This window comes from Tamandua tetradactyla, chromosome 22 (genome assembly GCF_023851605.1).
Source record: "Tamandua tetradactyla isolate mTamTet1 chromosome 22, mTamTet1.pri, whole genome shotgun sequence".
Classification (NCBI taxonomy): domain Eukaryota; kingdom Metazoa; phylum Chordata; class Mammalia; order Pilosa; family Myrmecophagidae; genus Tamandua; species Tamandua tetradactyla.
The window spans coordinates 13184900-13690248 of NC_135348.1; the positions used below are offsets into that span (position 1 = coordinate 13184900).

A 505349-nucleotide genomic window follows, 5' to 3' on the forward strand; every position below is an offset into this window, starting at 1 on the left:
CACAAAAAAAGAAATTATAAAGATTGGTCAGAGCTTCCAAGGAATAAGGAAAAAATCCAAAATGGCAGCATTTAATATTATTTTCCTTATTTGAAATCTAGTGAAACACTTTAGTTTGTCATGCCAATTCTAGATAATAATAGTCCAATTGCTCTAATAGATCTCCAGAAATTTGGAAATCAGGAAATTAGTTTCAAAAATTACCCTTTGTTTTCCTATATTAAAGTAAAAACAAATCACCCTGCTTAGGATCTCATTGCAGAATTCAATTTTCATTTTTTAATGGAATCCTCAACACTAAATAAATAAATTTAAAAATCCAAGTAAATTAATATGCTTCCAAACCCAAAACAGTGTTTTGGATTTCACATCATCCAGAAATAGTCACGTAAACATACATCTGGCTTCACATTGAATCCCTGACATTTGCTGTCTGTATCATTGACTACTACATAAACTTCTCCTCTGAACCTAGACACAGTAAATCAATTGTATCTCTTGCTTTGGATCATGTTGCAAGTTTCAACAAAAAGAGCTAGGAGCAGAGGTGTCCCAGAGAACCCCACTGTAGCTGCATACCTGCAGCTTTAGCTTCTAAAGTGCAGGATACCCCAGGGTGTTGCTGAAATATTATTGCTCAAAGATACAATTTAAGCAGCCTGTTCTGCCTACCTTGGTTTTCATATACCTACATGCATCCTACCTCCCCTGGAAGCCACTAGCTCTCTCCGGACCACAGTGTGTTCACCAACACTTCCCAGGTGACAGCCTCCACATCTTACCTGTCCTTTACATCCTTTCCTTTCCTAGTGGCCCCCAATTCATTGTCCTGAACTCTTCACACCATAACCAAATAAGAAAAATGTGTCAATGAATCTTCCAGCTCTCCAGTTCACTGCCTTTTCCCTCTTAGTGTCATCTCCTGGTCGCCAGAACCCAGGGCTTTATGTTTGCCACCTTTCTCTTATCAAAGTGCTTCCTCAAGAAAGAATCTGGACAAGTCATTAACTTGTGGGCAGAGGCAGTTGAAACACTCAGTCCCACAGCCCAAGGTCATTCCACACAGGAGTCTGGGACCATCAGACCCCAAAGTGTAAAAGACAGGCGAGTATTTCACTTTTCTAGCTGGTCTGCTGCTTTTTAATAGTCATTAAGTCCCCTGTTTGGCTAAAGCTCAAGAAATAAATCCCTGAGTGTGGCAGACATCTGCCAGCTTCTCTCTGCATTAAATTCTCCTTATCATCTTGTTTCACTATCTTCCCAATCTCAAAATCTAGCCCCACCACACACTTCCAGCCATTTCACTTCCTAACATCTAGATTCATCTTTTATTTCTCTTCCAGCTACTCTACTTATCCCACCAATCATCGTCTCTGAACATTTCTCCCCAAAAACCAGACTCTCCATTCACTCCTCTAGTTTCAAGCAAAACAATCAAATTTTCTAAGAACTCTCTGTCTACAACCTCTTGAATGAGGAAAGAAACATATAGTTCTTTGAAGCAAGTTCATAGCTCATTCCTCCTTTCCTGAAAAAAATGAAAGGGAAAAACGTAAAGAACCCATCAATTCCTGGTGAATCAAAACCAAGTCTGGGACTTCCAGGAAGATGGCAGAACAGCATAGGCTGAGTTCAACCCTGCTCCATGGAACAACTAGAGTACTGACAGAAAAACAACTGAGACAGCAGTTCCAAGGATTGAGTAACCAGAGGGGAAAAGCAGAGAAATTACAATTGAGAGGATCTGCACCTGGGATGGGTTACAATGCACAGACTAGAGCAGGAGCTGAAGGAGTGCTGCACCCCCACACTCCCATTGCTGCATCAGCTTGAGAGATCTTCCCTCTCAGCTCCACAGCCAGAAACTCCCATGGGGAACCCAGAAGCCAGCAGACTTGGTTTATCTATGCGTAGAGATCTTGTGGAGCACAGTGCCTGCCCCCTACCCTCCACCCCAGAAGCATGCTGCTGTAGGTGTCTGGTTTGGGCTGAGATGGGGGTCTTCCTTATAGGAGAAGACAGAGCAGAGCTGAGCTGACAATTAGCCAGCTAAAGAGACTCCCTGTGTCCCACTGCTTCCAACCTTTCTCCACGGAGACGTGGAGTGTTCATGACATGCACGGGAAGGAGGGCAGGGATAAGAAAGCAAGCCCTGCTGTACCACCAGGCATTCCAGGCTGGCTGTGGACAGGGGTAGTTGAAATACTCAGTCCCACAGCCCAAGGGCATTCCATGTGTGGATCTGGGACCACCAGACCCATTAGATCTATGAGCAGATTCTCCTCTAAGGGGCATATTGCCCAGCCCCCAGTCCCGGGTTGGCAGCTTTCAGCATGGATGGAGACCTGTGGCCTTGACCAAATTTGCACCTGGTTGGGTCCTGGCCCAGCCAACTGATTTGGTCAGAGAGAGGTGGGCCTGAGGGAAAGAGGTGGCCCAAAAGTGCTACCTGCAGGGAAGACATGGAAAGTGCAGTTTGACAAACTGCTTTTCTGCCTAGCTTTTAACAGATCTCCAGTTAGAGTTGTACCTTCAATTAGAGTAGCACCTCCGACCTTGGTTTGACAGAGAATTACTGACAAACAAGTGCAAAAGGAGACCTTCAATGCAAATACAAGCAACTACAAAATCTTAGACGAGCAAGGGAACTCAACTTTCAAAATAACCTTATCAAGATAATCAAATGCCCGCCCGTGACCCGCCAACATGGGCCGTGTTCGCACCAAAACCGTGAAAAAGGCAGCGCGAGTCATCATCGAGAAGTACTACATGCGCCTCGGCAACGACTTCCACACGAACAAGCGCGTGTGCGAGGAGATCGCCATCATTCCCAGCAAGAAGCTCCGCAACAAGATAGCAGGCTATGTCACACATCTGATGAAGCGGATCCAGAGAGGCCCTGTGAGAGGCATCTCCATCAAGCTGCAGGAGGAGGAGAGAGAGAGGAGGGATAACTACGTTCCTGAGGTGTCAGCCCTGGATCAGGAGATCATTGAAGTAGATCCTGACACTAAGGAAATGCTGAAGCTCTTGGACTTTGGCAGCCTCTCCAACCTGCAGGTCACTCAGCCCACAGTTGGAATGAATTTCAAAACACCACGTGGAGCCGTTTGAGTCTTTCTGCTATGCTGTATTATTTTCAATAAACCTGAGGACGTAAAAAAAAAGATGATCAAATGCTTCAAAGGCAGCAGAAAATCACAAAGCACATGAAGATGAAAGAAAATATAGCACAGCCAAATTACCAAAATAAAACACTGGAGGAGACACAGAATTTGGAACAATTAATCAAAGATGTCCATACAAACCTCCTAATAACGTCCAATGGGTTGGTTAAAGATATCAAGAAGACATTAGAAGAGCATAAAGAAGAATTTGAAAGAATAAATAGAAATACAGCAGATCTCATGGAAACAAAAGTTACTGCAGATTAAATTTTTAAAATACTGCAGACACACAACAGCAAATTTGAAGAAGTGGAAGAAAGAATAAGCAAACTAGAGGACAGGACAACTGAATTCAAATGTACAAAAGAAAAAATGGTGAAAAAGATGGAAAAATTTGAATTGGATCTCAGGGAAATGATAGATCACACAAAGCACACAAACATAAGAATCATTGGTCCCCCAGAAGGAAAAAAGAATAGTGAGGGACTAGGAAGACTAGTTGGTGACATAATTGGGGAAAACTTCCCAACCATTATGGAAGGTATAAATATGTAAATCAAAGAAGTCCAACGAACTCCGATTAGAATAAATAAAATTAGACCCACTCGAAAATACATATTAATCAGACTATCAAATGTTGAGCAAGAGAAAGTCCTGAAAGTGGCAAGAGAAAACCAACTCACCACATACAAGGGAAGCCGCATGAGACTAATTTTTTCAGCTTCCTTTTCTGACAAAAACACTTCAAAATTCAGCATCCTTTTCTGACAAAAACACTTCAAAAGGTAGGAACAGAAGGAAACTTCCTCAGTATGATAAAGGGCATTTATGAAAAACCCACAACCAGCATTGAGCAATTTTTATTCTCTTAGTTATAATTCACAGGTTTGATTAGAGATATGGTAAGCAGCATCTTTACTTCTTTTATTTTCAAATACATCAATTAAGTCCAGAATATGCACTTTCCCAAATATCCATAATTGACCTAGTCCTCTTTGGTTCTCTTCCTAATCAACATTAGGTCATTGGTAGGAGCAAGGATAAAAAGCATATATGGAAGGCAGAGTTACAACTGCATTCAGTGTCCAAATGAAAGTTATTTCAATTAGTCACTAATTAAATCATCATCTGAAAACATGTCTTACTTTCCCTCCATTAACAACCATTACTTAAAAGTTCAATAATATACTCTCAATATACTCTGCCATTTTTCAGAAGAAAAATAGATTGGCAGTCACTTAATGAAAAAATATCGTAACATTCATCAAAATAGGGCAAAGGAAAGAAAATCCAACAGAACAACCAAAAGAGTGGACGTAGTGAGAGTAATCAGGCTGAAATCCTGGCATCAAGTTTCCTGGCAACTGAGGGCAAAGAAGCAGATCTGAAAATGGCAAAACTCTTGTCCCATGGCAGAAAATGGACCAGTTTTTGTTCATCTGTTGTTAAATGGACCAGTTTTTTAGGAAAGATAAAGATCTTTCTTGAACTAATTTTGAGAGGGATAAACTGGGTAGGGCAGTACGGAATGAGTGGTGAGAAACCTAAGGGCAATTTCAGCAACTTCTCAGTAAACACTGAGGCAGAACTGTCTTGTTGACTATGTTATTTCTTTCATCGTCCACAATGCGACATCTCCCCCAGACTCAGACACACACACTCACGAACGCACATATGTGCCACTCCTTTTTAAATGCCCACCCTGATTATACAAGGTGAGTGACTCGCCTGATCACAGCAACCACCTGGTATGTTTATTACCAATTCTATTTCCAGGACCCTCCCTTCCCTCTGACCCTGAGACTCTGATTTGATAAGTCTGCAGGAATCTCCACTGTTAACACCTTTCCCATGTGAGCAGGCAAGTTTGGGAAACAAAGTGATAGGGTCATAGTCTGCAGCTGCAAATGAGCTTGCACCTTTTGTTGATTATTCTCCAGCTGTTTTACTTCCCTCAGCTTGACTTCTCAGAGCATCCTGAAGCCTGGACCCTCTCTGGAGGACAGCCTGCTCTGACACGCATTTACAGGAAAGCATTTGAGAAAGATAAGGAATGCACTATTTGTAACTTGATGGTAATAACTCATAACTTCCCCCTCCCTCCCTCCACCACACTAATTTTATCAGTGTTACCATGAGAATTCACCAGAGACTCCACATGAGATATATCATGTGCACGATTTGATACAGACACATCTGGGCTGGTGTGCACATCTTTTTATCATTAGAGCCAATATATCCACTGCAACAGAATCTAAGTCTTAAGATTTCATCTATTATTTCTGAAACACGGGAGGGAAAAATCACCCTGGGAGAAGCACTGCAAACAATGGGGCATGCATTATTAGTTGTTAGACTCTCACGCTGAATTCATTTCACTTCCAAAACCTTCTTCCTGAACCACCTTTCAAGAAGGTTCTCAACGACCAAGAGGGCAAACTCTCTTTTGTTCAGGGCAGGCATAGAAATATGCCAAATTTTCTCCACAAAGTCTTCTTTCTCTCCTGCCATTCATGAGAAACCTGGTCCAAGATGTTGCATTGCTGGGAAATTGGAGATGGAGCAGTTACCTAAGTGGAGAGATGTTTAGCCTAAGGACAGTTATATGTGATCCTGAACAAAGGAAAAAAAGTTCAAACCTAAGTCAGAGGAATGGCTCAGCTTTCTCTAAAACTGAGACAGGGAAATTTTCTCAGCTGAAAACATAATAAAAGCTAGAGAGGACAGAAACCTGAGATGCAGCCTGATAGTATTCTCTTATCTTGGCCAAATGTTCATGTTGATTGTCAAAATCCATGGAGAATCAAACTGGGGGTGAAACCTAAAGTTTAAGTACAGTCTATAAATAAATAAAAACCTCTTCAATCATGGTTTAGCAGCAGAGGACTCCCCCACTTCCAAATGCTTGCCCAAGTATTCTGGGGTTTTAGGCTACACTGGAAATCACAGATTCAAAAAGGCCAACTGGAGAGGTCAGACCTGCTACATGCATTCCAAATCAACCTAGCCGGTTGAATCCTGGCCATCTAGAAAGGATTAAGGATTAGTTATCATTTCAATCCAATGAAAAAAGATCTATATTTCTCTTTTAGATGCAAAATTCTCTAGAGGATGGTGCTTGCCAACACTGAAAAAATAATCTCTCAAAATTCTTGCAACCCACTGTGTTATGATTTCATCTCATGAAATACAACACCTTTACATTCAATCTCATAAAACTAAATCCCACTGGATCTCTTCCAGATTCAGAGAATAAGCAGCTCTGTTGGTGATGCTTACTAAGAAAAGTGAAACAGCCTCTTCTCATCAAGCTGGTTCTCACCACTGGGTCCATTTTGCAGGCAGCAAATTTGCTTTACTTCTACAAAATATTTACATGTGATTAACCTCACACATAATAGATCTTGCAAATGCTTTGTGAATGAAATAATGCCTTCCAACATTATAGTGCTAACTCCCATAAAAAGAATCCTTTAAAATGAAATGTACACAAATTCATTCTGGTTTTCCAGTCAATTACAGTTATTTTTGTCCTCATGGATTCACCTGTGGGTAGTCAAAAGTATGTACATAAGGATTAGAAAGGACAAAATAAAATGCTTTTCTGGCTAAAGAGAAATGCACTTGAGTTTCCATGTATCTTTGACCCAAGAACTACAGACGATGCCTTTCTAAGTAGAACGACAATATACCCATATAACACAAACACACATTCATGCAAAATGAACCTTTACATGCACTCAGCAGCAGTTATGCATTTTCTCAGTACTATAATTTTGGCAACAATGTCATCCTTTGATAAAGATCTCACCAACAATTAAATCAGTGATCAGCAACTCATGCATTCCTAATATTATTGAATCACTTCACTTCGCTCACATTTATCTTCAGTCTTTCCATTTGATGTCTCAATCAGGCCCTTCAAGAATGTTCTATTGGAATTCCGCATCTCCTCACATGACCTTGACACAATTCTCTTTATATCAGATGTAAAATGACAGTGAATAGGGTATAGATTATTCTCTGGTATCGTCACAGGATAATTTTTCATATACTCTAGCAAATATTACTTGAAATAGAGGCTGGTTCCTTGGTCTAGGAAGATTTTTTCCTAGTGGGACACTGATGTGATAGAATGAAGTTCCCATTTTAGTCAAAAAATAACTATTGAAGGTCTTCATTAAACTGGCATACAGAGTATTACTAGGTGGAATCAATTCTCATTTCTAATGCAGCTTCTGAATAGGATTAGTACAGATTTATCATCCCCTTTCACCTTTTCTATATGCATTTATTTTCAGGGTTCAACCCATCATCATTCCTGGGTAAAAGAGCTGGGGTGGTAGGTCAGTGACATTCAGATGAGATCTAGGAATTCTGATGTTTGCAAAAGACTTTCAGCTCATCTCCAATAGCTTCAAGTTTATAATGAACTAATGTCTCTACTTAATTTCTGAAAAATACTAGTAATATATTCTCGATGAGCACTCAGACATGTAAAGCCATTCTTTCCACTACGTCTAGATCAGTGAGGGTGAAGGTTTTCATCCTCATGGTTTCTAATGGTAAGTAAAGATGGAATTAAGGGGTCTACAGTGGTCTTGGCCCCATAAGAACCACCAGTCTAGGTGGGTCCTCAAGTTGTCAATAACTTGTACTATAAATTAATACAGGGAATGAATTTTATTCTTCAAAACATCAAATTTCGTCTCCCATTGGGTGTGTGTAGCATCTGGACCTGTATCTTTCTCAAGTTGTCAATAACTTGTATGATAAATTAAGTCAGATAAAATATTTTATTCTCCCAAACACCAAATTTCTTCTTCCATTGGGTGTTTGTAGCAGCTGGACCTATAAAACTCCATGCATTGCCTCTCTTGGGCTAGCCCCTGAAATACTCATGAAAGACACTGTGTTAATATAAGAAGCATAACAGGCTTTAGGCAGTTGTTATCAACTCCAGTCACTTTTTCTCATACAGATGACAGAGAGAGGAGATGCAGACACTTGGAACAGTTACTTCAGAGAACAGAGACACAATGTTTGGAGATGCTTGGAGCCCAGCAGATGTTGCCATGAGATGTTAAGCAAGGCAGAACCTGGAGAGAGCCAAGGGAAGTCAAGAGATGAAAGCCAGCCCCAGAGAAGCAAAGAGAGGAACCCCAAGAGGAACAGAGACTGAAAGCAATGGAGCCCGGGAACAAGGGACCAGCACATACCAGCCATGTGACTTCGCAGCTGGCACAGGTGTTCCACACATATCGGTCTTCCTTGAATTAAGGTATCTTTCCCTGTATGCCTTAGTTTGGACATTTTTTATAGCTTTAGAACTATAAATTTGTAACTTATTAAATTTCCCTTTTAAAAAGCTGCTCCACTTCTTGCATATTGCATTCTGGCAGCTTCCAATCTAACACATAAACCCGGAGTCTGAATTCTGTAATAAAAAATTCATGGGATATGAGCCTGTAGAACATTTTCTTTCTCTAAGACTCCTCAGTTTTCTCATTTATAAACTATGAATAATCATACCTTTTTTTCAGGGTTTTAGTGATTATTAAATGAGAATAATATCTATGAAAACAATTTTTAAACTGCTAACATTAGTTATTATGATTACTGTTAAGCCCAGATTGAACTTCCCAAGGCCACTCTTACCCAAAATCATTTATTCATTCTATAAATTTGTTCTGAGAACCTACTAAATGTCAGTCACTATGTAATTTAGTGATGAGCAAAAACAGCCATAGCTTTTGCCTTCGTGAAGCTTTTTATGGTCAGCTTTGTGAGGAAGAAAGACATTAATTTCATAATCACATGAAAAAATAGAAAACTATAACTCTAATAAGAGCTTTGAAGGAACTATACATGCTGTTCTAAGAATTTATAAAAATGGAATTTGACCAGCAGGGGCCATTCTAGTTCATTTATTCAGCAATATTAATTGGGCATATTATTTGCCACAGACTGGGAAGATAAAGGAATTCGAAGACTAAAATACGATGCCAGCCCTCAATTAGCTCACAATCCAGAGAAGAGAATCACACATGTAAGTAAGCAAGCATGGTAATGTCTAAGAGAAAGTTAGGTACAAAGGAGGAGGTATATCTATAGAGAAAAGAGGGGAGAAGGACATGAGACAAGATTTCATAGAGGAGCTAATGCATAAGATGAGTCTTAACGGATAAGTAGAAACTTCTCAGGCGTTCATTCTAGGGAAGAGATATCCGGAAAGAGCAAGAAGTATGAGCAAAGGCACAGAGAAGGAAAGTGTACATTATATCAGAGCAGTGGTTCTCAACTGGGGCCAATCCCCAACCACCACCACCTCCAGGGGACATTTAGCAAGATCTGGAGACATTTTTCATTGCCACAATTAGGGAATGGAGTGGAGAAGGTACTATGGCACCCAGCAGATAGAGGCTAGGGATGCTGATAAACATCCTACAATGCAGAGGAGAGCCCACCTACAATAAAGAGTTATCTTGACTAAAATATCAATAATGCTGATGTCAAGAGATCTTGTATTAGAGGAACTAGAGTAGAAAGGCACCATGACTCATATAAGTATGATAGAAAAAATGGAAACAGTTTTGCTTCCATATAAGAGATAGTCTCCAGTACTGCATGTCCTCCTCTCTGGGTGGTCGTCCATGTCTCAGTTATAGAAGACACCCACAAAATGAAGAGTATACATAGGCCTGGGGTTCAGGGGTTCTATGGAAATACAAGCTTGAGGCTCATCGGTGAGATATTAATTGAAGTCATGGATGTGAATTAAATCATCCAGGAAGAATACGGAAAATATAAGATGGCCCAACAGAGAACCCTGGGAAACAACAGTATTTACAAGTCTGGAAGACAAAGAAATCAGGAGAGGAGGACATGAGAGAATTACAGAGATAGGAAGAAAACAGGTGAAAAGGGTGAAACAAAAGTCAAGGAAGGAAAGGGTTTCAAAGTTGAGAGATAAACTGTTAAATACTATAAAGAAGTCAAATAAGAAAGATGAAAACTAACTTTACACAACTTGTTAATTAGAATATCATGGTGACCTTTGTCAGAACCATTAGTGAAAAGGTCAAGGCAAGGGTTGCAGTGAGCGCAAGGTAAAACAGCGGTGAGGAAGTGGAAACAATAAGTATAGCTAACTCCTTCAAGAAGCTAAGCTGTGAAAGATTGGAGATTAAAGGATAATGCAGAATGCAGAAGAGAATTTATTTTTCTAAATATAGGAGGGACTTGAATATGTTAATAAACTGTAGGAAAGGGCAGGCAAGGAAGAAATTGGAAATATAGGAGAGAGGGACACTCACTAAAGGAACAAGGTCAAGGAAGAAGCCATTAGAGAGAATTACCTCAAGTCTTGCTGGGGTGGAGGGGGGGAACTAGAGATATTTTTGTTTGCTAATTTAATAAAGACAGTTTGAAAGAACGCTACAGTAAAAAATTCACCAACAAGGAGGAGAATATTAAGTCCAGCTTTGTCTTCTTCTCTATCTTCTCTAAGCCTGATCCTTAGTCTCAGAATCTTGGAGCTTGGTGACAGGAGCACTCAAAAAGCTGACATGCCCCAGCTCTGCAATGTAGATCTGTGGACTTCAACTGGGAATCAGGAACCCTAGAACTTGGTCTCTTTCCCTCATCATATGCCTACCCCATTTCCACCCCACCATCAACATCCTTTCCTAGTGATTTGGCTAAGTTGCTCAGACCTCTTGGGATCTCAGTCCCATCACCTGTAAAACAGCAGAAGCACCCTTTTCCTGGCCAAGGGCTTGGTACTGGATCACTTGATAAATTGTGATTATTTCTTCAATACAGCCAGTGAAACTGCAGATGGACTTCCGCTTTGGTTGAACAAACATTGTGAAGATGAAAAACAAGCCAACCAAACAGTGTTCTCCATAGAAAGTTCCCATATTTATCTCTTCAATGTCAAAGCAACCTCAAAAGATAAATTTCCACTCTGAAGTCAATATGTGCTTCAGTATAAATCAATATGAGTATTAAACAGCACTGGAATTCACTAATTTTTTTTTAAATCTCTTCTGTTTGTATCAAGGAAAGGTGAATAGGGATAGTCACAGATGGACTAAGCAGTTTCTGGAACAAACAAAAACATTTTAAATGATTTTTACAGAATAAAAATCTTTATCACAAACTTTTGATCTTGTATGTATGGCATCTCTTAATAAAGAAGGATGACATTCAAAAAAAGTGGGGCTGGAAAAGATAAACAGGCTAAAACTACATCATCCCCTAGTGTGTTTCTACAAGCTAGGAGGCAAAGTCTAACTATCTTGATCTAAGGAGTTTGGAAAAAGTATGTCATGGAAGTAAGTTGGAGGGTTTTCCAAGGAAAGGCATTTTGTTGCCATAATAACGAGTTGGCAAGCTTCCCCTAACCTCAGCCCCACATCCTCATGCTTTCAATTGCTTCTTCTACAGCCTCAGCCCATTCTGCCAGATTGAAAGTGCCAGGGATAGAGAGCGGGGCAGCAAGAGACACAAATCATCTATTCATGGCCAAGACCAGGATTCATGCAAAACCTTCGCTAACAGCCTCTTAGGAACACCAACAAAATTTGAGAACTGCCAATCCTAAGTGCTTCCCTACCCATCCTCCTGGAGTTTCTTGAAGCCAAGGACAGCCCATAACTGGTTTCCTCCATAGCCATGCTTTTATCTTGTCCCCTTTGCAAACTTCCTCTGTCCGTCTTTGGCCCTTTACCAGAAAGAATCTCAGGACATTCTGTGAGAATTTAGGTGGTATGGAATATTTCCTTGCTGTGAAATTTATTCACCTGGGTCAGATAGCTGGAAACAGCATATAGTGTTCACTGTCAAATTTAAATCTAGGACTTGCCAGTAATGCAAAAAGTTAGATAACACCTTATCTATATTCTAGGTTGAATTATGGCCAGGAAATACAACTACATATCATCAAAAAGAGCAATTATTTATTGAGTTCCTGAAATGTGTAAGCAAGAAATTAGTCAGGATGAAAAACAATAAGATTCTAGCCCTCCAGGAGTTCACATGCTAAATCTGACTCTTGGCTCGTATCAGTGTGCTTTTCTCCTGACTTCTTGTCTCTTATGCATTGCCTGCGTGGAATAATAACACTGAGTGGCAGGGATAAAGTTCATATGCAGAAGGCTGCGTGTTTGTTTTAAAGTTGAACCCAAGGAATAGGGGCCATCCTGAGGCTATAGCAAGTGAGTTAGATTGGCCATGTGTTTCTGGAATGGAGTGTCGTATCACACCAAACGGATTTTTCTATGGATTGCTTTGCAGTAGAAAATATACCATTTTTTAATATTCATATCATAAAATAGCTACAGTGTGAGTTTAAGAGCACACAGCATGTGTTATCAGGCCCAAATGTTTGATAAAAAAAAAAAAAAAGAGAGATGCCCATACGACGCCCAAGCTGCCCAAATGAATCCCAGATGTTTATAGAAGAGCATCTGATGAAAACTTGGGACCAAATGGTGGTACATGGGCACTTATCATAAATTGCCTCATAGCCTCTGGTCATATCTTATTTCCCGTATTATAAATTACATTCCAGATACACGAGACACGCGTCATCTCTCCCTTCCTGTCCTAGTCAGTCTCCCCTCACTTCACTAACACACACCAATACTGTAAGTGGTTTTAGTGATAAATAATTTTGAATGATAAAAACCTTCACTACAAGGACTTTAAACAGATAAAGGTATGTTCTGTCTCTGGTAACAAGAAGTTTTGGAGCAGAAACACCAGCACTAAAGAGTGGCTCAAAAGACCATCAAGGACCATTTCTCCATCCTCCATGCGCAGCTTCTGCCCTTAGGATCCAACAAGATGGTCACTGCACTTCCCGACCCCACATCCAATTTCCAGGAAGGAAGAAGATGAAAGGCTAAAGGCCTTATCCTTATGTGGCTTTATCTTTTTTGCATGGGAAGGAATATTGTCCACTTACATCGCTGTCCAGAGCTGAACCATGCAGCCAGCTCAGTCAGAAAAAAAGAGAAATGAGTGTCTAGCTTTTCAGCCTCTATAACAGGGAAATACAAGGGAAAACTTGGTTGGGAATGGGTTTGAGTGAGCAAGTTCTAGGGCTATATGCAGACAGCTTTTCCAGGAATAAATGGTTTCCATACAAAAGCTTGCACTCCACTGATGTTTTTTATAAAATTTATTTAGTCCAGGCTTTTGTGATTGGTTTTTTTAAGAACCCTCTTCATTTTTAATCTAATATATCCAGAGCCCAGTTGAGAGTCACATTCTAGCCTTTCCAGTCCTTTGAAATTGACATAGATGACATTTCCATCTTAATCTTCTATCTTATCTGTCCAATGATATTCATTTAGATACCAGCTTTTCCAAATCAATTCATTTTGTTAAAATTCTTCACATTTAATCATATCTGTATTCATCATCTTTAGCTGCTTCTGGAATATCTGTGACTACAGGTGCTAAAAAACTTGCCATTGAAAAGATTTCCAAAGTTTTTGGCTATTCATATGGAAAAAATGTTACAACCCTACCTCACACCACGCATAAAAATCATTTTCAGGTAAAGACTTAAATATAAAAAGCAAAGCTTCCAGAAAGAACTTTGGAATACTCTCTTTATGAGCTATGTTAGTAAGGATTTCTTAAACAAGCCATAGAAAGCATGGGCCAGAAGAAAAGGATTGAGAATTTCGTCTGTATTAAAATTATTTCTGAATGCAATAGGACCATAATAAACATTTTAAAAGAAGACCGAAAAAGAAAGGAAATATTTTCAATTCATAAAACTGATTTTTAAAATATGGCATCCAAAGTATATAAAGAATATCTATAAATCAATGAGAAAATGACAAAAATAGAAAATAGGGGGAAATAAGCAATTTGTTAAAAAAAAGAAATGACCAGAAATATAAAAATTATTTTGAATCTCACTTGAAAGCAAGGAACTGAAAAAAACATTTTATGATACTAATTCATACTCATCAAATTGGCTAAAATATATAACTGTCAATACTAAGGTAAGGATATGAGGAAATAAGAACAATGCTGGTTATCCCATACAGGAACAATTTTAAAAATTGAAAAACTGATGAGACTTTGACTTGAGCTATGAAAGATAGGACTTCTGCATAGGACTAAGGTAAATCAGAATACAGGGTAAAAGATGATACCATCCATATTTTAAAACTTCAGCTTCTGTTTGAATTCAAAGGGATAGATGTTCATTGGTGCAAAATTATATTTTGGGTAATGCATTACTTAATTTAACTTGTGTGGTCAGTTTGATTGAACACCATAAGCATATGGAATCTTGAATAGGCATGAGATCTTGTTGGTTTGCACAGGTTAGTGTGATGCCCCGATATATCCCACAGTGATTTGGGCAGAGAATAAAAAAGAATTTGCAAAGTCCCTTTTGGAGGACCGGGGAGAAAGGAGGAAATATTCAACTTCCCCTCTGGGAAATTCTTGATATTCTCACAAGCAGTGGAAACAACCAAATCAGTAGGCCAAGCCCTCAATCTTGGGGTTTGCCCCTATGAAACTTATTCCTGAGAAGGAAAGCTAAGCCTGCTTATAATTATGCCTAAGAGTCACTCCCAGAGAACTTTTTTTGCTGCTCAGATGTGGCCTCTCTCTCTCTAAGCCAACTCAGCAGGTAAACTCACTACCCGCCCCCGCCACTACATGGGACATGACTATCGGGGTGAAAATCTCCTTGGCAACTCTCGAGATGAGCCAGGACCCAGCATCATGAGATTGAGAAAGTCTTCTTGACCAAAAGGGAGAGAAATGAGACAAGATAAAGTTTCAGTGCCTGAGAGATTTCAAACAGAGTCGGGAGGCTGTCCTGGAGTTATTCCTATGCATTACATAGATAACCCTTTTTAGTTTATGGTGTATTGGAGTGGCTGGAGGGAAGTACCTGAAACTGTTGAGTTGTGTTCCAGTAGCCTTGATTCTTGAAGATGATTGTATAACAATATAGCTTTGACAGTGTGATTTTGTGATTGTGAAAAGCTTGAGTCTGATGCTCCTTTTATTCAGGGTATGGACAGATGAGTAAAAAAATGAGGATAAAAAATAAATAATAGTTGGATAAAGGGTAAAAAATTGGGTAGACTGAAATACTGGTGATCAGTGAGAAGGAAGTTTAAGGGGTATGGGATGTATGAGGTTTTTTTTTCCTGTTATTTCTTTTTCGGGAGTGATACAAATGTTCTAAAACTGATCATGGTGATGAATACATAACTATGTGATGATATTGTGAGCCATTGATTGTACACCAAGTATTGCCTGTATGTGTGAAGATTTCTCAATAAAAATATTTTTTTAAATAAAACAATACTGGTTTCTTCTTCTTCTCCTCCTCCTTCTTCTTTTTATTCTACTTATTCCTCCTTCTCCTCCTCCCTCTCTCTCTCTCTCTCTCTCTCTCTCTCTCTCTCTCTCTCTCTCTCTCTCTCTCTGTATTCATTTCATTTATAAAGAACTCAGTAATAGAATTAAGTTCCATCTTGAATGAGGTAGGTCGCCCCTTAACTAAAGTAGCCTCGTCAAAAGGTCCCACTTAAAACGAGTCCACACCAACAAGAATGGATTAAATTTAAGTGCACGCCTTTCTGGGCGTACCTACAGCTTCAAACCACCACACCCCATGACTCAGCAATTCTACTCCTCAGCGTATATCCTGGAAGAAGTCTCTAGACGGTGCACAAAAAGATACAGCCAAAGATGTTCACAGTAACTTTGGAATAACAAAAACTGAGAAACAATCTAATTGTCCATCAGGTAGAGAATAAATAAATTATTTATTCACACGATGGAGGCTATAAAAATATTAAAAGGAATAAAGCTTCATGTGCCAATGCAGATAAACTCAAAACATGTTGGGGTCAAAAAAGTACTACCCTTAGTCCAGCTCTGTGCCCTGCCTTCCATTTCCACCCTCTACCTGTTTAAATTCCACTTATCCTTCAAGTCTTTGGTCAAGCACTAACCCCTCCAGTAATTTACCCTGCTGTTTACAACCCTACCCCAAGGGCTTTTGAGTCACATTTCCCTTATGACACTCACACCTACAGCAGAACTAGAAAGTGCTCTAAGCATCACAGCCTCGCCCACATTCTTCTTATTTTTTAATCTCAGATAATTTGATAGGGAAAAAATCTCATTTGATTTGATTACACCTATGGCTGGAATTTTTTCATATGCCAATTCTTTATTTGCATTTCTTCTGTCTTAATCATTTACAGTGTCCTTCACAGAATTTTGCACAGCGTTCCTAGCACATATTGAAAACAAAATAAATTGTGAACTGAATTAAAGGCTAGAAATTCAAAGTGAATCAACAAAAACATTGCATTAGACAAAAAAAATTTATTATAATCTAAGTGGTATGCTAAAATATAAAAGTACAAAAATATACTACAGATTTGCTTGCTGAGGCCCTTTCTTAACTAAGTGAATAAAACGCTCATCTTTATTATGTACCTGACACTAGGCATAGAAGGAGCTCATCCCTTATGACTTAAATAGTTTCTACTGGTTTTAAGGAACAAGCAGCATTTGATGTAGATAGAAAGAATACAGCAGCTGAGAAAATATGTGCCAGAAGCTAATGTGGGACAGATATTCTCCCCAGTAAATCTTGAATTCTGCACACTTTATGACCTTTTCTCCTAAGTTTAAGGTGTATATCTTTGAAAGTTTCCTAGTAGCCTTGAGACTTCTGGGTTTACAGCTGATGAGAGGCAACTTTCCTCCAGGAAAGCATTTTTTGCTCTGTGGCAAAAATGTGGTATTTGGTGGTCCCTGGGTTTTCTACCATTGTTTTGTAGGATTCCAGACAATATTCATTTACACACAATGCAATTTTTGCTAAGTTTCCAGTAACTTATTCTGCCATTCAGAATCAGTGATCTGAAATGGGAATCAAACGTTCGATATAAAAAGGATCTGTAACTAAAAGAACAGCTATAGAACTTGAATTACCAAGATTGTAGCCAATGACCATCACTGCAATAGTTTCCTCTCCTTTTAATGATGAAGAATTTATCACTGTCGGGATTTTGACATGTAATAGCAGCCAATTCAAATTTTAAAAGCGTGCTTGGCTCCTAGAGTGCTGAACAAACAGAGTCTCTCCTTTGAGGACAGCATGGCTTCCAGGGAGAGCTACTTATGAGATGGACTCCAGAATGCTGCTTACTCAGGATTTAACCTACAGTGAACCCCGGTAGCAATTATTTTTGGCTAATTGATTACAAGTCTTCATGGTTGTCACAGGACATGAAAACAACCAGAATGGACACGTTCATTATGTTTTCATTACTCTATTCCTTCATGGGTATATACTATATGAACGTAAAAATATTACTCAGTTGGAAAGCAAAAATCGAACAAAATAATGATGATTATAGCATTGCCCAGAAATATCGTGCTTCCTCCTAATATTTTATCTAAACTATATGTTCATGGATATAAATTTAAAGGGAATTTGATCTACATTATAAAGTATACAAGGGATGCTTCTGGTTTTTCTTTTATTTTTTAATGTTATGTAAAATAAATAAGACTTTGCAACTTCATGAGTAAAATGCTCTTCACAAAGTTTTAAAAAATGATCCTACACCAGACTTTGGTTTATATTGAAAAGTTTCCCAGGAAACTGATTTTACATTTGAGACCCTGAATTAGCTATAAAAAAAAAATTATAATGGCACATGTAGAAATACAGGTCCCTACTGGGTGATGAATCTGGGACTGGGACATAATTATAATCCCCTCTGCTCTGCATTCCACTGAAAACTGCTCCCAGGAGTCAGGAGCTGAGTTGGTTGTGAAAGAACAGAAATGTTGTAGCAACCTTGACCACCTGGGGCACCCTCCCAATCTTCAATGCCAATCAAAAGGACAGTAGAAGATGATGCAAAAATCATTCCAGATACGAAATTAATGAGAATACTTGCCCTTTTCAGGTGCAGTTTCTTAGCTGCTAAAACAAATACCATACAATGAGTTGGCTTGGCGATAGGAATTTATTGGCTCACGGTTTCAGATGCTAGAAGGTTTGCTTCCTCCCGAGGTGGGTATCTTACGGCTATCAGGCAAACTTTCAGGTTTCTTGGCTTTTCCATTTTATAGCAATGGATATGGTAGTGTCTTCTTTCTCTTCTGGGTTCCATTGACCTCCAGCTTCTGGATACTCCCCATGGCTTCTTTTTCGGTGCCCAATTTCCTTTGCTCATAAGAACGTCAGCCATATTGGAATAAAGTGCAGTCTCAATCATTTGGGGCATGCCTTAACTAATAACATCTTCAAAGTCCTATTAACAAATGTGTTCACACCCACAGGACCAGGGGTTGGGATCTGAACATGCCTTTTGTGGGAGAAATTATGTAATCCCCATCATTTGCTTAACTTGGAACCAACGTCATTGTTTTAGTTTCCTACGGTTTTCAAACAAATACTATACAACAGGTTGACTTAAACAAATAGCGTACAGCTTTGAGGCTAAAAGAATGACAAATCAAGGCATCATCAAGACTAGCATTCTGGGGCTAGCTCCCCGTGATCCTGACTTCTCTGTCACATGGCAAGGCACATGCAGGACTCTTCTGGTCTCTCCATGCTCTTCCAGCTTCCATTTGTTTCCGCCTCTGGCTGCTCCTTCTATGGCTTTCTCTCCGAGTTTCATTCTGCTTCCAAAGGACTCAGGTATAGGATTGAGATCCATCCTGATTGTGGTGGGCCACACCTTCCTAATCTCATCATAAGATCCTACTTACAATGGGTTTACACCCACAGGAATGGATTAAATTTAAAAACATGCTTTTCTGGAGTATATACAGACCTATACAAAATATATTTTGTAGATCTGGACACCAAATTTAGCTGGATCTCTGTGCATTTTCATCCAGGCTGTTGGTCAGTTCAGCCTGTCATAAGGGAAGTGGCAGCACTCATGAGCCTAAGTGAAAGATCATGTCACCAAGTAACACGTAAAACAGTCCGGGAATAAAACACTGAAATCTTCCTTGTAAAAAAATGTAAAATTGCCTAATAACTTGCTGAAGTTTCTTAGGAGTGAGGTAACGCACTGGGAGACCTGATCTTGGAAGCTTAGCCCTTTTGAAAATGCCTTCAAATCATCACTTTATAGGCTAGAGTAAGGAAATCCATTCATCCATCAACTAGAGGTGCCACAACTTTCTTACATCCCTCCTCTGGTTGGTTACAGATGTCTCAACATTCAGGGTCTCAAGACTATGAGCACTGAATGTCAGTATTCAGTTGTATAACAAAAACAAGACTTAACAGGGAAATAATAGGAAAGAAAGAATCTGTTCTTTCTTTTTTTTTTACATGGGCAGGCACCAGGAATCGAACCCGGGTTCTCTGGCATGGCAGGCAAGCATTCTTGCCTGCTGAGTCACCGTGGCCCGCTCTGTTCTTTCTCTTGATAACACCTTTGCCCCCAATCGTACACCCTCACCTTTGCTAACCAGGATGCACACAGTTTAGTGCAACAGGGTCCCAGACTCTAATAACAATTCTTCCGATATGAAAGTGCCATGTTATTAGCTTTCACTCAAATAAATTTACACAAGTTTGGAACAGAATAGGGGTTCTAGTTTGCTAGCTGCTGGAATGTGATATTCCAGAATGTAACGGCTTTTAAAAAGGGGGATTTAATAAGTTTCAAGTTTACAGTTCTAAGGCCATGCAAATGTCCCAGTTAAAGCAAGTCCATAAAAATGACCAAATTAAGACACCAACCAGACGTTACCTTCGCTCAAGAAAGGCCGATGAAGTTGAGGGTTTCTCTCCCAACTGGAAAGGCACATGGCGAACACGGCAATGTCTGCCAGCTTTCTCTTCAGGCTTCTTCTTTCATGAAGCTCCCCCAGGGGCATTTTCCTTCTTCATCTCCAAAGGTCTCTAGCTACGTGGGCTCTCTTCCTGGCTCTTGCCATTCTGAAGTTTTCTCCAAAATGCTTCCTCTTTTAAAATATTCCAGCAAAATAATCAAGACCCACCTGGAGAATGGGTGGTGTCACATTTCCCTCTAATTAATACCCACAATTGGGTGAGTCACATCTCCATCTCCAACCTTAAGTGCTGAATAGGGATTAAAAGAAAAGGTTGCCACCACGTGATGGGATCAGGATTAAAGCAAGGCTTTTCTAGGGTGCATAATCCTTTCAAACCAGCACAGCAGGAAAAATGCTAAAAGTCAGAAATGCACAAATCTGTGCAAAAACATTAGCCAGGTATTGCTCAGAGAATTGTCTATAAGTTTGACAGTCAAGTAAAGTTCCATATGGAGAAGCAATTTAAAATTATTGTTTTCATACTGTTTAGTTCTGCTGAGTAAAACTTTGGTCATCATCAATTATTTATTTCCTAAAATGAGATTGCTTACATACTTTTCTAATATTTCTGCTGAGCCTTTCCTATTCTTTTGACAAAAATATATCACTGCTGTAGGTTTGCCAGCTTGTCACTATTTTACATCTCATAATTATATTATTCTATTTTATCATATCCAAGGTAAGGTTTGCCCCAACTTTTTTACCCCATAAAGTACTTTTTTAGAAATTAATATCATTTTTGGATACCCTCGACATCAAGCATTTCTCTACATTACAACATGTTGCATCTGCTGATTTGTGTGAGGATCTAGCCATCAACAAAAGGACTATTTGTTGTGGTCCTTTAGCTTAGAAACCGGGCAGTGGAACCATGTCTTCTTTATGGTTCCAGGGATTAGGCAATCTGATCCATGCCACACTACAGAAATTTTCCAATAACCATTGCATACATAACAGATGAAGCTTTCCCTATGATTATCAGCCTAACATAATTTCCTATGACTTAAAGTAATAGTGCAGTGTCTGGATTTATTTATGCCTTATTCTATTCCTAGTGCTGGAAGACTACTTCCTTAACCTTGTGTGTATGATATTCCCAGGCCAAAGAGAAGTAATCACCAAGATATTTTGCCCAATAAAGGGCAACCTTTATCCTCCATGTTCACCTAGCTAGGTTCAAATGGAGAAAAAACTGTACCAAGAATGAAAATGATCTATACACTGAACCATTTATTTTATGTAATAGAAGCATTTTTAAGAATTCACCTTCTTCAAAATTGATAACATGAAAAAGTGGGAAGGAACATCAGAACAGAAGAGAAGTAAATAAATGAAAGTGTCCCCCACATAAGGGCATCTGTGGCATTAGAAAGAAGTGTACATAAAAAGAAACAGGGAAGCCAGATGCAGTCTCCACCACCTGAGCAATTAATGATGGGTGAAACTGCATCATTAGTCAAATCGGGATGATTCTTTTGCTGCTACATAAGAGCTTATTATACCAAAGACTTTGTGGATATCATTAAATGAGAAGAGCAAAGAAATGCTAATAAGGGTATGCCTCACTGAATACACGGAATCTAGAATGTAACTACTTGCCCATAGGTCATAAATAAACTTGGTAACATTTGTCTACACTGAATAGAAAGAGTAATTCATCGAGCCATATAGAGTGAAACTGTTGGCTTTAACAAATATCTGCAATTATCTGCCCCTTGCTGGTTGGAAATGAGACATTGTCACAGTAGAGTTGGCACCTGTTTCCAATAAGAACGTCCTTCAGTTGCAAGGAAAACTAATTGCATTACTGATAAAGACGGAATCTCAAAAGACTGTCACACACTTAAGACCTATCTGATGAAGGTATGTGTTCAACCAAATGGAAAATCAATAGCTAATCTGAATGTCAAGCAGCAGAATTACAGATGTGCTGAGGCGCCATCATGAGGCTGTTCTCTCATGTTTCTCCAGCCTTTTTGATCCAATCCTGCTTCAGCTTCCAAAAGAAAACCACAATCAATAAATAGGGATTCATTTGATTGTTGAGTACTCATTCTGGGCAAGACACTGCACTGGGGCCTGGCAGCCAAGATGGTGAACACAGGATTCCTGGCCTTGAGTTGTTCTCAGCTAAACAGTTTAAAAGCTTTGGGTGATGCCACTTTTTCACCCACAAAACTTCATCAAGAAAGCAAAGGAAGAGAGGAAACACAAGTGATCTCCATTGAATTAGATCCCTAAGGCTGTAGGCCCAAGGTTCTTTGGGAGCAATACATTAATGAAAAACTGGAGACACTAAACTGAGATTTGAAGGAAGAGACCATCAATCATTCTTGCTTTTCTTCCCTAAGGAAGAGTGTGTCCTCTCTGAGGGAGCAGAGAAGGCCAGATACTACAGTTTCAATCTTCCATTATTTCCCTCACTTCTCTCCCTTTTAACTTTGATTCCCTCTTTACTAGTATCATGTGGCCAGAAAGGCTTTACTTCAATCCTCTGGTTTCCACAACTCACGATGCAGTGGAATTTCAATAACTATTCAGTCACCCTAATCAATGCAAGTGATCCGAGCGGACTTTTGTCCAGACTTGACTATAAAATGTGGCTTATCAAGTCTATGGTGGATCTCTAAGCGTGGACAAGGTGTGAGGATTCAAATGTTCTATTTCCCAGTTCTCCTACTAACTCTGTGTGACCTTGGTCAAATTTGTCAACTTTTCTGGACCTGTTTCCTTTCTTATAAAGCAAGGGGTTGGTATAAATAACACCAAAAGCTTCTTCTATCTTTAAAACTAGGTGATTTTGTGATTTTTCTTTCTTTGCAGCTAAAACATATAGCTGTCTGTATCCCCAAGGCGTCTCTGTTGTGCTTATTGTAGCAGAATTCAGATTTTCAGGATTCAACACTTGATTTTATAGTTTTCAGCTCCAACCTGAAAACTATAACTCTGCTGGTGGTCACAAAATATTCTTGACTTTTTCCTAAGTAAATCCTGCCTATTTTAAGTAAGTAGTTTGTGTCACTTATTTGATATTTGTGAATTCTATCCTAATGCATGACTGATATCTGAGTCTGGAAATCCCAGGGGATTTTATTTTGACATTCCATGTGACCATTAAATCTGCCCCATAGTATAAGTTCTAAGAGTACAAATTCCAGAGCCAGACAGCACCTATTAGCTACATGACCTCAGCAAGTTATTTAACATCTCTGTGTCTCAGTTTCTTCAACCATAAAATGGAAATAATAGTACTTACTTCATAGGGTAATAGGAAGCAAATATATTGCATAAATACAGGCAAAGGGTTTAGAACAGGTCCTCACATTGTGAGCATTATATAATGATTTATTATTAGAAGCTATTGCTAATTTGAAATTAAACTTCTCTACAATGAAATGTAAATATGATGGAATAAATAAGCCAGCTTAATAAATACCTCAACATAATTATGTTTTGATTAACTTCTTGTGCTTTGCATTCCATTACACATGACTTTAGTTTCACAAAGAATGAAAATAAGGCAAAGGGGGTTAAGTAACTTTCTCAAGATCACACAGCTGTCTTCATCTGCATATCCAGTTGCTGAAATTCCATTTTTCTTCAAATTTCAGTCCCTTCACTTTCCTCAAAGAAATATGATTTATACATCAAGTGGCTTTGAAAACCTTCATTAATTGGGACATGGAGACATACCTTGAATTCTCATCTCTTTTCTTCTAGTGGGAGTAAGAATTTGGGAAAAAAGAGGATATGGAAAATGTACAGCTGGCTACATAAATAATGTCCAAAAAATAGGAGCCTGGCCTATGATGCCAGAATTCTGGACTCTCAGGTGAGTGAAGACTCAGGAAAATCAGGGGGACATGCACTTCAAAGGCAGCTTGATTACCTGAACAAGAACAAGAGAGCAAATGAAAATCTGACAGGGAGGGAGGAATCATCCAAATGCAGCCATGACACCGAATGGCATGGCCAAAAAATAGCTGGGACACAGAGAGAAAGTATTGACAGCAGCTCCTAGCAAATCTGAGAAAAAATAGAAGGAAGAGAACTGAGTACACTGCCTATCATTTGCACACACAAACTGAGTATTAAATTAACTGCGTTGAAAATAATAATTAGAAAAGACCAAGGAGGGAAGTACAGCGTCAAAGAAAGCACCAAGGCTCATGACAAGAATCTGACCAAAAAAAGTATCAAATAATCAGACCCAGTAGCAAAGGGATAAAGGGGGAAATACTGCATGTCAAGTACTTCCTTCAGGGAAAGATGTCAAAGAGGGTGGGTACCAAGCTGGCAGATTCCTGTGCACTCTGCTCCTTGACTTCTCTTTTTCAGTCTTCTCCACCCAATAAACCCTATTTTACTCTTACATTACATTATCCGGTGGCAGTAAATTCCTGTATCACCACAGACCAGAGCATGGTCTCCTTGGTAACAGCTCCAGAGATAAAATTTTGACAGTGCCGACAGAATTGATCAGACTTTAGTCACATACTAAAGAAATTGATCATAAGCCTAAGGTTAATGGATGGGGAAGGAAAATGCTGAATGACCCTTGATGCTCATTTTCTTCCCACTTTGGTAGCTTTGGAAGAAGCTGACTCAGCAAGTCTGCGTTAGCAGCAAGGCCTCAAAGACGTTCCAAGGAGGCCATTTCTTCCACCAGAAGTTCCCATTGCTGCATATAAACATTTAGATTCTCCCTGGCCCCACGTCCCTAGAAACAAGTAGAGTAAAGCCACCTAGAGGCCAGCCAGGACCTGCTTGGTACAGGTCTGGAGTTTGCATCACACTATATATCAACACACAACTCCCTTTCTCTAGAAAATCTTGCCACAAAAGAAAAAACTTCTGCCTAATGAAATACTGTGCTTAAGGACATAGCAGATTTTTCTCCCCGTGCCAACTCTTTATGGCCCATGGGCTGGAAACAAGTGGGACATGGGCCACAGTGGTCCACAGACTGCACTGGAAGTGGCCCCAACACAGAGCTTCAAGAGCCGCAGAGTTGCTTTCTGACCCTTGCTGTTTATAAAGAGTCAGCTCCACTTCGTGATCTGCATTATGTTATTTACAAGTCAAATTAATTCTGCTGCGAGAAAAGACTAGCAAAAAATAGTGGCTATTGCTAATACAACATTTTCATTTTGGTCAATAAATTCTATCTCCCACTCCACCAAAGCATTTGACAAAAGCTGCTGCTGAGAGAGTCAATTAAACAATAAGGGCATCCCTGCTCTTCTGTCTTGGGCCACCCTTTGGTAAAAAATATTAATGAGACATACACTCCACAAAATGTGTATAGCACTTTGATTTTTTTTAAATGTACCCAATCTTTAAAAAAAAAAACCCAAATGTTTAATCACATAATAAAAGCACAGCTCTAAGCATATTAGCTTCCTAAGAGAGTAGGTAACCAATCGGCAGAACCATGTCGGTAGGCACGTATGGCAGGTGGAGTGGGGGAGGGGATGGGGGGATGGACTGTACAAGGACGTCTGAGTTACACCATGATACCTAAAGAGATTTAAATGTCTTTATGCTGAGAAGAATGTACGGTACAAATTTATCTTCAAAATACTAGGCACCTTTCCCTGGTGGATTTTAAGGGTTCTTAAAATCCACTGTGGTTCGAATCATTCTTCTAGGAATACCATCTGTCTACTGTTTCTGCAGGAGAAGGTCAAGGCCTGGGGTGGAGGGCAGGAATTCAGATGCTGTGGCTGACCCTGTCAAAACCAAATTCACTCTTTCTGCTTAGATTGTTCTCACATAATAGCATGGAATTGGAAAAAAGAAAAGCCATTTTCCAGAAAAGGTCTGTTCTGTGTTTTTCTAGAAAGTATAACTTTATCTTCAGCCCTCAATGCAGAGTAGTAACCAACCACATTGATTATATACTTATTGTATGCAGAACATACCACTCAGTCTTGGGGCATGGTAGTACAAAAAAAATACAGCCATCACCAGGCTCAGAATCTGGATGAGTTGACAAACATGTTTCTGATTAGTAATGGTTACCCTGAGGAGATTACCAGTGAAGATTAATTGCAAGGGTTTTTCTTGGCAGGCCAAAACTCTTTCCCTCAGTTAATATTTCAACTACTTGTCATCTCTATTGTAATACAATTGTGACCTAAAATCCAAATTGCAGTAACAGTGACAACAGTTTTAAAAGAATTAGGTCTACTTCTAATTTAGAGGCTGATGTTCTATTGAATATGCCCGAAGGATAAGCCAGTTTTGTTTTCTCCTCAAAATGATGGAGTAGAGATCATCCCTACCTCAGGCCTTGACAGAGCTGAGCTGCACCTCAACTCTGCTGGTGGTTTGGGGCTTTATTTGTGACCTGGGAAAGTCTCCTAACACCTCATTGCATCCACAGGATAAGTTCCCAGAGAAAGATTCCATGGGTGAAGTTGGCCAAGTTGGTGCATTATTTACCTGGTGAAATAAAAACAATAGCACTTCATAAAGTACTTATTGTATGTTATGAACTTTTAAATGCTTTACTCATTTAACCCTCACTAGGTGCTAGTATTATCCCTTTTTACTGATGAGGAAACTGAAGCACAGAGAGTTTAGGTAATTTGACCAGACTCTCACAGCTAGAAAGGAGTAAAGCCAGATTTGAACCCAGTCTGAATTCTTATCTCAGACTCTCTGAAGCACTGAGATCTTCTAGTACCAACAATAATTATTTCAAACTAATCCAGAAGATTTTCTTCTATTGGTAACAACTAGGCCAAAGAAGACAATCTAAGAAAACATCTGCAATCCTCATTTCCTCCTTTCTGACAAAGAAACCCTTCCCGGGGGAGTTTTGAAGCATGTTCTTCCTCTCTTTGCCATTTTTGTATTCCACAGAAATAAGAGCATCAAAATAGCTTGGAGGGTTCCCTTATCTTCCATCCCTCAATCTACAGCCTTTATCTAATTTCCTGACAATTTACATGTCATTGAACATATTTTCATAGCTGGATCACCTTAAAATGCCAAAAAAAAAGAGCTAACACATGAAGGCCAGGAATGCATGTTATACAAAATACATAATAAATATATATTCCTAGCTATAGCCCAGCACATGTCAGTTTGCTCAAGGATTTTATTTTATTAAAATAAATTAATTCAGAAAGTAATTTTCTTTCTTAAAAAATGTTTTACTCTCCCAGGTTACATTGGTAAGCACCTTCTTTCTTAGCTACATAATGTAAACAGATTTCTAAATGATATTTCCTTTGCTATGTACTCTCATTTCCTGTTGGAGTTCCTATGGAAAACTCCTATAGGAGTTGATTGAAATTGTCAATTGGAAATGCAGAGGAACTTTTAGAGGACCCATCAGCTTAGGCCTCTCAGTTCTAGAGCACAGTTTTAACTCTATTTCTCTAGTTTTATTATTTTAAGTTAGCTGACATTGTCAGTGGGATCAGATCATAACCTAGTGTGTTGTTATTTAGATTCTGCTCTGATACAAATAAAAGCATAACCATAGAAAAAAGTTCATGCAATATCTTCCAGCTGTAAATTTATTCACTAATCCTAGCCTTGCAGTGTATCCATCCATTTATCTTATCAGTAATTACTCATTTTTGACAGTTATCATCAATAGCATCTTAAGCACTATTCATGGAATTAGATATAAAATGTGTGTATATATATATACATGGTTGGTATTATTGCTATCCACTAATAGCCAGTTCTCCTGTATTTCTAGCCACAGGGTAGGACTGCACATTCCCACTCCTGTGAAGTTAGGCATGGTCTTCTTACTGATTGTGACCAACGGACTGGTGTAAAAGTGACTTGTGCCACTCTGAAGGGAAGTATTTAACTGCCAGTGATGGGTTTTCCAGCCTTCTCTTTGTCTCTTCAGTGATAATGCAGCACATCTTGATATGGAAGTGCCATAAATCAATGCAGCCTGGAAAGTTGGATCAAAACATGACAACAGCTGTTCTAGAAAGCCAGTCTGACACACAGTAGAGCTTTGCATTAGTGACAGACATACTTCTGCTGTGTCAAGTCACTGAGATTTGGCTGTGGTTGTTACAGCAACATAATCTAGCCTATCCTGATTAATAAAGTATTATATGTGACCCATGATTTGCATCATGATGTAAGCAATTCTTGAGTGAACTAGTCAAATTGCCCTGTCAATAGCCAAATGTCATTTTAACTCTGTCATATTGAAAATGAATACCAATGTGTGGTTACAAGATGAACTGGTAAAGAGGATTTGCATAACTCAATGTACATTATCTTTACCTATGCAAGCAAGTGATGGCATGCATCATAATAAGCAGTGTTCAATAAGACCATTCTTGCATATAAAAGATAGCCCCTTGCATGTTTTAAATGAAACTTTATTTTAGAAGGGACACTTCTGATAAAGACAGCAGAGCACAGAGTGCTACTTCTCAGTCCTTCCACCAAAACAACTATTAAACAGACAAGAACTATCTGAAACAAATATTTTGATACTCCAGAGGCCAGAAGAAAACACTGGAAAGTATCCAGGGAAAAGCAGGAGGACGAAGCTGATAAACCACAGTAATGGAAAGTAAATTCCTCTCTCCACACATCAGCTACTAGTGCCCATCACTCTACTTTCATGTCAGGCCACTGGCTACCTCACTTGTGACAGAAAGAGTCATAAAAAAAACTCTTTTCCAAGAACAGTGGTGGATACTGCCAATCACTGATCACAGATTTTGATTAGCAAGTTTGGATCACTGGGAGCCCTGATGTGAGGGCGGAAATTGTTTCAGCCTGCCCTGGACAAAGGCAGATGGCAACATTGTTTCAGTACTCCTTGGACAGGGGCAGAGGCAGTGGAGATTTAAAGATACAGTGCTTCCTCAGGGCTGAGGGGAACAATTAGCAGAAGGGTTGCATTGGCAGGGCAAGCCAGGAAAGTTCAGCTTTGGGGTGTCACTAGAAAAGATTTCGGTACCCCTTCTGACTCCCTCTCCAGGGCACTTTGGAGCTGGTCTGTGACCCCTTCATGGGTCCCTGGCCCTGTTTCAACTGGGAAAAACTTGCTTGGGAAAGTTCTCTCCAGGGTGATACTCCTCCCAGAATTTTCTCTCCAGGAAAAAAGCAGGTTCCAATAAAGAAAGGAGTGTACAAAATTATAGAGGCAGACAGTTTGGGACAAAGGCCAGCTGGCTTCAAACACCCAGGAAAGGGAAGTCCATCTCCTGGGAAAGACAGATGACACCAAATTCCTATAAACGAGGAACTCCAAAACAAATAACAAACAAAAGCCCAGGACAATCTTGGGGATAAGGCTGGCCCTGGCATTGTAGGATCGAGAAAGGCTTCTTGACCAAAAGGGGAGAGAAATGAAACAAAACATTATACATTTATACATATCATTGAACACTGTGTATTTAAAATACACACTGTTCAAAAAAAGAGTACAAGACAAACAAAGAAACAGGAAATTATGGCCCATCCAAAGAAAGAGGATAAAATATAGAAAATAGGAATGAAGAAGAGGAACATATGGACATATAGAACAAAATCTTTTTTAAAATGATCCTAAAAATGCTCAAGGAGATGAAAGAAAATACAGAGAAAGAACTAAAGCATTTCAGGGAAACGATGATGAGCAACATGAGAGTCTAAGTAATGAGATATAAATTTTAGAAAGAAACCAAACAGAACTACTGGATTGAAGACCACAATAACTGAAATGAAAAATGCCTAGGAGGGTTACCAGAGCAGACTGGAGCTGGTAGAAGAAAGAATCAGTGAACTTGAAGAAAAGACACTTAAAATGAGTCAGACTGAGAAGTAGAGAGAAAAAAGAAATATTAAAAGTGAAGATAGCCTAAGACAGCTATGGGATATCATCAAGCATACCAACATACACATCATGGAAATCCCAGAGACACTATATATTAATAAAAGGGACAATTCATTAAAAAGAAAAAAAATCATAAATGTTTAAGCTCCCAATCAAGAGGCTCCAAAGTACTCGAAGCAAACATTCACAAACAGAAGGGAGTGATAGATGTTACAAAAATAATAGTGGGAGACTTCAATATACCCCTCTTCTCTATGGATAGAACAACCAGTCAGAGGATCAACAAAAATATAGAGAATTTAAATAGTATGATAAACCAATTAGATCGAACTGATATGTATATATCATTACACCCCAAATTATTATACATTGCTTTGTAGTGCTCATGGAAAATTTCCCAGCCTAGAGCATATGCTGGGACAGAAATCAGGTCTTTATAAACATAACAAGAGTAAAATTATTCAAAATACTTTCTTTGAAAAAAAAAAAGGCAAAGATTGGCAGAATGGATTAAAAAAAGCATGACCCAACTATATTCTGTCTAAAAGATTCACATTATCATCAAAGATACAAATAGTTTGAGAGTGAAGGGATGGAAAAACTATAACACTCAGTCATCAAAAGAGAGCTGGGATGGCTATACCCATATCACATAAAGCAGACTTTAAGTCAGAAACAGTTGGAAGAGTCAAAGATGTTTCTTATATACTAATAAAGAGGACAATTCAATAAAAAAAGGTAATGATTATAAATATATATGCACCTAAGAGCAGAGCCCCAAAATATATGAAGCAAATACTGACAGATTTGATCAGAAAAATTGAGGGTTCTGTATTCATAGTAAGAGATTTTAACAGATCACTCTCAATTAAAAAATTAAACATCTAGTCAGAAGATCTAAGGAAGTACAGGACTTGAATGGTACACTAAACCAACTAGACCTAACATATATAGACCAATGCACCCAACAAAATTAGAATACACATACTTCTCGAGTACACATGGATCATTCTTCAGGATAGACCAAATGTTGGGTCACAAAACGTGTCTGAATAAATTCAAAAATATGGAATTCATAATACATAGTCTCCAGTCACAATGGAAAGAAGCTAGAAATCAATTACTGAGGAGGAATGGAAATTTCACAATATGTGGAAATTAAACAACGGATGGATTAAATAGGAATCAGAAGAAAATTAGGAAATATCTTAAGGCAAATGAAAAGGAAAATAAAACATACCAAAACTTATGGGATGCAGAGAAGGCAGTTTTGAGAGGGAAATGTATAGTTCTAAATGGTTTCATTACAAACGAAGAAAGACTTTAAATCACAGACCTAATCTCAAAACTGCAAGAACTAGTAATAGAAGAGCAAACTAAACTCAAAGTGAGCAGAAGGAAGGAAATAACAAAGATTAGAGCAGAAATAAGTGAAACAGAAAACATACACACAAAGACACACAAACAGCAGAGATACCAAAAGTTGGTTCTTGGAAGATCAATAAAACTGACCAAACTAACAAAGAAATTGATAAAACAGACAGAGAACAAAAGAGGATGAAAATCAGAAATGAAAAGGGGGACATTACTACTGACCACACTTAAATGAAAAGGAATATAAGAAGATACTATGAAACTGTAAGCCAATAAAAAAGAAAACTAGACAAAACAGACACATTTTTAGAAACACACAAACTACCCTCATTGACTCAAAAAAGATAGAAAATGTCCACAAACCAATCACTTATAAAGAGATTGAATCGGTCATCAAAAACCTCCCCCCCAAAAAAGCTCAGAACTAGATAGCTTCACAAGGGAATTCTGCTCAAACTCTCTCAAAAAATTGAAGAGGAGGGAACACTCCCTAACTCATTCTCCAAGGCCAACATCACCCTCAAATTAAAGCTGGATAAAGATACAAGAAAAGAAAACCACAGACCAATATCTCTTATGAATATAGATACAAAAATTCTCAACAAACTACTAGCAAACTGAATCAACCATCGTATTAAAAGAACTAAACAACATGATTTATCCCTTGATATGCAAGGGTACTTCAACATAAGAAAATCAGTTAATGTAATACACATTAACAGAATGAAGGGGGGAACCACATGATCATATCAATTGATGCAGGAAAGGCATTTGATAAAATCTAGAATCCTTCTTGATAAAAACACTTAGGATACTAGGAATAGAAGGAAACATCCTCAAAATGACAAAAGGCATACATGAAAAGCTCTGAACTAATATCCTGCTTACTGGCAAAAGACAGAAAGCTTTCTCTCTAAGACCGGAAACAAGAAAATTGTGCCCATGTCACTACTGTTATTCAACATAGTACTGGAAGTTCTCATCAGAGCAATGAGGCAAGAAAAAGAAATAAAAGGCATCCAAATTTGAAAGTAAGAAGTAAAACTTTCCCTATTTGCAGATGATAGGATCCTAAATACAGAAAATACTGAAAAGTCCACAACAAAGCTCGTAAAGTTAAAAAATGAATTCAGCAACTGCTGGGGTAGAAGATCAATACCAAAAAATCAGTATTTTTTTTTGTACACAAGCAATGAACAATCGGGACAAGAAGCCAAGAAAAAATTCCATTCACAATAGCAGCTCAAATATCTAAGATAAATCTAACAAAGGATGTAAAGGAATTATACACAAAAAACTACAAAACATTGCTAACAGAAATTAAAGAAGAGCTATGTAAATGGAAAAACATTCCATGTTCATGAATTGAAAACTAAATATCAATAAGATGTCAGTATTACCCAAAGCAATTCATAGATTCAATGCAATCCCAATCAAAATTCCAACAACCTTCTTTACAGAAGTGGAAAAGACAATCATTAAATTTATGTGGAAGGGTAAGGGTCTCTAAATAGGTGAAGCCATCTTGAAAAAGAACGAAGTTGGAAAACTCACACTTCCTTATCTTAAAACTTCTTAAAAAGCCACAGTAATCAAAACAGCATAGCACTGGCTCAAGGACACATATATAAATCAATGGAATCAAATTGAGAGTTCAGAAATCAACCTCACATTTATGGCCAACAGATTTTTGACATGGTGACAAAGACCACTTAATCAAGAAAGAATAGCCGTTCATCAAATGGTGCTGGACAAACTGGATCTCCATCTGCATAACAAAAAGGAGGACACCTATTGCAAAACAAAAAGGAGGACACCTACTTCACGCCATATGCAAAAATCAACTCAAATTAATCGAAGACCTCAATGTAAGGACTAAAAGTATCAAATTACTAGAAGAAAATATAGGGAAGCATCTTCAGGACCTTGTATTAGGCAATGGCTTCTTAAACTTTACACCCAAATCACAAGCAACAAAAGAAAAAATAGACAAATGGGGACCCCATTAAATTTAAAACTTTTGCTCCTCAATGGACTCTATCATGAACATAAAATATCAACCTACACAATGGAAGAAAATACTTGGAAACCACATATCCAACAAAGATTTAATATCTAGAATATATAAAGAAATCCTTCAACTTAACAACAAATAGGCAAACAACCCAATTAAAAAATGGACAAAAGGCTAAGACAGACAGCTATCCAAAGAAGATAAACAAATGGCCAGAAAACACGTGAAGAAATGCTCACCATCATTAGCCATCAGGGAAATGCAAATCAAACCCACAATGAGATACCATTTCACATTCAGTAGAATGACTACTATTTTTTTAAAAAAAGGGGAAATAACAATTTGGAAAGGATGCAGAGAAATAGGAATACTCATTCATTGCTGGTGGCAATGTAAAATAGTGCAGCCCTCTGGAAGACAGCTTGGCAGTTCCTCAGAAAGCTAGGTTTAGAATTACCATATGACCTGGCAATCCCACTACTCTGTATTTACCCAAAATAATTGAAAACAGGGACTTGAACAGATATTTGCACACCAATGTGCATAGCAGCATTATTCACAATTGCCAAAAGATGGAAGCAACCAAACTATCCATCAATCAACGAACGGATAAATAAATGTGGTGTACATATACAACGCAATATTATTCATCTGGAAAAAGGTATGACATCCTGATTCATTGGACAACGTGGATGAGCCTTGAAGACATCAAGTTGAATAAAATAAGCCAGGTACAAAAGGGCAAATATCACATGATCTCACTGATTTGAAACAATTAGAATAAGCAAACTCATAAAATCAGAATCTAGTATCGTTTACCAGGGGATGGGCGGGGATAGGAATGGAAGTTAAGGTTTAAAATGTACAGGATCTCTATTCTGGAATGGTGCAGATGTTGTGGTCATGGATGGTGGTGATGGTAGCACAACACTGTGAAGACAATTAACAACACTGAAGTATATATCTGGGGGTGATTAAAGGGGAAAACATTGGTTTGTATATATGGTAACAGAATAAATTTAAAAAAACAAAATCAATGGTACTATACTACCCAGTAAACTCCAAGTTATATCATGGGCTTTATATAGCACAATTATAAAAATGTGCTGTGAATTGTCACAAATGTTCCACACCAGTGCAAGGTGTTGGTGGTGGGGCGGTATATGAGAAGCCTATACTTTAGGAATGATTATTCTGTAAGCCCACAACTTCTCTAATGAAATAAAAAATTATATATTTTAGCTAAATTAATTCGGAAAATAGACTATAGATAGACGCAGCATGCAACTCAGTTGCCAGCCATTTCATGCAAACACAAAAGCCCTCAGTAAATTATCTGTGGGTACACATTATATAAACAAAAGGAGGACCACTCATGTGAGTCTGCCCGACCTGTCCTGATACAGTCCCCTTCCAAAACCATACCTATTTGAAAGTGAACAGATTCCTCTCCCAGACAACAAAAATCCATGAAAGGACAATCCCCAACTACAACCAGACCCCACCCCACCTTCTCTGTCAGTCACCCTCACGGGAGGCAGTATTGAACCTTTCAAGTATGTTCTCCAGGATCCAGAAACTTCTGCTTCCCAAAGTACGTTCTTTTCTCTGCACAAAGGGAGAAAAGACACGCGTGTGAAAGCTAGCCCTTCTCAAATTCTAACGACGCCATTTTTGAGGTTAAGAGAAAAGCTTGTTTGGCTTTTTTTTTTTTTAATTGCAAATCTAAGATTCATCTTTTCAACAGAGCTGATACAGGAAATATATTGAGAAATACAAGAAAAAATTTCTGAGTTATGTCCAAACTGTCCAAATGCTAGAAGATATTATAATCAAAGTATATTGGGAGAAATCTGGACCATGGGATCCTTACCACAGCCAGTTACTGAGAATACTCATAATTCAGCCACTTGTGAACTGGTAAGAAACTGGAGAACACAAGTGAATCCACTGCTGAAACTGAATATGATTTGAACTCTGTATTCAAAGGCAACTTATTATGACTCACTTCTATATATATTGATAAATGTGAAATTGTTACAAACAGTTCTTTTACACAGCAACACATATTTTGCTCTATGAGGAAATTCATAGCCTTTCACCCTTTATCCAAGTGTATTCAGAAAAATTTTTTAGCCCTAGAAACATGTGCAACTTCACCTTGAGGCTAAATGCAGAGAACTGGAGAATCTTTTACCTGTATGTACAAAGTTATAAACTTCTTAAAGACAGGAAACTTTAGATTATCCATAGTACATGGTAGAGGCCCAACGATCTTTGACTGGACAGATGGAATTGACCCCCAAGGAACCTAAGGAATTCCTTCTATAAGGCACGAGCTTGCTAAATTACATCATGTATGGTTAAAGAGCAGGAAAGAATATTTTTCCTGACTGTGGTGACGTGGTGACATTACATGGAAATCACTCCATTGAGGACTGATTTAAATTTTTCAGATACCATGGGACTGTCCTAGGGAATACACCTTTCAAAGTTGTATTCAAAGGTGAAATTCAAAGTGAAATAAATCTGATTTTGAGGGTCAGTACATGTAAGACGGAGTCTCTACCTTCTCCACCACCTCCATGTGCCTTACTTCTCTGAATGGACCAATAACTAGCAAAACATTTCTATGGGCATATAAACACATATCTTCTAAAGGGTTTCACTTAATCTAACTTGGACATTTGCTCTAGGGAATGCGTTGACTGGATGGGGCTGGGCCATTCAGAGAATCTGTGTCCATTTCTGCCATTGCTCTGTGTTCTTCAGAGGCGTGGCCTAAAAAAGAGGAGCTAAGGACATCCCCTTCACAAAACTCCCATTGGGGTGTTCCTATAGACATCTGAAACCGCGAAAGAAAGCAGCCACTCTTTTTTCCATTCCCATACAAACCAAGTGTATTTGCAGACTCCAGCCTATCTTTTAAGAGTCATAAGAAGCTCCAGAGTATCAGTGGTTCTCTCTTGGGAAAGCTTCTGTGTACATTCCAGAAAAAAAGACAACCAGAAATCCAGCAACAACATGGAGTTTTGTCTCCATTTTGCCGGTGAACATTCTAGACAACCTAATAAATCTCAGGTTCCCTCCTAGCCCATAAAAAGGCTGCCACCATTCTCACTGACTGACGCTCAGTTCAAGGCAAAGAAAACAGTTACTGAACAACAGTTGGCCCTAAAGAGTCAAAAGAAGGACACTGGCCTTGAAGGCAACTTGATTCTTAATGTGACACAGTTTCCAAGCTAGGGAAAGATAATCCTGGCCTACTGGAGATTGGGATCTGGTGAAGGAAAGAAGCTGCCAAAAGGAGAAAGGTCAATGAACATAGGCTGCATTGTGGGGCAGTAATAAATCGGAGAAATATAAAATTGTGGCGAGGCAACTCTTCTAGGTTTCTCTTGGAAACCATTTACAGCCTCGTAATATTTTAGGAATTGCTTCCCTATATGTTATCTTTTTCTTCACTATCAAAAATTATCCAAATCATAAATGGGGCTATTTGGCAATGTATAAATGGAGGGAAGGACCTATTCTAAAGCAGTGGGAAGAGGAAATGGGCAGATTGTGACAGGTGGGGCAAGGAAAAGTTTCAACTTAATTATATCCAACAGAAAACAGTTGAAGAAATATTTTCAATATTTATTCCAGGGAAGAATTGATTACTTGAAGAAAAAGAAAAGATATTTATGCTTATCTTGGAGCCCTAATTCAGAAAAGTAGGACGTGGAGAAGGGTTACAAATAATAATAAATTAACTGTACTCACAAAAGCCCTCTTTCTTCCTTCTTTTCTTCCAGGGAAGGGCTTTTTATGAATTTCTTTAGTTAATTAAGATTTCAAAAGAACTAAGGAAAAACAGCAAAGCTCTGGACAATTTATGGCCAAGAGAATCACTAGACACTTCCCAGACCAGCCAACTAAACCAGAAACCCAATTTAACATTTGGAAAAGTTATTTCTATGTAATATTTCACTCCCCAGTATATCCCTGGAGATTTACAAACTATTAAGAAATATTAGGTCTGAAAAATGAAACTTAGTTAACAGTACCAATGAATTCAGTCAGGGTGCTCAGTCTGTATATGCTGGATACTATAATTGAAAATACAGATTAAACTATCAGCCCTAAATCGACCCAAACAAATGCTTCGTTGTCACCGCGAAGCCCTGTGACCTACTGAAAGTATGTCCACTTTAATAAATCTGACAAAAGACTTAGTTTAAGCAGCATAAAAATTTACCTTTACAGAGAGACACCATAACAGACAAACACACACAAAATGGAAAACTTTTCCTAAAAGTCAACTCAGTAAGAATGACAAAGGGCTTTTTATTCTGGGATGTGTCTCTGGAAAGGCTGTACATGTGTGCAGGAACTCGGATTCCATCTGTTACTTTAGAGCCAACAGATTTTATTGTATTGACTTTGTGCTCTTATCTGATGGCAATAAATTCCCACCAGAGTGAAACACCAGCTTAGCCAGTGACCCCTGCTGTTCAAACCAGACAATGGAGCGGGTCTTTTTTCCCTCTGAGGCTCTCTGGGCTCCCTAGACTGCACTCTGTGAATAGTGTAGGGTTTTTGCTATTTCCATTCAGGATTTTCTAATGTGAGCAATTAGGAGATGCTTCATTTCAAGAGTCTTATCAGCAGTTGCAACACACCAGTGAGCAATAAGCTGCTAAAACAGTGAAAGTTGAAAGAAAGGGAGAGAGGAGAGGAAAGGAAATGTCCAGCAGGGACCCTTGCATGTAAGAGAGTTTGCAACCAATTTCTTTACTTAAGAGCACGAATGAACACATCTGACACGAATTTCAAAGTTTTGAACACAAAGACCAAGGAATTACTACTGATCTAGCAAATCTGAGTCCTGAATTTGTAAATAAAAGGTTTGGGGGGAGGATATGTGCGTTAAACAGAAATGGAATTACCTTCCCAGAACTCTATGTCGCTGAACTGCTCCCAGGTTTTTTCTAAGCAGAAGCAGCCATCTCCGGGTTACAAGGAAGACCTGCCATGCCCTAGCCCCACCCCAAAAACTAAAATTTCGAGAGCGTTTTCTTAGTGAAGGAACAACAGAAGAAACGGGAATTGGTCTCTCCCAGGGCTCCAGACAGGCAGACGGTCTCCGTGATGTGCCTCTATCTGTCCCGGGGAGACGCCTGCTATAAAACATCTTTCCCCACCCCATCCCTTCGGCTTGACTAAAACCCTCGTGAGGCTTGGGAAGAGTAAGGAAAGGTTCTGCTGCAGCAGAACAGCGTAGATGCAATTGCCTTTATCATTTTGAAGCAACCATCTTTCAGTCATCTACTGAACTGCAATAGTATCCCCATCCCCTCCCCCTCCCCACCCCCCGACTGCCTTGAGTCTTAACCCTCTGAACAAGTTTGTACTGGGACAAAGAGGCCTCGGGAACACTGGGGGGTTGCTTAAGCTTTGGGCCTGAGAGCCCTGGTTATCCGACCGCGCCCCTAATCAGAGAGCTCACGCGGGGCGGGGAATTACAGTTCTCCCGTGCCTGGGCGCTTTCGCTGCGAGGTGTCCCACGGGTAGGGAAGCAGGATGGCTCCTCGGGGAACCATCGCCCTGTTCCCGGGCTGGAGGCCGGGAGCCGGCCGCAGTCTTCGTCTCCGCGGGCTCGGGGGACACGGACTTCAGCCGCCCCTTCTCGCGGAAACCCGGCGCAGAGCCCCGCGCCCGACTCCCCCGCCCCCTGCGTTTGTTTCCCGGGTCCCGCCTGGGACCCGCCGGCCCTCGGAAATCTGAAATAAGGAGACGTGCGCGAGAGCTCAGGTTAGGAGTTGGCAAACTGCTCGCCTTCGGACTTGACTCTTCTTTTCTTAAGACGGCAAGCAGGGGCTCTCCCGTCGCAGGTCGGGATCTCTTTATCTGGAAATCTGCGCTGCCCTCTGGGGACCCGAGGGGCCAAAGGGGCCTGGAGAACGCGCGGCCCGGCGGCGGCTGGAACCGATTTCCGCCGTGGGGGGTTCACTTGAATTGCAGCCGGGGGGTTCGCTGGGAGCAGGGATGGACGGGGGCCAAAGGCGAAAGACTGAGATAAGCCACCCCCACCTCCCTGAAAACTAGCCTTCCTCACGCCCAACTACTGACCCTGGATTTGGGTAAATAGTTTCCGCTCCTAAAAATCAGGAAGGCTCTCGGAGTCTTAGCAGCCTAAAAGAAAATCGACTTGCAACCCTAGGGGGCCTTATCTCTGTTTTGGGAAATGGCGCCCCCAGGTGGCTACCGCGGATCACACCGAAAAACTGCCCGCTCCGCCGCACCGAGAGCCGGGGACGCCCGGGTCCGCCGTCGTGGGAAGGGTGAGAAGGTGACGTGGCCTGCATTTTGACAGCCCCGGCTGGCCTGTGCGGGGATGCGGAGCAACGCTGTTGGATACACCCAACACCCAAACGGTCAGGATGGGTTCCCAAAGCCAGCAGGGCCCTCACTTCGCCGTAGCACCGCAACTGTACCACTTAACCGTGTGACCTTATTCAAGTTATGTAACCCCTCCGTGCCTCAGTTTCCTCGTGATTACTTATTCCTAAAGTGAGAATAAACACACTCACCTGGCCAGGTGGCAATGAGAATATGCATGAGATAGCATGCCCAGGGCAAGAGTGACGTTCAGTCAGTACCTGGTAGTGAAGCCTTTTACAGTCGGCCCGGATTGCCCTTCTCCGTGCTTCTCCAAGCCATTCTAGGCTTGCCGTACTTAATTTACATTAATCCCGACTCAGGAGTTGTCAGAAGGCATTAAAACCCTCCCAGGAGGACGTACACTTTATCAAAGAGCCCTGAAACCCCAAGTTTTCCAGTCTAAAGGAAAGCTAGTAGTATGGAAGTTTGGAGACTGGCTAAGAAGCTTCTGTTTGCAAGTCGAGGCTGTCCCTCTGCAGGTCTCCGCGGGCGGTGCTGGATTAGGTGAATTAAAGGACCAGCATATTACATGCATTGCTCTTACATTTACAGCCTTTCAAAAATACGAGGCCATACGCCTTATTTTGCTACTCTCGGGTGGGAGTGTAGGCTCGATTTCCTTGGCTGGGGATGCAGGGCAGACGCAGAGGTAGGGAGGCTCCGCAGCAGGACGGCCAGGCCCTGCTTCTCATGTTCTGATTCGGCCAGGAACCCCCATTAGAGGGCCATCAGACAGGGCCGAATCTCCTGACCTTGAAAGTCCTGCTTACCCAGAAGCTCTTGTTAGCTAGCGCACGCTTAACCAAATAGCCAAACTGTTCTGGAAAGCTCGGTGGAAGCTTTCTTTTTCCTTCAAAATTTTCAATGCTATGGCAGCAGGAAAGACTCAAGCAGAGAAGCTGAGCCAAATGCAGAACATAGCTCTTCTTCAGGCCTGAAGCATTTGGGTATTCACTGTAAGGGGGGGTGGGGGGAGCGGGGGCAGGGGGATGGGGAGTGAGGAGTGAGGAGAGCGGCGGGAGGGTACCAATCCGGCCACCAGGAACCCATGAGCAGCCGCCTTTTAGCCTGGCTATCTGCTCGACCCCCATCCTCACTTACCCTGGACTTGAGTAAATAAGTTTTCGTTCCTAAAACGGGCAGTTACTAAATGGGCAGGAGGTGGGGGGGGGGGGGGGGTAAGCACTGACTCCCCATTTACAAAAACAAAAGCTTTGGGTAACTTTTGATAAATTGCAAGAACCGGGGGGAAACCAGTGGCCCGAGTGCCACCAAGTGCGGTTGAGAGTCGGAGTTAACTGAAGGCGCCGCGGAGGCACCGCTCGCGTGGTACGCGTCTCTCTCCGCGCACGCGATTGCACGGGGCCCCGACATGGGAGGCGCGTCGGGACGGTCACTGAGCAGCCGGGTACACGCCGGCTCAGCCCTCTGCGGGAGGTTGTTTCCCTGTTCCCCAGCAATCAGCTCGTCCCGCGTGCGCGCGTGTCCCCCCGGGCACGCGCTTGCGGGGTCGCGGGCTAAAAGCGGGAGGGAAAGGAAGAGGCGCGCGAGGGGAGGTAGAGACTGACGACTTAGCCGGTGCCGAGTGGGGTAAAGTCTGGATAGCGCGGCTTGCGGGGAGGGGCGGTGGCTGGCCGTGGTGTGTGCCGGGGGGTCCCGGAACTAGGCCCGGTAGAGTTGCACTTTGCGCATCGCTGGGAAGTCTCCAGTGCAACTCCCGGCACCCCCTGGTGGCGAGCGGAGTAGCGCTGGCTCCTGAAACAATGCCTCCGGCAGCGCGCGCCAACGGGGCGCCTGGGCTTTGGGGGCTGCCCGCCGTGCCGCGCGGGCGCTCGGCTTCGAACCTGCCTGGTCGGCTGCGGGCTCCGTGAGCTTCCAGAAAGAGTGCTGAGGGCTGGAGGTGACTACAAGGGTGTGCGTTGGGCTGGGGACAAGGGGGGAAGGACACCCTCATCCCAAACACGGCCGTTGGGTCCCCTCATCTTTCCTAAAAGCTCAGACTAATGCTCCTAGTGGTCCGGGTTGCTTCCGTGCCACTTGGGGTTTATTTTCGAAATAGTTTCTGTTGGGGAAGGAAGTTTTTCGATCTCTCGATGCTTTAGTTAGAAGTGAAAAGGGCCGAGACAAATCGGCGGAAGAGCGGCCTTTTGCATCTGTCCCCTGGCCTTTCAAAGCAGGGCACCCGAGTCTAGCTAGGGAAGGAAGCTGGAAGCTAGGCCTTAAGGAGTCCCGATGCTTGGACCTCACTCCTTCTTGCGAGTGTTGACGGCCAGGAAGGAATAGGAGCTAACAATGAGTGGGCTCCGCCATCGACGCCTCAATACCCTCTTCTCAAAGCAGCAGGAACACAAAGTGTGCCCACCCGGACCACCTGGCCGGCCAAGGCCAATGCATCTTCCGGAAGGAGGAAAAACGGGAAGCCCCTGTTGACATCCTTAAGTGGCCGGGAAGTAATAACAATACACCCACCTTACAAGTGAAAAAACGTTGGTAGGCTTGCTCCCCGAGAATTCCCTTTTTGGGTCTGCACAGCTACCCAGCGCGGGAGATCGAGGGCGGAGGGAGGAGTGTGGGACGGGGGCGGGGGGGACGGGGGGGGCGGACAGAGAAAGCCTGCCCGGAGGAGAGATTTGGGATGGTTAGGGAAAAGGACTCCCTCTCACACACCTTCCCGCACCCTAGTCCCTTTTTGCAGCTGTGAACTTACTGTTTGCAGTACTCCAGGGGATTAGATCCTCAGCTCCAAGAAGGCAGAGGCTGGGCCTGTTTGATCACCTCTGCGTACCCGTGCAGACGGTGCACGCCGACGTGTGTAAGATGAATGAACCAATTCTGCCAGGGTCAGAACTGCTTCCTCTGCCCCCATTGAAGCAGGAGGACCTCGAGGAGGACCTCCACCCCTTCCCAGCCGGCCCACCGGGCGCATTCTCTTTCAGTCCCTTGGGCTGGGCACCAGGTTTTACAGGCTGTGCTCGGGGCCCACACTGCGACTCTCCTGATCGCTCTGCTGCAAGGGCCAATATGTGTTAGGGTCCTTGATGCCCTCGAGGATTGAGTGATCTCATCAATATAAGAAGGAAAAGTCTCTTCTCCAAAACGGAGTGATGGTGAGCAGTCGTGTGTTAAACTGACGAGCCTCTATAGAGGGGTTTCTACCGTAGCAAAATCTATCAGACACTCAATCCAACAAATAAAAACCCGAACGCTTTATTGTGATTTCGTTTTTCCAGGTATTTAATTGTTTGGTAGTTCAACTCTTTTTATAATTCCGAGTTTTAAAGGAAGAGGGCACGCAGCATCGGCCTTGAGGTCAGGCTGCTGAACTACGGCTGCAGATTCGGGAGGAAACGAAGCTCAAAGAAGCTGCCCTGGGAAGACAGGTCCGTGAGCGAGACGGGTGCACAAAGCATCGGGAGCCTGCGGGCTCGGCGCTCCGGGACGCGGCCCCGCCTCACCGCAGAGGGGCGCGAGCAGAAACCCGGCTAGGGCCAAACGCTAGCCCGGGCCCTGCGGGGGGCGGAGCGGGTTCCCGCCGGCAACCGGCTCCGAGGCGTAACCTGCATCCCTCTCACTACCGCAGCCCGCGCCCCACATGCTCTTTCGGGGCGTAGTCTTAAGGCCTGTTTGCCGTTTAAAGCAATCAGCGAGCGAGCGCGCGGCGGCATCGGGGGAGGGGTGGGGGGCGGCTACGATTTCTTTCCAAGGAGCGTGTAAAGGGTAATCTCAACGGGAAACCAGACCAGAAAAGTAGTGACCAACCCTCCTCGGATTACTCTCCACTGGCTCCTCCCTTTCCCCCCCCCCCCCACGTCCAGATTTGCATAAAAAAAGGCCCAGAAAACTCTGGCCGTGCCCCTGCAGCGGCTCACTCTGCTCCCCCGGGTCAGAGTCCCCCAGAAACTGCGCGGGGTCGCTGCACGGAGCCGAACCGAGAGCGCTTCGCCCGCGCCGTCCTCCTCGCGCCCGGCTCCTCCGCGCTCCGGCCGCCCCGCCGCCGCTTCCCAGGGCCGAGCGGTGCGAGCGGACCCGGAACGAGCTCGGGTTCCAGCCGCCTCGAGCGCGCTTCCCCAGCTCCGCTCCTCCTCCGCCCCCCGGGGGTCGTACGCCCACGATGCCGCAGGGGCCCGGCTCGCTGCTGCTGCTGGTCCTCGCCTCTCATTGCTGCCTGGGCTCCGCGCGCGGGCTCTTCCTGTTCGGCCAGCCGGACTTCTCCTACAAGCGCAGCAACTGCAAGCCCATCCCTGCCAATCTGCAGCTGTGCCACGGCATCGAGTACCAGAACATGCGGCTGCCCAACCTGCTGGGCCACGAAACCATGAAGGAGGTCCTGGAGCAGGCGGGCGCCTGGATCCCGCTAGTCATGAAGCAGTGCCACCCGGATACCAAGAAGTTCCTGTGTTCCCTCTTCGCCCCGGTCTGCCTCGACGACCTGGACGAGACCATCCAGCCATGCCACTCGCTCTGTGTGCAGGTGAAGGACCGCTGCGCCCCGGTCATGTCCGCCTTTGGCTTCCCCTGGCCGGACATGCTCGAGTGCGACCGCTTCCCTCAGGACAACGACCTCTGCATCCCGCTCGCCAGCAGCGACCACCTCCTGCCGGCCACCGAGGAAGGTAAGCCTTCCCCGCTTACTTCCCCCCAACCCAGCTCCGCCGAGGCTCTCCAGGGGGATCCCGCACGCCTCCTCCTTTCTCCTCTTCCCCCTCGCCGCCGCCATCGCGGTGCGTCCCCGCCAAGGTTGTCAGTCCCGGGTGGGTCGGGCGTTCTCCTTGCCCAGGTCTGTCATCGCGACAAGCCTGTACCAAATTTGAGACAGCCCCCGGCCCCCGACCCCCAAGTCTCTCATTCCCTCCCCGAGCTAATCAGTTGCTGTTTCTTAGGGACAGTTTCAAAAACGAAAACGAAAAACTGGAAGGCGTCTTTTATTTATAGACAAACAATTACTTTTAAAGATGCTAACAGTGGGGCCGCTTTTTTGAGAGTGTTTGGAGAGGTCCTGCGGGAAGAGGTAGGTGAGTACCCCTGCCCGGGGGCTCCTGCTTCAGCTGTCCTCACCACCGGGCAGGATTCTCATCACAGGCAGGATTACAAGATGCACAAACAGATGCTCTTTGAAGGCACCTTCTGCCCTTTGCCAATTTAGGTTTTGGAAATAAAACGAGGACTGGCTCGAGCAGGACTCTAGAAGGGAGGGTATTGAATAATTAAGTATTGATTGTAATTGCTCAGTGGTTTGTGGAAGAAATATGTGGAGAGCACAAAGCGAATGTCCAGGAATCATCTTTCTGAAACTACCAGCTTTTATTTTAGGAGTGGTTTTAATAAACTAGAGACAATCATGCAAAATAGAGTTTCTCAAGTTTTGGGGGGGGGCGGGGGAAGAGGGTGGATAGAAGGAGTTCCTGTGCAAAAGCCATCAAAGCAATGAAAACCTCATGGGCTCCTGATATACTTCCTGACATGAAAACATATACTGTGTGTTTCAGCTGATTTGGGTCCCCCTTGGATGGAAAGGGGGCTTCCTAATCCTTTTGGGGGATTCAGCAGCATCCCCGTTTCAATCTCTGTTTTCCTACAGCCATCATTAGTTAAAGAAAATGCAAAGTTGCTTAGCAATCTTTCCTGGCAAGCGCCCTGCGTTTGCAATCATCTTATTGGTTAGATTTCTAATTTATTGCAAATGTTTGGCATTTTTCAAACATTTGTCCAACATATACCATAGACCAACCAATGCAGGTTAGTAACATTTTATACACATTCCCAGGGCTCCTAATGGAAATGCTGCAAGACTTTTTTTCTTTCCTTTTGTTCAAGTTAGGAGATTAAGGGCATTTTGTGTGTGTGTGTATGTGTGTTGCTTTTGTTTTTATTTCTTTCCAACATTATATTGTACCAAAATCATATACAGCACATTTCCCTAAGAAGTCATTTTATCCTTCTAAATAAAAGTTTATGTTTTTCAGAGTTTACTCTTTGCTATTTTTAATTTGATAAATAAGTTTGTGATGAGACACAAAGTTTTCTGTGACACTTCCATTTCATATTAATGGAAATCTTTAATTTCACCTAATTTTTTTTTCAAAAAAAAAACACGTTTATAAAAGGGAGAAAGGGAATATGTTTTCTTTTTTCCTTTTTCCAAGAAATCAGACTGTTTCAGAAGAGCCTTTTGTAGGTTCTCTGATAATTGTGCTGGTGCCCAATTCGTAGGTTTTGTAAGATCCCATAGACAGTTTTATGTCTTTGATTAATAGCTTCAGGAAAAAAGCCTTGATTTTTTTTAAAGAAAAGAGTTTAAAACTGGCAAAGAGAGACAAGGAGAAACTGTACCAGGGAACTCACAGTTCACAGTGAAGAAAATGCTGCTTAACCCAAGCACAGACTTGGCAGAAAGCACAAGGTGATACAGAACCAGTTAGAACAGGCTGTTGTAATTAGTGAGGTGTGTTTCCAAGATAGAAACAGCCCATATGTGAGCCTTACAACACTAGCCATCCCATCCCTCTCAGACCAGACTTGAAAATATCTTGAAATGTCTCCCTTGAGACACAGCTGCCGAAGCACCCAGGAGAGACTGCTCTTACCTGAGTTCCTCTTGCTAAGAAAAACAGTCTTTTGGTAGTAGTTTTACCAAAGGTTACCAGTTTTCTGAAATCCCTCGAGTGTTTGGCTCTTTTGGGCCTTTCACCTTAGAGAGGCCATGGTAATGATTTTTCGAGAAACTTAGTTTGTCCTAAAGTAAGAAGAATAGCCACAACCTGTTCCAGTTAACTGTCACTAAATTTACCCAATTCCCTTTATATTGTGGATTTACCACCTATTTAATGCAACATATGAACATTCTCATTTTCCCCAACCAAAACTGAGAGGCATGGGGACTTTCTCAGGAATGAGTGATCCCACTTTTACAAAAGAGGCAAAAGCTTTAGTCATACAGGACAATTGGCTATTCTTGCCTGGATGAGCCCCTTTCAGTTATTTATAAGACGCCACCTGCTGTTCCCTTTTAAGCAAACTTACTAAAAACTATTTTTCGCATTTCTAGCTCCAAAGGTGTGTGAAGCCTGCAAAACTAAAAGCGATGATGACAATGACATAATGGAAACTCTTTGTAAAAATGATTTTGGTAAGTGATACACCACGACCAGTAAAAATTTCACATTCAACAGTCTTATTTATCAATAAAACTTAAAGCTGTAAATCATTAAAATAGAGGTTGGGCAATTTTCCTAAAATCATCTAACCTCTCTATCCTACTTTCCTCCCTATGTAATTATCTTGCATTTGGTGGGTTTTTTGTTTGTTCGTTTTAGTGAGATTCATTGTTTTATTAAGCAATCAACAAATAATGAGAATTATTCAAATTACGAGTTTTCAATGGTGTATTTTAAATCTTACTCTGCTTTTTTCTTGACAACAAACATATTTCTGGGCCATATCTTTTTCAGACATTTAACATGTGCCACAGGGATGAAAACATGTAAATAATACTTGCTCCAGTAAACAGATTCAAGGCATTAAGTTGGCCACACATAAACATTTGCTCCAGTGGTCAGATAGAAATATTTTTACATTCTTCATAACCCATAATCAGTCTGCTCCTCTATGTTCCATCATTTGTGGATATATCTAAGGCACTAATATATATAATTTGGAAGGGGTTCCTTAAATTCACAAAGAATGCTTTACTGAGATGACAGCTAATTAATGTGGGCTTTTGTACCTTGTAACACCACCTTGAAATCATTTCTTTAATCTTGTATGCTGTATGATGGGGGTCACATTTCATTCTTTTTCCATGTGTCTGTCCCATTAGTGCAGCACCATTTGTTCAACTTTTTTTTTTTTTTTTTTTTTTTGGTGGGGGTGGGTGGGGAGAATGCACAGACTAAGAACCAAACCTGGGTCTCCAGCATGGAGAGAATTCTACCATTGAACTACCTTTGCACCCCCTTTAAAATCATTTTTAAAAGATCTTTGTAAAGTTTTATGGGCTTCTTAATGAAGTTTTAAAGCCTAAGCTTGATGGCTTTAACAAGATATACAGAAGATGCCATGGGCATGACACCAGGGGACAGTAAATAATGTGTCTGATACATTACCCAAGATCCAAAAAGTGTAAATCATTATGCTTCAGAGAGTAGCAATAAGAAGAAAGAGAAAACTGAAGAGAAAGAAAATTGGAGACTTTATGCGGGAGTCCATTAGCATCAGCACCTTATCTGCTGTCCTCGGGCCTTAGATAAGGGAAGGCGCCCAGCACTAAACACAGGATCATGGCTGGATACTGAACTGTGGAATGGCCAGGAATTTCACCCAGACACCTGAGGCATTCTTCTTGCTTTCACCTGGTTGGTACCCCTTTAAAAGTATTCAGGCAAGGTTGTATGTCTTGATTTAGCCTTACCAGGCTGGACATGTTGGTAAGCAGATATAGTTCCTGCCCTCTCAAATGACAGTGGGTTTCCACAGACCCACATTGACATTTCTGCATACTCGGCAAAGCCCTAAAGACTAAGGGAAACTACGCCAGTTCCCGCTGTTCAAGAATGCCCTGCCACATTCTCCTTACCTTCTTGAGAACCTCCTGCATGTTTAGATTCCTAGAAGTCTGGGGACAATCCAACCGTTGCCACTGCTGCTGTATAGCTCCAGATTTCTTCCAAGAAGCATCCTGGGTTCCTTGTTGCTGACAAGGAACCATAGCCGCAGCTTCAGGAAAAAGCTTCAAACTGCTGAGGATGGGAAAGAAAAAAGGAGGCAGATGTGAGTTCTGATCAGTATTTCCCCTCAGGAAGGAGTCACAGATGGGGATGGCAGAGTTTCATATGTGTATATTCAACTCTCAAATTATAGGGCCAGGTTTGTTAGCAGCAGTCTTACCAAGACACAGTTCTCAGCTTCCATGCTGTGAGATTTGATTAAGGACAAGATTTTTAAAAAAGAATTTCAATAAAATGTATATAAAAGTTGATATATCATTTTCCTACAGTTTATGTCCCCTGCACTAGACTTAATACAGCTCTCTCTTTTGACTTCCATGAAAAAGTTGATTATTGTATCATAGGGCTCTAAAGCAGTTGAAATTAGGGAGTACACACTCACGTACTGCTTGTTTTGTGGCTTACCCTTAGAAAAGATCTTCTTTCGAAGGGTACCCCGTCAGGACCTGGGCCCGAAAATTGGCTGCTATGAGGGTTCACTAATGTCTTCTCTCCTTATAGGATAAAAGCTCTCAGAACAGCATGACGTCATCACATTTAAGTTAGTGCATATAGAATAGACATCTCACAAGCCTTGTTTTCCATTTCCCCACACTCATTTCGATTATAAAGGGATAACACAGCATATTTCAGAAACTGCATCATTTACTCATGTTTAATAAGCAGTACCTTATAATGTCTATGGTCCTTAAGGAGTGATGGAGGGATAGAAGGAACAAGTCTAGAAATCTGATTTATTTTATTTTAAACGCCCATGAAAACATTATACTCTTTCTCAGTGCACTCCTGAAGTGCAGAGAAAATGTGGAATGCTTCTTCATTTCAATGGTGAAAATATGGACGGGGAGAAAATGCCTTATTGTATATAAACCCTATTGCTGGACCAGATGATATCATCACCTCTCACATCTCCCAGAGCAAGAGAAGACATTTCCGGACCTCGATCCCTATGTTTGGTCCCAGCTGAAAAGGCAGGGAGGAAATAAATCCTTGGCGTTTTCCCATTGTGTCCCAGGTAACGTGTCATCAGTCCACTTATCCTACCACATGTCTTCTAGCACCCCTATACCCTAGCAGAGGCCACAGGAACATTGAGGGTTTTCCATGACTCAAGTCTCAGAGGCTCTGAGAACATTATAGAAAACCTCGTTGGCCAAGCCCCAGCAATGCTTGTCTTATCCGGTTGACCAGAAGAGCATGCTCAACCAAATTCCCTTTCTGAGATTAAAAAAAAAAAAAAAATCCCAAAGCTGTTATCCACATCCACACACAAAAAACTCTTTTTCTACTACTATTTTAAACAACAAATTAAACACCAGGAAGTCAAACTTGCACATGATCTATACAGACCAGTCATCAGTGGCACAGTGTATATGTGCCCTAAGTTAAACTGCTTTGGAGCCCCATGATAATAACAATCAACTTTTTTTTCATGGAAGTCTGGAGAAAGCTCTGTATTAAATCTAGTGCAAAGCTGCTAGGAGAAAATGATATTTTATATGCATTTTATTAACATTGTATCTTCCCATCTTGTCAAAGGTCTTAGCGCACATTCGAGTTGGGAAAGTTAATGCTTCAGCCAGAATGAGACATTTTGACTTTGCCTTAGGAGACCACAGTGGTATGATAGGAAAAAGTTTGGTGGCCACTTGCTGAGAGATAGACTCAGCTAGGACACATATTAACTGGGTGACCCTGTGCGAGTCATTAAACATCTCTGTGTTTCAGATTCTTCATGCATTAAGAGATTTTAACTGGATAATCCCTCCCAACCTTAAAATTCTGTCCTTTTCTCTGCATTTATGTAGTCTTGAAACTTAAGTTCAACATGTGTGTTTGTAGGGTCTGCTTTCCCAACAAACACTGTTCCCAGACACACTGTAAAATGTGTCTTTTACAGTAAACCATTTACTTTTGGTCTTAGCATTCTAATGAGTTTGCATATACATTTTAGAAACAGTACTTATATGATGTGCAAATGCCTTCACCCTGGACAGGCAAATGATAGCATATGAGGATGAGGTATTCAGAAAAACACTTTTACGACTAAACATGTTGTGCTCTTAAAAAGAGTCTTGCATATTTTTTCTCCTAGTTACTTTACCAAATCAAATGCAGCTGTAAGATCAATTATCCTTCCCTGTAATCTGTTCTTTAGAAAACAATGATTGCGTAATACAATTTCTTTACAGGTTTGTCCAAAAACCTCTCCGATGCAATAAATTGCATTTAAAGTTTACGGCCACAGAAGGCTCATGTTTCAGCTAAAGAGTTAGGCATTTCTTTTCATGCTAAAGTTTCCAATAGGGGAAGTCAATTTGTTGGGGAGAGCATGAAACCTACCTAAAAACACCAGGGTGAGGAAACAAGAAAAGTTAATTGAGTGTCTGCAAAGAGAAAGAGTTTTGAAAGAAAGGCTGATTTGAAACAAAGTGCCTGACAAACCCTTTGAGGCTTTAGAAATGGAGCCACCTGCTGCCCCCTGCCCCCAGCCCCCTACCTGCTGCCTCTGACAGTTTCATGAGCTCTGGGAAGCTGCCCTTCCCACCCCCGGGTCAAGGCATACAAATAAGAAAAAAGGGGGTGAGGAAAGCACCCAGTCCCTACTGCATTCCCTCCTGACCGGTGTGGTCCTTTCTGCCCTCTCTTATCTTCACAGCGCTGAAGATAAAAGTGAAGGAGATAACCTATATCAACAGAGATACCAAAATCATCCTGGAGACCAAGAGCAAAACCATTTACAAGCTGAATGGAGTGTCCGAGAGGGACCTTAAGAAATCGGTGTTGTGGCTCAAAGACAGCTTGCAGTGCACGTGTGAGGAGATGAATGACATCAACGCACCCTACCTGGTCATGGGACAGAAGCAGGGCGGCGAGCTGGTGATCACCTCGGTGAAGCGGTGGCAGAAGGGGCAGAGAGAGTTCAAGCGCATCTCTCGCAGCATCCGCAAGCTGCAGTGCTAGTTCTGGCGCCCAGCTTTGTCCCCACCGGCCAGCGGCCAGCGTCAGGGCTGGGCTCACCCTTTCGGCTCAGCTCTCCTTGCCTTTTCCCGGTCAGTCCCCGCAGCTCCGCCTGCCTTTTGCGCATTTGCACCCCCAGCGTTTCCTGAGTCACAGACCCAGGAGGCCTCAAGAATGGATAGCTGTTTTCATCTAAAGGAAAAACCCACCCCAATCTTGTAGACATTTTCAAACGAATAAAATCATGGCTATTTTTATGAAATATGAAACTCGCTCACTTCAAAGCTAGTTTCCAGTAGGTGCACCTGTCACTCGGGTCTGTTCGAGTTGCCTGTTCTGCTTTCCACCCAGGTTGCCATCATGTGCCAACTGCTTCATTTTTCCATGTAGCTCACAAACCCTGTTGAGGTAAAGCTGGCTGTTATCTCAACGTCTCTTTCCGCTCGAGCCTGAGACTGGGTGTCTAAGTCTTATAACAATTCACCTGTCGTTTTCCACCCTAGATGGGAACTTATAACTGTTGCATGTATTATACATTTCCAGGTACGATACTTCCATTGATAAAAAGCACATTAACCTTTAGTCATAACATGAATTCTTCAAATAAAGGGCAAAAACAGATAAATGTTCTACTTGATCTGAATACCTTAAGCTTTGTTTAAAACATTTTTTACTTAATTTTCTAATTAAACCATTGTAGCTTACCTGTAATATACATAGTAGTTTACCTTAAAAAGTTGTAAAAATATTGCTTTAACCAACACTGTAAATATTTCAGATAAACAGTATATTCTTGTATATAAACTTTACATCCTGTTTTACCTATTCATTGTCTTCTGTTTTGTCTTCTTAGAAGGAAGTGGGGAAGGGATTGTGGAAGAGAGGTCACTTCCCTTCTCCTGAGGCCCAGCCCATCCGCAGTTTAAAGTGTCTGTTTCTTAAGACACTCAGCTAGTGTCTCCCCAACACCACCTCAAGTCTCGTGCCTTGTGCCCCATATCTCATAGATTTCAGAGGGACAGAGCTCTGTAGCACTCTGGAAAGGGCTTTCTGTCTTTTGTCCCTTCTCAGCAGCTCTACTACAACACTATTCTAAACTTCAGGTTCATGAGCTTTACAGCTGTGCTTTTATTTCCAGAGATTTTCATAAAGAAAAAGAATAAGCATTAGAAAAATGTTAATTCCTTCTCCACTTGAACCCACAAAGAATCATGATTTGGAAAGTAGCCATTGGAAAGCCAGTAGTATTCTATTCAACCTGTAAGGGGTTACAGAAACATGATGGGATCCATTTATTCAACGGATGCTTATTGAGCAACTGCTATTCTAAGTGCTAACAATAAGTTCATTAGTCCATGCTTTTATGGAGCTTACATCAGAGAGTGACAGACAATAAATAAATACAATTGTAATTATATATTTATAATTGTGATAAGTTATGTGAAGTAAAAGTATAGGTATTAGGTGAGAGTGGCAGAGCAGCTCCAGTGTAATATGAAATCTTTAACCATGTTCTTGGGAAGCCTCTGCCTGATGGTGTTTCATTGATTTAGCTTACAAGGCTCTTGAATGTACATACCTATGATAATTTCTCTATAGCACTCAACATGCATCTGGCACCAAAAGTCAATACGGTACACTGGCCTGGGTCTCATGGTTTAGACTATACCCTTCATCTTTTCCTGGGTTGCCGAAGTGACTCTACTTCTGATTTTATTCTAAACACAGGGCACAGCTCTGCTCCCACAAGGGGCCTATGCACAGACGAGATGGGGGATTTCATGGATTAAGGCCAACACTCATTTTAAATATTTGGAACAGGAGGCTAGGGACCCTGGAAAAGGCAGAAAAAGAAAAGATAAAGGCAAGAGAAAGGAAACAGTAAACCAAGAATTTAAGAATTAAAATGAGTCAAAAACGAATGGAAACAATTTAGAAGAAACCGACCTGTCTGAATACTCCCTCTCCAAACCAGTCAAAAGCCGCTTGCCTATACAGTGGGAAGAAAAACCTTAGTTCTGGAGAGCAAGTGACTGCCAGGTCTCTTTCAATCACGTTTCCAGGAGTTAGCAGCTCTGGCTTGGCTCCAATGCCTGCCTCTTGCCATATAACTCCAGACTCTCAATGGAGTTCCAACCCCCACGCAACTCTAGTTCTTATCTTTGATGAGTGCTTAAACCAATGAGACATGCTCAGGGCAGATCCGGTATGTTTTTCTTTGTTCGTTTTCTCATTGTGCTTTGCATAATGGATCAAACCAATGCTCATGCCTTCTTGAATTAATCATGATTGTGTTCATGAGTAAGTCATGATTTACTTTATCAACTATCATCAAGTTTCTTTCATAGGCAGATAAAAAAATGAATCAATTACTGCATGAAGAAAGCAAGTAATCCGAGGACACTGGATTTCAGAGTTTACTGATTTGATTCCTGACCTATTAACGAATAATTAAAATACTCAAAATTGAGAGGATCTGCCTAAATGGAAAAGTTAAAAGATATGAAAATGACATTGCACCTGTTAATTCCACTTCTCTTTACTAAATAACTTGATAAATAGTTGTTTATGAGAACAAATTTATAAGACAGTTTTGGAGGCATCATTTCCTAAGTTCACAAAGGATAAAGGCTGAGTCTTCTTGTACCAAATAGCTTATTGACATTCATAGATCTAGAAAGGATCAGTTTTCCTCTAATTCATATACAGCTGCAATCGGCCCCAAATGGCAAAATAACATTTAAAAAGAAGAACAAAGTTTCAGGACTCACACTTTCCAATTTCAAGATGTACTACAACTATAGTGATCAAGGCAGTGTGATACTGGCATAAGGATGGACAAATAGACAAATGGGATAGAAATGAAAGTCAGAAATAGACCCACACATCTACTGCCAACTGGTCTTCAACAAAGGTAACCATGGCACTCAATGGGGAAACAATAGTCTCCTCAACAAATGGTGTTGTGAAAACTGGACTCCATATCCATAAGAATGAAGTTGGACCCGCAGTTAGCAGCATACCCAAAGGGGAAAGACTGATAGCTTTCCCTCTAAGATCAGCAACAAGACAAGGGTGTCTACCGTCACCACTGTTACTCTACATTGTGCTGGAAGTTCTAGCTAGAGCACTTAGGATAGAAAAAGAAATAAAGCCATACAAATTGGAAAGGAAGAAGTAAAACTTTCACTGTTTGCAGATGACGTGATTACTATATGTAGAAAAACCTGAAAAATCTACAGTAGAGCTACTAGAGCTAATAAACAAGTACAGCAAAGTGGCAGGGTACAGGATCAACACACAAAAGTCAACTGTGTTTCTGTACAGCAATGTACAATCTGAGGAGGAAATCAAGAAAAAATTCCATTTACAATAGCAACCAAAATAATCAACTACTTAGGAATAAATTTAACCAAAGACATAAAAGACCTATATACAGAAAATGGCAAAACAGGACTAAAAGAATCAGAGAAGACCTAAATAAATGGAAGGGCATACTATGTTCCTAGATTGGAAGAATAAATATAGTTAACACGTCAATTCTACCCAAATTGATTTATAGATTCAAGGCAATACCTATTAAAATCCCAACAACTTTCTTTGCAGAAATAGGAAACCTATAACCAAATTTATTTGGAAGGGCAGGATGTCTCTAAATAGCTAAAAATATCTTGAGAAAGAAAATGAAGTGAGAGGTCTCACACCACCTGACTGAAGCATATTACAAAGCCACAGTGGTCAAGACAGCATGTTATTGGAATAAGATAGATGCACTGACCAGTGGAATTGAATTGAGCGTTCAGAGGTGGATCCTCTCATTTATGGCCAAACTGATCTTTTCCAAGTTTTTTTTGTATACTATAACATACATATTAAGCAAAGAAATAAAAAAGCAATAGTTTTCAAAACACTTTTCAACAAGTAGTTACACAACAGATCCAAGAATCTGTCATGGGCTATCATACAATCCTCTCAGATTTTTCCTTCTAGCTGCTCCAGAATATAGATGACTAGAAGGCTTAAATATTTTTTTGTCACCACAATTAACTTTTTTCTTTCTTTTTTGTAAAAACTAACATATGCACAAAAAAGAAATAAATTTCAAAGCACAGCACCACAATTAGTCCTAGAGCATATTTCAGAGTTTGACATGGGTTACAATTCCACAATTTTAGGTTTCTACTTCTAGCTGCTCTAAGATACTGGAGACTACAAAAGATATCACTTTAATGATTCAGCAATCATTCATTTAAGTCCTATCTTCTCTGGATAACTCCACCATCACCTTTGATCTTTCCATTCCTCTCTTTAGGGGTGTTTGGGCTATGGCCATTCTAACTTTTTCATGTTGGAAGGGTCTGTCACTAATATGGGATGGGGAGATGGAACTATCTGATATTCTGGAGAGGCTGGGCCCTCTAGGTTTCAGAATTTATCTGGACTTGGACCCATCTAGAGGTTGTAGGTTTCTGGAAAGTTGCTCTAGTGCATGGAACCCTTGTGGAATCTTATATATTGCCTTAGGTATTCTTTAGGATTGGCTGGAATGGTCCTGATTGGGGTTTGGCAGGTTATGATAGGTAGCAGGGTCTAACTGAAGCTTGCATAAGAGCAACCTCCAGAGTAGTCTCTCAACTCTATTTGAACTCTCTCTGCCACTGATACTTTATTAGTGACACTTCTTTTCCTGTCTCGATCAGGATGGAATTGTTGATTCCATGGTGCCAGGGCCAGATTCATCCCTGGGAGTCATCTCCCATGTCGCCAGGGAGATTTTCACCCCTGGATGTCATATCCCATGTAAGGGGGAGGGCAGTGATATTACTTGCAGAGTTGGGCTTAGAGAGAGTGAGGTCACACCTGAGCAATAAAAGAGGTCCTTGAGAAGTAACTCTTAGGCATACCTATAGATAACGTAACCTTCTCCACTACCTACATAAGCTTCACAAGAGTAAGCCCCAAGATCAAGGGCATGGCCTATTGATTTGGGTGTCCCTATAGTTTGACACAGTATCGGGGGTTTTCCTGATGGTAAAGTTCAATAGTCCCATATTTTTTCTCCCACCCCTCAAGGGACTTTGCCAATACTTTTTGATAATCTGCTTAATATACTCTCAGATGTAGGCATTACATTAAGCTATACAGGATTAAAGGACCTCTTTCTTATTCTGGGCTCCCTGTGTTTCAGTTGTTCAAATGAGCTACACAGACAGGTTGAGGTAGATTATGTGCTATAGAAAATTTCAGTTCCAGACCAAATAAACCTTTCTTCCTTTGGTCAAAGAGTATGTATGGCTCTAAAATATAGACATTGTTTTCCTTAGCCCTGTGTTCTGAATTACTTTAACCACCTGATCGACTTCGTTCTTATCTCTAAATATCAGGATATATATATAATAGCCTCTTGATATCCAGAAGTAATAATTACCACTTGGACTAAATGTGTCTGCTATAAAAGCTTACAATCTAGACTCCTGTTTTCTTGTAAGCATTTTCTAAAGGTGACCATACCATTGTTATTCTTTTGTTTCTGGCTTATTTTGCCTCACCAAATATCCCACACATTCATTCACATCGTTGCTTGCCTCACAACTTTGTTCCTTTTTTATAGTAGCATAATATTCGTTCATAAGTATACATCATCATTCACCAATCTACTTCTCAGTCAGTACATCCTTCAGCCACCTGCATTCATGAGGGTTCATATATAGTGCCCAAAGTCTACAGTCCATCAACACTCTGAATTTTAGATAATTTCATTGTTCCCAAGGGAAAGAAAACCAATAAACACACCCTCGCCAAATAGGAAATCTAAACCTCCTCTTAACTCTTATTCCTCCCCCCATTATTTACCTCTGCTGTTGCTGTGGTAGTGCTGATGGTTTCCTTTCGAACCTAGCTCATAGCACGCAATAGCAGTTTTCCCCCTGCACCCTGGACTTAAACATTCTTTGTACATGAATCATACCTTTGAAATAGTTCTTGCAAGAACTAATTTATATTTCTAATATTAATCAGTGGGACATGTAGATCTATACAACCCCTTTCAATCTTGTTCATCTTCAATATGGTAATATTACTTATACACCCAGTAGAGAACTATCTTCACTTCTATCTATTCCCTTACATTGGAGTTCAACTTCTTTAGCTAACCGTTCACCCATCTCTAGCTTCTACGTATCTCTAAATCCCCTATATTCTGTATTATAAGCCTCTGATTTTACCTTGACTATTGTCATAGAAGTGGGATCATACTGTATCTATCCTTTTGTGTCTGGCTTATTTCACTCAGCATTATGTCCTCAAGGCTCATCCATCTTGCATGTGCTTCAGGATGTCATCTTGCCTTACCGCTGCATAATATTCCATCATATGTATGTACCACATTTTGTTAATCCACTCGTCTGTTGATGGGCATTTGGTTTGTTTCCACCTTCTGGCAATTGAGAATAATGCTGCTATGAACATTAGTGTGCAAATGTCTGTTTGTGTCATTGCTTTCAGCTCTTCTGGGTATATACCTAGAAGAGCTATTGCTAGGTCATAGGGCAACTCAATATTTAATTTCCTAAGGAACCGCCAAAGAGTCTTCCATAGTGGCTGCACCATTATACATTCCCACCAGCAGTGCATAAGTGTCCCAATTTCCCCACATCCTCTCCAATATTTGTAGTTTCCCGTTTGTTTAATAGCAACGATTCTTATAGGTGTGAAGTGGTATCTCATTGTAGTTTTGATCTGCATTTTCCTTATAGCCAGTGAAAATGAACATCTCTTCATGTACTTTTGGGCTACCTGTATTTGCTCTTCAGAAAAATGCCCATTTTATAATTGGGTCGTTTGTTCTTACGTTGTTGAGTAGTATGATTTCTTCGTGTATTAAGGATATCAAACCTTTGTCCAATATGTGATTTCCAAATATTTTCTCCCATTGAGTTGGCTGCCTCTTCCCCTTTTTGACGAAGTCTTTTGAGGTGCAGAAGCATTTGATTTTGAGGAGTTCCCATTCATCTATTTTTTCTTTTGTTGCTTGTGCTTTGGGTGTAAAGTTTAGGAAGCTACCTCTTATTACTAGGTCTTGAAGATGTTTCCCTGCATTTTCTTCTAGAAGCTTTATGGTATTGGTTCTTATATTTAGGTATTTGATCCAGTTTGAGTTAATTTTTGTATAGGGTGTAAGTAGGGGCTCTCTTTCATTCTGTTGGCTATTGATATCCAGTTCTTCCATACCCATTTACTGAAAAGACTATTATGTCCCAGTTCAGAGGATTTGGGGGCCTGGTTAAAAATCAGTTGACCATAGATTTGGTGGTCTATTTCTTCACTTTCAATTCGATTCCATTGGTCAATGTTTCCATCTTTGTGCCAGTATCATGCTGTTCTGACCATTGTGGCTTTACAATAGGTTTTAAAGTCAGGGAGTGGTAATCCTCCCACTTTGTTCTTCTTTTTTAGGATGCTTTTAGTTACTTGGGGTCTCTTTCCCTTTCAGATGAATTTGGTAACTAGCTTTTCCAAGTCTTCAAAGTAGGTTGTTGGATTTTTGATTGGTACTGTGTTGAATCTGTAGATTAATTTGGGTAGAATTGATATCTTAACTATACTTAGCCTTCCTATCCGTGAGCAGGGAATGTGTTTCCACCTATTTAGGTCTTCTTTGATTTCTTTTAGCAGTGTTATGCAGGACTTTCTGTGTACAAGTCCTTTACATTCCTAGTTAAGTTCATTTCTAAGTACTTGATTCTTTTAGTTGCTATTTTGAGTGGAATTTTTTCCTTAACTGACTCCTTAGTTAGGTCATTGCTTGTGTATAGAAACGTTACTGATTTTTGCACATTAATTTTATATCTCACCACCTTGCTGAATTTGTTTATTAGTTCAGTTAACTTTGTTGCAGATTTCTCAGGATCTTCCAAGTATAGTATCATGTAATCTGCAAATAATGAAAGTTTTACTTCTTCCTTTCCAGTTTGGATGCCCTTTATTTCTTTGCCCTGCCTGACTGCTCGAGCTAGAACTTCTAACACAATATTGAATAATCATGGTAACAGTAGGCATCCTTGTCTCATTCCTAATCACGGGCAGAAAGCTTTCTATCTCTCTCCATTGAGTGCAATGCTGGCTATCAGTTTTTCATATATTCCCTTTATCATATTGAGGTAGTTACCTTTGATTCCTGTCTTTTGAAGTATTTTTATCAGTAAAACATGTTGAATTTTGTTGAATGCTTTTCCAGCATCAATCAAAATGATCATGTGATTTTTCTCTTTTGATTTGTTAATGTACTATATTACATTAATTGATTTTCTTGTGTTGAACCATCCTTGCATTCCTGGTATAAACCCCACTTGGTTGTGGTGTATAATTCCTTTAATGTGATATTGGATTCAATTTGCTAATCCTTTGTTGAGAATTTTTGTATTTGTGTTCATTAGGGAGATTGGCCTGCAGTTTTCCTTTCTTATAGCATCTTTACCCGGTTTTGGTATTAAAATTATATTAGCTTCATAAAATGAGTTAAGTGGTTCTTTTTTCCTCAATTTTTTAAAAAGTTTGAGCAGGATTGATGTTAGTACTTTTTGGAAAATTTGAGGGATAAAATTCCCCTGTGGAGCCATCTGGCCCTTGGCTTTTCTTTGTAGGAAGATTTTTGATGACTGATTGAATGTCTTTAATTGTGATTGGTTTGTTGAGATCTTCCATTTCTTCCTGAGTCAGTGTAGCTTGTTTGTGTGTTTCCAGGAATTTGTGCATTTCATTTAAGTTGTCTAGTTTGTTGGCACATGGTTGTTCATACTATTCTTATGATTTCTTTTATTTCTTCAGAGTCTGTGACAATGCACCCCTTCTCATTTCTGATTTTGTTTATTTACATCCTCTCTCTCTGTTTTTCTTTGTCAGTCTTGCTAGTGGCCCACCAACTTTATTGATTTTCTCAAATAACCAACTTTTGGTTTTATTGATTCTTTCTATTGTTCTTTTGTTCTCCTATTCATTTAATTCTTTTTAATCTTTGTTATTTCTCTTCTGCTATTTGCTTTAAGGTTAGTTTGCTGATCTTTCTCAAGTTCCTCCAGGTTAGCAGTTAAATCCTCAATTTTTGCTCTTTCTCATTTTTTAATATAGTCATTTAGGGCAATAAATTGCCCTCTCAGCAGTCTTTGCTCTATCCCATAAGTTCTGATAAGTTGTATTCTCATTTTCATTCATCTCTAATAGGTACTGATTTCTCTAGCAATTTCTTCTTTGACCTACTGGTTGTTTAAGATTGGATTATTTAGTCTCCATATATTTGTGAATGTTCTCATTCTTTTGTGGTTATTGAGATCCAGTGTCATTCCATTGTGATCAGAGAAAGTGTTTTGAATAATTTCAAAGTTTAAAAATTTATAAAGACCTATTTTATGCCCCAGCATATGATCTATCTTGGAGAATGTTCTATGAGCACTAGAGAACAATAGATATCCTTGTGGTTTGGGATACAATGACCTATATATGTCTGTTAGTTCTAATTCATTTATCAAGTTGTTTAACTTCTCTGTTTCCTTGTTGATCTTCTGTCTAGTTGTTCTATCTATAGAGGAGATAGTGGTGTATTGAAGTCTCCTACTATTATTGTTGAAACATCTATAGTTCCCTTCAGTTTTGCCAATATCTGTCTCACATATTTTGGAGCTCTTTGATTGGGAGCATATACATTTATGATTGTATATCTTCTTGGTTAATTGTCCCTTTAATTACTATATAATGTCCTTCTTTGTCTCTTTTGATGTCTTTACATTTAAAGTCTATTTTGTCTGATATTAGTATAGCTATTCCTGCTTTCTTTTGGTTACAACTTGCATGGAAAATATTTTTCCATCCTTTCACTTTCAATCAATTTGTATTCTTGTGTCTAAAATGAATTCCTTTTAAGCAACATATAGCTGGATTATATTTCTTAATCCACTCTGCCAATATGTAACTTTTGATTGGTAAGTTTAGTCCATTAACATTCAAAGTTATTACTGTAAAGGTGTTTCTTGAGTCCACTATCTTTTCTTTTTTATTTGTCAGATCTATGTATTCATTTCCCTCTGTCTCTTTTTATCCTTTAAGTTACCCTTACTGGTATTCTTCATCAGACCAGTCTCTTGTTTACAGATTCTTTCAAGATTTGTTCATCTGTGAAAATTTAAATCTCTCCCTCAGGTTTGAAAGACAATTTGGCTGGGTACAGAATTCTTGGCTGGATGTCTTTCTTTTTTAGGATCTTAAATATATCATACCATTGCCTTCTTACCTCCATGGTGCCAATTGAGTAGTTTGAACTCAGTCTTACATGATTTTCCTTGTATGTAGTAGATTTTTTTCTCTTGCCACTTTCAGAATTTTCTGTTTCTCTTCAACATGTGACAGACTCATTAATATGTGTCCTGGAGAAGGCCTATTTGGATTTATTCTGTTTGGAGTTTGTTGGATTTCTTTGACTTGCATGTTTCTGTCCTTTATGAGGGTTGGACAGTTTTCCTCCACTTTACTCTCAACTACTCTTCTAGTCCTTTACTCCTCTCTTCTCCTTCTGTGAACTTTGTTTTGTCTATCATTTCCCCGAGATCCAATTCAAATTTCTCCATCTTTTTTGCCATTTGCTGTTTTGAGTTTTCAAAATCAGTTATCCTGTCCTCTATACTGCTTATTTTTCTTCCGTCTCTTCAAATCTACTGTTGTGTGCCTCTAGCATGTTTTTTATTTGGTCGACAGAATCTTTAATATGTGTGATATCTGCTATTTTTCTATTTATTCTTTCAAATTCCTCTTTATGCTCTTCTACTATCCTCTTGATCTCCTTTATGTCATTAGCCATCCCACTTCTTTTATTAAGTAAAGTTGTATGAACATCTTTGTTTAGTTGTTCCAAAGACTATGTCTCCTCTGGTGTTTTTTTTTTTTTTTTTCGTCAATAGTCTGGGCTGTATCTGTCAGCATTGTGATATGCTTAGTGATATTCTTTCATTTTCATTGCATGTAAATATCTTGATTTTATTTTCTTTGGGAGTTGATTTCCTTCAGTAGTCTAAAGCCTTGTGTCTGTGGGGTGGATGTGTATGAAGATGCAGGGTATGGGGTGGGGCACAACAGTGTGGACCTGTTGGTAGCACTTCAGACAGATAAGAGGAAGAAATGGAACCAGAAACATTATCTACTCCTCCTTTCTTACAGAGATTTTTATAGCTCCAAAACAGTGCCCCTTGCCTGCTTTCTCCTCTCCAAACTCCTTGAAGCAGCATCTAACTTCAGCTGCTTTAGTTAGTCTGAAGCAGTCAATGCCAAGAGTCCATTAATTCAACAACCTCATACTCTCATACTCATACTGCCCTATGTGCTGAAGTTCCAATGATGACCATTACATAATAACTACCCTCAAGAAGTTCACAGTCTAATGTGACACTGCACATGTGACAGACAATACTAATTGTGACCCAATTTTCTCCAGACTCTCCTGGAAATAGTATCTCTGGGCCTGATTTTTTCTTACGGGTACAAATAAATTCATATTAAAATAATACTAAAAAATAAGAATCTCCAGGCCCAGAAGTTTCACTGAATAATTTTACCAAATGTTTTAAAAAGAATTAATACTAATTTTACACAATCTTTTCCAGAAAATAGAAGAGGTAAACTTCTCAACTCACTTTATGAGAACAGTATTACCCTTATTTCAAAGCACGACAAAAACATAACAAAAAAGAAAATTATAGACCAATATCTAATGAACTTAGATCCAAAAAATATGCAGCAAAATAGTGACTCAAATCTAGCAATGTATTATATATATTCCAATCAAGCTGAATTTATTCCAGGCATGCAAGTCTGGTTTAATATCCAAAAAGTAATTACAGTAATTCACCATAAAATCAGGTGAACATTCATATGATCATATTAATTGACATAGAAAAAGTATTTAACAACATTCAATACCAATACATTATAAAACTTCTTAGCAAACTAGAAATAGAGGAGAATTTCCTCAGCCTCATAAAGACCTATCTACAACAACTTTAGCTACCATGATGCTTAATAGTAAAGAACTGGATGTTTTCTCTCCAAGATTCGGAACAAGGCAAGGATAGCTACTCTCACCATTCTTATTTAATAGGACACTGAAAGTTTTAGCCAACACAATAAGGCAAGGAAAAGAAAGGAAAGAAATTGGAAAAGAAGAAATAAAATGTTGTCTCTGTGTAGACAACAAAGTTGTCTATGTAAAAAAATCCCATGGAATCTTAAAAAAAGAGTCTTCCTAGAACTAACAAGTGAGTTTAGGAAGATCACAGGATATAAGATCCACAAACAAAATCAATTGTAATTTTATATACTAACTGCAAACAAGTGGAAACAGAAATAAAAAACACAATGCCACTTACATTGTTCCAAAGAAAATGAAATACTTAAAAATTAATCTAACAAAACATGTATAGTATATATATATGCTGAAAATACAAAATGCTGATGAAAGACTTCAAAGAACCAAATAATTGGAGAGACGTACAGTGAGGATTGGGAGGATCAACATATAAAGATGTTAATTCTTCACAAAATGATCTATAGATTTAATGCAACCCCTATCAAAATTTCAGCAAGTTTTTTTGTAGATATACACAAGCTCATTACAAAACTTATATTGCAAGAAAAAGGCCCTGGCATAACCAAAATAATTTTGAAAAGAAGAATAAAATGTGATAAATCACACTTCCTGAAATTAAATCTTACTACATAGCAACAGTAATCAAGAAAGTATGGTATGGGTGGAGGGACAGACACAGAGATGAATGGAACAGAACAGAAAATGCAGAAATAAATCCACACAAATATGCCCAATTAACTTTAGGCAAAGGTGTAAAAGCAATTCCATGAAGGATGCACAGCCTTCAACAAATGGTGCTTAGGTGGACATCTATGGGCAAAAAAAAGAAGAAGAATATTAACCTAAATTTCATACCTTGCACAAGAATTAACTCAAAATGGATCACTGACTTAGATGTAAAATGTAAAACCATAAAAATTTTAGGGTAAAAAACATGAGAAATTTTGTGGAACTAGAACTAGACAAAGAGTTCTTGCATTTGACACAGAAAGCATGATCCATAAAAAGAAACACTGATAAATTGTACCTCATCCAAATAAAAAAAATGCTTGTTTTGCAAATGACCTAGTTAAGAGAATGAAAAGACAAATTAGAGACTTGGAGAAAATATTTGAAAATCACATATCTGACAATGGAATTGTATCTAAAATATCTAAAGAACACTCAAAACTCGACAGAAAAAAATCAAGCAATGCACTCAGAAAACTGACAAAAGACATGAACAACATTCCATGGAAAAGCATACACATGTGGCATATAAGCACATGAAAAGATATTCAACATAAGTAACCATTAGGGACATGCAAATTAGAACCACAATAAGATATCTTTACACACCTATTAGAATGGCTAAAATGAAAAATAGTGTTAACCCCAAATGTTGACAAGGATATGGAGAAACTGAATCACTTGTACTTTGCTGGGGGGAATGTAAAATGGTACAGGTACCCTAGAAAATACTTTGGTGGTTTCTTTTAAAACTAAAAATGAACTTACCACATGGCTTAGTTACCTAAGGCTGCTGTGACAAAGTATCACAAACTGGGTAGAAACAACAGAAAGTTATTGTCTCAATTTTGGAACCTAGAAGTCCAAAATCAAGGCGTTGATGGGGCCATGCTCCCTTATGATATCTCTAGAGAAGAATCTGTTCTATGCCTCTTTCAGCTTCTCGTGGTTTGTCAGCACTCCTTACCATTCCCCTCTGTCACTCTCCTGACTGCTGGTGGTTACCAGCACCCTTTGGCATTCCTTAGCTTTTGGCAGCATAACACATCTTGGCCTCCATCACAAAGCTGTCTTCTTTGTCTGTCTGTCTGTCTCCAATTTCCTCTTATTATGAGGTCACCAGTCATATTGAATTAAGAGCCCACCATACTCCAGCATGACTCATCCTAGCTTGTCTAATTCTATCTGTAATGACCCTATTTCAAAATAATATATTCTGAACTACTTGGGACTAGGACTTCAACATATCTCTTTAGGGGACAAAATTTAACCCATAACATCATGCAACCCAGTAATTGCATGCTTGAGCATTTATTCCAGGGAAATGAAACATGTTCAGGCAGAAACTTGTACATAAATATTTATAGCATCTTTATTTATAACAGGTAAAAACTTCAGACAACCCAAGTGTCCTTCAGGTGGTGAATGGCTAACCATATTCATATCATATAAAACTACCTAGCAATTTAAAAAATGAATTATTGATATATACAACAATGTAGAAAACCTCAGGGAAATTATGCTGAATGATAAAAGGCAATTCAAAAGGATGCATACTGCATGGTTCATCTACAAAACATTTGTGAAATGGCATGATTGCAGAAATAGAAAACAAATCACTGGTTGCCAAGGGTTAGAGAGGAGAGGAAAAAAAGGGTGTGGCTAAGAAGAAACAGGATAACAGAGCCTGGTAATGGTGGTACAGTTACGTTTCTTGATTGTGGTAGTGATTGCACAAAGCTATACATGTGATAAAATTGCATAGCACTACACACGTGTGCACACGCACACACAAATGAGTATATGCATAATTGGTGAAATCTGAATAAACTGTAGATTCGATTAGATTCTACCAATACCAATATCTTGGTTTTGATATTGTACTATAATTAAGACTGTTAACATCAGGGGGTGGGGTGGGACTGGGTACACAGGACTGCCTATATGTTTTTGCAGCTTCCCAAGAATTTACAATTATTTCAAATTAAAAGTTTTTAAAAATAATAGTACTGAAAACATTGGCTGGTTTCCTCCATTGGCATAATGCAGGGTTGTGACCTCTTCAAACAGTTCTTCAAGTCCCTGGGATATCCCACATGTGATCATGAACAAGTCCAAACCTGCCAGTTACTCCTCAAGGTACTGTCTCTGCCTCCCCCTCAACCCCCCCCCCCCACTGAAGGTCCCTGGAATGGTCAGTATTGATCCAAAAGGTGCGGAGAACATCCTCAGCTTCTGGCAGCTTTACCAACCGTGACCTGAGCCTTCATGGTCTCAGTCTCTCAGTTATCATTGGTAAAGTTTCAGAAAGGAAAGAATGGTCTCTTCTCTCAGTCAGAGGAGTCCCAAGGTACTGTAGGTGCTTCCGTGAACAGAAATTTAATGAAATACTTCTATCATCAGAAACGGTTAGCACATGAGTTTAATGAAGCTCAGCTAGGAAATATGAATGAGAACCACGATAATTCAGAGCCTGCCCTCCCTTTCATTGTCAGCAGTAAGTCAACGTTAATTAAAACTAGAAGTCAAAAACACCAAAAATAGCATTAAGACCTCCTCATCCCATTTCCATATTTTCATGCCAAAAACGAAAAGCAACAAAAGACACTAACCTATTAAACAAATAAAAGTATACAATAATCTGGTTCCCTGCCCCCATGATGCTTTTTTTTAAAAAAATCAAATGCTTTTCTTTTTTGTTCCTGTTGTTGGAACCCCTGTTTCTCTGCGATACTAATCAAAGTTCTTCCCCATGAGGGAATTGAGAACCGTAAGCAAGCCTCCCTTGTCCCATGGAATCTAGATGGCAACCATCTGTTACATGGCTGCCAGTCCTTCCACCAACGTACACGGCAGACTCTATCAAGGCAGTGTTGCACACTAAACATAGAGACAGCCTCTGAATCCTTCTGGTCACAACACTGTAGTCATTTACCATCAATCTATCAGGATTGGCACATAATACAAAACCTCATTTCCATCCATGCCTTAGATGAGTTTTCTCCCAGGAGCTCCCTTAAATCTCTGTTGAAATGGTCTTATGTTGGACTACTCGACCAGTCCCCCCAAACATTCAGGCTGATATGTTGGAATTCTAACAGTGAACTAACTATATTCTTTCCCCCCAAGAAGTTCCTCAGCTTGCATTCAAATATTTTTAATCCACACCATCTAAACATATATATATATGTATGTATAATACAAACATATATATATATATATGTATGTATAATACAAAACCTAATTTCCATGGATGGAAATTAAGTTTTGTATTATGTGCCAATCCTGATAGATTGATGGTAAATGACTACAGTGTTGTGACCAGAAGGATTCAGAGGATATATATATACATATGAATCTTGTAGACAAAACATAGACCCAATAAAATAACACAATATGATGTGTGTTATCATAGAGCTATGCGCATGGCATATGAAAACCATAGGAAGAGGTCCCACCTTGGGAAGTTTTTCTGGAAGTGGTAACAATGACATCTGAACTGATTTTTTATAGTATAAGAAGTTATCCAAGAAAACCAGAAGGTGGTAGGATTGTAGAGTAGGGGGGAGGGCAGTCCAGGCAGGAAAAGCAACAAGATCAAAGTACTAAGATAACAAACATAAGAGAGATGAGAAACAAGTCATAACAGAAGTGAAGCTATTGTCTTGATTTAAAACAAGCCATCCCAGGCAACCTATTCCTGTTCTCCTACTACTGGGGGAGGTTATACCTGTTATTTGGGCTTCAGGAATAACTAGGCGAAAAGACAGTGACTATTTAAGGTGTAAAACACCCTTAGGCCTTTAACCCCCTATGAGTTCCCCATTCAAGGGGCTCTTTCAGTTAAAGTCTTAGGAGACTTAGAGGAAGCTTAAAATCATATTTAGTTCTATTTGTCTCCCTTTATCTCCTGTGGAGCTAGCCCAACACGGCTAAGTCTCTCCACATAAAAATAATACATAATTAATATAGCATAATATCAACTTTCCAGAGGACTACCTGTTATTAAATATGCTGTTATGTCTATGATAAGTTTTATTTGACTCAAAACAAGCTTAGTCTTCATATTTGGTTCACAGAACATTGTTCTTCACTCACAATTCAGTTGATACAGAAATTAGTACCAGAAGTGGGGTGCTACAAAAACTTAAAACATGAGACATTGGCTTTGAGGGACACAAATAACTGATGGCAATGGAAATATTATAGAAGTTTGGAAAAAACTCATGTCATGTGCTGGCAAAACATTTTATAAAACCATCACATAAATTGAAAGGGAGAATTTGATTATGGTGAGGCTTCCAGGGAGATGGCCCACTGAAGTGGAGTGAGCTCACGCCTGCTCCATGAAACAAGATGGAAGATGGGGAGAAAATGTCCAGGACTGAAGGTCCCAGGGTGTGAGTAATCTAGGAGGTCTTTAGGCAGTTTTTCATTTTATTTTATTTTATTTATTTATTTTTTACATGGGCAAGCACTGGGAATTGAACCCAGGTCCTCTGGCATGGCAGGCAAGCATTCTTGCCTGCTGATCCACCGTGGCCCGCCCTAGGCAGTTTTTGATGGGGAGAGGGATTGGGGAGAGTGAGTGGGTGGGGGGAAGGAGATCCACACCAGGCAGGCAATGGTGCACCCAGAGAGGTGCAATTGGAGGGAATTGACCCTCCTCTGCTCCAGACTACACAGCTGCCACTGGGTAAACCTCCCCATGTGGTTGCAGTGGACAGTGCCTGGAGGCCAGCGATCATCCACCGCAGGGTGGGCCTTGGGGTAGGGGGAGTGATCACGCAGTTGGTGCTGGAATATCCAGCCACAGTTGCGGTGTGGTCAGCTGATCCCCATGTGCTCGTCGCTCCCCAGGCTCCTGGCAAAGATCCCCAGCAGGCTGCCCTTGGCGAAACAGTCCCCATGCTGAGCATACTGCTAGGGGTGGGGCTGAGAGAGGAGGAGACTCACAGTCACCACTTGCTGGGGAGAAGAGGTAAGTTCAGGCAAGCTAACTTTCTACCTGCCTAGGTCTCTATTTCTATTTTTATTTTTTCTTATTATTCTTTTTATTTTCCCCCTTTTAAAACATATTCTTTCTATACATTTTTATTAGTAATATAATTGTCCTTTCCATTATTTTCTTAAATTTTTATAGATACTTTATATTTTACTCATTTTCTATTTTTTATTTCACACATTATTTTGCACTATTCCATTTCATATATTTTATTATTATTATTAAATTTTCTCTCCCTCTGATGGGCACCAGCCTGACTTCACTCCCAGTATGTCCTGGGGTGTCCCCTTTTGATTCTGGTGTCTACCATTGTCAAGGTATATTTTGTTGTGGTTCTTGTTTTTGTGTTTCATATTTTTATTATATTATTATTTTACTATATTATTATCTTTGTGTGTTTGTGTGTCTGTGCATAGGCTAGGAGCCTCCTGCATGGTAGTTAGCCATTCTGCCACTGGAGTACCCATGCAGCTTGGCCTACCTTATAATAAGTTTGTCTCCCCTATATGAAATCTCGACCTTGGCTTGGCAAAGAATAACTGACAAAGTGTAAAAGGAAACATTCAGCAAAAACTAAGTAAGTATAAAACTTTAGATGAGTGAAGGAAACCACCTTGCATAATAACGATATCAAGATAAACAAATGCCCAGAACACAACAGTAAATCACAAAGCACACAAAGATCCAAGAAGAAATGATCCAGCCAAAAGACCAAATCAAAATTCCAGAGGGGACCCAGAATATGGAACAACTACTCAAGGATATCTATAAAGAAATAAAAGCTACAGGAAGACACTAGAAGAGCATGAAGAAGAATTTGGAAGGTTAAATAGAAAAATGGCAGATCTCACAGAATGAAAGATACAGTAGACCAAATAAAAAATATTTGAACAATTGAAACACAGGGAGTCCAGAATAAGAAAGAGGCCCTTTAATCCTGTATAAATTATTGTAATGCCTGAATATGTCCTAGACTATGTTAAGCAGATAATCAAAAAGTATTGAGGCAGTCCCTTGAAGGATGGGAGAAAGAATATGGAACTTTTAAACCTTATTATCAGGGAATCTCCTGATGCTGTGTCAAACTTTAGGGACACCCAAATCAATAGTCCATGCCCTCGATCATGAGGCATACTCTTGTGAAGCTTTGTAGGTAGTGGAGAAAGTTAGACTACCTATAGGTATGCCTAAGAGTTACTTCTGGAGGACCTCTTTTGTTGCTCAGATGTGACCTCACTCTCTCTAAGCCCAACTCTGCAAGTGAAATCATTGCCTTCCCCTCTATGTGGGTTATGACATCGAGGAGTGAAAGTTTCCCTGGCACCATGGGAGGTGACTCCCAGGGATAAATCTAGCCCTGGCACCTTGGGATCGACAATTCCATTCTGACCAAAAGGGTTGAAAGAAGTGTAACTAATAAAGTATCAGTGGTAGAGAGAGTTTAAATAGAGTAGGCTACTCTGGAGGTCATCTTATGCACACTTCAGTTAGACATTGTTACCTATCATAACCTGCCAAACCCCAATCAGGACCATTCCAGCCAGTTCTAAAGAATACCTAAGCAATATGTAAGATTCCACAAGGGTTCCATGCACTAGAGTCACTTTCCAGAAACCTATAACCTCCAGAAGGGTCCAGGTCCAGAAAAGTCCTGAAACCTAGAAGGCCCAGCCTCTCCAGAACATCAGATAGTTCCATCTCCTTATCCCATATTAGTGACAGACCCTTCCAATGAAAAAGCTAAGTGGCCATAGGCCAAACAGCCCTAAAGAGAGGGATGGAAAGATCAAAGGTTATGGTGGAGTTATACAGTGAAGATAGGATTTAACAAATGAATATGAATGCTGAATCATTAAATTGATATCTCTTTTAGTCTCCAGTAACTTAGAGCAGCTAGAAGTAAAAACCTAAAACTGTGGAATTGTAACCCATGTCAAACTCTGAAATATGTTCTACAACTAATTGTGGTGCTGTGCTTTGAAATTTATTTCTTTTTGGTATATATGTTATTTATCACAATAAAAGAAGGAAAAAAGGTCAATTGTGGTGATTAAAATATTTAAGCCTTCTAGCTTCCTATATTCTGGAGCAGTTAGAAGGGAAAATCTGAGAGGATCGTATGGTAGCCCATGACAAACTCTGGGATCTGTCCTGTAACTACTTGTTGATGAGTGCCTTGAAAACTATTGCTTCTTATTTATTTGCTTTGTATATATGTTATACTATACAATAAAAAAGTCAAAAATGTATATGTACTGGAGACACCCAACAGCAGATTCAAAGAAGCAGAAGGACAAATAAGTGAGCTAGAAGATAGAACAATAGGACTAGAGTACACAAAAGAGCAAATGGTAAGAAAGATGGAAAGATGCACCTGGAATTTAGGGAAAGGATGGTCAACAAGAGGCACAAAAACATCAGAATTATTGGTGTCCTAGAAAGAGAAGAGCAAAGCATTAGCAAAGTTAGTTGAAGGTATAATTGGAGAAAGCTTCCCAATCCTTATAAAAGACATGAATATGCACATCAAAGAGGACCAGTGAACTCCAGATAGAATGAATCCGAACACACCCACTCCAAGACACACTAATCTGGCTGTCAGGTGTTGAAGAGAAACAGAAAGTCCTGAAAGCAGCTTGAGAAAAACAATCTACTACATATAAAGGAAAACACATAAGACTGACTTCAGACTACTCAACAAGCACCATGGAAGCAAGAAGGCAGTGGTATAATATTTTTAAGATCCTGAATGAGAAAAGTTTTCAACCAAGAATTCTTTATCCAGCCAAGTTATCCTTTAAAATTGAGGGAGAGTTAAAATCTTCAAAGATAAATAAAGATTGGGAGAACTAGTCAACAAGAGACCAGCTCTACAAGAAATACTAAAGAGAGCACTGTCAGCTGATAAAAACAAAAAAGATGGGAGAGGAGGTATGGAGGAGAGCACGGAGTTGAAGAATATGGGTAAAAGTAATGTAAAGGGAAAGAGAAAGAGAAAGAAAATAATATACAGATCTGACAAATAAAAACTAAAGGACAAGATGGTAGAATCAAGAACTGCTCTTTACAGTAATTACTTTGAATGTTAATGGACTAAATTCATCAATTAAAAGATATAGACTGACAGAATGGATCAAAAACATAATTCACCTATATGGTGTTTACAAGAGACACATCTTAGACTCAAGGACACAGACTGAAAGTGAAAGTATGCAAAAATACCTTCCATACATGCTGTAACCAGAATAAAGCAGGAAAATAGTATACTAATATCAGACAAAATAGACTTTAAATGTAAAGACATCATAAGAGACAATGGTACTACATATTAATAAAATGGCACTACATATTAATAAAAGGGACAATTCACCAGGAAGAAATAACAATCATAAATGTGTATGTTCTCAATCAAGGTGCTCCAAAGTACATGAAGCACGTTTTGTAAAAAGTGAAGGGAGCTATGGACATATCAACAGTAATAGTGGGAGACTTCAATACACCACTCTCCGCTATACATAGGACAACCACACAGAGGATAAAAAAATAAGATAAATAAGATAAATGAATATATATATATATATATATATATATATATATATATATATATATATCATTACATACCAAAACACCAAGATGCACATTCTTCTCTAGTACACATGGAATGTTCTCCAGGATAGATCACATACTGGGACACAAACTGAGTCTCTATAAATTTAATAAGATTGAAATTATCTAAAGCACTTTCTCTGAACACAACGGAATAAAGTTGGCAATTAATAATCACCAAAAAACCAGAACGTGCACAAATATATGGAGATTACTCAACAAACTCTTAAATAATTAGTGGGTCAAGGAAGGAATTGCTGGAGAAATCAGTAAATTTCTGGAGATAAATGATAATGAGAATAAAACATATCAAAACTTACAGGATGCGGCAAAGGCAGTGCTGAGGGGGGAAATTTATTGCCCTAAATATCTAATTTAAAAACAAGAATGAGCAAAACTTGAGTATTTAACTGCTCACCTGGAGAATTTAAAGAAAGAGCAGCAAATTAATCCAAAAGCAAATTTAGAAAGAGAAATAATAAAGATTAAAGCAGAAATAAACAATCTGGAGAACAATAAAGCAATAGAAAGAATCAACAAAACTAAAACTTGGTTCTTTGAGAAAAATAATAAAATTGATGGTCCTCTAGCTAGACTAACAAAGAAGAAAAGAGAAAGAACACAAATAAATAAAATCAGAAATTAGAAGAGGTTTGTTGCCACAAATCATGAAGAAATTTTAAAAACCATAAGGGAGAGTGGTGCAATGGCAGAATTCTTGGCTGCCATGCCAGAGACAGGGGTTCGATTCCAAGAGCCTGCCCATGCCAAAAAAAAAAAAACACATAAGAGAATATTATGAACAACTATACACTAACAAGCTAGATAACTTAACAAGCTAGATGAAATGGACAAATTCCTAGAAACACATGAATTACCTATACTGACTTGAGAAGAAATAGAAGATCTCAACAAATCAATTACAAGTAAGGAAATCCAATCAGTCATCAAAAATCTTCCCACAAAAAAAAAAAAGCCCAGGACCTGATGGCTTCACAGGAGAATTTGATCAAACTTTTCAAAAAGAACTGACACCTGTCCTGCTCAGACCCTTCAAAAACTGAAGAAAAAGGAATGCTAGCTAACTCATTTTATGAAGTTAACATCACTCTAATACCAAAATCGAATAAAAATGATACAAGAAAAGAAAACTACAGACCAATCTCCCTAATGAACATAGATGTGAAAATTCTTAACAAAATTCTAGCAAATCATATCCAATGTCACATTAAAAGAATTATACATCATGATCAAATGGGATTCATACCAGGAAGGCAAAGGTGGTTCAACATGAGAAAATCAATCAATGTAATACAGCATATTAACAAATTGAAAGGGAAAAAATCACATGATCATATCAATTGATGCTGAAAAAGCATTTGACAAAATATAGCATCCTTTCTGAAGGGGCCAAGATAGCAGCTTAGTAAGGTGCGCACATCTTAGTTCCTCCTCCAGAACAACTACTAAATAACCAGAAACAGTACAGAACAGCTCCGGGAGCCACGACAGAGACCGGACACACAGCATACCCCAGTATGGACCGGCTGGACCAGCTGTGAGACTCCGCAGCGGTTAGTTCCCTGAGCAGCGCACGCTTCCCCAGGCCGTGGCGGCTGGCGGCCGGCGCCCCTCCCTCATGGGCGGCTTCCCGGAAGGCTGAGAGTCTCGGAGGGGCGAGTTCCCCAAGCTGCAGCGGCCGGCGGCCAGCACCCCTCCCTCAAGGGCGGCTTCCCAGACTGGCCGCAAGTCTCAGATCAGCGAGTTCCCCAAGCCGCGGCGGCCAGTGACTGGTGCCCCTCCCCCACAGGCAGCTTCCCGGAGGGAAAGGAAAGAGTCTCCAACAGTAGCAGGGACTGAGTCCAACCAAACACCAATAGTGGCATTAATAAACAAATTCTGACTACTAAAAATAGGCCCCCAACTCAGGCGAAACTGATCAAGGCAGAAGTTGCCTATTGGGCTAACTGAAAAAGAGGAAAGGGGGTGAAACAGAGCCTTCTGCGGCTGTTTCTATGGAGGCTTGGTTGCCTCTGGACTCAGTGCCGGGATTACACAGGTTGCAACTGCCCCAAACACAGAAACATGCTGCTTTCAGGGATCTCTACCACCTGAACCTTCCCCAAGGGAGGGGTGAAACGCAACCCAGGTGGGATCCCTCTCTCAAGGAATTCGGATCCCAGGACTTTGCAATTTGAAGCCATTAAAACCAGCCTACAACCTTTCCTCTGTCTCCACCACACACCCAGCAGGGAGAGCCTTCTAAAGTTAAAGGAGCCACAGCGCCTTTCGCTGGTGGGACCCGCAGACAGACAAGTGCCACATACTGGGCAGGATAAAAAAAACACAGCCCAGAGACTTCACAGGAAAGTCTTTCAACCTGCTGGGTCTCACAATCAGGGAAATCTGATTAAATGTCCGGATACCAGCAAAAAATAACAAATCACACCAGGAAAATTGAAGATATGGCCCAGTCAAAGGAACAAACCAATAGTTCAAATGAGATACAGGAGCTGAGACAACTAATTCTGAATACACGAACAGAAATGGAAAACCTCTTCAAAAGCCAAATCAATAAATTGAGGGAGGACATAAAGAAGGCAAGGGATGAATGAAAAGAAGAAATGGAAAGTCTGAAAAAGCAAATCACAGAACTTGTGGGAATGAAAGATACAGTAGAAGAGATGAAAAAAACAATGGAAACCTACAATGGTAGATTTCAAGAGAGAGGTTAGAATTAGTGAACTGGAGGATGGAACATCTGAAATCCAAAAAGAAACAGAAACTATAGGGAAAAGAATGGGAAAATTAGAACAGGGTATCAGGGAACTCAAGGACAATATGAACCACACAAATATACGCGTTGTGGGTGTCCCAGAAGGAGAAGAGAAGGGAAAAGGAGGAGAAAAACTAATGGAAGAAATTATCAATGAAAATTTCCCAACTCTTATGAAAGACCTAAAATTACAGATTCAAGAATGCAGCACACCCCAAAGAGAATAAATCCAAACAGGCATTCTCCAAGACACTTACTATTAGAATGTCAGAGGTCAAAGAGAAAGAGAGGATCTTGAAAGCAGCAAGAGAAAAACAATCCATCACATACAAGGGAAACCCAATAAGACTATGTGTAGATTTCTCAGCAGAAACCATGGAGGCAAGAAGACAGTGGGGGACTTCCTGGAAGATGGCGGCTTAGTAAGACACGCGGATCTTAGTTTCTTCTCCAGGACACCTACTAGGGGAGTAGAAACGATACAGAAAGCGCCCAAAGCCACAACAGAGATAAAAAAGACAGCGTACCCCATCCTGGAACGGCTGGCTGGCTGAGAGAAGCAGCTCGGGTGAGATCGCCGAGGCGCGCGGGCCTTACCGGGCGGGGTGGCAAGCAGCCGGAGTTACTCCCTTCCCCCTTCCCGGGCCGGCTGGGAGAATTGGAGAGGTGGTCCCCTGAAACCAAGGCGACTGGAGCCCACACCACGCGCAGCCCCCGGACCAACTGAGAGAATTGGATCGGAAACCCCCAGGCCGCGGAGAACGGTGACGGGTGGGGGAGGCCCCTTCCAAGCCCGTGACTCCGGGGAACGTGCACTCTCTCGGGCGGGCCGCTGCCGCTGGCGCCCTCCCGCCACGCTTGTTGCCCAGGGCCGACTAGGAAATTCGGACGGGCTCTTTCCCTGGCTGCGGCGACCAGCAACCCTCCCTGCGTTCGGACCCCGGGCCGGCTCAAGCCGCTTCGGCTAGCGAAACCCCAGGACGGCGAGAGTTTTCCAAAGTTTAAGGTCCCACAGCACCTTTTACTGGTGGGACCCGCAGACAAACGTGTGCCACGAGCGCCACCTACTGGGCAGGATAAGAAAAACAGAACCCAGAGATTTCACAGAAAAATATTACAACCTTGCTGGGTCCAACACCAAGAGAAATCTGAATAAATGCCCAGACGCCAGCAGCAGAAGATAACTGTCCACGCTCAAAAGATTGAGAATATGGCTCAGTCAAAGGAACAAACCAATAGCTCAAATGAGACACAAGAGCTGAGACAACTAATGCTGAATATACGAACAGAAATGGAAAACCTCTTCAAAAATGAAATCGATAAATTGAGGGAGGACATGAAGAGGACATGGGCTGAACATAAAGAAGAAATAGAAAAACTGAAAAAACAAATCGCAGAACTTATGGAAGTGAAGGATAAAGTAGCAAACATAGAAAAAATAATGGATAGCTACAATGATAGATTTAAAGAGACAGAAGATAGAATTAGTGATTTGGAGGATGGAACATCTGAATTCCAAAAAGAAACAGAAACTATAGGGAAAAGAATGGAAAAATTTGAACAGGGTATCAGGGAACTCAAGGACAATATGAACCGCACAAATATACGTGTTGTGGGTGTCCCAGAAGGAGAAGAGAAGGGAAAAAGAGGAGAAAAACTAATGGAAGAAATTATCAATGAAAATTTCCCAACTCTTATGAAAGACCTAAAATTACAGATCCAAGAAGTGCAGCGCACCCCAAAGAGATTAGACCCAAATAGGCGTTCTCCAAGACACTTACTAGTTAGAATGTCAGAGGTCAAAGAGAAAGAGAAGATCTTGAAAGCAGCAAGAGAAAAACAATCCATTACATACAAGGGAAACCCAATAAGACTTTGTGTAGATTTCTCAGCAGAAACCATGGAAGCTAGAAGACAGTGGGATGATACATTTAAAATAATAAAAGAGAAAAACTGCCAACCAAGACTCCTATATCCAGCAAAATTATCCTTCAAAAATGAGGGAGAAATTAAAACATTCTCAGACAAAAAGTCACTGAAAGAATTTGTGACCAAGAGACCAGCTCTGCAAGAAATACTAAAGGGAGCACTAGAGTCAGATACGAAAAGACAGAAGAGAGAGATATGGAAAAGAGTGTAGAAAGAAGGAAAATCAGATATGATATATATAATACAAAAGGCAAAATGTTAGAGGAAAATATTATCCAAACAGTAATAACACTAAATGTCAATGGACTGAATTCCCCAATCAAAAGACATAGATTGGCAGAATGGATTAAAAAACAGGATCCTTCTATATGCTGTCTACAGGAAACACATCTTAGACCCAAAGATAAACATAGGTTGAAAGTGAAAGGTTGGGAAAAGATATTTCATGCAAATAACAACCAGAAAAGAGCAGGAGTGGCTATACTAATATCCAACAAATTAGACTTCAAATGTAAAACAGTTAAAAGAGACAAAGAAGGACACTATATACTAATAAAAGGAACAATTAAACAAGAAGACATAACAATCATAAATATTTATGCACCGAATCAGAATGCCCCAAAATACGTGAGGAATATACTGCAAACACTGAAAAGGGAAATAGACTCATATACCATAATAGTTGGAGACTTCAACTCACCACTCTCATCAAGGGACAGAACATCTAGACAGAGGATCAACAAAGAAATAGAGAATCTGAATATTACTATAAATGAACTAGACTTAATAGACATTTACAGGACATTACATCCCACAACAGCAGGATACACCTTTTTCTCAAGTGCTCATGGATCATTCTCAAAGATAGACCATATGCTGGGTCACAAAGCAAGTCTTAACAAATTTAAAAAGATTGAAATCTTACGCAACACTTTCTCGGACCATAAAGGAATGATGTTGGAAATCAATAATAGGCAGAGTGCCAGAAAATTCACAAATACGTGGAGGCTCAACAACACACTCCTAAACAACGACTGGGTCAAAGAAGAAATTGCTAGAGAAATTAGCAAATACCTCGAGGCGAATGAAAATGAAAACACAACATATCAAAACTTATGGGACGCAGCAAAGGCAGTGCTAAGAGGGAAATTTATTGCTCTAAATGCCTATATCAGAAAAGAAGAAAAGGCAAAAATTCAGGAATTAACTATCCATTTGGAAGAACTGGAGAAAGAACAGCAAGCTAACCCCAAAGCAAGCAAAAGGAAAGAAATAACAAAGATTAGAGCACAAATAAATGAAATTGAGAACATGAAAACAATAGAGAAAATCAGTGAGACCAGAAATTGGTTCTATGAGAAAATCAATAAGATTGATGGGCCCTTAGCAAGACTGACAAAAAGAAGAGAGAGGACACAAATAAATAAGATCAGAAATGGAAGAGGAGACATAACCACTGACCTCACAGAAATAAAGGAGGTAATAACAGGATACTATGAACAACTTTACACAAATAAATACTACAATGTAGATGAAATGGACAGGTTCCTAGAAAGGCATGAACAACCAACTTTGACTCAAGAAGAAATAGATGACCTCAACAAACCAATCACAAGTAAAGAAATTGAATCAGTCATTCAAAAGCTTCCCAAAAAGAAAAGTCCAGGACCAGATGGCTTCACATGTGAATTCTACCAAACATTCCAGAAAGAATTAGTACCAACCCTGCTCAAACTCTTCAAAAATATCGAAGTGGAGGGAAAACTACCTAATTCATTCTATGAAGCCAACATCACCCTCATACCAAAACCAGGCAAAGATATTACAAAAAAAGAAAGCTACAGACCAATCTCTCTAATGAATATAGATGCAAAAATCCTCAACAAAATTCTAGCAAATCGAATCCAGCAACACATTAAAAGAATTATACATCATGACCAAGTAGGATTCATCCCAGGTATGCAAGGATGGTTCAACATAAGAGAATCAATTAATGTAATACACCATATCAACAAATCAAAGCAGAAAAATCACATGATCATCTCAATTGATGCAGAGAAGGCATTTGACAAGATTCAACATCCTTTCCTGTAGAAAACACTTCAAAGGATAGGAATACAAGGGAACTTCCTTAAAATGATAGAGGGAATATATGAAAAACCGACAGCTAATATCATCCTCAATGGGGAAAAATTGAAAACTTTCCCCCTAAGATCAGGAACAAGACAAGGATGTCCACTATCACCACTATTATTCAACATTGTGTTGGAGGTTCTAGCCAGAGCAATTAGACAAGAAAAAGAAATACAAGGCATCAAAATTGGAAAGGAAGAAGTAAAACTATCACTGTTTGCAGACGATATGATACTATACGTCGAAAACCCGGAAAAATCCACAACAAAACTACTAGAGCTAATAAATGAGTACAGCAAAATAGCAGGTTACAAGATCAACATTCAAAAATCTGTAGCATTTCTATACACTAGCAATGAACAAGCTGAGGGGGAAATCAAGAAATGAATTCCATTTACAATTGCAACTAAAAGAATAAAATACTTAGGAATGAATTTAACTAAAGAGACAAAAGACCTATACAAAGAAAACTACAAAAAACTGTTAAAAGAAATCACAGAAGACCTAAATAGATGGAAGGGCATACCGTGTTCATGGATTGGAAGACTAAATATAGTTAAGACGTCAGTTTTACCTAAATTGATTTACAGATTCAATGCAATACCAATCCAAATCCCAACAACTTATTTTTCAGAAATAGAAAAACCAATAAGCAAATTTACCTGGAAGTGAGGGTGCCCCAAATTGCTAAAAGTATCTTGAGGAAAAAAAACGAAGCTGGAGGTCTCACGCTGCCTGACTTTAAGGCATATTATGAAGCCACAGTGTTCAAAACAGCATGGTACTGGCATAAAGATAGATATATCAACCAATGGAATTGAATAGAGTGCTCAGATATATACCCTCTCATCTATGGATATTTGATCTTTGATAAGGCAGTCAAGCCAACTCACCTGGGACAGAACAGTCTCTTCAATAAATGGTGCCTAAAATATAGCATCCTTTCCTGATAAAAATACTTCAAAAGTTAGGCATTGGGTGGGCCACAGTGGCTCAGTGGCAGAGTTCTTGCATGCCATGCTGGAGACCCATGTTCAATTCCCAGTGCCTGCCCATGCAAAAAAAAAAAGAAAAAAAGAAAAGAAAAAGTTAGTCATCGAAGGAAACTTTCTCAATATCATAAAGGGCATATATGAAAAACCCATAGCCAGCATCATACTTAATGGTAAGAAATTGAAAGCATTCCCCTTGAGATTGGAGACAAAACAAGGATGCTCACTGTTACCATTGTTATTCAACACTGTATTAGAAGTACTAGCCGGAGCAATTAGACAGGAAAAAGAAATAAAGGGCATCCAAATAGGAAGGGAAGAAGTAAAACTTTCATTATTTGCAGATGGTATGATGTTATACTTAGAAAATCCTGAAAAATCTACAGTAGAACTACTTGAGCTAGTAAACAAATTCAGCAAAGTGGCAGGATACAAGATTAATGCACAAAAATCAGTAATGTTTCTATACACAAGCAATGATCTATCTGAGGTAACAACTGAGGGAAAAAAAAATCTATTCAGAATAGCAACCAGAAGAATTTGGTATCTAGGAATAAGCCTAACCAGGAATTTCCAGGACTTATACTCAGAAAATTACCCAAAAAACTGCTAAAAGAAATTTTTAAATGACCTAAATAGATAGAAAGATATTCCATGTTCATGGATAGGAAGATTGAATTTCTTCAAGATGTCAATTCTACCCAAACTGATCTACAGATTTAATGCAATACCAATAAAAACCCCAATAACCTACTCTAAGGCTTAGAAAAAAATGGTTATCAAATTTATATGGAAGGGGGTGCACAAGCAGTTCAGTGGTAGAATGCTCACTTTCCATGCAGGAGACCCAGGTTTGATTCTTGGCCCAGGCACCCCCCAAAAAAATTTATATGAAAAGGGAAGAGACCCCAAATAGCTAAAGATATCCTAATAAAGAAGAGTGAACTGGGAGTTCTATCATTTCCTGACTTTAAAGCTTACTCTAAAGCCACAATGGTCAAAACAGTATGGTACTGGCACAAAGTCAGAAGGACTGACCAGTGGAATAGAATCAAGAGTTTAGAGACTGACCACCAAATTTATGGATATGTGATTTTTTATAAGGCCCCCAAATCCACTGAATTGGGACAGAATAATCTTTTCAACATATGGGCATTGGAGAACTGTATTTCAATAGCCAAAAGAATGAAAGAGGACCCCTACCTTACAACCTATACAAAAATTAATTCAAAATAGATCAAAGACCTAAATGTAAGAGCTAGTACCAGATCTAATAATAGACCGTAGCTTCTTAAACTTTACACCTAAAGTACAAGCTGTGAAAGAAAAAATAGACAAATGGGACCTCTTTAAGATCAAGAGTTTCTGTGCCTCAGAGGACTTTGTTAAAAAGGTGAAGAGAAGCTAACTCAATGGGATAAAATATTTGGAAACCACATGTTGGATAAAGGCTTGATATCCTGTGTAGATAAAGAAATTATACAACTCATCAACAAAAGAACAAACAACCCAAATATAAAATGGGCAGAGGAGATGAATAGGCATTTTTCTGAAGAGCAAATACAGATGGGTAAGAAGCATATGAAGTGCTTCTCATCTTCATTGGTGGTAAGAGAAATGCAAATTAAGACTACAATGAGATATCACCTCACATTTATAAGAATGGCTGCTATTAAACAAACAAACAAACTATAAATCTTGGAGAGGATGTGGAGAAATCAAAACACTTATTCACTGTTGGTGAGAATGTAAAATGGTTCAGCTGCTATGGAAATCAGTTTGGCAATTCCTCAGAAAACTAAATATTGAATTGCCCTATGACCTAGAAATATCAATACTCAGTATATACCCAGAGGAATTAAGGGTAGTGACACAAACAGACATTTGTATACCGATGTTCATAGTGGCACTATTCACAATTGCCAGGAAATGGAAACAATCCAGGTGCCCATCAACAGATGAGTGGATTAAAAAAATATGGTATATGCATACGATGGAATATTATGCAGCTTTTAGACAAAATGATGTCTCAAAACATATGACAACATGAATAAACCTTGAGGACATAATGCTGAATGAAATAAATCAGACACAAAAGGACAGATAATGTAAGATTTCATTATTATGACTCTGATAAAGCCACCAGTGTTTTGGAGCAGCTAGAAGAAAAATTTTAGTTGAGGGCATGGTAGTCTATGACAAAATCTGGGAAGTGTTCTGCAGCTGCTTGTTGAAATGTGCTTTCAAAATTATTGCATTTTTTTCTTTATTTTCTTTGTATATGTATATGTTATATTTAACAACTAAAAATTTTTTTTAAAACTATGGGCAGTTACAGTAATATTAAATAAAATAAATTCCTGAAATTAAAAAAAGTGATAAACCAATGGCCAATAAACATACAAAGCTTTCCAGCACTATAAGAAATAAAGATAATGCAAACAAAAAAAATTGATTGTGGTGAAGGTTGCACAGAAATCTTTGCATTGTACACTTAAGTTTTGGAAATTGTATCATATGTAAATTATACTTTAATCAAAATGCTTAAAAATAAAAAATAATAAAAATTGAAAGTGAGGCAATGGGCTTAATAAACTCATTGCTTCAGGTGAAGAGGTTTCTAATAAAATGTATCTGTATGGATTAATTGTTATTAGATGCATTTGATTAGCTGCTATAAGAAACATTTGACTCAGAAAAGAAAATCTGACATCTTTTCAAGAAGGGGTGAAAGGAAATATAGAGTTCAGAAATTCTGGGACCACCAAGATTGGAAAATTCACCTGTCTTATATTTCCAACCAATGAACATCAAAATTAAGAAATGTTTTAAACAATAAAAGCTTTTTCGATTCAACTCATATTAATACTTCAGGATAAAAATTAAATCCAAGAAGAGGTGGAATAGGATAGAATGAGTTCACCCTTGCTGCAAGGAAATACTAGAGAAGTGACAGAGAAATTACCAGGACAGCAGTGCCACGGTGTGAATGACCAGAGTTGATCTTCTAAACTGTATAGGGAGGTCTTAGATTAAGAAACTAAGGGATTGGAATGCAGAGAATGCTACACCAACAAACCAGACATCTTAGATGAAATGCACAAATTTCTAGAAACAGAAAAATAACCTACACTGATTTGAAAAGAAATAGAAGACCTCAACAAACCAATCACAAGTAAAGAGATACAATCAGTCATCAAAATCTTCCTACATAAAAAGCCCAGGGCCAGATGAGTTCAGAGGGGAATTTTTTCAAAATCCCAAAAAGAACTAACACCAATCCTGCTCAAACTTTTCAAAAAAATTGAGGGAAAATGAACACTACCTAACTCATATTATGAAGCTAACATCGCTCTAATATCAAAACTGGGTAAAGCTGCTACCAGAAAGGAAAACTACAGGCCAATCTCCCTAATGAATATAGATGCAGAACTTCTCAACAACATGCTAGCAAATCAAATCCAATGGCACCTTAAAAGAATTATAGCTCTTTCTCCGCGGGTGGGCGGCACTCCCGCCGCCATCCAGCCCTCCTCTCCCTCTTTCTCCATGGGCGGGCAGCACTCCCGCCGACATCCAGCCCTCCTCTCCCTCTTTCTCCGCCGGCAGCCCTCCCACCACCATCCTGCCCTTCCCTTTCCCCTCCTGCTCCGGTGGCGCTCCATCCACCATCGTATCCTTCCCTTTCCCCTCCTGCTCCGGCGGCTCTCCAACCTCCACCGTGCCCTCTTCCGCCTTCACTGGCTCCTCCGCCACCATCTTCGACAGCCTTGCCACCCTCACCTTTCCTCCTCCAGAACAGCTACTAGGGGAGTAGAAACGATACAGAACAGCTCCCAGAGCCACGACAGAGATAAAAAAGACAGCATACCCCATCCTGGAATGGCTGACTGTCTGGGAGAACCAGCTCCAGTGAGATCGCCGAGGGGTGCGGGCTTTCCTGGGTGGGACAGCAAGCGGCCAGAGTCCCTCCCCTCCTCCTTCCCGGGCCAGCTGGCAGAATTGGGCAGGCGGTCCCCTCAAGCTGCGGCGGCTGGCGTCCCCACCACACAAGGCCCCCAGACCAACTGAGAGAATTGGATTGGAAATCCCCGGACCGCGGAGAACAGTGACGGGGGGGTCCCTCCCAAACACGTGACTCCCCAGTCCGGCTGGGAACGGTGCACTCTCCCGCGCTGTGGCGGCTGGCGCCCTCCCGCCACGCTTGGTGACCCGGGCCGACTAGGAAATTTTGCCGGGCGCTCTCCCGGGCTGCAGCAGCCAGCGACCCTCCCCGCATTCGGACCCCGGGCCGGCTGGCACTCTTCCAAGCCGCTTCAGCTGGCGAACCTCCCCCACGGCGAGAGTTATCCAAAGTTAAAGGACCCACAGCACCTTTTACTGGTGGAACCCACAGACAAAGGTGGGCCACGAGCGTCACCTACTGGGAAGGATAAGAAAAACAGAACCCAGAGATTTAACAGAAAAATCTTTCAACCTGTTGGGTCCAACACCCAGGGAAATCTGACTAAATGCCCAGACGCCAGCAGAAGATAACGGATCACGCTCAGAAAATTGAAAATATGGCCCAGTCAAAGGAACAAACCAACAGTTCAAATGAGATACAGGAGCTGAGACAACTAATGCTGAATATACGAACAGAAATGGAAAACCTCTTCAAAAACGAAATCGATAAATTGAGGGAGGTCATGAAGAAGACATGGGCTGAACAAAAAGAAGGAATAGAAAAACTGAAAAAACAAATCACAGAGCTTATGGAAGTGAAGGATAATGTAGAAAAAATGGAAAAAACAATGGATACCTACAATGATAGATTTAAAGAGACAGAAGATAGAATTAGTGATTTGGAGGATGGAACATCTGAATTCCAAAAACAAACAGAAACTATCAGGAAAAGAATAGAAAAATTTGAACAGGGTATCAGGGAACTCAAGGACAATATGAACCGCACAAATATACGTGTTGTGGGTGTCCCAGAAGGAGAAGAGAAGGGAAAAGGAGGAGAAAAACTAATGGAAGAAATTATCAATGAAAATTTCCCAACTCTTATGAAAGATCTAAAATTACAGATCCAAGAAGCGCAGCGCACTCCAAAGAGATTAGCCCCAAATAGGCGTTCTCCAAGACACTTACTAGTTAGAATGTCAGAGGTCAAAGAGAAAGAGAGGATCTTGAAAGCAGCAAGAGAAAAACAATCCATCACATACAAGGGAAACCCAATAAGACTATGTGTAGACTTCTAAGCAGAAACCATGGAGGCTAGAAGACAGTGGGATGATATATTTAATTTACTAAAAGAGAAAAACTGCCAACCAAGACTTCTATATCCAGCAAAATTGTCCTTCAAAAATGAGGGAGAAATTAAAACATTCTCAGACAAAAAGTCACTGAGAGAATTTGTGACCAAAAGAGCAGCTCTGCAAGAAATACTAAAGGGAGCACTAGAGTCAGATACAAAAAGACAGAAGAGAGAGGTATGGAGAAGAGTGTAGAAAGAAGGAAAGTCAGATATGACATATATAATACAAAAGGCAAAATGGTAGAGGAACATATTATCCAAACAGTAATAACACTAAATGTTAATGGACTGAATTCCCCAATCAAAAGACATAGACTGGCAGAATGGATTAAAAAACAGGATCCTTCTATATGCTGTCTACAGGAAACACATCTTAGACCCAAAGATAAACATAGGTTGAAAGTGAAAGGTTGGGAAAAGATATTTCATGCAAATAACAACCAGAAAAGAGCAGGAGTGGCTATACTAATATCCAACAAATTAGACTTCAAATGTAAAGCAGTTAAAAGAGACAAAGAAGGACACTATATACTAATAAAAGGAACAATTAAACAAGAAGATGTAACAATCATAAATATTTACGCACCGAACCAGAATGCTCCAAAATACGTGAGGAATACACTGCAAAGGCTGAAAAGGTAAATAGACACATCTACCATAACAGTTGGAGACTTCAATTCACCACTCTCATCAATGGACAAAACATCTAGACAGAGGATCAATAAAGAAATAGAGAATCTGAATATTACTATAAATGAGCTAGACTTAACAGACATTTATAGGACATTACATCCCACAACAGCAGGATACACCTTTTTCTAAGCGCTCATGGATCATTCTCAAAGATAGACCATATCCTGGGTCACAAAGCAAGTCTTAACAAATTTAAAAAGATTGAAATCATACACAACACGTTCTCGGATCATAAAGGAATGAAGTTGGAAATCAATAATAGGCAGAGTGCCAGAAAATTCACAAATACGTGGAGGCTCAACAACACACTCTTAAACTACGAGTGGGTCAAGGAAGAAATTGCAAGAGAAATTAGTAAATATCTCGAGGCAAATGAAAATGAAAACACAACATATCAAAACCTATGGGACGCAGCAAAGGCAGTGCTAAAAGGGAAATTTATTGCCCTAAATGCCTATATCAGAAAAGAAGAAAAGGCAAAAATGCAGGAATTAACTGTCCACTTGGAAGAACTGGAGAAAGAACAGCAAACTAACCCCAAAGCAAGCAAAAGGAAAGAAATAACAAAGATTAGAGCACAAATAAATGAAATTGAAAACATGAAAACAATAGAGAAAATCAATAAGACCAGAAGTTGGTTCTATGAGAAAATCAATAAGATTGATGGGCCCTTAGCAAGATTGACAAAAAGAAGAAGAGAGAGGATGCAAATAAATAAGATCAGAAATGGAAGAGGAGACATAACCACTGAACTCACAGAAATAAAGGAGGTTATAACAGGATACTATGAACAACTTTACACTAATAAATACAACAATGCAGATGAAATGGACGGGTTCCTGGAAAGACATGAACAACCAACTTTGACTCAAGAAGAAATAGATGACCTCAACAAACCAATCACAAGTAAAGAAATTGAATTAGTCATTCAAAAGCTTCCTAAAAAGAAAAGTCCAGGACCAGACGGCTTCACATGTGAATTCTACCAAACATTCCAGAAAGAATTAGTACCAACTCTCCTCAAATTCTTCAAAAAAATCGAAGTGGAGGGAAAACTACCTAATTCATTCTATGAAGCCAACATCACCCTCATACCAAAACCAGGCAAAGATATTACAAAAAAAGAAAACTACGGACCAATCTCTCTAATGAATATAGATGCAAAAATCCTCAATAAAATTCTAGCAAATCGTATCCAACAACACATTAAAAGAATTATACATCATGACCAAGTAGGATTCATCCCAGGTATGCAAGGATGGTTCAACATAAGAAAATCAATTGATGTAATACACCATATCAACAAATCAAAGCAGAAAAATCACATGATCATCTCAATTGATGCAGAGAAGGCATTTGACAAGATTCAACATCCTTTGACCTGTTGAAAACACTTCAAAAGATAGGAATACAAGGGAACTTCCTTAAAATGATAGAGGGAATATATGAAAAACCCACAGCTAATATCATCCTCAATGGGGAAAAATTGAAAACTTTCCCCCTAAGATCAGGAACAAGACAAGGATGTCCACTATCACCACTATTATTCAACATTGTGTTGGAGGTTCTAGTCAGAGCAATTAGACAAGAAGAAGAAATACAAGGCATCAAAATTGGAAAGGAAGAAGTAAAACTATCACTGTTTGCAGACGATATGATACTATACGTCGAAAACCCGGAAAAATCCACAACAAAACTACTAGAGCTAATAAATGAGTACAGCAAAGTAGCAGGTTACAAGATCAACATTCAAAAATCTGTAGCATTTCTATACACTAGTAATGAACAAGCGGAGGGGGAAATCATGAAACGAATCCCATTTACAATTGCAACTAAAAGAATAAAATACCTAGGAATAAATTTAACTAAAGAGACAAAAAACATATATAAAGAAAACTACCAAAAACTGCTAAAAGAAATCACAGAAGACCTAAATAGATGGAAGGGCATACCGTGTTCATGGATTGAAAGACTAAATATAGTTAAGATGTCAATCCTACCTAAATTGATTTACAGATTCAATGCAATACCGATCAAAATCCCAACAACTTATTTTTCAGAAATAGAAAAACCAATAAGCAAATTTATCTGGAAGGGCAGGATGCCCCGAATTGCAAAAAACATCTTGAGGGAAAAAAACGAAGCTGGAGGTCTCGCGCTGCCTGACCTTAAGGCATATTATGAAGCCACAGTGGTCAAAACAGCATGGTATTGGCATAAAGATAGATATATCAACCAATGGAATCGAATAGAGTGCTCAGATATAGACCCTATCATCTATGGACATTTGATCTTTGATAAGGCAGTCAAGCCAACTCACCTGGGACAGAACAGTCTCTTCAATAAATGGTGCCTAGAGAATTGGATATCCATATGCAAAAGAATGAGAGAAGACCCATATCTCACACCCTATACAAAAGTTAACTCAAAATGGATCAAAGATCTAAACATTAGGTCTAAGACCATAAAACAGTTAGAGGAAAATGTTGGGAGATATCTTATGAAACTTACAATTGGAGGCAGTTTTATGGACCTTAAACCTAAAGCAAGAGCACTGAAGAAGGAAATAAATAAATGGGAGCTCCTCAAAATTAAACACTTTTGTGCATCAAAGAACTTCATCAAGAAAGTAGAAAGACAGCCTAAACAATGGGAGATAATATTTGGAAATGACATATCAGATAAAGGTCTAGTATCCAGAATTTATGAAGAGATTGTTCAACTCAACAAAAAAAAGACAGCCAACCCAATTACAAAATGGGAAAAAGACTTGAACAGACACCTCTCAGAAGAGGAAATACAAATGGCCAAAAGGCACATGAAGAGATGCTCAATGTCCCTGGCCATTAGAGAAATGCAAATCAAAGCCACAATGAGATATCATCTCACACCCACCAGAATGGCCATTATCAACGAAACAGAAAATGACAAGTGCTGGAGAGGATGCGGAGAAAGAGGCACACTTATCCACTGTTGGTGGGAATGTCAAATGGTGCAACCACTGTGGAAGGCAGTTTGGCAGTTCCTCAAAAAGCTGAATATAGAATTGCCATACGACCCAGCAATACCATTGCTGGGTATCTACTCAAAGGACTTAAGGGCAAAGACACAAACGGGCATTTGCACACCAATGTTTATAGCAGCATTATTTACAATTGCAAAGAGATGGAAACAGCCAAAATGTCCATCAACAGAAGAATGGCTAAACAAACTGTGGTATATACATACGATGGAATATTATGCAACTTTAAGACAGGATAAACTTATGAAGCATGTAATAACATGGATGGACCTAGAGAACATTATGCTGAGTGAGTCCAGCCAAAAACTAAAGGACAAATACTGTATGGTCCCACTGATGTGAACGGACATTTGAGAATAAACTTGGAATATGTCATTGGTAACAGAGTCCAGCAGGAGTTAGAAACAGGGTAAGATAATGGGTAATTGGAGCTGAAGGGATACAGACTGTGCAACAGGACTAGATACTAAAACTCAAAAATGGACAGCACAATAATACCTAATTGTAAAGTAATCATGTTAAATCACTGAATGAAGCTGCATCTGAGCTATAGGTTTTTTTGTTTGTTTGTTTGTTTGTTTGTTTGTTTTACTATTATTATTACTTTTATTTCTTTTCTCTATATTAACATTCTATATCTTTTTCTGTTGTGTTGCTAGTTCTTCTAAACCGATGCAAATGTACTAAGAAACGGTGATCATGCATCTATGTGATGATGTTAAGAATTACTGATTGCATATGTAGAATGGTATGATTTCTAAATGTTGGGTTAATTTCTTTTTTTCCATTAATTAATAAAAAAAAAAAAAAGAATTATACACAACGACCAAGTAGGGTTTATACCTGGAATATAAGAGTGGTTCAACAAAAGAAAATCAATCAATGCAATATACACATTTACAAATGAAAAGGGAAAAATTCAATGATCATCTCAATTGATGCTGAAAAAGCATTTGACAAAATTCAGCATCCTTTTCTGATAAAATCACTTCAAAAGGTAGGAATCAAAGGAAGCTTCCACAATATGATAAAGGGCATATATGAAATACCATAGTACTCAACAGGGAGAGACTGAAAGCCTTCCCCATAAGATCACAATGAGACAAGGATGCCCATTTTCACTATTTTATTCAACACTGTACTTGAAGTTCTAGCTAGAGCAATAAGGCAGGAAAAATAAATAAAAGGCATCCAAACCAGAAAGAAAGAAGTAAAACTTTCATTATTTGCAGATGACATGACTACATTTTTAAAAATCTCAGAAATCTATGATAAAGCTACTTGAGCTAATAAACAAATCCAGCAAAGCGATGGGATACAAGATTAATGTGCAAAGTCAGTTATGTTTCTATACAGAAGGAATGACCTGAGGAATCAATTAAGGGAAAAAAAATCCATTCAAAATAGCAACTAAAAGAATCAAGTAATAGGAATAGACTTAACCAGGGCTGTAAAAGACATGTACACAGAAAACTACAAAACATTGCTAAAATAAATCAAAGAAGAGCTGAATAGGTGGAAAGGCATTCCCTGTTAGTGGATAGGAAGGTTAAATGTAGTTACGATGTCCACTCCACACAGATTCAATGCAATACCAATCTAAATTCCAACAACTTACTTTGAAAATTGAAAAAGCTAGTTATCAAATTCATGTGGAAGGGAAAGAGATGCCAATTACCTAAAGTATCCTAAAAAAAAAAAAAAGAAAGAAATGCGAGTACTAACACATCCTGATTTTAAAGCTTATTGCAAAGTGACAGGGTCAAAACAGCATGGTACTAGCACAAAGATAGAAGTATTGACCAGTGGAATCTAATCAAGAATGTGAACACAGACCACCAATTTGATAGTCAGTTGATCTTGGACAGAGCCCCCAAATCGACCTAACTGGGACAGAATAGTCATTTCAAAATTCTCCTAAAAACTGGGAGAAGGATCAAAGGAGAAGAAGGAGTTATAACAGGGAAGATAGGCTCTAACAAATTTGTATGACTGCTAAATCATTAGATTGATATTTTTTTAAGTCTCCAGTGTCAGGAGCAGCTAGAAGGAAAAACCTAAAATTGTGGAACTGTAACCCATACTAAAATTCTGAAATCTGTTCTATACCTACGTGTTCCAAGGTACTTTGAATTTATTGCTTAATAAATAGATTAAGATGGCCCTAATTAAAGCTTTTCAACTAGACGGAATGATTAAGGGAAGAGACTAGGAATCTGCTTCCACGGGAAGCATGAGAGGGTCAAAGTTACCTGAATTAAGTTTAGGATGAAAAAGAAACAAGTCTCAAAAAGGATTGGGAGTGTGATTATTCACAGCTGGGTCAAATAGATAAAAATTTTTTCAACATTTGGACTGCCAAAATGAACACCAACCTAGATTTTAAAAGATTTAGATTTATGGTCTAATAAATGTAATAGACAGCAGCAATATATGTCACAAGCATTATCTTCAGGAAGGATGGAAGCATTTCTTAATACCTTGTCCCTCACTCAAAATAACTTCTTTTTAATATTACTTTATTATCATTAAGTATGGGGATTGGGGAAATTATGAGACTCTGATTGTTTGAGACTTGAAACCATATTTGGACTTCCAACCACCTACAGAAGATAGCAGGCTTAAAAAAAAGCTGTTCACAGGATTGATTGTAAAGATCCAGAAATAAAGAGCACAATATTATCTGATGGTGAGACAATAATGTAAGTACATTGACCAAAATGTACGTGAGTATGGTTGAAAGAGGAAGGGTAGGGGCATGTATGACACCAGAAGGAAGGATATAAGACCAAGACTGGGGGCTGTAATAACTCAACAAAACCCTGAGCGGTCAATGATGGTGATTAAATGTAAAATATAAGAATGCTTTTACATGAGGGAGAAAACATTGCAAGGCATTGAAAATGGGATGGTATATGGAAAACATACAATCAGTGCAAACTAGAATCTATAGTTAATGGTAGCATTGTACTATACTTACAATAAACATAACAAGGGCAATATACCAAAGCTAAATGTCAGTCAGAGGGGGATAATAAGGGAGGGGTATGGGATTATTGGTGTTATTATTGCTTTCCCCTTTTTATTTTATTTTATTTTTTATTAATTTTTCCTTCTTTTTTTTTTCTCTTCCTCTTTCTTTGTGGAAGAAGTGGAATTGTCCTCATACAGACTGTGGTGGTGAATGCATAACTATGTGATCATACCGGGAACCATGGATTGTTTACTTAAGATGGATTGTATGGTGTATGAATAAAACTGTTTAAAAAATAAACAGAAAGATACAAGTGCTGGGGAAAATGTGGAGAGACAGATGTGCCTATTCACTGTGGGTAGGGAAGTAGAAGGGTGAAGGCCCTCTGGGGGGGAATGTGGTGGTTCCACAGGAGAAAGTATAGGGTTGCCATAGGATCCTGCAGTCCAGTTATTAGGTATATCCTTGGAAGAACTGAAAGCAGGAGCATGAATGGCCATTTGCACACTGGTGTTTATGGCAGCAGTGTTCACGATTTGCAATGGAGGAGATGGCCTAAAGGTACATCAACTGATGAACAGAAGGGTGAGCTGTGGTGTGTACATCCAATGGAATATTGAGTGGCTTGAAGAAGGAAGGACGTTGTGAGGCGTGCAAATAGGTGAATGGACCTTGAGGACAGTATGTTGAATGAAATAAGCCAGAAATGAAAAGACAAGCATTATAACACCTCACTTATATGAACAACCTATAATGCGCAAATGCTGAGAATTGAATCTGAGAGCACAGGTCATCAGAGGAAGGCTTATTATAAAGTTTCCTAGACTGTAAGTTCTTATAGCAGTCACATCTATTCCTGAGATGTATGTTATTTCTAAATTCTGAAATGCTGAGCTCTTTGTGTATGAACTGGTTATTCCCTGGAACTTTGGGTATTTGTGTGACACCAGAGACTCAGAGCTAAAGTTCTGCATCTCTGAAAGTCATACAGCAACTATTTAAAAAGCTGAAAAAAAGATCAGACTTCAATATGAATGAAGCTGATCCAGTTAAAACTAAGGTAAATCAGAATCCAGGATAAAGGATGATGTGGACTGTGTTTTAAAGCTTCAATTTCTGTATAAGACCAAAGAAAGAGATGTTTGTTTGGTGCAAAATTTATATTTTCTGAAGTACACTATCTAATTTAACTTGTATGGGTAGTTAACACCATAATTATATGAAACCTTGAATAGGAAGTGAGATCTTGTTAGTCTGTACAGGTTAGTGTGATGCTCCAATATATTGCAGAGTAATTTGGGCAGAGAATTAAAAAGTATTTGCAAAGCCCCCTTGAGGGACTAGGGGGAAATGTGCAAATATTAAACTTCCTCACCTGGGGAACTCCTGATATACTTGCAAGCAGTGGGGACTAACATTTTAATAGGTCGAGGCCTCAATCTTGGGACTTGCCCTTATGAAACATTCCTGCAAAGTAGACGTTAAGCCTACTTATAATTATGCCTTAGAGTCACCCCCAGAGAACCTCTTTTGTCGCACAGATGTGGCCTCTCTCTCTAAGCCAACTCAGCGGGTAAACTCACTGCCCTACCCCCTGCATGGGACATGACTCCCAGGGATGCAAATCTGGCCATGTGGGACATGACTCCCGGGGATGAGTCTGGACCCAGCATCATGGGATTGAGAAAGTCTTCTTTACCAAAAAGGGGAAGAGAAATGAAACAAAATAAAGTTACAATGGCTGAGAGATTTCAAATAGAGTGAAGAAGTCATTCTGGGGATTATTCCTATAGATATCCCTTTTTAGTTTTTAGTGTATCTGAATACACTAAAGGGAATGATAGTATTGGATTATCGACCTGTAATCCAGTAGTTTAGATTCTTGAAGATTATTGTATAAGTATATAGCTTACAGTGTGACCATGTGATTGTGTAAACCTTGTGGCTGACACTCTCTTTTTCCAGTGTAAAGACAGATGAATAAAAAATAAGGACAAAAATAAATACATAACGGGGGTATAAGGGGTATAGTATGTTTTGGGTATTCTTTTTTAATTTTATTTTTATTCTTTTTTTTGGAGTAAGGGAAATGTTCAAAAATTGATTGTGTTGATGAATACACGGCTATATGATGATACCGTGAACCACTGATTGTACACTTTGGATGACTACACGGTATGTAAACACGTTTCAATAAAATTGCATTAAAAAAAGAAAGTTGCTCAGTCTCTAAGAAGGCATAGACTTCATTGCCCTTTCAAATACAGCCAGGGATGATAATGCAGAAGTAATGCCATGTCAGAATGTGGAGACAAGAAAAATGAAAACCAATGAATTGGGGAGCCTTTTGCAAGGAACAGAACTCGAGGCTAATTAAGGAACATTCCCTACTCTTGGAGTATAAGGACCACACAAGGTTTGCCCTGTGGAATTTCAGAATTGCTATGAACGGATGACTGATTTGTGCTTCTCATTTTCCTCTTTCTGAATGGAAGTATATTTTGTGGTTATCTTGTGTGTTAGTTAGATTCAGTTGTCAACTTGGCCAGGTGAAAGCACCTAGTTCTGTTGCTGTGGACATGAGCCGATGGTAGGTGAACCTCATCTGCTGCCAATTACATCTGCAGTCGGCTAGGAGGCGTGTCTGCTGCAATGAGTGACGTTTGACTTAATTGGCTGGTGCTTAAATGAGAGCGCAACGTAGCACAGCCTAGCAGCTTGGCATTCCTCATCTCAGCACTCGCAGCTCAGCCCAGGCCCTTGGAGATGCAGAAAGAACTCACCCCGGGGAAAGTTGTTGGAACCCAGGGGCCTGGAGAGAAGACCAGCAGAGACCATCTTGTGCCTTCCATGTAAGAAAGAACCTCAGTGGAAAGTTAGCTGCCTTTCCTCTGAAGAACCAACAAAATAAATCCCTTTTTATTAAAAGCCAATCCATCTCTGGTATGTTGCATTCCGGTAGCTAGCAAACTAGAACATCTTGTCTCTCACTATTTCGTTGTTATTGTTTGGTTCACAGGAGGCTGAGGAGGGAATTGCTGATGTAGATGCTATTATGAAATTCTAGTTTGCATGCACAAGAAAGGAAAGAGGATATTTATGATCCAGAGGGCAGAATGCATAGTACTGTATAACTGCTCAAAAACACACTTACGTCCTCCATTGCAAGAGATTTACTTCTCTGCCACACCAATGATAGCTTAGCTATGTGATTCACCTTGGCCAATGAAATGTGAGGACATAGCTCATGCCATATGTCTTTAGAAGTTTTGAATGTGACTGCATGGTTTACCTGAATCTCTCTAGCTTCTTTCTTCCGCCATAGAAACAGCATCTCATTTAGGAGCTACTGCTTTAAACCTAGTTCTCAGGGTGAGAAGACATGCAGTCAATCTATCGGCTGAAACAGAACCAGAGCCAGCCCTCAGCCCTGAGTGAGAAATAAATGTTTGCGGGTATAAACTAGTGAGCCCTGGGAGTTGTTTGTTGCCTTAGGAAAATATAATAAAAACAAAACAGAAATTACGGATTTGAAAGGCACAATAATGGAGATTTAAAATAGTCTAGAGGCATGCATAAGCAGATCCAAACAAATGGAAGAAAGAATCAGTGAACTAGAAGACAGGACAATCAAAATACACAGTAAGAAGAAAAGACAGAGAAAAGAATAGGCAGTGTCTCGGGGATTTGAGTGAAAGCACCAAGTGCACAAACATATATGTCATGGGTGTCCCAGAAGAAGAGAAGGACAAAGGGGCAAGATACTTGAGAAAAAAATATAGCTGAAAATTTCACAGCTCTTACGAAAGACATAATATACACGACTGTGAAACACAACGTACTTGAAACAGAATCAATCCTAATAGGCTATCTGAGAAACATATTAATCAGAATGTCAAATGCCAAAGAAAGAATACTAAAAGCAGCAAGAGAAAAGCAATTCATCATATACCAGGAATCCTCAATAAGATTAAGCATCAATTTCTCATTAGAAACCATGGAAGAGGGTGGGGGGAAAAAAAACATGGAGACAAGAAGGCAATAGCCTGATATATTTAAGATACTGAAAGAGAAAAATCGCCAGCCCAAAATTCTTCATCCAACAAAACTGTCCTGCATAAATGAGGGAAGAGTTAAAGATATTCACAAATAGAAACTGAAAGAGTTCATCAACAAAAGACCTGCCCCACAAGGTTTACAAAAGCGACACACGAGACTCACAGTTAGAGCACTGAGGCTATGAAAGTCAGCATTACCCCATTCAGTAACTGTTTAAAAAGCTGAAACCATGATCAGATTTTGTCTAGAGATATGAATGAAGCTGATCTGAATAGGACTAAGGTATAATATGGGTAAAGGATGATATGGCCCATAATTTCAAATTTCAACCTCTATGTGAGACCAAGAGGAGAGATGTTTATTTGGTGCAAAATTTATAGTTTAGGTAGCACATTATCTAATTTAACTTGTATGGTCAGTTTACTTGAGCACCATAATTACATGGAATCCTGAATAGAGTGACATCTCATTGGTTAGTACAGGTTAGTGTGATGCCCCAATAATCCCAGAGTAATTTTGGCAGAGAATAAAAAAAAGTATTTGTAAAATCCCCTTGGGTACTGGGGAGAAAGGAGGAAATAGTCAACTTTCCCATCTGGGAAATTCCTGATAATCTCACAAGCATGGGGACAACCAATTCAATAGCTTGAGCCTTTGATCTTGGGGCTTACCCCTATGAAGTTTATTCCTGCAAAGAAGAAGCTAGGCCTACTGATAATTATGCCTGAGACTCACCCCCAGAGAACCTCTTTTGTTGCTCAGATGTGGCCTCTCTCTCTCTCTAAGTCAACTTGGCAAGTGAACTCACTGCCTCCCTCCTACATGGGGCATGATCCTCAGGGATGTAAATCTTCTTGGCAACATGGGACCTGACTCCTGGGGATGAGCTGGGACCCGGCATCATGGGAATGAGAAAATCTTCTTCACCAAAAGGGGGAAGAGAGAAATGAGACAAAATAAGTTTCAGTAGCTGAGCGATTTCAAACAGAGTCGGGAGGTTATCCTGGAGGTTATTCTTACACGTTATATAGATATCCCTTTTTAGATTTTAGTGTATTCAAATGACTAGAAGGGAGCACTTGAAACTGTTGAACTGTGTTCCAGTGGCCTTGATTCTTGAAGAAGGATGTGTAACTATAGAGCTTTTACAGTGCCACTGTGTGATTCTGAAAACCTTGTTTCTGATCCTCCTTTTATTCAGGGTATGGATAGATGAGTAAAAAAATAAACAAATAATAGGGGGAGATAAAGGATAATACTTGGGCAGATTGAGATAGTGTGGGTCAATGAGAGGGAGAGGTAAGGAGAATGAGCTGTATGCGTTTTTTTTTTTTTTTTTCCTTCTTACTTCTTTATCTGGAGTGATGCAAATGTTCTAAAATGTTCATGGTGAAGAACACACAACTATGTGATGATACTGTGAGCTACTTGATTGTATAATGTTTTGGACTGTATGTGGAGGATATTTGTTTTTAAAAATATTTTTTAATAAAGAGTTACTAAAGGGAGTTCAACAGATTAAAAGAAAAGACATGGGAGAGTGGTGTTCTCGTTTGCTAGCTGCCGGAATGCAACACACCAGAGATGGATTGGTTTTTAATAAAAGGGGATTTGTTTCATCACTTCTTTGGAGGAAAGGCAGCTAACTTTCATCTGAGGTTCTTTCTTACACGGGAAGGCACAGGACAATCTCTTCTGGCCTTCTCTCCAGGCCTCTGGGTTCCAACAACTTTCCCCAGGGTGATTCCTTTCTGCATCTCCAAAGGCCTGAGCTGAGCTGGGAGTGCTGAGATGAGGTATGCCGAGCTGCTTGGGCTGTGCTACGTTGAGCTGCCTCCTTTAAGCACCAGCCAATTAAATCAAACATCATTCGTTGCAGCAGACATGACTCCTAGCTAACTGCAGATGTAATCAGCAACAAATGAGGTTCACATACCATTGGCTCATGTCCGCAGCAACAGAACTAGGTGCCTTCACCCAGCCAAGTTGACAAGTGAATCTAACTACCACAAGTGGCTTGGAATAGTGTGAAGAAATGAAAAAATTCAGTAAACGCAACTAAACCCAGAAATAAAAGCCTCGATAGTACTGTATCCTCAATATACAGCTCTACTCTTTAATTCCTATATGAGTCAGAATATATTTGAACAAGAAAAAGTCATATTTCCTGATAATGGACATGCAAATATAAAGAGGTAATATGAGACAAAAACAACATAAAGAGGAGAAACAAAGGGATATGGCAGCAAAGAATGTGTATTCTATTGATCTAAGTTAGTTATCTTTTTAAATGAGTGGGTTATAGATATAAATCGTGTAATACAAAGCCCAGGATATCAGTCAGAAACATCATAAAGATCACCTATTCAGAAAAGGAGGCTGCAGTATAGGAAAAGAGAAACAACAAAATAGATATGACACATAAAGGACAAAATGGCTGAAGTAAGTACCTCCTTTAAGTAATAACACTGAATGTTAATGGATAAAACTCCCCAAAGGCATAAAGCGGCAGAAAATATAAGAAAAAGCATGAACCAACAGTAAGTTGTTTATAAGATTCACCTTACACCCAAAGACACAAATAGGCTGAAAGTGAAAGAATAGAAATAGATAGTCCATGGAAATAGTAACCACAAATGATTTGGGGTAGCTAAATTAATATCAGACAAAATAGAGTTTAAATTACAAACTGTTATAAGAGACAAAAAAGTGCATTATATGTTAATAAAAGGGTCACTCCACCAAGAAGAAACAGCAGCCATAAATAATTATGCACCGAACCACGGTCCAAAATACATGAGACAAGTACTGCCAAAACTGAAGGGAGAAATTGACACTTCTACAGTAATAGTTGGAAACTTCAATATACCTTGCTCATCAATAGACAGAACATCTAGACAGAAGAGTAATTAAAAAATAGAGAACTTAACTAATATGATAAATGAACTAGACCTAACAGACACATACAGAACATTGTACCCCAAAAATAGAATAGATGCTTTTCTCAAGTGCACAGAGATCCTTCTCCAGGGACCACATGTTGAATCACAAAACAAGTCTCACTAAATTTTAAAAGGTTGAAATTGTACAAAGTATTTTCTCTGACCATTATGGGAAGAAGCTGGCAATCAATAACAGGCAAAGATCTGGAAAATCCACACATACATCAAAGTTAAACAGCATACCCTTAAACAATCTGTGAGTCAAAGGAAAAATTGCAAGGGAAATCAATAAGTATCTTCTGATGAATGAAAATGATAACACAAAGTATCAAAACTTATGGAATGTAGTGAAGGCAGTTCTAAGGGAAATTTATAACCCTGAATACTTTCATTAAAAGAGAAGAAGCAACTAAATCAGAGACCTAACTGCATACTTGTAGGAACTGGGGAAAGAACAGCAAACTAAACCCAAAGCAAGAAGAAGGAAAGAAATTACAAAGATTAGAGCAGAAATAAATAAAACAGAGAATAAAAAAACAATAGAGAGCATTAAAAAAACTAAATTTGGTTCTTTGAAAAGATCAAGAAAATTGAGTAACCCTTAGCTGGACTGAAAAAGCAAAAAAGAGAGAATACATAAATAAATAAAATCAGAAGTAAGAGGGGGGAAATTATTACTGACCACACACGTAAAAAGGATCATAGCTGGTTCTGGAAAAGAAAGCAGAGGAAGAAAAATCCTGCCGATACAGAAATTTCAATGTAGTGTGTTTTGGGTAACAGACAATAAACACATAAATCATGAAATGCACTGATGTTTGATGATGATAATTTTTATAGAGAAAACAAATGAAGGCAAGAGTGATAGCGATATGAGTGATGCAATTTATATAGGGTGGTCAGAGTAGGTGTCACTGAAAATTGTCCTCTACATAAATAAGTGAGGGGAAAGATGGAGATTGGAATGTAGTTATCTGGTAACCTCCAAGTAAATGCTGGCATCAAAACTTCCAGTCCCTTGGAAGAAACCAGTAAAAGCAGTGAAACACCTTTTCTGAGCAGTCTGCTTCACTAGAATTCTTTTTTCTTCTTTTTAATGTTTTTATTGTAAAATATATAGACAAAAAAGTGATAAATTTCAAAGTACAATTTAACAAGCAGATATAGAGCAAATTTAAAAGCATGGTATGGGATCACAAATCCACAGTTTCAGGTATTTCCTTCTAGATATTCTAAAATACTAGAGATTAACAAGAAATATCAATATAATGATTCAGTAGTCCCAATCATTTGTTAAATCTTATCTTCTCTGCTACAACTCCTCCCTCTCATTTGATCCTTCTCCCAATCTTCAGGGATATTCAGGCAGTGACCATTCTAACTTCTTTTTTCTCATTTTATTTTTTAATTTTTTACTGATTGTATTAGCTAGGGTTCTCTTGAGAAACAGAATCAACAGGGAACACTCGCAAATATAAAATTTATAAAAATGTCTCATATGACCACGGGAATGCAGAGTCCAAAATCCGCAGGACAGGCTGTGAAGCCGAAGATTCCGATGGAGGGTCTGGATGAACTCCACAGGAGAGGCTCGCCAGCCGAAGCAGGAAGAAGGCCTGTCTCTTCTGAATCCTCCTGAAAAGGCTTCCCATGATTAGATTAAGCATCACTCATTGCAGAAGACACTCCCCTTTGGCTGATTACAAATGGAATCAGCTGTGGATGCAGCTGACCTGATCATGATCCAATTCTATGAAATGTGCTCATTGCAACAGACAGGCCAGCACTTGCCCAACCAGACAAACAGGTAACTTGTCTGGCCAAGTTGACACATGAACCTGACCATGACCTTGATATATAGTCCCTTACCATATAATCATCCAAAGGGTACAATCAATGGCTCACAATACTCACTAAGATACTTGATGGCACAGAGGACAATACTCTGTGGCCACAAAGGACTTTGACTACTCTGATTCAAACAGAGATTCTCAACATTTGGATCTGAATGTGAAAAAGTTTTAGAAATATGTTAATTGGTTTATTTTACTTAAATTTATCTTTTAATGTAAGGACAATAGTGATACAATAAAACCTGTATCTAGTTAAGTCCAAAATAGCTCTCTAAATAAGTGTAAAATAAAACATGCAACAGATCAGAAAACTGTTGAATAGCTTGCTTAGCAGTATTTTTATTTCTTAGTGGTCCATGAAATAATGGTAAGTCTTACAATCACTGTGTCTTATTATTAGGAACAACTCATGGTGGAATGTAGCCATGGATATAAATTTCCAAAGTGGTCTTCTCATTAAAATTACATTACAAAAAGTCTAATATCTTTTAATTACATAGACATAGAAAAAAATAAAATCAGGTATATTTTAAAGCTCTTCAAAAAAAGTTACAATATTCCAGTAGCCATGTTTCTTGACAATGATTGAATAATGATATAGCTTTCACAATGTGACTGTGTGATAGTGAAAACCTTGTGTCTGATGCTCCTTTTATCTACCTTGTCAACAGACGAGTAGAACATATGGAATAAAAATAAATACTATGGAGAACAAATGTTAAAATAAATTTAGTTTGAAATGCTAGTGATCAATGAAAGGGAGGGGTAAGGGGTATGGTATGTATAAATTTTTTTTTTCTGTTTTTGTTTTATTTCTTTTTCTGAATAGATGCAAATGTTCCAGGAAATGATCATGATGATGAATATGCAACTATGTGATGATATTTTGAATTACCGATTATATATGTAGAACGGAATGCTCAAAATAGGAATGTTTGCATTTGTTACGTGTTTTTTGGTATTTAAAAAAATAAAAATTAAATTAAAAAAAAAAGGATCATAGCAGGATACTATGAACAACTGTATGCCAACAAATTACACATCCTAAATGAAATGGACAAATTTGTAGAAACACGTGAACAATGTACACTGACTCTATAAGAAATAGAAGACCTCAGCACACCAATTACAAGTAAAGAGATCGAATCAATCAAAAACCTCTGATCTAAAAAAGCCCAGGACCAGATTCTGGGCTTCAAAGGTGAATTCTACTTACCATTCCAATAAGAATTAATGTCAATCCCGCTTAAATTCTTGCAAAAATTTGAACAGAAAGGAAAACTACCTAACTAAAAAAATTATGAAACACAAGAAACAAGAGAATAGACTATAGCTCATAATATCAAAAAAAAAAAAAATAGTCAATTGAAACTATGCCTGTGGAAGCCCAGTCATTGGGACTCTATTACAAATATGATCATAGAACTGAAGGAACTCACATCTGAAGAATTAAAGGAAAGTATTACAACAATGCCAAATAGAGAATATCATTAAGGGGGGAAATTGTGAAATAAATAAGCAACCATATAGAAATTCTGGAGTTGAAAAGTAAAAAACTGAAATGAAAAAATTCACTGCAAGGGTGCAACAGCAGATTTCAATTGGCAGAAGGAATCATTGAATCTGAAGATAGATCAGTTGAGAGTCAATTTGAGAAATAAAAGAAAAAGTAACGAAGAGAAACAGAAAAGAGCCTCGGAGACCTTTAGGGCACTACCAAGCATGCCAATATATGCACAAAGGGATTTCCAGAAGGAGAGGTAAGAGAATAGGGGGTAGAAAGAATATTTGAAGCAATAGTGGCCCAAAACTTCCCAAGTTAGATTTTTAAAACGCACATTAGACCCCCCAGCCCGCACCCCGCGTGCTCCACCTCCGCGACTGCAGCAGTGACCTCGCCCACCTGCCTCTGCAAGCAGGACCAGCCCGGAACTGCCAGTGCAGATATCAGGAAATCGCTTTCTCATTTACCTTTGCATTCAAAGAAAGAAGATCCTTGTGATGTAGTCATGTCAACTCAAAATATGAGGCCTGGATTAGTTAATAGTGAAGCCCCTAATGAAAATGGAACATATGGGGCTGTTTCTCAGTTTCCGTATATGGAATTTGCAAGGAGAAAGAGTGTCACTTGCTCCATTCGTCAAGAAACAGGAAGAATTCCTAGAGGACAAGAAAACCAACTTGTGGCATTGATTCCATAGAGTAATCAGAGATTAAGGCAAAGAATGACAGCTTTCGTGATGGCTTCTGTCTGCTCCTTCCTGGGTTGGTGGTGTTTTTCTTTTTCCTTCATTTTGTGGATGTGAAATACTTTGGGACAAAATCGGCCTAAGTCAATTATGATGCTCAAAAGCATAAAATATATTTAAACATCCCTAACACGCTGAATATAACAAATAACTGTTCTGTTGAAGTTGAAACATCACTACACAAGCTCACGTTTCAAAAATAGTTACTGGAAAGTCAACGCTTAAACAACATTTCCAATATTGGTCTACTTGATATGAAACAAATTGACTATACAGTACCTACTATTTCAGCAGAGGAAATGAGCTATATGTTTAATTTCTGTACATTGTTATCCATCAAAGAGCATAACATAGTACTCACGATGCAAGTTACTATGACAACAACATACTTTGGACACTGAGCAGATATCCCAGGAGAGGTACCAGCATGTTGAGAGTGGAAGAAACACAATTATCAGTTGGGCCAGTCTGAATGTCTAAATGTACTTCAGCCACAACAGCAATAATTGAAAGAGATGCAGCTGGAAAAGAAGAAATACCTATTGATATTTTCAAAACTCTCAGAGATGAGCTACTTCCTAAGAGGAGATCTTAAATTGGAAAACCCTGAAGTTAACACTTCACTTCTAAGGGTACAGCTAAAAATGTGTGGATTTGCAGTTATTCCACTCTTCACTCTGGTGTTATAATGTATTTGTACCAGGATCTTTTACTTGAGTCTAAATTTACAATTGGTTTTCTTCTCTCCCACTCCTCACATGGGGGGAAATTGGGACTTTCTCTTAGGTAATACACAATTATTTAAATTTAAAGCTCCAGTCACTACTGAAATATTATTTAGGTGATGAATGCAATTCAAGAGACTTTATTTCTGAATTTTTATAAAGTTTTCTGTGAGTCTATTATGCACGAAGAGTTTTTTTTTGTTGTTGTTTTATTTTGGGGGGATGGGCAGGCACTGGGAATTGAACCCCAGGTCTCCAACGCAGCAGGAGAGAACTCTGCCACTGAGCCACGGTCGCATCACCCTGCATGGAAGCCTTTTAAAACCTGATTTTCCTGTTTTGTAAATGTCCATTGCTGCATGGTAGTATTTCAACTACTTGGATACCTTAGCTACAAGTTCTTAGCTTTTTATGTGCTGAAATTCTTGTCATTTGTATTTTTGTCAGTCTTATTTCAAGCCAGTACTAGCATAATTCTTATAAGCCAAAATAATCTTTATGAAGTTCAGTACCTAAAATTTTTAAAAGTCCCTAAATAATGTGTCTCATATTAGATAAAGTTTTGTGGCGTTTTGTGTGATCTTCAAATATAGTCATTTAATGTATAATCCTGTAAGTGATCTATGCATGGCTTTTACACAGCTTTAATAAATGTCAAAGTGCTACAGATTCAAAATTAAAGTAAGTTGTTCACAAAAAGAAAGAAAACAGGAAAATGAAATCCAGAAACCTGTAGAATGCAAATATGGTTCCAATGACATATTGAATCTGGCATAATGTAGATTTGAAATATTTTGCTGCTCTTTTTTTTTTTTTGCTTTTTTCAGCCTAAAGAATTGTGAAGATCCTGGTTTATCACAGCTAATAGGTACCCAAGTCATCAGTTTTATGGATTCGTTTAGAATAATAAATTCTTTGGTAGAAATTACATAAGAAATCCTGTCATTAACTGATGAGGACTTCATCAAAATAAACCTTATATTGTGCATATACAATTTTAAGCATTTTGCTCATCGGGTGGATATGAGGCCTCTAGCAGTTAAATTGCTGAAGTTTTCTGCTTTTAGCTTTTATTTCATTTAAAGTTTTTTTCAAGTTTTCATTTTCAATGCATTTTCATCTGGTCTTTTTTGCCTTTTCATGTCTTTTTAAAATACATATCACTATGCTAGAGGCTAAGTATATCACCAATAAAAGTAAGTGCCTGAGGTTAATTTATTTCTGTTTCACTGTGACAGAACTTAGTTGTCCTTTTGCCACCATATGACTGAATTGGGTCTGAAACAGCCTATTTACCAGGCTCCACAAGCCACATTTAATAATTTAGACCTCTCTTTTGCCTTTAAATACACTCATTTCTCTTAGCTTCATATTATTTTCTGCACGTTTTCCTGAGTGAACATTTTAAATGGATGGTATGTGCTGTTCAACTTCTTTCCCTTATTACTTAGTCTTCCCATTATCTGTTGCTAGCTTATCCATCTTTACTATTAAACCTAAATCATCCCTTTAACTTATTATGGACTTTCTAGTCAAATCACAATTTTTATATTTTCTTTTTTCCTGCTGCTATATTTGCGGACTACTCCCATTCCCGCAACTGCTTCTCTGATGTATTGATTTTACTCATAGTTTTCAAATCATTCCCATTTCCATTTTCCCTTAGTCCCTGCCTTTCAACATCTTTTAGTGAGTGTGTTCTGGGGCACACTTTGCCTCAATTTTGTACTCTTGTGACTTCTAACAATCACCTGTATCCTGATCAAGACTCCCAAATCTGTTTCTGCACACGTGGAAATTTATATAATGTAAATTAAACATGGATTTTCTCATGATTTGTAGTTCTTGCAAACTTTTACAGTGCATGCATAGTATCACTTGTAGAGGCAGGAAAAGTAGAGGGAACATTTGCTTTGGTCACTTACTTTTGAATCTTTTTCATCATCTTTTAAATTACAAATCTAGTTTCAGTGGGGTTGATCAGAACAAAAAATAGAATTTAGAACAAGTGAAAAAAACAGTGGTAGAGGAGAAAGATTGCCTGTGACTATTGTCAGAGATGGATTCAGTAGCAGTCAGGATAAGCCTGAACTACAAAAACACATTTATCTGAATAACGTGGTTTAAATTAATTAATTTATAATGTAAAACGGCATTATAGCTGGAGAAAATCAGAAAGAGTGAATTAGGGTTTAATTTTTCTTCTCTTAGGTCTATTACCGGTTTGTGTTCTTAAATAATAGTAGGATAGGCATAGATACCTTTGTTTTGTTTTGTTTTGCATGGGCAGGCACCAGGAATAGAACCCAGGTCTCCAGTGGCAGGTGAGCCTGCTGCCTGCTGAGCCACCATCACCTGCCCTATAGATACTTTTCTTAAATACTGTTCTCAGACCTGATCCAGAAAACATGGTAAAATGCTACAATTTTTTTTTGATACTTCTAAGAATAATGTTTTCTTATATTTCATTCTAATAGATTATTTTTGTTTTCGAATCAAATCCAAAACTATGACAAGCTTTAGTGTAATGACATATATATTGCACTTTGCAGTTTTCAGAGTTCTGTCGTGGGTGCTTACATGACCTCCACATCCTGTGAGTAAGACAAAGGAGGGTGATAAGGTGGTTGTTTTTTTAGAAGAGACAAGAGAAGCGTGGAGAAATTGGGAAACTTTAGTAAACTGCTTAGTAAATAGTTTAATTGGAAACAGACCTAGTTTTTCTATTTCCACATTTGTGCTTTATCATTTAAAATATCTATTGTATAACCCTACTGCCTCACATTAGTATGATTCAAAATTAGAGAAAAATTTAAATAATTCGTAGTTGACAATCAAAACAGTACTGATAGATTAAGATTTTGGTAGCTTTTAAATCAGTGTTGAAATTTTTAAAATGGGGAATAAACTCATACTTTGGAGCATAATCTATAGCTTTTTTTTGTTGTTGTTAAATTTAGTATCCCTTGACCATTCCAATAACATAACTGATATACTATCATCATAAATTACTTATAAAAAATAAAGATTAATGTATTTGAGATTTGAAGTAGGAACAATATGAAAATATTAGTTACCAGATAAATTGCTTGAAATTCACAAGTGTCTGTCTTTACTCCAATATGTAGCATCTAAATGACTGTAATTTTAATTGTGTGCAATTTTTCTAAGCCTTTTTTATTTGTTTGGGCCAATAAAGTAATTATTTCTCTAAAAATTTATGAGAAGAAAATATAGCTGTTTAGATCTTCTGAATGTAGTTCGGAAATGACACAATGCGGTGCGAAAATAGATAGGAAGTGACTGCCAAAAACACAGTGAAAATAACACATTAGGAGACTTGAAACTTAAGGCTAATTAATCTTGTGGTTCTTAGTCTCATGATTATTATCATATAATTCTGTAATATTTCACAGTCAGGTATGCCCCCAATACTCCCCCACCTTTTTGTTATTGTCGTGTTTTTTGGTTTGTTTAAAGTTCTTCGAATAAAAGTTCTTTATATAAAGGCGATATCTTATTTAGGAAAGTACTTGCAGTTAAGCACTTGACCCCAAGTAAATCAATAATTATTGGGGACTTAATGTGTTTCATATATTGGGCTGACCTTTCATGAATACTATCCTATTCCTCAAAACAGTCCTTTAAGGTAGCTGTGGTTATTTTCTCTCATTTTATAGCTAAGAAAATTGAGTTTTAAAGAATGTAGGAAATTTGCATCCACCAGAAAGTGACAGATTCAGAATTCAAGCCAGGTTTTTTCAACTCCGTATCATTTTTGACTCACTGCTTTTATCAATTAGCATATCCTCTTTCCAGCCTTTGAATATGTTTTATTTGTAAAAACTTATTTGTTGCTGTAAGACTTTGAGATTTTTTTATGGTATTTTCAAAAATACTATTAGGATATTTCATTATTTTACAGATCTTTAGTAAAATGAAAATGTTTCCCATTTGGTTTTTAAGATATCCATATTTATCTGTCAGACAGGAATTTTGTTTCTTTTTAAAGGATCCAGAATTTTTAATTTTCAAATACAGATCAGTCTTCTTTGATAAGCAGTATGAATTGAATTTCAAGTAATCAGGTTATAAGCAGTGTAGTATTTACTATAATGTAATAACACCTCATATTTGGAAGCAGCAACTATTTGGCTCAGATACACCTGAGCATGAATCATTTTGTTTCTTTCTCTTTCATAAAATCAGATTTTAAATAAAATGTTTACCTTGAACTCTTCTACTTTAAAGGATAATATTGCATTTTTGAGAGAATGGGTTAAAAAGATGAAGAAGCATTTTCCTTTAAAAGTGTGTTTTAATTTTTGCATTAAAGCAATATATTTGAGATGTGCTTGGATAAAAAAATTAACTTCTATATCACAGATTATTTATTTCAAAGTAAAAATTTTCACTTAGCTAATATTTCTGATTGGAACTAATATGTGCATATTTTGTGCAAAGTAAGAACATAAATTTCAAGTGGAGTTTTGATGTTTATCCTTAATTTAGATAGACGCAAGTGATACATTTATGAAGGTACTATAGGGATAAAAATAGTGCTTTTCATTTTTTTAAATGACTAATGTGGTTATCTTTGTAGTTATTTTTACAAACATTTGGCACCATCTCTAAATTGAAGAATATAATATGGTCTTTGACCCTACAAATGTTCCATAAATTAATTTAACAACTATATGGCAAGATTTTCATAGCTAAGCCTAACTTTTCTAGAAAGAAATTGCTACCTTCCATTTAATTACATTAATTGAAATGTGTTTAAAAGAAATGTTTTCAGCATATTTTGATTACCAACATTAGTATCGAGCCAATGACCAAGAGGTAATATTACTACCATGTAGACTATTAACAGTTCAGATTGTCCCACTTCCCCCAAAATTTTAGAAACTAGAAGTCTGGGAGGCACTGTATTAGATGTAGTTGGGTGATTCTACATGCTATAACTACTCTTCATTTCTTGATTATTTTGTAAGGTTGAACAAATGCCAAGTTATAAAAGATATGTTTTTCCTAGATGCAGATTTCATTATTTAACAGCTTGTTTTAAGCATGACATATCAGCAAGCTATGCCTTATGTGTTTTGTCATATATTTCTTTTTAAACCTAAATTTTAAATATTTTGGAAAATGATTTGGAATGCTTGTTGACTTGACCTGTTTGGCCAGATATTTGAATGATGGTATTACTAGTAGATTCTAGCCCTTGATTCTAGTTGTGGAATAAAGAATAATCTAGACTGTGAAAATATGTTTGGACACTTAGTCTCTGTTTATTATTATGTAGTTGCCTCCACCATAACACATTATTAAAGATACAAGTTGAGCAGTTCTGTAATTTTAACTATTGTTGTTGTTTTATAATAGTAATTAATGAATAGAACTTCCCCTCAATGCTAACTATATTTTTCATTCATTTGAACTGTGCTTTTGTAATTGTGTATGACAAAATAAAATTTGTAATAATTTTAGCATGCAAAATAAAGTTTGTGTCCATCAAATTACATACACACACAACTTTTGTCTAGGGTATGGACAGATGAATAAAAAATACAGATGAAAAATAAATAACAGGGGAACAAAGGTTAAAATAAATTGAGTCGATTGAAATACTAGTTGTCAATGAGTGGGGAGGTAAGGAGTATGGTATGTATGAGTTTTTCTTTTTTATTTCTTTTGCTGGAGAGTTGCAAATGTTCAAAAAAATGATCAGGGTAATGAATACAAAGCTATGTAATGATATTGTGAGTCACTGATTGTACACCATGTATAGAGTATTTGTATGTCAAATATGTTTGTATGTTTGTTAAGGAGCAACAATAAAAATATTTAAAAAAAACATTTATCTGAACATTTAATATACTCAAGAAATTCTAACTAGGATAAACTCAAAGAAAGTCACACCTAGTCATATCATAGTCAAACTGTCAAAAGACAGAGTCTTAAAATTAGCCTGAGACAAGTCACTCATCTCTTACCAGAGATGCTAACTAAAATTAACAGCAAAGTTCTCATCAGAAACTATGAAGGCCAAAATACAGTGGAAAACATATTCAGAGCTCTGATAGAAAAAGACCGCCAATCAAGAATTCTTTAACCGTCTTTCAAGAATGAAGAAGAAATGCTCAAACAAACAAAACCTGAGAATGCATTGCTTACAGACCCGAGCTACAAGAAATACTACAGGGAATTCTTCAGGTTGAAACGAAAGGTCACTAGACAGTAACACAAATCCACACAAAGCAATAAAACCACCACTAAAGATATCTAGATAGGTAAATATGGAAGACAGTATAAATGTATTACTGTAAGTAACTCCTTTTTTCTCCCATGTGACTTAAAAGAAAAGCTCATAACGCAATAATGATAAAACTGCTGATAGGCTTATAATGTATAAAGATACAATGTATATGATGGCAATAACAAATGAGATATACTGGAGTAAAATTTTGAATTAAAATTAAATTGATATTAATCCAAATTAGATGCATGAAATTAAGATGTTAAATGTAACCCAGAGAGCAACCACTGAGAGAATAACTAAAAAATATATAGTAACCAAAACAGTAAGTGTGAAAAAGATATATTATGAAATATCTACTTAACACTAAAGAAGGCAATTATGAAGGAATAGTGGACATATAACATATGGAAAACAAATAGCAAAATGGAAAACATAAATCCTATATTATCATTACTTACATCAAAAGTAAATGGAGGGGGCCATGGTGGCTCAGCAGGTAAGAGTGCTTGCCTGCCATGCCCAAGGACCCGGGTTCGATTCCCAGTGCCTGCCTATGTAAAAAAGAAAAAAAAAAAAGAAAAAAGTAAATGAAGGGCAGGCCATGGTGGCTCAACAGGCAAGAACGTTTGCCTGCCATGCCAGAGGACCCGGGTTCGATTCCCGGTGCCTGCCCATGTTAAAAAAAAAAAAAAAAAAAGTAAATGGAATGGGGTGGGCCATAGTGGCTCAGCAAGCAGAGTTCTTGCCTCCCATGCCAGAGATCCAGATTCATTTCCTGGTGCCTGCCCATGCAAAAAAAAAAAAAAGAAAGAAAGAAAAAAGTAAATGGACTGGCATGCTGGAGACCTGGGTTCTATTCCCAGTCCATACACTTCCCAAACAAACAAGCAAACAAAAAATGCAAAACCAAACAAAAAGAATTCAACAAATGGTGCTGCAATAAGGGGATGTTCACATGGAAAAAAAATGAAATGTGGCCCCTGCCACACAGCATACAAAAAAAAAGCAAATGGACTGGGAGTGCAAGTGTAGTTCAGTGGTAGAATTCTAGCTTGCCATGTGAGAGACCTCGGCTCAATTCTCAGCTCATGCACTTCCCCCACCCAAAAAACAAAAAAAATCAATAAATGGTGCTGCAATAACAGGATACTCATATGGAAAAGGAGTGAAATGTGACCCACCATACAACATACAAAAAAATAAAGAAATAAATGGACTAACTAATCAAAAGACACAAATTAGCAGAATGAATTTTAAAAATAATTCAACTCTATCTGTGTAAAAGAGACATACTTCATTCTCAAAGACACAGATAAATTGAATGTGAAATATCTGGGAAAGTTATACCATGGAAACATGGGAGCTGGAGTGACTAAACTAAAATCAAACAAAATAGACTTTAAGACAAAAATTGTCTCCACAGACAAGGACATTTTAGAATTATAAAAATGGTCCATCCATCAGTAAGATAGAACAATTATAAATACATATTCCTAATAACAAAGCCCTAAACTATATTAAACATCAACTGAAAGAATTGAAGGGGAACACAGATTTTTCAGCAAAAAAAGTTGAAGACTTCAATACACCACTTTCAATAATGGATTGAACAGATAGGAAGAAAAGAAAGATAAACAATACTATTAGCCACCTGAAATTAATGTTCTGTAGAGTATTTCACCCAACAACCACAGAATACGTATTTTTCTCAAGTAGACATGAAACATTCTCCAGGATAGGTCATACATGCCATGTAACAGGAGTCAGCAAATTTAAAATAACTGAAATTATATAAAAAATGTTCTCTAACCACAATGACATGTGAAATCAATAAAAGAAGTAAATTGTGGAAATTCATACAAATATGTAGAAATTAAACAACACATTGCTAAACAATCAATGTGTTAAAGAGTAAATCACAAGGGAAATTAGAAATCATTTGAGATTAATGAAAACAGAAACACAATATACAAAAACTTATGAGATGTACCTAAACAATGCTCAGAGGAAAATTTATAGTAGCAAATACAACAATATTAAAAAGAAGACAGTTCTGAAATTAACAATTGAAAATTCAACCTAAAGAAACTATTAAAGAAAAAAAAAGGGACAAACTAAGCCCAAAGCAGCAAAAGAAAGGAAATAAAAAAGATTTGGGTGGAAAGAAATGAAATAGAGAATAGAAAAACAATAAAGAAAATCAACAAAACCAAAACTTGGCTCTTTGAAAAAATCAAAAATTGACAAATAAAAGAGAGAGAGAAAGAGAGAAGACCCAAATTATTAAAATCAGGAATGAAAAAGAGATATTACTGCCAACTTTTCAGAAACAGAAAGGATTATAATGCTATGAAAAACTGTGTGTCAACAAATGTAGACGTAATAGACAAATGTTTTAAAGATACAAACTACTGACACTGACTCAAAAACAAATAGAAAATCTGAATATGTCTACACCACACAGAAAAAAAAACAGAAACCCAGGTAGCTTCACTGGTAAATTAAAAGGTTTAAAGAATAATTCAAAGTTTTAAAAATATTTAAACTTATTTCAAGAATAATTCAAAGGTTTAAAAAATAATTCACAAATGTATTCAAAATAATAGAAAATGATGGAATGTTTGCCAATTTATTCTATGAGGCCAGTATTGCACTGATACCAAAACCAGTCAAGAATATCACAAGAAAAGAAGACTTAAACCCATTCTCCCTTATAAATATTGATACAAAATTTCCTCCAAGAAAGTATTAGCAAACCAAATCCATGGAGAAAAGATTTCACACCATCTTATTCCTGGAATAAGTGGGATTTATTCCAGGAATGCTAGATTGGTTTAACATATGAAAAGTAGTCAACGGAATCTACCATATTAATAGAATAAAGGACAAAAGCCATATATGATCATCTCAACGGACGCAGAAATAGCACTTGAAAAGACTCAGGAAAAAAGTCTTTCAAATTTCAGGAAAAGCACTTGAAAAAGTACAGAAAAAAAAAGCAGAAGACAAAACTTGGCTCTTTGAAAAAATCCCACACTAAACCACTCTTATTCAACACGGTATTAAAAGTCATATCCAGCACAATACGAAAGAAAAGAAGGAAAGGAAGAGGAAGGAAAGGCATACATATTGAAAAGAAATACAACTCCCTCTATACACAGATGATATAATCTTTTATACATAATAATATAAGAGCAAACAACCAAAAAATGAAATTAAGAGAATTTCACTTACAATAGCTTCAAAAAGGATAAAATATTTAGGAATAGATTTAACAAATAAAGTGTAAGACATTCATTGAAAATCATTGGTAGAATTTTTTTTTAATTTTAATTTTTAAGAAACCAAAGTGGAAAAGCACCATATGTTCATGGATTGGAAAACTTAATATTGTTAATATGGTAATATTCTTCAAATTGATTTACAGATCCAAGCTGCCTTTTGTATAAATGACAAACATTATAAAATTCTTATGGAAATGCAAGGGTCCGAGAATGCTAAAACAATCCTAGAAAAGAGGACAAAGTTGGAGAGCTTGTACTTCAAAAGTTACCCCAAATCTGCAATAACCAATACACTATGCTACTGGCATAAGGAAGATGTATAGATCAGTAGACTAGCATTAATAGTTCAAAAATAAATGTTTACATTTAGGGTCAATTGAGTTTCCACAAGATTGCCAAGGCCTTTCAAAGAAAAAAGGACAGTCTTTTGAACAGATATGCTGGGACAACTGGACAGATACATGCAAAAGAATGAAATTGGATCCCTTACTTCATACCGTGTAGAAAAATTAATTAAACTGGATCAAAGATCTAAATGTAATAAATAAAAATTAGAAAACTATTAAAAGAAACATAGGAGTAAATTTTTGTGACCTTTGATTAGGCAATGGTTTCTTAGATATGATACCAAAAGCACAAACAACAACAACAACAAAAGGCAGATGAATTGGAATTTATCAATTAAAACTTATGCATTCAAAAGAAACTATCAAGAAAATGAAAAGACAATCTGCAGAACTGGACAAAATATTTACAAATCATTTATCTGATAAGGGATTGGTATTCAGAGTATATAAAAAATTCTGAAAACTCAACAATGAAAAGACTAATAACCTAATTTAGAAATGGGCAAAGGATCTGAATAGACATTTTTCCAAAGATATATACAGGCCCAATAAGCACATGAAAATATGTACAACATCATCAGTCATTAGGGAAATGCATATCAAAACCATGAGATACCATCTTTTACTACTAGGATAGCTATAATCAAAAAGCCAGACAAGAAAAAGTGCCAGTGAGGAGATAGAGAATTTGAAACCCTTATACAATGCAGGCAGGATTATAAAATTGTGCAGACATTCTGGAAAACAGTTTGGCATTTCTTCAAATGTAAAACATAGAGTTATCATTTGACCCTGTGTTTCCATTCCTAGAAATAATCCAAGAGAACTGAAAACATACATCCACATAAAAACTTGTAGATGAATGTTCATAGCAGCATTATTCATTATAGCCAAAAAGTGGAAACAACCCAAATGTCCATTAACAGATGAATGGATAAATTAAATGTGGTATATTCATATAATTAAATATTATTTGGCCATAAAAAGTAATAAAGCAATGATTTATGCTACAGAACCTTGAAAACATTACTAAGTGAAAGAATCCAGACACAAAAGGTCATATATTATGATTTCATATTTATGAAATGTTCATAATAGGCAAATCCATAGGGACAGAAAGTAGATTAGTGTTTGCCAAGGTCTGAGGGGAAATGGGAATGGGGAGTGACTGCTAATGGGTATAGTGTTTCTTTGGGGGATGATGAAAACGTTCTAAAATTAGATCATGGTGATTGCACAATGCTGAATGCTGTGAATACACTGAAAACCACTGATGGATTTTATCATGTGTAAAATACATTTCACTAATTTTTTTTAATAAGATGTACCAAGGCTAAAGATTACACCTTAAGTGTGTGATAACAACTGAGACTTGAAGCCAAGTTTGTTTGCCTCTAAATCCCATTGTCTTAACCACCAAATATACTTCCTTCTGTTTTCAGGCTTTCTGGGCAACGTTATTTACTCTGTAGATTTCACCACTTCTACTCACCAAACCTACATATCTATCTCTAACTTTTCTCCTGAGCTGCTGTTTGTCTTCCAACCATGAACAACTCTTCCTGTGTGGCCTCAAAATCAATATGCAGTAAATTAAATTTATTCAACTTCCACAACCTTATCTTCCTCCTGTGAATAGCTCCTTTTAGACACTATTCAGTACTGGCCACTTACAGAGGAAAGAGGTTTAGCGTACCACAAGTCCGGTAAAAGATCAAGTGTTCTCATAATTGGGTTGCCAGCTCTGACCATTTTCTTTGGTGGTTCTTGACTCGGATGACACAGTATCAAGAGATTTTTCATTCTCATTCCACTATTAACAATGCTTAATTACATATTTACAATTATGGGTCCAAGAACAAAAAAGAGGAAAAACATGGAGATCTTTTCTTCGGGAACTTCCCAAGAGCCAATAGTAGAGGCATGACTTCACTCAAGTCTTGACATGGACTCAGATGATACAGTGTTCTTTTCACAAAATTAAAAAAGGGGGAACTTCCTTCCAGTTGTCACTTAATGTCATCCTCTCAAACTATGGCCACATTGAAGAATACCCACAAGATCTTCAGGAAACTCTTAAACTACTAAAGACTATTCATGAAATTACCCACTAACCATCTTATCCTGGATGATTTCTAAAATTTCCCCTTTTGGGGGAACCCAGCATGATGTGTTTGCTACATTAAAGTTGCTGTGATAGTTAGGTTCAGGTGTCACCTTGGCCAGGTGGTGATGCCCCATTGTTCTGTGGCTGTGGACTTAAATCATCAACATGTGAAATTTGCCTGTGGCTGATTGCATTTGCAGTTGACTAAAGGGAGTGCCTTTTGCAATGTGTGACATTTACTTTAATTAGCTGGAGGCTTAAAAGAGAGAGGTCAGAAAAAAGCTCAGCAGCTCAGCATACCTCATTTTAGCACTTGCAGCTCAGCATACCTCATTTTAGCACTTGCTGTTCAGACCCTTGATGTTTGGAGATGCAGAAAGGAATCACCCTGGGGAAAGTCATTTGGACCCAGAAGCCAGGAGGGAAGACCAGCAGCTGTCCACCGTGTGCCTTCCCAAGTGACAGAGAAAGCAAAAGGAAAGCCGGATGCCTTTCTTTTGAAGAACTGTAAGTTTGTAGCTAAATAAATCCCCTTATTAAAAGCCAATCCATCTCTGGTGTATTGCATTTTGGCAGCTTTAGCAAACTAAAACATCTACATACTTAACTTTATACCTAGATATTAAATTTAAAGTATAGCTGTAATTAAGAGGGGCGTACAGGTGGTTCAGTGGTAGAAGGTTCACTGCCATACAGAAGACCCCGGTACAATTGCCAGCCCAGGCACCTCCCTCCAAAGGAAAAAAAATAGAATTATTGTAATTAGACAAGATACCCAACACAGAATTTTTATTTCTAGCCATTTAGCAATTTGGGATCATTGAAATCCTTTTCGAAGAAAAGTTGAAACCAACAACAAACAACCACGAGCATGGACATTCCATTTATCTGACATTCTAAAATAATGTGTGCATTTTATTTCCATGTGTGCACTATTTAAGCTATTATATGATGTGCTAGGGTTATCGCATTTATAGAATGAAGTAGAAAAGAAAAACCTATCTCCTTGTGTCACTATTTTTTTTAGCAGTTATGTGACTAAACACCAAAAAAAATGTCCTTTCCACAGAAGGATACGATAATAAACAGAATGCAATCAACCCAGGCCCTACACTTCGCACTGCTTACCTTCTCCCAGCCACATCTTAGCATCTCTAAATGAAGGTGAAATACATGGCCCTGTTCTGATTTAAAAGATTGTTAATGCCACGATATTTTAAAAAGTAGTATATACTCATTCTGAACTGTGTGCAATTATGGTAAAGACACATTTTGGCCTCTTTTCATAAGTCAATCTTGATAAGCAGAGTTCTCAATGGTTTTGTACTGGGCAGATAGCACAGAACTCTGGTCACAGAGACAGTAGCCTTTCTCCTTCCTAGAGGAATTTCTCAAGGTGAATAGGAAAGTTCTTTGGGCTAAGGGTAATCACTTGTCCAGACTCTCATCATAAGTGAGGAAGGGCCTGAAGCAGAAGCACAATTACCTGGAAATGTGATGTCACTGCCAATTTCATTTGGCTCCATACCAGGCATTATGCTAGCCACTGAAGTGGAATGAGAGATTATAATATAGGAGGGCTCTGCTCTCCAGGGTTTTGCAATCGGCAGCTGACAGAGCCTCAAATACAAAGCAATCTGAAAGAGGTAAATGCAAAAAGCTTTGGAAATAAAGGATTCAGGCTAATGTCTTTGCACTGTGCATCTTGGAAAACATAATGAGGAGACAGAGAGTTGGTCAAGCCCTTGGCTGAGGGATGGGACTTCAACAGATAAAAATGAGAAAAGTAAAGGGCTTTGCAAGCAGGTGGGAGGGGCCAGAATCTTTATTTGTCCTGATTTGTAAAATGAGAATGATAACAGTGCAGCTACTTCATAGTGTTGTCTGGAGGTTTAAATATATGTGACATCTAGTAAGCACTATAAAAGCTTTTAGTTATTATCATGAATAAGGAGGATAGTAAGAGGTAAGGTCAGAAGTCCAGACAGGAAAGCTTTGTACTCCAGGAAAAAACAATGGTGTCTGCATCACTGAATGCTGGTGAGGAACTGCAGGCTGAAAAGCACACCTGCTGGGCAGGATAGGAAAGGCAGAATCAAGGAATGTTATAGGAAAGTCTGACAACATGCTGGATCTCACCCGCAAGGAAACTTGATACTTGTTACTCCTGGGACTGCCTTTTCTGGGAAAATCTGATTGGGGTTGATCTTATCTAGGGAGAACATCCTCAAAAAAAAGTTTCATAGACAGGGAAAGAACCAGAAAAACAATAGCTGAAAAGTTCTGATCAGTTATACAGAAGCTATGCTAAACATCTAGAGTAAGTCGAACTAAATGCCAAAGAACAGATAGAAAACAAAGCCAACCACTCTGGGCAAAAGAGTGAAAGTGACCACCAGAATAAACTAATTAAGGAAACCAGATGCCTACACACAAGCAAAAAATAATGAGTCATACTAGGGAAAAATAAAGATATGGCCCAATCAAAGGAACAAACTAACATTCTAGATGAGATACAGGAGTTGAAACAACTAATTAAGTTCAAGCAGACATGCAAAATCAAATAAACAAGTTGAGGGAAGATATGGCAAAAGATATGAAGGATATAAAGAAGACATTGAACAAACCTAAAGAACTTGAAAGTATGAAAAAATAAATGGAAGCACTCATGGGAATGAAAGGCACAATAGAAGAGAAGAAAAACACAATAGAGACCTATAATAGCAGATTTGAAGAGGCAGAAGAAAGGATTAATAAACTAGAGGACAGGACATTTGAAACTCTAAACCTATAGAACGTATAGGGGAAAAGAATGGAAAAATATGAGCAGGGTCTCAGGTAACTGAATGCACATGAATATACATGTCATGGGTGTCCCAGAAGGAGAAGAGAAGGAAAAGGGGGCAGAAAGAATAATGGAGGATTGATTATGCTGATGAAAGCATAACTCTGTGATTATACTGAGAGCCACTGCTTGTACAGTTTGAATAGATTGTCTCATGTGTGACTAAAACTGCTAAAAAAAAAAAAAAAAGAAGAAGAAGAAGAAGAATGGAGGAAATAATTACTGAAAAACTCCCATCTCTTATAAAAGACATAAAAATTACAGATCCAAGAAGTGCAGCACACCCCAAACATAATAGATCTGAATATACCTACTACAGGACACTTACTAATCAGATTGTCAAATACCAAAGACAAAGAGAGAATTCTGAAAGAAGCAAGAGGAAAGCAATCCATCATATACACAAGGGAAACTTGATAAGACTATGTGTGGATTTCTCAGCTGAAACCATGAGGGCAAGAAGACAATGGTATGATATATTTAAGATACTGAAAGAGAAAAGCTGCCAACCAAGGATTCCATATCTGACAAAACTGACCTTCAAAAATGAGGGAGAGTTTAAAATATTTTCAGAAAAACAGACACTGACAGAGTTTATGAATAAGAGACTTGCTCTACACGAAATGCTAAAGGAAAACTACAGGCAGACAAGAAAAGACAGGAGAGAGAGGGGTTTGGAGACGAGTATAGAAATGAAGACTATCAGGAAGATAAAAAGAGAGAGAAAAAAGTAAGATAGAACTTTTTTTAGAAGAAAGTACTGCCTTTACAATAATAACATTAAATGTTAATGGATTAAACTCCCCAATCAAAAGACATAGACTGGCTGAATGGATTAAAAAACAGGACCCACAAGTCTACTTAAAATTTAGGCCTAAGAGTCACCCCCAAGAGAGCCTCTTTTGTTGCTCATATGTGGCCTCTCTCTCCAGCCAACACAACAAGCAATCTCACCACCCTCCCCCTGTCTACGTGGGACATGACTCCCATGGGTGTGGACTTTCCTGGCAATGTGGGACAGAAATCCTAGAATGAGCTGAGACTCAGCATCAAGGGATTGAGAAAAACCCTAGAATGAGCTGAGACTTAGCATCAAAGGATTGAGAAAACATTCTCGACAAAAAGGGGAAAGAGTGAAATGAGACAAAATGGCAATGGCTGAGAGATTCCAAACAGAGTTGAGAGGTTATCCTGGAGGTTATTCTTATGCATCAAGTAGATATCATCTTATTGTTCAAGATGTAACGGAGAGGCTGGAGGGAACTGCCTGAAAATGTAGAGCTGTGTTCCAGTAGCCATGTTTCTTGAGGATGATTGAATAATGATACAGCTATCACAATGTGACAGTGTGATTGTGAAAACCTTGTGTCTGATGCTCCTTTTATCTACCTTGTTAACAAAGGAGTAGAACATATGGAATAAAAATAAATAATAGGGGGAACAAATGCTAAAATAAATTTAGTTTGAAATGCTAGTGATCAATAAAAGCAAGGGGTAAAGGGTATGGTTGGTATAATCTTTTTTTTTCTTTTCTGTTTTTGTTATATATTTTTTTCTTTTGTTTTTTTATTTCTTTTTCTGAATTGATGCAAATGTTCTAAGAAATGATGAATATGCAACTAAGTGATGATATTGTGAATTACTGATTATATATGTTGGTATTTTATTTGGTTTGTTAAATTTTTTTAATTAATAAATAAATTAAAAAAAAAAAAACAGGACCCATCTATATGCTGTCTACAAGAGACTCACTTTAGACCCAAGGACAAAAATAAGTTGAAAGTGAAAGGATGAAAAAGATATTCTATACAAGCAACAACCAGAAAAAAGTAGGGTAGTTATATACTAATATCAGACAAATAAGACTTCAAATGTAAAATAATTAAAAGAGACATAGAAAGACACTATCTATTAAAAAGGGGACAATTTATCAAGAAGCCATAACAATCATAAATATTTAAATACTGAGCCAGAGTACACCAAAATGCATGAGGCACACACTGACAACATGAAGGGGGAAATAGACACCTCTATGATAATAGTTGGAGACATCAATACACCTCTCTTATCAATGGATGGAACATCTAAACAAAGAATCAATAAGGAAACTGAGATGACAGATAGTACAATAAATAAACTAGACTTAACAGAAATTTATAGAACAGTATACTCCACAACAGCAGAGTATACATTTTTCTCAAGTGTTCATGGATCTTTCTCCAGGATAGATCAGATTTTGGTCACAAAGCAAGCCTCAATACGTATAAGAGAATAGAAATTAGACAAAAAAACTTTATCAGCTCACAATGGAATGAAGTTGGAAATCAATAACAGGTGGAAGGCTGGAAAATTCACAAATATATGGAGGCTAAACAACACACTCTTAAACAACCAGTAGGTCAAGGAAGAAATTACAAGAGAAAGCAGTAAATACCTTGAAGAAAATGAAAATGAAAGCAAAACTTATCAAAACTTAAGGGATGCAACAAAGGTAGTATTGAGAGGAGAAATTTATTACCCTAAATGCTTATATTTTAAAAAAAACAGAGAAAAAATTGAGGAATTCACTATTCACCTAGAGGAATTAGAGCGAGAACAGCAAACCCCAAAGCAAACAGAAGGAAAGAAATAAGAAAGATTAGAGCAGAGAGAAATGAAATTAAGAACATGAAAACTATAGAGAAATTGTTTTCTCAATAGAGAAAACAAAACCAAAAGTTGGTTCTTTGAGAATATCAGTAAATTGATGGACCTTTAGTTAGGTTGACAGAAAAAAAGAGAGAAAAGATGCAGATAAATAAAGTCAGAAGTGGGAGAAGGGACATAACTACTGAACCCAGAGAAATAAAGTAGAAAATGAGGGGATACTATGAGCAAGTATATGTTAAAAATCTAGACAACATAAATGAAATGGACAACTTCCTAAAAAAGCAAGAACAACCAACACTGACTCAAAAAGAAATGGATGACCTACACAAACCAATCAGAAATAAAGAGATTGAACCAGTCATCAAAAAGTTCCCCCAAAAGAACAAAGGAATGTCAATATTGCAGGGTGTTGAAAATAGATGGTCATTCATATCTTAAAACTTTAACTTCTGCATGAGACTAAAGCAAAAAATGTTTATTTGGTACAAAATTTTTATTGTAACTAGCACATTTCTTAATATAACATATATGGACAGGTTAATTGAACACCATAAGTACACGGAACCTTGAATAGGGCATGAGATTTTGTAGGTTTGTCCAGTGTGATGCCCCGATAAATCCCAGAGTGATTTGAAACAGTGAATAAAGAAGTATTTGCAAAGTCCCCTTGGGGGAATGGTGAAAAAGGGGGGAAATTCAACTTCCCCATTTGGAGAATTCCTGATATCCTCACAAGCAGTAGGGACAATCAAATCAATAGGCCCAGCTCTCAATCTTGGAGTCTGTTTCCACGAAACTCATCTCTGTGTTTCCATCAACTCATCTCATAGGCCTACAGAGTCACCCCCAGAGAACTTCTTTTGTTGTTCAGATGTGGCCTATCTCTTTCAGCCAACATGGCAAGCAAGTTCACCACCCTCCCCGTCTCTACGTGGGACATGACTCCCAGGAGTGCAAACCTCTCTTGCAACATCGAACAGAAATCCTAGAATGAGCTGGGATTCACCATCAAGGGATTGAGAAAGCTTTCTCAACCAAAAGGGGGAAGAGAGAAATAAGACAAAATGAAGTGTCAGTGGCTGAGAGATTTCAAACAGAGCCAAGAGGTTATCCTGGAGGTTATTCTTATGCATTATATAGATATCCCCTTTTTAGTTCAAGGTGTATTTGAGAGGTTAGAAGGAACTGCCTGAAACTGTAGAGCTGTGCTCCAGTAGCCATGTTTCTTGAAGATGACTATATAATGAAATAGCTTTCACAATATGACTGTGTGACTGTGAAAACTTATGTCTGATGCTCCTTTTATCTATGGTATAGACAGATGAGTAAAACATATGGATTAAAAATAAATAAATGATTCGGGAACAAATGTTTAAATAAATTGAGTAGATTGAAATACTATGGATTAATATAAGGGAGTGGTGGGGGGTATTGGAAAAAAATAGGGGAAACAAACGTTAAAATATATTGAGTAGATGGAAATACTAGCAGTTAATGAGAGGGAGGGCTAAGGGGTATGGTATATATGAGTTTTTTCTTTTTTCATTTTATTTCTTTTTCTGATGTGATGCAAATGTTCTAAGAAATGATCATGGTGATGAATAAACAATGTAATGATATTGTAGGTCATTGATTATATACCAAGAATGGAATGTTCATATGTTAAGAATGTTCATGTTTGTACGTTTTGTCAATAATATATATATATTATTGACAATATATATATATTTGGGGAGCTTATATATATATATAAGTTCCCCAAAGAGAAAATTACAGGGCCAGATGGGTGCACATGTGAATTATAGCAAGCATTAAAGAAAGAATTAGTACCAATCATGCTCAAACTCTTCAAAATAACTGAAGAGGAGGGAAAGTTTTCTAATTCATTCTATGAAACCTATAGCACTCTGATACCAAAGCCAGACAGATATACGACAAGAAAAGAAAACTACAGACCAATCTCTAATGAATGTAGATGAAAAAACACTCATCAAAATATTTGGAAATCAAATCCAATAGCGCATTAAAATAATTATACACCATGAGCAAGTGGGATTTATTCTTGGTATGCAAGGCTGGTTCAAAACAAGAAAAGCAATAAATGTAATACATCACATCAACAAAGCAAAGGGGGAAAAACACATAATCAATCTCAATTGTTGCAGAAAAGGCATTTGACAAAATTTTACATCCTTTCTTGATGAAAAGACTTCAAAGGCTAGAAATAGAAGGGAACTTCCCCAACATGATAAAGGAAATATATATATATATATATATATATATATATATATATATATATATATATATATAAAACCCACAGCTAACATCAAATACAGTTGGGAAAAACCAAAAGCTTTCCAACTAAGATCAGGAGCAAGACAAGGATGCCCATTGTCACCACTGTTATTCAACATTGTGCTGTAAGTTCTAGCTAGAGCAATTAGGCAAGAAAAAGAAATAAAAGCCACACAAATTGGAAAGGCAGAAGTAAAACTTTTACTCTTTGCAGATGATATGATACTAAATGTAGAAAATCCAAAAAAGATCTACAACAAAGCTACTACAGCTAATCAATGAGTACATCACAGTGGCAGGGTACAAGATCAAAAAGTGAAAATCAGTAGTGTTCTATACACTAGTCATGATCAGTCTGAGGAAGAAATCAAGAAAAATTCCATTTAATACATCAACCAAAAGAATCATATATTTAGGAATAAATTTAACCAAGGATAAAAGAGAACTATGCACAGAAAACTACAAGAAATTGCCAAAAGAAACCAAAGACTTAAAAAATGGAAGGACATTCCATGCTCATGGACTGGAAGACTAAATACAGTTAAGATGTCAATTCTATCCAAATTGATTTACAGAGTCAATGCAACACCAATTAAAATCCTAACAATTTACTTTGCAGAAATAGGAAAACCAATAACTAAATTTAGTTTGAAGGTCAGGGTGCCCTGTATAGTTAAAAATATCTTGTGAAAGAAAATGAGGTGGGAGGACTCACATTACCTGACTTTAAAACATATTACCAAGCTATAGTGGTCAGAACAGCATGGTACTGGCATTAAGACAGATATACTGACAAACGGAATCAAATTGAATGTTCACAAATAGACCCTCTTATCTATTGACAATTAATCTTCATTAAGGTGATCAAGCCAACTCAAGTAGGACAGAACAGCCTCTTCAATAAATGATGTTTGGAGAACTGGATATCCATATCCTCAAGAATGAAAGAGTACCCCTATCTCACACCTTATATAAAAATCCACTCAAAATGGATCAAAGAACTATACGGAGCTAAGAACATAAAACTTTTAGAAGAAAATGTAGGGAAATGTCTTAACAATCTTGTGATAGGAGGTAGTTTCCTAGACCTTGCATTCAAAGCATGAGAAACTAAAGAAAAAAATAGATAAATGGGATCCCCTTAAAATTAACACTTTTGCATATAAAGGACTTTGTCAGGAAAGTAATAAGGCAGCCTATACAATGGGAAACAATACTTGGAAACCACATATCAGATAAGGGTTTACTATCAAGACTATCTGAAGAGATCCTACAACTCAACAACACAAAACAAATGACCCAATTTTAGAATGGGCAAAAGACATGAACAGAAACTTTTCTGAAGAGGAAAAACAAATGGCTCAAAAACATGTGAAAAGATCTAAACTTCACTGGCTATTAGGGAAATACAAATCAAAACTACAATGAGATATCATCCCACACCTACCAGACTGGCCATTACTTTAAAAAAAAAAACAAGCACTGGAGAGGATTTGGAGAAAGAGGCACACTTATTGGTGGAAATGTAGAATGATGAAACCACTCTGGAATGCTGTTTGGTGGTTCCTCAAGAAGCTAAGTATAGAATTGTCATATGATCCAACAATCACATTACTAGGTATATATTTGGAGGAACTGAAGGTGGGGATACAAATGGACATTTGCATACCACTATTTATAGTGGTGTAATTCATGATTGCCAAGAGATGAAAACAGCCCAAATGCCCATCAATGGATGAGTGGCTAAACAAGCTGTGGTATATACATATGCTGGAACATTATGCAGCAGTAAAACAGAAAAAAAGTCATAAATCATGCCGCACAACATGGCTGAAACATAAGGACATTATATTGAGTGAAACTATCCAGATACAAGAGGGAAAATACTGTATAATCTCACTAATATGAACTAATATTAATAAGGGAACTTTGAGAGTTAAAGTTGAGGACACCAGTTTTTAGGAGATAGAGAGGAGAGATTGGGCATTTGATGCTGAAGGAGTACAAGAATGTTCAACAGGATTGATAATCTAGATCCATAAATGGATACCACAATACCATCTGATGGTGGCACAATATTATAAGTACACTGAACAAAGATGAGTGTGAGTATGTTGAAAGAGGAAGGCTAGGGGCATGTATGCCACCAGAGGAAAGATAGAAGATAAAGACAGTGGTTCTATAACTTAGCAAAACCTGGAGTGGTCAATGATTATGTTTTAGTTTGCTAAAGTTGCTGGAATGCAATAAACTAGAAGTGGAATGGCTTTAATAAAGGGGATTTGTTAAGTTAAAAGTTTGCAGTTCTGGGTGGGCCACGGTGGTTCAGCAGGTAAGAATGCTTGCCTGCCAAGCCCGAGGACCCAGGTTCGATTCCTGGTGCCTGCCCACGTAAAAAAAAAAAAAAGATTTACAGTTCTAAGGCCATAAAAATGTTTAAATTAAGGCATCCAGAGAAAGATACCTTGACTCAAGAAAATTTCAGGGTGTCAGGGTGTCTGGGACCCTTCTGTCAACTGGGAAAGCACATGGCTGATTACTGCTGGTCCTTTGGCTTCTGATTTCAAACAACTTCCCTGGGGGCATATTCTTTCTGCATCTTCAAATGTCTCTGCCCTTATTGGCTCTCAGCTTTTTCCTAAATGGTTCCCCCTTAAAGGACTCCTGTAAGAGGATTAAGACCCATCTTGAATGGGCAGACACACATCTCCATGCAAAACCAACTGATCAAAAAGTCCCACCCACAATTGGGTGGGTCACATCTGCAAGGAAATAACTTAATCAAAAAAAAACCTCACCCAAATAGGTCTGCCCCAACAAGTGTGGATTACGATCAAAAGAACATGGCTTTTCTGGAGTACACAACAGTCCCAAACACCAGCACAGATGGTAATTAAATGTACAAATATAAGAACGCTTTAAATGAGCATTCATTAAATGAATGTCAACATTACAAGGTGTTGAAAATGGGATGTTTTATGGAAAAAAAATGCAATCAGTGCAAATTAGAGTCTATAGTTAACAGTATCATTGTAATATGCTTCCAGTAAATTTAACAAAGGTAAAATACCAAAGCTAAATGTCAATAAGAGGGGTATAAAAGGGAGGGGTATGGAATTCTTGGGGTTGGTATTAGTGTTTCTCTTTTTTATTTTATTTTTTATTATTTATTATTTTTTAAATTTTTTATTCTTCATTATACTTTTTTTTCCTCTTCCTCTTTCTTTGCAAAAGAAATGGAAATGTTCTCATATAGATTGTGGTGGTGAATACATAACCAAGTGATTAAACCAGGAGCCATGGGTTGTTTAATTAGTATGGATTATAGGTGTGTGAATAAAACTGTTTTAAAAAAGGTGGAAATATTAGATTTCCCCACCTGGGGAAGAGCAGATACTCTCACAACCCTTGGGGACTACCAGTTTGATGGGCCATGGCCTCAAATCTTGAGACTTGCCCTTATGAAACTTATTTCTGCAGAGGAGAAGCTAAGCCTACTTATGATTATGCCTAAGAGTCACCTCTAGGGAACCTCTTTTGTTGCTCAGATGTGGCTTCTCTCTCTAAGCCAACTCCCCAGGTGAACTCATTGCCCTCACCCCTCACCCTCCCTGACAATGTGGGACATGACCCCTGGGGATGAGCCTGGCCCCAGCATCATGGGATTGAGAAAGGTTTCTTGACCAAAAGAAGGAAGAGAAATTAAATAAAATAAAGTTTCAGTACTGAGAGATTTGAAATAGTGCCAAGATGTCATTCTAGAAGTTATTCTTGCCATTATATAGATATATAGGTTTTTATTGTATTTGAATAGCTGGAAGGAAATACCTGAAACTGTTAAACTGTATTCTAGTTGCCTTGATTCCTGAGGTTGATTGTGTAACTCTATAACTTTTACAGTGTGACCATGTGATTGTGAAAATCTTGTGGCTGAAACTCCTTTTAACCAGTGTATGGACAGATAAGTAAAAAATAAGGACAAAATAAATAAATAAGTAATAGGGGAAATAAGGGATATGGGATGTTTTGGGTGTTCTTTTTTCATTTTTATTTGTATTCTTATATGTATTTGGGGGGTGTAATGAAATGTTCAAAAATCAATGGTGATGACAAATGCACAACTATATTGTAAACCATTGATTGTATACTTTGTATGACTATATGGTATGTGAATAAATCTCAGTAAAATTGCGTTTACAAACAACAACAATGGTGTCCTGTGCTGGTTTGAAACTTGTATACCCCAGAAAAGCTGTGTTCTTTTTCCTAATCCAATCTTCAGGGAGCAGACCTATGTTTAAAGCAGGATCTTCTGATTAGGTTGTTTCCATGGAGATGTGACCCATCCAATTGTAAGTGGGACCTTCTGATTAGGTAGTTACCATGGATATGTGACTCCACCCATTCAAGGTAGGTCATGATCCACTTACTGGAGTCCTTTCAGAGGGAACCATTTCAGAAAAAGGTTCAGGGCTTTCACAGAGACTTTTGGAGATGCAGAAAGAAAACATTCCTGGGGAAGGATTTGAAAGGAGAGAAAACTGGCCATATGCCTTCCCAGCTGACAGAGAAATCCCAAACATCATCAGCCCCCTCTTGAGTCAAGGTATTTTTCTCTGGATGCCTTAGTTTGGACATCCTTATAGCCTTAGAACTGCAAACTTGTAACTTAATACATTCCCTTTATAAGAACCAGCCCATTTCTGGTATTTTGCATTGCCAGCAACATTAATAAACTAAAACATGTCCTCTTGGTGGTGGTTCACATACTGAATTTATTTCAAGTCTCTAGGGAGAACAAATATTAAAAGCCAGGATAAATTAAGAAAATTAGTATTTTTCTCCCATAAAAATGTGACTTCTGCAGAACAGAGATGTAAGGCGATCTTGGCAATTAACCCAAGGTCTAGGAATTAAGATGGCAAGACCTTGGTCTTAACTAGAAATACTTTTTTTTTTTTAAATATGACTTTGTCATCAGAAAGAGACTTTCCTGGTGGCACCCCCTGTGGAGCAATGGGCCTTCTTACCTCATCCAGTGGGAGGTAGGGGTTAGGGTAGAATAGTGTTTGCTAGGTTCAAATCCCATATTCTCCATTTTCCAGCTATACTTTCTCAGATAAAGCAATTAGCCTCTTTGAACTTAAATGACTTCATCTTTTCAATGTGAATGGATAATGATAACTATCTCAGGGGTTCGTTTTGAGGATTAAATGATACTGGACACATAACACGCTTAGCCCAGTGTACCTGGCACACTGTAAGTGTTTGATAAATATTAACTCTTTTTATTGCTAGCACAGTGGAGTCAGTGGGGACTGGCTTGCCTGGGCCAGGCTGTCTGGCTTCCTTAGTAAAAACTGAGGTTTCTAAGAGGAGGCACTGGGTAAAGGAAAACAAGGAGAGGGGAGGGAAAGGAGCCCCATCAATGATTTAAATGTGGCTTTCCCTCCTGCAGAGAGGGCCCCTGCACTCAATAAACTAGTATGACCCTAGCTGAACTTATAGGCTTGAAAGTATAGTTAGATTTTCAAGCTCAATTGTTCAATAGGGCTGAAAAGCTTGCTCTCATAAGAGGCACAATCCTAAAACCTGGAGGGTAAACTATTAAAAGCAGGAATGTGCCATCTCTCAACAGGGAGCAGGGAGCACCGAGAATTCTGTTGGCTGATTGCTGCAACTCTGCTGCCTCCTCTAAATTAACCAGAAATCTGAGAACCTGAAAGCTGAGCTCCAGCTAACATTATTTAAATGAACCAACTGCTACGTGAACCTTAATCCACATGTCATTTGGTTGTGGGGTTTCCCTGGGCCAAGAAGCATTAATACAGCCGGTTCCCAACTTGCAATTGGATTGCGTTCCAAACATGCATTTGGAAGGCTGCGGTCTGTGCTTTCCCATAGAAAGGATGCTAGAAATGATGATTAGGGCCTCAAGCCAGCTCAAGAAATCCCATGTAACCATAATATAGCAAAACACTACAATTTAGCCAAGAAAAAGTAGAAATCAATAATGTTACAGTACTAATAATTAAAGAATGAGATAAACAATAAAGTTGACCATCTTTCATTTGTCTTGAGTACTAGTGCTTAAGCAAACCCAGATTTGATTAAAGCAAGATGAAAAGGTCTATCCAGTTAGGCTAAGGAGCCCAAAAGAAACTGGGATTGAAGTCACGAACCCTGGCAATCAGCAATCAGATGAACTTGCACCATTTCTGCCAAACCTAAGTGACGAGGGTCTGTAGCTGGAGGTCAGTCTAGCACCCTGAAAGGAGCTGGGGGATGGGTGGAGGTGTAGTGGAGGGTTGGGGATCATCTCTGTGCTGCTATTTCATCACCTAAGGTCGGGCGTCACCTAAGGTGGGTGTCCCTCCCATCAGAGGAATGATTATTCCCATTAATGACCCATCTTTCCCACCCCAAGAATCACTGAAGTTGGGAATGTTTTATGCCTTTTTCACATTGAGTTCTGAGAGCAGACACGCTCTTGGATGTTCACATTATCTAGATAGGATTTGAGGGTGACAACCACCACCACCCGCATTTGAACTAAATCTGCTACTGCCATACCCTTCACATGGGAAAGGCCCTGGATCAGTTGTCTAGACTCTGTCCCTTTACCCCCATACTCCCCCCATACTCCACTTGGGATGTGGCCTCCTGACCAGCATTGCATCTTGTAAGACATTCTGAGTCAGCCATTCTAAATGTAATGCTAATGATGAAATATGCACAATATCTGTAAATATGAAAAAGAAGAGAAAAGATAAAAGAGCTCATAGAAAAAGAAAGTCACTTGAAAAAGAATTTGTAAAGCAAAGGAGTGGTGTTCTGCAAGATCTAACCGTTAGGTGGCACCATTGGTTGCCTTCAGAAGGACAGAGGAGAAAGGGGGAAAAGTTAATGAGTGGTCCAGGAGTAGTGAGGAAGGCTGAAGGAAGCCACTGTGCTATAAGTAATTGAACATACACAAGGCATTCCTGTGAATTATGTGCTCCCAATTAACTCATATACACAAGTGCAATGATTAATTTTCCTAAAATTTCAAGGTCTCATAATCTTATTCCTTTAAATTGGTTTACATTCCTGTCCTGTATTCTATTGATTTACGCTTTATTAATTTCTAATCATTCTATTTATTCTGAGAGCTAATCATTTGTCACCTAGATATATGCAAACTATTCTTTTGGCTCATGATTTGTTTCTTTTTAATGGCTGCTTTCTATTATAGAGAAATTTTAAATTATAATATATTTTTGTTAATATATATTTAATTTATTAGTTTTTCTTTATGGTTTGTCCCTTTAAACATATTATTTTAAATTGTCTTCTTGAAGTTTTGCTTTCTAAGCAACCAGTTTTTTCTTGATATAGCATGATTTATTTTCACAGGAATGAGAAATATCCATTAAATATCCATCCCTCTCCCCACTGTATTAGCTAGGGTTCTCTATAGAAACAGAATCACCAGGAGATATCCATAAATATAAAATTTATAAAAGTTTCTCACACAACCATAGGGATGTAGAGTCCAAGGTCTGTAGGGCAGGCCACAAGCTGGCAGCTCCAATGAAGGTCCTCAACGAACTCTTAGGAGAGGCTGGCTGGCTGAAGCAGGAAGAGTGATTGTCTCTTCTGAATTCTCCTTAAAAACCTTCCAGTGATTATAGTAAGTATCATTCATTGCAGAAGACAATCCTTTGCAGCCAATGTTGTCATGATTTAAGTCCATGAAATGTCCTGATAGAAACAGACAAGCCCACACTTGCCTGACCGGACAACCAGGCACTACTACCTGACCAAGTTGACACATGAACCTGACCATCATACCCACTGATTGCCAATCCTCTCATAAAACAAATGTCCCATAGATGCATGGACATTTGGGGTTTTTCTATTATGTTCCATGCATCTGTCTGGCTATTGTTGCACCATTACCACTCATAATTATCTATTCTTGATTCCACTTTAATTTTCTTGACACCTTTGCCTACATCAGCTCATTTCCTCCATCACATCATTACAATTTCAAGACCTCAGAAGGTAGGACTTGAAAGAGGATTCACAGACTGCAGCTAACAGACTGAAGAGATTAGTGCCCCAGGTCCAGGCTGCTGTACAAGCTGCTCTGCCACTTGGTCCACATGATCCAGCAGATTCAATGGTGCTGGAAGTGCTAGTGGCAAATAGAGATGTTGTCTGGAGGCTTTGGCAGGCCCCTATAGGAAAATCACAAAACACAGACCCTTAAGATTTTGGACCAAAGCCTTACCCTCTGCTGAAGATAACTACTCTCCTTTTGAGAAACAGCTTTTGGCCTGCTACTGGGCCTTAGTAGAGATTGAAAACTTAATCATGGGCCACAACTTGCCATGAGACCTGAGTTGCCTGTCGTGAGCTAGGTGTTTTCTGCCCCACCAATCCATAAAGTTGGATGCGTGCAGCAGCAATCCATCATAAAATGGAAAAGGTATATACAAGATAGAGCCAGAGCAGGTCCTGAAGGCACAAATAAGTTAGATGAGGCCAAACGCCCATGTCCTGCATTCCTGCCACATTACCTTCTCTTTCACAGACCAGAGCTATGGCCTCTTGGGGAGCTCCTGACAGTGAACTGGCTGAGGAAGAGAAAACTCGGGCCTGGTTTACAGGTGGTTCTGCATGATATGTAGGTACCACCTGAAAGTGGACAGCTATAGCACTATAACCCCTTTTCAGGACATTCCTGAAGGACATTGGTGAGGGGAAATCCTCCCAGTGGGCAGAACTTTGAGCAGTGCACCTGGTTGTTCATTTTGCTTGGAAGGAGAACTGGGCAGCAGTACATTTGCATACTGACTCATGGGTTGCTGTTAATGGGTTGGCTGGATGGTCAGGGACTTGGAAAGAGCATGATTGGAAATTGGAGACAAAGAGTCTGGGGAAGAGGTTTGTGGATAGACCTTTCTGAGCGGGCTAAAAACATGAAGATATTTGTGTCCCAAGTGAATGCACACCAGAGAGTTATTTTAGCAGAGGAAGGTTTTAATATTGAAGTGGATAATATGACCCATTCTGTGGATACCAGTCAGACTCTTTCCTCCAGCAACTCTTATCATTGCCCGATGGGTTCATGAACAAAGCGGTCATAGTGGTAGGGATGGAGGTTATGCATGGGCTCAGCAACATGGACTTCTACTTACCAAGGATGACCTGACTTCTGTTGGTCTAACGGTTTTAGTTCCAGAAAGGGGAGTGCTTCCACCAGGTGAAGCAACAATGATTCCATTGAACTGGAATCTAAGACTGCCACCTGGTCACTTTGGGCTACTCATGTCCCTGGATCAACAAGCCAAGAAGTAGATTACTATACTGGTTTGGGTAGTTGATCCTGGCTATCAGGGGGAAATGGACTGCAACTATACAATGGAAGTAAAGAAGAATTTTCCTGGAATATAAGAGGTCCCCTAGGGTGTCTCTTAGTATTACCATGCCCTGTGATTAAAATCAATGGAAAACTGCAACAATCCAATCCAGGCAGGACTACCAATGGCTCTGAGGCTTCAGGAATGCAGGCTTGGGTCACTCTACCAGGCAAAGGACCACAGCCAGCTGACACTGCCCATTCCATGAGCTGGCATGTAATGGACAGTGGGAGAAAGTAGTGATAAATATGAACTATGACCACGTGATCAGTTACAGAAACAAGGACTGTAATGCTATGACTATTTCTTCTTTGCTTTATAATTAGTATCTGTGTATTTATACGTGAATCATATATCTTTGTTTTCCTCTTTATTTTATCCCCTTAATCATATGACATAAGCTGTTTTGTTCATGTTATACTATTTAGGTTGTAAGATATCAAGTTAAGAGTGAATATTACCCAGGGACTTGCACCCTATACTGGAAATATTTAATGCATTTCTGGTTGTATGCGGGACAGTTGAGTATTATTAGGAAAGGAAAATAATGTGCCTGTTATTGTTTTCTGTTTAGACATTAAGTATGGTTTAAAGTGATGTGTATAGCTGCCAAGTTGACAAGGAATGGACTGTCATGGTCAGTTTCACCTGTCAACTTGGTCAGGTGGTGGTGCCTGGTTGTCTGGTTGGGCAAGCACTGGCCTGTCGCTATGAGGACATTTCATGGACTTAAATCACGAACATTTGGGGAACATCCACAGCTGATTGCAATCAGCTAAGAGGAGTGTCTTCTGCAATGAGTGACACTTAATCTAATCACCAGAAGGCTTTTAGGGAGGATTCAGAAAAGATAATCACTTTTCCTGTTCAACCAGCCAGCCTCTCCCGAGAGTTCATTGAGAATTTTCCTTGGAGCTGTCAGCTTGTGGCCTGCCCTATAGGTCATGGAGGTTTACATCCTCACAGTTGCCTAGTCAGCCTCTCTTGAGTGTTTGTTGAGAAACTTCATTGGATCTGCCAGCCCATGGCCTGCCATACAGACCTCGGACTATTACACCTCCATGGCTGCCCAGCAATCCTCTCCTGAGAGTTTGTTGAGGACCTTCATTGGAGCTTCCAGCTTGTGGTCTGCCCTGCAAACCTTCGACTCTACATCCCCATGGTTATGTGAAACACTTTTATAAATTTTATATGTACAGATATCTGCTGCTGATTCTGTTTCTCTAGAGAGCCCCAGCTAATACACCATGGCATATTATAATCAAATTGTTGAATGCCAAAGATAGAGAATTCTGATAGCTGCCAGAGAGAAGCAACATGTCATATATAACGGAGCCTCAATAAGATTGTGTCAATTTCTCATCAGAAACCACGGAGGCAAGAAGAAAGGGGTGAAGAAAGCAAGACATGAACATATTTAAAGTGCTGAAAGTAAAAAATGTAAACCAAAAATTTTATATCCAGCAAAACTTTCTTTCAAAAATGAGGAGATTAAGACATTCACAAATAATCAAAAGCTGAGAGAATTCATCACTACTAGATTGGCCCTGCAAGAGGTTCTAAAGAAATTTCTACAGGTTGAAAAGAGTAGGAAATGGACAATTGATCAAAGCTGCATGAAGAAACAAAGATCTCTGGTAAGGGGTAGGCAGCGATTTGAGTTTTAACAAGCCCTATAAGATTCTGATGCACACTAAAACTGGAAAACCAAGGCACAAACCAAGTAAATTGCACTTGGATGTTTATTTGCCTTTTCCCTCTAGGTTATGTTTCACAGTGGATGAATGTTTCTACCTTGTTGTAGCCTCCTGTAGGTGTTGGAAAATATGCACCATCACAAATGGGAATCAATTGAACCCAATTGTGTTGGCTAGATAATCTAATTGTGTGTTCCCTACTTGCCTATTACTATAAATTAATACCCAAGTATTTCCAAAGGCTTGTCTAAATGTTCTAGCTTGTTCCCACCTCTGAGTCCAGGCAGGGGTCTAAGGGTAACAGGTTTAGTTCCAGAAGGGGCAGTGCTTCCACCAGGTGAAGCAACAATGATTCCATTGAACTGGAATCTAAGACTGCCACCTGGTCACTTTGGGCTACTCATGTCCCTGGATCAACAAGCCAAGAAGTGGATTACTATACTGGCTTGGGTGGTTGACCCTGGCTATCAGGGGGAAATAGTGAGGGGGGGACCCCCCTGAAGGTAGAGGGCTGGCAAGGGCAAGTAGTGAGTGATTTCCAAAGGAAAGCTACCTGTTCTTGAGCATAATAGGGGTCGAGAAGACCTTCATTCTCTCCCCAGAGTTTCTCTTCTTTGTCATCTTTGGAAGAGTCAACTTTGACTTTACCAAGGAGCCAAAGAGCTGTTCTACAATATGAAAAACGGCAATAAAACGGAGGGAAGAAGGGACAGTGGAGCCAAGGAAAAGAATATTGACTGGGGGACACAACAGAGATTGGGCAGAAATTAAAACTCTGGGCATTTGGACAATCGCCTGAACTCTTGTCTTCTAAGAAATACTTCTGAGGGAAATGGCTGGGGGAAAGCCGAGCTCTCTCTTTCTCCTTGCCTCATCTCCATTTCCTGTTCCCCCTACGTTTCTCTGTGTCTACCCGCCTCTGACCTCTCCTCAAGCCCTGTCACCTGGTAACCAAACCTTCGGCTCCTGCCCAGCGCACAGGGCAGCGTGCAGTGCGTTTTCTTAGAGATCGCCGCTGCTGGAAATGGCTTCCATAGAGGGGGCTGGGACGCGAAAAAGCTAATAGTGACGATGGTGATGATCATAAACCCCTCGGCCCTGAAGGATCTCGGACGCAAGAGGAAGGCGGAGGGGCCGGCGCCCTGTAAGCTCCCCAACTCCCGGCGCCGCACAGCCCCGGGCGGGACCGCCCGCTCGTCGCCGGCCGACTGGTCTCTCCGCAGCGACCCGCGCGCCCAAGCGTAGGCGCCTTCCGCGGACACCCCGCGAGCCCCGCCACCCTGGACTGAGCACGGCTGAAGGCTCGGGCGCGGGGAGACGCCCAGGCATGACCGCGGGGGCGGCGGCTCGCAAGACGGCGCAGGTGCTGGAAGCGCCTCCCCAGCACCAGCAGGTACCGGGCGCAGAGACGCGGACCCCGGGGACACCAGGCCGGGTCGCGGGTCTCACGCTAGGGCCGGGCGGGCGGCACTGACGGGTCTCCAAGGCCGCTGCTGAGCAGATCCAAGACCGAGAGGAGCGGGTGCCCTTCCGAAAGACGCTACCTGATTCGCTCCACCCCGAGCGGGGAGAGTCTGCCCGGCTCTTTGCCAACCACCCCCCATCCACCCTTCACTCTCTACCTCCTTTCCTCCTTCTCTTCTCTTCCAGGACGTGCACTGGGCGCGCCTCGCGGTCCATTCCCTGCCCTCCATCACGCCGCCCCTCCCTCTCCTTCCCAGGGCCCAGGGTGAAGGCCGCAGGCGCTGGAGGAGGGCGGGAGGGAGCAGGGCTGCACCAGAGGCCCGGGGCTGACTGCCGTGGCTCTCCCTGAGCGTGCCGCAGAATCACCCTAAGGGCTTGTTAGAACTCAGATTGCTGGATTTTGCCCGGGGTTTCAGATTCAGTAATTCCGGCTTGTGGCCTCGTTATTTGCCAAGCGAGTTCCCAGGACACGCTGAGGTTCAAGCTTGGAGAACCACTGGATTAAAGCCTTCTTCCTCCCGCTGGGGGTGATTTCAATCTAGACCAAATTACTTTTTTTTTTTTTTAAAGTAGACACGTTGTGGGTTTACAGAACAGTTATGCATAAATTACGAAATTCCCATAGACCACTCTAGTATTAACACCTCAAAACAAGTTACTTTATTTTCCATTCTTAGGCCAGGACCAGGTCAGGGGTTGTGCTATCCGTTGGGGGGAGTGGGGGGGGCTGCCGTGGAAGCTGGCCTTTCCTTGGGGAACTCAAGGCCTTGAAGGAAAGGAAAACAAGGACAAAAATAACAACAAATAGGTTGAGGTAAAAGTTTGTAGGATTTCTAAGAAGCAAGGGATTGCTCCTGCTGGCACAGTGGGAATGGCTGCACGGATTACCTGGCATTTGAACTGGGAGTTAAATTGTGTAGAGTTGGGGCATGTCTGATGGGGAGAGTGAGAATTGCAGAACCCTAGCAGGTGAAAAATATTGGGAGGTTGGGGCGATCATTGGGAAAGGCAAAAAGAGGGGGACATCCACTATGAATCTGGACCCATGAAGGCTTGTGGTGAAAGATAAAAGGGGGGCTGGGCTGTGGAGGGCCTTGTGTGCCAGATAAGGACGTGGAATTTCATTATGCAAAATGGGAGACTTGTTAGGAAGACCTAGGGTTTCCTGGCTGATTTCAAACCCAGATCAGACTGGGTTTGGATTATGGATTGAGTTGTGGATTGAGAAATCTGCACCCTAGGAACGGCAGAGGACCTAGTACTGTCCATTTTGCGGCTGGCATTTGCTCTCCTTTAGAGTGGTGGCCAGAGGCTGGCACCACGGCCTCTGTCCGTCACCCTCGGGAGGCTTAGCCACTCTGTCCTCTCTGCCCCAGGATGGACTCAAAGCTTTTGCCGTAATTCCCTGTATCAAGGCCAGGTGATCCAGGGACCATAGCCACAGCAACGCCTGGGTGTTTGTTAGAAATGCAGAATCTCAGGTTCCACTCCAGACCTATAGATTTAAAATCTACATTTTAACAAGACCCTCAGTGAGGTGATTCATATGCACATAAAGGTTTGAGAAGTGCTGGTTTAAATTAGACTTTGCAAGACTTGGAGTTAATAAAAGAACAAGAGATAGAGATACTGGTCATCCTATAAATCCTTACTGGCCACTCTTTATATAGTAGCACCCCCTCACTATGCTGTATTTTCCTTCATTACCCTTGTCATCACCTGAAGCATGTCTATTTGTAAATTTGTTTGTCTCCAAGACCATGGACGTTCCTGTCCATGAAACTGCTGTATTTCCAGTACCTGGCAAATGGTTGGGTCTCAATACATGTTTATTGAATGAGTAAATGAGTGGATGAATGTCCAGAAACATACAACCTCATAAGCTGGACTCCAGTCTGCCCAGCTCCCAGCCTACCTCCCTGATGCATCATTTCCTTCTTCATCCTCCTTAGACCCCAGGTACATCCCCTGAGGTGTACTTATGTACTTTTGAAACTCCAGGTTAGAGTGCAAGAGATAGTGCAGGTTCAGGAGTTGCTCATCTGCTTGTCCGAGCCCTGTCTTCTAAGCTCTGATTTCCTTTGAGAGGACCACCTCTTCCCCAGAACTGCTTTCTCCCTGGGCATAGGCCATACACAGCCCCTCCCCGCCACCCACAGGAGTGCAGCTTTGCACTCTAAGTCTAACGTCCTTACCTCCTGCTCACCCGTGTCCCAGGAGCATCAGTAGTTTCTGGATTCAGTGTTCTGATTTTGCCACTTGATTTAGCAAGATTTAACCAACAGATGGATTTCTGTGATGTAGAATTGAAGGTGGGGAAATCAATATGGAGGCAGTCACAGCAGTTCAGGTGGGAAATGATGAGAACCAACATTACATGGGGTCAGTCTTCAAATATCTTAATGGAGTGTGCAGTGTGCCAGGCACAGGGGGATTCACTGGTAGACAAAGGTCCAGCTCTGCTCTCACATGCATTCACACAAGTAAATAAACCACCAATGATGGCACTGTCTGCTAATGCTCTATTGGCAATGGGTGCACTGGGAGAGGCCTAATCCAAAAGACTTCCTGGGTGAAGTAGGGTCCAAGGATGAGCAGAAATGAGACAACCTGAGGGGGAAGGAAAAGATTTACACATAGAGGTGGGAGTGAGGGAAAAGCATTCAGGAGATGGAACAGAGGAGGTGCTAGGACAGTGGAGAGAGATGAGGCTGAAAAGGCACATAAGGCTTGGCTAAGATGTCAACTTGGATTTCAAACAGGAATAATAATATGGCCAGTTTGTCTTTAATAGGCTCACCCTTACTATTTGGAGAGGAGAAGGAAACAAGGGGCCTCGGGAAGGAGGGGAATCCCTGCAAGTGGCTCCATTTCCCTTAGGCCCCAGAGGTCTTCCTGGACCACCCCTCCCCTGCCCGCTATTCTCCATCACACATGCTGTTTATTTTCTTCATCAAGTTTACCATATTTTGCAGTTATTTTGTTGACTTGCTTATTGTCCGCCGCTCTCAACTCCTGACCCAGTCCCTGGCCCCCAGGAGGCTGGCCTAAGTATTTGTTGAATGAATGAAAAAATGGACTGCATGGAGGCCATAAGGAATGGAAGCAAGTGAGCAAGTCTGTGAGGTGTTTGGTGGCAGAGACCACAGGCAGGGTTTAGGAGGGAGCTCCGGATCAAGAATGGCGCCCCAGGCTTCTGCTTTGAGCTATTGAATAGACAAGAGAATAGTGCTATTGAGTAACAGGGGCATGCTTGAAAGGAAGCAATTTTGGGGAAAATGTGTTCTGTTTGGGGCAGGTCGAGTTCATATGTCTACAGGACATCTAAGTAGCTCAAAGGTGAGATCAGCTAACTAAGTGAAGGTGGGGACGTAGCTACGAATGATGGTATAGGGATAGAAAAAAGGAATTGCTCACTAATCAGACAAGGAGACAGAACAAGAGGCAGGCAGAGCAAAACTGACCTACATGTGTTTATGTTGAATTTATTCAAGGTAGAAAAGTTTTTTAAAAAGGTAAAAATCCCAAAATACATCACACTCATGGATATTCCTATTAACATTTTGGTAACCATTCTTCGGGATATCTTTTTCTTCTGAGTGTCTCTTTATTCTATACATTTATATAAATTTATAAAATAGGCTCATGTTATATACAACTGCTTGGGAGCAGACTTTTTCTCTTAAAAATATGTCAAGTAAGTATTTCTATGTCGATAAATATGGAGCTGCATTATCATTTTAGTAATCCCTAGATTTTTTTTTTGTAAATATGTACAAAGAAGTAGGTCTTTTTTCATCCATTGTTCCTGGCACTTGGTGAGTGCTTTCAATTTGAAACAGTTGTCATTTAGTCCTTGGAAATTTTCTTGTATAATTTATTTAAAATTTCCTGCCATGTGTTATCTCTGTTCTTTAGCTCTAAAACTCTTATTTGGAGGGTTATAAGATTTCCTGAACTAATTCTCTAGTTTTCTTATATTCCCTCTCCTGTTTTCCATGTCTTTGAGTTTTTATTCTTTCTGAGAGAGTTGCCCAATTGAGCATCAATCTTTCCATTACATTTTTTATTTTGGTCCTCTCATTTTTAATACTGAGAGCTTTTTTTGTTTCTCTATCATTTTTAAAGCATGGTGTCCTTGCCTCCTTTCATGTATATTTAAGGAAAGACACTTAACCACAGATGGCAAGTGCTACTGGGTAGAGAGAGAGCTTGTTGACTGGCAGGCTGCTCTGTAGGGTGACCTGGCAGAGCCTTTTCTTAGGAAGACCAGTGATCATCCATAGCTGGACTTTTCTTTTCTCCTGGCTTGGATAGTTTCCTCAGAGAGGAATTCTCCAGTTTTCTGTGTGCAAGGAAAGTGTCTTGCTGCCAGCATTCTAAGCCAAATGGGCAGGCAGCTTCTAAAGGGCCCAGGGTAAGAGCACAAATGGAAGCCCACGTACTACACATCTTAATGTCCTAAACCAAGTGCTTGCAGCTCCACCATGACCTTGAGGCTGCTTGACCTGAGGCTCTGGGGCCACGCTCTCCCCACCTGCCCTGCTGCTTGCAAGACTGAGTGACAGCCCTGGCGTTACTGCAGGGATGGAGAGAGTAGAAGTTTGGACATCTCTACCTTAGTTTCCTAAGACTGCCACGACAAATTACCACAAACAGAGTGGCTTAAAACAATGTAGATGTATCATTTCATAGTTCTGGGGACCAGAAGTCCAAAATCAAAATGTAAGAGACAAGAAAATCCTTCCTTGTCTCTTACAGCTTCATATGAATCCATCCAGGTGTCCTTTGGCTTGTGGCAGCATCACTCCATCTTCACATAGCCTTCCCTCTGTCTCTCCTCCATGCCTGTGTATCTCTGTGTGCCAAGCTCTGTCTGCTTTCTCTTAGAAGGACACCAGTCATTGGATTTAGGGCCCACCCTAAATCTAGAATCATCTTATCCTAAGATCCTTAACTTAACTACAAGACCCTATTTTCCAAATAAGTCCACATTCACAGGTTCTAGGGCTCAGGACTTCGACGTATTTCGTTAGGGGACCCAATTCAATGCACTACCCAGCCTAAACCAGGGGTGAGGACTGACACCCGTCCCCAACCCTGTCAGTCTGGTTCCCTGCCCTACACCTCACTTTTCAGACTCAAATCTCCAAGGATGCTGAGCTCCTCCCAAACTACCCACCACAGCCAAAGGAAGAGAAGGAAGACAGTTACCTGGGATCCAGGTCTGCCTAGATTTGGAGCGGCTAAATTGTTAAAAATTCTGTCTTTGATTTTCCAAAGCAAAGCCTGTTTTTTTTCTCCTCCCCACCTCACCCCCCAAGCAGCTTGGGGATGTCAGCCTTATATCATCCCAGAGTGCAATATACCAGAAATGAGGTGGCTTTTTAAAGGGAATTCATTAGGTTACAAATTTACAGTTCTAAGGCCATGAAAATGTCCAAGTTAAGGCATCAAGAGGAAGATACCTTGAATCTGAAGAAAGGCTAATGGCATCCGGGTTTCCTCTGTCTCACAGGAGGGCACATGGCAACGTCTGCCAGTCCCTTGCTCTTGGGTTCCATTGCTCTCAGCCTCTGTTTCCAGTGGCTTTCTCTGTGAGCATTGGTGGCTCCTTGCTTGCTTCTCCAGGGACACTTCTCAGAGCTCTCTGTGTCCTGTGGGTCTCCTCTCAGTGTCTCTGGGGCACCTCTCTCCCTCTGTGTCCTTCATTTGGTTTCACTTCTCTGTCTCTGTATTGGCTGTGAGCGCTCTCTTTGTTTTGTGTCTTTTATTTTCTTCATAGAGTACTCCAGTAAAAGGATTAAAACTGCCCTGAATTGGTTGGGTCACATCCTCATGGAAACAACCTAATCAAAAGGTCTCACCCACAATAGGTCTGCACCCACAAGAATGGATTAGAGGAATGTGGCTTTTCTGAGGTGCATAACCGTTTTATACCGGCACACCAACCTTTTAAAATATTTTCTGAAGAAACAGAAAAGACCACAAACAGCTTTTGTTTCAGAAACAGAAAAGACCACAAAGAGCCTTCCAAAGCAGGGCAGAGCTGTGGGCGGAGCTCGGCTTGCCTTCCAAGTGTTATCCTCTAGTGTTCTGCTGCTGTGGGGACCAAAAGTTGTCAACAGACTTTCAGATGAACTTTCTGCTTTCAACACCAGTTGCATGCCCTTTTCCAGAGTCCTAGGATTCCTCAAACCCTAATCTCTGTTCTAGTTTGCTAGCTGCTGAAACGTGTTGTACCAGAAATGGAATGGCTTTTAAAAGGGGAAATTTATTAAGTTGCAAGTTTACAGTTCTAAGGCTGTGCAGGGCTACAAAAATATCCAAATTAAGCCTCCAACAAGGGGTTACCTTCACTCAAGAAAGGCTGATGATGTTCAGGGTTTCTCTCTCAACTGGAAAGGTACATGGCAAACATGGTGACATCTGCTAGCTTTTTCTCCAGGCTTCTTGTTTCATGATGCTCCCCCAGGGGCATTTTCCTTCTTCATCTCCAAAGGTCTCTGGTTGCATGGGCCCTTGTAGTTTTTGTGGCGGTCTCGCTTTTTCCAAAATGTTTCCTCTTTTAAAGGATTCCAGTAAACTAATCAAGACCCACCTGGAATGGGTGGAGTCACAACTCCATGAAAACCATCTAATCAAAAATTACCACCCACAATTGGGTGGGTCACATCTCCATGCGAGCAATCAAAAAGATCCCAGACAGCAATATTGAATGAGGATTAAAGCACATGGCTTGTCTGGGGTCCACCACAGATTCAAACTGGCACACTCGCCAAAGAGTCAGTGGCACAATCAGCCTGCTAGCGTCACTTCAGCTTCCACTGCTCTGCTGAATCCCTTCCCGTCGGTCCACTGGCTTTTCAGCCTCCAAAATTGATTGCTTTTGACTCTTCTCCTTGCACATGGAGGTTTTGTCTTTTTATGTCCTTCTGCTGTCATTCTGTTGAAGTTTGGGGAAAGAGGCACAGTAAATGCATGTATTGGATTCACTATATTTAACGACAGCTGTTGTTAGGTGAGCTTGAATGACTTTTCATAAGTTTATTGGTCATTTATATTTCTTCTTTTGTGACTTTCTTGGTTATATATTTTGTCCTTTGGGAATGTTGGTTTCTTTTAATTAAACTGCAAAAGCTCTTTTTTTACATTGTTATTCATTTTTCCTTCTTACGTATATTGTATTTTTCCCATTTCTTATTTGCCTTTCCAGTGTAGAAGATAATAATGTATTTTATTTTTATGCCCTTAAAATCCATCAGTTTTTTCACTTTGTGACTTCTGAACTCCAGTTTTACTTAAAAATGCCTTTCTCCCAGCAAGATTACAAAAATGTTTACCCATATTTTCTTCTTGCACTTTTAAGATTTTATTTTTTACATTTAATTATTTACTCCATCTGGAATTTATTTCAAAACAAAGGATTAGGTTAGACCCAGCTTTACTTTCTTCCAAATGCCTAGCCAGTGATCCCAGTACCATTTATTGAACAATCCATTTCTTCCTCTGTGATTTAAGTAACTCCTTTATACGTGTGTGGGTCTATTCCTGAACTCTGTATTCTGATCACTAATCAATCTTTCTGTGCTTGGGCTTCTTAATGTCTGTATCTTTAGTTATGTTGAGATAAAATTTCCATCTGCTTTTACTGGTAATATAATCCTTAGCATAATTGTCCTCAACTAGCCGCCGGATTCAGAATTTTCCTGACGATCGTTATATGTTACCCTTCCATGTGAACTAGAGCATTTCAGTTTCCAAAATAGTTCCTCCTATGGGCTTGAATGAGCTCGCAAAATAATACGTCAGAAAAGATTGTCAAACGGCAGGCTTCACTCCAAAAAAAACTGTTGAACTGTAGGCAACTATTTCTAGAAAGGAGAAGTCTCTAAGACCATCATCACCTTCGTTGTCATTGTTGTGTTGTATTCCACTTTCTCCTTTTTCCTGGGGAATAAGCAGTATTGTTTCAGGGCAGGCCACGGTGGCTCAGCAGGCAGGAATGCTTGCCTACAATGCCAGAGGACCCGGGTTCGATTCCTGGTGCCTGTCCATGTAAAAAAATAAAAAAAAGAAAAAAAAAGAGGTATTGTTTCAATGTCACTTGATAAGGAAGTTCTTGTATCTAATAGAAATCTTTCAGCTACAATTTCTACCTCCTACATTTTTCTGGTTTTCAGTAGAATATAATATTTCATTAAAAATTACTTAGAATTTGGTAGCTAGTTGAAGACGATTATATTACCAGTAAAGGCAGGTGGAAATTTTACCTCAGCATAACTAAAACCCCCGTTCCCTATTTTCAGCTGATTTTAACATGAAGCGCAATGAGCCTGAAGATCTCAAACAGCAAATAAAAAAGGATCCAGAAATTCCTATAAATTGTAACTTGGATTAAGCACCAGTTTACAAAACTCTCATGTGGTGTGTTATTTTTACTCAAAATATTGCAGTGAAATGGGAAAGAGCAGCGATTCTATCAAGTTCCACCTTCTAATCAGAAAAGCAAGACAAATGCGGTGATGTGCCCAAGGTCACCCAAAGCCCTGGCAGCTCGTTGTTTGCTGCTGGGTGGGGCTTAGCAGTGCTGGACAGCGGCCTGGCTCAGGGGTCACAGCCATCCAGTGTTTTCAGGACCTAGCAACTAAAGAAGGGGACTCAGGTCCTAGCAATACCTGAGTGCACCTACTTAGGCTTTTCTCCTGGAAACCAGCTCTTGAACCCAGCTGCTGTGACCTCTATTTGACCATCTGGGACCGCATGGTGGGAGCGCCTGCGGCAGGGAGCCCTGGAGATAGAGCCGCTGTCACGGCTGCTCCACTTCCTTCTTCCTGGCACTGTCCAGCACGCCCTGGCATCGTGCACATACTGCCCAAGCCTCTCCTTAGCTGCATCATCTGGAGCCTTGTAAGGCAATCCCTTAAGCCTCTGACAGAAGCAGAGCTTTTATTATTGGAGGCTGTTTATCTTGAACTCCCCAGCTGAACTACAGGATAGCTTTTGTTTCTTTCCATCTGCCAGAACTGCTTACACCATTTGAAGAAAATGTAGGGGTAAAACTCTGCTTAATATCAGGCTTGTACCACAAATGTATTTGACGTCTCTTCTTCGCTATCACTGGGGTTTTAGCTTTCAAACAGTATCTTTTAACACTGCTGGAGTAGGGGGTAAACTATTTATCCTGTCTGTGAAAATTAAAAGAATCTATCTTCCCAAAGGTTCCACCCATTCCTTAAAGGTTTCAAATGACCATATATAGTTATTGGATTAACAGCAATGAACTGAAGGTGGCGTATGGACAGATTCTGTAGGTCATCTAAGAGGCACGATGCTGGGGATTTGCTCCGTGCTCTCCAGCTCAGTCTACAAGGGCACACAGATGGCTGGCTCCTTTCACTGGGGCTAAGCTTTAAATTAAGCCCTCGGTAATGAAACCTCCTTAGTAGAGGGGCACGAGGACACCCCAAGCAAGTGGAGCCGATAATTAGCTGTCTCTAAACCTTGAACTTGAGGATGATATTTGCTCACTGGTTTCACTTAAGGCCCAGCAAAAGTGACCGTTTTTTAAGGGTGCTAGAGTCCACACATCATATCCCAGAAGCCAGGGCAATGCTCCTTTGCTCTTAGGAAGCCATTCTCCACAAAAGACTGAATTGCCAAAACAAAACCACAAGACTGAGCATCATCTAGAAACCCAGAATCAAATATTTATTAGTAGTGACCTGATTATTAGTTGCTATATATATATATAGTTTCACAAGAAAATATTTCATTAGGACTTGCATTCTAAATTATTCCAGTTCTAGAGAACATTGCTACTTTTCACGATTTGGATTTGCCATGTGATGCTTTAAAATACAATGTAAGAAAGCCAGGATATTTTGATAGCGGACTTTTCTTATGTTTTTCAGATATCCCACACAAAACTTTCTGCAGATGATGAGTGGAAGTAAGTGATTATATTTTTATAATTGTGTTAATATTAGATTTCTATCTTAAGAGTTTGAGAAGTTGACTGAACTCATTACTATATTTGTAAATTGCCCAGTCCAGAGAAGGTGGGTTAAGCCAGCCGTGGGGTTTGTGTGCACAGAGAAGCCATAGACCAGATCTAAACTGTGTGGATTTTCATCTGTTTTCTGCAGTGTGCTCCATGCAATCCTGCAAAGCTGGATTTACAGATTCTTTGAAATTCGGCCGTATCAAGTCCATATTTATTTTAGGCACACAGTACATCTGATTTTCCTTATCCGCTGTTTCCCCTGTGTTATATCACCTACCTTGGAGCCATAGGGTCCTGTAAGCACCACATGAAATGAAATAAAAATAAAAAGTTCCTTTTTTGCATTATATAAAACAGTTATGAATGTATTCCTACCCAAAATAGGAAATCCCTATTACATTTATATCCCACTTTATACTTTGCAAAGCACTTCCATATAGAGGAACCCATTTGAGATCTTTTTGTGATATATACATAAATAAATTAATGTTATAAAGCATATTTCGTTTCACACATACACAGGTCCTATTTTAGGCTGATGATAAATTCACCCTGAACTGGACTTCAGCTTCTCTGTTTGAAAAATAAAGGGGTACTTCTGGGACTGATATTCTAAGATTCCACCTCGAAGAAGTTGAACTCGAGCAGAAATAATCCCTAGGCCAGTGAGCTCATTTTCCACACTATGTCCAGCAGGGGGCACCCCCGTGATTTGAATGGGGCCCTTTTCTGAGCCACTTGGCCCATCTCTGCGGGTTAGCGTAGCTGTAGAAATGCTGGTGAAGACAGAAGACCGAAGCCACACACCCAACGAGGGCCTTTTAAAGGCCACGATCTCGTGGCATAGGATTATTACCCTGCAGTGTTTTCTGATTGGTACTGTCTAGGGCAACCAATTCTTAATGGAAATTGAGCTTTAAGAGACCCTGTTCCCGTTCCCATGTGCCCCGTTCCCACATGGTTACTGCTTCAGAGGAAATGCTTTGGTTTGACTCTGTGGTTCTCAACAGCGTCCGCCCTGACGCTCGGGGTGGGGTGGGGGGGACATTTGGCAATGCCTGGAGACATTTTTGGCTGTCACAACTGGGGGAGGAGGGACTGATGGTTTTCCACTAGGGGTGAAAGATGATGTTAACATTCAGAAAGTAAGTAACTGGCAGCATTCATGAATTCCACCACCCACCTTCCCTAGTCTTGACGCTGTGCCTCGCTCTCTTTTCCTGTAGGCCAGTGGTTCTCAGTCTTGGCTGCACCTTAGAATTACAAGGAGAGCTTTTAAAATTACTGATGCCTGAGTCCCATCCCTAAAGTTTGTCACTTAATTGTTCTGAGTTACTGCGTGGGCACTGGGGTATTTAAAAGCTCCCTAGTCAGTTCTAACATACAGCCCAGGTTGAGAACTGCTGCTCTAGGCGTTCTCCACGGCCACTTCTGCTATTGCAAGTTCAATCAGAAGGCACACTATTTTAGTGCCAATCGTTGTGCAAAACTAAAAGTCCAAATATAAACTGAAACATTCAATCATCATCTGATGTTTGTGCATGTCTGAGATACCAACTAGGCCCGCTTGTCCTCCCTACGATGAAAACAATCTAGACTCAATCTAGACTCAGTCAGGAGCTTTCCATAGCCCCATGGATAACAGAGCTCAAGTACCATCTGCAGTAACCTTTTACTTGAAAATATTAGAAATCACTTGAAATAACTGATATTCTACTGTTTTGTACTTTCGAACATTACAATTTCACATGACTCAGCATAACAATAATTATTTCTCATGTACGTAAATTAAGTAACATCTGTGCTTTATAGTTTCACAACAGCTCCATGAGGTCTGGAGAGAGAGTTATCTTAAATTTGCAAATGAGGAAAATGAGACACAGAGAGAACAAGTGAATTTCCCAAAGTTATACAGTGATGAAGTGGCAGATCCGGGAAGGGAACCCGGTTATTCCCGGGCCGTTAGTTCCTTTTAACTCCACCCTTAGGTTGAAACTCCAAAGACTGAAGCCAAAACCACATAGGGGAGCACAGTATTGAGAGGAATTGGTTTTGCACACAGCCTCAGACTCCTCTTATGTGCCTCTTTGCAAACCGTGGGGAAGCAGGGGACCAAGAAAAACTCATGAAAACTTTGTAATTCAAGCTCAACAGCCCTTACATTTAAAACCCCCAGTTGCCTCCTGGTAGCCCAGCCTCTGATATTCTTTGCCACATGTGCCAAGTTTGAGGGCTTTTTCAAATGATCTCCTTTGCCGGTTCCAGCCTGCAGCAGGAGCAGATGTCCAGGACGCACCAGGGCCACGAGTCCATGCACGTGGACATGATCTTGATCTTTCTGTGCTCTCTGGTCATCGCCCAGGTGGTGCTGGTGCAGTGGAGACAGAGGCATGGCCGCTCCTACAACGTGAGTCGCCCCCAGGGCTCCCCACTGGGAGTCTGTTCCAGCTTATCACCTAAACACTCTGCTCACTGCCCCGTTCCCACATGGTTACTGCTTCAGAGGAAATGCCTTGGTTTGACTCTGTGGTTCTCAACAGCATCCGTCCTGACGCTTGGGGTGGGGTGGGGGAGACATTTGGCAATGCCTGGAGACGTTTTTGGCTGTCACAACTGGGGGAGGAGGGACGCTATTACCATCTAGTGGGTAGATGCTGCTAAACATCCTACTATGTACAATACAGCACCCCCCCCAAAAAAAGAATGATCTGATCCAAAATGTAAGTAGTGCCAAGTTTGAGAAATGCTGGTTTAAAGAAACTGATGTCCCTTTTACTGATGTCCCTTTTGTGCATGAGCAGCTTCTGCCAATGGCCTGGGAAGAGGAGGACTAAAAATAGCAGAAACAAAAGGCTGGGGCTGTCTAACTTTGTTTCCTTAGTAATACACTTCTTGGCATTAGTGGTTTGCATATGCATGGAAATGCATTAGTGCAAACCTTGCACTGATCTCAGAAACACTGAGCAGATCCCATTTTCACAGAGCAGTTCCTCCCAAGCATGACCACTGGAGCTTTGTCATCTCAGGTCCTCAGAGTCACTGGACACTGGGCGTTGTGAGGGCTGAGCCCGCCACTGCAATGCTCAGCACAGTGCTTCTCAAACCTTAGGGAGCATCAAAATCACCTGGAGGGCTTATTAGACTCCTGGGATCCATCCACAGAGTTACTGATTAAATAGATCTGGGATGGGGCCCCAAAATGTGCATGTCAAAAAGTTCCCAGGTGGTGTTAATGCTATTGGTCCTGGGACCACACTTTGAGAACTGCCGATTTAGACTCGACATGGCAAAAGGCTGCAAAGGGAGGGTGGGCCACAGTGGCTCAGCAGGCAAGAATGCTCGCCTGCCATGCCAGAGGACCCAGGTTCGATTCCTGGTACCTGCCCATGTAAAAAGCAAAAAAGGCTGCAAAGGGAGAAGGCTCTCAGCTAACACCGAAAGCCTTACATGATTCTGGGTCTCAGGCTATTCACCCTCTAAGAGAACTCGTCTGTAACCTGCGCTGTGTTGCTAGCTTAGTATCAGTATTTTACTTTTGCCCATCATAAGAATTATCTCCTATGTAGCAGGAAACTCTGCTGAGTGCTGTATAATATTTAAGTTCAGGCAATTTTGAACATTTATTGAGAAAGGGAAATTTCATTTTATTTTGAGTTTTTTAAAGCAAATGCATTAGATTTTCTACCCTGTCACTGTTGTCTTGTCAGTTAAAATGAACACCTTCTCTATTGCACTTGGATAATCCTTTTAAATGAAAGAGACTGTACTCAAACCTCACTAGACATTAGCTCTCATATCAAAAACAAGCTCTTGGAATATGTACAAATAAAAAATTTTTAAGTAAAAAACAAAAATATCTAAGCTTCTTAAATAGATCTGAAGGATTGTGTCCTTATCTGCAAAATGGAGATATATAAAACAGAATTTTTGGAGTCTTTACATCAGAAGAAAAGTGTATTTTTAAGGAATCAGTTCATTGCCCTGTTCCACCCTTTCTTTCTTTTTTTAATTGTGAAAAATAACATATATACCAAAAAAAAAAAAAATACATTTCAAAGCACAGTGCAACAATTAGTTGTAGAACAGATTTCAGAGTTTAGTGTGGGTTACAATTCCACAATTTTAAGTTTGTACTTTTAGCTGCTCCAAGACACTGGAGACTAAAAGAAAAATCAGTATAATGATCAGCAATCATACTCATTTCTTAAGCCCTACCTTCTCTGTATCACTCACCTTCTCCTTTGATCTTTCTCCCAGTCTTTAGGGGTATTTGGGTTATGCCCATTCTAACTTTTTCATGTTGGAAAAGGCTGTCGATAATATGGGACAGGAGGATGGAACTAGTTGGTGTTCTGGAAAGGCTGGCCTCTCTGGGTTTCGGGACTTATTCGCCCTAGTAACTGATCTGGAGGTTGTAGGTTTCTGGAAAGTAATCATAGTGCATGGAACCTTTGTAGAATCTCAGATAAAACCCTAGGTGTTCTTTTGGGTTGGCAGGAATGGTTTTGGTTGGGGTTTGGCAAGTTATGATAGGAAGCAATGTGTAACTGAAGCTTGCATAAGAGTGACCTCCAGAGTAGCCTCTCAACTCTATTTGCACTCTCCCAGCCACTGATACTTTATTAGTTACACTTCTTTTCCCCCTTTTGGTCAGGGAAGCATTGTTAATCCCATGGTACCAGGGCCAGGCTCATCCACAGGAGTCATCTCCCACGTTGCCAGGGAGACTTTCACCCCTGGATGTCATGTCCCATGTAGCAAGGAGGGCAATGATTTCACTTGCAAAGTTGGGCTTAGAGAGAATGAGGCCACATCTGAGCAACAAAAGAGGTCCTCTAAAAGCAAATCTTAGACACAACTATAAGGTAGTCTAAGTTTCTCTGCTGCATAAATAAGCTTCACAAGAACAAACCTCAAGATCAAGGTCTTGGCCCATAACTTGGGAGTCTCTAATGTTTGAGACAGTACTACCGGTTTCCCTAGCTGTTCCACCCTTTCTTTATCACACTGATAACTATCTCTGGGTTATACAGAGAAAACGTGTTCATTTCCGTAGTAACACAGATGTGGGTTTTGCATAGTAAGCCCTCTACCCTTAAAGGAACTGATACCATGCAAGCCTCCACGGGCCTGCACTGTGGCCACCTATGCTTCATTGAAGCCTGGAGCCTAGTAAAGAGGCCTCTCAGTGCTCAGATTCAGGCCTCCTGACAGCCCCTTTGGGACTGCATTGGAGTGATTTCTATTCCTTTACCCATCATTCTATCTGTCCTTGGCATTGTCTCCAAGGAGCGAGTTGAGTAGCCCCTTTCCCCGTTGGGTCTCTGTTGACAGTCTCTGCTCAAGATGAGAACCAGTGCTCTTATAAGGCTGCTCTCTCCCATGCTGCCACACTGACTTTGCCTTTCTTTTTGGTCTTTCTTTCCTTCTTGGGGGTTCACTTCCAGAGGCAGTCCTCAGGACCTAGCCATTTCAGGAACTCTTGTTGATGCCTGCAACTATTTGAACTGGAAATGGTTACCAGAGCATTGGTAGCTTTTTCTACCACCAGTCTCCAGCCTTCTTACTGTATCCTACAATGACTGCATTGAAAAAACCTAGACTTAAGAACTAATTTAAAGACTTTGGTGACGGAATTTGATGAACATGCTTCATCTAGAGAAGGTCTAGCTTTTAAATTGTTTCTCTTGGCATCTAAGATTATGTGGGAGTTAACTGAGCTACTGAGAGCTTTGAACATTGCTTATAAAATTCATGTAGTTCCTGGCTTTTTCAGAGGGCCCAGAGAATAAAGTTTACTTCTTTGATTTGATATTGTGACCTTCATCAGTATATTAAGTACTTTCAATAATTATTATTTTTATTATTTTAGCTGATTATTATTGTTGTGGTGGTGGTTGTTATTTTTATGGCTGTGTTTAGTGATTTTTGTGTATTAGCTCTGTTACCGTGAGAGGTAATTAATTTTACCCCATTTTACAAAGGAGATCTGATAATTTGGTCATGGTCATAAAACAAATTAGCTGCAGAAAGAAGCCTGGAATGCAATCTTGCTAGTTATTTGCTGTCATATCAAGGACAAGCTCCTTAAATATCTCTGAACCACAGTTTGCAAAATGAAACGACCTAAGACAGGAACTATCTCACAGGGTTGTTGGCAATACGGAAGTCTTTACCACTGAGGATTTCATGCACAGTGACTGCTGCCTAGTAAATGTTCAGTAGCATTAGTGTCTCTGAATGCATTCAAGAGACATTGTTTGTGTATACAGTCTGTCCAAATTTAATCATCCTCTGTAAAAGTAGTTTGCTAATAAAAGGATCCTCTTTTGAATGGTTTTATAAAACAGAAGTGAATACTCAGCCACAAATTTATGCTGTCTGTTAGGAGATATTGGTGTACTGTTTTGTTCAAAGCAGTATACCCATTTTCCCTGCCTTTCTACAATGCTACTACTCTGCCTTTTTCTTTTTCTGAGAACAGTTTCCCAGGTAGATATTTTTTTAGGGCTTATTTCTGAGTTCAGATAACAGTTTGTTTGTTTTTTAAAATATTTTTATTGAGAAATATGTGCACACGTACAGTCCAACCCTATTATACAATCAGTGGCTCACAATATCATCACACAGTTATATATTCTTCACCATGATCATTTTCAGAACATTTGCATCACTCCAGAAAAAAATAAAATAAAAAAAGAACTCATACATGCCATTCCCCTTACCCCTCCCTCTCACTGGCCCACAGTATTTCCCCAGGCTGGTTTTTAAAATGTGCTACTAGGAACCAGAGACAGAAGGAAGAAGAGCACTGCTTAGGAGTTAGAAGACTCTGGTGACCCAAAGTTAACCGTGGTGAACTGATCTTTAAAATGACGGGAATTGTAAAAAGTAGGAAGGACTTCCAGCTTCCACTCTGACATCTAAACAGCTTGAAAGTCATCACTCTCATCTTATAAGAAGAAAAGCTGAACAAACTGAATATCAATGACTTTTCTTGGACCTACCGGAGAATTGAAGCCACCGGCCAAACCATGACACCAAAATCTAGATAGCCAGGTGAATTCAAGCTGAGATCTACTTACCAGAGCAGAAGCCACCAGAGCCATAAGCTTGTGGAAACACTTAAATGGAAAATTTGAGGAATTGCTGGAGGCAGAGTTAGACGAGGCTGAGATGAGAAACTCCTGGGGGTCACAGTTTTAAGGAGCTCCCACTCTCACCTGCAGAAAGAAAAACTCTCTTTGTTGCTGGCAAGGGGGAAAGAAAATGAACCATTTTGAATTACACCCACAGTGTTCTCCATAACAGAGGCCTACCTGGAAAGAGAAAAGAACTCTATCAGAACTGACTGGATATAGAGGAAGGGAATTTACCCAATTCCAGGTCCCCCCTCAGCTTTCTGTTTCACCTTAAGAGAAATAAAAAGCTGAGAAATACTTGTGAAGATCACAGCCCAGGTTCACAGCTCATAGAATGACTGAGACCTAATCAAAGGATTATAGAATAACTTCCTTTCCACGCACACAGGCTCCCGTACAGCAGTAGATGGCAGCTGAAAAAGCAGCAGGGCTCATATCATAGAAGTGTTTTAATACAACAAGAGAGATGAAAACAAGGCTGCAAGAGGAAATTGAAGGCTGTGTGGTTACAGCTACAGAAAATGTTAAACACAGCTCAATCCCTATCCAGATTATTATAATCACTCTAAGGCCTCTTTGCCTCAGTTCTTATAATCTAATGTATCATGTGTAGCTTTCAACAAAAATTTACAAGGCATGTGAAATGACAAGAAAAAGCATGGTCTTAAAATATAAAGCAAGGATCACTACCAGACTCAGATATGGTTTTGGAATTATCAGACCAGGAATTAAATATTTGTGAGGAAGAGGCTAAGGGTAGAAGAGGTAGACGTGCAAGAACAAATGGGTAACTTACTAACTCATTCTATTAGGCTAGAATTACCCTAGCTATTACCAAAACCAGATAAAGATCACAAAAAGGGAAAACTAGAGACCAATATCTTTCATGAACATAGATGGAAAAATCCTCAATAAAATATTTGCAAGTTGAATCCAACAGTGTATAAAAAGAACCACAACCAAGTAGGATTTATTGCAGGTATGCAAGACTGTTTGAACATTTGAAAATAAATTAAAAATCCATCACATCCTTATGCCAAAGAACAATAACATGATATAAAATGTAAATGTAAAAAAATCCCTTGACAAAATCCAGTGCCCATTCCTAGTTAAAAAAAAAAAAAAAACTCAGCAAACTAGGAATAAAGGAGAACTTCCTCAACCTTATAAATATCTACGATAAACCTCTCACCACATACTTAATGATGAGAAACCAGATTGGGATACTAGATTGATGATAAACCTAAGATTGGGAACAAGGCAAGGATGTGCCCTCTTACCACTACTATTCAACATCATACAAGAAGTCACAGCTGGTACGATAAGACAACTTTTATACAAAGTTATACAACTTATCTATAAAGGTATACAGATTGGGAAGTAAAACTGTCTTGATTCACAAATTGTTTGGTTGTCTACATAGTAAACGTCAAAGAATCAACAAAATACAACTCCTAGAATTAGTAAGTGATTATAACAAGGTTGCAAGATACAAGGTTAATATACAAAAGCCAGTTGGTTTCCTATATACTAGCAATGAACAATTGGAATTTGAAATTAAACACAACCCCATTTACAATAGTACCAAAAAATGAAATATTTTGTGCAGTTTGGAACTGTGGTCTACCCAAGAAAAGCCATGTTCTTTACTCCTCATTCAATATTATTAGGTGGGATCTTTTTTATTAAGTTGTTCCATGGAGATATGACCTTTTGATTAGTTTCCATGGGGATTTTTCTCTACCCATCCAAGGTGGGTTGCTTACTAGAGTCCTTTAAGAGGAAACCATTCTGGAAAAACATTGAGAGCTGACACAGACAGAGACATTTGAAGATAAAGAAAGAATACATCCCTGGGGAAGCTGTTGGAAATGAGAAACCAAAAACCCCAGCAGATGCCAGCCATGTGCCTTCCTAGCTGACAGAGGTGCCCCAGGCCCATTGGCCTTTCTTGAGTCAAGATATCTTTCCTTGGATGTCTCAGTTTGGACATTTTTATAGCCTTAGAACTGCAAACTTACAACTTAATAAATTCCTTATTTAAAGGCTGTTCCGTTTCTGTTATATTGCGTTCCAGAAGCTTTAGTCAACCAAAACACTTTGGAATAATTCTAACAAAATACGTGTAGGATCTATACGTGAAAAACTATAAAACTCTGATATAAAAAGGTCATGGAATATCAAAAAAATGGAGAGATTACATACATGGGTTGGAAGGCTCAATATTGTTAAGATGTCAGTTTTTCCCGACTTTATCTATGGAGTCAATGAAACCCCAATCATAATCCCAGCAAGTGATTTTGTAAATATTCACAAACTGATTCCACAGCTTATATGGAAAAGCAAAAGACCCAGACAACATAATACTGAAGAAGAAAAACACAGTCAGAGAAATGACCCCAAGTGACTTCAAGATTCACTACAAAATTGCAGTAATTTACACAGCATGGTATTGATGCAAAAGCAGACACATAGATCAATGGAACAGATTAAAGCGTAGAGAAAAAAACCTATGCAAAATACAGTCAACTGACCTTTGATAAAGGGGCAGGGGCAATTTGATGGAAAAAGAAGTCTTTTCAACAAATTGTACTGAAACAATTGGACATCCACATGCAAGTAGAAATGAACATAGACAGGGCTTACACCTTTCACAAAAATTAATTCAAAGTGAAAAATAGATCTAAATGTAAAATAAAAAGCAATAAAACTTCTGGAAAATTACCTAAGAGAAAACCTAGATGACCTTGGGTTTGACCATGAATTTTTATATATAACACCAAAAGCATGATATCTAAAAGAAAAAATTGCTAAGTTGGACTTTATCAAAATAAAAAACTTTTGCTCTGTGAAAGGCACCATGAAGAGAATGAAGACTATCCAGAGACTAGGATAAAATATTTGCAAAATATATATTTGATAAAGGACTTGTATTCAAAATATACAAAGAACACTTAAAGGTCAACAAGAAGAAAACAACCCAATTTAAAAATGTATACGCAGGTGGATGTCCAAGCACATATACAGATAGAAAATAAGTATATAAAAAGATATATAAAAAATATGTAAAAAGTTCCCATTTGTCATTAGGGAACTGCAAATTAAAATAACAATGAGATACACTACACACCTATTAGAATGGCTCAGAACCCCCAAACTGACAATATCAAATGCTAAAAAAGATGAGAACAGCAGGAATTCTCATTCATTGTTGGTGGGAATGTAAAATGGCTACAGCCACTTTGGAAGACAGTTTGGCAGTTTCTTACAAAGTTAAAAATAATCTTACCATATGATCCAGTAATCATGATGGATTTACCCAATTGATTTGACAACCTATTTTCATGCAGAAACCTGCATGTCGATGTTTATAATAGCTTACTCATAATCACCCCAAACTGGAAGCAACCAAGGTATTCATATTATAGAATATTATTCAGCAATAAAGAGAAATGAGCTCTCAAACCATATAAAGATACAGAGCAACTTAAATGCTTACTGATACATGAAAAGGCTATTTGGAAAGGCTATATATTGTATGATTTCAATTATATGACCGTCTAGAAAATGCAAAACTGTAGCAAATGCTCCATGTTTTCCAGGGGGAGAGAGGATTGGGAAGGGATGAATAGGCAAAGCAAAGGGGATTTTAGGGCAGTGTTTTAGTTTGCAAAACCTGCCAGAATTCAATATACCAGAAACAGAATGGCTTTTAAGAAGAGAATTTGTTAAGTTGCAGGTTTACAGTTCCAAGGCCATGAAAATGTCCAAATTAACTCCAAAGAAAGGGGCCAATGACATTTGGGCTTTCTCTCTCAGCTGGGAAAGCACATGAAACATCTGCTAGCTTTTTTCCCTAACTTCTTGTTTCATGAAGTTCCCCCAGGGTGTTTTCCTTCTTCATTTCCAAAGGTCTCTGGCTGTGTGGTTCTGAAGCTTTTTCTAAAATAGTTCCTTCTTAAAAAACTCTATTAAGCTACCCCACTTTGAATGGGTAGAGACAAATCAAAAGGTACCACCCACAATTGGGTGAGTCACGTCTCCATGGAAACAATCAGAAACCCCACCCAGCAATACTGAATGAGGATTAAAGAACATGGCTTTTCTGAGGTACATAACAGATTCAAATTGGCATAGGCAGTAAAATTATTCTTGTGAATTTTTGAATAATTACAAAATTATTATAATGGTGGACATGGGACATTTTGCATTTGTCAAAACCCATAGAATCATACAGCATAAAGAATAAATCTTAAAGTTTGAAAGTTAAAAAATATAGCATTAGGAGGTTTGGGGCTTCCAGGGAGGAAAGCACACTGTGAAAAAGAGAATCCATAGATATTACAAATGCATGAACAGCCTCACCGAAGCGAATGGTGAGAAACGTGCTGATCTAAATATCTTTGGAAATGAGTAGAGTCTGTCAGACAAATGCAAAAGAAACTACACATAAGCACTGTACTCTAGTTGATAAAGTTGTTCCCCATGGATATATGGGTTAGCAATTTTAACACTGCTATATATGCATACTAGACTGAAACAACTAACTTTCATTAGGAATATGGATGCAAGGAGTCGACTACTTATTATTGGAGTGGGAATTTGTAGAATAAACAAAGGGAGGAAGCTAGAAAAAAAGTAGGTCATACATACACAATAATGTGTGTGAACAGCTTTGCACACTAAAGATATTATTTATACATATAATTTATACCCTAAAGATATTATTTATTATACATAAGGTATCATTATTTACACATTATCTCATACATAATTTGGACCATGTACTTCAGTGGTGGCTAATCTCAAAAGCTCAGAACTTTTTCAGATACATTGACAAACATGTCCATCCTCTGAGGCAAGCATTTATCTGCACAATATCTATTCTATAATCTATAGGAGCTTTGTTTATCAAAGCAGTTTATTTTAACTAAAGCCAAGCAAACAGACTATTTAGAAAATAAATGTTTAAAAGCATAACATTAACTAACTGCTCCTATATGATGCCAAAAACCTGCCGATAAAAAGTAGAAAATTCTTATTTTGTTTGGGATACTACTAAATATCCAAATGTTTTCAGTCACATTTTTAGCACAGTACAGACCAAGCATCTGGATATTTGAACTTTCTTTTTCTTTCTAGTTGGTTTAGTGTGATATGGTATAGAATAGACAGAACCTCAGAGGTAAATTATTTCCAAATGCTTTTACAAAACATTTAATTAAAAATAAAATTTAATCTAAATTTTTTATTTATTTTAAAAATAAAAAATAATCTCCCCACCTGCTTTTTTGCATCCTACTTTTCATATCTGCAGGAAGCAGAGTAAGTCAGTATCAGAAAAGAATCTTTCTTCTCTTCAAATCAATTGGAGGGTCTGATAACTACATAGACAGAATTTGGGTTTCAGACACATTGTTAACTTGCCTGAATATACAGGCAAATAATTTGCCACAGATTGAACCATTTCTCCATTTAAATTAAAAAAAAAAGAATTTCCTACCCATTAATAGCTGCGAAACACTAGAACATACTACTGTGCCAATAAAACATTGTGCCTGCTCAGATCTTTTAAAAATGAGACAAGGCACAAATACTCAATGCATACTTACATATATATACGTCCATAACATGGCAGAATCTCCGTTAAGAATTTAAGTAACAAAATCAACAATCTGGATTGATTTGGAGATAGAAATATGGACCAAGTGAATTTCTAAGGGCCCTTCATAGGCCAAGATTCCACACTTTTTTTCTTGTTCAATTTATGTCCACACTTTCCTCCAGCGCCTCTGTACAAATAGCAACAGTGTTTTCTGGAATCATGCGTTTCCCTTATAATTTTCTGCTTACGTCTGAGGATTCCCCCACACGTCCTCCACTCAAACACGCTCCCTTTTCCCACCTCGCACCCCCCCCCCACACACACACACAAATGGCTGCAAATAGTTTCAGATTTGCAGTGCACGGGAAATGAGCATCACGTAACTTCTTCTTTTTTTTTTTTTTTTAATATTCCGTGGTCCATTCATCATTCTGTACAGTAAGACAAAAGAAAATACATCTTTGTTTCAACTTGATTTGTAAATCATTTTGTGTATGGCAGTAAGAAAAAAAATGATACCTTTGGGCAGAGTCTGGTTCATCAGGAAATTCTTTCTGCTGTGAGGTGTGTCGGGGAGAAAGTGGTGACGCAATGCAGATGCAGGGGCTGCCCTTGGCTCGTAATGCAGATGTGTTTTATATGCACGTGCCCAGATGGTGAAACTTCTGGCTTCGGTAATGTGTTCCAGATGCCAGTCTTCTTCCTTCACGTGCGTGCGCCTCGATTTCATATATATATCATGTGTTTATTTATGAGGCACAACATTCCTACATTTCATATGTGGCAGTTACTATTAAAAAAGAGAAATTTCAACTGCTCTGGAAATTGATCATCTTTAAAATTGCTATGAAATACGGCCTTCATTTCAAAATGACTTTTCATGCAATTAATGAATTCATAATGCAAATTTATGGCCTTCCCCCTTGCCTGTCGAGAAAATGTGGTGCTGGGTTTACCCTTTAAAGGTAGCTAATAAATTAAATATTTGCATAATGATACATTACAATGAGTTTTTGCTTTCCTTGCATTTCTCATCTCCAAAGCCCAATTCAAAAAGTAGCATGTTACTGAGCATTGTTAGTCACTGCTAATTAAATCCAGGCATCAAGAGAAATTTCGGTTCTTCTAGAAATGGTTCACACTTATAGCTCCACAGGGACAGAGGTGGTTTTGTAAAAAGAAAGCCCTACCATAGCTCCAAGCTATTACAGATTGTAACTCCATGAATTTGAGGAAATGTATCAGTCGTATAAATTTTGACTAATAATCTAAAGTATAAAATATAAGAGAATGATAGTTTCACTCTGAATGAAAATGCACCAGTTCTTAACTTTTTATTTAACACATTTCAATATTTTTATAGAAGTGTTTAAATGAATCAAATTCTTAAAACAGAAAGATGAAAAACACATGACAACAGATTTTGAAAGATGTAATTCACGTCGACTTCTTTCTTAATAGTAGAAGCAATTGACTAAGAAAAATCAGCAAATATATTATTAATAACAGATAACTATCTCTATAATCAGTTGTAGGAAATAAATGACCAAAATACTGATGAATTTTTTTTAAGAGGCTGCACACTTTTATCACCAATAGCAGAAGGTCAAAATTGACAATTCTGGGTGCTAAGCTAAATATATTTTAAGTCTTAGTTCCTAGCATGTGGTTTCTGGCCCTCGTGAAAACTATTCTACTTCCTTAAGTAAAAAAACCCCTTTTTTCCCCCCTATTTGAGTCTCTGTACTTTGTAGTTTTGTAGATAAAGGTTTTAACAACTTCATTAGCTTTCACCACACCCAGGACGGGTGTGACGGAAATTTAAAGTAATTATCTGACTAATTCAGGCAAGAGTAAAAAAAAATTACTCTTCCATGAAAGCATTGCCTGAATGTTTTTTTTTAAAAAAAAGGACAGCAAAGGAATTATAAGATATTTTTTCTCTGAACTTTTCAGAAAGATATTTCACGTTGCTCCATGTGTATTTTTATTCAAATGCACTTGCATAATAGCAACTCTGGTGTCCTCTGAAAGATTTAGAGCAACTCCAAGGAGATTTCAGATGCAGGTTGGTTTAGGAGATGGAGTAATAAAAGAAATATGAAGAGCCTGGGGAATGTCGTCTTGTTGGACACGGAGAGAAGCATGGCTGTGACCTTCCTTGACTTTTTTATTGACATGTTAAAGTCCTGCCAAGTATTTTTGCCTATTGACCTTAGGCTACTATAACAAAGACCTTATTAAAGAAGCTGAAAATATATCCATAGGCATCTTTTCCTAAGACTTCCCTTTATCACAGAGATTAAGAAGATAAAGAAAACAGATGATATCACTCTTTTTCATACCTGGGATGACAAATACATGACCTACGTGCTATAGCAACACTTCCTACATCTCTGTAAAATATAATTGACTGATCATGACGCTCTACCACTAAACGAAGCTCAAAATCCTCCTCCAGAAAGCATGGCAGGGAGCGCCTACCGATTAATTCAAGCCCGGTCCACACTTGAGGGCAAACCACTTTGCCCTCCCTCTTTTGGTTCTGGGCAAATAGCTGGTGGTTAGTCTGCATGTGATAAAACATAAAAGACCAGGTGGGCCACAGTGGCTCAGCAGGCAGGAATGCTTGCCTGTGATGCCAGAGGTCCCGGGTTTGATTCCTGGTGCCTGCCCGTGTTTTTAAAAAAAGAAAACATAAAAGACCAATGGTTATCATTATTGTTTAAACCTGTCATTTTCACGAGAGGCGGAGAGCTGGGCTTATTAGGCCTGCCTTGAAGATTGGGCAGTTGCCATGGTAACACTGCCAAGTCACTGACCCTGTAGCCCATCAGCTCATTCTCTCTGGATCCCTCCCCTGTGGGACTGGCGACAGCCACACCAAAGGACCCAGCAAAGGCTACGTGGGCTCAGGCCACAGAAGTGTTACACAGCGAGGAGTTGATCCGTACCTTGGGAGGTCTGGAAAAGACACCAGCAAAGTAAAGAGGGAAAACAAGAAGCCAAGTGGTGGGTGGCAAATGCAAAATCAGGGGTGATGTATCCACCTAAGTTGGGACTGGAGGGCTAAAAACCCTGCAGAGAGCATAGAAACAGGAGGCAGCAGAGGCTGGAAGCTGCTCTGAAACTCTGGCCACCAGTTCTTCCTTTGATATCCCCTGTGCGCTTTCACATGAGCAGATGAGAATAGCAACAGCCTCTTATTAGCAGCAGGGCCTACGGATTTCAGAGGGCTTTTCCATCCGTGATCTCATTAGATACCCCCGCAGCATAGGGAAGTAGAGCAGGCGTTGTTATCCCCAAGTTTGCATGATCTCATTGGATCCCCCCTCAGCACAGGGAAGTAGAGCAGGCGTTGTTATCCCCAAGTTTGCATGATCTCATTGGATCCCCCCTCAGCACAGGGAAGTAGAGCAGGCGTTGTTATCCCCAAGTTTGCATGATCTCATTGGATCCCCCCTCAGGACAGGGAAGTAGAGCAGGCGTTGTTATCCCCAAGTTTGCAGCTAAGTGAGGCTTCACTTGTCCAGAATCACATAGCTGCTAAGCCTAGACTGATTTCCTCTGAAATGTCTAGATGGAAGGTGACAGATGATGAGAATTCACATTTCTATTTGAATTTTCTGATAATTGTGCCAATTGTCTCCTCAACTTTGCGGGTGTAGGAAAGCAGATGGTTTGGTGGTGAGACGGTCGCGTGTTTCAGAAATGGTGTTGAGGGTGGTTTCCCCAGGGTAGCTTTTGAATTGTTGAATATAGAGGTGCCACCCTGAACCCTCAGTAATTGAAAGACACTTTCTGTTCCTTCCTCTGACAGCTGGTGACCCTGTTGCAGCTGTGGGTTGTCCCTTTGTATTTCACTATAAAACTGTACTGGTGGCGGTTTCTGTCTATGTGGGGAATGTTCTCAGTTATTACCAGTTATATCATCTTCAGAGCTACCCGAAAGCCCCTGTCGGGGAGAACACCACGGTATGTATTCCATTCATCCTTTCCCACATCTTATTTTAACACATTAGAAAAAATACTTAATTTCCATTTTCCTGAGGTGGAAGGGATCTTACACATATTTTACCTTTAGTAGCAAAACGCTTTGGAGATGAGCTATACTGCTTTTAGTTCACATCCATTACTTAATGGTGATTGAAACATGCCCTGTGAAATTTATTACCGCAGCTACTAGCTAGTGGAGGTGAAGAGAAAGAGAAGTGAAACCATAGCTCAAAACCTCTAGAGCACTATTTCCATGTTTATCTTAAGCTCGGCATTTTGTTTATTTCCTCTGTGAGTTGGGTCACACACATTTTAAGATAGAGGAAGAGTTAGATATTTGTATTTCAATCTGAAAATATCTGGTAAGTCATAAGTAATTCATAACATTACTCTCATAACAAATGAGGCTTTTAATATTCCAATGATCATGAAAATACCCAACCCCTTAAGGTTAATATAGTTCCATCATATCATTCAAAAATCTTTCCAAAGTGCTTCATAACCATGTAATGGGTCCTCAAAAAAAGTTTGCTTTCACTCTCCTTGCTCTTTAGACAAGATCAGAATTCTTCCCCAGATAAAATGAAATGCGATACAGAGAAAGTGTAATACGCTAAATGGGACTAAGGCAAGGTTCAGTTTTGATCTCTGTTGGAGAATAAATCATAAGCTCCTGTGAAATATTTTTATAATTATTTAATCATTCTGAAATTTGTTTTCACTCTTTAAAAAATGGGACAGGCAAATGTCAACTTTTATTTCTAGGTTAGAGAAGAAGGAAAAATATTTAGTAAGAGAAGTGAGATAAATAAATGTAATAATAAAGATTGAAATACAAATAAATAAATGGAGGTTTATGAGTATTTTAATTTGCTCTCATGTTAGAAAAGAGCTCTGTGGTATTAGGCATCCTTCTTAGGTGGCCAGATTGGGGTCTTGGACCGAAATGGTCATATGGTACCCTCTCCCCTTCTTATAAAATGTTGTAAATTATCTGAGATTTGTGAAAGAGTGCTGAGTTTTGAAAGAATCAAGACATACTTGTTTTCATCCCCTGGATGTAATCTGTATTATATTTCAATGAGAATGGTTCCCTTTTCCTTTGTGTGATGAAATACAATGTCTCTGTGCTCATCAGCTCACTCAATGCGGAGGACCTTCATTGCAAAGAAATACCCAAACCCTCCCTCGTTACACGTCATGGCTCACACATCTGGATGGCCATGCTCCCCTGCCCTCTGCTTCTCATGCCCACAGCACATCCACTTCAGCTTCCATCTGCCTGCACAGGTCACAGCCCTGGCATACAATCCGAGAGCCATCTGGCTCCAATGACTTCCTAAAGTGGATCCCAATGCCCTGTGAAGAGAAAGCAATGGAAGAGGTTAACTGACTTGTAGAAAAGAAGTCAGGCTAAAGGAGCTCCTGTATAATAGAGGTAGGAGGCCCTAAGAAAGTATGTGGATCTTTGTTTTATCATCATATTATAGGTGAGTCACGTCTTGGCTATTTTCCATTTAGAAACGAAGGATTTAATTAGAGGCTAGGAAAGCTAGTGGAAGCAAATCAACAGTGGTGCAGAAAGCAAATAGAAGGAGAGTTGTCTCTGGCACTCACAGTTTAAAAACTGGTTGTTCCTCCTCCAGTATATCAAGTCCCAGCTGTGGAACAGAGTATCAAGGAAAGGGAAGTGGCTTCCCGTCCACTCCAGCTGAGGTTGTCTGCCAAGCATTGAAGTTCAGGTTCAAAAATAGATCACAGACAGGGTGGTGCCTCGGTGGCTCAGTGGCAGAGTTCTCGCCTGCCATGCCGGAGACCCGGGTTCGATTTCCAGTGCCTGCCCATGAAAAAAAACCAAAACAAAACAAAAAGATAGATCACAGACAAAGGAATTGGACTTGATCACATCAATTCCAATGCAAAAGCCAGATTTTCTTTGGAGAGGCTGCTCTGAAGCAGGAACACAGTTTCTTATCTGGCTTAGCTGCCCTACAGTGTGAGTCCAAGTAGCAAATGCTGGACTCTTTTGTTCCTGGAAACATGTACCCCTGGGAAGCAGGAAGATATGGGGTGGGGGTTGGAGGGAGAATGGTGTGTGAAAGTTGGAAACTCTATTACATGCGTAACAATTATATGATAGACTGAGCATTTAATGTGTCAAGTCCTTTAAATAGTAGTACCTAATTTTCAGAACCACTCTAGGAGGTAGTATTATTATCCCTACTTTATAAATGAAGACTCATGGGAAGAAATGCCAAATAAGTTGAACAAGGTCCCCCAGGCAGTAAGCAGGAGGACTCAGAATCAAACCAAGAACATTTGACTGCAAAGCCCTTCCTTCCAACAGCCTGCTGTGGCTTAATTAAGTCACACAAATAGCTTTGCATAGAGGCACCTAGTTTAAAAAGCTGAGCAACATGAGAGGAGACCTCTAATGCTGGCACAACTTGGAGAGGGGAGAAGGTACGCCAAGTATGTGTGGAGTTCAGGAACCCCACACCGAATTGCTAGCTGGGGCTGGGGCTGGGGCTGGGGCTGGGGCTGGGGCTGGCACTGGGTGTCTCAGAGCTTCTCTGCTCTCCCATCACCAGCCCTGTTTTGCAACAGAAACTTCCACCTTGCTCTGACTACGCTGAGCTCAGCACTGGCAAAGAACGGAAGGCCCAAGGACTCACTGTGGCAGAGAAATGCCAAAATCCCTCTCTTGCCCCCTTTGGAAATGGCACGGCCCCACAGCAATTAGGCAGAATGGTCATAAGCAGACATGTGTCTTCCATGCAAGTTTCTCCCCCACATAACTCACCATTACCTAGCCCCCCACGGGGCAGGCGCCCACCCCTGAGCAAATCATTTGAAGGATGAAAAGCATTTCACTATAGAAATGATGTAAATGACAGCTTACTCCTCGGACTAGCCCACAAACCCAAATTTAAACTGAAATGTTTCAGAAGGTCCCTTTTAACTGGAATTCAGTGAGCCACAGCATCTTGTGAAATAGTGAAATATTACAGCAGTAATATCATAGGGCTTAAGCATTCAGTGCATTGGCTCCAACAGGGAGGAACCAGAGAAGGTGAAAGAGTTGGAGACAGGACCCCACAGGTTGGAGGTGAGAGGATGGGGCCAAATTCCTGGACCTAGATTTGAATGAGTTTTAGAGTGAAAAGCAAGAGAGGAGCTTCAAAAGGATATGGAGAGAAAGCACTGAGAGACAAACAAGACTCCCTGTATTCCTACATCCTGAGAATAGCCCTCCAGCTACCTGCTTTCTGCCCCCACCCCCAACTTCTCATTCTCCTTTCCCCATCTCTAGTTTCCAATCAGCATAACTCCCTTGACCCCACAGGCCACACAGGAATGGAACTGGGCTCCCAACCTCTCCCCACATCCTCCCAGGAACAAAGCAACCCTGTAGCACCTTTTGTAGTTTTTCTAAGGGCTTTTAGTGCTAGCAAAGATGGAAACATTCAGGATGAAGTGCCCCCTTGTAGGTCATCTCCGCTCTCACGCTCTTTCCTCCGCCTTCTGCTTCTCACTTAGGAGCTGTGGGAAGAAGGAAAGGTCTCAGGAGTGGCTGTAGTGAGTTCAGGGATCCATACACATGGCAGGAGAAAGCAAGACTGACGTTCTCTTCCATTTTCATCCCATGGGCTAAGGGAGAAGTTCCTAGAGTGGAGGAAAGATGGGTTGGGGGTTGACCCACCACCGCTGATGATATCTGCACTGGGACTGGAAGGCAGAGGGGAGGGAAGGAGAAACTACTGGAGAAGAAGTAGGGTCCATGCTCTTGATTTCTCTTCCCATCTTTTGCTTGCCTCCAAGGTACTCCTGCCCAAACCACTCTAAGATAACCGTAGAGCAAAATATGGGAGAGGAGGAGAGGAGGGTCCCAATAGAGTAGCCATGCTTAAAGGCCATTTATGTGAGGAACACAGATGAATTTACATATGCATGAACATATAAACACATTTGCATGGTAGTACTCTTTATATATTGTCTTTGTATATTATGTTAAAACTCTAGATTAACGTTGAATTTAGCTGATATGGCATGCCTATGCTCTGTGATTACATAATACAACTTTAGAAACTAAAAACCTATCTATAACAATGGTTAAAAGATTCAAAATACTTTCTAATCTGTTTCTCCCCTCTCTTCACTCCACAGATTGGTCTACAAGTGGTTTCTTCTCATCTACAAACTCAGCTATGCATTTGGTGTTGTGGGTTACTTAGCTATCATGTTTACAATGTGTGGATTTAATTTATTTTTCAAGTAAGTATCACTGATTTAGACATTAAAATCTTCAAGCACTCGGCCAGAACATTCACTTAGTCAAATTCTCTGTATGCACTCAGCTCTGCAATTTTCATGCACACATTGTCTACCATAAATATGCACATACAGTCTTGTCATTGAGGAAAACCACTACAAAAGGAAGAAAAAGCCCTACAGAAGAAAAAATAAATTAAAAGCTTTATAAAGTATATATACTTGATCTGTAAGTTTTAAAAGACACCATTGAAAGTAGGCCTACATTTGTGGTGGAGTAATCCCCACTGAACTACAAAAAGCCCTTCCACAAAGTTCTGAGGTGTCCAGATTTCCTTCTAAATATCCCCTTCATAAGACCTCTAGAACTGTGCTGTCCAATATAGCACCAACTAGTTCATGTGACTGTTAAGCACTTAAAATGAGAGGTGTTGTAAGTATAAAATACAGGCCAGATTGCAAAGACTTAATATGGAAAAAATGTATTATTGATAACATGTTGGAATGATAATATTTGGATGCATTGGTGAAATTTATTTCCCCTGAATCTCTCTTACATTAAAGTTACTCTAAATCACTGGGCCTACAGCAGAAATTGAAAGACAGTAAGCTCAGTGAGGAAAGCAATTGAATGAAGAGTCAGCCCTGGAGGAAAGAGCTCTTCCTGTGGCAACAGAACCATCTGATTTTGTAAGCATATCATGAAACTTTCAGAAAAGGAGCACCTAAAATTTTATAGCAGGAGAGGGACAGAAAATAATTGTGCATCTCTTGTATTGCCAGTTTAAGATGTAGAAAGACACTGAATTTCTTTTTTAGCATAATGTCTGTATTTCTTTATTTTCAAAAATATTCACCAGGACTTTTAGGAATGCTGTTGGAACCACAGTTGTCTCAAGTCTATCACTTCATAAGATTTAAGATCCTTAATCCTGAATTCCCCTTTAGTGAGTCATATCAAGAACTTAAGCCCCAGATTGGGAAAACTTTTTTTTCTACTGCCAATTGTTGAGCACCATTGTATTAAGACTCTTCTATGGGATCATAAGTTTGTTACTACACTTTTTATCAGTAAGATTATAAATACATGCTCCCCTGGACATGGAGGGAAGATAATCTTGACTCTTCCCAAATGTCCAAATTTTCAAATATCACCCAGGCAAATCCTGGAAAGATAAAACTACCATCTGTGTTGGGACTCCCACTTCATCAGCAAAAGCTCAGTACCCTCTAGATCTACAGAGCTTCCTGCCGTGACCACTCCTCCTTGAGTTAGCAAGCCCTGAACCAACCAGAAGAAGTTGCCCAACTCCTCTCCACTCCACCCAGACCCCACTGGTTTTTAAGACTGCTTACAGATAGAGCAAATCACACGTGCAATGATCAACATCTGAGAATCAAATTAGGAGCTAATTACCCGTTTTAAAGAGCTCCATCTCTTTGAAAAAAAAAGAAAAAGGATTATCACAGAGTTTCCTGGTGTATTCGAAATAGGATTCGAGTTGCAACACTAATATTTTGATGAATCCATGGCAACTGTGGCAGAGTGGTAATGGGCCTCGAAATTCAAGCTTGAGTCCTGGCTTTGTTGTGTACCAATTTTCTGTCAAGAAAATCAGGTTTTCTAAATCTCCATTTTTTTTTCAAATGCAAAGTAGAGATAATAATATCTATCGCACATTTCTTAGGTTAAATAAAGTATGTGGAAGCATTCTGTCAAATCCAAAGCTCCGTAACACTGATTCTCCAACCTAGCTGTGCTATAGAATCGCCTGAGGATTTTTTTAAAAATACTGCTGTGCAGACCCCACCCCAGGCCAATTAAATTAGAAGCCCTTGGGATGCGGCACATGCACCAGTGTATTTTTAAATCTCTCCGGATGATTCTAATCCATATTAGGGCTGAGAACATTGCTCTATTAAAATGCTTCCCAACTTTAGCTGCCCATTAGAATCACCTGAGGTCTGGCACACTTCAAAAACCAGCACTGCACACAGTTTTCCTCCCCAGAGATTCCATTGTGATTGGCCGGGAATGTTGCCTGAAGATTCAGATTTTTATAAGCACTCCAGGTCTTTCTATGTGCAGCCGAGGTATAGAACCACTGGCCAGAGTCTGTCATCTAAGCCCTGCAGCCATAAGAAGTCTGTGAAGACTATGCCAAAAATTCCTTTGCCCACGTGACTTTGAGTGCTAAAATTTTAGGGAAATTTTGAGAATTCAAAATATTTAGTTAAAAAAACACGGTTCTATCAGCTACAGCAGCAGGCTCTAATCCCACCCCAGCCCCCGCCCCCAAAATGCCTATTTTCTTATACTGTTGTTTTCAACAGGATCAAGGCTAGAGATTCCATGGATTTCGGTATTGTGTCCTTGTTCTATGGCCTCTACTATGGAGTAATGGGCAGAGATTTTGCTGAGATCTGCTCAGATTATATGGCTTCTACTATAGGGGTAAGTGTCACTTTCATTCTTCGGAACCATTCATAGCACATAGTTGCACCCATTTTCAGAAACAGAAAAATGACTCTTTGCCCATATGCTCACTCACTTTTCCTTTGAGCCTATTTTAAGAGTTAGATGGTTTTCCGAGGCCATTTTCTCCCTGAATTGTCTTTTTATCAAAAAAAAGTTCTTTGCTGGTTAATTAGAAAATATATTTTGTGTATATAGAGAGTGGTTGAGGATAAGACACCTTATTTAATGAAATCTGCCAATTAATTTAAGTTCTCATATCTTCTGTACTCTAATTACTAACTTTTCAAAGATTGAGTAATTATGCAGGTATCCCATGTTAGAATACTAAATGCATTTTTTCCCCAATGCTGAATAGTCTACTTGCCCCCTAGAATCACATGAGAATTAAAACAAAACAAAACAGAGGCCTGGATTTATTCCAGATCTGCAATAACAAAACCCTTTATCTAACTCTGCCAATGCAAATAAAAGTCATATCTGATGCTACCCTAAACATTGCAGAATCAACCAGTGCCTCGGGATAATTTGGTCATCATAAAGATCATTTAGCATTGTATAGCATCTGAAGAAGTAGAAGATATAAAAAGAATGTGAAGGTATTCTGACTCTATTCCTGGAATTAAAATAAAAATTCCTAATGAGCAACTTTCTGGTTAAATAGATTCCAGATTCCAGATAATAGGAGCATTCATCTGGGACATATGTATGTCTCTCTAAGACCTTATAAACCAAGAACCCCAGGGATGACCCAAGTTTCAGGAATTCTGCATCTCTGTCCTCCGTCTGTCTCTTGGTCCATGGCCAGATATGAAGTGGAAAAACTAGTGTACGTGGCAAGAGAAGAGTGAATTTCTAAGCCTAAGTGATCATGACCTTGACATCATCCCTACCTCATCTTCCCTGCTCTCCACCTTAGATTCTATCTCACTCTTTTTCCAAGAGCTCAACATTTGTAGAGAAATGCTGGAACAACTGACCTTTTAGCATTCCCCTGCCGTGGATCATCTATAGAGCAACTGCCTTTCCTATAAGGTTTAAGGTGAGCACAAAAGGAAACATTTTTATCCTGATTCCCCCAACAAAAAGCAGAAGTCATACCCCTTAGGAAACACCCAAAGTTTGTTTATGAACAGGAGAGGAAGAGCAGAGTTGTAAATGTTTTATTCTCTGGGGGACCATGAAGAAGAGATTTAATCTGGTAATACAACCAGGTTTTTAGGCACCAACTTTCTGGAGACTTTTCACCTAATTCCACCCCATAAATCCTCAACTTCTTGTCATCCTCTGTCATCCTCACTATAACCCCCAGATCTATAAAACCACTGCCTCAAGCCATTGGCACAGCCACCAGTGATTTGGACTGGTGTGTGTGTGTGTGTGCTCACGTGAGCACGCACATGTGCTTCAGAGTGAAGTAGGGGAAGAAGTAAAGAAGGAGTGTATCTCCTTTCCCACATCAGTGCCTAAGATCCACACCATACCAATTAAGTAAGAATCTCTGGGAGTAGAGCCAGAGCATCTGCTTTGTGTAAAAAGCTCCCAAGGAAGAGCTATCAAACCATTCGAAAGTATGGATGAATCTTAAATGCATATTTCTAAGTGAGGGAAAAAAGGCAGTTAGCATTATATGATTCCATTTCATGACACTCTTGAAGAGGCACAACTATAGAGAAGATGAACATATCGATGTTTTCCAGGAGTATGGAGAGGGGGAGGGTTGAATAAGTGAAGCACAGGATTTATTTTTAGGGTAGTGAAACTATTCTGTAAGATACTGTCATGGTGGATACATGATGTTATGCATATTTTGTAGCACAAAGAATGAACCTAAATGTTTCCAAATTTTTAAATATCATTCTGAAGTTCAGGAAATCACAGGACACCATGCAGACTGTGAAAAAAAAATCTAACTCTTTTACAAATGTATGAAGGAACCTCACTAAAGGAGGTAGAAGATAAAGGTGCTGACCTAAATAACATTTGGAAATGAGTGGAGATTGTGAGTCTTAAGGCAAAATAAAGAACCCTGCACATAAGTGCTGTGACTAGTTGATAAAGTTTCTCTCAGGAGTACAGGTTAAATATTCTTATACAACTATACATGTATACTAGAATTTAACTGTTAAGTAAATGGATGGCAAAGCCAGGTTTCTTACTTTTATAGTGGAAATTTGAGAATACATAGGGAGGTGTCTAGAATGACCCATAAAGCAATAGATTAGAGTTGGAGACATCAGTATGAACTCATGTTTAGCTTAAAACAGATATGGATGGATACATATAGAAATATTTATAGATATGTGCATAGACCTGGATTAGTACATACACATATATTTCCCTGCCCTATCAGCTGAGAGGGCTTAACAAACAGCAGTGACATCCCAGTAGCAATGAGCACACATAGCATATAGATCTTGGTTTCTAAAATCCTTCTCCAATAAAACAACAAGGACTCCTGACAGAAATAGCATAGATTCTAGGTTTTGGGCAAGGACAATATGAGATGAGCCTAGAGCATCTTGCAGTGCCAAAATATAAGGAAGTGCTCAAAAAAAGCAACAACACCCACAAAGACACATACACAGGGATAGGAGAATGTCACTTGGACACAGAAGCCAACTGAAAGAACCCCCAATGGCCAAAACTGAAACAATCTGAGCAACAAATTAAAAATGTAATATTGGATTTTAATCTAAAGTATAACGTAAACACTCATGAATTCATATTGATATAAATAAATGATGGAATAAATAAAAGGGAGAATAGACAAATCTCCCATACACAAAAATTCCAAACAAAAGCATAGTCTCCAATCTCTTCAGTGTGGATTGCACATTGAGACTTCCTTCCAAAGAGTACAACATGGGAAAGGGTTAACAAAAACTCACTTCACAGTAAACAGACCTGACAAACTCTACCTCAGACAGGTGTTAATATCAGTAGTAGAAGTCATGTTGCTAGTAGGTATCTGTTCTAGTTTGCTAGCTGCTGGAATGTGATATGCCAGAAATGGAATGACTTTTAGAAGGGGAAATTTAATAAGTTGCAAGTTTACAGTTCTAAGGCTGTGAAAATGTCCCAATTAAAGCAAGTCTATAAAAATGTCCAAATTAAGGCACCAACAAGAGGTTACCTTCACTCAAGAGAGGTTGATGACATTCAGGGTTTCTCTCTCAACTGGAAAGGCACACGGTGAACATGGTAACGTCTGCTAGCTTTCTCTCCACGTCTCTTGCTTCATGAAGCTCCCCCAGAGGCATTTTCCCTCTTCATCTCCAAAGGTCTCTGGCTGCATGGACTCCGGTGGTTCTTGTGGCTCTCCTCAAGATGCTTCCTCTTTTAAAGGATTCCAGTAAACTGATCAAGACTCTCTGGAATGGGTGGAGTCACAACTCCGTGGAAGCCATCTAATCAAAAGTTACCACCCACACTTGGGTGGGTCACATCTCCGTGAGAACAGTCAGAAAGCTCCCAGTCAGCAACACTGAATAAGGATTGATGGACGTGCTTTTCTGAGGTCCACCTCAGATTCAAGTTGGCACAGTACCCTTGATATGGTGTGATGAAAATGGCACTTTATCTCCGTAGTCTTCCTTCCCAAAACTGATAACCCGAACCTAATCGTGATAAAACAATTACACAAATCCTAGTTGAGGGATATTTGGTAAAACACTGCTCAAAACTGTCAAGGTCATCAAAAACAAGCAAAGTCTGAGAACCATCACAGCCAAGAGGAGCCTAAGGGACATGACAACTAAGTGTAATGTGGTGTCCTGGATGGGGTTCTGAAAAAGAATAAGGTCATTAGATAAAAATTAAGGACATCTAAATAAAGTGTGGACTTCAGCTCAATTATGTATCCAATATTGGTTCATTTGTTGTGGCAAATGTACCATACTAATGTAAGATGTTAATAATAGTACAGGGTATGTGTGCTCATGGCCTAGAAATCTACATTGGAATCAATGATTGGGAACGCTCTTCATATACTTTCTTTAATCTAAAACTATTCCAATATTTTATTTTTAAAAAATGCTCTCTGTGCATTCTAGTGTGCTGCCAGTATTGAAAACCAGTCTTCATCTACAGCTCTGGGAAAATGCAGGTATCCCATGTTAGGATTCTAAATGATTTTTTTCCAATGGTGAATAGTCTACTTCCCTCCTAGAATCACATGAGGATTAAAACCAAACAAAACAGATGCCTGGATTTATTCCAGATCTTTGAATCAGAATCCCCAGGAGAGTAGGGAAAAGTGCAAGGTTATGGATAAGCCCAAAAAACTCCTTGTGTGGTTCTGCAGCACATCCTTGGATAAAAACTGTTCCATTCCAAGGACTGCAAAACGTGGAGCTTAGACCAGTGGCTACCATGTGCTTTGGGTGCCTTTGCAGAGCTGTCCTTTTTTGTCTGGCCTGAAACCTTAGCCCCACTGTGACTTCCTATGGGGAAAGGTATTTCAAGTTTCAAACCAATTGAGAAGCGGTGAAGACTCTTATGCAGAGGGCTGCCTGTCCCAGTGGTTGAAATGTGGCTTCCCTGCTTTCAGAGCATGGCGTGTGCTCTTCTTTCCAACAGCCCTGTGTTCATTTTCCCCTAACAGTTCTACACCGTCAGCGGGATTCCCACAAGGAACTTGTCAGACAACATCTGTGCCGTCTGTGGACAGAAGATCATTGTGGAGCTGGATGAAGAAGGGCTCATTGAAAACACCTATCAGCTTTCGTGTAATCATATGTATCCTTTTCACAGGAAACCCTTGGGCCTTCCTCAAGACAAGTGGGAGACACTTTCTGAATAATCTGTTTTGCACATGGGAGAGAAAATCAGGGGTGACCATCTCCTCCATCTTTCTCTCTTCCTGTCTTCCTCCTGTTCCCATATCCTCCGCATTGCTTGTCTCCAGTCTCCAAGCCCCAAACTTTTATTGTCCATCCCAGTCTTTTCTTTGAAATTTTCTAATCACCCCTAATGAAAAAAATTAACTGAAGAACTGGAGGAGAACCTTCTCCACCAGTACTTTCCTTTTTAAAGAGGACTCTCAGCACCAGAGAAACAGGAAGACAGCAACATCTGATGCAGGCACTGGCTAGAGGAGTGGGTTGCAGCTGTAAGTAAACAGACAGCCAAGAAGGACTGGAGAGTAGGGGTTTGGATGTGGGAAAGTGAGAGAAGTTTCAGGAGCAAGGAGAAACTCAAGAGTATCCAGGTGGAGCCCTGTATGTGACTCTCACTGGACCAAGGAATACAAAGTATATTTTGCCTAGAAATAAGCCTACAAACCTATTTGTATCAATAGTGGCAACAGGGACAGTCAGGGGAGAAAACCAAGCCTTTTTACCTTTGGTCTTATAAAGAGGACAGTGGCTCAGGCAGTAGGACATCGCTGATTGCAAGAGGGAGGACCCAAGTACCTGGAGCCTTGAGCACCCAGTTCTTGAACCATTTGGCTCTTCTGACTATCCTCCCCCAAATAGCTGAGAGATCCTTTAAGTGGGAAATTTCAGGCAAGCCTGGCCCTGGAAACCAGCATTCACTGGGAACTCCAGTAACTACTGAGGAAAACTTTTACTGAAAGATGCTGGGACAAGACCCCTGCACAAAGCAGTTGTGCTGTCTGAGTATGTAAATATGGACCCCAAAGATATATTTAATAGTTCAACAATGAGAATTATAATTCTTTCCTAAATGCAAAAAAAAAAAAATGGCATCAATTATCTTTGTTTTATAGTAAAGTATTTGTTTTATGTTATCACTCTATCTACCCAGTCAGTTCAAAGCTCTGGCATTATGAGGTAGTTAAACCATCTTGTATTTTGCCTCTGGAGACCCCCTAACTAGTTAGTAATACCCCACATGTGCAGTGCCTATGATTCAAGTCTGTTTGAACTGAACAGTTTCCACTTATTTGGTCCTGAGAGTAAAACACTGGACTCTTAAATGTGACGGGAGCCCTTATACCAAAATTTAAGCCTTAAAATTGTAAGAAAAAAAAAAAAAGATATTCCATGTGTAATTCTATGGTAGTTTTTTAGTGTGATACTTTCCCAAAAAACCATCATTCTTAGTAGAGTTTTCCAGGTCTGGCCCTAGTTTAAATGTGATTTACTTTTTGAATTTTGGAACACAGCCCCTTCTGCCATTTGCAAGTGGAAATATTTTCTCTTTCCACCTTTAAAAGCCCATTAGGGACTGTTGTACATGTGTGCATATGTAATCTAAAATATGGTCACCTTTAAATTTGCTTTCAGGGAGTGTTAGTAATGGCCCATTTTAGCATGAGTCATATTAGCAAGAAGGGGGCAAACATTAATCATATTAACAAGAAGGGGTTATCTAAGGGTTGCTCTGGCAATTTTGCCAGCATGGAGGCTTTTCAGCATTGAGATTTTGAAGATGAATGGACATATTAAAGAAGAGATGAACATTTCAATGCTGGCTCTATATAGGATCCATGAACTCTCTACCTATCTGGAAGAAGGGACTATACTCCAGACATTTGGAATGAAGGGCTGTATTCTTTGTTCAAAGTGTTTGTTGTAATAAATCACTTTAAGCTAACCTAAGCATTTTGCAAAGCAACCCCAATTCCAAGAATATACAATAATGGAAACTCTTAATTGCACACAGATCTAATATTGAGGTTTTCTACACATGGCCTTGACTTAGCTTACATAATCCTGCACTCCTTAGGGACAGACCTTCTCAATCATCGCTGTTCACGCAAGTTGGTAAGAGGCTAGTCAGAAGATTGCGTGATCTTGGCCTAGAAAGACACGCTGGAATCGATGATTGTATAAGTAACTAAGTATACAGGACAGGTGTCTTTACACCTACCTTCATTTGCCCTAATTTACAATATAGGGGAATCTGGCAAAACATACCTGCAACGGTAAGCGGTACACTGCTTAAGGTATGACGACACAGAAACAAATGAGACGTAGTTCTTGGCCACAGGAAGCTAAGGATCTAGAAGGAGAGAGAGAAGCATACAGAAAGTCATGACACTGTGTGATATGTACTCTAATAAGTCCCCAGTGCTGTGGGGAAAAAATGGGGTTCACTCTCAACTCTGAGAAGAAGAGTCAGGCTTTCTGGATGAGATGATATGTGTAAATGAAGATCTAAATGCCTAGAGCTTGAGAAATTAAGTTTAGAGGGCTGATGTTCTATAAAAAATAATTGGTTCCTTATCACTAATAAAAAGACTAAGAATAAAAGCTTATGAAGTTAAAAACAAAAGCAAAAAGCTTATGAAGTTAGTAGAAATATTTGTAAGTTTATGACCACAAATAATTTAATTCCGTTAAGTGCCTAAGACAAGTCTGTTACATAGTAGGTATTGAGCAATGCGTTAAAAAGTAGAATAGGAAAATAATATGGTAAATGCAAAAGAGATGCACAATCGGCAAGACAGAGAAATAGAATGATACATTTACACGAGACATTATTGTAAAAAAGCACTTTCACGTTCTTTATCTAATTTGATTTCTTCAAGAATAAAGTGAGACAAGCCGAGCTAGTAAGGCCAAGAAGCTAAGCATCTTCTTCAGGGTCATAAAGCTAATGCAGTTCTGACTCCTGGCTCAGGGTCCTTGGAAGTTCCATTTTCCTACAGAATCTCCCTTAAAAAGAGATGTGCATCCCCTGACAAGTCAGAAACTGCAACAGATGATGGAACTTTGTCCCTCAGGACCTCTTACGATTAAGGGGTGAGAACTCTCTGAGGGGAAATTTGAGGCAGGCTAGAACAGGGAGAGAGGGGAGAGAAAACCTGAAGGATCCCTTGAACCAGGACACTTAATCAAGGTCAGCAGGCCCTGTGTCTGGCACAGACACCTGTCCAGGGGCTACCCACTTATGAGAAGCATCCAACAACAGCCAGCCCATCTAAAGCCAAATGACCCCCACCTGAGTGAGTCAGCTATAAAAAAGGATGGGACCAAACATCCCTACCTGAGTAAGTCATCGATGGAGAAGGGTGAAATCAACAGACCCACCCAAATACACTATCTACCATCAGGCACCACCCTGGGAAAGGGGAAGGGTAGAATAGAGTGCCCCAGCAAGAAAGGGGGAGAGGGAATACATAAAGCACCTTATAGAAGCAAATGGCCCCACATTGCCTATTGCCTCTTGCTCTCCATCTTTCTTTACTTGTGAGAGTGCCCTCATGCTCCTTCTCTGTGTACTTAATAAATTTCCTACCTATTTACTCTAAAAACAAAAAAAAGATATGTGCATAATCAAGTCATACCTTATAACCCTTCTTCCCCTCACAACCACATCCCAAAGATGTTACCATTTGCATTATGTCATCATGAACCAAGCTTTAATATCTTCAAGTTTCCCTAACAAGATGCTTTAGTTTTCATGAATTCTGCATCCGAGGCTGGTGTATTGTTGGTAAAAAGCAGACCTGCCCCTACTGCAAAGAGAAGGTTGATTTGAAGAGGATGATCAGTAACCCGTATCCTTTAAAAAATAGAAAGTTATGGGGAATTTTCTTAAATGTTTCTGATGATGCATTCTTCAAGCTGAACTTTCATTATCTTTGTATATTCACAGCAGAAAACTTTCCATTTTCCCTAACCACCTACTTTAAAATGATGTATTGGTCTTTTTGCTTCTCTGTGCCTGGATTATTATTTTGGTTAGGACACTTAAGAGCCAAAGAAGATACATTCCAGTTTTTATATTCCATATTTTCCACTGTAAGGTCATAGTGGTGGAACTCAGCAAAAGATAGACAAATAGATGGAAGTCTAAACTAGAAAGATGACAGATAGATAATGGGTGATAGAAGATAGGTAAATATAGATACATACATGATAGATAGATAGATAGACAGACAGACAGATAGATAGATATAAGAGATGAATGGATGGATGGGGGATGAGTGGATGGATGGATGGATGAATGGTGGATAAACAGATGAATTAGAATTGAAAATTTTAAAGTCCCAAAGGTGAACTAGAATATAAAATAGTATTTTTAGGGTGAATGAAATGTCATTGTTTCCGCAGATTAGTAGGCTTTCTTTCCTGAGACTTTGGCTTTTTAAATGCCTTGCCATACCTCATCTTTTCTTAGATTAAACCTTTGATAATAATATTGAAAAGAAACGAATGCCTACAGGCAGCTCATGGTAGCAACTTGGATTTTCATAAGCACCAGAGATCTCCAAATGAATAAACTCAAATCTCATTAAGATCACAGGAAGGTAATGGCCCCATCCAGAGTTAACTGGGAAGGCTGAATTCTCACCCCATTGTCCCAAGACCATACGGGTCCAGGGGATTCAATGGAATTAAGCAGAGGAGCAGTGGGAGATTGACACCAATCTGCCAAGTACACTCTCTTCCCATAAGAGACAGGCTTTATATGCTGTGTATCTGTCACCTAATTTTAATAGTGCTAAAGGAGATGCCTTCCTTGCCCCCTGCTCCCCCACGCCTCACCCACCCTAAAAGTACAGATTATCAGTGACTACTGGCAATAACACCCCATCTTTGAGCATTACAATTCAAAGAAAAGATTTTCAAGTAGGGCATCAGAGAAGGGGACAGCATGGATGGGTCTTAGGGTTCTGCCATAGCCACAGAGAACACTCTCTGGAAGCCACCAGCTTCATCTCCAAGCTTGGCTTTTCTCAGTGAGTCAGCGCAGTATCTAGATCTTGATTATAAAATGGGCACTAATACAATCAGGAATGTTGCCTTAAATGATAGATTAAATAATAAATGGCAATTGATTTCTATATATATTCTTGAAAGAATCAGCATTTGAATATATTGCACATACTATTTTTGAGACTCAGTATAAGGAAAAGGTATATGTGAAATGTCTGTCTCTTTGTAAAATTGCCCTCAAAGCTACTATGCACTAATTAAGCTCCCTTAGCACAGTTGATTAAAGATCAGAACCAGGAAAAGGTGTGTCTTATCCGATGAACTGGTATGAGTCTTTTTAATATATGCTGAGTTTCTTCTGATGAGTTAGCTCACTTCAGGGAAGCACTTCGGGTTGCCTCCGTTATTCTTGGTTTTCCTGTATAGTCATTCCCTTGTTCCTCTTTCTTTTACTATATACCCCTTGTCTTTAATACTTGTTTTATAGTTTGAGATTTTATTGTAAACAGTTTCAGTTGATTTTGGGTAATAGGTATGGAATAAATAACAATAATCATGGTGCTTGCTAATAGCCATCATGTAATTAACAAGAATGAATGGGAAAGGAAATACCAGTTCATTACATTTCATATCATTTGCAAAGGACCTTGTGAAAATTTCTGCTACTTGGCTATATGGAGCGCAACCTCCTTAACTGAGATTTAGCTGGGAGCGCACACATTTTTTGTATGGACAAATCCTGGATTGGCTTCGTTATTTGGTGGCCTGGCAGCCTGTGGTGATAGGAATAGTTCAAGGCATTAACTATTCTCTAGGGCTGGAATAAGACAGCAGACTTACCCAAAAAGCAATGCATTGCGTGTTGAAATATTTTTAAATCCTTGATTTCTACGTTTAATATTAATATTTGTTTTTAAATTTTAGTAATGATCTCAGTGTGACTGTGGAAAAATTTAAAGAGAAGCTGAACAATGGAATTAACAAATTAAGTGTGTGTTTTTTTTTATTTTCATCTTTTCCATTACAGTTGTATTCTAATCAATGATCGTAACACATTTTATTACACCACAAATCCCACCTCCAGTTTGGCTGATAATAACCCCACTTGTAACAGTTTCAGAACTTTGCAAAGTACTTCTCATACACAATATTTAATTACAGCTTTTACATTCTTATCAGTTCAAGATCGTCAAAGAAATAGGTAAAAGTTGGTAAGTTATTTACTGTTTAAAGTTATGGTCTTTTCTTCTCTACATACATACATGACATCACATAGCACTTTTGGCACCACAAAGCTCCTCTCTACAGAAGGGTTTACTCTGGACTCCTCAATGCTCCAGAGCTGCTCTGATTTCTTGGGGCTGCCAAAGAGGAGATAATTCCTCTTCTCTCTTGTGCTGCTCTCTCTCTCTCTCTCTCTCTCTCTCTCTCTCTCTGTTTTTCTCTATCTCTATCTCTATCTCTATCTCTTTTTCTCTCTTGCCTCATCCTACTTTTTTTTTTTTTTTTTTTTTTTAAAGGAAAGACAGAGAGAAGGAAGGAAGGATAGAAGGAAGGAAGGAAGGAAGAAAGGGAAACATTTTTAAACATTTTCTTGTTTTATTGTATTCTGTTTCTCCGTTTTTGTTACATGGGCTGGGGCCGGGAATCGAACCGAGGTCCTCCGGCATAGCAGGCAAGCACTTTGCCCGCTGAGCCACCGCGGCCCACCCCTCATCCTACTTTTATTTTCATCATAGCGCTTAACAATACCTGAGATAATAGCATGGACTTATTTGTTTATTGTTTGTCTTCTCGAATGGATTTGTAAGCTCCATGAAGGTAGGGAATTTTGTCTGTTTTGTTGCTTGCTTTATCCCGGGCACTTAGATCAGTGTCTGCTACATAGCAGACAGGCAATAAATATCTGTTGAAATACTCCACTAATCCAGCAGAAGGGAGCAAAGTTAACTGAATGGAGAAGACCAGTTAAGCAAGAATTAACCCAAGAGTAGTATGTTGGTTCCCTGTAATTAATTCATTTTAAATTACTGGTTACTAGTTAAGCAGCTAACACTGTATACATAACACCAGATATCCACTATGAAATACTTGAAGACTCTACACTTGTGTAAGTAAAAAGGAAATACCTTGGTCATTACTTTCCTTGTCACGGTGTTGGTGTTCAAAGTCTCTTCATATTAGTAATGAGGATAACTCACGCTAAGACTTTCATCTGTTATTATCTTCCTGAAACAGTCCAGTGCTTCAGTATTGCCATTGGTTCACCATCTAGTGTATTAGATTTAACTCTGGATTATTTCTCAACTCAGCAGACATTTCAAAAATGCAATACTTATTACATACAAGGCATGAGCAAGGGTTCAGGAGGTAAAACAAGATTCTTACACTAATAATCTGTTGATAGATTAAAAACCCTCACAGATAGATAAAGGACTAAAAACAAATTGCTTCTCTTCTGCAAAAGAAGGAAACTTTAAACCAGTCTGTCTTGTATTTGCCACTTTCCTTTAGACAGCTGTATAATAAGCGCAGTTTACAAATCTGCAAGTAAAACAGTGTGTCTCTGTATGCAATTCTAAATGACCAGAGATCAGAAATTAATGTTAGATAGTCATTAATCAATCTCAGAAAAACACGATTCCTTTTCCTTTGTATAGTATTTACAATCTAATCCCAATTTTGTAAAGTAATATGTATAAATGCATTGAAAAAAGATTGGAAAACGATACACTGCATAGTTGCCCAAGGTGGTGGGATAAAAGCTGATTCTTATTTTCTTTTATATGCTTTTATCTCTTTTCCAGAACTTCTGCAGAGACCATTTTAACATTTCAATGGGAAAAACAAAAGTTATTTTTAACATAGTATTTTAGATCTGTCAATTAACTATGAAGCATTTCGAGTGCTGTTTAATTTCGTGAGATTAAATATAGCTTGAGCCAGTGTTAAATTTATCCAGTTCTTACAGCAATAAAACTGTGCTTAATGTAGGAGACAGAGAAGTAAAAAGTCCATTTTATTGATTTCTGTGCACATACACCCCCGATATCCTCACGTTTCCTTCTCCTGAACTTACCTGTTGTTCCTTCAGCTGCTACTGCTTCCTCCGTAACCCTGTCCTGGGCGTGTGCATGAGAAAGCAGCAGCACTGCGTGAGTGTCCCAAGGACCAAAACCTATTATGCATTGAATGAACTCACTCTGGGGGAGTAGGGAGGGAAACGGTATCTCTCTGCTCACAGTTAGTGCGATGCTCGCTAGCCCTCCTAATGGAAAAACATCCATTTGGAAGCCATCACATATAAGGAAACAAACCACTTCTTGGAAAATAGCAATAGCTAATATCTGCTGCAGGCGCACCTCCCAACTCCCCTCCACCCACCCTATGGGTCCCAGTCCCTTAAACCTGTGACTCAGGGGGTTACTTATATGACTGCACTTCACTCTCTCAATACCTTATGAAGTAGATATTCCTACTTCATTCCTATTTTAAAGATGGAAAAACATTTTGGATGAGGTCAAGTGTCTTGCTCAAGGTCACGTGTCTGCTAGCGAGGTCTCTGACTCCAGAGCTTTACTGACAACATGAAAACCTGTTCTGGCTGAGAATTGAGCAAGGGGCAGAGGACATCCGCTTCCCCCTCGCACATGTGCTTCCCAGCTTAAGAAGAAAGTTGCACAGAACCAGGAAATAGCTCTTAGTAAAGAATGTCATACTTAAATTGAATGTATTCTTAAATCTAGCTTATAAAAAAATAATGCATGGAGTGGTATCTGTCACTTAAAATGTTGGGTATCAAACTATTTTTTGAGTCATTATGGGGAAACTCCAGGTATATACTTGTTTAAAATTCTATTTAGTAAATTCATAGAGACAGAAAGCAGAAGAGAGGTTACCAGAGGCTGGGAGGTGGCACAGGGTATGGGAAGTGGTGCTTTATGGATACAGAGTTTCTCTTTGGGGTGATTAAAAAGTTTAGGAAATAGTGGTCATGGTTACACAACATTGTGAACGCATTTAATGCCCATGAACTTTCCACTTAAAAATGGTTAAAATAGTACATTTTAAGTTATGTGTCTATTACACAATTTTTTAAAAAGGACTAAATTCTGTTAGGTCACCTGTACTTTTTAAAATATTCAGAAGGGGAAAAAAACGAAGGTCCTTTTGGAATTAGAGACAAGTCTCTGCAAGGAAGGAATAAGCAGCTAGCCACAGGGAGACAGATTAGGGGATGGGACTTGAGCACCAAAGGAAAAGGGAAGAGATGGATTAGAGCCTAAAAGGGAATCAGGGGGGTGGGCCACAGTGGCTCAGCAGGCAAGAATGCTCGCCTGCCATGCCAGAGGACCCAAGCTAGATTCCCGGTGCCTGCCCATGTGTAAAAAAAAGAGAAAGGAAAAGGGGAGTCAGAGGCCAAAGGAAGAGCTGCATCAGGAATGTGGGAGGACTTTTTAAATTCTTATAAACTGAGTGTTTTGCTTCCTGTAATCATTTCACTTTCGTGGAATGACAATTTACTGTAGCTGGTTTTATATACCCTCTCTCAGGTAACTATGGCTGGAGAAACCTATCAAACACCCAGAGAGCCAGACCCAATTCATGGGAAAATACACCCGCTGTAGGCCCACTCTGTAAACTTTGATGGGGACCCAGAGCTCATTTTTCTAGGAATTTTCAGTCTGGGTGACCTGGACATTCTGCCTTGCTGCTGTCTGTGACAGTTTTCCAGAGAAGTGGGGCAGCTGCATGGGAAGGAAAACACACCCCGTAGCCACAGAGGAGTCGCTCTGCAGAGAGCTGGCTGACTGGACATGCTCGTTTGAAACCGTCAGTGCCCTTGTGCTATTTTCTAATGAACTAAGCCAACTGCTGTGGAGGATTCAGGTATCAAGAATGACCTTAAATCATAATCATCTTATCAATAAAGAAGAAACAAAAACCAGTATTTCAATCGGATCACCATTTTATAAAACATTGTAGCCAAAAGGGGAATGGACAGTTTGAGTAGTTTTAGTAAGCAAGTTCTCATGGGCCACGTGCATTCGTGTGTTTTTATATAATTATGTCAGAGTGAACTTAGTTACAACTCGTGATATGCAGACCAGAACTAGGAACAAAGCTGGCCTTTAATGAAAGGCCCTAAGATTTGATTGCAGCCCTCAAGTTGAGCCAAAACCCTGGCTGCAGAGCCTCGTCAGCCGGCCACTCCAGGTAGGTCTTGGTGTTCATTAGCTTCCGCAGTTTGCAGAAGCGCTGGGGGATGGCTTTTTTCTCAATGGGTTCCAGAAGGATGAGAATGGCAGCATCGTTGTTCTCATCAAAGAGGCGAAAATGGGAGAAGTCCAGCTCGTACTTGCACCACTCGCTCTTCACAAAGTTTTCAGAAAGCACGAAGACAGTTTTGTGACTCTTTTCGATGGAGTCGATGATATTGTCGATGATCCATTTGCCAGGGACGAAGTCCCGCTTGTGAAGACACAACCTGAACGGGGGGTGGAAGTTCTCCAGCTCCCGGACTAGGAGGTTCTCCACCCAGTAGGAATCCCTTTCGCTGTAAGAAACAAAAGCATCGTAGCAGATGTCCCTGTGGGGAGCTTTCCTGGGCTTCCTTTTGGCCTGGAGCCAGGCCCACGTCATTTTCATGTACCACAGCCCGTGGAAATGGTGGCACAGGGCCCCCACAAGCAGGAGCAGCAGGAAAAGGGCGCAGCACACGGCGGACACCACAGCCGTCCTGTGGCACTCGGAAGCCGGCAGGCGCGTGTCCCCAACCCGCTGGCCCCGCACGTACGATGGAGAGTCACACACGTAGTTTTCGGGCCAGTCGACCAGGACCTCAGCCAGTGCCTGCTGCTGCTGAGTGAAGGACAGGAACTCACAGGAGCAGATGAAGTTGTTTCCACCTGCTTCCAGAGTCTTCAATTTTTGAAAAGAATCAAATTGCTCCTTCGTGAAAGTATTGATTGTGTTTCTGCTGATTCTCATGACCAGTAACATGGGTAAGAAAGAAGCGTCTGGTAGGGTCTTTAACTTGTTTCTGGAAATATCAAGTTCTTTGAGTTGTGGTAACACCAAAGGAAACGAATTGAGATTGTTATTGCTGACATCTAAAATTTCCAGTGTCTCCGGAATGCAGGAAGTTAAAGTGTGTATTTGTGTGCCAGATAAGTTCAAATATTTCATCTTTTCAGGCCATCGGCAAGTTTCGGGCATAGAGAGGAAACTATTCTTACTGATATCAAGTTTGGTGAGGTTTTTCAGAGTAAGCAAAGTTTCTCCAGTTCTTTCTAATGATTTCAGATGATTTTGCCTTAAAATCAAAGTTTGTAGGGAAGGCCAGGCATTCTCACAAGCTGAATTTTTCAATTGTTCTTCTACCATCAAATTTTCACTGAGATCCAAGAATTCTAATGCTTTTAAATGTTGTGAAAGTGAGCAAGGAACTAGAAAAACCTTACTGTTTTCTATTATAATTTTTTTAACATTTCCTGTGAGTGAATATATAGTACTCAGGTCATAAAATAAGTAAAACCGTGGAATATGCAAACTTCGTATTATTAATGTTTCTATTTTACTAGAATCTTTAATTTCATCCACAACAGATTCACTAAAAGCACCTACCCCATCAAGGGTACAGCCATCGAACTCTAATTCTGACAATTCAGAAACATATCTCAACAGTTTCATAACTTCATCAACACTTGTATCAGTGATTTCCACATTTCTAAATGTAAATTTTTTTATCAATGGATTGATTTCACTGATGGACAGTTCTGAGAAACGGAAACTGTCGAAATCAGTATCTCTCAGTTCCAAAGATTCCAAAGAACTTAAGAGATCCACAAAAATCTTCAGCAGTAAGGTAGCCCGCCTCATATGAAGGATCAGATGCCTTATATTCTGAATTGACTTCAAACTTCCTGGCTCATAACTCCGGAGACTTGAAGCATCAATCTCAAATTCCTCAAGAAAAGCTAATCCAGCAAAATCCTTTTTCTGAACCTTAGCGAAAGAAATACTTCCTACTTTCAGGATTCGCAAATTTGTTAGATGCTGAAACAGGGATGTTTCCCCAAGTTCTTGGTAAGGATTTCCCAATAAGTTTAAGAATCGCAAAGAAGACAGAGGCCTGAACAAGGAGGATGATAAATTAGATAAGCGATTGAAAGATAAATCCAAGTGTTCGAGACTCCTAAGGGAAAAAAAAGAATCATCATCGATTCTATTAATTCCATTGAACTTAAGTATTAGAACTCTAAGGTTTACACACAAGCGCAGGTCAGTGCTACTGACAGATGTGATCTCGTTGTGAGACAGGTCAAGGCTTTTCACAGCTGCTTTGAGTCCTGGGGGAATCAAGCTTAAAGCTCTGGAGTGGCCGTCACAGACTCCGGTAGGGTCACAAGACAGAGAAGCCTGATCAGGGGACTCTTCCTTGGAGAGGCTTATGATGGCTCCCCAGACCCACACTGTCCACAGGGCACGTGGCATTGTCCAGTGATTCAGCCTACAAAGAAAAAAAGATTCAAATGAGTGATTGTGTTTGACAGCACGTCGATTCTGATTCTTGAGAAATGTTCTATAAGACCTAACACACACACACACACACACACACACACAGTTACCAGGAAATAACAGAAAAGGAAATAGAATGCACGCTGTGATAAAAAATGCATTCCGTGACACATCCAGCAACACTGAAACAGATATGCCGCAGTGCAATGACTTGAAAGCATAATACCATAAGGGGGTATAGAGCAGGACTCAATAAACATGGGTTGGAAGAACGAATAAGTGCAGGAACAGAGAATGAACAAGCAAGCAGTTTAAGAAATGGGCTAGGCTTAAAGGTAAATTCACCTTTTCCTGCACCTCCAACCTCCTAATATGTGAGCATTCCCCTTCTCTGCCTCAATGGCCTCTTGACTCATAGAGATGTAAGAAAGCCAAGCCCTAGCGCTCATTTGACAACTATTCACTGAACGTGACTCCACGAGTGGTATGCTCTTTGACCAGAAGAAAAAAAAAGGTGTCATACCCATCAACTCTGCCTTAGACGTAGCCTTCTGTTCAGGTGACAGAACCTTGGTCATCTCCCATCTGACTGAAGAGTAACATCTGGGGCACAGCAAGTAGAGCGCTGGAAACCCAGCGCAAGGTGATTCGCTAGACTGAGGTACAATCAGACCAGAACTGTCCCTCCCTTGATGCTTTATTGCTTTATTAGAGAAGTTGTGGGGTTACACAGCAATCATGCGAAAAATACAGGATTTCCATCAACCACCCTATCATAACACCTTGCGTGGGGACGGGACATTTGTTACAGTTGATGGAAGCTCATGATCGTGATTGTGCGATTAACTATAGCCCATGGTTTAACTTAGGGTTCTCTAAGTACTGCAGTTCCATGGATTTTTTAAATTTTATTCTGTTATCATATACACAACCTAACATTTCCCCCTTTTAAGTACATTTCAGGGCTGTTAATTACGTTCACAATATTGTGCTGCCATCGCCACCATCTATTACCAAAATATTTCCATCATTCCAAATAGGATCCCTGTACATTTTAAGTCTTAACTTCCCATTCTTATCCCTACCCTATCTCCTAGTAACCTACATTCTAGATTCTGGCTTTGTGAGTTTTTTTATTCTTATTACTTCGTATCAGTGAAACCACACAATATTTGTCCTTTTGTGTCTGGCTTGTTTCACTCAACATGATGTCTTCAAGGCTCATCCATGTTGTCACATGCATCAGACCTTCATTCCTTTTTATGGCTGAATAATATTCCATTGTATGCATATACTATATTTTGTTTATCCATTTATGGTTTATTTATTTATGGTTGATGGGCACTTGTGTTGCTTCTGTCTCTTGGCAATTGCTACGAATGCTGTTAAGGACATCAGTGTGCAAATATCTGTTCGAGTCGCTGCTTTCAATTCTTTTGGCTAATAGCCAGGAGTGGGATTGCCGAGTCATATGGTAATTCAATACTCAACTTTCTGAGAAACTCCCAAACTGTCTTCCACAGTAGCTGCACCATTCTACATTGCCAGCAGCGATGAATGAGTGCTCCCATTTCTCCACATCCTCTCCAACAGTTTAATTTTCTGTGTTTTTTTTTTTACAATGGGGATTTATTAACTTACAAGCTTACAGTTCTTAGGACATGAAATTGTCCAACTCAGGGCATCCACAGGTAATGCTTTCTCCCTGAGGACTGGCTACTGGCAATCTTTAGTTCCTCTGTCACATGGCCAGGCACATGGCAGTGTCCACTGGTTTCTCCCTTTTCTCCTGGTTCATTGCTTCCATCTTCTGGTTGCTTCTCTCTCACCTTCTCTGTGACTTTTTTCTATGCCTTCTCTCCATCTTCTTTTTTTTTTAATTTTTATTAATAAAACTAATCAACATACAATCTAAACATGATTTTTTTCATCACATAGTTGCATATTCATCGTCATGATCATTTCTTAGAGCATTTGCATCAATTCAGAAAAAGAAATAAAAAGAAAACAGAAAAAGAAATTCATACATAACATCCCCCTTAGCCCTCCCTTTCATTGATTACTAGCATTTCAATCACTGAATTTATTTTCACATTTGTTCCTCCTATTATTTATTTATTTTTAATCCATTTGTTTTACTCATCTGTCCATAAGGTAGATAAAAGAAGCATCAGACACAAGGTTTTCACAATCACACAGTCACATTGTGAAAACTATACATTATATAATCATTTTCAAGAAACATGGCTACTGGAACACAGCTCTACATTTTCAGGCAGGTCCCTCCAGCTTCTCCATTACACCCTCACTAAAAAGGTGATATCTATACTATGCATAAGAATCACCTCCAGGATAACCTTTCAACTCTGTTTGGAATCTCTTAGCCATTGACACTTTATTTCGTCTCATTTCTCTTCCCCTTTTCAGTCGAGAAGGTTTTCCCAATCCCTTAGTGCTGAGTCCCAGCTCATTCTAGGATTTCTGTCCCACATTGTCAGGAAGGTCCACACCCCTGGGAGTCATGTCCCATGCAGAGAGGGGGAGGGTATTGAGTTTGCTTATCATGTTGGCGGAGAGAGAGAAGCCACATCTGAGCAACAAAAGAGCCTCTCTTGGGTGTGACACTTAGGCCTAATTTTTTTTTTTTTTTTCAATACCAAAAAACACGAAGCAAATGCAAACATTCTTATTGTGATCATTCCATTCTACATATATAATCAGTAATTCACAATATCATCTCATAGTTGCATATTCATTAACATAATCATTTCTTGGAACATTTGCATCTATTCCGAAAAAGAAATAAAATGAAAACAGAAAAAAAATTTATACATACCATACCCCTTACCCCTCCCTTTCATTGATCACTAGCATTTCAAATTAAATTTATTTTAACATTTGTTCCCCCTATTATTTATTTTTATTCCATATGTTCTACTCGTCTGTTGACAAGGTAGATAAAAGGAGCATCAGACACAAGGTTTTCACAACCACACAGTCACATTGTGAAAGCTATATCATTATTCAATCATCATCAAGAAACATGGCTGCTGGACCACAGCTTTACATTTTCAGGCAGTTCCCTCCAACCTCTCCATTTCATCTTGAATAACAAGGTGATATTTACTTAATATGTAAGAATAACCTCTTGACTCTGTTTGGAATCTCTCAGACATTGACACTTTGTCTCATTTCACTCTTCCTCCTTTTGGTCAAGAAGGTTTTCTCAATTCCTTGATGCTGAGTCTCAGCTCATTCTAGGGTTTTTCTCAAACCCTTGATGCTGAATCTCAGCTCATTCTAGGATTTCTGTCCCATGTTGCCAGGAAGGTCCACACCCCTGGGAGTCATGTCCCATGTAGACAGGGGGAGGGTGGTGAGATTGCTTGTTGTGTTGGCTGGAGAGAGAGGCCACATATGAGCAACAAAAAAGGCTCTCTTGGGGGTGATTCTTAGGCCTAATTTTAAGTAGGCTTGACCTATCCTTTGTGGGGTTAAGTTTCATATGCAACAAACCCCAAGACTGGGGTCTCAGCCTATAGCTTTGGTTGTCCACACTCCTTGTAAGACTATCAAGAATTCAACTCGGGGAAGTTGAATTTCTCCCCGTTTTCACCATTCCCCAAAGGGGACTTTGCAAATACTTTTCCACTCACTGATCAAATCACTCTGGGATTCATCGGGGCATCACTTTGGAAAAACCAGCAAAATCTCATGTCCTACCCAAGGTTCCAAGTACTTATAGTGTTCAATCAAGTTATCTACATAAGTTATATTAGGAAATGCACTAGTCAAAATATAAATTTTGTACCAAATAAACATTTTTTGCTTTAGTCTCACACATAAGCTGAAATTTTAAAATATTAATTACCATCTATTTTCAGCACACTGCAGTAATGACATTCCTTTGTTCTTCCTCATGCAAAAGCATTTTTAAAATTTGTACATTTAGTCACTATTATTATACACTCTAGGCATTCCTAGATTATACCACCTCAGTCTTTATCATCTGTCTTTCTTTCTGATTTCATTTATGCCTCCAGCCCTCCTCCCTCTATCATTCTCACATTCAGCTTCATTCAGTGTTTTAACATAATTGTATTACAGTTAGGTAGTATTGTGCTGTCCATTGCTGAGTTTTTATATTCAGTCCTGTTGCACAATCTGTATCCCTTGAGCTCCAATCACCCAAAATCTTACCCTATTTCTATCTCCTGATGGTCTCTGTTACCAACAAAATATTCCAAGTTTATTCACTAATGTCAGTTCATATCAGTGAGACCATACAGTATTTGTCCTTTTGTTTTTGGCTAATCTCACTCAGCATAATGTCCTTAAGGTCCATCCATGTTGTTACATACCTCATAATTTTATTTTGTCTTACAGCTGCATAATATTCCATTGTATGTATATACCACAGTTTGTTTAACCACCGGTCTGTTGAAGGACATTTTGGCTGTTTCCATCTCTTGGCAATTGTAAATAATGCTGCTCTAAACATTGGTTGGAAATGTCCATTGTGTCTTTGCCCTCATGTCCTCTGAGTAGATACCTAGCAATGGTATTGCCAGGTCATATGGTAATTCTATATTCAGCTTTTTGAGGAACTGCCAAACTGCCTTCCACAGCAGTTGCACCATTTGACATTTCCACCGACAGTGGATAAGTGTGCCTCTTTCTCCACATCCTCTCCAGCACTTGTCATTTTCTGTTTTATTGATAATGGTCATTCTGGTGGGTGTGAGATGATATCTCATTGTGGTTTTGATTTGCATTTCCCTAATAGCTAGGGAAGTTCAGCATGTGTTCCCGTGCTTTTTGGCCATTTGTATTTCCTCTTCTGAGAAGTGTCTGTTCAAGTCTTTTGCCCATTTTGTAATTGGGTTGTCTGTGTTTTTGTTGTTGAATTGAACGATCTCTTTATATATTCTGGATTCTAGATCTTTATCTGATATGTCGTTTCCAAATATTGTCTTCCATTGTGTAGGCTGTCTTTTTACTTTCTTGACGAAGTTCTTTGATGCACAAAACTGCTTAATTTTGAAGAGTTCTCATTTCTTTCTTTCTTTCTTCAATGCTCGTGCTTTGGGTGTAAGGTCTAGGAAACTGCCTCCTATTATAAGATTTATAAGATATTTTCTTCTAACAGTTTTATGGTCTTATATCTAATGTTTAGGTCTTTGATCGATTTTGAGTTCATTTTTGTATAGGGTGTGAGATATGGATTCTTTTTCATTCTTTTGCATGGGGATATCCAGTTCTCTAGGCACCATTTGTTGAAGACACTGTTCTGTCCCAGGAGAGTTGGCTTGACTGCCTTATCAAAGATCAATTGTCCAGACATGAGAGGATCTATATCTGAACACCCAATTCGATTCCATTGGTCAGTATATCTATCTTTATGCCAGTAGCATGCTGTTTTGACCAGTGCAGCTTCGCAGTACAGTTTAAAGTCAGGTAGCATGAGACCTCCAACTTCATTTTTCTTTCTCAGGATAATTTTAGCTATTCGGGGCACCCTGACCTTCCAGATAAATTTGGTTATTGGTTTTCCTATTTCTGAAAAGTACGTTTTTGGGGTTTTAATTGGTATTGCATTGAATCTATAAATCAATTTAGGTAGAATTGACATCCTAACTATATTTAGTCTTCCAACCATGAAAACAGTATGCCCTTCCATTTATTTAGGTCTTCTGTGATTTCTTTTAACAATTTCTTATAGTTTTCTCTGTATAGGTCTTTTGCTCTTTAGTTAAATTTATTCCTAAATATTTTATTCTTTTGGTCGCAATTGTAAATGGAATTTTTTTCCTGATTTTCCCCTCAGATTGTTCATTACTAGTATATAGAAACACTACAGATTTCTGAGTGTTGATCTTGTAATCTGCCACTTTGCTGTGCTCATTTATTAGCTCTAGTGGTTTTGCTTGGATTTTTCAGGGTTTTTGACATATAGTATCATATCTGCAAACAGTGAGAGTTTTACTTCTTCCTTTCCAATTTTGATGCCTTGAATTTCTTTTTCTTGTCTAATTGCTGTGGCTAGAACTTCCAACACAATGTTGAATAACAATGGTGATAGTAGACATCCTTGTCTTGTTCCTGATCTTAGGGGGAAAGTTTTCAGTTTTTCCCCATTGAGGATGATGTTAGCTGTGGGTTTTTCATATATTCCCTTTATCATGTTGAGAAAGTTCCCTTCTATTCCTATTCTTTGAAGTGCTTTCAACAGGAAAGGATGCTGAATTTTGTCAAATGCCTTTTCTGCATCAGTCAAGGTGATCATGTGGTTTTTCTGCTTTGGTTTGTTGATATGGTGTATTACATTAATTGATGTTCTTATGTTGAACCATCCTTGCATACTTGGGATGAATCATACTTGGTCATGGTGTATATTTCTTTTAATATGCTGCTGGATTCAAATTGCAAGAATTTTGTTGAGGATTTTCACATCTATATTCATAAGAGAGATTGGTCTGTAGTTTCCTATTTTTGTAACATCTTTGTCTGGCTTTGGTTGGGCTTCGTAGAATGAGTTAGGTAACTTTCCCTCCTCTTCAATTTTTTTGAAGAGTTTGAGCAGATTTCGTACTAATTCTTTCTTGAATGTTTGGTAGATTTCACATGTGAAGCCATCTGGTCCTGGACTTTTCTTCTTGGGGAGCTTCTTAATGTCTGATTCAATTTCTTTACTTGCGACTGGTTTGTTGAGGTCGTCTGTTTCTTCTCGAGTCAATGTTGGTTGTTCATGCCTTTCTAGGAAGTTGTCCATTTCATCTACATTGTTGAACATATTAACATAAAGCTGTTCATAGTATCATCTCATTATTTCCTTTATTTCTGCGGGGTCAGTGGTTATGCCTTCTCTTCCATTTCTGATTTTATTTATTTGCATCCTCTCTTCTCTTCTTTTTGTCAACATCGCTAATGGTCTGTCAATCTTATTGATTTTCTCATAGAACCAACTTCTGGTTATGTTGATTTTCTCGATTGTTTTCATGTTCTCAATTTCATTTATTTCTGCTCTAATCCTCATTATTTCTTTCCTTTTGCTTGGTTTGGGGTTAGTTTGCTATTCTTTCTCTAGTTCATCCAAGTGGACAGTTAATTCCTTGAATTTTGCTCTTTTTTTTTTTTTTTTTGATATAGGCATTTAGGGCAATAAATTTCTCTCTTAGCACGGCCTCTGCTGCATCCCATAAATTTGATATGTCTTGTTTTCATTTTCATTTGCCTCAAGATATTTATTGAGTTCTCTTGTAATTTCTTCCTTGACCCACTGGTTGTTTTAAGAGTATGTAGTTGAGCCACCATATATTTGTGAGTTTTCTGGCACTCTGCCTATTATTGATTTCCAACTTCATTACTTTATTATCTGAGAAAGTGTTTTGTATGATTTCAATCTTTTTAAATTTATTGAGACTTGCTTTGTAAGCCAGCATATGGTCTATCCTTGAGAATGATCCATGAGCACTTGAGAAAAAGGTATATCCTGCTGTTGTGGGGTGTAATGTTCTATAAATGTCTGTTAAGTCTAGCTAGTTTATTGTATTATTCAAAGTCTCTCTTTGTTTATGGATCCTCTATCTAGATGTTCTGCCCATTGATGAGAGTGGGGAATTGAAGTCACCAACTATTATGGTAGATGTGTCTATTTCTCTTTTCAGTGTTTTCAGTGTTTGCCTCATATTTTGGAGCATTCTGGCTTGGTGCATAAATATTTATGATTGTTATGTCTTCTTGTTGAATTGTTCCTCTTATTAATACATAGTGTCCTTCTTTGTCTCTTTTAACTGTTTTACATTTGAAGTCTAATTTGTTGGATATTAGTATAGTTACTCCTGCTCTTTTCTGATTGTTATTTGCATGAAGTATCTTTTCCCAACCTTTCACTTTCAACCTGTTTATCCTTGTGTCTAAGGTGCATTTCCTGTAGACAGCATATATTTGGGTCCTGTTTTTTAATCCATTCTGCCAGTCTATGTCTTTTGATTGGGGAGTTTAAACCATTAGCATTATTACTATATGGGTAGTACTTTCTTCCACCATTTTGCCTTTTGGATTTTATATGTCATATCTAATTTTCTTTCTTTTTACCTTTACTGATAGTCTACGTTTCTACACTCTTCTCCACACCTCTCTTTCTTCTGTTTTTTTTTTTTTTGTATCTCTTTAGTATTTTCTTGCAGAGCTGGTGTCTTGGTCACAAATTCTCTCAGTGATTTTTTTGTCTGAAAATGTTTTAATTTCTCCCTCATTTTTGAAGGACAATTTTGCTGGATATAGAATTCTTGGTTGGCATTTTTTCTCTTTTAGTAATTTAAATATATCATCCCACTGTCTTCTTGCCTCCATGGTTTCTCTGAGAAATCTATGTTTAGTCTTATTGGGCTTCCATTGTATGTGATGGATTGCTTTTCTCTTGCTGCTTTTAAGAGTCTCTCTTTCTCTTTGACATCTGATATTCTGATTAGTAAGTGTCTTGGAGTAGGTCTATTTGGATCAATTCTGTGTGGGGTACACTGCACTTCTTGGATCTGTAATTTAAGTCTTTCATAAGAGTAGGGAAATTTTCAGTGATAACTTCCTCCATTAGTTTTTCTCTTCCTTTTCCCTTCTCTTCTCTTTCTGAGACACCCACAACATGTATATTCATGTGCTTCATGTTGTCATTCAATTCCCTGAGTCCCTGCTCATATTTTTCCATTCTTTTATCTTTATTTTCTTTTGCTTGTTGGATTTCAGATGTCCCATCCTCCAGTTCATTAATCTTATCTTCTGCCGCTTGAAATCTCACATTGTAGGTTTCCATTGTTTTTTCATCTCTTCTACTGTGCCTTTCATTCCCATAAGTTCTGTGATTTGTTTTTTCAGACTTTCATTTTCTTCCTTTTGTTCATCCCTTGCCTTCTTTATATCCTCCCTCAACTCACTGATTTGATTTTTGATGAGGTTTTCCATGTCTGCTCAAACTTTCTGAATTAATTATTTCAACTCCTGTTTCTCATTTGAATTGTTGGTTTGTTTCTTTGACTGGACCATATCTCCAATTTTCCTAGTATGATTCAGTTCTCCCATGCCCATGTATTGAAAAGACCATTCTGTCCCAATTCAGTAGATTTGGGGGCCTTATCAAAGATCAAATGTCCATAAATTTAGTGGTCCTCTCTGCACTCTTGATTCTATTCCACTGGTCAGCCCTTCTGACTTTGTGCCAGTACCATGCTGTTTTGACCACTGTGGCTTTATAGTAAGCTTTAAAGTCAGGAAGTGACTCTTCTTTTTTAGGATATCTTTAGCTTTTGGAGGTCTCTTTCCCTTCCATATAAATTTGATAACCAGTTTTTCCAAGTCTTCAAAGTAGGTTGTTGGGATATTTATTGGTATTGCACTGAATCTGTAGATCAGTTTGGGTAGGATTGACATCTTGATGATATTGAACCTTCCTATCCATGAGCATGGACTATCTTTCCATTTATTTAAGTCATTTTTTATTTCTTTTAGCAATTTTTTTAAAATTTTCTGTGTATAACATCCCTGGTTAGGCTTATTCCTACATTCCTAATTCTTCTGGTCATTATTCTGAATGGATATGTTTTCCTTAGTTGTCACCTCAGATAGGTCATTGCTTGTGTATAGAAACATTATACATTATGATCAAGTGGAATTCATACCAGGAGTGCAAGGGTGCTTCAACATAAGAAAATCAATCAATGTAATACAGCACATTAACAAATCAAAAGGGAAAAATCACATGATCATATCAATTGATGCTGAAAAAAGTATTCGACAAAGGCCAGCATCCTTTCCTGATAAAAACACATCAAAAGTTAGCATCCAATCCCAAAGGACACCTAGGGCAATATATAAGATTTCACAAGTGTTCCATGCGCTAGAGTAACTTTCCAGAAACCTATACCCTCCAGATGGGTCCCTCTCCAGATAAGTCCTGAAACATAACCCAGCCTCTCCAAAACATCAGATAGTTCCATCTCCCTATCCCATATTAATGACAGACCCTTCCAATATCAAAAATTTAGAATTGCTATAGCTCAAACACCTCTAAAAAGAGGGATGGAAAGATCAAAGGTGATGGTGGAGCTATACAGAGAAGATAGGATTTAACAAATGAATATGAATGCTGAATCATTAAATTGGTATCTTTTAGTCTCCAGTATTTTAAAGCACCTAGAAGTAACCTAAAATTGTGAAATTGTAACCCATGTCAAAGTCTGAAATATGTTCTACAACTAATTGTGGTGCTGTGCCTTGAAATTTATAGCTTTTTTGTATATATGTTATTTTTTACAAAAAAAAAAAAGAAGGAAAAAAAGTCAATTGTAATGATTAAAAAAATATTTAAGCCCTCTAGCCTCCTATATTTTGGAGCAGCTAGAAGGAAAGATATGAGAGGATTATATGGTAGCCCATGACAAACTCTGGGATCTGTCCTGTAACTACTTATTGAAGAATGCTTTGAAAACTATTGCTTTTTTATTTCTTTGCTTTGTATATATGTTATACTATACAATAAAAAAAGTTAAAAATGAAAAAAAAAAGTTAGGCATCGAAGGAAACTTTCTCAATATCATAAAGGGCATATGAAAAACCCACAGCCAACATCATACTTATTGGTGAGAACTTGAAAGCATTCCCCTTGAGATCGGGGATGGGACAAGGATGTCCATTGTTAAATTGTCATATTGTATTAAAAGTACTGGCTGGAACAGTTAGACAGGAGAAAGAACTAAAAGGCATCCAAATAAGAAGGGAAGGAGTAAAATTTTCATTATTTGCAGATGACATGATCCTATACTTGGAAAATCCTGAGAAATCTACAGTAAACCTACTTGAGCTAATAAACAAATTCAGCAAAGTGGCAGGAAGCCTGACATTTGAGACCACTTTTATCCTGGGGGAATTTGCTAATCCAGAAGTGAGAAACTTGATGTCTTTTGGCCTACAGTGAAACCATGGCCTTCCTTTAGGAGTGGGGGCGATAATGCCTGGAGGAGTCAAGAGGGGAAAGAGGCCTCATGGCCCAATGCATAGCAGAGAACTGAAAGTGAACTCTCCACAAAGTCACATGCAGGGGAACAACTACATTTTATGAACAGGAACTTAAAAATTAATGCCCTCTGGCCGGGGATCTCAACCTAGAAGGAAGTTAGCTTACTAGTAATCACCTGTGAAAAGTCAGAACTCCAAGCCTGCCACAGACGCTGCTATGAATCCAAATATTAAAATATATAACTGAGAATTTTTCATAATGGAAGAAACACACAAGTTCTGAGATTGTAAATGTCTATTGAATGCCAAGCAAAAAGAACAAAAAATCTCACCTTGCCACAAGGTAGTAAAAATGCAGAACATTAAGGCTAAAAAGAAAATTTTTAAAGACATCAGACTTTTTGCAAATTACCTACAAAAAAAAAATACACTGTCAGCTGACATCTTCATATCAGCATCAACAGATGCCAGAAAAGAATGGAGTGATATTCTCAAGAGCTGAGGAAACATACCTGTCAATCTAGAAGTCTCTACTTGATTAAATTAAAGGTGAACTAGACATTATCAGACATTCAAAATTCTTTTTTTAGATTTTTTGAAAGAAGTAGCCAAAAATGCATGTTCTTCAACAAGACGGAACATGAGTAGGCTGCAAGAAGTATTTTAACAACTGGATTTTTAGATTTAATTATCTAAATGATATCTAAAATATAGATCTATATTTATCTATATAAATTTATAGACAATAAAGACTTAGGTATAATGGACATGATATTTATCTCACAGAGCACTCAACAACTCAGATTTGGCTTTTAGGTATGAGGAGAGAGTAAAATAAAATTTTAATGATCCTGAGAAGAAACAATTTTTATAAGCAAGCCTACTATTTGAGAAGAGTAAATACTAAGGCTTTATATTTATTGAAAGAGCTTTATGAGGAAGTACACCTAGGATGCCATATATTATAAATCATGTTCAATGAGTAAAATCGAAACAAGTGATTTAACCAAATAAACTAAAGTATTAAATAATATAGCACAAAAAGAAACTGATAGCTTAGAAACTTACAAAAACTTGCTACCTTCCTGCAATGCTCATAAAATGAAAGATCCGTATCTTCGTTGCACAGAACAGAGGGAAACTTAAAATACTGGACAATAAATAATTTTTCAAATAGCCAAGATAGTTGTTATTTCCTTTTTTCAGGTCCCCCCTTTCAAATCTGGACACCCTGCTTTCCATTTGCTCCTTGGTAAAACTCTGAGCTAGTAAGGGTGCAGTCAGAATCTTCTGCAAGATGAATCTCAGCTGATTGAGCTGTCTGCACCAGGAACAATTTCTTTTTCTTTTCCTTGACAGGAAAAAAACAAAGCAAACAAACAAAACACTTTCCTGGCTTGCTTCTAAGTTCTAAAGAGCAAAAAAACAGAAGTTCTCATTTACAAAAACTGAAGAAGTTCTAAAGGGGAACTCCAGAGCATTCTTATTTAAATAAACTAAACAGCCTCCGTTTAAATGCTGTGTTACTTTCTAATCAGAGGCATAATGGAAATTCTCAGGGTGACGGGACATGCAAGCGGCTTGGAGACGCGCAGCGCGGAGTCCGGGCTGGAGGGTAGGGAGCGAGGCGCCCCCTGCAGATCCCGAGTCCTGCACCCTTCGCAACTCTAAGCTTCGGTGATCGAAGTTCAACCTCTATAAAGTCCATCTCTGTTCGCAAAGAGAGCGGACACACCCCCTGCAGGAAGCGCAGGTCCCACCTCCCCGGCTGGGTGAAGGCCTTTGCCAGATCCCAGATCCCCCGCTCCGAATGTACGGGGTAGAGGCGGCACGGGGGAGGCGCGCGCAGCCACCGGCAGGAGGCGGCCGTCCCTTCCCGCCCTCCGGGGGTCCGCGGCCGCCTGCCTGCAGCCGCCAGCCCAGTCGCACCTTTTTGTCCCCTGGGGGCCGGCCCCGGGACGCCGCTGGGGGCCGGCGGATAAACAGGGGAGCCGGCAAGGAGGCAAGTTCTGGCGCCCGGGCGCCCCCCTCCTACCGGGCAGCGGGAACCGGCGTTTCCGCGAAGCGCGCCGCGGCGCAGCGGGCAGCGATGCTGGACCAGTTCCTCCGTCCCCACGCCGGGCGGCAGTGGCGCGGGGCACGCGGCGGCCGCCCCAACAAGCGCGGGCTCGGTCAGGTGACCCAGGCTGCGGCCGGCCGGGGGCGGGCCCGGGAATTGGCGCCCGGGAGCCCTGCCCAGTGCCCGCCCGGGATCGACCTGGAGTCGGCGGAGGCGAAGGGGACTGAGCGGGGCGCGCGGAGATTTGGCAGCCGAAGAGGCGGCACGGGTGCCCAGTCAGTGCTTTCTCGGGGTGGGGGGGCATCAGGTCCTCCCGGGTGCCCAGCCTGTGCTTTCTCGGGGTGGGGGGGCATCAGGTCCTCCCGGGTGCCCAGCCAGTGCTTTCTCGGGGTGGGGGGGCATCAGGTCTTCACGGGTGCCCAGCCTGGGCTTTCTCGGGGTGGGGGGGCATCAGGTCCTCCCGGGTGCCCGGCCTGTGCTTTCTCGGGGTGGGGGGGCATCAGCTCCTCACGGGTGCCCAGCCTGTGCTTTCTCGGGGCGAGGAGGCATCAGGTCCTCCCGGGTGCCCAGCCTGTGCTTTCTCGGGGCGAGGGGGCATCAGGTCCTCCCGGGTGCCCAGCCTGGGCTTTCTCGGGGTGGGGGGGCATCAGGTCTTGTCCACGCCACACTGAAACACACTGTCTTCGAACTCCGCTCCGGATTCTGCTCCAGCCTTGGAAGCCCCAACTCCGTCCCGTGAGTCGGGCTTCCGGTGCCGGATTCCCCTTTTCAACAGTTTATTCACCTGCAGATATACCCCGGGGTCCATTTCCGCGAACCAGTCGTTGCTTTCCTGCATTAGAATAGCTCACGAATCACCATCCAGACCCACGACAGCAAGATGTTGCCTGAAGGAGGCAGATAAGGACAGCACTAGAGTTTTTTCCCCCATTTCTGTTTAATTTCTGCAACTAACGACCCCCAAGATAAGAACATTCTTGCTTCTCTTTGAGCATGACTAAGTTATCTGAGTAAGGTATCTGATCTCAGAAAGGTGTTTGTGTGTTTAATGACGTTGTTGAAGAGCAAGTAAAGTTAGATGCTGTGCCAGACTTTTTTTTACAGGAAAAAGCAAACAAAACAATAGAACATTGATATCAATGGATCCGGTCTGAGGAAGAAATAACAGAAAATGCAGTTAACTGACATGACAAAGGGCATTGGTGTTAATATAGTGGGAGAGGTTCAAGTAAAGACCAAGTAAATAGAAATATAACAAAGCCCCCATAGGAGAAATCATAAGTTTATTTAAAATAAATTAGCCCTGTATCACAAACTTCTTGCAATAGCCTAATCTCTTTCCATATTTTTCATTTTTCTCGAGAGAATGGCACTAACTAAAAGGAAAGTCCCTAAAAAGAACTGGCCATGATATTGGCAGGGGTCATTTGTCAGTGCTACAATTTGGTTTTCCCGAGGGTCCTACAGGTCCGTGGGCTGTCTCTGGCGCCTGCACCCCTCTCCCATGAAATCTTGGGGGGCTCCCACTAGTATCTGTGATTATGAACCTAAGTCCTCCTTTTGCCCCGTTCCATGTCTGGTTCTCAAGGTAAGTAATTTCAAAGGTAGATTGGTTTTCGCCATTGCCGCAGAAACTAGTTTATCTCAGGCAGTGAGGAATATTTATAAGGAAAATAAACTAACTTTTAATAATATTTTTATATCCATACTTACATTTATCTCCACATATTGAAATCAGAGGCAGAAAAAACATTTTTGCTCCCATTTGGGGGGGGGGGGGGCAGTTACATGGTCCAGGAATTGAACCTGGTTCTCCCTCATGGAAGGCGAGCATTATACCACTGAATCTTACCCGTGTACCCTCTCGCTCCTCTTTTTTATTTATTTATTTATTTATTTTTTTGCTCCTTTTTTAACATGAGAGGAAATGTCATGTAAATCATAAATGACAGACTAGGATTTGGAACCAGATTTTTACCCTAAAATCCAGGGCTCTTTCTCCTACCCTAAGCCACTTCCCTAATCCTCTTCTATTTTTTTCTTTTGGTGGAAAATGTGGAACTTTGAGTTTCATCTTTTTATTAAAGCTTACTGTTTCCCTGGACTTTTGGCCCCACATGAAAAAAAAAATGGAAAATTTCAAAGAAAGGAAGCATTGGTGGTGGGAGATGGCAGCCATCCCCTGGGGACTGAAGCACAGCAGAGCATGGGGTGAAGTGAGGGGTCCAAGCTGGGGAGGTGAGTTGTCCTGCCAAAGATACCGAGAGAGCAGAGTGCCTGAGCTCCCTGAGCAGGGACCGCCCCCAGGCAGCTGGAAGTGAACACACACACAGACTGGTGGAGCTGGAATCAAAGTCACTGGTCCTGAGGATGAGTCTCTTTCATGCTTGGTCAGATCCTACTGTGGAGGAATTGGGCACAGCTGACAGAACAACATGGGTGAGGGAACCCAGGTACTGATGTAAGAGTCCAACGAATGCATGCCAGTGGCATCAGGGCATAGAAGCCAGAGGCCTGAGCCCAGTGACTAGACAATAAATCCATTGTAATGAGTGGCACCTCCCACTCCTAGTAGCAAGGCTGCCCCATTTAGATGCTCACAGCATTAAGGACTTTTGGCCCTCAGTCCTCTCCTCTGGTCTGGTCCCTACCTGTATGGCCTCAGCCCAGTGCCCTACTATTTGGTGGGTATGACACAGGATTCCCAACCCTTTGGGGAACAGTGCTGCATCAGACAAGGGAGAATCTTTTTTGGGGGTGGGGGTGGAGCAGGAAAAGAAGAGAGGCCCACATGCTTCTCCCATTGGAAGGAGCCAGGAAAGGTATCTGGTGCCCTGCAATCACTACAGATGGGCGGAGTCAAAGCATCCTAAAGGCTGTCCTGGTGATGAAGTTCTCAAGCTGAGATATATGTTGCCTGCATAGCTGTGTCCTCCCAGAAGGCCTCGCTTAGCACCTGCAGCTGGGTGCACACCTGGATGACGTGGTCCAGCTGCATGTCAAGATTGGTAGAGCATGGGCAGTAGCGGAAGACCAGGAGTTGGGTAAACTGGGTTGTAGCCCATTTGGGACAGAGCCTGCTATAGCTCCGTGTTGCTGATGGAGCCTGAACAGTCCTGGTCATACTGCTGGTAGAGGTTCTTCCACCGCTTAGGTGAACTTCCCAAGAGCTGAGAAACCATAGACATCAGTGCAGCCTGACTTGGTCTTATCCAAGATGTTTATCATCGTAAGGCACATCTCATCATTGAACAAGGACCAGTTGGAATTGACCAGGGCCTGCTTCATGGAGATACAGCCACTGTGATCAGAGTTAACTGACTGGAACCAGGAGTAGGCCTTGGGATCCACATTAGGAGGGCACCACCTGGAAGAGGTCACTGCCCAGAAGGCCCAAGCTGCTGGACACTGTAGGGATTTGGAGGTGGGGCCCCCGGGGCTGCGGTGCCGTATGGTCCACCTGGAGTTCCAGAAGGGAGCCCCGCAGGGTTGGGGTGTCCAGCAGGCCCTCCACCAGCTGGTGGTCCATAAGGCCCACCAAGGCAGGACTTCCATACCCGCCACCAGGAGGTAGTCCGCTGCCAAAATGCCCCCCACCTTGGGGGGGGTGTCCAGGGTAGTCGCTGCCTGGAGGGGCTCCAGGCCATTGTCCTGCAGCTCCTGGGAAACTCTACCCATTCGGACAGCCAGCCACGGCAACTGTGATGTCACACGTCGGCAAGGGGCCCCTAATCCTCTTTTAAGGTCCAACATCCTGAAAACATAATCAAAAGACAGGAATGTCTATGCTGGTTTTCTGTACATTTTCCTGGCTCTATGGACATTTTACTCTGTCCCTGACAATTCCAGCTTTCCAGCTGCCTAAAAAGACTTTCTTCTTTTATAATCCAAACTCCACTTCTCTTTCTCGTGATTTCTCAGACACTTGAGGAAACGTCTTTCCTTCCATCTTTTCCTAAAATCTCCATTCTTTCTCTACATAGCTTCAGGTTTAATGGCCTAGATCGATTTTGATGTTGATGCCTTGGAACCCCAAAGTCAATTAGAATATTCTGGCAAAGTTATATAAGAAATCAGCAATTTTCCCACAGATTCTTTTCAGTGTAAGCAATATACGCTCAGGCGTAGTCCTTATAACTGTTCACTTCTTGACAGGTCTTCAAAGCACTTTCACACACATGCCCTCATCCAATTCTCATAATAACACATGATACAGTCCAGATCCTTTCTCCCTTCAGTTCAGGTGATTACAGAACTTGCCCAAAGTCACCAGGCTCGCAGGTGTCGAGGGGCAAGTCCCATGCTTGTCTCCAAACTTTCTTATTCCTTTCTAGTCACTAAGTCTTCTGTTCAGTTCAGAACAAGAAGTCTACCATTCCCAAAGGAATGTGTTTAAAAGAAAGGATAGGAAATGAATCTGTAAAGGTATTTCGAAAAAGAGTATCTCCCATTGTATATATTATTTGTGGGCATTGGACCGAAATTCTAAAAGTTTTTCAAAACCACAAACTTTTTTCACATAAAGCATGCTGTGATTGTTAACTGAAACAATAAGAAATACAACAGTCAAAAACCGCTCACTGAGAATCTGCTGTCATCCGGTACTATTTATAGATCTTTGTACACAAAAGCTGATTCATTAAAATGTTTCTGCTTAACAGATTTCAGTGCCATTTGTACTTTGAAGAAGAATGCTTGATACTACCTATGCAAAACAGTAAGAGTAAAATTCTGAATTGACAGAGAGCTGGGTTTTGAAAACTGGGGATATTTCATTTTCCAGAATTTTCCTTTTAAAATTCAGAATTATTCTTCAACTCAAAGCCTTCCTGCAGAGCGTCGTCAGCCGGCCACTCCAGGTAGGTCTTGGTGTTCATTAGCTTCTGCAGTTTGCAGAAGCGCTGGGGGATGGCTTTTTTCTCAATGGGTTCCAGGAGGATGAGAATGGCGGCATCGTTGTTCTCATCGAAGAGGCGAAAATGGGAGAAGTCCAGCTCGTACTTGCACCACTCACTCTTCACAAAGTTTTCAGAAAGCACGAAGACAGTTTTGTGACTCTTTTCGATGGAGTCGATGATATTGTCGATGATCCATTTGCCGGGGACGAAGTCCCGCTTGTGAAGACACAACCTGAAGGAGGGGTGGAAGTTCTCCAGCTCCCGGACTAGGAGGTTCTCCACCCAGTAGGAATCCCTTTCGCTGTAAGAAACAAAAGCATCGTAGCAGATGTCCCTGTGGGGAGCTTTCCTGGGCTTCCTTTTGGCCTGGAGCCAGGCCCACGTCATTTTCATGTACCACAGCCCGTGGAAATGGTGGCACAGGGCCCCCACAAGCAGGAGCAGCAGGAAAAGGGCGCAGCATACGGCGGACACCACAGCCGTCCTGTGGCACTCGGAAGCCGGGAGGCGCGTGTCCCCAACCCGCTGGCCCCGCACGTACGATGGAGAGTCACACACGTAGTTTTCAGGCCAGTCGACCAGGACCTCAGCCAGTGCCTGCTGCTGCTGAGTGAAGGACAGGAACTCACAGGAGCAGATGAAGTTGTTTCCACCCGCTTCCAGAGTCTTCAGTTTTTGAAAGGAATCAAATTGCTCCTTCATGAAGGTATTCATTGTTTCTGCTGATTCTCATGACTAGTAACATGGGTAAGAAGAAAGCATCTGGTAGGGTCTTCAACACTATCTGGAAATTTAAAACTTTTTCAGTTGTGGCGCGATCAAAGATTATATTACTACTATTTCCCTCTTGCAGAATGGCTATAATTGTTTTTAAGTTGCTTTTTTTTTTTTTTTTTTATGGGCAGACACCTGGAATGAAACCCGGATTTCCAGCATGGCAGGCAAGAACTCTGCCAGCTGAGCCACTGTGGCCTGTCCAGGATGGCCATCATTTTAAACACTGAAAATAGCAAGTATTAGAGAATATGCAAAGAAATAGGAAACCCAGTACATTGCTGCTGGAAATGTGCAATGGTGCAGCCACTGTGGAAAGTAATACGGTAGTTCCTCAAAAAGTTAAATATAGAATTACCATATTACCAGTCAATTCCATTTCTAGACATATGCCAAAGAAAGTGAAAACAGGTTGTGGTATTTTGGAGCTGTTATGTACCCCAGTAAAGGTCAGGTTTTTTTTTTAATGCAATTTTATTGAGATATATTCACACAGCATTCAATCCATCCAAAACATACAATCAAAGGCTCACAATATCATCACTTGATTCATCACCACATTTAGTTTTTTTTATCATCACATAGTTGTGTATTCATCACCATGATCATCTTTAGAACATTTGCATCACTTCAGAAAAAGAAATAAAAAGAAAACACCCATACATCCCATATCCCTTGCCCCTTTCTCTCATTGACCACTCGTATTGCAATTCAACAATTTTTTTTTACCCCTTATCCCCTCCCTATTATTTATTTATTTATTGTCCTTATTTTGACTGATCTGTCCATATGCTAGATAATGGAAGCATCAGCCACCAAGTTTTCACAATCACACATTGGAAATAATTATATAATTACACAATCATCTTCAATAATCAAGGCTACTGGAACACAGTTCAACAGTTTTAGGTACTTCCCTTCAGCCACTTCAATATACCACAAACTAAAAGGGTTATCTATTTAATGCATAATAATAACCTCTGGGATATCCTCTCAACTCTGAAATTTATCAGCCACTGAAACTTTATTTTTTCCCATTTATCTCTTCCCCTTTTTTGGTCAAGAAGGCTTTCTCAGTTGCATCATGCTGGGTTCCAGCTTCTCTCCAGGAGTCATGTCTGACATTGTTAGGGAGATTTATATTCCTAGGAGTCATGTCCCACATAGAGAGGAGAGCAGAGAGTTCACCTGCCAAGCTGGCTTAGAGAGAGAGAGGGGCCACATCTGAGCAACAAAAGAGATTCTCTGTGGGTGACTCTTAGGCATAATTATCGGTAGGCTATGCTTCTCCTCTGCAGGAATAAGTTTCAAAGGGCAAGTCCCAAGATCAAGTGTTTGAAGGCCATGTTCCTTTAATCCAGTCCTATGGGTGCAGAACTATTGTAGGTGGGACCTTTTGGTTAGGTTATTTCAATTGAGAGGTGACCAGGCCCATTCCAGGTGGATTGTAATCCTTTTACTGGAGTCCTTTATGAGAGGATAAAGGAAAGAAAAAGCCCTGGAGAAGCAAAGAGAGGCCCCACAGGAGCTGAGAACGGTAGCCACTGAAGCCAGAAGCTGAAAGCAGTGAAACACAAGAAAGAAGGCCCAGCAGGTGCTGGCCATATGCCTTCCCATGTGACAGAGAAGTCCCAGGTGCCAGCAGCTTTTCTTCAGAGAAGCTATCCTTCTGCTGATGCCTTAATTTGAACATTTTCATGGTCTTAGAACTGTAAATTTTTAAGTTGATAAATCCCCATTGTAAAAACCATCCCATTTCTGGTATATTGCATTCAAGCAGCTTTAGCAAACCAAAACATGGGGTCTCAATCAGATACTTGTATAACCAATGTTTATAGTTGCATTATTCACAATAGCCAAAACATGGAAACAACCTACGTGTCCATCAACAAATAAATGGGCAAACAAAATGTGGTACATACAGTAATCCTTATTATTATATGATTATTTGGCCATAAGAAGAATGCTGTTTTGAGATATGCTACAACACGGAAGACCTTGTGAACGTGATGCTTAGTGAAATAAGCACAAATAAGTACAAATATTGTGTGACATCACTTAGATATCTAGAATTAGAAAATCCACAGAGATGGAAAGTAGATTAGAGGTTACCAGGGGATGGGGGGAGGTGGGTGGGGGGAGTAAATGTTTGGTCAATATGGAGTGGGATTAAATAAGATTGATTTTTTTTTAATATGGTGCAGTCACTGTGGGAAACAGTTTGATTGTTCCTCAGAAAGGTAAATGTAGAATTACATGTGGCCCAGCAATTCCACTTCTGGATGTATGTGCTGATTTGAAAATATGTACCCCAGAAAAGCAATGTTTTAATCCTGATCCAATCTTGTGGAAGCAGCCATTTCTTTTCAGCCTTTCAATCAGTATCCTGATTCAATACTGTAAGTTGGAAAGTGTTGATTAGATTATATCTGCAGAGATGTGACACACCCAATTATGGGTGTGACTTATGCTTAGATGACAATGTGACTCCACCCATTCCAGGTGGGTCTTGATTAGTTTACTGGAATCCTTTAGAAGAGGAAACATTTTGAAGAGAATCAGAGACAACAGAAGCCTCAGCACCAAGAAAGCAGATGTAGACTCTTGGAGAACAGTTGCCTCAGAGAACAGAGACACAGCTGTTTGAAGATGCGTAGAGCCCAGCAGATATCACCATGAGATGTTAAGCAAGCCAGAACCTGGAGAGAGCCCAGGGAAGCCAAGAGATGAAAGCAAGCCCCAGAGAAGCAAAGTGAGGAACCCCCATAGAAGCAGAGACTGAAAACAATGGAACCCAGGAGCAAGGGACCAGCAGATGCCAGTCACATGATTTCCCAGCTGAGAGAGGTGCTCCAGACCCATCTGTCTTTCTTGAGTGAAGGTAACCTCTTTGCCTTAATTTGGACACTTTTACTTCCTTAGAACTGAAAACTTGTAACTTGTTAAATTCCCCTTTTGAAAAGCTATTCCAGTTCTGGTATATTGCATTCTGGCAGCTTGCAAATTAATACAGTGTGTATTCAAAGGAATTTAAAACAAGGACTTCAATAGATATTTGTAAACCAATGTTCATAGCCCCTTTATTTGCAATAGCCAAAAAGTGAAGGTATACCACAGCAACACAGGGTAAACATGGGGGAAGGGACAAGAGTTAAGGGGAGGTTTAGATTTCCTATTTGGTGAGGGTGTGTTTATTGGTTATCTTTCTCTTAGGAACAATGAAATTATCTGAAACTGAGAGTGTTGATGGACTGTGGACTTCGGGCATTATACATGATGCCTAATGAATGCAGGTGGCTGAAGGATCCACTGACTGAGAAGTAGATTGGGTAACAATGGTGTATACATATGATTGAATAATGTGCTGCTATAAAAGGGAACAAAGTTACGAGTCATGCAACATTGTGAATGAACCTGTAGGACATTTGGTGAGGCAAAATAAACCAGAAACAAAAGAACAATTATTGTGTGGTCTCCGTTAGAAAATGCTTATTAGAAAACGGGGGCCTAGATTGTAAACTCTTATAGCAGTCACATTTAGTCCTGAGTGGTAATTACTATGTCTGGATTTTGAGAGACTGTTTTATATATGTATAATCTGCTATTTAGAGATAAGAATGAAGCCAATCAGTTGGGATTAAGATAATTCAGAACACAGGGGTAAGGAAGACATTGTCTATATTTAGAACCTCGCCTACTCTGTGAGACCAAAGGAAGAAAGGACCAGAACCTAAATTTTCTGCAGCACATAATCTAACTCAACCTCTCTGCATAGTTCATTTAAACGACCAAAACATAGGGAGACCAGAATAAGAATGAGGGCCTTTAATCCTATATAGCTTAATGTAATGTCTGGATACACCTTAGAATATATTAAGCAGATAATCAAAAAGTAATGACAAAGTCCCCTGAGGGATGGGAGAAAAAATAAGAAACTATTAAACTTCACCACCAGGGAAACCCCTGATACTGTGTCAAACACTAGGGACACCCAAATCAATAGGCCAAGCTCTTGATCTTGAAGCTTGCTCGTGTGAAGCTTATGTAGGTAGCAGAGAAGGTTAGGCTACCTATAGGTGTGCCTAAGAGTTACTTCTGGGTAATCTCTGTTGTTGCTCAGATGTGACTTCACTCTCTCTAAGCCTGACTCTGCAAGTGAAATCATTGCCCTCCCCCCTATGTGGGGCATGCCATCCAAGAGTGAAAGTCTTCCTGGTGGCATGGGAGATGATTCCGAGGGATGAGTCCAGCACCGTGGGATCAACAATTCCATCCTGACCAAAAGGGTGTAAAAAGTGTAACAAATAAAGTTATCAGTGGCTGAAAGAGTTCAAATAGAGTTGAGAGGCTACTCTGGAGGTCACTCTTAGTGTGACCTCTACCTATCACAACTTGTCAAACCCCAACAGAAACCATTCCAGACACTTCTAAAGAACACCTAGGGTAATATATAAGATTCTACAAAGGTTCCATTCATTAAGGTAACTTTCCCGAATCCTACAACCTCCAGATGGCTCCTTGGACCAGATAAGTTCTGAAACCTCAAGGGGCCAGCCTCTCCAGAAAATCAACTATTTCTGTCTCCCTAATCCATATTACTGACAGCCCCTTCCAACATGAAAAAGTTAGAATGGGCATAGTCCAAATATCTCTAAAGAGTGGGATAAAGACCAAAGGTGATGGTGGAGTTATACAGAAAAGGTAGGATTTAACAAATGAGTATGAGTGCTGAATCATAATATTGATATTTCTTTTAGTCTCCAGTATCTTTGAGCAGGTAGAAGTAAAAATCTAAAATTGTGGAATTGTAACCCATACAAAACTCTGACATCTGTTCTACAACTAATTGTTGTGCTTTGAAATATATTGCTTTTTTGTATATATGTTATTTTTCACAAAAAAAAACCAAAAAGAAAAGAAAGTCGATTGTGATGATAAAAAAAAAATATTTATTCCTTACTATTTATGCCTCCAGTTGTTCTGGAGCAGCTAGAAGGAAAAATCTAATGGTATGGTAGCCCATGACATATTCTGGGCTCTGTCCTATAACTACTTGTTGAAGAGTGCTTTAAAACTATTGCTTTTTTCTTTCTTTGCTTTGCATATATGTTATATTACACAATAAAAAGGTAAAAAAAATTACAATAGAATATGACATTCATTCCATAAAAAGGAATGAAGTTGTGATATGTACTACAACATGAATGAACCTTGAAAATATCATGTGGTGTGAGATAATCCAGACACAAAAGCACAGATGTATTATTTCACTTATATGAAATACCTAGAAGAAGCAAATTCATCGATACATAAAGCAGATTATAGGTTACTAGCCGTGGCATGAGGGTTGAGAAGGAGTGGGAAGTTATTACTAATGGGTACAGAGTTTCTGCCTTGGTAATGGTTGGTGGAGATGGTAACACAACATTGTAAATACAATTAATGTTACTTACTAATGGTTAAAATGGGAAATTTGTGTTGTATTTCTGTTTCCTTAAAAAATATAACAATATACAATAAAAAGTTATATTGGTAACAGCTAATATGTCCAATATTTGGGAAATATTGTGAACTAAATTATGTAATTTTGTGTTGGGTATGTTTAATGTGTTCCATAATTCCACCTTTTCTGGTCACTGATGAGTGTTGGGTAAAGAACCAAGTATATACTGGACAAGATCAAAGTTAGGTTCTTCTACAGTAAGAAACAGTTCTTGGAGTTTATACATTATTTTGTCTTAAATTCCAAATATGTAGGGAGTGCCAGTAACCCTTATAAATGAATGTTTCAATTATTCTTCAGCTATCAAAACACTGAGATCCAAGTATCCTAGTGATTTTAAACATTGTGACAGAGTATTAATCAGATTTTAGCACTTTCAACTGTGGCTATCTTTAATTAATATAAAAGCAAGATCCTGTCTTTAAAGTGTGTCAATATAGAAAATGCCCATAGCTGCATGGTTATTAGTATAGTTTCCATTGGGCCTGGTCAGGTAATAGCATCTTAGCCATCCTCTTCTCCATTTTTCTCAAGTTGGCAGTCTTCCAGTTCTACCCTGACAACTGATTGGCAAACTCTTACTTTATTATTTTTTCCTGTCTTAACTTTGTTTTTTGATTTGTTTTGCTTTGTTTTCATTATGTGTCTGACTGTAAAGTTCTCTTCTGCTTCCTTTCATCGTATATGAAGAACAGTGCTTCTCACTTCCAAACATTTTCACAGTTTCAAGATCAACCAAAAACTCTCCGAGTAAAATTGACCACTTCATATGGCAACTCAAGTGACTGATCTGCACTGGTTTCAAGCAGTTCTTGCTCAAATCTCTTGGGATTAGAAGCATCAATCAGAATAGGAAGTCCAGAAAAGTCCAGTTCTGCTATTTTTTTTTAATTTAGAGAACTTATAAATATTTCAGAAATATAAAATTTGAAAATGGAAAAAGAAAGAGAAAAAGATTCTTGGCTCTCAAGATTCTTTGATTGACTGTTGCAGAAGAAAAGATCATGCCATGAGACACAAGACTCCCAACGGCAATGGGGAACATCTTCATGAGTTGCAAGAATTCTGTGGGACTGAAAAAAAGGAGCTCCCAGATTCCCACTTTTTCTGAATGTCATTGAACGTAAATTTCTTGAGGGCAGGAATTTTAGTCTCCTTTTGCACTGAAGTATCCCCAGCCCCTGAAATACAGTAGGCACTCGATTAATACTTGTTGAGCGATTGATTGGCACACCTTTTGGAATAACTGTTAGGGTTGGACGGGTGGAGTGTAAACATTTGAAGCAGCTGTTGTAGACACAGCGAGATTGCAGGGATAGAGGCCTCCCATGCTGACTGACTTTCTACTCCTGACACACAACAGCTGACAGTGTTCAACGGTTACAATGAAGAAATGCAATGCATTATTCACAACCATACAGTTAGATAAAACCCTGAGTGACTGGTATCCTTTTAGTACCTGTAAGAGTTCTATGAACTCATCAGGCAGGAAAAATGTGAAGACAAAATTGTGCCAAGCTCCAAGTTCTTTGGAGTTCGTTGGAAAAGACATTCAAGCTTTTAAAGAGTCAAATAACTGCTAAATACAACCATTTGATGAGGCATTCTGGGTAGGGGTGGCCGATGTTCATTAGTAGATGGAAAAATTAGATCAGGATGTGACCTACATGACCTCTGACTTCTTTAGGTTTAGGCTCAGAACATCTAAGTCCGGTGCACAGACAAGAAAACCACCAGGTTCCTGGCCAACTATCTGAGAAGGAAGTCCCCAAGTGATTTGTGATAATATAATAGCTTCCTATGTAGGTACATATCTTTCAACGCCTGAAAGGATGCTGTCCTCTGGTAATTGTATGCAGAGTCACATTGAGCTCCAAAACCTTCTGGACGCAAACCTTGGAAGATTTATAATTAATATTTGTTTTAAAGAATCTGTGAAGGGTGGGCCACAGTGGCTCAGTGGCAGAGTTCTCACCTGCGATGCCAGAGACCCGGGTTCAATTCCCGGTGCCTGCCGATGCAAAAAAAGAATCTATGAGCACTTGTTTTTTTAAATATTTGTCACAATTAAAAGAATTTCATCGATTAAAGTAAAAGTCAAGTTTGTAATTCCAATTTAAAATGTATAATTGTGTAATTTGTTTATATTTGGGATTCTAAGATGAAAGTTCTCTTTGTAGAAATAGGCATTGAAACATTTATCTTATATTTTGAAACATTTAAGAGTTCGTTTCACTGTATTTATGCATTTAATTTAGTGGTTATTAAGAGTTACTTAAGAACTCAGGAAGGTTTTGTTAAGTCAGACCAATGAGTTACTTCCAGAGGATATCGAATATATTATATTTATAAATGTAATTTACAGTATTCAAGACTTTAATTAGCTAAATTTGCAAATAGGATCAAACAGAATCCACAGTGCCTTTAAAAGGTGATGTTTAAAATTTGGTAGATTTATAAATAGCAAGCTAAAGGATGGAGAGAGCTGAAGGATAAAACAAGCTTAAAGAAGAATAGGTTTTAACGTGTAAATTTAGTAATCAGATATTAAATCATAAAGCTAAAGCAGACTTCTGACTCACTTGTTCTGCAGACGCAGATCATGTCTTGAGAACATTAAAAACAAAAACAAGCCGACATTGACAAAGTTAGATGTGAGTCACCGGAGAGGAAAGTCTGCTGTCCTTTCTTCCGCCCTGTGTCAACTGTGGCTCTATCCCTTCTCCGGCCCGTCCCACCACTTCCTCCAGCCTGAGTCGGTCAGGGCCAGAGCTTCCGGAATGCTCCTCTGCCTCCTGCCAGCAGCTTCTCGGCCTGTCCTGCAATTATGATTTCTTTGAGCTTTCTATCACTTGTGGGGATCCGACTGTGTATACATTGTCTACTATTTAAGGTTGTAGCCCACTTAGGTGACCAAGAGATCATTTGTGCTAGGTCACAATTAATTGATGAAATTAATTTTATCATTGTGTCATAATGTTTCATGATGTTCCACAAAGAGCCTCATCAGGTCTGGGAACACCACTCCCTCATCAAGTACTGCTTATTCAATCTTGTGTAAGACCAGTTCCTCTGACTCTTTGGGGCTCAAATCATATGACCGTACCATTCTCGTGCATATCTCTGTCAACATCTGCTTGGTACATTGGTACCTACTCATAATGTTTCTCTTCTTCCTGGGATCTTCCAGGAAGCTGTGTGGCGTCACTGTTCACAAAGACAACCTCCCAACACCCTGGCCTCTCAGTTCTTTCACTTCCTCATTTCCAGAGATCTTCAGTGAAATAGATCATCACCTACAGTTGTTGAACCTTGAAAGTACTGATTCAAACCCCCTGCATTTTGATTACAGTCCATTGACCCCGCTTCTTCTTGCCATGCATTCATCATATCCTTTCTTCCTTATTTAGTTTAGATTCTGGCATGCATTGGGTTCAATCAAACACTTGGTGCAAACTGGAGTTCACAGGTGGAAGTGTCAGCAGATCCATAGGTCTCCCGTTTGTCACCATTGTATAGTGAATCATGGCCTCAACAGTTCTAGTTTTACCAGGAGAGGGAACTTTTTCCCTTTTTATAGAGGAAAAATAGCCTGAATGTGGTTAACAGATAGTCTGAACATGAGTGCCAGCTGCTCAGGAGGTGCTGGGGTGCCAGGGGAAGGACTTCAGGAAGTTTGGATAGTTTACAGCTCTTCTTGCTGGCTTGAGCAAGAGCTTCCATGCTTCAGAAACTCTGTTACAGCCTTGCCAATAACATGAACTTTCCAATAATGTTAATTGGGTTATGTGTCTTTTTATGCTGAGTGGTAGGATTTTTTTATATATTCTGGATATTAAATTCTTATTGGATTTGTGGTTTCCAGATATTTTTTCCTGTTGAATGGGCCATACATGTGAGGGTCTATTTCTGGACTCTACACTCAACTCCAATGATTTATGTGTCTATCCTTGTAAAAGTGCTGTGCTGTTTTGACCACTGTAGCTGGTCAAAGCTCCAGTTTTATTGAGTTTTAAAGTCAGGACTTTTGAGTCTTACGACTTTGTTCTTTTTCAAGATGGTTTTTGAATATTTGGGGTCCCTTATCCTTCCAAATAAATTTGATGATTGGCTTTTCCATTTCTGCAAAGTAGGTTATTGGACTTTGATTCGGATTGCACTGAATTTGTAAATTATTTTGGGTAGAATGATATCAATGATATTTAGTCTTCCAATGCATGAGCATAGAATATCCTTCCTTTTATTTAGACCTTCTTTGATTTCTTTTAGCAACGTTTCCTAGTTTTCCGTATGTACAACCTTTACATCCTTAGTTTAAATTCATTCATAGATATTTGATTCTTTTAGTTACTATTGTAAATGGAATTTTTTCCTTTGATTTCCTTCTCAGATTGTTTGTTACTAGTGTATGGAAACAACGCTTTTTTTTTTAACATTTTTTATTGTAAAATATAACATATATACAAAAAAATCAATAAATTTCAAAGTACATTTTAACAAACACTTATAGAACAGATTTCAAAGTTTGGTATGGGTTATAATTCCACAATTTCAGGGTTTTTCTTCTAGCTGCTCTTAAGACATTGGAGACCAAAAGAAAAACCAATATAAGGACTCAGCAATCATACTTGTTTGTTAAATCCTATCTTCTCTATTATAACTCCTTTTTCTCCTTTGATCCTTCTCCCTATTTTAAGGGATATTTGGGCTGTACCCATTCTAAGTTCTTCATGTTGAAAAGGGATGTTGACAATATGGGATAGGGGGATAGAACTAGTTGATATTCTTGGAGAAACTGCCCCCTCTGGGTTTTAGAACTTCTTTAGTCTAGAAACCATCTGGCGGTTATAGGTTTCTGGAAAGTAAACTTGGTACATGAAACTTTTGTAGAATCCCAGATAGAGCCCTAGGTGTTCTCTAGGGTTAAAATAAATGACGTTGGTTGGGGCTTGACATACCATGGCAATTGGTAATATCTAGCTGAAGCATGCACAAGAGTGTGTTAGTTAGGGTTCTCTAGAGAAACAGAATCAACAGGAAATATTCATAAATATAGCATTTATAAAAGTGTCTCACATAACTGTGGGAATGTAGAGTCCAAAATCTGTATGGCAGGCTATGAAGTTGATGATTCCGAAGGAGGGTCTGGACGAACTCCACAGGAGAGGCTCGCTGGCCAAAGCAGGAAAGGAACCTGAATCTTCTGAATCTGCCTTAAAAGGCTTCCAGTGATTAGATTAAGCATCACTCATTAAAGATGACACTTCCCTTAGCTGATTATAAATGGAATCAGCTGTGGATGCAGCTGATGTGATCATGATTTAATTCTATGAAATGTCTTCATCACAACAAACAGGCCAGCACTTGCCCAACTAGACAAACAGATACCACCACTTGGACAAGTTGACACATGAGCCTGACCATGAAAGTAATAAACTTGCCACCATGTAGCCAGCTGGTCACCTCAGGGAATGGTGCCATATCGGAGGCTGGGTGTGAGTCTTTGCTGCTGGCAGATTGGACACTCAGAGGTGGCTGTAGCCAGGTTGGCCTTGATGAGTGGAAGTCCATGTTGCTGTGTCCATGCATAACTTCATCCCTACCACCAAGACCACTTTGTTCATGAGCCCATTGGGCAATGACAGGAGTTGCTGGGGAAAGAGGATGACTGGTATCCACAGAATGGGTCATCTTATCCACTTGATTATTAAAACCTTCCTCTGCTGAAGTCACCCTCTGGTGTACATTCAGTGGGACACAAACATCTTCATGTTTTTAGCCCACTCAGAAAGGTCTATCCACATACTTCTTCCCCAGACCTCTTTGTCACCAATTTTCCAACTATGTTCCTTCCAAGTACCCCACCATCCAGCCAAGCAACGGCCCATGAGTCAGTATACAAATGCACCTCTGGCCAGTTCTTCTTCCAAGCAAAATGAACAACCAGGTGCACTGCTCAAAGTTCTACTCACTGGGAGGATGTCTCCTCACCACTTCTTTCATGGACACCCCAGTAAAGGGTTGTAGTACTGCAGCTGTCCACTTTCAGTGGTACCTGCATATCATGCTGAATCATCTGTAAACCAGGCCTGAGTTTTTTCTTCCTCTGTCAGTTCACTATAAGAAACTCCCTAAAAGGCCATAGCTCTGGTCTGGGGAAGAGAAAGTAATGTGGCAGGAGTAGAGACCATGGGCATTTCAGCTACTTCCTCATGTAACTTACTTGTACCTTCAGGACCTGCTCAAGCCCTATCTCATATATACCGTTTCCATTTTATGATGGTGTGCTGCTGCACATGCCCAACTTTATGGCTTGGTGGGTCAGACAACACCCAGTTCATGATAGGCAACTCAGGTCTCATGGTAAGTTGGTGGCCCAAGGTTAAGTGTTCGGTTTCTACTAAGGCCCAGTAGCAAGCCAAAAGCTGTGTCTCAAAAGGAGAGTAGTTATCTGCAGCAGATGGTAAGGCTTTGCTCCAAAACCCTAAGGGTCTGTGTTATGATTCTTCTATAGGGGCCTGCCAAAGGCTCCAAACAGTATCTCTATTTGCCACTGACACTTCCAGCACCATTGGATCTGCTGAATCATACGACCCAAGTGGCAGAGCAGCTTGTACAGCTGCCTGGACCTGTCACAGAGCCTCTTCTTGTTCAGGTCCCCACTCAAAATTAGAAGCTTTTCTGGTCACTTGATAAATGGACCAGAGTAGCACACCCAAGTGAGGAATATGTTGTTGCCAAAATCCAAAGAGACCAACTAGGCACATAATAGCCACATCCACCTGTCTTTGGCGATTAAGTGCTGCCACCTGGCTTCTGCCAACTCGGGGTCCAGTCATCCCAATTGGGTTTAAGGATTCCAGCTCAGTGACAGCAGTTCCCACAGTAATATCTGACCTACAGAGAAGTGCAACTACAGAGCTCTTCAGGGATGATGGCGCTAATCTCAAATTTATTTCTCAATGTTCTGATAAAAGGTGCATCCTCCGGATATTCCTGGGGTGTAAGAACAGGCTTTGCATGATAAATCCACTCTAACATTCCAATTTCTCTAAGTCTCTAGATCCCCTCATCTACATTATACTAGGGCAGTTCTGGCATTTCAACCTCAGTTAATGTTGGCCGCCTTTTGATCCATGTTTCAACCAACCATCCAAATAAACTATTAATGCCTTTTCTAACCCCTTGAGCTATAACATTGAATGCAGAATCTCTGCTTAGTGGGCCCATATCAATAAATTCAGCCTGATCCAGCCTTATATTCCTCCCACCATTATACCACACCCTTAAAATCCATTGCCACGCACAGTCCCCTGATTTCTGTCTATATAAATTGGAAAACTCACACAGTTCTTTTGGAGTATAATGTACCTCCTTATGTGTGATACTTTGTACCTCACCTTTAGGGGCCTGTTGGGACTTCAGTCTTGTTATAGCTCTGGAAGAAAAGAGGGGTTGTTGGGGTGGGTCATGAAAAGAATTAGAAATATCTTCCAAGCCATTTGCTTCAGGGCCTTCATTTGCAGTTTCATCTGGTGAAACAGGATTAATCACTCTAGAGCTAAACCCTTCATGAGGAGGTTGGGTGGCCAATTCCTCAAGGCAGGCTGGAGGTGGGGAGGCTATGTCCTCAGGGCAGACTATTACAGGGTTATCTAGAGAAGATTCAGCATATCTAGGGTTTCAGCCTCACCCCCAACATCATTATCAATCCATATGTCACCATCCCATTTTTCAGAGTTCCACTCCTTTCCAATCAATGCCCTCACTTTAATGGCAGACACCATGCAAGATTGAGATTTCAGTTTACATTGTAGACTTCTACTCTAAAATAAGATTCTGAGTGTGATTTTCGGAGATCTCAAGTCTATGACAGGAAATAAGATTTTCCTTTAGCACACTCACAGAAACATCTACATCTGTCAGATGGCACTTAAACTTCTTGTTTGAAGCCTTAAGCCCATTCCTTTCACTCATTAATATATACAGTGTATCTAACAACAACCAGTCAACATCTCTATACTTTCTATTTCCACAAAACTCCATAAAGGTGTCAAAAACATCCCCAGAGCCTGGCTTCATACAAGCGAAGCATTAGAAGAATCGAATGGTGATATTTTGACTATCACTTTTGCCAACTTACTGCATGGATTGGGAGTGCCATTCTGATTATGGGAATTGGAGTCCTTAGTGCCTTTGAGTCCAGTCAGAGTAGAAAACCATTCATAAAAACCCATTTTTAAGATTCTGTTTCTTAAAAGCCATTCCTGTTACGAAGTTGTATTAGTTAGGGTTCTCTAGAGAAACAGAATCAAAAGGAAATATTCACAAATATAAAATTTAAAGAAGTGTCTCATGTAACCATGGAAATGTAGAGTCCAAAATCCATAGGGCAGTCTGTGAAGCTGATAATTCCAGTGGAAGGTCTGGGTGAACTCCACAGGAGAGGCTTGCTGGCCAAAGCAGAAAGAGAAACTGTCTCTTCTGAATTCTCCTTAAAAGGCTTCCAGTGATTAGATTAAGCATCACTCATTAAAGAAGACACTCCCCTTGGCTGATTACAAATGGAATCAGCTGTGGATGTAGCTGACATGATCATGATTTAATTCTATGAAATGTCCTGATAGCAAAAGACAGGCCAGCATTTGTCCAACCAGACAAACAGGTACCACCACCTGGCCAAGTTGACACATGAACCTGACCATGACAAAAAGTAACTTCCAGAATAGCCTCTCAACACTATTTGAAATCTTAGCCATTGCAACCTTATTTTGTTACATTTCTTTCCCCCTTTTGGTCAGGTAAACATTGTTGATCCCATGCTGCCAGGGTCAGACTCATCCTTTGAAGTCATGTCTCACGTTGCCAGGGAGACTTACAGCCCTGTAAGTCATGTCCCATGTAGGGGGGAGGGTAATGATTTAGCTTGCAGAGTAGAGCTTAGAGAGAGAGGCCATATCTGAGTAACAAAAGAGGTTTTCTGGAAGCAACTCTTAGGGATAATTACAGGTAAGCTTAGCTTCTCCGCTACAGAAATAAGTTCTGTAAGAGCAAGCCTCAAAATCAAGATCTCAGCCTATTAACTTGGGAATCCCTAATGTTTGAGAGAGTATCGGGTGGGAAAGGTTAATAGTTCTATATTTCTTCTGTCCTTCAAGGGACTTTGCCAATACTTTTTTTTAATGCAATTTTGTTGATACATATTATATATTCACATACCATGAAATCATCCAAGGTGTACAATCAGTAGTTCACGATATCATCATATAGCTGCACATTCATCACAATTGACATTTTTTTCTTTTTTGTGAAAAATAACATACATACAAAAAAAGCAATAAATTTTAAAGCACACTGCAATAATTAACTGTAGAACAGATTTCAGAGCTTGGTATGAATTACAGTTCCACAATTGGAAATTTACTATTAGCTGCTCCAAGACACTGGAGGCTAAAAGAAATATCGGTATAATGATTCAGCAATCATACTTATTTGTTAACCCTACCTTCTCTGTGTAACTCCACTTTCTCCTTTGATTTTTCTCCCACTCTTTGGAGTTGCTTGAGTTATGCTCATTCTAACTTTTTCATGTTGGAAGGGGCTATCAATAATATGTGATGGGGGATAGAACAAGTTGATGTCCTGGAGAGGCTGGCCCCTCTGTGTTTCAGGAATTATCTGGCCTAGGAACCTATCTAGAGATTGTTTCTGGAAAGTAGTTCTAGTGCATGGAACATTTGCAGAATCTCATATAAAGCTTTAGGTGTTCTTTAGGGTTGACAGGAATGGTTTTGGCTCAGGTTTGGCAAATTATGATAGGTAGAAATGTCTAGCTGAAACTTGCATAAGAGTAGCCTCCACAGTAGCCTCTCAACTCTATTTGAACTGTCTCACCTTGTTACACTTCTTTTCCCCTTTTGGTCGGGATGGCATTGTTGATCCCATGGTGCCAGGGCCAGGCCCATCCCTGAGAGTCATGTCCTACGTTGCCAGGGAGACTTTCACCCCTGGATGTCATGTCCCATGTAGGGTGCCAATAATTCTTAATTATCTACTTATCATACTCTGCAATGTATCTGGGTATTACATTACACTATATAGAATTACAAGCCTTTGTCTCATTCTGGGCTCCACGTGTTTGGTTCATTTAAATGAGCTACCCAGGCAAGTTGAGTTTGATTGTATGCTACTGAAAATTTAGGTTCCGGACAAAATAAACCTCTTTTTCTTTGGTCTCATACAGTAGGTGAAGCTCTAAAATACAGACAATATCATCTTTTGCCCTGTATTCTGATTTTCCTTAGTTCCAACCAGATCTGACTCTTTCTTATCTCTAATCGAAGACTGATCTCTTTTTCAGAAACACTACAGATTTTTGAGTGTTGTCTTGTACCCTGCTACTTTGCTGAATTTGTTCAAAGGTTCTAATAGCTTTGTTGTAGGTTTTGGGGACTTTCTATATATAGGGTCATAACGTCTGCAAATAATGAAACTTTTACTTCTTCTTTTCCAATTTGGATGCATTTTATTTCTTTTTCTTTCTTGATTGCTTTGTCTAGAATTCTCAGTGCAATGTTGAATAACCATGCTGACAGCACTCCTTCCATTTGAAAACATTCTTTCCCTTTGCTTCCATGACTCCACATACCTTGCTTTCTTTTTCATCTCTCCTTTCATGCTAATCCCCCCAATCCAGTTTCCCAAGCCTGGGTTTGAAGCCTCTTCTCACTGGATGTTTTCCCATTAATGAATCTCATTCAGGCCTATCTCTATGCCAATATCTTTCAAATATTAAGTCTCTTGCCCAGACCTCTCATCAGACCTCCAGACCTAGAGAGTCAACTGCATTAGTCCTCTTTGGTGTCTCAGAGCATGTCCATTCACACACCTAAATCTGAACTCATGATATTTCTTCTGGTCCTCTCCTAGCATATTTTATTTCAACATGTTAACACTATCATCCATCCAGATGGACACCTGGTGACTGCTATGTCATCTAGTCCTGATGATATTATCTCCTAAAAAGCTTTTGAATCCATCAAAGTCTTTTTACTTTCATTGCCATCCTCCTAGTTCAAATTAACTTCACCTCTTGCCTGGACTACAAAAACAATTTCCTAATCAGCCTCACAGTGTCTACTTTGTCTTCTTGGTATTCCCTTCTTCGCACTGCATCTAGAGGAGCCCCATCTAATAAAAACTTAATGGACAGTTAGAAGGAAAAATCTGAGTTGCGGGCATGGTAGCCCATGATAAACTCTGGGAACTGTTCTGTAGCTGCTTGTTGAAGTGTGCTTTGAAAATTATTGCTTTTTAAATTTCTTTTCTTTGTATATATATATATTTTAAATATATGAAAAACAATTAAAAAAAAAACTATAGGCAGTTATAGTAATATTAGATAAAATAAATCCCTGAAATAAAAAATTTGAAAATATTTAGTAACATAGCTTACTACTATAGCAAAGTTGATATTTGTAATAACTTTTTATTTGATATTTTGAGAATGCACACAATTTTGATAATCAAATGATATTTAAGATACTGTTTAATATTTAGAATTCAAGTACTGATGCATCTATATTTATAGATATTTTTTCTTCCTTGCTTTAATTTTAAATTGCTTTGTGAAATATTTTGTACAAATAGACTTTAGGATGATTACTTAGATTTTTTTTAAATGCCTATGGATAAGCTAACTAAGATAAACATTTTAGGTAGTTAAGATTTCCATGTGTTAATTGTAAAAATATTTGTATCTTCATATTTTCCTGAAATAAGGAAAATATTTAGTAACGTAGGTTATTATTATAGCAATACAGATATTTGTAAGAACTTTCTACTTGATATTTTGAGAAAAGTCACAGTTTTGACAGCCGATCAAATGATATCTCAGTTAGTTTTAATACTTAGAATTTAAGAACTTTGCTATCCAAATATGTAGATTTTTTCCTTGTTCCGTTAATTTTAAACTGGTTTATGAAACTAACTGTGCAAACCCAGGCTTTATAATCATTGTAAATATGCCTATGGTTAAGTTAACCAATATATCCACTTTGGTGGTTCTAAGTGTATTGTTTGCTTTCTTAAATTAAAAATATGGAACAGAAACCTTAATGGAAAAGACAACTAAAATCCACATATGTAATTTTAAATTTTCTAGTAGATATATTAAAAAGGATAGAAAGAAATGGATAAAATCAATTTTAATATTTTCTTTAACCCAGCATGTTCAAAATATTATCATTTCAGTATGTAAGCAACAGAAAAGACCGAGTCTTTTTTTCTTGGTAAGTCTTCAAAATCCAGTGTGTATTTTACAATTGCAGTTCATTACAACCAAGACCAGCTACATTTGAAATGCTCAGTAGTATACGCAGCAAGTAACTACTATGCAAGCAGTGCAGATTTAGAATGATCTTTTTACAATGCAAATCTGGTCATTTCATGCCATCGCACATTTAAATCTTTGTAGCTTCCAAATTTTTCCTAGAATTAGGTTTAAAATCTATAACCTGGCCAAAAGGCCCTACAGGGTTTGTGATGCAGCTTCTGCTTACATTTGGGTCTCTGCCTTTTCTTCCCCTTGCCGTCAGTGTCCCAGCCAGTTTCTCTGACATGCAAAGTGTCCACCCACCCAGATCCTTTGCACATGCTGTTCCCTCTGCTGTGAATGCCCCTCTTTACCACCATCCTCTCTACCATCAACAGCTCCCCCACCATCAACATCATTTCCACCAGCACCAGCACCACGACCTCCTGTAGACAACTCTCATTCCTCCTTCAGACCTCCACTCAGCTTCACCTCACTTATTCTTCAGTCTAAAAATGTGTTCCTTTCCTGTGCAACGTGTGGCTTAGTTTGTGATTGCACTCTTCTTTGCATTATTAATGCCTGTCCCTCTCACTAGACGATAAATTGTAATTTTGTTGGGTTTTGCTCACCATTGCATCCTTAGAACTCAATCCAGTACCTTGCACATAGCAGGGACTCAATAAATGTTTTTTTAATAAATAAGTGAATAAACCAAGATAAACAGAAATAGAGAATTATAAAATGGGCCACAGAATAGTTTGGAGGAAAGAAGTCAGTGACCACCGTAAAACTTGGTAGACAGGATCCAAACTCATGGGGGTTGGCAATGACATCTTTTGAGATCCTCTCTGGTACTAAGATCTCTGCTGGTGTAGGTGTGTTGAATTGTTTAATCCCTATAGCAGGTCTATGACACAGGTATCATCCCCATTTTAAAGTCAAGGAGGCCCAGAAGGGTTCAGGAACTGGCCAAGTGACATAGTTGGGATTGGAGACTTATCGGGCGATTTCAGAGCCCGTGTGCTATGCATTTCACTAGTTCTCCACAGACAACTTTCCCATGTTTAATAATCTTGCCAGACTTTCACTTTGTTGGGACTGTGACTGAACACGCAATAATACAGAAAGCTGAATGTTTTATAGCATGTTGTGTATGTGTGTGTATTTGTTGCCAAATTCCTTTATACCAATGTTGCCCAACTGCATTGCACAATTCAAGTATGATTGCCTCATATGGGAATCTTAAGCAAAAGCAAACCTCATTTGAAACAATGTCATGTACTATTTCAAGTCCAAGAAGGAAGTTAAATGCTGGACAAATTATGGCTCAAGTATGGGACACCACTCAAATACTGGCTGATATTCCTTCTTGATTAAGAGAAGGTGCATATAACAGCTTGAACAGATTGCTTGGCACACAAAGGGAGCTCAGTAATTGTTAGCTAATATTATTATCATTATCGTTCCTTGTCTGAGCAGTAATGAGATATTTTCGTTCTCACTTTTCATTTATTTCCTGCATACATATTAAAGTATGGGAGCTTAAAAATTCCATACTGGTTCTAAAGGACTCACTATAAATCACTGCTATAAATGATCCTCTGGAGTCATTCGGGGCAGCCCAGATCCCCAGATCCAGAGCTGTGTGGACTAATTCCCAAGGCTCAGCACAACCCCGTCTCCTCAGCATTACGGGAGCAAAGCAGCATGGCTCGCAAGGGCAAGTGCTTTGTAATCAGGCAGACTTGCGTTTGATCTAGGTTTTTGCTTTATGACTGAGCAGCTCCCACGACTCAGTGCCACCCCTGCCTACCCACTCCTGAATCTGTCATGATAAGTGGTGGCGTTACCAGGTCACTAAGACAGAGCAGAGATTTCACGTCAATGGCACTGGTCCTGCCAAGGATACGATAGACCCTTAGCCCTACTTGAGCATTCTGTCCAATTGTCCAGACTGCCTTTAAAATGTTAGAATACCCTAACTCGTTTGTTGTGAGAAATAACAGTTCAAAGTGATTTGAAAACCTTTCTGATAACATGAAGGCAGTGCCGTGTAGTGGTGATGAATAGACTCTGAGCCTCGTGCTAATGGTTACTCATCAACTTTGTAACATGAACTTTCTAGGGTTGTTGTGAAAATTAGATAAGGTACCACATGGAAAGACGTAAACAGAGCTTGGTGCACGTAAGAGCTAGATATGAATGGGTTTATAAGTTGAATAAAATGGGCAAATATATTTAATTTATGGAAAATCAAGCAGAAAATAAAAATCCATCTGTCATTATAATGCTAATATATTAGGATATAAGTACTAATTGAAATAGGTTAACTAAAGTATATATGTATGGATGGATGAATGAAATGAGAAAAGAAAATTGTAGGTCAGTTGGTCTACAACTCAGACATATGAAATTGTAGAGCTTCAGAGCTATGTAGGCACAGGAAAAAAACTGACAGAAGATTAAACAGATATCTGGATAGATTATTTTCCCACCTTTTCCTACAAAGTATTTGTTTCTAAGATTCTTAAGCCAATTGTAAGGAAAATTACCCAATAATGATTACCTTTACCTTACCTGATTTAGACCAAATATAAAATCATTGATCCTTCTAAGAGTTTTACTCTTGAAGAGACAGATATTATCAAGAAAAAATTAATCCTTTAGGAATCTGGACAGGATTAACTGGATTATACTTCTTTTTTTGTGAGCAATAACATTTATACAAAAAAGCTATAAATTTCCAAGCACAGCACCACAACTAATTGTAGATTTATTTCATATTTCAGACTTTGACATGGGTTACAATTTCACAATTTTAGGTTTTTACTTCTAGCTGCTCTAAAATGCTGGAGACTAAAAGAGATATCAATTTAATGATTCAGCATTCATATTCATGTGGTAAGTCCTATCTTCTATGTATAGTTCCACCATCACCTTTGATCTTTCCATACCTCTCACTGAGGTTGTTTGGGCTACGGCAATTCTTAATTTTTGATATTGGAAGGGTCTGTCCCTAATATGGGATAGGGAGGTGGAACTATCTGATGTTCTGGAGAGGCTGGGCTAGGTTTCAGGACTTATCTGGACCAGGGACCCATCTGGAGGTTGTAGGTTTCTGGTTTCTACCCTATTTCTATCTCCTGATAACCTGTGTTCTTAACTGAAATGCTCCAGGTTCACTCATTAATGTTAGTTCATATCAGTGACACCATACAACATTTGTCCTTTTGTTTCTGACTAATCACACTCAACATAATGTTCTCAAGGTCCATCCATGTTGTTACATGCTTCATGACTTTATTCTGTCTTACAGCTGCATAATATTCCATCGTATGTATATACCACAGCTTGTTTGGCCACTTGTCTGTTGATGGGCACTTGGGTTGTTTCCATCTCTTGGCAATTGTAAATAATGCTGCTATAAACATTGGTGTGCAAATGTCCATTTGTGTCCTTGCCCTCATATTCTCTGAGTAGATACCTAGCAATCGTATTGCCCAGTCATATGGCAATTCTATACGTAGCTTCCTGAGGAACCGCCAACTGCCTTCCACAGTGGTTGTACCATCTGACATTCCTACCAACAGTGGATAAGTGTGCCTCTTTCTCCACATCTCCACATCCTCTCCAGCATTTGTCATTTTCCGTTTTTTTGATAGTGGCTATTCTGGTGGGTATGAGATGATATCTCATCGTGGGTTTTTTTGCTCTGTTTTGTTTTGTTTTGTTTTTACATGGGCAGGCACCGGGAATCGAACCCAGGTTCTCTGGCAGGGCAGGCAAGCATTCCTGCATGCTGAGCCACCGTGGCCCACCCTCTCATTGTGGTTTTGATTTGCATTTCCCTAATAGCCGGGGAAGTTGAGCATCTTTTCCTGTGCCTTTTTTTGGCAATTTGTATTTCCTCTTCTGAGAAGTATCAGTTTAAACATAATTTCTAAGTGTACATTAGTCTCAATTTTATACTGTATAAAATTAATTTTATATTTAGTCTCAGCAGTCAGCAACAACATCACTGTCTTTATCCCTGTCCAATTTGACTTTGCTTAACTCTCTAGCTACCTATTCTGCCGGGCAACAGAACACTTCATCTTGCAGGTAGCTCAGTTATTTACACATTCCTTGGGGTAATATTTAATCCCATTCAGGATTCTCCCTCCCTCTCGTTCTTCTTCCCCCTGGGTGATCTAAGTTCCATCAGCCAGGGGACACGCAGTGTCCACGTGGTGCAGGCATCAATCTGAAGGGTATCTAGCTCACTACCACCTCCTGTAGCCTGCCACCTCCGTCCACTGCAACACTCCTCAGCTATATCCTTTAAGCTAGCCAGATTTGAGTGTTCTGTGGCTTTCAGCTGAACACATTCTACCTGGTATGGAATTTGGAGCCAGAAAATGGTATTACTGCAAGACATGGACCTTAACACATGAAATTGAATGAGTCAAGGAAGTAAGGTGGAAAGCAATGAGGAGGCTGGGAAATAGGTCACTCTGATTATGCAGGTGCAAAAGAGCTGGTTAAATTGTCACTTGGAATGCAACCCCTGTGGCTATGGGTGGGAAGTTATAAGGACTCATGCCAGCATCACCACCAGACAGAAAAGAGCTCCCTTCCCTTGGTTTCAATTGGAATAATCCCATGGAAGTGCTCTATTGGTGTACTTGCACCAAGCCTCACACCCCCTAGATGAGTCTTTGTGGATGGGGGGGGGCAAAGATTAGAAGAAGGGGATAAAGTGGGCATGAAAAGAGCAGTTCTCTGAAGAGAAAAGGAGGAATGCTCTTTTCAAAAGAAGAATTGGGTGCTGTGTAGGAAAAGCAGCACATAGTCAATACCATGAGGGAGAAAGAGGTCAGTTATTGAGATAGAGAACAAAAGACAAGGAGCCAGTCTGTGGGTAAAGAGGAGCTGGTTTGAGCCATAGAGTAAAAATATGTTCCTTTTGTCATGCCGCATCTGCTTCTGGTCCATGTGGTCTGACGGAGTTGTCCGTCCTGGTGCTTTGCATTCATTCATCCAGGTATGGTGTGCTCTAAAGTGACTCTGCTAAAGTACTATTCTGAGTACTATAGATGGAGCAGTAAAGAAGGGAGGTGAGATCTCTGTCCTCATGGAAACTCCATTCTAATAAGGGGAATAGTAAACAAACTTAAAAAAAATAAAATTAAACTAAGAACTTGTAATAGATGAATACAATAATGAAAAAATGAATAGAAATATTAATAAACAAATAATTGCTTATGTAAACAAGAAAATGTTAACCAACAAGTAGTACAGTACAGATAAACATACTTAGGTAATACGATGAGAGCTCAGTGGTTGCTTCCATCTGGCAGGTAGAAGAGTTGGGGCAGGAGATAAAGGTCTCGGCCATTCTCCAGTGCTGTCTCTGCCTTCCTTCTTCGAAGCAAGGTTCTGGTAAACACAGGGCCCACCAGGAGGAACGGAAGGGTGTTGCCTGGCTGGGAGTAGGGACATGGTCCTCTCTCCACCCTGTTTGCTGACCTGCCTGGACTCCATCAACGGGATCCCTTGTTTTCTGGCATCTATTTGGATTCATCCAATGGGGAACATGGGCAGGAGATGGGAGGCTGATTGGAGAGTGAGGTCAGGTATATATTCCACCAGCTCCAGCCCTCTGGATTGCCTTCTGCCTTCTTCCCCAAAGGCAGCCCTCTTCACACAGCTTCTCTGTCTTCAGCTTCCATGACCCTCCTTCCCTTCACTGCTTCAGCCTTTCAGTTTCCGTTTACCCTGCTCACACCTTTGTGAAGAGCTCTGTCATAAGACTCTTCAAATTTCTCAATTTCTGGTCCTTTCCCACGTGATAGACACACTAAGTCCTTACTGCTGATAGACACACTAAATCCTCACTGCTGAGCATTTGCCACAAATTGCCAGATTTTTCAAGGGACAGCTCCAGGCTCAATCTGTAGGCACAAAAATAATTTATCGCTGCTAATTGCCACCATTTGCCAAAACCCAATCAGCATCATTTCTTTTAACCCTAAAGAACACCCAGGGCTCTATCTGAGCTCCTACAGAAGTTCATGCACTATGCTTACTTTTCAGAAACCTAAAACTTCCACATTGTTCCTAAGCTAGATAAGTCCGGAAACCCAGACGAGTCAGTCTTTCCAAGAGCATCAACCAGTTCCATCCCCATCCCATATTGTTGACACCCCTTTTCAACATGAAAAAAAGTTAGAATGAGCATAACTCAAATATCCCTAAAGATTGGGAGAAAGATCAAAAGCAAAGGAGGGTCTTAACAGAGAAGATAGGATTCAACAAATGAGTATGACTATGGCGTTGTTATATTGATATTTCTTTTTAGTCTCCAGTGTCTTGGAGTAGCTAGAAGGAAAAATCTGGAATTGTGGAACTGTAACCCATACCAAACTTTGAAATCAGTTTATAACTACTTGTTAACATTTACTTTGAAATTTATTGCTTTTTTTCATATATGTTATATTTCACAATAAAAAACGTTAAAAATAAAAATAAACTATCACTACTCTCAGATGAGAGATGGGACTTGGCTTTGGGAAGAAAAGAGACATTCCTCTCTTTTCCAAGAGCGAGGGGCAACTCTGCTGAGAATGCTTGCCCCAGCATTCATAGAAACACAAGATTTGTTCTGTCTTAAACCTCAGAAACTTGTGTAACTGAGCTGCTGCCAGCTTTGCCAGGAACTGGTACAGGAGTAGCTCTGTATTGCCCCAGGGAATCCAGTGAGTGGCTGTGTTAAAATTCTGCTCTTGCATAATAGGTTTCACAGAAATGTTTCAATTTTATGAAATGAAAGTGACCACTGCCGGTGACCTGAAGTTCCTGTAGTAACAGAACTACCTCCTGCCTGGCACACAGCCGTCTTGTCCAGAGATTCAATTCAAAAGGGTAGGGGTGGCAAAGAGAGGAGGGGAAGAGAATGAAAGCTATCAAGTACCTACTAAGTGCCAGTCACATGTTTTCAGTCCATAAAAGTTATTTAGCATGTCCTACATGTCAGGTCTGATGCTGGTTGCTGGAGTTACAGCAGGGAAGTCATGACCCTGCCCTCGGGGAGCACACAGGCTAATGGGGAGGAACTAGACTGAGCAAGTAATTCAAGAGGCATGACCATGACGCCCTGAGACAGAAGTCTCTTGGGATTCCTATGAAAGAATTATTATACTCATTTAGCAGATAAGCAACCTAAGGCTCAGAACGATGGAAGAAGCAAGCAAGATGCACAGCCAAGAGCTGAACTCTAGATATCTAATTCCAAAGTTGGTATTTCTTCTATTACAATGAGCTAAATTTAGTAGCATGTCCCTAGGGTGAGACATGTCATTGTTTAAGAATTTTTTTTTTATGGGATTGTTATAAAGATTAAATGAGATGGTAGAGGTGAAAAGTAATCTGTCTCATTACTACAGATACGCAATTTGAAAATTTCACAAAGTGTTCGTAGAAATGGGGAAGCAGAAAGAATGTAGCGGGAACTTTTTACATTCCCATCTCACCTCCTCTTCTGCTGGGCTGTGTGAGCCACTTAACTTCTGCTGTTTTGATTTCTTAATCTAAGTAAATAAAGGACAACTTTAACTTGCCTTGAAAACATATTTTTAAAAAATGAAGAGGTAACTTGCAAACAAGAGTTGCTAAAATGGTGGATGCTTGTGGGCTTACGAAGCTTAAAAAAAAAAAACTAATGCTACAGTATACATGTCTTTATGTTCTCCTTGGATGCAATCAAAGTATATGTAAATATTTTATATAGGGGGTCTGTTTTCTATCTAAACATTATTCCATATAATATTTCTTATGTGTGCATTACCATTCTGTTTTTACTAGATTTTAGGTTATTCTCAGTTTTTCAGACTCTTCCGAAGCTGTGAGATGGCAAAGTTGTAGCTATGTTTAGCTACCTTATTATTTCTTAGGAAATACAGTCTAAACAAGACACTGTATCCTGAAAAGCGATGTAAATATATCCTTGCTGAGGCCACGGTGGCTCAGTAGGTGGCATGCCTGCCATGTCAGAGACTGGGTTCGTTTCCCAGGGCCTCCCCATGCGAAAAAAAAAATATATATATATGTATATATTCTTGCTGGTTATACTAGAAACTATGGACTGTCTTCCAATATTGATTCTATCCTGTTGCCCAGAAACAAAACCTTGATAATGAGCCCAACTAAAAATGAGAAGTACATTACTCAGCTTTGTTTACAGTGATGTATTGCCAAATGACTAAACAACCTCCATGAATCAACCTAATAGATATGTTTGGGACTGAGGTATTGACTGTGCTTTGTTTTGAATTATGATTGTATAATGCTAAATCATTACATTGATATTTCTTCTAGTCTCCAGTATCTTTGAACAGCTAGAAGTAAAAACCTAAAATTGTGGAATTATAACCCACACCAACCTCTGAAATCTGCTCTACAACTATTTGTTGTGCTGTGCTTTGAAATTTATTGCTTTTTTGTGTATATGTTATTTTTCATAAAAAAGAAAAAAAGTCGATTGTGATGATTAAAAAAATTTTATTCCTTCTAACCTCCTATATTCCGGAGCAGCTAGAAGGAAATATCTGAGAAGATCGTATGGTAGCCCATGACAGACTCAGGGATCTGTCCTATAACTACTTGTTGAAGAGTGCTTTGAAAACTGTTGCTTTTTTTCTTTCTTTGCTTTGAATATATGTTATATTGTACAATAAAAAGTTAATTAAAAATTAAAAAAATAAGAAAAAAATGATTGTATAGCAAACACCCTTGGAAGACAGAGATAATGTCTCCCTCCAGAGAGCAGGTTTGCTCTATAGCTTTGAAGGATCCGGTAACTCTTTCAGGAGCAAAGGACAGGCATGCTAACTGTCCAATTTAAAAGAGTCAGGTTCTCTAGGCTCAGAATTCCTCTCCTGTGTGTGTGTGTGTGTAGGTGGTACCTGTTCCTCTCCATGCTGTCTGGTAGGAATCCGGATTTGGCGAACTAGTGCAAAATGCTGATACTCTAGCTGCTGCCATTGCTGTGAGTTATAAATTGTCTTTTGTCTCTGATCCAGAAGTCTCATGTCTTCTGCCAGGATCCATGAAACTGTGAGAGGCTAACTTGTTAGCTAAGGTAAAATCTAAGACCCTTCACCATTCTTGACAATGGTATGTTTATTTCCTATTGCTGCTGTAACAAATTGCCACAAACTTAATGGTTTAAAACAACACACGTTTATTATCTTACATATCTGGAGGTCAGAATTCCAAAATGGGTCTCATCGGGCTAAAATCATGATGTCAGCAGGGCTGTGTTCCTTTATGTGTTCTACGGGAGAATTCCTTTCCTTATCTTTTCTACCTTCTAAAGGCCATTTGCAGTCCTCAGCTTGTGACCCTTCTTTCATATTCACAGGCAGCAGCGTAGCATCTTCAAATGTCTGACTCTGACTGTTTACCTCTTTCACTTGTAAGAACACTTGTGACTACATTGGCCCCACCCAAGTAATACAGGATGATCTCCCCATCTCAAAATCAGGTGATCAGTAACCTTCATTCCATCTGGAATCTTAACTCTTCCTTGCCATGTAACATCATATATTCACATGTTCTTGGGATTAGGACGTGGACATCTTTGAGGGCCATTTTTTTTGCCTAACACAAGCGGTATGATAGTTGGAGGGAAGCCACTCTGTGATATTACATTTGTCATAAGATGTATACATATTTGTATCCAGTTGTCTCCTAATGTCTTGTATTGCTCAAGAGAATCATAACCATCACGAAATATTGAATTCTTACAGCATGCTTATGAAGTTGCCTATGTGAGAGAGGACTCCGCTGCAAATACAGGACCTGTCCTTGTGACTTTCATTTTGAAATATTTGAAATCCCCAGATCTCACTAAGTGACTTTGTGTACTTTAACAAGTCTGTATTTCTCACTAAGTGACTTTGTGTACTTTAACAAGTCTGTATTTTATGTCAGACTGTTCAAGACATATTCTCCAAGTTTGGTGAAAATCCTTCCAGGCAACTTCTCATGTACATTGTTTTGTTTATGTGAGTTGAGAAACAATTATCTACCACAAATTTAGTTCTACAGTGGGTCAAATCATATCCTTTTTCTGCATAGTGAGACTTGGGACTTGGTCATAATTGCTATAGCCTTTCATTACAACTTATATATTGTTTTTAGTTTGCTAGGCTTCTCAAAGCAGATACCATGATATGGTTTTGACTTAAACAATGGGAGTTTATTAGCGTGCAGACTTACAGCTTTGAGGCTGTGAACATGTCCAAATCGAGGCATCATGAAGGTGATGTTTTTGTCCCAAAGACTGACTGCAGGTGATACTTGAATCCTCGGCCACATGGCAAATCATGTGGCAGAGTCTGCTCGTCTCTCTCCTCTTCCAGGTTTCATTGCTTTCAGCTTCTTTATCCATGGTTCTCATCCTCTCTTTCTCTCTCTCTCTCTCTCTCTCTCTCTCTCTTTCTTTATATTCATTCCATTTATAAAATACTTAAGTAAAAGAATTCAGACCCTTCCTGAGTGAGGTGGATCATGTTTTAACCAAAGTAATCTCATAACAAGATCCTACTTACAATGGCTCCATACCCATACGAATGGATTAGATTAAAGAACATTTGGGGGTGGGGGGAGGAGGGTAATATACAGCTTCAAATAATCACATACATATTAAATTAATTTTCATGGAAAATAATATCTCTCTTAATCAAAACAAAGTTCTTTCCCATTTATTCATTCATCCAATAAATATTTATTCAGTGCTTATTATGCGCAAAGCCCTGGTCTAAGTGCTGGGGATATAGAAGTGAAAAAACAACATCTCTGCCCTTTTAGAGCTTTAGTCTATTGTGGATGTGGTAGAGATGAGGGGAGAAAGAAAGTCACCTGGCTCAGCTATTGTCTCATCAGGCTATAATCCAGATGTTAGTTACCTGAGGCTGTGATATCATCAGAGTTTCAACTGGGCAAAGATTCACTTCCAAGCTCCCTCAGATTTCTGGCAGAATTCGCTTCCTTATGGACTGAAGGATTCAGTTCCTTGCTTGAATTCACCCTCAGCTCCTAGAGGCCACCTTCAGTTCCTTGCCAGTTGGGCTTTTCCAACAGGACCACCTACTTTAAGACAGCTTGCTTTTCCAAAGTGAGATATAGATAGTTAGATAGATAGACAGACAGACAATAGCTAGATAGCTAGATAGACAGATAGGTAGATAAAATTTTCTACCATGATGGGGTCTTACATAACATAAAAGACTCATGGGAATGACATCCATCACCTTTGCCACATTCTGTCAACTAGAAACCCAACTGTCTGCCACATGTAGAGCCTCAGCCATCATTTCCAAAGAGGCCAGTTGCTGTGCCAGAGAGAAAAGACACAATAGAGATGCCAGAGCCGCAAAGACTTGGCTTTTTCATGAGTTTCATGGAAAGCCATGTGTATTAGTCAGGGTTCTTCAGAGAAACAGAACCAACAGGAGATATCTGTAAATATGAGATTTATAGAGGTGCCTCATGCAACCGTGGGAAGGAAAGAATCCAAAATCTGTAAGGCAACTCAATAAAGGGTCTGGATGAACTTCTTAGGAGAAGCTCACTGGCTGAAGAAGCAGTGAAAAAGTCTCTCTTCTTCCTTAGTTGGATTATCTCATTTACGGGAGACATGCCCTTAGTTGATCGCCGGTGTAATCAGCCACAGCTACAATCAACTGATTGATGATTTAATTAACCAGCCTTCCATTTATTGACCAGCCACGAAATATCCCTGCAGCAATGGTCAGGCCGTGCTTGCCTGACCAGACAACTGGACACATCACCTGGCCAAGGTGACACCAGAACCACTCCATCACACCATGGGTGGGTCTTGAGTGAAAGTGTGACACAATCTGACTTATATTGAAAAGTATAATTCTCGGTTGCTCTGTTGAGAGCAGAATATCTTTTTTGTTTGTTTCTTTGTTTGTTTTTCAAGTTAAAGACAATAACAAATATTTTATTGATTAATTTTATCATTCTCTCTAGATTCTGTCAAATAACTTTATTTACATCTATCCATATGACCACACATATTTTTCCTGAAATGTATGAAATGATGTCATAATTAATGTATTTAATAATTATGATGAAATTACCTTCCTGTTATAAGCTGTGCCTAAAATTTCTATTAATAGGTTATTCTACTAATGAATTTATTATGTTAGTATTCTTTTAATGTTTACAATATTTGCTAATACTGTATTTAATAATTTTAGACCCTTTGTCTAATATGAGACCTGTTAAATATAACCATGGCAAACTTTTAAGAGTTTGGTAAATTATTTGGAAATACTATCCTTCAATTCTTTTCAATGGCCTAAGGAGTACTGTTTTATTTGATATTTTAAAGGAGTAGAATGTCACTGGCAAACCATACCACCTGGTCCTTTTATGGGAGGAATGTCTTTTATAAACAACTTTTCCTTTCATGGATATTTTCTGTTCAAAATTTCAAACTCTTCTTGGGTCTATACTGATAAACTATATATTCCTATAAAATATACATGCTAATGTTAACTAGTCTTTCCAAATAATTTGCATTGAGTTGTGAAAATAATCTCTAATGACCTTTAATTTAAGTACATGGCATTATGTTCTTCCTTTCACTTCTCTTCTTGAAAGTCTTTTCTCAGGCCCTTTGTACTTTTCCATGCTTCTGCTCTTAGATATCCTAATTTTTTTTTACATGGGCAGGCACAGGTATCCTAATTTTTTTTTATTAATTAAAAAAAATTAACTAACAACATTTAGAAATCATTCCATTCTACATATGCAATCAGTAATTCTTAATATCATCACATAGATGTGTGATCATCATTTCTTAGTACATTTGCATTGACTTAGGAAAAGAACTAGCAAAACAACAGAAAAAGATATAGAATGATAATATAGAGGAAAAATAAAAATAATAATAAAAATTAAAATTAAAAAAGTATATAAAAAAGGAAAAAAACAAAAAACACAAACAAACAAACAAAAAACTATAGCTCAGATGCAGCTTCATTCAGTGTTTTAACATAATTACATTACAGTTAGATAGTATTGTGCTGTCTATTTTTGAGTTTTTGTATCTAGTTCTGTTGCACAGTCTGTAACCCTTCAGCTCCAATTACCCATTGTCTTACCCTGTTTCTAACTCCTGATGGTCTCTGTTACAAATGACATATTCCAAGTTTATTCTCGAATGTCCGTTCCCATCAGTGGGACCATACAGTATTTGTCCTTTAGTTTTTGGCTAGTCTCACTCAGCATAATTTTCTCTAGGTCCATCCATGTTATTACATGCTTCATAAGTTTATCTTGTCTTAAAGCTGCATAATATTCCATCGTATGTACATACCACAGTTTGTTTAGCCACTTGTCTGTTGATGGACATTTTGGCTGTTTCCATCTCTTTGCAATTGTAAATAACGCTGCTATAAACATTGGTGTGCAAATGTCCGTTTGTGTCTTTGCCCTTAAGTCCTTTGAGTAGATACCCAGCAATGGTATTGCTGGGTTGTATGGCAAGTCTATATTCAGCTTTTTGAGGAACTGCCAAACTGCCTTCCACAGTGGTTGCATCATTTGACATTCCCACCAACAGTGGATAAGTGTGCCTCTTTCTCCGCATCCTCTCCAGCACTTGTCATTTTCTGTTTTGTTGATAATGGCCATTCTAGTGGGTGTGAGATGATATCTCATTGTGGTTTTGATTTGCATTTCTCTAATGGCCAGGGACATTGAGCATCTCTTCATGTGCATTTTGGCCATTTGTATTTCCTCTTCTGGTAGGTGTCTGTTCAAGTCTTTTTCCCATTTTGTAATTGGGTTGGCTGTCTTTTTGTTGTTGAGTTGAACAATCTCTTTATAAATTCTGGATACTAGACCTTTATCTGATATGTCATTTCCAAATATTGTCTCCCATTGTGTAGGCTGTCTTTTTGCTTTCTTGATGAAGTTCTTTGATGCACAAAAGTGTTTAATTTTGAGGAGCTCCCATTTATTTATTTATTTCTTCAGTGCTGTTGCTTTAGGTGTAAGGTCCATAAAACCGCCTCCAATTGTAAGTTTCATAAGATATCTCCCTACATTTTCCTCTAACTTTTTTATGGTCTTAGACCTAATGTTTAGATCTTTGATCCATTTTGAGTTAACTTTTGTATAGGGTGTGAGATACAGGTCCTCTTTCATTCTTTTGCATATGGATATCCAGTTCTCTAGGCACCATTTATTGAAGAGACTGTTCTGTCCCAGGTGAGTTGGCTTGACTGCCTTATCAAAGATCAAATGTCCATAGATGAGAGGGTCTATATCTGAGCACTCTATTCGATTCCATTGGTCGATATATCTATCTTTATGCCAATACCATGCTGTTTTGACCACTGTGGCTTCATAATATGCCTTAAAGTCCGGCAACGTGAGACCTCCAGCTTCATTTTTTTTCCTCAAGATACTTTTAGCAATTCAGGACACCCTGCCCATCCAGATAAATTTGCTTATTGGTTTTTCTATTTCTGAAAAATAAGTTGTTGGGATTTTGATTGGTATTGCATTGAATCTGTAAATCAATTTAGGTAGGATTGACATCTTAACTATATTTAGTCTTCCAATCCATGAACACGGTATGCCCTTCCATCTATTTAGGTCTTCTGTGATTTCTTTTAACAGTTTTTTGTAGTTTTCTTTGTATAGGTTTTTTGTCTCTTTAGTTAAATTTATTCCTAGGTATTTTATTCTTTTAGTTGCAATTGTAAATGGAATTCGTTTCCTGATTTCCTCCTCAGCTTGTTCATTACTAGTGTATAGAAATGCTACAGATTTTTGAATGTTGATCTTGTAACCTGCTACTTTGCTGTACTCATTTATTAGCTCTAGTAGTTTTGTTGTGGATTTTTGCGGGTTTTCGACGTATAGTATCATATCGTCTGCAAACAGTGATAGTTTTACTTCTTCCTTTCCAATTTTGATGCCTTGTATTTTTTTTTTCTTGTCTAATTGCTCTGGCTAGAACCTCCAACACGATGTTGAGTAATAGTGGTGATAGTGGACATCCTTGTCCTGTTCCTGATCTTAGGGGGAAAGTTTTTAATTTTTCCCCATTGAGGATGATATTAGCTGTGGGTTTTTCATATATTCCCTCTATCATTTTAAGGAAGTTCCCCTTGTATTCCTATCTTTTGAAGTATTTTCAACAGGAAAGAATGTTGAATCTTGTCAAATGCCTTCTCTGCATCAATTGAGATGATCATGTGATTTTTCTGCTTTAATTTGTTGATATGGTGTATTACATTAATTGATTTTCTTATGTTGAACCATCCTTGCATACCTTGGATGAATCCTACTTGGTCATGATGTAAAATTCTTTTAATGTGTTGTTGGATACGATTTGCTAGAATTTTATTGAGGATTTTTGCATCTATATTCATTAGGGAGATTGGTCTGGTCTGTAGTTTTCTTTTTTTGTAATATCTTTGCCTGGTTTTGGTATGAGGGTGATGTTGGCTTCATAGAATGAATTAGGTAGCTTTCCCTCCACTTCGATTTTTTTGAAGAGTTTGAACAAAGTTGGTACTAATTCTTTCTGGAATGTTTGGTAGAATTCACATGTGAAGCCGTCTGGTCCTGGACTTTTCTTTTTGGGAAGCTTTTGAATGACTGATTCAATTTCTATACTTGTGATTGGTTTGTTGAGGTCATCTATTTCTTCTTGAGTCAAAGTTGGTTGTTCATGCCTTTCCAGGAGCCCGTCCATTTCATCTAAATTGTTGTATTTATTAGCGTAAAGTTGTTCATAGTATCCTGTTATTACCTCCTTTATTTCTGTGAGTTCAGTGGCTACGTCTCCTCTTCCATTTCTGATCTTATTTATTTGCATCCTCTCTCTTCTTCTTTTTGTCAATCTTGCTAAGGGCCCATCAATCTTACTGATTTTCTCATAGAACCAACTTCTGGTCTTATTGATTTTCTCTATTGTTTTCATGTTCTCAATTTCATTTATTTCTGCTCTAATCTTTGTTATTTCTTTCCTTTGCTTGCTTTGGGATTAGTTTGCTGTTCTTTCTCCAGTTCTTCCAAGTGGACAGTTAATTCCTGAATTTTTGCCTTTTCTTCTTTTCTGATATAGGCATTTAGGGCAATAAATTTCCCTCTTAGCACTGCCTTTGCTGCATCCCATAGGTTTTGATATGTTGTGTTTTCATTTTCATTCGCCTCGAGATATTTACTAATTTCTCTTGCAATTTCTTCCTTGACCCACTCGTTGTTTAAGAGTGTGTTGTTGAGCCTCCACATATTTGTGGATTTTCTGGCACTCCGCCTATTATTGATTTCCAACTTCATTCCTTTATGATCCGAGAAAGTGTTGTGTATGATTTCAATCTTTTTAAATTTGTTGAGACTTGCTTTGTGACCCAGCATATGGTCTGTCTTTGAGAATGATCCATGAGCACTTGAGAAAAAGGTGTATCCTGCTGTTGTGGGATGTAATGTCCTATAAATGTCTGTTAAGTCTAGCTCATTTATTGTAATATTCAAATTCTCTATTTCTTTATTGATCCTCTGTCTAGATGTCCTGTCCATTGATGAGAGTGGTGAATTGAAGTCTCCAACTATTATGGTATATGTGTCTATTTCCCTTTTCAGTGTTTGCAGTGTATTCCTCACGTATTTTGGGGCATTCTGGTTCGGTGCGTAAATATTTATGATTGTTATGTCTTCTTGTTTAATTGTTCCTTTTATTAGTAGATAGTGTCCTTCTTTGTCTTTTTTAACTGTTTTACATTTGAAGTCTAATTTGTTGGATATTAGTATAGCTACTCCTGCTCTTTTCTGGTTGTTATTTGCATGAAATATCTTTTCCCAACCTTTCACTTTCAACCTATGTTTATCTTTGGGTCTAGATAAAGATGTGTTTCCTGTAGACAGCATATAGAAGGATCCTGTTTTTTAATCCATTCTGCCAGTCTATGTCTTTTGATTGGGGAATTCAGTCCATTAACATTTAGTGTTATTACTGTTTGGATAATATTTTCCTCTACCATTTTGCCTTTTGTATTATATATATCATATCTGATTTTCCTTATTTCTACACTCTTCTCCATGTCTCTCTCTTCTGTCTTTTCGTATCTGACTCTAGTGCTCCCTTTAGTATTTCTTGCAGAGCTGGTCTCTTGGTCACAAATTCTCTCAGTGACTTTTTGTCTGAAAATGTTTTAATTTCTCCCTCATTTTTGAAGGATAATTTTGCTGGATATAGGAGTCTTGGTTGGCAGTTTTTCTCTTTTAGTAATCTAAATATATCATCCCACTGTCTTCTAGCTTCCATGGTTTCTGCTGAGAAATCTACACATAGTCTTATCGGGTTTCCCTTGTATGTGATGGATTGTTTTTCTCTTGCTGCTTTCAAGATCCTCTCTTTCTCTTTGACCTCTGACATTCTAACTAGTAAGTTTCTTGGAGAATGCCTATTTGGGTCTATTCTCTTTGGGGTGTGCTGCACTTCTTGGATCTGTAATTTTAGGTCTTTCATAAGAGTTGGGAAATTTTCAGTGAAAATTTCTTCCATTAGTTTTTGTCCTCCTTTTCCCTTCTCTTCTCCTTCTGGGACACCCACAACACGTATATTTGTGCGCTTCATATTATCATTCAATTCCCTGATCCCCTGCTCAAATTTTTCCATTCTTTTCCCGATAGTTTCTGTTTCTTTTTGGAATTCAGATGTTCCATCCTCCAGTTCACTAATTCTAGCCTCTGTCTCTTTAAATCTACCATTGTAGGTTTCCATTGTTTTTTCCATCTTTTCTACTTTGTCCTTCAATCCCATAAGTTCTGTGATTTGTTTTTTCAGACTTTCCATTTCTTCTTTTTGTTCAGCCCATGCCTTCTTCATGTCCTCCCTCAATTTATTGATTTGGTTTTTGAAGAGGTTTTCCATTTCTGTTTGTATATTCAGAATTAGTTGTCTCAGCTCCTGTATCTCATTTGAGCTATTGGTTTGTTCCTTTGACTGGGCCATATCTTCAATTTTCCTGGTGTGATCCGTTATTTTTTGCTGGCGTCTGGGCATTTAATCAGATTTCCCTGGGTGTGGGATCCAGCAGGTTGAAAGACTTTCCTGTGAAGTCTCTGGGCTCTGTTTTTCTTATCCTGCCCAGTATGTGGTGTTCGTCTGTCTGCGGGTTCCACCAGTAAAAGATGTTGTGGCTCTTTTAACTTTGGAAGACTCTCGCTGTGTGTGTGTGTGTGTGTGGGGGGGGGGTGCCGGCCGCCGCGTCTTGGGGGAGTGCTGATCCAAATCTCCCAGCTGGCCCGGGAAGCCGCGCGTGGGGAGGGGGCGCCGGCTGCCGTGGCTTGAGGGACTGCCGATCCAAATCTCCCAGCTGACCCAGGAAGGAGGGAGGGAGGGGCTCCGGCCGCCAGCCACCATGGCCCAGGGAAGCGCGCGGCTCTCAGGGACCTCACCGCAGCGGACTCTCTTAGCCATTTCAGCCGTTCCAGAATGGGGTATGCTGTGTTTCTGTTCTCTGTCGTGGCTCCGGGAGCTGTTCTGTACTGTTTCTATTTCTTTAGTAGCTGCTCTGGAGGAGGAACTAAGACCCACGCGTCTTGCTAAGCTGCCATCTTCTCCGGAAGTCCGAGAGCAGAATATCTTAATAGCTTGTCTTTCAAACTCAAAGTCCCAAACTCTATTATGCATTGGGTGGGTAGGCAGAGTTCTCTTAAGCCCTGTCTCTCTCAGTGATACCTTTTTGTCTTAATTTGTCAAGGCTACTGCAATGAAGTAGCACAGACTGATTGGAATTTATTATCTCACAGTTTTGGGGACTGGAAGTCCAAAGTCAAGGAGTCAACAGGGCCATGCTTTCCCTGAAGTCTGCAGCATTCTGATGGTGGTTTTCAAGCAGTCCAGGCTCTGCCTCCGTGACATGGCTAGCTCTCCCACGTCTCCTCCTCCTTTCCACTGTGACAGTGTCCAAAATTTAAAGACTCCAGCCATATTAGACTAAGGCTCATGCTCATTCAGTTTGGCCTCACCTTAACTAATAACATCTTCAAATATTTTGTTTTTACAAATAGGTTCACACTTACAGAACAGGACGTTACAACTTGAACATGTCTTTGTTGGGGCATGATTCAATTCAAAACACCTTTGATTTAGTGTCTGATCATTGTAACTTTATATTATTTTATTTACTCTTTCAGAATATATTGATTCTACATTTCACTTTGAATAGTTCTTGAGCAGAAGCTGCCCATCCAGTAATTCCATTTGCAGATGGACACTTTCCAAGGTTGTATTTTGCTGCTGCTGTTGTTGTTTTTAATATATCACTGTCTTTGGATGTTCTGTAGGAAAACAGAGTGAGTAGATACTTGATTGTCTCATTCTGGACCCCAGACTGAAACAGCAGCCTCTATCTGGATTGGAAACTGGCATGTTGTCCCTTATGCCCACACTCCATAACCAAAGCAAGACACTTGGCCAAGCCCTTTAATGGGGTGGGGAAATGTATTCCACCCCCAGAGAGGCACTGCTCCTCCCAGAGGAGGGAGAGAACACTATCCACTATGGTCTCTAAATTAAGTTTATCAGTCTTGTCAGATATCTCTTCAGTCATCAGCATGAGACGGAGATCAATGCTGAGTTGTAAGAGTTCTCTAGGGAAGTAGAGGAGATGATCCAGAGCTCAGCCATGGGGTCACTTGCTCTAATGGGAGTATGGGGACAGAAAAGGAGCTAGAAGAAGAGGGGTGTGAGGAGCAGAGCACAACCTCAAGGTCTCAGAATTTGTCAAGGTGAGATGCATAAAGGAGGGGGCTGGTTTGCAGGGTCATATCTCATGTAGAAGTGAAGGAGCAGGACAGGTCAGTGGCCTTGGTGAGAGAAGCCAGATTACATCTTTCAGAATCACTGACTTCCTGCTTCATGTCTTTGGGATATGGTAAAGTGACCAAGGCAAATAAATATCTGTAGCACAGCTACTATCTTTTGCTGGCGTGGCTTCTTGAGTCACATTGCACACTGCTGTTCATAATCAGTGTCCTAGCCATTCATTCACTGAACTTTCAAGAAATGCCTTCTGTGGCCCACACACAGCACTGGACATTTGCAGGGAGAAGGGAGGAGTGGATATAATTCAGGAGGGGACCTGAGGGCATCTTCTAGAGGACTGTCCTTACCCTGCAGATCTGACTTGACTCCAGGTAGTAGAGTCAGTACTGAGTTGAGTGGAGTTGCTGCAATCTCTGCCTAGGCCCCTACTAGGTGTTCAAAAGATGTTGAATGAATATATTAGGAGATGAGAAAATTTAGTCCTAGGTTTGGGTTAGAAACAGATAAAAAGTGGATAGTTTGGTATTGACACTTTGAGTGTGAAATGGCAGTAAAATGTCTAATAGGTACTCTAAAATGTCTAGTTTTTCAGAGAATATTAAGCATGGAAGGCAGTTCACAGAACAATATGTATAGCCTATTTTGAACACACACACAAAAGTCTGGAAGGAAATACCCCAAAATGTTAAGTGTTTCTTGGTGGATAGTGGGATTACAATGATTTTTTTTTCTTACAACAGAGGGAACAAACAATAAAGGTATTTCCACTTAAAAAGCAGAGAAACAAAGAGGTGGGTCTGTTGTCCATGATGAATTTGAGTCAGTGTCCATAAAAGAGGCAACTGAGACATGGGGGTGGAGGAAGTGACTCAGAGAAGAGGAAAGAAAACAATGGTTGCTGAGGACAAAACTACAGAGTCATACGTAAAGCAAAATTTCCAGTTGGATAGGAGGGAAAGAACATTTGTCAATGTAACTAGTATGCCTGAAACCTGGGCAGCCATGAAAGGACGTGTTGTGAGATTAATTCTGAAGCAGGACTTTGATAAATGGGAGGTGGTTTCAATGGAGGTAAAAGGCTGGCTTTCTGATGGGATCTGAAAGTCTAAATCAAGTTCTACTGTGAGAGGAGAGAAAGGAGCTCAGCTGACACAGGGTTGAAGCTCATGATATCCACACTGGCTAAGATGAGAAAGATGTTCAAACAACTGCGGGACCTCATTCTAGAATACCGAATGTGAGGCTGTGTCTCTTTCCATCCTCTTAAAAGAACCCGAAATCATAATGAATTAAGGGCCCACCCTACTCCAGTATGATCCCATCTTTAACTTTACTGCAGCAACCCTATTTCCAAATAGGCTCATATTCTGAGATAGTGGGGTTCAGGACTCCAATATATCTTTTTGGGGGGTGCAATTCAACCTTTAACATCCGCTAAAATTAAAGATCCTTGAAGGGAGTGTCAGCCTTCTACTCCGCCTCCTTCATAACTCACTGATTCTCAAGTTCTCCCCAGAATTAGCAAACCCCAGTGCACTAATAGTGGTCAAGTACAACTCTATACACGAGACTGGCATATAAAAGTTCATTTGATATTAGTATGTAAATGACTGTGGTAGGCTTTTTCCTTTCTTGGGTTGTCTCTCAGGTACAGACTCAAAGTTTTCTCCAATGAGATCCCCTTCTTGGGCCACCAGATAATTATTTCTTCTCTCTCGCTCTCTCTCTCTCTCTCACACACACACACACAACTAACACATCGGACACATCAGTTACTATGCCGGGTGCTGGAGGCCAGTGACAAACGCTGTGTTAGTTCTGATGCTGTAACATAGACCCAAAAATGACAGTAGCTTGAACAAGACAGAATAACTCTCACTTCGCAGTCCCAGGGTAAGGAGTCCAAGGCTAGCATGGCTGCCTCATCCTAATACTCTACTCTTCTAGCCCCTAGAGGAGGGGATGGCAGACTTTATCTATCCAGGGCCAGATGGTAAATATTTCAGGCTTTGCGGGCCCTATGGTGTGTGTGTCACAACTCTGACACGGTGGGGAAAAAGGCAGGCACTGGCTGAGTTCCAGCACAACTTTACAAAAACACGCCAGTTTGCTGATCCCTGCCCTGGAGTGGGGCTTCCTAAGCTTAGTGAGGCTCTTGTTTGGAAGAAAATTCTGATTGAGTGAGTCTAGGCTCTCGGGTGATGTCAGTGCTGCCAATTGCCTTTGGAGAAGCAAGGCTCTAGGGTGCTGCCTGATGATCACTCATCGCCAGTGCACGAAATACGTATGCCAAGGGATGGGGGAAGGGAAAAGGGGCATATCCCAGAGGTGACAAGCAAAACTAAACAGCCACACCTAGGTCAGGGGAGGATGGAAAACACAGGCATCAGCTGGGTGCCACATACTGAGTAAAATCTTAGTGTTCTGTTACTTTTCTTTTCCCCACAAAATGTACCTACTTGCATTTCTCTTTGAGTCCTCTGCTGGACAAAGGGTTCCTACTCTCTCCATGGTGAGATCTCGTTTCCTTGGCTCTCAACTCCATCCACCTTCTCAAAGACTTGGCACCAGGCAACCTGCAGATAACAGGGCACTGACTCTCCGCTCCAGCATTCCCAGCACATGAACATGACTGAAAAATCTCCCACCTTAAAGGGAAAAGTAAGATGGGCCATGGTGGCTCAGCAGGCAGAGTTCTCGCTTGCCATGCCCAAGACCTGGGTTCGATCCCTGGTGCCTGCCCATGCGAAAAAAAAAAAAAAAAATGAGAGAGAGAGAGAGAGAGAGAGAGAGAGAGAGAGAAACAGCCCTTCCTTAATCACAGTCCCTTGAGGAAACTGTTCTGTTTCACATCTCACCTTCCCAGCCTACCTTCTCCACCCCCTCCTCACCTCCTGTTCTCACTTCAACTCATTCCAATTCAGTGGGCATATTCACATCACTCCCCTGAAACAGCTCAAAGGGCACCTGTGATGATCATTTGCCAAATCTAGGCTCTTCTTACTTGCTCCCATGGTATTTGATGTGATCGATCCTTCTTGATTTCCCCTCATCTCAGCAATATTTTTCTCTGCTGCTGCCTCTTCCTCTGCTCCACCTCTAAACACCTCTAAATCACTGTCATCAGTAGGCTGATGATGCTCCAATTTTTGTCTCCAGCCCCAAACTTCACTCAGCTTCAGATTGTGGGTGAAGCTACCTCCATGCTACTTCCACTTGAATATGTAACAGGTCTCTCACACTTAATGTGTGAAATGCACAACTCTCAATCTCGCCTCCACCCTGAACCCCCCACACACACAACCCCCACAAGTGAGTGGCATCACCATGAGCCAGTTCTCAAGGCCCAATTCTGTCCTTACTACCCTCCAGGACCCACCACGTTGCATGCATAACAAAGCCATCCTTCTCCAGCTACCTTCACCACTCTCAGCCTACCTAGTTCAAGCCGCTGTCATCACCCCTTGGGACTACTGCAAGACTTCTAATTGGTGAGTACCACTCCTGTACTAGAAGCCATTCTCCACTAGACTGTCAATGATTTCTTCACAAACTTAAATCAGATAGCATTTCTTCCTCTTGAAATGATCCAATGGCTTCCCACTGCATTGAGTAAAACTCATCCTTTTTCAGGTCGCCTTCAAGGCCTTCCAGGTGCTGTCCTGTCTGACTTCTCTGGTTTTGCCTTCTCCCACTTTTGCCCTCCACTCATAATGGCCTCCTACCTAAGGGCCTCTGCACTTGCCCTAACTGCTGGAGAAAGCTCTGTCCACTGATCTTGGAATGGTTGGCTCTTTCTTGTCAAGTTTTACCTCAACTTACCTACTCAGTGAGACCTTTCAAGAGCACCGAGGTACCTACTGCCCTCCTTCTAGTTTAGCACACCACCATTTAATTGCTCTCATCAGAATCTTAAATACTAAGTCTTTGCTTGTTTCTTTTCTGTTCCCCACTTCTGGAATGTGACAGGACAACAGGAGCTGTCTGTTTTGTTCTTTACTATAGCTACTGCAGCTGGGACAGATTCTAGCTCCCAGTTGGCGCTCAGTAGATAACTTAAATGTGTGAAAAGTAACTTCCAGTTTCCCTATCACTGATTTTAATCCTAGATGTGAAACGACATTCCAGTTAAGGTGAAAACTTATACTTTTTCCTGTATATACTGGAATAAATACTTTAATTCCTCCTATTTTCCTGACCGGGAAGTTAAGGGATCAATGAAAGTAGAAAAATAAATTAGATTATAGTTTTGAGCAGAACTTACATCTAAATGACTCAGATGTTCTCCAATGGGAGTTTTGAAGTTTGATACTAGAAATGTTTAGGGGCATTTACCATCATTCCAACTTATTCGCTATTTGTGTGCATGTGAGGAATATGATGCTTTACCCAAGTCAGAATTCCAACTTGGCAGCCTCAGGATTTTCTAGGAGCTGTGCATGCTAGGTGGTCGCCCTGTACAAAGACATTCCTGTTTTTCAGCATCCGAGGCCCCATACAACCACTGCAAAGAGAAACCAAGAACTCAAAGCAAGCAACCCTAGAATTATTTAACAAATCTCTCCTACTGATTTTCCAATAAAGACAAAGCAAAATGTAAAAATAAGAAATTTTTTATTAAAAGTTAAAAAATATTTTCAAAGTTTACACATGCAAAGTTATAATTCCACCATAATATGGACTTGTAAAATCACTGGCAAGCAGATACAAACCAGTCAGCAAAACATGCATCAGCTACCTAACCTCCCTAAGTACTTGTGTCTGTGATAAACCTTATCACACTTACCAGAATGTCCCTGCTGCTGTCGCTGCCCCAGGGACTCACTTGGTGTAGGGTAGGGAACAGAGAAGGTAGAACAGCGCTAGGCTCTGCTGTAGCCCAGCAGTCAGGCCACCCCAGCACCTGAGCAGTCAATCCAGGTAAGTGACTTTCTGCTAAAGATGGGCTTCCCTAAACAGCAGTTCTCAACAGGGCTGCACATTATAATCAATGCAGAACTTAGAAAAAAATCCCGATGCCTGAGCCCTGACAAATTAGATGAGACTGTCTGGGAAAAGAGCCTGAGTAATGTCCTTTTTTAAAAGCTCCCCCAGGCGATTCTTATGTTCTGGGCGGTGGGACCACAGCAGCCATTTCCTTCTCAACTCTTACCTTCTTAGAACTTTCCCGAGTTCTAATTTTAAATATTTGTCATGATTGACAATCTTCTTGAGTTACGAAGTTATGGCATGTGGATGCTTAGTTTCTACCACTGAATTATGAAGGGCTAAAAAAATAGAGCACCCAGATTTCATAAAAAAAATTTATTTTCATATAAAAGTGCCAAAATATCCACCAACGTCATAATCTATCTCAACAGCCAGTTTACGCTAGTAATCAAAACACAAGCATCTTTATTCACATTGTTTAAAAACTCGAATCCCTTTCACACATTCCCACAGTAACTCGAGTCTCTAGACAGTGGGAAATTTGCATTCCTATTTGCTGTAGTAGTCCATATGTCCAGGTTCATATAGGCACGAAACGGGTTGAACCCTGGGTAGTATTCCTTGCACATGACAGCCTGGTTTTCCATGTGAGTCGAATGTTCCGTGGTGGGATTGACGGGGCAGCAATTTTCGTACACATCATTTTGTGGGGCCCAGATGGAACCAAAAAGTCCAGACATTGGAGACAAGCTTCGGGTGCTTGTGAGGTAGGGCTGAAGTATAAAAGGGAAGGAAAAGAAAGAAATGTTATTAAAAAAACAAAAACAAAAAACTTTGACAACGCTGAAGTTGAACATATACTAGTGGCTATCACAATGGTACCAGTCCAAGTCACTTGGAAGTTACTAAATTATCGTCAACAATCTAGGTGGCGTTAACTCCATTTCCTTCAAACCTAGAGTTGTGAAACCCTCATCTGACTAGGTAAGTTTATTTTCAGCCCCCGGAAGGATCTACAGGTCAACTGCACACTACCTGTGAAAACAATGTTGAGTGAACGTGAAATGGGGAAGGGACTTGGCTTTGTAGGATGAAGGGCTTGTCCACAGCCAGGAAGCTGTCATGACCCAATTACTGACCACTGACCTTCCTTTCTTTAGATTTTCATTTCATCCATCATCACAGACAAAAAGGTTAGCAAAGACACTGGCATCACACCGAGTTTCCTGGCCCTTAATTTAATCTACAAAGGATCACTCCTCTGTGTAATGTGAGATTCTTTTTCATTGAGGGCTGGCTAGACCGACAAAGGCTGCAACCCTCCACCAGTCTGCTTACACACAGGGTTGCTCCAGAGGGCAGCCAGCCTTAGCTTGTGTGAGATAAAAGGAATGGTGTAGCTTTAAAAAGCCAAGGTGTGGCTGATCCAAACCCAATTTTAAAATGAACTGAGATGAACATTAAAGAAATACCAGAAACAAACTCAGAACTGCCCAGGGTAGGTTCATGGCACAGGATGGGTGAACACTGACCGAGGAGCTGATGAAACTGGCATGTTCCCAGGCAGTAGGCATGTTGGGTGGGGCGTTCCAGGTAGATTGAGAGCTGTGATCAATGAAGTCTGACTGAATGTCTGCAGGACAAGGGAAGCCATTGGGGTAATTCATGTTTTCTACAAAGAAGGGGAGACATCAACATTGGTAAACAATTTTATAGAGAGAATTGAATTCTCATCCCCAGGCACAAAAGCTTTCCAAGGACTTAATATACTGGTAAGTTAAAGACATACATGAAAAACTTTATGTGAACCAGGGATATCATTTCATTGTTACTCTCAAGGTTAAAAATATGTTTTAGACAAACCTACCCGGGGGGCCCTTGGTGAGAAAGGTCCTTCTCTGGGCTTGTTTCTCTATGTTTGATAATCTGATAGGTATCTTTCTAATAGAAAACACACTAAAATACTACCAAAGATCTTACTGGTGTCAAGAATTTTATCTTTTATTACCTGGCCTGCCAACCTCAGCTACCTTCACAAATGCCATATGGGATGATAAATGCATTCTGAGACCAAGCTTACGGCTTGGATACAGTAAGAAGTTGGTAAATACAATGTCTCACAATTATATAAGGGAGGAAATTACCAAAGCACCCTCTGGTGGTCAGCACAGAGCAATGCATATACCAAAGTCCAATAAGTAGAGTACCTAAGGAACTGCTTACCCCTTTCCCTCGTGCTTGAACCTGGGCCATGAAAAATAATGATCAAATAATGATCAGACTGCAGTGTACAACCTAACAAGTAAAGCACTGCACTAGGAACATTTTCCAGCTCATCAGGAAAACCCCATATCTCATTTATTATATTACAGATGCCTGAACCCAAGCATCTGCCAATTTCCCACTATTTCCCCTCCGAACTCCTCTCCTTCCTTTGAAGTCCCACCAAGGGCAGAAGTATCAGTACCGGCTGAAGAACAAAGAGGTAAATGTTTCTACTTTCTTTGGGACTTGTTTGCAAGGCTTTTCAGGCAGACAGCTTTTAAAGCCTCAGACAACCCAAAGAGATAATCCATATAAGTTGAAATGACCCAATTTTATCTAATTTGAAGGAATAAATAGGGCAATTTGTAGAAGCCCGAGACACCCAGATTGAGAGAGTTTTCTGTTAGTCACATAAAACTACACGGCAGGCAAGCACGAGCAGGTTCTCAGGGAGCCACTGTGAGCAGCGTTCCCTCCCAAGTCGGCTCCCACACATCTTCCCATTAGTGCCCCAAGTCCACGTCCTTCCTGCTTCGGCCATATGCAGAATGGCACTGGGACAGATAGCTTTACCTTCCGGAAAGGCATTGTAATCGTTCAGTTCCAATGGACAGTACATGTTGGGAAACTGGCCATCACAAGTTGTGCTCCAATCAATGAAACCGCTACAAAAAGAACAAGAGGTCTGATTTCAGAAACAGGATGTCAAGAGACAAAGTCAAGGAGGAGGAAAACAATTTGGGGGAAACACCATATTTTAAGCGTTTGTTTCCGTTTCACAACTTTCAAATCATTATGGACCCTCACACTATATTACCCAACAACTTAACCACTGCTTATTCCTCAATTTCAGAAAATAAAAAATGTATTTTCTCAAGTTGCCGATTCAAAGACTTACTAACTAAATGTTCAGCCAGTCTTTGGCAGGGATGGATGGGGCTGGCAGCCTACTTTACTTATAGCTGTGCTTGACGAGCCTGACAACCAGAGACAGAATCCAAGGCCTTGGCTTCATTCGCATATGGAAGAACCATGGACGTCTTTCAAGTGCCAAAGCACACACCTGAAGGATTTTTAAAGGTTCTGCTATTGAAATGGCCCCTTCACTCAGAGATCCAGACCAGCATTCGTCTCGGATAAATCACAACTAGGAAGATTATGCTTTTTGATACTCGGGATCACTACTGCAAACTCGATTCTCATTTTGGAAAAGTAGAAATTAAGAAAGTAAAATGGCTGTAATCAGCAGAACAAAAAAAATGTTCAAATAGGATCTGTGCTTAGGCAAAATATTAACATTTCCTCAGATTTCTTTAATAGAATGACATATTCCTATCAAATGTCATTGTATCACTATCTTTCGATACTCAAACTATCTAATCTTTTATATTGTTGAATAGGTTGAAGATTAATACTACAAAAAAATGGAGATAAGTCTTTGCTCTGTTGGGGGTAGGAATTATGAGTGACTTTAAAAAAATTTTCTCTCATATATTAACTTATCACCTTTCTCATTTAAAAAAAGGAAACTAATGATATAACCAATTGTAACTACTTCTATTTCCTTTCATGCTTCTCTCAATGTCTGGTTTGTTGTCTTCTAAAACATTACAATACAGCTCTAACAGGCAGACAGAAAGACACAGCTAACGTGCACTGAAGTAAGGAAGCGTGGCTCTAATTTTCGTAAGGACTACTTAACAAAAGGAATTCAAGTCCCTACTGCAAGCCCTTCTGCCCGTCAAGGCACAAATAAGAGACCGAAAGTATACCTATTGTGAACAAGAGGAGCCTCCTGCATCACACAAGGCACGCCGTTCTCCAGACTGCAGTTTAAGTTGCTTGTCAGACACACTGGCTGGGGGGGCCACAGGTCTCCGGGTGGGTGAAGACCTAAGGACGAGAACACGGCCTCTCAGTCCACCTCCTTCCCCACTGAGACCTCCCTTACCCTTCCTGCCAAGCGGCGCCCAACTTCTTTCTCCAGGGAATTCTGGCCCACGTCCCCTCCCCACACTGACTTCTTCTGCCTTCTCTGACTCCTTTCGGGATATAATGCTGTAACAGAGCATACCGCTGTGACCTTTTTTCTTTCAGACAGTGTACAACTTGTCTCCAGAGCTGGATTATCTGATTAGTTCACTCAAGAAACACATGAGGACCTGCTTGAGGTAAGGCACTGCTGCAGACACCAAGGTCACTGCAGTGGACAAGTTGACAGTCAAGTGAGCATAGATAACAAAGAAAGTCAGAAGTCTAGCATGACACATTATGGTAAACACTAAGAGGACAAACAGCGCTTTTGAATAGAGCCTCGCTGAGGTAGCATCTGATCAAAGCTGTGCATGAGGAAGGAGGTGAGCCAGGTGGTTACCAGGAAGAGTGCTGCAGGCCGTGGAAAGAGGTCCTGAAGCGGGATGCGCCTACTGAGTTCAGAACAGCAAGGACATCAGGGCAGCCAGGAGTGGGGAAGGGGGACAGGGAGGGGGAACGTCAGAGCAGACTGGGAGCCGTGGGCCACTTCAAACGTTTTGGCATTTACTCTCAATCATATGGGAAGCCACTGGAAGGTTTTTAGCAGACAAACCTCCCCAAGTTTCTCACGTTTTTATATTCTTACAAGGAGAGGCGCTGCCTGCCTCTGCTCTGAGCTACCTTCTTAAAGATGTTGTTAAGTAAAAGCCTTGGAAGATAGAGTGTCCTCCTCTAGAGCAAAGGGCAGGCATGCTTACTGCCTATTGCAAAAGGTCTGAGTTCCCTACACTCAGAGCTCCTCTTCTGTAACACAACCCAATGCATATGCAGGCATGTATACGGGCCTGTTTGAGTCACCCTGGGGGTACCTGGGTGGGGAACGAAACTGACACAAATATACTGACGTTTGTGTAGCTGGTCCAACCTCAGTCGCATCGCAGCTTTATGTGAAAAAGTGGCAGCTATCCCTCTGGGGTAAACTTTATCCCTGATTCTGCATTTCATGCACAGATGCTGGTGCAGTGGGGCCCTAAATGCCTGGGTCTTGTTCACAGATGGTATGACTAAGCTGAAACCGGACGGTGTCCACTGGCTGCAACATCTGTCCAACCTGGGGGCCAGCTATGTAGAACCGAAAACGATGTGGTTACTCTAGCCAGTGGGCAGAATTCAAGGCGATTCTCGTAGCTCTGGACAATTCTCCCCCTGATGAACCCTGTTATGTCTTCACTGACTCTCGAGCTATTATCCCTGGCCTCTATGCTTGGTCTGCCACCTGGAAAACTCAGACTGGAAAATTAAAGACATCCCTCTTTTGGGACTGAGACAGAGAAACAAATCCTGGCTTCTGATTAAATGTTCTAAGTAGCACACCATGGTGAGGGTCGTTTTCTAATGACACCAACTGGAATCGAGCTCCTGAGTAAGCCTGCACCACCCAGATGGCCACCACTGCTGCTGGACTTGGCAACTCTTCCAGCAGCACAGACTAGGCAAAGGTCAGGACAGTAGGCTCTGACGTAGAGGCTGCCACCACCTGCCAGACTTGTGACTTCAGCCAAAGTTGGTCCATCTGTCTTGAGGCAAAGCCACAGGGCACTGCCCACCTTACTCCTGGCATACTGATGACCTTCGACCTCTGACCCCTGTTCCAGGCTCTTAGTGGTGCCGCCCCGTTAATACGTTTTCAGGTTAAGTTGCTGCTGTTCTAGTTCAACAAGCCAACTCAACCACACCATCGTGGCCCTTAGACATAAACTGCATCATGCTTTTTTGGCTTTCCAGGCCAAAAGTCACTCAACGGTGGGCTGACAGTCTTAAGTATTTGATGCACCTTCCATGCTCCCTCCTATCCACAGACTTCTGGTATTGGTGAGCACTGGAAGAGCTTCCTCAAAAAATCAATTCAAAAAGATTTCTGACTCTACATCTCACCTCACCTAGTCCACATACCTTAGTGAGGCAGTATTGTCCATGAATGCAGCTGTCCCCAGAAAGGGGACCATCTCCTCTTTAGCCATTTCCTAGGCAATAAGCGGGACCAAATGGGGTAAGTTGAATGTATTTATGGGGGTGAGGGGAGGGAAGGGAGATGACATAAGCCTATCCTGAACATTCAGAATTCTGCCCTGTACATTCCCTGAGACATGATGCTGACCCTAACAGCAATCCCAGGCCAACCTGGTCGGTCCACCTTCTGGTAATGTTATCCCAGCCCAAAGGGTTCTGAGTGGCTTCAGACTCCGGGGTGAGATACCTGGAGTCTCAATGCACCAACAGGGTCCTAAATCACAAGGATGATGACCTTTCACTTGAGTACACTGCTCACTGGGTCCCCCTCCAGTGCACACACAGGCCTAACTGGGAACTCTGTAAGTTTCATAATAACATCTCTGCCCCTCTTGCACAAGACCTTCCAGACGAAAGGTGGTCCAAGTAGGTGGGACTTAAATGGGAAAACAGTGAAATTAGAGCTACCTGAAAAGATTCAAGGATTTTCTGGTAGTGGAAGGGGAGCAAAAAACATGGCACTTGACAAGGGAATACCTCAAACCCCAGAAAGTATAAGGGACAGGGGGAAAAGGGAAATTGCTGCAAATCTGCTGATGCCCATGCCACTCATTGCACTAAATGTTCTTTATCTCTGACCCAGAAGTCTCCTCTCTTTGCCAGCAGCTACAAAATTGTAGCAAGCTAACTTAAGAGCTTGCAAGTACAGCTGTAGACTCTTCACAGTTCTTGACTATGGCACAATCCAACTTGCATCTTAACACAATCACTCTGACTGCTATGTTAAAAATAGCCTGTAAGTGGAGTGAGGGTAGAAACAAGGGCATCTGTTAGGAAGTTACTGTGGAATTTCAGTGAGAGATGATGACGGCTGGACTAGGACAATTATGGTGGAGGTAGGAAGGAGTGATTGGATTCTGGTTATATTTGGAAGGCAGAAAGCTAAAAGAAGAGGACAAAGGTCAGATGTGAGTTATAAGGAAATAACGTCAAGGATGACTCTGAGATCTTTGGCTTGAGCTATCAGAAAGTTTGAATGGGAAGACTGGAAGAGGCACAGGTTCGAAGATCAAACATTTAGCCTAGGACACCTCTTAGATACCCAAGTAAAAATGTCAAACTGGCAGTTGGCTATAAGATACAAAGGAGAGAGGCTCGGGCATATACCTGGGGAGTTGTAAGGTAAGATTTAAAACTCTGAAACTGGAAGAGATCAGTTAGAGAAGAGCACATGGGACAGCACTAGGGGTGCTCACACACGTTACGAGAGGCGAGGAGATGAGGGGAGGTGAATCGCGACACAGATGAACAGACGGTCCACTGGTTGTAGCAGGTCAGCTCAGAGACTGAAGACTGAGCACTGAGTCTGGGGTTTAACGTGGTGACTCTCGCAGGTACAGTTTCAGTGGAGCGGTGGCAGCACAAGCCAGATTAGAGGGGTTTCAAGGGAGAACAGAAGGAAGGGAATTTGAATTAGCCACCACAGACTATTCCTCTCAAGTTTCCCTTAAAAGCGGAGTAGAGAAATGGCAGGCTGGAGAAGTGGGTCAAGGGATGGTTTGAGTTGCTTTTTTGTTTTTCAAGATGGGAGGTATTATAAAATATTATATGCTGACAGGAACGATGCATTAGAAAAAACCTGATGATGGAAGAGGGAAGGGGAAATGTGCCAAGCAATATCCTTGGAGGGCAGGGCTGTATTAAATGAAGATTAGACAAGTTCAAAGCAAAAAGTGGCATAATGGTGGAAGGGGTGGATGGGAGAGTGGGAGCTTTCTAAAAGTTTCCAAGTGCTTCTCTGTTTTTTGTAAAATAGAAAGCAAGATCAACTAAGAGAGAGAAAGAGGTAGAAGGCACAGGAAAAAGTGAGGACAGAGGAGGGGAGTGGGACAAAGAAGGAAGCGGGGAAATGCAGCAGCAGCAGCACCACTTGAAGTTAGTGCCATGAATCTACGAGAGGTCAGGCAGCGTGCCCTTGGGTGCTTTTCCGGCTTCCTTCATCTGCGCGGGAACAGAAAGCCAGTGGAGAGGGGGTAAAGCTATGACTGTGGGTTTGTCAGGTGAACACGAAGTGACTGTAGGGACCAGGAAATGTAAGCTGCACAAGAATGAAAGTGTGGATATGAGGGAGGTGGGGACAGTAAGAAGGGGATGGGACCAGTGCTTTGTAGAAAACCATTTCTTTAGTGGCTTTAATACTTAACCAAAGATTGTAACAGGTCATCAAAAATACCTGAAGATTATTAACTAGAACAAGGCAAAGGCACTTACACGCACACACACACGTGAATTAGAACACCAGATTACATATAATTCTCTCTCCAACTGGCAACAAAAATAAAATAACATGTTGAATGGTATCTGTTTTGATCATTTTAATTTTTTTCCACTATTAGTGAAATCCTATCTCCATAACCGGTAAGAAAAAAAAGCAGTACCCTCTAAACTTCCTCCAAACCTTGCCTGAGCAAATTAATGATTACTGAATTTAAGATTCTTTATTGAAAACACTTAGCTCCTGTATGCCAAAGGAAATGTCAGGAACAAAAAAGACAAATATTATCATGCATCAATCATATGGACTAATTAAAATACAAAAATTCGATGAACTGAAGTTGAGAGCATGGGACAGTTTGGGGCATATTGTAAAGGTCCTAGATTGTAGCTCTTACAGCAGTCATATACATTCATAAGATGGACCTGTTAATTCTAAATTCTCAGACAGTGAGATGTTTGTATATAACATGGTCTTTCCCAGAAACTTTTGAGACTCAGAGTTAGAGCTCTAAAGCTTTGAAAGACAACAATACCACATCCAGGAACTGTCTAAAAAGTTGAAAAAGTGATCAGACATCAAGTAGAGATATGAATGAAGCTGATCTGGCAGGACTACGGTATATCAGAAGACTCGGTAAAGGACGATATCATCCATATTTTAAAACTTCAACTTCTGTGTGAGACTAAAAGGAGAAATGTTTATTTGTTGCAAAATTTATTCTTTGGCTAGTGCATATCCTAATTTAACTTGTCTGGTCAGTTTAATTGAACACCATAAGAACCTGGAATCTTGAATAGGACGTGAGATTTTGTTGCCTTGTCCAGCTCAGTGCAATGCCACAATAAATCCCAGAGTGATTTGGACAGTGAATAAAGAAGTATTTACAAAGTTCCCTTGGGGGAATGGGGAGAAAGGGAGAAATATTCAAATTCCCCTCACAAGCAGTGGGGACAACCAAATCAATAGGCCAAGCCCCCGATCTTGGGGTTCACCCCTATGAAACTTATCCGTGAAAAGGACAGGCTAAGCCTACTTAAAATTAGGCCTAAGAGTCACTCTCAGAGAACCTCTTTTGTTGCTCAGATGTGGCCTATCTCTCTCTCTCTCTCTAGGCCAACATGGCAAGTGAACTCACTGCCCTCCCCCTCCTACGTGGGACAAGACTCCCATAATGTAAATCTCCCTGGCAACGTGGGACAGAAATCCTGGGATGAGCCAGAACCTGGCATTAAGGGATTGAGAAAGCCTTCTAGACCAAAAGGGGGAACAGAGAAATGAGACAAAATACAGTGTCAGTGGCTGAGAGATATCAAACATAGTCAAGAGGTAATCCTGGAGATTATTCTTATGCATTATATAGATATCTCCTTTTTTGTTTATGGTGTATTAGAGTGGCTAGAGAGAAGTACCTGAAACTACAGAGCTGTGTTCCAGTAGCCACGTTTCTTGAAGATGACTGTAAAATGATACAGCTTTTATAATGTGACTACGTGATTGTGAAAACCTTGTGTCTGATGCTCCTCTTATCTGGGGTATGGACAGATGAATAAAAAATATGGATGAAAAAATAACAAATAATAAGGGGAACAAGGGTTAAAATAAATTGAGTAGATGTAAATACTAGTGGTCAATGAGACGGAGGGGCAAGGGGTTTGGTATGTATGGGTTTTTTCTTTTTTTCTTTTTACTTCTTTTGCTGGAGTGATGCAAATGTTCAAACAAATGATCACGGTGATGAATACACAATTATGTGTATCATAGTTGTGAGCCACTGACTATACACCATGGATAAAATGTGTGTCAAGAATGTTAGTATGTTTGCTTGTTAAGGTTTTACAATAAAAATAAAAAGAACAGCTCTAACTTACAAATAATTTCCATTGATAATGTTGTCAGTCCAAAATTTACCCAAGGAATAGCACAGAAGTCGTATGCTTTCAACGTATAAATGCTCTAATGTGCTCTGCAGCTTTTAAGTACAGCACTTAATTCACACGAGTAAAAAAGCAAGTATGTGGGGCGGGCCACGGTGGCTCAGCAGGCAAGAATGCTTGCCTGCCACGCCAGAGGACCCAGGTTCGATTCCCGGTGCCTGCCCAGGTTAAAAAATAATTAAAAGCAAGTATGTGTATTAGAGCTAAATGATACCAAGAGTGAAAATTTGGCTTATCCTGCCACAATTCCTGACCTTAATCAGACAGAAAAGAGGTGCTAGAATGAAACAGGAGACAGAAACCAAGACAAAGAGAGGTAGAAGAAGAGTAGAAAAGGGCAAGAAACATAAAGGAGAAATGGAGCTATTAATCTCACACCAGAGGGAGCCCCAGGACTGGGGATTCCATCTGATCCACTCCAATTTCCGTGCTCTCAGGCCCCCGTCTTCCCCCACCTGGCAGAAGATCTGAAGGACTACAGCCCTTGGTCTCAGCCGTGGTGCAGGAGAAATGCAGGTCACCAGCACGTCAGGGCAGACTCAGCAGGCCTCTCTTCTGAGCCTTACCCGGGGCGTGCTCTCCGACCAGGCTTCTGTTCTCTTGGGCCATGCTATTGCCCATTTTGTTTATATTGTCTCAGACTAGAAAAGGTCACCCCAATGCAGCAGCAGCCCCCGGTGGCCAAGGAGGCAGAAGGGTTGGGAAGGACCACGGTAAGGTGGAGTCAGAGGCCCCCCGACGAGGTCAGTCTAGAAGGTGTGCCTCCGCAATGCACAAAGCCCTAGGACATGGCTTAGAGAAGAGGGCAATGGGGACGTGGCCCTGTCCCACCCACCCTCCTCCTTCTCAAGCTCACCAGTCAGGATTACAACATGCATGGTGGTTGCCTATAATGTGAGCCAAGTCCCTCACCTTTATCTTCATCAATACCTGCAGGCACATCAGGAAGGCTGCGACAGGGAGTTCCTGCACCTTGTGGGAGATTATTCACATCTCTGCAGCAGGGAAAATGAAAAAATGAGGAACTACTGATTTTTTTCTGATGGAAATACAAAATAAAAAGTATTTAGTATTTTTGCAAGGACATACTAAAATTGGATCACCAAGTCTGACTGAACTTCCATGAGAATTCTTCTCCCAAGAGACAGGTATTAGAGGCATAAAGGTGCATGGTCAGAAAAGGGTTGAGAAATATTAAATTCCCAAGATTCAGCAAAGTCTGGTTTTCAAAAACGAAACCATTTTAACCACCAGTTTTATGGAGTTAAGGCAACTGAAGTAATCTACAGTTTCGAATCTGCCTACTACTGGTTAGCAGCAATTCTGAATCCCTAGTTTCCGTCTACCCCTAACAAAAACAGTTCATACTGAGCCTTCACTGCATACTAGCTGCGTTTCCTTCTCCACAAGTTCACCAATTTACTTACATCTTCCTGCCCTCCTCACACACTGGTGGGTGCCTAAGAAACCCATTTATCATTTCTTACCCTGCCACTCTCTCCTTATGCCTACTCTCCCCTACCTCTTCTCCCATTCAATGAAAGGTAACTGTTTATTTTGCCCAATGCTGCAGAAATCTTCATACAGTGGGCTTGTAAATGTGTGGCACCTACTAAGTTTTTGTAAACATTTCTATATCAACAAAGCTCAGTTTTATTTCAAGTTCTAGCAAAGAGTAGATTGTTTCTATCCTTATAATAACTACTGCTGCTTCTTTCTCCTTTCAGAAAAAAAGATATGTTCTAACTCAGCTACATAATTGAAAAGAGAAGTGATAGGAGAGACACCAACCCATAAACCAAGAATACTTAGAAGAATCACTCTTTCTGAATTATTAGTAAAAGTGTATTTTTCCTTACATGTACCCTTAAAATACAAAGTTTTCATGCTTTTATTCTACAGAACCAATTACAAAGAAGAAATAACAGTTCACAGAGAAAAGCTGTACATAAACTGTAAAAGTTGGAAAATTAAAAACGTACGTGGGACTGCAGATGTTATGAGAAAGATTCAAGGAGACGGGAGTTTCAGAAGAAAAGTCGTTTTGGGAGACCTTCCCTCCTGCATAAAAAAAATCACAAGGTTTTAAAATGTAAATCAGCTGCATAGATTCTGTTTTAAAATGCAGATTGTTAATATCATTCATCTCTAATGAGGGATTTATTTCTCACTGTAACTGATATTCACACATTCAGTAATTTAATTTTTAAAGACTGTTTTATAACGTATATATTTTCATTGAAAACAAACTCAACATTTAAATTTACTGATTTTTTAATTAATAATGCATTATATTATGAATCTGTAATATTGAAACCATCAATATTATAGTATAGACCAAGTGCTACACAAAGTTAATATAATTTTTTCTTCTAATAAAAGACATTTAACCATATAATTACAGCACCCATTTCCCACTCCAATACAAAAATAATATATACTCATTGTAGAAAATCTATGAAAATAAATAAAAATTCAAAGAATAAAAATATAAATCACCTGCAATTATACTACCATTATCAATATTTAGGTATATTTCTTCACAATTTCAAGTGTGTATGTATCAAACTTTAAAAATAAAATTGGGATCTACGATTATATGGATACTTTATTTAAATATGCTTATGGTTAAGCTAAGATATCCATTTTTACTGGTTCTAAATGTATTATTTGTTTTCTTAAATAAAAATATTTTAAAATAAATAAATAAAATTGGGATCATACTCCATATACACACTGTCTTTTTTTATTTAACTTGGCACATTTCCCTGCTACTATATAATCTTCATAAGCAACTTAAAGACTGCGCACCAGGCCACTGTACAGCAATTCTGTCAATAACTGTCATCATTTTTCTGCTGCTGACCTTACTCTCAAGCAAAAACTCCACTTCTGTTTCTGTTACTGTCAAATACTGATTTAAAAAAATACGGTGTTAGCGTCGTCAGGCAGCCTTAGCCTTCAGTGGCAGAGGCAGCTATGCTGGTGCAGGCTGTGAAAACCAAGCTTCCTCTGGCCAAAATAACGCTCCCCGCTTCCAAACAAAACACTGGTTACCTTCGTCTAAGTCCACGTATTCTCAGTGGGGGCAATACAGCCTCTGAGAGAGTGAAACTGGTTTGTTTCTTTATATATAAAGCACAGCATACAGTAACTAACAAACATACAGTATATCAACGGCATTAAAAACTTATGGGGAGGGCGGGTGACGGTGGCTCAGTGGCAGAGTTCCCGCCTGCCATGCCGGAGACCCGGGTTGGATTCCGGTGCTGGCCCATGCAAAAGAAAAAAGAAAAAAAAACTTATGGGGGGAAAATAGGGAGATCAGGGGGGAAAATGTCTAAAAAGGCTTTGGGGGGGGGCAACAGTGAAAAAGGAGAGAAACACTGATCTTTTAATAGTAATGTATTGCATTTTGAATCTATAATGTTGAAGCCATCAATATTACAGATACAGACCAAGTGTCATATAAATAGCACTGTGGGTATCTTCTCTAGGATATTTTATGGACGACACTCCTACGCTGGTCTCTCAGATAAGATCTTCTTTTATGGGTAACACTGCTGATAGAAGGGAGAAAGAAAGTATAGCCCAAAGGCTGCTGGGGGAAACTTGGCCACTTGCTGATACACATCAAATAGTTTAAAAAGAGGTAGAGAAATACACTGGAAAGTGCCCTGTACCTGGGGAAGAGGAGACTTGTACTCAAGCCCAAGCTGCTGTTGAGGGAATGGTGTGGGGTGAACAAGCTGCATGGCCCCTCTGAGCCTGTGCCCCTCAGTTACAGGTGCACCTGCTGGGTCCTCGCATGTAAGAAAGGAATAGGAATGCAGGTCCAACCTATCTCGCCACTGTGGGCAGAGTGTGCATGTGCTGAGAGAAGCTAAGCTACAGGGCAACACACAAATGTGTGTTACAGAACCGCATTGGCGGTTATCATGTAGAAGGTAACTTAAGGGTCTCCTACCTCTGGCTCATCCAGCAAGGAGGAGAAAGAAATTAATGATAGAACTTTAATACTTAGTGGAGGGCAGGAAATCCTTCACGAAGGCTTAAAGTTTCCTATGTTGAACGTTAACAGTTAAGAAGAATGAACTTTATCTATAGACACGGAGCTACAGAAAACGACGTTGAGTAAAAAAAGCAAGATGCAGAATGTTATACTGAAGCATGATTTAATTTACATAAGTTAAAAACAAGTAATTCTGTATTAGCACCCAAGTCTGAAGCAAATAAGTAGTACTCAAATCCTGGTCTCAGACGTTCTCCAGGTGCAGGAAGGCAGATGTAGACTTGAACTGGGGACAGAGGGAGAGCAGAAAGAAGGGGCCACTCCAGACACCTGGATGCATTCGCACACTCACCAGCAGGGAGGAGATGCTGAGGGTCCACCACAGCTTTCTTGTCCCCATCAGAGCTGCTCGTGCTACTCCAGCTCCCCCAGCTGCCCCGACTGGCACGCACACTTCCCAAGGAGCTTCCACAGTCTGAGCTAGAATCTGAGCAAAACTTTTCCACAGACTTCTTCTCAGGCTTCTGGTAGTAATCCTCTGGGGAAAGGAAGAGAAGAGCTGACCCCATGCAGAGAAGTCAAGATCCATGTAAATAATATGCCAACTGGATGCCCTTTCTCATCCAGGAGAGAGATGAAATCATGAAGAAGGTTAAGTTTAACTTAAGGGTCTCCTACCTCTGGCTCATTCAGCAAGAAGGAGGAAGAAATTAATGATAGAACTTTAATATTTAGTGGAGGGCAAGTGTACATCTACTCTGCTTTTGGGACTGGCAATCAAACTCAAGAATCAATACTAACTGTAATCTTCATCTAAAAATGGTTCTGGGAGTAACAAACACTTCTATTAAGAAAATCAAAGCAGGGGTGCAAGGGTAGTTCAGTGGTAGAATTCTCGCTGCCATGTGGGAGACCCAGGTTTGATTCCTGGCCCATGCACTTCCAAAAATCAAAAATCAATAATCGGTGCTGCAATAATGGGTTAGTCACATGCAAAAAGAATGAAAAGTGAGCCCCACCACACAGCATACAAAAAAAAGAAAACTAAAGCTATTCTGTAGGACTAGGGGTTTGTAGATAATCCCCACCCTGCCCCTTTTACAAAGACGCCCACTAAGAGTTTCAAAATATCATTCATGTGTGGGTGGGAAGAACTTTCACTAAGACCAAAAAGCAACATGAGTGCAAAGGGAATGAATAAGAGGATGGAGATAAAGAGTTAACACTGCCAGCCTGTGCATGGGTTAGGTGCCTGGGAGAAGAGGATGTTGGGGTGATCAGAACCCCCTCCTCCACCCCAATACCCAACATGCATTACTAGCTTCAATGGCCCCTGAAGGGCCTCCTACTATTCTCTGCCCTAACCTGGACCCAGCATTCAATGCTCCTCAACCTCCCACTCCCTGGATACCACCAAGCAGTCCTTGGCTGGGGCAGCAGCCTGGTTCCATAAGAACTACCTGGCTCAGGTGGTAGCACAGTTCTCACCTGGATATTCCTCCACTCTCCCAATATCAAAGGGATCCACACCTATCTAGACTAAGGAACCCTCGTTCCTGGCAGTATTATGCATAAGGACAAATAGGGAATGGGGAGGTCGGGTGGTGACACTGGAGGCCTACCCAGGCTCAGAAGAATCTCAGCTTTCTGGTTTGATCCTGACAACTTTCACAGCTCAGTGTCGTTACATACCAGCTTCTCCCTGCGCAGTTGGTAAGCTTCCAATTTCAGCATCTGTTTTACAAATCTCCCCGGTATTTTCCCGTATACACCAGTTTCTTACATCAATGTCACCGCTTGGCTCAGACCTTTCAAATTCATTGCATACAAGCTTTAATTCACTATGTTCAGAAGGCCTGGAAGAGCACAAAAAAATCAAAATCCATATTTTGTCATGTATATAGACATGCATCTTCTCCATGAGACTTATTAGAGGTGACAAGATGAATTTGGGACAACCTGGAGCCTTCTCTCTTTGGCTCTGGGTGGATAATATGATGAGTATAAGGGGGAGAGATTAGTAAGAAAAGATTTTGCCATTTTAGGACTAGAATGAATGTAGAGCTCATTTAAATTATTTCTTGTTTTACAGTGAAAGGAATAAAACTGCAAGGTTAAATGAGTCACTCCAGGTTAACTGATAAGAGAAAAGTTCAGAACTAGAACTTAGGATACTTGACTTGCTTCCTTATTTCCCTTCCTCCCTTCCTCCCACCCCCCCATCTTTCCCTCCTTATACAAGCCTGCTCTTTGGTGTACAGGGGGAAGGTATTGAGCAGTGATTTAAATATATTTCCATTCATTCATTTAGTAAGCATGAGTGAATACCGCGTGCCACATATTTTTATGAAACGTGCAGAGGCCACAGAGAAGAATAAAATCCTTCTCAAAAGAGTTCACCATCTAATACTACTTTTCTTATTAGATTGTGAATTCCTTGAGGAAAGAACTGTAATAAAATTTCCTAAGTGGGCAATAAAGAAATGTATATGTAATGCTATGGGAGTGTCTTAGATCATTTTACACAGTCAAGACGCAGCACCTAATGTTAGGCTTGCAGGGTGACAGGTAACAAGGGCAAATACATGAGAGACGGCAAATGACGTCACCGTTTTCTAATGGGATAAAAAAGAGTAAACAGATAGAAACAAGAGCCAAGGAAACAATCTAACAACAACATAAGTGTTAAGTATCATGTTACCAAACAGTCTAATAACTTTCAAGTTATTTTATAACAATTTTCAATGAATTCTTCAGCATGGTCAGTGCCATGTCAGGAATCTGCTTTTAAAAACAAAGTATAATATTTAATTGGTGAATTTCCACTCTAATTTTACATCTTTCCATATGCTCACATCAGGAAACCATAACATGTTAAAGTTACCTGAGAGTCAATCAAATTTTTATGAAAGCATATGTAAAAGAATACAAGGTTTAACTTTTTTTCCTTTCTACGGTACACCACACTGTAGCTTTCAAAATGATTCAGCCTAGATAAAGATAACCACCGATCAGCATTTAAAAATAATTAAAAATAAAATAATAGGGTTGTTGGCTTTTTTCCCTATTTGTATTTTGCTTATTGCTCCATGTCAGCTGGGTATAGAACTGGAGCTTGAAGAAGCCCTGGCGCTGCCTAACAATTCTCCAGCAGACTGTCTATGAGAATTGTTGGGGAGCTTATGACAATGCTGAATGAAGGGCTCTGAGCTCGAGGTTACTGTCCGAGAGCACGTGGGACAGACATTGTAAACAAGCCCCCGGTGCTTCCACTGTGACAGGCCGTCCCTGTCACAACAGGGGTTGCTATGCCAGAGCTCTCTTCTGACAATATGCTCAACTGAAAGCAGGGTAGGGAGCTCTTTCCCCAGATAAATTAGGAATTGTAGCGAAAAATTTAACTGGAACATTTAAATACCTAGCTGAGCTCACAAGAAAGAAACCTCCATGGCAGCACTCAAAAGAAGGAAAAAGCCACAGTGGGGAGGTCAGAGGAGTTACAAGGCAGGAAGCAAGTAGACTTAATATCCCCACCCCAGGAGAGCCTCGCACAGGAATAAGGGAATGAAACAGAAGCGAGCCTGCCATGAAAACGCGGGCCCTGGAAGGTGGCATGCCCAGTGCAACACCCCCAGGGAAGCAACAGCAAGCAGGAAAGCATGTTCTGCTGGAGGCACTGGGCACGTGCGCGTGCGGTGCTGCAAGTCTAACGTAAGAAATCAAAACCCCGAGACTACACTATTTGGGTAGAGTCATAATGCACACACTACTGACCTGGTTATCACTGCAGATTGCCCGCAGGGGTGAGTGGTCAAGCTGAGAGCAGGACACCTGCTTGTGGCCAGTGGTTTTCTAGAGCGCCTGCCCCACATGGCCAGCAAAGGCAGCCCCACACACCTCTGCATTTCACAGGCAGCATTAAAGTCTCGGCATGGGGGGATGTCTTATGCTTTTTCCCTAAAACCTCCTATATCTTTCAGCATTTTATAAAGGAAAGATGAAAAAAAAATTCACGCTTAGGTATTTTTAATAAAGTAAATAAATACATAAGACATTAACTTTTTTAAAGAATATACTTCATCTCAAACATCTAAATACATCTATCTGTATACCAACAAAACTGAAACAAGGTGACAAGACAACAGCAATTACAAAATTAGAAAGTGAAAAAGCAGGTAAAAATTTTAAAGGATTGTAAAAATGACACACCTTGAGATCTGAGTCACACCCCTTTTCTTGTTTTTTCTACATGTTCGATTTTTATTCCAATTTAAATTTTGTAAATTTCCTTCCTTTTTCTCCTGAAGCTTCTTCTTCCTATAAGGATCTTCTTGCTAAAAAGGAAAAAGAAAACCTTCAAGTGGTTTTATTGCCTAAACGTGAATAAAAACCTCTCTGTGATTTTGTTTTTTAAAAACTTTAGAAAGAAGACCAATTCCATCGGATTTCAGAACTTTCCAGCACTGGTGAAAACTGAGACATAAATTTCTCAATCTTTAGTTTGTTTTCATTTCCCTCCTTTCTTTACTTTCCTCAATCTCTGCAGAAAGAGAAGGAAAAAAAAGAAAGTTGCCTATAAAATTCCTCAGGGGCTAAAAAGGAAAAAACATCTGCTAGCAATTTATGGCCAACTTGCTGTTAACTTCAGCAGCAATAAATCCTCCAACCTTCACCTGTTAATTTGGTTTGTGCAACTCATATGAATTACTACTGAAGGAAAAATCAGTCAAAAATGCAATACCGGAGTCTTTTTATATTTACATTATTTGTTTATGGATGAACTTTAGAACAGCCAAATCTTTATAGAATGCTCCAAGTTTAAGCTTTATGGATAGACAAGGCAAGAATATACTTGATGTCTTAAAAGCGTGGTTCTAAAAAAATTAATTCAGCATGAGTTACATATATAAAAAATATGTATATATAAATCATATATCTATGGGGGGGGGCTTTTTCCTCTTTTAAATGTTTGGCGCGGTCTATTCACAGGCCCATGGTGGAGGAATGCCCCTGCCCTTGGAAGTTTTAAAGTAGCTCATGTCTTTAACTTCTCCTAATACTTATTCTTTCTCTTCTTTCCACGACAATGCTCCCTAAAAGCAGAGGCCTTGCCTGCAGGCGGGAGGTGGTGGAAGCTCACAGGGAATCCCTACAGCTTGGAAAACTCTCAAGATCCTTTTGGGAGGAAAACGCCTTCTTCACTGACCTCATACAGGCAAATCCCCTCATTGCCCAGACAGTCCTCTTCCTACTGAAACTTAGGATTCATATTTCATGAAGGGGGCAAAGACCGACTCATTTTACCTTCTTTTTCAGAAGGTTGGTCCAGACATCAGAATAGGAATCCATGAGGTTCTAATACACGCTCAAGAATGACTTAGACAAATAAAAATAAAAAGTTTTAGATGTCCACATTATAATCTTGGGTGCAGAACGCTCCATGTGCCTATTAAAGCAACATGCTGACAAAGATAAACAAGCGCTAGGAAAAAAATAAAATTTTAACTGTTTACGTGATGATATTATGAGATTTTTGCTTTTTTCCTTATATTCCTTTAATTTTTCCCCAATAAGTATTATTAGCTTTTTTTTTTTTATGATTCTGAAGATATTTTAAAAACACACGTTAAACACACAAAGCTGTGTTACAGGCTTTATGCTTTCTGTTCATGTTTGATGCTACACCCCCAACATACGAAATAAAGACTTGCATATACATGATCCAATGTTAAACACGAAGTACACATCATATTTGCTCACATACTGTTCCCTTGTGTATTTCCAGCTTTGGGATGGAAAATTTTTCTATGAAAAAATCATCTTTTGCTCTAACTAAGGGCCAACAAAAGGCTTTTCAACATAGAAAGTACCTGAGCCTTTCTGTCCAGGCCAGAGTCTTGTACAAATAAGGGATGGGTCTCTAACTGGAATCAGAGAAGGGCTGAGCCGGTTGGTAGCCACTCTGACACTGGCTGTCTTTCTCAAATCGATCTAGTTAGAATAGCCATCATGTGCAAGCAAGAGGGAAGTATATTCAGGACTGCCAAATGGTGGGATTTGCAGATCAGAAACACCACGTTCTCTGTGAATTAGTAAGGAAGGAAAGGAGGGTGTGGGATAAGCTGACCTCAGAAGAGTGAGTGGTACGACCCAGAAGTAGGGTCAATAAGCAAACACAGCAGGGAACGACAAGAGCTTCTGGAAAAAAGAGGAAAATGCAGAAGATGCAGTGAGCAATGAAAAACTATCAAACAACCTTTCTCTTTGGTGGGGAGGGGTAAACAGCACCATCCAAAGTAATGGGCTGTGAAGAGGCATTTGGCAGGAGCTCAGAAGGTTCTCCCTGCGGGTGGGGTTTGAGGTGGAGTGCAGACAGATGGCAGGAGTCAGGCTCAGAGATGAACCAGCTTGCATGGAGGCAGTGGATGGAACAGAGGGGACAGCACCCTGGAGAACCAAAGCAACAGACTTGTCAAAACTGCAAGGAAGAGTAGTATGGAGACAATTCAGCTCTTTGCTATGAGGTTCTGAGGGTCTCAGGCCAGGGAACTGAAAGAAAATGATGTACTACTTTTAAGGGAGTCCATGTAGAAGCACAATTAAGATCACAGACTCTGAGCGACTGAACTGCCTGGTTTGAATCTCATTCCTTGTTTGTTACTAGGCTGCAAAGTCACACCTTCTCCTGGCCTCCACTTCCTCAATGACAGTATGTCTTCTTCACAGGTTTGTTAGAAGTATTAAATTACCTGGCACACAGTGACCTTAATATAAAATGAATTAGCTATTATCATTATTATTGAACACTTTGAACTAGTTAAGTTAAAAGTGATCTCAGAGTGGCGAAGGCTTTCCTGAGCTTTAATAAAAACAAAAGAAGAAATCAAAGAAAAATCACAGATTGTGAAAAACATTCCTGAAGCCACTGTTGTATACAAATAAAAACAAATAAAAATAAAAGGGAATGGGCAAACTGAGAAAAAAATCTGACTTTAAGAAAGAGCCAATACCTTTACCTATGAAAAACCATTCACACTAACAGAAAAGTGGGCAAAGGACACAAAATGCAAATAAACAAATACAAAAGGCCAAAAATCATGAAGAGCTCATCCAAAATATCTTATAATAAAATGTTTTTAAGAAAGGCAAATTACAAACCATTCCATTTTGGTTTATAAATAGTACAGATGTGTTTACATACATGTTTATGTCTGCAAAAGACTTAAGAAGCAGCTGGGAAAATACACTATATTTAACAGTGTCTGCCTTTCAACACTGGAAGTGGCATTGGGTTGGACATTTACTTCTTAATTTATAGAACTTATTTTGAGTGGTAGGATTCGATAGACAATTTTTCCTTTTTTATTTTATGGAAAATGAAAGGAAGGAATATACCTAGTTGAGTTGTGTCCCCCAAGTATGTTGGGTTGAGTTGTGTCCCCCAAAAAGATATGTTGAAGCCCTAATCCCTAGGACTTCAGAAAGTAACTTTATTTAGAAAAAGGGTGCGATCTGTGTAGATGGAATTAGCAAGTTAAAAAGAGGTCATATTTGAGTAGGATGGGCCCTTAATCCATTATGACTGGTGTCCCTTTAGGAAGGGGAGAAGAGACACAGACAGGCACAGGGGAGCCTGCCACGTGATGGCTGGGGCAGAGATGGCCATGGGTTGCCACCAAGCCATGCCAAAAGCCAGGAGGGAGGCAAAGAATAGATGTTCCACTCCAGACTCAGGAAGTGTGGCCCTGCCAACACCTTGATTTCAGACTTTTGGCCTCCAGAACCGTTAACAGAGATTTCAAGTCATCCAGTTTGTGCTATTTTGATATGGCAGCCCTGAGAAATGAAGACACCTAGTAAGAGATCCAAATTGAAACCAAAAAAAATCACTTTTTCACCTATCATACTAACCAAGATTTTGCAAATGACAAATGATGCTGGTGAGAGAAGAGCACAACTTGCCTTCTTCTCAAATACCAAGGACGTGAATATAAATCAGTACCACCTTTCTGGAAAGCAATTTGGCAACAACATAAGGAATCACCTAAATTTATACCCTTTAATCTTGTTTCTCCAAGTCTGTAACAAGGGCATAATCAGGTATTTAGCAAGACTGATGAAGAAGACTGTTCATCACAGAGTTATGTATGAAGGTAAAGAGTCGGAAATAATATTAATGTCCAACTGTAGGGGAATGGTTTAAATTATGGCATGAACAATGGAATGTTATGTAACCATTGGAAGCAAAGGTCCTCATTAACTTTTTTTCGTATGCTGTATGGCAGGGGTCACATTTCATTCTTTTTCCATGTGAGTATCCTGTTATACAGCACCACTTGAATTTTTGTGTTTCTTTGTTTTCCTTTGTTTTGCTTGTTTGTTTGTTTTGGGGAAGTGCATGGGCCAGGAATCGAAGCCGTGTCTCCTGCACAGTAAACAAGACTCTACCTCTGAATTACCCTTGCACCCTATCCCACCCCCATTAACTTTTAATGGTGTGAGAACATAAAATAGCATAACAAAGCTGTATATACACAACGATCCAATTTTTAAAATTTGCGTAGAAAATAAAGCAAAACGTTACAAGTGGTTCATTTGTCAATGGATCATTTTTTTTCCTCCTTCTTTATGTTTCCATAATAATTATGTATTATTTTTCTAAGGAAAAAAAATCTGCTTAAAAGAAAATAAATAGCCATGACTAGGATTAAAATTTAGTCTGTGGCTTTCAAACCTGGGCTTCAACCTTCCTTGCCAATAAACCCAGCGGAATGTTAACTTTGTACTAAAGACACATTTACATAATTTTCTAAGCTGCAAAGTTAGGCCCTAAGAATTTGCAAGAAAAACAAACTTTGAGCACTGCACTCGGGAATGTGTTTACTGAGAACAATTCTCTCCAAACTAACAATGAAATGGAAAGTGCACACATGGGATTTTAAAGAACAGTTCTAATAAACAGGGAGTGAGTTACAGAGACAGCAAAGAAATGACAACTTACAGCCCCCAAAGCTGCAGCTGGAAATCTACTTCGGCCCACAAGTACAGGCTGAATCCCCCACATTCCTCAGACTTGCATCCTTACTGTCAATCTGTCACCACCGGGGGCAAGAGTCTGTCCCACACAGGCTTGCAGACCAGAAGAGGAAGGAGGAAGGTGCAGCTCTGCCTGGCTTACTGACCATCAAGAGGTCTGGCCTGCTGTCCTGGCTTTATTTAGTCAATAACCATTGGAACTGAGCACTGGAACTTTCTGAGCACCAGGGACAGAGAGATAAAAGACAGAGAGCAGGGACATGCTCTCAAGGATCTAATGATGATGATGTAGAGAGAAGAAGAAAACTACCCTCGCTAAGGGCACATGGTGGGCTACGCCTGGCCCACGGAGTCAGGGAAGATTTTGGGGTAGAGACAGAGTGAGAGAGGGGAACGGCACCCACACTGGTGGGGGTCAGTGTTAGTACCCTGCAGTACCATTCCCCAGGGCCATCTCACCTGTAGGGCTAGCAGTAACCAGAGAGGACCCTGGAGAAGTCACAGCTTCTCCGGCAGACAAGACTGTGGGGCCAGTAGAGGCTGTGCATCTCAGCATCTGTTTCTACTTCACTGCAGGGCAGTATGAAAGATGCCAGACCCCTTATCAAGAAGTGGTTATGTTCAACTCCGACCTTCCTTCATTCCCTCTTTTCCCCAATTCAGTGGCCTTGTTTCTGCTCCTGAACGCGTGCCCTGTCTTCTTCTGGCTGGCCTTTTGTACACCTGTTACACCCGCACACTCCCCCACCATACCATCAACACTGCCCAGGATTCAGACTTCGGCTTCTGTGCTCTCTGCATGCACCTCAGAGGACTCCATGTCATGCTTCCATTTTAACATCCACAGGGAAAATCCCGACTTCTTATGGAAAGCCTGGCTCTGCACGTTTCACTGCGTACTATACTCTCTGTGCCTGTTTGAAAAGGTTTATGTACCCTAGAAAAGCCATGTTTTAATCCTAATCAACCTTGTGCGAGCAACAGTTTCTTCTAATCCCTATTCAGTACTGTACACTGGAAACTTTAATTAGCTTATCTCCATGGAGATGTTGATTCCCTCAAGAATGGGTATTAAACTGGATTCCAGGTGGGTCTTGGTTGGTTTTACTGGAATCCCTTAATAGAAGAACTTTGGAAAAAGCTAGAGAACAAGACAGGAAGCCAGGAGATTCTGAGAGAGCAGAGAACGCTGCAGAACCATGAAGCAGAGAGTCTTTTGGAGATGAAGAAGGAAAACACCTCCTGGAGAGCTTCATGAAACAAGAGGCCTGGAGAAAAAGCCAGCAGATGCTGTCATGTTTGCCATGTGCCCTTTCAGCTGAGAAAGAAATGCTAAATGTCATCAGCCTTCTTGAACCAAGGTATCTTTCCCTGGATGCCTCAGATTGGACATTTCTAGACTTGCTTTAATTTGGACACTTTCTTGGCCTTAGAACTGTAAATTAGCGACTTATTAATTTCTCCTTTTTAAAAGCCATTCCATTTCTGGTATATTGCCTTCCAGCAGCTAGCAAACTAGAACACTCACTTCAAAATACAGCCACCCACAGCTGTTGACAGTGATCGTGATCATACCTATTAGTTCTTTAGTACTTACTACTTGCCAGTACTTAAGAAATGCTGCTATCCTAAGCACTTATCATATTAACTCATTTAGTCCTCAAATGGCCCTGTGAGGTAGGTATATGATTATTATCTCATTTTACAGATAAAGAAACTGCAATGTTAAGTCATTTGCCCACAATATGCAGCTAGTAAGTGGTAAGCTGGATTCAAACCCAGGAAGTTGGACTGCAAAGTCCGTGCTCTTAATTACGCAACTGTGCTTCACAAGATACAATCTGAATTCATCACATAAATCAGAATTCTCTATCTCTGAGTCACTGCAGCCTAAGTTGATTCCTCAGCCTCTGAAATCCCCTCTAGTATGCGCTAAAATCTTGGTGCTTGTTTACAGAAATAACATCTCAGTATGAAATGACTGCGATATACTTATGTGTATCGCTTCCATTTTATTTAAATGGAAGACTGATGTTTGTTACAAAGTTTAAACAAAACAGAGAAAAAGAAATTTCTCAAAATCCCACCATTCAGTATAATCCCAGAGTTTCCAACTAATGATGTGGCAAATCTTATTTTTGGATATCTATGTGCCTATGCACTCATAATATGTGCGGGACACTATGGCGGGACAGACATACAGAAATATAAATAATTTATAACACTGGGACCATATATTATTTTTATTTTTAAAAATAAAAATGTTAAGGTTCAATTTTATTTGAATTTAAAATTTAGAAAAGACTGGGAAATTTTGTTCACCCTTTTAAACTATGTGTTTCTGTTTTATAGTACTGATTCTCTACTAAGAAAGATAAAACTAAAACATATTCTTTTCACCTCTCTCTCAATCCCTGCTCCCATTTTTGGAGACTATATTACTATTTTAACTTTGTTGACATTATAATATTATATTCTGTTCTGTAATTAAAATTAGCAATAGCTAAGTCTTAATTCTAGATATGAAATGGACTGAAATCTCATCTACAGACCTTTCAACATGGCTTCTTCAATCTTGAGTCTTTCTTTACCTATCTTGGTTCTGTCAACCTGATTTTTCAAGAAGGCCTTATCAGTTCATTTGTGTTGGGGGATGCTTATATGTTGTCTTGGCACTTAAGTGGGAATAATTGTCTTTGTTCACATTTTCCTTCTTTCAATAGCATTATTCTACTGTTCTCTGGTATTAAATGTCCCTATGGAGGAGTCTCAGGCAGCCAAAGTTTGGGTTTACTTCCCTTTTCCTGCATATTTTTTATGCTTTAAGTTCATTAGTTAAACTAGGGTATGTCTACATCTATTATTATGCATCAGTTTTTCCTGGGGTACATAGTGTGTCCTTTGGATCAATAAATTCAGTTCCTCCCTCATATCAAGAAAATTTTCATTTATTACATCTCTGAGAACCTTTCTGATCCATTTGTTGGTCACAACTACGCAACCATTAGTCTTATATTGGATTGTCTTTTTCTTTGTCCCATTTATCATCTTCTCTCTAAACACTTTAATCTCTTAAATTAATTCCTTTAATCATGCCAATTATCTCAAAGCCTTTTCCTTCATGTAAATAATTCAATTCCCAGCCATTATATGTGCATTGTCATTCGGTTCTTCATTTATTTCTCTAGTATATCCATAATATCCCTTTTAATCTCATTCTCATCTATTAATTTGCCTTTGAAAGGTCTTATTTTATTGAATTCATATTCTATAATGTTCAGTATTCAGAGTTTCCTTCGGGTATTTAGACACATTTTCTTCTAAACTTCTGCTAGGCGGGAGTCTATCTGGCTTTTGCATGTTCTATTACTTTCGCTCACTTTTACTACAGTACGTGTGTTTGCACAGTTGAAATGCTATACTTTTCATTGTGCTTATGCTAACACAGATCACTCTCTTCTAATGTAAAGTAGGTACATTCTCCTAAATACCTTTCCCACCTTTATCTGGGACTTGTTTGTTTTCTCCTATAAACCATAGTTTCAGAGCTGGTGTCTGCTTTCTAGACACTTTTCAAAAGGCTGAGAGCCTGGCAGGAAGGCACAGAGCGAGCTGTGACAGTGTGGGAAACCTGGATCCTAGTCTCTTCTGGCATTCTGTTAAAAGTCCTATATTCACCCCAGCTAAACGGTTATTCCTCCAACTCATCAAGACTATGTCCTAAAAATGGATGTTAGGTACTAAATGGAGAGGTGAACTCTGATCTGGGTCTATGCCACCATCTTTAGCACCAGGAATTGACTCGTGCTTAAAAACAGCATTTCTTGAGAGTAAAAGGTATCTGGTTTCACTAAAAATTATTTTTGTATCTCATGTATAATAGATCACCAAAACATTTTCTGATAAACACATTCAACTTACCCTTTATCAAAATGGATTCAAATGCATGATTTAACGATCCCCTTTGAAAGATATTAAATATATAGGTACACTGTTATTACATAAATATTTGTACTCTGAGCTAAATACTAAAATGGGATTTGTTCTTGGTAACAGGTAAGAAAAAAAATGGACACAGACCTCAACCGAAGATATGTCCTGCTTCTCAGAACATGGGTCTTCCTTAGATAGTTTGTGAATCTTCTTCTCTGAGGAAGATTTTACGTCAACTTGCTTTTTCAAAGTTTCAGTATTGTCTGCTTCATTCTTGACAGGCACTTGCTGATTATTCCCTTGAATAAATAAAAATGATTCAATTTCTAGCTAATTATTTCATTCATAGTCCCCACAGTTAAATCTCTTTCCCGTACCAAACAAGTAATACTTTGCTTTAGTAAGATTTAGACCTGAGGACTGTTTATAACATCCATAATGCTCTAGAAATTTATTTTGCTTACAGGTGAAAATGCACGTAAGAGTTCTACAAACAATCTCTATAAGAAGTCAAGGAAAAAAGTCAGGAGAGAGGGGTAAAAACCTGGGGTTCTGTTCATGACTCAGCCAAGGATTAATTTTATCATCAGTCAGTCTCTTAAACTGCCTGAATCTGAATTTTCTGTGTATAAAATGGAGATACCACCACCTTCCCTGCCTACCCTAAACTCTTATAAGGGTTACACCAGAAGATGTAAATGTGAAGTGTCACCACCAAACGACACATGAATCATTTCAGTAAGGTGCATCTACTGTAAATAACCCTTGCCCTGCAGCGAACATGCTTGTATGCTGAAAAATCGGCTGGCAGATAAATCATATGGCAAAGGTTATGCGGCAAGGGGACCCTCAGCTGAGAACATGTTTTTTCCATCTTCTCTCAAGTGATTTCATTTATAAGTATATTTCTCCTCTCACCTACCTCACAATAGAGCCTTGATTAAACCAACTTCAACCGCACAATAACTAGCTTCAGCATTCTAATGTAAGTTCTAACTTAAAAAGTATTTCAATACCTTTTCCTTTTCTCTTTTAACTGAGAATCACTAACCATACCTTTGAAATCTGAAACAGTTTCGATTGCCACCATGCAAATAATTCACAGCAAAGCACTCTGGTGGAATGACTGCTAGACAAGGCATCAAACAGAATAAGCTTGAGGCTCCAATACAGCCCTGTGATGGGGCTTGATGCTAGCAAAATGAAAGGAGCTGTTAAGATCCTCTCTGATTCTAACACTCTAGAACTACAAATTAAACTCACTCAAAGTAGGATATATACATTTTTAAAATAACTCTTATAAGGCAAACATACTTTCATTCTGTTAACAGAAAATCCTATAAATAGTATTTAACTATAAAAAATGCTGGACAAGCAAATGGCATATACCTCGTAATTTAACGCAATGCAGGTTTTACAGTTTAAGCACAACCATGGCATCTTAAATCTTGTTATTTTCTAAAAAGAAACTCTATCTCAAAATTAATTTAAGGTTATGCTCTCCAAATGTTACAACAAGATGAAAACAGAAAATCAGTCTTTTGGCTAGGATCATTGTCATCAAATAAAACAGCACAGGATGTTTTAGTGCCTTTGGCTGCGATGGGGAAACTTGAAGAACTGGATACCCAAAGTCTTAACCAGAGGCAAATCTGACCTTACACCAGATGACTTCTTTAACAACCCAGGAATAACATTAGAGTTTTGTAAAGACTCTGAATCAAGAGTGCATGGGTGGTGCAGTGGTAGAATGCTCGCCTCTCATGCAGGAGACCTGGGTTCGGACCATGCACCCCCCAAAAAAGGAATCTGAATTAAAGGCAATTAAAAAATCCCCCAGGAATTTCAGCTCTTCAACAGACAACCAACTGCCTGGACTGATGTAGATGTACCAACTGAGAGGACAGCTGGGCTATGGCTTTTACATCCCCTTCAGACTTTTTATATATCTGAACTAAAAATCTCAACAGCAACCCTACAGAATTACCACTACTTTCCCCTTTTCATATGGCCAAAATAAAAATCATTCTTTTGCACAGATTGTTTTTGGAAATTTAATTCCTCATGTAACAGAGAATGGCTATTAGATATCCACAAAGAAAAATACCCATCAGTGAACAAGTAAAGGAAACAACCAAGAGCAATGGGGACAGGGTATCAACATGAATGAAAAGAAATCATAAATACCATTTTGGATTTTGGAAGCCATAAGTATGAAACAGAATACAGATATTCTCCTCGAAAAAATGTGTCATTACTTTCCTAGAGACCTAATTCATGAGAACATGTGTTTCCTTAAGTCTTCTTCACGCCAAGAATATAGCAATGAAAGTATTAGTCATCAAAGTTTCTTAAGAAGGATCCAAATTTAATACTTAATCCTAAACCACCCCAAAAGAAGCCGTAAAACATAGGTTCTTAGAAAACTAGTGCTACACTCTGTGGGGCTAATTAATAAAGATGAACATTAATAAGTCTTTCATTGATTCTCTGAGAAATTCTAACATGAAAATACTCAAGAATCTAGAAATACTGTGCATATATACTTCAATTAAAAATGGCCTCAATCCGTGCCACCTTACTAAAGCACACTCACAGTATTATGCAATTTCCCCATGTTTACCTCACAGAGTGTTTGTGCCGTAGTTAAAGATCAAAAACAAATGGAAGAACAAGAAATAAGTGAACACACCAGAATTTTGCTTGAAAATTTTCTTTATAAAATCTAATTATATGGTATATTTTGAATAATCCTTTCTATCTTCATTTACAGTTATAAGGATCCATTGGTAAATCCAAACATTTATTTCAGAAATGCTGGATCTAATTCAGTGAACACTTTCAGTTATTGTCAATTTTGAGGCTCAGAGTATTATCAAATACTAAATACTAAATTTGTCTCCACTTAAAATAAGAGAGCAATTAAGTAATTCAAATATTTTCCTTGAGTAGCACTGAGGCCAGCAGTCTGTCTTTAGCCATAATCTGAAATGTATATTATTTTGAGTGTACACTTTAAAATAACAGTAATAAACATCTAACAAAAGACATTTACATTACACATAAAGATGATCAAGGTTTCTGGAACATGTAACAAATATCTGAAAATTTTAACTGTTTCATAGTTGTTTGGCAGATTGACACCAAAATAAAAGGAAGAAACAAAGTGTGGGGAAAATAGAGCACTGAGTCATCTGTCAGTAAACTTCATTTCTATCGGAAATTTTAATTTATGATTCACTACAGGCCCCCTGGAAGGAGACAGGGAAACAGCAGGAAAGAGATGAGGCACATTTTCCATTATTCAGAAAATATTATGTGTTTCTTGACGAACCAACAATGAGTATGGAGTCAAGAGCAGTAACACACACCATGCAACATTTTCTTCTCACACATAAAAATAGAAGCCTAAGAATAACAGAAGGTACAATTCCTCAGGTGCCTTGAGGAGTTGTATTAGCTTAGAAAAACCAACTAAAGCACTTTTAGGAGATGAAACCCTGTTTTCAAGGCAGTCTTATCACTGGACTTGTTCGTACAGAACACTATATATGTGCTTGGAGAAACAGCTAAAGTGCAGCAAACTGTTAGTTTCTAACTCTACTGGGCCATACAGGGAACAAAGGGCCCAGAGCGTAGAACTGCCAGCCATCAGGTAGGCTAAATTTAGCTTTACAGATGCTGAAGCTGTTTTCCTCAGATTCTAGAAAAGACTATAAGATGGAAACATCATGCTTTTCACAAAGTAAAATACTTTCAAAATAGAAAAGAACTAATGCTCAAAGTTGGAAGTAAAAACTCAGAAAAGCCATACACAGATGGTTCTCTCACTCTTAAGCAGTCTTTACACATCATGGTTGCCTGCAGATAATGCCCGCGTGCCATCTGCTAATTTACTGTTAAAGTCTTCCTCCCAAATTTGATAAGAGAACCCTAAATCCATAATGTCCTACCTTCAAACTACATTTATCTCGCCCTAAATTCTCAGTCCTTATGTTTGTTCCTACCACATTTCTTATCTTGTATAATTTTTAATGCTTAAAAATTATAAATCAACAGCAGGCATTTAAAAACTTTTTAATATCTTCATTACTTTCCTAGAATAGAGCCATGAACATAAAACTGTCAAAACAAAATGCATGACAATGAATGGAGCATCATGAGGGCAATCTCCTGCCTACATACAAATTCTGCAGAAAAATACGGGACTCTGAATTAGCACCTTTGAGTTGCTCGTCTGCACGTTATCAACTCTCATTTGATCTGATCAATAATTACTCAGATACCAGTTAACATGCTGTTGATCCAAAAGTAGCAAAAACAAAAAACAACAAAACAAAAACAATGGAACAATAGTATAGCAAAAGATTTGTTTCCACTTAAAATAAATCCTTATAAACATAGTAGCAACCAAATTTGCAGAGGAAGGAAAGATTCTGGGAAGGGTTACATCTACACGATAGAGGCAAACTCTATGTTTTGGGACTCGCATATTAAATTTACTCACACTTGCTGAAGTATTAATCCGTGATAACCTTCACGCAACTACTGGCATTAAACACGAAGTGCTGCAGAAGGATTTTGAAGCAGGAATTCAAATCCTCTGGTCCACCCTGGTACTACAGTTCTGACCCATGTCACTACAGCCCAACCACTTCAAAGTACTATGACAGTGTGACAGAAGGTCCCTTCTTAATGCCAACCATAATGCCACCTTTAAAGGCATTTTGCAGGCACATTTATTCGGAGATCTGGGAGACACAAAGGACCACCAGAAAGGCATTCTAGACGGATGACCCCCTCCAACAGCTATTATTTTCAATTTGCATCAAGTCATCCTAAGGGAAAAGCCCAGGAGGACTGGCTCCCTAAGTTCACCCATTTATAAGCCGTCTGCAGTCTGGGCCTGGAAAGGAAATAGAACAGGCATCCCAAGCAGCCCACTGTGAAATATCTGCAGACAAGGTATGCTATGATTTTATTTAAAGATCTAGTTGAATGGCACTCTCCCAGATGGCACACTTCTATGCCAGGCGGGGAAGACACAAGCTTACAGTGTCTACCTGAAGCATGCACACTGCTGGCAAGGGAAACGAACAGACTAGGTGTGCCAAGAATGCACGTGCAGCAGTTCAAACGATGTTCCATTTAGAGGATGCAAATGCCTTTCTTTTAAACTAGATATGTCCTTTTATGCAACAGTTAAAATTCAGCCTGAGTTTTACTAAATGCATAAAACTCAATAGGATTAGCCAATCCATAACATTTCTGTACTCTCTCTACAATATCTAGGGGAAAAATATGAAATTATTTTATGTTTAGATGTTTCAAGTAAGATCCAAGCAACCGATTTTTTCCAGACTAAAAGTATCTAAAATCTGGCTTTAACAGGTACAGAAATATACATATTAAAATGGTGAAAATGGACAGAAAAATTAAGCACAGGTCTTTATGCCAGAGGCCAGGAGACTCAGTTAAAGCTTAATGAAAATGTTATGTGTAGTCATCCCTAGTCTAGATTTACTTGAGCTTTCATTAAATGTATTTGCTACAAGAGAACATCTGTTTTCTTTAAACCAAGGGACAAAATTAGCAGAAAAACCAGGGCCAGGAAACATGAGGTGGGAGCTTTGTTAAATGAAGTTGCTAAAGTTTTATTCAGCCAGAGGCATTTCATGAGCTGATTAAGTTGTGCAAATAGTCTGAAAAGCCAAGCTAAAGAATAATTAGGAGAAAGTAGCAGTATCATATGATATTCACACAATACATAGTATTACTTATAATCTAAATTAAGCTTCTTAGCCATGACATTCTAAAAACTTAGTGTTTTTCCTTATCTTTTCATTTTAGGATTCTTATTGCAATATTTACATCTTTGGTAAAACTGTATGAACTAAAAAGTTCAGCAATCACAGTTAAAACTAAAAGCCACAGGTCAGAACAAATTTCACTAAAAACAGGCTGAGAACAAACAGGAAAGAAGAGTCATCAAGGAGGATGAAAAGTTTACCATTATTTTTCCTGGAAATCTCTGGCAAGTCTGACTGGTACTGAGGTGAAGTTCTTGACAAATTATTTTCAGGTAGTTTCTTAGAGGACTTCAGAGGACAGAGCTCTCGTTCCTTGAGCTCAGCTATATTTTCTGAAGTTTTAATACCAGTTTCCTTAGGAAACATATAAGTCTGTATTTCCTCCTTCATGTTACATTCTGAAGAAGTATTATTGACAACAGTTATGTTTTTCAGTGTGTTTTCTTCTTTATTCAATAAGTTTTTGGGAAGGGTTAAATTCTTCTGCAGGTTGACACTTATGCCACTTGCATATTTGAGGTTTATCCAGTTCTCACCCATAACTTCAGGGCAAACGTCCCCTTTAGGAGCAGACAGGGAACAGCCCAGAGTTGAAGTCTGTTTATCCTCAGTAGTAGTGTTGGTACTGCTGGAGACAGATGTGCTGGTTTTGTGTTTACTGTAATAAACTGAGCACTTATGCTTCTTTTGAGAATGGCCATAGGTTGCTGGACTCCTCTTTGCAGCATTTTGGATCCTGCTTTGGGGAGTATTTATCGAAAGGCAGCTTTTCCCTCTGCCTTTATCAGAGGAGCCATAGGCTTCGAGAAAGTTCTTGCAACTGCTTCTAAATTTAAAAAGAAAAACATTTAACATAAACGCAAACCAAATAAAACTACTTATTTGTTTCTAGGTCCATGAGAAAGAGGTAGCAATGCTTATATTAGAGTTCCACCTTTCTGTCTTCTAATGCTCCATGAGTTTTGTGCCAGTGAGGAGACCAATACCCGAAGTCCTTAAATGCAAACTAAGTTATAACAAAAGCAATATTGTCACTGTCCACACAATGACTTAAAGAAAACTTAAAATTAAAATTTATATTACTTAAAAAAAAATAAAAAATGAATAATAACAAATGTAAGAAACCCCCACCCCCACCCCACCCCAAGAATTCTTACTTGTGAGAATGGGAGCCGATTACATCCATCGGACTGTTGTTTTGCTGTGAAGAAGAGCTAGAATTTTGCCTTTGTCTTGTTTTCATGAATTCCATAAGAATGTATTGTGCTTGTTGGAAGGCTATTAAAATCACACCCAACAGGGACAAACTGAGGGAGAAAGCAAGAAGGTTCATTATTGCATGGGTCTGACTGCTATTAAAAAGGCTAACCTCAATCTAGGGGAGTGGTAAATTACTGATGAGAACCATCTAATGATATGGCATTAAAATCTCATAAGATGGGGTGGGAAAGGGAATGGGGGTTAAGGCTTAAAACATACACAGTTTGTGGAATAACGGAAATGTTTTGGGAATGGATGGTGGTGATGACGGCATAACAGCGTGAATGTAATTAACAAGCACTGAACTACACACCTGAATGGGGTTAAAAGGGGAAACTTTAGGTCATATACATGCCAATAGAATAAAAACTTTTTTAAAATCCATGGAACTGCACTACACAAATAATGGTACCTAAGCGAAACTATGGATATAGTTAATAGTGCAATTATAAGAATGTGCTTTTATCAACTGTAATAAATGTATCACATCAATGCAAGGTATTAATAATAGTGTGGTATATGGGACTCTTGTATTTTATGCATGATTGGTCTGTAAACCCATAACTTTTTTGTAAAAAAAAATCCCTGAGATGTATGACATCATAATTTTCTACATTTCTTAAAGAGTAAAGAACCCTAAGTTTTTCAAAATGCATATATTTACAAGCTTGACATTACAATTCAATTTTTATATGTTTTAATGTATTCTTTTAATTAGAGAAGTTGTAGGTTTACAGCAAAATCATGCAAAAATATGCAATTCCCATATACCACCCTATTATTAACACTTTGCATTCATGTTGTAAATTTGTTACAACTGATGAAAAAAACATTTTTACAAGCTTACTATTAACTATATAGTACATGGTTTATATTAGGGTTCATGTTTGCCTTGTACAGCCTTATGGGGTTTTTTACCTTATTTTTCTTCTAGTAACACTTACACAACCAAAAATTTTACTCTTTTAACTACATTCACATAAAAAATGCAGTGCTATTAATTATATTCACAACGCTGTGCTACTCTCACTACCATTCATTACTAAAACATTTCCATCATCCAAATAGAAACTCTGTATAATTTAAGCATTAACTCCCCACTTCTACCCCTACCCTGGCCCCTACCAATCTATATTCTAGTTTTTGACTCCATGAATTTGCTTATTCTAAGTACTTCATATCAGGGCAATCCTATAGCAGTTGTCCTGTTGTCCGGCTTATTTTACTCAACGTGATGTCTTCAAGGTTCATCCATGTTGTCACATGTATCAGAACTTCATCCCTTTTCATGGTTTAATAATATTCCATTATCTGTATATGCCACATTTTGTTCATCCATTCATCAGTGGATGGATATTTGGGTCACTTCTACCTTTTGGCAACTGTGACTAATACTGCTATGAATGTAGGTGAGCAAATATCTGTTTGAGTCCCTGCTTCCAATCCTCTTGGGTATATACTACGGGTGGGATTGCAGGGTCATACGGTAATTCTACACTTAAATTTCTGAGGAATAAACAATTTTCCACAACAGCTGTACCATTTTACATTCCCAGTAATAATGAACAAGTGTTTCTATTTTTCCCATATCCTCTCCAACACTTGTAATTTTAAAATTTTATTAATCACAGTCATTCTAGTGAGTATAAAATTGGTGTCTCATTGTGGTTTTGATATGCATATCCCTATTGGCTAATGATGATGAGCATCTTTCCACATGTGTTTTGGCCATTTATAAATCTTCTTTGGAGAAACTTCTATTCAAGTCTTTTATTCATTTTTTAATTGGGTTGCTCCAATTCAATTTTTAAAGACACTCGTAGAATAAAATCACGTTAAGAGGCTCACTTTAGTCTTCCCATCTCAAATCAAGAATGTACTGAGCTAATAATAGTAACATATATTTCTTCCATCATGGCTACCAATGAACACTTATGGGACACAGGCTCTAAGTTCTACGAATCTCTCGCAATTAGTCTACTACTTTCTTAAAGCTTACCAGTTACTACTTTGTCTACTTCACATATATAAGGGCTCTCAAATACAAAATCCACTCAATTCACAGGCTTTAACTACTTGCAGGCAATTTCATTTTCACGCTGACTTCTTTACTCAGTGAGAGAAGAACAGTGGAGTAGGCAGTGGTTTACCTGACAAAGAAAACGGTGAGCCTCCAAAATGACTCCTCCCAGCTGGGTCCTGGAACCACGTCTGCACATAAGGGCAACAGGTGATGAGGGAGGGTCACATTGAGAGTGAAATGAAATTCTATGTCTGCTGCAGTTACAAAAGTCAGCTCACGGATGACCCAGGAAGAGGTGAAGTCTGGAGTAAACCTGGCAACATAGGATTCATATGTATGTACTTTGTCTTAATTTTAGGTATGGAACAAAATAATGACAGCAAAATTCCTTACTTCTGCAAAATAAATACTTACACATAAAGAATTAAAAACCTCTCACCAATGCAAAAAGTTTATTCCCCACATTGCAAAAATGAAGTAAGTTTAAAACCCAAAGCTTACACAATACTGATATCCCGGGATGTGTTTGGATCCAGGGAAAACTGATGACAATCCAGCACTTCAAATCCATAACCTTGGCAATTATACCCGTTAATTTTCAAAGATGACACAGTTATAGGAAGAGGTCCAATATTCTCAACTTTAAAGTTCTTTGTAATGGATAAAAGTTGCTTGCTGTCTTTCAGTTCTAGTGAGGACCAAAAGTGATATTCAGTTTACATGAACTGCAGAATGTATTTAACATCTCCAGTTACTGAATCAACAAACCACAATCGACATTAAAATGCGAAAAATATGAATATGAGCTCTAAGTGTGAATTTTATTTAACTTGTAGAACAATTACGCATTCTGCTATACAACCAAAATACAATAAAAATACTTGAATAGTCAAAGTCTTTCTTAAGTTAAAGGTGTCTAGGTAACAAAAGTAATCAAAATCCTTTCTTTGGTTCTTTACTTATTAAAGGCTAAGGTTAAGTTTATTCTTCTCAGAAGCCAAATTGTTTGGATTTATCAAGAGTCATCATGCAGTGCATGCCATTGCCAGCTCTCTTACAAATGTGGTCCTCACTCGCATTAACCAAGGACCAATTAAGAGAGTATGTACGTATGAAAGAATAGATAGAAGTGAATACAGTTCCATTAGTGGGTCTGTAAGTAATACTGCCATATAAAAGGTGAACATGATTCAATGGGGTGTGTAGACAATCACAAAGATCGATACTACAAATATAAACTATTTCAAAGGTATGAATCTTGTACAAAGAATAAATAATAGAGGGGTATAAGAGGTGTGCCGGTTTGAAATTATTACGTACTTGCAGAAGAACCATGTTTTAATCCTGATCCAATCTTACAAGAGCAGTCATTTTTTAAAATTCTGATTCAGTATTATAAGATGGAAACTTTTTATAAGATTATCTCCACAAGGTGCAGTGTGCCCAACTGCAGGTATGGCCTTTTGACTAGATGGAGATGTGATCCCTACCCATTCAAGGTGGGCCTTGATTAGTTTATCAGAGTCCTTTAATAGGGGAAACAGTTTGGAGAAACCCGAGATGCAGACTCTTAGAGAACAGCTGCTTCAGAGCTGACAGAGGCATGGATGTTTGGAGAGCATGCCTGCTCAGGCAGACATGAATGCCTGAGGTGTTGACAGAGAGCAGATGCCTAGACACAGGCAGAGCCCAGCAGACATTGCCATGTGCCTTCCCATAAGATGCTAAGCAAGCCAGAACCCAGAGTTTTGTCCTGGAGATGCTAAGTGAAGACGCACAGATGCTTAGAAGAAACCACTGACATCAGAACCTGGAAGCAATGGAACTGGGAACAAGGACCAGGAGATGCCAGCCACACGCTGTGTCAGCTCAGCCTCCTTGAACCAAGGTATCGTTCTCTGGATGAATTAGTTAGAACATTTTTATGACTTTAGAACTGTAAACTTGTCATTTATTATATTCCCTTTTTAAAAGCCATTCATTTTCTGGTATATTGCTTTCTAACAGCATTAGCAAACTAATACAGGGGGAAAACTACTATTGCATGCTATGGTCTATACTTAACAAGAAGACATCAAAAATACCACAGTGACACCAGGGGTAAATAGTTGGGATGGGGGGGAGGACAAGAGTTAAGGGGAGGCTTGGATTTTCTATTTTGTGAGGGGGTGTTCATTGGTTATTTTTCTCTTGGGAGCAATGAAAATTGTCTAAAATTGAGAGTGCTGATGACTATACAATTAAGTGATGATAATGTGTGACATGGATTATTGACTGTGGACATTACACATGATGTCCAATGGATGGAGGTGGCTGAAGGACACACTGAGAAGTAGAATAGTCAACTTTAGTGTATACACACGATCAAATACTGTGCAGCTACAGAAAGGAATGAAGTGGTGAGGCATGCAACCAGGTGAATAAACCCAGGGGACATTATGTGGTGCAAAATAAGCCAGAAACAAAAGAGCAAACATTGTATGGTCTTTTAGAAAATTGGGGCCTAGATGTAAGCTCTTATAGCAGTCACATTTAGTCCAGAGCTGTAATTGTTATTTCTAGATTTTGAGAGGCTGTGTTATGTATGTATAATCTGTATTTTCTTGGAATGTTGGGTACCAGTGTGACAGCTAAGACTCAGAGCAGAAGTCTGGCAGGTCTGAAAGTCAGCATTACCTACCACACACAAAACTATTAAAGAAACTTAAAAAAAGAGATCAGGCTTCAATCAGAGTAAGAATGAAGCTCATCATCAAGGGATTGAGAAAACCTTCTAGATCAAAAGGGGGAAGAGTGAAATGAGACAAAACAAAGTGTCAATAGTTGAGAGATTCCAAACAGAGTCAAGCGGTTATCCTGGAGGTTATTCTTATGCATTAAGTAGATATGACCTTGTTATTCAAGATGTAATGGAAAGGCTGGAGGGAACTGCCTGAAAATGTAGAGCTGTGTTCCAGTAGCCATATTTCTTGAGGATGATTGAATAATGATATAGCTTTCACAATGTGACTGGGTGATTGTGAAAATCTTGTGTCTGATGCTCCTTTTATCTACCTTGTCAACAAACGAGTAGAACATATGGAATAAAAATAAATAAAAGGGGGAACAAATGCTAAAATAAATTTAGTCTGAAATGCTAGTGATCAATGAAAGTGAGGGGTAAAGGGTATGGTAGGTATAATCTTTTTTTTTTCTGTTTTCATTTTATTTCTTTTTCTATTATCTTTTTATTTCTTTTTCTGAATTGATGCAAATGTTCTAAGAAATGATGAATATGCAACTAAGTGATGATATTGTGAATTACTGATTATATATGTTAATGTATTTATTTAAATTAATAAATAAATTTTTTAAAAATGAAGCTCATCAGGTTAGGACGAAGATGAATCAGAATACAGGGGTAAGGAGGACATTGTCTGTACTTTAGAACAAACACCTACTCTATGAGATCAAAGGAGGAGAGGTTATTTTGTCCAAAACCTAAATTTTCTGTAGCACATAATCTAACTCAACCTTTCTGGATAAATCATCTAAATAATTCAAACACATGGAGCCCAGAATGGGAATGAGGGCTTGTAATTCCATATAGCTTAATGTAATGCTCAGATAGATCCCAGAATATGTTGAGCAGATAATTAAAAAGTACTGGCAAAGTCCCCTGAGGGAAGGTAATAAAAAAAAATATGGAGCTATTAAACTTTACAGTGTGGAAACCCCTGATACTGTCTCAAACATTAGAGACTCCCAATGTTGAGGCTTGCTCTTGTGAAACTTATTTATATAGCACAGAAGCTTAGCCTACCTATAGCTATGCCTAAAAGTTACTTCCAGAGGACCTCTTTTGTTGCTCAGATGAGAACTCTCTCAGCCCAACTCCGCAAATAAAATCATTACCCTGCCCACTACATGGGATATGACATCCAGGGGTGAAAGTCTCCCTGGCAACATGGGATGTGAATCCCAAGGATGAGGCTGGCCCTGGCACCATGGGATCAACAATACCTACCAGACCAAATGGATGAAAAGAACTGTAACAAAATAAGGTATCAGGGCTGAGAGAGTTCAAATACAATCAAGAGGCTATTCTGGAGGCTACTCTTATGCAAGCTCTAGCTAGATATGGCTATTTACCATGGTTTGCCAAACCCCAAACAATACCATTCCTTTTAAACCTAAAGAACACCTAGGACTCTACCTGAGATTCTACCAAAAGTTCCATGCATGGTGATTACTTTCCAAAAACCTGTAACCTCCAGATGGGTTCCTAGGCCAGAGAAGTCCTGAAACCCAGAGGGGCCAGCCACTCTAGAACATCAACTACTTCCATCTTGCTATCCCATATTTTGACAGTGCATCCCAACCCAAAAAAAGTTAGAATAGGCATAGTCTAAACACCCTAAAGATTGAGAGAAAGATCAAAGGAGAAGGACGAGTTATAACAGAGAAGACAGGATATAACAAATGAGCATAACTACTGTATCATTGTATTGATATTTCTTTTAATCTCCAGTGTCTCGGAAAAGCTAGAAGGAAAAACCTAAAATTGTGGAACTATAATCCATACCAAACTCTGAAATCTGTTCTAAAACTGCTCATTAAATGTACTTTGAAGTGTATTGCTTTTTTGTATATATGCTATATTTTGCAATAAAAGAAGGTATGATATGCTTCTGTATAAAATCATCACAACTACTAGAAACAGTTCAAACCACTCATTACATTAAAAGGAAATAAGTAGTTAAACCCTTGCAAATAAATGAGAGCATATTTTATATTGGAATTAAAGAAAAAATGATACAATTTAAAATATTTCTACAAATTTCATAATCCACAATCTATTTTCTGTAAGGATCAATTTTTTTTTGTTCTATACTTTTTATATTCCTTCTTAATTCTATCTTTCCAAGTCAACTCCAAATTAATTAAGCAAATAATAAATACACTAATGAATAATTCTGAATGTAAAATGGCTAATAAATCTTTTCATACCCAGTGTTCATTAAGCATCATTCTCTTAAAAAAAAACAACATTCTAATTAGACATTAAAATAGTGCCACAAATAATCCAATAATTTCACTCACCACCTTTCCTGGTAAAAAACATACTATTACACTGAAATGTTTTCAGTGTTTTATGAAATTGAAAATATTAAGAAGAAAATAAGGCATAATTCATCAAATACATTTATATCTATTGTTCAATTTTTGTTTAGTTCGTGAGGAAGTTCCTAAAACTAACTTAAATAATTTGAAGACATTTTAATTTAAATGTATGCATTCTTGGAATTCCTAGGGGAACATTTAAATAAATTTCTAAATCTGCCCTCTTTGATATAGTAGTCACTAGATACATATGGCTTTTTAATTTGAATTAATTAAAACTAATTAAAATATTTGCTTCCTCACTCATACTGGTCACATTCTAAGTGCTCATTAGGCCCCTGAAGCTAGTGGCTACTGTAATGGACAAAGATATCGAACATTTCAACCATCAAAAAAAGTTCTACTGATTAGCACATGTTTGGTCCTCTGTCTCTCTCCATCATTCTGATGTGATTTTCCATGTTTAGGTAACTGATAAGCAAATTAACTGCCTCATACTATTAACCTTAAACATTTGATACTGAACTGGCAATTTAGCAATTACACTTTATTTTTTTCTCTAGATCTATTATTTAAGTTGGGTTAAATATTTCAGGTTACTGCTCTAACCCAAGGAACACCAGTCTTTATACACTCAAATGTTTGCCTAATTTAATTATTTACATTAATACTATAGAACCCTTTTGCCCTTGGCTGTGGCTCCAAGCCTTCCCCGTAATGATAAACATGAGGACTCACGTCGGTGGCAGTCCATCAGCGTGGACTCAGGCACCTTAAATCGCAGGGAGCCTCCTGTGCCAGGAAGTCGTCCACCCACTTTCAGCAACTCTCTTGCTCCAAATCCTTCCACACCAATCATATCAAAAACTGTCAAGTTATTCCTGCAGTGAAAAGACATAGAAATAAGAAGACTTTACAAACTCATGAGACATCAACAGTCTTAATAAGCAAATAAAGTTTTAAAACAGAAAATGAATTTAAGTAGAATGGTATCTCTGACCATCTCAGAGAATAAAGGTGTGTCCACATGGAAACTGTCAAGGCTGGAAAAGTCAAAGCAAGCTGCCCACAGCAAAGATGTGCGAGTGACTGTGATCACTCTTCAAACATGGACCAAGAACGTAAACCCACTGTTTCCTGATAACCAGCCAACAGGGTGATGGCTAGACATCCAACAGGGTAAGAATCTTAAGAAATTAATTGGGGGAGAGGAGGGCCAAGACAGCAGCTTAGCGAGGTGTGGGATTTAGTTCATCCTCCAGAGTAGCTAATAAATAGCCAGGAACAGTACAGAACAACTGCTGGGGCCACATCAGTGACCGGACACACAGTGTCCACCAGTATGGACCAGCTGGACAGCTGCAAGCCCACCCAGAACCGTGAGTCCCCCAAGCCGCGGCGGCCAGTGCCCCACCCCACAGGCTACTTCCCAGAGGGGAAAGGAAAGAAAGTTTACCAGTAACGGGGGCTGAGGGCAACCAAACTCCAATTGTAGAATTAACAAATTCTGAATACTAAAAATAGGCCCCCAGCTCAGCTGAACCTCAAGTAGAGGTCGCTGGTTTTTGCCCCAGCACAGAGGGGTCAGTGCTGATGGAAAAAGGAAAAAAAACAAAAACAAAAACAGAGGTTTTTTGGATTTGAAAGGTCTGGGCCCTGAAGGAAAGGAGGGGACACACAGGACCTGGAGATACACAGAGCAACATACAAACTTAAGCTCTTAATTGACAAACCCAAGGAGCAGGGGTCTTGCTCTGAAAAGCATTTTTCTCTTTCATTTTGGTGGCTGTGTTTCTATGGCTTGACTGCTGTTTGGATACAGCTGTACCACTCCACAGGCTCTACTGCCCAAGGCATAGGCAGAATTAAGCTTGTCTGAGTGTTTATCTGGAGCCTGTGCCTTCCCCAGGAGGGGGAAGAGCCCAGCTCAGGTGGAATCCCTCCCTCAAGGAGTTCAGACCCCAGGGTCTGGAAAAGTGATGCGATTAAAACCAGACTACAACCTCTCCTCTGTCACCACCACACCCCAGCAGGGAGAGTATGCTGAAGTTAAAGGTACCGCATCACCTTATCCTGGCAGGACCTGCAGGCAGACAAGAGCCAAATACTGGGCAGGATAAGAAAAACAGAGAGCCCAGAGGCTTCATAGGAAAGTTTTACAATCTGCTGGGTCTCACCCTCAGGGAAAACTGATGCAGGTGACTCTTTCCTCCTGACAGGAGGCACAGTTGGTCTGGGAAAATCTGGCTGGAGTCTATAATACCTAAGTAGTCCCTCCTAAGGGGGAAAAAGGCACCATACAGGCAGGGCAAGAAACAAGAAAACAAGAAGTGAAAAATTCTGATTTGTTAAAAAAAACCTAAGCTTAGAGGTCCAGAATAAGCTGAACCGAGTGTCAAAGAACAGATGGACAACAAAGTCAGTCAGCAAGAAAATCCTGGGCAAAAAAAGTGAAACGATCTCCAGAATAAACTAATTAGGTAATTAAATGCCTAGACACCAGCAAAAAATAACGAATCATATCAGGAAAATTGAAGACACGGCCCAGTCAAAGGAAAAAAACCAACAATTCAAATGAGATACAGGAGTTGAAACAATTAATTCAGAATGTTCAAACAGACATGGAAAACTTCACCAAAAATCAAATCAATGAATTAAGGGAGGATATAAAGAAGGCAAGGAATGAACAAAAAGAAGAAATCCAAAGTCTGAAAAAACAAATCACAGAACTTATGGGAATGAAAGGCACAGTAGAAGAGATGAAAAAAACAATGGAAACCTAAAATGTCAGATTTCAAGAGGCAGAAGATAGGATTAGTGAACTGGAGGACAGGACATCTGAAATTCAATAAGCAAAAGACAATATAGGGAAAAGAATGGAAAAATATGAGCAGGGACTCAGGGAATTGAATGACAACATGAAGCGCACAAATATACGTGTTGTGGGTGTCTCAGAAGGAGAAAAGAAGGGAAAAGGAGAAAAACTAATGGAGGAAATGATCACTGAAAATTTCCCTACTCTTACGAAAGACTTAAAATTACAGAGCCAAGAAATGCAGCGCACCCCAAACAGAATTGATCCAAATAGACCTACTCCAAAGCACTTACTAATTAGAATGTCAGATGTCAAAGAGAAAGAGAGAATCTTGAGAGCAGCAAGAGAAAAACAATCCATTACATCAAGGGAAACCAATAAGACTATGAGTAGATTTATCAGCAGAAACCATGGAGGCAAGAAGACAGTGGGATGATATATTTAAATTACTAAAAGAGAAAAACTGCCAACCAAGAATTCTATATCCAGCAAAACTGTCCTTCAAAATGAGGGGGAAATTAAAACATTTACAGACAAAAATTTGCTGAGAGAATTTCTGACCAAGAGAGACCAGCTCTGCAAGAAATAGTAAAGGGAGTACTAGAGACAGATAAGAAAAAACAGGAGAGAGAGGTACAGAGAAGAATATAGAAATGAAGACTATCAGTAAAGGTAAAAAGAACAAAAATTAGATATGACATATAAAATCCCAAAAGGCAAAATGGTAGAAGAAAGTACTGTCCATACAGTAATAACACTAATGATTAAACTCCCCAATCAGACATAGACTGGAAGAATGGATTAAAAACAGGACCCATCTATATGTTGTCTACAGGAAACTCATCTTAGACCCAAGGATAAACATAGGTTGAAAACGAAAGGATGGGAAGACATTCCATGCAAATACCAATAAGAAAAGAGCAGGAGTAGCTATACTAATATTCAACAAATTAGACTTCAAATGTAAAACAGTTAAAAGAGACAAAGAAGGACACTATGTATTAATAAAAGGAAAAATTCAATAGGAAGACATAAAATCATAAATATCTGTGCATTGAGCCAGAATGCTCCAAAATACATGAGGCAAACACTGAAAGCACTGTAAAGAGAAATAGACACATCTATCATAAAAGTTGGAGACTTCAATTCCCCACTCTATCAATGGACAGAACATCTAGACAGACATCAACAAAGAAACAGAGAATTTGAATATTACAATAAATGAGCTAGATTTAACAGACATATATAGAATAATACACCCCACAACAGCAGGATATACCTTTTTCTCAAGTGTTCATGGATCATTCTCAAGGACAGACCATATGCTGGGTCACAAAGCAAGTCTCAATAAATTTAAAAAGATTGAAATCATACAGAACACATTCTCAGATCATAAAGGAATGAAGTTGGAAATCAATAATAGGCAGAGTGCCAGAAAACTCACAAATGCATGGAGGCTCAACAACACATTCTTAAACAACCAATGGGTTAAGGAAGAAATTACAAGAGAAATCAGTAAATATCTCTAGGCAAATGAAAATGAAAAGACAACACATCAAAATTTATGGGATGCAGCAAAGGCAGTGCTAAGAGGGAAATTTATTGCCCTAAATGCCTATATCAAAAAGAAGAAAGAGCAAAAATGGAGGAATTAAACATCCACTTGGAAGAACTAAAGAAAGAACAGCAAACTAACCACAAAGCAAGCAAAAGGAAAGAAATAATGAAGATTAGAGCAGAAATAAATAAAACTGAGAACATGAAAACTATCAAGAAAATCAGAAAAACCAGAAATTGGTTCTTTGAGAAAATCAGGAAGATTGATGGACCCTTAGTGAGATTGACAAAAAGAAAGGCAAGGATGCAAATAAATAAAATCAGAAATGGAAGAGGAGACATGACCACTGATCCCACAAAAATAAAGGAAGTAATGAGATGATACTATGAACAACTTTATGTTAATATATTCGACAATGTAGATGAAATGGACAACTTCTTAGAAAGGCATGAACAACTAACGGTGACTCAAGAAGACATAGACGACCTCAACAAACCAATCACAAGTAAAGAAATTGAATCAGTCATTAAGAAGCTCCCCAAAAAGAAAAGCCCAGGACCAGACGGCTTCACTGTGAATTCTACCAAACATTCTAGTACGAAACCTGCTCAAATGCTTCAAAAAAACTGAAGAGGAGGGAAAGCTACCTAACTCATTCTATGAAGACAACCAAAGCCAGACAAAGATACTATGAAAAAAGAAAACTACAGATCAATCTCTCTTATGAATATAGATGCGAAAATCCTCAACAAAATTTCTGCAAATCGAATCCAGCAGCATATTAAAAGAATTATACACCATGACCAAGTAGGATTCATCCCAGGTATGCAAGGATGGTTCAACATAAGAACATCAATTATGTAACACACCATATCAACAAATCAAAGCAGAAAAACCACATGATCATCTCGATTGACGGAGAAAAGGCATGTGACAAAATGCAGCTTTCCTATTGAAAATGCTTCAAAGGATAAGAATAGAATGGAACTTCCTCAACATGATAAAGGGAATACATGAAAACCCCTCAGCTAACATCATCCTCAATGAGGAAAAATTGAAAACTTTCCCCCTAAGATCAGGAACAAGACAAGGATGTCCACCATCACCATTGTTATTCAACATTGTATGGGAAATTCTAGTCAGAGCAATCACACAAGAAAAAGAAATACAAGGCATCAAAATTGGAAAGGAAGAAGTAAAACTCTCACTGTTTGCAGATGATATGATACTATATGTTGAAAACCCTGAAAAATCCACAGCAAAACTACTAGAGCTAATAAATGAGTACAGCAAAGAGGCAGGTTACAAGATCAACACCCAAAAATCTGTAGTATTTCTACACACTAGTAATGAACAACCTGAGGGGGAAATCATAAAAAAAAAATCCATTTACAATTGCAACTAAAAGAATAAAGTATTTAGGAATAAATTTAACTAAAGAAACCAAAGACCAATACAGAGAAAACTATAAGAAACTGTTAAAGAAATCACAGAAGACCTAAATAAATGGAAGGGCATACCATGTTCATGGATTGGAAGATTAAATATAGTTAAGACGTCAATTCTTACTTTTCAGAAACAGAAAAACAAATAACCAAATTTATCTGGAAGGGCAGGGTGCCACAAATACTGCTAAAAGTACCCTTAGAAAGAAAAATGAAGTTGGAGGTCTCATGCTATCTGACTTTAAGGCTTATTACGAAGCTACAGTGGTCAAAACAGCATGGTACTGGCATAAAGACAGATATACTGACCAACGGAATCAAATACAGTATTCAGATATAGACCCTCTCATCTCTGGACAATTGACCTTTGATAAGGCAGTCAAGCCAACTCACCTGGGACAGAACAGTCTCTTCAATAAATGGTGCCTACAGAACTGGATACCCACATGCAGAAGAATGAAGGAGGATCCGTAGCTCACATCCTACACAAAAATTAACTCAAAATGGATCAAAGACCTAAACATTAGATCTCAGACCATAAAACTGTTAGAAGAAAATGTAGCGAAGTATCTTATAAATCTTATAATAAGAGGGGGTTTCCTAGACCTTACACTCAAAGCATGAGCACTGAAGAAAGAAAGAAATGGGCACTCTTCAAAATTAAACACTTTTGTTCATTAAAGAACTTCGTCAAGAAAGTAAAAAGATAGCCTACACAATGGGAGACAATATCTGGAAATGATATATCAGATAAAGGTCTAGTACCCAGAATATATAAAAGACAGACAACCTAATTACAAAATGGGCAAAAGACTTGAACAGACACTTCTCAGAAGAGGAAATACAAATGGCCAAAAGGCACATAAACACATGCCCAACTTCCCTGGCTATTAGGGGAATGCAAATAAAAACAACAATGAGATAACATCTCACACCCACCACAATAGCCATTATCAATAAAACAGAAAACAACAAGTGCTGGAGAGGATGTGGAGAAACAGGCACACTTTCCACTGTTGGTGGGAATGTCAAATGTTACAATCATTGTGGAAGGCAGTTTGGCGGTTCCTCAGGAAGCTAAGTATAGAACTGCCATATGACCCTGCAATACCATTGCTAGGTATCTACTCAGAGGATGTGAGGGCAAAGACACAATGGACATTTCCAACCAATGTTTATAGCAGCATTATTTACAATTGCCAAGAGATGGAAACAGCCCAATTGCCCATCAACAGACAAGTGGCTAAACAAGCTATGGTATATACATATGATGGGATATTATGCAGCTGTAAGACAGAATAAAGTTGTGAAGTACGTAACAACAATGACGGACCTTAAGGACATTATGCTGAGTGAGATTAGCCAAAAACAAAAGGACAAATACTGTATGGTCTCACTGATATGAACTAACATTAATGAATGAACTTGGATAATTTCAATTAAGACCAGAGACCATCAGGAGATAGAAATAAGGGTAACTGGAACTGAAGGGATACAGATTGTGCAACAGGATTGTAAAAATTCAGAAATGGATAACACAATACTACCTAACTGTAATGCATAATGTTAGCACACTGAAGGAACCTGAATGTGAGAATGATAGAGGTAGGAGGGCTGGGGGCACAAATGAAATCAAATAATAAAGACTGAGATATTACAATCTAGGAATGCCTAGAGTATAATGACAGTGACTAAATGTACAAATTTAAAAATGTTTTGCATAAGGAAGAACAATGGAATGTCAATAATGCAGGGTGTTGAAAACAGATGGTAACTAACATTTTAAAACTTTAACTTATGTGTGAGACTAAAGCAAAAAATGTTTATTAGTACAAAATTTACATTTTGACTAGTGCATTTCCTAATATTACTTATGTGGACAGCTTAACTGAACACCATAAGTACATGGAACCTTGAGTAGGACATGAGGTTTTGTAGGTTTGTCCAGAGTGATGCCTCGATAAATCCAAGAAGGATTTGAACAGTGAATAAAAAAGTATTTGCAAAGTCCCCTTTGGGGAATGGTGAGAAAGGGGGAAAATTCAACTTCCCCAAATGGAGAATTCTTGATATTCTCACAAGCAGTGGGGACCACCAAAGCAATAGGCTGAGCCCCCAAATTGGTGTCTATTCATATGAAACTTAACCCCGCAAAGGATAGGCTAAGCCAACTTAAAATTAGGACTCAGAGTCCCCCCCAGAGAAGCTGTTCCGTTGCTCAGATGTGGCCTCTCTCTCTCAGCCAACATGATAAGCAAACTCACCACCCTTCCCCTGTCTACGTGGGACATGACTCCCAGGGGTGTGGACTTTCCTGGCAATGTGGGACAGAAATCCCAGAATGAGCCGGGACTCAGCACCAAGGGACTGAGAAAACCTTCTCTACCGAAAAGGGGAAGAGAGAAATGAGACAAAATAAAGCGCCAATGGCTGAGAGATTCCAAACAGAGTCGAGAGTTCATCCTGGAGGTTATTCTTACACATTAAATAGATATCACCGTTTTAGTTAAGGCATAATAGAGAGGCTGGAGGGAACCGCCTAAAAATGTAGAGCTATGTTCCAGGAGACATCTTTCTTGGAAGATGATTTAGCTTTTGCAATGTGACTGTGTGATTATGAAAACCTTGTGTTTGATACTTCTTTTATCTATCTTATGGACAGGTGAGTAAAACATATGGATTAAAAATAAATGAATAGTAGGGGGAACAAATGTTAAAATAAATTTAGTAGATTGAAATGCTAGTGATCAATGAAAAAGAGAGGGGTAAGGAGTATGGCATGCATGAATTTTTTTCCTGTTTTCTTTTTATTTCTTTTTCTGAAGTGATGCAAATGTTCTAAGAAATTATCATGATGATGAATATACAACTATGTGATGAAAAAAAAAAGAATGTTCATATTGTAAAAAAAAAAAAAGAAAAAGAAATGAATAGGGGGCCACAGAGTACCACTAAGAAAGATTTAAATAAATTGATAAAAATGGTTTCCAAGGTGAATGAAAGGGTTTTCATAGTAATTGTGGCCATAAGAAATTCTGTCTTAGGAATGATTCTAAAAAGCAAAACTCTGTTTCTTTTGAATCAAAGAATTTAAAATACCAGCCAAGAAATGGCATATACATAGTCTAGTTCTTATTAACATAGAAAACAAACCAAAAGCTCATTCAAACTAGCTTTTGCCTTTTCCTTAATTGAATCATGATTCCTACGACTAAAAAAGTGGATATGATGTTGAAATGACATGCTGGGCTGAAAAGCAGTCATCATTAATGTATACAACACAGAAGAAGAGACAGAATTCATTTTATCTTTCTAATTATGCAAAATATACTGAAATATCCTTTCATCTTCATCTAAAGTATTAAAACACCTTTACTGAATCCCTTAAAAGACTTTAGACAATTGATATTGTTTACAGAAAAACATCGGGTGTCTTATCAATATAGAAACCATCAAAACTAAATTAGCTATTATAAAACATTCAGACTTTATTTTCAAGTCTGCGATATCTTAACCTGGGATGAAGTAAAGATTTTCTCTGCGCTTCCTAAAACCTCAGCTCTTCTATGAAGAATGCTTCAAAATGAGACACATTATAGTGAATAAGCCATTAGGAAGTCTGAGTTAAAATGCTTAAGAGGACAAACTTATTTATTTCGAGTAGCATTCACTTGTGGAAGAACAAATGCTTATATATTAAAGAAGTCCAGAATAAGAGACTCTTTGCCAGTTGCTCTGATACCAGAAAGGCTCTAAAAATTACGAAAATATCATTTATTAAAAACTATGTTTTAGACTTTTCTCCAGTACAGAGGCATCAACACAGATTTGAGTTTACTGTAAAGTTTTGAAAGAAGTTCCTCAATAAAGACAAAGAAAATTTCAGAATGCAAAAACATTTATCTGCTTAAATCAGTTAGCAATAACTATAATTTAAAAAGAAGAGAAACAAGTAAAAAATACCATCGGGTCCAAAGAAGCACTTTTTCCATTGTCCTTTGGGGTTAGGAGAAATCCAAGAGCAAGTGAGAGATATGAGAGGGGTGGAAGTTCAAACCACTGCAGAGTGAAAATGTTTATAGCAGGATTTCAATTATTTTTCTAAGTTAAGGACAAAGAAATAGGTGGTGTGTGTTGTGCCTTTTGTGACAGCAACAGAGGAGATGCTTTGTGAAATGTACTACCCCTGTGATTAATGAACACACTTTCCTATTGTACAAGGGAGGAAACTGAGGCACAGGAAGATTACGTGATGAGTCTTAAGCATTAACTATTCGCCAGAGAGATAGGTATTCTTGAGAAAGACATTAGGACAGATGAGTGAACAAGGAAGAAATATTCTTGATGGAGACATACCTACCGGATTAGTATAAGTGATGTTACTTTTCCATAGTCAGTTGGTGTGAAAACTACACCAACCCTTTTCATTTCTAACGGCTGCAAATGTAAGTGGAGGATGCCAAACCTGGATTCCTCAGAAGGCACACCCTGCAAATTATTAATAAACATAATTTTAAAATCCTGTAAAGCAAGCTTCCATGTCCATTAAGTACAACTTAGACTACAAAAATGATTACCTTTCTTTTAATGTCCAGATTTGACCCAATTCCCCCAATCAACCTGTTGAGCTTGTTTTTCCTTAAGGTTGATACCATCAAACAATTTCCAGTCATTGCTGAGAAGTTACAGCAGAGGTCCTGACAGGGATACCGAAACAATTTACCCCAACTTAGGAGTTGGGGCTATAACTAGCCTTCGATGTAAAGGTGCCTCTGACTGTAAAACCTCAATTACAAAATAGACCAAACAGCCTCTGCCTGAACGTGGCAGGGATCTACCAAAACCATCCATGCACTGCTGGACACCTTAAGTTCTCCTAATATGGAATTTAAGTTTAAACAGAAATCATCTTAGTGTCTCCAGTCAGAAGAGAGAACTTTATTTATGAACATGTGCCTTTATACTTCACAAGGTTTCTGTAACTTTCTCTGAATAAATCTATGCTCTAAATTTAATAGTAAAGATTTAATTTCTTATCATTGTGGTAAATAGACTTTTCCCTCTTCTGCTTTTCCTAGCTTCCTGTCACTAAAACAATTTATTAATTTCTTAGAGCTGTTAACTATATAATCTGCATGGTAATATTTCACTTTCCTATGCTTTCAATTTAGAAATTCATCGCTTGATCATTGTTAGCATTTCCCATGCTATATAAAAGAAGAAAGGTGCTGATATTTGATTTATTTTTTACTAAAATTATAAACTTCATGAAGGGAGAAACTCTGCTTATATATATAAAATGTTCATCCTGAAGAAAAAGCTGGTGGCTTTTGGTATTAAAATTTTAATAATAGCATCATTTATTAAGTAGTTATTATATGCCACACAATGGCATAAATAAGGTATATAAAATGACTGCCCAAAGACTTAAGAATTGTAGAGAATGCTTTTATAGATGAGGATTATTTCACAGAAACTGGGTAGTCCCCTAAAACCACAAACCAATTTAGTAATACTAGAGCAGGTCTTTTAAAAATGTGTTTGCTTTTACCTTACCTTGCCCTAAAAAGAATTTCAGGGGCTCAGAAATTTTCAGAAATTCAGGGTTTCAAGTTTTATTCTTTTTTGTTATAGCTCTCCTCCAACTGTTATTTCTTCATTCATGCAAATCTAAGTCATCAAATTAAAACAATTTGCAACCAATTAAAACTGACTCCTAGTGCATTAGTTAATTGGGAAAATCTGCTATGTATACGTAATACCTGAGAACAGAAATAAGAGAGCCACATAATGTATGCAAAGATACTTTAAAATATAAATCAGTGAAGCCCATATACTTATGCATCCAGTTTGTCAGCATTCTTTTTCCCAGTAAAGATGACATCCTACCTGGTAAGGGCAAGCCTGGGTGAGCTGAAATTCACCAGTTGTAAAATTAATCATCTGCATATCAGCACCAAACCTATAAAAAAAGAAACAGGTGATTAAAATTGTATTCAAAACTGTCAATGAAGAAAAAACATAAGTGTGTGCATGTATATAAATTTATATACATGTGAGCACACACTTCATCTCATCCTGTCAGTATATGTAGCCCTGCAACATACCTGGCACATTGTAAGGGCTCGATAAATAATATTGAATGAATGACTTTTGTAGCACAGACTATAAAGTAATGGTAATAAACCATATGAAGATTTTTTTTCCTCCAAATAGTTCATGGCTGTGGAATCTGAAAGGCAGTGATTATCCACTGAAAGTAATTTTCCCCTGAGGAATCTGGGCACTGTCTGGAAACATTTCTGGTGGCCACAACTGGGGAGGTGCTACTGGTATCGATGGGTACAGGCCAGAGATGCTTCTAAACATTACTTCAAGGTACAGGACAGTCCTTCCCCAGCCCACACACAAAAAATTACCTGGCCCAAGATGCTATTAGTGCCAAGTCTGACGAACCCTGGGCCAAGGCAGATCTTTCAAAACTGTGATTATGTGAAAATAAATTACGATATAACAAACATGAACTAATACTATTATAATCTTATCTTTTTAAACCCTTGCTTAGAAAATATGAGACTACTAAACTCATTTCTTATGTTGCCCAGAGATTAACATGATTTACAGCCTAACTTTTAGGAGCACAGGTAAAAAAAATCATGATGATAAAAATTCCCTAATCAAAGGAACAAATGTTCTGTTGGGAAATGGACTTGAAGCAGTACCACACAACAAACAGTACCAATAATTCTCATCAAAATACGCATACCACGGATCTCAGCAACCAGGCCCTTGGATTACTGGGTAAATACTGTGTACATCCACACACAGGACTTGGGTGGAAAAAGTGAATGACTCCAAGTAATTCTGAGTCATAACGGCATTTCTTAAACAGCCCATCATCAGAAAGTCTCCATGTGTCGAGGTACGTTACCATTTGTGGAGCAGGTGCACTACGGCTTCAGGTCTAGGATACAACGAGACAGGCAGGAGCTGCAGGTAGACTGGCAAAGATGAAGGGTTCTTCACCACAAAGTACTTCACCTAAAGACAGGGAAAGGAAAAGGAAAACCCCAAGAAAGTTTCAGCATCTCTCCTGAGTTATTCCTGCCCAAAACACATTACCTGAACCTAACCACAAAGAACCACCACACAACTCCAACTGTGGGGTTTTCTAGAAAATAAATGGCCTATATAGACCTCAAAAAGTGTGTCATGAAAGGCAAAGAAAAGCTGAGGAAGATGAAAGGAAACTCAGAAGACCTGACAACCAAATGCAATGTGAGATCCAGGACCAAAAGAAAATCTGCTATAATGTACACCAGTGCGATAACCGGAAAAAATCAGAATATGAACTGCAGATTAGATAATTTCCTGATGTTGATAATTATTCTCTGGTTACGTAAGATGTCCTTGTTCTTACTATATTCAGACCTATGTATTTAGAGGTAAGGGGGCATAATGTCAGATATGCACTCCCAAACGGCTCATTAAAAAAAATGTGTGGATAGAAAGAGAGAGAAAGAGATTGATAAAGCAAATCTGACAAAACATTACATTGATGAATATTTGTGAAGGGTAATTGGGAGCTCTTAGTACTAGTCTTGAAACTTTTTTCTAAGTTTAAAATTATTTCAAAATAGGTTTTTTTAAAGAAAAAAAACATTTCTTAGAGCATCCCATGAGTACCTGATGAGGTATAAATTATAACTCATATCATTTTTACTAATCATTCTTTTGCGATCTATGAATAAAACATATAGGCAAAGCTATTATACTTGCTGGATCATAGGACAAAAGAAACTGTTAACTTACTTTTTGTCAAATTTTAATTATCTGAAGAATCCCTCCTAATAACTGTAAAGTTGGTGACTCAAATGAAACTCCTGGTAAGCATGTATCTAAGTAAGAAGAATGAACAAATTTCCATATAAACTCCCAATGGTTTCCAGGGAGAGGAGACAGAGGTCCTACCTCATCCCAAGACTAAAACACTACATTTTCTAAAGAATCCTAATATTAAAGCTGATGATGGTAAGAAAGTATAAGCTTTAAAAATCTATCAAGATGGAATCGTTTAAGAAATGGTTCATTTTCAATTTGGTTTCCAAAAATTCAGATGAAGAAAAGCATCTTGGTTAATTTAGCCCTACAATTACTTGAAAATGGAGTCATTAAGTATACGCTTATATTCTACAGCCAAGCCATTAAAACAAATAAGCCACTCAAGAGTTTTAAAGGGTCTACTGAATAAAATTATTTTAGAACTAAGGCCTTTTAGTCTGACGATGATTTTAGTCTGACGATGATTTGTCTAACACATCTGACAAGACAATTATAGGACTAAGAATACAATGCAACAACTCATCAAATTCTGGGTCAGTACTTTAAGAAAAATGTATCTAAATTATGAAACAATACCTTGAATCAGAAGAGAAAATAAATTTCATAAATATTCTTGAACAAGTGTTCGTTAAATCTGATGTAAAGATAAACAAAAGTAACAATTTCCCATCAGGGTACCGTGGCAGACCCCGGGAGGGTTAAATGACCTGACCTCCACTTCCAGCCCTCTTCTCTTCCAGCCTCTTAAAATCAGGGGTGTCTGTGTGATACAATGTTTGCCAGTGAGAAGCAGACATCTTCTGTTGTCACCTCTGTCCTCTGTCCTTTCTCCTGCTGCTCTTACATGACAAAGAGAAGCACACCCAAGGAACACGCGAAGAAAGCAGGACAGACAGACAGAAAGCTTCAGACCCTGATTCATCACAGGGCTACCACACCAGCTCTGCATTTCTCTGGGCGTCACGTTATGAAACTAGTTCCCGTGTAAGCGAGTGTTAGTCAAGATACTCTCTATTGTCTGCGGTTGAATAGATAAGTGATTTACCGAAACGAAAGACTGTGAACTGAACATAAACTTCATAAATGAAATGCATTTGTAAAGCAGAGTGCACACAACGATTTTTGGTCTGTTGAGAGTTTTACTCCTTTTTTGGGCTCTTTTGACATCTCCCTACTAAAAGTGTCGAACCGCATATGGTGTCACTGAAGGCGAATTTAAATTAATTAATTTTGGCTAAAACAATACCCCGAAGTGAAAATACCTTGGTACACTCAAAAAGAAAAAAAAAAGAGCTTGTTGGTCCCTGACAAACAGGTTAAAAGACACACTATCCTCACCACACTCTTCCTGAGAGCAGTTGCACTGAAGTTTAACACAAGGCCAGGTTCTGCGATCAAACGAGGCAAAAAGGAAACAAAGGATTCTGACTCCTTGGATTTCTTCAAGTGGGGCAACCGAGTCATTCCTAAAACATTCCTCCTGATAAAGAAAGAAAGTATTACAAAAATTTATTTTGACATTAAAAAATAAAGGGAAATCACTAAATAGCACTCTCACTAAAGGAACAAGGGCTCCTTGAGGGGAAAAAAAGTTTATTCTAGGTCTGAAAAAGGGAGAGTACCAGGAGCCCAGATTGTCCTGTTTAGTTACTACAAAGCAAGGAAGTACTCAATGATAGAGAGAAACATGTCGAAAGGACACAGGAGCTTGAAGAGGCTCCCACCAGTCAAATCTGGGATCAGCTAATCAAATTTGGGACCTGGTATCACAAATAACAATAATCAAAGATTACAACATACTAACTAAAGAATCCATGAATCCATAGTTAAGTTAAAAAAAGAGAGAATTCTTTTCTAGAATATCTTCTAATAATTACAGAATGAACATAATAATTAAAATCACTATTTTGTAGCCACCAATCTAATTACTGATTCAGGCAGGATTATCAATGGGTGATAAAACTACTGGGTGAAACAATCCTAGGGAACAAGACATTTATATACTCTCAAATTATCACCCCAAATATTACCTATTAATTCCAAAGGGAGAAAGGTATCTTTAGAGAATGGAGAGATCAGCCACACATCACCTAAACCAAATGATTCAATTTAGCAAAGCCAAAAACTGGAAAACTGATTATACATCCCTCCCAATATGATGCAATGACACAACTAGGTAAATAGTATTATTATTGCCAAAAGTGTTTGGTGCAAATGTAAATTTAAGGAACAATAAAAAACTGCCAGAATATGGGACATTCTATAAGACAATTGACCTATACTCTTAAAAAAATGTCAATGTCATGAAAGATTGAAAAGGTTAATGCCCTAGTTAAAGAAAACTAAGGAAACATGACAAACAAATGCAATGCATGATCCCTGAGTGGATCCAGAATTCAAAAAAAAAGGGAAAATAAAAACAGCTCTAACAGATATTTTTGGGTCAACTAAGGGAATTCTTAATGTGGACTGCATATTACATAATGTAATTATATTAATGTTAGGTTTTTGGGTATGATAACTGGTAATGTAGTTATATGTAGGAGAAGATCCTTTTTAGGAAATACATGCTAAAATACTGAGGGACGAAATATCATGATTGCTACAGTTTATATTTTTAAACAATCTGCAAAAATAAAAAGCGTGTGCGTTCATATACAGAGAGATATGTGTAGACAGAAATCAAGCAAAGAGGGTAAAATATGAACAACTAGAGAATCTAGTTGAGGAGAAGATAGATGAATATGCATTGTACTATTCTTTCAACTATATTGAGTTTGAAATAAGCCAAAAAATAAAAAGCAGGAGAGAAATATCAATTACTAAGAATCCAGTACTGCAAGTTCAAAAAGGACTATGTAACTGTGTCTCCTCATTGCTGAATAATGGCAATGAAGAAACCTGAAGACCTACCTGCACACGTCACCATTTTTTAATTTCTTCCATCTTTCATACAATTTATTTGCAAGTTCAGAATCCACATCCCAGGAAGATCGGTCCAGAGAAAGGCTCCCTTGCCAATTAGGAATTTCTAAAAGTTAGATCAGACTTAATATTTATATTCACAGAAAAAATACAATTCAATTAGTGACTAATGCCAAGGGCAGACTATAAAACTTCTCAAACTGAGAGGACTGCAGAGTGAATAAATGCCACCTCCTTCTTCTGACTGCTTTACTAAAATTCCCTCTCCAACTCAATGGCAAATGATATACCAACTCAAACATGTGTAAAACAAAATTAAATTGAATTATGTAAAGGTAACGTAAAAGACACATGGCCCATAAATATAGCCTGAAACAAGTTACTACTATACTTGGATCATTTTTAACAGCTTACAGTCTAAACTACGTAAATGCTAATAATGTGAGTCTTTCAAGTTACTCTGTAGAATACTGATGGGCACACAGTGATTCTCAAAAAAGGGACAGAGAGCAGACACTGAGCCAATATAAGGTTATGTTCATAAACTGGTCTGTTCATCTCACCCTCTCTACTTAATCTGTTCTGTCTTTCTGTGCTAAAGAAAGTATCAGAAATTAAAAATAAGAATCTCCCAATCAAGAAATCTCTCCATTTTAAAACTCTCCTTAGATGAAACATTTTAACAACAGAATATTTTAATCAATCAAATGTTGGAAAAGAAGACTAGAAACTGCTTTTATATCAAAACTATGGCCTTTTGCGTCACGCAATAACCACCACCAAGATGTTTATACTGCTGTATCTGAAGTCTTCCAGGAAAATGCAATGTAATTCCAACCTATTTTTGCTAACTTCTAGTCAGCTCTTTTGTTAAAAGAAATCAGAGCCTTTCAGTTTTCCCAGTCATCAAGGATGCTATGATGATCGAGACAATAATGTATATGAAAAAATCCTCCACATGAATATGTTACTAAAGAATAAGGGGGGCATTATTTATAAAATCACCTCATGTTTTTTCAGATTCTTAACTTCTAGTCACTCTGTTAACAATCATGCTCTCTAAGAACAGTATATGTTGCAATTACATACATGGAACTATTCCATCTACAAATGCTGATTTTTTTTCCTTACTACATTCCCCCCCCCCCCAAACTATAGTTCTACAGAAAGCCTAAGGGTAAAATACTTACCTGCTTTTGATTTTCCCATGAAATAATGCATGCCACAATGTGCTATCACTTCAAAACCCAGACTCCCTTCCTAGATTGAAAAGTAATATATGAATAACTTAAAACATAACACTAAACACAAAAATCCTAATGCACTAAAATGCAAAGCAGACACTGGCCTCCACTCAGTCAACTTCCCTTTAACTAGATGCCGACCAACTAGAACATAAAAATTTCTTCATTTCCCCTATTCTTGATGGAGGGATACATGCTGTTTCTGACAGTAAGGATGACTACAGTGGGTTCTGTTTAATAACCAATGACCATAATGACAACCCGGGGGCTCAGGAGACACTGAGCTGCCTTCTGAACTGAAGATTAAATTAGTATCGGGACATTTCTGGTGCTATATACTTTTTTTTTTTTAACTGTACGCTAAACCTCTGAAAAGCCATAAACCAATTTCTAGTAACTCCTAGCTCATTAGAACTTTTAAATGAATACCTCATTTCCTATAGGTCTGGAGAGCACAGATTACATCTGAAACCTGCCTGCTCCCTCCCATTCTTACTTCTTCTCTTGATTAGATAAAGGAAATTTCTAAGAAATCACCCCTGCTCAAAATACTAATGAATGGGATTAACCTTACATTTTGTTTTGCTTAATTTTAGAAGTCCTATTGTTTGTATCTAAACATAGGCATTTCTAACTATGAAACATCAATGCTAGTGAGAAAAATCATAAAGATGGTTATATGAATATCTCATAGTGAAAAATTAGAATCCAGCGTTATACACAATAGCTTGGATCAAAAGAAGCAATAATAATAACTAACTGAAAATAAATAAACATTAAGAAAAAATGAGACATGTTTAAGATAAGATCTAAGCTAAATACAATTTGCCCGGATTTTAGAACGTATTTTCTTAACTATGAACCCTCTCAGGCTTTAGATCTGGTCCACTAAGGAAATTCAAAGAATACTGAGAGTCACTTAACAGAGGTCTAAATAAAGCATTTAACCAGGTAATTTATTTGAAATCACTGCAAGTATGCAATAAAATCTCAACTGTGTTTTCTACTGCAAGCACATATTCCTTACTCTACAAATTTCGGAAGTAAATGAAAATGAGATTTATTAAATTACTTGAAATGTGTTATCTGAGTCAAGAAACTTAAATTATATTACGAAAAATATAAAACTCTTTCCAAATACACATTATGGTGTCTAAACAATTTATCATCTAAGATGGGCCTGGTAAATCCTTCAATTTCTTAGGTAGCCTTGAAGAATATGAGCTTAACCTGGTTAATAAAACCCAAACATCATAACAAAAGTTTTAAAAAGAAACAGTTAAGGAAATTACACATGTAGCATTGTAAACAATACCTTGGTTGGTGCCGAGTAAATCTGTAGAGGTATTGCAAAAACGGCACCTATATTTGTAGTCAAAAACACATTGGTGAATATATTTATGGCAATGTCTTTAACAGCAAGTTTCAAAGAAAATATATTCCAACAGCCTGGAGGTAGAAATAAAGGGCCAGTGAAATTCAGAATCTAAAAAGAAAAGAAGCGAGAAAAATTACTTTTCCTAACACTAGTTATGATTACAATCATTATAAATATGATGTTAAAGTTGTCTAGAAAATATAAACGTCTTTATAAAATGTAATTTTACTCAATTATTTTCAGATTGGGGCACTGAAATGTTTTTAATGAATAAAAGGTTTGAAATCAATGTTTAATATGCTACTGTTTTTAAATTCCACAAAAGCAATCTGGAAATTTTTATAGGTGGTATTTTGCAAAAACCACAACTTTTTTCATTAAATAGACTTAATTTTACTAAATGCAATCCTTTCAGTATAAATAATACATTAAAATATTTTAGAATAATAGTAAGAGCAAATATTTTAAAGGATATATTCTGATCCCTTTGAGTTCCCTGAACAATAGTTAAAAACAAAGCAAACAGAAACCAAAAGAGCTCCAAGGTAACGCTGAAAAGGTTAAAAAGAAAAATATTGCTTTCACAGAAGACTGAATTTTTTAAATACTTAATTTCATAGCATCAGATCTTAAACAAAGCTTAAATAGGCTAAAACTTGGAGAAAAATATAATACCTTTAAAATGTGCTTGGCCTCCTTGGAAACAAACACATCATTTAATACAATACTATGGTCAAAATGATTGAGATACCATATAGACCAAACTCCCGACGTGTTCTCCTGAGTCTCTAAGTGGAACTGGGCTGTAGAAGAATCCACCCTAAAATACCTGTGGACAGAGGACACACGTGCCATCAGCCCTGGTCCACGACCGTCAGCGCTCTAATAAACAAAAGCAAGGGAGATAAAGCCCACAGAATGCTGTCCTTGAAATGACCCTCAGGAATCACTTCTTTCAGCCTTCTAGTTCACGTTGGAGAAACTGGAGGCCAAAGGGAAAGCAACTGGGCTGTGACCAGGATGGCACTCAGAAGCCACGGGGACAAGACGAGGACCCAAATGCAGTGCAAACAAGGGTTGCCAAGAAGCAACTCCTCTACCATGCCTGGCCTCACTAGGTGGCTGAAAACCTAATCTCAGAACCAAATTAATCACCTTCCTCCTCCCCATCCTGCTAATAGCTCTTCCGGGGCTATCAATGCTAATGGACGGGAACAAAAGTACAGACAGAAAGAAAGAGAATCAAACAAGTCACATAGGTTATATTTGTAAGTCATCTCTAGGAAAAAAAAATCCTATGATTTCAGAAAAAAACAGAAGTAACCTACCCTTGAACCACAGGAGAGGAGAGGCAGGCTTTTAGTGTTGGAGTGTTCTTTATTTTCTTCACGTCTTCTGTATAAATAACTCCACTGCCACAGGATGTAGCTGTTTTGAGGTACAAAGAAATAAATGTGAAAAATAAATACTTTTTCTTTAATTAGGTTTGAAGATACATATTTTATTGATAACTTTTTAGTTACTTTACAAGTTTGTCTCCAGTTTCACTCCATTAAAATAATGAATCACACAGAAATGGTAAAATCTTTTTCAAAAGCTTCCTTTCTTTACTAGTTTGTTGCCGATTACATGGAAATTGCTGTCTTTTTTTTTTTTTTTTAACTAAACTTCTCAGTTCTTCTTTGGGGGGGGAATTAGAATCAACACTTTGCATCTTTTCCTTTACAAAGATCTGTCTTCACCATAAATAAGAGGAAATTCCTTAGAATCTGCCAGAAATGACAAAAGTGAAAAATGAAGCTTTAGTGGGTGGGGTGGAAAGGGGCATGTGGAGGCATGAGTAAGAAAAGGAATAAAACCTATAGAGCAAAAAGGAGCTCTACAGTAAAAAGTGGGGATCCATTTTAAAACACTGTTGATTTTATCAAAACAAACCTTTAGCTAACTAGGTCGTAATATTAAATACTGAATACTTAACTTTGGTGCTAATAATGAATTGTTTTTTAAGCTATAAATATGGTCCAAAATAAAAATTCAAACTCTAACAAAAACAATGTGAAAATAAAACCTACCTGTCTTTCAGTTTCCCAATTATCTCAGACAAAGAAAGCAACAATCAGCCATTTCTTTAGCAATCTACCAGGAGTTCTATGCACATACAACTACATATATACTCTTCTTAAGAAAACTAATACACACACAGCTTGCATTACAAGCCTGTGTATGCTTTTTAATAGCTGTAGAGTACACCCCCTATGTATGAACTATATAATTTAACCAGTCACTTATCAATGGATGCTTAGCTGTACGGCTAGCACAAACAATGCACATCTTTGAATACATGCATGAATATATCTGCAGAATAAATTCATAATTAGAGTTAAGGATCCAAGGCCACACATGTGCATTTTAAATTTTCAGAGAGATTGCTAATGTTCTCTCCAAAAAGCCTACATCAATACATACTCCTGTCAAAAATACATGTTTTTTTTTTCCTTAATTGTTACCAACCCAAAATAATAGCAACCTTTTTTATCTTTATCAATCTAAGTAAAAAACTGCAACTCATTTGTTGCTTTAATCTACATTTCTTTGAATATGAGTGAGACTGGGCAGGTTTTCATATGTTTAAAAGCCATCTGCATTTCTTTAACTATAAGAAAGTTTTTTTTTAAACTGTAAGAACCTAAAGACAGGTTGGGTTACACTCACCAGACAGCCTACATCACACTGTACACAAAGAAACAAAACTGGAGCAGTACAACTGCCTCATCTGTGAAAGCACCACTTCCATCTTACATTCTGGCCTTTCAAATCACCAACTGAGTTCAACTGTAAGCTCAAAATCCTCATATGCAACAGAATAGCAGCAGCATCCACAATTTATTTTATCATTACACTACCTCTTACAACTACTATAGCTGTGTGATTGAAACAAACCCACTTATTTTCTAAAATCCATGCCTAATCTGTAGCTACAGCTCACTTTTCATAAACAGCTAGCTAAAAATAAAAAGATTATTTTAAATATTTTAAAAATCTGTACCTCTGCAAGCAAAAGAGGCAATTTTTGTAAAGTTTGTTGTAGAAGTAGGGAGCAGTACTGGTTCAAACTGCAGAGATAGAGCATCTTTCTGTGAGAAATGATGTACATCCTATAACAAAAAAGGATCCACATTATTAGTTTCAGCTGTCAGAATATGTGATCCAGTTTGGATCAACGCTACTAAAATAACCAACACACACTGACTAACATACACGGTAACTGCCCAGCAGATGCATCTGCAGCAGTACTGGGGAAGAGTGGGGTGCTTACATACATCATACAATTATGGGGTCAAAGCAAGGGGAACTGGGTTTAAGTTAAAGCAAAAGGGTATAGAAAACAAGTGTTCTGTATCTGTTCCCAAAAAAGCCTCATGTTCTGCACTTAAGTACACGGTTATAATTTCAAATTGTACTTTACTTAAGCATGTACAATTACCTGTATCCATATAAGGCTGTTTCCTGAATGTAATATATATATATTTACTGCAGAATCATCTGTCCGAAAGATCAGAGAAAGGGGATTAAAATAAAGAGCCATCTCATTCTCATATTTTAATATAGTAATTAAAATATCACAAGACACATCTCTATAAGAAACGTAACTTATTTTTCAACACTAAAATTGAAACTAGGAGCTATTTTTTGGTCTGTATCCTTTTAAGTCACAGGAATAAATATACTTAGAAAAAGATTTCTCTCACAACATAAACCATCCAAATGAGGAAGAACTAGCAGTTGAGAAATGCTGACTTGAAGGGAATTCTACCACTCCTTTGAATGAAACTAACCAACTGGACCTCTTCAAATAAAGCGATGTTTTCCAGTTGGTTAGACCGCCCCTTATTTCCTTATTCAGACAGGCACTTTGAGAAAACCAAAACTCTGGTATCTTAAACTACAATTTCCCTCACAAAAAAAAAAAAAAATTCCCTACAAGTTTTTTCCCTAAGTCAATGTCCTCTTGACTATTATGGGAATCACCAAAAAAGTATAAATCTGAGGAAAATAAAGTTTTCCTGCTGATCCATCAGACTACAGCCAATTCTGAGGACTAGAAAGTAAACCAAGTTCAATGACAATTAATACTGACAATATAAAGCTATACTTTGTACAATCTATTTCTCCGGATATATATATATACACACACACACATATACACACACAAAAATACATATGCACACACATACACACACGTATGTATCACATATACATATATTTATATCCTAAAGCCGTTTCTATGCTAGATGAATTACAAATCCCACATGATAAATTTCATGGCTCATATAATTTATCCCCCTCAAATCATACACTGTTGCAGATTGAGAACCAATAATTTAAAAGAGCAAAGGCTCTTTTGTTCTGTTTGCTATGACACTATTATCTGCAATCAATATTATAGAATGATACAGGTTCCCACTAACACATTATAATCAAACTTTAAAAGTCCACCTTACCTGAAGTCTCAGATTTATCTGTAACTACATAGACAATAGAGAGATGATCTAACAAATCTTGTGTGTTCTCTTCCAATTCTTTTGAGGAGTTTACCATTGTTACAATTATGCTCATTTGTAGCCGTAAAACATCATCAGATTCCAGATAACAACTCTGCGATCCGAAGTAGGGGGGAAAAAAGGAACAACTCAAAAAAATTATCTGAACTTTGTGGTTCCAAATTATAGAAAAAGATAAATACTTAAGGTAAGGGCATGTGTATTTCTGAGAACAGAAATGTTCTGTTTTTGTTTTTAAGCAAACAGGCAGCAAGAAAAGCAAGGAGAAAGCACTACAATAATTACCTGTAATTGCTGACACACTTTATTATGCAAACTACATTTCAGTTGCACCTGCAAGAGGCTAGTATTAGTGGTTCCTGCCTAAATGAAGAAAAAAAAGGAACAGAACTTAAAAAGGAAGCAAAAGGCTTAATCTTGTATTTAACAGTAAACAATCTATCATTTGTTCAGAAACTACATTTATTCACTTGCTTACTTATTCATTGAACAAATATTTGAGTATTTCCTAAATACTGGTATTATTCTATTTACTAGAAATATAACTGCAAACAAAACTGACAAAAATCTGTACTGTCCCTGAGTTTAAAGCCTCATGGAAATCATAAGCTCTTTCTTGGGCAACATGAAAGCTCCTGTTATGGCAATAAGCAGGCAAATATGTCCTAAATATACATAAGAACACTGTAATTTGGCATTTCTTAATACATATTGAACATTTTGTTTAAACACAGGAATCCACTTTTATTTTAAAACAGATTCTCCCAAGAACATTCAATTAATGAGGTTAGAGGCTGTGATCCGTGCCCTATACCCCCAATCAGGTAAAGCCATAAAAGATGTTCAAAATTCAACTGGGTATCCATGTTTAATATCTGGACTAGCTATGGCTATAAGAGATAGAGTATATGAGACAAATGCAGGATTCTTAGTCACATGGGTTGATACTGACATACCTTAAAGACAAAGAAATACAAAATCCAATCAAGGGTTACAGCAAGGTGGTAGGATAGGGGTGAATGCACAGAAAACTTAGGTACTGCAGCCTGTGGAACTAATGGGCCTGGCTATGAGATACTTCTTTCTTTAAAATTGATGTTACTGGCATAGTGATTATAAAAAGGTGCTCAGCCTGACAGCCACAATCAGAACATCAAAAATTCCAACAAGGTAAGAAGGCATCCCAAAGCCCGGAATGACATAGTTTCATTTTTGGAAATGGAACCAAACATTCACTGAGGCTCTTTTAAAAATTTTATTGCTCACATATTGAATGATTCCTTTCCCATAAAATATCCAGAATAGGTAAATCCACAAACAAGACAGAAAGCAGATTAGTGGTTGTCAGGGGCTGTGACAAGGGGAGGTCACACACTGTGTAAATTTGGGTATGAGGTTTCCTTCTGGAGGATGACAATGTTTGGAACCAGACAGATGTGATGGTTGTACAACAACGTGAATGTACTAAATGCCACTGAACTAGCAGTTTTTTGTAAACGGAACCTAAAATCTTAAGGAAGAACCAGACTTTTAAGTCTTTTCTGTGCACAAATCTCACCGTCAAACACAAATAAAAAGAATCCACCAGTCTCTGAAATTGCTTTAACCAAAGTTAAAATGATCTTTGTGTTAACAAACCAATAGAAACTTCTCGTTTTGCTTATCCCTTCCCCTCATTAACACCATTAACCATTCCTCCTACTCTTGTTTTTTCTCCTTCCTCTTTGGCTACCCCTTCGCTGGCTTTGTCTCCTCTAACCATTGGACTCTGGAACTACTCTCTAAATTCTATCTTGTGCCCACTTTCCCCACTCTCTCTCCAGGGGAGCTCACTGACATGATGAAGTCTTCCATAATTATATCTCCAGCTCAGACCTCTTTGTAGATCAGTATGTCCAATGGACAATTAGGCATCTACCTGAATCCTCATCTACTCCAAGCCAGCTACCCTTGCTGTGTGCCTCATTTTAGGAAATGTCACCCTTATATGAACACTTGTTTAAGCCAGAAACCTAGAAATTAACCTCATTTTCCCTTCTCTTACCCTCCCCTCCAACAAATCCATAGTCAAGTTTCTGATGGTGCCTCCTAAATTGTTCTTCAATCCATTCACTTATCTTCATTTCAAGAGTTTAGAGGTCAACAAACCATAACCAGGGCCAAAACCCTGCCTGAAGCCCATGTTATAAATAAAGTTTTACTGGAATATAGTCAGGCTCTTTCCTTTACACACTCTCTGTGACTATTGCTTTGTAGTTGCAACAGAGACCATATGGACCACATGGCCAAAAATAATTCATTTCCAGCCCTTAGAGGAAAAATTTCTGGATCCCTGCCTTACTTCATGAAAAAAAACAAATTAACCAACTAACAACAACAACAACAAACAAACAAACAAAAAAACCTAGTACAAAATCTCCCTCCACACTACATCAGGAGGGAGTTTACAAATATGCAAATGTGATCATGCCACTAAAGGCTTAAAACACTTCAAAGTCTTCCCAGAGCCCTAGGCAAAAGTCTCAGATCAGTCACAATAACTGCAAAAGTCAGGCACCTATAATCAAAAAGTATTGGCAAAGTCCTCTGAGGGATGGGAGAAAGAATATGGAACTATTACACCTTATCATCAGGGAACCCCTGATACTGTGTGAAACTTTACGGACACCCAAATCAATAGGCCATGCCCTTGATCATTAGGCTTACTCTTGTGAAGCTTATGTAAGTAGCAGAGAAGCTTAAACTACTTTTAGGCATGCCTAAGAGTTACTTCTGGAGGACCTCTGTTGTTGCTCAGATGTGGCCTTTGTCTCTAAGCCCAATCGTGCAAGTGAAATCACTGCCATCCCCCCATCTGGGCCATGATATCCAGGGGTGAAATTCCCCCTGGCAACGTGGGAGAGGACCCCAGGGGTGAATCCAGACCTGGCACCGTGGGATCAACAATTCCACCCTGACCAAAAGGGGAAAAAGAAATGTAATCAATAAAGCATCAGTGGCAGAGAGAGTTCAAATACAGTTAAAAGGCTACTCTGGAGGTTGTTTTTACACAAGCTTCAGTTAGACTTTGCTACTTATCATAACCTGCAAACCCCCAAGCAGGACCATTCCAGCCAATCCTAAAGAACACCTAGGGCAAAATAAAAGATTACACAAGGGTTCCATGCACTAGAGTAACTTTCCAGGAACCTATAACCTCCAGATGGGTCCCTGAACCAGATTAGTCCCAACCTCTCCAGAACATCAGATAGTTCTGTCTCTCAACCCCGTATTAGTGACAGACCCTTCCAATATGAAAAAGTTAGAACAGCCATAGCCTCAACACCCCTAATGAGAGGGATGGAAAGATCAAAGGTGATGGTGGAGTTACAAAGAGAAGATAGGATTTAACAAATGAATATGAATGCTAAATCATTAAGTTGATATCTCTTTTAGTCTCCAGTATTTTAGAGCAGCTAGAAGTAAAAACCTAAAATTGTGAATTTGTAACCCATGCAAACTCTGAAATATGTTCTACAACTAATTGTGGTACTGTGCTTGGAAATTTATAGCTTTTTTGTATATAAGTTATTTTTCACAAAGAAAGAAGGAAAAAAGTCGATTGTGAAGATAAAATAATATTTAAACCCTCTAACCTCCTATATTCTGGAGCAGCAAGAAGGAAAAATATGAGAGAATCATACGGTAGACCATGACAAACTCTGGGATCTGTCCTGTAACTACTTGTTGAAGAGTGCTTTGAAAACTATTGCTTTTTTATTTCTTTGCTTTGTATATATCTTGTACTATTCAATAACAAAAGTTAAAAGTCAAAAAAAAAAAGTCAGGTACCTTCCTAGTCTTTACCTCATTTGTGCTCCAACCTCACTGGTACACCTTCAATTCTCTTTTGCCCTGAACCTTTGAATGTACTGTTCCTCTGCGTGCAGCCTCTTCCCCAACCCCCTCAACCTCACCCCTTCGCCTAGCTAAATCTGATTCATCCTCCATATCCCTGTTTAAATACACCACAGCTGCAGTAGCAGACCAATTACTCACACCTAGAGCACACTTTACTTGACCTTCTGTAATACTCATAATTATAAACCTAACAACTTTTTCAAAGTTTGTTTTCCCTGGTAGATTATAAGTACTGTCAGGGTTATGGTAACAAACGGCTTTACCACATGCCTACACTTAATAGGCACTCAACACAGAGTTGCTGAACGAATGAAAGTGTGCAGCAACCACAAATGCTAAGGAAATGAGGAAGCTTGAAAAAGGGCAAGAAAGGAAAACAACAGCTATAAAAAAAAATCAGAACCTGATCTTCTGTGTATGTTTGATGTGGAACTTTCAAGAAAGTTTAAGGAAAAAAAATCCACAGACACACTTTCAAAGTACATATTTATAATTTTGTTTTTTATATTACAATAATTTAACTATAGGTATTAACATGACAAGGCCATTCTCTCCCTTACACTATTTCTTCAAATACTGACATAATGAAAGCTCAAAATTACAATTTTGTAGAGATTCAAACTACTATTTGCTCAGTGACTTGATGTGATATATGTATCTTGTACTATTCAATAACAGAAGTTAAAAGTCAAAAAAAAATAATATTTTGTCATTCTGGATGGATTGTATTTATAATTTATCATTTTAAATAAGATTCTATTAGCTGGAAGCACAACAAAAATAAACTACTACTTTGTCTCCTTTGCAATGGAACATATTTCAGAACCCCACAAGGGGGAGTTCTAGCACCTCCAAACTGCCTTTGTTGCAGTACACTAATTGTGCTAAAAGAGAAAATTTAAAGTTCGTTTTTTTTCAAAAGAACAACACTTGTGGCTGCAATCTTGACTTTAAAAAGGAAACTTTCACCAAAACACGGGCCATTTGGAACAACCACGCACAATGGGATTACAAATTACCCCTCAAGGACCCCAATTGAGGTCATTTGTTATGACAGTAGAACATCCCCTTATCCATGGTATGCCTGAGCAGATTACAAAACAAAACTAACAAAAACAACACCTAATAAGACGTTTTCCTGGGAAGTAAAGAAGATGGGAAAAATGTGACTTGGAGGGGATTAAATGACTTATCACTGGTGCTGGGGTTAGTAAGTTGAAGAACAGAAATAAAAAGCAAGTCTTTTAACCTGTCAGCACTTTTCCTAAATCTATTCCTCCTAGCTATCCAAAGGCCTAAAATTTCATGAACATGGAGACACACTTTAGAAAACTATAACAAGATGTAATGCAACAGTCGAGAAAACAGAACCCTTTTGGTATGGCGTGTGTTTCCATGGCTTTGTGGTGAAGGGGTATGAGTTTAGGGAACTGGATGCAAGAGAGAAAGAACCTTCCTTCATTTGTGCACTGAGCCAAGGGCGTATGTGCAATTAAACAGGAAAGAAAATGACAGGCCTAAAGTGCTCAGTCATCCAGGATGACTTTCACTAACAAGAGTAAACCATATCCTAACAAAAGTAAACAAGAAGTCTGTAACATAAGGTGCTAATCCAGACAGAATGGACAAGAGACCTGTGGAAATTACGACGCCCCTAATAGTGACCACACATAAAGACTTTTCATTTAATATATAACTTATAAAACATAAAAGAATTACCAATCTTAGGTTCTGTTTTCCTCCCTTTACAATTTTGAATGTTAAATTTTAGAGGTCCTTATAAAAGTCAATCTCTTATGCCAGTGTATTTATCCTCAATAAAGCAGAGCAACCATCCCACTGGCCATGCAAACAGTGCTGTGTACATTCAATACTGTCAAGAATAAAATGAGTGTTTACTTGGGCACCCTTCATGCACACTCATACTCTATAAACCAAAGTCTTAACTTAGTGTTTCCTGCATGTTCTAGTCTACCAAAAGCCGCCAAAATGCAACACACCAGAGATGGATTGGCTTTTAATAAAAGGTGATTTATTTAGTTAAAAACATATAGTTCTGAGGAGACACAACTACTGACCTTGCAGAAATAAAGGAGGTAATAACAGGATACTATGAACAACTTTACGCTAATAAATACAACAATTTAGATGAAATGGACAGGTTCCTGGAACGACATGAACAACCAACTTTGACTCAAGAAGAAACAGATGACCTCAACAAACCAATCACAAGTAAAGAAATTGAATGAGTCATTCAAAAGCTTCCTAAAAAGAAAAGTCCAGGACCAGACGGCTTCACATGTGAATTCTATCAAACATTCCAGAAAGAATTAGTAACAACTCTCCTCAAACTCTTCAAAAAAATCGAAGTGGAAGGAAAACTACCTAATTCATTCTATGAAGCCAACATTACCCTCATACCAAAACCAGGCAAAGATATCACAAAAAAAGAAAACTACAGACCAATCTCTCTAATGAATATAGATGCAAAAATCCTCAATAAAATTCTAGTAAATCGTACCCAACAACACATTAAAAGAATTATACATCATGACCAAGTAGGATTCATCCCAGGTATGCAAGGATGGTTCAACATAAGAAAATCAATTAATGGAATACACCATATCAACAAATCAAAGCAGAAAAATCACATGATCATCTCAATTGATGCAGAGAAGGCATTTGACAAGATTCAACATCCTTTCCTGTTGAAAACACTTCAAAAGATAGGAATACAAGGGAACTTCCTTAAAATGATAGAGGGAATATATGAAAAACCCACAGCTAATATCATCCTCAATGGGGAAAAACTGAAAACTTTCCTCCTAAGATCAGGAACAAGACAAGGATGCCCACTATCACCACTACTATTCAACATTGTGTTGGAGGTTCTAGCCAGAGCAATTAGACAAGAAAAAGAAATACAAGGCATCAAAATTGGAAAGGAAGAAGTAAAACTATCACTGTTTGCAGATGATATGATACTATACGTCGAAAACCCGCAAAAATCCACAACAAAACTACTAGAGCTAATAAATGAGTACAGCAAAGTAGCAGGCTACAAGATCAACATTCAAAAATCTGTAGCATTTCTATACACTAGTAATGAACAAGCTGAGGGGGAAATCAAGAAACAAATCCCATTTACAATTGCAACTAAAAGAATAAAATACCTAGGAATAAATTTAACCAAAGAGACAAAAAACCTATATAAAGAAAACTACAAAAAACTGTTAAAAGAAATCACAGAAGACCTAAATAGATGGAAGGGCATACCGTGTTCATGGATTGGAAGACTAAATATAATTAAGATGTCAATCCTACCTAAACTGATCTACAGATTCAATGCAATACCAATCAAAATCCCAACAACTTATTTTTCAGAATTAGAAAAACCAATAAGCAAATTTATCTGAAAGGGAAGGTTGCCCTGAATTGCTAAAAACATCTTGAGGAAAAAAAAATGAAGCTGGAGGTCTCACGATGCCGGACTTTAAGGCATATTATGAAGCCACAGTGGTCAAAACAGCATGGTATTGGCATAAAGATAGATACATCGACCAATAGAATCGAATAGAGTGCTCAGATATAGACCCTCTCATCTATGGACATTTGATCTTTGATAAGGCAGTCAAGCCAACTCACCTGGGACAGAACAGTCTCTTCAATAAATGGTGCCTAGAGAACTGGATATCCATATGCAAAAGAATGAAAAAGGACCCATATCTCACACCCTATACAAAAGTTAACTCAAAATGGATTAAAGATCTAAATATTAGGTCTAAGACCATAAAACAGTTAGAGGAAAATGTTGGGAGATATCTTAGGAAACTTACAATTGGAGGCGGTTTTATGGACCTTAAACCTAAAGCAAGAGCACTGAAGAAGGAAATAAATAAATGGGAGCTCCTCAAAATTAAACACTTTTGTGCATCAAAGAACTTCATCAAGAAAGTAGAAAGACAGCCTACACAATGGGAGACAATATTTGGAAATGACATATCAGATAAAGGTCTAGTATCCAGAATTTATAAAGAGATTGATCAACTCAACAACAAAAAGACAGCCAACCCAATTACAAAATGGGAAAAAGACTTGAACAGACACCTACCAGAAGAGGAAATACGGATGGCCAAGAGGCACATGAAGAGATGCTCAATGTCCCTGGCCATTAGAGAAATACAAATCAAAACCACAATGAGATATCATCTCACACCCACCAGAATGGCCATTATCAACAAAACAGAAAATGACAAGTGCTGGAGAGGATGCAGAGAAAGAGGCACACTTATCCACTGTTGGTGGGAATGTCAAATAGTGCAACCACTGTAGAAGGCAGTTTGGCGGTTCCTCAAAAAGCTGAATATAGGATTGTCATACGACCCAGCAATACCATCGCTGGGTATCTACTCAAAGGACTTAAGGGCAAAGACACAAACGGACATTTGCACACCAATGTTTATAGCAGCGTTATTTACAATTGCAAAGAGATGGAAACAGCCAAAATGTCCATCAACAGACAAGTGGCTAAACAAACTGTGGTATATACATACGATGGAATATTATGCAGCTTTAAGACAGGATAAACTTATGAAGCATGTAATAACATGGATGGACCTAGAGAACATTATGCTGAGTGAGTCCAGCCAAAAACTAAAGGACAAATACTGTATGGTCCCACTGATGTGAACCGACATTCGAGAATAAACTTGGAATATGTCATTGGTAACAGAGTCCAGCAGGAGTTAGAACAGGGTAAGATAACGGTAATTGGAGCTGAAGGGATACAGACTGTGCAACAAGACTAGATACGAAAACTCAAAAATGGACAGCACAATAATACCTAATTGTAAAGTGATCATGTTAAAACACTGAATGAAGCTGCATCTGAGCTATAGGTTTTTTTTTTTTTTTTTTTACTATTATTATTACTTTTATTTTTTTTCTCTATATTAACATTCTATATCTTTTTCTGTTGTGTTGCTAGTTCTTCTAAACCGATGCAAATGTACTAAGAAACGATGATCATGCATCTATGTGATGATGTTAAGAATTACTGATTGCATATGTAGAATGGTATGATTTCTAAATGTTAGGTTAATTTCTTTTTTTCCATTAATTAATAAAAAAAAAAACAAAAAACATATAGTTCTTCAGAGGAAAGGCAGCTAACTTTCAAATGAGGTTCTTTCTTATGTGGAAAGGTACAAGGCAATCTCTGCTGGCCTTCTCTCCAGGCCTCTGGGTTCCAACAACTTTCCCTGGGGTGATTTCTTTCTGCATCTGCAAAGGCATGGGCTGAGCTACAAGTGCTGAGATGAGGTATGCTGAGCTGCCTGGGCTGTGCTACATTGAGCTCTCTCATTTAAGCATCCAGCCAATTAAATCAAACATCATTCACTGCAGGACACATGCTTCCTAGCTGACTGCAGATGCAATCAGTGACAGATGAGCTTCATATGCCACTGCTCATGTCCACAGCAACAGAACTAGGCACGTTCACCTGGCCAAGTTGACACCTAACTGTAACTACCACACTGCAAAACAGATGAGCCAGAGACATTATTATTAAGCACCGTACTGCTGTTTTACCCTGCTATCAAGCAGCAAATGTGTTCAGACATCCACAAGCACTACCCATTTATTTCTCACATATTTAGTCACTGAAAAATGTTGCCAAACCCACTAACTAAAATATCTGCAAAAACCTAGGACCTGGTTGAAGTGAGGTTTTTTTGTTTTGTTTTAAGGAAAAAGGGGTTAATGCATGTGCACAGCATTTTTTCTTATTCACATCTTTTTAGAAAAAGCAGTGTGGCCAAGTGGCTTTGCAATCAAGGGAGAATCATGATAAGACCCTGGGGACATTCCTTAACCTCTCCAAGACTTAGCATCCTCTTCTATAAAATGGAGTTAGTGAATTCACAGTGATATTATGAGCATTAAATGAGATATATACGCAAACTGCCTGACACAGAGCAGGACATCAAAAGGGGCATTATTACTTTTATTTGTTCATTAACGACAATGTACTTAGTAAAATTCCATGACAAATAATTTATATGCTTGTGGGAAGTACCTTTCTAACATAAAAGTTATTAGAGAGAAATTCCTCTTTCCCACTTTGGTTTCCGAGAGAAGGGATTTTTTTTCCCTCCTTAAACACTTCAGATTCTTTTTGTCTTATTTCACAATAGATTCAGAACCCAAGGAAAGAAGGAAGCAACTACTGCGTGAGCATGCGTGCGTGCGCGCGCGCGCACACAGATACATACACACACACAATGTGTGTCAGAAACCCTGAAAGATAGTTAAAAACCAACCTGGGGAACAAGTTTACAATTAGAAATTGAGACTTTCTTTTTTTTTTTTTTATTTTAATATGGGCAGGCACCGGGAATCGAACCCAGGTCCTCGGGCATGGCAGGCAAGCACTCTTACCTGCTGAGCCACGGTGGCCCAGAAATTGAGACTTTCGATGGAACAAAGTCTATGTTATACAACAGCTTGATTTTTATACTTTGGTAGCTAGCTTTTTAACTACTACAACCTGGACCCTAGTTCCAGGTTAGTCATGTAGGATTTTCACCTTGGGAGGTCACGCAGTGTAAGCCAGCTCTGTTCAAAGGCAAGCAGCTATTTTTACACAATTGGATGATGCTAGGCCTTGAGCAAATGGCATGTTGGTCCACAGGTCCAGCTCAGGCCTTGAACCAGGGCCCAGAGCTTTACAAAGGTTCAGGGTTTATGATGCAAGCTGCTGTAGCTTGACCCCGAACTTAAGCTTTTACTTAAGTAGGCATGTTCACGGCCAGGATTAAGCCATAAAGGAAAGGGTGTCCCAGTCAACACTGTCTTCAAAATAAAGAAAGCTTCCAGAATACTACCTGCTGATTTCTAGTTGAGTCTTTAAGAAATTTGGGGGACCCAAGTCCAAGTAGGTAGTGAGGATAGGTTACTCCAAATTCTATTTCTTATTTTATATATTATTTTCATGACTAAGAGATGAAACTGTTAAGAAGTTAGTTTAAATTCACTTAGTTGGTCCACAGAGTCAAAAGAAGTTACTCCCCAACTCACTGGTTCTAAATTAATAAATCACATGAACGCTGATGATGGATTTAGATATTCAAGATTCAAAATGATATATCCATAGAAGGCTAGATGATCTTATAAATAAAAAGTAATAAGGATGTTCTTATAAAGAAGATATGCTCTCATCTTGGGTTGAGTCAGAGAAACCATCCGAGAAAATTATTGCACACCCTGAATAAGTCAACTACAAAGGCCTGCAATTAAAACAATCAGGATCACTCAGAGAATCAAAGAGGTTCTAGAAGGTTAAAGAATTATACTTCAGTGTTCCTGTCAGGTAAAAAACAAAAAAGGAAATGAATCTGACAAAGCAGGATGATAGGAAGGAGAAAGGATGACATCTTAGGAAATAACTAGAGATGAAACAGAAAAGGAGATTCCAAAGGCCAGAGGAAACAGACATAAAGAAAGGAAATGGAGATACACTGGTGTGTTGGTCTGAAAATATTATATACCCCAGAAAAGCCATATTTTCACCCTGATCCAATCTTGTAGAGGCAGTCATTTCTTTTACTGCTGATTGAATATTGCAGTGCGGAAACTTTTGATTAGATTATCTCCACAAGGTGCGGTCTGCCCAATTGTAGGTGAGACCTTCTACATTAGATGGAGATGACACGCCACCCACTCAGGGTGGGTCTTGATTAGTTTACTAGAGTCCTTTAAAAGAGGAAGCATTTTGGAGAGCCCTCATAACAGAGTAGATGCGGATGCTTGGAGGGAGGCTGCATCAGAGCTGAAGAGTCGATGCGAGACCTGGATGTCCTGAGATGCAGGACCTAGAAGATGCTGCTGTGTGTCCTCCCATGAGATACTGAGCAAGCCAGAACCCAGAGCTGTCTCCCAGAGGAACAACTGAAGGCCCACAGATGCCAAGGAGCCTCCACAGGAAAAAGAGGCTGAAAGCAATGGAGCCTAGAAGCAAGGAACCAGTAGATGCCACCCAAGTACCTACCCAGCTGACAGAGGTGTTCCAGACCCATCAGCCTTCCCTGAATTAAGGTATCTTTCCCTAGATGCCTTAGTTTGGACATTTTTACAGGATTAGAACTGTAAATCCACAACTTATTAAATTTTCTAAAAGCCGTTCCATTTCTGGTATATTGCATTTCAGCAGTTTAACAAACTAATAAAAAATGGGGTCTAATTTAGAGGGTGCTAGAAATGAGGGATGATATATCTTAGTGCTGACTGGGGTGCAAAATCAGTGCTTAGTAAAGGAAGGCAGGCAATATCTCAGTGGGTGAGTCTCAATCTCCTAAAGGAACTAGGATCCACTTCTAGGAACTATGAAAAGCAGACTTTTAAACCAAGTATAGAATTGCCACCTTCAAACAGTGAGACAACTATAGCAAGGGTTATATACATTTGGGCAGGATGGAGGGAGGGAGAGCCAGGGAGATCTGTGTAGAATGTTCTGATCATTATTAGGAAGAGATACAATTATTGCTTATGCCTTGAGGGAACATATTTCAGAAATGTATGGATTTAGGACTCAGTAAGTAAAGGCACAGCAAAGAGAAAACCCATTAAAGAGGAACCAGACAGGACAAGACAGACGGAGCCCAGGCCTGACTTAGATGCATCTCCTATGTAGGACTATCTGACACAAGGAAGAGAAGGAAAATTTGTATGAACAATAGACGTTTTCAGCAGACTCAGAACTTACTGATTTTGTCTCTTGCAATGCAAGAACTCACAAGGAAACATCTAGAGGAATATGTTAGGGGAAAAAATCTAATCCAGAAAGCAAAGAAAAGAGAAAGGAAAGGAATACCTTAATTCCAATAGGATGTGAGCCTACAAATAATAAAGGAAGAAAGAGACCAAAAACAGAAACTGGTTAAACTGCTGGAAACTCAAGTGAGCCCTCCTGAGAGGAAGGGGGTAACAGGAGGCACAGCTTACCACTGCAGGAAAAGAAGTGAGCACTGGAAAACTGGAGAAATACAAGGGGTGGCACAAAGCCAAGGTACATCCCCATGAGGCCCCTAAGAATATACAAGCTTCCAAAGTGTCAACAACTACCCTGAGAATCAGGTAAAAACAATTCTCTACTCAAAGTAAATGGGACAAAAAAGGATAAACCTTTCCTAAGAAGTAGACTCTGTAAGCCCACCCAGCCCACACGAGAAGCAAGGGAAAGCACACAGGGCACAGGTCTCCAAGTCCCTGCCCCCAAGAGCTCCACCTCTCAGACACCACTCGGCACAGGGCTGCCAGAAACAAGGGCTCAAAGGACAGTTGGGAAGGAGGAAAAATAGGTTTAGTGAGAGAGCTGCCATCACTGCAAATTTCTAAGCTCTGAGGGAAGGCCACAGTATCTCAGGTGCCACTTCCTGAGAGAAGATGTAGTAGGCACAGTTGGCTCCTTCCCAACCCCCAAAGTACCAAAATTTGCTTTCTGACGGGAGATTTCTCCCTATTAAATTTAAAGATCTTGACCCCAAAGATGAAGCCAAGATAATACGTTCTCTCCATCATCCTCCTCATTCTTTCTGTGGCTTATATGAACCACCAGGAACACTTTTGCTTAGAATTAGTGCTTTGGGGGCTGGACTGGGAGTGTGGTTTTCAAATTTGCTGGATGTTAGCTTTGATGATCTGATATTGTAGGTCTGATGATCTAATATTGTGTGTCCTATTGATTCTAGATTGAAGTGAGGCCCAAGAGAGACTGAGAGTGGAAAACCTATACAACTCCTGAAGCCCTAGGAAACCACACACATTATAGCGAGAAATAGCCCAAGGTGTCACTGCTGAAGGTTCCCCAGCTTCAAAGTGGCACTGAGAACCTCTCTGGATTTGACTAACAAAAATAAGGAATGAAGGATTTTAAATTCTTTGGCTGTCTAACCCAACTATGCCAAGGAACTTGAATACTGAATCAAAGCTTTGAACTTTAATGTCTTGCCAGGGAACTTAATCTCTGAATTTTAAGTTTCTCCTTTAGAGTTTCATAGGCGGAAAGGGTTCATATTTATAAAAAATATTTTAACTAAAGTGCTGAATACATTTTAGCTATATGCCAGGTACTATTTAAGCTCTTTACAGGTATTAATTTATTTAATCGCCATAACCATCCTATGACGCAGGACTATTATTATCTATTTTACAGATAAGATAATAGTTATCTGCAACTCCCTGAGACACGGGAAGGTTGAGTAACACGGAGAAGATCACTTAACACCAAGAGTTTTCCCCAGGAGGTTTGATTTTAGAACTCATCATTTTATTCAATACAATATGCATCTCTACTAGGGGATATCCTGATATGGCTGGTAGTTTTTACTGGAGTATCTCACTGTTGTTATTTGATCACATTGCAAAACCTCTGATAAGCTACAGTAGATACCGGAGCTGAAAAGAGTTTGGTAGGGGAAACAGATGAGGAAGTGAACTTTCAGCCTTGAGTATAGTTTGGCCTTGAAGCAAATTATTTATGAATTATTCTAATCCATTTCAGAGCTTTCTAGGGGCAATCTCAACAGTGTGCGGAGGGGGATCAACAGTACAGCAGGGGGATGGCATGAGGTGGGGGCTGGGAATACTGGCTCAGGAAATCCCATGGCATCCATGAAGGTAAGTCTGCTCACCTTCCCAGAGAGACCAGGTAGACCAATGGGTGAAGAAAACATAAACTAGGAAATCTTATTAAAGAAACGATTCCTTCAATACTCTTCTTCAAAGTGGGATTTTACCCCCTGGTTTAGGGGAGACTCCAGTCCTACTGCACTAAGCCTTCCTCTTCCCTTAGAGGTAGAGAAAGTTTGGGGGAAAGAGACAATATCCTACGCTGGGGTGAAAAGAGGATGGGGGCTACTGGAGGAGATGGTTTCTTTTCTCCTCTTCTCGACACCCAGGGTAAGGGTGTTTGTTCTGCAGATGCAAACCTGCCCTCCAGTGGAACACCCCAAGCTCTAGCATCAGGGATAGGGAGTTTGTCACTCCAGCCCTCTTAACTGAGATGCTACAGAAGAATGTGGTTTCTCAATAAGATAAAAGGTGATATTTGAGTTCTCCAGCTCTAGATCCTTATATATAAACTGGTTCAGAACTTTAGCATCTTCAAATCTTCTAACAAAAATTTCTGCAATATTCTAATATAATGAGTGTTTGAAAGCAGTCAAAGAAGAGGTCTCATGACTTCATTAAGAGCTGAGTTTATAATAATTCCCTCATTTTTAAGATTCACATATTCAATTGTCAAGCATCTATTTCCTACCAGTTACACTGCCAGACATTGTGCTAGATCACAGGGAAACAAATACTGATTCGGGCAATGACTCCTGCTCTTAAGGAGCTTATAATGAAGGAAAAGAGAATACAAACCTAAAAACAAGAGATTCTGAGTATTATACCTGCCACAATAGAGATCTCTCAAGGTTTTCAGTAAGGAGTTAGTCAATTCTCCTAGGAGGTTAAAAACAAAACAAAACAAAACAAAGCAGTAAACACTGAGTTAAAATAGGAACCAGGAAACTGTGTTCTCACAGTAGCCCAGAGAGCAGCAGAGATTTTAAAGAGGCAGATAGGAGAGAGACGCCAAGTATAGATTCTTCTTCTGGCACCCAAAAGGCCCCCCTGGCCATCACAAGGGTAGTGGGGATAGAAACTGACTACTGGGCACTACCGCGGAATAAAAAAGAGGGAAGAGGGAAAAAAAATACCCACACCCACCCACACTGACATTTTCCTCATTTTAGAGCCTTCACCATGTCTCCTTCTTTTCCTCCACCCACTAACCTCCCTCCGTGCCCCACTTCCCAAGTTCCCATTCCATTACAGCATTCTCACTTGACACTCTAATGAAAAAAGGGAAGTTTTAAAATGTCAATTAATTTCCTAGCTTTTAAAAGTTATATTCAGAGACAGGGAAAATTAAGTAATAGGATATATTTACCTAACATTCAATAATAATTTTCCAGAATCTGCCAGCCTAAAATTTTTCCATAAACAAGATCAAACAACTTTTATCATGCAAAGAAATGTTATTAAATGCATTATGACAATATGTATTTGTAGGAATTTTCAGCTAGACACTCAGAAAAATTTGCATATGGCCTCTGACTTATTACGGAAGACTGTCAGGAAAACAGGACAACTGCAGAGGCCTTTACCTACCCCTATTCTCTATTTTCCAACCCCAAATTGTAGATCAGACCTTTGCAACTTCAGGGAGGTTACTTGTCCTTTTTCTATTTCTCGTCTGTCAAACTGTAATTGGAAAAAAGTTCCCTTGTGTTCTTCCTTACAGTTATTTTACGCCTTCCCTTCTAGACTGCCACATTTAAGTAACAGGGATCAGCACCTAAGGAGGCAAGTAGCAAGTAAGTGCCCCCTGCAACCCCCCCCTCCCCCAGCCTGGCAGACACCAGGCTCCTCCAAGGTCAGGGCTGCAGCCTTGCCCAACACCTGTCACTTGCACTCAGACACAAGGGCTTGACATCACCACACCAAAAGGAAAGGCTGTGCCAGTGTTAAAGGTTAGGAACTTCTGGTTTTAAATGTATGAGCTATCACATCATCAAGGACCCAGAGAAAATCTCTCCTTTGCACAATCCAACCATATGATCCATGGTGGGGGAGGGGAACCTCACACATAGACACACCAAAAAAACAATGAAAGGCTGGAACAAAATATTACTCCTGGTTACCTTTGCTCTAGTGTGACTATGGCCTCAGGTTTTATTTCTAATTGTTCACTTCTCTGGGTTTTTACGTTTTCTTATAATTACAGTATAATCTCCTAGAATCACAGAATATCCTGAAGAGATAACACCTCCTTTAGATAATCTATAACACAGGGGTATGGGGGAACACGAACATACGCGTGCGTGCACACACACACCAAACTACTTGTATTTAGTGGGGTTGTGTGTTCTACGCTTTATTTCCAACTTTAAACTTCTCTGAGTTTCCCACATTGCCTCATAATTATATTTTTAACAATAAACACCATTCTACAATGAATCCAATGATAATTTAATTTCTTTTAAATCTTCAAATGAAGTTTACTGCCATGGTGACCATACATGACAGATTCTGAGTCTATGACAATTTTGAATATTCTGTTTAGTTCAAAGAATCACCACCTTCTCCAAATCTCAATAGCTGGGATCCAATATAGCACTGAAGAAAGCATCAAAAAATAAAATCTCTGGCTTTTTCATGAGCCTAACAACAATAGTATTTACATACTATATCCCTTCACATATTTAACAGCTACAATCACTGATATAGTCTACCTTATATTCTGCTTGGCAGACATTCATACATAGTCATCATAATTACAATCTAGAAGAACTACTTAATATTCTACTATGTTGGTATACTCAAATTTATCAAATCCTTTTTCTACTACTGTACTTTAAGCTCTTTCTATGTTTTTGTCACTATAAAAAATGCCGCAAAGAACATTCATTTGCATTTATCTTTCTTGTATCTGGAATTACTAAGTCGACACATGAAAATCATTATGGCACATACTATACATGGGAAAAATTTAAAGCACACTGTGCTAGCACTGCCAACCCTGGCTCTGCTGTCAACCTTCACCATGCGACTTAAACTCTAAGTTCATTCTCCAATTTCTAAAATAAGAATGATATCACCTGCTCTGGTAGTAAATCTGCTGAAAGTCAAATGGGCTATGGGGTGGAAAGGTGAAGTCCTACAAATCTTAGATGTTACACCTGGCAGAAGTTCTATTTGGGGATCTTAACTCAGATTCCCATTGACTCATCTATTTATTTAAAAACTCTGGGGTCATCCTTATACGAAACACTGAGCTGGATGTTGAGATTATAAAAATGAAAAAGAAACAGGTGCTCTCCCAGAGCACATCATGGGTGAGTAGGGTAGAAAGACAAAAGGATACACTACATGTTACAGCGGGGCTGAGAACCAAGTGCAGTGAGGTCGCAGAGCCCAGAGTCCTGGGGACCTAGAGAGGTTCTAGAGGAGGTGATCTCTGAGTCAGGTCTTGAAGGACGCTGGGAAGCACCAGCACGGGACAGCTTCTAAAAAAGGATGGCATATTCTGGGACTGTGAGGGGTCTGTGAAGCCAGAGGTCAGAGGAGAGGGGTGGAATGATGAGTCTAGAGAGAGAAGCTAGATACAGATTATGAAGGATTTCGTATCCAGGCTAAGGTGTTTGGATGTTACCCTGCAAACAACAAGGTTCCAGCTAATACAGTGACCAGTGAAATATGAGAAGCTTTAAGAAGACATCTCTAGACACAATGTGACGCATGGACTGGTGGAGAGAGACTGACTGGGAGAACACCCAAGTGACAAACGAGGACAAGAACTGCAACTAAAGCAGAGGAATCTCAGCTTCTCATTCAGAACCACTATAATCGTAATTTCTCATCTTCTAGGAACTCTCGTCTCATAAAGGTCAAAACAAATAAAAGGACCAAATGAAAAGGTTTAGAAAGAAAAAGGAAATCCTAATTTTTCATGTTTTCTTACTTTGTTTCCAATAGCAGATACATACATTCAGCAAAGAGATTGAAAATGGACACCCTCCTCTCCCTTGAACTCAGCAATTCCTAGAGTAAAATCAGGACCAGCAAGGATTTCAATAGAAGACACATCACCCTGTTTCTTATTTTCTGCAGAAGATCATCAGAAAGCCACTTAGTAGAGTTCAACCAAGCCAGAAAAATGCAAAAATCAAATACTGATGGGTAACATAAACAGATTTAAAGGAACATAATGAGCTCACAGTACAAAAAAATTCAACCTCCTTAGAAATAATTATTCACTGGAATACTAGCTTATTTTTCAATGTGGACCATTTGTTACTCCGAAAAAAAATTAAACAGTCATCTTAAGAGGGCAGAACCAATATCAATCTAATATAATATCACAAGCGTTAACACTATTTTCCCTCATTAGTGAAAAATAAGAGCAAATAAAATTAATTTTGTTTGGCCGGTTTTCCTAAATGTATGCTCCTTCAGAAAATAAGGCCAAAATATCTAATCATGTGCTTCTCAGACTACTTTAATATTGTGTTAAGCTCAGTACTGGGTGCTTTACATGTGCTCATTTAATCCTTTCAAAAGGAGGCAATGCTTATTGGATGGAAAGCACACACACTGCAAATTGGACAGATACAGGTATGAAATTAACTTTTTGATCTCATGCAAATTAATTTATGTTTCCTTCCAGGATGTACCCCTGGAAAAAACACAGGGCTTTTTTTCTGAGCATTATTGTTTTAACATGATTTTTTTCATAGCTATTTAAATGTTGTAATAGTATAGGAAAGAACAAGACCAAATGTTACCAGAACATTCCTTCTGAGGTGATTTGTGTTAAGCTGCAAGAATAAGAGAGCCAGGACCACATTTTACTGTGACCACATAAAATTTCTAGCTGCTACCTCAGAAAGCAGTTTTAGGGAAGTTTAGGAGAAGGCCAACACTTCTACAATCCCCTACAACATAAAATGCAAACTGGCTAACTATTATTCACTAAAAGAAGGTCTCCAACCTCTATCAATACTCATTTCTTCATATGGATATTAAAAGTTCATGCTCATGCAATTGAACCTAAAGGATTGAGAATGTCCCCTGGGTAGACTTAGCTTCCACTAAATGACCTATCTATACATCTTTTTCTAACAATCTTCCTAAAGCCTCCTTGACACTTCAATTCACATTTTTGTGCTTTTTAATCTCAACTGATAGGAATTGTTCTGTTTATCCCAGCATGTGTAAATATAATAACTTTAATTCATTCCCACCAATGCATACTAACTAAGCACCTACAAAATGCTAGTCAGTGAACAAAACAAAGCTCCTTGCCTTTGCATGGCTGGTATTTAGCAGAGGCAAGCAATAAACAGCGTTCATTTTGAGCACTTATACGTCAGGCAGTGTTAAGTGTTCCACCTGTAATCATGCTGGCACATAATCAAAACCTAGTTCAGCCCTTTATAAAAGTCCGCAAACAAAGACAACAGGATTAAATCATTGAGACCTTGTTTTAGGCAAAGTATTCTTCAGATATGACAACAAAAACATAAGTGAGAAAAGAAAAAAATAAATTTGACATCAGTAAAATTAAAAATTTTTGTGCAGGACACAAATTATCCAAACTGACTCAAGAAGAAATGGAAAAATCTCAGAAGACCTATAACGTAAGATTGGAACAGTAATTAAAAATCTCCCAACAAAAAACTCCAGTCAGCAGATGGCTTCACTGCTGAATTTACCAAACATTTAAAGAGAATTTAACAACAATCTTTCTCAAACCCTTCCAAATAATAGGAGGAAACATTTCTTTATTTATTCTGTGAGGCCAACATCACCCTAATAACAAAGCCAGAGAATGACAACATAAGAAAATAAAATTACAGATCAATATACTTTATGAATATAGACGTAAAAACCCTTAAAATACTGGCAAACCAAATCTAACAGTATATTAAAAGGATTATATACCATGATTAAGTGGGATTTATTCCAGGAACACAAGAGTGGTTTAACATATGAAAATCTATCACTATAATACACCACATTAATAGAATGAAGGGAAAACCAGATAGTCAACTCAATTGATGCAGAAATGATATTTAACAAACTCCAACATCCTTTCATAATAAAAATACTGAGAAAACCAGGTATAGAAGGAAACTTCCTCAACATCAGAACTTAGGGCATTCATGGAAAACCCATTGCTAACATATTCAATGGTAAAAATCTTAAAGCCTTCCCCCTAAGATCAGGAACAAGTCAAGGGTGTCCACTGTCAGCACTGTTTTGTTTTTCACATCATTTTGGAAGTTCTAGCCAGAACCCATTAGGCAAGAAAAACATAGAAAAGATATCTAAATTGGAAAAGAAAGATGTAAAATTATCTCTACATGATCCTACATATTGAAAATTCCATAGAATCCACAAGAAAGCAAGGCAGCCCGAATAGCTAAAAACATCTTGAAAAAGAACAAAGTTGCAGGACTTGTACTTCTTGATTTCATAAGTTACTATAAAGCCACAGTTATTAAAACAATGTGGTAGTGGCAAAACAGATATGTAGACAAATGGAATAGAACTACAGATATGTAGACCAGAAATAAATCCATACGTATGTGGCCAGTTAATTTTTTCAACAAGGCCACCAAGTGAATTTGATGGGGAAAGAACAGTGTTTTCAAGAAATGTTGCTGGAACAACTGAAAATCTGCATGCAAAAGAATGAAGTTGGACCCCTACTTCTCAGCATCTGAAAAACTAACTTCAAATGGATCAACAGCCTAAACATAAGAGCTAAAACCATAAAACTTTTAGAAGAAAAACTAGGGGTATATCTTCATGACCTTGTATTAGGTAACGGATTCTTGGCTAGGACTCCAAAAGCTCAAACAACAAAAGAAACAATAAATAAATTAGACTTCATTAAAATTAAAAACTTTTGTGCAAAGAACATTATCAACAAAGTGAAAAAGACATTTAACAATATGGCAGAAAACATTTGGGAACCATATATCTGAAAGGTTTAATATCTAGAAAATAAAAAGAACTCCTACTACTCAACAACAAAAAAACAAAGACCCCAATTTAAAAATGGACAAAGGTCTAGAAAGACATTCCTCCAAAGAAATACAAAGGGTCAATACACACATGCAAAGAGGCTCTACATCATCATTAGTCACTTGGGAAATGATAATTAATAGTACTATTTTAATAATCTTTCATCAATTGTAACAAAGGTAAGTACTGTAAAAAATAATACAATTATAACAAATGTTCCACAGGTGTTGGTGGTGGAGTGGTGTACAGGAATCCTGTATCTTACACGTGATTGCTCTGTAAACCCATAATTTCTGTAAGAAAAAAATAATAAATAAATGAAAGTATGAGACTCCACTTAATGCCCACAAGGACGGTCATTAAAAAAAAAGAGTGGTGAGGGGCTATGAAGTGCTAGGGAGGATACATAGAAATTGGAGCCCTCATATATTGCTGGTGGAGTTGTAAACTGGCACAGTCACTTTGGAAAATAGTTTGTCAGTTCCTCAAAATGTTAAACACAGAATTACCATATGACCAAGCAATTATACTCCTAGGTATATGACCAAGAAATTATAAAGTACATGTCTGTACAAACTTGTACACAAATATCCATAGCAACATTATTCATAACAGCCAAAAAGTAGAGACAGCTTAGCTAGTACCAATTGATGAATGGATAAACAAAATGTGATATCCATATAATGGAATATTATTTGGCAACAAAAAGGAAAGACTAATGATGATCTGATACATGCTACAATATCTAATGAACCTTGAAAACATTATTTTCAATGAAAGAAAGCCAATCACAAAAGACAACATATTACATGATTTCTTTTATATGAAATGTCCAGAATAGGCAAATATATAGAGACAGAAACTAGACTGGTGGTTATCAGAGGTTTGAGGGAGGGGAAGATAGAGGGAAGGGGAAGTGACTACTAATGGTTGCGGGGTATCTTTCTGGGTGATTAAAATGTTCTAAAATTAGACTGTGGTGAGGGTTGCACAATTCTGTGAACATACTATTAAATGAGTCAATTGTAAGTGAACTGTATCTCAAACTGTTAAAATATAATTAAAGGGAAAAACTGAGCGATGGCACAAGGCAATGAGGAAGAGATGAACAAGAGCCAGGGCCTGGTATTAGCTAAAACTGAAGCAAAGACCAGAAAAAGCCAAACCACAACCACGGTGGGACACTTGGCAAGAAAACCCTGCTTCTCTGGGGACAGCGAAAAGAGCTACCTTAGGGCCAAAACTCCACTCAACAAACATCTAATGTTATGGACATTTACCTTCAAATGCAGGCACTGAGCTAGGTGCAGGGAATACAAATCAGACCCATCCCCAGTTTCATGCAGCTTAAAGTACATGGAGTGAAGAAAAGAGTGGCTAAATGATCCCACGATGTGGGTGGGTGATTCTATAATGAGGAGAACTTCTAAGGGGAACAACAAAGGTCCTAAACTAGATGGGGGAGATAGTGCAAGACATCCTGAGGACTGGAGCTTCAGCTGAAAAAGGAAGGATGAATAAGGTTTAACTCAAAGAAAAGCTGGGGGGTGGGGGAGTTTGAGAAAACTGCAGAAACAAAGAACCTGGGGTAAGACAGAACACTGCATGTATAAAAACCAGAGGAAGGCTGAGAGAACTGTAACACAGAGAGCAACGCAAGGGGAGAAACACAGCAGCCGGACTATGTAAGGCCCTACAGCCACAGTAAGGATTTGGTTTAAGTCTTAAAACACACAGGAATGTATCGAAAAGTTTTAAGCAATGGACTGATGTGATTCAACTTGTCATATTTCGGAAAATGATTCAAAAGGGCCAAAGCAGATGTGGCCAACCAATCAGGAGCTTCTGCAGTAGCCCAGGAGATGATGGTAATAATTTGAATGCAGGAAGGGGCAGTGGGCTTCATGGAAAATAGACAGGATCTTGCAAGCGGAGGGGATAATGGCCAAGATTCTCCAGATTTCTATGAAGCCTGCATGGTCAGTTTCCTCTCTCCCTTAATTACACATATCTTTAAATTAACCCTCATTAACTAAGATACCCTGAACACTCATATCTGTTTTAACACTTCTATCACCAATATGGCACCTGGCATGCACAGCTCCCAATCTCCAGCATCTAAGAAACAGCCATGCTCATCTACTCCTCTGCACTGAAGGACAGCCCTGGGGTAAGTCAAAGATGCTCAAATGCTTAAATCCATGCTGTCAACATATACAAATTAAACTTACTCTAACACTTTCTAACCCCTTTCCAAACTGCAAGGAAGATCACAAATTCCTAGCTTATAACCTTTCCATGGGGTGGGCCATGGTGGCTCAGTGGCAGAGTTCTCACCTGCCATGCCAGAGACATGTTCGATTCCTGGTGCCTGCCCATGCAAAAAAAAAAGAAAAAAACCTTTCCATGCATTCCCATTGTTTTGAGGATATAAACCAGATCTAAATTTGCAAACAGAGAAATTTTCCTAAAAATCCTGGTAGGAGGGTTATTCAAGTTTATAAAAATGAAAATTAATACTTAAAATCCCTAAGAATTATCTATTTGGTGGCAAAGTTTCCAAGACATTACATTACAGATAAATTAACTGTCTCCTCCACGGGAAAGCAATTTACATGAGGACAGGAACTCTATAATAACACTTGGCACATAGCAGAGACTTCATAAAAAACTGGCGAATACATGAAAGCTCCAGGTACTACTACTGACTAAAATTTCAAGTGTTGTTTTTCGTTGCCACATAGAAACAACAATTAAGAAAGGTTCTTCACATACTAGTTCGAGAGTTTTTCAAATTTCAAAAGTTACCCAGTTACAAGGAAATATGGATAATCAAAAGGGAAAAAACTATTAACCCTATGTGCTGGTTTGGAGCTGTTATATACCCCAGAAAAGGCCATGTTCTTTTCATCCTCTCCTGGGGGTGTAGACCTGTCATAGGTGGGACCTTCTGGCTTTCTTCCAATTGAGATGTGACCCACCCACTTACAGTAGGTCTTAATCCTTGTACTGGAGTCCTTCATGAAAGAATAAAGGACAGACAAAGTTAAGAGAGCTTAGAGAGAGAAAAGCCCGAGAGAAGCTAAGAGAGGACCCACAGAAGTCAGAAAGGAGGGCACTGGAACCAGAAACTGAAAGCAACAAAACCCAGGAGCAAAGATCCAGCAGACACTGGCCATGTGCCTGGCTATGTGACAAAGGAACTCTGGATGCCAGCAGCCTGTCTTCAGAGAAGGCATCATTCTTTGATGCCTTAATTGGGACATTTTCATGACCTTAGAACTGTAAATCTGTAAGCTAATAAATCCCCATTGTAAAAGCCAACCCACTTCTGGTATATTGCAGTCCAGCAGCTTTAGCAAACTGAAACACCCTCTGAGCTACTAACGAGAGGCCTGTTAAAAGAATTTTAAGGGCCAGAGACCTGGGTTCGATTCCCCAAGTCTGTCCATGCCAAAAAAAAAAAAAAAGAATTTTAAGGTATCATGATATACCTACTAAAATATCAAAAACACTTCTTTTCTTTTAACCACACCCAGACGGAACCAGAAGCAAGGAGAACGGAAAGACAGACATTCCTGGAGGCACCTCATTACTGGTGACCTCGGTGGTTTTGTCTTTCTGAAAAGCAACCTGCTGAGATTTAACAAGCTCTATAAAACAGTTCATAGTCTTTAACTACAGAAACTCCTTTATGAAATATACCCCAAGGAAACAGATCATCCAAAAGGGGAAAAAAGAAACTTATAAAATGCATACATAGCTTAATGGTAATAATTAATGAAAAACTGGAAACATTTCAATGACCAAAAATAGGACTAAATACATTATGGAATATCAACATCTTGGGGTGTACAATCATTAGAGATAAGTATATAGATTTCACTGACACTTTACATATCGGGATTTTTTTAAAGCAGAGAATGGTAAGATAGTTTAAAAAAAGTAATAAAATCTCAAGTCACACTATGTAAAAAAGGCTGTACGTATTCTGCAAAATAAATTTAGAGGCCTACAAAATTTGGTGTTCACAGGCATTCAAAATAAATCTATTATTAAAATTACCGGTGTTTGTGAAAGCTGAATGCTCTGGACCTGGGGAAGCAGGAAATAAGTATTTGGTAGCTGCTTTGCAGACCCTTCTGTAGAGATTTTGCGAGTGCCAATTCCAGATACCTGCAGGAAAAAAAAAAGAGAGAGAGAGAGAGAGAATTACTCTGTTAAAGTTTTAAAACACACTTACTATAGGGTTAAAATACCTTTCCAAAGGAAACCTTTATTCATCACTCTGGCCTTAAAGACTCTCTTAATCTAACTATCTTAATTATCTTTGTCTCTCCTGAAAACACAAGGAATGCTGCTATATTTCAGACGAATGTTGCTTCCTATAGTAAATCTTTTGAGCAACAGACAACTCTTCTGACATGGGGCCATATGGCTCATAGAATCCAACAAAAACAACAAAAATGACTGATCTTTACACATAAATTACTTGATGCCATGTCCTGTTAAAAATGTCACAGACACCACTTAAGGTTAAAAAAAAAAACTTAACTATTTTTGTGAACAACATTCCTCAAGCTCCCTTCACAGCGCCTTGATATTTATTAACAGTAGCTCCATGGGAGCTGGCTCCCAAACCCACAAATCTATGCCTCCTAATCAGGAATATTCCCAAACCAAGGAGGGCTAGATAGGCAAAATCATTAGAGGCTGCCTCTATAGCTCCCTTCCTCTGAACTGTGTGTGCAGTGAGAGCTATGAGTTTTGAAAATCTGCTATATTTTATACTAGAAAACTGAGTATAAGAGATTCTTTTGTTCTAATATCCTTGAGAGATCCCTGTTGAGTGTTACAGCTCTGCACGCTGTATGGAAGACAGTAAATTGCAGCATGTGAGGCAGAAGGAGGGTGAAAGCTGGTAGGCTTAACATCACTTGCAATCTTATATAGTAATGGTGCAAAATATGCAGCTGACATCTCTAAAATATTCAAACCTCTCTAAGTCAATAACCAAATTATGTGAAAAAAGGAAAAAGGTACTTACATGATAGGAAAGGACTCCATAGGAGGAGGTATTAATAAATAAAGAACTTTCAATGCTTCCTTCTTCAGTAGGTAAGAAAATAATTCTAAAAGAAGTTTTCCCCATTGCTGGAATTACCTGAAAGAAAGGTAACTAATTCACTATTTGAAATGACAACCCCCTCGCCTCTTTGATAAGTTCTCTTTCAAAGACTCTCTTTTTGACAACTTCTGCTAACAGATTTTTGGATACTCCATGCCCTTTATTTATAATCATTGTGAATCATGAGAATCCCCAAACTGATCAACAGCCAACAATCTAAGAAAGTCTTTCAAAGAACATACACCACAGATTTATGACCAGATAACTGTGAAGTCCTTTCACTTCAGACTGTATCTCGCACCTCTCCTTTCCCTTTCTCTTCTACACCCATGTGTTCAAGAGCCTTTATCTAACACAGCTCTATTTCTCTTTATATACAGAGAATGACCAATGCACAAACAGATGAATGGTTAATAAAGATCAGGGACAAACGTTCAAACAGGCTGTCATAAACAAACCTTCAACCTATTTCCTTATTCCCAGTATTAGGGGAAAAAACTGTGTAATATCAGGCAGACGCAGTAAGTAAAATAAATGACAAAAGTCTACGAACAATTAGACTCTTATTAAAGGTTCAAAGACCACTAAAATTAAACTATAAGAAAACCAGGGTTTTTAGCACTGGGTTATGGTACAAATCAGCTTTATAAGGGGACATCAGCTACAATGCAATCTTACATTCAAAAAAGGAGTCCTAACTTTCTTAAGTTTAGAAGTGGAAGAGATCAAAGCTATAAACTTGTATTAGCTACTGAATGCATCAACATCTGCACCAAATAATATTATTCAAACAAATAATATTAAGTTTATTTAGCCTTGAAAAAGCCCTAGTTTAGACTCCTTAAACTTTCCTTTTGCCCATGTATCCCAGATAGATATTAAGAGCCACTAAAACTATGAAAATGAACGACTGAAAAAAAAGAATGCTGAAGTGAACACACAGAAGGAAGAGCACGGGGTAGCAGAAAACGGGGAGAGGGTAGCAGAAAGTAAAAATTTCAAGCCAAAGAGAGCCTGGCAGCCTGCCACAACATAGTTTCCAAGAGTACATCAACCCTCACCCTGCAATGAACAGGAGGCACATGAAAATGTCTAGCAGCTGTAAACACTGAGTTCACCACGACTTCATTCTCCCTACTAGGATTGTATACATGAAGAATCTTTGCTGCAGGATGCCCAAGAAACCTAGGAGGGGAAACAAGGAGAAAAAGCAATGTATCGCATGACAGTAAGTGTAACTATACATATACATATATACTTTTTAACCTAGAAAACTGTTGTTATTCATGACAGATTTAAAGGTAAGTTATCAAATTCCATTGGTAATAAAGGTTTAATCCTCATCAATCAAAAAAACAAAACAAAACAAAGTAAAACCCTCCCATTTTCAAGGTTCATGCCCCAACCCACATTAGCTTCCCACAGGTTTTTGTGTTCATGAAATTAAACCCATCTAGGCCATCAAATGCTTGCAAAAAAATTTGGGAAATAGGCACTTCTCTGACTCACGTCTCCAATTCAAATGTAAATATGCATAGATGAAAAACTGTACTCAAAAAAAAAAGACAATTTTCTTTGGGTTTGTTTTCTGACTAATAAATTTAAAGAAAACTTTTTTTTACACAAACATTCTTACCATATGATCATTCCATTCTTGATATATAATCAGTAACTCACAATATCATCACATAGTTGTGTATTCATCATCATGATCATTTCTTAGAACATTTGCATCAATTCGGAAAAAGAAATAAAAAGAAAAAGGAAAAAACTCTTACATACCATACCCCTTACCCCTCCCTCTCATTGATTGCTAGTATTTCCATCTACCCCTATTTTTTTCTATACTCCTTATCACTCCCTTTCATTGATCATAGCATTTCAATCTATTCAATTTATTTTAACATTTGTTCCTCCTATTATTTATTTATTTTTAATCCCTATGTTTTACTCATCTGTCCATACTGTAGATAAAAGAAGCATCAGACAGACACAAGGTTTTCACAATTACACAGTCACACTGCAAAAGCTATATTATTATACAATCATCTTCAAGAAACATGGCTACTGGAACACAGCTCTACATTTTCAGGCACTTCCCTCCAGCCTCTTCAATATATCTTAACTTAAAAAGGTGTTATCTATATAATGCGTAAGAATAACCTCCACAATAACCTCTCGACTCTATCTGAAATCTCTCAACCATTGACATTTTATTTGTCTCATTTCTCTCTTCCCCCTTTTGGTCGAGAAGGGTTTCTCAATCCCTTGACATTGAGTCCCAGCTCATTCTAGGACTTCTCTCCCACACTGCCAGGAAAGGTTTACACCCCTGAGAGTCATGTCCCACATAGAGAGGGGGAGGGCAGTGAGTTTGCTTGTCATGTTGGCTGAGAGAGAGAGGTCACATCTGAGCAACAAAAGAGGTTCTCTGGGGGTGACTCTTAGGCCTAATTTTAAGTAGGCTTAGCCTATCCTTTGTGGGGTTAAGCTTCATCTGAACAAACCCCAAGATTGAGGGCTTGGCCTATTGCCTTGGTTGTCTCCACTGCTTGTGAGAATATCAGGAATTCTCCACATGGGGAAGTTGAATTGTTCTCCTTTCTCACCATTTCCCCAAGAGGACTTTGCAAATACTTTATTATTCACTGTTCAAATCACTCTGGGATTTATCAGGGCATCACTCTGGACAAACCTACAAACTCTCATGTCCTACTTAAGGTTCCATATACTTAGGGTATTCAATTAGACTATCCACCTAGATTATACTAGGAAATGTACTAGTCAAATTATAAATTTCGTATCAAATAAACATTTTTTGCTTTAGTCTCACACATAAGTTAAAGTTTTAAAATATGAATTACCATCTATTTATTTTCAACACCCTGCAATACTGACATTCCTTTGTTCTTCCTCATACAAAAACATTTTTTAATTTGTACATTTAGACACTATCATTGCACACTCTAGGCATTCCTAGATTATACCATCTCAATCTTTTTATCGTCTATCTTTCCTTCTGATTTCATTTGTGCCTCCAGCCTTTCTCCCTCTATCATTCTCATATTCAGCTTCATTCAGTGTAGTAACATTATTGTAATACAGTTAGGTAGTATTGTGTTATCCATTTCTGAATTTTTATAATCAGTCCTGTTGCACAATCTGTATCCCTTCAACTCCAATTACCTAATATCTACCTTATTTTTATCTCCTGATGGTCTCTGCTCTTAGATGAAATTCTCCCAAGTTCATTCACTAATGTTAGTTCCAATCAGTGAGACCATACAGTATTTGTCCTTTTGTTTCTGGCTAATCTCACTCAGCACGATGTCCTCAAGGTCCATCCATGTTGTTATATACTTCATAATGTTATGAATGAAACATTTTAAAGATCCTTACTTGTTTTGGGGAATAGACTTTCAACTCACAAAGACACTATTTTACTAGATCCAAAGAAGGAAAAAATAATTGCTGCTAAAGGCCATTCTGAGAAAAATGAAAGCCATGCAGCACTTTCTAGCAGAAGTTCTTCCCTATTTAGCTTATGGCCCTTTCAGAAAACCTGATGAAAACTTTGGCTTCTCCCTTCATAAACATGCACACACATAAAGTTTAATATATAACTCCAAAACCTCCTTTCAACCTCAGGAAAAGAATCCCTGCTAACAGGGATTGCAAACTGTAATGCTCTTCATTAAATGTTCCACCTATGGTGATGTCAGCTCTGACCAAGAAAATCATGAGAGTAAAGGAGTTGGTTAGTGTATGGCCCACGTACCTCCCATGTTGCTGCTAATCATTTATGCTTGACTCCTGCTGCCTAATACCAAATGCACTCTAGTTAAATTATGTTGCAATAAACAGTCGGGAAAAAATTCGCTCAGTAATTTTTCCAGCTTTGATACCCTCACTCATTAACATGACCCAGAAATAAAATTATATATTTTAATTCAGCAAAAACCCATTTACATTAAGACAGTATTCTTGAATTTTATAACGGTTTCTCTGATCTTAAAAATATGTGCTTTATATTGATCATATACTTTGGATGGACTATATGTGTGTGAAGATATCTCAACAGAAATACTTTTTAAAATATGGGCTTTAGAAAAAAATGAAATGTGTGTCGTTCCTCTTGTACACAGTAATATTTCCAAAATAACTCTACAACCACCAAGTCCTTAGAATTTTCCTTCTCTTATTTCCTCCTACTCTTAATCACAAGGTTTAAATGGCCAATGTGTATTTTTAAAAATAAGTCCTTTACACTGTGTGATTGTGAAAACTGTGTGTCTGATGCTCCTTTTACCCAAAGCATGGACAGATGAGTAAAAAAAAAAAATAAGGATAAATAATAGGGGGGACAAGGGTAAAATAAATTGGGTAGATGGAAATACTAGTGGTCAATGGGAGGAAGGGGTAAGGGGTTTGGGGATGTATGAATATTTTCTTTATATTTCTTTTTTTGGAGTGATGCAAATGTTCTAAAAAATGATCATGGTGACAAATACACAGCTATGTGACAATACTGTGAGCCACTGATTGTACACCACAGATGGACTATATGTGTGTGAAGATCTGTCACTAAAACACTGCAAAAATATAATAAGTCCTTTATAGCCAGTTGCAAATAAAATACCCATCAGTGTGATTAACACCTTGATTTTGCGTGTGTTTTTAAACAATAAAGCTGAAAACATTTTTACACTACCTTAAGCATAAAAGATCACCTCAGAAAGGCCTACCTCAGAACACTGGACTTATATTTGCCTCTTTTCCTCAATTAAATTAAATAAATAAGGACCTTTGTGGCTTAAGATTTTAAGTATATAATATGAATCAATCAGTAAAGTCTATTATCCTCAAAGCTTTATATTCCATTCACACAACTGGAATGCAAGTTTTTGGTTTTAAAAGATACAAATATCTCCCAGAAAAACACGTTGCAAAAAAAAAGACTGCAAAACTGTAATGTTCCAGTGCTCAGTCACCTCTGCAACTACCAGACCCTCACCAGACCTAACACAGAATGCTGGCTGAAACCACTGTGCTATTTTTATTCTAGCTTTTTAATTCTATTTTTAAAAGTGTTGTGAGGATATGAATTTCCTTCACTAGTAACAATTGGAGGATACTCTATTAATTTAATACTACTAAAAGAATGATTAAAATCTCTTATGAATGGTCAGTACGTTGAATTTCAGGACCAGGAAAATATTAATCCTTAAATTAAGCTCTAAGAGGGCAACTGAATAACATGCTACTGATTTTGTGCTATAGAAGGAAAATAAAGCAATGAAAGGCAATGGGGGGGTAGGGGGTGGTTTTGTCAAGGTCAACAAACATTAATAGCAAAAGCTGAACTCAGGGCAGTGAAGAAATCAGGAGGAGAACTCCTAGCTAAAATCTTAATCTAATGCCTATAAATTATGCCACCTGTTAGAGGGGAGGTAAAATGACTAATTTAAAGTATGTGCTAATTTAAACTAAATATAATTTGTTCTTATTGAGATTTTTTAACTTTAATTTATCATAAATAATATATCATATATATTATATATCATATATATTATCATAAGGATTTCACTTATAAGGAAAATAACGTGCTGGCTATTGGTTTAGAAATCAGAAGATTAACTCGGTCACTTTGAGTGAAATAACCTTGGAAAAACTGTATTACTTCTCAGCAACAAATATATGAACATTTGTATTACATAATACACACAGATAAATGAAAATGGTACATACACACATACACACTCCTGGACAATACCTGCCTTCACTATCCTTCCAGAATTGATACAAGCTCAAATGACAAGATATGACGGTACTTGAAAACCATAAAGCACTACATAACATAAATAAATCATCAAGAGGCGATTCAAATCTAAAAAAGCAGTAAGCTTTTCAAATTGAAGACTTTAAACATTCCTTAATATGCTCCCAGCTATCTGGATCAGCAGCTGATGTGCACAGCTAATTTAACATGTGCAGCTAATGCATACATACACCCAGGGGCACTCACTGACTATAGGATGTTTATGTTATAGAAGAGTGAACAGATTATATACAGCCAGGATCCAATGAACTGGAATTGTTATCCTAATCTAAATGCACTTACTACTACCCATCTTATTATATCAATCTATAATATATACTATTTAAAAATAGGCCCTGCATTAATTTTTTTTACAATAGACTTTTCACAAAAGCAAAGTACTCTCATAATTTGAAATCCATGAGGTTTTCTTAAAGTTTATCTTTTAATAAAGTAACTCAACCTAGGAGTAAACATTTTAAAATTCAAAAATATAAAAAAGCAGTCATCTAGGGTGGGCCACGGTGGCTCAGCAGGCAGAATTTTCACCTGCGATGCCGGAGACCCGGGTTCGATTTCCGGTGCCTGGCCATGCAAAAAAATTCTAAAACATAAGCAGCCATTCAGAATCTTGTAAAGTCAGCAAACTCCTTTCATGGATTTATCCGTTCTTCTTTTTAAAGAATCTCCTTCTAAAAACTCAAAAAAGTATCTTTAAATTGACATTCATTCTCACTGCAGTTCTAATCTTTTCCTGGTTAGAGGGAAATGGAGAGAAGGTCATCCAGATGAATAAAGGAGCCCATATCAGCAGGCCACACTAACCCAGCCCAGACATTCTGTCACCATGGCTATTTCATTCATATAACTTCTGCTGCAACTGAAAAAAGCTCTTTGTAAAATTAAAATTATATACTAGGCTGCTAAAACAAGCTGAGCTTATACACTTGAAACACTCCTACACCCCACCCTGCAAATTCTACTAACTTAGAATTATATCTTTCCAATGCTGCAGTAATCTGCATCGATGGAATTTAATACTTTTAAGTCTCAAATTTTATCAAGCCATCAAGAGTTTTAGGTTCCCTCTCCTCCTTGGCCTCATCCTTCTCTTTGTCAGGGTTCCCTGATGAGTCCCTCATTACTCCATATCGCATTGCTTTCATTTCTGGTACTTATCACATTGCTTTCATTTCATGGTACTTAACACAATATACTGTAATTACTAGCTTATTTCCCCACTTGACCTGAGTTCCCCAAAGGTAAGGTCTATGTCTTAATCACAACAATAACTATTGTTTGTTCAGCGCAATTTTGAATCCCCAAAGCATAGCAAGCAGTAATAACAAATAACTGAATGAATATAGCTGAAAAGAATTCAGAAAACATTAATATTTTACATTAATCATTACAAAATAATCTTATTTGTTTAAGAAAAACAAAGAATATTCACTTTTTAACCTTTACATTTCAATTACTATAAAATACAAGGTATATTTAGTAAAAACAGAAGATGAGCCAGAAAAATCTTATACCTTCCTTTTCTCAAAAATGTTCCTTTTAAGAAGTCCTCAATGGGAGTATCCCTTAAAATTATTAATATAGCTAAATTGTAATTAACAATGTACATATATATGATATCCTGAATACAAATAATAAGTTATTAAAAATTATAAAGAAAAGATACTTACTGCATTCCAAAATCTAGAACTGATGGCTGAAAATGTAAGCCCTTTCCACTAAATAGTTTGTCTGAGAAGCTAAAAAAGAAAAGAAAATAGAAACAATTTTGATAAGGTTTTATAATTTAGGTGCTGAGTTAAGATGACATACTTATGCCAGTGGCTCTCAAAGCATAATATAATTTTATTCCTATATAGATGAACCTGAACTAAATTTTAAATGTCAAAACTGAATTACCAGAGTACAGAGATAAAAAAATTTAAGTTATACATGGTTAGTATAACTTTTTATCAAATGCACAAATCCTGTATGCAAGCACTCAGACAGAAATAGAGACTGATTTAATCTTCAACAGGCTTCATTTCTGAATGAATTCAGATCACATGAAAGTGTTCATAAAATCCAAATCAAGAAAAAGGTATACAAGTAAGGTGGGGTATAGGGGGATGATTTGTTTCAAAATTATTGAAATTTATAACAGGGAAAGGATAGGGTAATGCATTCAGGGTAGCTTATAAAGGCTGAAACCCTATGGCCAAGTGTTTATTTTTAAGAATAACAATCACACATTCTCACACAGCAGGTCACATTTTCAGCAGTTGTTAGTCATTATCATGATTTCATTTTCCTTCCAAATCAAAAGCCACAAATGAATATGCAGAAAAACACAGCAAAAAAAACAAGTAAAGAAAACCCACAAAAGAAAAACATAATATACATATGACAAAATATACAAACTTCTGTATTTAAAGACATAAAATACAATATACAAAAATACATATACAATATAAATTTTATTGTATATAAAATACAATACATATAATATGTATATATGTATGTATATATATATATATATCAGGAAACTACTAAATGCCACATGACATTTAAAAAGCCATGTAATCTAAAACTGCTTAATGGGAAGAAGCTCTGAAAGTTAAAATTTATAAGTGTTTTCAAAGACTTGAGCAAGTCTTCCAAAATCCAACTTCTCCATTCTGTCTTCCCACCAAGTAACCCTCAACTACTGTGATTCAAAGCCTGGCCTGGGAGTGGACATTTGAATTTTAAACCTGCTGGCAAGAAAAGAAGCTTTGTAATTTTCAACAAGTCACTCTCCAAGGTCCCATTTTTATTTCAAAAAAGTGAAAACAATGCTGACATCAGAGGAGGCCTTCCCAAAAGTCCTCATCTCAAAGGAAAAACTCTAGCTGTAGTCTTCCACCCTCTATCTTTCTGCCTCTATCCAAGCAAGTTTCCCTTTCTCTGTCTTCTCTCTTAAAAACGCTTTTTCCTGATCTTTTATATATTACCTCCTTTCTTTCTCCAACAACAGCTTTATTTCCAATAAAGGTGACACCTGTGGCCCCATGTGCTAACTCCTGTCAACCTCTCCACTTGGTTTGAGGGTGAGCAGGGAGAAGGACTGCTATGCTATTTATCGGACTCTGTCAAATCCTAAAAGATCAGGGCTAAAATTCCTTTGCAAAGAAGACCACTAATACCCGGATGCCTCCAGAAACGGTCTGAAGAGCCGCTGGAAGCAACAGATGTAAGCAGGTGTCAAGAGCCAGCATACTCACCCTGTGTACTCCACTCCAGACGAAACTGGCCAGACTCAGCATTCCAAAGCAAAAGAAAACAGGCAACTTTGCATATCAAACAGTATCTTTAGAAAAGTTAGGCTACTGTGTAATGCATAAAATAATTACCGACAGTCTTTTCACTGCCTTGTGTAACAAAAAGTAAGTTTACCATCAGACTTGGTTTAAGTAATTCACCAAAGATCACACAGGTACGTGGCAGAGCCAAAATTCCAATTCAGATCTGTCAAAGTTGGAAACATGAAGCCTGTATCAAGTTCAGGCAGGCACTGCATGACCTATCCAAGGAACTGATGCAGAGTAGCCTTATGAGAGCCTGGTCTCCAGAGCTCAGACAACCCTGGATTCCAAGCTCAATGCTATCACTTTCTAGTCCTGTGAGAGCAAGTCACTTAATTTCTCTTAAGTTCCTGCCTTATTATCTGGAAAATGAGGTGACAACAATATCTCCCTTGTAGCTGTTCTGGAGATAAAATGAGATAATGCCTATGCTTCATGCCTGGTACATAGTTAAGTGCAATAAATATCAGATTTTGTTATTACTAAGGATGATACTCATTTAACAAGAAAAGCCATGAGTACAGATGGAGAAGCTGATTGAGATGAGAGTCAGAGTTAACCTCTGGATTTAAAAGTCCCAACCAGTATAATCTAGGAATGCCTGGAGTGTATAATGATAGTGACTAAATGTACAAATTTAAAAAATGTTTTTGCATGAGGAAGAACAAAGGAATGTCATTACTGCAGGGTGCTGAAAATAGATGGTAATTAATATTTTAAAATTTTAACTTATGTGTGAAACTAATGCAAAAAATGTTTATTTGGTACAAAATTTATGTTTTGACCAGTGCATTTCCTAATATAACTTATGTAGACAGCTTAATTGAACACCATAAGTACATGGAACCCTGAGTAGGACACGAGATTTTGTTGGTTTGTCCAGAGTGATGCCCCAGTAAATCCCAGAAAGTCCCCTTCAGGGAATGGTGATAAAGGGGGAAAATTCAACTTCCCCAAGTTGAATTCTTGACATTCTCACAAGCAGTGAGGACAACCAAAGCTACAGGATGAGCCCCCAATCTTGGGGTTTGTTCATATGAAACTTAACCCCACAAAGGTTAGGTCAAGCCTTCTTAAAATTAGGCCTAAGAGTCACCCCCAAGAGAGCCTTTTTTGTTGCTCAGATGTGGACTCTCTCTCTAGTCAACACAAAAAGCAAACTCACTACCCTCCCCCTGTCTACGTGGGACATTACTACCAGGAGTGTGGACCTTCCTGGCAACATGGGACAGAAATCCTAGAATGAGCTGAGACTCAGCATCAAGGGATTGAGAAAAACCCTAGAAAGAGCTGAGACTCAGCATCAAGGGATTGAGAAAACCTTCTCAACCAAAAGCGGGAAGAGGGAAATGAGACAGTGTCACTGGCTGAGAGATTACAGAGTCGAGAGGTTATCCTGGAGGTTATTCTTACACATTAAATAAATATCACCTTGTTAGTCAAGATGTAATGAAGAGGCTGGAGGGAACTGCCTGAAAATGTAGAGCACGTTTCTTAAAGATGACTGTATAATAATACAGCTTTCACAATGTGACTGTGTGATTGTGAAAACCTTGTGTCTGATGCGCCTTTTATCTACCTTATCAACAGACAAGTAAAACATATGGAATAAAAATAAATAATAGGGGGAACAAATGTTAAAATAAATTTAGTTTGAAATGCTACTGATCAATGAAAAGGAGGGGTAAGGAGTATGGTATGTATGATTTTTTTTCTGTTTTCTTTTCATTTCTTTTTCTGAATAGATGCAAACGTTCCAAAAAATGATCATGATGATGAATATGCAACTATGTGATGATATTGTGAATTACTGATTATGTATGTAGAATGGAATGATCAAAAGTTAAGAAGGTTTGCGTTTGTTAAGTGTTTTTTGGTATTTTTTTAAAAATTTAAAAATTAATAAAAAAAAAAAGGAATTCAACACTAAAAAAAAAAGTCCCAACGAGGGTAGTAGTTATACCTGAACAGGATGAATGAAATATAAACCCAGACCATCTCATATCATAACAGAGATTTTTTAAATCCTCCATGAGGAAATGTTATACATCCAACAAAAAACAGACATTTAAGATCCAACCTAAAGTAAAAAAGGACAAATGGCCAGAATTTCAAAGAAAACTTTTTTGACCCCACAATGGAGAAATGAAACCATGTCAATATTTTAGCCTCGAAGTCATAAAAACAAAATTCATTTTTCTCACTAGCTAGTTTCAGCCCCCTTGACTTTACAATTTGGAAAATATATCAAGTTACAAGGAGGTTTTTAATATCACTATATAAATGTAAAAGTTAGATCTCATAGATAAAATAATTTTAGACACAGGTATTAACCTGGAGAGCACCCAAATGCATTTCCTCAAGTATGCGGGGCAGTGGGGGGGGGGGGGGGCGGGTAGAGGCAGCAAACCACCAAAACTTAGTCAACTACAAACATCAACAATTATCCTCAAATATCAGTGCTAGTCGAGACATTATATTGTTTGAAGACACCAAAGTTTTCATTTCTGAATTAACAACTTCAACTTCCCCCATCCCCCACCTAAGCTCTCAAAAAGTCAGCATTTACCTTTTCACACACAGATATGTCAAATCCCACCTCACCTCTTTAACTCTTAGAAGTCCCCACATCTGGGATCAAATAAACACATGTATCTCATAAAAACAAATGATAAATGCATGCTACATAATTCTAATTTTCTCCCTTTCCTTATTTGCAGTAAAATTCCATCTTTATTAAAAGAGAAAAATAAGAGAGGCCATTTTTCTCCTGTAACAGGAAATCAGCATAAGGATTTAAGAAATTAAAGTAATCTGTGGTAAAGGGAGCTCTTGTTGAAATGGACCCTGTTCTTAGTCCTTACTCTGAAGCTGCCTAGTTTCTGCAAGGAGCAGCAAGACATATGGATAAGAAATTCTACGTTATCTTCATTTATCTTTGCATAAGATCACCTGACCTCATTAATTTCCTCTTTGAAAAAAAAAAAAAACTTTGGTCATATTCTTTCCCTCTCTATATAAAACCAAGAAACAACACTGGTATAAGGGAAAAGAAATTTCACTGGAAAAGGGAAGATCTTGGTTCAGGTCCCAGCTATGAGATCAGCTTCCCATGTGACACAGGGCTTCAGTTCTCTCTTCTGCAAAATGAGGGAGTTGAGCTGGATGCTCAACTCTGAGATGCTCTGAAAAACAAATGGATGCCCAGACTCCTCCTTCTTAGGAAAATTAAATCTATCTGTTGATGCTGGACACATCCTTTAAAAAATCAGTTCAGTAACTTAAGATATGGAAATGAACAAACCATAACCAGTTATTCGGCTACTGGCAAATTCATCCAACCAAAATACGTAAATTTCAAACCCAATGTTCCACCTCTCCAGATAAAACAACATGGACCAGTGACTCATGATCCAATCTCATAGCTCTTGGTAAATTAATGAGGCTCGGGTACACTGGGACAAGTGGCCAGCTCAAGGAACCCCCTCAAGGTTACATTACAGGGAATGGAATGAGGTTCATACATCAACAGGCAAAACTCAAAGATCAAGGCAGTTCAAAGAAAGAAGGGGGCAAACCCACCTGAGAAGGTCAGGAAAAGCTTCAAAGAGAAGAGGATATTTAAGACAAGACTAAAAGAATGGCTAGCATGCATGGAAACTGAATGGAGGCTACTTTCCGCAGAGCTAAAAGCATAAGAAAAGGTGCAACGTTTACAAAAGTGCAGGTCACATTTGGAGAACACAGCCTGAGCAGAGGAAAGCCCACTAAAAAGTTAGCCTTCTGGCTCTAAGCTAGAGAGGAGCATAAAGCAAGGAAGGTGAGAGGAAGCAATGAGAAAACAAAGAGAAAGCAGAAAAACAGGGCGGCCCCAAGTCAGCACTGCAGCTAAGGCAAGGCTCTACTGGACTATAAGAGCACTGGAATGAAGGGAGCCACCAGATGCTCACCATGACAGATCTTATATACTATGGTTCTGGCTGGACCTTACTCCGAAACATTGAACCAATTTCTGGAGAAGACTGCAATGTTTCAGAAAAAGGTCTGCAGAGACCTGAAGCCTTTCTGAACAAGTGAAAAATAACTACACCTTGTAACAGGGATTTGAGACACAACAACTACCTACAGGGAGGGTGGAATTGCCTGGTTTTCCATATTCCTAAATGTTCTGGAATCTGTCTACTGACACCCCAACAGCTACACATCTTTTATATGCGTATAAGAGCAAAATTATATTTCAAAAAAGGACAATCCTGAAGGCTACAACAGCTTTAGCCAGTGGACCAATGCAAAAAGGTTACATGAACAGGAGGGAAAGTAATCCTACCCATTTCACAAACCCCCTCTGCCTCAGAAAGGTGACAAAGGAGACCACACCTCAATAACACTATCTACACTCTGAAGTATTAAAGGAAAGACGTTATGTTAACAAGACACACGTGCTGAGCTGCAATCACTATGGTCACAAGAATGCAAGTGCCTATTTAAATCCTGGAAATAGAAATGCTGTAAGAGACCTGTAGACTCCACGGAGGGGAAGGATTTGTGTATTAATCCCCTTTCTATTCATTCTCCTAAAAAGTGCATCCAACAGATACTCGGGCAATCACTATCTTCCCGAGCAGGAAATGGATATTTCTAGGACTCAGCTGCTATCCCCAGGGAAGAATTTAGTAGTTTTTAGTACTTTGCAGAATTTAGTACTTTTCCATTAGGCAATGACAATTCAGTTCAATCCCTACACAAATATAAAAAGACCCAGCCTGGGGGCAACTCTTACTGATGCTTGCCCAGCAGTTCACCTGGCCGCTCCATGGCATGGCCCCCCCTTCAGGCTCCCATCCACAGCTTCAGCAGTGGTGGTGCCAGAAATTTTCCAGGGGCAGTGGCAAGGGCCTGAGCTTTAAGGCCTTCATCTGAAAAACAAATGGCTTGAACTACATGATTTATAAAATTACCTATGTAATTTTACTGAATTCCAAATCATAATCTTAGTAATACGAGTTGGTTTCTATTTTTATATTTAATTTTAAAAACCACTCCCAGGAACTTAATTAATAGAGAAATGTGATATACACAGGCATTTCTACTTAAGTTAGAATTGTCATTCTTTCTGGTAAATTAACTACTTGTACAGAACCACTTAATGGAGGCAGAAACCAGTATTTTCCCCCATTGAAGTCCCAGAGATGAGAAGAAAAAAAAAAGTCCTTTGGGAGAACATGATTTCTCTACAGTTTCTTCCACTGTGGAAAGCTTCAGGTTTTAAGGTCAAAGCATTAGTTCAACAAACTGAGAAGGCGATCAAAGGAGAAAATTCTAGGAGCAATACCAATAGTGGTCTATGGGCGGCGCTCTCAATGGCAATGCCCTATCTGTAGTTAAACCAACCCAATGTGTCGATGCCTGCGTGTTCTAAGGCTACAACAAATGTCCTTCCCAGTAATCTGCCCTTCAGGTTGCTGATGACTTTCTCTGCATTCATGTCTCCAACAGAAATGGTGTTTCTTCTCTTCCCTGGGAACGTGGGCTGATTCTTCAGGGGTCTCATCCTGCCCTGCTCCATCTTTCTGCTCTATGTAGACATGTGAAGAGACTCATGAACCTCTTGCTTGAAAAGACCTGATGGCCTCTCTAGTTGCCTCAATCCTTTCACAGCCAAGCTGTTGGTAAAAGTTAGCAATGACAACAAATGAATTTACTGAGTACTTACAGTGTTTCATATTCTGTGCACTTTATTTTCATATTTAATCCGCAGAACTGCATGAATGCTATTATCCCCATTTTAACACACAGAGAAAAGAGAAGCTTTGACAGTTTAAACAACTTGCCAAATGTCCACTCAGCTGTCAAGTGGTTGAACAAGAAGCTAAAAGCACATTCTGAACTGCTATGCTACCTTGCTTCCCATCCCACTTTCCTCTGGCTTCCAGTGCTATCATTCTACAAAAACTGCTCTGGCTGAGGTCTTCTATGACTATAAGCTGCGAAATCAAACAAATGCTTCACTACTTATCTTACTCAATCTCCCCACTAGCTATCCTCTCTTGAAATGTCCACCTTGGTTTCTAGGTAGTTTTCCTCCTACCTCTATGTCTGTTCCTTCTGTAGCTTCTCTTTTTCTGCCCATCTCTTCCATGTTACTGTTTCTGAGGCTTGTCCTCAACCTTCTATTTCACTCTTAATGGCCAACTGTACTCCCTAGGTTGATGCTTCCTACATAGACATTTGTCATTTCTTGACTGTTCAGCATCTAAACTTTCTTACTACGTTTGTAGATGTCCCATTCTGTCACCTCTTCTGGACTCTGAAAAGGCCAAACTAGTTTAACGAGACTTCCTTGCAGCCAGGGTGCTGGCAAGTGACCAAGACTTGGCCCCATTCACCTGCCTCATGGTATCAGGAACCAATGTCACCTAGAAGGGAGAAAGATGGAGAATTCGTCCTTAGGGTAACCACAGCTACAGTACTGCAGGGTAAGAGGCAGGGCAAGTGTCCTCAGAAGTCTGCCTCCGTGGCACAACTGCTTGTTTTCTGAGCCTGGTTCTTAGGTCTTCCTAGAGTTTCTGTAAACTGCCCAACATCTTCTCAATAAATTCCTTTTCTGTTTAAATCAGTCAGAGATGGTTTCTGTGGTTTGACTGATTCATTTCCCAAACCTGTGTATCTGTGGCCTGGACCACTCTGCCAAGCTCCTGACTCGGGTTTCCATCTATGCCAGACGCCGCCCCGTGGATGGCCCACAGACAGCTTCAAATGGAATTCAACATCTTGCTTACAACTCCCTACTGGTTTTCGTTTACCATTTGGCGAGTGACTCAACCTAGTCGCCCAGCTGGAAGCCTAGCTGATGACCTGACTCCTGTGCCCACATGCAATGGGCTCTGAGGGCTCTCCTGGAATTCTACACTCTCACCCTTCTCAAATCTGCCCCTTCCTCCCCATTCTCACTACTAGGACCTTCTGTTCAAAAGGTTTTATATTTGCATTTTAGACGATTTTTAAATAGATTATTACATTTACACATTTAATCATACCTTAGTCCTCATGCTATAAAGAACCCCATTAGCCAAGTAGTTCAATGACTTTGCAAAAACCTTTAAAAGAACAGGCCAGCAATTAAGCTCATGTTTCCTAAATCCTAATCCAACTTTCTCCCCACTGCTACTTATGAGTTCTCCTCTGTGGTTAAAATAATTAGACATCTTCCCCAGGCTTTTGGGTAGGTCACTTACTATATGTTAAAAAACGAAATATGATTTTAAAATCTGTGAGATACAAAATCCACTTTGCATTACCTTTCAGCTCTAAGAGCACAAGTTAACATGAAAAAGTAATTAATTCAGTATTGGATGCCTCCCATCTGTAATAAAGTTGACCAGATGTTACACACAGGAAAGAAGAAGCCAAAGCAGAAATTCACATGAACTAGTGTGAATAAGTTAATCAAAGAAACAAAGGATTGAAGAGCGTTTTCCTCCTTGATCACAGGTGGATATTGCAAATTTAGGCAATGGTGTAGCTATTTTTGGAAAACGAACCTTGAGTTTTCAAAGTGTTCATATTGGCTGAGATATCAGTTCCTTGAAGGTGAACCAGGCATTTTTTAAAGCTAATCTATAGCCCTTTATGCAACATGGTAGCTAAACTCATATTGTAAAAGTAGGACCGCCAAATCCCACCAACATTAATTTCTTCACTACATCTGCATTTAAGGTATTACCGTGGTCAAGGAACTTATTAAGAATATACAAGGATGATAGGGCATTCTTAACTTTCATGGGCTTACAATATGAACAGTCTGTACACTGAAGGTTCAGAAGAGGGAAAGATCATCTGGTACAGATTAAGTTATGAAGAGTCTTTTGGAAGAGATGGCATTTGAGTAAATCCTAGAAGACTGAATATACAGTCATCAGATGAAGAGGGAGGAAAGAGCTGTAGACAAAGTAAATAACACAAATTAAGACATGAAGATTACAAAAAGGTTAAGTCAAATAAAATGGAAGGATAAAGGCAATTTCTTAGGGGTTCTTAAGAGGATGAAAGAATAACCCTACATAACTTCATGTCCCAGAAGAATATTTTATTTCAAATACAATGAGCTGATTATTTTTTAAATTCTGATATCAGCAAATACATCAAAACAATCTTCAGACAATTACAAATAATATAAGCAACACTGCTGGAAAAATCTAAGCTTAACTTGACTGTTAAGCCTTCTTGCCCAGAGAGAGTAAAGAACCATTAAGTTGCAGCTTAATGGGGAGAGGGCAGCAATTATTACAGCCTTACACATTATTAACACGTATCAATGTTTCACTGTGGATGGGAGCCTGTTTCTGTTTTTCAACACAACACGCCGCTACTCAAAAAGTTCAAGTCTTCTCTCTTTAAAATAATTTTTTGAAAACTACACTCTAAACATTATTGTTAAAGTAATGTAGCACAAATTTTTTAATTGGGTTTTCAAACTATGTACTAAACACACTAGTATACACCACACACTTGCCCATAGAGCGTAACTCACTACTGCCAAGCTCACTTCTTCTGTGATAAAATCCTCACTGTCAGAACGAGTTAAACTGAATTTTCTCATGTTGAAACCCAAGTAATACTGATGCAGAAACCTGTCTGGAGTTTGCTCAGAAAAACAAGCATTTCTTAACACAAGCCAGTGTGGGTGATTTGGGGAGTGGAAAGTGTGTAACTTAAAATGCATATGTCAAAAGTGATTTTTCCTTGAGAAATAATGGTAACAGTTCACCGTTTCTTTCCCAGGATTCTCTGGCAGGGACTGCTATTTGTCCCTCATGTCACTTCTCTGTTTCTTCCATATAAAAGAATTTTATGTTGGGCACATTTTCCAGGCTCCCTTACAGTTCCCTATGACCACAGGACTAAGTTCCAGCAAATGGGATGAAAGCTGAAGCATCCTGTGGCAGCTTCCAGAACCCCTGGCCTCTTCTCCATCCCTTCCTCCAGTTTGCAGTAGTGAACACAAACCATCTTGCACCCTGAGTACACGGTTTCCTGAAGCCAGAAGCTGTTGACTCTCATGAAAGAGAAAAAACTATCTTGCTTAAGTCACTTTTAAAATTAATAATTTACTTTTAATTGTGGTAAAATATACATAACATACAAATCATCTTAACCACTTTAAGGAGACAATTCTTTGACATTAAGTATACTGACTATAATGTGTAACTTTTACCATGATCTATTTCTGGACTATTTTTCATCATCTAAAACTCATACTCATTTCACAATTACTATCCCCGCCCTCCCTCACCGTCTCCTGCCACCCCAGTAACCACTGTTATTTTGTTATCTCTGTTACAGCCCAACTTAATTCTAACTGGAATATAGACTGACCTTCTTTTGTACACCAGAAGCTGCCAGTGGCCACTACTAAAGGAATTAAACTATGCAAAACCACCCCATCATCTGAGCCTTCACTTGCCCTGGGGGTTGCAGGTTCCAACAGGATCTTCCATGTCTTTCAAAACCAGAGTTTCCCAATAAATGAGAAGGTTAAATGGCTAAAGCGATGAAAGCAGCCCGAATGTAGTCCAAATTTAACAATAAAACAAGGAAAACTCTAAGAAAAGATGGTTCCTGCTGCCTTTCTCTGGGAAAAGCCACAGACTCAGGAGGTGGCAGTATGGTGGCTTTGGTCACATAGTGATGCAACAGAAATGCCTTTAGACTCGTGCCTTTAGACTTGGCACATATATACTACCTTCTGGTTCTGAAACTATCATTCCACCTCTTCATCAGACATGCAGGGATATGCAAGGCTTCTATGAGATACTTTAAGGAGCCAAAGGTGGGAGGGTATTCCAGACAGATATGACCACACCAGAAATAAAGAAGGCACCCACAACTGACATCCCCACCTGGCCTTCCAGGAATGAAGTCCTGAATGGGGTCTCACCAAGAAGAGTGCACCACCATTCACATTTCCATGAAGGGAAGGGATGAAAATTAGTCCTTTCTCAAAGACTGCTTGAAACTTCCTCAGTTATTGATACACATTACCTCCTTCTTCTTGGGTTAAGCAGCAGGAACCTTACAATGGAAAGGACTGCATTCCTGTTCCATTTAACATTATCTAACAAGCGTGTCAAACTGCAGAGTCCTTGCAAATCAGAAAAGGAAAAATGGAGGTAAACTGCATCCTGCTTCCTAGTCAGTCTTGGAAGAAAGTTCATGGGCTATGAAGGGTATAACAGTGAAAGAAAGAACGAGGCTACATCTCCGGCACCTATTCGTTCACTGGCTCGCTGTCCCCCCACCCCCCATCAGGGACCAATTCACAAAGGTAGAATTAACTAGAAAGATGACTACAAGAGATCATCTAATATTCTCGTGACCAGAATCTCACCTTACACTAGTATAAAATGGAGGCAATACCCATGAGTCTATCTAAGGGTTAAATGAAACGTTGTAGGTAAAGCGCTTTGTGAGGAACCCAGAACATTGCGCAAGGGAAGAAGAGGTCCAAGGGGTGTGCGTTTAGTCCTAAATTCAGCAGAAAAACAAAATAATAAGGGTTCATATTCCGATTTCCAAGGACTCTACAGAGGCAGTTTCTGCTCTTCTCCTCATATACAGGACAAGGCTAAAAGTACCTGTTTCAGAATTTTATTTATTGGGAAAGGCAAATAACTACCTGAATTCAAGTGAGCTGTCCACCACTGGCTGCCTTCCATAGTAACAGAAGGCACCGTGGCAGCAGCCTCCCTTTCAGATCTGAACCAGGGAACTGAATTGTTCTGAATTGTTCTCATATGCAAATAGAGTGTTAAGGGTTTTCCTTTCAAATTATAATTATAAATTATAATTTTTCTTTCAAACCTTGAGGCAATGAAGTGTCACTGCAGAAGATGTCACTAAGGAAAGACTGGCTCCATAGTCTCTCAAGCCCAGGAAAGGGCCTCTCTCCACGGGCCCTTTGTCCTGGCCTGCAGGCCTGCTAGCTCCCCACTGGCCAGGTCTACTCCTGAGTCTCTTCTTTCAGCCCAGCTCTACTCAACGTCTTTCCCTCTCCTTCCAGCCTTCTCATCCCTAGAAAAGGCACAGTAAGAAATCCTGTGCTGACATGAGGGAAAATCTGTCAGGAAAGGAGGGGTAAGCAAAGATCAGCTCATGTCAGCAATGTTTTATCAATCCAATCCTTCTATTGATAAAAACCCATTCCAAAAGGAGAGTTCTTAGACAAAAATTGCTTTCAAGGTTATACAGCAACATGAAAAGTCGCTGCCATGGCAACTAAATAAACAAAAACAATTCTGCCTTGTGCAACATGACTACAATTAAAAAGTACACGGATGCTTTAATTTTAATCTGGTTTATGAAACATATTGTACAAACAGGCATTACAATGACCACTTAGATTTTTTTTAATATGCCTATGGATGAGTTAATTAAGGCAGTCATTTTAGATGGTTAAGATTTCCATATGTTAATTGTAAAAATATTTGTATCTTCATATTTTCCTGAAATAAGGAAAACATTAAGTAACATAGGTCATTACTATAGCAATATAGATATTTTTAAGAACTTTCTACTTGATATTTTGAAAATAGTCACAGTTTTGACAGTTGATCAAATGGTACCTAAGTTAGTTTTTAATACTTGGAATTTAAGAACTTTGCTATCCCAATACGTAATTTTTTTCCTTGTTGCCTTAATTTTAAATTGGTTTATGAAACTTACTGTGTAAACACAGGCTTTACAATGATTATATGGATAATTTATTTAAATATGCTTATGGTTAAGCTAATTAAGATACCCATTTTTGGAGGTTCTAAGTGTATTATTTGTTTTCTTGAATAAAAAATATGTTAAAAAAAAAAGTACGCAGAGGAAAATGAGAAGGTAATTACCAAAATGTTAACATCATTACTGTTAGCATGGGTGGAACATCAGGGAAAATACCTTTATTTTCCAAAATTGAGTGGTTCAATATCTTTGATAATATTAAAAGTTCTAAGAGTATTATGCTTTTGGAAGACTCAAGAGTAACAGGAAGTTAGTCTTCTTCAATACAGGTTGTGATTATTTCCTTTTGTTACTGGATGAAGGCCATGGATTCTTCTGCCCGATGTGCTTAATAACCAATTCCTGAGACACCAGGGTTTCAAAGAAAGAGTTTATTACCAGGCTCGTCATAGGAGGGCAGATGGCCTAACAGCCCAAAATCTGTCTCCCCGAACTGTAGTAATTCGGATAGTTTTATTAACAAAGAGGTGGGCAGGGTTTAGGATAATGAGTCCAGCGGCCCCAGATGATGTCATTAGAGGTGAGCTAACTACTGAGCATGCGCAGACTGATGACATGCTTAGTCACAGAACGTATGAAAGAAAATGGCAGAATGAGGTCTAGGTGACTTATAGGTGACTTAAGCCTAAGCTACTGTGCATGTCAGGTGGGTCCACTTGGGTTAGATCCGGACTCAGTCATCAAGATAACTGGGGACTTGGGGTGGGTTAGCTCGCCGGACCCAAGACTCTTCATTAGCACACATTAGGGGCTGTCTTTAGTGATTACAAGATTCTGAAGTTGAAAAACTGGATAACTAGGTACAGAGGAAGGTTAGTCACAAGGTTTTTACAATCACAGGGGCAGAAGATAAGGGCTGTACAACCATTATCAGAGATCAAAACAGCCAGATTACAATTCAGAGATTTCAGGTATTTCCTTGTCTACTCCAATATGCCAGAAAGCAAGAAGGAGTATTTATATAATGATTCAGTAATCAAATTCATCCCTTAAATCCTGATTTCTCAGTTATACTTTTATCTATCAAAAAAACATCCTGCCACATTTATAAATTCTTTAAAAGCTATGGGAACTTTCAATTCCAAAATGGTTTTGTTGTTATTCTGCTTTGCTTTCTCTCCTCCCCACCCAGACTCCAGGCCCCCACCTTCTTTCCTTCCCAGTCTACTCTCTCTTGCTGATCTCTCTCACCCAGTCTCAAGACTTTATATATCATTCCAAATTAAAATCTCCAGCCCCAGCCCTTTCTCTAACTTTAGCATTCCAGCAGCCCACCTGATATACCCACTGGGATGTCTAAAAGACCTTCCAAAAGCAACAAGTCCAAAACTAAACTCCTGATCTTACCCTTCAAGCCCACTCCACCCACAGCCATCCACCCAGCTCAGCTGATGATACCTCTAGTTGCTCAAGTCAATAACCTTGTCATCCTTAACTAGTCTACGCCTTACACCCGACATCCAAACCATCAGAAATCCTGTGGGCTCTGCCTTCCAAACCTATGCAGCTCACCACCTCCATGGCTACGACTCTGACCCATGCGCCATTATCTCCCACCTTGACTAATGACGGCAATGGCTTCAACTGGTCAAAACCTACAGTCTTAGTCTCTAAATACCAGGAACACAAAAATATTGGCAGGTTGAGGTGAGGTCCACACCTGATACTGGGTTCACCTCAGCCATGCACCTCACTCCCACACCTCATCCCCCACCCATACGCAGCTAAAAGTTGGAGAGCAATCCCAAGATCCACTTCTGCCTAAAGCCAACACCCCTGCTTCTTCCAAGTTACAAGAGCTAATAAAGTCCTCTTAATGTTTAAGCTAGATGAGTGGAATCTGTCACTTGAAACTGAAGAAGTCTCAACTAGCAGATACTTGAAGCCAGTAACTTAAACATAATTCACGCGGTTGGGTCTAAAAGTCAGGAAAGCAGATAACCTTGGGAACATTAAATACCTTTTATGACTATGCACGAAAACAAATGCTTTCTGCAAAATAGGATGATTCTGCAAAAGACCTAAAATAATCTGTATTCCTGCCAAGAAAAAAAAGTCCCTTAAAAAGTGCCAACTAGATTTTCCTTATTAAAAAAACAACAGCTTCTTTTAGAACAGACAAAAATGTTTCAAAATTAGATTGGGGTGATGGATGCACAACCCTGTGAATATACTAAAAACACTGCATTATACTCTTTAACGGGTGAATTAATTGGTATGTGAATTATATATTAATGAAGTTATTTTTAAAAATAAAGAACAAACAGCAAGTATACATGCCAGCCTCCTAATTCAATCATCAGGTCAGGATTCAAAGCAGGGAAGGAAAAAAGGAAGACATTTCTGCAGATGAATCTTCTCAAACAAGTACCCACACAAGCTCTACAAGCTCACAGGCCTCTTATGCATAATGAAAATGCCATATGCAGATGCATTTGATTAGCACCGTCCACACTTCCCATCATTATACAGCACTCAGTAAGCAGCAGTTAATTCCCGTCTATTATCCAAGTGCAAAATCATTCTGCCTAATTTCGAGCAGCCTGGCAGCTGCAGAGGAATAATAACAGCCTTGCCCTTCACTGGAAGCCCATCTGACATACAACCCCTGCTGCTACAAGGGCTCCAATCTTCTAGAGATAATCAATTCCAGTCAAGCTGGCACTACTGGACCTGAGAACAATGGTGACTTCCTTTTTCCACCATAAGCATGTTCTTCAAAAAAAAAGAGGGTGCATGAGAAAATAAAGGGAAGGGCAAAAATCAAGGGGTCTTTTTTTTCAAGACTGGGGCTGTGGGGAGGAACCAAAGCAGAATAGGAACAAGTGCTTACATGAACATGAAGATGGTTCTCCTTCCCTGCTACCTCCATCCGCACGTCCACCTTCATGGACGTAGGAGCCCTGATCCTTAAGTCACCTGGCCTCCACAGCTCAATGAACTCAAACTAGTAAATTATTCTGACAGCACCAGTTCTCCAAATAATCCCTTGACCTCTCCTCTTTGGGAGCGTTTCCGTATTTTAAATAACTTCCAATGTGTTTTTTCCTTTAACTATAAACAGAGATAAGAAAAGATATTAACACTTTATACACAAAAGTAAAATAACCTATTATACCGTAAAATACCACAGTTACACAACACAATGCTGTCTAGCAAAGTATTCTAAGCTTTAACTCTCATTATAAAAACTCAAGTTATATTCTGTATCCAATTACACTGTTGAAATATATATTTCGTTCCTCTAGTAATAACAAAAGAGGGAAATTCTGTACACTTCACATTAGAAATAATACCACATTCTGTCAGCAGTGACAGAATCAATGCCTTTAAATCTAGGAACAGATCAATCTTCTGTAGTGGAATCTTTAAAAATGTACAGTTCCTAAACATTTCCTCCCTTTTAAAAACAACCATCAGCAGTCAAGGAATAATTTTAGTCCACTTGTATCCAATCTGGCCATGTCTCAGAATAGCCAGGAGAGCTTTTTAAAAATATGGATTCCAGGGCCCCACAAATTCCCCCTGAATCAGAATCTCTGGCAACAAAGACTGAAAATCTGTTTGGGGAATAGTTTCCGCAAGTATTCCATTGCATTTGCATCCATTAGGACAGCAAAGGAGTCAGAAGACATACATTTAGAAACCACTGATCTACTTATCCGTGTGTTGCTCATTCTAGGCCACTCCTAATGACACTTCTGTATTCAAGGCAGCTCATTCCATTGTAAAATCGTTCAATATCAGGGATAGTCAGATTGCAAGAAACAGGCTTGCTATTTTAAGCAGAAAGGAATCCTACACAGGACATTAGGTGCTTGCAAGATAACTGCAAGGTTTCAGGGAGCAGGCTCTATGCTGGGCCTCCAGAAATGACTTCCCCAACAACATGGAACGAGCCCACAGGGGTGCTGGTGCCTCTGCCACATGGGGAAGGTGCGGTGTCAGCCAGGAAGCTGACTTGAACTTTGATCTCGGGGCTAGGACATAGGCGCTGCCTCTGCTACCATGGGCGGCCCTTGGTGAGATAGCCACTCAATGGTGGGAAGCGTTTATTCTTGCTATGCTCCTGGGGTTGAATCAACGTGAGTTTGATGTACTTATGATGCTACTTCATTGGGTATCTTTTAAAAGTGGTCTTCAGAAAGGAATTCAGTATGCTAGCCTCTCCTGAACGGAACAAAATGGGACCATCATTTCTATGATGCAGCATTCCCTTTTTTGGCAATCTCTAATACCCTGAAGCTTTCGGCACTTCCATTATTTCCTCCAGTTTTCTTCTGTTTCTCCAACCAGAGGAGATAACTGCTAATTTGGATCCCAGTGCTATCCCTAGTAAAATCTTTTTAATTTCTTCTTTGATTCAGCTCATAATGCAGCCTGTCTAACCTTTTAAAAGTCCTGATTTTTATCATCCAACAAACTGGCTCTTTCCCCCAAAACTGTGTCGCCAAATTAATGTTACTTGAACTAATCCACTGATGAGATTAATAAAGATATACCAACAGCATTACCATTGGAGAATTATATTGATCACATTATCAAGATCTTTCCAAATTCAATAAGCATTTGTTACACAGTATTTTCTGGGCTCACGTCCAATACAACGTTAGGTGCTGTGAACGGCTGTTAGTGTAAAACACAACCCCTGACCAGAAGGAGCTGGTATTTCATAGGAGCAGCAGACACCTAAACAGAAAGCAGGTAGTCTTAGAAGCGAAAAAAGAAAAGTAAAAGACAACAAGAATTTTAGACGCGGCAAGTACTAGAACATTTTATCCAAATATAAACTATTAACTACTTAGACGAAATAACAATTGTTCTTTCTGTTAAAATGTGCGAAGTGTCGAGAAGTGAACATATGGTAACATCTTGTGTAACTGCCCACAGAGTCCATTTCTGCAATCAGATATTACTTAATACAATATACCAAGTGACTTAAAAACATGGGCATATGTCAAATACTTAAAATTTCCCACAGGTTATGTGGAGGAGGTACAGAGCGAAAGGAGGCCTTTAAAGTAAATGAAATCATCCCTGAATCAGGCCAGTAAAATAAAATGTACACTTAATTTTTTATATTTATTTTCTCCTATGAGCAAACTACTTTTGCTCCTATTTTTAATTTGGTATCATATTTGGTGTTTGCATTAAGATTTCCTTTTTCTTCTGAGGATTCAATTTTCTTTCCTCTTCAGTTTTCTGTTTCAGCCCATTCCCTTCCAAAGTAGCAGCATCTATTTCTAAATGAAAAGTTCCTGTAGATCATTACTTTACATATTTGCTTTCAGTAAGTGGAAACATATACATTGAGTAAGTTTCTCTTTCAATTGTACTAAGAGTAGAAGAGATACACCCACAAAATTCTGCTAAGTTCTTCTAAATGGAAACTTTACTTTCATTTCTTTTGTAAAATGTTCCCATCCCATCTGCCACACTTTAGAAGCACGTTGTGTACAATTTCCTTAAATAGAAAACTCAAAGTAATTAATCATTTATTTTACTACTGCAAATACAACTGACATTCTAAATGGAACAGAGCAGTTCCATCTTCCCAAGATGAAAGTCAAAGTTCACAGATAGTATTTACGTTATTTCTCCATAAGCAGCAAGATAAGATGAGTCACAAAACAGACCAGAAATTGGTGGAACAGGCAATTGATCAGTGGTTTCTGGAGCCCTCTGGACAGTAGGGGTAAAAGGTGGAAGATTCTCCCCACCTCGCTGTACTCCATCTGCTTAATCCTGAAGATATGACCCTCCCAGACCAGACACTAAAGGAAAGGTCCCCTACAGAAGTGGAGTAGAAATTCAATGCTGATATGATCTATAATATGTATCATCAGCTAAGAGACCACTGCTGATGTTTCTCTTGGATTTGAGTCTTCCCTATCTCTAGTCCACCCTCTCCCAAGATGGATCGGCTCCCCCAACCAAACCCTTTCTTTCCCATACTATTTTGTTTCTTTTTTTTTTTTTACATGGGCAGGCACCGGGAATCGAACCCGGGTCTCCCACATGGCACGCGAGAACTCTGCCTGCTGAGCCACTGTGGCCCGCCCCTCCCATAATATTTTAATTGGTTTTGGGAAATCTAAAAATGAGGCATACATTGTAATTGCTCTGTTTGTTAAGATACTTTGACGCAAACATATAATGAAACAGTCCTGGAAAGGGAACCTAAAAGAATAAAGACCCTGTATCTTAAAAAAAGTAAGAGGCACATAATTGAAAATGGAAGTGAGAAACATATTTCTTCTTTAAGTTCTAAAATATTTTCTCCTTTATTTACTCTTAAATGTATAGTTTTTTCTTCGTTTTTGCTTGTAAATCTAGGGGTTTCCCCAAGTTTCCACAGGTAAATTGTTTATCTGTATTACTGCAACCAGACTGCATGTTCAATTTAAAAATCAGTATTTTTTTTTTTTCAATATTTTAAAGCTTGCCACATAGTTCTCTCCAGTCACTGGGAAAGGATTCACCAAATATAAGAGGTCTTTTCAGCCCACGCAAATCTACCAATGCCACCTGCTATGAGCTCAAATGCAGCCTTGCAATTAGTTTCCATTTTTATAACTTAGAAAACCCACGTGAAGTGGTAAATCATAGCCTGTTTTATATTATATAATGCCAAAATCTGGAAGTAAGCTATGGGCTGTAATACTTCACCCTCTAGTTTTTAAAATCCATATGTATCTATCTATTCCACTCTCTGTTTCATGGAGGTGGGTGGTTTCAACGAGTTAAAGCATGCAAAGAGCAATAGTGGGCAATGTCCTTCAGCACACCAAGGAAATCCAAAACAAATCACAAGAAAAAGCAGCTGCTCAATTTAATAGTATGACTAAAGCTCTAAAACACTAAATAGGACCAACAATCAAAAGCAGCCTCTCAAAAGTATAAAAACATGGTACCACAAAGATAAAGCTGAAGAACAAACGTAACACGCCCATTCTTAACAAGAGAGCAGCAAGCGGATGTGACTAGGTCCAGATGTTGCAGAAAGGGCCCTCACCCAGGAATCAGGGGTCCTAGATTTACAGTCTGGGCTCTGCAAGAGACTTTCTAAGGCATCAAGTCAGTTATCCTTTCTAGGGCTCAATTTTCTCAAATGTAAACGGAAGACCACCCAATTCTGATTCTTCAGCTGGCCCCAAGTTATGAAACTCTAGAGAACGCCTAGATGGGGGAGGGTAAACTTTAAAATGAAGAAGGCAAATGAGCCTGGGGGTGATTCCTTCACATATACTCTGTAATTGGTCAGGCCCTGTAAGCACTCAGCTTGGTTTTGATCACTGCACTTAAAAAATAATGTGAGGGGCAGGCCACGGTGGCTCAGCAGGCAAGAACGCTTGCCTGCCATGCCAGAGGACCCGGGTTCGATTCCTGGTGCCTGCCCATGTAAAAAAATAAATAAATAAAAATAATGTGAAGAAAAACAATAAATAATAAGGAACAACAACAACAAAAAAAAGTGAAGAAACTAAGAATTCAGAAAAGTCACCCAATAGTTAAATTGAAAATTACTTTTATCTCTTATTGTGGGATTCATTTACTGTCGTGACAACTAGCTGCCTAAAAGTATGCAAAATTCTAAAAACATCAAATGAGCTGTATCCTACATATGAACTTTATGCCAGGGGTATCACCTGAAAAAAAAAATTGTGATCTAAAGCCTAAGAAAGGATTTTTGACCTTTCTACAATGGCTAATTAACGACATTCATTCAACAATGATTAAACACTTAGCATGCGTCAGGCACTGTCTCAGACAAAAGGGACACAAGGATCTATGTACAGAATTAAACACAGGCTCTCTCTCAAGGGTCCAGAACCTACAAACACCCTCACTACAGCAGACCTCTCGTGAAACCTTCCTTTCCAAAACTTTTTCCCCTAAAACAATTTCTCCCTGGTCTTTATTTCTGACCTACCTCTGTAGCAGGTCATTTCACAATATTACAGTAGATCTACAAGCCCCACTGGACTCACCACAAGATTACATCTAAGCTTCCCGAAAGCACGGACTATGCCTCAACCCTACATCCTCACTCCAATACAGCAGTGCCTGCAGGAGGAAGTACTCAAAAACATGGGTTGGATACCTGAACGAAGAGGTATGAAAATAATTCTCCTACAAATAAAAGTAGTGAGAGTAGAAGAGATTCCTATGAGCTCAAAGAGGTGGAATCTGGACTGGCCTACATATACTCGATGCCAGCAGCACTCAGGCCACCTGTAGGCTGGTAAGAAATGCAGAATCCCAGGCCCCACCCCAGACTTATAGAATCTCAATCTCCAGGTTACCAAGACCCTTAGGTGATCCATTTGCACCATAATGTTTGATAAGCACCGATCTAGAGAAGATATGAGTGGGAAGGCAATTAAACAAATGAAAACTGGTTGTACTTAAGAAATAGCAGTAATAAAGAAATCTAAGAAACTGAATAGGAAAGCCTTACTTATGAGTCTGTTAATATCTGTGATGAAAGAATACATGCTGGCTCTAGAGGTAAGAATCACTCACTCTATTTCAAATTTAATAAAACTAGGGAAAACTCCTCCTAAAAAATAAAATCAAACTTTCAAATACATGCCTGTATGAATTACTTACATCACTCACACATACTTGAAAGAGAAAAAGAATGTTATTTGTATTGTATGTGCCTAAAAACCAGACAAGGCATCTATCAAAAACTAAGACTGTGTACTATTTAACACACTTAGCATCAAGTATGCTTCACTATCCAAACAACACTGTAGTCTTAAAAACAAGAGCCATCCGATGAAGGAACTTAAACAGCCTCAGCTTTACCTCCACAGCACATTCCTAGAAACCATGCCCTAAAGCCGTATCTTCCCTCAGGATATCTTATAATTGAAGGGTTATGTTCAAGCCAAAGGCATCAAATAAATCACAACAGTGACAATGTTGCACAAAACCTATGACACAGTTACAAACTCTCTTAAACAGTATAAAGTGATAAAATCAGACTTCAAGCCATAACACTGGAGTTCTACATCAGAAGCAACCTTATGGATCACAAGGTCTAAATCTCTTCTTCTCCAGGTCAGGAAATGGAAATCCAGGAGAACACTTCTCCAAGGTCACCGATATGGTCAACAGATGAGCTGAAAAGCAAACCCAAGCCTCCTACCCACCAATCCAACGAGCTATTAGACAAGCCTACAAAGACACAAAAATATGATTTTCCAATAGAATACATTTTACCTACAAAAGATGTCAGCCATTAAAACATATATATATATTGATTATTAGCAATCATTTTTCTCTCTGGCCTTTTTAAAATTTACAAAATATTTTGGGAGAAGAATTGGACTGCCCATAGGGAGTACCCACGGCTTTTGGTCACCACCCCCCTCTTTCATTGGAGACTGGGCCTCTGGCAGAGGGCAATCAGAGTCCTTCCCCAGGACCATAGGCACTGCAAGGGAATTCTAGAGGCAACAAGCTATAAGAATGACAACCTAGAACATCCAGTAGCCAAATTCTCCAGCAGACTTTCTGTAGGAGAGACTGAAGCCACAGAAATGAAGCACGGGAGAGACATTACACAGCACACCTAAAGTGAGATGGCTGGTAAGCGTTTCAGCAAGTACACTGGGATAATGGTGATTTTCATTCTCTTTGTTCTTTTCTGAACCATCTAATAGTCTTACAACAAACACAAATACATTTTGTAATGAGAAAAGCATGTTATAAACTAAGGCCAGGGCTGATATTCAACTTGAACGTCCTCCCTTTACTGATTGTTTAAGGCCTCTTCAGATTGGTTGGAATGTGGGCTAGCACCCTGAACATGGGCAAAGCTCTCTGCATAATCCATGCGGCTGATTAGAGGGGCAAAGGTGAAATCTTTTCAGGATCTGGCCCGGATTTTGAAATAAATTTTAATTTTCTTTTAACCCCAACTAACTGTAAACTTTTTTCACAATCCCATCAATAATACAGTAAACAATGAGTACATGAAGATTCACGCGAAAACTGGAGGTCAATTGGAATTATACAACCTCCTTTCTGTTTCTTATCCACGCATCCTTCAAAAGTTAGCCAACTAACCTTGCATCAGTCAGCCTTTGCATTTGTCTCCCTCAAAAACTTCCCCTTCACTTCACCCCAAGTTTTACCTCCAGACTTGCATCACTGGTTTGGTTTCCTCCCACACAATACAGTGATGTTTTCCTTCAGAAATTTTTTTGTTGTTGTTATTATGCTTCCCCCACCCGCCACCATTTCATCGTGAGTGAGATACCTGCCCCCCTTCTCTAGCTTTAGGCAAACTATGGAATTTCATTCAACAGACAGCAATGGAGACAGATATTAGGAAATTCTCAAGTTTCATGAATACTTCTACTAAAAAAGCAACAAAATTCTGGCAGTTATTCACAATATGGTTTTCCAGTACCTGACACGGCACTGGGGAATTATATCCACAGGAAACTATATTTTAGGTCTTATTCTGACGTTATAAAATGTTAACAAGGTTTCACAAAAGTTAAAAATTCAGAAATTCCTACAGTCACAAGGCCCTTTACATATGTTTTTTAAGAACTAAGAAACACAGTACCATAGAAATATTACACAATGGGTAAGTGAACAGCCACAAAACCTGCTCAGCCCTTACGGCCTATGAAGTTTAACCACCATGTGTCAGAGTGGGGCTAAGGAAAAGCCCAAGTAAAGGCCACTGGGGGTTTCCTCTGCCTTATCTCCATCACTTCGCAGGGCCTCAAGCAAAAGCAGTGCTGAAGTGTGGGTGTGCATTGGGGAAACTGGGATAGGGCAAAAGGAACAGAGCAAACCAGGGGACAGAAGAATTGAGGAAATAAAGGAAATGGGCTGATGCAGGATCGGGCACAGAAATGACCAGCTCTTGGGCAGGTTTCTCATACACTCACTCAAAGAAACATTTATTAAAAACTTTCTAGGGCTGGAGCACCTGACACAGTGCTGGAGGTACAAAAATTAAAAAATAAGAGAAGGATCCTGCTCCTACAGAACTCTACCTCCCTGGGTAGCAATAAACAAGTGAACAGAGAACTAGGCAAGGCACCAACCAGGAAGGTAGAAGCAGCACAGCTGCTGGGGGAAGGTGTCTGGCTTCCTGGAAGAGCCATAGGCTGCCTGAGCCTCAGGAGACCCTGTGGGCCCCCCTCCAGCCTCTCCACATTGCCTTTATTTTTTCTCTCTCTCTCTTTTTTTTTTATTGGTATGGGCAGGCACTGGGAATCAAACCCAGGTCTCCAGCATGGCAGGCAAGCATTCTGCCACTGAGCACCATTGCACCACCCAACATTGCCTTTACTTTTACTTCTCTCCTGGGTCTCTTCATTCACCTGCACTTAGCATACAGATTCCTCTCAACTCACCCATCCTGGAAGAAAAGAGTCAACCCCTTTGAGGTCTCCTAAACATGTGCATACAATGAAAGTCAGGACACTTACTACAAACTTATGAACAGAGAAAGGTGAAATTAAAAGGGTGCAAAACAGGAACTTAACACCCACAAGCTTAAGCTTCAAAGGTGAGAATGTACCATTTCATAAAAGGCGGTTGAGGGTTCCCACTTCACTACTATGCATTTCTACCCTCAGATCCTTCACCACGACCTATTACAGATACACACCTGATTTCTCACTGCCTTTCAAAACTTAATCAATAGTGCATTTCCTAATATAACTTATGTAGATAGCTTGGTTGAACACTATAAGCACATGGAACCTTGGGTAGGACATGAGATTTTGTTGGTTTGTCCAAAGTGATGCCCTGATGAATTCCAGAGTGATTTGATCAGTGAGTGGAAAAGTATTTGCAAAGTCCCCTTCAGGGAATAGTGAGAACGGGGGAAAATTCAACCTCCCCAAGTGGAATTCTTGATATTCTCACAAACAGTATGGACAACCAAAGCTATAGGCTGAGCCCCCAGTGCTGGGGTTTGTTCACATGAAACTTAACCTCACAAAGGATAGGTTAAGCCTACTTAAAATTAGGCCTAACAGTCACCCCCAGGAGAGCCTCTTTTGTTGCTCAGATGTGGCCTCTCTCTCCAGCCAACACTACAAGCAAACTCACCACCCTCCCTGTCTACGTGGGACATGACTCCCAGGGGCGTGGACCTTCTGGCAATGTGGGACAGAAATCCTAGAATGAGCTGAGGCTCAGCATTAAGGGATTGAGAAAACCTTCCTAACCAAAAGGAGGAAGAGTGAAATGAGACAAATAAAATGTCAATGGTTGAGAGATCCAAACAGAGTCGAGGGTTATCCTGGAGGTTATTCTTACACATTAAGGAGATATCACCTTGTTATTCAAGATGTAATGGAGAGACTGGAGGGAACTGCCAGAAAATGTAGAGCTGTGTTCCAGTAGCCACGTTTCTTGAAGATGATTGTACAACTAATGATAAAGCTTTCACAATGTGACTGTGTGATTGTGAAAATCTTGTGTCTGATGCTCCTTTTATCTACCTTGTCAACAGACGAGTAGAACATATGGAATAAAAATAAATAATAGGGGAACAAATGTTAAAATAAATTTAGTTTGAAATGCTAGTGATCAATGAAAGGGAGGGGTAAGGGGTATGGTGTGTATAATTTTTTTCTTCTGTTTTCATATTATTTCTTTTTCTGTTGCCTTTTTATTTCTTTTTCTGAATTGATGCAATTATTCTAAGAAATGATCATGATGATGAATATGCAACTATGTGATGATATTGTGAATTACTGATTATATATGTAGAACGGAATGATCATATGTTAAGAAAATGTTTGTGTTTCTTTCTTGTCATTCTTTTTTTTTAAATTTAAAAATTAATAAAAAAAATTTTTAAAAACTTAGTCAACACTTTCCCTCATGTCCAGAGAAATCAGAATCCCATACACAGGATTTCACTCTAAGCCATTCTGCTTTAAGATAGTCTCAGTAAAAGCACCATACACCAAATAACAGGAGTTATTTGGGTAAGGGAATTACGGAATCACCTTTTTCTCTATTTGGTGAAGACTATGTAAAATAAACAGATTTCTTCTGTAACAGAACAGGATACAGTAGACAATAGTCTTCAGTAATGTATTTAAACCAGAATCTATCTGTACTGAATGAAGACTGCCCACATTTTTCTGAATTTTCCACATTTAATTCTTAATACATCAAATCATGAATCCTTGGCACATCTGTTTGCCCAGTTCATCTAACTGAACATGTGTCTCACTAAACCTGCTGAGGCATTTGGAAAAGGACAGAGAAATGAAGTACAGAGCTGGCCTCTCCTAATTTCATCAGGGCTTCTCAAACTTTTCCTCCTAAATTCCCCTGATAGAGAAGAATGAACTGCACTGGGGATCTAGGGCCTTCCCAGTTTCCTGACTAAAGCATGAAATATATTTAAAGGCTACCCTTCCATTTTTAAAATGCATGCAAATTCAGCACTCTGATTTTTTAGTTTATTTTAACATAAAAATCCTCCTTCCAAGTATCAAGTAAAACTGGCACCTACAAAAAGATGGACCATATTTGCTGTTTGTTCAAAGCCTTCAAGGACACTGGACATGCAAAGTTCGCCCAGTTAAAGAAGCAGGTCCAGCTGTTCCAGCAGGAGGCGGAGGGGGGGGTGCCCCCACTACAGGAAGGTGCCCAGGTAAATTTCTGAGTTCTGCATCTGAGTAACGAGCTCAGTTGGCATTTATGTACTGGCTTTTACCCTTTGTTCAGGTAGTTTTGGTTTCATATGCAGAAGAAACGTAAACTCCCTGTGGTCAACAGCTGTCGAACCTCCCTGCTCGTCCACAGGTTCTTTGGACATAAGGAGATACCTCATAAGAGTCCCTCTAAGTGTGAAAGGAGTAGCAGGCCTTCTACCTAGAAATGCACAGTTAATTTCTGTCTCAAAGCCTGGTATGTTCCCCAGTTCTGATGGTGATAGTAGCAGTTTATCCCTAATGTCTGCAGAAGCAATTTTTCCTCTTTTTGCCTCTGAAATTGGCCAGATTATGTATGCATCTGCCTTAAACTTACATTTGTCTGTTGTCTGCCTCTTACCTCTACCTAAGTATTAAGGTTTAAATTTGCACTAAGTCATTTTCCACATTCTGAGTCTGTTAACTGAAGGACACAGGCAAGGAGAAGATATGTACAAACTTCTTCCACAGCAATTTACATTGTCTCCACATTTTTAGCCCAGCCTCTTTTCTCCTTCTATGGTTTAAATATAGTCTGAATTTTTTTTTTTTTTTAACATGGGCAGGCACCAGGAATCGAACCCAGGTCCTCTGGCATGGCAGGCAAGCATTCTTGCCTGCTGAGCCACCATGGCCCGCCCTATAGTCTGAATTTTAAGTAAAACTTCGGAACGTCTGTGGCAAGAAGAAAAAGCAAGAGATGTATCCATTTGGATTTGGGTATAAAACCTTCAACTAGGAAATAAATATGCTTTGCCACTAAATAATTTTCATTCACAGCTTTCATTACTTCAGCAACTTTCTCTCAAAGCTTGGCCCCAAGTAAGCAACTCAAAAAGACAATATTTACATATGACATCATTAGAACAACTACTGTTGAAATCCTCGTAGGAATTTTCCCTACCAAATCTCTAAGTAAAGAATAAAAAGTACACCACACGGGCTCCCCACCCCTCTAGGTAAGCAGTAGGTTTAGAAAATTTAGAGCTACATCTCATTTTTCCTAAGGCTGTTTGATCAAGTCATAGATTTAACAAGTCCTTTAAACATAAAATTTCTGCCCAGGAGAGTGGGGCGGGGGGAAGACTACAAACTAATCACAGGAAATGTGAAAAGGTGTTCAAAAGTTTAGAGCACAGTAACTAAACCACAGGTTGAAGTCTCTCAATGTCTTTAATGCCCCAACAACAAGAAATTCCAGGTGCCTGCAGTGGTAAAGGAGTAAAGAAGAAAGAGCAGGCACTATTAGGAAATGGCTAAGAAATATGCCATGTCTCTTCATTCACTTGATAACCGCCACCCCAGAGCCCGTATTTCATCAAAGAGCCAAACACTGATTTTGTGATAGCCTAGGGAGAGTTATTGAAAATAGAACCTAAGTTAGGTTATGGATTTTGATAAACCTGTATCAAAGCCTGTCACTATTTTTTAAACTGTCACACAAGATTTCACTCAATAGGAAATTTCTCAAAAACTTACCCAATTTTTCCTTTCACATATCATATGCTCGAGTCTCTCCATTCTACACCCCAACCCTGCAATATCACACTTGTTTCATACATTTTCTATCTGTTCAGACAAAAATTAATTTAGTCACCCTATTTTCAAGCTTTTCTATTCCATTCCTAGTTTCTTGGTTAATTATGTATGTTTGTAATATTCACAGGCCTCAAAACTGGACTCAACCTCTTCTGATTCTATCTTCTCTTTGGATCTACTCTTGATGCTCCTCCTCACCCTGGCTGCCCCTGCTTTCTATTATACCAAAAGCATTATCTTCTGAGAACCAAATCAGCATCCACCTGCGCTAACAAAGCTGCTCAGGAAATAAAGAGCCACTTTTATGTTAAAGTGTCCAACCCCACCATCACAGAGCTCAGTGTGATTCTAGGAAATCTGTGAGAACTCAAAACACCTGCTAACTGACCTCAATTCTACACACGAACCTGGCCAGAGTCCTATAAAGCCCTGCACATTCTCTGCCCATTCTCCAACCCTCAGCTCTCACTAAACACAACTGAGAAATTTTCTGTTAAACAAAGAGTTCACTTCACTGGGCTTTTTCACCCCATTAGAAAATACACATTCATAGTACTAGCAAAGTAAATAAACACGTCACCTCTAAGTTCCATCACTCAAGTTGGGCAAATTAATAAGCATAAAAAAACAGGGCCCCAAAAGACTCCCACTCTGTGCAAGGCTTCAAAGGAAGTAAATCTGAGAGTGAGTAAAGAAAGAGGCTACACAGGCACTGAATAACCTGAGTGGAATATATATCACAGGAAGTCAGAAATGTACCGAAATAGATATTTTGGCTTCTGGTTAACAAGATTTGGGAACGCATGCATGCATAAACACACACAATGCACAAAAAAATGAATCGTAACTGTTAAAAACCTTGAAAGAGTATTTCTTTCATTGCTACCTTTTTTCATGAACCTTCTAGGAAACAAGCCTCAAAAGCAGAAAGGTTCCTATCCTAAATGCTAAAAAAAAAAAAAAAAAAGAAAAGCTAATGAGCTCTTAAACTTAATGGATTCCGTTCAATTTAACATTGTATTAGCACCTATTATGTTCCAGGCAGGGGCAGATTCAAGTTTTGTGGCGCTTGAAGTTTACTGGGGAACACAGGGGTATTTAAGGAAAAAACAAAACAAAATACACAAATATCTTAGTCTTGCAAATTTAAACAAAAAACATAATCATGTGAACACATTCCTAGGATCCCTCTCCCAGGGTCTTGAAAGGACCATTCAAGTGAGAGTGACAGAAAATGTGTGCTGTGCCCGTACAATTAAGAAAAGGAGTAAGAAAACCTTCCGAGATCAAGGGATGTCCAGGTACAGGTCTGAAGGCAGCATAGGAGGGAATCTCCAGGTAAAAAAGACTCCAACCAACTTTTATTAACACATAAATGCAAATTAAGAGAAATATACAATACCAATTTTGGCCACTTAGCTTGGGGAAAAGAAAATATTAACAGTAATGATGGTAACCAGCACTGAGAAGTTTGTGAGAAAACTGACAATTAAAAGTCACTGGCATGAGAATACAAACTGGAACAATCTTTCTGGAGAGCAACAAGGGAATATTTTTCAAAAGCCTTAGATGTGGCCACTTTCTGACCCCGTAATTCCAATCCCAGTAATGTATTCTCAAGAAATGATTGCACAAATGTTCAAAGACGTATGTAGTGTGGTGGGTTTTATTTTTCATTTAAAAAAAATTCCATAAATAGTTGATTTTTAAATTATGGAAAATTTATATAATGAATTACCAGGCAGTCACTGAAAGTGATATAATTAGATACAGACATGAAAATACAGTCACAATATATCAAGTTTAAAAAGCAAGGTACGAAATCATGTGTCACATAATCCCATTTAAAAATATACAGTAAAAATAAAAGTATACTGATTAATGCAAATAAAAATTCTGGCAGGACACATTACAACCTTACAGTATGAAAGGCAACAAAAATACAAATAATCCAATGTATAAATGGGCAAAGAATTTAAATAGATATTTCTCTAAAGAATAAATACAAGCAGCAAATAAGCACATGAAAAGAGGCTCAACATCATTAGTCATCAGCGAAATGCAAATCAAAACATGATGGGATACCACCTTATATTCACTAGCATGGCTAAAATATAAAACACAATAACAAGTGTTGATAAGGATGTGGAGAAATCAGAACCTTCAAATTGCCAGTGAAAACGTAAAATGATGCGGTCACACTGGAAAGAAAACAGTATGGCAGTTCCTCAAAATGTAACACAAAAAGTTACTATCTGAACTGACAATTCCACTATAATTCAACTGAAAATATGTCCACACAAACACCTGCACACAACAAAACCCCTTTTCAACATGAAAAAAGTCAGAAAAGGCATAACCCAAATATCACTAAAGATTGGGAGAAAGATCAAAGGAGAAGGAGGAGGAGTTATAACAGAAGTTAGGATTTAAAACTTGAGTCGGACTACTGAGTCATTATATTGATATTTCTTTTTAGTCTCCAGTGTCTCGGAGCAGCTAGAAGGAAAAACCTGAAACTGTGGAACTGTTGTAACCCATACCAACTTTGAAATGTGTTCTATAACTAACTGTTAAAACGTACTTTGAAATGTATTGGGTTTTGGTGTATATATAGTTACATTTCACAATTTTAAAGTGTTCAAAAAATTAAAATTGTAAAAATTTAAAAATCTATGCATGAATTTTCATAGCAGCATTATTCCTAAAAGCCAAGAAATGTGCATCACCTGATGAACAGATAAACAAACTGGTAAATTCATACAATGGAATATTACTTGGCAACAGAAAGAAACGAAATGTTCAGAATAGGTAAAAATCTATACACAGAAAGTAGATCAGTGGTTACTGGGGGGTAGGGCAAAGGGGAGAAAAAGGATGAGAAGTGATTGCTAATGAGTACAGAGTTTCTTTTTGGGATGATGAAAATGTTCCGAAATTAGATAGCAGCAATGGTTGCACAACTCTGTGACCATACTAGAAACCACTGAATCATACACTTTAAAAGGGTGAATTTTATGGTATATGAACTGTGGATTATATCTCAATAAAGGTGTTAAAAAAAACATTTTACAGTAGTTATCTCTAAGTAATGGGTTTACAGTGGCTTAATTTTCTTCTTTACACCTTATAGAATTTTCTTTAAAAAAATATTGACACTACACTTAGCAGAGAGGCAAGCACAAGAGAATTAGTGAATTCTGGTTTCTTATGACAAAGGGGGATAGTGATGGTATCCATCTTAATGGTAATTACTTCATAGTTTTGTTTAAAAGATTAAATGAGATACCATTTGTAAGGTACCTTTAAAGATGCCTTTAAAGAGCATCTAGGATACAGCAAGTACTCAAAAAGCAGCTATTTTATTATTCTAACCTTTGTAATAACTTAAAAACTATTTCCGCTTTGAAAATCAAAACATGCCATCCCACTTGCATCACTACACATTCCTGACTCATTTCTCATCATTTAATAAGCAATTCTCTTCTCAGCTGACACAATGACAAAGTGAAAAAGCAACTGAGATCCAAGAGTAACATGACAAATAATGGCAGCCTCTGGTCTTATTATGGGACATTTACTATTCATCGTAGAGGCCCCACACTGCATGCTTTAAGGGCATTATGTCATTAAACCTCAAAAAGTCTCATTAGTCCCATTTTACCGAGGAGGAAATAGAGCAGCTAGAAATAAAAACCTAAAATTGTGGAATTGTAACCCATACCAAACTCTGAAATCCGTTCTACTGTTGTGCCATGCTTTGAAATTTATTGCTTTTTTGTATATACGTTATTTTTCACAAAAAAAGGAAAAAAAAGTTGATTGTGATGATAAAAAAAATACTTATTCCTTCTAGCCTCCTATATTCTGGAGCAGCTAGAAGGAAAATCTGAAAGGATGATGTGGTAGCCCATGACAAACTCTGGGATCTGTCCTGTAACTATCTGTTGAAAGTGCTCTGAAAATTATTGCTTTTTTCTTTCTTTGCTTTGTATATATTTTCTATTATACAATAAAAAAAAGTTAAACAAAAAACATTATATGCATCCATGGGTAGAATATTTAATAATATAATAAGTGACCACTCAGTTAAGTCTTCTTTCAATTTCACTGAAAAAGAAAAGGAAATCAACTTGTGTGTAAAAAGATCATTTACCCAGACATTCAAGTCATTTTGTTTTTCAGCAGCCACACCAGTATTTTAATTATCTCTGCATGGTACCCTGAAGATTAGGGCTGAGTGAGAGGTATGCCTTCAGAGAACCAGGAGACCACCAGACCCAACAGGCACATTTTCCCAAAGGTCAATTTTAGGAATGATTACACACAAGACCCAAGAATCTGAAACAGACTCCCTTTAAATTATCACTGTCCGCCTATGGCTTGAAAAGTCCTCAAGTTCCCCCAGATAGTAAAGGTTCCTACTTTTTAAGACAACTCCATGGAAAGACCTCAAGTTCAAAGGCAGATTGGGATGGCAGGGAAGACAAAGAAAAAATTATCCAAAAAAGTCTGATCCTAATTTGATGAGTTTCGTATAACTGATCTGATAACGGTCTCTGACAAATGAGATTCAGGTATCAAAAGTAATGACAAGATGAGCATTTTTATATCCTTTCACTTAATCAGATGTGCTTTTGTTTTAAAATGAAGATGGGGTGGTGTGATGGTGGCTCAGTGACAGAATTCTCACCTGCCATGCCAGAGACATGGGTTTGATTCCCAATGCTTGCCCACGCGAAAAAAAAAAAAAGACAGAAAGATTCGGCCTTCTACAAAATGCATATCTACGGTTCCTTTCCTGACAGATCATACTCCAGTGAGCAAGATCAAAACAAGGGCAACTACTCACTGCCCTCCCCCACTAGGTGGGACATGACTCCCAGGGGTGTGAGTCTCCCTGGCAACGTGGGACATGACTCCTGGGATAAGCCAGGACCCAGCATCCTGGGATTGGGAAAGCCATCTGGACCAAAAGGGAGAAGAGAGAAATGAGATAAAAATAAAGTTTCAGTGGCTCAGAAATTTCAAATAGAGTTGAGAGGTCTTTCTGGAGGTTATTCCTATGCAGTATATAGATATCCCTTTTCAGTTTTTGGTGTATTAGAATAGCTAATGGGAAATGTCTGAAACCAATGAACTGTGATGCAGTAGCTTCGATATTTGAAGATGATTGTATAAATATATAGCTTTCAGGGAGTGACCATGTGATTGTGAAAAACTTGTACCTGACACTGCCTTTATCCAGTTTATGGACAGATGAGTAAGAAAATACGGACAATAAACAAACAAATAATAGGGGACCATAAGAGGTAAAAAAAAAAAAATTAGGTAGACTGCAATACTAGTGGTCAATGAGAGGGAGGGGTAAAGTGTTTGCGGTGTATTTTGACTTCTTATTTCCTTTTCTGGAGTGATGTAAATGTTCTAAAAATGATCATGATGATGAATATACAACTATGTGTTGATATTGTGAGCCTTTGATTGTATAGTTTGGATGCAAAAAAAATACTAAACGTTCACCATTACTCATCCTACTGAAGTTTATCCAGTCATTTTTTGGTTGAATGAAGCTTGTTCTCTAACAGATTCCTCAACAAGGGTTCAAAGGTATAGGATTCCTTGAATTTGTTTAAAATTATGTTTCTAGTCTTGACACTTGAAGGACAGCTTGGTTGGGTATGAAATCCTTGGCTGTCACTTCTTTCGGATATTTGAAAAATATTACTCCATGGTTGCCTTGCTTTGTGTCATTTTGAGAAATGTGATGCCGGTCAAATTCTTTTACCCTTAAAGTTATCCAATTTTTTTGCATGGAGTCCTTGAGAATTTTTTTGCTTTAATTTATCTTTGAAGTTTAATAGTTATATTAGAAAACATCTCAGAGTTGATCATTTTGGGTCAATTTCTCCATATACCTGGTGGACTCTTCCAATACATAGATTCAGGTCTCCTTGACTGTCAGAAATTTTTCTTGGATTCTGGGTTTAAATATTTGCTCTACTTCGCTGTTTTTTTTCTTCACAGTCCAATTATACAAAAGTTGTTTTTTCTTTGTCTTCTACTTCAAACACTTTCTCTCTGATCCTTTTTACTTCCAGAAAAACTCTAATTCAGCAGGCAAGAATGCAAGCTCTCAAAATTTGGCATCGCGTATCTATGAAACTTGTGCTTGACACCAAAGTAAGCACTCTACTCTGGCCAGGCAGTGTCCTCATCAATCCCTAAGCACATCATAAACACTTCCAATTTTCCAATTTGATGCGTCTGGTTCCTCTCAAGTCCTTTCCTGATTGTTTCATGAGTCTCTTTCTCACTATTTTGACCCCACGTGAACTTTCTTTTTTTGAATTTTTGTATGTTATTGCCTGACTCATTTAGCATCAGACATTTCAGCTGGGAAATAAAATCATTGTTCTAACTTATGCCATTGTGTGACAGGCTTATAACTCTACCAAATGAAATGAGAACCTGAATACTGAGAACCATCAATCTACATGTTTCTACCCCCTCATTAGATGCCATACTTTCAAACTCTAATTCAAGTAACACAAATGTGTGCACACTCACATTATGGTAAAAAGATGAATTTACAGTTTCGAGTTTATTCCAGAATATTATTACACTTTAAATATTTATAGGCACAAAACACACATAAGTTGTTGTTATCTTCCCACCAAAGCCCCCTGACACTTGCTCTACAATGCCACAGTTTGCACCCTACCAACCCTATTCTTTCCTCCCGTATCACTTCCTGGAGCCCTAACCTTTGTTACTACTCAGTAAGGCTGGCGATGCTGAAAAACAAGATGAAGTTCAAAGGAATGCACTCCTCCTTGACAATGGCTTGTTGTCAGTGGTAAATAGGAAGAAGAGACAAAAAGTAAAAGATACTATTTTTCATATATCCTAGTTTCATTAGTTTGAAGAAAAAGTCTTTTTGTGGAAGAAATCTGACAACCTAGTTAAAAGAACGTTAACATTTCACTAGTTTTTCAGAAGAAATGAAAAAATGTTGTAAGAAAATATATTACAACACAGACTTACCAAGAAGCAAAATAATCATTCTAATTAGCCAATTCTTCTCTTGCTTAAGATAAGACACAAACAACAAATGCTTTTATGATTTGGTAAATATTTAAAAGCAAAGGCTTCAGTAAATATTGAAAATGGTATACAGTGAGATTTTCTAATTATTTTTCTTTATTTATTAAAAACTTGCTTCTAGTTTGATTCCTAGTGCCCGCCCATGCAAAAAATAATAATTTTTTTTTTTTGCTTCTAGTCTCAGACATGACTTTTACATAAGATAACCTTTCATTTTCAAAGCACTTTCATAACCAGTACCTCATTATGTTCTTGCAATGAAACTGTCCGGGCAGACCTTAGTCTCATTTTGTTTGCCGTGTAACAGACTCAAAAGTTAAATGTCTTGCCCAAAATCTCATCACTAGTAAGTTTGCAGACCCAGATCCTTGGACTCCTGGTCCTGGTTCCAGCCACAAAACAGAGTTCAGGCATTAATTTAACATAAACTCAATGTTCTATCTTGACTACTAACATTTCTGTTTATCCAATAGTATATCTTAACAGATTTTTCAAAGCTACATCATAATTGCTTAAGACAGAAATTTAATATAAATTATGTCTGAATTTGAAATGATAGCAATTGATAAACAAAATCTATTTGTTTTCCTATATTTAAACAATTGCCCATATCATGCCACTTAACTTTTCATATTCCATCCAATCTTATCTGTTTAGCCCTGTCTTAGAGTTCGTACAATTTTAAAAGCTATGCTATGTGCCAAGAGCACGAAGGAATAGCCAAATCTCTGAAATGTGAAAATTCCCTTACACTCCAAAAATGATTAAAGGAAAAGTGAAAAAATGAGAAAGTCATGGCAATGGAAAACATCACATGTGCATCTGATAAGTATTAAGGTTCTTGAGAAACTTCCAAAGTGAGAAAGCACTCTTCAAATTAAGTGTGAGAAACTGAAATTGTGTCTTTGTCTTAATGCACAGTTTATAGAGTTTTAAGATTAACTTTTATGTACTTCTGAATTTTTCCAACCTAAAAATAAATCTCAAGTACACTGGTCAACAGAAATAAACAGGAGAAGCAGGGGGAATAAAAGATCATCTAGCTAAGCTAAGACATTGTAGCAGCTGGCTTTCTAGAAATCTTATATCTAGGAGCAGGGCCATGGACCTACAGCTATCCTCCTAGCAGAAAGGAATGCTGTGAAAAAATAAGATGCAGATTTCCCAGGAATAATAATTGACAGTCATTGCACTTTCAGGGCAGGAAGACCAAAAAACAAGAATTTATGAACACCAAATGCTATAAGCATCCTCTACTAGTTGATCAATCTGCATGAATTATCTCCACACCAAAAGGATAATGTATTACTAATACCAGACTCACAAGATAGTCTCAGTCTCCTCTAATTTTCTCCTAATTTGCAGATCATTTAAAAAGTAATGTTAAGCTAAACTTTCTCAGAAGTCATTCAAATGTACTTTCAGCCACACTAAAAGTTTCTGCAGTTTATGCCTAGTTTAACATATAATAATTCATATGTCAACCAAAGTATAAGTTAGTATGTCAGTGGGCCTTTGTGTTAATTCCCAAATAGTTAAAACAAATTTTATATTCCAGACACTTGGGATCTAGCGTATTGGGAATTAATGGCTTTTTGTGACAAAGAGAATGCTAGCTGCCAACCCCAATAGCTCTTTTCCCCTTCCTCCTTAGAAAAGAAAAATTCTTAGCTAGACACACGGCTGCCCAGACACACAGACTCCTTTTCCCAGACTACCTTGCATCTGAAATGCAACCATGTGACTAAGTTCTGAAAATGAAATACATATAGAAATTTTGTATGCTACAACCTGGAAGTGACATTAAAGGGGGGTTGGGAAAAATCCTACTTCATCTCCTTGGTCTCTTCTGGAGGAAGTATGAACACGATCCTGCAGCTCAAGCAGTTACCGGGACTAGGATGCAGCTAAGAACGGTGGAACAGCAAAACCGAAGCAACAATCCCGATCATGGAGCAATCACATAAGCAGTCTACAGGTAAACGTCCATCCGGTTCACTCCACTTATATCTGGTTTATGCCACTGGGTTTTCTATCCCGTGAAGCTGATCCCAATCCTAACCGCTATCCTTCTTAATGCCACACTAATAGCAGTGAAGGGAAGGATAGCAACATAACATCTGCACATGCACCCCTAGAAGTCCCACATGCCAGATAGCATGTTAGCAGCTTTACACACACTATTGAACTTCAATATAAAGACAGGCATTACTAAGACCCATTTTCTAGGTTAAAGCATCCAATGTGCTCAATGTGAAGTTCCACTGTGGCCTCTCTATTAATAATCTATTCCCTACCACTACCCTTCCTTCCTTCCCAAAATGAGAATCTTCTCTTTATCCTTGGTGTTCTGAAATTTCATGGTATGCTTGTTTTGGTTTGCTAAAGCTAATGAAATGCAATATCCCAGAAATGGACAGGCATTTAACAATGGGGATTCGATAGCTTAGAAGTTTACAATTCTAAGGCCATGAAAATGTGCAAATTAACATCAACAAGATGATACCGTCTCTAAAGAAAGGCTGTTAGCAATCTGGACTCCTCTATCACATGGGAAGGCACACAGCTGGCTTCTGCTGGTCCTTTGCTCCCGGGTTTTGTTGCTTTCAGCTTCTTGTTCCAGTGGTTTCCTCTCTGGGCTTCTGGGGGTCCTCTCTTAGCGTCTCTGGGGCTTTTTTCCATGAGCTTCTCTTAATTTCATCTCTTAGGTATGTGTTTTGTCCTCTTATAAAGGACTCCAGTCAGATGATTAAGACTCCCCTTGAATGGAAAAACCTAATTGAAAAAACCTAAGCAAAAGGTCCCAGTCAAAAAAATATGGATTAAAAATAAATAACTAATAGGGGGAACAAATGTTAAAATAAATTGGGTAGAGGGAAATACTAGTGGGCAATGAGAGGGAGGAGTAAGGGGTATGATATGCAGGAGTTTGTTCTTTTTTCTTTTTATTTCTTTTTCTGGAGTGATGTAACTGTTCTGAGAAATGATCATGGTGATGAATACACAACTCTATGATGATACTGTCAGCCACCAACTGCACACCAAGTATGGAATGTTCATATGTGAAGAATGTTCATGTTGTATGTTGAATGATTTTATTAATAAAAATTAAAAAGAGAGAGAGTGAGAAGCCAGCTTCAGAGAAGATGAGATGTGAGAGTGTTGAAGAGAAGAAACAGAAGTTAAAAACTGTTCCAAAGGTTTGAATTGTATGCTTATTGTTAATACATTAATAAGTAAAATCTTGAATTAGTGCTAAAAAAAAAAAAGGTCCCACTCACAACAGGTCTGCACCTACAGGAATGGATTAAAGAACATGGCCTTCTCTGGTGTACATAACAGCTTCAAACCATGACAGTGCCTGATGTGAGTCTTTAAACCTTCTGTGCAGGGTACTGGGTGTTCCCTCCTAATTGTCCTCTTTCATGCTGCAGGCTTTTCTGTGCCTCCTTCATTACTCACCATCTCCATTCATTTTCTATCTTCCAGAATTTTTTTGAAATTGCTTATCAACTGACTGCTCCTCTCCCAAACATGTCTTCATTATGGGTTTTTTCTACCTTTAAAATTCCTGTACTGTCACATTAAATAGGGTCTTGGGAAAAAGAAAAGACTAGGTCGTTTGGCCATTCCGGAATCAGTTTCACAACTGGGGGAAAAAAGGGTATGTGTGTTTACTTGTACCTCACAGGCTGATAATTCCAAGCCAACAAGAAGAAACCTGAACAAGACTAAATGTAAACACACTTAAATTTCAAAAATAATGAAAGATAATTAATTACCTAAGCATATATTGAGAAAGAGAATTTAACAAGTCCTGTTAAAAAGAAAAATTTTTTAAATAAAATAAAATAAAAAGAAGAAAAATAGAAAGAACTAAGATGTTTCTTGGCTATAAAATCGGCATGTTCCAAGTAGGAAGACTGCTAGAAGTGCTAATGAAAAACTGGGAGTCATTAAAATAATTAAGAGTACAAACAAAGAGAAAGGTATGGATTCACCACATACAGCACAATTCAGATCTTAGCTGAACAACTCTAATACTGACCAAATTTAAACTAAAAAAAATTCCTGACACTGCTGAATCACTATTCTAATATTTCATCTAGTCTCCAGTGTTTAGGAGCAGCTTGAAGGAAAACTGTGAGATGGTGGAATAGGAGCCCATGACAAACTCTGGGATCTGTTCTGTAATTACTTGTTGAAGTGTGCTTTGAAAATTATGGATTTTTTCTTTCTTTGCTTTGTATATATGTTATATTTTACAATAAAAATGTAATAAAAAAGTTCTGATAAAGTTAATACTAGAACTGAAAAAAAAAATGAGGTATAATCTATCCTGAAGAAGTTTTTAAAAATTAAATAAAACCAATTCAGAGATGAGATTTAATAACTGTCTCCAAATCTAACAAGAGCTGTACCAGAAGGAGTGAACTTGTTCTATTTGCTTCAGAAGGCAGATCAGGATCAAGAGGTAAAATGAATGCCCATGACCAGTGCTCACAAGATGCAAGCGTAGGAGCCTTGAAACAGTAAGTTCAGGCCTGGTCTGTGTCTCATTCCTAAATCCTAAAAGAAGGGGAAAAAATGGGTTTGCCTAGGATAAGCCAGACCTAAAGGTTCCAGAAAATCTCTACATAAGAATAAACTCCAGGAAAGGGACAATAAAAACAAACATTAATACTAAAGCTCTGCTAAGGGACAACTTCCAGCTTTCTAAAATTCCAGGCTTAAATATGAGAAATGCAGAATTGGCTATGCTGTGTAATGTTGTGAGGTTTCTCTTTAATTCCAGTGGGTTTTTTCCAAGAAAGGTTGCCAAGAGTTCTAAGTTGATATAACTGCAAAGTTTGGAACAGACTCTCTTTTGCATATATTGTACAAATTTATAAATGGTAAATTCTCGACTTCCAGCTCCCAACTACAAGTGCCCAAAATGACTGAGGTGGGAAAAGATGAGGGCAAATGGGAAGGACAGCCTTGCTGAGAAGGGCAGAGTGAAAAGACCCTGGGGGCCCCAGACCGTGACAGGATCTCAACTCCTCATTGCTCACACTCTGCCAAGAGCACAGGAATAAGTACCAAGGGAAGAAACATTTTCCATCTTGTGAAGAGACAGCTTTTAAAAGCCTATACTCACTCTCTCCTTCCCTACCCACCTCCGAAAACATACACACCTTCACTCACATCATGCAATTACCCATATATGTTGTACTAAAGAATGTGAAGCCTCTATTCCAGAATTCTGCAAAAAAAACACTTTTTATGAACCAATGCACTAAAAACACATGTTCCAGGATTTCAAATTAAACAGTGAGCCGGAAATGAGTGGGAGAGGAGGCAAAGCTGGCCCCAGCCCTCCTTGGCTCTGTTGCTGTAATCCCAGCTTCTCTGCCCTAAGTGCACTTTCAGGAAAAGTTCTCAGCAGGGGAGGGGTCCCTCACAATCTCTTCACTCTCATACGGTGCAAAAGCAGAAAAAGAACACCCTGCACAGGACTCCTCAAAATCCCTGGCTCTGTCCAGGACCTACTGAGCAACATTTGTGAATAACACAAGATGCTCATTTTCCATCCTCCTACATCTTCTTCCATCCACCTCCTCAAGCTTACATAAACTCAGAGAACAGCAAGCAGACTGAAAAGGAGCTGTGCCTTAAATCTGACAAAATAAAAAGACAGAGAAGGCAACATAACATTTTTCTATATTTAGCTGAAAACATCAAAATGCTTACACACTGGCCTCTGCTATCAAAAACTTTAATGATAGCAATAGATGCAGAATCCAGATGTATATCTGGGTATTCACCACAACATTCTTTCAATCTGTCTTTATTTTTGAAATTTTTCATAACAAAAAGGGAAAAAACTTAAGTATTCCTGTATTCTGAGATATGTGATACAGATGAAATAGTAAAGAGTAGGGGAGAACATATAGTCTATGATAAAAAGGTGACAGCCAGCACCATTGTTCGTCATCATTCTCTAATGTCAAGTCTGTGAGTTCAGAACGCAAGTAACTTTTTTTTCCAGAACAGGACAGAGCAGCACCAATACACAAACCTCACATGATTCCAACTATTCCATGGATAATGCTTTACCTAAGAAACAAAGTACAAAAACATGTCTTATAAAATATGAATAGGATGGGCCATGGAGGCTCAGCAGGCAGAGTTCTTGCCTGCCATGCAGGAGACCCAGGTTCGATTCCCGGTGCCGGCCCATGCAAAAAAAAAGTATATATATATATATTATATGAATAACATATGGAGCAGGAAGTTTCAAACTGGGCTACAGAGTCACTGGTCTCTTTGGAGGTTCAATTCAGCGGCCAGAGGTGGAGACGCCTCAAACATAGATATAACAGGATGTTTTCAGCATGGCTGCATAAGTTCTAACTTACAACAACTTAAATATGATTATTTCTTGCACATGACCTGAATTCTACAGAAAGATGATCCCAGGACAGGTTGATTCAGCAGCTCAATGATGGATCAAGTCTGTGGAACCTTTCCTCTTGGCCATTTCTGCCCTCCCCTCAGCATCACATCCTCACTGGTGTCCTTTACAGGGGAGAAAAAAAATCTCCTCACAGTCCTCAAGCAAAATTCCCTTCAAAAATGTTTTTATCAACACCCAATTCTAAATCAGCTGCTAGAAAAACCAAAGGGAATGACATGACTGACTGACTAATCGAGACCCATCTGGGTTGGATTGAGCCAGGTCTCCCTGCAGTGGGCGGGTGCTCCAGCTGGACAGTACCGAGCTAGGAGCGGAGATCTGTCCAAAGGCCACTGTCCATCTGCTTCGGTGAGCCTGCTGCTTCCACACCCCCAATGCAACCAGGCAGCCCTGCATTTATCTTTTGTATTCCAGGCTTCGACTGAAAATTCTGTTCAAATAAAATCTTCAGTGGGTTTTTTTGTTTCTTTAAGTTTCGTTTGCTTTATAAAAACTGTAGTATAGGGCAACCCTTTGAAGTCTTATTTATTATTCAGGCAGGTAAAAATTTCATAACTTTCTACATAATTCCTATCCATCAAATTCAGAGCCTAAGCTATTTTGGTGCCCTGACTCTACACATAACTCATTTAAATCAATCACCTTTTTTATTTTTGGTTACACCACCCTAGAATGAGACTGGTTTGGCAATCTTGGCCCTTGCTGGTACTCCAGAAATCCATCTTCAGACTTCTTTTCTGGCCGGGGCTGACATCCAGTTCCAAAGCCCTGCTACAGTCACATCCTTGTTGGCATGACCAAACAGTTCCATACTTGTTTGATAAATAGCTGCTGCATCTTCCCCCAAAAAAGGCAGCAGCTCCTCAGCACTGATCAACTAAAGAGTAAACAGGGAAGCAGACAAGGGTCCCCAGGACGTCCACTCCACCTCAGTCTCTGGACAGATGCTTAGAAGATCACCCCAACCAAGTCTCACTGCTGTTGCTCTCCCAGAGGATCCTCTCCCTCTCCTAGAAAGAACAGGGGGGAAAGGGACGGAGGGAGAGCTCCAGCACCCACAGCCACATCAACAATCGCAAACACCCATTAACTAAATTCCCTTCCAGGAAAACAGCTTTTCATGCTTTCTGTTTCCATGCTTTACAATCACTTCTCATTTGCAAAAACATAACCTCCCTGTCTGCAGGTGAGGAAGCGTTAAGCATCATCTGCAACCAGATGAAAACAAACTTAGGGGAGACTTGTTCCTAGCACTCAGTATATAAGACTTGTTATATCGCATATTATAATTAGTTATATGTCTGTTTCTTGTCTTCACTGAGCATTTCCCCACGTCAAGATGTCTTATTTTTTTAATGTACCTCATTAACATGATAGGCCAAAAAAAGAGAACAACATCTATCTCACTACCAGAGAAAAAGGCTAAACGTTTTGGAGTGTTTTCCTGCAAATTGCACAAGAGATTTTTTCTTTTTTTCTTTTAAATAAACATTCTATATCGTGAACATCTTTCTCTATCAACTGCCATACTACACAATCTTTATGGATGTGCTGTTGGACAGTTACACTGTTTCTTCCTTTAAATAAACAGAAAAACACCTTGGAAATGCATCCTTTGTACTGTTTCCTTAAGAAACTCTTGGTGGAGTGTCTGGGTCAAAGCAAACACACACGCTGATATGAACTGCTAATTGCAGATTCCATTTTAAAGATTTCCTTTTGCATGTATTAACTCCTTCAATTCTCATAGAAAACTTGCGGGGTAGGTACTATTCTTGTACTGAACTTACAGATGAGAAAAAACTAAGGCTCAAAATCAGAGCTAGTAAGCAGCACAAAACAGGATTCAAACCCAAAGTCGTGGTCCCTACCCACATGAGTTCTGGCTTCTCAGATGCAACAATTCCTAAAAAGGATCCTTCCCTTGAAGCCAGGGAAGTGTGCAGGCCACATAAGGGCACTCTGCTGTTATAAGGCAGCCACAACTAAAACGACATCCTTCATAACCCCATAGCAGTTAATATTACAGCACTTTCGTGCCAGGCCCTGATTGTTCTAAATGCTTGGTATGTATCTGCTTAATCCTGATAGGTGCGAGGTAGGCGCTATTAATGCTTATTTTATAGAGGGGGAAACCAAGGCACAGAGAGGCTTGGCAACATGCCAAAAGCCCCTATTAAGTGAAAAAGATGCAAACTGAGACAGTCTGGTTCCAAGCCCTGAGCTACTACCTTATCCTGAAGCTAGAAAAAAATTCTCTGCCGCAGGTAATCATGACCATACCACCGTATCTCGCCATCTTATTTCCCAGCGCCACCTACAACCACTTTTGGTTCCTGCCAGAAAGAACCCTGACTTTGTCTCATTTCTTCATGTCCTTCCTTTTCCTACTCCTCATCAACAGTCTCCTCCTTAATTCAGCCTGCTGTTCTCTTACTACCACTCAGTCCACCCATTTTGTCCTCATTTTCTATTCCTTCCATTCCTCTCCCAGCCCTAAATCAAATTACACAACGCCAGAAACCACATAAGTGAAAAAGAACAAAACTTAACAACTCAGCTCATGAACACACCTTACTGTACATATAGCCAAATGCACGTGTTCTTTCCCTTAAACTATATGTATTTGGTAGATGTGTAATGTTTACAAATAAAGTTAATAAATGAAATACGACTTTTTAAAAACAAAAAGACAAAATATTTTTAGAACCCCTTCCCCATCTCTCCCCACACCCAAAAAAAACTATCTACAGTCCTTGAGATCTGACACTATGTTTATAGTCTATTAATTTAAACAATATGCTTCAGGGGTTTTCTAATAACTACGCTTATGTTAATTTTTTCTTACTGGTATGTTGCCTTCTAATCATTGATTACAAAAGAATACTCATCTTCCACATCCATTTGGTGAACTGGAGATGTTTTACGCATAACTGAAACTCAAGACTATGATTTAAACAAAGTTTTGCACATACTTATTAATATATTAGAGATTCAAAATATTGTTCAAAAATATCTTTAGTTCAAAACTACCTCATCAATTCGGAAAATATAATTATTTAAGGGTTACCTAAAATTCAAAATTTCAACAAACTATTGTTAATCAAGGATGAAAAACAAAGAGGAAAACCATACTATACATTTAACTATTAAGCATTATCTACAAATAAACTGATGTTACTTACAAGTCACCATCATTATGGATGTTTTAAATCAGCCCCCTTTAAGCTAAACTACATATTTTTATTTCAACTGTACTTTTAAATAATCTTGAGATCAAAGTTTTTGTAACTCAATATCGCATCTTCCCAATTTATATGTAAAAAAATTATACTATTCCATCTTACTGTCTTTTTCTCCTCATCTTCAGATAGGAGGAGATTAGACTAAAGAAAGAAATGAGAGCAAGTGAAAATTTCCAAATTATTTCATTGGCATCCTGCCTGTAAATGTGTGAAATTAAAACTCTGGGGACCTGTTATATGGTTCCCATCTCAGCTCTCACACTTCTCAGCTGTGGCAAGAACTGAAACCTTGAGAGGTAGATGAGCAGTGAAAATAGAGCAGTTACTTCACATCTGAGTCTCAACAGTAAAATGTAAAATGAAGAGATGGTTACTTTCCCATGGAAGGTTCTATGAATTAAATAAGCTAATACTTACTAAAAACAACCAGAAATGGGTGCACGGGTAGTTTAGTGGTTAGAATGCCCGCCTTTCATGTGGGAGACCGGGGTTCGATTCCCAGACCATGCACCCGAAAAAAAAAAAGCAACCAGAAATGTTAAGTATTTGATAAATGTTAGTTCTCGACACACAGAATCTTGGTTTCATGACGATCGTTTTTCAGACAAGACCCACTTTACAAAGTTCTGAGGATCACATGAGAATATACAGCAATATGCTGTAAATTAAAAAGTATGATACACCAACAATTACAAAGAAAAACCAACAAGCTTAAAAGTATAGTTTTGAAAGTTAATTAACTTTTTAATCTTAAATTATTTTTTTAGGTTACCAAAAAAAAAAAAAACGAAGCTCATTATAATAAAAATATTCAAGTGGTCGAAAGCAGTGAAGTTCAGGTCATGCCCATATGGTGCTTTTGTACAAATCTGAATAAGGCATCTCCTCTGGGAAGACACAGCTCCAGTATATGCAACTCCACCCGGCAACCGTGCATGGAGTGGCATAAAGTAAAACGCTCAAGTCTGCCAACCCCTCCTACTCCCGCTCCCCAAAGGCCACCACAGATTTAATAGATCTTCAATTTCCAAGAATATCTTAAAAGATAAATATTTAATTTATTTACTAGAAGAAACATGCTAAAGTATTTTAATCAGATTTCTAGTTTTTAATAAGAAACCATGCGCTGAGGGATGCCAAACATATCCAAAACTGACATTCCTGTCAAATCACTACCCAAAAAAAAAAAACCTCCAAAAGTGAGAAGTTCAGAAAACCAACAGCACACCATAAGAACATCCAGGCTAAGAGCATTTTTATTATTATTTTTTAATCTCTACAAAAGCTCCATTAGAAAGTAATCCAGAGAATAACCATATCAAATCTGTAGAGAGGGCCTTTTCAATATAATAATGTTAAATATATATATATATACACAAACCATGCAAATTAGAATAAAATGACTATGTAGAAAAATATTTAAAGTTGTCCCTAAACCAGACTTAAATGAATGGAAATAATTTCTCCCCATGACATGAATGATTACAAAAGGCAAAATAACTGACATGGAACGTGAGAAAGCATTAATACAAAAGACTGTGATTTAGTTTCCTATGAGTAATACCTATAATCATCTACCTGATTAAAATCGCTAAGGGGGGGGCAGGTGCAGAAACAAAAACAAAAACAAAACAACTGTACTTGCAATTCAAAATTTATAGGCAATGCTTTTTCTCATCTATATCTTCTTTACCACTTTCCTATTCTAAGTACTTTAGTATACAGGTTTCAGTCCTCTTGGAACATCTCTCTCCTTCTCTAGTTTCCCTTTTTATCCCCAATTCAAAGGCAGAAATAAGAAAATGTAAATAGTGTCTCCTCTGTGTGTTTAAGTGACAGAGGCACCTTAAACGCGGCAAGAGCCCAGGTCACTTGGTACCAGTGTGTCCATAAGCCCAAATATGCTCTGAACTTGAAATGGACAATATCCAAGACACAAGCTTTGAACTGAGGGCCTGTTTTGTTTTGGTTTTAAGCTCCATTTTTAGATTTAGAATTGCGATCTTCACTGAGGAGCAAACTAATTTTAATGGACCCTTTAAGGACCCAAACTTGAAGAGGTTTGCCCAACCAGGCAATTAGGGATAACCTTCTTTTCCCTTTAGCTACGGGCCTGAAAACCCTTCCCATTTAACTAAACCCACTTTCAAGTTAAAATGAAGCTTGAATTTACTAGCCAGTAAATGGATTTAAAAAATCAAGGAATAGAGAGCAAGTGCTTTCTCCACCTCACTCTCACATTTCGACCTTAAATTACCCCAGCTCTCTAATGAGTGGAGAAGTCACTGTGAAGGCGTCTAATTACCAGCGATTTACACCAACCTTAACCAATTTCAGGATCACAGATGAGATTTTCCCAAAACATGAATCTGCTCATTACATTACATGAAAGTCAAACTAACAGGCAACTTGGGTGCAACATTTATCCACCTGAAAGGAAACTGATAAGTGGAGTATTAAAATTCACAATAACAGCATATTCCTCATGGGCAGTGATTACACACAGGGATAACTATTTAAAATATGAAGACCTCCCACAGAGAGGACAATTTAGGTTAAAATAAATGAAGCAGAAAGGGACTCATCTTTCCTCAAGCGTTTCACAAAACTCCAGGAAGAAACAAAAGGATTCTCCTGCCTTAACCCGTGGGAATCTGCTTCCTCATGTGAATCAACCCACACATTCATTTGCTGAGTTTAAAACTGGTAACAAAACAAGTTTAAGATATTTACACACACAGCTACACCACAGCACACACTGCCTGGAAGCAGTTTCAGTAGCTGTATTTATATGAATTCCAATCAAAGGAATGTGATTTGATTTCATAGTTATGCCTATTTGCTCATTAAGCCTCAGGATATACTGAAATATTCCTGAAAGAAATCTTCCCACTGATTTCCCACACGAAAAAAAAAAAATAACAAAAGAAAAAAATGCTTGCCCTCAGTACTCACAACTTGTGTAAGATAAAGAATTCCCTTGGGCATGTGCCTACAGATACACTCAGAAATAATATAGAAATAAAATCGATTTGATCAAAAGTCCAGGTTCAATGTGCCAGTAACAAAATCTGTGCGGTTTGTCGTGGCTGCTGGGACACTGGCAATCCAAAGTTGCAGCAGAGTAATGAAACCCAAAGAACCGCCAAGAAGTGCATCTCTAAGCAACGAACATTCACAACCTACCACTTAACAGAGCACCAGTCTAATAACATAAAAGCTATTTTCTGGGAGCCCCAGAGAACAGAGAGAGAGGGGAGGGGGTCCTCATAAGGTTCACCAATGGGTCTCACTGGTCACCACACTTAAACGTAGGTTTCTTCTCTTGCTCTCTACCCAGCTCCCTCCACTAAGAAATGCTCCTCCTGCATCACCAAGAAGCTACAGGGAAACCCCAGTCTGGCTGGGCTGGGAAGACCCAACAAGCTTGACCTTCCCAGGCCATTATCGTGACACACCTCAATTTTATTCTTCCTCTCCTGCTCCCAGGGCCTCCTCTGGGCCCCACCCTGCTTCTCCCTCCACCATATCTGCTGCAGAACACCCACTTCGGTACTCTCAGGCACTGGGGCCCAAGAGATACCAAAGCTCCTGGGGGCAGGCCATGGAAGTCCCCAGCGGGGTGGGAAGTGCCTGTGCTCCTTTCGTCCAGCAGGGTTTCTTGCAGAATTTTTTAATAAAACACTTCCTTCCATTTTAACTTACTTATACCTGTCCTCATGCCCTAACAATGCTCCTGTGCGCACACACAGCCACGTGCACACACGCAGCAACATGCACATACACACACTGCTCTGCCACGTGCACACAGGGGGCTGGGCCAGAAGAAAGATGTGTGTACACACACCACCCTGTACTATGAATGGCCACTCCCATCCAATAACTGAGACTTTTTGTTTCTGGGCCAAGGTTTTCTGCCAGGCTCACTTCCCTTATAATGAATGAATTATGCCCGAGAAAGTTCCTCAGTTTTCCCTTGGAAAATGATCTGTGATGGTCTAATCCACCTGTTTACCAAACGTGCTTGGGCATGTTGGACCCCAAGAGTTGGACACTAAGATTCAGCCTGGAAACCACCCACTTCACCCCCCTACTGCATAAACCATGACAGAACTCTAAGAGAAATTGGATCAGTTGGCTGAAACCTGATACCACATGCAGAGAATGTTTTCTAGGTTTGCTAAAATCATGTGCCAGCGTGGGTGAGCAAGGCTATAGAACACCCTTCATCTTCCAACTTCCATCCCAAAGTTTTACCTATATGTAAGACTTTCTACCTATCATTATTCAATCTTCAACACAAAATATGTTTTGAAATGTGACTCTTTAGATGTCCAATAGTTCTCAAACTTTAGCATGCATCAGAATCCCAGGGAGGGCTTGTTAAAACAGACTGCTGGGTCCCTCCCCTAGAGCTTCTGATTCAGGAGTTCTGGGGTGGGGTCTGGGAACTGGCCTGTCTAACAAGTTCTCAGGTAATGCTGATTCTGCTAGTCCCAGGACTCTACTGTGAGAGAAACGTGGCCCTCCACCTCTCACTCCTCATTTAGCTCCTGTGACTAACTCAGCAAAGCACCTACTGCTGTTGGTCTTCCCACCGCTCATTCCCCTTCTTCCTTCCACACAGGCAAAGCCCTGACTGTGTTCCAGAGACCACAACCCCCCTTGTGATGTGGGTAAACGCTGTTGGGCAAAGTTGGTCACAGTGGCCCCACACTCCTTAGGCTGGTGATCGGCTCGGGGTGAATACAGGACCCATTTTTGACCTGTGAGATGTAAGGGGAAGTCTGCTGAGGGGTACATCTGAAACAGGCACAAGGGCTTTTAACCTACCCCCGGATGTTCAAGAGGGAAGCTGGGTGGCAGCGAGGCCAGCAGCTCAACTGCAACCTTGAGGGCAGTTGGACAAAACACGGAGCACAGCAGGACAGACAGGTAGGAAGAACCTGGCTCCCTGATGATGATGCTTACCTGCTGAATAAACCTACCCTGGAAACACCCTGCCTCTGGGCTTCTCATTAGGTGACATAATACATTCTTTATTGTTTGAGATGGTTGAGTCAGGGTTTTCTGTTAGTTGCAGCAGAAAATATCTAATCACAAAGGAAAGCAAGCTAACGAGAGCATGGCGGAGGACTGAAAGCAAGTTCTCAGCATGTATTGCAAAGGCATGTGTTCTACAAAGCCATCTTAGAAATTCCAGATTTAAATATTCCAGATTTTTAAAAGCTATGCAATTGAATGTCAGTGAATGATCCATACTTATAAATAATGTAAAATTAAAATTAAGGCTCTATCTAAATATACAGTGAAGTATTATTGAAGACACAACTCATGAAAGTCTAGGATATAAATTCCTCTTGTACTAAGAGCCATGCTCATTTTTTTTCTTGGGTTTGCTAAGGACTACCAAAGAATTCAATCTCTTCTACACATCAATCTTAGACTTGGTCTCCTACCAAAGGCAGACTGTCAGTACATATAACTGGAAAAATGGTTTTCCAACCTATTTCACTGTAGAAACAGGTAGACAAGTGTCATCTAGAGAGAGGACACGTAGGATTATTTGCCAGTTCTGTCACCTCTGAAATCTAGACCTTGAACAAACTGTTTTACCTTTATGAACGTGTTTCTTCATTTATAAAACCAGACTATTGCTACATATCCAATTGGTTATTTAAGGATAGCACGTAAAAGTACTTTGTAAACCATAAGGTCCAATAAAAGAGTAATTATTTAAATCTAATTTTAATGGATTAACTGGATTAACATAGCCTGAGGTTAACAGATAAAGATTAATCATGATCCCATAAGAATTACCTCACCATAAAATCTTCAAACACTATTAACTGGAAATTTGTTTGCACTGTTATTCAAACTGAACTTCATCTATTGTGAATTAAGTGGCAGCTAAAGGAACCGATACCTATAAGACAGTGCAACCCTAAAAGCCAATGTTGTACAAGGCATGACCACAGCATGACAAATTACTTACTCTGTATAATTCTACAACAGTCATTTTGGGAGTCTATATATGATATTTTTGTTTTTACTGGAGCTATTTTCTGGGAGCTACCTTCACATGCATCAGTGGGTTTATATGGACATTTCACAAGTAGAAAAGCGTCTTTCTTATTGCGGTTTTAATTCTAGCCCAACAGCCAGATGTCATTTAGAGCCATGTTTTCTGAATGACGTACTTGAATAAACTAGGATAAACACAAAAGGAATTGGAGGGAAAGGGAAAAAACAGAAACAGCACTAAACCCATGTTTCTCAACTGGGATATGCATATGTGTGTTAGAGAAAACAACATTATGAGATAAATGAGGCCATCTCCCTGGAGCAAAAATTTTAGTAGAGGATTTTTGGAAAGAAAAAAGAATCAGTGAATAATTTTTAAATGACTGAAAATTTTCAATATATTTGATTTTTTTAATTTAAAGAATTAAAAGTACATCCCCACTGTGGAGGAAGCCCTTGGGAAAGACTACAATAAGCAAACAAGACTTTCTTCTTGTATCATTTATAAACTGGTTAAAATAAAGGCAATTCTAAAATATGGCTCTATATTTATTGAGCACCACACCATCTTTGAAATACTGTCTAGACCACCATGGTAATTATTTATAAAATGACAACATTTTTTCATTACATTTATTGGGGGGAAATCACTTTTTACTCTAGAGTCCTATTTTATATGTGGAAGACTCTAACAACCTACTAATAATCTGATGACAATTCATTTAAAATTAAGTAACAAGCTCCCAGGAGACTCCATTATGTTAATATCACTGTTCCTAGACAGAGAATACTGTCTTGGGAAATTATATTTCTCCTTTGAACCTTGAAATCCTAAGTTCTGTGACCTTCTTAAGCAAAAGGAGGCTTGGTGTCACAACACATCTAAAACAGCTTTACAGAACTAATCAATCCTGCGAAAATACCTTCTTTTCCTCAGCAACCCACTCTGACAAAATCCAAAGCATGAAAGAAGTCTAAAACAAGCAAAATGCTAGCTCATCTGGCAAGGTTGTGGTGCTGGCTTCCTGATATTTACTCATATAACATCCAGCCTCCCCAGACTTCAATTCTACTTTTTTGTTTCAGGAATGTTGACATTAATGAAGTGTTTTGTCTAGTTTTACTCTAGATTAATCCTTCAAAATGTACCCTGACTTTAATATTAAAGGTTCAAATATCTCTGTCAACATAAAGAGACAAATTGGCACAAACTTTCCAGCGTATATGAAAAGATATATCTAAGAGGATTAAAAATTTCCATGAAATCTAACATTAGGATTCTGATCCTAGTGCTACGTTTTTAATCAATTTCAATTGCAGGCAAAATAAGGATATAAATAAGTATCGAAAGCTTTCTGAAACAATTCACAGCTAAAAAAGCTAAAAAGGGCTTTGTGGCTTGAAAACAAATTTAATATACAGCAAAAACCCTGTTTAAATGCCTGTACTGTGTTAAAGAAAACACCTAAATTATGAGATCTATTACAGTCAAAGAAAACTCACTTTACACTGTTACAGCCAGAAAGACCATGATTGAACTCATTCATTCTGAACTTAATGTGCCATGGGCACCCACAGATAAAGCTAATAACCCATTCTTTTTAAAGACACACCAAATGCAATGACCTGATTTAAAAACGACAACCTCTAATACCAATACTGTGGTTTCAGTGGCAAATATGGTTTGGGGGGGGGGGGTTGGAAATGAAAGAACATGTGATGTATAACAAGTAAAGAAAACTTAAAATATATAAATGTGGATTCCTTCATTTAATAGCCCTTTACCTGTGTGCCTGGTACTCCCAGGGAATTTAAGATGAAAGAGACTCGTCTTGGATGAGACAGGACCTTGGGTATTCTGAGAAAGGCAATTTCAGAGCAGGGGAGTAAGTGTGCTATGTGCAGGGTGCTATGGGAAGTCAGACCAAGGGGGTCAGCCTGGTGAAGGGGGTTTTCACAGAAGAGAAGAGTGCGAGTGAGAAACAGCATGCAGTAGAAAGCTGGAGAAGGGAGCACAGCTATGTCACAAAAGGGCATGCTGAGTCTGTACTTTATCCTGAAGGAACAGAGTCCACGAGGGCTGCATTTAAGAAGAACAACTGGACAGGATGTATATTTTAAATACATCACTCTGGTGGGATTATGAAGAGCAGGTGAGAGTAGCTATAAAATGGAGCAGACAGACTGAAAGAAGATCCAGCCACACCCACTGGAAGCGTGAAGGTCTCAAAGGAGTCAAGGGCAGCACCCCAATTTTGGCTTATGCAAATGAATGCATGGTACTGCCATTCACCAGGAAGGGCTATGCTAGAGGAGAGCATTTAGGGGAGGTGGAGAAAGGGAGTCGGGAGCTAAGTTCAGGAAACACTAACTAGAGGGTATGTGAAGGCTAGTCAAAGAGAGTTCTCTATAGGTTAATGAACCATCTGGAACCAGGCAAGACCGCTGAGGAGAAAGTTAAATCCACATCCAACTTCCTTATACAGATAAAAAAAAACAACAAAGCAGGTGAGATTACCTAAGGAGACGACAGAGTGGGAGAAAAGCATCCAAGATGGACCCCCTTGGGGGAGGGGCACGTGCTCAGGTTAAAGAGTGTAAGATCACAGCAACAGATAAGGAACTCCGGGGTTTTGTTAAAAACACAGCAAGTTTTGAAGGGGAACAAAGAAAAGTGAAAAGAAATTCTGCTCCCTGTGGGGGGCTTCAGGAGTCCCTTCACTGCCAAAAGTGACTTCCCCTAAAGATTAAGTCATTTATTGTCTGCAATTATATCTTTCAGTATGTTGTTGTTGAAAGGGTAATAAGATCTTTGTGTTAAGATTGTTTGGATGTGCCTTCGGGAGAATGCCTTTTTCCTTCGTTACTAATCAGATAAAAGTACATTTTGGGGGGAAAAAAAGAACTTTCATATACATTGCACTCATGGTTTTTATAGCCATTTTTAAAAGATGAAATAATATACTAGTCATACTTCACCAATAATTTAGCTTCTCTTATTTTAAATATACCACGGAGGGGGTGGTGGAAGGCTTATTAGAGATACATACACAGAAAACCAGACAAGTTTCCCAGACTGTATTCAATTCGAGTAAAAGCTGAAGTCAGCTCTCATTTGCTCTCATCACTGAATGCCCAGCAGCAACCTTTTTTTTTTTTTCAGCAAAGGAACCATTTACTGCTGATATCTGAGAACACCCAGGAGAAATTTGGGGAGAGAGTGGAAAGAGGAAAGAAAGTTTTTCAAATATGGCTTTTCTGGCTTTCAACCAAATACAATTACACAGCATCCGCAGAAGATGAAGTCAAGGTAATCTAAACAAGAACTTGAATGAGGCCAATTACCCTGAAAGCTTTCCCAAACTGTATCTGAGATAATGGGCAAGCTGCTCTAGAACCCTTTATCCTACAATCAATGGGGGTCTGGTTATGGACCCACCTTGGGCAGTCTTGGGGGTAAAATAGAGCCCTCTTCACAATCTACATTCTATCCAGGGAGAGAGTTCAGTGCCACTTACACTTTTCCTGGGACATACTGAGTCTTTTTTTCTGTTCAAGTCTACTTCTCACATCCCACTTTAAAAACTACTCCTCTTTATTGGTTCTTTCAGAGAAAATGCACTCATTTTCAACACTTAAATATTAGCTCTAATGACTTCAAATCCAACTTACCATTAGTAGGAAATGGCATTATGGGGTAGTAATTGAAATTAAAATCACCAAAAGGTTGAAAAAATGTGTAGAGATACTAAAAACTTCATAAATGCATTTAAGAATAAATGACATTAAAATTGCAGGCCAAACTCTAAAGGTGGTTCTTATGCAAGCTTCAGGTAAACCTTGCTACCTATCATGACCTCCCAACCCCCAACCAGGACCATTCCAGGAAATCCTAAAGAACATCTAGGGCAATATGTAAGATTCCACAAGGGTTCCACGCACTAGAGTAACTTTCCAGAAACCTACAACCTCCAGATGGGTCTCTGTTCCACATAAGTACTGAACCTAGCCCAGCCTCTCCAGAGCATCAGATATTTCCATCTCCCTACCCCATATTAGTGGCAGACACTTCCAATATCAAAAATTTAGAATGGCCATAGCCCAAACACCCCTAAAGAGAGTGAACAAATGAATACGAATGCTGAATCATTAAACTGATATCTCTTTTAGTCTCCAGTATTTTAGAACAGCTAGAAGTAAAAACCTAACACTGTGAAACTGTATAACCCATGTCAAAGTCTGAAATATGTTCCACAACTAATTGTGGTGCTGTGCTTTGAAATTTATAGCTTTTTTTTATATATGTTATTTTTCACAAAAAAAGAAGGAAAAAAATTCAATTGTGATGATAAAAAGTGTTTAAGCCCTCTAGCCTCCTATATTCTGGAGCAGCTAGAAGGAAAAAAATCTGAGAGGATCATATGGTAGCCCATGACAAATTCTGGGATCTGTCCTGTAACGCCTTGTTGAAGAGTGCTTTGGAAACTACTGCTTTTTTATTTCTTTGCTTTGTATATATGTTATACTATACAATAAAAAAAGTTAAAAAAAAATGCAGGGCAAACCTAGTGTACTCTATGAAACCCAATGTATTAATATCAATGAGTTTATACTGATATAAATAAATGACAGAGAATAGACAAATTCCAAATAATCTATGTAGCTACTCCACTCTCGAGGCAGTAGAATATAACTCCCCACATCCTGAGTGTGGGGGGTGTGGGTTGCACTCAGTGACTTGTTCCCAACGAGTATGGTAAGGAATGAAGGGAAAAAAGAGTAACTTTACAATGGAGAACACTGACAGGTGCTCTCTTGGCCAGATCAAGGACAATCATCCAAAGTGATAAGTATTGTTGATGCAGATACCCCTGATCTGATGTGCTGAGAATGGCACTTTCCCTCTATGCTCTTCCCCCTGACGGACTCACAACCCCAACCTAAGCATGTGCAAAACGTCAGACAAACCCAAACTGAGGAACACATTACATAACACCCACCCAGGTTCCTCATGACTGTCAAGGTCATTAAAAACAAGGAAAGGCTGAAAAATTTTATCAGCCAAGAGGAACCTAAGGAGACAAGATGATTGTGTAAAATAGTACCCTGAATGGAAATCCTGGGACAGAAATAGAACATTCGGGAAAAAATAGTGAAATCTGAATAAAGTGTGAAGCTTGGTTCACTGTGCCTTACCAATGTTCGTTTCCCAGCTGTTACAAATGCACCACAGTAACGTAAGACGTTAACACTACATGAAACTGGATGAGGGATGTACAGGACTCTCGTACTATTTTGCAACTTTTCTGTAAATTTGAAACTATTCTAAAATTAAAAAGTTTATTTAAAAGGTAGCAACACATTATATGGACTTTTGGGAGACTGAAAAATTAATTCTTAAAAATTCTCAATGGTGTAGAAGAGAGTACTTGAGTTGACTAATTTACCAATCACAGAGCATTACATTTATAGAGAGTTCTTTGACAGAATTCCAGAAGCTGCATTTTCAGAAAATAGAAACAAAGAAGGTTTTCTAATAGCAGCAACCCACCCATGTCATGATCTTGTCTTTACATTAAGGAAGAAATCTCAACAACAAAAAGAAACAAAGAGGCTTGGAAATTAAATTAGAAGGAAATTAACTAATGATACAATAAAAGCAAAATACTGGAATATTTACTATCACAAAGAAAAAAACGTATACAACGGTACTGACCAAACTGTAAGCTAGGATCCATTAAGGAGTTTAAAAATCAATCCAGTAAGTAGCAACTAGTAGTTTTTAATGAAACGATATGGGATCGAAAATAGAGTACTGGCAGGTAGGAAGTAAACAGAATTTTGTGAAGCTTTAGTTCTATTTTTATAAAAATACATAGATGCACACATTCATACATCCATAAATATATGCCTGTGTGTAAATATACAGTTGTGCTGTAAAATTTATTTCTTTCTGTGAGATGCTGTCAAAAAATGTAAAGGCCACTGTTCGCAATTCCCCTTCACACTCACCCCTTCCATTCTGAAAACCTGGCACTGTGTCAAAAGACTGACAACGATAAAACACTTGTAATACCTCTATATTTGATTTTTTTTTTAAAAATTGGTGAAATGAAACTAGGTCTAATGAATAAGAATGGAGAGTGATACATCTGCAAAAGAAAAGAACAAATAGAAAGGGCCAGGCAGCAAGTCCATCTAATGGCCTCAGGACGCCCACACCACACCTGGATCTGCAGCCAGGCCTCTCTGAGCTCTACTCACATACTCAATTGCCTCCACTTGGACGTGTCATTTCAAGTCTGAGATTCCTGGGAAACAACCAAAGTTCTCGATTTCCCTCCTACTAAATCCCTTATCGTCACAGCCACCATCATCACCCCAGATGCATAAGCCAAGTTCTAGAAGCTCTCTCCTATTTTTCTCTTTCCCTCATACTCCACAACTAATCTGACCAATAATACATCTGTTCCACCCCAAAAATATATTGCATCACTTTCCATGTCTGTCCATCACCACTGCCACCACCCTAGCCAAACCACCAAGATTCCTCACCTGTTTTTTTTTTTTGGCTCTCATAGACCCAAAGAGGATTTTGACAAATTTTAAACCCTGTCCCAAATGTTTTTGTTCCACATTTAAAACAGTACGAGTTTAAATGGTAGCCAAGAAAATATTTTCTGGCATATTATAAATATTGACTTTTTAAAATAAAACTCACAAACACTCTGTTAAATATATCCAATGGAATCTAAATGCCGCAGTAATAATATCTACCATTATTCATTTTTTTTAATCTATAAATAGATTCTTCTTTATTGCTGGATATTCTATATTGCTTCTTTTCCTCCTTGAATTCTTATTTCTATTGGATGCCTCACCCCCAAATTTTAACCAAATATGTTTAAACCTTTTGTAAGAAACTATGGATATAAAGTGATTTCTTTTTCTTGTAAGAAACTATGGATATAAATTGATTTCTTTTTCTTTCTAATGTCCTATGACCATCGGGGATAAGCCCACTCCCCAAAATGAGTTCATGTTTCTGTAAACGAAAATCACTTACTCCTGAAATGAGGCAGAGTTAGCCACACTGAGAAACTTGTTCACACAAGAAGATGTGAATGGAGGGTTTTGTTATAGCACTGTCCCTAAATTCTCCAAATTCTCTTAGTGTTTTTTTCACACACAAAAAAAAAATCACAGTGATTTTATTATTAAAAATAAATTTTGTTGTCCTACCAGCTGCCAATTTGACTGGGTGATCCTTCAATTTTGTTCAAAATAAAGATGTAGAAACTACCAGAGTTACTAAAGAATCAGTACTCAATGAGAATCAGTCACTCTCTTCTAACCCATACCAGTATTTCAAACTGTCCCTTTGTTTGCCCAAGATAAAACACACAGGAGATCATACATCTATGTAATGATATTAAGAATTACTGATTGCATATGTAGAGTGGAATGATTTCTAAATGTTGTGTTAATTTTTTTTAATTAATTAAAAAAACAAATAAATAAATAAATAATAGGGGGAACAAATGTTAAAAATAAATTTAGTTTAAAGTGCTAGTGGTAAATGAAAGCGAGGGGTAAGGGGTATGGCATGTATAATCTTTTTTTTTCTGTTATCGTTTTATTTTTTTCTGTTGTCTTTTTAATTTTTTTCTAAATCGATGCAAATGTTCTAGAAATGATGAATATGCAACTATGTGATGATATTAAGAATTACTGATTGTATATGTAGAATGGAATGATATCTTAAATGTTTTGTCTGTTAATTTTTTTTTAATTACTAAAAAAATTTAAAAAAAAAAAAACACAGGAGGATTAGGGATGTGCGAGAGCTTTGCCTTCCTTTTGCAAAGTGGAAAAGTGAGATTGTGAAATGACAGGTGGAAAAAGAAAGAGGATCTATGGACACTGGGGATCTGGCAGCCGATTCCCTGGAAGAAAGCCCCCATGCACAGGTACCACTTAGAGGGTCTTCACGTAACTCCATGGAACACATAACTCAGTTTGACAACAACCACCGACCAAGACTGCCCCATGACCAAGGTATTCTCTTAAAAATGCAATTTACATGTCTTTAAAATTAGTTAGTCCCCTACTTAAAGTCCTTTCACAACTCACACCATATTTAAAAATAAAACAGCCTCTAAGGTCCTACTTTATCTCACTATCCAACAAACCACTCGGGCCTCCTCTAAATTCCTGGATTGCTGCCAGCACGTCCTGCCTCAGGGCCTCTGAACGTGTCATTCCCTCTGAAGAGCACTCTTCCTCTGCCTGCCGCAGGGCCAGTAACCACGCAGCCTCCAGACCTCAGCTGGAATGTCACCTTCTCAGAGGGGCCTCACCTGACAATCCCACCTACCACATTATTCTTTCCCACAGGAGTCTGATTCTCGATCATTCTCATCACAAGCATTGTTATTTTAACCTACTTAAGGTAAAGTCACACTCCCCTACCACACGCAATGCAGGTCTTATGCAATGCTTTATGTCCAGCATCAGCACCGTGCCTGGCATTCAGTAGATACTTATGAACGGGAGGGAAGGGGGGTACGACCCATAAGCACGTCATTGGACAAATGAAGTTGGGGGGAGGGGGTCTAACAGTTTTCTGAATAACCTTATTTTAAAACAAAGGTAACGTTAATTATTAGAGTACAGTTATCAAAAATGCCAAAGAGAAGGGCATAGTACTGAGACGATCAGATACACAAACACACGCATATACTAAGACTTCAGGTGGCATCTAAAGCGGGCCTGTAGGCACTGGCCCCCATTTTTGTTCCTTACCTCTGTTCTTGAGAATGCTCCTCCACCTCCTCTTCGGAATCACCCTATTGAAAAGAACACGTTTTAACAGTTGTTTCAAAGGAAGACAGAATGTCCAAAGCAAACAGTTCAAATCTTACGGGGTGATGAACTTGAAATGCACATCTAAAATAGCACAGTCAGGACAACCGTGGCTCAGTGGCAGAGTTCTCACCTGCCATGCCCGAGACCCAGGTTCAGCTCCCGGTGCCTGCCCATGTCAAAAAAAAATAAAAATAAAAAATAAAATAAAATAGCACATACAAAAAATATTAATTGAAAGACTGACACTAGTGATGACACTACTAAAAAGTCACAAACTGCTAAATGATCCCTTAAATATTCACTGTTAAGTAAATATTCTACCCATTTAAAACTACAACCCAAACATAATCTCAAAACAATTATGACATCACTTCTCTTCAAGAGCGTTTTTTTAATGTTTAAGTTTAATGGTAACTAAAATCCCCCAAAATACAAAATGTATTGTTTAACTCAGAGTCTCCAAAGTGAATACCTGCTATACTCAACGTAAAAGGGCTGATTGTCTTATAAATGGCATAAATATCCACCTGAAAACTCTCCCAAAATTATCTCCCAAGCTTAACGGACCCAAATCTGACCATGTTGAATGTACTGAGGATAAGAAGAAGAGGCGCTTGAAACAGAAACAAAAGCACAGATCCAATTAAACACTACCTTTGGGATCGGCAGTGTCTTCCATATCAGATGACGTATTATTCTTTCCTGAAGCTCACCGCTGGCTTCAGGGATACCGACCCTTCCAGTTCTCCCAGCTCCTCCCAATCACCTCCCGTGACACTGCCTGGCTGCCCTGCCCTGCCCCTCCCACCTGTCACAGCCACAGTCCCCCTGGACCCAGCCTGGAGTCTCCTCAGTCTTCTCCACACTGATGCACTCAGGGGTCACCACGGGGCCCAACTCCTGTCTCCAGGCCCAACTTCTCACCCAAAGAGGATATGCAGATACTTGACAAATGCCTATCTTTCCACAAAAGCCAGGACTCAGGGGAGTTGTGTTCAGGATAGCCTCAAACCCACTGGAGGTACGCCACAAATTTACTTCCAAACCCAGCCAGGACACATGGGCTGTGACCTTGGGCTCTCCTGAAATAAATATGGCCAACACCAGGCATATCAACATCAAGGGTCCTGGCCAGTTGGCTTCTGTTTTAAACCACCACCCGCTTCTGTCAACAACCACCGCCCCTAGACCTCGAGGCAAACCTTAGGGTCATCTCTCACTGCTCTTCTCCCTTCAGCTCCCACATAAAGACCTACCCCACTCAAGTGAAATACAGTTCAGGCCTGTGCCTTCTCCATCCCTCCTGCCAGCAAACTAACCTTTACCATCAGCACACCCCAAGCCTGGATTACCACAACAGAACAGGGCTTTCCACTCTGGTATAAGACTCCCCTGCTTTGACCCACCCTGCATGTCACTGCAAAAACAATCTTCCTCCACATTAATCATTATTTACCAGGCAGATGGGATGGACCCAGCATTGAACATCATCCTGTTAATTCACGATACAAGAATCTACAGAGGCTCCCTCTCCACCAGTCAGATACACTTCAAACTCCTTGACCCAGGGCTCAGCACAGTTCAACACAGTGCTTGACATGCCCATCCCCAATCTCTACAACCACATTAACAGATGCTCTGGGATCCCCTTGAAAATGTCAGCAGCAAAACACTGAATTCTACCACATGAGCCTCTGGGCTAAGGAGGCCACTCGCGCCTGTTTGCTAGAGCAATCTTCTAAGCCCTCTTCCTTCCCTAAACCCTAACGGGTACCCACTGCTCCTCTCTGCTTTCATTTCCTACATTTCACTACTTGAATAAGTTATCTCACCTATAACAGGAGGCTCTCAAAGAGTGGGGACCAAATCCTAAAGTTCCTCCACCAGCTCTTGGCAGTGCCTCGGGGTCCTTGCCACCTGCTGTTCTAGCTTTCTCATGTCTTTCAAGGGTTGGCTCAAATATCACCTTCTCAAAGAATCCTACTACTTTCACCACTCAAGTTAAAAGTGCAACTCCTGCCACCACCCCACCTCAGAAATCCTTCTCCACTCTGCCACCACAGGGTTTATCACCTTCCAACAGACTAAATAAATTACAATTTAAAGCTTATTTATTGCCCATATGCCTCCACTGAATTGCAAGCTTCACAAGGACAAGTATTTGTCTGCTGTTCTCGCTGTTACATCCCCAGCACCTGTGAACAGTGCTTGGCCCGCAACAGATGCTCAATAAATATCTGCAAAGCTAAATAGAGTCTAGTTATTTCTCAAATATGAGAGGCTGTGACTCTTTTTGAAAACTTCATTAAGCAACATTTTCTAAATCAAAACAGAACATGAAATTATTTCCTTCCCACACACAGCTTCCCCACAAAACTACTCTCCTGGTCAGACTGTGCTGAAATTCATATAATAACATAGTGGCTAAAAGCATGGGCTCTGGAACTAGTTGCTTCCTAGATTCAAATCCCACTACTACCACTTCTTTATTACCTAGGGCAAGTTATTCCTACCCTGTGCCTCTATAGTTTCATCTGAAAAGCCAGGTAAAAAAACTTCACAGACTTCAGTGTATTAACATGAGTTAATACTCCGTAAGCACTTAAATGGTGCCTGTAGGAGGCAACCCATGTTATTATTTTCCGATGTTGACAGAAGTAGATTACACCAAAATTAAATCTCTAGGACAAAAAGATTTCCAAATACTAATCAATGATTCACTGACTGGAACAAGATACTATTACATAACACAGTACCTGAGATGATAAAGGGAGTTCAGATATTCAGCGTACTTATTTCCTGTTTCACTTTCTCCCCATGTCCGTTAACTACCCTCAGACTTAAAGACAAAGGAAACAAAGGACACATGCCGTTTTTAAAGGCAGAGACTATGTTATTTGTCACTGTATCCCAGAGGGCCTAACTGGGCCAGGCCCATGGTATTTGGTAAATGAATGGCCAGGGCCAGAACCTACCGATCGCAGACTCCAATTCTACAGCAGGTGGCAGCTGCTCCTAACTCAGCAGGCTCTGTGTCCAAAATTTGCTAACCAGGACTAAGACTTCTCAGCAACAATTGAATGGATTAAAAGAACAAATTCTAGTCAGCCCTCCTTGTTACTAAAACTGATACAAAACAGGGCCACCAGGCTTTAGAAGCCCAGACCTTCTCCAGAGGAACCCAGGAAAAACGACACACACACACACACATACAACAAAGGAAAAAATCCACAGGTAAGACGCTGCAAAAAACTCAAAGGAGGAAAAATGATTGCCACTGCAAGTTAAGAAGCCAAGAAGGACTGGCCCTAAAGGAAAAGCAGGGCAACAGCATTTGTTCTTCCATTCAACAGATGACCCGACCCTGGGCCTGCTCTGCCAAGGATCAAGCTGGAGCAGCCTCCCCACCACCGACCTGAGCATCAGTCAAGGGTAGGACTGCAAAAGGCCCTGAAGACCAGAGAGGTCAAGCAGACATCACTCTGCGGATTACAGGGAATCACAGCAGTTTCTGACCTCGAAGGCGAGGTATGAAGGTGCACAAAGCAGTATCTTGCACACACACACAATTACCTCTTTTTTAAAAAAATAATTTTATTCCGAAAACTTCACACACACAAAGTCCATACATGGTGTACACTCAATAGCTCACAACAATCACACAGTTTTGTATTCATCACCATGTTCATGTTTAGAACATATGTAACACTCCAGAAAGAGAAATAAAAAGAAAAAACTCATACATCTCATACTCCTTACCCCTCCCTCTCATTGACCACTAGTATTTCAACCTACCCAAATTGTTTTACCCCTTATCCCACCTATTACTTGTTTTTTTAATCTCTCATTTCTTTTTTTTTTTACTCATTTGTCACACCCTGGGAAAAAAAGAGCATCAGACACAAGATTTCGACAATCACACAGTCACATACACAATTACTTCTTGACAAGCTAATGCAAACACTTGTTTGGTTCCCACACCATCACTACTCTGGATTCAGTATGTTGAAATATAGTTGAAGAATAGTCAAAAGAGAGGGAAAACTAGACAAATCTAAGAAAAAAATCACCAACATGTTTTTTTGGTTCCTTCCTCTCATCATCACTTCATTTTCATGTCATGGAGAAATAGTTCTTATACCTCCTACACCAAAATATGCCACAACATAAAAAAGAGTATAAAACAAAAACACATGAATAATAAATCTTATCCATATAGTTGTAAAGCGCTTAATAACACTAAGCTATTCACTCTGGTTGAGCCCCTTCAATACAGGAAAGCCCCTCCATGCACTCCTGTAACCAAGTCTAAGGGTCAGTTGAGATTCCACCAAAACAAAAGGTAACATGTATTAAGTAGTTTCTAAATTGGGGGCACTTAACCCTCTCAAAACCCTCTGAATTTTGCTACTACCCCTATTCTGCAGATGAGAACACTGAGGACTAAGAGGTGAATTAACAGAGCTAAAAAAAGGATAGAAGCTGGATTCAAACCTAGGTATCCTGGCAGCGGATCTAGCAGTGTTCAACAACTGAATTGTTACAGCTGGCTTTACTAAGGACGTACTATCAAGCTCTCCATCACTTAGAGACCCATTTTTTAAAAAAGGGGGAAACAAAGACCTCATTCAACAGAAAAAAATTTCAAGACAAGTAACTGTAAAAACAATTAGTGTTGGCAACACTTTAGTGTTCTTTTCCGCTTGTTCAAAGCCACATCTTCTCTTGCTCCTTTTTCCCCTTAGGTTCTAAATCCATCTCCCTGAATGAAAGGAACCCAACCTACTGCTTTAATTAAGGCAGAAAACGCTCATATTTAAAGAGCACCTATAAATATTCTCTTTTCAACAGACTCTACATGAAACACATGAGGGAACTTCTCTGAAAAAAAAATTACAAAATACTTTGAAAAGAATTTCTTAAAAATAGCTTTCCTCAGAACTCCCTACAATTGATGCCAGATATACATCCCCTCACCCCTGCCCAGGTATGTGCAGGGTAAAGTAGTTCCCAAAAGGTATATTTAGAGAGAAGACATATTTAGAAAATTATTTTGAAGACCAGTTTCACTTTCATTATAACTTTTGATTAACGCCTCCATAGGATGTATTCCAGAACAGCAGCTTCTAAATTCAAACATTTTTTATCAAAATAAATTGCATTTTATATATATAAACAAAAAAAAATCAGAAATTAAGAATTTTACAGAATAACTTCTGAAGCTACAAATAAAATAAGTAAATCATATTGTAGGCCTTGACATTTCTATATGTGAGCACTATGAGTAAATCTTCAACTGCTGTAACTAATGAGAGTCTATAATTTACTTTCCCTTCAGTCTGGGTTGGTTTCCAACACTAACCAGTAAGAGGTGGAAAGTACAGCTGAGTAAAAATGCAAATACATATAGATATACACCAGTGGTTCACAACCAGCGAGCTTTGTCCCCCCAAGGACATCTGGTGGTGTCTGGAGAAATTTTTGATGTCACAAGTAGGGGATGGAACGAGTGCCACTGGCATCTAGCAGGTAAAGGCCATGGCCATGCTGCTAAGCATCCCACAATGACAAGACAGCTCACAACAAAGAATTATCCAGCCAAAAATGCCAAGAGTGCTATTGGTAAGCAACCCCAATAGACAAATACAAATAATTTTTTTAAAGTAAAAACCTCAATTGTTGAGTATTCTAAAAGGATTAGGAATGATTCTTAATTTTTCCTTTGTATCTTCTGTATTTCCCTCCTACATGAAATATTTACAATCAGGGGAAAAAGCCACTTAGGAATAACTTTTAAGAGAGGGAAGACTATCAGCTCCCGGTTCTGATAGGGCCTTTTCCCAAAGGACTGGCCTCATTCAACCTGCTGGCCTTCAGAGAAGGTCCAGAAAATTGTTCTATCACTTCTCCCCTGTGAAGTTGTCGTTCATTAGCCCTGATTATAATGAACAGGCCAAATATCTCAAACCAGTATCTCTATGATTCACATACAAGCGAGAAAACTTAAGTGCAAAATTCACAGCCTCTTCAATGAGTTTATAGACAGACATTCCGCTTTCCTGCTTTCCTAAAGGGCCCAGAGAGATAAGGTAGAATTAAGTGATGCCACCAATGTGAGACGCAATTTACATCTTAGAAAATCACTGCATATAAGCTAAATATTCCCTTGTTAATAAAAAAAACTGCCCCCAAATGCCTTTTTAAAAGAGTCCTCCTACATTTGCAGTCAATGAGAATTTCTCATAAAAGTTCAACCTTAAAATAAACATGAAAGCTGGGCAGTGTTGTCTGTCTGTGTTGTGGCAGCAAAATCCTATATGATGCAGCAGATTCCCAATAAAATGTTAGTAATTATTTTTGCACATGCAATCAGTATTTCATACGGGGGGGGAAAAACACACAAACAAACCTGAAATTCAAGTTCTCAAGAGGGTGTACTCTAACACAAATTAAAGGTACTTGGAAAAAATCCAAGATTACAATCCTTTAAAGTCACATCTGCATCCCACAGCTACTTAACGCTAGTGGCAAGCAGCACTCACTAACATTTATGAAATCGATATTCTGTTGTCCTCAACCCGCCATCGTGCAGTGCCATTCACAAGCCACCCGCGCGTCTGGAGGGACCAGAGCGCACACGTTCCTCGCCCACCCGGGACCACAGGCCGGCGGCCGGGGCACACGCCCTTCCCTCACCGCCGCTGGCCGCGGCCCTGCTGAGGTGGCCTGGGTTCCCACCTCCTGAACTTGGGGCCCGGCGTGACTCACGCCCTGTCACATGGCGCGGGAGGAGGCCGGGAAGGCCACCGCTGCCAGGTGTTCGGGCTCGGCCCGTTTATTTGCCTTGCAAAGTGGCCCGAGCGCCGCCGCGGCCGCGCGGAGTGGGAAAGGCCGGCCTCTCCTCCCTCGCCCGCCCGCCCGCCGCGTCACCTGGTCGTCCTCACCTGAGTGGGCAGCAGGAGTTCCCCTTCTTCCGCCTGCCACAGCTCCACCACGTTCGGCAAGGGTTCAATCGCTACACGAACACCCCCACCAAAAAAAAAAAAACACTGCATTTTCTTTAACGCATGGAAAAGAAACGCTTCCTGTCCCACTATCGTCCCCCAATGCCACCCCGCCTCACCCAAACAAGTCTGGTTTTCCTTCCAAACGCTAAGGCCGCCCGCAGAGCGAGGGGGAAGCTAAGAACACAATGGACTGGGGTGTCACTGGGCAGCCCCTCGGCCAGAAAGGCGACAGCGGGTCTCCGCGCTCCGCCCTCGGCAGCATGGGGGTCCCACCGCGCCGAGGGGAGGATGAAGCCACCCCACCCGGCATCTCAGCTCCGCATCCCGCAGCAGCTGCGGGCGAGCGTCGCAGAGTCCAGCTGCGGGGCGGCCAGCCTCCGGGGAACAAAGCTGCAGGACGCCCGGCGGGCGAGCGCGGAGCCCGGGCCGCAGCCGCGAACCAGCGCGCGCCATACAAAGCGGGGGCTGCGCCGGGGGCGCCCCGGGCCCGCGCACAAAGACTCCCGGACGCGCGCGGCTAGCGGTCTACGCGGCTCGCCCTGTGCCCCGAGAGTTCCCTTCTTTCAGTTGTTACGGAGCGGAGGGAGAATGGGGCAGGGTGATGTGGTCAGAAAATGTTATCAGCCGAGAATTGCAACAGCTTTCCTTCCTCCTCCTGCCCCTTTCCCTTTCCCTTTCCCTTTCCCTTTCCTCCCCTCGCTTTCTTATAGATTTCAGCAGTTCCTTAAAAGAAAGGGCGAGGGGGGGGCGGGGTGGAGAGGGAAATCAAGCAAAGCGGCGCAAGGCTGACCTTGTCCCTGAGCCCCTCCCGGGCGACAGCAGGGCAGGAGGACCTGGAAGACGCCTAGAAGGAGGTTCATGGCCGCGGCGGTGCGGCAGTAGCAGCCGGGCTGCGGGCGTCGAAGCCCCGCCATGCTGGTGCTCGCGCTCCTCTCGGGTGCTCGCTGCGCTCGCCGCTGGCTGGCGCCCGGGCTTCCTCGCCCCGGGCCCGCCCCCGCGCCGCCCCGCCCCGCCCCGCGCCGCCCCCGCCGCCGCCGCCGCTGCCGCCCGCCGCCGCCCGCCGCCGCCGCCGCCGCAGCTCGGGCCCCGGCGCGCTGCCCGCTTTGAGCGCGTGTGCGCCACAGATAGGGAGGGATGGAACGCCGAGGGGTGCGGGGAACGTCGACAATGCGGACGCGGCTGCCGCGGGCGCCCCGCCCCGACGCGCCGAGCACATGGCCGCTGGCCTGTCCCGCACCGCGAGCCGATTTTTTTTTCCCCCCAAACCTGAAGCGCGGAGACACTGTCTGCGGCTTACGGTGGCCGGAGGCAATACCAGGCCCCTTTCGCCAAGTGCATTTTAATGAACTTTCGGCTGGTTTCCGCTTTGTTTGGACACTCAGGCCACGGTCGGGTTATTACTCCTGGGGTGGGACGTGGAGGATCGGGGGTGGGGGGCGGCGGTGCTGGTGGGAGTGAGCAGGCGCGCTGCAAGACGCCGTAGACAGGATATTAATGAAAATAATGCAGTGGTTGTCAGGAAACGCGAGTGCAGCCACATGGCTACTGCCAGTTGTGCAGCGAGGATATCCGGTGGCTGCAAAGTCTGTAATTTAGAATAAAAAGAGCTCTCCCAAAACCCGGGAGGCTGACCTCAGCGCCGCGTGGCGGTGGTGCGCTCGGCACACTCGGTGGAGATGGTCCAGGTTGTGACAGGTGGGAATGCCTCTTCTGAGGGGACTTATAGCTTGCAAATACTCTCCTTCGGTATCATATCTGGATTCAATCAACCCTTCTGAAACATGATTGGGATCGAGGACGTGGTCAATTGCTTGTTTCCGACATTCACAGGGTAAGAGTAATACTTGGAAATGTCTATTCTAGCTCCTTTTCTTGATATCTATACCAAAAAGTGTGCATCTGAGATCTCTTTTAACGTTGCGCCTTTGCCAACGATGTCACAAAGAATGGCTTATTCAGCAATTGATTTGCATAAACTGGAAGTGTTGGCAATCCTAATTAATTTTTAGTTAATTTGCTGCTTCCAGAGTAGCTTGTATGAAATTCACAGAATTGTGAGCAATCTAAACAGAGAGGGGAAGTGACCAGGGCACACCTGTCTGCTTACATTGATCTTTTATTTAATTGCTTCTGGTGCCTTACAGTCTAGACAACGGAAAAGCGGTGGTCGCATAGCAGGACAGATGCCGGAGAAGGACTAAATGAATTATGGATCCCGTCGCTCCTAAAGACATAATACAGTACTTTGAACGGAATCTCACACTGTGTCTGGAAATAACACTGAACACGGTTAAATACCTTAATTGTTCGGCCAGAACTTGACATTTAAGAAGATTAGCATATAAATCCTCCATGGGGAAAAAAAAGATCGCTTTGTGTTATCCAACGACCACCTCCTGTATTCTCTCTGTTCCTGGCCTTTTTTTTTCCTTTTTTTTCTATTTTTCGGTTTTCCCTACCAACATCTTCATTACCTTAGAAGGACCTCCAGCCGTATCCCAATGTGTGCTTTTTTTTTTCCTTCTCATTATCTCATTTCTTCGGGTTTGTATTCATCCTTTGAGCTCTGAGGCCCCCATTGTGTTAAAGGGACCTGTAATGACAAGAATACGTGTACAGCCCACTTAGGCAGTAATCGTCGAAGTTTGTTTTTGAATGAAAGTTCATCTCAGGGGTCTGTTTATTTACAATATGTATTTTCTAGTCCTCTTATGACTATACACCTTAAAAAAGGAGAGCAAGCAAACATTTACAGCCTAATGGGTTTCATTAAACGGGTTTAATAAAAAAGTTGTGATGCAAACTTTACTAATAAAGTCTTTCCCACACTAGTATTACAGCATCAGTGGAAAGGACGAAAAGAGAAAGGGACAGAGAGAGGGAAAGTGAGGGAGAAATATTGCTTGGACCATATGTAAATTCAGCTCTATTTTGTTTTCCTAAGGAAGCTTTTTAAGGCCAGCTTGATTTTTCAAGTTGTGGTCTTATGCACTTTACAAAATGGGTAATGCTATTTGACTGTTTTTCAAAAAGCCAGAAGCATGTATCTACAGTGCCATGGGGTTGGAGAGGGATACAGGATTACACAGCTGTCTTCTTAGATAAATCTGACCTACTTAAGCCTTCTCTGGAGGTATTTTTCATGCTGACTCATGAACAACAGGAAGGTTATGGCCCATTAAACAGCATCCACATTTTGGAATAAACTTGTTCTCCAATGAAGACTCTTACGTCGTTTGTACTATATTTCCATTATTCCTCTGTAGACGGTAGATAGTATGTCTCAGAATGTTAGAACTGGGGAATGTTTTTGAAGTCATTTAGTAGCCCACTTGCCTCATTTTTACAGATGGAACTGAAACCCCAAGAGGATGTGAAATATCCAAGTTGAGTTCTTTTTAGTGGTAGTTACAGAAAAGTATATAAGAAATAATGTTAACTGAAAAAAAGATTAAATGAGATATAATATATGTTAAGCATCTAATATAGGTGCTTAATGATATTATCCTGTATTCACATTTTAGGGGCATGCCAGACCTTACTTTAAAATGGTAAATGTGATACTGCTATTAAATTGCTTTAATTACCCGTTCATTATCATATCATTTATCACCTAGACATGGTAGAAATGGGAATGATTAATGAAAATTATATGGAACAGCTGTTTGCTAGGTCATCTATTCATCCATCTTGGGCCTCACCCTCAGGACAACAAATCAAGTGTTTCAGCAAATCACCCCGCCCCAACAATGATGGAATCCAAGTGTCATCATTGCCAGGGAAGAAATGCCCAGAAGGGTCATTCGAGAGCAGGGCTGAAACCTAGTGATTATGGTCATGTATTCTTGAGGCACAAACTGCATCATTTCATCTCATCGCTGGAAGTTTCTGATGAAGTGTATTGCATAAGAATTCTCTCCTTTCTCAAACTACTCTGTTATGTTAAGTAATTGTCTTTTTCCATTATGGGAGCATCAGGCACATCTGGGAATCAGCAGTATTGTCGGTTAAAATAGTCACCTTTCTCCACGCTATTTTCAAAACTCACAGTTTTGAAAAAAACAGCACATTTATCTGTATGAACGTTAGAAAATAGAAGACCTTAAAAAATGTTTGGAGGTAGGTTAGAATATGGTTTATATAGGATGCTTTGGGTATGGTCCTATTAAATGTTTCAATAGGATTAGATGAATCACACGTGAATGAAATCAGCTTCCCAGCTTCCCTTGCAATATGACATTTGGCCTAGTTGTGGTCAATGAGATAGATATTGGTTTCACTTGAAGAAAAGCTGTTGTTTTCCTGATGAAATAGACTCAATTAGCGCATGCCTTTTGCTCTGTGTCCTTCTTCCTGCTGGAACAAGGACATAAAGGAAAGAGGCTCAGTAGCCATCAACCAAGAGTGAGGAAGAATGCTACACACTGAGGATGGTGGATTGGAAAGGTAGACAACGTGCGGATCTTTGATAGAATTACGGTGTTGCTGAATTGTCTACTTTCAGACATCTCGTTTGTAAGCAAAATTAACCCCTTCTTACTGTAATCAGGTTTTTCTGTTACTTGCAGCCAAAAGCAATCCCAAATTGTAGAACATAGTGAACCTGTTGTGGACGATGACTGTTGTTAAAAGTACAATTATAAGACTGTATTTCCATGAACTAGAATAAATGGTGCATCATTATTGCAAGGTGTTAATAATAGGGTGGTATATGGGGAAAAAATGCAACCAATGCAAACTATGCACCATCGTTAACAGTAATATTGTAACATTCTTTCGTAAGTTGTAACCAATGCTAAGTCTCAGTAAGAGGTGGGGTATAAAAGAGTAGGGGATTTTTCCTTTTGGAGCAATGAAAATCTTCTCAAACTGATTGTGGTAATGAATGTACAACTCTGTGATTATACTGAGAGCCATTGATTGTACACTTTGGATGGGTTATATGGTGTGAATAAGACTGTTTACAAAAAAAGCACTCCTAAATGTAAAAAAATAAAACAGGCAACCAATACAAAAATAAAAGCAAACAGTCATCATTAACAATAATCAGTCTCAAAACCAGATTGTTCATATAATGAAGGAAAAATAGCAAACTAATACTTGGTTTCATTTACAAGTATAAAACAACTATCATGCATAATTTTATATCAAATCAGCAAAATAAAAGTAACACAAATACTGATTAGATGACTGCAGTGAAACAATGCTTACCACTTAGTAAATTATTTGTTCTCCAGAGGACAACCTGCTATCACCTTACATCTATGCGAATGACACTCCTGAACTGTGCAACGTACAGCTGTGTGTACTGCCTATATTATCCCCCCATTTCCTCAGTCTATGCCCAACCTCTAAATGTAAGAGTACCCCAAGGGTTGGTCCCAGACATTCTTTATGTTTTCTCTCTCTAGGTGAACACATCCAGCCTTGTGTCTACCCAGTTGCTCAAACCAAAAGCTGAGGAGTCATATTTGACCTCTTTCCTTCACATACCTCAAGTTTATCATTAAGTCCTGTGATGCCCACCTGCATATTTTCTGTTTCTATCCTCTTCTTTCTTAATACCTACTCTGAACTAAGAAATTCATCCTTCATGTAGACTTCTACAATTGACTTCAACTGATCTTTCTGCTTCTTCTCTTGTACTCACTCTTATATCTCAGTTAAACAACAGTCAAAATTATCTTTTTAAAATAGAATTCGGATTATGCATAAAACCCCAGAATAATTTCCTATACACTTAGAATTAAATAAAAATTCCTTTTCTTCCCTGCAAGGAACTGTGAGATCTGGCCCCCGCCTACATTTCTGATCTCATCTTCTACCAGTTTTCCTCTTGGTAACTGTTTTATCAGCTCGGTGACTTTTTTATTCCTCAAGTCTGCTAGCCTTGACCCTGTCTCAGGACCTTTGGACTTGCCGTTTTCTCTATCTGGGAAGCCCTTCTTCCGGATGATCACACATCTGGCTCCTTCTCATTGTTTAAGCAGGGCTGCATGTGTGATCGTGCATAGAGTGCACAAGGAGCTGGGGCTGAAAGCCGGATCTTCTGACTCACCAACCTGGGGCCTGGCTTGAAGCTGCCTGCGCAAAAGGAGCTTCTTTTAATTCCACAAAGGTACCTACAAACGGCCAAGTCATTTCCCCATGAGACCATGTTCTCCTAAAGGAAATGCGGATTTCTGATTAGAAAATTATTTCTTATATCTCAGGAGAAGGGAGAATTGACACAGCCACCGGGCACTCACTTTACATGCGTATCTTATGCAAACCTCAAATTACTAATGTGATTAGTATCGTGGGCTCATTTTACATGTTAGAAACTGAGATTGAGAGAGGGAAGTTGCCAATCCTGAGTTAAAATTGATCCCTAATTCCATTGCACTATATTATCTCTAAAGGTAAAGAAGCAAGAACTCACTTGAAAGCTTCCATCTTTTTTTAAAATGTTTTAATGTCTACTTCTTTTAGAATGCTTAGAGGAAGATTAGAAAAATACATGAATGCTCAGCTATAGTCATTAAGAATAAGTTACTATTGCTATATATAGCCACAAAACTTCCCCAACCTATTTGCCTTCCAGGTGACAAATTAAGGTCAATACAAAATCCAGTAAAATTTGTCATTTTTCTTTTGAACTGCTATACTTTTGAACATGCAGATCTTGTCCTTTTACCAACTTTTGTGCATACTAGCTCACAGTCGATTGGGAAAGTTAATTGTGTAAATGTCATAAATAGTGACTGCACTGACTTATTTGATGGCTTGCACTTATTATTAAAATCTTCCATTTGGGAATTCAAGATGCCTACCAGGGAGCATAATTTATTTTTCACTTCCTTTTCTTCTTCTCTTTCTTGCTTTCCATCTTTCCTTCCTTTCATTGTTTCTCTCTTCCTTTCTTCCTTGTTGGAAAAGATTCAGAAGCAGACTTTAGAAAGTTAGCGAGAACTAATAATGTACATTTAGTCATTTTCTTTGTAGATGATCTTGGAAAACTGTCATTTAAAGTTCCACTTAAGCCACAGAACAAGGCCTAGCCCTAATCTGGGAGACAGAATTGCCGAGTATTTTTTCAGCTTCAACACCATTTTACAATCTGAAGTGATTCCATTGTAACTCAGCATTCTCTTCTGGAAATATTGACACATGACCCTTATATTGTATTTTTGACATGCCAAGCCTCCTTCTAAATGCTTTGCATATATTAAGTCATTTGATTCTTCTAACAACCCCATGGGGTATGGGTAATGTTATGATCCCTATTTTACAAATAGACTGAGGCACAAATAGGTAGGGTATAATTGTATAAGGTCATAAACCAGTATGGAGTAGAGCTAGAATTCAGACCCAAGCAAATTGGCTCCAAGGCCCATGCTCTTGACCACCAGGCAACACAGCCTTTATATCCTGGAGGGAATGAAAAGTTAATGCTGACCACTGTTGTAAGAACAATGACTAGAAATGTGTGCAAAGCACAATGAAATTGGAAACACCGAATAAGGCCAGAATGGTACCAAAAAAAACTAACAAATTGTTTTTAAGAGGATGCCAATACTGCATAACCAACTTCTAGGCATTTACTATATCATAGTTCAAGAAACAATGGCAAGTTCAATATTGGAAATTGGAATTTTCTGTCCGGATAAGTTAATCTTGATATATCATATGAATTAAGAACCTATGTTGTTGTAGGAGCTCCCTGAACTAGTACCATATTTCAATTTCCATAACTAGATAGGATCATAATAGTATTTCAACAACCTTTACCTGATTTACCCAGCTGCACAATCTTACTGCAATTTTTGAAAATATGCTTCACAATCTTGAGCAGGGCACTTCACCTCCCTGGGCCCTTTCTCTTGTCTATAAAATGAAGCCTTTAGATAATACGACCTTTAAGATTCCTTCCAGGGCTGATGTCTTACGATTTTCTGTCCTGACTTGATCGCTTGAAAGTAGGAAGCCCAAACTTTTTTATTCATCATATCTTACTACTTCAAAATCCACTGAGTAAAGCAACTTCACAGCTTCCTGAATCTGCGTGCTTTCAGATTACAGTCATGTTAACTTTGGCACTTAAAGTTCAAATAAAAAGCTGCCAGGTCAGCAGGAGGGAGCCAGATGTTATGGAACAGGAGTGAAAAGGGGGGATCTGTTCTTTCTTTAGGTGCAGACCTGGAGTGCTAGCCCAGGGCCACCAGGCCACATTTACAGTTGGTAGAATCTAGTGTCTTATCTGTAGGGCTGTATATGCAAGTGACTCAACCTCTCTGTGACTTAGTTTCTCATCAGTAACATGGGGATAGTACTAAAGTCTACCTCTTAGGTTGCGCAATGAAATGAGTTAGGAGATGTAGAGCAGATAGAACAGTGCCTAGCACATAGTCTGTGCTATACAATAGTATTGTTATTTCAGATATTAAGAAAACCAAAGTGAGAACTTGAAGAAGGTAAAGCCTAAGGGGTAAGTTGGGCACTGCAGGAGAGGACTTTGGGCAATACTTCTGCTAAGTCAACTTTATGCCAGGTCAATGTGAAACTAGTGCCTCCATCCTGCGAAAATGTCTCTATGCCTCCATTTAGAGGCATATTTAAATTCCTGGCTCCCAGGCAAAGATTTCAGGAAGGGTCTTGCTCCCTTTCCTCCAACTGCAAAATCAACTGACATCCAATTGCAAAAGGAGCATCTTGTATGAGATCTGTCTCTCCTGTATAATCTCCTTTCCTCTTCAAATACTAACTCTAATAGAAGCAAACCTTCATTAAAATGTTATGTGAACTTTCCTAGGTCACAGAGCTAAGGGATAATCAGGATTCAAACCCAACCCAGGCAGTCAGCTCCAGAGTGTGCTAGCAGCCACTACATTCTGCAGCAACACAGGCTGTGTGTGTGTGTGTGTGTGTGTGTGTGTATTTCAAGAAGAGGACGAAGCATATCTTTAAAAAAAATTGAGAGGAATGCCCACTGAACTACTGAAAACTACACCCTTGCGGTGTAGGAAACATGACAGCTGATGCCACATCATACTAAATGAGAACCTGCCTGTACACACATCCCTCTGGTAAGAAGCTGCAGAGCGGGATCAGAAAGGACCTCCGACGGCACATATAATGCAGTTCGATGCCACTGTCATCCTCACCATCTCCTGGCTGGCCTTCACGGATGGACAGGAGAGCAGAACCTATCAGCTCAGGAAGAGGAACCATGCGGGAGGCAAACAGGACCTGAGGATCATAACCTGATATGAAACAACTGCCAAGCATAGCTTGAAGGTAACAGCAGGAAGCATCTCAAACAGCAGCGATAGCGCGGCTCCCAGAGGCGTGCAGCCTCTGCGCCGGCTGGAGGCAAAGGGGCAGAATCACAAACAGCGGGAGTGTGACCCCCACGCAGTGGCTGCCGCTGCGGCTGCCAGGGCACTGTAGGGAGGGGCTGCCACGCTCTTCGGAGACTTCTGCATTCCCAGAAAGGACTGCGGAGTACAAGATGGAGAAAAAACACTTGCCTGGGACTCGGGAGACCCAGATCGTAGTCCTAACTGGCTGCACGCCTTGTCCCCTCCCTCAGCCCCCTCTCTAGGACACTGGCAGAGATTTTACAAAACAGCAGTCAACGCCCCCTCCCCCCGATGTGTAAACAAATTCTTCTGACTCAGCCCAAGAGATTTGACAAGAATGATTTCCCCACCCTATCCCTGCCTTAGAAATGATTTTTGCTGTATGTTAAAATTGTCTCTATCCTGAAATTGTATAAGGATAGGTCAGCCTCTCCAGAGATGAAGAAATACAAATTCAGGCAACTCTTAAGTCTCGTTTTATAATGATTAAATTTACAACAAGAAAAAAAAGTAAATCATTTTAAAATCCAATACTGGAAAGTTTTCCAAAAAAGCAGCCCACTCTTATAGCATCAAGGATGGGACAAGTTGATTTTTTTTTTTCTTCAAGGCAAACTGACTATGGAATAAGAGTCATAAAAAATGACCATACTCTCTGACACAGTCATATTTTTGGAACTTTATTTCAAGAAAATCATTTTAAATGAAAGACATTTTGCAAGATACTCACAGCAATGCTATTTATAATAGCCCCAAACTGGACACACTCCAAATAAATCTCCTACTGGGAAATGGCAACGACTCAGTGGGAAAACTATCTACTCAATAAAATGACAAACATATATAAAGGGTTTGGGAAATACTGTAACTAGAGCAAAGTGGAAAGGAATGCTCTATGTACACATGGTGTCAGGGCAAAAGGGACTTCTAGGCAATAAAATCAGGAAAAGTAGAGGAAGGTGTTTCAAAACATTTGGGTAGACATGGGGTTGGTGAAGGAGAGAAAGGTAGATGCAAGCCCACTGGGAGAGACGTGAGAGCTACATGAAGGGGGCCTGTGGATTTAAATACAGAGACTTGGGTGGCCATAGTAATAAACAGATCGCTTGTGCATTTTTATATCAAATTATTTTAAGTATTCCATTGAAAGGGGTGGGGGGAACTTTACATGGTTTGATAGGTTACTGGCTGCAAGACTGCAGAATGGTCAGTAAACAGCAGGTTGGCGAGAGGGTAGAGCTGGCAACCTAAGTGGGAAGAAAGGTCAATGATTGGACTTTGCTCTTGAAATGAGTGGGGAACTAAAGGCATCTCTCAAGGAGGAAGCTGGTGTACAGATCAGTAGCTCAAAGGGAGCAGGGGTCTGAACAGGAAATGGCTAAGACAGTTTCCCTAGTTGTCAGAGGAAGTTGCTGTAATGAAGACCAGACTCTGAAAAAGCGATGCTCAAATATGAAGGCCTACTACTTCAGACCTCCTCTGAAGAAGCAGCCCAGATGGCATATCAGAATAAAAAGGTAGGTCAGGAAGATTAGGTGAAATATCGTTCATAGAAGCACTCTGCCAACTGAGAATAGCTTTATAAATGCTTGCCCTTAAGACTAGTGCTTCACTCTAAAAAGACTGCAAAGTTAACCAGTGTATTCTTAAATATGATCCTAAATCAGTGGATGATTTTCCAAAATCCTTGCAGTTTTGATTTTGGAACCAGTGATGGTAAAATCTTTTAGCAGATGGAATCTTTTTTCTATCTGAAGCCATGATTTTATCTTTACTATTTAACCTAATTAACTCTTCAGTACATTTTCGGTGATCTGTAGGCCATAATTGATTGTGTTGTGAATTACTGAAATTATCTAAAAACACCAAATCAGCCATAATTGGCTCAATAACTTTCATATCCTGAATATCTTAAATCACACGCACAGTCATTCATTCTCTCACAGTAATCACAAGAGAAGCACTGCGTCTGTGTACGTGAGGTAAAAGTGGTAAACCCAATAGAAAGGAAGCGAACATTACAAACTTCAGGAAAAGAGAAATATAAAAGGGCCACATTACATAAACGGTTCTTTCTGCTGATCTCAATGTGCAAATAACTCGCATCTTTTTGAAGAATAACATTAGGTCTTCCTTGCCTGAGCTTAGCATTTGGCTTCATGAAGCCTTCTGAATTACATTCACTACATGCTTGCACTTACACGCTTGCACTTTCATGCTCTTACACGTTTCCTTAATGTTTGGCTCGTTGGAGCCAAGAGTCAGCTTTTACCTCATGCCTCAGGGATATCAGGTTTCAATTCACAAACTTGTCTGCTTCACCTCAGGCCTTGTTAGAACAACCACTTTCTGTTTGATTTTCTTCTTGTCACCGTCAGGTCTAGGGTAGTTTCCCCACTTCCATTGTAAACATCACCTGTAACATTAAAAGCCATATGTAGGAAGATGTAGTCCTCATCCTTCTAGCTGAGAAAGGCAGTCAGTTCGATCAGATACACAAGTTTATCCTTGTGATGAAAGTACCATTTCATTTTTAATGACCTTAACTTAGTATTTATCCCTGGGGCTGGGTTTTGTGTTGTCTTTATAAACACTCTCACACACACAAAAAGCCTCGTTCTTTTTAGGCACTTCTCCAGCTGTGAGTTTAGCAAGGCTTCCTGCTAATGGGCAGACAGACAGAATTACAGCCCCAAACACTCCCCTGCCACTGGTCCAGAACATGTGCTATCATATCACACACTGTAAATTGATTCCAAGTCCCTGCCAGCAGGGCACAGTCTGCATTCCAGATATCCAAGGATGTGGGACAATGTATTGTAAAAGAGAAATACGCCATGCTTCCCCTTTTAATTTGGTGTAAGCATGAACGTGTTTGTGAAACATTTTAGACCCTTAGACTGTTTTTATCTGAAAACATGGAACCACCTAAGAAATCCCTGTACCTTAGTGAATAGATTTTATCTTGAAGCTCTCCAGTCCCCTCGGTCGTTAGGTTACTTCCAATCTCTTGGTGGAGGTTGGGTGTCAGGAAATAGGGCAAGACGGAAGGGAGCTGACATTTAAGATAATAGAGACCCTCATTTCAACCGGTGAGAGACATAAACAGTCTGACTATGATAGTCTCCTGGGAGTAGAAGTCTAGGATTTCAAATGCTATATAAACAGTTGCAAGATCTCTGCGATTACTCTAGAAATGAACTCCTAGCACAGATGACAATGTAAGGAATAAACATATTTTTAGTTCTGGGTTATTCATACTGGTTTTTTTGTCAATGTATTCCTTACCTAAAATAAGTGTGATTAGCAAACACACATAGCCAAAAACTTGTCTTTATTTTCATGACTCTTCAGTACTGAAGAGTGGAAGGCAGGAGATCAGAGAATATTTGCTACTAGCAAACTGGCACTGGGAACATCTTGGGGATAACCAGGGAGAGTGACAGAATGCCCTCAGAAATCCCCAGTCCCAGAGTGTCTGAGGAACCCCCAAACTGGTTACCGTGGTGATATCATTCCTTTCCAATAAACTCACCAGACAAGGTCACCATTGTTTGTTCATATGGTGAACATTAGACCATCCTTTTGGATCCAACTCTTCTTCATTAGAGCCTAAGAAATGGCCACATATCCATATGCAGGAGCAGGGAGGTAGTTAGTACTTTGTGATGAATGGACTAATCCAGAGAGTGAATTGCCAGAGCAAATCCTCAAACTTTATGGAATAGGGCTCTGCATATTTTCAAATTAAATCTCATTTCTTATGGAAAGGTCTAGTGTAATGGTGGCTTTGCCTGGGTTTCACCTAATTTATTAGCTCGCTGCTAGGTAATAAGTGGATGAAACCTGACTAACTGCAAAATTAGCCCAAGCTATTTTGAAGGAAGGTGGTCCGGGGTAATGAAGACATGACTTCATCAGGCTTCAGGAGGCCCAGCTTCCAAGACCAGCTTATCACCAGCCAGCTAAGTGACTTCGGGCAAGCCACTTAACTCTGTCCAGGTCTCTGCTGGAGGAATCGGACTGGTAATGCATCCACAATGGTTCTTCTCCTTATTGATCCTTTCTTCTGTACAATGAAAGATTCCTGGGTTGATTTGTTTGAGCTTGCTAATTAAAAATCTCTGGGAAATGAAGACAATAATATTTGGAGGAGTGTTTGTTATCAAAATAAAGGAACTCTAACCTTATTATAGAATTTATTATTATTTTTTTGCATGAGCAGTCACCGGGAATAGAACCCGGGTCTTTGGCGAGAACTCTGCCTGCTGAGCCACTGTGGCCCGCCCATTATTATAGACTTTTTGTATCATTATAAGATTATAGTAGGAAGAATAATTCAAGTCTATGTAAGTATAACAGGTGTTTTCATTTCTGGAAAAGTCAAATTATGAACAATGGCTATAAAATTAGATTTAGATTGTATAAATATAAAAATGGATTGTTCTTAAATATGAAGGTTTAAGTCTATATATTAAAAGACCCTCTTGAGAAATGTTCTCCTACATCTATTTCTATTTATTCTATTATGACAGATACTGTGGTTAGCATTTTGCTGTAAAAGCCATTGGTATAAGCAATTGGATTCTCAGGCCTGCATCCCAAACTAGAACTTTGGAACTCTATGGAAAAAGAGAGGTCTGCTCCAACCGGTTGTGAGAAGATGTATCTTAGCAAACTTTTGTAGAAGGGCTAGAGAAATTTCTCCTGCATAACTTTGGGGATGGGGGAGTGAAAGTGGTGGTGCAGGGAGCAGATAGTGGCATGCTCAATTTTAAATAGGGAGCTCAAAGGAAGCCTCATTAAAGAAACCTGGGCAAGAGTTGGTCTTGCAACAATCTGGGGAAAGAGCACTTCAGGCAGAGCTGAGCCTGGGGTCTGGTGCAGGAGTGTGCCTACAAAAGGCCAGTGTGACTGTTAATTCTAAATTCTGAGATACTGAGCTGTTTGTATATAACATGGTCTTTCCCAGAAATTTCGGGTATTGATGTGATGCCTGAGACTCAGAGTTAGAGCTCTGAAGCTATGAAAGTCAGCAGTACCACATACAGAAACTGTTAAGAAAGTTAAAAAGGTGATCAGATATCGAATAGAGATATGAATAAGCTGACCTGGATAGGACTAAGGTATATCAAAAGACTGGGTAAAGGACGATATCGTCCATATTTTAGAACCTCAACTTCTGTGTGAGACTGAAGGGAGAGATGTTAATTTGGTGCAAAATTTATATTTTGGATAGTACATTTCCTAATTTAATTTGTATGGTTGGTTTAGTTGAACATCGTAAATCCAAGGAATCTTGAATAGGGCATGAGATTTTCTTGTTTTGTCCAGGTTAGTGTGATGCCCCAATAAATCCCAGAGTGATTTAAACAGTGAATATAGAAGTATTTGCAAAGTCTCCTTGGGGGAATCGGGAGAAAGGGAAAAATATTCAACTTCCCATTTGGAGAATTTCTGATATTCTCACAAGCAGTGGTAACAACTAAATCAATAGGCCGAGCCCTCGATCTTGGGGTTTGCCTCTATAAAACTTATTTTTGCAAAGGATAGGCTAAGCCTACTTAAAATTAGGCCTAAGAGTCACCCCCAGAGAACTTCTTTTGTTGCTCAGATGTGGCCTCTCTCTCTAAGACAACACAGCAAGTGAACTCACTGCCCTCCCTCCCTCCAAGTGGGACATGACTCCCAGGGTATAAATTTCTCTGGCAGCGTGGGACAGAATTCCCGGGATGAGCTGGAACCCAGTATTAAGGGATTGAGAAAACCTTCTTGGTCAAAAGGGGGAAGAGAGAAATGAGAAAAAATGAAGTGTCAGTGGCTGAGAGATTTCAAACAGAGTCTAGAGGTTATTCTTTTGTATTATATAGCTATACCTTTTTAGTTTATGATGTATTGAAGTGGCTAGAGGGAAGTAACTGACTATAGAGCTGTGTTCCAGTAGCCTTGATTCTTGAAGATGATTATATATCAATATAGCTTGTACAATGTAACTGTGTGATTGTGAAAACCTTGCGTTTGATGCTCCTTTTATCTAGAGTATGGACAGATGAGTAAAAAATATGGATAAGAAATAAATAATAGGGGGGACTAAAGGTAAAATAAATTGGGTAGATGGAAACACTAGTGGTCAATGAAAGGGAGGGGTAAGGACTATGGTATGTATGAGTCTTTCCTTTTTTATTTCTTTTTCTGAAGTGATGCAAATGTTCAAAAAAATGATCACGGTGATGATATTGTGAGCCATTGACTGTATATGTTCGTATGTCAAGTATGGAATGTTTGTATGTTAATATGTTAAATTTTATCAATTTAAAAAAAAAAAAGGCCAGTGTGGCTGGAGTAACGTAGGGGGAGAGTATAGAAGACGAGATCAGAGAGGAAAGGGTCAGGGGGTGGAGGGGCATCAGGAGATTGTACAGTGCCTCACAGGCCATTGTGAATACTTTGGCTCTTAGTCTCCAGTAAAATTAGGAGTCAGTAAACGGTTTTAAATAGAGTGACATGACCTGACATGTATTTCATCAGCTCCTTCTGACTGCAGTGGTAAGAATAGACTGGAAGAGCTCAGAGATGAGACAGGGAGACGAGTCTGGAGGCAAGTAAGTAAGCCTGGCAAAAAGTTACAGTGACTTGGACCAGGTGTTAGCAGTGAAGGGGCTGAGAGGTGGTGAAATGCCAGATGTGTTTTAAAAGTAGAGCCAACCAGATTTCCAACAGAGATGGGATGTAGTGTATGAAAACAAAAAAATAGTCAAGGATATCTCCAAGGTCTGTGGCCTGAGCCATTGCAAGGGTGGTGCTGTCGTCAACTGAGATGGTAATGAAATGAAATGTGCAACACATCCACAAATTGGTATTTTACTTGTTTTAAAACATGATTAATTGGTAAAACATTCACTGTGTCATTCCGGTTTATACACAAGCTTGTTCTTTTGTGTTCACACTGTTCTCCCAGCCCATAATAACGGATCCTCCACCCTTCTCTCTGCCTGTTTGTAACTTGCCCATCACTGAAGGGCAAGGATTGGTTCAAATTCTTCACCACCACTCCCAATAACTTACCCTGACCATATGACCAGCAATACCTATTTACTATTTCCTCTAATGTGCTATCTGCAATGATTTATTTTAATCAGATTATATTTTTTATGGGATCACTGTTGAGTTTGATTCCACAATGCTATCTTTCCTTAAGTGCTTCCATTCATCAATTTCTAATTCTTGAACTCATCTTCTTTCCCGAGAAGTCACTCAGAAATGACTACCCCAACCTGAGTTCCCACAAACATTACTACTGCTGTGTGCCAGGCCTGTGTAGTACCCTCAAGTCCTACCTCATCCCCTGCTGGTGGCTCATCTCCTTAAATCAACACCAGAAATTGCTTAGAAGGCTTGCCATCACAGAGTCTCCAAACATTTCAACCATTAACAACAAAAGGGATTTTAAAAGCTGCATTTTTTTTTAATCTTTTTATTTTATTTTTTTAAATACCAAAAACACAAAGAAAATGCAAACATTCCTATTTTGATCATTCCATTCTACATATATAATCAGTAATTCATAATATCATCATATAGTTGCATATTCATCATCATAATCATTTCTTGGAACATTTGCATCTCTTCAGAAGAAGAAATAAAACGAAAACAGAAAAAAAAATTTATACATACCATACCCCTTACCCCTCCCCTTCACCGATCACTAGCATTTCAAACTGAATTTATTTTAACATTTGTTCCCCCTATTATTTATTTTTATTCCATATGTTCTACTCATCCGTTGACAAAATAGATAAAAGGAGCATCAGATGCAAGTTTTTCACAATCACAGTCACATTGTGAAAGCTATATCATTATACAATCATCATCAAGAAACATGGCTACTAGAACACAGCTCTACATTTTCAGGCAATTCCCTCCATTACATCTTGAATAACAAGGTGATATCTACTTAATGTGTAAGAATAACCTCCAGGATAACCTCTTGACTCTGTTTGGAATCTCTCAGCCATGACACTTCGTCTCATTTCACTCTTCCCCCTTTTGGTCGAGAAGGTTTTCTCAATCCCTTGATGCTGGGTCTCAGCTCATTCTAGGATTTCTGTCCCACATTGCCAGGAAGGTCCGCACCCCTGGGAGTCACGTCCCACATAGACAGGGGGAGGGTGGTGAGTTTGCTTGTTGTGTTGGCTGGAGAAAGAGGCCACATCTAAGCAACAAAGGAGGCTCTCTTGGGGGTGACTCTTAGGCCTAATTTTAAGTAAGGCCCCATTGTTCTGATGCTCTGCTCAAGCTTTTCCTCTGTGTTGGGTTGGCTCTCGCACCTGGGATTTTGTGTGCAGGCCTTTCAAGGGCCATTGATAAACTCCTGGATCAGCTGACTCTGCAAAAGTGCTTACGTTAACCTGACACTACACTGAGTCAACTTCCAGGGAAGAATCCTCACCAGCGCTCCTGAATCTCAAAGTGACAGCTCACCCCTTAGAGTGCCAGAAAATAAAGAACTTCTGAAAAAAAATGTGGACATTTGCTCCATTTAATGAGGATGATGGTGGTTTTTTAGATTTTTTCTAACAAGTAGAAAGGCATCGAACTTTAAAAAGGGGGGATTGGGATCTCAGTTCCCTCTCTAGGCCTCATTGTTCCTTCTTTTGCCATATGATCTATCTGGGTCTATCTTATCCAATCGATTGGCTCTCACTACCACATCCTACTACATCTCTGGCCCCAACTTCCCTCCAGGGCTCCATATTGCTGGCCATATATCCAACATTTCTCTCTGAAAATATGTAGGTTCTTCAAATTCAAAATAGTAAAAATTGAATTAATAATATTTTCTACACCTCACCTGCTTCCCATCTTCTATTTCCTATCTTGGTTTCTTACACAGTGCTCAAATTCAAACTAGAAACTTGATATCATCTTCAACTCTTTCCATTCTCTTAATACTAATAATGCTACTCCGAACTTTCTCTTAAATGTCTGTCCCTCCACTCCCCACTACACAAAGACTGATGGTTGATGCCTCTAAGCTCTCTTTTCTCCAGTTTATCTCTATGTTGGTACCAGTGATTACTTGAAAGTATAAATTTGATCTAATTACTTCTCCTGCTTTAAAACTCTGAATGGTCTTTTCAACAAAGAGTGCTAGGAAAATTTGATAGCCATATCCAAATGATTAACTCTGGACCCCTACCTCACACAATAGACAGAAATTAGCTAAAAATGGATTTAAAAGCTAAAAATATAAAACTCTTAGAAGAAAACATCGGGGAGTATCTTCAGGACCTTGCATTAGGCAATGGATTCTTAGACTTTGTGCATAAAACACAAGCCACAAAAGAAAAAATGAATAGGACTTCATCAAAATTAAAACTTGTGCATCAAAATGCAGTATCAAGAAAGTGAAATGACAGCCTACACAATGGGATAAAGTATTAGGAAAACTAAATATAAGGGTTTAATACTCAGATTATAAAAAGAACCCTATAATTCAACAACAAAAAGACGACCCCATTTTAAAATGGGCCTATAAAGTGAGTAAACATTTCTTCAAAAAAGATATACAGACGGCCAGGAAGCACATGAAAAGATGTTCAATTTCATTAGCCAGTAGGTAAAAACAAATAAAAACCATAGTGAGAAACCATTTCACACTCATTAGAATATCTATTATGAAAAAAGAGAGAAAATAATAAGTGTTGGTGAGGATGTAGAGCCCTAGAACTTCACTGAAGGAAATGTAAAATGGTGCAGCCACTGTGGAAAACAATTTGGCAGTTCCTCAAAAAAGCTAAACATTGAATTACCATATGACCCAGCAATCCCACTTCTAGGTATATACCCTAAAGAACTGAAAACTGGAACTCAAGCAGATATTGGTACACCAATGCTCTTAGAAGCATTAGTCACAAGAATCAAAAGATGGAAGCAATTTATGGGAACTTGCATTATGTACTCCAGAAAAAATTCATGTTCCTAATCATAATCCCATTCCTTAAACCCAGTGAGTTCACAGCCACTGTAAATAGGACGTTTTGAAAATGTTATTTTTAGATAAGGTGTGGCCAACTCGATCAGGATGGGTCTTGATTCTATTACAAGAGGCATTATAAAGAGATAGCCATGGAGAGGAGCTGGAAGTGGGAAGTCAGTGATAACCTGCAAGAAAAAGAAGAGGACAATGCCAAGTAATAGGAAACCCAAAGAACCCCAAGGATTGCCATAAACCAAAACCAGCATGCTATTCCAGGAGGAAGCAAGCCTTTTAGCCTCCGAAACAGTGAGACAATAAATTCTCATTGTTTAGCCAAGCCTCTGTGTAGTATTTCTCAGAGCATCCTGGAAAACTAAGACACAACCCAAGCGTCCAACAACAAATGAATAGATAAATAAAATGCGTTATATACATACAATGAACTATGATTCAGCCATAGAAAGTGTGAAGTTCTGATACATGCTACAAGATGAGTGACCCTTGAAGACATCAGATTGAGTGAAATAAGCCAGACACAAAGGGACAATTATTGTATAATTTCACTTTTATGAAATAAATAGAATGTGCAAATTTATAGAGACAGAGAGCAGATTACAGGTTACTAGGGGAGAGAGAGAGCAGTGGGGCGTTAACTTAACGGGTACAGAGCTTCAGACTGAGGTGATGGAAAAGTTTTGGTAATGGATGATAGTAATGGATGGCCCAACATTGTGATGCAATTTTGTGTGTGTGTGTGTGTGTGTGCTGTATGGCAGAGTCACATTTCATTATTTTTTCCATGTGAGTATCCCACTATTACAGCACCATTTATTGAATTTTTCTTTGTTTGTTTGTTTTGTGTTTTGGGGAAGTGCCTGGACCGAGAATCGACCCAGGTCTCCCATATGGCAAGTGAGACCGCTCTCACTGAACAACCCTCGCAGCCCCTCATCGTGAACGTAATCAATACCACTGAATTGTTTACTTGAAAGTGGTTAAAATGGAAATTTGATGTTGTATATATGTTAGCATACTAAAAAAAATTCTAAACCCTTTAAATGAATTCCTGTTGCCTACAACATACAGTCTAAATTTTTAGCTGAGCCTAGAATGATGGCCACTCTTCCCTTCACTCCCATACCTCTCTCCCAGTCACCCCAGGATTCAGGAATGAACTAACTGTATTCCCAGGAAATTTCACTCAATTTCCCAACTCCATGTTTTTACAATGCTGTTCTCTCTCTACATGCAGTGCCTTATTCCTTTCTTTCCTATGCACCTCTATTCATAATCTTGAGTTGTCATGGCCTGGCTATTATGGTCAAGTTTAAACCCATTCAGGCTTGCATCTCCCTCCCCACCTGGCCTACACCCTCTAGGTCAGCAGTTAGTCCCACTCTAACTTGCTTTACTTGCCCCTGCTTCCACTTTTTAATTATTCTGTTTACCAGGGGCTAGAAAGGTGATAACCTTTCTAAACCTACCTCTCCCTCATCATTGATTCAGTCAATAAATTTTCATTGAGAACACACATTTAAAGGACCATTTCTTACAAGCATGAGAAAGCACCAAAGGTCCTGACACAAGCCTTGTTTTAAAGGGCTTGCATACCATTTCTTCCGTTAAGTCTTCATTCATCGATTGGCTAACATTTTCTGAACAAAAGAGACAACCTCCCAACTGACACGAGGCATGATATTGGTCAGAATATTTAAATGCAAGTCTGCTCTAGAACATGTCGTTTGACATTCCCATTTCTGTATCATGCTGCCAAACCGTTTCAACCATGGTTAATGGAAAAAAGTGCTTGTCTGAGTCAGAACTGGAGTTTTATGAGTAGAACAGACCTTTGGTGACAGAGGGACAGTGGGGGCTAAGAGTGAGAAAATCACAGGGATCTGGAAGTTGAGATTAAGTGGCCCAACTGGACAGTAATTCCTCTCATACTAGTAACTGTAATCCAGAAACCCATTCTGGTATATCCATAGTGAATTTTGTTTGGTTTTATTTGTAGTAGCGTTTACAGATGCTGTTACTACATTTAAAAACTAAGGCGATATAAATAACCTGGACAGGGTTCAGAGAAGAACCACTGTGAGAAACACCATGACTAGAACGTGGGCAAAGGTTTCTATTAATAGACAAAGGAATTGAAATCACTCAGCTTCAGGGACAGAAAGTTTAGGACCAACCTAATAGTGGAGGAGAGGTCACAGAAGAGTAGTGGACCAGTAAGAAGAACACATGGTTCTTGAGCCACTTTATTTAAAAATCTTTATTTTTAAAAAGGAGTAATAGACTTACTCATAATTTTCTTAAAGCAAAGTTGAGAAATGAAGTGTTCATAAATAGGATCTGCAGGATGTGGCTTATACAAAAAGTATGAAGGCGCCTCTGCACTGAGAGGCAAAGAATTTTTAATCTACTCATAAAAGAAAACTAGAGATAACATTAGTTGCTAAACAATTTCACTTTTAGGAAAAATCACGTTTCACAGGATCCGAAATGTATTAACATGCATGTTTTTTTTCTAAGACTCTGGTAATGTTAACTTTCCTACAAAAACAAAGGCTCTTAGAAGGCCGCTGTGGAACACACTTTGGCAGTTCCTCTCTTAGAAGGAGAAAGGGATGTTAGAAGATAGACTTCTGATTTGAATCCAGATGCAAAGCAATAGTCACATAATGGATGATCAATACATTCGCTTCTTGAATACTTCTATGTAGAATTTCCATCATGACTGGGAGTTGAGGGGGAGCAGTATATCAGCGAAGTGGGCTGGGTGAACAAGGTTTTTCACACCAGGCAAAAAAATCCGTGAGAATAGCAACTAAAAGAATAAAATATCTAGGACTAAATCCAACCAAGGATGTAAAAGATGTATACACAGAAAACTACAAAACTTTATTAAAAGAAATCAGAGAAGATGTAAATAAATGGAAGGCATTCTGTGTTCATGAATTGAAAGACTAAATATTGTTAAGATGTCAGTTCTACTGAAAGCAATTTACAGCTTCAACAAAACCTGAATCAAAATTCCAACAGCCTTCTATGCATAAATGGAAAAGCCAATCACCAAATTTATATGGAAGGGTAAGGGCCCCTGAATAGCCAAAGCTGTCTTGAAAAAGAACAAAGTTGGAGGACACACACTTCTTGATTTTAAAACCTATTACATAGCCACAGTAATCAAAACAGCACGAAAGAAAAAAAGATCACGGTACTGCACAAGGACAGGCATTAGGTTAATGGAATTTAATTGAGAGGTCAGAAATAACCCCCCACATCTATGGACAACTGATTTTTTACACAGGTGTTAGGTTTACTGAATTGGGAAAGAATAGTCTTTTCAACAAGTCGGACTGAGAACACTGTATGTCCACATGCAAAAATGAAGGTGGACCCTTATCTCATACCATATGCAAAAGCCAACTGAAAATGAATCAAAGACGTAAATAAAAGAACCAGAACTACAATATTTTTAGAAGAAAACATAGGGAAGCATCTTCAGCACCTAGTGTTCGGCAGTGGTTTCTTAGACATTCACCCAAAGCACAAGCAAAAAAGGAAAAATAAAGAGTTCGGACATCATCATAATTAAGAACTTTTGTGCATCACAGGAATTTATCATGAAAGTAAACGGACAACCTACAGAATGGGAGAAGACATTTGGAAGCCACATATCCAATAAAGATTTATCATACAGAAAATATAAAGAAATCCTACAACTCACTCAACAACAAAAAGACAAACAACCCAATGTAATAATGGGCAAAAGCCTCAAATAGACATGTCTTTAAAGAAGATATACAAATGACTAAAAAGCACATGAAAAGATTTAAACATCATTAGCTATTAGGAAAATGCAAGCCAAAACCACAATGAGACATCACTGTATACTTTCCAGAATAACTACCATTTTAAAAAAGGAAAATAACAAGTGTTGGAGAGGATGTGAAGAAATAGGAACATTTGTTCATTATTGATGGAAATTTAAAATGCTGCGGCCGCTGTGGAACACACTTTGGCAGTTTCTTGAAAAATTAAGTGTAGAATTGCCATATGACCCTACAGCCCCGCTATTAGATGTATACCTAAAATAACTGAACGCAGGGACTTGAACAGGTATGTGCATGCTGATATCCATATTGGCTTTATTCACAGTTGCCAAAAGATGGAAGCAACTCAAGCATCCACCAACAGATGAATGGATAGACAAAACGTGTTATATACATACGGTGGAATATTATTCAGGTGTGAAAAGAAATGAAGCTTTGACACATGCAACAACATGGATGAACCTTGAAGATGTAATGTTAAGTAAGGGACAAATATTGTAAGATCTCACTGATTTGTAGTTAGAATAAGTAAATTCAGGAGCCAGAGACTAGAATACAGGTTACCAGGGCAGGGAGGGGTAGGGAATGGGGAATTAATACTTAAAGTGTACAGAGATTCTATTAGGGATGTTTAAAAAGTTTTGGTAATGGTCGATGGTGATGATGGCACAGCACTGTGAATGTAATCCACAGTACTGAATTATTTATCTGAATGTGCTTAAAAGGGGAAATTTTAGGTTGTATGTATATTACTAGAATAAATTTTTTAAGTGAGATATTTGTTAATAGTCTGTTAACTATTAGACAGCCTATTACTATTTGTTAATAGTATAATTATATAATATTCTTTCATCAATTGTCGCAAATGTACTTTACAAATGCAAGGTGCTAATAATAGGGGAAGCATATGGGAACTATGCATTTTCTGCATGATTTTTCTGTAAACCTACAATTTCTCTAATTTAAAAAAATGGCCATGAGACAACCAAATCAATAGGTCAAGCCCTAGATCTTAGGGTTGGCCCTATGAAACTTATTCCTGCAAAGAATAAGCTAAGCCTGCTTACAATTAGGCCTAAGAGTCACCCCCAGAGAACCTCTTTTGTTGCTCTCTCTCTCTCTCTTAGCCAAATCAGCAGGTGAACTCACTGCCTCACCCCACCTCCTCCAATGTGGGTCATGACTCCCAGGGGTATAAATCTCCTTTGCAATGTGGGACAGAACTCCTGGGATTCACCAGGACCTAGCATCATGGGATTGAGAAAGCCCTCTTGACCAAAAGGGGGAAGACAGAAATGAGAAAAAATAAAGTTTCAGTGGCTGAGAGATTTTTGAACAAATGTCAAGAGACTGTCCTGGAGGTTATTCTTATGTATTATATGGATATCCCTTTTTTGTTTATAGTGTATTGGAGTGGCTGGAAGGAAGAACAGAAAATTTTTGAGCTGTTTTCCAGTAGCCTTGGTTCTTTTTTTTATAAATCTTTTTATTGATAACAACATACAAACATTTTTAACATACAAACATTCCATACATGGTGTACAGTCAATTAGCCTTGATTCTTGAAGTTGATTGCACAAAGGTATAACTTTTACAATGTGACTGTGTGGTTGTGAAAACCTTGTGCCTGATGCTTCTTTTATCCAGGGCATGGGCAAATGAGTAAAAAATATGAATAATAAATAAATAAATAGTAGAGGGATAAGGGGTAAAATAAATTGGGTAAGCGGAAATACTAGTGGTTAATGAGAGGAAAGGATAAGTGGTATGGCATGTATGAATTTTTTCTTTATTTTTTATTTGCCTGGAGTGATGCAAATATTCTAAAAAATGATCATGGTGATGAATATACAACTAAGTGATGTTATGGTGAGCCATTGATTGTACACCATGTATGTGTGTGAAGATTTGTCAATAAAAATATTAAAAATATATATATCCATGAGCGCTGCCTCCTGCAGCTATCTTGATTCTAGAAATACGAATTCCTGGAACTTTTCATCCTCCAATTTTCCCCTTTCTGGATCCTTTTCCTTCCACTCCCAAAGTTAGATCTTCCAGCTTTATTCAAGTGGCAATCAGTGGATAACTAATTTGTAAAGTGGAACTTCAAGGAGCTACACCATTTCCTTTCCTTCAGTTATCTTGGAGAGATAAAAGAAACACTGACTTTCTTGCCTTGCTTCACTAGTTTCAATCTTCTGGAAAATACATCTGAAAATAATTTTAAATTACAACAATTCCAATGACTGACTTACTATAATGTAAAAACTTGGTGAACTAAAGTCAAGAGCTTGGGTTATCAAGTTGGAACCTATTGTAAAGGGTCCTAGATTGTAAGCTCTTACAGCAGTCACATATATTCAGGAGGTGTAACTGTTATTTCTCAATTCTGAGATGTTGAGCTGTTTGGATATAACCTGATCATTCCCAGAAACTTAGAGTATTTATGTGACACTTGAGACTTAGAGTTAGCACTCCAAAGCTATGAAAGTCAGCGCTACCCCATGCAGGAACTGTTTAAAAAGTTGAAAAAGGGATCAGACTTTGACTAGAGATATGAACGAAGCTGATCTGGGTAAGACTGGGATAGATCAGAATACAGGGTAAAGGATGATATGGTCTGTTCTAGTTGGCCAGCTACCAGAATGCAATATACCAGAAACAGAACAGCTTTTAAAAAGGGGAGTTTAGTAAATTGCTAGTTTACAGTTCTAAGGCCGAGAAAATATCCCAACTAAAACATGTCTATAGAAATGTCCAATCTAAGGCATCCAGGGAAAGATACCTTGATTCAAGAAGGCCGATGAAGTTCAGGGTTTCTCTCTCAAGTGAGAAGGCACATGGCGAACACTCTCAGGTTTCTCACTCATCTGGAAGGCACGTGATGAACACGGAGTCATCTGCTAGCTTTCTCTTCTGGCTTCCTGTTTCATGAAGCTCTCTGGGAGGCATTTTCCTTTTTCATCTCCAGAGGTCGCTGGCTGGTGGACTCTCTGCTTCTTGTGTCTATATCATTCTGCTTTCAGAATCTCTTATTTTCTTCAAAATGTTCCCCCTTTATAGGATTCCAGTAAACTAATTAAGACCCACTTGGAATGGGTGGAGACACGTCTCCATCTATTCCAGTTTAACAACCACTCTTGATTGAGTCACATCTCCAGGGAGATAATCTAATTAAAGTTTCAAAAATACAGTACTGAATAGGGATTAGAAGAAATAACTGCCTTTACAAAATGGGATTAGGATTAAAATATGGCTTTTCTAGGGTGCATACATCCTTTCAAACCAGCACATGGTCCATATTTTAAAACTTCAGCTTCTTTGTAAGACCGAAGAGAGAGATGTTTAGTTGGTGCAAAATTCATATTATAGCATGTTGAACTCACTGCCTTCCCTCCTATGTGGGACATGACTCCCAGGGGTATAAATCTCCCAGGCAACATGGGACAGAATGTCTGGGATTCACTGGGACCAGGCATCATGGGATTGAGAATGCCTTCTTGACCAAAAGAGGGAAGAGAGAAATGAAAAATACATAAAGTTTCCATGAATGAGAGATTTGAAACAGAGACGATGGGTTGTCCTGGAGGTTATTCTTATGCATTATATAGGTATTCCTTTTTAGTTTATGGTGTATTGGAGTGACTGGAAGGAAGTACCTGAAACTGTTGAACTCTGTTTCAGTAGCCATGTTTCTTGAAGATGATTATAAAATGAAAATGTCATTTTGCAATATGACTGTGTGTTGTGAAAACCTTGTGTCTGGTACTCCTTTTATTCAGGATATGGACAGGTGAGTGAAAAAATATGGATAAAAAATAAATAAATAATAGGGGGGATGTTCTAGTTGGCTAGCTGCTGGAATGTGGTATACCAGAAATAGAACAGCTTTTAAAAGAGGGAATTTATGAAGTTGCAAGTTTACAGTTCTAAGGTCATGAAAATGTCCTAATTAAAGCAAGTCTATAAAAATACCCAAATTAAGGCACCAACAAGAGGTTACCTTCACTCAAGAAAGGCCAAAAAGTTCAGGGTTTCTCTCTCAATTGGAAAGGCACATGGCAAACATGACAACATCTGCTAGCTTTCTCTCCAGGCTTCTTGTTTCATGAAGCTCCCCCAGGGGACATTTTCCTTCTTCATCTCTGAAGATTTCTTGCTGTACGGACTCTCGTGGTTCTTCTGGCTCTCTCCAAAATGTTTCCTCTTTTAAAGGATTCCAGTAAACTAATCAAGACCCACCTGGAATAGGGGGGATCACAGCTCCCTCTAATCAAAGGTCAATACCCACAATTGGGTATGTCACATCTCCGTGGAGCTAATCTAATCAAGTTTCCCACCTATTGTGCTGGTTTAGGGATTAAAAGAAACAGGCTTCTCCACAAGATGGATCATGATTAAAACATGACTTTTCTGGGGTACATAATCCTTTCAAACCAGTACAGGTGATATGGGGAAAAATAAATTAGATAGAGTAAAATATTAGTGGTCAATGAGAGAGAGGGGTAAGGGGTATGGGATGTATGAGTTTTTTCTTTTTCTTTTTATTTCTTTTTCTAGAGTGATGCCAATGTTCTAAAAATGATCGTGGTGATGATATTGTGAGCCATTGATTTTATACTTTGGATGGACTGGTATGTGTGTGAAGATTTGTCAATAAAAATATTTTTTTAAAAAAGAGAGTAGCAAGCTTCTGTCACATTAAAAAAAAATTCTGACGACTTGTAAGCAACTTTAAATGGTACCCTCAAAAATGTGTCTAAAAGTCTTCTTAAAATTAAAAAGGCATAAAACTGTAGTATCTACCATTTCTTTTTTCTAGTTCCTTTGAGTTATTTCTATGGGAATCATATCTTTGCATTGGCTGTAAATAAATGCTCATATTTTCTTAGACCTCTGCTCTGAGGATGACTGGATGGGTCAGTGGGCTATTGATAAATCCTGGTACTGCCTGGGTACTGTGTGTAATCACAGGAATTTTAGAGCCTAATACATTCTGAAGACTGTTTTCAGGGATGGCTAGTCATTTCAAAATTCAAGGCGAGAAGGAACATGCTTTCCCATCTGTCATTACAGCAGATGCCCTGCAGCAAATTGAAGAAAAAGGACTTTTTCTTAATTAAAGCTACCACTATGGCACATCTACAGTTGAGAAGAATTTTATTTTAGTAAAAGGAATAGACTTTTAAGCTTAAAGTTAGAGTTGAGAGAAGAAAAGTTATTAATTTGTTCAATTCTCTTTCTCCGAAGACAAGAATCCAGTTCAATACTGAGAATAGAAGTTTCCAAAACTTGAGTCCAGGAAAGGAATTCCTGTGTAAAGAATTCTACCTAAAAGTATAGTGGCATGCCTTTTCCTAGTTTTGTTTCCATATAGGCTACTCAGAAACTTGGTATTGGATATAGAGTCAGCGGAGAATGGGGGAAGGGAAGCAGAAATCACAAGGGGATTAGGTGTTAAAGTGCTCAGTCTCATCCACTAACAGAGAAAAATGTCTGGATTTGGTCTCTGTGAGATTAGAAACAGCCCATCTCAGAAACATAGACAATCTTGAATGATCTTCCATTGAAGTGTAGCTCCAGCCTCCTTATCTAACTCAATAAATACTAAAAAACATTCACTGCTGTGGCAATCTTTAAAAAGTGATATAGATATTTAAATCTATTATTATTTAGAAAAAGGAGATTCTTTAAGTTTATTCCTCTCCTTAAAAAGTATAAGCTCTCATCTGCTGACAGTTCTCAATGTTAGCTCATTTCTTGATGTTTTAATGTGGTGGTAATCTATGTCTCATTCCCAAAAGGGAGGATGAGACTCATAAATTTGGTTTAGGTCTTAGGAAAAATCGATAGAATCGCAACTGGGACCTTAACGGTGACGTTCTCCAATTGTCCTACAGTTTGTGAGTTACCTGCTGCAGGTAGAGGTACATAATTGGTTTTCACCATTAGCCTTGAGCAAGAGTTGATGAAACAGTTTATAAAATAACTTCTTGGAAGACTTGATTTGGATGTTGCTTCCCTCCTGTTTCCCACTCTCTTTCTCTCTCTCATGAACACCACATAAAAAGTGACAGTTTGTCACTTTCCCCCTTCTTTTTTATTTCTTTCAAGTATTGCATCAAAGCTGGATGGAAACTCCTATTTCTTTTTAATGCAAACAGACAGCATTCCATTCTGGGAACATCCCCCATACTATTCCCACCTAGGCAATACCCTATTAAAGAGATGACATCTTATCCAACCACAAAATAAGAGTTCAAGAGCAAAAGAATATTTCCTTTGCATTTTCCCCCTAATACAGTTGCTTCTTTGGGGGACGGGGAGGGTTGAGGAGCTTGGCAGGAAATGAAGCCTCCACGTCCCCAAGTTCCTCTTTTCATTTTGGTCGTTTTCACTTCCCCTCCGTCAGAAAACCCCATGCCATGGTAATGCTTTCTCCTCTCTTCTGCCTTTTCCCTTTCATTCCACCCACCCCCACCCCCATCATGCCTCTCCAGGGTTTGTTTCCCTCTCCCAGGTACTGCTACTTTCTCTTTTTTCTGTCTTCATATCTTGAATCCCATTTCTTCCAAGGTGTTGACACGTAGCTTCTGTACTAAATCCAACTCTACTTCCAGTGTCACCCTTCATGTTTACAGTCCCAGTTGGCTGTTCCTGGCACATTTTCACCTTCTTGCTGCTTTCCTTTCATAACTACCATCAGATATCTGGGGTGAAGGGGAGATAACCTCTTTATCTCCTCTGTGCATATGAAATTCTCTGGAGTTCTCTGGCTAATCAAAGAAGGATTTCTGAGGGAAGCCTTTACTTCCCATGGTTTCTCTGGACCTATCAGCTCCTATTTCACCTCAGGGGTGGTTTTTGGGAAAAGTAGAAATGAAATAGAGTTTTATTGGGTAAGATGCTACCTATCAAAAATTTTTGCTACCTATCAAAAATTTCAGTCTTGCACAATCTGCTTAATCCCATTTCAATTGACTCTGTTTAAATGACTCTGTCTTGGCACCAAGAACCCTTTCCATGTCTTCTCATTCTAGAAAACTGGCATGGTTAAACCGCATTCATTCATACCCCACTATTCCAGAACATGTGCACTTGTCTGGACATGCTAAATTGAAATTTATTTCTGTACTTTTTTTATGAAAAATGTTTACCCTGTGCTGTTGTTATAAATTACAGCCCACAAACTCATTTGCAAGAAACATAACTCTATATTCTATATCAAGTTCTTTTCCATTTCAAGTCCCAATTCTACCTGGTGGGAGGCTTAACTTGGGCCCTTCTTGAAGTTCTCCCTCCTCATTTCCCAGCTCCGGGGTCTGACAGCATCAGGGAGCCATGTGGCTGGTCCTCTATTCAGACACCAAACATGCAAAGATGGTTACACAGGTCTAGCAGCTCTTGCCTGCTTCAGGGCCACATTTAGGCAGCTGTGCCCATCCACACACCTCATATTCCCAGCTTCCCAGGCACACCTCGGAACCATTTCTTCTGGGCTTGCCTTCCCCTTTGCACTGTGGTTAAAAAGCAGTGCACTCATTATCAATAAAACAGAAAACCACAAGTGCTGGAGAGGATGTGGAGAAAGAGGCACACTTATCCACTGTTGGTGGGAATGTCAAATGGTACAACCACTGTGGAAGGCAGTGTGGAGTTTCCCCAGGAAGCTAAGTATAGAATTGCCATATGATCTGGCAATACCATTGCTAGGTATCTACTCAGAGGACATGAGGGCAAAGACACAAACGGACATTTGCACACCAATATTTATAGCAGCATTATTTGCAATTGCCAAGAGATGGAAACAGCCAAAATGTCCATCAACAGACGAGTGGCTAAGCAAGCTGTGGTATATACGATATGTACATATGATGGAATATATGCAGCTATAAGACAGAATAAAGTTATGAAGCATGTAAGAACAATGATGGACCTTAAGGACATTATGCAGAGTGAGATTAGCCAGAAACAAAAGGACAAATACTGAATGGTCTCACTGATATGAACTGACATTAGCGAATGAAGTTGGAGAATTTCAGTTGGTAACAGAGACTATCAGGAGATAGAAATACAGTAGATATTGGGTAATTGGAGCTGAAGGGACACAGATTGTGCAACAGGAATGATTGTAAAAATTCGGAAAAGGACAGCACAATACTACCTAACTGTAATACAATAATGTAAGAACACAGAATGAAGCTGAATGTGAGAATGATAGAGGGAGAGGGCCTGGGGGCACAAATGAAATCAGAAGGAAAGATAGATGATAAAGACTGAGATGGTATAATCTAGGAATGCCTAGAGTGTACAATGGTAGTGACTAAATGTGCAAATTCAAAAATGTTTCTGCATGAGGAAGAACAAAGTAATGTCAATAATGCAGGGTGTTGAAAATAGATGGTAATTAATATTTTAAAACTTTAACGTATGTGTGAGACAAGCAAAAAATGTTTATTTGGTATAAAATTGATATTTTGACTAGTGCATTTCCTAATATAACTTATGTTTGCAGAGTCCTCTAGGGGGAATGGTGAGAAGGGAAAATTCAACTTCCCCAAGTAGAGAATTCTTGATATTCTCACAGGCAGTCGAGACAGCCAAAGCAATAGTCTGAGCCTCCAATCTTGGAGTTTCTTCACGTGAAATTTAATCCCACAAAGGATAGGCTAAGCCTACTTAAAATTAGGCCTAAGAGTCACCCCCATGAGAACCTCTTCTGTTGCTCAGATGTGGCTTCTCTCTCTCAGCCAACATGACAAGCAAACTCACTGCCCTCCCCTTCTCGACATGGGACATGACTCCCAGGGGTGTGGCCCTTCCTGGCAACGTGGGACCAAAATCCTAGAATGAGCTGGAACTCAGCATCAAAGGATTGAGAAAATCTTCTCGACCAAAAGGGGAAGAGTGAAATGAGACAAAATAAAGTGTCAATGGCTGAAAGATTCCAAACAGAGTTGAGAGGTTATCCTGGAGGTTATTCTTACGCATTAAATACATATCATCTTGTTAGTCAGGATGTAATGGAGAGGCTGGAGGGAACTGCCTGAAAATGTGGAGCTGTGCTCTGGTGGCCATGTTTCTTGAAGATAATTGTATGATGATATGTCTGTTGCAGTGTGACTGTGTGGTTGTGAGAGCCTTGTGTCTGATGCTCTTTTTGTCTACCTTATCGATGGGCAAGTAAAACATATGGCTTAAAAATGAATAAATAATAGGGGGAACAAATGTTAAAATAAATTTAGTAGATTGAAATGCTGGTGATCGGTGAAGGGGGGTGGGTAAGGGGTATGGAATGTATGAATTTTTTTTCTGTCTTCTTTTTATTGCTTTTTCTGAATTGATGCAGATGTTGTAGGAAATGATCATGATGTTGAATATACAACTATGATGATAGTATGATTTATTGATTATATAACAAGAATGGAATGATCATATGATAAGAATGTTTGTGTTTGTAAGCAGTTATGTATCACAAACAAAAAATAAATTAATTTAAAGAAAGAAAGGGAGGGGTAAGGGGTATGGTATATATAAATTTTTTTCTATTGCCTTTTTATTTCTTTTTCTGAATTGTTGCAAATGTTCTAAGAAATAATCATGATGATGAATATGCAACTATGTGATGACATTGTGAATTACTGATAATATATGTAGAACGGAATGATCATATGTTAAGAATGTTTGTGTTTCTTTGTTGCCATTTTTTTATTTTAAAATTAATTAAAAAAATTTTTTAAATGGTTAAAATGGAAAAAATTAAAAGAAAAAAAGAAGCAGTGCACTTCTTAGGGGTCCTCAACTCTTAGGACCCCTAAATAGCCCCCTCTTTCCTCCTCTTCTTCTTAGTTTAGGTGAATTTCTTTCTAATATTGAGGAAATCTCCTTCATGTTGCTGGCCAAGCTGTTTTGACTCCGCCCATCAATCCTCTCTACCTTGCTTTAAAACAATATGCTTTATCCATAACTATGAGTTCACTAGCCTTTTTAGGGCTCAGGCCTTTGGAAACAAAAGCTGGAGTGTCTGCTTCCCAGGGCTGCTACTGAAACGGCAAGTGCCAGGTCACACCTGAAAAGTGAGAAACAGACGAGCGCAATCATAACTTTAGGTCACTTTTTCAGTGGCAGTGTTTGAATACGAACAAGGGCGTGAAAGATACAGATGACTTTTAGATATCTAAAGGAGTAAAAAAAAACCCTTCTTTCCCCAGAGTAATCAAATCTTTAAACAAATGTGTACATGTAGGGTAACAAATTTATATCTTTCTAGAGTTAGTTCAAGAGTTATTTGAGCTATCTTTTCTGGAGAAAACTAGCAAGGCATTTCTAAGCTTATGGATAATGTTCCTGTGGCATGTAGAGCCACTGAACAGTTCCAAATCTATGGTTTGCTTACTCATTTTTATAGGCAAGAAAGTGAAGCAAAAGTAATTAAGAACCTCTAGCAAGGCATAGAAAACCTACTTTTCCTCAATATGTATCTCGGAGAATCATCCTGTTTCCACCCTAAATACCATTCCAAATTCAAAACCATCCAAGGAGACTTTTAATTATAACATAAAGCTGTGCCATGATAGCTTTTCAGATTTCATTTGTTGACTTATTCAGTTCCTATATAAACTGCTACTCCAGGAGCACTTACAAATAATTGTGTTTTAAAGGTGTGAATGTACAAATATTCATATATGAACTTAGAATTCACAGAAGGCTTATATCCATTTTCTTTCTGGGTTCTTATAATTATTATAAGTGATAACAGGTTTCATTTTCTTTCTTTTTGGCATGCGCAGGCTCCAGGAATCGGATAACAGGTTTTTAAAAAGATTTGCTAACCATTAACTGTGGCTGACGTTTGCCTGTAGGTAAGTTATGACCCAAGAGCTTACTGAATGGGGATTCCTAAGTAGTTCTCCAGAAATACGCAATATATGCCTGCCACCTATATATTCTAATAATCATAACTCCTTCTGTTTTTAAATGCTTCTGGAAATATGTGAATAGTATTAATTTCAATGTATATATGCCGAGAAATAGACTCAAGTGGTTTTGAAAACCTACCAAAAGAAGGATAGCAAAATGAATCAGTGGGAGAATGGCTACTATTTTAAAAACAAAAAATAAGTGTTGGAGAGGATGTGGAGAAACAGGAACACTCACTGATGGTGGAACTGTAAAATGTTGCAACTGCTGTGAAAAACAGTTTGTGGATCCTTAGAAAACTAAATATAGAATTACCAGGACATCCTACTTCAAGGTATATACCTAAAAGAATTGAAAGCAGAGACCCTAAACGATATCTGCACCAATGTTCATAGCAGCTGTCATGGTCAGGTTCATGTGTCAACTTGGCGAAATGGTAGCTGGGCAAGTGCTGGCTTGTCTGTGGCGATGAGGATATTTCATAGAATTAAATCATGATCATGTCAGCTGCATCCACAGCTGATTCCATTTGTAATCAGCCAAAGGGGCGTGTCTTCTGCAATGAGTGATGCTTAATCTAATCACTGAAAGCCTTATAAGGAGGATTCAGAAGAGACAGGTTCTTCCTGCTTCAGCTGGTGAGCCTCTCCTGTGGAGTTTGTCCAGACCCTCCATCAGAGTTGTCAGTTTCACAGCCTGCCCTGCGGATTTAGGACTCTGCATTCCCACGGTCACATGTGACACTTTTATAAATTTTATATTTGTGTGTGTTCCCTGTTGATTCTGTTTCTCTAGAGAACCCTAACTAATACAGCAGCATTATTTCCAACTGCCAAAAGATGCAACCCAAGCAGCCATCAACAGATGAATGGGTAAGCAAAATGTGGTACATGTATACTTGGAATATTACACAGCCGTGAAAAGGAACAAAGTTCTGATTTATAGGCAACATGGGTGAAACTTAAAGATATCATGTTGAGTGAAATAAGCCAGATACAAAAGGATAAATATTGTATGGTCTCACTAAAATAATTAGAAGAAGCAAGTTAATAGAGTCAGAAATTAGAATACAGATTACCAGGAGCCAGGAAGGGGATAGGAAACAGGAAGTTAATGCTTAAAGTATACAGAGTTTCTATTTGGATGGTGAAATTTTTGTAATAGATAGTGGTAATGGTAACACAACACTGTGAATATGATTAATACCACTGAATTATATATTTTAATGTGCTGAAAGGGGGAAATTTAGGTTGTATATATGTTACTAGAATAAAAATTTAAAAATCAAAATAAAACATAGGACTGTACAACACATTTAGTGAACCCTATTGTCAACTATAAATATAATTTATTGAACAATTACAATAACATTCGTTAATCAATTGTAACAAAGTTACCATAGTAATGCAAAGTGTTACTAATAGGGAAAACTGGGTGTGAAGAGGGGTGGTGAGTGGCTTGAAAGGATTTATGTACCCTAGAGAAGTCATGGCTCAATCCTAATTCAATTTTGTGGGAGCAACATTTCTCTTAATCCTTATTCAATGATGTGAGTTGGAAAGTTGATTAGATTATCTCCATAGAGATGTGACTTGCCCAATTGTGGGTATGAACTTTTGAATAAAGGGAGATGTAACCTCACTCATTCCAGGTGGGTCTTGATTACTTTTCTGGAGTCCTTTAAAAGAGGAAACATTTTGGAAAGAGTTACAGAGCCCACGAAGCCAGAGCCCTTTGGAGATGAAGAAGGAAAATGCCCCTGGAAACCAGGAGAGAAAGTTAGCAGAGACCACTGTGTTCACCATGTGCCTTTCCAGTTGAGAGAGAAACCATGAACTTCATCGGCCTCTTGAACCAAGGTATCTTTCCCTGGATGCCTTAGATTGGCCATTACTATAGGTTTGCTTTAATTTGGACATTTTCATGGTCTTAGAACTGTAAACTAGCAACTTAATTTCCCTTTTAAAAAGCCAATCCATTTCTGGTGTATTGCATTCCAGCAGCTAGCAAACTAGAACAGGTGGGTATATAGGAACTCAGTTTTTTCTGTAAACCAACAACTTCTCTAACAAAAAAAAATATTAAAAAAAATGCATCAGTGGGGAAAGTGAAGATTCATGATTATTAAACATAACTGGCATTGCAAATAATAAAAGTAGTCCTATAATTTTACAACCCTAGAGTGCAAGAGAGGAGGGAGAGAGAAAGAGGAAGAAAGGGAGGGGCGAGGGAGAGAGAAAGAGATAGGGAAAGACGAAGGAAGGAAGGAAGGAAGGGAGGGAGGGAGGGAGGGAGGTGGGGGTCTTAGATATTGGCTTTCAATGGAAATTTCCTAGCCCGAGAGCCTTCAGGAGAGATAAAAACACAAGAACAGAAAATTTGAGGGCTAGAGGTAATCCCTGTCATGAAAATAAACAAATTTTAAAAACCACTTTTAAAAAGGCAGACATTCTTTTTCTTTTAAAATGTAAAGGACAGACTTTTATTTAACTGCGTTAAAAGGTAAATTGATGCTGTCATGTGCAAAGCTATTCAAGTTAGAAACTGGGAATCTTCTTTTAACATTGTCTTCTTCTTCACCTCCACCTCCACACCACCTAATCATCAAATCTTCTCCACGCAACTTGAAAAATATGTTTAAAACTTGTTCGTCTTCACTCTCACCCAACATTAGCTGGGTTATTACAATAAACATAACTGTCTCCCCACTCCAAATCTTATTCTTCCTCCATACTCCACAGCAGTAGCCTGCCAAATGGGGTCTACACCCAGCGGTGCATAAGAGAAGCCAACTGGAAGGAATCTTAGGACTTCTATTGATCTCATCCTTTAAAATGTCTATTTTTTTTTATTTTATGAGATCCATAATATTATGCAATAATAAACAAGCATTCCTATACAGGTGTGCAGATTTAAAAGGTTTATTGATTAGAGGTACATAATTTTAAATTTGGTGACCCGATGCATGGGTAAACAAAATGTGTTTTATACATACAATGGAATATCATTCAGCTTTAAAAAGGAATGAAGTCTGTTGCAGCATGGATGAACCTTGAAAACATTATACTCAGTAAAATAAGCCAAACACAAAAGGGCAAATACTGCATGATTTCTCTTACATGAAATATCTAGAATAAGCAGAGTCATAGAGGTTGAAAATAAATTAGAGGTTACTAGGGGCCAAGGGAAGAGGAGAATTTTAGCTTAATAGGTATGGAGTTTCCGGTTGGGGTCCTGGAAAATTTTGGTCACAGAGGGTGGTGATGGTAGCAGAGCACTGTCAATGTATCTAGCACCGCTGACGTGTACGCTCAAAAATGATCAAAGTGGGAAATGTTGTCTTATATGTTATCACAACTTAAAAAATGGTTAAAATGGCAAAGTTGATGCTATATATATATGATACCACAATTTTTTTAAAAATCGGTGGCTACCACTCTATACAGTAGCCAGAGTGATTTTTTTTAAATGTGGATCTGATCATGTTAACACTTTTGCTTAAACTGCTCAATGGCTTCTTATTGTCCATAAAATTCAAATTCATGACAGTTCCTACAAGCCTTAAAGGATCTGTCTAATCCTCTGGTCTCCCCTACAACGTACTTCCCCTATTCTCAGGCATGGGACTCTGTCCAACCCACCTTCCCCTCCTTTCAAAAGCAGGGTTTTTTCCCATGGGAAGTACTCATGCATGCAGTTCACTCTGCCTCCACGCAGCCTTAGGTATCAGTTTCTATGCCTTTTCCTTCCTTGACACATCCCCATACCCTCTGCACCAGCTCATTCTAATACAAAAAGTCCCTCAGTTAAAATCTCTCTTAGCATGCACATTTTCCATCATGGTACTCTGTTATTATAGCCAGCAACTTCCACCCTAAGCCATAGTGTCCATGAGAACTTGTTCACTTCTGTAACCCCCAGTATCTAATAAGTGCCCAAATAAACAAGTGCTGAATGAGGTGAACGAAGATACCAACAGTCACCCCACACTTACTTCTTAAAAGCAAGAGAGGCTGGGAGGACCCTCAGATCATCTCAAGGAACCTCTGACTCTTTCTTTCCTGTTGGTCTGTTGTGCTCCAGAACACCCCTTGCTTGTAAGACTTAGCCTAAGTAGGGATCTGTTCTTGGACAGTTACTTTCTTTCTCCTGGTCTCCCCAGCATCCTCTGAAAATATTTATTACAGCACTTATTGATACTTAAGTACCTATTTCCATTTCTTATTCTGCCACTAAGCCATTTTCTCCAGTATTAGATCTTGTCATTCATCTTTGCGGAAAGTGTGAAGGAGGTATTTCATAAATGACTGGAGATCCTTGGTGCTCCAAGAATTTATTTTGAAAAAAAAGAAAAAAGTTTAACTTGCTTAATTTCCATAATTCTGAAAAATGTACAACTATCTCTTAGAGAAAAACAAACACTCATTAAGCCTTATCATGATATATTAAATAACGCTTTTATCTTACCCTTCTTCAGAGCTGCCTTTAACAAGGGGGTGGAAAGAGACAGAATTAATGCTCTGTCTAGTTCTGCTTTTTTCTTCTCCCTCTTAGAGCAACTAATTTAAATAGAAAGAGTGAGTAACTCAGAGTGTAAACCTGCCATAAATAGCAAAGAGTAGATGGAAGTTGCTTCTCTCCACATATAGGGCATAAGACTTGTCTCTTGTCCGTGTAAAAAAAAATTAAATTTTTTTAAAAAATGGAAAAAAGGGGCAGAAAATACACAGCTGATGCTCTTTGTGGTAGACAAAACAGAAACAAAAAGCATTAGAAAGTTGCTGTGACAGGATGAATTTAAAACAGGGTAACTGATTGGTTTTTGTTAAGACATCAACCTCATACAACTCACTCCTATTCATACTTCTTCCTCTCTCTGAAAATCTTTGTCCCAAACCATAGAGTATCTACAGGACTCTACATAGAAGGTTTTTCATCTTAGCCCCTGAGCTATTTAACTCATAAGCTTGAATCCTAATAAGGGTTCAACTGCTAACTTCAGTACCAAGAACTGCTGTGGAACAGTTACCATACATGGGCAGAGGAGCTTCTGAGCAGGGGAGAGGGAGGGAGGACATTTCTTCACTACAGCAGTTATATAACCACAAGGGGAGCTGCAAAAGTGAAAGGTCCTTTCTGCTTTCCTTTAAAAATACTAAAATTCTAAAAATGTCTAAAGGACACCCAATGCACACATCTGAGTTGTTGGCGTTAGTAGATCGAGTACAGCTAGACACAGAATATTGAGTCAACCTGATAGATTTATATGGCTGCTATTTTAAGTAACTTCAGATACACAGTGCCCTCAAGGAACAGTTACAAAAATGCATGTGCAGCATGCTGCAGTAATGGCAGAATAAATGTCATTTCCTTTCCCACTGACAATGAGTTATGAATGTTGACCTACAGACAGTCCCTAAACAAGTTGCATTCCAATAATTCATTTCTAAGTCAGTTGTTAGGAACTTGGAACATAGTTTCCCAAAGAAACAATTTTAGACCTGGTGGTTTAGATTTCCAGATATGGCCAAAGAAGTCTATTTGCTCGCCTATAAGTAATTTTACCAAAGACCCTAATCACCATATATAACAATGTTTTTCTATTGGAAAATATCTCCTGACTTCCAAGTTGGGATTCCTATCATGCGTCTTGCCTTGCTGTGGAAGGAGGGAGGGATCCTAGGAGGGAGGCTGGTTGGGAGGTGGTGGAGACGAAAGTGGGGAGGGGCAGGGATAAGTGGGCTCCCCCAGCTGCAACAAAGGCTCCAAGATGGCGCATGGGATTGCTGGAAGCCCAGCCCGAGACGGCAGTGACCTCCATCACCATACTTGCATTAAAGAGGATTTATTTTCTCCTGGCAAAAACTCCCTAAATGTTCAGAATGCTCTAACTACTCTCTGTTGAGCATATACTCTATATTAAGGCACAGTGTTAATTTCTGGCTCTATATAGTTTTTATTTTTTATTAACATATTTTTGAGGTATCTTTACTCATGTGCGATCATCACCATCATCATTTTTAGAAAATTTGCATATGATGAAAAAGAAATAAAAAGAAAAAAGAAAAAGCTCATACATCTCATGCTGTTTACCCTTGCTTCTCTTTGACCACTAATATATCAATCTACCCTTTTGCTTTTACCCCTTATCCCCATTACCTATTTTTGTGCTTGGTTTTTTTTTTGTTAGCTCTGTTTTAAATATTTTTATTGAGAGATTTTCACACACATACATTACATACATGATGTACAGTCAGTGACTCACAATATCATCACATAATTTTGTATTCGTTATCATCGTCATTTTTACAGCATTTGCAGCACTCCAGAATAAGAAATAAAAAGAAAAAAACCATATATTCCATACCCTTTATTCCTCCCTCTCATTGGCCACTAGTATTTCAATCTACCCAGTTTGTTTTTTTACCCCCATACTCCCCATTATTTAATTATTTTTTTTACTCATCTGTCCATATTGTGGATAAAAGGAACATTAGACACAAGGTTTTCACAATCACATGGTCACACTGTAAAAGCTATATAGTTATACAATCGTCTTCAAGAATCAAGGCTACTGGAACACAGCTCAACAGTTTCAGGTACTTCCCTCCAGGCACTGCAATACACCATAAACTGAAAAGGGATATCTATGTACTGCATAAGAATAACCCCCAGGACAACCTCTCAACCCTGCTGAAATCTCTCAGCCACTGAAACTTTATTTTGTCTCATTTCTCTCTTCCCCCTTTTGGTCAAGAAGTCTTTCTCAATCCCATGATGCTGGGTCCTACTTTACCAAAGAGATTTACACCCCTGAGAGTGATGTCCCACATAGCAGGGAGGGCAGTGAGTTCACCTGACAAGTTGGCTTATAGAGAGAGGGCACATCTGAGCAACAAAAGAGGTTCTCTGGGGGTGACTCTTAGACATAATTATATGTAGACTTAACTTCTCCTTTGCAGGAATAAGTTTCATAGGGGTGAAAACCAAGATTGAGAGCTCAGTCTATTGAACTGGTTGTCAATTCAATATCTTCTTGAGAGAATATGAGGAATTCCCCAGATGGAGAAGTTTAATATTTTCTCCTTTCTCCCCAAGGGGACTTGGCATATACTTTTTTATTCTCTTCTCAAATTACTCTGGGATGTATCAGGACATCACACTAACGTGGACAAGCCAACAAGATCTCACTCCCTATTCAAGATTCCATGTAATCACGATGTTTGAATAAACTGACCATATAATTTTAATTAGATAATTTGCTATGCTGGGTTTATATTACTTCACTTATTTTGCCAAACAATCTCAACATCTGTGAGGGCAAGTGTTGTATCTGCATTTAAGAGAGATAAAGGCTTAGAGATATTAGGTAACTTCCCTGAAGTTACACAATTAGAGTCAGTACTTGAACTCAAGTCTGCTTGACTCTATGTTCACCATTCCATATGGTTTCCCGAGGACTTAGGGGACAACTTCCATAGCTTAGTATTTACCTTTTTTGGTTTTAATTGAGGCAACATGTATCCCCCTCAGTGGACGGGCTGGATTAACTGATTCATTATTAACTGCCTTCTATGTGGAGGATGCAAAGCCGGGGACTGGGCTTGAAATCTAGTGGACACAACAAGACATTCAAGCATATTTAGGTAACTTTACAAAGCAGTACATGACCAGTACCAGATGAATCGCCAAAGCTTAAGCTGTCATATTGTTCAGAACAATTGCCTGGGGAGAGGGGTTACTGTGAGTTGACATTGTCATGGAAGCTTCCATGAAGGATGCCGGACTTGAGCCAGACCTTGGAGAGGTGGGTTTAGATAGAAGGCAGGCCTGATGAAGGGCTCAGATGGACAAAATCTGCAGGCTCATGATTCCTCAATTAAGAGATGAGACTAACTTGAGCTGTTTAATGTTGGAAAGCAGGGAAGAATAAAATTGGGAAAGTTGAGGCCTCAAGGTGCAGAGATTTCCAGGATTTCTTTGTTATGATTCAAGTATTTGAGCAATTCGTATAATAATAGAGTTCAAAAATAAAATTTATAAAATTTAAAAAGCATGGATTAAAAATAAATAAATAATAGGGGGAACAAATGTTAAAATAAATTTAGTAGATTGAAATGCTAGTGATCAATGAAAGGAGGGGGTAAGGGGTATGGTATGTATGAATTTTTTTCTGTTTTCTTTTTATTTCTTTTTCTGAATTGATGTAAATGTTCTAAGAAATGATCATGATGATGAATATACAACTGTGATGAAAAAATAAACAAATAAATAAATAAAAAGAAAAGGAGCAGTATAAGGTGGCTAAAATTGCATTGTGGAATATGTGAATACTTGAAATAAAATCAGTCTAGAAAATTTCATAATATAAAATAGCAGTATGAAAATCTGAAAACTAAAGGAACATAATTCATATGTTTATGACTTAAACATGTGCCTTTCTTTTAAGCCTCTTAGATTTGATTTTTATACAAAAATCAACTAAGATAAAGCAGATGAGATGCTTGGAGTAACTGTCACAGGCTTAAAACTATTTTAAGTTTTATGTATGAAAACTTATGAAATATGTAAATAAATAATGCAAAGAATAAAAAAGTAATGGAGTGTGCACGGGTGGTTCGGTGGTAGAGTGCCCGCCTTTCGTGTGGGAGACCCGGGTTGGATTCCCAGACCATGCACCTAAAAAAAAAAAAGGAATGGAGGAAACCACCCATCCTTTCACACAGGCCACTACTGTTACTAAGTTTCCTGTGCATCCTATTAGAGTGTTTGTGCATATACAAGCAGCTATAAATATATATTCATGCTTTCCCTTTATTAAAATGTCATGCCTGGGCTAGAGAAATGTTTTTACTTACTTAAAATGATTAAGTTTAGTTGTTAAAATCTAATGGTATCTCCCAATGTGGTTTTGTTGAACATATGAAGAATTGGGGTCCAGAATAGGGACAATAACTTCCAGAGGTGGACAAACCCAAAGTTGATTTTATATTTATGGGTCTTTCCTAAAGGGTGTGGGCTTAGATTGTTAAGTTGGATGCTCCTCTTCGGTGCCACTATACACCTTATCTTCATCTGTCACTGGTTTTCTACATGGTTTTATGACTGCCTGTGTATATGGCTGCCTCCTTCACTTGATGGTGAATTCTTTGAGATAAGGAATATACGGAGCTTATTTAATTTTGGATCACCAACATCTATTATAATTATTAGTAAATGTTAGATATTAAAGGGTTTAAATGATTTAATAAATGGAGAAAAAACTTTTGTTGAATGGATGTGAATAACAGGTACAACTTAGCTGATCCCATCAACAATCCATGGTATTGGAACATAAGGGGAAGGGATGGCATTTTGTTCTCTCTGTTAGTACAGTCCAGTGAAATACTGTGGAGATGTGTTAAGAAAGAAGAGGGGGAGAGAGTGAGGCTATGGGGGAGGGAAGAGAAAAATAAAGGAAGGTCTTGGAGCAATCAGGAGGGGGTTGGGTCATGGGTGACTGTGACAAGTTTGCCTGTACAGGAAGTACAGGTGTGAAAACAACTGGAGGTGGGGAGGTTAGGAAATTAAGATAGTTTTTGCCTAAAGGACTTTTAAAAAACAATATGAAAAATAGAGAGAAAACTGAGGAAAGTGGAGTTGAGGTGAGGGGGCTTGAGGAGAGTGGGAAATGTTTGAAATAGTTGTAGTGGCTGAGGGGAAAAGCTGATTGAAAGTAACAGCTGCCTTGCAGACTTTCTGGAATAAGGCCAATTATGATTTAAGTAAAAGTAAACGCACGGATGAGCAAGGCTGAAAGTCCACTTGGGGCTGAAAATTATGAATTCTAATTCTGCATCAAATACTGTGTGAGGTGTTGTGGACCGACAGAGATGAGAAAATCAACGTGCCCTCAGAGAGTGTCTGCTTAGTTAGGAGATGGGCGTCTGACCTTCCAAAATATATTTAGTTCCAACTTTTGTTTTGTTTTGTTTTTTTGCATGGGCAGGCACCGGAATGGCAGGCAAGAACTCTGCCACCGCGCCACCGTGGCCCGCCCTCCGACGTCGTTTTCTAAAACCATCTTATTAAAACACTGCCACCATTGCATATAACACGGATGTCAGGGCTTGTCCTGTCCATGTATGAGAAGCTAAGCTACCGGTTACACTGTCGGTTATGGTTATGCAAAATAATTTTGATATCCAGGCACTTTACTCCCAAAGCTGTGCTACTCAACTGTTGATATACCTCAACAAAAAATAAATTATCTTTCTGGATTCATTAAGAGATGCGTTACTATAAATAGTGTATTTTTATCCGTTAAGCAAATCGGGGCGCCTGTTTGCTTGGGGCGGCTGCAGGCTCCGCGCGAGCAGCTCCGGGCGGGGCGGGGCGGGGCAGGAAGGGGGCCACTGCCACCTCGGATCAGCTGTGTGCTCAGGCCACAGCCTTCAGTGAGGCAAGTATTCCTTTCTGTGGCGTCCTTGGCCACACATTTCTGCAGTTTTCAAAAGGCAGTGGAGATTACTGCCAGGCATTGCACGAGTTCTGTGCAGAAAAGTGAACTGAAGAAATTCATTCCTACTCCACCGAGAAGCCCCGGGTGAGAGAGGTTAACCTAGCACAGCAGTGCTGAGTTGAAATCCACCACAGAGCAGTTTCCAAGACTTGGATGGGCAAACCTCAGGGCATTTATATGCATTGCCTGTGTATTGCTGGATTGGAGAATGACTGCTTTTGCTTTGGAGGTTCACCGCCTCTCCCATTACTCCGGACTTCATAATGAAAGCACTGAGAATTTTGAGTGGGGTAAACTGAAGTAGAACTCAATTTCCTTACATCTTTTCTGTAGTCAATATTTTTAATTCTTTCCTAACCCTACTGAGTGTTTTGTTTTTTTTTTAAAACTAAATTGATGTGGTTGCAACGAACCACCCAGCTCCTGTGGATACAAGAACATGAGATTTCTTATTACACACTGTCGAACCAATGCAAGCTTAAGCAGATTTCTAGAGGAACTTAAGAAGTATGGAGTTATCACAATGGTGAGAATATGTGAAATTACTTACAGCATTGCTTTTGTGGAGAAGGAAGGCATCCCTGTTCTCTGTTGGCCTTTTGCTGATGGCGTATCATAGTTTAACCAAATTGTACATGACTGGTTAATCTTGTGAAAAATTAAGCATTGAGGTACTTTAGCTTTAGTGTAGGATTCTCCCCTGCCACGCGGGAGACCCGGGTTGGATTCCCGGCCTATGCACTTCCTAGAAAGAAAGAAACAAACAGACAGAGACAAACCAACAAAAATTCAACAAATGGTGCTGCAATAACAGGATACTCACACAGAAAAAGAATTAAATATGACCCCCTTCATAAAGCATACCAAAAAAAAAAAATTAAGTGTTGTGAAGAATCTGGTTGCTGTATTGCTATTCATTGTGTTGCAGGTCTTGGGAGAGTACCAGTGCTTGTTGGCCTAGCGTTGATTGCAGGTGGAATGAAATATGAGGATGCAGTACAGTTCATAAGAGAAAAGCCATGTGGCACTTTTAACAGCAAGCAAATTTTGTATCTGAAGTACTATTATCCTAAAATGCAGCTGCACTACAAAGATTCCAATGGTCACAGAGACAACTGTTGCATTCAATAAAACTTAGTGTGAGAGATTAAACATCTAAAGCAGTGATGAAATGCATTTATCATTAGTACTTTGGAAGTGTAACTTGAGAGAGGACCTAATTTGTTGTACATATTAGCCAACATGTTGGTGAATAGGTCTAATGAAGCTTCTATAAGGAACCTTTTATTGAAAAGCAGTTTTACCACACTACAAGCTTGACGGAATTGCATTCTCTATATTGGGTTACGATCAGTCTATTTGGACACTTAGCAAAAGATTCTTGCTGCTCAGCACTTAAAATGTGCTATTATTTGAAACAATTGACCTTTCCTAAAATCATGCAATTTTATGTCTTCTTTAAATCTATTCCCATGCCAAAATATTATCAATATATAAGAAATTTAATTAAATGCAAAAATACCCAGCACAATACTTGTGTATTTTTAGTATAATTCAGAACTTAAAATCCCAGGAACTACAAACACTCTAGACCTTATATGGTTCATTCCTTCAGTCATTTCAAACATTGAAAGTAGGGCCTGCATGGTTATTTGCCTGCTCAATTTATGTTTACATCTCCCACATTCATACCAGTATACATCAGATTTGTGCAACCATTGAACTTTGGTGATGATTATTTAATGTCTATCTGTAAATCTCATTTTGTGACTTTAGAGGAAACCTCCATTTTGAAAATTTGCATTGTACAAAAAAAAAAAACACACTTCTTTAATGTCTCCAGAAAAAAAGCCTTACCGTTAATTTAATGTTTACATTTTGGGATGCATCTTAACCCAGAGGGCTTGCCAAATGAATGAGAAGGGCTATTAAATGTTTAGTAAAAAACTTCTTTGTCATGTGCAGATACATGTAGAATATGCTCTTCAATTTAGTAAACAGTTTTTAGTAGAAATGCTTTCATGGTATGCTATTTGTTATGAATAATTCTTTCTCTTTTTTTTTTTTTTCTTTAACATGGGCAGGCACTGGGAATCGAACCCGGGTCCTCTGGCATGGCAGGAGAGCGTTCTTGCCTGCTGAGCCACCGTGACCCACCCTGTTATGAATAATTCTTAATTGTAAAATTATTTAGCTTCTTGTAATATTTTCCATACCTATTGGAAGTTTTTCTACCAACTATTATTTTTGTTAGACGTGTGATTTTTTTTCCTTCTCTTCCCAACCTCTCTTGCAAAAAAAAAATTAGGTTTCTGCTAATCAATTCAGCAGTCATCTAATATTTTATATGCCTTTTTCAGTTGTGTATCTTAATATCTGGATACTTGATCATTTGTTTTATTACATAATTGATAAAATGGTCATGGGCATTACTGTTGGTTCAGCCATATATTTATACTGTCTGGGAATGTGTGGTTATAGTTCTGTGGGAGAAGTAATTTGTCAGTGCTCAACAGCTTGTAAAACTGAGTGTGAGAGTTTAAACATCTAAATCTGTGATGAAATGCATTTATCGTTTAAAAAATTAATGAATTAATGAGCAACTCAATCCTGTTGATATAAACTGATTTTACTATGGTACTTAAAGTTAAAATGTTTGTTCCGGTTGACCTAAGAATCAAACCAAATCTCCTTGGAGGGAAACTAAGCAAGTTAAACTCAGTCAGGTGTGGGTCCCCAGAGTTCACACAACACAGGAAACACATGCAAGCAAGCAAGAGGTACGTTTGATTAAACACAGTATCAACCACAACTAGACCAAAAAAAAAAAAAAAGTCTGTTCAATTTAAATATGTAAAAAGTTCCCTTAGTTACTTTTCAAAATCTTATGAGAAACATGATGGCTTCCAAGTTCTGTCTTGCAAAGTAACTCACCCTTTCTGCATCAAAGCTAGTCTCCGTATTGGTAAGGTATATTTTAAAGAGGTTTTTCAGAAAGAACTTAGGGATTTACCTTTTCAAAAACCAAAAACAATTTTCTTTAAAGACATGTGAACATTCATTGCAAACCTTTCTTTTTCATTTATAAATTTCAGCTAAAAAGCAGTATGTTTTTACAAATCTGTTTCTGAAAATAGATTCACAGCTTTATTTTATACAAACATTTAAATAAAAAGTTAGAGTTAATTGCTGAAAGACCATGGGACAAGCAATTTTAAAAGTTATTAAAGTTCTCACTTTTCATCTTCTTTTCTGTCAAATTCAGTTCTGCTTTTTATTTCTGATATTACTTTTTGAGGATCAGTTCTTCATTAGTAGGTATTCTTTTTTCTTTGTCAAGGAATTGATCCTCAAAACACCCACAGAAGTGCAAACAGATATGCTCGGAAAATACTCTTTGAAAGCATTGCCTGAAACAGCACAAAACAGGAAACAAACCAAATATCCATCCATCTTGATTAAATACAGCAAATCTTTACAAAGAAATACCAATAGCAAGTAAAACAAATGAGATAAATCTGTATGACTGACATGCAAAGATGTCCAACAATAGTCTCAAATGAAAGACAAAACAGCTGTTGACAAATATGTTCAGAATGATCTTATTTTATTTTTATTCTTGTTTTAAAAATACAGTTGAGTACATTTAAAGACCACATAGACCCAATGGTACATAAATTGTTTCAGAGTACAGAAAATGAAGAAAAATTTCCAAAACTTTTTATGAAGCAGGTATAACACTGATATCCAAATCTGTAAAGATAACATAAAGAGAGAAAAAGATAGACTAATATCACATATGATTATTGTTGCAGAAATTCTAGATAAAATACTAGCAAAAAAGATTCCAAACCACATAAAGAAAATAATTCATCATGACCAAGTGAGTTTTATGCCAGAAATGTATGGATGATTGACTGTGAGGAAATACATTGATATAACTCACTTATTAGTACATCTAAGGATAAGAGCATATAGTTATTTCCATAAAACTGAGAAAGCCTTTTAAAAATTTAAGAACCAGGCAGTGCGATGTTGGCTCAGCAGGCAATGTTCTTGCCTGCCATGCCAGAGACCCAGGTTCGATTCCCGGTGCCTGCCCATGTTACAAAAAAAAAAATTTAAGAATCATTCCTTATAAAAATTCCTGAGAAAATAGTACTTGATAAATACTTATTATTGTAAATTGGATTTTATAAGAAGTCAGCATTTTACTTAATGCAGAAATATCTTAAATGAATTACTACTAAAGTCAGGAGCAAGGCAAGGATGGCCACTAAGTCCACTGTAGCTTTATGGGTAGTATTAGCCAATGCAAGATGACAAAAGGAAACAATTAGAAGCATAAGAATTGGAAAACAAGAATTAAAGCTATGTATATTTGAAGATGATACGAGAGTACACCTGAAAATTCCAGCAAATTAATTATAAAATGAATTTTAACAAAAGAATTAAGCAACGTAGCAGGATATAAAATTAATAGCCTTCAGATACATAAAAAAAATAACCAGTTAGAAGATAAAATTGACCAGAAAACTGCATTTACAAAGGCAACCGAAAAAAGATAAAATACTTAAGAATACACCTAAGAAGAAATGTGAAAAATTCATATGAAGAAAATGCAAACCATTGGAATGACACAAAAGTAGACCCAAACACATAGAAAGGTACCCCTTGTGCTTTATATCAGTTCTCCACTGAATGAAGCTGAATATGAGAATGATAGAGGGAGGAGGCCTGGGGGCACAAATGAAATCAGAAGGAAGGATATATGATAAAGACTGAGATGGTATAATCTAGGAATGCATAGAGTGTATAATGATAGTGACTAAATGTACAAATGTTAAAATGTTTTGCATGAGGAAGAACAAAGGATTGTCAATAATGCAGGGTATTGGAAATAGATGGTAATTAATATTTTAAAACTTTATGTGTGAGACTAAAGCAAAAAATGTCTATTTGGTACAAACTTTGTATTTCGACTAGTGCATTTCCTAATATAACTTATGTGGACAGCTTAACTGAACACCATACATACATAGAACCTTGAGTAGGTCATGAGATTTTGTAGGTTTGTCCAGAGTGATGCCTCGATAAATCCTAGATGGATTTGAACAGTGAATAAAAAAATATTTGCAATGTCCCCTTGGGGAATGGTGAGAAAGGGGGAAAATTCAGCTTCCCCAAGTGGAGAAGTCTTGATATTCTCACAAGCAGTGGGGACAACCAAATCAATAGGCTGAGTCCCCAGTCTTGGGGTTTGTTCATATGAAACTTAACCCTGAAAAGGATAGGCTAAGCCTACTTAAAATTAGGCCTAAGAGTCACCCCCAAGAGAACCTCTTCTGCTGCTCAGATGTGGCCTCTGTCTCTCAGCCAACACAACAGGCAAACTCACTGCCCTCCCCCTCTCTACGTGGGAAATGACTCCCAGAGGTGTGGACTTTCCTGGCAATGCGGAACAGAAATCCTAGAATGAGCTGGGACTCAGCACCAAGGGATAGAGAAAACCTTCTCGACCAAAAAGGGGGAAGAGAGAAATGAGACAAAATAAAGCGTCAATGGCTGAGAGATTCCAGAGTTGAGAAGTTATCCTGGAGGTTATTCTTGCGCATTAAATAGATATCCCCTTTTTAATTAAGAGGTAACAGAGAGGCTGGAGGGAACTGCCTGAAAATGTAGAGCTGTGTTCCAGTAGCCATGTTTCTTGAAGATGATTATATAATGATATAGCTTTCGCAATGTGGCTGTGTGATTGTGAAAATTTTGTGTCTGATGCTTCTTTATCTACCTTATGGACAGATGAGTAAAACATATGGATTAAAAATAAATAAATAATCGGGGGAACAAATGTTAAAATAAATCTAGTAGATTGAAATTCTAGTGATCAATGAAAGGGAAGGGTAAGGAATAAGGTATATGTGAATTTTTTTCTCTTTTCTTTTTATTTCTTTCTGAATTGATGCAAATGTTCTAAGAAATTATGATGATGAATATACAACTATGTAATGAAAAAAGAACGTTCCTGTTGTATGTTGATTGGTTTTATTAATAGCAATTTTTTTAAAAGATATCAGTTCTCCCTAATTTATAAATTTAATACAATCTTAAAAAAAAAACTACCAAAATTTTTTTCTGGAATTAGAAAAGTTGAAAGTAAAGTTCTTAGATAAAAATAAGCATGATAGAATTACTAGGAAAACTCTGAAAAGAAAGAGCTTTGGGGGAGGACTACCCCCAACAGATATTAAAACGTATTATAGATTCCAATGTGGCAGAATAGGGGGTTCTAGGATTCAGTTTGTCCTCCAAGGCAGCTAGTAAACAGCCTGAAACTGTCTGAAACAACTCCTTGGGGGATTCTGGAGACCAGAAGAATACTGCATACCATCCAGGAAAGGGCAGAACGAAGAGACGGATAAACTTAGGTGAAGCTCTATGAGGAGAGCTCTATTCTGTGGAGGCTGGTGCCTATCCCCCACTGGCAGGGCAGGATGCCTCAGGAGCCACTTGCTGGGTGGAAATAGAGGCACTCTCTCCCAGGAACGGGCTTGGGGTGGGGATATTGCAGCTTCTGATTAGCAAATTCAAGCTGCTGGGTGCTAGCTCTGGGACAGCTAAATTTACAGCCTATTCAGGACAGAAAGCAGCCAGCAGACTCTGTTTCAACCATATGAAGTGGGGCAGATGTAGTAACCACATAAGGCAGTGGGGACCAGGTTGCTGAAGGGTGGCTCTTCCCCAAGAAAAGGTAGGGGACAGGCAAGACTGGGCACTGCCTGCAGCTTTTGATTAGCGAATTTGGAGTGCTGGATTTGAGCTCCCAGACCAGCTACAGAGTCAACCTACCCAGGACAACGCAGCTGGCAGCCTCCATTCCAACCCCACCCCTGGGGCTAATTGAGAGACACTGTAACTTCTCAGGGCAGTGGGGAACAGGTTGCTAAAGAGTGACTCTTCCCCCTCAAAAGGGAGGGACTTGGCCCTGCACAGTTTGCAGCTATTGGTTACAGAATTCAGATTCCAGGGTCTGGGGATCTGAGCAATAGTTTCAACCTGCCCTGGCCAAAAGCAGCTGGTAATGTCTGTCTCAACCCCATGCCCAGAAGGGGCAGAATCAGTTGAGAAAGGCACAATACCGCTTTAGGATTGCAGAGAATAGTTTGTGGAAGACTGCCATCTACTGGGCATTCCACGAAGCACAGAATTGGGGAGGCAGAAAACTGGGGTCCTATTGGGTTTCTCCTCCCTCAGGCACGTCAGAGCTGAGCAACCCCTCTGTGGGTACCTGGGCCTGTTTTGGCTGGAAAAAAATGACTTGAGAATGTCCTTTCCAGGGGTCCCTCCCCCTAGAATTAGCCCTGTAGGTAAAAGCAGCTAGAGATAATGAACGGAGTGTTAAAAACATATAGCATCAAAAAAAAACCCAGAAGAGATCAACATTCCTGGAGGAGGAATGGGGGAATGAGGCTTTCTCCTGGGGGTGAGATAATTGCACAAATAGTGCAATCTCAAAAATCATATCATATATCCAGGGCAAGAATAGGATGAATAAGAGCTGAAAAAATTCTGATCAGTTAAACATGAGCTATTCTAAAGGCCTAAGACAAGTGTCAAAGAAGATCTTTAACACAAAGCCAGTCAACAAGAAAACCACAGGTAAATGAGAGAAACTGACCCCCAGAGTAAACTCACACAGAAAACCAGATGCCTAGGCACAGCAAAAACTACAAGCCATACTAAGAAACAGTGAGATATGATTTAGTCAAAGGAACAAACTAAAACTTCAGACAAGACACAGGATTTGAAATAACTAATCAGTGATGTTCAAACAAATCTCCTAAAACAATTCAAGGAGATGAAGAAAAATACAGAAAAGAGATGACGGATATTAGGAACACAGAGGGTAAGCATAAAGAAGAACTTGAAAACCTGCAAAAAATAACTTATGGGAATGAAAAGCACAATAGAAGAGAGATATATAATACATTAGAGGCTTACAACAGCAGATTTGAAGAGGCAGAAGAAAGGATCAGCGAACTACAGGATAGGACATCTGAAATATTACAGGAAAAAGAAAGGGCAGAGAAGAGATTGGAAAACATGGAGCAGGATCTCAGGGAATTGAAGGAGAGCATAAAGCGTGCAAATATACAATCACGGGTATCCTAGAAGGAGCATAGAGGGGAAAAGAGACAGAAAGAATATTTGAGGAAATAATGGCCAACCCAAATTTTATAGAAGACACAAAAGTACATACTCATGGACAGCAGTGTACTCCAAACAGAATAAATCCTAATAGGCATCCTCCAAGACACATACGAATAAAAATGGCAAATGCCAAAGACAGAGGATTCTGAAAGCATCAAGAGAAAAATGATTCATCACGTACGAGGGATGCATGATAAGACTAAATTCCAATTTCTCATTGGAAATCATGGAGTTGAGAAGGCAGTAGTATGATATAGTTGCTGAAAAAGAAAAGGTGCTGAAAAAGAAAAACTGCCAGCCAATAATTCTTTATCCAGAAAAACCAATCTTCCAAAATGAGGAAGAGTTTAAAATATTCACAGATAAACAGAAACTGAGAGTTTGTGGACAAAAGACCTGATCTACAAGAAAATACTAAAGGGAGGCTACAGGCTGAAAGGAAAAGAAACAAAGAGAGAGGTTTGGATTACAGTGTAGAAATGAAGAATTTCAGTAAGGGCAACTAAAATTATATAAAAAAAAAGAGAGCGTGAGAGAAAGAGAGAAAAATAAGATATGATATATAAAAGCCAAAGGATAAAATGGTTGAAGTAAGTAAGAATTGCCTTTCTGAAAATAACATTGAATGTTAATGGATTAAACTCTCCAAGAAAAGGACACAGATTGGCAGGCTAGATAAAAAAAAAAATACATGATCCATCAATATGCTGTCTATAAGAGACTCATATTAGAACCACAGACACATAAAAAGATGAGATAAAGATATTCCATGCAAACAATAACCAGACAAGAACTATTTTAATATCATACAAAATAGTCTTTAAATACCAAACTGTTAAAAGGGACAAAAAAGAACATTATATATTAATAAAAGTGGTAATCCACCGAGAAGAAATAACAATCATAAATATTTTATACCCCCTAACCAGGGCGCCACAAAATACATGAGGCAAACAACTGGCAACACTGAAGGGGAGTAACAGACATCTGTACATAATAGCTGGAGACTTCTGTACTGCTCTCATTAATAGGTAGAACATCTATATAGATGTTCAATAAGGAAACAGAGAACATGAATAATATGACAAATTAACTGAACCTAACATTTATAGAATATTGCACCCCAAAATAGTAGGATATACATTCTTCTCAAGTTCTCATGGACCATTCTCCAGGATAGACCACATGTTGGGGCCTAAAAGAGGTTGCAACACATTTTAGAAGACTGAAATTATACAAAGTAATTTCTCTAATCATAATGGAAAGAAGATGGAAATCAATAACAAGTGGAGAACTGGAAAAGTCACAAATATATAGAAGTTAAGCGACACACTTCTAAACAATCAGTGGGTTAAAGAAGAAATTGCAAGAGAAATCAGTAAATAACTCGAGATGAATGAAAACAAGAACACAACATATCAAAACTCATGGGATGCAACAAAGGCAGTGATGACAAGGAAATTTATGGCCTTAAATACCAACATTAAAAAAGAAGAAAGGGTAAAATCACAGCTCTAACTGCACACCTGGAGGAACTAAAAAAATAACAGCAAACTAACCCCAAAGCAAGCAGAAAGAAATAAATAACAAAAATTAGAGCAGAATAAATTAAATTGGGAATAAAAAATAATAGAATTAACAGAACCAAAAATTGGCTCTTTGAGAAAATTAACAAAATTGACGAATGCTTAGCTAGACTGACAAAGAAAAAAGAGAGAAGATCAAATAAGTAAAATCAGAGATGAGAAGAGGGATATTACTACTGATCCCACAGAAATAAAAAAAATCACAAATGATGCTATGCATAACTGTATGCCAACAAATTAGATAACTTACACAAAATGAACAAATTCCAAGAAACACACAAACAAACTCCACTGATTCTAGAAGAAACAGAAAAATCTCAACAAATCAATCACAAGTAAAGAGACTGAAATAGTCATCAAAAACTTCCCAACAAATAAAATCCCAAGACCAGATGGCTTCACAGGTGAATTCTACTGATCATTTCAAGAAGAATTAATACCAATCCTGATTGAACTCTTCCAAAAAAAATTGAAGAGGAGGGACATTACTTAACTCATTCAATTAAATCAACATAATTGTAATACCAAAGCCAGACAAAGGATTCTACAAGAAAAGTACAGACCAATTTCTCTATTGAATATTGTTGCAAAAATACTCAAATAATGCTAGCGTGAATCCAACAGCACATTAAAAGAATTATACACCATAATCAGGTGGGTTTTGTCCCAGAGCGCTCCACCATAAGAAAATCAATTAATGTAATCACATTACATTAACAAACTGAAGGGAGAAAACCACATGATCATCTCAACTGACATAGAAAGGCACTTGACAAAATCTAGCATCCTTTCTTAGTAAAAACACTTCAAAAGATAGGAATAACAGCTTCCTCAACATGATAAAGGGCATATATGAAAAACCCACAACTAACATCATCCTCAATGGTGAAAGACTGAAAGCTTTCCCTCTAAGATCTGGAACAAGACAAGGATCCCCACTGTTAACCACTGTTATTCAACATCGGGCTAGAAATGATAGCTAGAGCAATTAGGCAAGAGAAAGAAATAAAAAGCTTCCAAATTGGAAAGGAAAAAATAAAACTTTCACTATTTTCAGACATGATCTTATATAGCAAAAGTTTAAAAAAAAAATCTACAATCAAAGCTGCTAGAGCTAATAAATAAGTGCAGCAAAGTGGCAGGATACAAGATCCAAAGGCAAAAAATCAGTGGTATTTTTATACAGTAGCATTGAGCAATCTGAGGAGAAAATCAAGGAAAAATCCATTGACAATAGAAACTAAAAGAATGAAATATCTAGGAATAAATTTAACCAAGGATGTAAAGAACCTATACACAGAAAACTATAAACCATTGCTAAAAGAAACCAAAGATCTAGGTAAATGGAAGGAAATTCTGTGTTCATGGATTGGAAGACTAAATATGGTTAAGATGCCAATTCTACCAAAATTGATTTACAGATTCAATGAAATCCCAATAAAAAATCCAACAGTCTGCTTTGCAGAAATGGAAAAGTCAACTATCAAATTTATTTGGAAGGGCAAGTCTCCCCTAAGAGATGAAAACTTCTTGAGAAAGAAAAACGAAGTGGGAGTATTCACATTTCCTGACTTTACAGGATGTTACAAAGCTACAATGATCACAACAGCATAGTACTGGCATAAAGATAGACATATTGATCAATAGAGTAGAATTGAGAGCTTAGAATAGACTCTCATATCTATGATCCATTGATTTTTGACAAGATTGCCAAAGACACTCAATTGGGACAGAACAGTTTCATCAATAAATGGTGCTGGGAAACTGGATAGCTATATCCAAAAGAACGAAAAAGGACCCCTATCTCACATCTTATACAAAAATGAACTCAAAATGGATCAAAATCCTAAATATAACAGCTGGGACCTTAAAACTTCCAGAAGCGAAGGTAGGGAAACATCTTCAAGATCTGGTTGTAGGAGGCGGTTTCTTAGAGCTTATACCTGAAGAACAAGCAATGAAAGAAGGTATAGATAAATGAGACATAAAAGTACAAGCAACGAAAGAAGATACAGACAAATGAGGCATATTCAAAACTGAACACTTTTGAGCTTCAAAGGACTTTCTCAAGAAAGTGAAAAGGAAGCCTACTCAATGGAGAAAATATTTGGAAATCACATATCATATAAGGGTTTAATATCCCCAAATACGTAAAGAATTCCAACAACTCAATAAAAAGATAAATATCCCAATTAAAAAATGGGCAAAAGACCTGAATAGTCACTTTTCCAAAGAGGAAATACAAATAGCTAAAAAAGACATGAAAAGATGCTCAAAACCATTAGTTACTGGGGAAATGAAAATCAAAACCATAATGAGATATCACTTTCCACCTACTAGACTGACCAATAATAAAACAAAAACAAAAACTACAGGTGTGTTGGAGTGAACGTGGAGAAATAGGAAGACTTATTTATTGGTGGTGGGAATGTAGAATGGTGCAGCTGCTGTGGAAGACAGCTTTGCCATTCTTCAGGAAGCTAAGTATAGAATTGCCATGTGAACCAGCAATCCTGCTACTATGTATATACTCAGAAGAATTGAAAGAGGGACATGAACAGACATTTGCACACTGACGTTCGTAACAGCATTATTCACAATTGCCAAAAGATGGCAACAACCCAAATATCCATCAACTGTTAAAAGGATAAACAAAATGTGGTACATACACATACAATGCAATATTATTCAGCTGTAAGATGAAATGAAGTCCTGAGGCATGCAACAACATGGATGAACCCTGAGGACATGCTGAGTGAAATAAGCCAGACATAAAAGGAAAAGTATTGTCTGGTCTCACTAATATGAACTCATTATTATTAGTTATATTATAAAAGCAAACTCTAGGAGGGAAAATTTAGAGAATAGGTTACCAGGAGATAGAAAGAGGATAGAGAAGCATTGGGAAGCCGATGCTTAACTTGTAGAAAATTTTTAATAAAGTTGATTGTAAATGTTTGGAAATGGATAGAGGTAATGGCAGTACCCAACTGTAAGGGTGACTTAACAGAGCTGAATTATGGGTGTGATTATGGTTGAAAGGGGAAGTTTAGAGTTGTGTATGTCACTGGAAGGAAAGCTAAATAAAACATCGGACTGTATAACACAGTAAACCCTGCTGTGGATGATAACTGTAGTTAATCGTATAAATATGAGAATATTTCTTTCATGAATAGAACAAATGTGCATCACTACTACACGTTGTTAATAATAGGGTGGTATATGGGGGAAAATACAACTAATGCACACTATGGACTATAGTTAATTGTAACATCATAATATTCTTCCATCAATTTTAATAGAGGTATGATACCAATGCTAAGTATCAATAATAAGGGGCTAAAGAGGTAAGGGGTAAGGTTTTGTTTTTTTTCTTGAGTAATGAGAATGTTCTCAGATTGATTGTGGTGATGAATGCACAACTCTGTGATTTTACTGAGAGCCATTTGGATAGACTATGTGGTGTGTGAATAAAACTGCTTAAAAAATACCACAAAGTCTCTATAATTAAAACAGTATGGGGTGATGCAATGGTGGCTCAGTGGCAAAGTTCTCACCTGCCATGCCAGAGATACAGTTTCCATTCCTGGAGCCTGCCCATGCCATAAACAAACAAACAAACAAACAGAAAAACCAATATGGTCCTGGTGCTTCAATATTCAGACTAATGGACTAGAATAGAAAGTTCAGAAACAGACCTAAATTCCTACAAAAATTTAGTATATGATAAAGTGGTATCTCCAGTTATGGGACCGAGATAGGCATTTAAATAAATGATGCTGAAACAACTGGATAGTCATTTGGAGAAAGATAAAACTAGATTTATAATTTATACCATATATAAAATTAACTCCAAAATGGATCAGAGATCTAAATGTACAAAATGAAATCATGTAAGTACTTGAAAAAAACATAGGTAAATCCTCTATAATCTTGGATTAGGTAAAGGGTTTCTAAGTATTACTCAAAATCCAGATGCAACTTAAAAATTGATAAATTTGACTGCATAAAGCTTTTTAAAAACTTCTGCATAACGAAATACACATCATAAGCAGAGTCAAAAGACAAATGACAAGTTAGGAAAAAATATTTGCAAAAAGAACAAAATTCCTATAGAACAATAGAAAAAATGCATGAACAGACAATTCATACACACATACAAATTATAAAAATGACCCTGAAAGATGAATCCAGACCTGGCTCCGTGGGATCAACAATTACATCCTGACCAAAAGGGGGAAGAGACGTGTAATCAATAAAGTATCAGTGGCAAAAAGAGTTCAAATAGAGTCGAGAGGCTACTCTGGAGGTTGCTCTTACACAAGCTTCAGGTAGACCTTGCTACCTATCATAACCTGCCAAAACCCAACCAGGACCATTCCAGCCAATCCTAAAGAACCCCCAGAGCAATATATAAGATTCCACAAGAGTTCCAGGCACTAGAGTAACTTGCCAGAAACTTACAACCTCTAGATGGGTCGAGATAAGTCCTGAACAGCCTCTCCAGAACATTAGACAGTTCCATCTCCCTACCCCATATTGGTGACAGACCCTTCCAATATCAAATTCAAAAATTTAGAATTGCCATAGCCCAAAAAACTCCAACAACAGCTATGGAAAGATCAAAGGTGACGGTGGAATTATATGCAGAAGGTAGGACTTAACAAATGAATATGAGTGCTGAATGATTAAATTCATTCCTCTTTTAGTCTCCAGTATTTTAGAGCAGCTTGAAGTAAAAACCTACAATTGTGAAATTGTAACCCATGTCAAAGTCTGAAATATGTTCTACAACTAATTGTGTGTTGTGCTTTGAAATTTATAGCTTTTTTGTGTATATGTTATTGTTCACAAAAAAGAAGGAAAAAAATTGATTGTGATGATAAAAAATTATTTAAGCCCTCTAGCCTCCTATATTCTGGAGCAGCTAGAAGGAAATATATAAGAGGATCATATGGTAGCCCATGACAAACTCTGGGATCTATCCTGAAACCACGTTTTGAAGAGTGCTTTGAAAACGATTGCTTTTTTATTTCTTTGCTTTGTATATGTTATACCATACAATAAAAAAAGTAAAAAAAAAAAAAAAAAAAAAAAAAAGACCCTGAAACATGAAAATATGTTCAAATCACATACAATAAAAGAAATTCAAATCAAATTATATGGAGATACCTTTTCTCATCCATCAGATTGGGAAAATTTTTAAAATAGATAATATACTCTGTCAGCAAATCTTCAAGGAAATAGGCATTAATACTCAACAGGAATATAAAATGTTACAACTTCTATGGAGAGTAATTCGACAATATATAAGAAATCAATATATGCATTTACCTATGACAGAGCAATACCTCTTCTAGGAATTTATCCTGAAAATATACCTCCAACAATATAAAAAGGCATATACACAATGTTATCATTTTTAATGACAAAATATTGGAAATAACTGAATGTTTAAACATAGAAGATTAAAGTTTTGAACATACACAAGTGAAATGCTAAGTAGCTAAAAATGAATGAGAAAGAGCTCTGTCAACTGATATAGTGCAATTACCAGGAGTATATATTTTTGTACATATTTTTATTGTAAAATAAAACATATATACAAAAAAAGGAGTAAATTTCAAAGTACATTGTAACAACTACTTACAGAACATATTTCAGATGTTCAGGGTTACAGTTTCACAATTTTAGATTTTTCCTTCTAGCTTCTCCAAGACACTGGAGACTAAAAGAAATATCAATATAACGATTCAGCAGTCATACTCATTTGTTAAATCCCGTCTTCTCTGTTTTAACTCCTCCTTCTCCTTTGGTCTTTGCTCCAATCTTTAGGAGTTTTTGGGCTGTGCCCATTCTAACTTCATGTTGCAAAGAACCATTGACAATATGGGAAAGGGGATGGAACTAGATGACTTTCTGGAAAGGCTGGTCCCTCTGGGTATTAAAATTTATCTGGACTAGGAACCCATCTGGAGGTGTAGGTTTCTGGAAAGTAATCACATTGCATGAAACTTTTGCAGAATCTCAGAGCCCAAGGTGATTTTTAGGGTTGGCAGGAATGGTTTTGGTTAGGGTTTGGCAAACCATGGTAAATAGTAATATCTAGATAAAGCTTGTGTAAGAGTAGCCTCCAGAATAGCCTCTTGATTCTATTTGAATTCTCTCAGCCACTGATAGCTTATTACATTTCAATTCTATTCTCCCATTTGGCCAAGCAAGCATTGTTGATCCCACAGTGCCAGGGCTAGGCTCATCCCTGGGATTCATATCCCATGTTGCCAGGGAGACCTCCACTCCTGGATATCATGTCCCACATAGCGGGGGGAGAGTAATGATTTTACTTGCAGAATTGGGCTCAGAGAGAGAGAGAGAGGTCATATCTGAACAACAGAAGAGGTCCTCTGGAAGTAACTCTCAGGCATAACCATAGGTAGGCTTAGATTCTCCATTACATAAATGAATGTCACAAAAACAAGCCTCAAGATTAAGGGCTTGGGGTGGTGCCGGAGAAGATGGCGGCTTAGTAAGACGCGCGGGTCTTAGTTCCTCCTCCAGAAAAGCAACTAAAGAAACAGAAACAATACGAAACAGCTCCCGGAGTCACGACAAGACCAAAAAGACAGCGTACCCCATTCTGGAACGGCTGAACGGGCAGGGAGAATCCTCTGCAGTGAGATACCCGAGGGGCACACGTTTTCCCGGCCGGGGCGGTTGGCGACTGGGGTCTTCTCCACGCATGTGGCTCCCCGGTCTGACTGGGAACGTTGGATAGTGGGGCCCTCCCGTCACGCTTGGCGTCTCGGGCCAGCTGGGCAATTTGGACTGGCACTCCCCCAAGCCGCGGCGGCTGGCGACCCCCCCTCCACGCGCGGTTTCCCGGGCCGACTGCGAGATTCAGGTTGACAAATTAAAGGAGCCACAGCATCTTTTACTGGTGGGCCCCGCAGACAGACGAGCGCCACGAGCGCCACCTACTGGGCAGGAAAAGAAAAACAGAGCCCAGAGATTTCACAGAAAAACCTTTCAACCAGCCAGGTCCCACACCCAGGGAAATCTGATCAAATGCTCAGACACCAGCAGAAAATAATGGATGACGCTCGGAAAATTGAAGATATGGCCCAGTCAAAGGAACAAACCAATAGTTCAAATGAGATACAGGAGCTGAGATAACTAATGCTGAATATACGAACAGAAATGGAAAAACTCTTCAAAAACCAAATTGATAAATTGAGGGAGGACATGAAGAAGACATGGGCTGAACAAAAAGAAGAAATAGAAAATCTGAAAAAACAAATCACAGAACTTATGGGAGTGAAGGACAAAGAAGAAAAAATGGAAAAAACAAAGATACCTACAATGGTAGATCTAAAGAGACAGAAGCTACAATTAGTGAACTGGAGGATGGAACATCTGAATTCCAAAAAGAAACAGAAACTATCGGGAAAAGAATGGAAAAACTTGAGCAGGGGATCAGGGAACTGAATGACAATATGAAGCGCACAAATATACGTGTTGTGGGTGTCCCAGAAGGAGAAGAGAAGGGAAAAGGAGGAGAAAAACTAATGGAAGAAATTATCACTGAAAATTTCCCAACTCTTATGAAAGACCTAAATTTACAGATCCAAGAAGTGCAGCGCACCCCAAAGAGAATAGACCCAAATAGGCGTTCTCCAAGACATTTACTAGTTAGAATGTCAGAGGTCAAAGAGAAAGAGAGGATCTTGAAAGCAGCAAGAGAAAAACAATCTGTCACATACAAGGGAAACCCAATAAGACTATGTGTAGATTTCTCAGCAGAAACCATGGAAGCTAGAAGACAGTGGGATGATATATTTAAATTACTAAAAGAGAAAAACTGCCAACCAAGACTTCTATATCCAGCAAAATTGTCCTTCAAAAATGAAGGAGAAATTAAAACATTTATAGACAAAAAGTCACTGAGAGAATTTGTGACCAAGAGACCAGCTCTGCAAGAAATACTAAAGGGAGCACTAGAGTCAGATACGAAAAGACAGAAGAGAGAGGTATGGAGTAAAGTGTAGAAAGAAGGAAAATCAGATATGATATATATAATACAAAAGCCAAAATGGTAGAGGAAAATATTATCCAAACAGTAATAACACTAAAAGTTAATGGACTGAATTTCCCAATCAAAAGACATAGAATGGCAGAATGGATTACGACCCAGCAATACCACTGCTAGGTATCTACTCAAAGGACTTAAGGGCAAAGACACAGACGGACATTTGCACACCAGTGTTTATAGCAGCATTATCTACAACTTCAAAGAGATGGAAACAGCCAAAATGCCCATCAACAGACGAGTGGCTAAACAAACTGTGGCGTATACCTACGATGGAATATTATGCAGCTTTAAGACAGACTAAACTTATGAAGCATGTAATAACATGGATGGACCTAGAGAACATTATGCTGAGTGAGTCTAGCCCAAAACTAAAGGACAAATACTGTATGGTCCCACTGATGTGAACTGACATTCGAGAATCAGCTTGGAATATATCATTGGTAACAGAGACCAGCAGGAGTTAGAAACAGAGTAAGATAATGGGTAATTGGAGCTGAAGGGATACAGACTGTGCAACAGGACTAGATACAAAAACTCAAAAATGGACAGCACAATAATACCTAAGTGTAATGTAACTATGTTGGAACACTGAATGAAGCTGCACCTGAAATATGGTTTTTTTTTTGTTTGTTTGTTTGTATCTTTTGTTTTTGTTTTTTTCTTTTTCTTTTTTTATATATATATATTTTTATTAGTATTATTATTTTAATTCTCTTCTCTATATTAACATTCTATATCTTTTTCTGCTGTTTTGCTAGTTCTTTTCCTAAATCGATGCAAATGTACTAAGAAATGATGATCATACATCTATGTGATGATACTAAGAATTACTGAGTGCATGTGTAGAATGGAATGATTTCTAAATGTTGTGTTAATTTCTTTTCTTTTTTTTGATTAATAAAAAAAATTTAAAAAAAAAAAAAGATTAAGGGCTTGGCCTGTTGACTTGGGAGTCCCTAATGTCTGAGACAGTATCAAGGGGTTTCCCAGGTGGTAAAACTTAATAGTTTCATATTTTTTTCTCCTGCCCCTCAAGGGACTTTGCCAATAGTTTTTAATGATCTGTTCAACATAATCTGGAATGTATCCAGGCATTACATTAAGCTATCTAGAGTTACAAGCCCTCATTTCCATTCTGGGCCCTTTGTGTTGGGGTTGTTTAAATGATCTATCCAGAATGATTGAGTTAGATTATGTGCTATAGAAAATTTAGAATTTGGGCAAAGTACACCTCTTTTCCTTTGGTTTCATTGGGTAGATCAAGTTCTAAAATACAGACAATGTCCTCCATACCCGTGTATTCTGATTTACCTTAGATCTGACCTGATCAGCTTTGTTCTTATCTCTAACTGAAGCCTGATCTGTTTTTCAATTTCTTTAATAGTTGTTGTATGTGGCAATGCTGACTTTCAGACCTACAGAACTCCTACTTTGAGTCTTAGTTGTCATACAGATACCCAAAGTTCCAGGGAAATACCAGGTTATACATATATAGCACAGCCTCTCAAAATCTAGAAATAAGAATTACAGCTCTGAACTAAAATGTGACTGCTATAACAGCTGACATTCTAGGCCCCAATTTTCTTATAATCTTTTTGTATATTTTTTGACCTTTGGAAAAACATTAATGTTTTGCATATTCAAAAAAAAAATAAAATAAACCAGATTGTGTATGGGAGGGGAGAGGAGAACAAGACATAAAACTAAATGCAAACAGAAACAAATAAACCCACTTACAGCTTAACTAAAAGAGAAAAATAGCCTAATCCAGGTAACTTTTCAAACCATATACACTCATCTAAAGAAAAGGCTTGCAAACAAATCCTGAATTCTTCATAATAGGTTTATTTTTCAGTGATATAGGTTTAGCAGTTTTGAAACAATATTATGTATACTGCAGGAATGAGAACATGATTAAATATATTGCTGTCATTGGGAGCCAGGTTTCTCACTATGGAAGAAGATATAAAATGGGGAAGGTAAGGAATAACTGGGGAGCGTGGTGAGGGGAGGTGGTTTACACTGGAATTAGAGGCATCAGCATAGATTCATGGTGACTAGAAGCTGTGATACCTCAGTAACAATGGGTAAACCTAGCTCCCAGATCTTGGTTCCCAAATACCATTCTCAACTACAAGGAATCCAGGACTTGATGCAGAAATAGTTGATTGCACAGCTGAGGCCGGGAAGGTACAAACTGAACCAGAAACATCTTACTTTGCCAGAAGGTAAAAAGAAGTGTTAAAACAAAAACAAAAACAATGAGGACATGTAAAAAGGACTCAGAAATCAGCTTAAAGGGATTCCAACTGGACAAATCTGGGACAATTTATAAATAAAGATAGTAATTGATTATCAGCCACTCAAAAACAGAATCCATGGGTTCATACGAATAATAAATAGACAAACAAGGAGAAAGGAAGGCTCTTTTGGGGGGGGGGGGCAATAGAATGGTGATGTTGACATTTTGACTAATAAGTTAGAAGGAATAATTGAAGTCTAAAGTCACGATTTTGTTTCCATCATAGTAAATATTGATTCAGGCAAGAAGCATCAGTGGATGAAAAATCTAGGTGGCACTGGGAATAAACAGAATAAAGAAAGGGTTTAAGTGAATCCAAATTGTACAGATAAGTTGCAGAAGCAGGTAGTTTAGTATCCCAGAACACCTCTTCCTACTGCATTGTTGCCTCTCCCTCAGTTCTTTTTTTTCAATATTTTATTGAGAAATCTTCACTCACATACATTCCATACATGATGTACAATCAGTGGCTCACAATATCATCACTTGGTTGTGTATGCATCGCCATAATCATTTTTTAGAACATTTGCATCACTCCAGAAAAAAGAATAAAAAGGAAAAAGAAAAAACTCATACACACCATACACCTTACCCCTCCCTCTCATTGACTGCTAGTATTTCCATCTACCCAATATACTTTAACCTTTATTCCCCCTATTTTAATCCATATATTTTTTTACACACCTCTTCATACCCTGGATAAAAGGACCATGAGACACAAGATCTTCACAATCACACAGCCACATTGTAAAACTTACAGGTTTATACAACTGTCTTCCAGAAACAAGGCTACTGGAACACAGCTCAACAGTTTGAGGTACTTCCCTCCAACCACTCCAATATACCATCAACTAACAAGGGATATCTATATAATGCATAAGAACAGCTTCCAGGTAACCTTTTAACTCTTTGAAATGTCTCAGTCACTGAAACTTCATTTTTTTTCATTTCTCTCTTCCCCCTTTTGGTCAAGAAGGCTTTCTCAATCCCTTGTTGCTGGTTCCTAGCTCATCCCGGGAATTCTGTTCCACTTGATGCCAGTTTCCAGCCCATCCCAGGAATTCTGTTCCACGTTGTCAGGGAAATTTACACTCCTGGAAGTCATGTCCTACTTGGGAGGTGAAGGGCAGTCAGTTCACTTGCTGTGTTGGCATAGAGAGAAAGGCCACATCTGAGCAACAAAAGAGGTTCTCTAGGGGTGACTTTTGGGGCTAATTCTAAAGTAGGCTTAGCCTATCTGTTGTACAAATAGGTTTCACAGGGGTGAACCCCAAGATAGAGGGTTTAGACTATTGATTTGGTTGTCCCCACTGCTTGTGAGAATATCAGAAATTCTCCAAATGGGGAAGTTGAGTATTTCCTTTTTTCTCCTCTTTCCCCTAAGGGGATTTTGCAAATATTTCTTAATTAAAAAAATTTTTTTTTTTTTTACTGAGAAAAATCTTCACACACGTACTTTCTATACATGATGCACAATCAATGGCTCACAATATCATCACATAGTTGGGTATTCATAATCATGATCATTTTTTAGAACATTTGATCACTCCATAAAAAAAAGAAAAAACCCATAAATGCCATACACCTTACCCCTCCCTCTCACTGACTGCTAGTATTTACATCTATCCAATTGATTTTACCTTCTCCCCCCCCATTAGTTATGTATTTATTTTTATCCCTATTTTTGACTCATCTGTCAATACTCTGGATATAAGGATCATCAGACACAAAATTCTCAAAATCACACAGTCACATTATAAATGTTACATCTTTATACGATCATCTTCAAGAATCAAGGCTGCTGCGACACAGCTCAACAGTTTCAGGTTCTTCCCTCCAGTCACTCCAAATACACGATAAACTAAACAGGGATATCTACATAATGCATAAGAATAAACTCCAGGATAACCTGTTAACTCTGTTTCAAATCTCTCAGCCACTGAAACTTTATTTTGTCTCATTTCTCTCTTCCTCCTTTTGGTCTATAAAGCTTTCTCAACCTCTTGATGTCAGGTCCTGGCTTATCCCCAGCTTTCTGTCCCATGTTCCCATGGAGATTTGTACCCCTGGGAGTCATGTCCCACATAGGAGGGACAGCAGAGCGTTCACATGCTGAGTTGGCTTCACATCTGAGCAACAAAAGAGGTTCTCTGGGGTGACTCTTGCGGATAATTTTAAGTAGGCTTAGCCTGTCCTTTGCAGGAATAAGTTTCAGAGGGTCAACCCCCAAGATCAAGGGTTCAGCCTATTCATTTGATTGTCCCCACTGTTTGCAAGAATATCAGAAATTCTCCAAGTGGGGAAGGTGAATATCTCCACCTCTCTTCCCATTTCCCCAAGAGGACTTTGCAAATACTTCTTTATTTGCTGCCCAAATTACTCAGAGATTTATCAAGGCATCATATTCACCTGGACAAACCAATAAAACCTCATGTCCTATTCAAGATTCCATGTACTTATGGTGTTCAACTAAACTGACCATACAAGTTAAATTAGGAAATGCACTACCAAAATATAAATTGACACCCAATGAACATCTCTCCTTTTAGTTTCACACAGAAGATACGGACGATATCATCCTTTACTCTGTATTCTGATACCTTAGTTTAATCCAAATCAGCTTCATTCATATCTCTACTCGAAGTCTGATCACTTTTTCAATATTTTAAACAGTTCCTGTATGGGGTACTGCTGACTTTCATAGCTTCAGAGCTCTAACTCTCAGTCTCAGGTGTCACATAAATGCCCGAACTTTCTGGGAAAGACCATGTTATATACAAACAGCTCAGTATCTCAGAATTTAGAATTAATAGTTACACCTCCTAAATATATGTGCCTGTGTAAGAGTTTACAGTCTAGGACCATTTACAATAGACCCCAACCTGATAACCCATGCTCTCGACTTAGTTCGCTGAGTTTTTATATTATAGTTAGTTCATTGGTGGTTTTAAGTGTATTGCTTGTTTTCTTAAATAAAATTCTCTTAAAAATTTAAAAATATATAGTTAGCTCATATGATTGGGGTGCGATATTTGTCTTTTTGTTCCTGACATTTCATTCAACATACAGTTTAACTCACCAAGTTGCATGTCTCACAACTTAATTCCTTCTTGAGACCCCTCAGTAGTTCATTTTATGTACACACCATAGTTCCCCCTTCTATTCCTCAGTCATTGTACCCTTAGGCCACCTCCATTCATTGTGGATCAGGAACACTGTTGCCATAAACACCAGTGTGCAAATGTCCTTTCATGTCCCCCCACTCAGTTCCTCCTAGTATATGCTGAGCCAAGGGGCTGCACCTCTCATTTTCCCTACTGACAGTGAATAGGTGTATCTCCTTCTCACATTTTCTTTAGCACTTGTTTCTTTCTGTTCATTTTAAAACAGTTTTATTCACACATCATACAATCCAACCTAAGTGTATGGGCATGCCTTCCCCACCATACTCTATCTGAAGACATTTCGTTTTCTTCCCCTAAGAATTCTTACCCCTATCCTATTCCCCCATTCTGTTGAAATTTAGTTTTGTCATAATGCCTTTGTTACATTCAGTGAAAGCATATTACAATGTTACTGTTGACTATAGACCCTTGCTTGCATCGATTATACTTTTTCCCATACACCATCTATTTTCAATTCCCTGCAATATTGACATCTATTTTTCTCCCTCATGCAAAAATGCGTTTTAATTTATACATTTAATCACCATAATTGTCCATTCTAGGCATTCCTAAATTATATCATCTCAGTCTTTATCCTCTATCTTTCCTTCTGGTTTCATACATGCCTCCAGCCCTTCTCCCTCTATCATACTCACATTCAGCTTCATTCAGTGTACTTCTATTATTGTGTTACAATCCGGTGGTATTGTACTATCCATTTCTGAATTTTTACAATCATTCTTGTTGCACAATCTGTATTCCTTCTGCACTAATTGTTCAATCTCTACCCTTTTTCTATCTCCTAATAACCTGTGTTCTTAAATTCAATTCTCCAAATTTGCTCATCATTATAACTAATATAAATGTTAGTTTATATTAGTGAGACCATACAGTATTTGTCCTTTTATTTCTGGTTAATTTCACTCAGCATAATGTCCTCAAGGTCCACTCACATTGTTACATGCCTCATGACTTTATTCTGTCTTGCATCAGTGTGATATTCCATTGTATGCATTTATCACAGCTGGTTTAGCCACTCATCTGTTGATGGACATTTGGGCTGTTTCCATGTCTTGGCAATCGTAAATAATGCTGCTATAAATATTGGTGCGAAAATGTCTGTTTGTTTCCTTGCACAAATGCCATCTGAATAGATACCTAGCAGTGGGACTACAGGATCATATGGCAATTCTACACTTCCTGAGAACCACCAAACTACCTTCCAGAGCGGTTGTACCACTTTACATTCCCACCAATAGATAAGTGTGCCTCTTTCTCCACATCCTCTCCAGCACTTGATGTTTTCTGTTTTTATTTTTTTATCATGGTCATTCTAATGGGTGTCAGATATCTCACTGTGGTGTTTTTTTCTTTATTTATGAAACATAACCACATACAAACACAAACATTCTTACCATATGATCATTTCATTCCTGTTATATAATGAATAACTCACAATATCATCACATAGTTGCATATTCATCATCATGATCATTTCTTGGAACATTAGCATCTATTCAGAAAAAGAAATAAAAAGAAAACAAAAAAAATTCATACATACCATACCCCCCACCCCTCCCCATCACCGATCACCAGCATTTCACTCTAAATTTATTTTAATGTTTGTTCCCCCTATTATTCATCTTTATTCCATTTGTTTTACTCATCTGCTGATAGGGTAGATAAAAGGAGCATCAGACACAAGGTTTTCACAATCACACAGTCACATTGTGATAGCTATATCATTACACAATCATCTTCAAGAAACATGGCTACTGGAACACAGTTTTACATTTTCAGGCAGTTCCCTCCACCCTCTCTGTTACCTCTTAATTAAAAAGGTGATATCTATTTAATGTGTAAGAATAACCTCCAGGATAACCTCTCGACTCTGTTTGGAATCTCTCAGCCATTGACACTTTATTTTGTTTCATTTCACTCTTCCCCCTTTTGGTCAAGAAGGTTTTCTCAATCTCCTGATGCTGAGTCTCAGCTCATTCTAGGGGTTTTCTCAATCCCTTGATGCTGAGTTTCAGTTCATTCCAGGATTTCTGTCCCATGTTGCCAGGAATGTCCAACCCCTGGGAGTCATGTCCCACATAGACGGGGAAGGGCAGAGAGTTTGTTTGTTGTCTTGGCTGTTGAGAGAGGCCACATCTGAGCAACAAAAGAGGTTCTCTTGTGGGTGACACTTAGTCCTAATTTTAAGTAGGCTTAACTTATCCTTTATGGGGTTAAGTTTCATATGAACAAAACCCAAGATTGGGGACTCACCTTATAGCTTTGATTGTCCACACTGCTTGTGAGAATATCAAGAATTCAACTTGGGGAAGTTGAATTTTCCCCCATTCTCACCATTCCCCGAAGGCGACTGTGCAAATACTTTTTTATTCACTGTTAAAATCACTCTGGGATTTATCAGGGTATCACTCTGGACAAACCAACAAAATCTCATGTCCTACTCAAGTTTCCATGCACTTATGGTGTTCAATTAAGCAGTCTACATAAGTTATATTAGGAAATGCACTAGTCAAAATATAAATTTTGTACCAAATAAACATTTTTTGCTTTAGTCTCATACATAAGGTAAAATTTTTAAGTATTAATTACCATCTATTTTCAGCATACTGCAGTAATGACAGTCCTTTGTTCTTCCTCATGCAAAAACATTTTTTTAAATTTGTACATTTAGTCACTCTCATTATACATTCTAGGCATTCCTAGATTATACCATCTCAGTCTTTATCTTCTATCTTTCTGATTTCATTTGTGCCCCCAGCCCTCCTCCCTCTATCATTCTCACATTCAGCTTCATTCAGTGTTTTAACAGAATTGTATTATAGTTAGGTACTATTGTGCTGTCCATTTCTGAGTTTTTATATTCAGTCTTGTTGCACAAACTGTATCCTGAAGAACAATTTTGCTGGATATAGAATTCTTGGTTGGCAGTTTTTCTCTTTTAGTAACTTAAATATATCATCCCACTGTCTTCTCACCTTCATGGTCTGCTGAGAAATCTATGCATAGTCTTGTTCATCTTCCCTTGTATGTGATGGATTGCTTTTCTCTTCCTGCTTTCAAGATTCTCTCTTGGGTTTGCCAATTAGAGCTTAAGTTGGTACATTGCTCTGTGTGTCTCCAGGTCCTATGTGCCCCCTCCTTTCCTTTAGGGCCCAGATATTTTCAAATCCAAAAAACCTCTTTTTTTTTTTTTTCTTTTTCTGTCAGCCCTGCCCCCTCTGCACCAGGGCTAAAACCAGTGACCTCCACTTTTTCTCGATGTTCAGCTGAGCTGGGGGCATATTTTTAGCAGTGAGAATTTGTGAATTAATCCCACAGTTCGAACTTGATTGTGCTCAGCCCCTGCTGTTGGTAAAGTCTCTTTCCTTTCCCCTCTGGGAAGCAGCCTGTGGAGGAGGGGCGCTAGCTGCCATGGCTTCGGGAACTCACTGTTCTAGAGGGCCTCGCAGCCAATCCAGCTGGTCCAGACTGGGGTACGCTGTGTGTCCGGTCACTGACATGGCCCCAGCAGTTGTTCTGTACTGTTCTTGGCTATTTATTAACTGCTCTGGAGGATGAACTAAATCCCACACCTCGCTAAGCTGCCATCTTGGCTCTCCCCCTTCTCCTTGTGGTTTCGATGTGCATTTCTCTAACAGCCAGTGAAGTTAAATATCTTTTCATGTGCTTTTTAGTCATTTCTACTTCCTCTTCTAAGAAGTGTCTGTTCATGTCTTTTGCCCATTAAAAAAATATTTTTATTGACAAAACAACATACAAACACAAACATTCTTAAATACAAACATTCAATACATGGCGTACAATCAATGGCTCACAATATCATCACATAGTTGTATATTCATCACCATGACCATTTTTCAGAACATTCACATCACTCCAGAAAAAGAAACAAAAAGAAAAAAATAAAAAAAACTGATACATACCATACACTCTACCCCTCCCTATCATGGACCACTAGTATTTCCATCTACCCAATATATTTTAACCTTTGTTCCCCCTATTATTTGTTTATTATTATTTTTTACATGGGCAGGCACTGGGAATTGAACCTGGGTCTCCAGCATGGCAGGTGATAATTCTGCCACTTAGCTACCATTGTACCGCCTTATTTATTTTTTTATCCATATCTTTTTACTCATCTGTCAATACCCTAGATAAAGGGAACATCAGACACAAGGTTTTCACAATCACACAGTCACATTGTAAACGTTGTATCATCTTATGGTCATCTTAGAGAAACAAGGCTACTGGAGCACAGCTCTACAGTTTCAGGTACTTCACTTTAGCCACTTCAATACATCATAAAATGAAAAAGGATATCTATATAATGTGTAAGAATAAACCTCCAGGATAAACTCTTAACTCTGTTTGAAACCTCTTAGCCACTGACCCTTTATTTTTTCTCATTTCTCTCTTCCCCCTTTTGTTGGAGAAAGTTTTCTCAATCCCTTGATGCCGAGTCCCAGATCATACTGGGATTTCTGTCCCACATTGCCAGGGAGAGTGACACTCCTGGGAGTCATGTACCATGTAGCAGGGGGAAAGCAATGAGTTTACTTACTGTGACAGCTTAGAGAGAGAGAGGCCACGTCTGATTTTGCCCATATTTTAATTGGGTGGTTTGTCTTTTTGTTGTTGAGTTGAAAATCTCTTTATATATTCTGGATACTAAACCCTTATCTGATACGTGGTTTCCAAATATTGTCTCTCATTGTGTAGGCTGCCTTTTTACTTTCTTGACAAAGTTCTTTGATGCACAAAAGTGTTTAATTTTGAGGAGTTCCCATTTATCTATTTCTTCCTTCAATGCTTGTGTTTTAGGTGTAAGGTCCAGGAAACTGCCTCCTATTATGAGTTTTGTAAGATAATTCCCTACATTTTCTTCTAAGAGTTTTATGGCCTTAGCTCTAATGTTTAGGTCTTTGATCCATTTTGAGTTAATTTTTGTATAGGATGTGAGATATGGATCATCTTTCATTCTTTTACATATGGATATCCAGTTCTCCATGCACCATTTGTTGAAGAGGTTGCTGTGTTCCACGTGGATTGGCTTGACTGCCCTATCAAAGATCAATTGTTCATAGATGAAAAGGTCTATATCTGACCATTCTATTCAATTCCATTGGTCAGTATATCTATCTTTATGCCAGTACCATGCTGTTTTGACCACTGTAGCTTCATAATATGCTTTAAAGTCAGATAATGTGAGACCTCCCACTTCATTTTTCTTTCTCAAGATATTTTTTAGGTATTTGGGGCAACCCCCACTTCCAAATGAATTTGGTTATTGGTTTTTTCTATTTCTACAAAATAAGATTTTGGGGATTTTAACTGGTATTGCATTGAATCTATAAATTGATTTGGGTAGAATTGACATCTTAACTATATTTAGTCTTCCAATCCATGAACACAGTATGCCCTTCAATTTATTTAGGTTTTCCATGATTTCTTTCAGCAATTTCTTGTAGTTTCTTGTATATAGATATTTTGTATCCTTAATTAAATTTATTTCTAAATATTTGATTCTTTTGGTTGATGTTGTAAATGGAATTTTTTTTCTTGATTTCCTCCTTAGATTGCTCCTTACTAGTGTATAGAAACACTACTGATTTTTGGGTGTTTATCTTGTATTTTTGCTGCATTCTGTACACTGCTAATTTGCTGTACTCATTTATTAACTGTAATAGCCTTGCTGTTGATTTTTTGGGATATTCAATATATAGTATCATGTTATTTGCAAACGGTGAGAGTATTACTTCTTCCTTTCCAATTTGGATGCCTTTTATTTCTATTTCTTGTCTAATTGCTTTGCTTAGAACTTTCAGCACAATGCTGAATAATAATGGTGACAGTGGGCATTCTTGTCTTGTTCCTGATCTTAGAGTGCAAGTTTTCAGTCTTTCTCCATTGAGGAAGATGTTAGCTGTGGGTTTTTCATATATTCACTTTATCATGTTAAGAAAGATCCCTTCTAGTTGAATTCTTGATATTCTCACAAGCATTGTGGACAACAAAAGCTATAGGCTGAGCCCCCAGTCTTGGGGATTGTTCATATGAAACTTAATCCCACAAAGGATAGGTCAAGTCTACTTAAAATCTAGGCCTATGAGTCACCCCCAAGAGAGCCTCTTTTGTTGCTCAGATGTGGCCTCTCTCTCCAGCCAACATGATGAGAAGTCTCACCACCCTCCCCCTCTCTGAGTGGGACATGACTCCCAGGGGTGTGGACCTTCCTGGCAACATGAGACAGAGATCCTGGAATGAGCTGAAACTCAGCATCAAGGGATTGAGAAAAACCCTAGAATGAGCTGAGAATTAACATCAAGGGATTGAGAGAACCTTCTTGACCAAAAGGGGGAAGAGTGAAATGAGACAAAGTGTCAATGGCTGAGAGATTCCAAACAAAGTCGAGAGGTTATCCTGGAGGTTATTCTTACACATTAAGTAGATATCACCTTGTTGTTCAAGATGTAGTGGAGAGGCTGGAGGGAACTGCCTGAAAATGTAGAGCTGTGTTCCAGTAACCATGTTTCTTGCTGATGATTGAACAATGATATAGCTTTCATAATGTGACTCTGTGACTGTGAAAACCTTGTATCTGATGCTCCTTTTATCTACCATATCAACAGACGCGTAGAACATGTGGAATAAAAATAAATAATAGGGGGAACAAATGTTAAAATAAATTTAGTTTGAAATGCTAGTGATAAATGAAAGCGAGGGGTAAGGGGTATGGTATGTACGATCTTTTTTTTTCTGTTATCATTTTATTTCTTTTTCTGTTGTCTTTTTATTTCTTTTTCTAAATCGATGCAAATGTTCTAAGAAATGATGAATATGCAACTATGTGATGATATTGAGAATTGCTGATCGTATATGTAGAATGGAATAATATGTTAATATTTTTGTTTGCTGTTAATTTTTTATATTAATAAATAAAAAAAGAAAGATCCCTTCTCTTTCTATCTCTTGAAGTGTTTTCATCAAGAAAGGATATTGAATTTTGTCAAATGCCTTTTCCATATCAATCGAGATGATCATGTCCTTTTTCTGTTTTCATTTGTTAATATGGTGTATTATATTAACTGATTTTCTTATGCTGAACTAGCCTTGCATACCTGGAATAAATCCCACTTGGTCATGGGTAATAACTCTTTTGATGTGCTGCTGGATTCGATTTGCCAGTATTTTCTTGAGGATTTTGCATCTATATTATTAGAGAGATTTATTTGTAGTTTTCTTTTTCTTGTAGTATCTTTTTCTGGCTTTAGTATGAGGGTGATGTTGGCTTCATAGAACGAGTTAGGTAGCTTTCCCTCCTCTTCAATTTTATTGAACAGTTTGAGCTGGATTGGTACTTATTCTTTCTTGAATGCTTAGTAGAATTCACATGTGAAGCCAACTCGTCCTGGAGTTTTGTTTTTTGGGAGCTTCTTGATGACTTATTCAATCTCTTTACTTGTAATTCTTTTGCTGAGTTATTTATCTCTTCTTGAGTCAATGTTGGTTGCTCATGCCTTTCTAGAAAGTTGTCCATTTTATCTATGTTGTCTAGTTTATAGCATATAGTTACTCCTAGTATCCTCTAATTACCCCCTTATTTCTGTCGAGTCAGTGGTTATGTCTCCTCTTCTATTTCTGATTTTATTTATTTGCATCCTTTCTCTTTTTCTTTTTCTCACCCTAGCTAAGGGCCCATCAATTTTCTCAAAGAACCAACTTCTGGTTTTGTTGATTTCTCAATTGTTTTCATGTTCTCAATTTTATTTATTTATGTGCTAATCTTCGTTATTTCTTTCCTTTTGTTTGCTTTGGGGACAGTTTGCTGTTGTTTCTCTAGTTTTTCCAAGTGGACAGTTAATCCTCAATTTTTGCTCCTTTTTCTTCTTTTTAAATATAGGCATGTAAGGCTATAAATGTCCCTCTTAACACTGCCTTTGCTGCATCCCATGAATTTTGATGTGTTGTGTTTTCATTTCATTTGCCTCGAGATATTGACTGATTTCTCTTGTAATTTCTTCCTTGCCCTATTTGTTGTTTAAGGGTGTGTTTTTTAGTCTCCATATGTTTGTTAATTTTCTGGCCTTCTGCTTGTTATTGATTTCCAAATTCATTCTATTATGATATGAGAAAGTGTTTTGTATGATCTCAATCTTTTTAAGTTTATTGAGACTTGCTTTGTGATTCAGCATATGGTCTATCCTTGAGATCCATGAGCACTTGAGAAAAAGGTGTATCCTGCTGTTGTGAGGTGCAATATTCTGTAAATGTCTGTTAAGTATAGTTCATTTATTGTGTTATTCAAATTCTTTGTTTATTTATTGATTCTCTGTCTAGATGCCCTATTCATTGATGAGAGCAGGGAATTGAAATTTCCAACTTCATGGTAGAGGTGTCTATTTATCCCTTCAGTGTTGTCAGTGCTTGCCACATGTACTTTGGAGCACTCTGGGTCGGTGCACAAATACTTCTGATTGTTATGCCTTCTTGTTTAGTTGTTCCTTTTATTAATACATATTATCCTTGTCTCTTTTAATTGTTTTACATTTGAAGTCTAATTTGGCATATATTAGTATAGCTACTCCTGCTCTTTTCTGAATTGTTGTTTGGATGAAATTTCTTTTCCCAACGTTTCACTTTTAATTTTTGTCCTTGGGTCTAAAGTGAGTCTCCTGTAGACAGCAATAGATGGGTCCTGTTTTTAAATCCATTCTGCCAGTCTATGTCTTTTGATTAGGGAGTTTAATCTATTAACATTTAGTGTTACTACTGTAAAGGCAGTAGTTTCTTCTACTAGTTTGCCTTTTGGATTTTATCTGTTCTGTCTAATTTTTTTTCTCTTTCTACCTTTACTGATATTCTTCATTTCTACAGTCTTCTCTAGATCTTTCTCTCCTGCCTTTTCCTATCTGCCATTAGTGCTCTCTTTAGAATTTCTTGCAGAGCAGTACTTGGTCACAAATTCTCTCAGTGATTGTTTGTCTGCAAATGTTTTCATCTCCTCCTCATTTTTTTTTTCCACATGAGCAGGCACCAGGAATTGAAACTGGGTCCTCTGGCATAGCAGGCAAGCATTCTTGCCTGCTGAGCCACTGTGGCCCATCCTCCTCATTTTTGAAGGACAATTTTGCTAGATATAGAATTCTTGCTTGGCAGTTCTTCTCTTTTAGAATCTTAAATATATCAAAACCACTGCCTTGTTGCCTCTATGGTTTCTGCTGAGAAATCCATACAAAGTCTTACTGGACTTCCCTTGTATGTGATGGATTGATTTTCTCTTGCTGCTTTCAAAATTCTTTTTCTCTTTGACATCTGACAGTCTGATTAATAAGTGTCTTGGAGTATGTCTGTTTGGATCTATTCTGTTTGGGGAATAGATGCATCCTGCGTTTCTTGAATCTGTAATTTTAAGTCTTTCATAAGAGACGGGAAATTTTCAGTGATAATTTCCTTCATTAGTCTTTTTCCTCCTTATCTCTTCTCTTCTCCTTCTGGGACACCCACAATATGTATACTCATGCATTTCATGTTGTCATTCAATTCCCTGAGTCCCTACTCAAATTTTTCCATTTTTTTTCCCTATGTTTTCTTTTTTGTGTTGGATTTCAGATTCCCAGTCCTCCAGTTCACTAATCCTTTCTTCTGCCTCTTCAAATCTGTTGTTCTAGGTTTCCATTGTTTTTTATCATCTCTTCTATTCTGCCTTTCATTCCCATAAGTTCTGTGATTTGTTTTTTCAAACTTTTGATTTCTTTTTTTTTGTTCACCCAATGCCTTCTTTTTTTTTTTCAGTTAAAAAATATTTTTATTGAGATATCTTCCCCCCCACACACAGTCTATCCAAAGTATACAATTAATGGCTCACAATATCATCACATAGTTGCGTATTCACCATGATCACTTTTAGAACATTTGCATCATCCAGAAAAAGAAATGAAAAGAAAAAAGAAAAAATTCATACACCCCATAACCCTTACTCCTCCCTCTAATTGACCATTAATATTTCAATCTATCCAATTTTTCTTTACCCCTTACCCCCTCTCTATTATTTATTTATTTTTTGCCCTTTTTTTTTTTACTCTTCTGTTCATACCCTGGATAAAGGGAACATCAGACACAAGGTTTTCACAATCACATGGTCACCTTGTAAAAGTTATATAGTTATACAATCATTTTCAAGAATCAAAGCTACTGCAATACTGTTTAACAGTTTTGGGTACTTCTCTCTAGCCTCTCCAGTACATCATAAACTAAAAGGGGTATCTATACAATGTATAAGAATAACCCCCAGAATAACCTCTTGACTCAATTTGAAATCTCTCAGCCACTGAAACTTTATTTTTTCTCAGCTGTCTCTTCCCCCCCCTTTTTTTCTTATATATTTTTGTATTTTTATTTTTATTTTTTCTCTATATTATCATTTTATTTCTTTTTCTGTTGTCTTGCTATTTCTTTTTCTAAATCGATGCATATGTACTAAGAAATGATGATCACACATCTATGTGATGATATTAAGAATTACTGATTGCATATGTAGAATGGAATGATTCCTAAATGTTGTGTTAGCCAATGCCTTCTTTATATCCTCCCTCAACTTGTTGATTTGATTTTTGATGAGATTTTCCATGTCTGTTTGAACATCCTGAATTAGTTGTTTCAACTCCTGTATCTCACTTGAATTGTTGGTTTGTTCCTTTGACTGAGCCATATCTTCAATTTTCCTTGTATGAGTCATTATTTTTTGCTGGCATCTAGGCAATTGATTTCCTTAATCAGTTTATTTGGGAGGTTGTTTTCGCTCTTTTACTTAGGGTTCTTTTGTTGGATGGCTTTGTTGTCTATCTGTTCTTTGACATTTATTTCAACTTATTCTAGACCTCTAGCATAGGTTCTGTTTAGCTGATCAGAATTTTTCACTTCTTGTTTTGTTTTTTTTTTGTCCTCTGCCTATAGGTAGACTTTTTTTTTAAAGAGGGTCCCATCAGATATGATAGACCCCAGTCAGATTTCCCTGACCAGAGTAGCCTGTGTCTTAGGAGGAAATAGTCACCAGCATCAGTTTTTCCTCAGGGTCAGACCCAGCAGGGGTTGTCAGACTTTCCTATGAAGCTTCTAGACTCCGTTTTTTCTACCCTTCCCAGCATCTGGCACTTGTCTGCATGTGGCTTCCCAACAGCATAAAGTGATGCGGTGCCTTTAATTTCAGCAGACTCTCCCTGCCAGGTGTGTGGTTGAGACAGAGGAGAGGCTGTAGGTTGGCCTTAATTGCTTCAGTTTTCCAGTCCCTGGGATCTGAATTCCTTAAGGGAGGGATTCCACTTGAGCTGGGTCTCACCTTTTACTTGGGGAAGGTACAGCCTTTAAAATATTAACTCCTTTCACCCAACTAGTTACTTTGTCTCTCAGAGAAGTTTAATTCCACCCTTTCCTGGGGCAGAGCTGGTGCCTGAGAAGGATTCCAGTTCTATCTAATGAGCTGTTAAGTAGTAGAAACAAAGAAAAAAAAATTCTTTTCAGAGTAGAACCCCTGCTCTTCGATTTGTCAATCAAGAGCTTAAGTTGGTTAGTGGCTGTATGTATTTCCAGGATATATGTGCCTCCTCCTTTTTTAGAGTCCAGTGCTTTTCCAGTATTTTGTGCTCTCTAGCTCAAAAAGCCTGTTTGTTTTTGTTTTTCCTTTTTCCATCAGCCCTGCTCCCCTCCCTGCCAGAGCAAAAACTCCCAGTACCTTTAGCACTTATTCCAGGTTTATCTGTGCTGGGGGCCTATTTTCAGTAGTCAAAATTTGTTAATTAATTCTGCAAGTGGAGCTTGGTTGAGCTAAGCCCTTACTATTAGTAATGTCTGTTTTCTATCTCCTTGGGGCACCAGCCTCCACAGCTTGGGGTACTAAGAATTTCTGTGTGGGATCTCAGCCAATCCAGCTTGTCCAGACTGGTGTATGATGTGTGTCTGGTCACTGATGTAGCTTAAGCAGTTGTTCTGTACTGTTCCTGGCTATTTAATAGCTGCTCTGGAGGATGAACTAAATTCCATACCTCAGCAAGCTTCCATCTTGCCCTGCCTCCCCCTCATTTACTTTTAGTAACTGTCCTTTTGTGTCTGACTTATTTCACTCAGCATATGTTCTCAAGGTTCATCCACATGGTCACATGCTTCTTACTGTTGTATAACATTATTGTGTCTTACTGCTGTATAACGTTCCATTATATGTATATACCACATTGCTTATCCACTTATCTGTTGATGGATTGTTTCCATCTCTTGGCAACTGCAAATAGTGAGGCTATAAACATTGGTGTGCAAATGTCTGTGCCATTGCTTTCAGCTCTTCTGGTTGTATACTGTTTCTTGGTATTGCCAGGTCATATGGTAATTCATTTTAGTCTTGTGAGGAATTACCAAACTGTTTTCAACAGCAGTTGCACCATTATACATTCCCACAAACAGTGAATAAGCATTCCAATTTCTCCACATCCTCTCCAACATTTATAGTTTTCTGTTTGTTTACTAGCAGCCATTCTTAGAGGTGTGAGGTGATATCCCATTGTAGTCTTGATTTGCATTTCCTTTGTAGCTAATAAAAATGAGCATCTATTCATGTCTTAAAAAAATATTTTTATTGATAAATCTTCACACATATACATTACAGACATCTCTCAGCCACTTTATTTTTTCTCATTTTTCTCTTCCCCCTTTTCATCAAGAAGGCTTTTTCGATCCCTTGATTGAGAGGTCCTGATGAATCCTGGGAGTTGCATTCTGTCAATCTGTACCTTTTAATTGGTGAATTTAGTCACTTAATGTCCAAAGTTATTACTGTAAAGGCAGTTATTGAATCTACCATCTTATACTTTATTTTTGTTAGTACTATATATTCTTTTCTTTTTCTCTTTTTATCCTTTAAATTACTCTTACTGGCACTCTTCAATTCTGTGCCGTCCTCCAAACCTCCCTCTCCTGTCTTCTTTTTTTTCAGCTGCAGGACTCCCTTTAATATTTCTTGTAGGGCAGGCCTCTTATTGATTGGTTCTGTCTTTATCTTTGAAGATTTTAATCTCTCCATCTCTTTTGAAGGACAACGGGGCTGGATAAAGAATTCTTGTCTGGAAGACTTTCTTGTTCAGTATCTTAAATATATTATACCACTGTCTTCTTGCCTCCCTGGTGTGTATTGTGTAGTCCAAACTTAATCTTATGTGGCTTCCCTTGTACGTGGTGGAATCACTTTTTTCTTGCTGCTTTCAGAACTTTGTTTCTCTTTAGCATTTGAAAGTCTTATTAGCATTTGTCTTGGAGTGGGTCTATTTGGATTTATTCTATTTGGGACTCACTGGACATCTTTAATTTGCATATTTATGTCTTTTTTAAGGGTTGGGAAGTTTTCCCCAATTATATCTTTAACTAACCTTCCAAGCCCTTTACTCCTCTTTTCTCTTTCTGGGACACAGTTATTCTTTTGTTGTCTATTATATCCCTAACATCAGTTCTATGTTTTCCATCTTCCTTGCTATTTGCTCGTTTGCAAGCTGCTGAAATGTGATGTACCAGAAATGGAATGGCTTTAAAAAAGGGGAATTTAAGTTGCACGTTTACAGTTCTAAGGCTGTGAAAATGTCCAAATTAAGACAAGACTATAAAAATGTCCATTCTAAGGCATCCATGGAAAGATACCTTGGTTTAAGAAGGTTGATGACATTCAGAGTTTGTCTCTCAGCTGGAAAGGCACATGGCATCACTTCAGAAGAACAAATAAAAAGATACCATATACCTTACCCCTCATTGACCACTAGTATTTTCATCTACCTAATTTATTTTACCCCCTATTATTTATTTGTATCCTTTTTTTTTTTTTTTTTACTCATCTGTCTCAATCCCTTAATGCCAGGACCCGGCTCATCCCAGGAGTTCTGTCCCTCATTGCCAAGGAGATTTACATTTCTGGGAGTCATGTCCCATATAGGTGGGAAGGCAGTGAGTTCACCTGCCGAGTTGGCTTAGAGAGAAAGAGGCCACATCTGAGAAAAGAAAGAGATTCTCTGGGGGTGACTCAGGCCTAATTTTAAGTAAGCTTAGCCAGTCCTTGCAAGAATAAGTTTCATAGCGGTGAAACCCAATACTGAGGGCTCAACCTGATTTGGTTTGTCCCTACAGCTTGTGAGAATATAAAAAATTCTCCAAATGCAGAAGACGAATATTTTCTTCTTTCTTCCCATCCCCCCGAGGGTACTTTGCAAGTACTTTATTCACACCCAAATTACACTGGGATAAATTGGGGCATCACACTAAACTGGAAAAACCAACAAAATCTCACCATGGTTAAAATTTTCTTTGAGGGTGTATTAAAAGCTAGGCAGCCTCCTATATTCTGGAGCAACTAGAAGGAAAAATATGAGAGGATCGTATAGTAGCCCATGACAAACTCCGGGATCTATCCTGTTACCACTTTTTGAAGAGTCCTTTGAAAACCATTACTTTTTTATTTCTTTGCTTTGTATATATGTTATATATACAATAAAAAGAGGTAAAAAAAAAAAAAAAAGCTAGGCAGAGGTGTATGGGTAGTTCATTGGAAGAACATCCGCCATTACACGGGAGACCTGGGCTCTATTCCCAGCCAATGCACCCCCCTAAAAAAATATGCAAAAATAAACCCACACACCTCAACAGTAAAAGACCCCAAAATCAGATGGAAATACCCCAAAATATATTGGGAATGAACTCTATCTGGTGCCCACAGATAGGAGAAAAAAAAAGAATAAAAAATAATTTAAAAATAGTAATAAAAAATATCAAAATATATATTTAAAAAAAAAGAAGAAGAAGAAAACCCAGGGAGCTAAGCAGCTTGCCAGACTGCACTTACTGCTTCTTCCCAACAGAGGCCTTCCTGAGGCAACTCCTCTCCTCAGGCTTGGCACTCCACGTCTGCAGTGGCTGGTTGGGAAGACAGCATGTGCGTTGTGGTGTGGGGGCTGCTGCTGGTAGGATGGCTGTTGCCAGTATGTAGGACAGGGGAGCCCACTGCAGCACCTGGGGGAGCAGCTGACCTGCAGCACTCAGTGCACAGTGGATACAGGATGGTTATTCATAGCACCTGACCAGATGACTGCTTCCAAGGCCTGGGGAAATGGCTCTTTGCATTGGATAGCTAGGCATACCTCTGGGTCCCCCGGGAGTACTGCCAGTTGTGCAGCTGCACAGCAACATTTCCCCAGCCAGTAGCTGGGTCAGGCTGGAGCTGAGGGATGGTCAGTTCCCTTGGATCCACACTTGCCCATGTGCTGCCATCTGCTGCCAGTGGGGGTCATGGTCAACCAGACCCACCCTTCTCTCCCCCTCCCAATCTCTCTTCCACTCTCCTCCCTGTGAAATATTAGAGACCCTCTTTGATCATTCATTTACCAGGGATTGCAGTCCCAGTTATTTTTTTCCCATTCCCTATCTTTTCCTATGAAGCAGGGGTGAATCTAGTCTACCCTACCTCATCATCTTTCCAGAAGCCCAGTCCCCCTAATTTTGAAAGATAGTTGGCAATTGTTTTCCTTTAGCAGTTCAAATATTTCATCCCACTTCCTTCTTGCCTCCATGGTTTCTGGTGAGAAATTGGCATGTAATCTTATTAGTATTCCCTTCTATAAGACATATTACTTTTCTCTTTCAGCTTTTAGAACTCTCTCCCTAACCCTGGCATTTAACAGTTTGACTATTACGTGTCTACATGTGGTTCACTTTGAGTTTATACTGTTTGGGGTTTGCTGGCCTTCAATGTGCATTATCATGTCTTTTGCTAAACTTGGGAATTTTTCTGCCACTACCTTTTTGAATATTCCTTTTACCCTTTTCTCTTTTTCTTCTCCTTCTGGGATTCCCATAATGCATATATTGGTATGCTTTATGGTGTCCCACATGTCTCTTAGGCTCTCTTTGCTTTATTCAATTTTTTCCTTTCTTTTCCTTAGCCCAAATCATTTCACTTGTCTTGTCTTCAAACTTGCTGATTCTTTCTTCTGTCAGTTCCAATCTGCTGTTGAGTCTAGGGGATTTTTCATTTCAGTTATTGTGGTATTCAACTCTAGTATTTCTGCTTGGTTCTTTCTCACAAATTTCTCTTTATTGAGATTCTCATACTGTTCATTGTTATCCTGATATATTTCTTTCTCTGTTTTATTACCTTGAGCATATTGAGGATACTTTTTTGTCTTTGTCTGGTATGTCCCAAATCTGGTCCTCTTCGTTGATGGTTTCTGGAATTTTATCTTGTTCCTTTGGATGGTCCATCATTTCTTTTTTGTCTCCTAATCTTTTGTTGCACACTGTACATTTTAATATTTTAAAGCTTTAGCTCTCCAATAGTTCCAGAGTTGCCTGTTCCTTAAATTTATATACAACTAGTGATATTACATAGATTTTCTTGAGTGTCAGGAACAAACAAACTAAGGCAAAAAACAACTTTTGGTTTTTGCAAATTGGCTCTGCATTGGATGGTATTTTCCTTCAAAGTTTAGTTCTCTCAAGATTGGGTTAAGACAAAACTGAAGTATAGGGTCCTCTCCTTCTTTTCTGACCCTGTTTTGTTCTTGGCTTGTACTTGCTCACAGCCTTGGGAATTCTGCTATTTGCTGAAATTTGAATGCCCTCTCTACTCCCTATTAGACTTTCTCCCCTTCTCAAGTGGGAAAGCATCCCTTATACTTCCTTATACTGCTTTAGCTATATGATGCTGCTTTAGCAAGCTGTGTCTGCCAGCAGAGCAAGTTCTGGGTGAGCCAGGGTAATGTTTCCCAGCTCAGTTTTTCAGGCTGTCACCTGATAGACAGTATGTGCATAGGGATTACTTTGCTCCCTCCAGAACAGTGCCAGGGAAATGTTTCCCAGCTCAGTTTTTCAGGCTGTCACCTGATAGACAGTATGTGCATAGGGATTACTTTGCTCCCTCCAGAACAGTGCCAGGGATGCACATTAGAGTACAGACTGGCTTCGCATTGTGCCAAGGGAGGGGTGGGGTGAGGTCCAACCATGGGTGGCAAGAGCTTCTCTTACCCTTTTAAAGTTTTTTCTTGTTTCAGCACCGGCCCCAGTTACTGAAACCCTTTAACTGTTTTGCAGAGTTTTGAGGAAGATGGCTCTCACAGTTTTTGCTAGTTGTTCAAAGATTCTTTGGGGGAACAGCACACTGAAGTGTCTTGTGCCATCGTCTTTGTCTGAGAATCAAGAATTTGCTTTACCTAGTTTCAATAGATGCTGGTGTTGCTGGACTTTGAGTACCATTGTTAAAGGGCATCTGTTGGGCAACCTATCAAAAACAGGAAGCTCCCAAGGTGTTATTCTTCCCTTAGATAAGACTCCAATTTATTTGTATGAAACAAATGAGATACAGCTGCAAAGCCTACTCTATATCAAGTCACCTTTGATATTTTTGAGCAGTATCTCCATATGGAAGAGCTCAAGAGGTTGTAACTTGCAAAGGCTTTTGCGGCAAGAATTCATCAAACCTGTGTGGAATCTCTTAGAGGAAGATCATTAGAATCTCAACAGAAAACACATTTTTTTATGTGTGTGTATGGTCCAGGACTTGAACCTGGGTCTCCTGCATGGAAGGTGAGCATTCTACCACTCAACCACCCGTGCACAGAAAATAAACTTTTGATTAGATGTTATCATCTTTGGATTGGAAACTAATTTTACTAATATTATATAATAAACCACAGACCTTTCCAGATAAGTGAGTAGATCCTGCAAACACTTGGTTAAGGTTCCTTATCTACAGAATAAATACAGAACAATGGCAGTTACTCAAGCTAAATTAAATCCACTTTCTTTACTTCCCTTTCCCTCAAAAAAAAAAAAAAATTAACCTCCCTATATCGGGTGAAATAGTGTAATGGTTAAGAATATGGGCTCTGGCATCAGACTACTTGAAGTAATATCTTGGCTCCAGCACTTACCCCCTTCCTCACCATGGGCAAGTTGCTCAACTTCCTTGTTTCAATGTTCTCACCTCTAAAATTAATATAAGAGTTGTACCTGCTGCAGATTAAGAGCCCAGCATCTCAGTCAATGGGGTCAGCAATAATATCTATATCTATCTCTATACACACACATATTATGTATATATACACATATAAATGGCCATTGCTTTTACTGAGTTCTTATATATGCTGCATGCACATGCAAAATTATACTTTTCACTGCCTCTTTGCCTGCATTTCCCCCTTCTAAACAGCACCCTCCAGGGCAGTAACATTTCTTTCTTTGTACCCCTCATGAGAGGTATAATTGACTTATTTACTAGTCTCACTTAAGTCACTAAGTATTGTCATCAAAGGCAAATCTCCTTGGCCTTCTAGGTATAAACTGAGAGGAATGAACTAGAATGATCACCTAGATTTCTTCCAGCTCAATCATTTTATGATTATTACAAGCAATGACAAAAATGGTGGGATGTCAGTGCTCATGTTCCTCAGACTGAGCTGGCACTAACTCAAGGACTGTATTTCTTTCTCTTTTCTGCAGTCTCAGAGTCATTCTTTGTTTTTTTTTTTCCTCAGAGTCATTGTTTTAAACCTAAAACTTTGTTATAAGAGAAAGCAAAAATCAACTGGGAATTAAGGTGATGGTGGAGTTATACAGAGAAGGTAGGGTTTAACAAATAAATATGATTGCTGAATCATTAAATTGATAACTCTTTTAGTCTCCAGTTTCTTAGAGCAGCTAGAAGTAAAAACCTAAAATTGTGGAATTGTAACCCATGTCAAACCCTGAAATATGTTCTACAACTAATTCTGGTGCTGTGCTTTGAAATTTATTGCTTTTTTGTATGTATGTTATTTTTCACAAAAAAGAAGAAAAATGTCAATTGTGATAAAAAAAACATGTATTCCTTCTAGCCTCCTATATTCTGGAGCAGCTAGAAGGAAAAGTCTGAGATGGTCACCCATGACAAACTCTGTGATCTGTCATGTAGTCACTTATTGAAGAGTGCTTTGAAAACTATTGTTTATTTCCTTGCTTTGTATATATATTATACTATACAACTAAAAAAAAAAAGGTGGGAAATGGCAAATAATTAACTTGATAGAAAAAAATCAATGAGACTTGTAATTTTTGTATTTTTATTGACTTATCTTGCCTTTGGAGTCTCCATTTTCATAATCATGTGATTATGACTTTGTATAATTAAAAAAAAAATCAAATCAGTGAACACACTAAATTCCTCCCCCACCCAAGTAATTCTATAACTTTGATGCTAAGGCCACATGATTATGCATATGCTAGGTATTCTAGTCTACTAGCTGCTGGAATGCAATAAACCAGAAATGGAATGGCTTTTAAAAAGGTGAATTTAATGAGTTGCTAGTTTACAATCCTAAGGCCAAGAAAATGTTTCAATTAAAGCAAGTCCTTAGAAATGTCTAATCTAAAGCATCCAGGGAATGTTGATTCAAGAAGGCCGATGAGGGGGGGTTTCTCTCTCAAGTGAGAAGGCACATGGTGAACATGGTGTCACCTGCTAGCTTTCTCTCCTGGCTTCCTGTTTCCTGAAGCTCCCTGGGAGACGTTTTCCTTCTTCATCTCCAAAGGCCGCAGGTTGGTAGACTCTCTGCTTCTTGCGGCTATGTCATTCTGCAGTGTGTGTCATGCTTCTCTGCTCTCTCCAAATCTCTCGCTTTCTCCAAAATGTTTACTTCTTTATAGGATTCCAGTAAAGTAATCAAGACCCACCTGGAATGGGTGGAGACATGTCTCCACTTAATCAGGTTTAATAGCCACAGTGATTGAGTCACGTTTCCATGGAGATAAGATCATTAAAGTTTCCAACATACAGTACTGAATAGGGATTAGACGAATAGGGATTAGATGAAACAGCTGCCTTTACAAAATGGGATTTGGATTAAAACATGGCTTTTCTAGGTTACATACATCCTTTCAAAGTGGCACACTAGGTTACCAATATTTTTATTTGGGATTGCTGCAAGTAAATTTGATTAATAAATACAATGTTCTTTGTTAAATATCTCTGGCAGAATTCTAGTATATATGTTATATATTATATATAAATAATGAGGACTAATAGTCAAAGTCACGGAATAGGAAAAAGCATCCTAAAAAGTAAACAACTTGCTGCTTTTTTTAAAAGTGTTACTGAACTTGTCTGCCAACTTGGAATAAAACTATGACTTGAAGAAAGCTGTATATTGATGAACTCACAACCTTAAAATTTTATTTAACTATCCCTACTCACTTCTAGCTAATTTGCTGCCATGTCAAATGAGGATTTAGGATTGCTAAATCATCCAATGTCCAACAGAAAGTGAAAATCTCAATTTATATGTGACATTTTAGTTTGAATGTTAGCAACTAATTAAAAATAAAGTACATTATCTATCTTGTCAACAAACGAGAACATATGGAATAAAAATAAATAATAGGGGGAACAAATGCTAAAATAAATTTAGTTTGAAATGCTAGTGATCAATGAAAGCATGGGGTATAGTAGGTATAATCTTTTTTTTTTTTCTTTTCTGTGTTCATTTTATTTCTTTTTCTATTTCTTTTTATTTCTTTTTCTGAATTAATGCAAATGTTCTAAGAAATGATGAATATGCAACTAAGTGATGATATTGTGAATTACTGATTATATATGTTGATGTTTTTTTGGTTTATTAATTTTTTAATTAATAAATAAATTTAAAAAAATAAAATACAGCTCCAGCAAAATAAAATATACCTTCCAGGTCATATTTAGCCTAGAGGCTTCCAGTTTTTGATGTTTCTGGGGTTAGCAACTTTTTTCTGTGAAGGGCTAAGTGGTAAGAATTTTAGGATTTGTAGATCACATATGGTCTGCATATTCCTGTTTTTATTTTTCACAATTCAAAAATGTAAAAACATTCTTTATAAAAAAACAGGCCTTGGATTCGGACCTTGGAAGGGGTGTAGTTTGCCAATCTCTAATAATAGAAACCATTAATTAGCCTTGAGATTTAAAAACAAGTACCTTGGAAGGCAGCCATCTCTCTTTCACACAAATGCATTTTCTATAAAATGAAGCCTGCAGATGTATAAATTTACTACAATGGATCATTTCATAATGCTGTATATTTTCCTCTATCTAGAAAGAATATCCTAAGAGGAGTTAATGTGAAACTTTGAGACAATATCCCACTGTCACACACACTGCTGTCACAAATACCATAGTAGTAAAAACTTTTTTCCTCAGATATTATATGTCAATCGTGTTCTCAAAAAATCAGAATATACATTTATAACTTTAGAGTTTTCTGCTAAAGTATTATGGGGGTGGTTCTTGTTTTCTTGGCTGGCAACAGCCCTCATTTCCTTTCTAATCCTCTAAAGAGAATCATGTGTGATAAAGTGAAAGATAATACCAACTACTTCTCAGACAGGCCAAGAACTTTATAAACCCATTAGACTAATGGGGTGAGGTGGCAAACATCAGAGGAAAAGTTGTACCTGATTACTTCCTTACAGGGTTCTTTGGTCCTGTCCCATCTCCAAAACGACTTGTGGAATCGAATTTGGTCCTGGATCACTTTTGTTTCTAAGT

At 39.0% G+C, this 505349-nt stretch overlaps 4 protein-coding genes, 2 long non-coding RNA genes and 4 pseudogenes across 12 annotated transcripts; 5 read left to right on the forward strand and 5 right to left on the reverse strand.

Moving 5' to 3' along the window:
- The first annotated feature begins 2691 nt into the window (after nt 1–2691).
- On the forward strand, nt 2692–3167 carry LOC143666044 (small ribosomal subunit protein eS17 pseudogene; annotated as a pseudogene).
- Nucleotides 3168–43790: 40623 nt separating this feature from the next.
- Nucleotides 43791–52176, forward strand: SFRP2 (secreted frizzled related protein 2). Its single transcript, XM_077139750.1, has 3 exons — nt 43791–44298; nt 46731–46811; nt 51068–52176. The coding sequence occupies exons 1-3, from the start codon at nt 43797–43799 to the stop codon at nt 51370–51372; spliced, it is 888 nt and encodes a 295-aa protein (XP_076995865.1). The 5' UTR covers nt 43791–43796; the 3' UTR covers nt 51373–52176.
- LOC143666223 (uncharacterized) lies at nt 48152–137065 on the reverse strand. The gene is made up of 3 exons (XR_013167465.1): nt 136998–137065; nt 51648–51769; nt 48152–48420 (listed from the first exon to the last, which is right to left on the reverse strand). It is a non-coding gene; the product is annotated as an uncharacterized LOC143666223 (long non-coding RNA).
- On the forward strand, nt 103231–104263 carry LOC143665923 (transmembrane protein 106B pseudogene; annotated as a pseudogene).
- A 9549-nt stretch (nt 137066–146614) lies between the features above and the next one.
- RNF175 (ring finger protein 175) lies at nt 146615–181400 on the forward strand. Of its 4 annotated transcripts, none has more exons than XM_077139747.1 (7): nt 146615–146791; nt 149111–149252; nt 163413–163567; nt 167756–167863; nt 170195–170315; nt 174943–175076; nt 178708–179178. In XM_077139747.1, the coding sequence occupies exons 2-7, from the start codon at nt 149127–149129 to the stop codon at nt 179063–179065; spliced, it is 1002 nt and encodes a 333-aa protein (XP_076995862.1). In that variant the 5' UTR covers nt 146615–146791; nt 149111–149126; the 3' UTR covers nt 179066–179178. The 4 variants fall into 4 exon arrangements, with proteins under 4 accessions (XP_076995862.1, XP_076995863.1, XP_076995861.1 ...); XM_077139748.1 differs by lacking the exon at nt 146615–146791 and adding an exon at nt 180677–181400 and having other exon boundaries at nt 149071–149252; nt 178708–178809; XM_077139746.1 differs by lacking the exon at nt 146615–146791 and having other exon boundaries at nt 149071–149252.
- A 3522-nt stretch (nt 181401–184922) lies between these two features.
- Nucleotides 184923–200615, reverse strand: TLR2 (toll like receptor 2). 2 transcript variants are annotated; one of them, XM_077139752.1, is made up of 2 exons: nt 200538–200615; nt 184923–187484 (listed from the first exon to the last, which is right to left on the reverse strand). In XM_077139752.1, exon 2 carries the CDS (start codon nt 187466–187468, stop codon nt 185117–185119), a length of 2352 nt encoding a protein of 783 aa, XP_076995867.1. In that variant the 5' UTR covers nt 187469–187484; nt 200538–200615; the 3' UTR covers nt 184923–185116. The 2 variants fall into 2 exon arrangements, with proteins under 2 accessions (XP_076995867.1, XP_076995868.1); XM_077139753.1 differs by having other exon boundaries at nt 200432–200615.
- Nucleotides 200616–203400: 2785 nt separating this feature from the next.
- Nucleotides 203401–205089, reverse strand: LOC143665979 (peflin pseudogene; annotated as a pseudogene).
- Nucleotides 205090–212899: 7810 nt separating this feature from the next.
- On the reverse strand, nt 212900–229573 carry LOC143666045 (uncharacterized). Its single transcript, XR_013167329.1, has 3 exons — nt 229561–229573; nt 229348–229470; nt 212900–212917 (listed from the first exon to the last, which is right to left on the reverse strand). It is a non-coding gene; the product is annotated as an uncharacterized LOC143666045 (long non-coding RNA).
- An 18943-nt stretch (nt 229574–248516) lies between these two features.
- On the reverse strand, nt 248517–416775 carry TMEM131L (transmembrane 131 like). Of its 3 annotated transcripts, none has more exons than XM_077139755.1 (35): nt 416613–416775; nt 415760–415830; nt 408753–408796; nt 348436–348504; nt 341988–342111; nt 340846–340962; nt 339864–339974; nt 314541–314618; nt 314196–314349; nt 313178–313236; nt 312740–312848; nt 311022–311121; nt 310369–310522; nt 309631–309801; nt 308262–308331; nt 307060–307177; nt 305485–305626; nt 303236–303345; nt 302194–302266; nt 300665–300792; nt 291225–291367; nt 285885–286071; nt 285511–285696; nt 283258–283407; nt 282301–282923; nt 276438–276589; nt 267531–267655; nt 265014–265177; nt 263674–263859; nt 261292–261370; nt 260222–260304; nt 252886–253006; nt 251687–251778; nt 250381–250520; nt 248517–249621 (listed from the first exon to the last, which is right to left on the reverse strand). In XM_077139755.1, the coding sequence occupies exons 1-35, from the start codon at nt 416734–416736 to the stop codon at nt 249346–249348; spliced, it is 4833 nt and encodes a 1610-aa protein (XP_076995870.1). In that variant the 5' UTR covers nt 416737–416775; the 3' UTR covers nt 248517–249345. The 3 variants fall into 3 exon arrangements, with proteins under 3 accessions (XP_076995870.1, XP_076995871.1, XP_076995869.1); XM_077139756.1 differs by having other exon boundaries at nt 250381–250481; nt 282301–282926; XM_077139754.1 differs by having other exon boundaries at nt 282301–282926.
- A 42620-nt stretch (nt 416776–459395) lies between these two features.
- Nucleotides 459396–461536, forward strand: LOC143665981 (protein tyrosine phosphatase type IVA 1-like; annotated as a pseudogene).
- Nucleotides 461537–505349: the final 43813 nt, after the last annotated feature.

Bases quoted from the DNA above. Each gene is read 5' to 3' on its own strand.
- SFRP2 (XM_077139750.1), top strand. From the start codon at position 43,797: ATGCCGCAGGGGCCCGGCTCGCTGCTGCTGCTGGTCCTCGCCTCTCAT. The intron at 44,299-46,730 runs GTAAGCCTTCCC...TCGCATTTCTAG, and splicing joins CCTGCCGGCCACCGAGGAAG to CTCCAAAGGTGTGTGAAGCC. The intron at 46,812-51,067 runs GTAAGTGATACA...TTATCTTCACAG, and splicing joins TCTTTGTAAAAATGATTTTG to CGCTGAAGATAAAAGTGAAG.
- RNF175 (XM_077139746.1), top strand. From the start codon at position 149,088: ATGATCTCCTTTGCCGGTTCCAGCCTGCAGCAGGAGCAGATGTCCAGG. The intron at 149,253-163,412 runs GTGAGTCGCCCC...TTCCTCTGACAG, and splicing joins GGCATGGCCGCTCCTACAAC to CTGGTGACCCTGTTGCAGCT. The intron at 163,568-167,755 runs GTATGTATTCCA...TTCACTCCACAG, and splicing joins CTGTCGGGGAGAACACCACG to ATTGGTCTACAAGTGGTTTC.
- TLR2 (XM_077139752.1), bottom strand. From the start codon at position 187,468: ATGCCACGTGCCCTGTGGACAGTGTGGGTCTGGGGAGCCATCATAAGC.
- TMEM131L (XM_077139754.1), bottom strand. From the start codon at position 416,736: ATGGCGGGGCTTCGACGCCCGCAGCCCGGCTGCTACTGCCGCACCGCC. The intron at 313,237-314,195 runs GTAAGGTGGACT...TCTTTCGGACAG, and splicing joins AGATAAATCTGAGACTTCAG to ATGATTCTGCAGTAAATATA. The intron at 260,305-261,291 runs GTACGTTTTTAA...TCCCTGCTGCAG, and splicing joins CATAACATCTGCAGTCCCAC to AGATGTGAATAATCTCCCAC.